This window comes from Antedon bifida, chromosome 8 (assembly GCF_963402885.1).
Source record: "Antedon bifida chromosome 8, ecAntBifi1.1, whole genome shotgun sequence".
Taxonomy (NCBI): Eukaryota; Metazoa; Echinodermata; class Crinoidea; order Comatulida; family Antedonidae; genus Antedon; species Antedon bifida.
The window spans coordinates 20,750,848-21,214,037 of NC_136233.1; the positions used below are offsets into that span (position 1 = coordinate 20,750,848).

At 32.8% G+C, this 463,190-nt stretch overlaps 33 protein-coding genes, 1 long non-coding RNA gene and 1 pseudogene across 44 annotated transcripts; 18 read left to right on the plus strand and 17 right to left on the minus strand.

The window, feature by feature from the left end:
* Positions 1–18,808: 18,808 nt before the first annotated feature.
* Positions 18,809–68,674, minus strand: LOC144850699 (uncharacterized). Of its 6 annotated transcripts, XM_078708079.1 has the most exons (17): positions 68,419–68,674; positions 62,912–62,988; positions 43,665–43,784; positions 43,209–43,332; positions 40,749–40,928; positions 31,631–33,120; positions 31,007–31,138; positions 29,860–29,997; positions 28,351–28,635; positions 27,677–27,787; positions 25,908–26,003; positions 25,401–25,623; positions 24,171–24,203; positions 21,786–22,080; positions 20,609–20,702; positions 19,941–20,099; positions 18,809–19,518 (listed from the first exon to the last, which is right to left on the minus strand). In XM_078708079.1, the coding sequence occupies exons 3-17, from the start codon at positions 43,779–43,781 to the stop codon at positions 19,075–19,077; spliced, it is 3,921 nt and encodes a 1,306-aa protein (XP_078564205.1). In that variant the 5' UTR covers positions 43,782–43,784; positions 62,912–62,988; positions 68,419–68,674; the 3' UTR covers positions 18,809–19,074. The 6 variants fall into 6 exon arrangements, with proteins under 6 accessions (XP_078564205.1, XP_078564206.1, XP_078564203.1 ...); XM_078708080.1 differs by lacking the exons at positions 62,912–62,988; positions 68,419–68,674 and adding an exon at positions 55,428–55,726; XM_078708077.1 differs by lacking the exons at positions 62,912–62,988; positions 68,419–68,674 and adding an exon at positions 51,866–52,016.
* LOC144850711 (uncharacterized) lies at positions 42,043–271,685 on the plus strand. The gene is made up of 4 exons (XM_078708105.1): positions 42,043–42,097; positions 268,971–269,845; positions 270,081–270,231; positions 270,374–271,685. The coding sequence occupies exons 2-4, from the start codon at positions 269,269–269,271 to the stop codon at positions 271,581–271,583; spliced, it is 1,938 nt and encodes a 645-aa protein (XP_078564231.1). The 5' UTR covers positions 42,043–42,097; positions 268,971–269,268; the 3' UTR covers positions 271,584–271,685.
* Positions 70,672–73,628, minus strand: LOC144851052 (uncharacterized). Its single transcript, XM_078708573.1, has 7 exons — positions 73,541–73,628; positions 72,962–73,033; positions 72,477–72,719; positions 71,690–71,855; positions 71,268–71,395; positions 70,873–71,118; positions 70,672–70,676 (listed from the first exon to the last, which is right to left on the minus strand). Exons 1-7 carry the CDS (start codon positions 73,626–73,628, stop codon positions 70,672–70,674), a joined length of 948 nt encoding a protein of 315 aa, XP_078564699.1.
* Positions 76,959–87,117, minus strand: LOC144850198 (multidrug and toxin extrusion protein 1-like). The gene is made up of 17 exons (XM_078707430.1): positions 87,032–87,117; positions 85,712–86,484; positions 85,150–85,454; positions 84,758–84,865; positions 83,164–83,232; positions 82,386–82,534; positions 82,185–82,227; positions 81,549–81,691; positions 80,911–80,996; positions 80,683–80,796; positions 80,013–80,080; positions 79,607–79,715; positions 79,395–79,470; positions 78,810–78,879; positions 78,570–78,699; positions 78,062–78,156; positions 76,959–77,363 (listed from the first exon to the last, which is right to left on the minus strand). The coding sequence occupies exons 3-17, from the start codon at positions 85,240–85,242 to the stop codon at positions 77,103–77,105; spliced, it is 1,614 nt and encodes a 537-aa protein (XP_078563556.1). The 5' UTR covers positions 85,243–85,454; positions 85,712–86,484; positions 87,032–87,117; the 3' UTR covers positions 76,959–77,102.
* On the minus strand, positions 88,031–89,806 carry LOC144850127 (uncharacterized). The gene is made up of 4 exons (XR_013614050.1): positions 89,678–89,806; positions 89,144–89,219; positions 88,747–88,816; positions 88,031–88,159 (listed from the first exon to the last, which is right to left on the minus strand). It is a non-coding gene; the product is annotated as an uncharacterized LOC144850127 (long non-coding RNA).
* Positions 90,042–94,891, minus strand: LOC144851054 (multidrug and toxin extrusion protein 1-like). Its single transcript, XM_078708574.1, has 10 exons — positions 94,799–94,891; positions 94,382–94,483; positions 94,057–94,125; positions 92,834–92,982; positions 92,606–92,648; positions 91,484–91,626; positions 91,113–91,198; positions 90,734–90,847; positions 90,284–90,351; positions 90,042–90,095 (listed from the first exon to the last, which is right to left on the minus strand). Exons 1-10 carry the CDS (start codon positions 94,889–94,891, stop codon positions 90,042–90,044), a joined length of 921 nt encoding a protein of 306 aa, XP_078564700.1.
* On the minus strand, positions 98,422–108,293 carry LOC144850143 (multidrug and toxin extrusion protein 2-like). Its single transcript, XM_078707357.1, has 15 exons — positions 108,090–108,293; positions 107,576–107,677; positions 107,126–107,194; positions 105,604–105,752; positions 105,253–105,295; positions 104,225–104,367; positions 103,985–104,070; positions 103,682–103,795; positions 102,641–102,708; positions 101,702–101,810; positions 101,319–101,394; positions 100,909–100,978; positions 100,113–100,242; positions 99,638–99,732; positions 98,422–99,046 (listed from the first exon to the last, which is right to left on the minus strand). Exons 1-15 carry the CDS (start codon positions 108,183–108,185, stop codon positions 98,819–98,821), a joined length of 1,578 nt encoding a protein of 525 aa, XP_078563483.1. The 5' UTR covers positions 108,186–108,293; the 3' UTR covers positions 98,422–98,818.
* On the minus strand, positions 108,873–115,951 carry LOC144851055 (multidrug and toxin extrusion protein 1-like). Its single transcript, XM_078708575.1, has 15 exons — positions 115,859–115,951; positions 115,382–115,483; positions 115,110–115,178; positions 114,160–114,308; positions 113,748–113,790; positions 113,306–113,448; positions 113,123–113,208; positions 112,807–112,920; positions 112,460–112,527; positions 112,041–112,149; positions 111,686–111,761; positions 111,474–111,543; positions 110,969–111,098; positions 110,200–110,297; positions 108,873–109,978 (listed from the first exon to the last, which is right to left on the minus strand). Exons 1-15 carry the CDS (start codon positions 115,949–115,951, stop codon positions 109,739–109,741), a joined length of 1,590 nt encoding a protein of 529 aa, XP_078564701.1. The 3' UTR covers positions 108,873–109,738.
* LOC144849611 (GLIPR1-like protein 1) lies at positions 116,703–128,352 on the minus strand. Its single transcript, XM_078706578.1, has 9 exons — positions 128,055–128,352; positions 125,340–125,582; positions 124,758–124,885; positions 120,543–120,631; positions 120,286–120,315; positions 119,686–119,775; positions 118,706–118,813; positions 118,140–118,166; positions 116,703–117,426 (listed from the first exon to the last, which is right to left on the minus strand). Exons 1-9 carry the CDS (start codon positions 128,286–128,288, stop codon positions 117,413–117,415), a joined length of 963 nt encoding a protein of 320 aa, XP_078562704.1. The 5' UTR covers positions 128,289–128,352; the 3' UTR covers positions 116,703–117,412.
* LOC144851198 (5S ribosomal RNA) lies at positions 119,222–119,339 on the plus strand (annotated as a pseudogene).
* Positions 137,658–143,717, minus strand: LOC144851056 (epithelial sodium channel subunit alpha-like). The gene is made up of 10 exons (XM_078708576.1): positions 143,479–143,717; positions 142,843–143,009; positions 142,181–142,344; positions 141,351–141,452; positions 140,562–140,679; positions 139,268–139,340; positions 138,795–138,852; positions 138,466–138,539; positions 138,260–138,335; positions 137,658–137,822 (listed from the first exon to the last, which is right to left on the minus strand). Exons 1-10 carry the CDS (start codon positions 143,715–143,717, stop codon positions 137,658–137,660), a joined length of 1,236 nt encoding a protein of 411 aa, XP_078564702.1.
* On the minus strand, positions 150,440–158,888 carry LOC144850100 (uncharacterized). The gene is made up of 18 exons (XM_078707297.1): positions 158,679–158,888; positions 158,018–158,171; positions 157,362–157,478; positions 156,334–156,465; positions 155,705–155,866; positions 154,980–155,207; positions 154,572–154,679; positions 154,368–154,481; positions 153,805–154,135; positions 153,387–153,496; positions 153,083–153,246; positions 152,781–152,882; positions 152,432–152,540; positions 151,851–151,923; positions 151,622–151,679; positions 151,418–151,491; positions 151,059–151,134; positions 150,440–150,846 (listed from the first exon to the last, which is right to left on the minus strand). Exons 1-18 carry the CDS (start codon positions 158,886–158,888, stop codon positions 150,685–150,687), a joined length of 2,484 nt encoding a protein of 827 aa, XP_078563423.1. The 3' UTR covers positions 150,440–150,684.
* On the minus strand, positions 159,837–163,316 carry LOC144849688 (cilia- and flagella-associated protein 263-like). The gene is made up of 7 exons (XM_078706697.1): positions 163,128–163,316; positions 162,383–162,671; positions 162,048–162,284; positions 161,515–161,670; positions 161,003–161,110; positions 160,759–160,914; positions 159,837–160,172 (listed from the first exon to the last, which is right to left on the minus strand). Exons 1-7 carry the CDS (start codon positions 163,232–163,234, stop codon positions 160,071–160,073), a joined length of 1,155 nt encoding a protein of 384 aa, XP_078562823.1. The 5' UTR covers positions 163,235–163,316; the 3' UTR covers positions 159,837–160,070.
* On the plus strand, positions 168,458–177,370 carry LOC144850271 (cyclic nucleotide-binding domain-containing protein 1-like). Its single transcript, XM_078707513.1, has 12 exons — positions 168,458–168,647; positions 168,970–169,075; positions 169,472–169,608; positions 170,265–170,436; positions 171,290–171,438; positions 172,355–172,494; positions 172,888–172,949; positions 173,480–173,558; positions 173,915–174,047; positions 174,745–174,854; positions 176,434–176,584; positions 176,694–177,370. The coding sequence occupies exons 1-12, from the start codon at positions 168,461–168,463 to the stop codon at positions 176,900–176,902; spliced, it is 1,635 nt and encodes a 544-aa protein (XP_078563639.1). The 5' UTR covers positions 168,458–168,460; the 3' UTR covers positions 176,903–177,370.
* Positions 180,733–184,422, minus strand: LOC144849578 (U6 snRNA phosphodiesterase 1-like). The gene is made up of 6 exons (XM_078706532.1): positions 184,120–184,422; positions 183,714–183,868; positions 183,115–183,349; positions 182,535–182,640; positions 181,683–181,766; positions 180,733–181,309 (listed from the first exon to the last, which is right to left on the minus strand). Exons 1-6 carry the CDS (start codon positions 184,338–184,340, stop codon positions 181,208–181,210), a joined length of 903 nt encoding a protein of 300 aa, XP_078562658.1. The 5' UTR covers positions 184,341–184,422; the 3' UTR covers positions 180,733–181,207.
* LOC144851057 (trace amine-associated receptor 1-like) lies at positions 186,357–187,358 on the plus strand. Its single transcript, XM_078708578.1, has one exon. The coding sequence runs from the start codon at positions 186,357–186,359 to the stop codon at positions 187,356–187,358; it is 1,002 nt and encodes a 333-aa protein (XP_078564704.1).
* On the plus strand, positions 192,597–195,068 carry LOC144851058 (histamine H2 receptor-like). The gene is made up of 2 exons (XM_078708579.1): positions 192,597–193,388; positions 194,997–195,068. The coding sequence occupies exons 1-2, from the start codon at positions 192,597–192,599 to the stop codon at positions 195,066–195,068; spliced, it is 864 nt and encodes a 287-aa protein (XP_078564705.1).
* Positions 200,086–202,243, plus strand: LOC144849868 (trace amine-associated receptor 7b-like). The gene has a single exon (XM_078706956.1). The coding sequence runs from the start codon at positions 200,350–200,352 to the stop codon at positions 201,271–201,273; it is 924 nt and encodes a 307-aa protein (XP_078563082.1). The 5' UTR covers positions 200,086–200,349; the 3' UTR covers positions 201,274–202,243.
* Positions 207,523–212,302, plus strand: LOC144851059 (low-density lipoprotein receptor-related protein 1-like). Its single transcript, XM_078708580.1, has 6 exons — positions 207,523–207,631; positions 209,760–209,831; positions 210,020–210,268; positions 210,553–210,736; positions 210,991–211,118; positions 211,443–212,302. The coding sequence occupies exons 1-6, from the start codon at positions 207,523–207,525 to the stop codon at positions 211,685–211,687; spliced, it is 987 nt and encodes a 328-aa protein (XP_078564706.1). The 3' UTR covers positions 211,688–212,302.
* On the plus strand, positions 216,910–221,695 carry LOC144851060 (uncharacterized). Its single transcript, XM_078708581.1, has one exon. It carries the CDS (start codon positions 216,910–216,912, stop codon positions 221,224–221,226), a length of 4,317 nt encoding a protein of 1,438 aa, XP_078564707.1. The 3' UTR covers positions 221,227–221,695.
* LOC144849988 (purine nucleoside phosphorylase-like) lies at positions 231,347–244,633 on the plus strand. The gene is made up of 6 exons (XM_078707137.1): positions 231,347–231,508; positions 234,221–234,390; positions 238,829–238,932; positions 239,447–239,622; positions 241,687–241,877; positions 242,420–244,633. The coding sequence occupies exons 1-6, from the start codon at positions 231,465–231,467 to the stop codon at positions 242,623–242,625; spliced, it is 891 nt and encodes a 296-aa protein (XP_078563263.1). The 5' UTR covers positions 231,347–231,464; the 3' UTR covers positions 242,626–244,633.
* LOC144849656 (uncharacterized) lies at positions 245,337–264,169 on the minus strand. The gene is made up of 9 exons (XM_078706643.1): positions 264,000–264,169; positions 258,236–258,384; positions 253,300–253,596; positions 250,570–250,667; positions 249,943–250,031; positions 249,349–249,384; positions 248,762–248,863; positions 247,987–248,115; positions 245,337–247,056 (listed from the first exon to the last, which is right to left on the minus strand). The coding sequence occupies exons 1-9, from the start codon at positions 264,031–264,033 to the stop codon at positions 246,998–247,000; spliced, it is 993 nt and encodes a 330-aa protein (XP_078562769.1). The 5' UTR covers positions 264,034–264,169; the 3' UTR covers positions 245,337–246,997.
* A 13,240-nt stretch (positions 271,686–284,925) lies between the features above and the next one.
* Positions 284,926–289,731, plus strand: LOC144851061 (uncharacterized). The gene is made up of 2 exons (XM_078708582.1): positions 284,926–285,371; positions 287,986–289,731. Exons 1-2 carry the CDS (start codon positions 284,926–284,928, stop codon positions 288,485–288,487), a joined length of 948 nt encoding a protein of 315 aa, XP_078564708.1. The 3' UTR covers positions 288,488–289,731.
* Positions 289,732–291,126: 1,395 nt separating this feature from the next.
* LOC144850886 (phosphoenolpyruvate carboxykinase, cytosolic [GTP]-like) lies at positions 291,127–302,343 on the plus strand. Of its 2 annotated transcripts, none has more exons than XM_078708385.1 (9): positions 291,127–291,261; positions 293,036–293,293; positions 296,246–296,430; positions 296,624–296,827; positions 296,973–297,160; positions 297,648–297,986; positions 298,444–298,645; positions 299,072–299,167; positions 299,604–302,343. In XM_078708385.1, the coding sequence occupies exons 1-9, from the start codon at positions 291,230–291,232 to the stop codon at positions 300,056–300,058; spliced, it is 1,959 nt and encodes a 652-aa protein (XP_078564511.1). In that variant the 5' UTR covers positions 291,127–291,229; the 3' UTR covers positions 300,059–302,343. The 2 variants fall into 2 exon arrangements, with proteins under 2 accessions (XP_078564511.1, XP_078564512.1); XM_078708386.1 differs by lacking the exon at positions 291,127–291,261 and adding an exon at positions 292,389–292,538.
* A 17-nt stretch (positions 302,344–302,360) lies between these two features.
* LOC144850887 (proteasome assembly chaperone 2-like) lies at positions 302,361–305,600 on the minus strand. Its single transcript, XM_078708387.1, has 7 exons — positions 305,471–305,600; positions 304,958–305,129; positions 304,585–304,643; positions 304,139–304,257; positions 303,526–303,726; positions 303,097–303,217; positions 302,361–302,957 (listed from the first exon to the last, which is right to left on the minus strand). Exons 1-7 carry the CDS (start codon positions 305,525–305,527, stop codon positions 302,874–302,876), a joined length of 813 nt encoding a protein of 270 aa, XP_078564513.1. The 5' UTR covers positions 305,528–305,600; the 3' UTR covers positions 302,361–302,873.
* Positions 305,601–305,754: 154 nt separating this feature from the next.
* Positions 305,755–311,584, plus strand: LOC144849661 (AN1-type zinc finger protein 1-like). 2 transcript variants are annotated; one of them, XM_078706648.1, is made up of 9 exons: positions 305,755–305,812; positions 306,144–306,186; positions 306,474–306,513; positions 306,625–306,764; positions 306,853–306,944; positions 307,296–307,420; positions 307,814–307,975; positions 308,312–308,498; positions 309,860–311,584. In XM_078706648.1, exons 1-8 carry the CDS (start codon positions 305,758–305,760, stop codon positions 308,477–308,479), a joined length of 825 nt encoding a protein of 274 aa, XP_078562774.1. In that variant the 5' UTR covers positions 305,755–305,757; the 3' UTR covers positions 308,480–308,498; positions 309,860–311,584. The 2 variants fall into 2 exon arrangements, with proteins under 2 accessions (XP_078562774.1, XP_078562775.1); XM_078706649.1 differs by lacking the exon at positions 308,312–308,498.
* A 12,191-nt stretch (positions 311,585–323,775) lies between these two features.
* Positions 323,776–392,885, plus strand: LOC144849550 (adenylate cyclase type 2-like). The gene is made up of 24 exons (XM_078706491.1): positions 323,776–324,113; positions 355,263–355,627; positions 357,372–357,731; positions 358,220–358,369; positions 363,257–363,420; positions 368,448–368,559; positions 369,978–370,105; positions 371,498–371,656; positions 371,949–372,081; positions 377,143–377,301; positions 378,601–378,659; positions 379,149–379,229; positions 380,903–380,975; positions 381,822–382,004; positions 382,496–382,615; positions 383,980–384,171; positions 385,796–385,962; positions 386,300–386,384; positions 386,709–386,867; positions 387,230–387,376; positions 387,672–387,797; positions 388,923–389,046; positions 389,542–389,666; positions 390,504–392,885. Exons 2-24 carry the CDS (start codon positions 355,355–355,357, stop codon positions 390,660–390,662), a joined length of 3,438 nt encoding a protein of 1,145 aa, XP_078562617.1. The 5' UTR covers positions 323,776–324,113; positions 355,263–355,354; the 3' UTR covers positions 390,663–392,885.
* A 4,169-nt stretch (positions 392,886–397,054) lies between these two features.
* On the minus strand, positions 397,055–400,931 carry LOC144850732 (ribonuclease P protein subunit p29-like). Of its 2 annotated transcripts, none has more exons than XM_078708132.1 (7): positions 400,870–400,931; positions 400,284–400,406; positions 399,950–400,185; positions 399,465–399,542; positions 397,981–398,042; positions 397,698–397,799; positions 397,055–397,367 (listed from the first exon to the last, which is right to left on the minus strand). In XM_078708132.1, the coding sequence occupies exons 2-7, from the start codon at positions 400,362–400,364 to the stop codon at positions 397,231–397,233; spliced, it is 696 nt and encodes a 231-aa protein (XP_078564258.1). In that variant the 5' UTR covers positions 400,365–400,406; positions 400,870–400,931; the 3' UTR covers positions 397,055–397,230. The 2 variants fall into 2 exon arrangements, with proteins under 2 accessions (XP_078564258.1, XP_078564260.1); XM_078708134.1 differs by lacking the exon at positions 400,870–400,931 and adding an exon at positions 400,638–400,836.
* Positions 400,932–400,980: 49 nt separating this feature from the next.
* On the plus strand, positions 400,981–417,599 carry LOC144850698 (cleavage and polyadenylation specificity factor subunit 1-like). The gene is made up of 42 exons (XM_078708076.1): positions 400,981–401,051; positions 401,425–401,598; positions 401,915–401,960; positions 402,345–402,478; positions 402,874–402,954; positions 403,281–403,429; positions 403,886–404,029; positions 404,158–404,297; positions 404,615–404,725; positions 404,995–405,088; positions 405,527–405,614; positions 406,083–406,173; positions 406,453–406,478; positions 406,588–406,639; positions 406,792–406,889; positions 407,068–407,142; positions 407,432–407,512; positions 407,724–407,813; positions 408,130–408,222; positions 408,498–408,639; positions 408,786–408,961; positions 409,476–409,606; positions 409,991–410,083; positions 410,836–410,914; positions 411,100–411,194; positions 411,357–411,453; positions 411,697–411,786; positions 411,889–412,038; positions 412,268–412,420; positions 412,538–412,654; positions 412,745–412,835; positions 412,933–413,017; positions 413,318–413,459; positions 413,595–413,663; positions 414,462–414,545; positions 414,753–414,929; positions 415,308–415,374; positions 415,658–415,705; positions 416,105–416,263; positions 416,479–416,608; positions 416,997–417,135; positions 417,242–417,599. The coding sequence occupies exons 2-42, from the start codon at positions 401,455–401,457 to the stop codon at positions 417,287–417,289; spliced, it is 4,299 nt and encodes a 1,432-aa protein (XP_078564202.1). The 5' UTR covers positions 400,981–401,051; positions 401,425–401,454; the 3' UTR covers positions 417,290–417,599.
* LOC144850728 (mevalonate kinase-like) lies at positions 416,478–419,157 on the minus strand. The gene is made up of 2 exons (XM_078708129.1): positions 419,022–419,157; positions 416,478–418,908 (listed from the first exon to the last, which is right to left on the minus strand). The coding sequence occupies exon 2, from the start codon at positions 418,888–418,890 to the stop codon at positions 417,730–417,732; it is 1,161 nt and encodes a 386-aa protein (XP_078564255.1). The 5' UTR covers positions 418,891–418,908; positions 419,022–419,157; the 3' UTR covers positions 416,478–417,729.
* Positions 419,158–419,845: 688 nt separating this feature from the next.
* Positions 419,846–422,689, plus strand: LOC144850730 (vacuolar protein sorting-associated protein 26C-like). The gene is made up of 7 exons (XM_078708130.1): positions 419,846–420,001; positions 420,714–420,857; positions 421,033–421,182; positions 421,331–421,486; positions 421,837–422,014; positions 422,152–422,277; positions 422,466–422,689. Exons 1-7 carry the CDS (start codon positions 419,948–419,950, stop codon positions 422,546–422,548), a joined length of 891 nt encoding a protein of 296 aa, XP_078564256.1. The 5' UTR covers positions 419,846–419,947; the 3' UTR covers positions 422,549–422,689.
* A 1,499-nt stretch (positions 422,690–424,188) lies between these two features.
* On the plus strand, positions 424,189–434,348 carry LOC144850462 (cystathionine beta-synthase-like). The gene is made up of 13 exons (XM_078707746.1): positions 424,189–424,300; positions 426,079–426,210; positions 426,706–426,815; positions 428,309–428,443; positions 429,450–429,734; positions 429,905–429,996; positions 430,148–430,358; positions 430,806–430,911; positions 431,050–431,133; positions 431,381–431,515; positions 431,822–431,930; positions 432,303–432,387; positions 432,518–434,348. The coding sequence occupies exons 2-13, from the start codon at positions 426,110–426,112 to the stop codon at positions 432,649–432,651; spliced, it is 1,587 nt and encodes a 528-aa protein (XP_078563872.1). The 5' UTR covers positions 424,189–424,300; positions 426,079–426,109; the 3' UTR covers positions 432,652–434,348.
* Positions 434,349–434,461: 113 nt separating this feature from the next.
* LOC144850463 (uncharacterized) lies at positions 434,462–438,210 on the minus strand. Its single transcript, XM_078707747.1, has 5 exons — positions 438,067–438,210; positions 437,664–437,762; positions 437,298–437,378; positions 436,568–436,870; positions 434,462–436,382 (listed from the first exon to the last, which is right to left on the minus strand). The coding sequence occupies exons 2-5, from the start codon at positions 437,698–437,700 to the stop codon at positions 436,126–436,128; spliced, it is 678 nt and encodes a 225-aa protein (XP_078563873.1). The 5' UTR covers positions 437,701–437,762; positions 438,067–438,210; the 3' UTR covers positions 434,462–436,125.
* A 305-nt stretch (positions 438,211–438,515) lies between these two features.
* Positions 438,516–445,574, plus strand: LOC144850459 (uncharacterized). 3 transcript variants are annotated; one of them, XM_078707743.1, is made up of 5 exons: positions 438,516–438,550; positions 439,555–439,614; positions 439,943–440,193; positions 440,309–440,558; positions 440,673–445,574. In XM_078707743.1, exons 2-5 carry the CDS (start codon positions 439,584–439,586, stop codon positions 444,470–444,472), a joined length of 4,332 nt encoding a protein of 1,443 aa, XP_078563869.1. In that variant the 5' UTR covers positions 438,516–438,550; positions 439,555–439,583; the 3' UTR covers positions 444,473–445,574. The 3 variants fall into 3 exon arrangements, with proteins under 3 accessions (XP_078563869.1, XP_078563868.1, XP_078563870.1); XM_078707742.1 differs by having other exon boundaries at positions 438,524–438,554; XM_078707744.1 differs by lacking the exon at positions 438,516–438,550 and adding an exon at positions 438,965–439,068.
* A 1,793-nt stretch (positions 445,575–447,367) lies between these two features.
* On the plus strand, positions 447,368–456,525 carry LOC144850460 (PR domain zinc finger protein 10-like). The gene is made up of 8 exons (XM_078707745.1): positions 447,368–447,397; positions 448,792–448,896; positions 450,251–450,404; positions 450,700–451,038; positions 451,533–451,673; positions 451,801–451,907; positions 452,069–452,321; positions 452,588–456,525. The coding sequence occupies exons 2-8, from the start codon at positions 448,798–448,800 to the stop codon at positions 455,455–455,457; spliced, it is 3,963 nt and encodes a 1,320-aa protein (XP_078563871.1). The 5' UTR covers positions 447,368–447,397; positions 448,792–448,797; the 3' UTR covers positions 455,458–456,525.
* The last annotated feature ends 6,665 nt before the right edge of the window (positions 456,526–463,190 follow it).

A 463,190-nucleotide genomic window follows, 5' to 3' on the forward strand; every position in this document is an offset into this window, starting at 1 on the left:
ACAATCAATATTATGCTAATAAGGGAAAGAAACTTGTAAATTATTAGCATTTTAATAAAATACATAGAAAAACAATCAATATTATGTTATTATGGGAAAGAAACCTGTAAATTATTAGCATTTTAATTATAAAATACATAGAAAAACAATCAATATTATGCCAGTAAGGGAAAGAAACGTGTAAATTATTAGCATTTTAATAATAAAATACATATAAAAACAATAAATATTATGCTAATAAGGGAAAGAAACTTGTAAATTATTAGCATTTTAATAAAATACATAGAAAAACAATCAATATTATGCTAATATGGGAAAGAAACCTGTAAATTATTAGCATTTTAATAAAATACATAGATAAACAATCAATATTATGCTAATAAGGGAAAGAAACGTGTAAATTATTAGCATTTTAATAATAAAATACATAGAAAAACAATAAATATTATGCTAATAAGGGAAAGAAACTTGTAAATTATTAGCATTTTAATAAAATACATAGAAAAACAATCAATATTATGCTAATATGGGAAAGAAACCTGTAAATTATTAGCATTTTAATAATAAAATACATAGAAAAACAATCAATATTATTCTAATATGGGAAAAAAACCTGTAAATTATTAGCATTTTAATAAAATACATAGATAAACAATCAATATTATGCTAATAAAGGAAAGAAATCTGTAAATTATTAGCATTTTAATAATAAAATACATATAAAAACAATAAATATTATGCTAAGGGAAAGAAACTTGTAAATTATTAGCATTTTAATAAAATACATAGATAAACAATCAATATTGTGCTAATAAGGGAAAGAAATCTGTAAATTATTAGCATTTTAATAATAAAATACATAGAAAAACCATCAATATTATGCTAATATGGGAAAGAAACCTGTAAATTATTAGCATTTTAATAGAAAAATACATAGAAAAACAATCAATATTATGCTAATAAGGGAAAGAAATCTGTAAATTATTAGCATTTTAATAAAATACATAGAAAAACAATCAATATTATGCAAATATGGGAAAGAAACCTATAAATTATTAGCATTTTAATAATAAAATACATAGAAAAACAATCAATATTATGCTAATATGGGAAAGAAACCTGTAAATTTTCAGCATTTTAATTATAAAATACATAGAAAAACAATCAATATTATGCTAATAAGGGAAGAAATCTGTAAATTATTAGCATTTTAATAGAAAAATACATAGAAAAACAATCAATATTATGCTAATATGGGAAAAAAACCTGTAAATTATTAGCATTTTAATAAAATACATAGAAAAACAATCAATATTATGCTAATATGGGAAAGAAACCTGTAAATTATTAGCATTTTAATAATAAAATACATAGAAAAACAATCAATATTATGCTAATATGGGAAAGAAACTTATAAATTATTGGCATTTTAATAATAAAATACATAGAAAAACAATCAATATTATGCTGATATGGGAAAGAAACCTATAAATTATTAGCATTTTAATAATAAAATACATAGAAAAACAATCAATATTATGCTGATATGGGAAAGAAATCTGTAAATTATTAGCATTTTAATAATAAAATACATAGAAAAACAATCAATATTATGCTGATATGGGAAAGAAACCTGTAAATTATTAGCATTTTAATAATAAAATACATAGAAAAACAATCAATATTATGCTAATAAGGGAAAGAAATCTGTAAATTATTAGCATTTTAATAATAAAATACATAGAAAAACAATAAATATTATGCTAATATGGGAAAGAAATCTGTAAATTATTAGCATTTTAAAAATAAAATACATAGAAAAACAATCAATATTATGTTAATAAGGGAAAGAAATCTGTAAATTATTAGCATTTTAATAATAAAATACATAGAAAAACAATCAATATTATGCTAATATGGGAAAGAAATCTGTAAATTATTAGCATTTTAATAATAAAATACATAGAAAAACAATATGCTAATATGGGAAAGAAATCTGTAAATTATTAGCATTTTAATAATAAAATACATAGAAAAACAATAAATATTATGCTAATAAGGGAAAGAAACTTGTAAATTAGCATTTTAATAATAAAATACATAGAAAAACAATCAATATTATGCTAATATGGGAAAGAAATCTAAATTATTAGCATTTTAATAATAAAATACATAGAAAAACAATCAATATTATGCTAATAAGGGAAAGAAACCTGTAAAATATTAGCATTTTAATAATAAAATACATAGAAAACAATCAATATTATGCTAATATGGGAAAGAAACCTGTAAATTATTAGCATTTTAATTATAAAATACATGGAAAAACAATCAATATTATGCTAATATGGGAAAGAAACCTGTAAATTATTAGCATTTTAATAATAAAATACATAGAAAACAATCAATATTATGCTAATATGGGAAAGAAACCTGTAAATGATTAGCATTTTAATTATAAAATACATAGAAAAACAATAAATATTATTCTAATATGGGAAAGAAACCTGTAAATTATTAGCATTTTAATAATAAAATACATAGAAAAACAATCAATATTATGCTAATCAGGGAAAGAAACCTGTAAATAATTAGCATTTTAATTATAAAATACATAGAAAAACAATCAATATTATGCTAATATGGGAAAGAAATCTGTAAATGATTAGCATTTTAATAAAATACATAGAAAAACAATCAATATTATGCTAATAAGGGAAAGAAACCTGTAAATTATTAGCATTTTAATAATAAAATACATAGAAAAACAATCAATATTATGCTAATAAGGGAAAGAAACCTGTAAATTAGCATTTTAATAATAAAATACATAGAAAAACAATCAATATTATGCTAATAAGGGAAAGAAACCTGTGAATTATTAGCATTTTAATAATAAAATACATAGAAAAACAATCAATATTATGCTAATATGGGAAAGAAACCTGTAAATTATTAGCATTTTAATAATAAAATACATAGAAAAATAATCAATATTATGCTAATATGGGAAAGAAACCTGTAAATTATTAACATATTTTAGAAAAAAAAATGAATATGGTTATTTTTTTAAAAAGTAAATTAGCATATTAATTTTATACAAAAACAATACCTTAAAAAAATATTAATAATATACAAAAACTTACAGTATCAAATACTTACAGCTAGCTGTTACAATCCTGGAATCAAGTTTGGTAGATGATGTAGGATCCATGACATCTATGCTGAGTCACATGGCTTTATTCAACTATGGGACTCTTGCATTCAAGCAACCTATAGATCTAAAAAGAAAGCTGGAGAAGAAAAATAGTAGATAATTCTTACCTTTATCTGCTGTTAACACATACTTACCTCATTATCTGCATATCATCATATCATATGGACAGTCTATGAACAAGACATTTGTCATCTGTGGATCATTGGTCAGGTGCTCTCCCTGCTGGTCAAAAGATTTAATATCAATGTATCATAAAAACATGTACCGGTCATAGGGGTGGGGTTTAAAGAGCCAAGAATCTCATTTTACTATTAGAAAATTGTTGTTTTAAAGATATTCAGCTGGTAATAAATGTTTTGTGTTATATTTTGATGAAGAATATTTAAGGTAACTATTCAAACAAATAAAAATATACATTTCTTTCATGTATATAAAATAATCCTTTACCAATGATGGGACATCATACTTACCTAACATAATACTTACATGTAGAAGGAGTATAAAAACAAACCACATCCACCAACTGCCAAATGTTGTACATTAACCTACTGTCTTGTGGATGAGATGAATGTTGAATGCATCAATTGTCTTGTTATAGGGTGTACATCTTGACTGGATGAGATGAATGTTGAATGCATCAACTGTCTTGTTATAGGGTGTACATCTTGACTGGATGAGATGAATGTTGAATACATCAATTGTCTTGTTATAGGGTGTACATCTTGACTGGATGAGATGAATGTTGAATGCATCAACTGTCTTGTTATAGGGTGTACATCTTGACTGGATGAGATGAATGTTGAATACATCAATTGTCTTGGTATAGGGTGTACATCTTGACTGGATGAGTTGAATGTTGAATGCATCAATTGTCTTGTTATAGGGTGTACATCTTGACTGGATGAGATGAATGTTGAATACATCAATTGTCTTGGTATAGGGTGTACATCTTGACTGGATGAGATGAATGTTGAATGCATCAATTGTCTTGTTATAGGGTGTACATCTTGACTGGATGAGATGAATGTTGAATACATCAATTGTCTTGTTATAGGGTGCACATCTTGACTGGATGAGATGAATGTTGAATGCATCAATTGTCTTGGTATAGGGTGTACATCTTGACTGGATGAGATGAATGTTGAATGCATCAATTGTCTTGTTATAGGGTGTACATCTTGACTGGATGAGATGAATGTTGAATGCATCAATTGTCTTGTTGTAGGGTGTACATCTTGACTGGATGAGTTGAATGTTGAATACATCAATTGTCTTGTTGTAGGGTGTACATCTTGACTGGATGAGTTGAATGTTGAATGCATCAATTGTCTTGTTAAAGGGTGTACATCTTGACTGGGTGAGTTGAATGTTGAATGCATCAATTGTCTTGTTATAGGGTGTACATCTTGACTGGATGAGATGAATGTTGAATACATCAATTGTCTTGTTATAGGGTGTACATCTTGACTGGATGAGTTGAATGTTGAATGCATCAATTGTCTTGTTGTAGGGTGTACATCTTGACTGGGTGAGTTGAATGTTGAATGCATCAATTGTCTTGTTATAGGGTGTACATCTTGACTGGATGAGATGAATGTTGAATGCATCAATTGTCTTGTTAAAGGGTGTACATCTTGACTGGGTGAGTTGAATGTTGAATGCATCAATTGTCTTGTTATAGGGTGTACATCTTGACTGGATGAGATGAATGTTGAATGCATCAATTGTCTTGTTATAGGGTGTACATCTTGACTGGGTGAGTTGAATGTTGAATGCATCAATTGTCTTGTTATAGGGTGTACATCTTGACTGGATGAGTTGAATGTTGAATGCATCAATTGTCTTGTTATAGGGTGTACATCTTGACTGGATGAGATGAATGTTGAATACATCAATTGTCTTGTTATAGGGTGAACATCTTGACTGGATGAGTTGAATGTTGAATACATCAATTGTCTTGTTATAGAGTGTACATCTTGACTGGATGAGATGAATGTTGAATGCATCAATTGTCTTGTTATAGGGTGTACATCTTGACTGGATGAGTTGAATGCATCAATTTTCTTGGTATATGGTATACATCTTGACTGGATGAGATGAATGTTGGATGCATCAATTGTCTTGGTATAGGGTGTACATCTTGACTGGATGAGTTGAATATTGAATGCATCAATTGTCTTGTTATAGGGTGTACATCTTTCACTGGATGAGATGAATGTTGAATGCATCAATTGTCTTGTTATAGGGTGTACATCTTGACTGGATGAGATGAATGTTGAATGCATCAATTGTCTTGTTATAGGGTGTACATCTTGACTGGATGAGATGAATGTTGGATGCATCAATTGTCTTGTTATAGGGTGTACATCTTGACTGGATGAGTTGAATGTTGAATGCATCAATTGTCTTGTTATAGGGTGTACATCTTGACTGGATGAGATGAATGTTGAATGCACCAATTGTCTTGTTATAGGGTGTACATCTTGACTGGATGAGATGAATGTTGAATGCATCAATTGTCTTGTTATAGGGTGTACATCTTGACTGGATGAGATGAATATTGAATGCATCAATTGTCTTGTTGTAGGGTGTACATCTTGACTGGATGAGATGAATATTGAATACATCAATTGTCTTGTTATAGGGTGTACATCTTTCACTGGATGAGATGAATGTTGAATGCATCAATTGTCTTGTTATAGGGTGTACATCTTGACTGGATGAGATGAATGTTGAATGCATCAATTGTCTTGTTATAGAGTGTACATCTTGACTGGATGAGATGAATGTTGAATGCATCAATTGTCTTGTTATAGAGTGTACATCTTGACTGGATGAGATGAATGTTGAATGCATCAATTGTCTTGTTATAGGGTGTACATCTTGACTGGATGAGATGAATGTTGAATGCATCAATTGTCTTGTTATAAGGTGTACATCTTGACTGGATGAGATGAATGTTGGATGCATCAATTGTCTTGTTATAGGGTGTACATCTTGACTGGATGAGATGAATGTTGAATGCATAATTGTCTTGTTGTAGGGTGCACATCTTGACTGGATGAGTTGAATGCATCAATTGTCTTGTTATAGGGTGTACATCTTGACTGGATGAGTTGAATGTTGAATGCATCAATTGTCTTGTTATAGGGTGTACATCTTGACTGGATGAGTTGAATGTTGAATGCATCAATTGTCTTGTTATAGGGTGTACATCTTGACTGGATGAGATGAATGTTGAATGCATCAATTGTCTTGTTATAGGGTGTACATCTTGACTGGATAAGAGGAATGTTGAATGCATCAATTGTCTTGTTATAGGGTGTACATCTTGACTGGATGAGATGAATGTTGAATGCATCAATTGTCTTGTTATAGAGTGTACATCTTGACTGGATGAGATGAATGTTGAATGCATCAATTGTCTTGTTATAGGGTGTACATCTTGACTGGATGAGTTGAATGTTGAATGCATCAATTGTCTTGTTATAGGGTGAACATCTTGACTGGATGAGATGAATGTTGAATGCATCAATTGTCTTGTTATAGGGTGTACATCTTGACTGGATGAGATGAATGTTGAATGCATTAATTGTCTTGTTATAGGGTGTACATCTTGACTGGATGAGATGAATGTTGAATACATCAATTGTCTTGTTATAGGGTGTACATCTTGACTGGGTGAGTTGAATGTTGAATGCATCAATTGTCTTGTTATAGGGTGTACATCTTGACTGGATGAGATGAATGTTGAATGCATCAATTGTCTTGTTAAAGGGTGTACATCTTGACTGGGTGAGTTGAATGTTGAATGCATCAATTGTCTTGTTATAGGGTGTACATCTTGACTGGATGAGATGAATGTTGAATGCATCAATTGTCTTGTTATAGGGTGTACATCTTGACTGGGTGAGTTGAATGTTGAATGCATCAATTGTCTTGTTATAGGGTGTACATCTTGACTGGATGAGTTGAATGTTGAATGCATCAATTGTCTTGTTATAGGGTGTACATCTTGACTGGATGAGATGAATGTTGAATACATCAATTGTCTTGTTATAGGGTGAACATCTTGACTGGATGAGTTGAATGTTGAATACATCAATTGTCTTGTTATAGAGTGTACATCTTGACTGGATGAGATGAATGTTGAATGCATCAATTGTCTTGTTATAGGGTGTACATCTTGACTGGATGAGTTGAATGCATCAATTTTCTTGGTATAGGGTATACATCTTGACTGGATGAGTTGAATATTGAATGCATCAATTGTCTTGTTATAGGGTGTACATCTTTCACTGGATGAGATGAATGTTGAATGCATCAATTGTCTTGTTATAGGGTGTACATCTTGACTGGATGAGATGAATGTTGAATGCATCAATTGTCTTGGTATAGGGTGTACATCTTGACTGGATGAGTTGAATATTGAATGCATCAATTGTCTTGTTATAGGGTGTACATCTTTCACTGGATGAGATGAATGTTGAATGCACCAATTGTCTTGTTATAGGGTGTACATCTTGACTGGATGAGATGAATGTTGAATACATCAATTGTCTTGTTATAGGGTGTACATCTTGACTGGATGAGATGAATGTTGAATGCACCAATTGTCTTGTTATAGGGTGTACATCTTGACTGGATGAGATGAATGTTGAATGCACCAATTGTCTTGTTATAGGGTGTACATCTTGACTGGATGAGATGAATGTTGAATGCACCAATTGTCTTGTTATAGGGTGTACATCTTGACTGGATGAGATGAATGTTGAATGCACCAATTGTCTTGTTATAGGGTGTACATCTTGACTGGATGAGATGAATGTTGAATGCATCAATTGTCTTGTTATAGGGTGTACATCTTGACTGGATGAGATGAATGTTGAATGCATCAATTGTCTTGTTGTAGGGTGTACATCTTGACTGGATGAGTTGAATGTTGAATACATCAATTGTCTTGGTATAGGGTGTACATCTTGACTGGGTGAGTTGAATGTTGAATGCATCAATTGTCTTGTTGTAGGGTGTACATCTTGACTGGATGAGATGAATATTGAATGCATCAATTGTCTTGTTGTAGGGTGTACATCTTGACTGGATGAGTTGAATGTTGAATGCATCAATTGTCTTGTTGTAGGGTGTACATCTTGACTGGATGAGATGAATGTTGAATGCATCAATTGTCTTGTTATAGGGTGTACATCTTGACTGGATGAGATGAATATTGAATGCATCAATTGTCTTGTTGTAGGGTGTACATCTTGACTGGATGAGTTGAATGTTGAATACATCAATTGTCTTGTTGTAGGGTGTACATCTTGACTGGATGAGATGAATGTTGAATGCATCAATTGTCTTGTTATAGGGTGTACATCTTGACTGGATGAGATGAATGTTGAATGCATCAATTGTCTTGTTATAAGGTGTACATCTTGACTGGATGAGATGAATGTTGGATGCATCAATTGTCTTGTTATAGGGTGTACATCTTGACTGGATGAGATGAATGTTGAATGCATAATTGTCTTGTTGTAGGGTGCACATCTTGACTGGATGAGTTGAATGCATCAATTGTCTTGTTATAGGGTGTACATCTTGACTGGATGAGTTGAATGTTGAATGCATCAATTGTCTTGTTATAGGGTGTACATCTTGACTGGATGAGTTGAATGTTGAATGCATCAATTGTCTTGTTATAGGGTGTACATCTTGACTGGATGAGATGAATGTTGAATGCATCAATTGTCTTGTTATAGGGTGTACATCTTGACTGGATAAGAGGAATGTTGAATGCATCAATTGTCTTGTTATAGGGTGTACATCTTGACTGGATGAGATGAATGTTGAATGCATCAATTGTCTTGTTATAGAGTGTACATCTTGACTGGATGAGATGAATGTTGAATGCATCAATTGTCTTGTTATAGGGTGTACATCTTGACTGGATGAGTTGAATGTTGAATGCATCAATTGTCTTGTTATAGGGTGTACATCTTGACTGGATGAGATGAATGTTGAATACATCAATTGTCTTGTTATAGGGTGAACATCTTGACTGGATGAGATGAATGTTGAATGCATCAATTGTCTTGTTATAGGGTGAACATCTTCACTGGATGAGATGAATGTTGAATGCATCAATTATCATTATAGGGTGTACATATTGACTGGATGAGATGAATGTTGAATGCATCAATTGTCTTGTTATAGGCTAGGGAGTTCATCTTGACTGGGTGAGTTGAATACATCACAGACAACCTGAAATAAAAAAGATCTTGCCCAGAGGGTGTTAGTTACATAGCTACAACTTGTAATTTAATTTAAATCATTCAGGGGTCTAACAAATAAAGTAAATTTAACTGGGTGCACATTTTAGTTTTTATTGTTGAGTGATCGGTTAAATGAATGACACAGACAACCATTTAAAAACAATTTATTTCAAAATAAATTTGTGATCCTGTGAAAGAAATAGGTATGTATTTAATAAAATAAAAGACACATGACAACCATTTAAAAAAAATTTATTTCAAAATAAATTCGCTATCGCGATCCTGGGAAAGAAGTTAGGGAAAATTTTAGTAAAATAAAAGACAGACAACCATTTAAAAATATTTATTTCTAAAATAAATTTGTGATCTTGTGAAAGAAATAGGTAGAATTTAATGAAATGAAAGACACAAGACAACCATTTAAAAAAAATTTATTAAAAATTAATTCGCGATCCTGTGAAAGAAATTAGGTAGAGTTTTAGTAAAATAAAAGACACAGACAACCATTTAAAAATATTTATTTCCAAAATAAATTCGCGATCTTATGAAAGAAATAGGTAGAATTTAATGAAATAAAAGACACCAAGACAACCATTTAAATAAAATTTATTAAAAATAAATTTGCGATCCTGTGAAAGAAATTAGGTAGAATTTTAGTAAAATAAAAGACACAGACACAAATTTAAAAATATTTATTTCAAAATAAACCCGCGATCTTGTGAAAGAAATAGGTAGAATTTAATGAAATAAAAGACACAAGACAACCATTTTAAAAAAATTTATTAAAAATTAATTCGCGATCCTGTTGAAAGAAATTAGGTAGAGTTTTAGTAAAATAAAAGACAGACAACCATTTAAAAATATTTATTTCCAAAATAAATTCGCGATCTTGTGAAAGAAATAGGTAGAATTTAATGAAATAAAAGACACAAGACAACCATTTAAAAAAAATTTTATTAAAAATTAATTCGCGATCCTGTGAAAGAAATAGGTAGAATTTAATGAAATAAAAGACACAAGACAACCATTTAAAAAAAATTTATTAAAAATAAATTCGCGATCTTGTGAAAGAAATAGGTAGAATTTAATGAAATAAAAGACACAAGACAACCATTTAAAAAAAATTTATTAAAAATAAATTCGCGATCCTGTGAAAGAAATTAGGTAGAGTTTTAGTAAAATAAAAGACACAGACAACCATTTAAAAATATTTATTTCCCAAATAAATTCGCGATCTTATGAAAGAAATAGGTAGAATTTAATGAAATAAAAGACACAAGACAACTATTTAAAACAAAATTTATTAAAAATTAATTCGCGATCCTGTGAAAGAAATTAGGTAGAGTTAAGTAAAATAAAAGACACGGACAACCATTTAAAAATATTTATTTCCAAAATAAATTTGCGATCATGTGAAAGAAATAGGTAGAATTTAATTAAATAAAAGACACAGACACCAATTTAAACAAATTTATTTCAAAATAAATTAGCGATCCTGTGAAAAAAATTAGGTAGAGTTTGATCAAATAAAAGACACAGACAACCATTTAAAAACATTTATTTCAAAATAAATTAGCGATCCTGTGAAAGAAATTATGTAGTGTTTGATCAAATAAAAGACACGGACAACCATTTGAAAAAAATTTATTTTAACCATTAGTAGCTGGGGCTACATTTGTAACCGCGAAAACCATGAGTTATTTTTATCTACAGACAGTCCCTAACAGCTAGTTACAAAATCTTACTTGTTTTGATGCTTGGATGCTCGAAGCGATGTCTTGCTGCGTTAGTACCTACCTTTGTGCTTCCATTTCCATAAGGTAATAACCAGTGTGCGAGGAAATAGGAGGTGGAGAGAGGGGATGCACAACTGGGGTTGTATCATGCATTATCTAAGTGTTATAATCATCTTACAATTGTATACATCATTTAATAATTAGTATGTCTTAACTACTTACAATTGTAAAAGCAATGTGTATAATGATGGTGTTCCAATAAACTTACTCTTACAATTGTTCTATACTATGTTGAACATGATGAATGTTAGTAACTTATTGTTTACTGACTTACAATTGTGTATAATGAGTGAAGCAGATGTTAATTAAACATTTGATATAATATTGCAATTATAATAAGTTTAATCATAAAATTATGCATGAAAATATAAATCAAAACTGTAGCTCCAAAGACTGTCATACAGGTGGCATCCTCATTCTGTTGATGTGTTAGTTACTGAAAAAAATGCACTATAATACATGCATATATAATTGTATAATATAAAACATGGTAAGTATTGTATGAATAATATAAAAAATGTTATATATTATAACATAATGTGTATATTATTATACAATACTATGTAAACATATTTAGTTATATATGAATATACTTCAAGATGATACTAAAATATATACTACATTGTACATTATAAAATGAAACTTTAGTACAAATTAAATTAAATATCTAATAATCTAATTGAAATACAAGCATATAACACATCATACTACAACATTTGTAACAAAATAAATAACATTTCTAACCTACCAATGCATGATACAACAATAGGCTACACATACAAATATATATTTTATATTATAATAGATTGTATATAATATATTGTATAATATTTGTATGTGGATGGGAGGAGGGGTAAATCAGGATAGCATCAACCTGTGAATAAACTTACTCTAATATAGTGTTAGTCATCTGTAAAGGAATAACCACAAAATAACACATAGATATTTTAAATGTTGGCAATATCTATATGTTAGTTTTGTGGTTGAATTGGTTAGGTCTTACTTTGGTGTCTTCATACAAACATCTAGGCCGGAACACAAAAAAAACAACATCTAGGCCGGAACACAAAAATAAAACATCTAGGCCGGAACACACATAATCAACATCTAGGCCGGAACACCCAAAATCAACATCTAGGCCGGAACGTGCAAAACATCTAGGCTGAAAAACTTTTTATGAATAGCATAAAAAGATGTCGTGTAGTGCTGTAACGTCTTCAAATGGTCGGAGAGCAAAGAGACTACAGTAGGCCAACATGAATGGACAAAAGTGTTAATTTTTATAACGTATTACCGTTGTTTAAATTTGAAGTCAGACCTGCAAAAGAATTTTAGAGTGTAAACATTCTTAAAATTTACACAATAAAAATAACCATAAAAATAATAAAGGCAATATATAAATTAATTTAAGATATGTATTTAAAACATTCAATAACTGAGAATTTTAAAATTAAAGTAGAATTTGTATTTTTTTTGATAGATAAAATATCTAAAAACATCCTGCAGACATGAGGGTACCAAGGAGGACCCCAAGAAAAACCATATCATAGGCCTACTGTTATGGTAAACTTTGGCCTAGAAAATGATAAATAAAAAATGTAAAGAATATATAAAATTGTCTACAAAATTCAATACTTAGGCCTAACTCAGTGATTAGAATAAATTACAAAAAGGAGAAAAAATTGGTTGAATTAAGTTTGGATTTGATAGCTCAGCTGTTAATGTAAATAAAGAATGTAGGCCTATGCAACAAATTTAAACCAGATTTGGAATCTTCCTTTTTTACAAAGAGGCTATTAAAAAAATCATTAAAATTCATCTACCTAGGCATATCAAATTATTAACTATAATTATCAGTATCAGGTATTCAAATAAAAACATAAATATAGCACCAAAAACTCATTAAACCCAACAATAAATGAACCCATTAATTTCAGAAGCAAGTGGGAAAAATTTTCGAAATGCACGATAAAACTAACCACAAAACACGCAAAACAATCCGCTAATTATTTACACAATTATACATTATTATGTATTTTATACATCCTAGATTATGATTGTCAATAAATAAATAAAATAATTAATGTTTCGTTAAAATTGAATTAGAACTAGGTATGGTTCAAGTAAAGACCAAAATGTCGTCGTTCAATCAACGTTGTGTGGTCATTTTTGGAAGAGAATATTTACGGCGAAAACATTTTGTAACTGGTTGTAAAAGTTTCAAAATAACATTGAAAGGAACTCTGGTAACACATCATAAATGTGTATAATTATGTTTCAATAACAGTTTCATACGAAGTGAGAAGAGATGGAATGGACAAGTAGCGGAGCAGCAGAGTAACATTGTTGAGTAAATACTTTAGCTTAGTTTAAAACTGTATAAATTGGTCGAATTCGATTTATTTAACCACTAATTTATGTTACAACATTTCTGTATAATACTATGTTATAATTGAAGTTGTTAAAGGCAGGAATTATGGTCAAATAGTGCATATTTTCGAACAAAATTTAACGCCTACCTATTGCCATCTCTTTTTCGTCGGGCACCATTCTCGCCGCAGTCTTCTCTTCGCCGTCTTCTTCCAAAATGGCCCAAAGCTGGGGCAACTTAGTATGTTAATTAGCAAATACTTTGTGCTGATTGGCTAATCTAGTCGTCTGCAACATCCGGCGCGTATTCCAAACCGGATCTAACCGGTGGCATACCAAGAATATTCGTTGCATTTATACGTACCTTGAAAAGTTGTCTGTTGGATCAAATAATCCCCCACCCCCCATCTATGTTATAGGACATAAATTCAAAGATAAATGTAACAGCAACGACGCCATGTAATACACATCGAATGCCTTTTTTTTTATTTTGTTCGGACGGTGGGCATTCTTATGCTTGGTTCCCACTAGTGACGCAACGCAACGCAACCTACGCAACGTAAGAACATGCCCTTCCAATAATTGTGTTTTCCCCCAGCTGCGTGAAATCAAACCTGTGATGTTTGCAGCACTGTTGCGTCGTCGGTTCCCACTTGTGATTACGCAATACAGCACTTTGCGTCAATACGTCGCTGCGTTGCGTTCTAGTGTAAACCACGCTAGAGTTTGTTACTGTTAGATTTCCGTAAATTTACTGCGCAATCATACTTAATAATGGTTAAAGACACATAGGGGCTGGCCTACTGAGGCCTGGGTGATGTTTAATAATAGTCTGTGTATATACAATTTGGTTGTTGCAAAAAGCATGCAATGCAAATAAAAGTTGATAATTGTAAGGTGAAAATGTGATAATGCCGAAATATGTATGTGGTCATACGAAGACAGCAGATTAATAGTAAAATACTGGTGATGATTAAAAGATATGATAATACAGCAGTAAATTGTATATTTCAGCTATTATGCACATAGGCAGTAGCCCCATGTAATTTTCTTTTAAATAATTTTGGTGATTACAAATAATGAAGAAAAACGTTTTTGATACGTCAGTGATAGTTTTATTTTGCCATAAAAAAATAAGATTCACTCTTCCCTGGTATTGCCAAACATTTCCGTACAATAAACCTACACAAACATCTTTCATACGAAATTCATCATTGTAAATTGTTACTCTCGGATAATTTATAAGTTTACCAAAACTTGATAACATAGAGGGCGCTAGACTTGTTTTAATGTTTATCAGAGACAGCTCGATTGCAAAGCTGTATGTAAGTCGTACATTTAAATAATATAAAATTTAAAGGCTTATTTTTTAATTTATATACATTAATATTATAACAAATACACAAACAATTAAAGTAACATTTTGTTCTGCATTCTTTTAATAAATTGTAATATTCACAAGAACATAAAAACATCAATAATACAATCAAGATAAAAACAAAATAATTAATAAAAATAATGATAATTTTCACAAACCACAATAAAAATTAAAACAATTTCAAGAAAATCCAATGCTAATACTGAACCACATCTTTCTATAATCTATATGTTTATTTCATTTTAACATAATAACATAAAATAATAATACTTCACATGGTAATTTATGCCTAAAAATAGCTTATCAGAAAATAAGAATTATAAATTACACTGGCTCAATTGGTGGGCTATGTATGTGCATAAATGAAAATTTTAATTTCAAAAATCTACTTGGAATATATCATCGTACTTTATGTCTTTGTCAACTTTGGACTTGTACTTTTAATGCTGGTATTTGATTGGTTAAAAGTTATCAGGAATTCTGATATTTGATTGGTCAGAGAGTATCAGCAAGCATTACTTAAACCAAATAAAGTCTAAAATAATTTATGTTGCCATAGCCCACACCCAACACAAAATATTATCAACAGGTTCTAAATTTGTGTAATTATTTGAGGATTCAAATTAAAGTATAAATTACATGCATGGGTGAATTGTCTATAGCGCCCTCTATTTTTTATTCAAGATTTTGGCCTACTATAATATAATTTAATGTCATTAATTTCATTAAATTAGCTAAACAAAATCTATTAAACAATATCTCATCAATTATTCTTTTCTTTTGGTTTTATATTTAATATTGTATGTGTTTGGGCAACATAAAATCAAGAGTATTTAATCTAGTAGGGGGTTGTGCTTATGACATTATGAATGTCATAATGAATGAAATTATGATCTACATTGCGACATCAATTTTTGACAGCGCTCCTCCGTTTAAAAAATCTAATAACTTCTCAGAAATGCTTGGATCGTGTGCCCATATTAGAACAGATAGTGCAAGAATAACATGTTTACTTTTTTCAGACAACTTTGGATTTGAATAAGACAGCTTAATGACACTAATCACTTTTAATTGAATAGGATCATAATGGTACAATCATTTACAACAAAAATATCAGCAATATAATGAGGCAATTGAACATTAAAACCATGCAAACAAATTAAAAATAAATGCAAATACTGAAACACTGTCTAGCAGTAAAAGAATAGTTTAAAATTAGCATAATGCAACATACTGGTTAAAACTGATAATATAATAATATACAGAAATTAATATTATCACATATAAAATACTGTACAGATATCATAATCAATATTAAAATATTATATACATGGATTTTGTCAAAGAAAACTGCCGTGACTAATTTTAACAATTATTGTTTTAAACATTTTTGTTAAAAAATGTCATGTAGTCATTGTGTTTACTCTGTAAGCTCTGTCTACACTATGAAACTAGTTTGACACAAAAAAAGTGATGTGCTCAAATATGGTAGTGATATACCAAAATATGGCAGTGATATGCCTAAATATGGTAGTGATATGACATCATCATGTTCATATATGGGAACATCACATTGTTTTGTCACATGAAGTTTGATAGTGTGGACAGAGCTTTAGATTTGAGCCGGGTCTTATTTCATTCTCTATAGCCTTCATCATACTCTTCTTGAGTTTCAGAACAAAGCAACACATTGCTTTTATTTGAAATAATTGTATAAATAAAATCAATTATTATTATATAAAACAATATATTATATAATTATAATAATAAATGACCTGATTTGAATAATACAATGACTATTATTAACTAAATGTGAATACAAATTTACATTAAACAAACTGTATTAAGTTGTATTCTATTCTACAAATAAGTACATGTGATATAAAATATTAATATTTAACATTTTCAAAAATCATACATGAGATAAGCACCATTTACATGAAAACAAAATAATACAATAATTCTGAGCAAAACAATGACAATTGCAGCGTGCACTTTGCTTGAACTATAGATAAAAATTAAAAATACTAATAATAATTATAAAACAAATGAACATATTAGAAAAGTATTTCAAATAGAACCCCTCCTTTGGGATACCCCTATTCAGGGGACACCCCTGTTAATGGGATGCTTTCCCATATGGCCATGAAACAATCAAAGGGAAATACAATATGTTTCAATACTGGTCTAACCTCTATGAAGGGGACACCCATGTTAAGACGGGACACTATGTTGGGTACCAAATGTGTCCCCCTAATAGGGGTTCTACTATGTATGGATTGTACCCTAAATCATGAATATAATAACATTTAAACAGAGATGCTCTCAACTAAATTAAATGATGACTTTCTAATGGTACTGAAATGGCATACCATCTACCTCTGACTATATCTTACAGACGTCAGCTGAAAAAGACACCAGCATGTCTTTGTCAAAGTTGTCTTCAGAGTCGACCAGACATGATAAAAATCATAACTAATTTCCTGGTAAAAATGTTATGGGTTCTAAATTTGATGGTTTCTAAATTTGATTGATAGAATTAAAATGATTAAAAAGAAAATTCATAAACAGTTCTACATAAAATTGAATTTTAGAAAATAAGCATACATACAAACTGGCAGATTAGTATGGATTCACTTTTCCATTATAATTCGTTAATATGATTCAAACAAAAAACATACGTCTTTAGGTCACAGATAAGAAAAAGATAATTATTTTAAAAATTCTATCAAAGAGTAATGCATTTCAGATATAACAGTGATTAATATTATCAATTAATTAACAATAGAATACTTGCATTACAGTACACACAGTGCGTTTACCTGATATAAAATTATCTAACACAATTAAAAAAAAATTATTATTTTGAAACTGTTTAGAAATCATAAAAGAGAACAGAGAAACTAAGAACATTTAAAATTGCAGAAGCATTTCTAAAACTAAAACAAAAAATTAAAATTGTATCAGCTAAAACGATTATAAGTACATTTATTGAATTGTATTTGATAAAATCATTTTTCACTTAACTGACTTGGTCAAGGTAGCTTGTATCACTTAAATAAATTAGTCTGAAATTAAGTATCAATCTATAAGTCACCCTGTGTATGCATTTTATATAGAGAAGAAATCCTGTAGAATTCAGGCATATTAGTTTTGGGCAATTGTAGTAATTGAGCAGTCTAGTTTACCAGTCTGGTCAAGTTTATCTGACCTGACCCCTGGAAGAACAGCTTACATGACCTGACTGCCCAAGGAGAGAGCTTACAGTGTATGGCTTGGTCTTTGAGGGAAGAGCTTAAATGACCTGACCTTTAAGAAAAGAGCTTATATGACCTGACCCATGAGAGAATTAGAGCTTATATGACCTGACCCATGAGAGAATTAGAGCTTACATGACCTGACCTTTGAGAGAACAGCTTACATGACCTGACCCTTGAGAGAAGAGCTTATGACCTGACCCTTGAGAGAAATCTTATATGACCTGACCCCTTGAGAAAAGAGCTTATAAGTGAAGTATTTAGTATCTAGTAATTTTAACTTATACAGTAACTATATTTGTTTTTACAATCTAAAACTGATTTACTACTATATCGTAAGTACATTTTGCCAAAATGTAAATTTATTTCAGTTTCAGTTCACTCAAAATCTTTTTTTTCACAATAAGAAATCTAAGACATGGTTCTAAAAAAAATAACAGTTTTTTGTTTTTGTTGGACAAAATAATATAAATCTCCAAGAATAATTAGGAAGACATCTTATATCATCATTATTATTTATGTAATAATATATAAACAGTATAAAATTTCTAATCATCTAAATGTTTTTGCTTACATATATTTGCATAACATTTGAATACTCGGATGCATACATATTCACAGGTATAAAATATTTATACATTAAAGGCACTAATTATTACAATATAAAACATTCCTCATTAAGAGAGGATAATTCAGAAATCTAAACTATTATGTACTGGAATTTTAAATTACAGTTGTTTCATATTTCTGGAATTGTTTTTTCTTTAAACGAGTTTTCATGAGTTTATATGAATTCTTTATACCCTTCTGCTCCGGTTACTATCACGTCCATCCATATACGCATTGCTTCCGGTGATGGTGCCACCAGGAAATATGTCCTTTCGCGTGTTTTTACGCAAAATGTAAGATTTGGATTCGGGCTTTTATGAGGGCGTAAATGATCGAAATAGACTTCTTGAATTGCTTGGAAGTACATCCCGCCCTTGGGTCTGCTTTCGTCTTTTTCACTTGCATAATAAAGAAACGATCGTTTTGTACGACTGAAAACAAACCAACGCTTTCGCCACGTTTTGATGCGTCCGCCCATTTTGATCATCATACCACGGCATGTCGTTTTGGTGAGGTTAACGTGGTGGCAGTTGTCCACGTTATGGCCATTCACTTCAACGTGGTGACGCAAATCAAACTCCGTTGAACGATTCGGTAGAAATCTTGTTAATGGACGGGCCTGAAAAAATGAAGAAGTTAAAGTAAAGTATAAACTATTTTAAAGCAAAAATACCTAAAAACAGGGGTAAAATAACTAACTTTTTTAATTCATTATGTCACCCTTGGTTCACCAAATACAATTATGTCTCCCTAGGTTGACCAAATAAAATTGTCACCCTAGGTTGAAACAATTAAATTATGTCTCCCTAGGTTGAAACAATTAAATTATGTCCCCTTGGTTGACCAAATAAAATTATGTCTCCCTAGGTTGACAAAATAAAAGTATGTCCCCCTAGGTTGAAACAATTAAATTATGTCCCCCTAGGTTTAAACAATTAAATTATGTCTCCCTAGGTTGAAACAATTAAATTATGTCCCCCTAGGTTGAAACAATTAAATTATGTCCAGGTTGACCAAATTGGACTACCCAGCACAACTTACCTGTGTGCTGCCCATTCTAAAAGACTTTTCTCTTATCTTTACTTGGTTCAACACCAACTCTTCTCGCCTTAGACTTTCGTCGTGGAGTTTTCTTTCAAGCTCTTCCCTCTTCCGGTGTTCCTCTTCAAATTGAAGATGTTCAACCATCCGAAGCCTCTCCTGAAATCAAATGGATTTTAACATTTTAAGATTTTTAAACATTTGATTTGCCATTATTTAATGACAAATATGAACAGCTTGATGAAATGTAGAAAACCATCTTCCACAAGTTTTAGGAGACAGCAAAGATTTTAATAAATTAAAGCTTCTTCTGTAATGACTATCTGTATATAATTCTTTACGTTAAAAGCCGAAGAACTTCGCCAAATTCAAAGGTTACCAATAGGGGGCGCTGCTCTACAACTAGCAAAGCTACTCCTAGTAACCACTAAAACCTAGTCATTGCCAGATAAAGATTTGGTGACAACAAGTCAAAACAAACTTCACACACATACCTATTCATTATCGGCTTAACTTAAAGAATTATATACAGATAGTCATACAGATGATCATTCATCTGTAATAACGTTTTATAATAATTAAAAATAATGAAGTTTTAAAATGGTGCAATTTAAAACACTTTTCACAATCTGCAAAATAAGCAAAATAATTAAAATATATTTACACACCTGCTGCTCTAATAGAGCCTGTTTTTCTGCTTGAGCTTCTCGTAACAAACGCTCCATATCCGCCAGTCTCTCCCGCTCCTCTACAGTAAAATTACTGATGTAAAAAATAGACATTATTGTTAATTTGGCTGTCTCTCTAAACCGTTTACACTAGGTAGGTCTCAGTGAAAAATATAACTTCACACAGACTGCATTCATTCTTGGAAAGACGCACTGATTAAGAAAAAAAATCCCTTGAGGAACTATAAATTAAAACGATTTAAACTCTCAGTGGATTTCGACGACGTAGTTGAACAGAGCGACAGTTGTCAATGCTCAACGTGCACGCTATGAATCGTGGTTCCAGTCCAGTTAATTCTGTTACGCACTTTACAGGAAGTCATTAAGTACAATCGGCATGATCTCCTATTTGCGATTTCCTATACAGCCAAAATAATGTTGACACTGGTCGTGTCAAATTTTAAGGGTACTACTGTTACGTGCGTAAGAATGTCAATGAAGTGCTATTAATGAAAACATATCGCAAAGACAAATACAAAATAATTCAATGCTATGAGTGTAAGACTCAATAGAGAAACTGAAATTAAAGTTGTACCAAAATATTGTTTTCAGCTAATTCAATTAGGACTATTTAATCAGACATTGCAAAAGTAATTTTGACATTACCCGTAAATTTATAGAGTATGAGTATTTTTGTTGATGTTTTAACTGATAACAGTTAGAAAGAAAACCATGACATACTGCTATACCATATTAGATTGAAATAAAAATTCAGTAGAACTCTATTAAGGGGACACCTTTGGGACCAAATTAAGAGTCCGATTAACACGGGTGTGCCTAAAGAGGCATGCTACTGTAATAAAACCGGAAAGTAAAAAAATATAAGCCAATTACTACATGTTCGGATTACCAGAATTTCTAGAAAATCAGACACATTAGGCCAGCCCATGGGTGTCTGTCCTGTATTGTGAGAGTTGATATATTGTAGTGCTGGAATTTAAGCTCTATCTACACTATCAAACTAGTTTGACAAAAGTGTAATATGCCCAAATATGGTAATGATATGATGTCATCATGTCCATATATGGGCACATCACATATTTTTGTCACATAACATTTGATAGTGTAGACAGAACTTTACACTCCTATAGACTAAAATATAATTATTAAAACTAACCCAGATTTTGCCCATGATTTTGAAGGTGTTGAATTTACTGATGAAAAATCCATATGGCCTTCAATACTTTCAAAACTTGATACGCTAGCGGCATCACTACAGTACCCCATCATCGTGTGAATCGTGTTGTGACGTGGAGAATCGAACCGAGGAGAGTCTTTATAATGGCTTCCATTTAATGTGTTTGAAAACGACTCGCTTCGCTTCTTCTCCTCCCACTGTGCGCGGACCTCTTCCCCGGCCCGTTTTCGTAATTCTAGCAACCGCTGCTTTTCTCTCTCAATAAGCATATCGCCTGAAAAATAAAATTAACCAAATTAAATTAAAAGAAAAAGAATTACACATTTTTTTTTAAATATGTAATTTAAATATGTAATATAGAAAATTAAAACATAACAGAATTCAATTCTTCCTTGATAAACTTTTTAATTAATATTAATTTTTTTTTACAGTACATGAACAAAAAGGGAAACAACAGACAAAAACCATCAAAAAAACCCGTCACTTAAAAAAAGTCAACATTGAAAAAAATATAAATATTTTATACCTAAATTGCTTAACTGTTTATAAAATCAATAAAATTATGTATTTATTGTTCACGGTCATTACTTAAATCAACAAATCATAAACAATTAGTTATCAATCAACAAATCAACTGTCAATCAATCAACAGTTGCCATAACGATGTCAAAAGTAAAATTGAATTGTGTAAACTTGTCTGCTTCCTATCGGAAATGAAAGCAAAAGATTGAGTAGTGAGGTGGCGCTAGTATGATGTCACAGAAGGTGTGAATGACGTCAGTGACAAATCAGTGACAATGTTAGTAAGGGGACAATTATAGAGACATTATAGTGAGGTATCTCTATGTTACAATGTATGTTAATGTATGTATCTTACGTCATTTGTGACAGACATTACTAATTAAAATTATGAGTAATTCATAATGAAACATAAACAGCTAATTATGTACAATAATATATTTAATTCAATAAGTTTGTTAAAAATGACCTTGTCTAACAACATTATTACTATACTGTTTTATAGTACTGTAGATTACAGTATAATAGAAATCAATGCATTGTATAATTATGTAAAGAATTTGCAAGAAAAAAAATTAATTTGTCCAAGAATCAAACTCAATCAATGAAATAAATACCAATAAAAATGTATATAAAATATACATTGTTTTATCCATTCATTCATTCAGTTATTATGTATTTTTTTTTATTCAGTTATAACATTAATAACTGGGGCCCGCACTAAAATCGAAGGCTTGTCTCATGAGGGCCCAGACAATACACAATGTATATTACATTTGACTGACACTGTAAAGTCACTCCATTTATTTTAGCATGTAAAATTTGAACTACCCGAATACATTACAAGCAAGGGAATAAGTAAATAAAAAGGAAAGAGAAACAAGGTTTATTTTTAAAACCGAGTTAATACTTATCATTTTAAATCAAAGTACATGTTCATAAAACCACAAACTTTTATTATCCTTGTTTGTTAAATGTAATTACTTTTTTATCATGTTTGCTAACTCTTGCGTATTTGACGGTGGCGTAAAAATGTCACGTAACCCTATACTAATTTATTAATAAGTCTAAGAAAAGAGGAATTAGTTTTTCAATGATTGTCAACATATTTTTAATACTAAAATAACACCAATATATGTTGATATAAAGTTTTGCGCCATACCACGTATATTAGTTCTGAAAAGAACTGTTGAACTGAGGAGAAACTCAACAGTTCTTTTCAGAACTAATATATGTGCACAATTGAAGGATCAAAGATCAGTGCTTTGACAAAATTTATAATCTTTCTGTCTGCACATCTGGCCAATATGTCATATCTATCTATATATCTATGTTATATCTACAATAATGTCATTCAAGAATACAACATTTCCAGTATGTACAGTATGTGCATCGCGGTAATATGTTTAGAGTGAGTGTATGCACTATTTGACGATCATTAAATAGTACTTTTTTTTTCATATGTATAACATTATATTATCTATCAAGAATAATACAATATTATCAGTGTTATGTATGTGCATCGTGGTAAGTGCACCTTGATATGCTAATTAAGCTAACAATGTATGTTGCAGTTCTTGTAGTTCTACAAGTGTAACCTGTGTAAACTAAAGGCCAACTCAAACAGCCCTGTACAACGAGTCATTGGCCTTTAAGCCTAAAGCACATGCATGAAACTCCCGCGACAACATGGATGAACGGATGGTGAACGTCCCATTTAGACCAATCAGATTAATCAATATTATCATTAATATATATTTTTGACAAAATGACAAAAATAAGAAAATATGTTTGCGATGAGCAGCTCCAAACATTTGATTTTGATTTTTTAAAAACATGACTTACCTTCAATTTCTTCCTCTGCTCCAGAGTCTGAGTCTGCAGTTAGTCACAAAAAGGTCAAAGGTGAAAGTTAGTAAATAGCCCATGCAAAATCAAATGATAAATCGTGTAAAACAAAATTAAAAAAAGGAGGGAGGGGAATGAAATGGATTAGGAGGAGGATTATTGTTATTAGAACAAGCAAATGATAATGGAACTAGGTTTAATAGGTTTTCCATTTAATAAACATGTTTTAATAGAACCCCTTCTTGGGGCACTCCTATTAAGAGGACACTTTCCTGTTAAAACGGGGCAATTTATGTTTTAACACTACAGCCAACCTGTATTAAGGGGACACTGCCCTGTTAAAATGAACAAGTGGAATATATCTTTTAATACTGCAGCCAATTCCTATTCAATGGACACTTAGTAGAGACTTTTTTGGGTCAAGACTGTGTCCCCTAAATAGGGGTTCTAATGTTAACAATCTGGTACATTATTTATTTGTCCCCTTAACAGAGATTTTACTGTACAATTTACTACTTTAAATTTGCTTCGATAGCTGTACAGCTCAATTACAAGAGTATACAATGAACATAAACTCTGTTAGACCTGAAATTGTCTGAGTGCTCCATCATAAAAGCTTTCACAACTAAAGTATTATCATCATATTTTTTTACAGTTTTGTACAGTTTGTGTTTTATGCCATTAGGTCTTAATGATGTGTATTACCACCAAGGTCAATGAAAAAATTCACAAAAAAAAAACCTCCCTACAATCATAATTCAATATTTTGGACAAATGAATAAAAGCCTGAAACATCACTTTTTAATTTAAAATGAATTAGCAACACGAAAAAAAAAGGCAAATAAAATCTAAAACACTGCACAAAATAAATTATAAAAGCAATTTCATTTTGTTATAACCATTAGCTTAAACATAACCAAAAATCTGACTTTCTTTCAGCTATTTACTTAAACCGTTCACAATGAAACAAGCAAGCAAGCATGAGGTTTATAAATTAAAAATGAAGCAAAAATAAATTAATAAGGAGGATAATTAATAATTATATTAGTTAAAAGTACTTTTGGACTTTTGATTGCATTATCTAGCACCTTACACAACAAAACACAACATAACTCATCTGTTGGTGGTTTGGAGAAGCTATCACAACAAAGATTGGTTTGTGAGTATGTGCAGATGTTTTGTACATACTTTAATATTTTGTTTGTAGTCAAAAAAAGATAGTATTACCTGTCTCTTCTAAATGCTGTTTTCGGTTTCGTTCGATATCAAGGATTGAGCCGCCCTTCTTCAATGAGGAATACGGAGATGAGTGTGGCGAGTTCTCGTTGGACTTCTTGCCGACCGTAAGCGGAGAACCTGAATTTTTGCGTCTTCTTGCCAGGAACTCATCGCTTAAAGACATCTCTGGATGTAGTTTCAAACGTCTTTCTGTCATATCTCGGATTTTTTTCTATTTAAAATAATTTGAGAAAACATTTTAAAAACAAAAAGAGAATAGACCCTAAAAAAATGAATGTGAAAATATGAGACAGATCGTCTTCAACTTAATTTGCTATGTTCAGTTTGATCTTTTCACTCTCTACATAGAATGGTTGAACACAACTTTGTAGCATTTTGTAGGTACTGTAAGCACAACACAAAATGGTAACAATACTAAAATCCAATCCAATACAGTGTTCATTACATTTCATTTAAGTTTGTATACCTGAATAAAAATAAAAAAAATGTACTTACTAGTTGATTTGGATCTTGAATAAATACCGCTCTTTTTGAAAGTTTTGCTAGAACTTTGTTGTATTTCTTTTCTATATCAGCTAATTGTTTTTGCTCCTAAAAGATTACAAAAAGATTTTCCATTCATTAACACAAATATATATCCACACCTATAACATTAGTAGAGTTACAATACATTCGCACTTGTTCAGTTTCACAGTACGCAAGACGCTGTCCAAACCTTTATATGATTTTCACTAATTTTAACAAACTTCTGTTCTGTTTAGCATTAAGTAGTAATGTAGACATTGGAAAGGTAAATAGAATTATAGAGAAGTTAGTATAATTAGATGAAAAAACAAAATGTGATTGGCAGTAACATATAAAAACAGTGTCAAGAATGCTTTTAAGAGTGGGTGGGTGCTGTGTTGATGTGAATGTAAGCATTCAGTAATACAAAAAACTGTAGACTAAAATAATCAAACCCACCCAATCCACTTAGTACAACTATACCTGTGGGTTGAAATTTATATTTTATAGAAATGAACTGAAATAATAAATAAATTATGATTTAGATTATCCACAATATACAATATAAGATAGTATATTAAAGTCATTAATATACATACTTCTAGTATTAATTTTTAAACTTACCTTTTAAAATAAAAATATCACATTTTAAAAAGTGCAAAAGCTTTTCCAGACATGAATGACAACGACTACAACAGTTATATCGTTTTTACGATGCACAAACGATATGTGGTGCTAAGTAAATAGTCAGGTATTATCGATAGCGGATGACAACGACATAATGTCAATAATATTAAACTTTGATAAGAGAATCCAAAGTTATGCATGATGTGTAAAGGTCAAAGGGCAACAGGATGGTGTGTTTGTCATAATCTGACAGGCAGGTGTGGGCCTATTTAAAGTGAAGGGACCTTCTCCAGAACATAAAACAGACATTGTCACTCATTTTTCTTAAGCTCTGTCTACACTATCAAACTTTATGTGACAATAAATTGTGATGTGCCTATATATGGACATGATGATGTCATATCACTACAATATTTGGGCATATCACTACCATATTTCGGCACATCACACTTCTTTTGTCAAACTAGTTTGATAGTGTAGACAGAGCTTTACATAATTTATTGTCATTTTAAGACATATTATTAGGTCATATTTAGTGAATTCGTTAGTAAATATATTATAGGACATACTCGGTGATAAGTTCATCATAATTTAATAACCAGGTGTGAGCCTTAATGAAGGAACACACACATTCATTTCAATGGCAAATTGGCAATGGTATCTGACCATGCTGAAATTGAGATGCTCCCTAATTTAAATATGATTTGTTCACACCTTTTAAAACCTTAATACCATGTGATCCATTATTGGAATTTCAGTCAAATTACAAACCTTTTACGGAGGCATGAACGACTAGATGATTCAAGCAAGTATTACTTTTACACATTTATACTATTATCAGATGTCTCATCGAAATTGACTGGCTTTTATGAAGATTAAACTTACCATCATTATTTTCGGTCAAAGGTTAAACACCATTAGGACTCAACAAAGTGTCCGCTTAATATGGGCATATGTAATGGGTTAGCTGTAGTGTTAAAACATATCCTTCTTGTTTAATTACCAGAAAATATACCTGGTGTGTCCCTTGAAAGGGTGTCACAAAGGCGGAGTTCAACTGTATTAATAAATACTTGGCATTAGATAATAAAGATATAAACATTTTTGAATAATTTTTTTAATGCAATTCTTACATTTTCTAGTTCAGTGGTTGCTATTGTTCTCTTTTGTTGTATGTCTTCAGTTTCTGTCTGTGAGTCCCGCAATACAGCTGTCATCTGCCGATCTATATGATTTACATTATCCTACAAAAATATGCACAAAATATATACCTCAAAAAATTGTATTAAGTTCTGGAAGGGAAGAATAAAGTTTAATAAATTGCTTCTTTTTTATTGACTCGGGTATCTTGTCCTATTAAACGTAACATGCACTCCATGCCACACAACGCTAATCAAAATAGTACCATACACGCCTACAATAGATGCTTATGCACATTTGTGTTCTAGAAGGGTATATTTAGGAGTGATGTGTATTTAGGAGTTATGTTGATAGAAGTACTTGCATACATTAAGCTCTGTCTACACTATCAAACTATTTTGACAAAAAAAGTTTTATGTGTCCAAATATGGTAGTGATATGCCAAAATATGGTATTAATATGACAGCATTATGTCCATATATGGGCACATCACTTTTTTTTTTCACATACAATTTGATAGTGTAGACAGAGCTTTAGGCGAGTGTGGTACTACTGTATTATGTATATCAAGGCATTCTGTGTTTAGTAGGACATTTTTTATGGTACTAATAATAATAATTTTGATTTTGTTCAATCTGCCACGAGATAAAAGAAAGAGTTGAAGTACCTTCCTGTCTTTGAGGATGACCTCTGTCTGCCTTTCTTCCTTCATCAACTCCTGTTCCATGATCTCTTTTTCTTCTTCTATTCTAGCCTCAATTTCAAACTGCTGGAACTCAAGATCTTCAAACTTCTTGCGTTCGATATCTACCAGTTCTTTCTCTCTCTGCAACCTCTGTACCAAATCTTCTTTACTATTCTCAGGACAATCTTCCAGAAGTTTCTGCGTGGCTTCGAAGGCATTCTGAAGTGACTCTAAACTATGCTTTGTCTGCTCCAATAAGGACTTCTCCTGTTTAAGAAAATTAAAGTATGTATGAAAACTGTTTAGGAAATTACCATAGAAACCTTTAACATTTTAACTTACCAATTTTGTGGAACATATGCATATTGTTGAGATATATTAAACAACTATTTTCTTATGTCAATACTAAGAAGTTTAAAATTTAGATTGAGTTAGAACACGTTATCAAGAGTCAAAATGGAAAATATTTGACTTCGAAACTTATTATCAGTCACATGATGACATGACTAATGAATACTTATTAATTAGAAAGTACAAGATTGAAAAGAGGCCATAGTATCTGAATATCGACCTCAAAAAATAGAAACTTGGGGAGAGGTTAATGAAATCAAAATCATTAACCAGCAGTATTGCAGAGTTGTAATATTGGAAGTTTAAAATTTATTATACTTGGGTAATACCGGGTTCAATTCATTTTTTTTTTTTCAAGATTTGTTTTTCTCTACAAGAGAGAATAGAAAATATATGACTGTAAACGTTCATCTGGTTGGTAGTAAAAAATAATATAGAAATTTCTTTTAACCAACCAATATTGAAATAAAACTTAGATGGTAAAAAGCTACCTTTACCATTTAAGTTTTCTTTCACAAATTTTTTATTAAAAAGAAATTTAAAAATACAGAATAATATATATAATAAAACAAACAACAATTTTACAAATTAGCATTCAACATTGTATGATTTTACACACTGTTAACAATTTGACGTAAAACAAAAATGAACTCTAAAATGGATAATTATAGATCTCATCTCATCGTATTGTATATGTAGGAAACTTGTAAATGGAGGCAACTACTTTTTAAAAAGCATTTCATTAAATGGCATCTTTTAAAGTTTTCTTTAATCTTTTAAACTGGTTTTCAGAGTTTTGAATAAAATTGTATGATAAAACAAAACACAAACAGAATACACAGAGCACCATTGTCACAAACTATAGAGGGTAGCAGACAAGTTTTATACTTGTGAGTTGAAAATGAACAAATCAACTGATCATTTGAAAATGATCACAGACCTATTGACTTGTTAACAGTTTTTGTGAATATCGGAAAAAAAAAAAGTATAAATGTTTATGACAATCATTAACATTTACCCATAATGATAAGAAAAAGTTAGATTAGTAGCAAAACTGAAAGAGTATTAAAAATGCAAGTTAGTTTATCAAACAACACGGACACAACAATTAAAAGAACGAAATCTGCGACAACCACAGACCTTAGCCTTCTCCTTTTTGACCGTGTCACCGAGTCTGACTTTTAGTACCTTCAACGTGGCTATCTGTTCCTGTTCTTGTTTGAGCCGCTCCATCTCGCTCACATGCTCTCCTTGGAGCAAAGCGGCCTCTATCTCAAGCTATAAGACGTCACATCACACAACATTGACAAGGGCAGCAAAGAGTGCAGCATGGTTTTAAATTGCAATTTTTACAAACCACGAGTAAATATGTTTACATTACAATTTGCACACAATGTGTCAATCAAAAAACCATTCCAATTTTAACAAAATAACATGTTAATAATTAATTTTAATCGATTAGTAGTGTTGTATTTATTAAATGTTTTGTTGAATAAAAACAAAATTAACAAAATTAATTAGTAATGTTGAAATAAAGTGTTAGTCAATATGTAAATTAGCATTAAAATAAAGAAAAAACAAGCAAAGGTTTTAAGAAAAGTTATATATAAAAATATTAGGATGAGGGAGAAATATTCATCAAGTGGGTAGATATGAAATGATAGAACAATGGAAATGAATAAACGAAGAATTGACAAAGGTACATACAGGATAAATAGAGAGAAGAATGAAATGAGAATAGAAGAAGAAAAAGTATATATATATATTTTTTTTTTTTGGGTGGTTCACATTTAGAAAACACAAGAGACAAACATATACAGGATAAAATCAAAGAGAAAAAGAACAAGGAATTAGAATCTGTATGTATTAACAATTAAACTCTCTAAAGAGTCTATCATCATTCAGCCAAAATGCAGTTAAATTGCAAACTACCATATTAATACCATTTCCCCTTTAATTCCCAATTTCATTATTAACTTACAACTGTTAAACATATTAACTCATCTACCCCAATCTACTTAAATTTAAATTCACTTCTAATCATAAGTCTATAGCTAACGCAAACAGAAGACCAATATGGTGCACATCTTGGTTCCAACAAATACTGTACAATACATTCCTAAGCATATACAATGGAACGACAAAAGGGAAAAAGAATGATATCAGATACTTCAAAGCATGTGCAGTGGAGGATACAGAACAAAATTTTCCCAAGATAAAACCTACACATACTAAACCCAAAATATATAAAATAAAATATAAATTCATTTTAAGGAATGTAACCCACCTCTCTCATTGTTTCCGATTCCTGGTTATTCAACATTTCTAGGACTTTTTCTAGTTCTTCTACCTTCTGGATAGAATCTGTTCTTTCTTTGTCCAGTCTCTCCAGCTCGGTTTGAAGTTGTGTCAGTGTAGTCTATCAATTGGAATAGTAATAACATTTAAAACATTTTAAGTAACTTTTAACTTTAATGTTATTAACAGGATGCACGTACTGATAGGGGAAAAGCTCAAAATGTTGAGTGATAGCCATGTAAACTATCCATAGGGGTTTAGTAGTAGTTATATTAATAATAGTTTATTACTTTTCTTTGTTAATGTACTATTTTCTTATTATCTGAAATAAAGTAATAAGTAAATCTAATTTATCAAACATAACAAAAGTAGTGGAACTATAGCTGGTAATTGCCTCCCAATCCCAAGGTCCAGGGTTCAATCCTGACCTATTGACATTGTTTTCACTCTTTCAACTCTACTCCCAAGCCTCAATGAGACTTATTTTATAAGCACGACAAATGATAAAATAGTTCATCCATCCTGAAATTGGTGAGTTGCTTGCTGTTGGATGCATAAGAAAGAGAGAAAGGGAAAGAGAGAATAATATTAATAAAAAAAAAGATTGTCTTACTTTTTCGTCATCAGAACCACTATCGGATTCCATAGACTGCTGCTGCTGTAAGAACTTCATTCTGAGTTTGGCAGATGGAGAGTCATCACTGCCATTGATCACTGCACCATTATCTCCTTTCAATCGTTCATACGATACTCTTCTTTCAGTTCTTGGACCTTTGAATGCTGGACAATCGACTTTAATCGCCGGAGGGCTTGACTCAGCTGGTTGTTGGGTGGTTTCTTTGATTGGTTCTTTCTCAAGTTTTGGAATGAAATCGGGTTGTGGTTCTGTTCTTTTAGAAGGTGGATCGTGATTTTGATTCTGATACTCTGTGCAGATGCTGAGAATCTCATCCAGTCTTTGCTGCTCAAGATCTGCCAAACGTTGCTCTTGCTTCCTTTGAGCAACCATCTGCATATGTTTGACGCATAACTCCTTCTGTTCCTCTTCTTCAAATTGGTCAGGATCAGCAATGAATGTTTTCCGATGTTCTGTGATGTCTTCTCTTGATTTTCTATCAGGTCGAATAACTTCTTCTGGTGGAAGTTTGAAGCTGACAGACCGTCTGACATTTTGATCTGCTGAAGTTTTTCTGATTGGTGTGATTGATTTTAATTCTGGTCCACTAGATATTGAGCTTGAACTTAAGTTTGATTGGTCGGAACTAGACGAAGAACGATCTTGTGTAGCGGACACTTTCGTAATGGAAATAGAACTTTCTGGTGACTGCTCAGCGACATCTGGTTTCTGATGATTTCTACGCTGCATCAGACTACTTTGACCCATCCGAATACGATTTGGCGACATAGGAGGTTTATCTGACAAACGAGGACTACCTAGTGGTGATGTCCGCTTGTGCCCTAAAACCGGGCTTCTTTTCTTGCCATTTTCAAATTTTGTCCGTACAGAATTTACTGTTGGACGGAACTTATTTGTTGCACAAGTTTCATTAGCAGTGTCTTCATCCTCCTCATCGTCGCATATTGCGGTTTCTCGTATTTCAGTTGGCGAGCCAAAATAAAATGCTTCTTTTGGACTGGAAAGATCTTCTTGGTACGATGATCCATAAATTGTTGAAGCTTCTGAGCTGGTTGAAGCAGGACTAAGAATGTTTGAGCTATTGGTTCGTTTGACATCATCAAGTGGTGAATCAAATATGGCATACTTGTTTTCAATCATAAAGCCGTCGTCGTCTTCGAACGATACTTGCCTCATAATTTCCTCGAGGTCCGCTTTAATACTGACCTCTAATGCGTCCTCTGAATTTCGATTGCTATTACTATTAAAGTTTTTGTGCGCATGAGGGTAAGAATTCATACCGTTCATTTGATGCGTGGGTCTGTTTGTATCATTTACATGTACGTCACCATTTTGTTTGATGTTTGAGTATGCAGTTGATCCATTGATGGGAGTGTACTCTAATGTTCCAAGTGACTTAAGTCGCTTTGCTTCTAAAGGATGGTTAAACTTGAAAACAGCCGTGTTTCCAAAGCAAAGCATTGCTCCTGAAAAAAAAAATGTAAAAAAAGAAGTATAAAAGATTTATGTTTTATTTGATGATTGTATTTAGGTATTCATTTTAGAAATTGTCTTTTTAAACAATTTTATTGCCACTGTTTAAATCTCTGTCTACAATATCTAGTTTGACCAAAAAAAGACTGTAATGTGCCCAAATATGGTAGTGGTATGCTTAAATATGGTAGTGATATATCATTTTCATGGGCACATCACATTTTTTGTCCAAAAGTTTTTCGAACATTTCCTCAAAAAGTAATGATAATCTACTTAACTAAAATTATAATATGAAAATTTAAATTTAAAATATTAAAAGATCTGAAAAAAAACCCTCAAATAGACACATCGATGACAAATGCCTGAAAAATGTTATGCCACCTTTACAAAAAAAATCATCAAGGGACCAACACAACAGAAACAAAGAAGTATGAGTCATGGATAAGAAGTATAAATAATATAAGCTGACATAACTATTAATGTATAAAGCTCTGTCTACACTATCAAACTTTACCAACAAAAATGTGCCAATAATGGACATGATGACATCATATCACTACCATATTTGGGTATATCACTACCATATTTGGCAACATCAAAGTTTGAAAGTGTAGACAGAGCTTTAGATTGATATTGCAACCAACCATTAAAAAAACATGACTAGAAAATAGAGCATATTTGGAAATATTATAAACAATTAATAGAAAAACAATTTAAAATCAATTAAACTGCCTGACATGAAATACACTTGTAGAATATCTTAAGTTTAACTTTACTAGATTGCATTCCGGTACTATAAAATAAACTGTATCAATAAGTCAAGGATTCAGTTTACAAATTGTCACTAACAGAAAGGAAATTTGATTATATATTGATGTCATTGTTATGCTATATCTAGGTACCTAAATATACAGTTAAATAAATATTGCAATACCATTTTGAATCTTTTAAAATATGTATTAAGATTCCAGGTTTGAATAAAGATAGATTTAATCAAGGTAATTAGGTAATACAGTACATTGTGAAAAATAAATATTGAAGTACCATTTTGAATCTTTTAAAATATGTATTTAAGATTCCAGGTTTGAATAAAGAAAGATTTAAATAAGGTAATTAGGTAATACAGTGTTGTGTAATATAACATGCAATGGTTCCGTGTACATCATGAGTCACAACCATGAATCTTCTGTGGTCTTAAATAGTTATTAATAGATGCTTTATCAGCGAGAGGTCTTAGGTTCGAATCTGTTCTATCTATTTTATCACAATAATTTATTCGTAGTGAGCTATGCTACACGTAACCATGTTACATAGTGTGCCATAGTTAGTTATGTGTTCCAATTACACACTGTATTATATATACACTATTATACTGTTAACCTCCAAGGTAATACCATTCTAACCATAGCATTGCCTACCTTTCTTATGAATGAAAGTAAATTGTGGCAAAGTTGCCGGTAAAGACGCAAAATACATATTGTTGCCAAGCTCAACGACATCCTTCAACGCAATGCCAAATGACCTTATTCCAAACGTGGCCATACGTTTCTCTGCCTGGCTACGCGGTATCACTTGGTGTTTCATCATCTTTATACCAATTCCTATACCAACAGTACAAACTACTACGGAGTGTCTGTAGTAAGACGCGGAATTTTTGAAAATCGATTTAAATTGTTTAAACTGATGAGTCTTTTTGATCAAAGATGATAAGATTAATTAACAAAACACAATGTCTACAAACATTTGCATCCAGTTCCGGTAAAAGTTGCACTTTGCTGTTAAAAACAGATATTGAATGTCAGAATCCTTAGAATATTGAATCCTTTTGAAATTTAAATATAATTAACACTGTAGTCCAAAGCCCTTGATGGAAAAACAAACGATACATAATGAAATGTACGAAGTCCAACAACAGCTAAATATAAATCACAGCAAAGCTTTCTTCAAACATTAACAGACTTAATGACAACTGAACAAGAAATAACTTCTGATAAATGTACGGTGGATAATAATGATTCAACCGCAGTTCCTGAAGAAGAAAAAAAAACAACTATGACCCAAAAACTTCTAACTCATCAACAAAAAAACACAATGTCCTCGGTGAAATCACTTGTGTCTGCTAGTGATGGCTTTACTATGATGACACAAACCCAAGTTCCTCCTTCTTCCAGTTCGCTCGGAAGTGCTGCAGTGTTCTGCCCCGAAGTTATCAAACAACTGAACAATCGGCTCACAAATGTAGTATTTAATATCATTGAGTACTGTAGATAATATGATTAATCAGGGCAGGATACAGAACCAGGGACATCTAATTAATAACACGTCTAAACGATAACATTAATCATCGGATCATACTATTGACTTTTGTCTTTTTCTTACTTATGCAAAAGGGGAGTGGCTTAATTGATTGTTAATATTAACTTTGATTGACATCATTTTCACAAAGATTTACAAATGAAGTTTTAATCCTATTCTTACTTATTTATAATGTTTCGATACTATTTTTTGGATGGGGAGGGGGTGGGAGAAGAAATGACTGGCTGGGGAGGATCTATCTAACATCCTGGTTTATATTCAGTGTAAGCCCATCCCCGGTTTATACATAATATGCAGTAAAAGTAGTATAGCTTGGTTCGCACTATTTGACCAATCACAAAGCAATTGTCAAAATGTGCACGTTCCTGTATTCCATCCTAGTGAAAATAAATCTGAATAATAAATTTGAAACCTACTAAATATAGTTTACAGTTTAAATATAACTTACGTATATTAGAAGGATACAAAATATGTGGGTAATAGGCAAATAAACTCCATTTGTATCTTGGGGTTATTGGCCCACCTCCCAAATCTGACATAATTTATGTCAATGTTCAAAGGCGGTTAGCTTGTGTAACCACTTGGGTATGGTACGGAAAATAGTAGCTACCTATGACCTGTGTAACATAAACTAATAAATTATTAAGAAATTAAATTAAAGAGAACAATAACATATTGTGAACCCAAAAACATATCCTGGAGAAGGAACTGTTTAATAGCATTTCCTGTCTTGACCAATCAATGTGGCAAGATTATTAAGAAGGAAATTAGAGTTATAATTAATCATATTACCAATTTTAGCATGCTATAAGTTCAAGTGAAAAACAGGTTGGACCAATTTCAGAGATAAAATACACAATGTAAACATCTACATTTTTTTACTATCTGTTCTGTTTTTGATTTGTTGGAAATAAGTGCCTAAACGTTATTCGTTTATTTTCCTTTTTTCTAATAATATTAATAGCATAAATGGCCAAAATTTCGGGATAAAATTATGAAGTGGGATTATAAAAAGATTTGATTATTAAAGGCATTAGCTCTTGTGTTTAAATTTAGGCTAAACAATTATGGCACAGATTATTCTCGATCATATACAGTATTACAGTTCTACATGGAATGATAATAAATAAGATGTAATTTTCTTTTTTCTTTAGAGAATACGAAACATATTTATTTTAATTCTTTTAATTAAATTATTTGAGGTTTGATTTAATAGTGTAATGCAAGATTGATAAATTGAAAATTTACTTGTCAAGAAAATTAAAAAAAACATGTTGACATTAGGAAAGGACTTGACAAACTGATTTACGACAGAAACAGATCATTTGATTAGTCAGGGGTAAAATGGATCAATCAGGCAGACCAATGCAAGAGGCGTGAGGGGTGTAATCTAATTAGCATAAAGTACATCACCCTCCTTTATTCCCCGGCATTGAAACATCCCAAAGCTTCCCAAGTACAGACAAACTTTCAATTATATCCGTTGGTATAAATGCACTGCTACGTTAGTAGTTTTGAAATAAAACTTAAAACACACATACCCCCCAAGGTATTAGTACGCCCTATGGTATGCATATCCCTCTTAAGCTCTGTATACACTATCAAACTAGTTTGAAAACAAAATTTGATGTTCCCATGGACATAATAATGTCATATCACTACCATATTTAAGCATATCACTACCATATTTGAGCATATCACTACAATATTTGGGCACGTACATCACACTTTTTTTAGTGTCAAACTAGTTTGATAGTGTAGACAGAGATTAAGGGTATGTTCTTCATCCTCCTGGGGTATGCATGTCCCTGGAATATAAGCACAAACACATAAGAGGGTTTCATACAGTATTTCTGGTTTTTTTTTAGAGAAAAAATTTATTTATCAGGTTTTGTCTTTATTTTGTATTTTTAAATATTATTAATAGAATGTTAATTGTTTTGTTTATAATCAAATATTTTACAATGAAAGGATAACACATTTTAAAACTTTCAAATCAATTGTAATAATCAAAAGATTTATTTTATTTTAATATTTATTTGAAATTCTATACAAAAAATATAACTAAATCAAACTGAAAAAATAATATTTTAATAGTTTTTCCATGTGTTTTTCATTTTCCAAGTAACCAACTAACACAATTAATTATCATATTAGCAGTAACTAATTGTGTTAGCATACCCGTTGCCACGAGGTAAATAGCAAAATACTTCTTGACACATTTAGCCGAGCCCTCAGTCCCAAGGGAAACAACGTAAGTTCTTTGGACTCGGGATGCGCAAAACCACGGACATTCAACTATCAAAGGTCACGGTAGAATGTAGAATGAATGTAGGACGGGGTAAACGTCTGCTAACTTGTATCAAAGTATCAAATAGTTCATTCCAATCAAAACACATTAAACTTAATTTTTTACATGTTGTCGATAGGTTTGTGACATCACCGAACATTATTTTCATTTTGGTAGCTTTTGTAGCGACACGATAACAATGTTTTTGTAATTCTAATTGTAAAATTGAAACATAGGATGTATGGTAATTCACATCAGACGGCAGAAAGTTAATTTTATCTAAAAAAGGTGGAAAATGGAAAATCGAACTATAACAATGATGAAGTGATTAATTATGCGTAATTCCAAACTTGGAAAAACAATGGACATTAAAAAGACAATGGACATTAAAAAGACAATGGTTTGGAAATGAAGGAATTGGCACAGGCAGTAAGGTTGTGCCTACAATAGAAAGGGTGGAGTTCAAATCTTGTACTATAACTGTATTTTACATACATTATTAACAGAAGAAAAGTTTATACTGTTGCAGTGCTACTATTTATACCAAGCCCAGTGGGGAATTCAAAACCTCCTCCTTTCACTGGGAAGTTTCAGTGCCATACAAACTCTCTAATATTTTTTTTTGTGGCTAACAATTTCTAATAACCCTTTTTTCGTAGTTTATGTACAGCGCTTAGAGGTTTCACAACATTGGCGCTATATAAAACCAGGATATTATTATTATTAATAATGGCCATCCAACACATGCCCATTTCAACTCTACAACAACATTACCAAGCTTCTTTAAAAACCTATAGGTACATCATTACTAAAATTAGTTGTCCTCTTTTGTCAACATGTTGTCTGCAATCCAACAATTCAAGTTATTAAAATAAAAACAAAACAAAGAAAGAAAATATATCAAATTCAATAACAACTCTAGTAAAAGATTTAAAGACAAAAACAAAAAAGAAATTGATTTCCACTCTAATAACAAAATTTAAGCAAATAGGACAATAGCAATTTGTTAAGTAATTATCTTAGGAAATTGTCAATGTACGTCTATTGGCCGAAGTGAAAGAATAAACTAAGCATAAAAATAATAGGTACACCAAACATCTTTGGTAATTATTCAATCACAGCATCTACTGTCTAACAATAATTTGATTAGATATCGCATGCAAAGAAAGTTTTGCATAACATTTGTTGGCAACTGTGTGAGGTTAAAGGTTAAACCTGAAAGGAATCAGTAAAAGGAGAGGATTGGAGATAAATATTTTGATAATAATGTTTAATAATAGTGATGAACTTGTAATGGTAGTGTTGTGATATTATGGTAATGGTCACGGTGGTGCTGGTAATGATGATAATAGTGATGGTACTTTGTAATGGTAGTGATGGTGATGGTCACGGTGGTGCTGGTAATGATGGTAATAAATATTGTTTCCCATCGGCTTTGTACATGGTTGGTTTTTACAAGGGTTATTTTCTATGAAAAATATGCTCAAATTTTAAGCCAATCCCAGGGTATGCTTGATACAGAATGTACGTTAGTCAAAATCTTTACGCAACACCTGACATTGTTTAAATTACGAATAGGCCATTCACCTTCTAAATCTCACAACACATCAATTTTAATTTAAAGAACATGATTAAGATATCACAGGTAATGTTACATGTTAAACCAAATCCTATCAATTTCCTAACAAATTAGCCTAATCATTAACATGCTGTCTGTTATGTCACCATTTTAACACATCTAACAGCGAGGTAAAGGTGGCCATCGCCAAATGAAAACAATCTGTTTAAAGATTTGCTTGGGAGAATAAAGGTAAAAGTTAGATTTTGTGGTACGCCATGTGTTTGGGAAAACATTTTTTTATGATACTGGTACAGTCTGAATTGGACCTAAGACCATGGACCTATAAATTAGGTAGGCCCATGCTAAGACCTTCAGATTTGAAGACACTCAGATTAAACTACCATGCAAATTCAAATTCCTATTGCAAGAAATTAACATCATGAAAAAAAAAAACTTAAATTAAATTTAATACATACTCCCATAATGCAGCTAGTAATCAGCGCAAAGTTGTGTCATGATTTAACCGGGTACCCATTTATACACCTGGTTGGATAGAGGCAAAAGTAAATACCTTGCCTAAGGATACAAGCAATGTGGTGAGAGTTGGATTCGAACCCACAATCAGTAATCCAACGTCCAACACACTGCCCATTACGCCCTCATAAGTACAAGAAAAAATGAACTGCAGATAACCAAATACAGTTGAATTTATTTCCTCAATAAAAAGAATAAGACATTCAAGCGATTTAAATCATTCATCGGTGTAATGGAAAAAATGTGAATAGTAAATTAAAGAGGAAGAAGATGACACTTGTGGCATAGCTCACATATGATCAACTTGTAATCTGTCATCCTTGGTGCGTTAAGCCGCTACAACAAGTTACAGTTACAGAATCTTGTTAACATTTTAACAGGAAGATTGTCTAATGATGTGATTGACACGACTGAGAGTTTAAAATCGTGCAAGGTTAGACAACATTAATAGGTACCTGGAAGTCAGGGAACATATTCACCAGCAAAATTCTACACAAAACAAACATAAAGCTTTGTCTACTCTATAAAATTTTATGTGACAAAAAATGTGATGTGCCCATATATGGACATTATGTCATATCACTACCATATTTGGGAATATCACTACCATATTTGGGCATATCACTTTTTTGTCAAACTAGTTTGATAGTGTAGACAGAGCTTAAGGCTACATAAAATGGTAAAGCTGGCTGGAACACGAAATGACCACAAAACGACTTGATAGGAAGTTTAACAAAACAATAGAACAGAAATACTTGACAAATTCCAAAAAAAAAATACTGTTAAAAAAAACCTTTAAAGCTCTGTCTACACTACATGAGCACATCACATTTTTTTTGTCACATAAAGTTTGATAGTGTAGACAGAGCTTAATAACAGAGTACTTTTATAATTCTATAGTTTAATCGTCTGTCACCTACCTTGTGATATTTTTGTAGAGGTGTAGATTGGTTCGTTATCAACAGTACACGCCCCTTTGGGATGGATAGTGACTACATCATTTGCATATTCAATGATGCAATGTTCAGGCTCCACCCCTTTCCCTGAGATTACAATGTCCTGTGTTGTATGAGCATCAGTACGGCCCACTAAGTTGTTCCCTGTAAAACATTATGTATTATAAGTATATTATTAGGTAATATAAGTCTGTCTCTTTGTGGCTAAAACTTTCCATTTCTAGGTATTCTGATTAATGACAGGATTTGTTTTATAACCACAACAATGTGTTTACCAAACAACGTAATGAAATTCAAAACATTATTTTTGGTCAAAGTGATTAAGCTTTTGTGACATTAGATATATTGTTCACCTGAAAAAAAGTAATTTTAATGTCTTATAATATAATAGTTAAATTGATTTAAAAAAAAATGATTTGCCTGAAAAATTTAAAGAAAACTAGAATTTAATTCGTCACTTTGACGAATTATAGGTGATCATTTTTATCATTTTACTGAAATTAATTTTTTTTTAAACATGCACGTACATTAACATACGATCGGAAAATGTTGATGTATGCCATCCTATTATATGCTTATAGTGCTGAGTTGTGCCTATATGCCATATACAATATGTACAGTATATACTGTATATCTATATACAGTGTAGCATAGGTGAAATTGCGGGACACATGTTCTAATTTTTTGGCATGATGACGTTATCAAACTAAACTTTAAGATGACAATTTCGAAAGATAATTAATTGAGCAAAAAAATATAAGATTTGGAAAAAAATTTGGCACGTAGAAGCGCTGTGCGCGCTCTTTGAATTGTGTATAACTTTGACGAAAAATATGAAAAAACTACTTTTTCACTTCAACTGGCCATATGTTAACGTCACAACATCCGATAGGCTTAATTTTTATATGAATTAATATCTACATTTCATCAGCTTTCATAATAAATTATAATCATCAAGGTAACCTTCAATTCTGAAGAGCTGTAAGATATTCAAATTTACTGCGAAGGTGAAATTACACGGCCTACGTTATTCAAGTTTTTACGCGTGATGACGTCATTAAAATGAAGATAGTGTCAACTCATGATAAAGATAATTAATTAAGCAAGCACATACTGAAAGTTGTGCGAAATTCGAGCACACATAACCAAGATGCGCTCTGTTGAATGTGATAATCTACACAAAAAGATAACAAATCCTAATTTTTAAATTCAAGTGGCCATTTGATGACGTCAAAACATTTTGTACGTAAAATGTGTACATGAATTCATATCTACAACTCAATGGCTTCCAGAATAAGTTAAAAAAATCGGGGGTCATCTTGCATTCTGAAGAATTATTTTCATTTTAAAAAAGACCTATTTTTCACCATTTTCAGAACTTTTGTAAAATAAATGTGCGCATTTTGTCATTTTTAACGTGCTCGTATAGCGTTATTTTAAGTCGGAACTGACTCAAATTTGGTGAATGTACTAAGGATGGTGAGTAGAATGAGATTTGTAAAAAAAATTCATATTTTTTACGCTCTTTAAGTATCGCGCGCGCAAAAACGCATTTTTGCGCAGTAATTTTTTGAAACACGCAAATGGCCTAATTCATGCTCTAAATTGATCAAAACTTAATTTTGAGCGTTTTAAATTTTTAACGCGCGATATCACGCGCATGAACCTACGTGCGCGTGCGTTTTTATTTGCTAATATTTTTACCCTTGATCTGAAGTTTACGTGTAGTGAATTTCATTAATATGTGATAATGAATTATGGAGATATGATTGATAATGTGATTTCGCAAAATGGCGTATAAATGTCGTCACGGATGAGTGATCACGCTGGAAAGCTTATTAGGATTAAGTTGTATTATTTGAAAGATATTCTGAAATTTTTGTAATCATTGACATTAAACTTTTTGAGATAATTGTTACACAAAATAGTGTACAGAAACAATAAAAAGAAAAAAAATAATAAAAAAAAAAATAATAATAAAGATTTTATACAATAACAATAGGTGATCATTTTATTCTAAATGATCACCTAAAAATAGTCAAATTGGGTTTTTGGTTGTTCTTTATAACTGAACATTTTGTTTTAAATGTTTTTGGGGGACAATACATCTATAAATTGGCATATTCAAAAAAAAAATTGTAAAAACTATTTTTTCAGTGGTATAACATTAAGGTTAGACCACTATTAACCAGAATTCATCATTAATTATCATAAATATTAAAACTGACAACAAAACAGATAACAAAATTGAGATATTATAGAAAAAAATTATCATTAAACAAGGTTGTGCTAATATTCATACTTCCTTTGATAATTTGTTTGATTTCCTTTATCAATAATAGTAAATATATTGGAGTATATTATTTTAGATACATCACTTTTATTTTGTGAGGAATACCACACTCTGACTCATGAATAACAAACCTTCTTTGAGGGGTAACAGGGTGACTGCTGTGCTGATGCGACTACCTCCAAGACTGACTAAATGCGGTCGCTCCGAGTGAACTTTCAACGCTTTACTAGTATCTGTTAGTTCTAATGACGTATCCTATAAAAAAAGTTTTCATCATTTTTGTAAAAATTAAATAAATCCTCGTTTTAACACAACCAATTGTAATACTGTAAACAAACAAAGATTTTAATAATTTTTGAAATTCTTATGTAATTGGTAAGTGGCTTTACTAAATTCTGACGTATTAAACATGAGTTAAACATAGTCTAATAGTCCAGCCACCATTTATACACACAAAACACTTGATGATTGAGAAAAAAATTTAATAGATGTTCTCAATTTTGTTCAGCAAAAACAATATTGATTTGATCTTAGGGTATATAAACAAACTTAATTTTTATTTTATTTGTTGTAATATGTAACAATACCTGACTATTTTTCTGTGTTCTCTTAAGACTGTCTTCCCATGTGTCCTCGATATTAAATTGTGACAACTCCTCCATCGTGAGAACATGATCTGTGAGAATTATCTCACTTGACTCCATCTTCTGTAAAGATAAAAATAACATTTAATTATAATTAACATTTAATTCTAATAAATAAAAGACAAAACATTTTGTAGAGATTATCTTTTACTTTTGAAGTATCAGTATCTAACATTTGTTTAATATATTTCTATTTTTGTATTCTAATATGAGCTATAAAAATACAATAATTATTAAAAAATATTAAACAAACTTAGGTATCAGCACAAATAGACTTTTAGTACCTTTCAACAATAACAACAAACAAAGTTATCTACATTTATCTAAGTACAAATTCCAATGACCTATAACAATAAAAGATACAGTCAGTAAGTTGTATAGCCCCCTCTATAGTATTAGTTTAACGATTTCTTTCACTCACTGTTCAGTAGTGAAGCGTACTAAATCACATCTAAGCCTACATAATACTTTTTGGCAATGAATGGGATTTAAAAAGAAAAGAAGAACTATAATATAAGGTTAAAAGTTCATAATTATTACCTATCAAATGATATGTCAACATTAAAATGAAAGAATGAAAAACTTTTGTATGAAAAAAAAGGGCTTAACATCTTTTTTTTTAGAAAAAAAATATGAGAAAAGACTTTCATTTGCAATGATTATCTATTTAAAAAATCACTCTAATGCAGTTACTGCAGTATTGTAACTACATTAAAACATCACCAGTTTATGCAATTATTATTAATCAAGAACAATTTATTAAATGTCTGTCAGATCATAAACTTCTACATTGAAACAAACAAACAACCAAATGTATACTTTTACAGTGAACAAATGCAGTTACTGCAGTAACTTCAGTAGAATGTAGACATGATTGTAATTGGTATGTACATGATGTCACTTCAGCAGTACAACAATCCTCCAGGTACACAAGAAACCAAACACTTCCTCTTGCTATTTTCAGGCCTTACGTCAGAAATAAACAATATGGTCACTGTACTCAGGGACAAAATAAAGGAAAGGAACTACCTACAGGATATCTTGTGTTGAAAACAACACAACAATGATACAGTTCATACACATGTCCATGTTGACAATCAAATGAGAGTAGATATAGTATAATGTGGTTCATTTACAATTTAGTAAAAGTTGTTTTAACGCCAAAGAAATTACAACTTATATCTTTCATTTCATCGATAGGAACTTTTCTATATAAAAAAATCATTTCTTTTTAGCAGCAGGAAAAAAAATGAAACACAAATAGAAATTCTGAGACTAGAAAAGTGGATTTTTGTATTTTGAGGGAAAAAAATACTATCAAAAAATGTCACATTTAACCAAACTTAACACAAAATATGTAGACCATTTAATATCTTTCTAACCAGTCTACCTTTATTTCAAATTTAAATATTCCAATAGTTGTGAATTGTATTATAAATAATTCAAATGCTTTTAATACAATTCACACTTTCCAAATATTTCTATAAATTATTACTAAATAAAATGAACAAATCCATTGAATATGTAGGCCAACAATCATATGAACTAATATTACTTGGTTCTAAATACATAATAGTTTTATGCAGAAATTAATATTTACTATTATTCGAGGAGGGGAGGGCGTTTATTCAAAATGATTTTTTTTTTTTTTTTTTCAACTTTATTTATAGAGGGTAACCCTTCCAGCTGAACCCGCAGGCCAGCTGATATTCAGGGGCCCTCTTAAAAATGACAAAATATATAAAACTATACTTAACTAATACGAATCTACTATATACATTTTCTAAGGGGAGAGCGTTTATTCAAGGAAAAGTTTATTCAAAGGTACATTTAATTTGCACCACATGTATCTGTCTCCTCCCTCAACATAATCCTGACTTTTCTTTAACAATTAGCTTAAGGTATTATCACAATGAATACAATGACTACGAACGAATGATATAAGTAATTTATCACTCTGCACTTTACAATTTCTGATAATTGATGATTGACGACTTTAAGGAATATTATAAAATCAAGATCAATATTAGGATTTAGATGCTCTAACGCATTAAATATAGGTACTGTATGCAATATGCTATAATAGTGTACAGTAAAGGATTTAGAATTTAGGTAATGCATGCATATGCTATATTATAGTGTACAGTAAAGGATTTAGAATTTAGGTACTGTATGAACAATGCTATAATATAATAGTGTACAGTAAAGGATTTAGAATGTAGGTACTGCATGCATATGCTATAATAATGTACAGTAATAGATTTAGAATGTAGGTACTGCATGCATGGCATATGCTATAATAGTGTACAGCAAAGGATTTATAATTTAGGTACTGTATGAACAATGCTATAATATAATAGCGTACAGTACAGATTTAGAATGTAGACTGTGAACAATACTAGCAGTAAACTATGTTATTCTTCTGACATATATTTATTAGCGTCATAATCCATATTTTATTATTCATATGTTGAACTAAATCTGTATTGATTTCCCACACAAGAGTAATAAATATCTGCAACTTCCTTTTGAGTGGAATTCCTCATCCCACCAGTATTTCATTTAATGAGGCACAAGTGTCTACTGATGTTTAACACTATTTTATTTTTTTTCCCAGCACATTTGAATAGCTCTTCAGGGATCATGTCAAAATTATTCTGCTGCAGTTACTGCAGTAGAATTGCCCCACGTCTGTAGTTATTGTCTTTTTTATGTTAGTCCACCAGTCGACATTTCGATTTTTGTCTGAAAACACATGTACAGTACATACATGCGAGTATTATACGTATGAAACGCCACATGTGCCAAAATATGTATCTTTACTAATTACGGGCTAGAACCTAGTATATTACTACAGTACTGTACTACATTTTGTTTACTGCAATAACATATGATTTTTTTTTTGTTTCAATCTATAAGTTTAGGGTTTTAATTGTACATTACATCATGGGCTTTACTACTTTTTTCAATTTGGACTTTTCAAAATGCATGTCCATTTCATTTCCTATCTGGAAAGACAGCATCATTTTGATGATTTATGCGGCAAGTGGACTAATCATCCACTGCTAATGTTAAATTCGGGAACATGTTCTATGGAAATATGCCCGTGGACAAGAATCAATTGACTGCTACAAATAGTGCACATACACTCAAATCGCAAAAGTCCCTATACATAAGAATTAAACATTTCCATTTGGTAGTAGATATATTAATTATCTGCCTATATATATTATTGGTGTTACTGTACTTTCATACTGTCAAAAATACATACATTTAATACCAGTCATCTTTACAGAATATTAACAAAATCCTTGTATTTATTAATGACTAAAATAAAGGGTAACATTCTTATTGTAGCTCTCACAAAACCCATCTGACCCTAAATTCAGAACTAGCAATTTTGTGTGGGTTTTATTACTATAGAACTGCATATTTACATGGGCCTATAGGTGTAAACAGATTTACTATGGGTTGTTTATTTAATGACACAGTATGATGCATCTAGTACTTGACTTGAATTAAATAAACTAGGGATATTGAATACAGTACAGTACATTATAAACACATTCTTTGATCATACCTCAGTTATCAGTGTGTTCCTAAAATGGTAAACAAATATAAAATTATGTTGTTAACCTACATACAGTTAGTATAAAGACTTGAAATGAAGTAGTGAATGGCATTTATGGTTAAGGCACTGTAAATAATTACCTCTATTAATGGGACACCTTTTGGACCCAACAAAGTGACCTATAATAGGTCACATGCTGGTCATGTCTTAAAATACTGTACAGTATATTAATGTGTACTTTAAACAGCATGTCTCCTGAAGGCATTGGACATAGTGTTGAATGAGCCTCGACTGTACTGTAAGGTTTATATAGGGGAAAATTCCCCTTAGTCACAGGGAGGGTTCCCCTGAATATGCCTGTTACAAGGGAGGCTTTCCTCTGAATGGGGATGTCCCAAATTAAGTGTTATTCCTTATCTTTATTTGATAACCCAAGTCAGTTCTGATGCTATATAATAGTGCAAACCGCTACTAGATAACTAAAGCTAACATTAGCAGATCTATACTTAATATACCATCAACCATTTTGTCCATCTCTCTATAATAATGAACATACGTCTCTATTTACAACAATATACAAAGTATAACTTGTACTAACTGTAACTCAATATAATTAATAAGTAAATTGTTAACAGAAATTCTCAAACAATAACATAGCGTTAAAATTCCTTTAGCTACAATTATTTAAAAAAAAAAAAATACTGCAATAAATAAATAGCGGAATACTTACTGTATACTGTTTACTGCAACTTGCTTAATGTAGGTATGCAAGTACAGTACTTTGATTAATAACTATAATACTCCGACTACCTAGCATAGACATTGCACCTATCATACACACATGTCTTGTTTTAATATAGGCTGTGAATGAGACAATATCCTGTGGGTTGTTTACTTTGGGTAGTCCAGCAGGCAGGTTGCCTTCATTCATATCACCGGAAAGAACAACAAACCAGTCATATGATTGTTAACCAGTAAAAATAACAATTAAAATATTTCAATTTTATACTGGTTTGTTATAAATTAAATATTTTGTTTGGGGATATTTATTTTAAGCTTGAAATTGAAATAACAACAGCAATACAAAACCATTCTAATTACTTTCAATTGCTTTTACAGTACATACAAAATACTAATTTCATGTAAATGGATTTTTTTGTTGTAATACTACAGTAATAGCACTCGACTGTGTAATCAGCAAAAAATAATGTTTATAGAATTACCATTTTTTGTTTTTCAGTTTTTCAATACTCTAAGTAGGCCTACAGTATGAAAGGAGTATTATTTGATCCATGTTTTACTGACTAATGGTAATGTACTTAAAGATCTGTCCACACTATCAAATTGTATGTCACAAAAAAAAAATGTGATGTGCCCATATGGACATAATAATGTCATATCAGTATCATATTTAAGCATATCACTACCATATTTGGGCACATTACATTTTTTTGTCAAACTAGATCCATAGTGTAGACAAAGCTTTAGCAATGTGATTTGATGATTATATAGGATTAGTATACTGTTCTGTTTAGCCAAAAATATATATCAAAAACAAAACTGTAGATGTTTAGAGATAGTGAGTGACATCACAACTAGCATAACGTCAATTAAAGTCTGATATTGCGATGATTATGGCATTTCCTATTAATTATGCAATGATGTCTACACTTAGTAAAGTACAGTAAGTATCTGGCCCTGAACTTGAAAAAGAAATTACTACTACATTATTTATAGAATTATCTGTAGGCCTACTAAATACTTTTCATTCGTAGGAGACAGCTATATTATACAAAAGGAGTTTACCTTGGAAAACCGAAACTTAGAAAATATTATGCCAATTGGGTCTTCCTTTTATTATACAGTATATTTAAAGCCAATTGATGTTGTTAATGCTGTATTAATTGACCATTATACTTTCTAATCCAATCAAATCAATATTTATTTTCTTCAAAAATACACAATGGCAAACAGTACAAGAAAGTAATATACAGTAAGTACAAAAAAACTTTAGAAAATTGCATTAGACCCAATGAAAAAATGTGGTTTTTTTTACATAGCATGATTAGCCTATTATGATGGTTTAAAAGTTAAGTCGCCATTTGCACACTACTTTGGAATGTTCGAAATAATAATGTATTTCTTTTTTTTTTCTGCATACTTGTACCATTTAAAAAAAACTTAATAGTAATAGTAAACATTAACTTCACATAGGTCCTAATGTCTAGAATGAAAAGATGTAGTATGTTCGCACAAAAAGATTCTTAGCCTACAAATAGAGATAGGAAAAGAAACAAACAGATGTGATGGTCTTGAGGAGGTCTATACTGGAAAGTTGAACAACCCTAGATTGGTTAATAATCAACCATACTGACTCCATAATAAAACCTTGAACACATTAAAATAATAGAGTCTTTAAGCTCTGTCTACACATCAAACTAGTTTGACAAAAAAAGTGTGATGTGCCCAAATATGGTAGTGATATACCCAAATATGGTAGTGATATGACATCATATATGGGCACATCACATTTTTTTGTCACACAAAGTTTGATACTGTAGATAGAGCTTAAGAAAAATAACTTTATTCCAAACAAACTTTGTATTTATCAAACTCCACGTGTTTGTTGTTAGCCTAATTATTCAAAGTTAAAACAATATTTGTTTTTGGCGAGTATTTATCAGGAATTCAAATCTGACAATTATTATAATATCATTGATACTTATGCATGGTTTCATTCATAAATTCTCTAAAGAGGTATCATGAACAGAAAGCAGAAATTAGTATTATATTGTTATCATTATTATTAATATATAAATGACAAATTTAATCTAGTGAGTGTACGAGACAGGCACAATTATAGCCACAGAAATGAAACTAATCAAGTATGAAGTATTTTTATTTACAATCATCAAAAGTCAGTTCAAGTAGTTAATAGACTGGATAAGAACCCATATTCAGGGAACATTTGCATGACCATACAAAGTGTCATCTTAAAGATATATTGTCCCCTGAAATATTTTTTTTCAAAATGTTTTGCCATTTTGATGTTCCATAATAGTTATTCCCTTTAACCAAAAAAAATGGATAAATAAAAAATATTTACCTGGAAAAAACTATATTTAAAGTCAAATTGGCTGCCAGCCAATAGGTTTTTGGTTGAATTTAACAATTTGTTTTGTCTTATAGAAAACATCAATTTATTCGGGTTTTTTTCCTGCGGAAGTGATTAACTTTGTTAAAACTACAAAATGACCTATTTAAAATATGATTGTATTAATCATCATATTTTGGGGACACTACATCTTTAATAGGGTTGTTTCCCAAATAGTGTAGGAGTTGGCTTTAGTGTATATTTTCTATCGTTCGTTTCAAATGAAAGTGTCCCCCCTTAAAATAGAGTCCCCTATTGGGTTGTACCAAAGAAGAGTTACTGTGTAGTATAAACAAATTTTTATAACCAGAAAAGGAGTTTTTCCAACCAAATGGAACTGCCACATTATGCATTAGACCAACAAAATTATTTAAAAAACATAATTTTAAACCCCTCGCCTTTTCATCCATATTGGAAATTATACTATATAATATGTTACTATCCATAAAATACTTAACTATTTTGTTTTCCAAATATGGGCAAAAAGTCATGTGATCTTTAAGATCACATAACATGTAATTTGTAAGCCAAGGTCATACAGTATGGATTCTGTATGAAATAATATATGCCTCTAAAGTTGAAACTAAATTCCTTAGTGTTGAATGCAAACATAGCAGTATCAATGAATAATATATGATTTAATAACAGCTTGGATTAAATTAACATACAATACTGTCAAATCTATAATTGATTTTGTCTCAACAAATAAAATTGAGTTGATAACCATCAATCAAATATCCCTCCCACTGTTGGTTGGGAAATGAATAAATAAAAAAAAAATAAAACATAAAATTATATATTTCAAATTCTGATATCATTTAAAAACTAAGAGTTTAAATAATTTATTTAAAAATTATTAATAATAAAAAAAGATTCTAAGATTTATATTTATTTTTCTAGGTATAGTTTAGACAGGAACTATAGGTACATCTTCCACATCCTGCATTCCCTCTGAATTTACATTATCTTATCATAATAATATAACTTGAACATTTTGATTTTTTTTTAAATTTTAGAGTAATCCAATTCTGAATGACATTAAATTTTCGTATTATTATTAGTATATCGAATGTTTTATTCATATTTGATTCTATATTTTCCTTATTATGACACTTTGGAACCTTTGTTCCATTTATATTTAGCTAAATTGTTTAATTACTGTATGCATAAAGAGAGGCGCTCAATTAAAATAATTGTATCAAATGTTTTATAATAAATGGTTTTATTCTATATTTTCCCTATGCAACCATGGACCTTTGTTCCATCCATAGTTTCGTTTTTAGCTTACTGTATAAGCACAAAGGGAGGTGCTCAATTAAAATCAAAGGATTTTGACACTTTCAGTGAACACTATTCCCACTTCCTATAAGCATAAAATACATGCAGTTTAACGTTTTAAAGTTAATCAAATAGACCTACCTTTTGTTTACCGTAATGAGATAGCTCATACATACACCAACCATTCGGAATATTATTGGACGATAAAGTCTCCATTTTTATCGATTTTAATAATCCACAAATTCCAGATAAATTGTAAAAGTATTATAAATCCACTGCATTTAAATAGTTACTTAAAGTTAGCTCGCATTTTACAAGTTCAACATTCAAATCAGACAAATTATGTTAGATCATCTCAACAATTAGTAACCAATTAATAGCCACAAGTTTCTGGTTTCTGCAAAAAATTTCGACAAACTAATAATCGGCCGACAGATATCAGCGTCTACAATCATTTAGCATGTGAATAATCAAAGTTTCCGGCCAATAAGAACTTCTATAGAGAAATCTAGTGAACTGAAAAGTGGCGTCAATACAAGACTTCTTATCAACAAAGGGGCGATTGTTGGAGCCTTTGGTCCTTTAAGACAATGCCTGATAAAATCACAATAATAGAAAATATTACTTGCTTCATGAAAAGATGCTGAGTTCCTTTTCAACTGAAATGTTTTGAAATTTCTCAAATTCGAATGCGTGAAAATCTAGCTTTAGGCGTTTTTCTTTAGTTTACTGGTTATATATTAATAAATCCAGTGAACATATACACCCCTTGATGTGACAAATGAATTTCCCAGATTGTGTTTAAATTTATTATTTATCGACTATTAATAATAATTTACAGTATGATTTAATTTATAGTCCCTCTGTGTTTACAGTAGATCCGAAGTAGAATATTTGTACAACTAAAATGTTGTTAAATGTTGTACTTGGTCCCTCAGTGTATCCAATCTGTATCCAGTAAATTCAAAGAGGTCTGTACAACTCAATCAACAACAAGCATCAAATGTTTGAACTTGGTCCCTCAGTGTATCCAATCTGTATCCAGTACATTCAAAGTGGACTATCTCAATCAACAAGGGACATCTTTTTACTGTCAGTGTCAGTATGGAAAGTAATTCATACAAATAATATATCCATCATAATGAATAAATTAATTGTAGAATAATCAAAAATTTATATTGTAACAAAACGAAATGATTTAAATCCGATTGGCAATATTGTTGGTCCAAGAGGTTTTTTTTCCTGGAATATTTTCCAAACTATATGAAACGCTAGTTTTCTATGATACTCTTGCCAAAGCTTTCTGTAACTTCACAGACATTTTAAACATTTATCACCATGGTATAATAAGGTATGGCATATTAAGCCAAAAGGATGGAAAAAAGAAATTCAAGATTGCAATATAATGATGCCTTGAAGGGCAAGCAGTTGATAATCTCAACGGTCAATCAACTGAATTGAAAAGTTGTAATCCGATTGTCCTGACAAAGGATTAAAACTGCCACTTGAAAGTCAAGTAGCCACTGATGCCAAATAATTACTGCAACCTCTTTGGATTTATCCTCAAAGAACACTTGTACAAAGTCGAGATGTCTTCAATGAAATGTTATCTTTGACGGTAAGCTCACAAAACCTTCCTTTTATTTGATTAAATATGAACTTCATAACAGAAAAATCCTTGTATAAATAATGAAACAGTAATTGTTCCATTAACTCACTGATTATGATCAAAATAAAATATCTAGACAGCAAAAAAACAAGATAGGAATCTTGATACTGATCCTAAAGTAGTTTGTTCCTTTAGTCATCTACCATATGGTTTGACAAATCTTCAAAAAAGAAACTTGGTTGTTTTGAATAAACTCTAAGATTTATCTGGAATCGTTCTGACTGGTTTGCGCTTCGATACTAAATGAACCAAAACAGAACTTGTCATAACTCTCTATTAACCGAGATATTGATTTTCAATATCGTGTTTATTTATAGCATATTACATAATTAATGACTAATTCCCCAATTGATTCTACGCACCTATCTAATTCAATGATCAATAGCTCAATTCATAATATCATCTGCAAACATAAATATGAGTAAACTCTGGTTTCGTTATTAATCATAGCTTTTAGCACGACGCTTTATCTACGACGTAGGATGTCAAATTCATATCCTTGATGAAAACACCTCAAAATCGCTGAGTAATGCGATACACAAACAAACCAAACTGTGATCTCCAGCTGGGATGTATCTTCAAGCGATGAAATTTTTCGGAAAATATTCCAAATTGAATCTAAATTTCACGAAAAGCTATTAAAATTGACAAAGATGTTTGTGTATAATATAATTAGCCCCAAGAAAGCTATTAATAGTTGTTCTCATAAAGTAAGAACATCTATCTTCAATATCATCACTTCTTTCTGCAAAGTCTATACAACTATAAAGTAGATCTTCAAAACTGTAGTACTATATACAGTACACTATTATGCAATTGTAAAATAAAAATTCTTGTTTTATGATATGTACTTATATATTTTCGCTGAGATAAGATAAAACAATAAAAGTTAAGAGAGAAACTTCTCTATCGATTGTTTTACTTTCACAATGGTGAAATATTTCCACGACTCAATTTATGGAACTCGTCGTCCTATCCTCTCACGTAAAGTTAACATATTCTACTGATGAATGTTCTTTGTCATTTAGCGTGTAACTGTAGTGTAATGCACATCTTTCTGCATATATTTTGTAAATTGTATTATGTAAATGTCGCCAGGTCTGAACTCTCCTTGAAAACTTGCTACAAATAAGTTAAAATATTTTCCAATATATTTCTATACGTCTGTATTGCGTCATAAATACCTCAGCCGACGCAACAACTGATGTCACGGGTACCCACTCAATGTAAAAATGGATAGCACTGAGATTTTACACTCCTACATAACAACAACGATCAAAACATCATAATAGGTCGATACCACTTCTGAGACAGTTCAACGAGCTGTAGCGCCGTAGACTCGTTGCCTTAATTGCATTTGAACGCTTAATACTTTGGATCATAGATTTCAACACAGATCTGGCTTTACTTCACTGATCAAGCCTGTACGCAAATCGCATCCATACGCTTGGGTGTTTTGTACGTGTGAAAAATCTAAAGTTCACGCGGGTCTTCAGAACTCAATTCAATAATTTATACGCGATAATGTTGAATTGCTTTACTAACAACAAACAACTTTTATGTAATATGCCAGAAAACGCAATGTCAAGTATCTTCTTCAATGCACTATCGCGCTGTAAACATGATATTTTTATTCCATAGAACAGAACACTTGGTGGATATGTTTTTACAATTTTTTAGTTTTAAAATCCACTTTTTCCTTTCCAAATTCCACTATTGTTTGAAGGTTTTCATGGCGAAATCAATGTTTTCAGAAGTACTGTACGTGGTGTAAACTCAAACACTTTTTTCTACCACTAAGATTAATATACAGTATTAATTAAGTAAAAATTGCAAACAAATTACTTTTTTATTAAATTTCTCTTCTGCTATTAACACTGTAGTCAGCATTGGTTCTCTATTCAGTGTTCAAAGAAAAAGTATGCCATTTGTTTTTCACAAACTTTGTTGTCACAAACAACCAGTCAATCAACTACGAATAATTATTCATTTTATGCACAGTATAGAAAAAGCAAATATAATCTTCCTACTTACTCTCCATTACTACGATTTGATAAAATAGATGGAAGTCCGCCGCTGATTTTATCCCCGATTTAGTCTAATAATTAGCGCTACCATACATACATTACAACAAACTCTACAACCAGTCTTCTCTCCTCTGGTTGTTGTTGATCTCTTTGAAATTGTTGTTGTGTCGTAGTTCGCTTTCTCAGATACCTTAGCATCAGCCCACCTAAGAATCTATAATAGGTAGATCTATATTTGGATCCTCTCGGTTTCATTTTCACCAGATCATTTCACCTGTGCTATTCATCCTGCGCTATTCATCCTACATTATTTATTCTATGTTATGCACATACAGTCTGTTCATAAGCATTACAGTACAAGTTGTTTAATTCAGAGCTAAACCTATGATTTCTTCTTATATTTTCTATGAGTTACGCGGTTTATGGTTTTTTTTTAAATTTTATTTTATGTATTTAGGCACATGTGGCCAAGGATTAATACCAATAGTAAATAAATCACTGTCCTATCAGATAGGTGGTAATCTCCCTGATACAAGGGCTATTTTGTGAACCAGTTCACCGGGGTAACCCCCTACTCTTCTCGAATAATGAACTGGGTTCTTTAAAGTGCACACAGGTTATAACTGTGTACACTGGACCTACGGTTTATAGTCCTTATCCGAGAAGACATGTTCCACCACCAGAACTGAGCGAGTCGGCCTCAAACTCTTGCCGATATTGTTGGCTCTTTAGGTACGGTAAACGGTGCCCCTGCCTCAACCGCTCGGCCATTTGACTCACTCACTCACTTTATCAAAGCAGTACAGTAGGTAGGCCTATTGTTAAACTCAGAGCTACACTTACTGTAGTATTGCCCTCCCATAACTATGAGTTTTTTCTTTCTTTTTAAAAGACAATGTTGTCATAGATCATTCTGATTGTACATCAATGTTTAATTAAATTAAAACTGACCTATCTAATCTATGAAATGCAGGAAAAAAAACCTGAGGATAATAATTAATATGTCAAAACAGAAATTACATTCTGATACATGTATTTCCAGAACAAAGGGAAAATAATGTTTTGTTTTAGTTTGTTAATAAAACAGCAGAATGCATTTCTGTTTTTTTTTTTGCCATTTTGTTTTATTGGTATGGTACACGGTAAGTAGTCATGGTCGAAAACAAACAAATCCTGCTATTGGCGAATTTCTTTTTGCTGTTGGTTCGGTTTGGAAATAAAATAAAATAAATATCCTGACTTTATAAAGCGCCTAATGTTGTGCTCCTGTGCATACAGAAAAAATCCAAAACCAAAGCATCATCAAGGAGATTGGAAAATATCCTTTACCGCCAAGCGCCATCATCAAAGAAGAAGATGTTTTCATTTATCAGGTGCTAATCTATGGTAAATGGCATTCCAAAACCCAATCGTTTTGGTGTTCTCACTATTTATGTTAAGAATGTTTTGCTAAACTTAAATGTCAATCATTTCTAAGCTGAATTAACTTGGCCAGATGAGATGCTATTAGTGATGCTTATACAGGCCATCAACACTCATTAGGACAGGATCAATTGCAATGTTAACACCCAGCAAACTATACTAGGGCAAAGGTCAACTACAGTAATTAACAGAATCAGGGTCATTACCTCTAATATGGTTCCCACTACAGATGCAACACAAGTGATTCAACCAATCACAAGCAATGGATTATTTGAACTGTTGCTTGTGATTGGTCACATCACAATTTTTTTGTCAAACTAGTTTGATAGTGTAGGCAGAGCTTTAGAGGAAACTTGTTTGGAACCAAGGATCAGAGCCAAGCCATTAGCCAGTATGTTGAGAGCCCTGAGTGTTTTTTTTCTTGAAAAAGAGTGCAAGTTTGAGCATCAGGCAAGCACAATTAGTATTATATTATATGGATGGATTAGGGGACAATTTTTAGGCTACAGTAGCCTAGTAAATGTTTACTAATTTTTAAATACTACTAAAGGATAATGGAATGTTTATTCAGGAAAACTGAATGAACTATTATTAACCTTTTATGCCTTGATTATTTTTAAATATCATTCAACCTCTTAACAATTGAATTTAAAGCCAGACTAATAATTATTGAAAAGAAGGTTAAACCCTTATAAATGGAATAAATAAACCACAAGAACTACTGAGAGATTAACGTCATAATGGTACTTGTTGAATGAGTGGTTTTTCTACCAACATTGACAAACTATGAATTCACTTTTTGTATTTTATAACATGTAGCAGAACACAGATTTGGTATAGACACCATTTTTAACTTGCTACGTACACTACGTCACTTAAAAGTCAAGTTATAATCCAAAATAAGTCTGAAATGGCGGCCATTTTATTTTTCACATTTTACTGTAAGGGTGAAGATCTAAAAATTGAGCCGGGTAAACAGCAGATTTGAATTCAGCACCCCAAAATTACCTTAAAACACACGTTTTTTTCGCTTTTAACACGAAATGCCTACAGCATTTCATTTTTTTTTAAATCTGGACTAGTATATTTATCAATCACTACAATGTTTAACACTATCCTCTACTGTACATCATACAGGAATTTTTAATGATACTAATTTCACTGTAGTGCCCGATTACAGTGTAGGAAACTCTGGATGATTGACCTCCAATAAATACAAAATCTTGGCTACACAAATAGATTTAGGAAACCATAAAATGGGTGTATTATGTTCCTGTATGAAATAATAGCTGGTTTAGACAACCTTCATACAATACTCGTTGTAATGTTGATTGCATACTAAATAAAACATGTTAAAGTGTATAGCTAGCAGATATTGTACATTTTTATTCATTTCATTTCATTATTTATTTGGTCTATTTGAGTATATACATAACAAAAAAAAACTGAAATTGGGGAGACCAGGGTCAACCTAAGTGAACTAAGAAATCACTGTAGCTGAGCCAGTTGACCCAACCCCAAAGACAGTTTACACATAAAAGACATAAAGACAAAATACAGTATAAAACTGAGGTATGCTAAGTGACCATAAATACAATCAAACATTACTGTAGCCTACCTTTCAAACTTATATGATTTGTATAAATCAGCTATTAAGGGCATGTGGCACAGTGTGTTGGAGGGATCGTGGGTTCGAATCCAACTCTTTGTTTCTCCTTAGGCAAGACACTTTACGTTTGTTTGCCTCTCTCCACCCAGGTGCACAAATGGGTACCTGGTATAGGTCCAAAACCAAATTGCGCTGATTACGGCCACTGCAACATTATGGGAGTATGTTTCCAGACGTGTGTGATCAAAAACATTACCAGGGTATAATAATGTACAGTGCTTAGTTATAGGCTTTGTGTATTAAGCACTCTTATTATAAGATTAAGATCGACATATTATTATTATTAAAACATGAATCAATTTCCATATTAAATCAACAGTACATAGTCATTGCACTATACTCATATTAATCAATAATTGAATTCCAATGTTTAAGTGTACATTGCACTTGGCTATTCATCACCATCATTAATTGATCCGATGATTCAACGCCAAATTCAACACTTTGTTTGATTAAATATAATATTAAGAATCAAAACATTACAAATTTATCACAGTGGGAAAGCCACTTCGCGTTTTGACCGTTAAATCGTGTAAAATCGACTTACTTCCGCATTGACGATTTTGAAGCGCCACCTATTGTTGAAAACTGAAACCACGATTTTTCGTCGCCTAGCAAATAAGTGCTGTTTTATTTTAAGCTCTCATGAATATTTAAGAACCGCCCAACATTACCTATTATGGTGAAAGCATTTCCTAATAAGTATAATTGGATAACCAATCGGTTTCCTTTAAAGAAACCGAAGCTAATACAATACATTCGGCGACTGAAGTCGGGACTCGTGAAAGTTATAAATGTGGTACGATTTGACTACTGTTTTGTTGTCCATTTTCTGAATAGTCGGAGGTGCGTCCCAACAAATTAAAAAAATTATAATCAATTGTTTTATCAAGAATAATATTAGTTTAATCGAGTATGATATATTTCTATCCTGTTCAAAATTTGTTGGTGTATTCTCAGGCCTCGAAAGGTAGGTACATTTTCTAGCTGTGAGCGTGGTTTCGGCAACGCGAGACACGTGTGTCAGTATAGGCGATAGCGAGACGTGTGTTGTACTGTGTTGATGCTGATTCGCTAGTCGTTAAGTTGTACTGATTACGAGTATCATTGGTCCTGGCCGGCCTAGCCTGGTGATCTGATCCCCCCAAAAAATACCTTTTTTCAATCAGTATTAATATTATTATTTTATTTTTCATTTAGTATTTGATTTATGAGGATCAATAGATGCCTAGCTAGGCTACTAGTAGGCCTAGAATATATAAATAATAATAGTAAATACTGTAATTTAAATAATAAAATACAGCCCCCATTTTACTTTTTAGGCCATCATATAATAATTATATATACAACCAGACAGTAACATTTTTATTTAATAATATTTATTATTTTTTCTTACACTTTCAGGAATCGTTGATGATGCAGAGTTCTTCGTCTTTGTGACTTCAAATTGAGAGTGATGGGGATAAAAAGGTGACACCGGTACCTACCGACATTGTCATACCCAAACTATAATTTAATAATTTAAAACAAAATGTTGAGTTACAAATATATGTTGCAGAGGATTTAGATGAATTACAATACAAATGTTTTATGTTGAATGCAAACCTACTACACTATACTCTGTAAATTATGTTATTGTCATGTGTTATACCTTAAAAATTGAATATTTATTGTATGTTAGGCCTATATTATTTTTTATTAATACTGTATTACTATTAATTTGTATTATACAGTAGTAGTAGTAGTAGTACTAGCCTAGTTTGTACATGTTTTTACCAAAAAAAATGAATAAATAACTTGTTATTTAATCTAATTGCTTGTTTGTTCATCAATAACAAAACAATTGTAAGCAAGTATATAACAGTTCTTGTTAGCCGCTTATTTCAGGTCATATTATTAATATTAGCTAGGCCCGACGCGCCCGATCACAACGTCACTAAGTGACTTTCCGCCCCTGGAACAATCGCTCGCTAAATAGGGCTAGGCCTCGGACTCGTATAAAAGCTATTATAATAGTTATGATAAACATTCCTCAACTAAAATATATATTGTGATAAATAAACAAGTAATAATATACGTTGTATTGGAATGTATTTATTTATATGAATTCTTATACGCGGACAATTATAAACATCGCGTATATCGTTCGCTATAAATAAATTCATAAACACGATGACGATGTGTTTACAAAATGGCGGTTTCGCTAGTTTTCGATGGAACAAATAGAGGTACCTTTAGTTTGAATAGTCGGAGCTGCATCCCAACCACCGAATTTTGTGTCTTAATATCGTATTCTGTAGATTATTAATTTTTCTAACAGGGATTTTAAATTCAGGACTGTTCAATTTTTCTAAATATTTTATTTTAACGATTTTCTAGGGTACAATTTCGGAAAAAAGACATTGGTTGATTTTGCCGTTAAATTACAGATTATCGTTTTGTTCAAATACATTAAATTTTACATGACAATGTATTAAAACCATTTATGAATTTATTTCACTAGCAATATTTTTCCGATAATCAGCTAAATTTACAAATATTGTGTTTTTCCAACACCCTAAAATTTAGCAATTTTGAACTAAATTAGAAAAGTAGGGCGCCCTCTCCGAGTCGAAATTTGACACGATTTGTCGACTGGCTTTCCCACTGATCATAGCTTGCAGTCAATGAACCATGACTGAACTGCATTAATTGCACACTTAAAACTGTAGACTGTACCATTTATGGAGAGGGGAGTTCAATCATTTTATACTATTTCAAGTTATACTAAATTTCCCTCTTCAAGCAGAATAGGCTATTGTCGGTTTATCCGTAAAGCCAGGTAAGAAATACTGTAGACTAAACCATGTGTAAAAAAGTGGATGTACAGTAAAAAGATAAAACATACATTTTTGTACTTTACACACAAAGACGCATGTGTTGCAGAGCCTGTATTGTGACTAAGTATTCCAAATGTTTACTACTGTACTATATGTATGTAGTTGTATGTATGTATACTGTATTTACTATAAGTACCTGTATGGTTGAAGTCTTCTTTCATTGTACTGTGCACTGAGATAACAATCTAAGCAAGTGATTGACTTACCTATCAACTCAGGCTCACTGAACCTCATGTACTGTACTTATACTATTTCTAATTATTCATAAAAGAATGCATACAATTTTAATATTAACCACAACACTGAGTATTAGTGTGGACACAGTTCAAAAGCAACATGTACTATAAAGGGTCATTGTAAATACTACTAGTACTATTGTGTACAGTACTGCACCAGGCATTGGCATGGATTTAAACATTACACTAAACAATGTCAGGCCATCCTGAAGCCAGTTTCTGCCAGCAAAAGAAACAGATACTGTACCTCCTCCTAACCACCCCTAATCCCCTACACCCCCTCTCAACCCTGTACTATACTATTCCATACATCTGTAGTATGACTTACAGTAAAGTCTAAAGCTCTGTCCACACTCTCAAACTTTATGTGACAACAAAATGTGATGTGCCAATATATAGACATGATGATGTCATATCACTACCACTACTATTACTACTAATCTATTTAGAATAAAGGTTGACCTACTAGTTTACCTGAATCACAACATCAAATAGGGCTTGTTAAATTAAATCCCATTAAATCACTTTATTAACAGTCAATGAAGGAAGTGCTAAAATTATCCAATTCAAGTACAGTATTTACACCTTAAAGGTTACTTAAGGTCATGGAAAGTGATTACATTTGAATCATTCAACACCTGACATATTGCAATTATTAAATTAGGGACCATTATACTGTGTAGGACATGCTAAGAAAATTCCACAAACTGATTCACTGATCTGCCTGCACTGTTGCAGGGCTGATGCATTCCGGACCAAACAAGTTTCCCAAGTAAATCTGTCTACACTATCAAACTTTATGTGACAAAAAAAATGTGATGTGCCCATATATGGACATGATGATGTTATATTTAAGCATATCACTACCATATTTAAGCATATCCCTACCATATTTGGGTACATCACATTTGTTTTCGTCAAACTAGTTTGATAGTGCAGACAGAGCTTTATGGAGACCGTGTCCCCAGATTAAGGGTTGTTTTTTAGCCGCATTCATTTCCATGAAAAGTGTCCATAAGACTTTGGTAGCACGACAACCGAAAAGACATTCACAACATCATTTTATTGAAATCACATAGACATGTACAATACTGTACAAATCTAACTTTAGTTGAATATATAATTTTGCCATGCAAACCTTAAAACAATGTTACAGTATATCACTATTAAGAAATATTTACAGACTACGATAATTGCACAGCACAGTTTATAAAGAGTACAAACAAAATGTATTTTCCAATTTTCCCAATTACAATTTTAATCAAAGTAATCTATATAATCTTACCTGTTTCAATTTCAAGTTGTACTGTAAACGTGTTCTCCAGTTTCAGTAACTTTAAACCAACTCCATAAATACGAAACCTACAAGTAAACAAAATTTAAAATTCATTCATTTTTTATTTCCATTGATTGGTTCCTACACAATTATTTATAGGGAAAGAAGTTAATAATTTATATAATAATTACAATTTTAACTAAAAATGAGATTTACATCTGTTGTAAAATTATTAAATTTTGAATGATTTGTTATACAAAATATTTTATATTTTTTTAAAGCAAAATTCATCGAAAGGCATGAAAATAGTAAAATTAGAGGTATTGTTTCCCCATGAATAAATAAATAAAAACATTTTTAATTTCCCAAAATATTTATTTAAATTTGGATGGAAAATACAAAATATTTACCTGACAAAAATGTAATTTACAGTAAAAATAGTCAAATTGTCTGTCACTGTCAGTGATTTTGGTCTGAATTTAACAGTTTATTTTGTCTTTTTTATATTAAAGCGAAAACATTATTTTTGGGGTTTTTTTTTCTATAGACTTTTAAAACAACTGTAAATTGTATAAATTCTAGTTTACTTTCATTATTTGGAATTATATATCTCATCTTATGTCGTCGTGTTCATAATAAAGTTTCATCTGATGAAACTGCAAAACTATCAATCTTACAATTTAAAAAATAAGTTTTTCAGAGGGAATAGTCTAAATAAAGATTTCTTGTTCTTTTATCACGAAAATCATTGTTTCAAATTATAATTCTTATTCTTTGAGAAAGACAAAGGATATTACCTCAGTCAGACAGACAATGATGTTTAAAATGATCAAGATCTTGTTGACTGGAATAGAATATGTCCTTAACCAATCTAATGGCAAATTTATGGAAATCTACAGCAAAATGCAGGTAATTTGAGGAGATTTATTAATAGAAGATTATCGCATAATGTGGTATTTGTATTACCTGGCTTAATTATAAAGCCATAGTTAGTTCATGCTTGTTTGTAATATAAATACGGTAAACTATGAATCAGGACACTTTGAGTTAAGGGATGATGTCAACATTATTGTACTGAAGTTACTGCAGTAAACTACAATATCAATCTGTATAGCAGGCTTTTGTTGTGTGTGGGGGGTGAGTGGGGGAATAATCACAACCAGACTGTCTCAATGACTCGTAAACTTACTAACATTAACAATTGAAAAATCTAAAATTATGCATATTGCAATAAAAAAGTACTGTAGTTACTGCAGTAATAATACATAGCTCAGGCTTTTTTGGGGGTAGCGGATAAGCACAAACACGCTGTCTCAATGAATGGCTCTTAAAAATATATACTATAATTGAAAACACTTAAATTATTCATCGATATATATTTATTATTATTAAAAAAGTTGTTACTTCAGAAATATTACTGCAGTAGAATATAAATGTTGATCCCTAATTAAACATTTTAGAAATTACCAAAAAGCAACATTATTGAGTAAACTGTTACCAACCATACTGAAAGTACTTGTTCCAAGGTAACTGTTGATATTCAAAGCCCCTTTCACATGGACAGAAGAGGCCAAAGGTGACAGTATCATCATCAAGCAAAAACAATGTAAACAGTATTGAATTTATTGTGAATATTATATGCCAGACAATTATATGAAAATATTTCTCTGTTTTGAAAAATATTCAGAATGTGAACATTGATTGCAGACTAAACACATGTTAAGAAAGCTTTTAGTGGATCTCCTGAGGGAGCCATCAACTGCAGTCAAGGTTGTAATATTCAAATCTAGAGCAGTGCTAAGCAAAAGACCTGTAGTCATTTAGAAATATTGTACTGCAGTATAAATATTAATAATCGCTTTAGTTTAGATTGTGAAAATGTCATGTTTAAAGAATGATTTTGAAGACTATAGGCAAAAGTTTAATAAACTTTATTTCGAACAATTAATCCATTTTAAAAAGATTGTACAGTACTGCAATTTAAAAATGCGGTGCTCAGATTTTAGACGCAGAGTAGAACAAATTTGTATTTATAATTTCTTTATACTGTGAAGCCTTTTTAGTCAAAGACTGGTCTCCCAGAGGGCCTAGCTATGATGAGTGGCTGTGATGTACTAGTACACAGGGGCAATCCCCTACTTGTTTCGAAAGATGAGCTAGATGTGTACACTGGACCTACGGTTTATAGTCCTTACCCGAGAAGACTCGTTCTACCACCAGAACCATAGAGTGAGTAAGCCTCGAACCCTTGGCGATGTTATGGCTACTTAATTATGGTTCCTTTGTCTTAACTGCTTGGCCACTTTGCAATGGAACAAAATAGACTCAGTGTAATTATACTGTAGTTAAAACTGTACCAATTATCAAATAGGCCTAAGTATTATATACCAAGTGATCAATATCAGTGTACCAATATTAAGTTTATCTTTGCACAATGCATTAACTCGCTGACCAGTATGTAGAAATTGTAATTCTTTGTTTCCAGTGATGCATACTTCAGTTTAAACACAGAAATTAATCCAGTAGATAGTATCATATTCAATCAGACACAATCAGACTGGACCATGATGCAGTGCCTTTGGGCACAAAATGTGCTAGTACTAACTTTTAATATGAATGCAGCAACAAGCAAAGTATGGAATTAGCTTCAGGGTATTTGTATAATTACATTAGTGGGCATTGATGTTTGCTAGTACCTGTACTACTCATTATAAACATAAAAATCCATCTTTCGTTCTGATACTTATGAAACATATAAATTCTAATACACAACAACTGATATTATTTAAATAAATGGTGATGCACTGTAAAAAAATATCAGTTTCCAATTTATTATCATTTTGTTAATTTTTGTAAAGTAATGGCAAGTTTATTATAAATTGATAATTCCTTTACTATTAGTATAAAATATGAAAAATAAAAAGCATGATTGATTTATATATCTTTGCAGTTAAAAATCCTGATTTTGTTTCTTTTTGTGAATTTATATAATAAAATTCAGAGTTATTTATATAATATTATGTTTAAACAACTACTTTAAGTTTAATTGGCCTAAAACGGGAGTGATAATAATATAGGCATTATGCGTAATGGCCATAGCTACTGCCATACTGTAGTGTACCATACGTTTTAGCAGCTGGGAGGCAGATGTACTATTAGGTAACAATTACAATTAGTAAATTGACACTATGTACTATGAAATATAAATCATAACTTTAAAAATAATATTTTTATTTAACTACAATTTTTCTTATCACTTTGAACAATTATGTACATATGTAATATGATCTTTGATTTATGAATTTTACCAGCATTTACTATAACTTTTAAAACAGGCAAACACAACATGGACATACGTGCCCAGAAATTTGATGTAAGCGATGCCATGAGCTGAAACATACAGCATAGGGCTGAATTGGGCCTGCAGTATGGTTGATACAGGAATGTACAGTTTTGAATTATACTGATAAATAGCAATTAGCATACAGTAGGTGAAATTACAGGACCAACAATTACATTCTAATTTTTTGGTATGATGATGTCATCAAATCAAACATAAAGATGGCCATTTCGGAATATATTTTGAATTGATAGAACACATTATGTACGGTATTGTGTACTTAGTTTAACATGGGTTGTTAAAATCGGAATTATGAATGGATGGAATTACTTACGCTAAAAAGGTATTACAATTGTAAAATGGACAGATGGATGTTATAAATAGACACTTGATGTACAGTATCAGTGTTAAGGATTTTATTTCTATTTTTAAAACAATCTCAGGGACATGCAATCACTTGGAAGGTGACAATCACGTTTATGAGTGTTAAATATGGTCAAAGTGTTTAACCCTATTGTCACTAGGTGAAGTAGTGAAACAGAATGACATTATGAATCAAATAATATTTGATATGCTAGAGTTATAGCCTTGCAAACTATGATATTTAAACTCACTTCAATTCACACTACCATCAGCTGCATAACAAATTAGCTACTAATGTGAACATCAACGAAGGGGAGAAGAGAGAAGAGAACGTACTGTATTAACATGTATTTTGGAAACTGTCCAGCTTTTCGTAGGAATAGACTGTAGGCCTATATACAGTACTACTCTTTCATGTCTCGAAAAGAAATGATGATGGTGAATTGTAGGGATGTTCCCACTTGAGGTTTGTGGACTGTACCATTTAGAGAGAGGGGTGTTCAATGAATTTTCTACTTTTCGAAAGTATATCTCGCTCTTCGAGGAGAAATATGGCATTTATCGGTTTATCCGGGTAAGCTAGGCACGTAATAGACAAAAATTGTGATTCAGATTGCATTTGTAAACAATACCTAAACAAATTTATTTCTGTCTTTATTGTGAAGACACCACAGTGTCGTATTACTGATAACTGTCACCAAGCATAAAAAAAACATGTTTTTGAACAACTTTTATTGATTGTTTTTCATTTTAGTTTATAGTACTGTATGTACTGTAACTTATTAATTTACTTAAACTAAATTAAATTATAATTATATTTTCTGCTTTAGTTGGTACTCTGTAAACTAAAAACAAGTGCAAACTAGCAGATGTGTGCCTGCCACATAATTTCATCGATTATACTGTCAAATTATTAAAAACATAAACAAAATTGACTGAAATCGCTATGGAACATGTATAACTCTTCATCCTCTCAACAGGACCCACGAATATAAGTCAATGGATCTCCATGGTGATAACCATGGTTACATCTAGCAGCTGCCATCCTAATGGAATGTTATATATCAAGGTCAAATTCCATCAAAGGTCAAATATGATATGTTGAAAATATGAAATGTAGCTGGTAACAGATTGCTCAGTAAAAATGAATGCATAATGAAATCATAAACCAAATTACATAATTTTTAATCAATCAAGACCATTTCATTTGTGAATATTTTTCTCCACAATGTTTAATCAAATAATTTCTTTCTACCAAAAGAGGAAAGGGGGTAGGCCTAAGCCTACTGTAAGTTTTGACCTAAACTTATGTGATTTTATTTATTAATGTAAGCATGCAGAACACACTAGCCTACATTGTGTAGGCTTAGAATTAAGATAAGAACTATCTACATTCTAACTCTATTTTAGTCTAAAACTAATAAATAAAGAAGGCACAAACACATACACTTAAAATATAAATTGCACATTTTGTTAGCCCATTTACAATACTTTACTAGCATAGGCTAGGCCTAGGGTTAGGCCTAGAGAACACTTCTCATTTTGTACACAGAAAATAACTGCATTTGGATGAGGTAAGTCACTGCCAGCCCAATCTGCACTTACTATTAAGTTTAGCATTGCAAGGCCTACTAAGTAGCCGAATGGCCAGGTCCGTCCTGTGCAAAAACTTTTCGCGGGGTTTTGCGATTCAGAGTCCTCTAGACCTCTAGGCCTACTAGGCTAGCTAGAGTAGCTAGCCAGACCAGGCCTGAACTTATAGTACACAAAATACTTTGCAATTAACCTTAATTTACAAAATAAAACAACTCACCTTGCTGTTTAATAATTTCAAAAATCCGCATAAAGATCAATAATAGCAATATCAGGTAAAATGAAAGTTGTAATTAAATGACGAAGTTCACAAACATTGCCAAAGCATTCTTTAATCTGAGTTGTCTGTCCATGTGTTAGAGGCCAACCATGACATAATGGTTTTTCTACCACTTCCGCTCTCTCTGCTGCTGCTCTGGGGTATCAAAACAACAAACTTCAAAATCAAACAATTTCCAAATTGTAGGTAAACTATAGAGGGGGACATTCCTAAATCTACTTGTGTCACAAACATGAAAGAGTTGAAATTATCTTTTTACCACACGTATCAAACTATTTCTAACATTGGAGGGCATACTGTTAATTTAATAATAAATAATGTAATAATAAGACATTAAATGAAGTGTTAAATAAATACAAATAGAATGTGTTTCCGTATTTATTGGCACTCACTTTAGAACAATGGCACATACCTTTCGGTGGTACGTCCATACAAATATCAAATAATTGTATATGGAGTTGGCCTTAAAAACAACAACTATATATATATTATAATATTATTTTGCCCATGGTATATATACAATTGTGTAATATATAATACCAAACAGTATAAGTAAAAAATAATATTCATCCAGCAATTATATTTTATTTTTTATTTTATTTAAAAACCCAAACATTTGTTCCTTATAACCAATGAGTGCTTGTGTACTATGTTATTAGCTGTACCGTCCATACTATTGTCAGTCAATCTAGTTTAGACCTAGTTCAATTCAAACTATTCAAATTTTAAAAAATCATTTAATTAGTCAAAAGTAACTATGTTACGTATTCATAAATCTTAGATGACGAAGGCCATTTTATGAGAGATAACAAGAACGGAATTTTTTTTTCAATTTTTAAATACTTATTTTAATAAACATAAAAACAACAAATACTTGCTAAACAAAGCGCGTAACAATTTCGAACGGCATTGTGGGATAGAATAGAGCTAATGGGTGGCGCCATTGTGAGCCATGGAGTAGGGCGCCCGCATCAAATTAGAAAGTAAAAATCATAGAGGGGATATGCTAATACTCTAGGGGGGGATAGAGTAATTGACTGAGGAGTAGGGCGCCCGCATCAAATTAGAAAGTCAAACTCATAGAGGGGATCTGCTAATACTCTAGGGGGGATAGAGTAATTGACTTCCTAGTTTGAAGGGGGCGCTGCTCCATGCTGTGAAATGGCGTCGCCCAGTTTGACCTTTTAACCCTGTACTTCCGATACTGTGTTTTGAATGCAAATTGAAGAACAGGAGATTCTTGTGTTATAAGTTCTTTGTTACCTATTTACACCGAAAAATTCAGAATTATAACTTGAAAATTATAGGCGCTATCGTGCTAACAAACAAACAAAATGAAGTACTAAACTTGGCAAAATTGTATTTTGCCAAGAAATATTAAGAATAGTAATAATGATAATAATAATGATACTGACAATGACAAAAATATAAAATAATAATAATAATTTGTTTACTCTTAAGTAGACATTTTAATTAATTTATGCGACAGGAAGATGAGAAAGAAATGTTAATAATTCATTGATATTATGAGAAACTCAGGTTGTTTTCCTTCCACAAAAACATGCTGTTTACACATTATTATGACGTATATCCCTGCAATATTCATATATAGAACAAAGTTCTCTCTTCTTTAAACTTTATACAGAAAATGCAATATTTTAATTTCTACGTTTACATTTCACTAATAAACTAATCATTAATTAATTAATTTCTTGAATTCGTAAACAAACGACGTGACCTAAATGTGCATAGGTTTTTGCCATGCTTGATACTATGTGACGTCATTATAATTATTAAAGATGTAAACCCAAACCCAAATACATGAAAAAATGAAGATTAATAAAATCAGACTTGAACAGGCCATTTGCAGTTTTAAAGTTAATCACTTCCGTAGGAAAAATAAACGAACAAAAGATTATAAACGATAAAATAAACTGTTAAATTTAACAAAAATCCATTGTTTTGATTTAAATTACAGTTTTTCAAGTCAATAATTTTGGTCAAAGTTAATAATAACTATACTATACGTGACATTAAAATGGTATATTTAAGAAAAATGAATTCAATGAACTATAATATATTTAATTGTGATAAGTCAATGTATTCGCAAGACACTTGTATCGATCGTGCTAGTACTTGGTGGCAGCATTCTACTAATTATTTACTAAGATAAAAGTTCATTAATATATCATGTCACTCTATAAACGTATAACATTTCAAAATACAACAGATACAATTATGGATGTTGCTGACCACAAACATAGGCCTACTACTCTAGGCCTCTAAATAATGTGTCATTTGCACCCACATCCATTTGTTTAAAGAAAAACTATAATTATATATAGTTTTAATTAACAGCAATATAATTTAAATACTTTAAATTAGAATATTTACTTTTGAAAATATATAAGTCTCCTGAAAGTCGACTATCGCTACTTTGCTTTGATGATATTCCAGTTGTTCTATCAACTCGATATATGCCACCATTCTCATCAGTCCAGTACAGGTAGTTTCTATAAATGTCAATTCTAAACGGACCTGCATTTCTAGAAAGCGTTATAATCGTTCTTCTGTTAGATCCATCAAGGTTAGCTTCCTCAATCACCTGCCTGTTGTGATCACACCAATACATCTTTCCATCTAAAATATATAAAAGCTGTAGTAAATAGCGGATGGATTCAATTTAATTTTATTAATGGATGTGCTTCGGTTTATTTCTATCTGTGGAACAGCTGTGCATTATATAGTATCATTATAATAACTTGCATACATTTATGACTCTAACTTACCGGGAACTGCTAAAACAAGTCCGGATGGAGCACTAAGTCCAGTTGTCACTAAAGCGGTTCTTGTACTCAAGTCATTTAACTTCACTCGCTCTATCTTGTCCAGTCCTCCATCAGTCCAGTACAGGTATCTAATTAAATATAGTATGTTACTTACAGTTGCTGTGTACAGTCACACACATAACAGAGAAACACATAATAATTACTAAAGCTGAGTTATTATGAAATTAAATTCTTATATTGAATGTATGAATAAACATCAATAATTATTACTTTTCTATAATTCATTATTAAAATAGGTAAATGATTTGTATGCATTGCATTAATAACACACGTTTACGTATTAATCGATATCATGGACATGTGAAGTTAGTTGATCTCATTGGAGAGTTAGTGCATAACGGTACCAATAGAGAGTGACATACCCGTTCGTTGTGTCTATCTCAATTGCACTTGGCCATTTTAATCCTGTATCAATCAGTATTCTTCTGTTTGTTCCATCCAGATCTATTACTTCAATTCGGCCACCACCACCATCAGTTGTCCAATAAAGCTTCTTTCCAGATCCATCAACGGCTAAACCATTCACCACTTTATAAATGATGAACAATTAATCAATGTTGTAATAATATACATAATATTATATATAATCTAACTACAGCTAAATGCTATAGGATTTTTTAAATAAAAGACAACCCCTCTTTAAAGACTTTTTAAATGTCAAACCAAATAAGAGTTATATATTGTATGTATACATAGGCCTACACCTGTAGAAGAAGATCTAATAAAAATTAATTTAATTTTCTGAGGACGTGGACTTGAAAGATACCTGACAGAGTATGGAATAACAACATAGACATTATTTGACAGAGAGACAGATTCAGGACGCTTTTTCGCTTTGGCTGAGAAATTATGATTATTATTTTTTGATAGACTATATAATAATTACCATTTATGTGCAGATATTTAAGTTGTCTAAGCTTTGTACAGTAGGCATACGCGTTGATGTTGTGACATAACTGATGCTTTTGTTTTCGTTGATTATTTAACAATAAAACAATGTAGGATGTGGTTCAACCATTAAAATATTCTGAAGAGTGCATATTTGTACTATAATAAGCATACACAATTTAAACAATAGCTACCAAAATACAATGAGGCCTATTCTTTATAATTAAAAAATAAAAACATAAACTGAATTGTTTTTCTTACTGTTAGCATTAGACACAAACACTTCATGTTGCTTAGTGTCAAATGAATATCGTTCAATGGTATACTTGATGGCGTCAGACCAGTATAGTGTAGATGTGGTGCCATCATAGTCAAGAGCGAAGGGTAAGGTTAATTGAACATTTTCCATTGCAACCGGTGTAAACCTTAAATTTGAGCCGTCACTTTTTGACATGTAAATTTCAGCACGAGGATTAATGCTGGTCACAAACATATTAACAACACCTGTAAAACAACAAACGTTTAATAATTGAATACAATAATACAAAAATAATCACCATGTTAACAAACTTACTAATCTAGGCCTATATACTGTTTTAGTAAACTTTAATAGATATTTACACAATCGAAAATTTATCAAAATTTGTCAAGTTATCATTTAATAAACGGCAAATCAGCGTACCAATTTCAGTTAATAAATAAATAAGTATTATTAAAAGGAATAATACATTAATAACACGTCTTACTTTGTTCTTTCCAGTGTTTGTAAGTCATAACACATTCTTCGGGATCATAACTATAATCTCTACTTCCAACCGCTAAAAATACAATAAGAAAACTACTTATATTAAAGTAGATGATCTATTGTATCATAATATGTTGCATTATTAACATGTTACTAAATAGTACTAATTATATTGTTACAACTATTAATCTAATCAATTTAAAGGTTTTTCTTTCCTTAGGACTTTAAAATATATCGTTGTGAAGTATAGAAGCAACAGCTGTTTACAGCTACTACACATCTATCACCATGTGTGGTAGAGGTAAGTCTCAGTGAGGGAATACGTGTTAAAGCAGAGTCTATTTAGAAAGATTAATTTTTAGTCGCGTGGACGCGACTCTATAGTTCACTATGTCGGTCGGTCGGTCGGTCTGGTATCACTATGCGTTTTAGCACGCGACTTATGGCTGTTGGCCTTGTTACTTAAAGATGTTAAATCAAACCGGGAATCAAACTGTGCATTGGATCCGATTACTAAGCGTAGGTATTTATATCGTTCGTCATCCTACACTACAAACGTTAATAATTTATAATTATTTACCATTATCCGTGGTTGGCAGGACCGTAGTAGGCCTATCCCCCAAAACACGGGAGTTGATCACCAGGTAAAACCAAGCAAAAACAATCATTCTTGTCTTCAGTTGACAGCACATACAAAGTAATACGCTAGAAATGGTTGATGTACACACGTCACATACAAAGTATACGCTGGAAATGGTTGATGTACACACAGCACATACAAAGTATACGTTGAAAATGGTTGATGTACACACAGTACGGTACATACAAAGTACACGCTGGAAATTGTTGAAGTACACACGTCACATACAAAGTATACGTTGGAAATGGTTGATTTTACCAAAACAAACAATGAAGTAGGCCTACGAACTATATAATTCAGACTAATGCAATAATGCCACGTGGTGTTTAATGCATTTCTAATTACTATACCATCTTTATCATAATTGTCTGATTTAAAATATTAAGTGGATTGTTTTTATTATTGATGAGAGAATCCGTTTTATAGATTATACTGCTATTAAAACATTACATAATTAAACCATTACTACTAGGCGAGTACTAAAAGCCACTATACTAAGGGCCTGTATGTGTAAAGTTTAATTTGTGTGCCTCGTTGTCAGACTTGCTTGTGGAGTATTTAAGAGGACAACCACCAAGTACCAAGGAAATAAGTATGCAAATTCACAATTTAAAATAGGCCCCAAAAGAAACAGGCCAGAAAAGAAAGACAGTCACATTAGAATACAATACTGTACTGTATAACCTCCTTATAACACACTCTTAATACAAACGTTAACAATTAATAATTTACCATTATCCGTGGTTCGCAGGAAAGTAGTATTAAAAAAACATAGGAGTTGATCACCAGGTAAAAACAAGCAAAAACAATCATTCTTGTCTTCAGTTCAGTTGATGTAAACAACAGCACATATACAAAGTAATATAGGCCTACGTTTACATATAGACCAAAAAACAAAGACATACATATTTAAATGAAACACATGGACCTATACTTAAATCGTTAACAATCTAAACTTCATAGCAATCCTGTATTGATTAGGTATCCTTACTTGGCGGATAACCATTGTCACGGATCATCTTTTACTTACTTCTCAATTAACCAAGTTCATATTTCTCCTTGCCTATTTTTGACTATATACAAATATGATTACTATAAAGAAGATGTCATGATGATGACTCGTTGTTTTATTCTTTGTCTTCTACATACGTCAAAAACACAAAATGGATGATTTAAATTCTATCTATGATATTATTATGATAAAGGAGGATGTAGGTGATTCACCGATATCCGTACGGTATTGTGTCTATAGACAGTAAACTGTGGTCATCTCTTCACGTCTTCAATAAAAAATGTTCACCGCTGCCACCATGTAGTGATTTTATAGTGTTGATTCCGAGCGTATGCTTTCTCTGGCGTATTAATCCACGAGACCGTACACAGACTGTGTGCTCAATGATTCCACATACAAAAAGTATAATCAACTATAACTTTTATTTCTTTTAACTCAGTATTAATACAATACAACTTTCTACCAGTCTAGACCTTTCTTCTCTATACTCTATACGTCTTTCTACTATGATAATATATTCTCTTCCTTTCTATATCTATAACATTTTACTCTTTATACTCAATATGCAAATTAGGGGGCTTCAGAGGAGGATCACATATTCCCTCCAGAAGTTTCCTACAGAAATTATGCTATTAAGATTGGCTCATAAATTTAGCAGACCTAGTCTAAAACATCCTTTATCTAACTACAGGAAATCAGAAACATAATATTATGACAAATATTAATAGTAACTAGACATGAAACTCGTCACTTTGACGAGTTAGTTATCCGCACCACGACAAACGCCACGTGCACGTCATACGTTGGAATATTGCACACAGATAAAGATTATGGCATTATGACAAGAACTGAAGAATATGACATGCTGTTAGTGCTGAATTTTGTGTCATATAGTATATACATGCAAACAGTATAAGCTGTATACATATTACATACAGTGTAGAATAGGTGAAATTACGGGACCCGCCATTTATTCCAATTTTTAACATGGCGACGGTATCAAAATGAAAGACTTAGATAGCAATTTCAGAAGGAAATTATCTCAGGAACAACATATTAACGTGTAGAAGAAATTTGAATACGTAAAATATAGATGCGCACCCTTTTAAATGTGATGAACTATTACGCAAAATATGAAAATACGACTTTTTTTATTCAACTGGCCATATGATGACGTCACAACATCCGATTGGCAAAATGTTTACATGAATTCGTATCTACAATCCAATAGCTTCCAGAAAACGTTTTAATCGTGATTATCACATTTTATTCTTACGAGCTATTACAGATTAAAATTTACTGTAAAGATGAAATTAATGACCCACGTAATTAAAATTTTTAGGCATGATGACGTCATAAAAATTAAAATATTTTTATCTCATGCTAAAGAAAGTTGATTGACCTACACAATATATAAATGTAGGAGAAAAAGGAATACAGATAAGCGCGATGCGCTCCATTGAATGTGATGAGCAATAACGAAAGAGACAAAAATCCTATATTTTACATTCGTGTGGCCATACGATGACGTCACAATGTTTTTTTAGCCTTATTGATGCATGATCCGATATCTACAACTCATCAACTTCTAGATTTTGTAATAAAAATAAACGGTTAACGGTTTACTTTAGAAACTATGACTGTTTAAAAAAAGACATAATTTTGACGATTTTTAAAGCTTTTTCATAAAAAACGCGCACGAATTGTCTAATTCAACGTGTTCGTATGGCGTTATTTAAACTGGAAAAGGTCTAAATTGTTTTCAAAATCACTGGGAAAGGCTTGAAAAATATAATTCAAGAGAAAAAAATATGTTTTTAACGCTATGTGCGCACCGCGCGCATAAAAAATTGCGCGCCCGTGGGAATTTTTGACATGCTCAAAATGACAAGAAACGCGTAAAAAGTTGATTAGAAATTAATTTTGCGCATTTTGAAATTTTAAATGCGCGTGCGCGCGTAACTTCTTGTCAAACATGCCGTTTTTAATCCGTAGAAAGTTTGCCCCTGATATGACTTAAATTTTGTCAAAGTGTCAATACTAAATGACTTTTGGTTTTTAATCTATGATCAATCATTGAAATTCATAAAATTGCGCATAAGTCACGTTGCGCAACTATGACGTCATTCAAAAATAGGAGGTGCACAACTTCACGTAAATGCCCATATGTTGTCAAAGTTATGAAATGTTATGTTTACACATTTTAGAGGAACACGACTCACAAAAAGGAAGGAAGGAAAGAAGAATAATACAGAAAAAAAATATTGATCTCATACAATTACAAGGAGTTATCCGCTTGGTATACCAAGCGGATAACTAATAATAGGCCTACTGTGCTTCTGTATTTCAGTATTTTATTGACACTAAAATTATCAAACCTAGAAAGTCAATGATTTTGTACAATTAGGCCTAAATATTTTACGTATTCCTAAATCTTAGATGACGATGGCCATTTTATGAGAGATAACAATAACTGATTTTTAATACATACTAATTTTGATAAAGATAAATCAAAGAACTTGCTAAACAAATTATTAATGGAATTGTGACATTTATTATTCTAATAATAATTATTTGCTTGCTCAGTTTGTACTCGGTATTTTCAATAAGTGACCTTGTCTCTTTTATGTCTTCATTGTCTACCTTTTCGTCATTTGATTCAATTTTCAGTAGTGTTTCCTTTGATACGTCATCATCCTCAATTTCTGTGTATAACTGTTGATCTTCGGATACACGACATCTCTCGAGAGCCTAAAATAAGAACACATTATTATGAATGGAAACAAACGTATAAACCAAAAAGCAGACTAAATTTAATCTAAATCTAAAATACACCTGGCCTACTGTCCCCAAGCTCGATCTCACAGTAGGCCTAGTAGTTAGCCGGCCGCGATATTTCTTTTCGTACATAAGTTGGGGACCCCTCGTGAAACGTCACAAAATAAACATGAATATTCATTAGTCATATCCATAAGGTGTGACGTAAGAATTGAGCTAACTACAATTCGCTAATGCAAACGATTTCTGTCGAGCCGTCTGTGTAGTCGAGTGGACTTTACATGTCGATGTATGGGGTTCGACTCCCATGAGCTACTTCTTTTACTTTATAGTGAGAGAGATTATTTAGAGGGTTAGGTTTAGTTATATTTAGGAAGTAGTTCGGCTATCTTTCACATGGGGTCCCCAACTTATGTACGAAAAAAATCGCTAGCCGGCCATATGCATGTCATGGTGGACCCCGCCCCTCCACAATTACCTATTTAATATAAATCCTGAGTGATGGTTCTGGAGTTCAGAATCTTCTGACGAATTTTAAAAATCCAGTCCACTCAGTAATGCAGACAATAAAAAAAGGAAGATTCTGCAGCTGTAACTATATAGAGCCTAACTGACTGTCGAAAGTCATCTGGGAATGAGTCTAGCTCATTAACTTTAACGTTAATACTCACGAGTTCTGCTTCTCTTGCAAAATCTATATTGTTTAATACTATAATAAGAATACACGCTTCTATGCCATCGGCCATTACGATACCCGCCCAAAGACCTGTGAAATAAGTTTCATATTCCAATGCTTTAACAACCAGTGACCGCAAGAAAGGTACCGAACCGAAAGATCGGTGGTGAGTACAAAACCCGATTCTGCAGCTTTCATTGGATAGAGTCTAACTGACTATCGCAATTCGTTATACCTTAGATAGATCTGAACCTACTTACGTAGCAAAAATAAACGGACAAATGAGTAATAAAAAAGATCACGCCTTTTAATAAGTATTTAATACAGTCAGACTCGTTTCTAGTTGACTTGCGATAGTCAGTTAGACTCGATCTAGTAATAGCTGCAGAATAAGGTGAATACAATCAAATCGAGTAGTTCATGGTAATGATATTGATGTTGACGATGAAAATTATGATGACAAGTTGTAAAAATCACTCAAACCGATCAATCCTTAAAATTACCTGTTGTTTTCCAATGTAATTTGAATGCAAATACAGCAGCTAATACAAGTCCAATTGAGTAGGAAATCAGGCTGGTAAGAGCGCCAATGTTCTGTCTACCAATTGCTTGTAATATTGCTTTGATAATCGCCTGATCACAATCAGAAAAACAGTTAAACAACCAAAACAAAAATAAATTACAAAAATAAAAAAAAATTTAATTACAAATTTAATGTAACATATACTTTCAATACAACCTACCTCATTCGTTACCGAGACAACGTATATCCCAGCCAAAAATATTATCTTTGAAAATGCCATTATTATTTCTCTACAGAATGAAGAATAAATGTAAAAATGATTGTATTTAGTATTGTGAACAAATTGGAGAATTCAAGTGCTGCGAGACATGAGGCTTATAGAAGAAATTGTGGATTGAAAAATTTCCAGCATTTTAACCAAAGATATAGAAACGTTTCAGAGAAACCAGACAGGACTGGAGGAAAGCAATCCGAGATATATATGCAAGCAGCCGAGGCGGGGGAAAGTCATCAGACTATCTGGACCGGCAATAAAGTAAGTAGTTTTAGCTTAACGAAACTCCGAATTGCTGAATTGAAGACATTTCATGCGGGCAGTCATCTGTTGTCCGTGTCAGATATTTCTGGTATTCGTCCGATACAGAACTATTAGGGAAAAGTGAGGCACTACATTCTTAATCTATATCCATGGTAACAATTCATACTTCTGACGACCCTTCATTTCTTTGATAATTCCTTGGATTACTCCATAATTTAATTCGAAATAAAAGCATAAAGGGTGTATCTTCTTAATTTGCATACATACCTATCATTGGTGTAAACATATCCAGCATAGTCTCGTAACAAGAAGAGTGTAACACCAATAACGACAGCAACGCTTACTAAAACACAAATCTCAGTCAATTATTATTCTAGTCATTGTAATAATTTTGTAGATAACAGTATTCAATTATATAAACAATAATTCAACACGATACAACGACCTACTTGAATAATTGACTTGAATAATTGACTTACATATAAAAATAAACGCTATCTCCACAATAATTTTGGCCTTTTTCGAATCATTTTGTCCCAAGTAATGGCCAACCATAATCGTCAATGAAACACAGAATCCTATCAACATCTGAGATATTAAAACGACACGTTATTATAAAACATTTCTTGATTTTTTCTAATTGTGTTTGAAATTATTATTTGAAGGTACTTAATACAACTCGTATTTAAATGACTTGCGATAGTTAGTTAGAATCTATCTAGTGACAGCTGCAGAATCGGATGAAATTTGACAAGGACTGCCGTTTTATTGAAGGGATTTATTTGTTGGATGTGCAGCTCGGTCTTGTTTTCATAAGTAAGAGGAAAGGATCATCAAAAAACAATTTAGGACAATATTTATTTAATTTGACCAACAACAACTTACTATAAGAACGTACGCTGCAAGTATGTTAAATGCACCAAACACTGCAACATCAATGGCCCCAAATCGTTCTATAAAAATAATATTAGTTAACATAACTAATTCATTATAAACACAAAATAACTTCCATAGAGTTACTGTACTTTTAATCTTATGTTTATTTATTTGTATTTATTTCCGCAATATTTAATGATGGTGCTCCATCCAGCTGAAGCTGATCATTAGGGACTCGCGTCCTTGGCAATGCATTTTAAAGCGTGGTTCCCACTAGTGACGTAACGCAAACGACGCAACGTAAGAAAATGTCCTTCCAATAATTGTGTATGCCCCGCCTGCGTGAAATCAAACCTGCGATGTTTGCAGCACTGTTGCGCCGTCGGTTCAAACTTGTGATTACGCAATACAGCACTTTGCGTCAATACGTCGTTGCGTTGCGTCCTAGTGGGAACCAAACTTTAGGGCCCTTTCGTCACTACTATTCTATTTAGAAAAAAAAAATGTGGAATAAAGTAATTGTATGTAAATCACCACTGGCGCGCACCAAAGAGACGTCAACTTTTACGCGTAAAACGACCATATGATAAATGAAACGACTTTTGTACGCGACAGTCGAATTTAGGGTTTTTGTGTCATTGAGAACTTATATCACTATTACTTGAATTGTTAACCATACCAGATAGTATATAACAGATCATGATAGACACCTGCATTATTTCGTACGTAAGCCATCCGTGTACAGCAATTGAGAAAAATTCGCCCCAATTCTCCAGAGATTTGAGAGAAAAAACTGCAAAAAAAAAAAAAAAAATTAATTAACACATTATAAATTAAATACATTAGTTTTAAAAAGTTGCCGCTCTTTTTCGCTTGAACTGAAGCTGGAAATGGTGATACAACTTACACTCAAGATCTTCGTACTTGTATACATATACTGTTAATAAAATACAATTGATGTATTGTGCAACAACCACAGCTATAGCCGATCCTCTATAAATAAATGGTGTAAAAGACAATAATGTTATTGTATTGATCACATTATAACATATCACTGGTGACGTCAAACTGTCATGCAAACTAGCCGTATATATTGTCAATCGGAGTTTATACCAGTCCTACAGTCAAGCTTAAGCTCTGTCTATACTCTCAAATATGGCATTGATATGCTCAAATATGGTAGTGATATGACATCATCATGTCCATATATGGGCACATCACATACAGTGTGATAGTTTAAACAGAGCGTTACCATTTCTCGTGTGGTTCAAACGTGTATGGTTTAACGAAAACTATCGGAGTAGTTTCGAATTTAACGACACGGAATGATTACGTACGTCGATACGTAACTCGGAAATGATTCGGATCAGCTTTATCCCGTCCTATAAAAGCCTAACCTAGTGCGTGTAAACGCAACTTAATCAAGTTGAACTAAAGGCTGACCTAACATGTTCGTCAGTGGTGCTGTCATTGAGCGATCAGAATCAATATCCAAATTTGCAAACATTTATTAGTTAAAATATTTTAAAAAATCATTTATTTTACCTGAATCCCATGTCCAACACATAAACTAGAATGTAATTAAGTAGTATATTAAAACATACACTGACGATAGCTGCTATTGCTGTTACGGCAATCTTGTCTCTGCATTGCAATATTCGACTAAGACCAATGGTGATAAACACAGCCTAACAAGGTATACCAAGATAACAGTATTACCCTTCGATATACGATACTCTCATTTTTTTTATTAAAACAAACTTGCATCCACTTAGTCTAGGTTGGAGACGGAGTTTTGATATTAGTAAAAAGTTAAATAGTTTGGCACATATGGCGTTTCATACGTATACTACTTTAGCTTGTATTTTCATCCACTCTGCAATAACATAACTATACATATACACTATATAACTATAAATGTACAAATATAGCCCCCGATTTTTGGTACTGTATCAATATTTCTTCAGTATCAGGAAAAAATCTTAATACAGCATCACATGTTTTACATGTATCATAGTACTGTATCATAGACCATAACCTAATCCTTAACCTGACCCTACATGATACAGGCTGTACTACATGTGATAATATGAATACTGTATTACGGAATGTTCCTTGATACTGGGAAAATATTGTCGTATGTGGAGGAGATACATAACTGATATAAGCTAAAGTACTTACAAAAGTAGCTGGAATAAATGTCCGTATAAAAATTCCCACTAACCTAAGAGCAAATAAATACAAAAATGCGTCAAAAAATAATTATTACTTTTATTGATTGTTACTATACTTCAATTTTCTTTGGAGGAAAAGGAATAACACAAACAACATTATAAATTACATTCTTCAAGTAGGTCCTTACTTATTCCATAACATACTTACACAATTATATCTGGTTCGTCAATTATTAAGATCAAAATCTCTTCAGTATTTATAAGTACAGCACTACAGAGCAGTGACGCAATTATTGATAGATACACCATCTTTTGAAGAAAGATTCCTTGTGATCGTCCGAGGTTTGCTCCATGACCCTGTAAAAAATGTTATTTAGTATCAAGATATTATTGTCCCCCTGAAAAAACAATTTTCAAAACAGTGGGCTTTTTTAAAAATATGCCATTTTAATATTTAATAAATATTTACATATGAAAAAACTAATTTAAAGCAAAAATAGTAAGATTGACTAAAAATCAATGTTTTTTTCAAAGCGTGGTTCCCACTAGAACGCAACGCAGCGACGTATTGACGCAAAGTGTTGTATTGCGTAATCACAAGTGAGAACCGACGACGCAATAGTACTGGAAACATCGCAGGTGTGATTTCACGCAGGCGGGGGAAAACACAATTATTAGAAGTGCATTTGCTTACGTTGCGTAGATTGGGGTACGTTGCGTCGCTAGTGGGAACCAAGCTTAAGGGGAACAATTTGAACGGTCTCGACGCGTGGTACCCCCTAAAGCTTGGTTCCCACTAGTGACGCAACGCAAGGACGTAACGCAACGTAAGTCAATTGACCAATCACAATCGATGGATTATTCGAACAATGGCTTGTCATTGGTCAACTCGCTTGCGTTGCGCGTACGTCCCTGCGTTACGTCTCTAGTGGGAACCACGCTTTAAGTCGTTCTACTGTTAGTAAAAAGGATTCATTAATACTTACAACTGAAAAGTATGTATTACAAACTGTCATTGAACCAGCTGCCGGAACAAGGCAAAATGTGGCTAAAAACTATAGGTAGAGAATAAAGTTTCAATATTTTTTTCATAAATGAAATGGTTAATGATTTAAAATAAAATTTACTTAGATAAACGAGGCATATTAATACAACACTTTAGTGGTGCATTTCTCAGTCTCAATTGCCTATGTGGAACTTAATGATTGATTCCCACTAGGACGTAAGCGCAACGTCAGACATTTGACCAATCACAAGCGATGGATTGTCCGCCGAACTGTAGCTTGTCATCTTCGGTTAAATCGTTCAGACCTCACTATATAGTAAATTCAAATATAAATATTACACGGAAAATTATCATTATATTAATTTAATATTAATTTAATATTTAATTTATGAAAATCATATCGTCAACGTCAACAATGTTCATTAAAGTTAAAAATAATAAATCTTCCCTTTGGTGCTAGATTTATTAACGCCATAGGACAGCTGTCTAACGCTAATCCGCGACGCATTATTTTTTTTCCTATCCAATTTAAGCCAGAAATCATGAATAATTCAATAAAATAATTATGACATAATAATAATAATGGAACATTATAGAGGGCGCTATATAAGCATGCAGAGAGATTAAATAATTTTTTTATTTTTTTTTTTAATAGTTTAAGCTTGGTTCCAACTAGACGCAACGCAAGGACGTATGCCGCAACGCAAGGACGTATGCCGCAACGCAAGGACGTATGCCGCAACGCAAGGACGTATGCCGCAACGCAAGGACGTATGCCGCAACGCAAGGACGTATGCCGCAACGCAAGGACGTATGCCGCAACGCAAGGACGTATGCCGCAACGCAAGGACGTATGCCGCAACGCAAGGACGTATGCCGCAACGCAAGGACGTATGCCGCAACGCAAGGACGTATGCCGCAACGCAAGGACGTATGCCGCAACGCAATGACGTATGCCGCAACGCAAGGACGTATGCCGCAACGCAAGGACGTATGCCGCAACGCAAGGACGTATGCCGCAACGCAAGGACGTATGCCGCAACGCAAGCGAGTCGACCAATCGCATGCGACAGTTGGAAGAAACCATCGTTTGTGATTGGTCATTCGCGTGCGTTGCGTTGCATCCTAGTGGGAACCAAGCTAGTTGATAGTATTGCAATAAAAATGATGAAATTGTTTGCGGAAATATTTGGATTGTTGTGTATGTAGCGCTTTTATTCAGATGTATCGTGCTATAATGTCTTCCTCCCAGCAAAACCTTGGTGCCGCCGAGAGTAAAGCGTGGTTCCCACTACTAGAACGCAACGCGGTGACGTATTGACGCAAAGTGATGTATTGCGTAATCACAAGTGGGAACCGACGACGCAACAGTGTTGCAAAAATCGCAGGTTTGATTTCACGCAGGCGGGGGCAAACACAATTATTGGAAGGGCATTGTGTTACGTTGCGTAAATTGCGTTACGTTGCGTCGCTAGTAGGAACTACGCTTTGATGTCGTGAGTCTTAACATACCAGGATTTAGTTGTAATTAACAACTGCCTGCTCGTATCATTCCATGTATTGAACATGCTTACCATGCTTGTGCTAAAGTTATGGTCTGTTTTCATTTCAGTCTGTCCTAAACGACTGCAGAACAATACACATACCGTAAACATAAGGTACTCGAGACAAAGTGACAATGCCTGCAATAATAAAAAAAACAACAAATATAAAACATGTTTGTACTGCTACAATGTACTGTTAAATCAGTTACAATAAACAATTGACCTATAATAATTGGTTGGTTAAAACATTTTAGTTCCCGCATCTCACTTGAGATAGGCCTTCACGTGAATGATGGTAAGCAGGCTTAACCCTCACATTTCACTAAACCGTTGACCACTGCATGGTAAATGGATTATGTAGTAGGCCTACTACAGTAATGTAAAACATAACAAAAACTATAAATTCAATGTCAATAACTTACCAATATACTCCCCATTCTGACAATATCTTTAACTCCATCTCGAAACATTGAAAATGTAAACGGCTCCAAACAAGTCAACAATTTTTCGGCCATGATTACGCTGTTAATACCATCTGTGCAATACTAGATACAATAGTACTGTACGGTTCACGTCACTTCAATTATTGGAAGGGCATTTTCTTACGTTTCGTTGCGTTCCGTCGCTAGTGAGAACCAACATTACCGCTCGTCAGCTCCGCCTTTTGTGTTCAGTAAACGGTTATAAGAAATAACATAGGTTTCGGTTTGCCATTACTGCAGCTCCTCTGTGTAAATTGTCGTTAAACTTGATGAAAAAATTTGAAATTTAGATAGGGGAAGCGTCCTACCATGTAATAATAATACAAAAACAATTAATATAGTGTAGTTAAGTACATATATACAAATTTATATATAGATACAAATAGTGATAAAATATTATTTAATACTATTTTGCCCGTGCAGTAATTAAGAAAATGTATATACAATGTTATATAATACAAACAGCAATAAAATGTTTTTAAAAAATGAGAAAGAGGATTACATAGACTACATAAACAATCAAAGAACCTTTCATCTCAATAAACAGCCTAGAAATCTAAAATAGGTTTGCGGCACACCATGTTTTTTCCAACAGGAAGTATAATGGTTGAGAATGTCTCGAAGTTTTGATACAACCGTCTTCTGGAGGTTGCCAAGCAAGTGAAGATGGAGTCGAATATAAAGTAGCACAATATAAGGTCATCATGAGGTCATCATGGCAGGGTGTGAACCAATTTACCACAAGCCATTTGGGTTTATTATTTCACGTTGGACAAACGACAGTAATAGTAATAAAGCAATGTATTAGTCCTGCACTTATGTATCAGTGGCACGTCACATTTACACGTTAGGCTACATATCTAGATGACTATCGATGGTCAGTCACGCTCTACCTAGTGACAGCTGTAGAATCTGGTACATTTGCATATGCCTACAGTCATTCTAATCTGATAGTATACATTTTTTAGCCTAAACACTTGTAGTTTACCTCAAACTTAAATAATATAATAATTGTGCATTATTTTAATAAATGTAAATAAATATACTTCCTAAGCAAATCAAACATGGAACTGTAAAATTTAATATTCTAATAATGATTGTTGTTTTGCTCAATCTGTACTGGGTGTTTTCAATAAGTGAACTTGTTTCTTGTTGATGCCTTTTATTGTGTAACTTTCCGTTTGATTGAACATTCTTCTGCGTTTCATTTGATACGTCACCATCCTCAATTTCTGTGTATGTTTGTAGTTTAGACAAACTACATCTCTCGAGAGCCTTCAATAGAAACATAAATTGTGAAATAAAACAAACATCGAACACAATCAAGTGTTAATCTGAACTAACGATTGGTTCTGACGTGTTCTCCAATGTTTGTCATTTTTTACTGAAGGATGGCTTATTGATTGGATCTTAACTAAAGCGTCTTTCACACGTTGTTTTCCGGTCCGGCTCCGACGTACAAATACAATATCAATGTTTCGTTTCTACGACGCTCTGCGCGTAGCGTCTATGAGCCAATCAGTTTACTCGATTAGCGTGCCGCGCGACGAGTCGTGAATACGAAAAGTCGCTATTACTTGTGTACGTTCAATCTGACGCGAACCGCAACAGGAGCCGGAACTGTAGCAGGTGTGAAAGACCCTTAAGTCCTGGTGGTTTGGTAAGGTCCCATGCTCGAGTAGTTAGCCAAATCCATGGCAAGCACTCCTGATCCCTATATTTCGGATTTTATTATTGACAATGGTTTCAATTGTTCTTCTGACTTCGAAGAATAAAAATTAGTTTTGAGAAAATGAAAAAAAATTGATATTTAAATACTTACGAGTTCTGCTTCCTTTGAAAAATCTATGGTAAGTAGGACTATGAGAAGAATGCTAGCTTCTATACCATCAGCGATAACGATACCCGCCCAAAGGCCTGCAAAAACAATTAAGTTAATTCTTACGTAAGTGGTAATTTATGTTTAAGCATTGTAATTTTCGTACAGTGTCGTGGTGATAAATGTCGATGGTTTAATATTATTTAAAAGAAATCAGATGTTATGATGTTGATTATGATAATGATGATGATGTTGATGATGATAATGAAGTTGATGATGTTGATTATGATGATGGTGATGTTGATGTTGATGATGATGATGATGTTGATGATGTTGATTATGATGATGGTGATGTTGATGTTGATTATGATGATGATGATGATGATGATGATGATGTTGATGATGATGTTGATGCTGATGTTGATGTTGATGTTGATGTTGATGTTGATGTTGATGTTGATGTTGATGTTGATGATGATGATGATGTTGATGATGATGATGATGTTGATGATGATGATGTTGATGATGATGTTGATGATGACCATAATGTTGTTGTTGATGATGATGACGATGATGTTGTTGATGATGATGATGTTGATGATGACGATGATGTTGATAATGACGATGATGTTAGTGATGATGATGATGATGATTCTGTTAATGTTGATGATGACGATGATGTTGTTGATGATGATGGTAATGATGATGATAATGATCACGATGATGTTGTTGATGATGTTGATGATGACAATGATGTTGATGATAATTTTCTATTTTCAAGTAATTTGTAAAGGCAATCCCGTCACAAGATTCACATCTTTCTGGGATCTGCCTTTGTCTCTTGCCATTGTTGTTTTTTGTTACTTTTTTTCTTTTGGACGTTAATAAATGTTCTTTGAATTGAATTGAATGATGATGCTGTTGATGATGATTATGACAACGATGACGATGATGATGATGACAAGGGTGAGAATACAAAAAAAAATCGATCCATAAAATACCTGTTGATCTCCAGTCTAATTTAAATACAAATACACCAGAACATGTTAGTCCAATTGAGTATGCAATCAGGCTAGTATTAGTTCCTATGTTCTGTCTACCAACTGCTTGTAATATTGCCTTGACAATCGACTGATCACAATAATAAAAAAAAACAATCGTAAGTTCAAATTTCAACATTTCTGTTTTCAAATCGATTTAAAGTTATTTTAATTGCAGTTTCTTGGTACTGTAATATTCTTGATATGATACAGTGTCATATATGCATCACATGTGATGCCTGATTGTAGGCCATAATCATAACCTAGCCTAACCTCGACATAATGATAGTGGACAAAAAATGCCATATGAACTGTGTTACACCAGTCATCTAAACTGTACAATAATCTTCCCAATTTCATTCAAGATTCACCCTTTTTTGTATTCACTTTGTTTTAAATTTTTTTAAACCATCTTTTCAGTTATCTTTCCTTAGTGAAATAAGGAGTATTTAGAGTATGTTTTTACTCATGGAGTTCTTTATAATTCTCTCTCTTTCATCTCAATGTTTATTGTAAGCGCTTTGGGACAATCTATCGATTGTCAAAAGCGCTATAACAGATCAACAACATTATTGATTTAAAAGACTGTTACATCGATTATTATCAGTGTCATTGGTCTACTTAACCATAACAAATAAACAGTAGGTCTATTTGTAAAAAAAAAAACTTATAACCTACCACAATCGTTACCGAGATAACGTATATCACAGCCAAAAATATCAACTTTGAAAAGGCCTTTTTTATTTCTCTACAGAATAAAAAAGAAAGAAACTTGTTATATTTATACAGTTCATAAGATGTGATATGAATCTTATGAATATGCATGAGATGTGACGTAAGAATTGATCATACAATTCATTTTTTTTTTAATCGACGTCTAAGGCAGAAATCATGAATAATTCATGATAAATTAGGACATAAAGAGTGCTAACTCCCCGGTTTATTGTAATTTATTTCAATCCTCTCAATCAAAGTTTTGTCGGCAATGCCAAGAATTTTCCTGACGCAGTTAAACACTCATTCTGCATAAAAGCAGGTGTAAATAGAGGTGTATCTACCTAATTTGCATACATACCTATCAGAGGTGTAAACATATCCAACATAATCTCTTAACAAGAAGAGTGTAACACCAAGAACAAATGCAACACCCACTAAAACACAGAACACATATAATCAGGTTATTATGTATACCTATATTAGGTATTATATAACACCTAAATAAATTCCTGTCATATGATTGGACGCTTGTGGGGCACATGGCGTGCAATAGTACGCACTATTAAACGATCGTTTAATAGTACTTTTTTTCGTGAAAAAAAAATATTTGTTTTATACTATTGCTTTTAAAATACAACAGCGCCACCTATTTTGTAGTAGATTTGAAAGATAACAGGTTAAATATCAACTCGGCTTTGCTTCGTTGATATATAATTCACCTCATGCCATTACACTCATAAACATTCATATTTGTATATTATAATATTATTATACCAAAATATTTCATCAATCCAGTACATATATTATGATATACAGTATTATATTTCAAGATACTTCGAGAATTTTGTATTATTATTAAAATGTTTTTTAAACGATAGAAGCGCTTACTTACATATTAAAATAAAGGCTATCTCCACAATAACTTTTGCCTTTTTCTGATCATTTTGTCCCAAATAGTGACCAACCAAAATCGTTACGGAAACGCAGAATCCTATCAAAACCTGAAAGAATAATTACTCTACGTTAGTACAAATTATAACACAACTGAGTAGATTCTTGTAACTTGATTGGAGAATTGTGGGTCACATGATATTCAATAACTAACTCTGCGATAATTGATTTTTACAATTTTACCATAATTGTAAATTGATCTTTGCAAATTCTTAATGTTTCTATATTCTCAGAATGTTGGTTACTATTTTTTGCAAAACACTATTATTAAACTTTTTTCAATACATTTGCATTCGTCTGCGTATTCACGTCATCAAGAGTGCAATTGCCTTATTTGCGAGTGCAATTTGGTTATATTCCTGTTTAATGTATACATTATTACAAACTATCCAGAATAATGCACAAAGTGTAAACACAATTTTTACTGAACTAAAGATTCTTTGGTGCTAAGTATAGTAAAGGTTTCCCCTCTGATAGGTGTATGGAAATCGAACAGCAATAATAGCAATTTACCGCCGTTAATTTGACCACTAATAAAACAACTTACCAATACAATATATTCAGCAAGTATGTCAAATGCACCGAATACTGCAACCTCAAAAGCCCCAAATTCTCCTATAAAAATAATAAAAGTTTTATTATTATGCTAATTAACTATAAATTATGTTTTCGTTACTATTATTTATTAAAAGAACAAGGCCATATAGATGGCTGCAGTTGCGTGCTCAAGTTAGTATTTACCGACCGACGAACTGACCGACCGATCAACCGACTGACCGACCAACCAACTGACCGACATAGTGAGCTGTAGAGTCGCGTTGCACGCGACTAAAAACATCTAATCGCCACTGCTGACGCATCATAAAAGAGGCGCTACGGTTAATTAATTAATTATCGTATGAGGATACAAGCACGTTTTACAACCGTTGATTTGTTTTATTGACGAATAAATATATCTATATATCAATTGTTTTGAAATTGTTTAAAATTACAATACCTGATAGTATATAACATATCATAATGGAAACCTGCATTATTTCGAGCGTAAGACATCCGTGTACAGCGATTGAGAAAAATTCGCCCCAGTTCTCCAAAGATTTGAGAGAAAAAACTATTAAGAGAATACAAAACGAAATTAATTTACAAAATAAAAAAGATCCCCAAATCAGGAATCTAAAAAATATTAAGGGGTCACCTTTGGGACTCAACTAAGTGTTCCCTTAATATGGTTGTCCTCTAGATATCGATTGGACTTTCGATTCAATAGGTTTAACAAAAGAGTGGTTACCGTGTATTAGATTGGTTCTAAGTGAATGGTGTTTCATCAATATATATGTATGATATATCTATGAATTAAAGCTGGAAATAAAACTTACATTCAAGATCTTCGTACTTGTATACATATATTATTAATATGAAACAATTAAGGTATTGTGAAATCAACATAGCAATGGCCGAACCTCTATAAAGATAAATCAAATGTAGAAAAGAACATAACAGTAATAATGACTACTGTCACTAGATAGAGTCTAACTGACATTCGAATGTCATCTAGAAACGAGTCTAGCCGTATTAAATACTTTTGATACGTTATTTCTTTGTCAATAGGTCCATACAGACAAGTTATAATGTTAATACAGCTAGACTCATTTCTTGATGACTTTCAATAGTCAGTTTAAAAAACAAAATTAAAATAATCAAAAACATTATAAATTATAATATATTTAATTTATACATATTTGTTTACCTGAATCCCATGTCCAACACATAAACTAGAATGTAATTAAGTAGTATATTAAAACATATACTGACGATAGCTGCTATTGCCGTGACGCCAATCTTGTCTTTGCATTGTAGTATACGACCAAGACCAAATGTGATAAACACAGCCTACAATTGAAATCACCAAAAAAAAAATTAAGCTTGAATTGCTATACAATTTAATTAATATTCAAATGGCCGAGAAGTTAAAGCGTGGTTCCCACTAGAATGCAACGCAGCGACGTATCGACGCGAAGTGCTGTATTGCGTAATCACAACTGGGAGCCGACAACGCAATAGTGCTGCAAACATCGTAGGTTTGATTTTACGCAGGCGGGGGCAAACACAATGATTGGAAGGGCATTTCCTTACGTTACGTTACATTACGTCGCTAGTGAGAACCAAGCTTTAGGCAGGGGCGCCATTTGCCGTAACTAAAGAGCCAACAATATCTGCATGAGTTTGAGGCCGGCTCGCGGGATCGCTCCTAGTTATGGTGGTGGAACAAATCTTCTCGGATAAGGACTATAAACCGTAGTTCTAGTGTAGGCCTACACAGTTCGTGTGAATTTCAAAGAACCCATGGAGTTTATTATTCGAGACGAGTAGGGATTTGTGAACTCGTACAATCAATAGCCTATATTCAGGTAACCACCACCTATATGACAGCACAGTGATTAATTTACTAAGGTAATTCTTGGTCATATGTGCATAAAGATACAAAAGAAATAGATACAAATAATCGCACATCCATGTTGTACTTAAAGTAGCAACATCTTGCTTGTTCCATGACATCTAGAGCCATTAAAGAACAAACACCACTCTGAAAAATCGTTTCGGATTCGGTGTGAAAAAAAAAGAAAAGGGCATCATGCAAATTCACCCTTGTGACGTAATGAACATGATGATGTCATATCACAACCATATTTAAGCATATCACTACCATATTTAAGCATTTCACTACCATATTTGGGCATATGAAAAAAGCTAACGGGGTTAGCGTAATGAGCATATGATGCATAAAGTTTCCCGTGAAAGTTCATTTGCTAATTAAACAATTTGAGCCATAAACTGTTTTGTGATGAGTTTTTTAATATAAGTTACTTACAAGAGTTGCTGGAGTAAATGTCCGTACAAAAATACCCACCAACCTAAGAGAAAATATAAATATACATGCGTCAAACTAGGCCCTAAACAATGTTAATTGATAAAAAGTCAAAAGTTCAAAGATAATTTTGAATGTATTATTAAATTAAAACATAAACAACGTTTAGAAAAACATAAACAGTTGTTATAAATACTTCGTAAAGACGACCCTATCTATTTATCTACTTACCCAATTATATTTGGGTCGTCAACTGCTAATATCAAAATCTCTTCAATATTTATAAGTACAGCACTACAGAGCAGTGACGCAATTATTGATAGATACACCATCTTTTGAAGGAAGATTCCTTGTGATCGTCCGAGGTTTGCTCCGTGAGCCTGTAAAAATTTGTTTAGGGAACTTTCGATTTTGAGACGACACAACAATTATGCGTAGGGCTCGAGCCCCGGCCCCCAGGTAGTCAAATGAATATATACCACACCAAGGTATAGAGTGTGGTAAGCACGTCACAACTTTCCCACATGCGCAAATCTAACTTGACCTAACGTCAGGTCAGGGGTCATCGCAAATTGAAAGCTTATTCTATCCTCAACAATATTTATTTATTTATCAAACATTTGGCAAATGGGTTATACATAATTTATAATTTGAAAAGTATATAAAAAAAATAAATAAACCGGATTATACAGTTAACAAGACAAATTTCGTCATATCATATAAAGAATTAAAATGAATAACATATTTTGTAAGTTTTACTTTTCATTGCACAAACTACTCAGACTGTTTTTCCAGAGTTTTGCTGCTTAGAGTTTTGGAAAAGAGTTGTTAACAGGTACTCTATAATTGTGTATTATCTCTATTATTAGGGGAATTATCAATAGGGAATTCAATCAATCATTCAATCAATCATCGACATTTATTCCAAATAAAAAATAAAAATAAATACAAAATTACAATGAAAAGGATCATGGAATTGTATACGAAATACGCACAAGTGTTTTAAACATGTAACCCTAACAAAATTGAACAAACATTAATACCCAAAAAAACCCAAAATAAAAATGCGATTTCTTAACTTAAATATTTCTATTGATATAAAGTTGCTTTAATCTCTGTTTAACGTTTGGGAATGTTTTACATATTCTGCTAGATTATTCCAAATACGTGTTCCTTGATAAGATTATTCCTGGTGCGTTTTAGTTGTGGACACAGAAGTCTGAGAAGGCGTATCAAGCAAGACTCCTGATACTAAACTACCCTACAAAATTACAAATTATATTATGCAGGGCTTACAATGTATATAAGCGATTTTTACATAAACCTTTTTACTCATAAATGAATGCTGTACAAAAACACTTATAAGAAACAAACCAAACATCAAAGTCTTCGTCATAAAGATATGCCGTGTAACATTTTATAGTAAATTTGTTTATGAATACATTTATACTTACAACAGAAAAGTATGTGTTACACACTGTCATTGAACCGGTTGCGGGAACAATGCAAAATGAACATAAAAACTAAAAATGAATAAACAGAATAATTATCATTATTTAAATATACAATTATTATAATAACAATTATTTTGAAATAGGGTGGTTAAATAGGAATAATTAACCGTTTATAATAATACAATTAATTAATACACGTTTCATGCTTATTACAATACAGGTATTGATTCCATATGAGCTGAAAAAAAAATTGTTTAAAAATGAATTTAAAACGTTTTTTTTTACTATTGAAACTGTATTAATTGTGTGTGTTATAATTTCTTACCGCCTGTGCTAACGTTATTGCGGCCATTTCATTCTGCCCTAAACGAGTGCAGAACAGCACACATACCGTCAACATTAGGTACTCGAGACAAACTGACAATGTCTGCAAGCAAAAATGAATAATATAGGTCTAACTATAAGATAAAAAAAACTAGCCCTATTTGAAAATGCGCTTATATTTTTCTACTATTACTGTTTATATGAGAACTAACATCGGGAAATGGGATGACAATAATAATAATAAAACATTAAAATGAGTAATTACGTGTATTCAATAACGTTAGTAACTGAAAAAACACGCGAGTATTATGCGTAGCCCTCAATCGCTCTATAGACCTTTAGGCCTACACAAAAAAAAAACAAAATAAACAGATGATACAGGGATAATAAGTATATACATACAATATCGACAACTTACCAAAATACTTCCCATTTTTACAAGTTCTTTAACTCCGTCTTTAAACATTGATAATGTAAGCGGCTCCCAGCGAGTCTCCATTTTCTCCGCCATGACACAGAACACTTTCTCTCTGACCAATACTGTACGAATAAATCTATTGACAGGCCTACGGCCGATACGGTACTGGAATAATACAGTCGTATGACTAAGGCGCTTTCACTTTTTAAACAGCATAATGTTACGTCGAATTACTTTCAATAAGACAGGTCACTATTTGTTAAAACTTAACGACGAGTTCTTTTATGGAATTTTGCGAAGTAAAGGTGAATAGAACAAGCGCTGTGGAATAATTATTTGTACACTGTTACGTATGTTTTGATTTGAATAGTCTCAATTAAGAGTAGGCATCGAATTACCAACATCAGTGTATATTTTATATTATCTATAATGAAGCAAGAACATGATGAGATGATGAAATGGGGTCTCAGGAAGCCAGGAGGTTTTTGTGATAGATACCCCATATTACAAAATAATTGAAAATGGATTTACAAAAGAAATAGTTCAAGTTTAACAGTAAAAAAAGATAAAGAGAGGAGAAGACCACAAAATGGACAAGCAAATTATTTACAGACAAGAATAAAGAAAAGAGAAATATGTACAGTGTAGTTTTTTTTAATAGTAATTATAATATCATTTACGAAACAAATAAGAATTTGTGTTTTACATGAATGTACAGCAATAGTAGTTTAAAAAATAATATATATACATTATTATTCTTAAATCCTTTAAGGTTCCTCTCATATTTGCCTGAGAATTTCCTTAAAATTGTATTTATTAAAAATTGTCGGTGTAAAATCAAAGAAGCTTAATTCTTTGTCAAGCTAGAAAAATTAAATAGCCTCGTCAACTCCAAGGTCATGAGTTGTATGTAACTCATTACTTTTTCTATTTGACTTTAAGCCTCATCCTGTAATTCGTGAGTTCTTTGCTTTAGTTGGATGCGTATGATTTTTTTTTTAATTATCCATGCTAATTATATACATTTAAGTTTTTTTATTTAATATTTTAATGAAGTAAATAAATAAAAAAACTTGCTAAAAACAGTAAAATTGGAATAATAATTGTTGTCTTGCTCAATTTGTAATTGGTATTTGCAATAAGTGAACTTGACTCTTCTTTCCCCTCATTTTGTAACTCTTCGTTTGCTTCAACGCTATTAAGTGTTCTTAAGTCTTCTTCACGACATCTCTCGATAGACTTAAATAAGGACACATATGGTAAAAGAACAGAAACACGGTAACAAGAAAGTATAAAAAGTCTTAGTAAGAATTTAAAAAAGTATGCCTAAATGGTGGTATACTTTGCACAAGTTTGGCCACTATACCTACCGAACTATTCATCAATGTCCTGGTTTGGAAAAGTAAATAGTAGACCTACAGCTGATATTCTGACTCAATAAATATCGTATCTTGCATCGTCAGATTGAAGCAATAAGTGTTTTTATTTCAAACTAAATCTACCTTATATGCTGAGGGTTTTCAGCATTGAGGAGTACTCTTCAAACGCACCAGGTCCGCTTCCTTTTTGAAATCTATGTATATAAAGACCTGCAAAAAAAGTTCTTTCTTACGTGAATGTAATAATAAGAATAAGTGGTATTAGGAAGAAAGGGTGAGAATGATGATGACGATGGTGCTGATGATTATGAAGATAATGATGTTGATGTTGAGTTACGCACGCGCAAACATAAGTTTCCTAATGATGTCTTTGGTTATATATTCTGCAAATATTTGGGCCTAATTATTCAAAATTTCTGATACTAGATGGTACGCGAGCGAAGTGAGCGTACTATACCATCTAGGTCGTGCCCACAGATGGTTCTCTAATACATAATAATTTCAGTGTTAAGAAACTGGCGATTTCAAATGTACGTACCGCAGGACAATAATACATGTTGTTTACAGGAACGAATAAATAGACACTGTGATTTATGTACTCAACTAAAATTAGCACCCTGGGAATCACTTCCGAAAGAGAAACTTGTCACAAAATAAGACCAATTGTTTAAGTCAGATTTAAACAAACTTAATTTGTGTTTTATATGTAACATTAGGGTTGAGGGATGGGGAAGAGGATGGGTGCAAAGAGGAACAATTTGTAAATATATTCTTTATCCATTTATCTGATATATGCCTATTTGAAATTTCTGTACACTTACCTGAATCCCATATCCAGCACATACGATGGTAGCTGCTACTGACGTGACGGCCATTTTATTCCTGCACTGCATAATATTCGACCAAGACCAACTGTGATAAAGACAGCCTAAAATATACCGTATAAACAAAATATTATTCCGTATATGAAGTTTCTATACAATCTTACAACGATCAAAATAACATAATAAGTTGGGCTTCCACGGTATATTCAATCATGATAGTGTGTAGGCCTACCAATGTACGAAGGGTTATTTGTATGACTCATTTTAGGCTTCAATACGATTTAAGGCGTGTATGTAGGCCTACACGTTTACACTTTTGTCAAACTAGTTTGATAGTGTAGACAAAGCTTACGATCTCTAGTGTAAATATTAAGTATGCATGTTAATAATTCTCCTAAACGAAGTTTTCAAATACATGACATATCGATATAAATCACCACCCTCACTTTTCTCTTTGACATAGTAAAGGCTTGAAAAGTTAATAATTAAATATTATATATCCAATGTTTGACTTTCATTTATTTTTTATTTTAGGCTATATATAAAAATTATAGGAAGCAAAAGTTTCACTCGAGTACGGTAGCCCTCAAATGTCACTATGTCTTAAACAGATGTAAGCCTATAGGTAGGTAGCTATATAAATAACGGTATCAGGACAAGACACGGTAACTTACCAAAATACTCCCGATTTTGAAAATGTCTTTAACTGCATTTCTAAACACTGAAAATATGAATAGCTCCAAGGTATCCGTGTCTGTTTTTTCAGCCATGATTACAGAACTGCTTCGAGCCCTAATGCTATTACAGAAGTAGAGAGTCTTGCAATTATAATACACCCACTAATGCTACTGTACACTACTCAGCCATTCTTTAGAAAAATAATTAATAGGCTTGTTATTTTCAATACAGGTATGTTGTGCTCAGGGTTGTTTAGTTTCAAGGCATGTTACCTTCAATGGACGACTTATTCCATTGAAGATTTCAATCATGGATCTAGCGTAATATTTACTAGTTAAGGAAATACAATTGGTATTATCATGTACCTCTAAAATTCAGTGACACAAAACTTCAACTTAGTCTTGAAATATTGAACATGTAAATAGTTCTCAACGAGTCTCCATTTTGAAGTAGTAGTAACATTAAAGACTTTTCACTAATTTCACTACTAACAGTTGTTTATAAGGATGTTTTACGAAGTAATTGAATAGAATATTATTTACCTTTATACTGATATTATAAAAGCAATCAATAATAATATTCTCATCTAATTATTAAAATCTATTATAATTAACACTAACCCAAAGCCGCATAGCCATAATCATTACTGTTTGTCCCACAATGCATTTTCGAATATAACGACACAAATCACAACAACAAATAGTATTTTAATCATTAATAGGCCTGAGTGAATGCCAATTAATATTAATCTCACTGTATACTATACACATTTTCATTTTATATATCTGTATTTTATTACTTTTACACATTTTATTGTAATTTATTTTTTATCTTTTATCTGCATTTTTAGAAATTAAATTCAATTATTGTATGCAGCGTAATATAATATAACTTTTGACTATAGGGGGGCCTATACATTTTAAATGTTACCATGTTAACATGTCAGTTGGCAATGTGGTCATATGTTACAAGCGTAAACAATATAGATTATCTGATAAAACTTCTAGAAAACAGGAATAAGCCTTTTGCCATTTTCCCTGACTTATGTGTATATATATGTTAATTTTTGTTATAGTTTTGCATTGAGAAGAAACCACATTTCAAATTGTGTAATAATAATCTTGAGTTCTTCAGATATTTTACAAAAGGTATATAAAAATACTTGCTAGAAAAATCAAAATCGGAATGGTGAAATTCAAAGTTCTAATAATAATTGTTGTCTTGCTCAGTCTGTACTTGGTATTTGCAATAAGTAAACTTGTCTCTTCTTTCCCCTCACTTTGTAACTTTCCATTTGAACCGTTTGGTACTTCATCATCCAAAATGTCCGAGTATTCTTCTTCAGATACACGACATCTTTCAAAAGCCTAAATATAGACAAAATATGGTAAAAGGAAACGAACAATATTCCATTTTAATGTAACATAATAGTAATCCACTTTGACCAAAAATTGGTTCGAAAAAAAATGTATTTACTAGATGGTGGTTTTTTGAAAATTAGTATAGCTACTCTAACACTAACAATAAAAAGGTTTTATCTTATCAAGTTATTTGTTGAGTGATGAACGAATAATAAAAGTGGTAGTTACACCACAATGAGAAAAAAGTGTTTGACGCAGTTATTTGTTTTATCAGTTCTCCTTTAGATTTCAACGACCTACGATCTATGACGTCATAGGAATTTAATATTCGCATACGTTAGTTGGTTTGAAAATGTTTGTCAAGCCGTCGGACCGAATTTGGTCGATTATAAGTCCAGCTACGACCTTTGACATGCGCATTTGAACCTGTTGGTATGGATTGAAAACAAATGAAATTGATTTGGGACAAATTATGCACTTTTATTGATGATACAAAACGATGTAAATTGACGTAGGTCAAAGGGTGGGTCATCGCAAGTCTCCATACTACCGATGGTGCGTGCCGTCGACAAATTGAAAAGACCGTATCAAACTCACAAGCTCCGCTTCCTGTGTAAAATCTATGTTCATTAACACAGCAAGAAGAATGCATGCCTCTATAACAGTACCAAATATCATACCGGCACAAAGACCTGCAAAAAAATAAGTTATTTTTTACGTGTATGTAATAATAAGAATAAAGCTTGGTTCCCACTACGACGTACGCATAGACGTAAACGCGTCGCAAGCGTGTTGACCAATGACAAGCGAGAGTTCGAATAATCCATCGCCTGTGGTTGGTCAACTCACTTACGTTGCGTCGCGTCTCTAGTGGGAACCAAGCTTAAGAAGAAAGGGTGAGGAGGAGGATGATGAGAAGGATGATGATGATGATGATGATGACGACGACGACGATAATGGTGCTGTCGCGAAGGCGACAACGATAAAATGATAATGTCGATAATTATGAAGATAATGATGATGATGATGTTGAGCTGTGACGACATGATTAAAACAATGATGATGACGATACCTATTGCTTTCCAATCTAATTTAAATGCAAACAAAACAGACAGTGCGAGTCCACATGAATGGGAAATCAGGCTGGTGACAGTTCCAATATTCTGTCTACCAATAGCTTGTAATATTGCCTTGTTAATTCCCTGATAGAAAGAGAAAAGAAGAACATTGCCATGAATGCATGTTAAAATGGTGTATTGCTAATAAAGATTGGGGCACACACGAACAATAGCGCTAAATGCACAATGCTTTAAAGCGCTTCACATTATCAAACACGTAGGCCTATGGAAACATACTCCCATGATGTTCCAGCTAGTAATAGGGCGTGTGGCGCAGTGTATTGGACGTTCGACTACTAACGAGGTTCGAATCCAACTCTCGCCGTATCCTTGTACCCTTAGGCAAGATACTTTACTTACGTTTGTCTCTCTCCACCCAGGTGCATAAATGGGAACCCGGTTCGATAAGACACAACTTTGCGCTGATTACTAGCTGCATTATGGGAGTATGTTTCCATACGTGTTTGATCCAAAAAAAATGACTAGGGTAATAATGTTTAGAGTTTTCGCAACATTAGGCGCTATATAAATCCAGGATATTAGTATTACTCAGCGCAATTGTGTTTGATCCTAACATGTAACCATTCACATGGGTGGAGATGGGAAAATGTAAGTAAAGTCTTGCCTACGGACATAAGCGTGGACATAACAATCGACGGGTATAGTATTTGTTCCAAACACGCGATACCAGGCACAATGCGCCATACGCATCTTACAGAAATATATTGTTAACAACAAAAGAACACTTACTTCGATTGTTGCCGAGAAAACCATTACCACAGATAAAGGTATTATCTTTGAAAATGTCGCTATTATTTCACTATAAATAAGGAATAGAATTGAATTATATTTAAAATGTCCTACTTTGTATAACAATTCAATTTGAATGTTAAATATTTACAAAGTTAGGTAGATTTTATTTCCAGTCACCAAGGACGTGAGCGCCAACCCAAGCAAATAACCAATTACAAGTGATGGTTTAGTTCAACTGTCGCTTGTGAATCGTAAATTGTGAAAAATTCACAATTTTGGGGACGATTTTCTTTGTCCTGAAATGTATGATAGTTTTCCCTTTTTGAGCAATTTGTCAAACCAACTGTTATTCGTTGGTCGAATGTTTTCGTTTTAAACAGGTGTATCTTATTAATTTGCATACATACCTATCATCGGTGTAAATATATCCAGCATAATCTCGTAATAAGAGGAGTGGAAGACCAATAACGACAGCAACGCCAACTAAAACACAGAAATATAATATTCTTGTTTACAAAAATACAGAATATCATTCCCCTTCAGGACCAAACTATCATTCGTGTCAATGGGTGTCCCACAGTCTAGGTTTATAAACACTTAATAAATTATGAAAATACTACAAAATGTTTCTTTTACTTACAATCATACCAGGTAATTTTACCTTTACTTTTACTGACCCATCATAGAACAAACTGTAGGCGTACATTATCAGTAACTTATATAATGTATGGTGAGGTATTACGCCAATAATAAGGTCCCATCAAGAATTTCCTTTCTCTGTTTGACTTACATAGAAAAATGAACGCTGCCTTCACAATGATTTTCGCATTTTTGACATCGTTTTTTCCCAAGTATTGACCAACTAAAATTGTTACGGAACTGCTTAGTCCTATCAACATCTGAAAGATAGAAATTGTAATAAAAAGGACGAGTGTACCTACGTGTATAATTGCCATTTTATTGGTTAATTACGCATCACGTGCCGTTTATTATCTTGCGCAAATAAACGATCACTTTTGTAAAATGTGCCACGCGAGGTTGTCGCCCATGTAAAGCTAGCGCACCGTCTACGACGTTCTACTCCGTGTTAACTCTGCCTTTGTGAGTGGCATTGCTTGCCGGCCTAGTCGTGGACGATGACTTAGAACTGCCTTTGTGAGTGGCATTGCTTGCCGGCCTAGTCGTGGACGATGACTTAGAACTCAGCCTTTGTGAGTGGCATTGCTTGCCGGCCTAGTCGTGGACGATGACTTAGAACTGCCTTTGTGAGTGGCATTGCTTGCCGGCCTAGTCGTGGACGATGACTTAGAACTGCCTTTGTGAGTGGCATTGCTTGCCAGCCTAGTCGTGGACGATGACTTAGAACTCAGTTTAGAACAGTAGGTGTGTAAACACAAATAATGAATGATGTATGAATAAGAATTTTCCATGAGTAACCGAAGCGAAGCCGATCGTACACATATATATTATTTAGACTCTTTTGTTTTCTAGTGTAGGCCTACCATTTTTCTATATGTATTCGTCTTTTACCAATATTCTATCAGTACCTGATGATGACCTATGGTCGAAAGTACTCGTACAATAAATATTTTATTTTGAGGCAGAAACAAGAACTTTGTCTGTTTTATTTATATATTATTTACTACTATACTAGAATGTACATGTTGAACTATGGCTGCTGTTTGACTTTATTTTATAATTATTCTTTGTTAACATGAACCATACTTACGATATAAACATATATTGCAAGTATGTCAAAAGCACCCACAACTGCAATTCCAAGAGCGCCAAATTGTCCTATAAAAATGTAAAGAGTTCATTCATGCTTAGGAACTCGGGAAAGTTGCCTGCTCCTTCCACAAAAGTTTACGATAACTATGCCCTGAAGCTAGCTTGTTACAATTAGCATAACGCATTACCGGACTTCGTTGTACAATGCTTACCCATATATGCCTATTTATGCATTACGTCATTCATTATTACTCATGCATAACGGAGTGTAACTAGCGCTATCACAATCGTATTTAAAATGATTAATAAAGTTTGTTAAATTAGACCTATATTGATTTAAAAAGCTATAACTTACATATTTACATCTGGTTCTTAGTTCAAAATAAGCACACAATAGTCAATTTGTATAAGTATCGCATTACAAGAGCAGTGACGCAATTATTGATAGATACACCATCTTTTGAACGGACGGACACAACCAACAAAAATGTTAACAAAATTAAAGATGTTTTACTAATTCCAAAAAAATAAAAAAAAAGATATCGAAAAAAAAGTGGGTCATTTTAAAGTATCAAAATAGTTATTAACTTTCACCAAAAATTAGTCGGAAAAAAAAATCATTTAACTGAAATACAGACGTTTTTTTGTTCAAAAAATAACTTTGACTTTCGATCAAAACATATCTTATAATGCAACGCGCTTGTTTGGCTACTCTGTATGCATAATCATAAAACTTCCTCGCGATCTTTGTGAAAACACCTTTTCAACCATGACGAGTTGTAAACAATCCTAATTAGCATCATGCATAATGCACACTCGTGGTTTGAAATCTCATGACGATTTTCCAGACGAAATGTAATCAAATTAATTTACCTGTTGATTACGTAAACTTGTTGTTTTTGGCTCGAATTTTCAACTTAAAGTAAATAACTTTAATATTACTTTGATATGGCCAATTTAAATTTAGAATATTTTTACCTTCATTTTTTGTGTTTCAAGGGACAATACATCTTTAAAAATATTGTTAAAATTACAATACCTGCTAGTATATAAGAAATCACAATGGCCAACTGCATTATTTCGAGTGTAAGACATCCGTGTACGGCGATTGAGAAAAATTCACCCCAGTTCTCCAAAGATTTGAGAGAAAAAACTGTTGATACAATTTGCTTTAATAGTTGAAATTACGAACAAGAGATGATAAATCTTAGTCATTCGTAAAGAGAAAATAATGTTGGCAAACATGGCGTGCCATACTTAATACTTCAAATACCTTTAAACATATCAAAATAGTTAGATAAACTACACGCCCCATTTAGCTATGTGAAAATAATAGACTTACACTCAAGATCTTCGTATTTATATACATATACTGCTAATATGCTACAATGAATGTATTGTGCCACAACCACAGCTATAGCCGATCCTCTATATAAAGAGAATGCTTATGTTTAATGTTTATCTGCACTATAATAAAAGTGTACGCATGCGTCAACTTAATTTCGTGGTACATTTCGTCTATATATTCTGCAAACATTAATAGGCCTAAAATGTAAATTTTGAAATTTTGCTGTACACTTACCTGAATCCCATGTCCAGCACATACACTAGAATATAATTAAGTAACACATCAGAACCTACACCGATGGTAGCTGCTACTGCCGTGACGGCCATTTTATTCCTGCACTGTAATGTTCGACTAAGACCAAATGTCAAAAACGCAGCCTACAATCAACATACAACAACACAAAAGTATTACGCTTAAATTCTTATAAAATAAACGAGATTATATCTTGTATTAAGCAATGAAATTGAATAGAAATATGTGGCTCTTCCCACCAGACATTATTAACAGGTAGAAGTAAATTTAAACCACTCTATTTTCTATCATAGTGTGTGCCTATCTGCTATCAATTTTGAAAAGCAGGAGGCTGGAGTGGTACGGACACGTGTCAAGATCTAGTGGGCTGGCCAAGACCGTCCTACAGGGTACCGTACCAGGAGGGAGAAGGAGAGGCAGACAAAGAAAGATGTGGGAAGACAACATCTAGGAATGGACAGGTTTGACCTTTGTTGACTCACAACGAGCTACAGAGGACAGAGATCGATGGAGGAGGATTGTCCAAAAGTCAGCAGTGGTGCCTCAACAACAACCCTCAGGGGTTAGGAGACTAAACTGAACTGTATGCCTACATATGTACCGACGTAATCAGGGTTATCTCATAAAGGCTTCGAGACTCACTCGCTCCATGGTAATGACCACGTTGTTCTAGTTTAGGCACAGCCTGGCGTGACTCTCAAGTGTAGTTCCCACTAGAACGCAACGCAGCGACGTATTGACGCAAAGTGCTGTATTGCGTAATCACAAGTGGGAACCGACGACGCAATAGTGCTGCAAACATCGCAGGTTTGATTTCACGCAGGCAATGGCAAACACAATTATTAAAAGGGAATTTTCTTACGTGGCGTAGATTGCGTTACGTTGCGTCGCTAGTGGGAACCGATCTTTAAGGGAGAAGTATGTAGTCGAAAGGTCCACGTGTGAACTCATTCATTATGCAAATAATATATTGTATTATTATTATTACTATTATAACAAGCGTCACTTACAAGTGTACCTGGGATAAATGTCCGTACGAAAATTTCCACCAATCTAATAGCAAAGACAAATATACAATTTTAATTAATTGAAAATTATCACTAAAATGTTTATAACTGTAAGGAAATTCTGTTTAGCTGAATCCGAATTGTCATTCGTACTTTATTTACAACATCTAGTCTAGCTTGTTACAATAAGCTAACGCGTTACCGGACTTCGTTGTACAATGCTTACCCATATATGCCCATTTATGCAATTACTCATGCATAACGGAGTGTAACTAGCGCCATCACAATCGTATTTAAAATGAATAATAAAGTTGTTAAAGTAGACCTATATTGATTTAAAAAGCTATGGCTTACATAATTACATCTGGTTCTTTGTTCAAAATAAGCACAAAATAGTCAATTTGTATAAGTATCGCATTACAGAGCAGTGACGCAATTATTGATAGATACACCATCTTTTGAAGGTAGATTCCTTGTGATCGTCCGAGGTTTGCTCCGTGACCCTGTAAAATATTATCTACCGGCGTTAGAAATATTCTGAAAAATTGTTTAATTATAATAATAATAATATTTATTCGGCAAAAGTTCTTAAGAGTACGTTTTACATTTCATCTTGCCAGGAGCAAGTAATACGTATGAGCCCAAACAGAAAACTGCTCTTACTCCATCATTATTATAAAATACAAAAATAACAAAACTAAGTAGTACAAATTAATTAAAAACAAAACAAAGTTATAATGGGATACACCAATTAAGAATAAGCTGCATTGAATAAACAGAATAAACAATTACAACTTAATATTTTGAGATCAAATGTTTGGTGAGTTGGGCTTTAAAGTCTGAAATTGTAGCAAATTGTTTAATTTCATTGGGAAGTTGCTCCCATAATCTAGGAAAAATAACAAACGATGAATTTAAAAATGTATTGGTCTTAGCCTTCCAATGTATTAAACGCCCTTCACACCTCTCACTTGATCTCACAAACTAATTAAAGGTCGAGGGACAGAGGCCATGCATTATTTTAAAACCTAATGTGAGTCTATACACTTTAAATATATCTTCAATACTTAAAATATTTAGGGTCTTTAACCTATATAAATATGAAGTGTCCCAATTTCCTTCTTTTCTATACATAATTATTCTAGTGGCCTTTCTCTGTACCCTTTCAAGTCTATACATATTAGATATTTCATTAGGTGCCCACATACAACAACAGTAAGTCATAACAGGTAGTATTAGTGCTTTGTAAAGTGTTAGCATTTGCCATCCAAGACATTGCTTTACTACATCTTGAAACAAAACCAAGAAGTTTGCTTGCCTTAATACAAACATAATCTAGATGAGAGTGTCATGTTAATTTACTGTTGATATATACAACAAGTAGTTTGAATTCATGGACTCTTTCCGTTGAATCAGAATTGATATCGTAAGCAAATATTATGATGGGATCTTTACACCGGGATAAACTCATTGCTGTACATTTTGATGCATTTAATGGTATAGTTTATTTAAAACTGACTATTCAAAAATCTTATTTAAATCACTCTGTAACTTTATACAGTCTTTTAATTCATGGATAGGTCTTGAAATGGTATTGTCATCTGCAAATTGAAAAATTGAAGATTCTATACCATATTCAAGATCACTCACATACAACAGAAACAAAAGAGGGCCAAGAACTGACCCCTGGGGTACCCCTGATATTACCTTCTTCCAATGCGATACTTCACCTCTATAGATAACTCTAAAGACGCAACGCAAAGTTATTTGATAACATACGAAGCGATGGAACATCTGAAATGTTGCCTGTGATTGGGAATCAAGATTTTAAAAATAAGCTCACAGTAACCGTAAAAAACAAAGCTTTAATACTTACAACAGAGAAGTATGTATTACACACTGTCATTAAACCGACTGCAGGAACAAAGCAAACTAAGCTTAAAAACTATAATTGAAAATAATAATACATAATATAAGGTATAAACATTTTGAATTTAGAAAAATTAATAATTAAATGGTTTAACAAATTGTAATACAACTACTTGTGGTGTAGCTGCTATTCATATTCTGGACAGCAATATGTAAAGAACGTGTGACACGGTGTGTTGGACATTACAGCTCATGGTCGTGAGATGGTGGGTTCGAATCCAACGCTCGCATTGCTTGTAATCCTAAGCAATACACACTTTACTTACGTTTACCTCTCTCCACCCAGGTTGTACATAATATTCCTCCTGTTCATTTCACAGAATATCTCTTAATAGAGGTGTCCCCTGAATTGGAGAGTTTAAAAATGGGGGGGGGGGGGGGGGAAATAATTTCTTACCGATTGCGCTAAGGTTACGGCGGCCATTTCATTTTGCCCGAAACGACTGCAGAACAACACGCATACTGTCAACATTAGGTACTCGAGGCAAATTGAAAATGTCTGGAATTAATGAATAAACAACACACATGATTGATTTATTATAATAATAATAATAGTACGAATTTGTAACGCGCCAATTCCAGCAGTAAGTGATTTAACAGCTTCTTCAGTTATACAAAGTATTTTAATAGAGGTATGTAATTATATATAATTGATTTTTATAATAAAATAAACCTAAAGACCATGATGAACGTATGTACATACACGTAGTACTTTAATCACGAGACTACGCGAAAAGTCGTAAAAGACGCACTGGGCGTTTCATAGAAATCACCGGCGGCTCACCTTGTCGGCGACCCAACCGGTCATATGCCACTCACAGATTTAAAATGTAAATAATTGACGTCACTAATTTAACTCAACGCCATATTCAGGGCGCCAAGAGTAAAACTAAAAATACACGGTAACTTACCAAAACACTCCCCACGTTGATAATATCTTTAACTGCGTTTCTAAACACTGAAAATGTAAATGTTTCCAAGCGATCCGTGTCCTCTTTTTCGGCCATGATTACAGAACTGATTAGTAGTGATTCTTACAAAATACATCCACTGCTATGCTACGGTTCACTGCCTGGTGTCTGATCATTTCGGCCGCCGGTTATGAAACGTCAAAATTCATGAAACGCCAAAAAGGATAAAATATGTACTGTTCATTTCGGTCAATTTTTTACCTACATGTATTTTCTAAAGCACCACAGCGCTGGTGATCCGTTGTAGCTTTCAATGCATGGTTTCGCCGTGTAGCTTCTTCATTGTTATGGTAAGAACAATTTATTTGAAAAATGTTTTTCTTTTTCTTTATTCAACAGAGCGAGAAACCCATCATAATAGAATAGTGTATAGGCTTACAGTAACATACTAAAAAACAACTTCATTTGAATATCACAAATCCTATTGTAAAACTTTAAAACTGTCAAATAGGGGTCAACACAATCAATATTAAATAGTAAACTTTTATTAGAGAAATTGTGTTAAAAGATGTCATTATCATACAATTACTTCGGGTCCCAACCAAAGTTACGTTGTTGTACCTTGTAGCATCTCTGCCCCAAGTCTGTATGTATTGTCTTTTTTAAATTAGTCCACCAGTCGGCGTTTCGATTTTTGTCTGAAATTTACAAGCTCAAGTAGTACACGTATGAAACGCCATATGTGCCAAAATATTAATCTTTTTACTAATATTCAGTTAAAACTCCGTTTAGAACCTAGACTAATTGCTTTGCTGTGTAGTCTATCAAATGAGTACCGTGATAACTGAACGTTTTTGTACAAAAAAAACATGAATAAATATAAGATTATGTGATACTCTTACATTTAATTAGCTTTGTTATTTTACATGGTGAACCATTGTTCCGACATTGACCTTCCTTGACAATGACAACTTCTTTTATTGTATTTGTACGATGAACATTTCAATATTTCAACATGACAATAACAAAAAACAACACTGATTTAAACAAAAAAGCAGAAAAATGTTGTTAGTTATCTTTATACCAAATTGTGTTAAGGCGGATTTTGGTATTTCTATTTACACTGACAAATGTGCATCGATACGGTTTAATAGTGTTCAATACCATTCGAAGGATTTATGACAGTTATGGCGCCGGGTCCAAAAGTGAATGAGGAAAATTACATCCCGTCGACCACCAAACACCCAACGCTCACTCCCCTCCCCTCGCCTCAAACCCAACCCGCTTGATCCTCAACATCCTACAACAGTAAATACGCCGACCCATATCAGGATTTGCGCCTGAGCTAACTTTCTTTAGGCCTCCTGTTTATTCTACATTTCATTTCCAATTCTGAATTTAGATTTTTGGATAACATAACATTATTGAATTACATCAAAGCATGTCACAAGGTTTAATCAGAGGAATGTCTACATTAATTTACTACTTCTTTATAATATGGAAGTTGTTACTAATGATTACGTCACAGTTAAAAATAGAAAAAACAACAACAAAATTGTTTACTGCTTTAAATATTTTCTTCTGATCAGAAAGTGATTATTCCTGAAAATTGAGTGACACATGATACATGTTGTCTCGTGTGTCATATTTTAATCCAAATAAATGAACACACTTGCAAAACAAATCAAAATTGGAATTGTAAAATTCAATATCCTAATAATGATTGTTTTCTTGCTCAGTGTGAAGTTGGTATTTGAAATAAGTGAAGTCGATTCGTCCTCGTTTTGTAACTTTTCGTCTGATTTAACTTTAAGCTGTATTCCGTTTGATCCACTTCCATCCTCAATATCTGTGCTCACTTCTAGATCTTCCTGACACCTCTCGATAGCCTTCAAAAAAGTTGAATTTTATACAGTTTTATTTAATATTAATATGCCTAAATATGCCTTTTGTAGAGTTATCAACAATGAAAAGCACTTTAAAAAGTAATTATGAAATAGGTAGGTATTTTAAATTATTTATACAAGCATGTTTTGAAGCAATCATTTTTATTTCCTAGATTTCACCGAAAACAAAAATTGAAAGATGTACTGTCAATTGAAGTACTTACGAGTTCTGCTTCCTTCGTAAAATCCATGGTCATTAAGAAGTAGGTAATAAGCATACAGGCTTCTAAACCATCACCAATCACAATACCCGCCCAAAGACCTGTAAACAAAGTTTACTTTTTTTAAGCCTGTTTTCTTCTAATCGAATTTGTTAGCGCGAATACAACGTTTTCGTCGAGAAAACAAATCGCTCTAGCCTTTTCACTACACGATCTATAGCTGCGATTTTCATTTTCATCGCCTATCTGCTGAGTTTTTTGATTCGCATGAATGCTCATGAACGCGTAACAACTTATTTTCGGAGCTCTGATTGGTTGTCAATTTTTCACTTCGCAAAAAGTATTTCGCTGAAACGAAAACTCGAGAGACTAGAATTCGATGCAGAAAGGGATGTGGAAGATGGGAACATGAATACGCATGCGTATAAGCTGACGCTACCAATTTGCAGAAAAAATTCACCTATAGTGGAAAACAGGCTTTATGTAAATGGTAACAGAGGGCGCTGAGAGTGCCATAACAATTTATGAAATGGATGAAATAGAGGCATATCAAAAGAAAGTGCGTTGCGAGCCGGTGGGAACCAAATTTCAATTCAATTATATGTATGGTTGGGAATAATTTATCTCTTGCTGCAAGAAGGCTGGCAATGATATCGGTATTAAATGCAAATAGTGCCTATGGTACACAGCGCTACACAGTTCTGATGTTAATGTGGTTAATGATGATTTCGATTATGGTATTAATTAAATGATAAAGGTGACAATACATTACCCATTGCTTTCAAGTTCAATTTAAATGCAAACACAACAGACAAGATTAATGCAATTGAGTAGGAAATCAGGCTGGTAACAGTTCCAACGTTCTGTCTACCAATAGCTTGTAATATCGCCTTGACAATCCCCTGATGCAATCGCAATAAGAAATAAACAACAAATATAAATAAATAATATATTTCAGATGCACCAACTCAAATGACACAAGAATCAGTGATTTCATAAGTTAAGGGTCTTTCACACCTGTTCTGGCACGGTTCCGGTCCGGCGCCGGCAAATCAAACCTTCAATGTTTCGTTTTCACGACGTTCCACGTGGCTGTGGGCCAATCACTGTGCGCGTGAAAACGAAACATTGATGTTCGGTTTGATTTGCCGGCGCCGGACCGCAACCGTGCCGGAACAGGTGTGAAGACCCTTTAATAGGGAGTTTTCGCCACGTTCATTTGCATAGGTTACGGTAGTTTGGAGGTAACAATGAATTTTTTACGATCAACAGCCTACCTGGATTGTTACTGAGATAACATATGTCATCGCCAAAAATATTATCTTTGAAAATGCTGTTATTATTTCTCTATAAAAAAAATAAATTCAATGAAATTACACACTGGGTTTTATTTTGGAATACATATGTCTATAATTGAAAAAATATGCCTATTAAATTGAAAAAATAGGCCTAGTGCGTTTTTAAATTTTATACTAATTTGCATACATACCTATCATTAGTGTAAACATATCCAGCATAATCTCGTAACAAGAAGAGTACAAATCCAATAACAACCGCAAGCCCCACTAAAACAAAGAAAAAAAAATACTTTTTGTGTTTTGTGACATAACCTACAAGAAATTTATTTGTTTAACTTAAATATTGGAAATAATTGTAGCTCTATCTCAGAAAAATAATTATTAATTAAAAAAAAAAATTAATACTATTAGTGCAAAAACTGCTATTTTGAAACGATAGTAAAAACCATAATAATTATTCAGTTATTCTTAGCATTTCAATACCACATTAAAATGATATCTTTGTTAAATGAAAAACCTTAGGCCCACCTGATAATTCTGACTTACATAAAAATATAAACGCTATCTCCACAATAATTTTGGCATTTTTGACATCATTTTGTCCCAAGTATTGACCGACCAAGATTGTTAAGGAACAACTTATTCCTACCAAAATCTGAAAATATATAATAGGCCTACATTATTACAAAACTACCGTTGAAAATTAATAAACACAATTTTACACAATATCGTGAAACAACCGTTTCCATAAAATACATCTAAAAGTATTAGAAAAGTCCAAAGTAACGACATCAAGCTACATACGGTACACCAGCGGTAACATTCTTATAAATCAGTCATGCGAAACGAAGAGTAACTAGTGCCATCACAGTGATTCATCTCGAGATCTCTCTTCTCTCGTATCGTGATGGTAATCACAATAAGAACAATCGTCAAAATATTAATTTATTTGACCATCAACTTACCAGGTAAAGATATACTGCAAGTAAGTCAAAAGCACCGAAAACTGCAATTTCGAGGGCTCCAAATTGTCCTATAAACATAAATAGACTCTATTTAATACAAAACTTACTAATAATAAAGTTAGGTTTACTTTTTCCAAAAGAATTTTCTATTGGAAACACTAATCTGACGTTATTGTTTATTCGACATGGCACGTTGTAATAATCGTCGCGCATATTTATACGGTCTACTACAAAGTGTTACGTAACACATGCGGTCTACGCATAAATTACCAGTGGTACCAAAGAGACGCTAACGTTTTTACGTTGTGATTTTATCCAGTTTACTTAAAATGTAAAAGTTACAATACCTGATAGTATATAACACACCATAATGCAAATGTGCATTATTTCAAGTGTAAGACATCCGTGTACAGCGATTGAGAAAAATTCACCCCAGTTCTCCAAAGATTTGAGAGAGAAAACTATAAATGGAAAGAAAACGAATAATGAATGTAAAAACATAATGAATGTAAACTTGTACTGCTAAAATGTGCATTCTAGTAGAGGAGGTAGGCCTACAATGCAAATTGGCCAGACTGGAATAGTCATGGTAGTCACTAGTCACTAGAGCTCCCTGTAGCCCTATCATGTTCATTTTAAATTATAGGAAAACGATAAACTTACGCTCAAGATCTTCGTACATGTATACATATATTATTAATATGATACAATTGATGTATTGTGCAACAACCACAGCAATAGCCGATCCTCTAAAAAAGAAAACGAATTTAGTAATATACATATTTAAATTAGATAGTTAGTGTATATAGCGAACTTGCGAAAATGCGCGCTACCCAAATAATTTACCTGAATCCCATGTCCAACACATACACTAGTATGTAGTTAAGTAATACATCAATGGCTATAGTTACGGCAGCGGCTATTGCTGTAATGTAGATCCTGTCTCTGCACTGCAGTATTCGACTAAGACCAAATGCGATTAATTGAGCCTAAAATGAAAATTACAAGCAAAACAATAAGAAGCTTTCGATGATTTGCGACGATCGACGACCTAAGAAAAAGTTCATGTAAATTTATTGTCGACATGTGGAAAAGTTTGGACGTTATTTTGGTGATGTCTAGGTCCAAGCGACGAAAGTCGTTGCAAATCGAAAGGTCCCTACTATAAAATGTTGAATTAAAATATCATTACGTAAGGTATAACTATGGTAAAGTTATCTTCAATATAATCGTTACATGTTTGTGCTTATGGCGAAACAACAAGAAATGTGGCCTTAAGCCTACTTACAAAAGTAGCTGGAATGAACGTCCGTATAAAGACTCCCACATGCCTGATCAAATAACCAAAATACATTTTAAATCTGTTTGTAACTAAATAGTTTAAATTCACATTGTAAAATAAGGATTAAACAATGCTAATATTAGTTATATAACGAAATCACAAGCTGTATGTGTTCTTTCATAAAGATTTGAATCCGATACCAACTAATTAATTTAAATATGTCAACTATTTAAGCTTGATTTGCACTTGGACGCAGGCGCATTGACGTAGATGCAAGGCAATTGAGTTCACCAATCACAAGCGACAGTTTGAATAATTCATCGCGTCGTGATGAGTCAAATGTCGTTGCGTTTAAGTAAGAACCAAGCGTACACTGAAGCAGACTGTACTTATAAAGTTGTTAAAACATTTCACTTGCCCCATTATTTCTGGTTCGTCAATTAATACGAGCAAAATCTCTTCAATATTTATAAGAATTGCACTAAACAGGAGTGACGCAATTATTGATAGATACACCATCTTTTGAAGGTAGATTCCTTGTGACCGTCCAAGGTTTGCTCCGTGGCCCTGTAAGAATGTATAACATGTTATTATGTCAACAATATTCTTTAAATTAAAGCCGACCCATTCCTTATAATGTTGAAGTTTTAATAATGCATACATATATTACTTTTAACACATTAAACCAGGTCATTCCTCGTCTTAAATGTACGTTTTATGGTAAATTATAATAAAAAGAGAGAAACAATGGACTAGCTCGCGTCGAATATCATCTCGTGGACGGTATTTTGTGTTTTTTGGTTATGCTGATTAGAAGCAGTTAGGACGTGCTTGAAACTGTTAAGCCGATATGAGACTTCAAAGTATAGTAAATAATTGGAATTTTGATTTGAATTTAATTTTGATCATAAAATACAGATAAAAAGAACAAGAATTTAAGTTGCAATTGATTCTATTCTCACCATACAAATACTATTCAACCGAATACAAAGCAATATAAAGCACTAGTTCCCTTATATCTGCATAATAAAGATATCTGACCTATCCATAATCAAATAATAAAGGTCAAACAAAGTCGCCTTTGCTACAGTATCGGCTTTTAACGATTCTCGGTGCTGCTCTATGATAATAGGCGATGCATGCGTTGCTTTATTACCGAATATTCATATGATACTGGAAACAGGTGATACCGCACCGAAAAAAAAGTTTGTTTTTTTTTTCAATTATCCATTGATACTGCAAACTTGCGATTATTCACATGTTTTCTCAAATTTGAATCATGTACGTTTTGTTGAAATACGAAAGAAAGTGCGGTCTGAAAAATAGTCAAAGAGATGAGATTCCTTTGATCCCCTTTTGTATACTTACAACAGAAAAGTACGTATTGCACACGGTCATTAGGCCGACTGCAGGAACAACACAAATACCGCATATAAACTATGAAAAAACAAGAATAAATAATAAATATAGTCATAATAGGTACAGTTATTCAACAATATACAATTTCTTTCTTCGATGACTTTTTAACTGGAAAAAGGTACATACATTCTATGGGTAATTTAATAATAGTTTGAAACCCCATAGGGTCTATATTGTGTTATACCCCATAGGGTCTATATTGTGTTATAATAATATCTTACCGCTTGAGCTAACGTAATGGCAGCCATTTCATTTTTTCCTAAACGACTACAGAAAAACACACATACGCTGAGCATTAGGTACTCAAGGATGAAGGATAATGCCTGTGAATAACGAAACAAATATATTATAAACACAGAGAAAGCTTGTGAAGAAATGGATGCTATACAAAATATACTTTTATTATATATAATATAATATAAGACTTATCGTATCATCGGCCCTGTTACTTCTAGCATAGCCAAGGACATGACAATTATTAATTTAATATGGAACAGGAAAAGAACTGTAAAACAACTTGGACCAAAGTATCTCACTTGAAACATCATGAACCCATCGAAGTTGTATTAGTCCCGAAAACGAAGTAGACTGATGGTGTAGAAAATGTCTGTATCGTCGGTAGTGCAGGAGGTAGTCGGAAGTTCTGGAAGAGGCCGACAACCGGATAGAAACGGAAGAGAATGAATAAAATAACTTACCAAAACACTCCCTTTCCTGAGGATATCTTTAACTCCATCTTTAAATAATGAAAATGTGAGGGGCTCAAAGCGAGGACCATACTTCTGTTCCATGATTGCGTCTCAATTGATAGACAATTACCTTTCGGTACACGATAATCTCCGATACGCTACATTGCATTAATACACTCAATACTCCAATAATGGAAAAGTGTTTTTTTAAACAATTTCTATACCGGCTCAATTTTATTGGTCAAATTTCAAAAGAAAAAAATTGACCTACAAAAATATGTTAATGACAGGATCACTCTATTCTGTGTAAGAAATTATAGGGCAATGTCAGTCGGATCGGTTGAATGGTTCTTTGTTATTTTTCTAATACTTGATATTATGCTTCAACAATTGCTAAGCTCTGTCTATACCATCAAACCAGTTTGACAAAAGAAGTGTGATGTGCCCAAATATGGTAGCGATATACCCAAATATGGTAGTGATATGAGATCATCATGTCTATATTTGGGCACATCACATTTTGATAAAGTTTAATTTAATAGTGTAGATAGAGCTTTATACGCAGATTGAATTAAATCCAATGTGTACTATGCTGCCTCGGTCTGGCGGTTCTCCGGTCAAAATAAACACAAAGTTACTTAAAACAATTCGATTTTAAGGGTTTCTTAACATCACACATTTTGACCAGGAACAGTTTTAACACAGGTTAGGCTATATGAACATAAAACCCAATCCAGTGTTATATATCAACAAATGATAATATTCGTCCAGTTTCATAAATTCAGTAATACAGCATGTGTACCACATGATGTAATCCATGTGACAACGAATTACTTCCGTATATACAAATATATCGATTGATTTAATTGGTTTTTATTTACTACTAATTCTTTTAACGATGTTTACAATTATATGATTCGTATAGTTATGCACCTACTTGATCGAGTTATCCTGTGTATCATATTATTATAGTGTTCAAAGTTTAGTAGGTAAAACACAATTGTCAAAAACGTAATGACATGCATAATAATTGTTTATTGTAATGATGTATTGTTTAAATAAAGTTAACTGAATTAAAACTAGTTAAAAGGTCTAAAACATGACATTTAATGGCATGTATATGATGTTTACTGTAATGTATATTCGTTTAAAATTAGTTAACTGAATTAAAAACTAGTTAAAAGGTCTAAAACGTGACATTTAATGGCATGTATATAATGTTTTTACTGTAATGTATATTCGTTTAAAATAAGTTAACTGAATTAAAACGATTTAAAAGCTCTAAAACATGACATTTAATGGCATGCATATGATGTTTACTGTAATGTATACTCGTTTAAAATAAGTTAACTGAATTGAAACTAGTTAAAATGTCTAAAACGTGACATTTAATGGCATGCATATGATGTTTACTGTAATGTATACTCGTTTAAAATAAGTTAACTGAATTAAAACTTTTAAACACATTTCTAAAATAATATATATATATATATATCGCAATCTTAACATAATTCAGTAATTAATTCCATAGTTGAACAGGATTGATATTATTTGAACTCGATATTAGGACGTCTCATCTAAAATAAAAAACCAAAAAAAATGAAGATAAGGATCATTTAGATTGGAAATCGATAGGCACAGATAGAGGATCCTCACAGAAGAGTGAGATTATATAAAAATACGTCAATCTAATAAAAATGTCTTTTTCTACAGTAATCGGTCATGTTATGTGAGGCCATTTCGCCGTGAAGGTATTTTACTATTTTTATAAGAAAATGATATAGGCCTAGTACTCCACTACAACTAAAGCGTGGTTCCCACTAGAACGCATCGAAACGCAACACAGCGACGTATCGACGCAAAGTGCTGTATTGCGTAATCACAAGTGGGAACCGACGACGCAACAGTGCTGCAAACAACGCTACGGGAAATTAAATCAGTTTGATTTCACGCAACAACGCAAGGCAAAAGAACACTGGAAAACCAGATCAAAGTCTACGTCATGCTAACGTTTAACGCGCAATAAGCAAGTTTGATTTCACGCAGACGGGGGCAAACACAATTATTGGAAGGGCATTTCCTTACGTTGCGTCGATTGCGTTACGTTGCTAGTGGGAACCACGCTTAAACGAAAACAAGTGTATTGTTCAGAGACATTTATTTCGACTTAATAATAATGTAAATAAAAATTGTCCAATAATGAACTCTGGTGGTATGTGTAAACTCGGAATTTTGCTAGGCGGTGTAAAGGGTTAGTTGCTTGCCACTGACAATATGTAGCATAACTTACCACAAACAAAATCCGGATCACGCCCAACTGTAAACAAAAAAAACAACAAATAAAGAAGTGAATTTTTCAATTATTTTTTAAATTTCATTAAAAGAACATATGCCCGACATTTCGTTCTCCTCCTCTTCTAGAAGCTCTTTCGTTGGCGGTAAACGTCGACATATCTGCATACCAGACAATATTCTAGATTCTAGACTGTGTTTCAACTTAATATTAGTAAAAAGATAACTATTTTAGTACACAAGATGTACATGTATATGTATACTTTTATTTACATACATGTATTAAGGCCTTTCATACGTATAATACTTGAGGTCCAGACAGAAATCGAAACGTAAAAAAACATAAGAAAAGACAAATCAAATAATACAGACTTAGTCTAACCAGATAATTTTGTAATTGCAAGTCTTCAATAAAAGACTACTGCAGTATTGTGAATCCATCGGACTTGTGCTTGTTAGCCATACACGTACTGGCCCAAATGACACCAATGAAACCCAGTAATAAGATAAGTAAGCCTGAATTTCCTTAGAAAATAAGAATACTTTTATATTTGTTTGACCTACCGCACGATCCACACATTTTGGGACACCTGTCAATAGCAGGTTGATAAAAACTGCACTGGGCGGGGTACCATCCTGCCCCGCAGTACTTGTGTCGGTCTTCACACACATCTAAAACAAACAAGAACTAGTATAATTTTCCAACATTACAAGATAATTTAGGGTAGACCACAATCTGATTATAATTATTTAGGCCTATTATTACTTATATTATCAATTGTCATCCAATTTCCCCGTAAGTATCCCCAATTTTTTTATTGAAGTATCCTAGACAAATTGTGGGTTACACCATTACATATTTTCTCAACACAAGTTAAATTTTGGAAGATCTTTTAATTGACCACTTATAGTGTTTGTTTCACATCCATTTGTATTATCTATACAATATCTAATTTAAAAAATGTTATTTCGAATTTATTTGACTATGGGAATTGACTATCATGAAGTTCTGTTTAAGCCTATGGTAAATATATATAACCACATAATGTGGTTTTGGTTGAAGTTAACCGTTTTGTCTTTTTATACGGCTTTACCACGTTGAAACACCGGTTATCGTCAGATCACCGAAGTTAAGCAACGTTGGGCCTGGTTATAGCTTGGATGGGAGACCATCTGGGAATAGCGGGTGCTGTATACGGAGCTGGGGTCCCGTTTGCATTTGAAATCAGCACTGCTGACTCTTATGGCAGCCCCTGCATCTAGTATCTGCCTCAGACTGGTCAAGGTGGACACTGGACGAGAGAAGCCCTTGGTCAATGTTTGGACCAACCAAGGTGCTTTAAACAGTCCTGGCTTTGTTTGTATCAAACCTGTTAGTGGTGGTAATTATCGCTGTTGGTTTCGATTGAATAAAATAAACATTATTTTTGTCAAATATTTTTTTCTATGGAAGGGATTAACATTAACTGCGAAATGGCCTATTCAGAGTATTTTTAAATTAATCTAAATGGGGGACAATACATCTTTAAATATCTGAAACTTACTTGAGCAATCAACACCTTCAAATCCATTTTGACATGTACAAGTACAATCTTCATTCAATGTCCCACAATTCTTGCACAACTGTTTACACTCTTGAACGTAAAAATAAAACGGAAGATTATCAATGTGGAGCTGTTCCTAGTTATGATGTAAGCTGTAGAAGTTCCAGGGACTTGGGTTTTGGGATAAGCATTAGGATTTGATAAGCTTAATTATAGGAGTGAAGTACCGGAATATTGTCATAACCAATTTATAACGAGTTTGTTTCACCCTATAGTGTACTGCAAAGTTTATTTACCCATAATAAAACATGTTTATGTGTTAAGCTCTGTCTACACTATCAAACTTTATGTGACAGAAATTGTGATGTGCCCATATATGGACATGATGTTGTCATATCACTACCATATTAGTGTATATCACTACCATATTTGATCACATCACATTTTTTTTGTCAATATCTAAAAACAGTACAATATGAATACAGCTTTGATCTCAAATTGGCAAAAAATACTTCTTTTAAACGAAAATAATAATAATAATTCATAGCTATGCCAGTTGCTAATAATGGTTCTAACACATTATACTGAAGTCTTACTTACCACACTCTTCGTTGTGCTCAGAACACGGTCCTACGTTTAAAGAAAATTAAAGTCCGTATTGAAGATGGTCTACTCAACATTATAATGGAATAGTTTCCACCACTATTTTAAAGGTGAATAGTAGGCCTAGTAATAAATTATCTTATTTTATTTTTCACTTTGGAAAAATTTACAATACAATTATATAAAGATAATAAACCAATTATTGTATAATATAGTATGATAACGAAGAAAACAAAACAAAATAGAGGTCTTACGACATTGGCCATTGTAACACTCTCCACTGCCGGAGGCACATTTAGTACAGCTTGGACCTGCTTCGTAAGGGTGTCGATTATAATTTCCACTTAAAAATAAAAGAATGTATAAATAGAATGAAAATATAATACTTAATAGGCCTAAGTAGCAGCGTTGAGTATGGTTGCACGTGATGGCGCTGGTTACCGTTCGTTATGCTTGACGTAAGGTATTGTAGTGAAATACCCCTCCGTAAAATGGTCCAGTCCACCGGGTGACCCGAGGTCACGTGTGTCGTCCTGAGGAGACCAGCGGTCTCTTGAGATTTGGACGATATAGGATACACACGGAATATAGACACCGCACAACGGAAGTATACGGAGTGTTTTACCGTGTTCGATATCAAGGCATACTGTAGTGTTTACTGTTGGGCAATGAACTCCCGAGAGACCAGCCCACAACGACAGGTAAGCCACACTACTTTCTGCTAGTTTGATTCTATTCTCGGCCGTTTTACAACATTGGCGCTGCGAGCAAAAACGTAAGCGATTAACGCCAAGTTAATTAATTTTGGCATAGAGTTCGTTCCCACACCTGTGGGGCGACAACGGTTCAAATTTCCCGCTGCATTTTCACAATTCCGCACGGTGTAGACTCACCGCGATTAGTGAATTTAATAAAGTGCACGGATTTTTGTTCGACTGTGTAGGCGCTACTAGCACTACGTTATTGCTTTTGTAACTTAACTTCGTCAAGTGAAACCCATTAAAAAGTTAAACTTACATAAGAATTATAAAGTGATTATTGTTTTTGTTGTAGTTTTTAGTGATATAGTAAAAAGATAAACTATAGTGAGAAGAATTATTTCAGTTGTCTTTAGTTCAAACGTTGTGGAAATTGATTCAACGAGCGACTCCTCCATTGTGTGATCTTTTGAATTCCTGAGACACCTGTGGGCGGAGTCCGTACATTCCATTGATCTCATTTGCATATCGTTTTGTGTTTAGCAACTGTGATACATTTTAATTACTATTGTTTTTCAGAAGTAGACTTTATTTTAAAGCTTGTTTTATTACGATACATTTTACGTATACTCTTTGTACATTGGGATACATTTCTGTGTGTGTGTAGAATAAGTATAATCACTGTAGTCAATTGATATAACACTCTGATTTACTTTAAATTATTTATAGTATATTTAATTAAAGAAATAATATGCCTCGAAAATCTAGACTTATTTCTATAAATTTCTGCGACGTTACAGACCTACTCCTGGTGCCTGGTATAGGTGCTGCACGTGCCCAGAAATTGATAGATTGGAGAGGCCGTTATGGGAATATCACCCCGATCAATATTGGGGATATAAAGGGTTTGGGGAAAACAAAATTTTCCAGATGGTTCGATTTCACCCCAAATCCTAAGCGGGGAGGTATTATAACCACAATGAACGCCGTGACATACCTAGTGGATGCACGGAACGAAACTAAGGCGGCCAGTTTAAATCCCGCTAACGGGGACTCCACGATTTCCCGTGAGCCTCGGGGAGATGAACGGGACCGATCTTACTTTCCTGCCAGCCCGGGACCGGGAAACGAATTGAGACCACCTACACTTCCGGAGGTTCCACTACGTTCCGGGGTTGGGGAAGGACGCCCTCTTTATGATGGAAATGGTTCAACATCTAACCCGTTTTTAGGTAGCCCGGAGGGAGTTGTCCCATCCAATACGCCCGGTCAATACTCCTATGTAGATTCTTGGGGGAACCGGAATATCGGGACACCCCTCCTACACTTTCATCTCACGGTACACGGGTAACATCTACTGTTAGTCCTGGAATGACGCCAGTGTATTCCAGGGCCCAGGCTACTCCTCAGGCTGAACAGTCTAATATGAGGGGTGACACTCCCGTGGTTACTGCTAGCACCACATCAGCGTGTACCCGGCCGCACTTTCCCGTCTCTAATAGGCCCCAATACTATGAAAACAGAGGGGGTCACCCACCAGCAAGGCGGTCATCTAGAGAGGTACCTCAGAGACGCCATGCTGATTGGGCTTATGAAAACAATGACCGTACGTATTACGACGGCAGCGAGAGTGAGGGGAATATACCCAACCATCATTTCACACCGAACATGATGAATTCTTAGCGTCCTTTAGAGAGTTCTTACGTACCACCGAGCGCAGGGCCCCTAGACGACAACAACCACATTTTAGGTCAAAGGACATTCCTAAAAATCTGTCGTTTAGCGGGAGGGACAATTGGGTTTTATTTAAGCAGCGTTTCCTCAACTATGCTGACGAATATGGCCTCAGTGATAGGGGAATGCACGATGCTTTTCAATGGTGCGTTACAGGTATTGCGGCAGATTACTTCATTAATCTAACTCATATGAACCGAGATTTATCTTTCAGGCATATTATAGGAGCTTTCGACGAGCGCTTCAAGGCTGAGGAATTACCTGAGGTCTTGCAAGTGAAGTTGGAGGCGGCCAGTCAACAGGAAGGTGAATCCATTGAGGATTGGAGCGACCGAGTACTCACCCTAACGAGAAAAGCTTTCCGGGAACTTCCTAAAGATTGGATTCATCGGAGAGCAGTCGTGAAATTCTGCGTGGGTTGTCTCGATGCCGAGGCCGGTCAGTATATCCTACACCAGAACCATAATACTTTGGTGAAAGCACTGGCAGCCTACGAAAAATACATTGGCTATAGGGAACTTTGCATTCGGGGAAGGAAGGGGCGACCAAAAGATCAGGTGAGGCCGCACGTACGATTCGCAGCCGTGCCTGACCAACGACATCACAGGTCGCCGCCCTCATATGCAATAGAATCTTCTGAAAGTGGGGAGGAGGTAGAGGTCCGACAGGTTGGTAAGTTTGGAAAGGGTTGGACTCGCCCCGCGAGCCCCGAGAAACCTGTCCTGGGCCTGTGGATAGGAAGGATCAACACGATCGCAAGATTCCTCCACGGCCGACTCCACCCCACACCGAGACCAGGATGGAAGCGGTCGAACGACAAGTGGGGCAACTGAACACGAACGTCGACCAGTTGACGACCAACGTCGGCCATTTGATGACCAGGTTCGACAGTCTATTAACGGCCTTGCATCCAACACCTACATCACCACCATCGCCGGGTAGACGGTACTCAACCTCGCCCCCGAGAGTGTGTTTTGAGTGTCGAGAGCCAGGTCATTTCAGGAAGGACTGTCCTAAGTTAGCCCGACAAGTTCGACAAATTGAGTCGGAAGGTGACCAGTCGTCAAACTAGACCAGGTTGGAAGCGCAGCCCAGCTTCCCAACCTGTCACCTCGTCCGGGCTCAGGTCTTGTGAAAGGTAACAAAAGTAAATATAATGGTAATAATAATCATGGTAAAAATAATAATAGTAATGACAATAACCGTGATACTAGTGATAACAATAATAGAAATATTAGTCACAGTAACACGGATCAGGATAATACTAATCATTCTTTCATTATTATGAGTAATTTTTCAGAGACGACACTGCAACCAGACCTGCTTCCAGGTAGCGAAGATCCCACCCGTGGACACTACTTCGACGACCAACGAACCATTCCGCCGGCCTACCAGAAGTTTTAAGTTATTCTATTATGTTATTTCTCTAAGGTGCTAGGAGATGCACTGGTTTCAGTTATTTTAGAGTTAACCAGAAGTTATTATTTTATTTTACAGCATGACCACCCGAGCACCGGCCCTGGCCTTATAAAATCGGGGGAAGTGTAGTGAAATACCCCTCCGTAAAATGGTCCAGTCCACCGGGTGACCCGAGGTCATGTGTGTCGTCCTGAGGAGAACAGCGGTCTCTTGAGATTTGGACGATATAGGATACACACGGAATATAGACACCGCACAACGGTGAGTGTTTTACCGTGTTCGATATCAAGGCATACTGTAGTGTTTACTGTTGGGCAATGAACTCCCGAGAGACCAGCCCACAACGACAGGTAAGCCACACTACTTTCTGCTAGTTTGATTCTATTCTCGGCCGTTTTACAACAGTATAACGGTACAAATACTTAGCTAGCGGGGTTGTAAATAAAACACATGAATGTAACTTGATTCCGTTACTTTGTTTTTAACTTGTATTTGGATTACAACTGGACGTCATAAAATCTCATAATTCCTGGATCGGATTTTATTGGTATAATTTTTGTTTAGGATGAACACGGTAATAAATGTTACTGGTACTAACAAGTGTATTGGTATACTTACGCTAACCCATAGTTGCAGACAATGAGCCAGACGTCCTTTTTTGGCGAACTATCAGGAACTGACGGTTCCACAGCCGTTTCACAGAATTGGCGCCCGCAACCAATGGCGTATGAATCGGCCCAAACCACCTGTGCATGTGATACATAAAAACAATCAACTCCAATCACGGAGGTTTATACCTTCATGGTTTAATGGTGGTCAAACTAATTTTTCGTCGTCAATTTCAAAGAAAAAGACACACAGTTTATTGTGTACAGACTTATTGAGTACGCCAAATATAAACATTACGTTGAGGAAAAAAGAAAATGAAACCAATCTAGTTGAGTGACGTTATCATTTAGTAAATAAACACACTCTTCTTCTTGTAACGTATTGTTGTACCTGTGTGTGTGTGTGAGTAACGTATTGTTTTACCTGTGTGTAGTGTGTAAGTAACGTATTGTTTTACGTGTGTAGTGTGTAAGTAACGTATTGTTTTACCTGTGTGTAGTGTGTAAGTAACGTATTGTTGTACCTGTGTGTAGTGTGTAAGTAACGTATTGTTTTACCTGTGTGTAGTGTGTAAGTAACGTATTGTTTTACCTGTGTGTAGTGCCCACATGCTTTAGAACATTCTCGAGTGGTGTAATTGTAAAACTTATATTCGTTGTACCAGGCGTACGTAGCGCTTACTCCACTAGCAAAATTATCTGGTGTGCCACCACCAAGCCACAAATTCTGACCAATCGGTGAAAATGATGATGTATTATTTTCAACCTGACCATGGTCCCAGATGCACAATTCTGCATACTGTTGAGCCATGTTAGCTAGTGGTTCATCCCAGTTCTGAAATGTGAACAAACATGTATTTAAATAATACATTAAAACTCCTATTATTCTGGAAAGTTTTCCAGGGGGTATCCTGAATATTAGGGATCGATGGTCGTAGTTTCTTTTTTTTTTGTTTATATATTTAGGCAAATTGCAAAAGATAACCATAAGCGAATTATTTCACTATTCTTCTTAAAAAGGTGGCAAAGACAGACATAAACAAGATGATCTACATAAGCAAAGTCGTATTACAAGTCTTTGGGAGTGGAGTTGTAAATTGTCATAAAAAATCCTGACATGACAAGACTTGAACCCAAGACCTTTGAATTGGTAGCCAAACATCATCAAACATCAAGTATGCCCATACTTCTCTGCATTCATTTCACGGGGAAATTCCACTGTAAATCACATATAATAACATATATAAAAAAATAATATGTATCTCATTACTGATTGTACATACGGGTATTTTATAAAAGGCTTTGCGCAAAAGGAACCCACCCGGATGTTGGCTGACATGCCCTGAACTCAGCTTTGCTGTTTCCGATCAGTATACAGATAAGTATCAATCAACCTCTTTATGGTTAAAGGCATAATACAATTATACTGTATTATTTGAATAATTATTTTGTATGTAACAACCAATATGCGATATAATATTGTAGTATGTTCACATTGTGAATAAAAATTAAAATTCCCTAATTCTAATTTTATTTTTTTATTTCACACAATTTGAAATTTGAAAATGAGAAAAAGTAAATGTGATTTGTAATTGCATTTTACAACATATTATCATTTGTTCTACAATATCAACTCTAAATGTCAAGTATAGCAAATTAACTATTTTTTCCCAAATTAAGTTTAAGTTCAGCGTCGGCTGATTGTCGTAGTCATTTAGTCCAGACGGGTGATTGTATATCGAATGATTGCTTTTTCATTAAGTCAAAAAGAAAACAGTGTACTGAAACAATTCCTTGTTATTTTGCAGCTCACTATGTCGGTCGGTTGGTCGGTCGGTAAACACTAAATTTGAGCACGCGACAGCAGCCATGTATATGGCCTTGTTTTGTTTAATTTAAAGATGTATTGTCCCTTGAAACACAAAAAAATGAAGGTCAAAATATTCTAAATTTAAATTGGCCATATCAAAGTAATATTAAAGTTATTCACTTTAAGTCGAAAATTTGAGCCAAAAACAACAAGTATACGTAATTAACAGGTAAATTAGTTTGATTACAATTCGACTGGAAAATCGTCGCGAGCGAAAGTAAACAAAGATTTCAAACCACGAGTACACATTATGCATATGCTAATTAGGATTGTTTACAACTCGTCACGGTTGAGAAGGTATTTTTACACAGATCGTGAGGAAGTTTTATGATTATGCATACAGAGTAGCCAAACAAGCACGTTTCATTATGGGATATGTTTTGATCGAAAACGTTGACTGGAAGTCAAAGTTATTTTTTTAACAAAAAAACGTCTGTATTTCAGTTAAATGATTTTTTTTTTCGACTAATTTTCGGTGAAAGTTAATAACTATTATGATACTTCAAAATAACCCACCTTTTTTCGAAATCTTTTATTTTTTATTTTTTTGGAATTAGTCAAAGGGACAATACATCTTTAACATTTTAGATAAATGAACAGAACTTTTTTAAGTGAGCGAGATAGAAATGCTAGATTTTATAAGTTAAAATCAGGGAAGCTGATATAACAAAATACAAAACAAAAATATGCTGATGTTCCTTAATATTATTAGTTCTTGCAAACTGAGCTACTATACCTTCAATAATTTATTTATTATTTTTTTTAAATTTAATATGGTGGCCATGACTTAAAGTTTGTTTCCAAACTGATTTTGGCCTCCTTCTGCACACTTTTTTGTGTAGTGTAACTTTGTTTTTTAGGCTAAATGTTAATGTTATGCATGTGCAGAGAAACAATAAAACAAACAATGGCACAGCAAACTGTAAAGAAATAGACGGATTCAGTATCCGGTTTTATCTAGGACCCTTTAAATCGTAGACTACATGCATTCATTTGTACTTAGCTTGCCTCGTTTTTCGATCGTACGATTTTGGTGAAATTCGGAAAACAATGAAAACACATTTTTTGTCCGTAAAGTGCTGTATCGCTAATTTGGATCAGTTAAAAAACTATTGCATTGTACACGAATGTATTACAAATATTACGAATATACATAGAATAGATTAGAAAATTACAGCAGAATCCCTTCCTTCAAACACAGCCCCCGCCCCATTATTTAAGGGACACCCATACAGGTGCTTAAATAATGGAGAGGATTAAGTAATTCTTTTTAAAATAGCTTCCGTATCTAATCGCTCTAAGAAAATAAGTTATAAATATTCTTTTCTAGGTTTACTTTCGGTTCTTAGTTTATGTTAAATTCTAAGAATATCCATCTAACTTGCGGACTACGAATTACGTAGTGGTAGGATAAATATGCAAGGTTTGTAAACATACCATATAGCGCATATCAGCTGCTTCTGGCTCCACTTGTCCTCTGTATTCATTGTGTTGGTCAACAATTTCCTGTGCCTCCTGCTCTGTAAACGCGTCAGAATTTGTCGATCGTACAGATCTCTCAGTTTTGCACGTTCGCAAATTCTTACTAACAGACACGGCTTGTATTGACGCCAGGCTTACCAAAACGATAAACCCTACTTGGAACATCACTGCCTTCGATAGTAAACACATATATAGGTTATACGACTGATAAATTGTAACAGTGGTTCTGGTGAAACTAACGTGTACGATGTGAAATCGGTTTGTCGACCAGCAGACTATATACTAAACTTGATGTTTTCTTTCTTTTGATTGGTTGGGAAGCGAAACGATATCATGTAAAGTTAAATTAGATTTTAGTTAATGACATTGTGTGCCTACTATTTAATAACTGTCACTCAACCACCTGTACACGTCACTTTAATAAAGTGATATTTACAAGAACTTTAATAAATCATTAATTTGATTATAGTCGATATAGTTATTATTATACATTCAAATCAAATAAAATATGTTATTTGTTGTAATGGACCAACTTAGGAGGAGATCCATTCAATTGAACAAACTTTTCTTTTTTAATTTCGGCATTATTGTCAGCATACACGTGTACACGTCACTTTGATAAAGTGATATTTACACGAACTTTAATAAAGCTTTAATTTGATTTTATATCAATATAGTTATCAATATACATTCAAATCAATGTTGTAATGAACCAACATAAGTTGTTACCCTTTTACCTCTTTCTTCTTCATATGTCAGCATTATACCATTATATTTTGTTTACTCTTTAACCTGTTTGTAAAATTATTTAACAAGCATTTTTGATGATCATTCACATTTATTTCAAATTCTGACTCAACTTCTCTACATTGAAACAAATTAAAATCATACGTTATTGCAGTAAACATGTAATGCAGTAACTGCAGAAAAATACTTTTGCCGTGGTGTCTTAATGAAATAATTAAATAAGACCTTATTTATAATCAAATAATATGGTTACAGAAAATAGATACGTATTTAAGCACTTATTCTCTTGGCACAATTTAAGTATTTATGTAATTGTTGTCATCTTTTTATGTACCTTTAATTAAAACGAAATATTATTACTGTACAATAGATAAAATTGTACTATAGATATTTATGAAAATAAGTTTTTAACGTGATACATCTTATGCTTATCTTATCCTCAAAATGATTTCCATTGTTTAGTTCACATTCTTAATCTGAATCTGAATCTGAATCTATGGTCTTTTTTAAAATTTATTTATTCAATTTCTGCCATATACAATACATAGAAAAAACAAATATAAAAGGCAAGGAAAGACCGAACAGGTGCTAAACACCTATGCTCGTTGGTCAATCCATATATTATCTAAAACAAATGTGACGAAAAAAAAGCCATTTAATATATCTCAGTAATAATGGTAGATATTATGAGTTCTTTGAACTGAACTACACCACTTCGGCAAAAGCAGATCTGGCAATTAGACTATCACGTTCATTTGGGAGTTATCAACACACATAACAAGATAACCTAAAGCAAATCCCGTGTATAGATTATTAACAAATATTATTGTATAAATAACCGTCGTATTATTACTACAGTTACTAACACCTCTCACGGCTGTTATTTACATTTTACATTCATGTTCCCACCATATTAATACAGGCGCTCAAAGATTTAAATTGGCCTAATTTAGAAGAAAAACAATATTACAACGAAGCAGTCACAATGTATAAAATAATGAATAACTTGACACCATCCTACTTAAGAAACAGATTCTATGAACGCAAACAAACATATAATACTAGATCAAAAGATATTCTAAGTTTACATAAGGCAAACACTGAGTATAAAAAGAAAAGTTTCTCGTATTCTGGCGCAAAGCTATGGAACAGTTTAAATGCTATAAACTCAAATACAATTACAGCTCCTAATATACATATATTTAAAAAAATGATAAATGACCAAAGATAAAATATACTTGAAACTCTATATTTTTTCATGAAATCTTTTTTTGTTGTTGTTGTTGTTGTTTTTGTACTGTAAATGATAACTTGTGTAATAGTATAAATAGTTTTGTAGTAAGTAACGGCCTTGTGAAAAACACCAATATGGTGATTCAAGTATTGCATCCGTTTTTAAATAAAGTTGTTATTATTATTATTATGAATTCATCATCCAAAGGTCTTTAAAATGTATGTAAAGAGCTGAGTACTAGTAATGAATAAACGAAGCAGTTATTGCTTGTTATGCACTTGGTGTTGTTGACAAAAAGAAACGTTTAATAGGCCTACTATGTGTTCAACGTTACGCTTAAGTGGGGGCAGACTAGCAAAGTGTGAGGTGTGATTGTAGTCGTGATAAACAAATATTTAAGGTAGAGATACGGATTATTTTTATATTAATTAAAAAATATCGATAGGATTATAAACTGTTTTGAAGATGGTGTTTACAAAGCACTTGAATGTCGTCTTCGTATGCATAATTAAATTTAACATAAGAAATTTTAAATTAGCAGCTGATAAGTCAATGCGGAATCACGTGACAATGTGTCAGTTTTCCATCTAGTAATCCATAGTAAATAGAATAGTAATCTAATCCACTAGGGCGCAACACAGGACGTACGCGCAACACAGGACGTACGCGCAACACAGGACGTACGCGCAACACAGGACGTACGCGCAACACAGGACGTACACGCAACGCAAGTGATTTGACCAATGGCATGCGACAGTTCGGATAAGCCATTGCTTGTGATTGGTACGTCAAACTACTACGTTGTGCTTACGTCCTTAACTTGCCTCTCTTGGTTTATATTATTTTATTGCTACAGTATAGGCCTACTAGTCCATGGGCCAGGTCCAGTTTTTTGCGAAAGCAGTATCAAATTGGTGGCAAATGCTACCATACATTTTTGGAAAGCTTAATATGTCTACTTTTTAGAAATCCATGATAGCAATGCCAATTGTACAGCTTAATAGTCATTTTTTAGGATTATATAACACCGCCTACGGAAAATATGCAACACCAAATTTTGGGGTAGTGGGTAACACTTTTGCTAATAACTCGGGATTTAATGAACAGATTTGCATTTTCTTGGTATCAATATGTAGTGTATAGACTGCTTAAGTGTAATATATTTTTCTAAGTAAATCCAACAATTATTGACGCCATTAGAGGTCAGAAGGTCATTGAACTTTAATAAAAAATGATTTTTTGTCTAATATTAACTTATAACTTTCAGTTTTTAACAAAAAAAATACAATAGATGTTATGCAAACTGATGTTTTCATGAACATATAGACCCAATAAACAAGAAAATTGAAGTTAAAGATTAACAAAATATGAATATGCTGTGTATTATGAAGAAATTTGTTGTTTTTAGTAATTTGTAATCAGTTACAATTATGGGGTAGGGGGTAACATTTTTGCGAATAACTTACAATTTAGTTAACAGATTTGCATTTTCTTGCTATCAGTATGTAGTGTATAGATTGCCTAATTGTAATATACTTTTTAAAATTGAATCCCGTATTTATTGACATCTTTAGAGGTCAAAAGGTCACTGACCTTTAATCAAAAATGCAATTTCTTCTAAATTAGCTTATAAATTTCAATTTTAAACACAAAAATACAAGATATCTTATGCAAACTAATGTTTTCTTAAACCTATAGACACAATAAATAAGAAAATTGAAGTTAACTTTTTTCAAAATTGAATATGCTGTGCATTATAAAGAAATTTTTTCGTCATTAGTAATCTTTGACAATAATGGGGTAGGGGTAACGTTTTTGCAAATAACTTAAGATTTAGTGAACAGATTTACATTTTCTTGTTATCAGTATGTAGTGTATGGATTTCTTATTGTAATATGCTTTTAAAAAATGAATCGAACATCTATTGATGTCTTTTAGAGGTCAAAGGTCAATGACCTTTAATCAAAAATGCAATTTCTTCTAAATTAGCTTATAAATTTCAATTTTAAACACAAAAATACAGGAAATCTTATGCAAACTAATGTTTTCTTAAACCTATAGACACAATAAATAAGAAAATTGAATTTAACAAACAAATATTCTGTGAATTTATGAGGACATTCTGTCTGTTAATAGTAATGTATTATTAACAATTATAGGGTAAGGGGTTACATTTTTCCTAATAACTTTGTATTTAGTGATCACATTTGCATATTTTTGGTATTAATATGTACTGCGTAGGTTGCCTAATTGTTATATTCATTGTGAAAAAATAAAACGTAACATATATGGACATCTTTGTAGGTCAAATGGTCATTGAACATTTAAAGAAATGCAATTTCGTCCAAATGTAACATTAATAAAGTTTCAATATTTAACGCAAAAATACACCAAATCTAACTTTTTTTTTAAACCTATAAAGACAATGGACAAGAAATTGAAGTTAAAGATTAAAAACAAATAAACATGTGTAATAATATTAGGAATTGTGACCGTAATAGTAATTTGTAATTATTAAAAATTATGGGGTAAGGGGTAACATTTTTGCTAATAATTTTGAATTTAGTCAACATATTTTGCATTTCTAGGAACCAATAAGTAGTATATAAACTGTTTAATTGCTATATATTAAAAAATTATCAAAATGTTTTTACCAATAGATTTATGTGGTTTTTAACTTATTAAACCTATAGAAAAAATTCACCGTTTAGTATTGTTATGGGGTACGAAATAACAAAATGCATGACTTTTTGGAAGGTATACATTATTTGATTTATTATTAATTAAAATAAATGAATTTTAAATACCATATGAGGATAATAAATATATCTTTGATGTTTTATTGTTATTACATATTGATAATAATAAACATATCCAGCTTCTGTGTTGTAAATTGTTTTTTATAATTTACATATTCTAAACATCCAATTGTCTATAGTAATCATAGAAATTGTTTAGATTACCAATTATATCTTTTATTTGTAACTGATAAGATATTCTAAGGTTATAAGTGTAACTTTATTCAAACTCATTAATATGTCAATTTTTTAGATTTTCATATTAGCTGCAGTTCCACATCTTCCAAATACGTTTGAAAGAACTGGGTATCTCTATGTTTTCATATCGCAGTTTGAAGTATGTGCCATGTATCTTGGCATGGTCGAAGGTGGTTGTAAGTTTTCCCCATTTTGATCAAGGTTACCATTAATATCTATTAACCAATGTTTTAACCAAGAACACTGGTGCAACATGTTACGGTCTTCAGTCTCTTTGTATTTTCTGGACTCCTGGAAAGGACCCAAAATATTGTGTCGAGAGAGAGATTGACATGGAAATTAACAATTATATTGGAGGATAACTCTGACACAACCACCTAAAGTTAGGTGAGAAGGCCCAGTCAATACAATTTACACAGGAAGGAAAAATCATATCTGGTACATCTTCAGAAGAGACTGTCATGCATACTTTACATTTTCCTCTTTACTCACAGACGCCACTGAGCCAAATAGTGTTTCTATCCATTGTTGGATGCCCTTCACATCTCTAGAGAATACAGACTGAAGACTATAACGTGCTGTACTTGGTTCTAGTATTTTCGTCAGCTTTTTCATAACATTTTAAAAGATATTAACGGTAACGTTGATCAAAATCGGGAAACTTGCAAAGTATCACATTCCAAAATGTCAAGGAACATTGCACAAGATCATACTTCAGTTTGCGATAACAAAATCATGTCTTTTTAAGATTTCTATATATACCCAGTTGTTTTAAATGATGTAGGCTTTACTAGAATTTGACGATGTAATATAATAGAATTAATTTTTCTAGAAAGTGTGAATTGCTAAACTGCAGCTGATATGCAGATCTGAAACATTTACATATTGTTACCGAGTTCATTTTTGTAAACCAAGATACAGGAAAATGTCAGATGAACATTTATAGAAAAAGAATATCTTTTAAATACAAATTTAATTGGTAGGCCCTAGTGTCATTTTTAAAATTACTATATAAGTCGATTAATTGATTTAAAGTACAATCTGTAAAATAATAACAATTTATACAGTATAGTCTAAAAACAGTAGCCGGAGGATATGTATTTAAAAAATAACCAAATACCCTATCTAAAGTAGTGGAGCTGTAGCTTGGTGGTTAATGTGCTTGCCTTCCAATCCCAAGGTCCGGGGTTCAATCCTGACCTAGTGCCAGACTCTTTCAACTCAACTCCTTAAGCCTTAAGTGAGACTTAGTTTATAATCACGATAAATTATAAAATAGTTTATCCACCCTGTAATTTCATGATGAAATAAATGTTTTTATAAAGCTCCTATCCTCATATTAAAACAAAATCATTAATTTTTTTTTCAATAATGTATACCCTCCAACAAGTCATGCATAATGTTATTTTGTACCCCACAACAACACTAAATACTACAATTTTGTCTACAGGCTTTAAATAAAACTACACAACCACTATTGGTAATATTATTTGAGATCAAAATGTTGCATAATTTTTTGATATAACAATTTTTAATTAAACAGTTTATACAGTACCCTACTTATTGTTACCAAGAAATGCAAAATATGTTCAACAATAAATTCAAAGTTATTAGCAAAAATGTTACCCCTTACCCCATAATTTTTAAGGATTACAAATTACTAATACGGTCAAAATTCTTCATATTGTTAGGGCCTATACATGTTTATTTGTGTAATCTTTAACTTTAATTTGTATTTGTACATTGTCTTTATAGGTTTGAAAAAAAAAAACCAGTTTGTAATAGATTTGTTGTATTTTTGTGTTTAAAATTTAAACTTTATTAATGTTAAATTTGGACGAAATTGTATTTTTTGTTAATGTTCAATGATCCTTTGACCTACAATGATGTCAATATGTTACGTTTTATTTTTTCAACATGAATATAACAATTAGGCAACCTACACAGTACATATTAATACAAAAAAATGCAAATTTGATCACTAAATACAAAGTTATTAGAAAAACTGTTACCCCTTACCCTATAATTGTTAATAACAAATTATTATTAACGGACAAAATGTCTTCATAAATTCATAGAATATTTGTTTGTTTAATTTCAATTTTCTTATTCATTGTGTCTATATGTTTAGGAAAACATCAACATAAGATCTCTTGTAAGTTTGTGTTTAAAATTGAAATGTATAAGTTAATTTAGAAGAAATTGCATTTTTGATTGAAGGTCATTGACCTTTTGACCTCTAAAGACGTCAATAGATGCTGGATTCATTTTTAAAAAGTATATTACAATAATGAAATCCATACACTACATAATGATAACATGAAAATGTAAATCTGTTCACTAAATCTTAAGTTATTTGCAAAAACGTTACCCCCTACCCCATAATTGTCACAAATTACTAATGACGAACAAGTTTCTTTATAATGCACAGCATATTCAATTTTGAAAAAATGTTAAATTCAATTTTCTTATTTATTGTGTCTATAGGTTTAAGAAAACATTAGTTTGCATAAGATTTCCTGTATTTTTGTGTTTAAAATTGAAATTTATAAGCTAATTTAGAAGAAATTGCATTTTTGATTAAAGGTCAGTGACCTTTTGACCTCTAAAGATGTCAACAAATGCGGGATTCATTTTTAAAAAGTACATTACAATTAGGCAATCTATACACTACATACTGATTGCAAGAAAATGCAAATCTGTTAACTAAATTGTAAGTTATTCGCAAAAATGTTACCCCCTACCCCATAATTGTAACTGATTACAAATTACTAAAAACAACAAATTTCTTCATAATACACAGCATATTCATATTTTGTTAATCTTTAACTTCAATTTTCTTGTTTATTGGGTCTATATGTTCATGAAAACATCAGTTTGCATAACATCTATTGTATTTTTTTTGTTCAAAACTGAAAGTTATAAGTTAATATTAGACAAAAAATCATTTTTTATTAAAGTTCAATGACCTTCTGACCTCTAATGGCGTCAATAATTGTTGGATTTACTTAGAAAAATATATTACACTTAAGCAGTCTATACACTACATATTAATACCAAGAAAATGCAAATCTGTTCATTAAATCCCGAGTTATTAGCAAAAGTGTTACCCCCTACCCCAAAATTTTGTGTTGCATATTTTCCGTAGGCGGTGTTATATAATCCTCAAAAATGACTATTAAGCTGTACAATTGGCATTGCTATCATGGATTTCTGAAAAGTAGACATATTAAGCTTTCCAAAAATGTATGGTAGCATTTGCCACCAATTTGATACCGAAAAAATGTCTGGCCCATGGACTATACATAAAAAACCAAGAAAGATTACATTACAAGAAACATTTTTTTGTAAAAGTAAAACGTCAAGAAACGTACGTAAGTTTAGAGGTTCTTTAAGCTTGCTAGCTAGACACGCGATGCAAGGATGAAAACGCGACCCAAGCGTGTTGACCAATGACAAGCGAGAGTTCCAATAATCCATCGCTTGTGATTGGTCAACTCACTTACGTTGCGTTACGTCCTTGCGTCGCGTGTCTAGTGGGAACCAGGCATTATTTTGACATGCCTATTGCTTATTACACACTAAGCTAAAGATAGACTCAATATGTACCCGATTCCCTTTACTTTGTCTCCATTATATAATCATTTGTCAATATTATTGATACAGGATCAAAGATCTTATAGCCGAAGGCTATATCGTCAACTCCAATGTTATCGCAGTTAGAAAAATGATTCTTTATGGAGGTGTTTATAACAACTCTCTGCATTATCCAAAACAAAACGATAAAGCAGCATAAACATTTAAAGGTCATTTAGTTTAGAATTATTGAAAAAAAAACACGAAGTTAATTAAGTTAATCACATTGTGTCTGAACGATGAATAACAACATCTGGAAAAATAATAATATAAATTACATTGCAGTTTACATTCATAAAGAACATTAATGATATATTAAATGTAAGGAATCTAATGTCTACAAGGCATAATGTCTGGTAAACATGTATGGCCTACTTTATATATTCCAATTATGTAGGTCACAATTCTGACCAATGGAGAGACAAAGTCAATAATTTAAAGTCGTCACCATTACTTGTATGTGCGTGTCCTCTATGTAACTAGTTAGTTTCGTATCACGTGCATTGTATTATTTAATATGATTGGTCAGCGGATTGTAAAAACATGAATGGTGTGAGAAGATCTGAATGTTATGCAACAGAACCCACCTGTAGAGTGCGCCCTGTACTACCGCGGCACAGACCCACTCTGCCGCGACAAAAATTAGAACGTTAACGTGGCCTATCCCATTCGATAGAAAATGCGGCTGATTAATTTAAGAAAAAGGTTTGATCTAGAGTCCATGTGTTATTAAACAAATAATTAGTTGAGTTGGAAAACTATTTATATTATGTGAACAGAAAGTCAATATTTCAGCTCATGAAAATGTTATCTCTGTTAAAATTATAAACATTCATGAATTATGTGCTTAGGCCTATAATATTAATAATTAATAATTAACTTTTTGTTTAAAACAAATTTTAACATTTAAAAATCCTTCTCTAGTAAAAAGTTTACTTCGTTTTATCAGATACCACCTTGTAGCTCAGTAACTTTGTTTCTTTTGCAAAGTTTATTTACAATGTACATTGTAATGTCAAAAGCGAACTCAACGAACTCGATCACGGTAAGCATTGATAAGCCAATGTACAATCCAAGAGTTCCGCCAATATCTCCAAAAAGACTCTCCCACTACAAAAAAAAAAGAATATCATATCTTTTCTGTTTTAAAGGAGTTTTTGTTGTAATGTCATAATCTAAATTGTTTCTACTGCTTCCTCTATAAACCCCTCCAATACATTTTATTTCACTTCACTTCAATAAAAATAGATAAAGAGAAATATAATAAAAGAAACAGCAGCTTGTAATTAATAGGCTTCTCACAAAAACCCAAAAAATAAATAAAAATAAACACATTGCAACATATACATTATGTTAGACTTTTCTTAAATAACATTTTTCAATTCAATTGTCATGTTGTTCTTATACAAGTAGAGAGGCATAGAGTAATAATAGTGGCCTATTAAAATGTATAGATATCTAAAAGTGATTATAACATGATAAATTACAATGATGTATATGATTCAAAATACAAACAAAAATATACCTAAAAATATAGTTAAACTTACTGAATACGCGGGAGATTCAGATATGTGTATGTAAGATAAGTCCTCGTAGTAAACCTCTAAACGAGCAAGATTTTTCCTAAAATAAATCACAATAAGTCAAGTAATCTCTGATGATCTTCATTATTATTCTATCCAAACACAAATGTTACCGAATCCATATATAAATGGAGGAAAAAAAAGATATAAAATGTGCTGATGAAACTTACTGTGCTGTGTCCATGTTGTACAGATGACTCCTATGATTTTGGTTGATAGCATAAATACTTTCTAATAATGTTTCCTAAAGATAAACAAAAGTTGCTGACTGTGATGATATAATAAAATCATTTTTTAGAATTGTTAAATGTGAGTATAGTATGTAATGGAAGGTATCCATTAACGAGCTATCGATTCGAGACAGAAGATGATGGAGACGATAAGATTAATCTGTCTCCCATCATCGGTAGACAGAGCTTTAGTTACGAAGAACAAATCAGACTAGAATAAAGAAGCAACAGTACTGGAGATTCCGAATAGACAAATGTTAGTAACTTACAACGTAGCTTTCCGACGGCCACAGTGACTGTGAAATTCTTTTTTCAAAGCCAGTTTCACTTGAAAGATAGATACAAAGGATTTAGAAAAAATGCATTTAAAAGCAATTCATTTCAGCTTTATACTTAGCTATTAGTAACTTCTTTACATTGAGTAAATTATTATTGCTTATTTATATAAATTGTAAGAAATGTCCATTCAATATTGTGTCTACTACAATTATGGTTAGTTAACACTTATATTCTCAAATTAAATGTGTTTTGAAACTTGAAGTCCTTCAATCAATACGCTCCGGTCATCCGTTTCTTATTATGTTTAATTCATCAAATACATTAGGCATAATGTAACTACATTTATATTTAAATGTTATCTTCTGTAACCAGTGAAACGTTTACAATTAATTAGTACTTTTATGATGAATAGGTTTTTTCATTTTATCTATTATTCGGGTAGGCCTATATAAAAAATACTTACCTGCAAGGAATACGACAATCACAATCTGTTAACTGTAAATGGTGGAGATAGTTCATCGCCTGTCTACATCGCTCTAAAATATTTTATAAAAACATAAAATAAATATGGTTTATAGGACGAGAAAATTATTTAGAGTAACTTAATTTCACTTAGAAATTAAGATAGACTTACTTATAACAGGATTTTTATAGCGCACATACCACTCAAGAGTGCTCAAGGCGCATTCAAAAAAATAAAACATAAAAAAATATCATTCTTTAATCTTTTTATTTATTCTGTATAGAATTTTATAATTCTATAAACATAATATTTATTTGACAAAGACATACGAATTGCAAAAATAGCAATTGCTAGGCCTGAACAATCAATCTAACGAAACACCTACAAAACGAGTTATAACGATGTAAACATTCATATAGATTAAAATATAATTATAATAATAATTATAATGTCCGCTTTCACCTTTCAAATTACTTTTTAACCATTAATAATATCTAACATAAGTGACTTGTTGACACAAATATAAAGTACGTTCACACTAAGCTTTGATTGTCCGCTTTCACCTCCAATTACAATATTACTAACCGTTAATAATTATCTAATGGTTTACACTAACATAATAACTGACAAGGGTGCGTTCGCACTAAGCTTTAAAAGTGTCCGTTTGTAAACTAAAGATATGTAATGATCTCTAAGTTCACACTAAGCTGTAATAATGTCCGCTAGTAAACTAAAGACATGTATCTAATGATCTATAAAACGAATCAACGTTTTAGTTATTATTAACAATTAATATATCACAACTTGGAAAAAAGTGGCAAACGTGACAGACATTACAATAAACAAAAGTAGCGTGTTAGCAATAATTAAACTAATAAAGTTTACCTATCCATAATACAATTATTGAGAGTGTGTGATATTAAAGATGAACTATTATGCTATTATGCGGTAATTACAAATATATTGATTTGATAATAGTTTAAATTACCAAACGCAGATGAAAAAACGAAATAGTTGTAAACACTGGTGTTGTAAAGGTATTTGAAGAAAGAATTGTTATTTCAGTAACTCACTTAACTATTCAGGCATAGAGAAACTTTTTAAGTAAGTGAGTGAATTTATTGTCATTTATAAATAGAGAAACTCTATATAGGCCTACAGCCTAAATAATCTAATTGTTCGATCGATTGTATTAATCTGCAAACAAAATTGATTAATTTGAAAAATGTTTTTATCATTGTTATATATTATTATAAAGAACTTATAGAAATAAGTATTACATACAAATATATACCTTGTTCATTGTCCAAAATACGACATCGACTTTTCTCCTTTGCATTTTCTGCCAATATTGTATCCGCACATGCGCAGTACTTCTGTAGAATCCCCTGTAAGCATGCTTTTTGACAACCCTTGAAATATCACGGCAAAACTAATCATAATTAAATAATTTTAAAAATCAATGAGTAAGGATATAAAAGATTTAACCTTTAAGTAAAGTTAAATTAATTGACAATTACTATATTCTAAAGGACAACAGGCTTCAAGTTTTGAAAAAAAAAAACAATTTCATCATCAACATCAGTACATTAAACTTCCTTATTTTTTGTTATATTTGATAATAAATATAATAAGATATAGAAAGCATAGCTGGGGAGATCGGATTTTCACTACTTTTGGACCTAGCACTCTGTAGCAATCTGCTTTTGTGCGTAAGAGATTCGCCATCGTTGAACACAGTTTCAAGTCATTTCGAAAAACTCACTCATTTTTATTTTCTTTTTGACAGCGCTTACGAACAATGATCGTTTGAATGGATATTTAAAAATGGAACGATTGATTGATTGATTGTTTTAAGTTGTTTTAAAGTTAAAAATATCAGCAAGTAAAATAAAACAAAAAACAAAATAAAAATAACTAAATAAAATATAAAACCGGACCATTATTGGGTTAGAAGTACTATGTTGTATTTATCTGTCTTGACCCTGGAAAGTATATATATATATATATATATATAAATAAATGTATTTGTACTAAGCCTAATAGTAGCTAGTGGCTGTTTTTAAAAGATACAAACACATACAGTCACAGTGTACACTGTGTCATCTACGTAATATTTCTTCATATTCTCTGTGCGGTCATTAGTGCAATTTCCATAAAGACCTCCTAAACGACTGTACTTATTCTGAAAGATAATTGGTAATAATGTTTTACAAGGACAACGTGCTGAAACAAATTGTTTAATGTCATAATCACTAATAAACGTGCGTGAAACATCGTGGCATTAATGTCCAATTATAAATAATGTTTGTTGGAAGTACTGTGATGCTTAAGTGTGGTTCCCACTAGAATGCATCGCAAAGTAACGCAGCGCCGTATCGACGCAAAGTGCTGTATTGCGTAATCACAAGTGGGAACCCACGACGCAACAGTGCTGCAAAACATCGCTACGGGAAATCAAATCAGTTGATTTCACGCAACAACGCAAGGCAAAAGACACTAGAAAACATAGTACAGCGGGTACTCAAAAGTACGCCGGGTGAACCAGGTCAAAGTCTACGGCAACTAACGTTGACGCGCAACATGCAGGTTTGATTTCACGCAGGCGGGGGCAAACACAATTATTGGAAGGGCATTTCCTTACGTTGCGTCGGTTGCGCTGCGTCGCTAGTGGTAACCAAGATTTATAGTTTTGCATCCTACGATGAGAAGTTTGCCAATTACAGCATTGATAAAGTCTGATCATTTCAGGCTTAGGGTTTCGAGTGAAAGAAATGGTCAGTTGGTTAAACCCTGGCACTAGGACCTTGGGACAGTCATTCTGCGCATGTTCATAGGGTTTGGAGCGTGCGCACGCATAATGCTACAATAATTTTGACTGTAAGGTGAAAGGTCACTCATATATGTACTTACCATTCTAAGTCCAATTGATGTCAAACTACCAGGGGAAATTGTGATGGCGTCATCTTCTGGAAATGGGGTTTCGTATTGGCGGTGAATCGACACTTTAACACCACTATCTTGTCCGAAGATACTTATGTATTCATGTTGTTCAACATTTAGCGTCAGTTTTAGACCTGATAAATATAATATCAATGTAAATTACAGTAATGAAGATGTTTTGTTAGTAAACCACATGGAGTTCTATTAAAGATGTATTGTCCCCCAAAAACATGAAAAATTAAGATTATTTAAATCAGAATTTGAATAGGCTATTTTGTAGTTTTAATAAAGTTAATAATTTCCGTAAAATATAAAATGTTTTCCCTTATAAAATGACAAAATAAATGGTTAAATTCAACCAAAAATACATTGGCTGGCAGCCAATTTGAGGTAGGCCTAAGGTAAATATTTTTTTTTCCGATCTAATTTGTAAGTGAAATTAAAATGGCATATTCAACAACAAAAAAATTAAATAATTATTTTTTCGGGGGACAATACATTTTTAAATAGGCCTAAACTAATCTGGTTCGAATTGTATTAAAAAGTTAAAAATCGACACGTCAAGTTCTATGTATTTTTAGCATTTCTAACTTCTATTTAGTCTAACTTCTATTTAGTCTAACGAGTTTTACCATGTTCAGCCCCCGGTAACGACGATGTTTTTACTGATGTGGTTTCTTCCATAAATTCATCATAGATCGTTTCATTTGGAGCTCCGATATTCGGCACACTGAATGGTTTTACACTATTAAACGTGTAACAATTTCCGTATTTGTCATGTTGAAACTCATTGATAGGTCTACGTAATAGAGAAAAAAAATAATAATAAAATAAAGGAAAACAACATATAATAATAATAAATAAATATATTTTGAATACAAATGTGAATGAAAAGTAAAAGAAATTAATAATAAATAAGCTTAACAGTTACGTAACAATTTTTATTTATCTATTGTTTTTGTATAGTACATGTGTCTATCTTTTATCTTTACCTTTTATAATAACGATATTTCGTAAGCGGTATTACTGTTGGATGGAAATAAACATCCGGGTCATAAATTCTCTCTATTTGAAGTAATTTAAAGACTTGTCTACACTATCAAACTTTATATGACAAAAAAATGTGATGTGCCCATGTATGGACATGATTACGTCATATTACTACCCTTTTGGAATATGACTACCATATTTGGGCCCATCACATTTTGTGTGTGATAGTGTAGACAGAACTTAAGGGTGAATGATATTCATTATTGACCTATACTTACGTCATGTCACATTCTTTTTTATTGAATGTGCATTGAAGAATAAAATCCTCCAATTGGTGACCAAACTCGGATATTTCAGAAGAGGTGAGCTTCAATACGCCCTGCAGATCGCTGTAATCAAGTGTATTGCTGAATGCTAAGAAACGAAACCAATCTGGCGGAAACTCTCCCTCAACTCTTTCAAATCCCCAATCATAGTAATCACGTGTGAATTTATCTTCAAATGTCTCTTTCGCCATGCCGGGATCGTCAAGTATGCCGATGTAATCCTCATACCATTTGTCCGGCCATGTATTCGGAGAATTCGGGAAATATGTTTTTGAAGCCGCTAAAATGAATATACGTAAAGCGCTGTCTACACTATCAAACTGTATGTGACAAACAAATGTGATGTGCCCATATATGGACACGATGATGTCATATCACTACCACATTGAGCATATCACTACCATATTTGGGCATAGCACATGTTTTTTGTCAAACTAGTTTGATAGTGTAGAGAGAGTCAACATTATTCTACTTTACTAGTTAGATGTTTATGAGGCAGTTTGTATGATTACGTATGCTTACTAAATAATAGAGTTTCAAGAGTTAATGTATGAACTAAAGTATTTACTGGAGTTTACTGCAGTAGAATAATGTTGACATGATCTTTTAGAATTTTAATTACAATAATAATGTACACAAAAATACCAGACACAAATATTATATAAAGATATTGTTAAAATGAATGTAGATTGATAAGAGTGCTTATTATAATAATAAAACAATTAAGTATTTTCTTAAACTGCATTGTGGTATACATATCAACTATACATGTTGACTATATAGCCGTTTGCAATACTTGGCGAAGCTTTTCCTAATTTATTATTTAGTTGGTGTATTTGTATACAAATAAAATAAATTTAATTACTTGTTTCATTGCATAGGTGTTCATCTGATGCATCAGAACATTCTACAACGGTATTACACTTGGCGTATACATTTACACAGACACCGTTATCACAGACAAATCCAGTACAATCACCTATAAATTAGAAGAAATCATATCAGGAAGGTTTGGCATAATTACTTGAAGGCGTAATTTATTCGAAAGAGACTACTAGTCTCTGATAGTTTTGTTGTCAGGAGATGTGAATGGCATATATAAGAACACACAGCACTGACTATTACTGTATTTTATATTTTTATCGTGATTTGAAGAATTTCCTTGCGCGTTCAAATTGCTCATAACAACAATATTATCAGGCGCGCGCGCGTACGGAAACAAAAATACTTTACTTACATCCAATTTCATCACTTTCATCTAAGCAGTTACTGTCGTAATCACAGCGTTGGGAAATTGGAATACACTGGTGATTTGTGCACTGGAACTCTGATGCCACGCACTCTACATATTACAATATAATTCACATTGTTAAATCTTTTAGAATACTATTATAGAGAGCTTTCGAATTGCGACGAACGACGACCAAGCTAGTTCATGTCAATTGGTCGGTCGTCGCCTGGACTGAATTAAAATGACGTAGTTTGTAGTTGTTTCCGTACGAGTTCGTTTCGTATTCAATCGACTCTCTACGGTAAGGCTGTTCACCGATGCGTGACAACGAACGTCACACAGTCCGAATCGAACCCTCACGATTTTTTTTTGCCGTACGACGTTTCGTACGGGAAAAAAATCGCCGCCGGTCGTTGCAAGTCGAAAGCTCCCTGGTAATATTAACAACATTAAAATAAATAACAATTTAGAAAATATACTCGAAATGCAAATCTTATCAAAAAGATTAAAAGCAAAACACAGTTAGAATTGGTTTACCATGTACCGATACTTATTAATCCTGGTTATACAAAACGTTTAGTAGATATAGCAATGTTATTTTAATTTACAGTATTATTACCAATATCCAGTCATTACAATATTTTGTTTGTGAGATTTTATATTGTTATTGCGTATTGGGTAACGCAAATGAATGATAATGTTCGAACAGACATTACATTACTCTATCAAACAATAATGTGTTTACAACTAAACATTTTTTATGGTTTCGAGCATTTAAAAATGCGTTTGCTCCAGCTCAATTTTCGACTATATCGCTTATGCAATCATATACAATTGATTAACAACACTACTGGTGACCATGTCAAAATTGTTCTACTGCAGAAAATGTTACTACTTTACACGATATTCAGCAAGCCTAATTTAGTCATCATTATTATACTGTTTTAAATTGCAGTGACTGCCTCATAAACTTTAACATTAAAACAAATTAAAATCATTCGTTATCGCATGCAGTATAACATGAAAACGAAATGTTACTGCAGTAACTGCAGTAGAATAATTTTGACATGATCAATGTGTCAATAATAAATAAGAACCTGTGAAATAGCATTCCTGTTCATCACTGTTATCGCCACACTCATCAACGTGGTTACAAGTGTCGACTTCTCGTATCACTATACTGTTGTCACAGACAAACGGACACACTGTACTTGATTCGTCAACGCAGCTAGGACAGTCGCACACCTTATCACATGTCCAAGCCCCCGGAATACATTTGTTGTCACAGGAAAATTCAATGCATGTTACATCATCTGTTTATGTTTAAAAGGCCAGGAGTTACTGTATGTCCACACGCGTAAAGGCCAATCTACACAGACGAGCGGTAACGGTAATACAAAATATAGAATCTATGTTATTCCATTCTTCTAACCATTTTTACATAACGCGGAGTGGACGGGCGGTTTTTGCTCAGGATAGATACAGATTATACGCGGGACAAGCTACGCGGTTCTCCGCTTACCGTTAGCGCTCGTCTATGTATATTAGCCTTCACGAACATTTGAGTGGGAGGAGGTGATGCTACTCTAACATTTTTCATATATTATTGGATTTTTATATAGTATATTTGCATATAGGTGTATTTGCATATATTTGCATAATTTAGAATATACAATACACGATTGAACATACTTGTGCATGACTCCTCATCGGCGCCATCACCACAGTGCATAATGCCATCACATTCATATTGCTTCCCAATACAGAAAGTTGTGCCGTATTGTGTGTAAAAGTCTGAATGGAACTCAGACATTACACCTTCTTTGCATTGAAATTCATCAGCTGTGCAAATTACTGAAAGATATAAATACGGATCGTAATCTGATTTTTTAAACATAACTTACAAAGCTTTATAGAGGTAAAAACAACGTCTATGGATTTAAAATTATTCGCCCTGGTTAGCCACTTATGCCAATTTTACTTATGCTGTGTGGATACCGGACACAGAGTCACTCCTCAATGGTATCTGCATTCGTGTGTAGGCCTAAAGTTATATTGACTCTAGTATTAACAGTTTTAGAGATCACGTAATATATCAATATGATTACTAATTCAACATACAATTACACAAGGAAGGAATGTAAAACAATAGGCCTACTTACTATCTGTTGACAAGCACTGTATTTCATCTTCTTGGTCGTAACAGTCAATGGTTCTATCGCAATAAAAATACTTGTCAATGCACCATCCCATATCGCTTCCTGAAGCACATCTGAAAAATCCATCGTTGCACTCCGCTGAAAAAAAAATTCCAATTATACTTACATGAATACATACACTTATATTATAATATACTTTATAAAGCTCTATCTACACTATCAAACTTTATGTGACAAAAAATGCGATGTGCCCATATATGGACATAATGATGTCATATCACTACCATCGCTACCATATTTTGGCATATCAGTTTGATAGTGTAGACTTTATACTATCTTATTAGGCATTATGTAAAAAAAATACTTGATCTTAAATTAACCAAAATAAATTATAATTAACATTACCGTTGTAGACCAAAGTAAATGTTCCATTCTAAGTAACCTTACAGATTTGGAAGTTTTTTGTAGTTTTAATATATTTTAACACAACCACGATACTTACGGGCCTTGCATTTCTTTTCGTCAGACCTGTCCCCACATTCGTCTACTCCGTTACACTCTTTGAAAGGTTTTACACATTTATTATTTCGGCATTCAAAATCTCCATTTTTACAAGGAGCTGGAGAAAAAAATGATAACTATTGTAATGCTCAGTAACGAATAATAGAACCTCTAATTTGGAACAAACCTATTCAGGAGACACTTAATGTCCTCGTGAAACGAACTGGGAAAGAAGAACACTATTCTACCCTCTGTTCATAGCATTTGTGATTCGTTACTTTTATTTCGTTATCGGTGGCAAGCCAATTTATATACATCTGACCAAATAAATGAATGAATAACTGAAGGACACACTATTAAGGAGACACTCTTCATTGTTAACATTTCTTTAACCACAAGTTTCAGTCTTATGTTCTGTTGTATACCTTTTGGCCGTTTCGCCTTTTTAGTTGTTGTATTTTTAAAACATTGGTAACTTTTTTTATAGTTATCGTTTACAATGGAAAGAATAAATGTTTATTTGAATTTAATTGATCTGAACGGTGTTGCCCCCTTCACATGGTTTCCACTGTATTCGAAATTTGTTTTTTTTTAGATTGTAAATAATATAATTGTCCACCCCGTACATCAAAAATTTCGTACCATTCACTCAACTTTAAGATATTAAAAAATGTATCTAAAAAAACAGTTACCGTAATAGGGCAAGCCTTGTGAGTACGCTTCCAAATTCGCCAGAACAAAATGAGAAGTTGATTTGACCTTTGACTTCCGAACAGGATTGGTATTGCACAACGTCACTGCCGGAAAATCTAACTCTTGACCCCCAATGTTATTCATTTCGATCTGAAAAAGTTCAAAACATTTACTGTAGGGTAAGTGGCTAAGGTAAAGGTATGTTAACGAGAAACTGAGGAAGTTTGGATTAAGTCCTCTACGGAGAGAGAAAGAAACGATCTCTCTATTTTTTTCGAATAGTGTTCTTTAACTACATTGTATTGTTACTTATCTGAATACACAACAATACGAAAATAGAATCGACAATGAAAAATGTATTAATGCAAATTATTATAGACTTAGTAGTATGTAAGTACTTGTTTTAATTATGAATTTAATCATAAAATAATGTTTAATAAAGTTGATTATAAAGAACTTGATATTACAACCGGTAAAAAAAAATGTATATTATACCAAGTCTTTGTTTAGGCTTATATCATTTTAACATTGATGGGTGTGTCTATATATTATGAATAAAATAATACTATAGAACTTTGCTAACAATACGATTATAAGTGGATAAATTAGAATAAAATAAATGGGAACATAAACATAAAAACAATTGGTATTTCTAATAATTCCTATAACATTCTTACAGAATAGTAATAGGTATAAAGAAATAAATCGATAAGAATATAAATAAAAATAGTGAAATTGTGTGATTGGAAACATAAAACAAAAATGAAAAGTATACCAACCGATATTGCGACGTCGTACGCCAAATACGCATCAATGAGTCGATACGCTTGCCATACAAATATACCCATACATAATACGAATAGTAGGCTCCACATAAGCCGTCCGAACCAAGATTTAGCAGCCGCAATTCGCGGAATTCCGTGAGAGGTTGTCCCAGACACGAATTTAGAAGTTATCTCTCCAAACGTTTCCTCATCACTCATCTTGTGTTCTTAATGTTAATCTTCCATTTGTCGGGTAAAGAATTATTGAGATGTGTCGTCTTTCTAAGATATCGCATTCTTAAAAGCCATAAGATATAACGCGACAATCTTTTCAAATAGTTGATGCGTTTCCATGGATACTGCTGTGAGCGACCAATCACGAGAACTTCTTAGTAATCGTTGTATCAAGCAGCGCAGTAGCAACAAAATGAACAAATCGCGACGATCAATACACATTAAGCGTGTTTCTAAAATACAAAATGCTATTATACGATTGATTTTGAGGTTTGCTAATTTGATTAACGAATTCATAATTATGTATTGGATAGGCCTACGTAATCAACGCCACATATTTTAGATTAAGACAAATTGGCCAATGTACTGATGGTAGCAGATCAATACGATAGCGTGTCTTTGCTAGCCTAGTGCTTTAAAACTAAGCAATTTACTGTGCATTGACAATCATTGTGTCTACTAAACTGCAACACCCTTGACAAGATAATTAGAGAGCACTATTGTAATTGTGTTATACTACGCATGCGCATTAGATAGTTTGGAAAGTTTATTTTCTTCATTCATTATTCTAATGCATACATCGTTATGCTTTGGAATGTCTCTAAATATGCTAATTTATAGGTCTATGCAAATACATCTATTATTACGCAAGTAACTTGACAAATCATAAGCGAGAGATCACATGAGTTGTTGTTAGTACTTGCGTTGTGCGTATGTACGTCATTTGCGTAATAGTGGAAACCAGGCCAACTATTTCTTTACTAAAGAAATTGAATTGTCATGGGAAATGATTTATGAATAAAAAAAAATATGAATAATTTTATGAAGGTTTTCCTTTTCTATTCTTAATGAGTAAATTATGTAAATGCATATCGTGCTATATTTGTTATTGATTTTATTAATCATAGCTAATAAATAACCACACACTCTAACAGTAAGATGGTTAAAATGTGAATCCAACTTAAACATTATCTAGGCCTATTATACAGAATTGTGCATTATTTTAAAACCTTTCACATGCATTATCTATTTATTAGTTTATTTATTAGTGTTTTATATTTTGAATAGACATATAAATAGCTTTATCCAAGCCTAATATACAGAAGTATGCATAATTTCACAACATGCATTGTTTATTTATTATTTATTTATTTGTGTTTTATATTTTTAATAGACATAAATAGCTTTACAAGTCCAAGAAATTGTAAAATATTTATATATATAGCATCTCTTTAAATAATCATATCACTGTCAAGCTCAATAAATTATAATCATATCAAATATCAAACAAGTATAAAGTATTTATCTAACTTTGCTTTACTCGACACGCCGTTTTACAAAATGATGGCTGTTTCCATTTGATTAGTTTATACATACTACGCGGACTACCCTCTATTTATAATTACTACCACCGAATCATTTACCAGTATATATGCCATTACCTTGAAATCTACCTAGACGCAACAACAAAAACGTGCTTGTTGCGTATAAACTATAATTTACTCGTCATAATATATATTTAAGTCTTGGGCCATATATACACAAGAAAATGGGAAATTGTGTTGCATCTTATAAACTACATGCCCGATATGCTTTGTACTTTGTTCCTCTTCACCATTTTGTTACAACAATAAAGAAGAATATCAATGAAGAATTCGCAGAATTCGACAACAGTTAGCAATGAAAGACCAATATACAGCCCTAGAGTTCCTCCTACGTCACCGAAAAGGCTTTGCCACTGAAATTCAGAACAATAGGTTATATAGTACACACGTTAACATAGAAATTCACAAAAATATCGGATTATTTCATCACCGGGTCAATTTTCTCGCTCAATCTAATTGATGGAAGTTAAAGGTTCGGAATTTTTGATCGATTTTTGTGTCATATTATGGACGTCCAAAAGGTCCTCGAAGGGAATACTAACTAGACGTGTCTGTGTATACTTACTGTATAAGCTGGTAGTTCAGATATTGACACGTACGAAAGATCCTCATAATACACGTTCACACGAGCAAGATTTCTTCTGTTTACACACATTTCAAAAGTAATTATAGAAAAATAGTTATTATACAAATACAATTTATACATTGAATATCTATAATTTTAAAAGGCCTCTGGCAAATCTGATCATTACAGCTAATAAATTGTGTAAAGCCGGTTTTCCACTAGGCGAATTTGTTCGCGCGAATCGAAAGCGTCATGCGTATTCATGTTTCCATCTTAAAAATCGGTCTCTACGCATGCGTATAAGCTGACGCTTTCTATTGGCGCGAACACATTGCCTCTTTTTGAAACATGCTACTTACTGTGCCGTTTCGAGATCGTATAAATGTTCACTGTATCTTGGCTCAAGGACGTAAATACTATCAAGCAAAGTTTTCTGGAGGATAAAAATGTTATTGTAACTTATTTCGAAATCAGTTTAGTTATAGTCCATTCGTAATAATGTTATAATCTTATATTATTAAATCTTTGGCACGAGTTCTCAGTTCCTTCACCAGCAAACTTACCACATATCTATCAGAAGGCCAAAGTGATTGTGATACCGTCTTTTCATATGTGATTTCACTAAAAACAAAAAATAGGAATTATTCTTTTGCTACAAGAAGACACCTCACAACATACATACAATTGATTTGTTTAATTTGTTACAACTTAACACAATAATTCACCATAAATGTTTACTACCGGTCAAGAAACGAGTTCAGTTTAAGTTTTAGAAAGTATCTATTAACTTACCGACAAGCAACTGGACAATCACATTTTATTAAATATTGAGAATGTAGATAATTCACAAATTGGCGGCAACGTTCTAATTGGTAAAAAAAAGTATAGGCTTTAGAAATATAGTATTTCACTGCAATTACGGATAAATTGAATCCAATATGTTGTACGCATTATATTAATGTTGTGATGCGTACTAATTGAATATGTTGAGCTTTTAGAAATAATGTTGCTATAATATAGGTCTATACAAATGTTTAGCTTTTAGCTTTACTCACAAGATCTATTCACTCAATTTAGAAGTACTTCTAAACTGAGTGAATAGATCTTGTGAGTAAAGCTAGGCTGGTTTAGCCTATGTACATGTGTATTCGTATTTTCATTGTCCACATCTGCGAATTATAGTTCTTTGAGTTTTCGCATAATCAGTAAAATCTCTTTTTGTAGTATAGCCTACTGATGTTAAATATTTATTTTGGCTGAATAAAAATTACGAAAAGAATTGAAAGAAGAATAATAATATTTTTTTTTTAAATGTCGCGCTAGCAGTGGCTTCAATGTTTTCTAATGATATGTGTTCATTTGTTTAAACTAGCCTTGTTCAAGATCCAGTAGTTCGCAACGCCGGGAACCATTATAACGCAATGTGTCCACACAGTCGCAAACTTCTATCAACTTTAGTTGTAAACACGATTTTTGGCAAGCCTATAGAAAATAAAAAATGAAAATAATTATTGAATTTATATGAACAAGGTGAAGATACTATAATTAGGATAGTATTGATTATGACGTACTGTACCTACCATTACAGCAATTGTGATAATGATGATGATATTTTTAATATGGATCATGCTGATTGTCCAAACAGACAAGGCATGGAAACTTTTCAATCTTTAAATCAATTCATGGAATAAAATAAGCATGAATGATATCATTGTTATTTACAGTAGCTGTGTACACTGTGTCTCCCTTGTAAATCAAGTTCTTCACTGTTGCATTTTCACTTGTGCAGTTACCATACGGCTGGCCTTTCCGAATCAGTTCGTGCTGCAAATAAAACATTGTCTAAATTTCAGAATATACGTTTCGATTATAACGATCGTGATTTTCAAAAACCTAGGACATAAGGAACTAGTTACTTTGCAACCAGCGAAGCAAAGCAAATGTAGATCATGTCAAAGAGCTTCTTCATCATTGCACCGAAAACATCTCTCAATGATAAGAAAGATGATTGCATTGACGTTTACCTTTTTGATGCCTAATGAAGTAGCTCTGCCAGGTGAGACGGTGATGGCATTTTCTTCTGGAAACGGTGTTTCAAACTGATTATGCACCGACACTTTGATGCCACTCTCTTGTCCGAAGATACTAACATATTCATGTTGCTCTGTGTACAGCGTTAGCTTTAAACCTTGATCAACAAAATGTAAAATAGGTAAAAATAGATTCAAATTACGAAGCGAATATAATGCTATGTTTGTTTATATTTTGAAATACTTCGGCTCTTTCTGAAATTTTTTTTTGGATTCTTAGAATCGGTTACCAACTAACCTTTTTCGGCACCTGGTTGTGATACATCGTATTTTGTCGCATTTTCCATCTTATGACTGTTAAATGTGTAGCAGTTACCGTATTTGTCATGTTGAAATAGATGAAAATCCCTGAAATTAAATAAGCTTAAAGTATTGTAATGTAGTGTGACACGTAACTGAATGAAAAAAATGTTTATATGTAAGGACGGTCTATTTCCACCTCCATTTTTGTTTTTCTGTATGCATGTACAGTAGTTGATTTGCTATTTTGGTCATACTTTCCATTTAAATGATAGGCCTATGTTATATATTCTAAATTGAGAGATGGAAAATAAAACAGAAACAGAAAGAATTAAAGGATTTGTTTATATTTTGAAATATAAAAAAAACACTACTGTAGGTGCATACAAAAAACTGTCAAAACCATTTTCACGTACTTTTCAATATCACACTTCGTACCACCATAAGTACACTGTAAAATCATCTGGCTAGCCTGATGTCCTAGTTCCGATAATTCTTCTTGGGTAAGTTTTAGAACATTCTGTAGGTCGCTGTAGTCTGCCGTGCTACTGAAGACAAGGAATCTAATCCAGTCTGGTGGAAACTCTCCTAAAACTCTCTCAAATCCCCAATCTTTGAAGTTTTCCTTAAATAATTTTACTGCTGTCTCAAGCAGATATGTATCAGAACCTATGTCTAATTTGTCTGCGTATTGGAAATACCAGTCATCTGTCCAATTTGAAGGATCGTGTGTTTGATAATGACTTTCTATATAAAAAAACATTACATAAATAATAAATATAGGCATATTATTAACTTAAATCTATCTTATCTGCATCATTTTATCCAACACGTTGTCACAACTGCTGAATAGACTTAGTTGTTAGTCACTTTATTGGGAACGTGTTGATACTGATTAGTTTATGGGGTCTTAAATTACTCGGGGCGAGTTGGTTTAGGGCCGAGTTTGACCAAATTCGTTTAGAAATAAAACACTAACCTGTATCATTACAAAACATTTCATCAGAACCATCGCCGCATTCGTCTAATCCGTTACAATCAGCGTAAATGTTAACACATTTCTTGTTATTACAAAGAAATCTTGAGCAATTACCTAAAATCAAATGAAGCATAATGAAAGAATAGAAATGAAACAAATACATTTGTCATTACATGTTTAACAAACAGATTATAAATAACTGACATGAACGTTCATCGCTATAATCAAAACAGTCTTCTATATCGTTACAAATGTTAGCCTGGACAATACACTGCTTATTATCACACTGAAATTCAAACTCTTCAGTGCAACCTGTAAAGAGAAAGAAAATAACACTTCTTAAAAGTCGTTACTTTAATTTATAATTGGTAATTTATTTGAAAAGAAATAATTATTTAAGTAGGCTAACTTAAACCTACCAAAAGCAATTGGTGATTATCTATTATGGAAAATATTTGAAATTGTGTGTAGGCATATTCGTCAAAAATGCGTCGGTGACAATTATTGATATTGATCAAAGAATTAGTCGTAGGTCTAAATCAATTTATTATTGTGTGTTTTTTTTTTCAGAGTCTGTAAATAAATGTTTTGACAAAATTAAAATAACTGTACTTGGAAATTCTGTACATCCTTCTTCATCGCTGTTATCACCGCATTGGTTTTTATAATCGCACGTTTCCTCTTTTGGGATTTGTTTCCCATTTGTGCACGTAAATGCACACAATGTGTCCGAAGACTCGTCCCTGCAGTCTGCGCAGTCGCAAAACCCGTCGCACTTATAATCATTCGGGATGCAAATGCTATCTCCGCATGTAAAGTCAGTCCCATTACATTGCCCAGCTACAAAAACAACGAGTATCAATTTGTACTAGATTGGCAGTGACATTGTATCTAGGCCTACCTCCTGTCTCAAGAACCTTTTTTCCTATACAAGAAGGTTTGGGTTATGTCGAGGGTACATACATTAATAGGCCTACCAAAATATATAAAGTAGAGTGTTTGTATTTGTAAAGTTCGTAAACAGAGATTTATTTATCAGTGTATCTATATAGTTTCAAGTATCACAGTCAAATTCCATGATATAGCGTCTCATGCTATTATATGTGATATCTGTATATCATAGGAACAATCACATGTTGCAGAATGTGACGCTGTATAATCACAAGCTAAATAGATTCGGATTTACATTGCGCTTTATTATACCATTTGGGTGGAGGTGGGGGATTTTTGGATTACTGGTATGACTATGGCATTTATGCAAAAGTGTTATTAATAAATACAGATACTAATTGAACATACAAAAAATACAAAGACAACAAATGATTGCATATTATCACCTGGACAATTGTCTTCATCAGCATTATTCTGACAGTGTTTAATACCATCACATTTTAGCTTGGCACTAATGCAATACTTAGTCCCATATTTTTCCACATATTCAGTTTCAAATGACGCCTCTACTCCGCTTTTACATGAAAATTCATCGTCCTTGCACTTAACTGAAATAAATGCATAAAGTTTGTTTTTAACTAATCGAATATATTCGCGTAAATGTCATGCTCTCTTATCGTATATGGAAAAATATGATAATGCATTCTCATAATCCAGCGCATGGGAACTTTTCAATTTTGATAGTAAGTCTAGTCCAACTCATACTTTGGGCTCTGACTATGGGCGTGACTTTAAAAGGTAGGTGATTAGTACGCATGCGCGAATATTGTATGTCTGACAGGATTTAGTGCGCATGCACAAGTTGTTTGCCTCAAAATACCCCGTACGGTAAGAAATGTTTTTTTCTCTCTTTTGTGGCGTTAACCACTACTTTTATTCATTTCATTTTCAAATGATCAATACAATGATTTTATACATTTTCCTAATTTATATATTCCATTGTTATTCTGGTTTTAAGGAGGAATATGTTAATGAAGTTGGGTAATTTAATTTTCTTCAACTTAATGTTACTCACTGTCATTCGCTGTACAAACTTCGTCTTCTCCATCGTAACAATCTATATTTCTGTCACACCACCTGTCTTCGCTAATACAATAGCCTGATTCTCCTCCCATTTGACACCTCTTGTATCCAGATCGACACGGAACTGTATATAACAAAATGTATTTATGCAAAATAAATAATAATGAATAATGAAATATTATGTCGGTCAATACTCTTTTTGTACAAAACGATATACAAATAACGATACTCAGCTAAATGCATTCGTCGTACTTTATTTAGACAAACTGTCTTTTTAAATGCAAGACGCAACAAGGAAAGCAACAAGGATAATAATGTTTAGAAAGGAAGGTTCCTGGGACACATTTTATTTTCATAGGTTGAAAGTGCTTGAATTATTATCTATTGATGACTTGTTTAAATTACATAGACTTTCATTAGGATTTAAGGTGTTGAAAGGTTGCTGTCCACATTCTTTCAATGAGTATATTAAAACTAGTGAAAGATGTCCGGGTAAGCTTTTACGTTGGAATTCGAAAAGCAATACTTTTCATAATTCTGTATTTGTTTCCTTTCCTAGACTATGGGAGCAAATACCAAATGACATAAAAGATTCACAAACAGTTTCAATATTTAAGGCTGCTCTAACAAAACACTATATTTCATGTTATGTATAGTTTATTTGTATTTTTCTTGTATATGGTTTTATCTTAACTGTTTGTATTGTATGAAGTGAGTGCAGAATCTGTTTGGGCTTTAGCCTATTCTCATTCCTGGTTATTTTTACATTGATGACCGAATAAATATTATTATTATTATTATATTATTATTTACCGGAATTCGCAGTGGACCACGAATACAATCTAGGCTCCCTATGCCTGTTTAAATGCACTACGTCATTCATTAATTACTCACGCATAACGGAGTGTAACTAGCGCCATCACAGAAAGACAACGGCGGTGGTAATTATTACTAAATTATGAAATATAATACTCACGCGTTCCATTATTTTACGGGTGGGTAAAAGATTTCAATACTTACCAGATTGACAATTTTGTTCATCTGACTTATCACCACAATCATCAATACCGTTGCACTCCCTGTAGTCTTTAACACACTTGTTGTTCTCGCAATGAAAATCTCCAGCCTTACACGGAGCTGCAGAAACAAATGTGAATACATATTTAGGCCTACATACACACATCGATGCTTTTTTTTCAGATAGAGAAGCAAAGATAAAGGGTTAGGTTCGGGAAAAAAAGAAGTCTTACCATAGAGATGTATTCGCCCTGACTAAACAATTATTAAGTCCTTAATGGTAGCATGGAAAAGTGCCATGGAAGTGTGAAATAGTATTGATAGAATTGAGTATAGATACACTGATCTGACCTACAAAGGCACTTCTTTTCAAAGTTTTGAGAAGTCCATCTAAGAAACTATTATCACGTTGATATATGATATATTAAACGTTAAGCTCTGTCTACACAATCAAACTAGTTTGACAAAAAAAGTGTGCCCAAATATGGTAGTGATATGCCCAAATAATGGTTCTGATATGACATCATCGGGTCTATATATGGTGGACACATTTTTTTTGTCCCATAAAGTTTGATAGTGTAGAGCAGAGCTTTAGCTGGCAAAACAAAACATGGACTAAATATTATATTGACGCAAAATATTAAAAAAAAATGTTTTACCGTAGTATTGTAAACCATTTGTGTAGTCTTCAATGGACGATAGTATCTCATGCTCATGACGTAACGCCAAAACAGACCGGCGAACTTGATTCGTATTGCATAAGGTAACGGCGGGAAATTGCACGATTCTTGCGTCTGAGTTTTCAACAACGTACTGAACGAATAAAAAGCAAAACAAGAAATACTTCAAGAAATTCATTTGTTTTCTAATATAAATTTGCGTAATTAATAATTCTTTGATTTAATCTTTTATAAAGAATTGATATTTCAGTTCAACAAAAATGAAAATAAGTCAAAAGTTACAGTTTAGGCTCTACGAAATTTATGTAGAATTTGTAAAAGTTACAATAGGCCTACTATAAAGAAATATCGGGTCATTATTCTATTGACAACAAAAGAATTAGATTGACTGGCCGTATGAATGCAGTTCCTGTCTACACTATCAAACTAGTCTGCTAGTGTGCTAACAAAAAATGATGTGATGTCGGCATATGGTAGTGATGGACGTCCATCTATGGGCACATCACAATATTTTGTAACATAAAGTTTGATGGTGCAGAAATAGCTTTAAATGTGGGCTAAAAGTGTGAACCTCGATTTGAATTGTTTATGTATAGCCCCTTGAGTGAAGTTAAACTTGAAACTTTTCAATTCGACTTACTTTGATAGAAACTTCAAACTTGAAGTATGTATCGATGAGGACATAGGCCTGCCAAGTGAACGCTGCTAGAGAAGCAACATACAAACAACTCCAGAATATCTTTCCAAAATACGATTTTGCCGCTACTATCCGTGGTATACCATGTGAAGAAGTGTTTTCTCCGAACTTTCGACTTATTCCAAGTACAGAGTCCTCTTCTTCTTGAGCCATATTCTCTTAGGCAAATTTCAATTTCGTTTCTTAATTGGCCCTAAATGTGTATCAACCAATGCATCCACCAGGTCGTGGACGTACAATACGTTCAGTTACGAAAATATATAGATATCACAGACAATATTCGTTTTTCCCGCGTAGGTCGTGACACTTTATTCGTAAAACGGAAAGGCAAAATAAAAATTGAAACCTGTTATGTTTTATAATACATTACTAGTCTCTGATAGAACGATGCTTGTCATCTGCGAAAAACTTTAAAATGAGCATCTTCCAGTTTATTGTAACATTATTTACGAAGATATTTATTCGAAATCCGATCGATATTTCCAATCATTTGAGAATTTCCTAAGCCTAACATGTGTCAATTAATTAGAAGACATATTCATATTTCATCACACTTTCTTAAATTGATTAACAATATGTAAATGTAATTATACTCTATCTCTGGTTTTACTAAATACTTTACAGCAACAACGCAATTTAAAATACGAATACTATACGAGTACTTGTATTGTATATTGCGATTATGATTGTAGACACTTATGGTATGCAAGAAAGTACGCGCAACGCACAAGTGACCAATCACATAGGTAGATTCACCGTAATCATGCTTCCGCGCGCTGATCATGACCAAGCCAATCATATAACGTGTTCGGTTTGTTTTGTTGATATAACAGTTAATATTAATGTTTCTCGTATGTAGTTGTTACCTCCGCCCAAAATGGCGAGAGGTTATGTGGTCGATCGCGTGTGTGCGTGTGTTTGTTCGTTTCTTTCTATATTTATTAGGAAGATTAGTCAAAAAGTTATTGCCCAATTTTCATAAGATTTTAAAGGATGGTTTCATAGCTGTATGGAAACAATACATTTTCATATGCCTAGGCGGAGGTTTGCACTCTCAGAGTGCCCTTCTAGTTTATATTAAAACTGAAATTGAAAGAACAAAATGTGAACAGTAAAAGTAATTTTATACATAGAAAGTCTATATTATATTAAATACACAAAAAACGGCATTTCAATTACAACATGTTTGTTTGTTTACATTTTAATCTAAATACACAATAAATGTTTGTCTGACATATATAATTCATAATTTAGTAAAAGAAAAATCAATAAAATTGGAAGAGGGAGTAAACACCAATTGATGTAACTGTATCTTCAGCAGACGACATGACTTGCTTAGGACATTTTGATTGGTTCCATGTTCCATAGTTGCTGTTGCTGTTGGTGACTAGCTGCCTTCAATTGTTGCCATGTCTTTCGGTTAGCTCTCAAGGCCATCTATAATGAAAGAGAATTTCAAAAATAAATTTGATTAAAATGATCGATTTTTTTTTTCTATTCCTAAGGTCAAACAATAAAATAGTACTACAGTCGTCCTCATTTTACACATTTGTCAATTAATAATAAACATTTTTTGTGACAATGCATATTTTTACATTAATTACTATGATCCTAGATTACATATCGACTTTTTTTTATATCATAATTACTATTTTTTGAGGATGCAAAGAGATGCTACTAAAATTAACATGTGTATATATTGTACTTGATTAAATTGGAATGCAACCTGCATTATTCTATTTATAACAACATTCTGAAAGGTTTTTTTTACAGATCATGTAAACAGATTTTAATTGAATGTACTTCTAATCCTAGCTAGCTATAAAATCAAACAAACAACGATAAAACAAGGTACTATAATAAGGTCTACAGAATGTCCATGTTGGTAAAACCAAGGAGAGAATAAATAAATTGAGGCCAAGGAAGTTCCGTTTAGGGAGAGTAGCAAAGTAGTACCAATTACCAAAAATGTTTGTATGTTACTTTTTTATTATCTATGTTTCTAGTTCCAAAAATGAAATACCTCTGCAATCTCCACTTTTCTCTCCCAACTTTTAACCGTTTTGTTCATTTCATACAAGTCCGCTTTTTCTTGGACATACTCGACGACTTCTGGAACTCTAAAATCATCAAGTTGTTGGCGTAGTTTACGATTTACTTCTTCCGCTTTTGCTCTCTCCTTTTTAAAAATACAACAACGTAATTAAAAGTTAGGTTCTATGCTGAAATAAAACAACCAGAAGTAAAACACAACTTATTGAACTCACAGCTTCAACCGTTTCCGTCTCTGTATCAATTTTTCCCAGCAGATCATTCCTTGAAGTGATTTCAGAATGAAGACGATCCGACTCTAGGGTCAACGTTTGTAGCTTTTTCTTTAAATTAAATTTATAAAAATGTTAAAATGCATTATATATTTCTCTATCTTCTTGTGGAATTGGATGGGAGGGAGAAGGGGAAGTTGTGGGGGATGCAAGTGACAGGGGATTGAGTGATGGGGGATGGAATTATGCACATATTGGATAATTTGTTTTATAGGAAAATGGGTTGGTTCCAAACTTCATAAAATGTTTTTATCAATATATGATTACAATCAAATTCTCACCTTCTTTCAATATCTCCTGACAACATTTATGCATTGATTTTTTATCTCTCAGATAACAACATTACTATATGGACATGTAATATAACATGGTATAAGCTATGTTTTTCTAATGCATTAGAAGAAGTGTATGCATTAAATATTAGAAAAACACACAAAATAGGAAAACTAAGTTACCTTGTATGAATTGAGAACTTGTTGCGTGTTGCCACTCATTAGCTTAAGTCTTAGCAAATCTTGGTTACGCTCATCAATCTTTTCCAAATACTGACTGTTCTCAATCTTCAGCTGCTGGAAATCAACCTCGTGTAACACTTCACCCATTTCCTCTTTCTGAAAAATAAAACAATTATCTTACTTAATTTTGTGAAAAAGTTGGATAAGAAATAAGAAAAATAAGAGTCTTCTGCAGAAGTTGGAAGAAAGTATGGGGTTTTCAACAGCATAATAGTTTGGGGGGAAATAAGAAAGGAATTTTCTGTCGTTATTTCAAACAAAAAAAGAAAGTCAGTTTCGACACACACTAAAGTTTTCGTCACACCATGGAGAAAATATATTATTTTTTCCGCCATGGTCACACACAGATCGATTTGTATACAAATTGGGCGGAGCTTGCATGTTGTATGTTGGGAAATAACGTTAAAGTTAAGCTCCCTAATATGAATAAAAAGACTTGAACTAACCTAAAATACTAAAGACTAAATACTAACCTGCTTAAGTTGCAGATGTAGTTTTTTCTTCTGGACTTTCAGAGTAGAGTTCTTAAGTCGTAACTTCTCAATCAGTGTGTCGCGCGCCCTTTGTTTATCTTCAAAATAGCGCGTAACCTTTTCGGCTATCACTCGGTTAATTCTGGTATTCACTGAACCCTTTACTATGTCTCTTTCAAATTCGTATGAGGACTTCTTCAACTCCGACAACCTAAGATCTGCTTCTTCTATAATAGCCTGCCGTGATAAATTTAAAGAAAATTGGACGGTGAAACGTACTATTTTCACACTGCAAATTTTATTACTTAATCTTTTTTTTCATATGTTGTTTATACCTTAAAACTATCCATTTTCTTCTCAGAATCCTCTTTCAGTTTTGCAATATCTTCTCGGAGTTCTTCAATTTCTCTTTGTGCGATGTCACATTTCTGTTCTGCTGTCAGCTTTAAATGTTTATCGACACCACTTCCTTTTGAACGTGAACGCTTTCGCATTACTCGTGTGTCGTGTGATGACTGACTGGGTACCGGTACTGCAGATGGTGCTCCTGTTACATTTGGGTCAACTCGTTTCAAATATTTTACAAACATGAGTGTCTCATTTTCAATAACTTCATTTCCAGTACTATGAATGATTCATGAATGACATTGACATTAAAAAGAATATTAAAGCAAATTTGAATTATTAGAGTCTTTAATAATAGGTCTAACTAGGCCTAGATATTATCAGCAACATGAATTTATTCTCATTTCATTTATTGGAATATTTATTAGGCCTATTAATACTAGGCCTAGGCTAGGTAGGCCTAGACTAGAGCCTAGCTAGGCTAGGCCTACAGACAGACGCTAAAGCTTAGCTACGCTCCAAGAAGTTAATAGGGGCCTACTACTACTGTATAATAGAACCACTTAACTAGCATAGGGTCTCACTAGGCCTGGCCTTCACCCTCACTAGACAGTAGGCCTACTACTACTAGGCCTAGCTAGTGTGCCTAGGCACCCGTCGTGGCGTGGCATGACACATGATGGGTTGGGTTGGGTTGGGTGGGGTGGTTGGATTTGAATAAAATGAATAACTTACAGCAATTCCTTTACCATTCGATCTATTTCTTCCGACGAATACTCATTCAATGGGTCATCTTGATTATCCATCTGAGAAGATGCTGCAATACTTTCAGAATCTGCCATTTTAAAAGAAAGAAAGAAACAGAGCAGACAAATGTGATGGGCTAGCCTAGCCTTACGTTTTGTTTGTACATTCTCATGACGGATGCGATATAACTTAGTTAGTCTGTTGCTAAGGCTGAAACAATTATCAGTATCGCAAATTCAATCTTTATTCAAGTTAAATGCCATTTTCGCATTATTTTAAATGTATATGTGCATTAAATTTATACTAATTCTGATATTATTAGTTGATTAATTAGTGTTTTCTTTTACGACGACCATGGCAACCAAGCAAACATTGGATTAGAAAAGATCCACCGGCGGCAACGGGCATTTTGACAATTAAGAGCATAAAAAAAAGAACCGTTTTGGCACCTTTTGTTGTACTAATAATAAAATATGAAACGGAAATTGGGCACGACAACTCACGGTGATTCATTGTGTTGCCGTTTTTAGATTAGTGTTTGTATGGCATGGCAAACACATTTTCGTTGTGAGACTAGAAAGGAACATGCAGGTAATATTGCTCAACATTTTTTAATACAATTTTGTATTTGTACATTTTAGAGTTTTCCTACTTTATTGGAAAACAAATTTAAAATAGGAAAACACAAGGTAATTTTATTTGTTTTTTTACGGACTATGTAGGCTTATCAGAAAACCACGTAGTAGGTACGTAAGTGCAGAAACGCTTCATCGGTTGTTTTCCCACCAGAGTGACTTCAGTACCGTTTTCGATAAAAACTGCAATTGTAACACATCGCTTGAAAATAACTTTTTATCGGATACAAATTTGATGTTTCCAATTAAATAAGAATTATGGAAGACATTAAAAATGCAAGTTCACATACTTTACAACAGTTACATAATTTTCTCACAACCGAGCCGGTCCTCCTATATGCAACACCGATACTGTACATACTGTGGACATCTTCTATTCTAACTAATGCGTTTGTAATCATTTTGATACTCACCAACAAGAAGTTACGAAAGAAGCAAAATGTCTTTGTCTGCTTACTAGCTTTTTCTGATGCTACAAGTTCACTTTCAGTTGCAACGTGTAGCGTAACAATTATGTGGCAACTGAACGTAAACATATACATTTGCTCGTTCTATGTATTAGATATATCTTATTTAGTATCCGCTTGCTCAATTTCTTGCATCGCCGTTGATCGGTGCATTGCACTTGTTTGGGCACCGATGAAATACCATCTTATTGTCACGAAAACAAAATGCACAATTGCCGTAATCACTGTTATATTATTCAAAACTGTTCTCGTATTTGTATCAGAGTCGAATGTGATTGTATACAGTGCTATACTAGTCTATATATTTGTCAATACGGGTATTTATACTTTCATATACAGAAGAATTTGTAACAACCGGGACACACCTCAATCGACACAAAAAGAAGAAAGGTACATGAAAATGATTATAACTTTTTGTGTTATAGTCGGTGTGTTTAATATAACAAATGGAGTTGTTGTTATAAACTCCGTTATAATGTTTTTTCTTGATAATACAGATGTTTCAAATTTATTTCATTGCATAAATATCGTTTTTATGACTATCAATTCGCTTTCCAATCCAATAATTTACTGGTTTCGACTTACTGAATTCAGAAATGCACTTAAACAAACTACATGCTTCAGGTTATTAACATGATCTTGTGAATGAATTAATTAGCTGTTTGCATAAATTAATTTTTAATGTAATTATTAAGCCGAGCTGTAAGTTATATATTTCTAACATATTTTTATATTATTTACCATCTTTAAAGAAGATAACCAGTGCAGATTCTTCATTTAAAAGAACTGATATCAAGGATTCCTCTATCCTCATCAACAACATTGCTCCTAGTTAATTGAACTCATTTCTAGAGTCCCTGCTCGAGCTATCAGAATACGAACTAAGACCAAAGGTGATTTAATTTGTCCCAAAGTCAAGTCGGAATGTTTTAAAAGTACTTTTAGTTATATATAATAATGTCCTAATTTTTATAATAATAAACCAACTGAGCTCCGGGAATGCAAAATTGAAAATACATTTAAACTTCAATTGAAAAGATATAGGCCTATTTTGAATTCTTAATTTTTTTTTATATATATTTTTTATTACATTATTTGATTTTACTGTATACATTATATAATATTTATTCTGATATTCCTAATTTAATGTTTATTATAATTGCTTGTTTTTGTTAATTGTTGCAATGTATTTTAACTATTAAAGAGGGCCCCTGAATATCGGTTAACCCACTGGGCTAAAATGGAAAGTTTACACTCTTTAAAGATAGTTGAAATTTTGAAACAAAAAAAGAGGGAAAAAATGATATACCAACAGAAAAGTCCCAACGTTGTAAATTCAAAGTGAACGTAAAAAGGTTTCAGTTAGGAAGAAAATGGCAAAATAAGTACTTTGGTCATTATAAATTATCTGATAAACACATAGAAAGTAGGAAGCCTTTTTCCATTTTTCCCCAGACTGGTTTCTTTTTTTGTCTTCGTAATCTAATAACATCATCGCTTCTTGGTGCACAATCAATAGATGCCTAAAAAGTGATTGATGGTCCTATTTAGCATATCATTTAAATTGGTTACTCTATAAATCGATATTAGTTTAATAAACACGAAAGAAAAACAATCGTTTAATTAAAAGTGAGTGACTCCATCTCATTATGTTGTATTTGATTGTTGTTTTTATTTAATGGACGAGTCCAATGTTTTTCACTAATTATTGCATGTAGGCCTAATACTTAGAAAGGAATTAAAGTGAGACGACGAAAATTGTAGTAATCTTAATTGATGTTATTAATAGCAGTGTTTGTATACGTTTGCAACTATATAAAAACACACTGAGAGACAGAAAACATCCAACCGGTAAAAATAAGATATTTTATCTTGAAACATTGAAATACGTCGAATGTGTTTAAACTAGGCTCTATTCAACTTTTAGCTGGTTTAGAACATCACAGAATCGTGTTTTTTTTTATTGGAATTACAAAAATAGAGTATCAATGGAAGAGAATGGAAATTCAAGTTTTTCTTGGCTACAACAAATACAATACGCATTCATGACTGAGCCGTTCTTCACATATTCAATGCCAATATTGTATTTACTGTGTGCATCTTCATTTCTCACTAATGTGTTCGTCATCATTCTAATACTAGCTAACAAGAGGCTGAGAACAAAACAAAATGTTTTCGTTTGCTTACTAGCTTTTTCTGATGCTACAACTCCGCTTTCTATTGCTGCATGCATTTTTACAGTTCAATGGCAACTGGATGAAAATATATATACTTACGCATACTGTGTATTAGATATATCTTATTTGGTATCCGCTTGCTCAATTTCTTGCATTGCTGTTGACCGGTACATTGCACTTGTTTGGGCACCGATGAAATACCATCTTATTGTCACGAAAACCAAATACACGATTGCCGCAATCGCGGTTATATTATTCAAAATTGGTCTCGTGTATATATCATGGTCAAGTATGGTTATATACATCGTTATGCTGGTCTATATAATTTTTAACACAACTATTTATACTTTGATCTACAGAAGTGTCTGTAACACAAAAACATCAAAACCTCAATCTACACAAAAATGTGAAAAGTACACGAAAATGTTTATAACTTTTTGTTTTATAGTTGCTGTATTTGACATAACAAATGGAGTGGTGGTTATAGAATCTATTGTAATGTTGTTCATAACAGATCCAATATATATTGCAATGTCATATTGCACATGTCTTAGTTTTATGATAATTAATTCCCTTTCCAATCCAGTAATTTACTGGTTTCGACTTAGTGAATTCAGAAAAGCAGCTAAGCAAAGTTGCTTTATGCATAAGCGTGGTTTACCACACTAGAGACGCAATGCAAGGACGTAGATGCAACGCATGCCAGATGTACGCGCGTGAATTTCCTTTTTTCACGTAAAATGAAACTAAAGGCTTGATTCTCAAACGGCACATAGGATGCAACGCAGACGATTAAGCACAACGCAAATAATTTTACCAATTTGTCAATGAACGTTTGTAATTTCATACATAGTGTTATATTAGGTTGAAATTACATTATAATAAAAAATAAGCACAGAAAGGTATTCATTTGAGCATGGATTAATGAATATTCATTAATCCATGAGGCCTACTTAACGACGACACGCGCCGCGCACGATACTGTGTGAAATACGTCCACACGTCTGAGCTGGATAATACCTCACAGGAACTGGTGGTAACAATGCGCTTGATTGTTATTATATTTTTTATTTAATTAAAGTGAAATTTTGTTCTCACATATTAAATAGTTAGATAATGTTGTAGACCATTGCAGTGATGTACTATAATACTATAAAATCAGATTTTGAAAAAAGATTATGTTTTTCTATACGTCGAAAGTTGTACAATATCGCTAGAATCGATATGTCAATTCGTATACAATGATTGACATTGCGTAATTATAAGGTAACTCAATACCAACACTTATCTGATATTGTTCAAATTAAGTAACCTAGCTTTTAATACTGTAAAAACATATACGCTAAAGCTCTGTATACACTATCAAACTAGTTTGACTAAAAAGTGTGATGTGCCCAAATATGGTAGTGGTGTTCCCAAATACGGTTTTGATATGACATCATCATTTCCATGGGCACATCGATTTTTTTGTCACAAACTTTGATAGTGTAGACAGAGCTCAGTAAATGTAAACCTTTGATAATCTATCCTAGACTTGCAGTTACAGTTAGGGCTACTAATTGTTACTTGTTAAAATGAAAAGGAAGCCTCAAATTAGTTATGGATAAATTAAAATATACAATTCAGCCACTGACAATGCGTATAGCTTTATTTTAAATTGTCATTGTATCGTACAAGTTTCAGTCATTTTATTCAAAACATTAATTGAGAACTCAATTCTCGTAATGATGGGTAGATATTTACGCTACGTTGCAGCAATGACGACATTTCAACGTTTATTCAAATGTGCTGACCACCGGTCGTGTTACGATGTTACTTATTCTTGGAAATTATAGAAAATAAATTATAGTATTATTATTAAAATATAATTATTTAACTATGCATTCATTTCTACGTTCAATTCATAAAAAAAAAATATACAGTATTGACAAAAAAATGTTTTATGCTCTGAGAGCGCGCCATAGCAATGAAGATTTAGCATAATCTAGGGGCTGAAATCGGTACCCAAGTTGTGTTGTGTGTGTAGGTAGTATAGAGCATTGATGCGGCGCAGACGATACGACGTCGTTTTTAAATTATACGGACGCATAAGCCTAGCTAGGCTTTTTTTTTTAGTTCGTCCAGGCCAGGATATCAAATTAGTAATGTCAATTCTGAAATCTACAGATAAATATAAAGCAAATGATCAAACTTGGAGCAGTAGAAAGCCTCGGCAAACACGTCACAAAAGTGAGTATTTTTTTTAGGCCCTCTTTTTTTGAATGCCAAACCTGGCAAAGTGGCTCGATGATAAGCAGTCATTCCAGTCGAGTCGTTTCGTACCTAGCCTATTATAGCGATATTTTTGCTTTTTGACAATCCGCCAGGATAGTGTCCTGCGTTTTCTAGTAGGCCTATAAGGCCCCTACTATATGCTTTTCTCACTGATGCCATGAAAGTAATAACAAAACAAAGTCAACATGATAGAAAGGCTAGATAGAGGCCTAATAAAATGGCTAGGCCTGGCTGGGCCCTTTAAATTTTAATATTATATTTTTTTTTTATTTTTTAGTCATCTCGTCTAATCATGGAGGTGAAGAATTAAATAATCAAGTTATTGATTATGATAAGCTGAGGTGGTTATGCTGTCAAGATGAGCCATCGGGTGATATGGATAGGTTGGTAACAATACTAATATTGTATAATATAAATAAAGAAGGGTATAACATAAAAAGTCCTAGAAACTATTTAATAAGCGCTACTTCTATATTTGATAGTCTTATTGTTAGTTTTTTTATTAATTATATTATTTGTTTCATTGTATGTCTTTTTTGCTGTTCTTTCAAAGGACCTCATTGGAAACAAGTCCGTAGAAGACTTTTATGAGTTATCCTTGGCATCCTTCTTGTTTTATTCATGGTTTTTTATATGCTATTTTTAATGTCTGTGATTTTTGTATGTACTGATGCCGAAATAAATCAAATCAAATCTAGGCCTAGCCTAATAAGTAAGTCCTACTGTAGGCCTAGCCATTGTTTTATTGTTTGTTTTGACTTTAAATTTATGATTTTCAGCACCCAGTCTGAATCTGATCATTCCTTGTTCATGCAATATTACCACCAAATGTTTGTGAATGCAAAAGCTTCACCAAAGATGGTAGTAGGACGAGGTGATACACACTCACAATTGACCACAACGAACATATCTACAGGTAAATATAATGTGAAAAAATCAAACACTCTTTTTAGTTTTAAACTTTTGTAATTTTTACTGATTTATACTGTACATTGGCAAAAGATCGTCTACTGCAAAAGGATACAGGCAACACTGTTGAAGAAATATGCAGGATTGGATAGGAAGGAATGGAGGTCCATTATTGAAGTACGTCAATTTGCAATGACACACCACCTATCAGGCCAAAAAAGACATTTCCAAGATTTGATTCTTGTTATGCAGGGCTTTACTATAATTACTAATAATTAGATAGCTATTGTAACATACAGAACGTAGGAATGTAGTTTTATACCTTTTTCATCTGCATTCATCTGCATAAATTGTTACACTGTTGTAACCAGGTTTTATTTATACATGTTTTCATAACACGCGTATGCAAACTGTATTGCTGTGTTTTTCTCCCAAAAAATTTAAAATCTTGGGAGATTTTCCACAAAATTGTATTCACACTATGCAAACCTGGTTACAACTTGATACATTTTGTAGGTGTGAAAAGGTTATTCTAGTTCAGTGGCCATTTATTTGATAAATAAAACCATTTTTTAAAAAAGATAATAGTTGCAGGTCCACAATCTTATGGACATGAAACTAATGTATTTTACTCAGCTTTGTAATTATTTTGTAATTTTCAAGGCTGTTTAAGTACACTTTCAAACCATGCGAAGAAAGAGACACAACCAGCAGAAGTCATCAGTCATGAAATCAAAGATCATATGGCGCTGCTTCATAAGGAACGCAAAATAGCTGACCCAGAGGTCATTAAGACAAACAGAATCAAAGACCTCCGCAGATTGCTGAGGAAACTGTAAGTGTATCTATGTACTATAAATAAACAAAACAAATTCTAAACCATCCAGTGATATACTATATGTATCAGATAGAAAGTACATATTTTTGCCATTGTACTGTACCCTTCCCCACACATGCTCGGTGTATACAAATTATCAAAATTGCACTACATTTGAAAAACATTGATTTATTTGACCTAGGTAGGTTGTGAGTCGTGGGTGGGCGCAAATCGAAAACTCTTAGCAATACGGAAACAATAGGGACGTTTCACAACCTTATGAAAACGGATACGTCACACATTGGTGAAACTTTTGAGCTGATCCCCATTTCATATTCATAAAGCGTATTCGTGTTGACATATATCACCAGTCATATTTGTAACTACAAAACGAGTATAGTTTTTGATCTATTTTGCACATTTTGCATTTGAATCAGGAATGATTCATGATTATAATATAATTATAGATTTATTGAAAGTAATTTACTAAAATGGCAGGTAAATTTTGATAAATAGCAGTTTCTAAAGTCCTCACTCGCTTTGATGTTACGCTAGGCCTAGGCAGCCAAGAAATATGTACATGCGCTACGTTCAAATTTACCACAGTCATATTTTGGACAGCGCCCTCAATCTTTCGTTGCCAACAGATTTTTACTGGCTTACGAAAACGAATACATGTGCCTGACATATCCGTTTTCGTTACGTATTCGTAGCATTGCGAAACCTCCCTAATAATTTTATTTGAAGATCCAGTAAATGCGTTTATAATCTTTAAAAAAACCTGCCACCCCAACCATACCTCTTTCCCATTCATGAATGAACCCAACATTTGCATCTTCAAAGCCATCATGGTGTGTTATTATATTTTCAGACCTTTTGAGAGGTCATCGGAAGACAATAAAGTAATTTTCAAGCACCTGAAAGCTTTTCCCCTGTTATCAAGTCAGACTACAACTAAGGAACTAAAGGAAATCTGTGCTGTGGTCACATTAGATGTATGGAAAGATGACGACTACACAGGTAGGTGTGCAGACCACCCAAGTTTCCCTCATCACAGTATTTTTAGTAATCTATCATCTCCCACTAAAAATGCATTTTCCGTGTTGCCAACGCATTTTCCGTGTTGCCAACGCATTTTCCGTGTTGCCAACGCGTTTTCCGTGTTGCCAACGCGTTTTCCGTGTTGCCACCACATTTTCCGTGTTGCTAACATATTTTCCGTGTTGCCAACGTATTTTCCGTGTTGCCAACATATTTTCCGTGTTGCCAACATATTTTCCGTGTTGCCAACATATTTTCCGTGTTGCCAATGCATTTTCTGTGTTGCAAATGCATTTTCTGGGTTGCCAATGCATTTTTCGTGTTTTCCAACGCATTTTCTGTGTCGCCAAAACATTTTTCGTGTTTTTTCCAACGCATTTTCCGTGTCGCTAACGCATTTTCCGTTTTACCAACGTATTTTCCGTGTTGCCAACAGAGTGTCCGTGTTGCCAATGCATTTTCCGTGTTGCCAATGCATTATCTGTGTTGCCAATGCATTGTCCGTGTTGCTTACGCATTTTCCGTGTTGCCAATGCTTTTTCCGTGTTGCCAGCGCATTTTCCATTTTGCCAACGCATTTTCCATTTTACCTACGCATATTCCGTTTTGCCAACGTATTTTCCTTTTTGCCAACTTATTTTTCGTGTTGCCAATGTATTTTCTGTGTTGCCAATATATCTTTCGTGTATCCAGCGCATTTTCCGTGTTGCCAACGTATTTTCCGTGTTGCCAACGCATTTTCCATGTTGCCAACGTATTTTCCGTGTTGCCAACATATTTTCCGTATTGTCAACGCATTCCATTGTCTTATAAACAAAATACATAAAAACATTAACATATATTAGATAAGATTTATTTTCTATTATTACCTCATTATGTACGCTTGCTTGTGTAGTTTTTGGAAATACTGGATTTTACATCATACTAAAGGGAAGTGTAGTGGCCCAGACTGACCCATGGATACGTTTGAAGGCTAAGAATGAGGGTAAACCAACCAGGAATACAACATTTCGCTTAGAAAGAGACTTGCCAGAGGTAAAAACTTAAGGGGAAAATAGTGGTGTTAATAATAATACAGTAATTATATTAATTAACATTAGTGTATTAATTAGTATTTGTAGTATTGTATTCATATTATTACTGCATCTCTATATGCTCAAGTACAAGCAAAGTACATAGAAAAAATAATTATTCTGTAACTGAGATCGAGATTGTTTTACCTTGGTAATAATTTATAATTAAACACTGAACAGTGTGGTTTACATATAATTCCTCTTTTACACAAATTTCCAGAGTTTACACACAGGGGTGTCAAAAAAGGCATTTTGTATGGTGTACACGCGAGTTTAGCTAGCTGATGTGACATCTGTATTAGTGTCAAGCATTTTGTATACAACTTATTATTGTAATTCTAATGTTTCGTTTTAGCTCGGTGTTGGTGATTGTTTTGGCTGCTTAGAGGGGATTGAAGGGGAGGAAGTTAATTCACAGTAAGTACTTTATTTTGAAAGGATGTTGTCAATCATCCAGATACTATAATGCAGTCACTTGTACAGTACTTACCTTTTGAAACAGTGGTACATTCTGCATATGTTGTAAAATGTTGTTAGTCCAGTTGATCAGAATAATACCCCTTTCATATAAATTTGTACAACTTGTAACCAGGTTGATCTCCTGACTTATTACATACGTGAACCCTGAGAAATATCAGAAGGAATGCGTAGTTGCGCGCTATTTGATTACTGTATTATGATTGGTCATTTGAATACAATGGCAATAAATGCGCGCATAGTATGAACTTCGGAACATCTCGGAACAAAAACAGGTCTCTCATCAGTGTGTTTTTCTCCCGAGATTTCACAGAGGTCCCCTGTGAAATCTCGGGAGATTTTCCACAAAATAGTATTCACCACTACTGTATGCAAACCAGGTTACAACTTGTTACAAGTTGCTACATTTTGCAGATGTGAAAAGGGTATTAGTTGAATACTACACAAATGTTATCAATAATTATTTTCAGAATATTGACAGTAAAAACTAAAACACTGCCATGTGAGTTTCTGAAAGTGTCTAGTAACGACTACAAACGAATATCACAAGTGAGTTATTAAAATTAAATTATAGTAGAACTGTAACTTGGTGCTTTGCTTCCAAAAATAGAATTTGAGTCAAGTTTGCCGAGCGGTTAAGGCAGGGGCTCTGCCGCAAACCATAGCTATACAATCGGCACAGGTTCAAGTCACTCCTTGACCATTGTTCTAGTGGTAGAACAAATCTTCTTGGATAAGGACTTAAAAACTGGAGGTCCAGTGTACACATTTGGCTCGTGTGCACTTTAAAAAACCCAGTACATCTTGCCAAAATATTACATCGATCAGTCTCTGTCACTCTTTGCATTTTTATATTAATATTGCTTCAATGTGTGAAAAAAAAACCCCATTTATTTTATATGTAGCAACTGAAAGAGAAAGATTTAATGGAGAAGTGTAATTTAGTACAGCCTTGTGAGTCCTACAAACTGTGGCCAAGACAATCACTATTGAAATTAGCTGAACTAATTGAGTGGGCTTTTTTCCCTGAAAACACTGGTTAGTTCATTTCATTTATTAAAGATATATTGTCCTCCTAAACTAATTTTTTTTCCGCATTTTTTGTTGAATAATAATGCCATTTTAATGTCCCCAAATATTTATTCACTTTGACCAAAAACTGGATTGAAAATTATTTTATTTAACTGAAAAAATGTAATCTAAAGCAAAAAATACTTTTTGTTTGACAATGGTTTTTGGTTAAAATTTACTTCTTTTGTCTTTTTATAAAGGAAATCATTTTTTTTTTTACTGAAGTGAATAACTTTATTAAAACTGCAAAATGGTTTATTTAAATCTGATTTTATTAATCTTCACTTTTCATGTTTTTGGGGGACAATACATCTTTAAACATTTATTTAACATTTCAAAATATTATATTGGAAATTCTTGCCTGGAGCTAGGCTGTCAAAAGTCATCAAATTACAGCCATTTACTTGTATTAAAATTATATAAGATACTTTGTAATGAATATCGTGATGGAAAAAATTTGTACTTAACCATATGCGATACTTGCATTGTTTCTGCATCTAAAATGCAATATGTTACAATTTGCTAAAATCAATATGACACTTGAAGAACATTGTGTGTCACTTTTAACCATGTATCATATTCAAGGTGTAATTTATTGCTACTTAGTAGTGTACTCACGTTACAGTCGTGATTAAGTAACAACATCGCTTTGATTTTGTTTTAGTCCTCGTGACAGAGGGTGTACTTTGTCCGTTTATTGGTTTCATTAAATCTGGTGAATGTCACGTTTTGAGACAAGTAGAAGTGAATCACAAACTCAGAAATGGAAAAGAGGTAAATCATTGCAAATACACTCAATATATTCCAAAACATTTGAATTATTTTTGATGCGCTTATTTCCAAGATGTTCCTATTCCTAAAGCTCTGTCTACACTATCCAACTAGTTTGAAAAAAAAGTGTGATGTGCCCAAATGGTATAGTCATGCCTAAATATGGTAAAGAAATTTAAAGTTGTATTAGCTATTAAGCCTGTTTTCCTGTCGATCGTTAAATTGAAAATAAAATAACGATGATCGAGCCGGACTGCTAATATTTACACATTTTTACGCGATCGTTCATAGTTTCTTGGTTGTCTCGAGCGTTGCGGGACACACGGACGTGAAGTATTATAAAACCAAGGCCAGCCACGTGCAGCTGGGCCCGCATGAAAATTGAAAAAGTTACGGGTTTTGATGCTTCAACCTAGGACTAGCTTTCGTTGATATCTTAATCTAGGCTTACACTAAAGACAAACATTAAATTTAATTGGTTTATTATTATAATTTAATTTGACTTACACTTAAAAGTGTACAAAAAAGGTGAAAAACATCGTTGCATTTTAAAAATTCAAGAATTGTCAGCGCGTACACATTTTTTCACAAACTGCATTGACGTAATTTGTGGACCATTTGATTGGTCAGTTTTAACGATCATAACGATCGTAATCGTTGAAGTTGAACCGACTACTATCTTCATCTCCTTAATTCGGAACATCATTTGAATAATAGAACAAATCACACATCTACACATAATCAAACATTGTATACTCTATCTCTAACAATATTTCAATCTTCTATCGACTAAAGCCGAAGTATAGTCGTTATCTCGGGACCGTTCTATGGTCACCAGCAGGTAGGCTTACTTCATCAAGGCTTCTATGAATGGATGACGAGTTGGGAGCAGGAAAGCTAGTAGACCAAACCCAGTACCGTTTTGCTTACGATCATGTGGGAAATTACCTCACGACGATTTTAACGATTTTAAAACTTAATAACCCCCTTTTCCTGTCACATCGTTGAATCTGTCAACTCAACGCAACTTAACGCAACTCAACGCAACTTAACGATCGACAGGAAAACAGGCTTTAAGAGCCATGTTTCACAATCTATAATCACAACATTGTGTCAGATGATGAATTAATATTTTCTCATTTTTAATGTAATGTGGCTTATAATATGTTTCTTGACTATTTATAAAATCTTTTGTAAGATTTCTCCCTCCAAAACAGAACTGCTCAATGCATGAATGCTCTGTTTTGTGTTGCCTGATGGAATGATTATTCAAAACATATGAGTTGAATCAAGACAATCTAGCAACCAGGACACTGCGCTCGCCTTGCCAAGATAGGAACTTGAAACAGTCCTTTGATCTTATGTCTGGCTGCGACAAACACCAACAGTACTTTACTATACATATTCTCCACGACGTACAGTATCGGTTTAAGGGGCGTGGAACTGATCGTGTTGCATCCACAGATAAACCCTTTGATCTCCGGAGCTTGGTTAGATTGCCTTGGTTGAATCCACAACCACCCTTATCAAAACCTAAATGATTTTAAACTTTGTCGATATTAACAAAATATTGTTTTTGCAGGAAAAGCGTTTGAAACAAGTGGTGATGGGTAAATTGACAACATCGCAATCATTTGGTGAGATCAGTGTTTTAGAAGAAGACACGATCACATGTTCAATAGTAACTGCTACAGATGTCACTTTAGGAATAATAACACCAGAAAAAATAAGTGGTAATGTTCATATTTTAGTATTATCAAAGAGGCTTAGTATAATAAATGATAAAAAATACTTTTAAATATTCTATGTTAAAGTTTAAAATTTAATTTCTTAATATTTCAGAATTGGATGAAACAACACGGTCATTGCTACTACAGACGAATGAAAAGACATTCGGAAACTTGTCTAAAGATGAGATTTACACAGAATACATTGAGCAAGAGTTACAGAGAGAGTGGTACCAGTTTAAACAGGGTGTGGTCGTGGATGTGATTAATTCAAGTGGTATCCATCCTGGGTGTGGCAAATGGTCCAAATCTGGTTCACAATAATTATTGACAAGGATTGGTTGTAAATGTCAATAATTATAAAAGGTCTTAGAAAGTGCCAAGTGATCAAAATCTGACTCAATAATTTCTTCCAACAGAGTTTTTGAAAGAAGAGGTGGTTGTAGATGTCATTTATGTCATACCAAATCTGCTCAAAAACTGACTTGCAATAATAATATTTTGTAAAAATAATTGTAAAAAATATTCTGTATTTATGTATACTTTTTAACATAATTATGTAAAAAATGAAAGTAATCCAATGATATGCATATTTAAGATTGTGGTGACTTAATTAATTTTTATCATTTTTGACTGACATACTGTATTTTATGTTTTATTTATATGTTAATGTATTGTACTAGTATTACCAAAGACATAATACGATCATAAAAATTAATGCCTCCATGGTCGAATAGTACCAGTACAAAGTGTTTTCAAACTTGCAATAAATAAACAATGCTTGAAAATGAACACATGCCGAAAGTGATGTACAAAAAGTAAAAAGCAGAAAAATAAAGTAAAACGTTTTGAGGAGAAAAGAAAATCAAAAGAGACACCTTTCGTGACCCAACAAATTGTCTCCTTGTAGAGGTGTCCCAAGCAGGAAAGTTAAGCAAAGTCAAAATGTTTTGAGGCTGAGAAAATGAAGGTACAGAACCAGCATTAAACGAAGGGACACCTTCATGACCCATGTTTACACAGTAGAGGTGTCTTAAAGAAGTTCTACTGTATTGGTATCATTTGCTGAGTGAACATTTCAGAGGAGTGCCACTGAGGTACAAGTGACAGACGTGCATCAAGTTTTGTTGACAAAAACAGAGATATTATCAGTTCCTCATGGCAGAGTCAACACAGTAACAATGAAGATGGTCAGAAGATAAAAATGGCTTCCATTTCTGCTCATATTTTGGTTTTAAACAAATACTGTATATAATTTTTTTTCTTTTTTTATATAAAACGTTTGTGATGAACACAAAAAAACATTTTTTCAATACAGTCGATTTATTTTTTATGGTCGAAAGCATGCATGGAAACTCTTCAATATTTTGTGATAAACACACAATAACTTGTCAATTTTTTTAATGTCTTTTTCCAGTAGGCCTACAAGAGATTCTCTGTTATAAGATTGGAATACCAAATGAATATTTTCTTGGTAAAAATTAATGTTAAAAGTTTCTTCTTCTTCTTCCAATTTAGTGCAAACTTCAGACTTGAAGACTATAGCACTTTGTGAAGCGAGTGAGTTAGTTTTTCGTAAAGACCAATTTGCACAGTGGCTGTGTGTGACAGTGGCTGTGTTTGTGTGGACTAGTACACCGGGGTAACCCCCTACTCGTCTCGAAAGATGTACTAGGTTCTTTAAAGTGCACATGAGCTATGTGTACACTGGACCTACGGTTTATAGTCCTTATCCGAGAAGACTCGTTCTACCACCAGAACCATGGAGCGAGTGAGCCTCGAACCCTTGCCGATATTATAATTATGGTTCCACTGTCTTAACCGCTCGGCCACTCACTCGCCGTTTGCATACAGTACTTATATATCATTTTAAAATGTAGTATGCAGTGGAAGACACAGACTTGCTGGTACACAAAAGCATGCTGTGACAAACATATAAAAACATTTTTATTTGTCAATACTACAAGTGATTCTATGTTATGAAAATAGCAAAATAAATATTTTAACCCTTTAAAAGATTCATTCGGTTAGTAATATAAAAAAATATATAACAGGTAATTATTTGTTACTACTTTGCGAAAGCCAACTGATAGCGAAACATTTGGTAAATAAAATATTTTTATTTACTTTTACACCCTACGGTTGAGATATAATTAACTGTTACATTTTATTTTTTTTATGAATATTTTAATTTTCAAAATGTTTACATTTTGCTTATTGATTTTAACGCCGTGGGGAGTTTTTTCCAAATGATCGCACGATCAAAACGGTACTGGATTGATCAACTAGCGTTCATGTTCCCAACTAATCATCCATTCATAGAAGTACTGATGAAGAAGTCAATCTTTGGCGACTATAGAATGGACCCGAGACCCGACTTTCTTTGACTTTTAAATAATAGAAATGTTTAGCTGATTTAGCAGTGAAAGACAATATTTTGTGATGCGTAAATGTGAAATTTTTTTTTAAAGAGAATAGTGGCAAATGAATATTTGGTAAAAATGCTAACATTTTTTTACGTGAATCATAGTAGAAGATACAGGCTTAATGGTACAAAATAGAACACATTTGAACAATATTTTTAAAACATGAAAAATCAAGAATGGCAATTGAAAAGATTATTTCATTTTAAATGAAGTATGCAGTGGAATACACAGACTTAGACAAAAGAAAACAATACTATTTTTTAGAAAAAAATAAAGCGAGTTTGCTCTTATGGCAATGTAAATGAGAGGTCTATTTTTTTTTATAAAATGCTTACATTTTGTATACATGAATTCAGAATGTAACGATGCAGTAGAAACAAGACTATTAACTTTGATTAACGTACTGGTAGGCCTACAAACGCACATATTCACAAACAAACATTACATAATGAAAAAAATAAATATTTGGTTACTAACAACATCATAAAATATCAAAGTAAGTTTACAATTTTTACTGCAAATGTTCCTTTTGTCCGTTTTTTTTTCAAATGTATTTTATGTCGCAATCAATAATGAAAGGAAATTAGTAAAATTGCTAGTAAAAAAACAAACCAAATCACCATGGATACGATAACATGTTGTACTATTAATATATCTATAATGTAGTAAATCATTAAAGGCCCTTGTATATTATCACTTTATAATATTCTGAAAATTTAATATGCAGATCCATAAAAGGTAACAAAATTAATATAGTATAAAAGGTTTATTTTATAATATTCATGTTTTCCTTGCCAGTTGAATACACTAAATTAAAACAGAATTTGGTACACAATAGACCCACTGCAGTCGTACAATACATTGTCTTGATTAATTGTACAGTTAATGTAGAATGATGTGTCTTGGTTTTTTTTTCTTTTTGTATTGTGCTGTTACTCTCAGAACAATTGTATTTTATGCAAATGATGATACAGTATAATAAATGGATTTGAATCTTGGTGCTGGATTCCTGATTGGATGAACACATGATTTCAGTATTGCTTTTTTCTTTTATTGATTACCACAAATATTCACACATTCCTATTGTCATTACAGATGTAAAAAGTTCTATTTTATTAATTTATGCAGATACAAATCGTCTGGTGTAAAAAAAACATTTTTGAATCAAACTGAGTTATTATTTTTTCCTATATTGTTTTTATTTTTAACCAGAAAAAGAATTCAGATTTACAGTCACAAACCATATTTTCATTGTTAGCTGTAAAATCAGGACCGCGAATCTGGAATGATCTTGATGACAAACTAAAGCATTTTAAATCTCTTTATACTTTTCGTAGAAATTTTAAAAAATATCTTATTTCTTTATACTAATTTTAATATTATTATGATTGTAGTCACTGAAAGTATCTATTTTTATTTCATCGTTTTTGTTTTTATTTATTATTTTTAAGTAGTAAATTTTATTAGTTTATATGTATGTGTATTGTTTGTGGGGTCTTTCTCGAGACAAGAAACTTGATTTCTTCTATAGAGAAGACCCCAAATGATGGCTTATTACCATGTTTTCATTTAAATAATATACAAAATATTATTCTGTTAAACTTGAACTTGAAATTGAAGTTAATTTAACTCTTCCCTGGTAAAATGACAAACATTTTTTTTATATTGCTGTAAAGTCAATTTTAAAATTACCTAAAGTTCTGTCAACAATCTGTCGTATTACTGCAGTAAAACTACTTTTTTTATTTACCTGTTTATGTTACTGCAGTAACTACTTTTTATTTACTCTTTAACCTGTTAATTGTTTATAGCAAGGTTTGTAGTTTATTGCAGGGACTGGCTCATAAACCAATGATGAAAAAATACAATATATTACAGTAAGAAATATGCAGTAACTCTACAATAATTTAAACATGATCCCTTTATATTGTATTATGTTGCTGTTCCAGCTTGAATATAATTCTCCCTATTTGAATTCCTTATCTGAAGCATAGTTGTATACTCTGCAGAGCTGCGCTTTTTATTCATTAGACCAAGTCATTATTTCTTGAAATACAATTTACTTTTTTTTTAAAGCAGGTGTAGAATTCAGACAGAAATGTAAAAGAATCATTTCACTGCTAAAAATATTTATTCTGTTAGAAACAGGTAATCTGCAAATAATGACACGGTTTATTGCATAGTACAAGAATTGCCACAAATGTCAGCTGAGAGGAAATGCAAAGTATTTGTTGCCAATTTTACTGCATAGCTTGGTCACGCTCCAAGATGGTTTTATCGATGAAATGTGTTCTAGGAAGCATCTCTGTAGAAAACAAAATTCATTTGTAATTTATTGTACAGTAGAACCCTGTTAAAGGCAGTGGCGTAACCCAGATGCCCGAGGCCCCTGATTTAGGAACCCTGCAGGCCTCGAGCGTTTTTAGCCTTTTTCAACATATTTTAATGCCTGTATTTTCCTCTGGATACTGCTCAAAGGCAGCACCGGGGCCCCTGGGATTAGCCAGTGAGCACTCATAGCCGTTATGCTTCAGGTCCAAGCATATAGTGTCTACTTAATAGGGGTATTTTAGGGGTTGAAACATATTGACCCTGGTTTGTTCAACAGGAATGTGTCCATTAATATCTAATGGCGTTTCAAAGGATAAGATCTAATGTAGTAACTTTTGCTAATTTACCTCTAAATTTGATAACACTTCTGTTGATATGTCTTTGGTTATGTCGCCTAGGCACCATCCTATGCTTACATGAAATGATGCTGGCTGTAAATGAAATAATTATATTAATTTTCAATATTTGTTTTTGTAAAATGTTATGGCCATCTTTGTATTGTATTTTCCGAGGTTTATTAGTTAAGAAGGTAAAGGTGAGTCCCATGTGTTAGGGAACTTCCGATGATTTAACTAGATCAGGTCTATCATTGTGTCAGTCGTAGCATAGAAACCATCAAAACTGGAGAGCGAGGAAATGAGTTCAATTATCCCTGTATGCACACAATGATAGTTTCTACTTTTTGCTTCTGTTTGTTCTATGTGTCCAATATATGATTGTTGAACTTCAATTTTTAATTTTAAATTGCAATATTAATGATTCGTATTCCTTTGGTCGTCGTAAATCAAAACCTCCCGTTCATTCTGAATATGTGGTCAGTTCCTGTATCATACGTTATATTTTTCAACCAGGCATTGGGATGCAGTGTAGCAATAAAGCTAGCCAAAGGGTGCACTCAAACAGTACAGTGTGTGTATATATATATATATATATATAATAATCTGCAGACAGTACTGTTTCGATCTTATCTCGTCAGTGCAGCTCAGGTTTTGAAATGATATGTACCGCAGACTGGCACAATATAGCTTGAGCCAGTTATGTGGGACACACTTATTTTGAACACAAAGAGTGCACAAACTCAACGAGCGTGCTATAGATATACAGTACAGTATATATCTATGATTTAATGCAATCATTGACCCTTATGTGACCTATGTCACTATTTGCCAGAATGTTTGATTATAATATGCTTGCAGTACCTTGTAAAATGGTGGCAAGTTAAATTCATTGAGAGCTAAGTCGACTTCCTTAACAATGTCTTCCAGTTCCTTTACTCCTTGACTAATTGTAAGACTCACAAATGACCTGTTGAATAAATAATTATACACATTAATTTTCCCCTCTGTAAATAACTATCGCATTTATAGATTATATTATTTCATCATCATCAAATTTGATTGCACTTGTGGACATGCGCAAACCCCAAAACTCCTGCCCTATAATCAGCTGTTGCTGTATGTTTGCAATCATAACAATGTAGTAGGCATCTTGTGAAGTAAAGGTTTTGTGTTTATAAGTTTCAAACATATTTTCACAAATAGATGTAGTCTGTGATACTCGTTTTTGGGCTGGTTTTTGCTAAATCTAGTGCCTGACACTGGTTTGGGCTGGTTTTTGCTAGATGTAGTGCCTGATACTGGTTTGGGCTGCTTTTTGCTAGATGTAGTGCCTGATACTAGTTTGGGCTGGTTTTTCCTAGATCTAGTGCCTGATACTGGTTTGGGCTAGTTTAGTGATGATGGTACTGTATGGTATTTTTTGTGAAACATTTTTATATACCTAGTGGCTTCATCATTAACATATACACGTGGCTTTCCAAAAGCACAGATAAATTGCGGTAATTCTGCCAGTCTTTGTGATAGCAACTCTGTAAACGGCCTGATCCAATGATATTTCAGTGTAACCGTCTTTGATACGCTTAGGTGAAGAATGTCCATTGGTTGTATGTTGTATTCAGTAGGGATACACTCGTGTAAGGCACTTACAATATCCTCAAGTCCACTTGTTACCTCAACTGAAATAGTAATATATAGTTTGTTTTATTTGTCAAGTCGCTTCTAAAGTCTTACCTCAGTCTTTTTGGAACTCTGTGTGATATATCCATAAACATCACTTTATAAATGTTTTTTGTTTATTATACTTATCAATCAGTATTTCTATTGCCAATATTCAGTATTTTGGTAGTACATGACATGGTCGGCACAGTTAACTACGTCTAATGACTTGATTTGACTATTTAGGTTTTATTTATTTATTTTTAGTTCAAGAAAGAACATTCATTTTCTTTATGAATTAATGAATAAACAGTAAAAAAGTCAGCCTCTGGGAAAGGTTTTAATGGTAGTTCCTGGAAAAATGTTTAGAGAACATCTTCTTACTTGGTACATATACATAAGTTGCCCAATTTCCAGCTTCGTGAGCAAACGATCTAACACGTCCTTGATGACTGGATGATGATGCATCACTTGCCTTGTCACCTGAGAACATCGACATCACTTCATCCGGTAGTGGTAGAAATTCTGAAGTACTTTTACTGTCAGAGAAGGAGGAGGAACAGTTTTTGGTTGTTTTTTTTTTAAACAGTCTGGCCAGGCATAGACGAGTAGACATAATAATAACTAACTAGGACCTAGTACTGTACTGTACTAACTTGGCCCTAGGGTAGGGCTAGTTTCATTCATCTTTTTATTTCGGAATATCATGGTGACATAATAATCCATAGCAAAAGAGCAACAACAATATATATATAAGAAATACTCCATTAACTACTTTTTAAATCTGTACCTTCCATTTGATTCTGTTAATGTTAGCCTAGGCCTTTTAGCATCAGTTTCGATGTGTGGCGTAGGGCACTGGAAGACATCTACGCCGCGCTTCCCCACCACCAGATCAGTAGTGGGTTCAGGCCTAGGAAGTATACCACTTTTTTTCTGGTGATTCTCGTCATCAGACGAGTTTGTATCGCTTGAGTCGTAGGCGGTCTGAATAGAACATAATCCAGACATGCGATTATATTTTCTGATTACTTTTTAAATGGCTTCATCAACATGTTTAAAATACATTTCAATTTATGCTTAACTCCATGTTTCGCACATGTTTCGTTTGTTGTTTATATAAACAATAGTTTTTGTGTAAACTATTGAGGGCGGATTAGTCGAGCGGAATATCATTAATATTTTGCTGAATATTCAAATTAGTTATTAAGATGCGATAATAACATGGTAAAAAGACATTGTTATATAACCAGTTCACCCATTTTGATCGAACGATCCTTTTTCAATGAAATAGGAATATTTTTTTTTGTCTTTCGTGGGATCAACCCACCTTTATTATTTCCACTTTTTTTCATTCTTTCTTACAAATAATTTGACACACATTAAAAAGAATGTGTTAAAATAGTAACATGTCTAAATACTTAATTGATATAAGCTGTAATTTTTAAGTATTGCAATTAATAGTACACACAAATACATATATAACCATGATTTCAAATACTATATTAAAATTATGTTTTCAAATTGGCATATCAACAATACACATTGAAACTATAAAGAATATATACATATATGTATACATACCTACACACATATACATACACATGCCATACACATACACAATACATATACATACCATATACACACCCGTACATATCCATAAATACATATACATAAATACAAATACGCAGACATAAATTTATATTATTTGAAATACAATAAATCAAAACAAAGTAAAGAAAAGATCAATAAATAATGTTTAATTTAATAAATTAAGAACATTTTCCTTTATGCGTGACCATTTGATCTCGGGTTTAGTTAAGTTACATGAATATTCATTATTAATTTGGTATTTAACTTCGAGAGAGAATAGGAATATTTGATGAATTATCAGACGTGTATCTTATTTAGTATAGGCCTATAGGCCAATCATTACCCGACCCTTTCATCTTAATGATTTTGTATCACAGGTGCGCCCGGTTATTGTAATGTTATAAATCTATTAAACCTTCATACAGAGTTCGTATGATACTATGCAAATTGTATGTGGAGAGAATTGGATATTAATTTTGTTAGTTTGATTTAACTCGTTTGCTTATTAAAAAAAAACAAAAAAAAAACAGTGATTTAACGGCAAATACATTTATCATTTCGATTATATAATTTTCACTACCATTGTATTAAATCCATTAATATTTGAAGCTATCTGTTACCTTAGTTACGAATATTTATTGTTGGTCCATCTTTTAATGGGACAATATCACTAAGGTATAATTTGCAATAGATTCATACTCATTTACTTACATTGAAAATCGATTTATTTACTGTGCCCTGTTTATTTTTCAACAATATGGATATTATAGCAATTACTGAATTGTAGAGTAATAAACTGTTCTTTTGTAATTTGCTAAAAGCAAATTTATGGTTTATTAATATTTTTGAGTAGGCCTAAAAGTACTGACCGTTTCGTATTACCACAAAATCAACCGTACTTTAATTCAACTTTAATTTAAACAAAAGTGTTAACATTTTAAAAATGTTTTAACTTTCAATCAATTGATTGGGTAGACCGACCTATTTAAATAAAGGAAATTGTGTAACTTAAACAGTACGAGTTATGCTAGTATGTAAGTTATTAGGAAGACAGTTGAATATCGAAATTGGACCAAATTTCAGGTAAGACCCAGATGTTTGATAATATTCAAAGTCACTCTAGCTATGCGACCGTACAAATAAGAAAAACTGTACAAAATGTAAGCTGACACATTGGTTATTGGTTAATATTATTGATTTAATTAAAAATCAAACACGACAATTTCACGTAATATTACAGATTAATAATTAGTTTTGAGCAAGTATAATACATGGTTTTATTTTGGTTTGTGTTTCAAGTTTTCTGATTTAAGATTTTGATTAAATTTTTTTTTTATTTATCTTGGTAACGGTACTGATTCAAATGGATTTACAATCATAAATTATTATTACAGTTGTAGGCACAGCAGAAGTATATCAACCGAAAGTTCCAAAATGGCTACAAATACGCTCAACGACACGTCACTCATGTCATATGTTTACGAGTATTCGAAATATGAAGATATCGTTTTTTCGGTGTTCTATCAAATATCTGGAGTGTTTGCTGTTCTTGGTAACATCTTCGTAATGTGGGTTATCTTTACAACGAGATCTTTACATACACCTACCAACATTCTGCTATTTAATCTAGCATTCATTGATCACGTGACAGGAATCATGCTGATTGTAGCTTCTTCGTTTTATTCAGCAAATCAGCTTCTTGAATTCTACGATGTGTCAAAAGGCGTTGGAACGTGTCTTATTTTGTCGCTTTTTAATCTTTTCTTCGTCGGCTTTGATCATCGGTTCTTAACACTCACATTTCCTTTGAAATATATGAACATTCCCGATAGATCAAAAGTCATCATACTAGTTGCTACTATCTGGCTTTGTGGCGCAGTGTCATGCTATGGCGTGTATGGTGGATCAAACGCAGTTGCAATTGATTGTCCCTTGTATGTACCCGATAAACTAGTTGGTAGCATGGCAGTGGAGCTCATTGTGTGCGGAGTTATCATTTTGACCGTCCTAATCCACACCAGAGTTTATTTCATTGCAGCGAAACAAGCAAGGCGTATTGCGGAAGCTCAAATAGAGGGTAGAAAGCAAGCTAACACCGTCAATATCAAAGCAATCAAAACCACATTGATCGTGCTTGGCGCTTTTCTCTTTTGCTATTTTCCATCCATGATGTATGTGTATTCCACTTACGATTGTTCGCCATTTGGCGGAGAAAATACGCTAATGGTATCATGTTCTTTGTACGCTATCTCTTTCAGTGGATGCACTGTAAACCCTATCATCTATGCTATGAGAAGGCCAGAGTTTAAAAAGCATATTATACGCCTTTTTCACAAATGTGGGTTATGTAAAAAAAGTAGGCCTACCGAATGTTTGACAGTAGCAGAGATGTCAATGTCAAAAACTGCAGCTACTGCAGTACTAGTTGAAGAGTAATACAAACTAGAATAGGCCTATAATAAATATTCTTTAGTTGTTGTCAGTCATTTTGTCACTGTTTTGTATTAGGTTTAAATGTACGTGCTTGCAGCTAAATATAGCGTTAGAAATCGGTGGTTTATGGCGTGCTCGCCCTATGGTTCAACTTATAAAGTTAATGATGTCCTCCAAAAACGTGAAAAATGAAGTTTAATAAAATCGGACTTTAATTAGGCCATTTTGTATTTAAAGTAATGTTCTCACAGCCAATTTGACTATTTATTGCTTTAAATTACAGTTTTTTTTCAGGTAAATACATTTTTTTTTCAATCCAATTTTGGTCAAAGTGAATAACTATACTTGTGCCATTAAAATGGCATATTCAACCAACATTTTTGTAAGAATTATTTTTTCAGAGGGGGATAATGTATCTTTAAAAGTATAGCTCATAATTCTTTCAACCCCAGTTCCTTAGCCTCAAATGATGAGCTTAATTATAAGCACGATACATTAAACTTCAGTTTATCCATCCTATAATATTACTACTACTACTACTACCAACTTTATTCACATCATCATACATAAATAGTACAATACAATACAATATGTATGTGTGTGTGAAAAGGAGCCAAAAAATAGCTTTCGCTAATCAAGGTTTGACTCCTGTCACAAAAAATAAATTAGTCAAAATGCATACATTTTCATCTATCAACAATAATTCAATAAGAAAGAAACAGCAACTATATGAAAGAAATAACGTAAACAAGGGCTAACATTAATATTTTTGTAAAAGTAAACATTTAACTTCATTTATGAATTTAAATCTAGAAGAGGTACATTTTATAACTAAGGGTAAATTATTCCAAAGTTGAGCTCCATTAAAAGAAATTCTAAATTTACCAGCATCTGTGCGAGCTTTCGGAATTGCAAAATTATATCTATTACTAAATCAGGTACTAGCATTATGTGTAATTAAATAAAAGTATTCCATTGTTTGATGTGGTGTTTTGCCGTTAATTTGGTCATGAACAAACTTAACTATACTTAATTCAAACAACTTAAAAACGTCTAAAATACCCAGATCTTTAAATAATGGAGAAGATGGAGCCATAAAATCAGAGAAAGTTATACATCTAAGACACATTTTTTGGACAAGTAAAATAGGATATAGATGCGACTTATACGTTACGTTAGAATAGAAAACATGTAATTTACAAGATAAATTTTGCAATAAATCTAGCCGATTAATTTATATGTTGGAAGAATTTCATCTGGTTGTGGAATAGGTATTAAATAAAATTTCTTTTTTAACTGTAAGTTCGCTTATATTATTTTTTGGTTGTTCAAAAAAAAAGAAATTTTATTTAATGATTAATGTATAGTTTGTAATTTGAAAATAGAAATAGTTGATAGAAAACAAACACATTTGTTTATGCCTATTGTGCCTCCTTGATAAAGATAAGATTTATCTGATGGGGAATTAATCTATCAGAGAATGTGACGTCATTGTATCGTTGTTCAGTGTTCAGTGTGAATACAAATAAATCAATGATTTACTACGGAAATCTAAGAATAGTTTCACTAGTATTATACTTTGTGTTCATACTTGTGTACCATGTCCCGCATACCTGGCTCAGCTTATATATTGTGCCAGTTCTGCGGTACATTTTATTTCGAAACCTGAGCTGCACTGACGAGATCTAACAAGATCGAAACAGTACAGTCTGCAGATAGGATAATGTTATTTATATATATTTGGATATTAAACATGAAACGATAGGAAATGAATTATTTCTAACCTAACCTTACATGATCTTGTATTTTACTACAACCATAAACAACTCTATGAGGTTCTCGTTTGCTTGTTATAGGTCTTTATAATGGGACGTATAATCTAGACCTGTGTCAGTAGGCATGTGTCTCTTCGAAAACAATTATTTTCATTTTTGAACAATGATGTGTGTGGACAATGCCTTAATTCTATTCTTGTCTATTTTTATTTCTGAACATGCGTCCTATTCAATTGTTCGTTTTTACCATATTTCTTTTTATATGACCATTTGCTATATGTATTATTTTTGGAATGAATTCCAAGTCGAATTGAACGAAATGCATTAATTTATATGAGCTGCTTGCAGCGCTTTTCTTGATTATTGTAATTGTACGAAGCAATCGCATTACAGTAGTACAGTAAATTATCATCTTGTACGGATGGTGATTATTACTACAGTGATTGTTCACATGATGACCCTGCGGTCAAAGAATATTGTATAGCCGACATGTAGAATTGATGGTAAAGGACACTGAAGTCTTTTTTCCACTACATTAGGCGAATACGATGTTTTCACAGTGCATCAATTACAGAATAGACCTACTATGCGATTTCCATTTCCATCACGTGTACTGCTGTCTGAGATTTTCGTCGCATGAACGTGTCATGAACGCGTCATGTAGGCCTACCATGTGTACTTTACCATGGACTTTTTGAACTACTAATATAAAGTGAAGTGGGTTAACAGTTGAGGGACAGAATTAAACCACCACAAACGTCACATGCTTCTCGCAGGAAGGACGGTCATTAGGTGGATTACATTGGTTGACTTTTGCAGAGACAATTCTCGTCCTCATCTATCCGCAGTGAACCCCACTCATATAACCATAGAGCAATGAAATTATGTAAATGCTTACCGTACTCTGTTTTACATCATTCATTCTCCTTGTATAGGCCTTCTGCAATAACAATAATTTGAACGCTTTGATATAGATTATTATATCGTTAGGCCTATTTTATTTTCTCTCTCTCTCTCTCTTTTTGCTCTTTCTTACTCTTTCCCACAAATGTTTCCACCCACAAAACACTGAACAGAAAAATAGCTATTTGATGGAGTTTTTTTCAATGTAATTGTTGGTATTATTTAACCGATTTTTATGGCTCTGTTTTTATGCCTAATTAATTACCTACAATGTCATAGTTTAAGAAACATTGCCGGTATTGATTTATAAAGTAAGATGATCTCAAAATCGTCCTATGTTGAAATATAGGCATGTTCGTAACATTTTCTGATCCTGATACAAAAACGTCTATACATTTTGACATATTTCTCTCCTATTTTGTTGACTGTTTCACCATGCTAAATTGACCACCAGTCAAGCTATGAGCTAAACTAAAGAAATAATTAGATTGGTTGATATTGGTCGTCGGCACACCCGTTTTCTTTGAAGCTGTCTCTTGGATTTTTAGTGAACTGCTAGTGTTAAAAGATAGGAGATATTTTCAAAAGCTGGCGATCTTAACGTAATAAGTAAACTGAAATTACATTTTCTCGAGAAATATTTGTCCAAAAAACTTCATTTCAAGTTCAGCCGCATGTTTGTGGCGTTTTTGACAGGCGCGTCCATTATACCACCAATTTGATTTGTTCTTACAATTTTCACAGTTGATAACTGTTCTATTGTTAGTCGACTGAAACTATTGTTACAATTAATAATGTTATTCTGTTTTTATTACCAGCATACGTGTCATTTGTTTTATGATTCTGTGAAACTGACATCTCAGTAACCCTGCATGGTTAATTAGGCACCACTATCTTACAGAGATGATCAAGATCAGCTGATAATTTAATATTAAATAGACCAAAAAATAAGAATTCCTACAAATATTTTCAAGCTTTTTTGCAATTTATGTTCAAAAACATCATTTTTTAATTTGAACGCTTCGATATAGAAGATAAAAGATAGTTATAATTTTCTCTTTTTGCTCTTGCCGTGTTCTTTCCCACAACATCTTTTAGAAAGTGTTTTTTAAATTATGTTATACCCGCGTAGGGTATCATGACATTAAATCATTAATTTATTTGGTCAAGAAATTAGGATAAAACTGCACTAAAACAATAAAAATCAAAAGAGCATTAAATAGTATCAATAAAGAAATGAATCCCATGATAGAATACATAGCGACACCCGACTAAACTAAAGATGATACCGTACGAGAAATAAGTGTTTAGTAGGTGTTATCTTATTATAAAACAAATAATTGCATCTTTAAATGGACCCGCTAATTTTAGCTTGTATCCTTTTGACAAAGGATACAAATTTTTGGTAAAGTGTACATTTAATTGGAACATAATTGTGTCTATAATTCCTGAGTGGTTCATCACACTTTTAAGCTCTGTCTACACTATCAAGGTAGTTTGACAAGAAAAGTGATATACCCAAATATGGTAGTGGTATGACATCATCGTATCCATATATGGGCACATCACATATTTTGTCAAATAAAGTTTGATAGACGGCTTTAGACGTCATACACTTAATTTCTTTAGAATTGTCATAAAAGTAAGTTGTTCCATTTCACCACTGTCTACATTATGTATATTGGTGTCTATTACACGTTCGAGTGTACATGCACTCAATTTAACATTTTACTAATAAACGTTAGTGATTTTCTATTTAGTTAATTATTTTTTGAACAATACTCCAGAGGTTTATTTTGTAATATGACGCATAATTGCTAATTTCAACCAATTACCGTTTCTTTGCTCTTGGTTAAAACCATTGTTGTACCAATTTAAAATAAATTACGTCAAAACAAACAGTGTTATATAATATTCGTTTCGAAATTGACATGTTTAAAATCAAAGATGACTATACAATTTAAATGTATCAGAGCGCATGAGTGTTAAGGCCTACTTTAAAAGGAAGTTCGCATGGTCAACATAGTGCTAGATCAGTGTATATTACTGACCAAACATCAAGTATTTTCATAACTACTGCTGATTTTGTTATTTACTGTATCATACCAAAAACGACTTGACAAAAATATAAAGGTAACTATTTTATATTTATTCTTCTCAGGTATGCAACTATATCATTAGTTTTGAACTAATATTAGCGTTCGTCAGTGACAATGTGAACAATATGAATTATATTATATGTATATTTGTAAATGGTTTACTTTTTAAATGTTCATAAGTTGTACTGTGATTTAGTATCCTAGGTCTGTGTTAATATTTTGAGATTATAATTTATTTTTTATTTTATAAAAGCCTAAAAATAATTCAATTAATTTGTGCGTTGATCAAAGAAGGAATTAGATACACATACTGAGATACAAGATACAGATGCCTGTAAGAAGGGTGGCTCGTTTACCATTCAACTGAAGTTTCAATACTTTGATTTATTGTGCGTTTTTCTTTTTATTTCATTTCAGCCAATTTTAACCAATTTCTCAACAAGGTTACCGGACCAATAGTCATAATGAATTATTCTAACAACACCGAACCGTTTAATTTTGCAATACCGATGGCATCTCAATTGGAAGGCATAATATACTCGGTTCTATATCCAATATCTGGTGTAGTCGCCGTACTTGGAAACGTGTTTGTTTGCTGGGTTTTTATTCGTAATAAATCGCTACACACTCCGACTAACATGATGTTGCTTAATCTTGCTGTTATTGATGAAGTGACCGGACACCTATTGATCCTTTTGTCAGTATTTTACAATACAAGTGACTTCGTCAAATTGGGAGAGGGGTTTCAAGTCGCTGTCAGTTTCGTCTTCATGTCGTTACTGAATCTATTTGTCATTGGAGTCGATCGACTACTAACCCTGACGTATCCCTTGAAATACATGAAAATAAGTGACAAAACGAAAATTATTGTTTTAATTGCGTCTGTGTGGATTTCTGGAATGTTTGCGTCATATATCGTCTTCTATTCCGGCTCCTCAGTCGTTATAATTGACTGTGGAGTGTACGTGACGACCGTTAGTAGCATGTCCGTTGATATAGTAATTGGAGTGTCTATCGTAGTTACGATTGGGATTCATGCAAAGGTGTACTTTATTGCGTCTAACCAGGCAAGACGTATTTCAGAATCTCAAGTGCAAGGCAGACAGAAGCATAACATCAACGTCAAAGCCATCAAAACCACGTTGTTTGTACTTGGTGCTTTCGTTGTGTGTTACATACCGAGCTTAGTGTATCGATACTCAACTTTTACTTGTAGTCCTCTGGGTGGAAAACACACAAAAGATGTGTCCACTGTGGTTTTTTACTTCTCGATCAGTGGGTGTACCGTCAACCCTGTCATCTACTCTCTGCGAAAAAAGGAATTCAAGAAACAGATTTTGAACATTTTCAACAGATGTGGTTTGTGTAGAAAGCATCAAGCGTCTGCAGAAATGTCGATGTCTATGTCTGTCACAAGAACTGCCATTCATGAGGACTGATCCTTAACAATTTACGAACCGTTCACGTTTCTGCAGAAATGTTGATTTCTGTCACAAGAACTGCCATTCAGGAGACATTCTTATGTGGTAATGATTGGCCCTTTTGGCAAAATGCAAAAGTAATGTATACATTGCACTTATAATGCAGTTAATGATTGTGCATGTTATTTAATGTCTCATTAGTACTTACTAATGAGACATATTCATTATCTTGTGCAAATCGTTCCTATTATCTGTGTTGAACAAATCGCTATTTTTACATTTTATAGTTATCTTCTTACCTGATTTCCTGACGACAAATCAGTTAATATTTCGCAGTGATATTTGATTAATGATATCTGGAATAATATAACAACATAGACAAGCTTATGTTTCAGGCGGTTTAAGAACTACAAAAAGCCCGAATTTAACCAAGTCAATTTAACAAAATGACACTGAGCTCGTAACAGCTGCGACAAATAACAACAGTATAATGTACATTCTCCATGGCGTGCGGGGCGTGGAACTGATCGTGTCGCAGCCACAGATAAACCCTTTGATCTCAAGAGCTCAGAATCCTATTAGATTGCCTTTATTTGATCATCTTCACACAGTTTAAAAGCGGTTCAGAGATCCTGGGTGCTGATTTTCTCAAACATTTAGTCTCCCGTAGCTATATATCTTTTAGGGCTTTGAATTTGGTAGAGACTCGTCTTATAGTTTTGACGTGTACTATGGCCTACTATAAGTATGATAATAAGTGATCCAGAATTATGATACAGGTCCGGATTGCCTCCAAAATTCTTTCTGTGGTAAAATCCGTCAAATATAGACAAATATCGCAATAATAACCTTATGACGTCGGTAATAAAAGCATTATTATTAAATGACTAAACATAAAAAGGCCATAGCATTAGTCTCGCATTCTGATGCAAACAAATTCAGTACAGGAAATTAAAAATTTGAAATGACATTTTATACCCGAGCAAAATGTCAAAATACGAAAATGTTATTTCTCCGTGTGTGAGTTTGATTAATTAATTTAGATAATGCTTAAGACATAGGTAGGCAGATTGTAGCCTCCGTATAACTGTCTGATCCGAATTAAGCTACATTCCCACTCCGTTTCACGGAACGGAAGACAGGGGCCGTTCAATTCCTTACAGAATTTTACAAACGACGCCGTGTCTAAGCCTACACTCTCAAACTTCATGTGACAAAAACATGTGACATATTCCCATGTATGGACATGATGATGTCATATCACTACCATATTTGGGCACTTTGTTGTCAAACTAGTTTAATAGTGTAGACAGAGCTTCACAACCAACGTCGTGCGTGGGATTAGTAAACTCTGTGTGGTTAACGTTGTACTCCCATCCATATTTTTCTATGACAAGTGAATTTAGCTTGTCTATTTGTAGACCACCTAGGAACATTATTTAGTTGTTGACGTCATTATTGCGTAAATTGTTGTCTACCATGGCAACAACTTATATTAATTCAATAAGATTGTAATACAAAACTACCCTCATAAAATACCGGTTAGTACGTTGTTATTTGTTAAATTTAAAATAATTGAAATGTTATTACAACAGCGATGGCCACCTTTCAAGGTATATTGTATTTACGCATGTAAAGTGGCCGTGATTGTCTCATCAGTTTTGCATTTATTATCATGTGTGTATTGTAAAGATGTTCGATTGTGTGTTTTGTTATGTTCATTTCATTCCATATTAAATTGTTATATGAGATTGTTCATTTAATGAAACGTCTCTATTTAATACATTAACCTAATTTTACCTTCTGGTTTTCATAATCTTATACAAAATTTAATATATGTACGTATATAAGTTTATTACTCGTAGGCATATACATGAGTTGGGAGTTCACTTGTGGACCGGAGGGTGAAAGGACATTTTGGCATTTGAATTTGAAGTATTTAGTCCTCAACATTGAGATGTGTCACAATTTTTTCTGATATTGATAGAAAATTAAAAAATGAACTTTATATAATCAAGAGAGTTTCGCTAACATTAAACCTAGAAGAATTTCAAGACATGTAAAAAAGCAAGGTAAAGGATCCTGATCTAATCAAGACGTTTCACCAACATTAGAACTATTGTATCGATAGAAAGGTAGAAACAAGACAACCTGATTCAATCGAAAGGGTTTTACTAACACTAGACCTATTGTAGTTTGGCAAAAAGACAAAGGCAGCCTAATTTATTCGAGAGAATTTTGTGTAATAAATCATAATTATGAATTTGTCAGATTCACCTTTGAACCCTTTCTCCTTCTCAGTATCTACGGCGGAAGATGTCGTTTATGGAGTTCTTTTTAAAATATCTGGAATATTTGCTTTACTTGGCAACTTATTTGTGATGTGGGTTATTATTGGAAACAGATCCTTGCATACCCCAAGCAATATTCTGTTGTTAAACCTTGCTTTAGTCGACCATCTCACCGGTCTCCTACTGACAATAGCTTCGACATTTTACTCTGTAGACCACTTGAAAGGGTTTGAAGGAACCATTCAAGCCGTTGCATCCGGTCTTATTATCTCTGTATTTAATCTTCTGTTTATTGGACTTGATCGTTTATTAACTCTTTTATTTCCATTAAAATATATGACTATCAGCGATAAGTCAAAGATCGCAATGTTACTGACAACAATCTGGATCATTGGACTAACGATGGCATTCTTGAGCTTTTATGGACCAGGCACTGTCGCATTTAATTGCGTTGGATTCGTGCCTGATATCTTAATTAGAGGCGTTGCCGTCCAAAATGTCCTGTCAGCTACTGCAATTCTATCTATTCTGATACACACCAAAGTGTACTTCATTGCTGCGAAACAGGCTAGACGGATTGCAGAATCACAAGTCCAGAATAAGCAACAATCTGGAATAAACGTTAAAGCAGTGAAGACAACGTTGATAGTGCTGGGAGCATTTCTTATTTGTTATTTCCCTTCTCTTATTTACCATTATTCTGCGTACGACTGCACTCCACTTGGTGGAGACAATTCGGGGGTTCTATCTAGTTTCATATACTTTATTTCTTTCAGTGGGTGCACTGTAAACCCAGTAATATACACCTTGAGAAGAAATGAATTTAAGAAGAAAATTATTTGGCTTTTCAACAAGATTTTTAGATGCAAATGTAAAACTGACAATTTTTCCAGAGAAGCGACAACTTCAACAAATGCGTAATTTTACTGACATTTACACAATTAAGAAGACATTATTTTAAGAAGAGTAGTTTGCCTTTTCACCAAATTTAATGCAGATGTTAAAAATCTTCGTTTATCCCATTTTAGTCGCGTGCAACGCGACTCTACAGCTCACTATGTCGGTCGGTCGGTCGGTCGGTCGGTAAACACTAACTTAAGCACGCGACTGCAGCCATGTATATGGCATTGTTTTCTATTTCAAGACACTTCTTGTTCATTTCTTGTGGAGCTTTAGTTTGGAGAATCTGCCGGTCCAGACCTGTAACTCACAGCTGCTTCTACTGCACCTCTTAAGCCTCAAATGATAGACAAACTTTAGTATGGGAAGAACAATTCTTAAAATGGTCAACATACAAATAAACCAATATTGACCAATCATTGTGAGTTATAATCAGGCGCGCACTGTAATTATCGGTGTATACACACATGCAACAGGTATCAACTTGATACGCCTTACTCAGAAACAATACTTTAGGTGTGTATCTAGAAAACAAGAAAAACGCTATAGCCTACTCATCAGTATATTCTGTGATCTAGTGGTCAAGACGCCAGCCTCTTTTTAAAGAGTTGAGATGACGTTTTATCACGGAAGAGATTCAAATTCATGTTTCTAGGCTAATTTAATCAAAAGCGCCGTGAAGGTGAATTTTGCAACAGAAGATGCTTTTTTTTGACACAGTTCCATCTTCTTTTAGTTGATCGCCAATATCCACAAACAATGCAGCAAAAACAAGTATGATCGACTTGATGGCTTTAAAGTGTATCGACCTTTCAGGTTTATTGTTTCACACAATACAATATAATACAGAACATAAATTAATAAATATAATTGTGTGAGGAGGATGCATTAAGTTTGGTGTTAGGGTTCTTGTTGATTGTACAATTTATTAATATTACAGGTATTATTAATTGATGAGTGATATTGAATATAATAACATACACCTTGTAATTGTAATCATTTGCTGTTTTATAGATTGTGTACGTTTGGTAATGTCTTGTGCACGCGATATCACGTGATATCAATACGTTAGATTGGTGTCCCATTTTTACTGTATACTGTTCAGGTTGGTTCTTTTGTGATTATGTACGTATATAAACATATGCAATGACATTATTGTTAGTTTTAAAACTACTGTATAGTATACCCACGTAACGTGTAGATTGTATCGATTCGAATAAAAAACCGAGACATATCTGGTGAAAAAAACAGCTGAATATTTTTTACGAAGAAAGCATAACTACGTACTCTCACCTATCTCTAAATGGACACATAATGTTAATGATCGTTAAGTATTTTGTAGTGTGACGTTACTAATATAAACTAGACAATTCTAGCCGTATGACGTGTGACGCTTTAAAAAAGTAGTAGTAGTTTCTAGATCTTTCTAATTTCTCAGATCAATAAAGTATTAGCTATCAAACTACTTGTATTGTGTAAATAATTTATTAACGAGAACGGATATGAGATCTAGATCTAGCATAAGCAATATGCAGTTATTGTTATATTAAGATGTTTTTTAACTAAATTGTTTTACCGAATATTCAAATTAGTAGTAAATTCAGTGTTGACTACTTGGTAAATTACTCGTTCGTCATATCTAACATTTTATTGAAATGATAAGCAAACACGAAGCAGTTTCTGACCGGATTTGAACCTTGCATAGAATACCGTACTATTTGACCAATTAATTCTAGTTCGGATCCATTGCATGTGCTTGTTCAAATTACTTGCGGTGCGCTTACGTCTTTGCGTTGCGCCCAAGTGGGTCGTGCCCAAAGCTTATCATCTGTCGTTTGTGATTGGTCAAAAAGTGTGATGTGCCCAAATATGGTAGTGATATACCCAAATATGGTAGTGATATGACATCATCATGTCCATATATGGGAACATCAGACTTTTGTTGTCAAATACAGTTTGATATAGTATAGACAGAGCTTTAAACGACGTGATGATTTTCTTCATGCAAACAACAATGACATCATTGCTGTGCCAAGGTTCCCAGATAAAATAATCAATATTGTGGAGACACTGAGACGTGTCTTGAATACAGTACTGTAAACTATGTTTTATGCATTTGTTGTACTTCGTTTTAATTGCAATATTAATCACACTTTCTATGTGCATGTTAAATCACATAATAATGTATTAGCGAGCGACAAGTAATTAAGTTAGAATCTCTTAAGAGTAAATATGGGGAGTTACGGAAACCGTTAAGGACGTTTGTTGCCCTTAGGTTTGAATGCGTCAACGTCAAAACGTAGCATTTGTCAATAGCGAATTGAGATTCAAGTAAATGATTCGAAGAGTTGTGTCATGTTGCCTACCTGTATTACGATGTTGAAATCTGATCAGCTGATCTAAAGTTCCGGTTTTCCTATGTGCATAGATTATTATATATTTCGTAATAAATTAAGTTGATCATGATTTTTCTTTTTTGAACTACATGTACACAAAGCGTGAATTAAACGGTACTGCCTATCACTTGCTGTTGTAGTTACGAAGGAGGACTTCTATAATTCGGCTTAACTTTCAGTAAGATTTTTTTTTTCGAGCCTGGAAATGTCCACCCATCACTACAACCGGCTCTATCACCCTTTTTCCTTTTGGAGCACGGTAGAGTTAGTCAAGACAGGGAAGAGTTAAATTACAATTAATTAAATTAATTTAACTCTTCCCTGGTCAAGAGAAGCCGTCTTGAAATCTCATTTATCGAGCATTTAAGAGTCGCTCCAATCGAATTTGAACCATAAGACAAAAGTATCAGTGGTCTAGGTAGACAAACTTTCGTTTGTGATTAGTCAAAAAGTGTGATGTGCCCAAATATGGTAGTGATATACCCACATATGGTAGTGATATGACATCATCATGTCCATATATGGGAACATCAGACTTGTGTTGTCAAATACAGTTAGGTAGACGTCAGCATATCAAGCAGAATGATTCAGGTTTGAATCTCATCTGAGGGTTTTACTCATTCTTACATATTTCCTCCTCTTTACTGTTTAAGAAGGCAATAAGCAATTACATGTATATCACTGGGTATACTTCTATGCCTGTCAAATATTATATATTTTTACATTTCATATTTTATTAGTGCATCATGCGGGTATGTATTTTATCACACAATCATTGTATCTCTCAAAGTACCTGCCTATAAATAGAATATTAATTGACAGTAGTCCAATTGTCACCTTTGAGTCTATTGAATCCAAAATTCACACCTTGTGTATGATTAAAATAATCATCCACACCCAATTGTATATGCAAATCCACGAATAATTGTGTTATTGTCCCTGTTTTACAGTTACACTGATCATAAATGGGAGTGCTCTATTTTGATCCAATCGGTTTAGAGCATAAAAATGCGAACTAAATGATTCGTTGAAAAGCATTAGAAATACTTCATAATGAATAAAACGCCAGCTAGTTAATCATCAATGTGGTAAATGTAGAAACAATTTTGATGTTGCTTCATAGTGTAACATACATTGGCAGTTCATCATATTCTGGAATTTGATCGTCAGGATTGGATATTGCCGTGCTGGTAGTGACGTTAAAACAGCATGAATTCCTCGGCTTTGGAAGATGACTTTTGGCAGGTCAACTATCTTATTTTTCTCAAAGTTACCAATATGAATTACTTAATTTTGTATTTTATTTGGCCAGTGACTGGTTTATTAGCAGCGCTTGGAAATGGATTTGTTATGTTTGTCATATATCAATACAATAGACTACACCATCCACGTTTCTACTTCTTATTTAATTTAGCGTGCGCAGACTTTATATCCGGGATCACGCTTGTTTTACTAAGCGTAACACGTGCGCTAAATAGAGAGACATACACCGTGGTATTGTACAGCGTTGGTGTTTTCACAATATTGGTATCTGTTGCTAACATTTTACTAATAAGCCTAGACCGATTGTTTGCAATTTTAAAACCGTTTCGTTACGTTAAAAAAATGACTACGTCGACTTCCTTCAAGTTGATTGCGTGTACATGGATAGTTGGACTTCTGCTGGTAGTGTTCGAATACACTATACCGGATACGCTGTTGTATACATGTCCAAAATCAAACATAAAAGATATTCGATTGAATTTTCTATTTCCTGTGATAACGGTATATGGAATGATCGTAATTGTTACCGTCGTACATATGAAGATATTTATGATCGCAAGGAGGATATCACTGTCGATGACTAGTAAGGCTGTTAGCAGTGCCCGCCGAACAGAACTAAGAGCCGCTAAAACTACAAGTTTCATCGTCTGCGGGTTTGCTGTCTGTTTCACTCCTCTTGTCGCCTATCACAACCTTATATGCTTCTGTGTTCCTCTCTCCCTTGACAGCATCGCAGCTTTCAGTACCATACTCTCACTCACAGCGTCGTGTAATTGTGCTCTCAATCCAATTATATATTCATTTCGTAAAGATGACATTAGAAAGTGTATATTGCGCGCATTGAAGAAATTCAAGGTATGTACATTGTGACAATTTACTGTGATGAAAAAACTCTTAAACTGTTCGCAAATCTACAGCACAGCACTAATAACGCAATGAAAACACTTTTGCTGGTTCTTCTTCACTTTGTAATAATCCAAAGATCCCGTCCTCCTGAAGACAAGTCTCCCGATCATGTGTACGTGCCTTTGTCTAATTCTTCCATGTATTATTTCAAAGAGGAAAGCGGACAGTTTTCAGCAGACACACATTGTAATAATATGCAAGAAAGAGTTTATAAATAGTTCAATTATGTTATATAAACGCTTGCCATTTATTTTATGAATGAATGTTAAAATAAAAAAGCACTTATTTCCTAAAAGTGCTTGCGCTAATATTAAGCGATTATTATCGATTGGTTTTCTATGCAGGGAACCCGGTGTGGAGACAGGTAGCATAACTGTTGATCAACGATATTATTTTTGTATTTATTACGACGAGTCTTCTTAACTAAGCCGTTTCTAGACCTGCAAGTATGTCTATTTTAATTAATACGCTTGCGTATTTGTGCGATACGATTGTACATTTTGTTTTAGCTAACATTATAATTATAAAAACTGAATTTATTAGCATAACATTGAACATCAATATAATCAATATAACTACTGAGGTATTATGTAATTAAATTATAATAATCCTTGAACACATGGATATACTAGGTTGTGTTGACAATTTTGTAATTCAGGTTTTTCATCATGATAAGAGAAAGAGATATTACGGTTCATTAGCCATTAATCATAATTACACTTCGTGTGATTCGCAACTCCCTAACGACTCGATATTAGACTAGTATTATTATTAATTTAATTTGTTTTCTCAATTATTAATGATTGTTCAAATATTGATATGTTAAATATTGTTTGAATGTTTATAATATAAGTATATATTTTTCTACAACTATATTGTGCTTGTATTGTCATCCATAGAGAGTGACAACGATTCGAACAGAATACTAAATTAAAATTATGCTATATATTTCTCTGTTTTAATTTTTTATTTTGCTTTAGCTTTTTGCTTATTTTATTTCGTATCTCCATTTAGATCCAGCCACTGATACCCACAGAGTTGTCATTTGTTTCTTAGTAATTTGCCTTCGGATTTAATTAAAATTGTGTTATGTTACTTCAATATATTATTAATTTTATTGCACCGATAATGATATAAAAATAATGTTTGAATGTTAATATTATAAAAACATTTTTCTCTACTATGTGCTAGTGTAAGTACATGGCAGTATAGTATAATAAATAAACACATCAGGCATAGAACAATAGTTCTAAACCGCCCGGTGATATACTGAAATGTAATTAATTAATTTGAAACGATAGAGATGAGGAAATCTGTGAGAATGACCAACCGAGACTCGAACCCGGAACCTTCTGCTTGATATGCAGATGTCCTAATCATAGACCATTTCATGGTATTGTTCAAACTCGATTGGATAGCGACTCTTTAACATTCTCGGCGTGGGGTACGGCGGAACAGCACTAGTTCCTCAATTTTACGCACGCGCACCAGAGATCATATATATATATATATATATATTATATAATAATTTATGTTAATATGATTGTTTATTATTTAATATTATTATTTTATTAATATAATTTAAATATTATATTTTCTTTAGAAATTCCTGTTTTTAACAATAGCATGAATTTTACATTTCTCGATTTCGTCTTCGCTTCATACTGTACTAATTGAATATTCTGATGAAATAAAAATGATTATTTATCTTTATATCAGCTGTTTGCTGCAGACTCACGTTTTAAAGTGTAGCTCCAGGTTTAACATTTTTTGTTTATAATGATAAACAGAACGAGGGTTGTGAAATAAGCATATTTTTATTGTGGTGCTCAGACTTTCGTGATAGGAATTTTAATGATTTTTCTGTTTTCTTTCTATTTATACACCTTTTCCTTAAAGCTCTGCCTACACTATCAAACTAGTTTGGCAAAAAAAGTGTGATCTGCCCAAATATGGTAGTGATATGCCCAACGGCATCATCATATCCATAAATGGGCACATGACATTTTCTGTCACATAAATAGTTTGATAGTGTAGACAGAGCTATAGAAACACTCTTCAAATTAAAAAAATTAAGTTAAGTTTGGTGAATTTTTCTATTATTTTACAACAGTATGAAAACAAGTGCTGTAACACCACTTTTGTAAAATAGGGGGCTCACTTCACGACGTTCGTTCTGTTTCAACGCGTTCTAAAAACAAGTGAGGTTTTTATCAATGTTGCTGCAATGTTGGCTTATATTTTATAATACACAATAGAAATGTTAAACGCTACCCTAAAATACCTCACGTTGTTGTCTTTCCCACTCATTTTTTCACAACGTCTTCCCTGAACTCCAAACCTTAAAGATTTATTTTATTTTTTTCTACGAAAGTTATTAGGCCTAACTTTATTAAAATTACAAAATAACCTATATCCAAGATCTGATTAAATTAATCTTCTTTTTTCATGTTTTTGGGGTACAATACATCTTTATTTAATATATGCGAAATAGGCCTGTCTATGCCTTTTAAAATGATTAGATTAGAAGATTTTGAGTTTAAATATCGGTTGAACTTGTTTTTCAATATCATAGATTGTTATAATAGTTATCGTGTTTTGTTATAACTTGTAAATTGCCAGACAATTGACAATGATGAAAGATAATGTAAAGCAAGCACCCCAGTAAAGATTCGAACTCGGAATCTTCTTAGTTTCTAATTAGTCTACCTTTATAAAATATTAATTTGGATGTGGCGATGATTATCGTAGAAATGTTGTTTCTAAAGGTATTACGGATTATGACTTGTTGGGCCTGTGGCATGTTGCAAATGCGTCGGTAACTGGTCGAGCAAATTGATTAAAGCCTCAAGACTCGAACTCGGAATGCTATTGCTTTCTAATTAGGTAAAAAAAGGTGATGTTAAAATAGAAATATTCAAAATAATTGTTTAAAGGTGTGTGGTAATGACGAATTTTAATAATGTGCTGCCAAGGTATCGTTAATTAGTCTTATCCCAATTATAGTTAAGATAATTATAGAGATGATCTTTACACCAATTAGCCGTACTGCAAAACAACAATTGCTTAGCTATTGCGAAGAACTTGGCAAATCGCACTATGTTTGCCAATTGGGGGCGCTGCTCTACAACTCAAATAGCAAAGCTACTCCTAGCAACCACTAACATCCAGTCATTGCGAGATGAAGACTTGTTGCCGTGACAATAAGTTGAAACGTCGCTCACGTACGTATTTAATTACTGGTTTAACGTAAAGAATTGTATACAGATTGCGAAAAGTAGCTAATAATTGGTCTGGTGTTTTTTCTATTCTCACTTGGGCTCAAATCTAACCCTAGCCCTACAATGTCGCCCTCAGAGTAATTTAGAGCAAACATCTGCTGACCAAAAAGTATAAACTCTATAAAATTAAATCATCACTCTTAGTTTAACTTAACTATTTCTGAATATTTTATTTATAATCTGACACGAATAATGAATAATTTATAGAAAGAGGTGTCTTGTACAGTGTGCATATATTGTTGTAGTGATATGCCCATATCGTAGTTATAATATGACATCATCATGTCCATATATGGGCACTTCACATTTTTTGTCACATAAAGTTTGATATTCTAGACAGAAATTTATAACTTAATAATACAACGCTTGTTGGCGCTATAATTTTTTTTTATATAGTCATTTTCTGTAGCTTTCCGCAGTTCGGTGAGGAAAATTAACTAGTGTGTGCTCTAATGCTTTCCAAAGATAACCTGTAATTAACATGATTCCCGTTCCGTGTTTCAACCCCCATCGAGGGTATCAGATTGCAAAAGGAATACACACGGCAAAGTTCATAACTGATGAAACTGATATTATACAAGTAGATATTCGATTTTAATTATGCCCATTATTGTCATAACAAATAAAAAATAGTAACAAAATTGTAAGTTACCGCATCAAGTTTTGTAAACATACCAGACAAACGCTTAAAAATTAAAAAAAAATAATACTGGTCGAGATTAAAATAAAAAACATTATAACATAGCACCAATCAAGTTAATTTAATTATCATTAAATTATCATTTACTTATCAGCATAGTGGAGAATAACTATAGAAACCACAATTACTGAGAGGAATACATTTCTAATCGATAATGAAAATCTACGGGAGCCAAAAAGTCTCTCAAACACCCGTAAAATATAAATATAAGTTGAATTATTTGTTAATAGTTGTTTGTTGTTTTTGGTTTGTTTGTTGTCTGTTGCGGTTTTTGGTGGTCATGACAGAGGTTAATATGATAGAAAGGGGAGAATGCTTATTCTTTAACTAAGTATAGCTATGGAACAGTAAACTGCTAATTTTTTCCTGGTATAACAATGTTACTATTCTAGGCCTATGTAAATGTGTAAATGTTAATGGGGGAAAATAAATTAACCTACGACTTGCAGCCTACTGGGCTGAATTGCGCACAGGTGTAGACGACACATGTAGCCTATGTATACAACAACTTTCTTAGATTTCTGCCACTAAACGGCGCCCGTTTGTCTGTCAACTTAAACTATGTTATTTTCTGAAGATTTTCAGTAAATGATTCCCGAGTACATTTGCATTCTGCAAACATAATATCAAAATATTAATTTGGAATTCTGGTAGGCCTAGATTACATCTTCCCTACGAAAATCTATCTTTAGGGCCTTTATCACTTCATCTAAACCATCAGATATGTAATAATGTCAACATAACTACAATCGATAAGAAATCGATTTTACGCATTTTAAATTAGAATTTCATAAAATCGCGCGTAAGTTACGTTGTGCAATTCTGACGTCATAAAAAAGTCAGATGCACAACTGTAAAGGTAAATGTTTTGTCTACAAGTTTTAGTGAAATGTCACCAACAACAATTAGCATAAACAAGTACGGTAAGAACTTGGTTGGTTGAAGAAAAAGTGCAGATTACCAATAAATATTGAATTGTTATGAAGTTTAGATTTTCGTCGAATTTGTATGTTAAAATAATCTGTAATATGTTTTCAATAGCAGTATAATCTATAAAACGGATTTTCTCATCAATAATACAAACATTGACTTTATTTTAATTAAAACAAAAAAATAAGAAGGTATATTTTTAAAAACGCATTAAAAATTTATGATTTAAACACGATCATTGTTAGTCTGCATCTGGCATTAAGAGAAGCCTATCTTGAAAAGAAGCCCAGTGGGCTTGATTTCGGGATGAGCTTCTTTTCGAAATTACTTTTGCAAACCAAAGAGGGGGCTTATTTTTATATTTTTTTTCGGTTTTACGGTACTCTGCCTATTGAATTTAGAGTGAGACCTACCTGTAATTATGATATAGAGGATGGTACATTACATATTTGATATATTTTGTTAGAGTGTATGTCTTGTTCTAGCAACATTCCGTATCATTTAAAAATGACCTATACGTCGTGATCAAATCTTAAAATAATATAAATTGTGACAAATTATCTATATTGTCTGCACAATCAATTTTGTTTACAATTTGGATTTGATTTATAATTTTAGAGTAGTAATAGTACGCCCTCAAATTTAATCGAAAGTTGTTTCATAAGATATGGGGGAAAGTCGTCGCTGTCAATATAACGCACTGACTGCATTGATGTGTTGTCTGAGGCGTTGTAACGGAAATTGACTAAACAGTTAAGTTGCAAACTGTTCATGAACTTAAACACATTTAAACATTTTCACCATTCTAATGAAGATAAAAACTGTCGAACTATAAACTATTCAGCAACACAGTCTGCTTGATGGGCTGCAATGAAGTAAACTCGTGTGTATTAGAATGGATATAACAATCATTGCGGTCATGAGATAATCTCTTAACACTGTACAAATGTATCTATCGATTAGAAATCCTTGGCAATCGATCGCAATAAGTCCAACACACCCTAATATTACTCCACTGATCCAGACTCCACTAACTAATAAACCAGTTTGTACGTTGTCGTCTAGACGAAACAAAAAATTAAAAATCGATCAATTCCTGTGAGGAATACATTTATAACAGAGAAAACACAAACGCTCCAAGAATATTTGCACTTATTATAATTCCTGAAAAAATCTTCTGTATAGATTATTGCAGATGCTATCACGATGATTCCTGATAATATGTGCGTGTAGATTATTGCAGATGCTATCACGATGATTCCTGATAATATGTGCGTGTAGATTATTGCAGATGCTATCACGATGATTCCTGATATGTGGTCAATGAAGGCAAGGATGAACAACCAAATGTTGGTTGTTGTATGTAAAGATTTATTGGCTCTAATCAGCCGCATCACGAATAAGTTCCCAAGTAAGGCGAACCATACGTAGATTAGAAACTCAGGAATGAAATTTGGAAAGTAAATTATATTCAACATCAGAACATCCGGGTCGTTGGTATTCGACATGTTAATAGCTCTGAAATGTTTTGGATCATAAATTTGGAATTCAGGTAGATTACATCTGCCCCACGAAAATCTATCTTTAGGGCCTAAACCATCAGATATATACAAATTTCAACATACCTACTATCGATTAGAAATCGATTTAGCGGATTTTAAATTAGAATTTCATAAATTCGCGCGTAAGTTACGTTGTGCATCTCTGACGTCATAAACAAATCAGATGCACAACTCTTCAAAAAACGATTATTATTATGTTGACCAAGTTGCAAAATGTTCTGTCTACAAGTTTTAGCAAAATGTCACCAACAACAAATATCAGAAAGAAGTACGGTAAGAACTTGGTTGGTTAAAAAAAGTGCAGATTATCAATAAATATTGAATTGTTTTTATGTTAAAATAATCAGTAAGATGTTTTCAATAGCAGTGTAGTCTATAAAACGGATTTTCCCATCAATAATATAAACAATTTACTTTATTGTAATTTGTTTTCAATATAAGAAGGTATATTATTTGAAACGCATTAAATATCGCGTGATAAGTCGTCTGAATTATGCATGATGTTTATAACATTTTATTTTTAGAAACCAACCACCAACTATATAGTGTATGTGCCGTGTGTACATCAACCATTTCCAACGTATACTTTGTATGTGACGTGTGTACATCAACCTTTTCATCGAAATTCCATTTTATGTGCTGTCAACTAAACTGAAGACAAAAATGATTGTTTTTGCTTGGTTTTACCTGGTGATTAACTCCAATGTTTTGGGGGATAGGCCTACTACGTTCCTGCAAACCACGGATACTGGTAAATAATTATAAATTGTTAAACTTTGTTTTTAAGTGTTGGTTATTATCATACTGCACAGTAAAGGACCTAGTAATCGGATCCAATGCACAGTGCTTGGACCCAAGTTTTGATTTATCATCTTTTAGTAAAAATAAATCTTTAATAGACTCTTTTTCAACAAGTTATCCCTCACTTACTCTAAACCAGTGACGGTGCTGATATGCATGTATGCTGTAGGCCAAAACAGTTGATACTACTTTTACCGATATTCTAAAAAAATAACAGTTTAGTGGTAATAGTAATAATAATTAATACTTATAATATCAGTAACATGTCAATAGCTGAAATGTTGATGAGCATGTTAATAACAGCATATATTATTATTGTTATTGTTGTCGTTGTCGTTGTCGCCGTTGCCGTTATTATTATTATTATATAAAGCATTTATTCAACCTCATGTAATGAGGTCTTGAAGTTTGGGGTGACATACCATTCTTATTTAAACTGTATTTATTTATCACAAAAGATGGCAGTTAGAGCTATAACCTTTAGTAATTATACAGCACACTCATTACCTCTGTTTGTTAAATTAAATATTTTAAATATTTTTAAATTGTATAAGCTTCTAATTGGTATTTTTATGTATGATTTGATTAATAATAATTTATCACATTCATTTGATTAATACTGTATGCTATTACAATAATATGGTACTTAGACAAAGGCAACGAGGTAATCTAGTTTTACCTAAAGTTAAAACAAATATTGGAAAAACAGCATTCTCTAATGCAGGTCCTGTTATATGGAATGAGTTGCCTCTTACAATTAGAACCCATTTATCCAGAACTTTATTTAAGGCTCCATTCACTGATTATTTATTACATGCTTAAATATATATATATATATATGTGTTCGTTTCCTCTTAGTCTATGTTGATATATTGCCACACATAATTTGTTTTAATTTAAAGTGTTGTGGGGTTGGACTTGGCTAGTTTTTGCTATTTTCAGCTCCAATTATCCATTGTATTTATATTTATTTACAATATTGTTATTGTTTTGTTTGTTTTGTATGGATAATAAAAGAAAGAAAGAAAGAAAGAAAGAAAAGAAAGAATAATGTAACATATTCTCGAAAAAAAATTGGTTTTAAATGATTTATGTTAAGCTAGGGTTAGAAACGTAACAAAATAGTAAGTCTGATGATCTCTTTTAATATAATTAGTTTTCTTATTGTATTTTCAGAGGTTGGAAGTGGAGATTATAGTTATGATCCCGAAGGATGTATTATGACTTACAAACACTGGAAAGAACAAAGTAAGTTTAATAATTTATTAACTGCAATATATTAATTAAAATTTGAATTTTTGATTGTGTAAATATCAATTAAATACTAATAAAGCAATAATAAACTATAGAGATGAGTATTAGTTTTGTTAACAGGGTGATTATTTTTATTATTATTATTATTATTACATTTAAATATAACCTTATTGTTTTTACAGGTGATATTATAATTGTGGTCAACCACTATGATCCTCCAGGAATTTATATATCGAATATAAGTTCCAGTGACAGAACACCTTTAAGGTTTACGGTAGCAATGGAGGATGTAGAGTTAACCGTACCCCTCGAACTTGGTTATGATGTAACCACGTCGACACTATACTGGTCTGACTACACCAAGAATACCATTGAACGATATTCATTTGATACTAACCAACATGAAGTGTTTTTGTCTAAGAAAATAAATCGTTAGTCTTAGTCTTTAGTAATTAAAAAGAATAATCATCTTTATATTTGCTAGCAATTGTTTATATTGTGTATGCTTATTATATAGTACAAATAGGCACTCTTCAGAATATTTTAATGGTTGAACCACATCCTACATTGTTTTATAAATAATCATGAGGGGTTGGACATTTAAAATGTGTTTAAAAACGGGGTTGTCTTTATAAAATCCTATAGCACAGCTGTAGTTAGATTGTTTATGATAAGTTTGTGATTACGGCATTCAATTTTTCATCATTTTATAAAGAGGTGAATGGTTTAGCCGTTGATGGACCTGGAAAGAAGCTTTATTGGACAAATGCTGCCTCGATTTTTCAAAACCGAAACCAAAACCGAATTGAAGTAATAAATCTGGATGGAACGGACAGAAAAATACTGATTGATACAGGATTAAGCGTGCCAAGTGCAATTGAGATAGACACAACGAACGGGTATGTCACTCTCTATTGGTACCGTTATACAATATTTCTCCAATTAAATCAACTAGAGTGAACTTCACATATCCATAATATCGATTATTAATGCATTACAAAATAATTTACCTATTTTAATAATGAATTAGGAAAGTAATAATTATTGATGTTTTTTTATAACATTCAATATAAGAATTTAATTTCATTTAACAACTCAGCTTTAGTTATTTCCTGTACACAGTAACTGTAAATAACATACTGTACTTAATTAGATACCTGTACTGGACTGATGTAGTATTAGACAAGATAGAGCGAGTGAAGTTAAATGACTTGAGTACGAGAACCGCTTTAGTGACAACTGGACTTAATTTTCCATCCGGACTTGTTTTAGCAGTTCCCCGTAAGTTATGAGTCATAAATGTATGCATATTTTATATTGATATTATATAATGTTGTAGGCTATTATTAAACGTCTGTAGACTCGTAGATTACACCCTTTACATGTATTGTGCTGTTAAAATGTTACAATTATCTGTTATACAGTAATGAAACACCATTTTATTCTGAACCAACCAATTCCTTAAGTATTTTACACCATTTATAGACCTGTCAACACAATACTTTCATCAGTTTAAAACAATTTTACTATGAGGGAAAGAAGCACATCCATTATTAATATTAAATTGAATCCATCCGCTATTCACTACAGCTTCTATTATTTTAGATGGAAAGATGTATTGGTGTGATTGGAATAATAAGGTGATTGAGGAAGCTAACCTTGATGGATCTAACAGAAGAACGATTCTTACTGGACATGTTACGTATGACATTGACATTTATAGAAACTACCTGTACTGGACGGGTGTCAAGGGTGTATATCGAGTTGATAGAAAAACTGGAAAGTCATCAAAGCAAAGTAGCGATAGTCGACTTAATGATCCAAAAGGCTTATATATTTTCAAAAAGTAAATATAATTCTAATTTAATTAATTTTTAATCTTCATTTTTCATGTTTTGGTGGACAACACACCTTTAATAATTGCGAATTATTCATCATTAGCATAGTGTTCTTGTGTGATACATACAAAGTCACATGGAAACATGGGAAACCTCTGAACATTACATTTCAGGTTCTCTTGGTTAACGCCGTTGTGGTCGTCACTCATTTTCTCCTCAGGCCTAAGGTTTAGTTAAGAGTTATACTAAGAAAATTACAGTATCGAAAACTAACTTACTGTGATGGCGCTAGTTATGCTCAGTTATGCGTGATTAGAATGACGTAATGCATAACGGCATTAACATAGCAAGATTGGTTATCCGGATGCATTGTGGGTACGAGAAACTTGTGTACGTTATGCTATTGTAGCAAGCCAGATATGCTGTAAATAAATTACATTTGAATTTAGCTGATTGTCGCCGTTGACTTGTCGTCAGAAACTTATTGACCGACATCATGGCGGATAACCCGGTTTTTAACACACTACGTCTTAGTGTTGAATTCCGGTATTCGTGTAATACTGTTGTCTCTATCAACAATTCTTATTTTTTAAGCATCTTGTCGGCCTGTGTCCATTAAAGTTAATAGTACGCATACAAAATATAGCATTTTAACCAAACTATCATAGTCTTGATTATTATAATCATTAATATTTGTATGTATGTTTTTATTGCAAATTATGCATGGTCATTTAAAATAAAATGTTACTTTATATATCAGCCGGAATAAGGGTATTTTATTATGATTGTGGAATAACATTAACATTATGTACAACTACAGAAGAAGTGAAGACGTATATCAATTCAATTCCACATTAGGCATAATCATATAATGTGAAATATAATAAACTATATTTATACAAAACATTAAAAATGGAATAAATTACGGTGTAAAATGTTGACGAAATTCGATTATTGTCGGTAAAATAAACTTAGTTTACATTGCATCATAGATCTGGATTGACACTAATTGAAATAAAGTACATTTGTGTTTTTAACGTACGTTGGAATTGAAGAAGTACGATAATAAATTAATGCCATACCTTAAAACCTCGCAAATAAGCACATGTGCTTCTTTTTAAAAAAAGAATCTTGGGTGGGCTTCATTTCGAGATAGGCTTCATTTCGAGATGGGCTTCATTTCGAGATGGCCTTCTTGTCGAGATTTTTGTAGGCTTCTAAACTAAAGAGGGGGATTCTTTTCAAAATGAATGCTAATAATTTTGTGAAGTGTTGAGAAATTCCCTGCCAATTTTACGTTTGCTAACGAAGCAGACAAGAAGACACAATGCGATCAAAACACCATTTAGAAAACAATAAACTGTAAAAAAAAAAAGAAGTATGATATAAACACGATCATTATTACTGCATCTGGCATTAAGAGAAGCCCATCTATCTTGAAAAGAAGCCCAGTGGGCTTGATTTCGAGATGGGCTTCTTTTCGAGATTACTTTTGAAAACCAAAGAGGGGGATTATTTTTTTGATTTGTTATTTTTTTCGGTTTTACGGTACTCTGCCTATTTAATTTAGAGTGAGACCTACCTGTAATTATGATATAGAGGATGGTACATTACATATTTGATATAATTTTGTTAGAGTGTATGTCTTGTTTTAGCAACATTCCGTATTATTTGAAAATGACCTATACGTCGTGATTAAATCTTAAAATAATATAAATTGTGACAAATTATCTATATTGTCTGCACAATCAATGTTGTTTACAATTTGGATTTGATTTATAATTTTAGAGTAGTAGTTAGTACGCCCTCAAGTTTAATCGAAAGTGGAATAAGGGGAATGGTCGTCGCTGTCAATATAACGCACTGACTGCATTGATGTGTTGTCTGAGGCGTTGTAACGGAAATTGACTAAACAGTTAAGTTGCAAACTGTTCATGAACTTAAACACATTTTTAAAACATTTTTACCATTCTAATGAAGATAAAAACTGTCGAACTATAAACTATTCAGCAACACAGTCTGCTTGATGGGCTGCTATGAAATAAACTCGTGTGTATTAGAATGGATATAACAATCATTGCAGCAGGAGATAATAACACTTTACAAATGTATCTATCGATTAGAAATCCTTGGCAATCGATCGCAATAAGTCCAACACACCCTAATATCACTCCACTTATCCAGACTCCACTAACTAAAGCCTGTTTTCCTGTCGACGTTAGTCGACGCTATTGTTAACAATAATCGGCGATCATCTACGATTAACAGGAAAAGGTACTATTAAGGTATTATTATTATTATTATTATTATCCTTATTATTATTATTATTATTACATTTAATTATAACGTTGTTGTTTTTACTGGTGATATTATGATTGTGGTCAACCACGTTAATCCTCCATGAATTTATATGTCGAATATAAGTTCCAGTGACAGAACACCTTTAAGGTTTACGGTAGCAATAGAGAATATTGAGTTGACCCACGCTCTTGGTTATGATGTAACCACATCTACACTATACTGGTCCGATTGGCTCAAGTATACAATTGAACGGTATTCATTTGACACTGACCAACCAAGTGTTTTTGTCTAATGGAAATTGTAAGAAAAACCACAATTTTAGTCTGTTTAGTTTTTGTTTGTTTAATTAGGAAGAATATTTCTCTTTATATTTTTAGAGCAATTGTTTAATATGTGTATGCTTTTATAGTACATATAGGCACTCTTCGGAATTCACACCCTACATTGTTTTATTGTTGAATCATGGAGGGTAATAAAGCAAAATCAGTCGTTAGTAAAGTTACGTCACACATACTGTATAGGCCTAGTGCTTACTAGTAGACCACCTAAACATCTGCACATAAATGGTAATAGTCTATCAACAAAAAATTAAATAGGCCCTAGTTCATCATTTCTCTGCCAAAGCGAAAAGCGTCCTGAATCCGCCTCTTTGTCAAATAATGTTTTTGTTGTTATTCCATAAGGGATTATATTAAAGGAGAAATTGTTATTACATCTTCTACAAGTTTAATACCTACCGTATGTATACACACATTAAACACATAACACATTTGAAATGTGTTTAAAGACGAGTTTTTCATAAAATCCAATAGTTTGTGATAACAACATGGTTTAAATTTAATAAAGGGGTGTATGGTTTAGCTGTTGATGGACCTGGAAAGAAGCTTTATTGGACAAGTGATTACCAAGACCGAATTGATTTAATAAATCTGGATGGAACAAACAGAAGTATACTGATTAACACAGGATTAGGCTCGCCATATGCAATTTATATAGACACAACTAACGGGTATGTCACTCTCTATTGGTACCATTATTATGGTTATTATTATTATACATTATCTCACCAATGAGAAATCTATAGTTAACTTCACATTATTATCCATTATATCGATTATTACGTAAACGTGTATTATTAATGCATTAACAACAATTAATTTACCTTATTTAATAATAAATTAAGAAAGTAATAATTCGGGTTATTGATAATGTTTCATACATTTTATACATTAATATAAGAATTTAATTTCATTCAATAACACAGCTTTAGTAATTTTAGTGTTTCTGGCATGTGACTGTACACAGTAACTGTAAAATACATACTATATACTTAATTAGATACCTGTACTGGACTGATACGGGATTTAAAAATATAGAGCGAGCGAAATTAAATGACTTGAGTACAAGGACCGCTATAGTGACAACTGGACTTAGTAATCCAACCGGACTTGTTTTAGCAATTTCTGGTAAGTTATGAGTTATAAATGTATGTAAGTTATATAATGATACTATATAATGTTGTATAGGCTATTATTTTTATTCTGTTAATTGCTGACGACCACTCGTAGTTTAAACCCCTTACTAGTAAACAACACGATAATGTCTCAGTAAGATCATGGTGTAAAATATCTCTGTGGTAAGACTAATTTCTTCATGCACATGTTACAATTATCTGTTATAATGTAATACCATTTTATATTACATAGCCTATGTAAATACGTGAACGAGATTGGTTGAAACTGCATCACATGACTACTTCTGCGAGGATCGTAAATCGTATATTTTCTCGAGTACGATGATATACTGAGTAATTTTCGCGTCATTATCGAGTCATTAAACATATAAGACCCAGTCAATTCTCGAGTACGATGATATTAACTGTGTAATTTTCGTGTGGTAACACTCGCGTTTGGCGACAAACAAAAGTCATCTACTGAGATTTGAACTCGCGAAGATTAGTCATCACGATACAAAGTTTTACCCGCTGCGCCACGCAACTTGCTCAAAGAAATTAATCAACTAAATCATTTTAGATATGCATACATAGCGCCCTCATTGTTATTGACTCTCTATAGACGCGACGAAAGGCTGTTTGTGATTGGTTAATACTCACGGTAGTAACCTGGTACGCACGGCGCGCTGAACATCTGGTGATTCGGCTCGAAGAAGACGAATTATTATTTATTTGGCCAACCTGATAATTATTATTATTAATGTAGGCTTATTGATGGAAATTCTTATGTTAATTTAAACGACCTAAGTGAATATTTTATTCCCAAGGAATCATTAATTAGTAATTATCTGTATATTGTTCATGTTAATTTAAACGCAAAGTAAGGTGTCTAGGCAGGCTTATTTACATACAATACCAAAAAGGAGGCCTAGCCCTGGTAGACACCCGACCCAGCAGTAGAAATTCTACTTATTGTTGGCTATGTAATGTAACATATATATATCGCCTTTTATATCGGTAAAATATAAGATTTGACAACCCCTTGTCAAATCTTATATTTAACCTTAAAGCAGTCAATATCTGTATAATACTGTACCAACCAATTTACACCATTTATAGACCTGTCAACACTTGCACTTTTATATAGTTTTAAAACGGCTGTTAAAGTGTGCGCCCTCTATTGTTGTGGTATTTGTACACTTATATGCAAATTATGCTTGTACACTACAGTATAATGCCAATCACGTAAAACGGCATTGAAAGGGACGTTGTGGTTGAAGGCGGTGTTATGTGCGAGGCCTTACAATTTATTATCAGTGTTTCCAGGATATGTATGTAGTATCATATGTTATTTAAAGAATAAACCCTGCATAAAATTAAGCCTTCGTGTACGAGTTATTAATAAAGTGTCGCTTTATTACAATAATAAATTGTAAGGCCTCGCACATAACACCGCCTTCAACCACAACGTCCCCTTTCAATGCCGTTTGCCACCAAAGTGAACGTGCTCTGTACGTATTGCACTAAGGACCATCATATAGATGACTGCGAAGGTTTTAATAAGCTGACAAGACGTGACCGAAAGCAGTATCTGTGTGAACACAAGTTATGTTACGGATGTGGTATGACTAATGAACATCTAGCATACCAGTGCTCTAATGCTATAACATGTAAACATTGTAAAAACAAACATTTATCAAGCTTGCATATTTTTAAGCAAAACGATAAACGCACTGTTAATACGTCTTTGTGCACCTCCGTTACAAGTAAATCATCAAATACTTCTATGATAGTGCCTGTTTGGCTTCGAAGTTCTCGATGTCCACAGAATGAAATTCTAATCTATTGTATTTTGGACCCCCAGTCTAATACTTGTTTTATTTCAGATAGCATTGCTGAGAAACTAAAGTTGGAGGGGAATAAAACCAATCTACTTCTGTCAACTATGCATAGCAAATCATCCGTGTCATGTCGCAAGTTTAGCCACATGGAAGTTGTTAGCTTTGACCGAAAGACTGCGATACCAATTCCTACAGTTTTTTCTAGAGATCAAATTCCAGCCACCAGGTCTCAAATTCCTACTCCAGCTGTTGCAAGTAAGTGGACTCACTTGAACCGCATTTCATCTGTTATTGTTCCTTATATGCAGAATGTGCCGATAGCAATGTTAATAGGAAACAATGTTCCAAATGCCATTAGACCTAGAGACATAATAGCTGGTGGAGAAGATGAACCATACGGACAACTATCAGCTCTTGGATGGGGTGTCGTGGGCACCATGTGCCAAAGGGTTCCGGAAGTGTCGGTGTCTAATCACATGGTTGCTTCGGAAAAAGACTCGATTGTATCACCGAAGAATCGTTTGTTTAGTCAAACTAATGCCAAAGAGATGATTTTGATAATGTATGAACTAGATTTTAATGACGATAAGCCTGGTCAATCTGCAATGTCAGCCGATGATCGTAAATTCATGGATATCATGGAATCAAATGTAGTTCAGCGTACAGATGATCACTACGAAATGCCTCTGCCCTTTAAGATAAGAGAAGGTATGCCGAATAATCGTAACATGGCTTTAAAGCGTCTAAAACAGCTTAAACACAAACTAAATCATAATTCAACCTTTAAGAATGACTACATGAACTTTATGGTAGATGTTCTTGAGAACTGTTCAGAGAAGGTTCCTGTAAACGAACTGGACATGCGTAATGGTGAAATTAATTACGTTCCCCATCATGGTGTATATCACCCGAAAAAGAAAAAACTTCGTGTGGTATTCGATTGTTCAGCCGAGTATGCTGGAACATCATTAAATAAACGTTTATTACAGGGACCCGATATGATTAACAATTTATTTGGAGTCTTAACTCGTTTCAGAAAGGAACCAATTGCTATTCAAGCCGATGTGAAAGGAATGTTTCACCAGTTTTTCGTTTCAGAGCCTGATCGTAACTTTCTTCGATTTCTATGGTGGAAGGACGGTTCTGAAGAAATAGTCGAACATAGGATGACTGTACATCTGTTTGGCGCAGTGAGTTCGCCTGCAGTCGCTAACTTCGGCCTACGAAAGGCTGCTGATGATGGTGAATCTCAATACGGTAAACCAGTTGCTGACTTCATACGTAACGACTTTTACGTCGACGACGGTTTGAAATCTCTTCCATCGGAAGCTGATGCAATTCAATTGATCGACTCTTCTACTAAGATGTGTGCTAAGGCAGGTTTAACATTGCATAAATGGGTAACTAACAATAGACAAGTGTTAAATTCAATTCCCACAGATTTGAGAGCAACCGACTGGAAGGAGATTTCTTTACACGACCAGTTACCTATTGAACGTGCTCTTGGTGTTGTTTGGTGCGTGGAAACGGATACGTTCGAGTTTCGAATGGAATTTAAAGATAATCCAGTCACTCGCCGTGGAATTCTCTCTACTTTAAGTGCAGTATACGATCCGTTTGGTTTCCTGGCACCTGTATTGATTGTTGGAAAACTGATTCTACGAGAGTTGTGTATGTCTCAGCTTGATTGGGACGATCCACTTCCAGACGAGATGTATCATAAGTGGGCCAAATGGCGAAATGATATAATATCAGGAATCGAGAACATTAAGGTCAAACGATGTTTTAAACCGGTTGATTTTGGTTCCGTGAGCAAGGCAGAAATGCATTTTTTCTCAGACGCAAGTGAATTTGCTTATGCTCAATCATCTTACATCAGACTAATTAACACTCTAGGACAAGTGTCCGTATCTTTTCTTTTAGGTAAATCCAGGATTGTACCAAAAACCAAAACCACTACCATTCCAAGGTTGGAACTTGTTGCCGCAGCCTTATCAGCACGTATGAGTGGATTGATAACGAGAGAACTGGCTTACGATGCTACACATTATTATTGGTGTGACAGCAAAGTTGTTCTGGGGTATATCCGAAATGAAGCAAGAAAGTTCAAGGTATTCGTATCTAACCGCATACAACAAATTCATGACCACTCCAGTACCAGTGATTGGCATTACGTTCCATCCGCATCTAATCCAAGTGACTCTGGTACAAGGGGAGTGAGTATTGTTCAGTTGACGAACTCTACATGGTTAAATGGACCGCCCTTCTTGCATAAAAACGAGCCATTACCGACTGCTGAATCTTGTGTGGAAACTGCTGATGTTGACATTTCAGACGAGATGCGGAAGACTACTTGTGTATTTTCTACTTGTATATCTTTAGATTTGTTTCAGAAATGGTTTATTAATTTATGCAATAATTTCTCATCATGGACCAGGTTGCGCAGGGTAATCGCTAGATGTCTGATGTGGAAGAAACGACTGATGGATGCTGCTAAAGTTAATATAAAAGAGGGTAGCATATTTAAATCGATTTCTTCTGACTGTACCATACCTTGCGTAGATGACATTCAAGTAAGTGAGAAGTTAATATTGAAACATGTTCAAGATCAACACTTCTATGATGAGAAAGTATTACTAAGTAAGCTGTTAAACACGAATAGTTTAGAGGATCGTAAATCAGATGTTCAGCTGAAAAGATCAAGTTTTCTATATGGACTAGATCCGTTTTTAGATGAAAACCAACTTATAAGAGTTGGGGGAAGAGTAAAACGTTCCAAGTTTGCATTTGATGTTAAGCATCCCTTGATCTTACCGAAAAGGTGTCATTTAACTAATCTTATTATCTCGCATTTTCATGAGCAGATGAACCATGCCGGGAAAGTTTCAACCTTAAATGAAGTCAGACAACGAGGCTATTGGATAATCCACGGTCTATCTACAGTTGGCGAATTGGTTCATCGTTGTGTGATCTGCCGCAAGTTAAGGGGTAAATTATCGAACCAGAAGATGGCAGACCTACCAATTGAGAGGATTTCAGATGCTGCACCGTTTACCTACAGTGGAGTAGATTTATTTGGACCTTTTAACATAAAAGAAAGAAGAAGCCTCGTAAAAAGGTACGGAGTACTTTTCATTTGTTTATCATCGAAGGCTATACATTTAGAGTCGGCAAATACGTTGGAAACAAATTCGTTCATTAACGCATTAAGACGGTTCGTTAGTGTTCGTGGACCAGTCAGACAACTACATTCGGATAGGGGAACCAATCTTGTCGGTACCAGAAATGAATGGCAAAACGTAAATGAAGACGAGGTCAAGAAATATCTTGTGGGCCAAGGTTGTGATATCCACTTCAAATTTAACTTCCCGTCCGCTAGCCATATGGGAGGAATTTGGGAACGCCAAATTCGTACTGTGAGAAATGCTTTGGCTCCTCTACTCAACATACATGGTAACCAGTTGGATGATGAATGTTTTCGTACGTTGCTTTCCGAAGTCATGAACATTGTAAATTCCAGGCCCCTTACTGTTAACAACTTAAATGACCCAAATTCAATGGAACCGCTAACACCTAATCACATTCTAACCTTAAAACATAAAGTTGTAGTTCCTCCACCAGGTATCTTTCAGAATGCTGATATGTACTGTAGACGGCGATGGAGACGAGTGCAACACTTATCCAACGAGTTTTGGTGTAGATGGCGAAAAGAATACTTATCGTCAATGCAGTCACGGTCAAAGTGGACGTCACCAAAGAGAAACTTCAAAGTTGGCGACGTAGTGCTTTTGAAGGGAGACAACGTTCCACGTAACATCTGGGAATTAGCCAAGGTTATTGCACTGCATCCAAGCGACGACGGGCTCGTAAGAAAGGTTTCAGTCTTCGTTGGACGACGACAATCCGTGCTGGAAAGACCTGTGCACAAACTAGTGCAGTTGGTGCCAGTTGATTGAACTTATGAACTCGATAATACTAGAATCATGGTTAGCCATGCTCTTATATAAAATGTATTGCGAATAATATGGATTTTGGCGATTCGCCATACTGATGATAATCTTTGATTGAATAGACCTTAAGTCTTAATCATAAGTAATTTCATTATTGTTTCAAATCCCCGTCAGTGGAGCCTTTATAACTTGATCGTGCTGTTTAATGTTTGTAATGTGTTATTATATTTTATGTTTTGCAAAGATCTCTAGTATCGTTTGCAAGGGAGCCATGTTAAAGTGTGCGCCCTCTATTGTTGTGGTATTTGTACACTTATATGCAAATTATGCTTGTACACTACAGTATAATGCCAATCACGTAAAACGGCATTGAAAGGGACGTTGTGGTTGAAGGCGGTGTTATGTGCGAGGCCTTACAATTTATTATCAGTGTTTCCAGGATATGTATGTAGTATCATATGTTATTTAAAGAATAAACCCTGCATAAAATTAAGCCTTCGTGTACGAGTTATTAATAAAGTGTCGCTTTATTACAACGGCTCAAGTACAATTTTACTTTGGGGGAAAGGAGCACATCCGTTAATAATATTGTATCCATCCGCTAATCACTAGTAACAGCTTTTATATATTTTAGATGGAAAGATGTATTGATGTGATTGAAATAAGAAGGTTATTGAGGAAGCTAACCTTGACGGATCTAACAGAAGAACGATTATATTTCTTCCTGGAACGGGACCGACTAGAATTTACATGTATAGAAACTACCTGTACTGGACAAATTGGTATGGTGGCATATATAGAGTTGATAGAACAGCTAGAATATCATCAAAGAAAAGTAGCGATAGTCGACTTAATAAGCCAACCGGCTTATATATTTAAAAAAAGTAGATGTTCTAATTAAAAGTATTTAAATGAAAAGTTTCTTAACTAAAACCATTTTGAGTTATGTATTTCTTAAAGTGGATGTGGGTGTGTAAGTGACATACTGAATAACATTCGATAATCATTGCCGTTACATTTATAACTTAAAAGTAGGCCTATGATAATTGTGGAAGTAGGATCCGGGCTCAACACTCGTCGGTCTATCATAAACGAATGGGCGATAAGGATAGTGATAATGAATTATCATAATTTATTTTTCTGAGCCTAAATTCAGGTAGTAAATAACATGGAAACTGAATGCTGCCACCACGATAGATACAAGTGACATTGGTGCAGTGACATGATTCATAATCATAGCGAATAACATAATTATGTAGATTTAGAAATGATTTATTAAATTATTACATTGAATGACAGAATAATGATACAAAATGTAGTTATAATATTGTACTTAGATTTACATTTATACCATTACGTTCTTTGTTATTGGTGTGTTACGTCATAGTGTACGTCATTCAATTTCTGTGGATGGTTACAGTCGTTCTGTGTTGGTTGTCACTCGTGTCTTTCTATTTATCAAACTAGAGGTTCTTGCGGACACTTACGGTTTATCGCTTGTTGCTGTCGCAACCCTTTGACCACTTGTGCACTATAGAAAGTAGGCCGGCCTACTCGCCATGTCAATTTGACGAACTAAACGAAATAAATGTTTGAATCCTACTCTCTTTTTATACTGTAGCTGAACCCCAAATTTAGAATAATTTACGTACCAAGTGGACGATCACAAAGGCATTTCATTGAAAGTGATGTTATGATAGTAATAATTTTATTTATTTATTTTTTATTTATTCAACAACATATTTATACAGGATTATACACAATCAAGTAGAAATATACCTGTTTTGCATTGTGGTCCTGTCGAAAAAACGGATACAAATTTAGATATACTACAAATACAGTTAATAAAAATAGCAATAAAAAAAGATAATATCAGGAAGTTAAATGTTATGAGAAGAAATGATTGAATTGATGTAAAGCGCCGCTGATTATCATACAAACGTCAATATTTTTGGATTCACTCTAAAAAAATGTAAACAAAGCAGTAAACAATAGCAGACTTGTTATTATAACCATTACTGTTTACAGTGATGACAATTATTATGTAACATTTAAACCGTGACACTACGTTAATACTTTGGTTTAATCAAAATTTGCGCATGTTAATTTAAAATACTGTACTAAATAACACTGTGTTAGATAAAAACGACATCATAATCGGTTTCTAGTTGCAATATGGATAGAGTTGTTTAAATTACGTTTCCACCTTCATGTACTTAATACAAGTATTTTTGTAGCAGATACCAGGATTAATTGCCTTATTTGGAAACTTATTCGTCACGTGGGTGATAACTTACAATAAAACTCCAAGTAACTATTTGCCGTTTCATCTCGCACTTACAAACGGTATTTAACAGGATTATCATTCATCATTTTCATTTGTGTTCTACAATTGAACGAATTCCTCGTCGAATTCGTTATAAAAGTAGTTACCGTTCTTTCAGCTTTAAGTTTGATATTCATCGGAATATATAATATATATAATTCAACTACTTCTAGGACTATGTTTTCCTTTTAAATATACGAGGATCTGTCATACTTAAAAAACGTTAGATTTACTGATTGGAGTATGGATTTTATGCAATGGTGGTGCTATTTTCCGCACTATTATAGAGCATACCAAAATCTACAGTGTTAAGCGTGGTTCCCACTAGAACGCAACGCAGCGACGTATCGACGCAAAGTGTGTATTGCGTAATCACAAGTGGGAACCGACGACGCAATAGTAGTGCTGCAAACATCGAATGTTTGATTTCACGCAGGCGGGGCAAACACAATCATTAGAAGGGCATTTGCTTACGTTGCGTAGATTGCGTTACGCTGCGTCGCTAGTGGGAACCAAGCTTTACAAAGGCAACATTCAATACTCTAGTTATTACACAATGTAATGTTTGCTTAGTTATTAGTGCAGTCTTAATCTACGTAAAAGTTTATCTAACTAATAGTAGCAAATCAATCATTTAATAGCTTAATCGCAGAACCATATTTTCACTACCGTAGTTCAATCCTTAAAGGCCGTTCACACGACATGTATTTGTACTTAGTGCGCTTGTCATTTCCTTTCTTCTAGGAACTGTGAATTATATACTTTATTTATTTCAAACGTACGCAGTTTGTTGTTTGCTTTTTCGATGCCAATGGAAACATGACGATTAATTTAATTTCATTTATTTATTCGACATCAACCACCATGTCCTGGGACCCCAAAAGCAACAGAGTCACCATAACAAGATATGTCTGGGGCCCCAGAATAACTACATAGAATTATTTATCAATATACAATATACATTTAAACATGTAAAAACATATAGGCCTAAAACAGGTAAAATAAAATGATTGCACACAGAATTCGTATTAAGAATCAGTAAAAATGTTTTACTTATAGTTTTCAGAATTCAAGAAGTAATTCATCGACTCATTAACTTATTAATGAAATGTAAACGTAGAAATGAAAATATTATAATTTATGTATAGGCCCTACATAGAACTTTGTTCTATATATGAATATTGCAGGAATATACGTCATAATAATGTGTAAACAGCATGTTTGTGGGAGGAAAACAACCTGAGTTTCTCATAATATCATTGAATTATTAAAATGTCTTTCTCATCTTCCTGTCGCATAAATTATTCGCATATCGTTGTGCGTAATAATGGTATCATGTAAATTTCACAGCATCGCTCAAAAGCAAGCGTACATTTGCTTTATTTTGCTGATTCCTCGTTGTCATCTGAATTCAAATGACAATCAACAACCTCTCTGAGAAAGCTGACTTAAATTAGCTGCAAGTACAGTACTATATTATTTGTATACTTCTTTTCTGTTTATCAGATCATCAAAAAAGGGAACATTAATTGTAAAAATCGTCAGTATCTTTGGCGTTCCATTTTGTCACATAATGATGATAGTGTTTATCTATTCAGGTTAAAAGCAAATCAAATTGTAGAAATCTTTACAAAAGCATGGGTACTCGTGACGTAGGCAACTATTTCTAGTTCTAGATAACTTAATTATTCTCATCGTTAATATTGCAACATAGCTTTAGTGCATCTTTCTCGATAAGTAGTGGTTATCAATTGGCCATATGAGGATGTCAACAAAAATGTTGATGTTTATTCATACCTACAACCGATTAGAAATCGATTTTGCGCATGTGCAACTCTGACGTCATAAAAAAAAGGCAGAAAACTCTTCAGGTAAAGGTATATGTTGACCAAGTTGCAGAATGTTCTGTCTACAAGTTTTAGAGAAATGTCACCTACAACAATTAGCATAAAGAAGTACGGTAAGAACTTGGTTGGTTGAAACAAAAGTGCAGATTACCAATAAATATTGAATTGTTATGAAATTTAGATTTTTGTCGAATTTTTATGTTAAAATAATCTGTAATATGTTTTAAATAGCAGTATAATCTATAAAACGGATTTTCCCATCCATAATAGAAACAATTGACTTTATTGTAATTTTTTTTCAATATAAGAAGGTATATTATTTGAAAAACGCATTAAATATCGCGTGATATTTTTCAAGTCGAATTATGCATGATGTTTATAACATTTTATTTTTAGAAACCAATCACCAACTATATAGTGTATGTGCCGTGTGTACATCAACCATTTCCAACGTATACTTTGTATGTGACGTGTGTACATCAACCATTTCCAGCGTATACTTTGTATGTGACGTGTGTACATCAACCTTTTCATCGAAATTCCATTTTATGTGCTGTCAACTAAACTGAAGACAAAAATGATTGTTTTTGCTTGGTTTTACCTGGTGATTAACTCCAATGTTTTGGGGGATAGGCCTACTACGTTCCTGCAAACCACGGATACTGGTAAATAATTATAAATTGTTAAACTTTGTTTTTAAGTGTTGGTTATTATCATACTGCACAGTAAAGGACCTAGTAATCGGATCCAATGCACAGTGCTTGGACCCAAGTTTTGATTTATCATCTTTTAGTAAAAATAAATCTTTAATAGACTCTTCTTCAACAGGTTATCCCTCACTTACTCTAAACCAGTGACGGTGCTGATATGCATGTATGCTGTAGGCCAAAACAGTTGATACTACTTTTACCGATATTCTAAAAAAATAACAGTTTAGTGGTAATAGTAATAATAATTAATACTTATAATATCAGTAACATGTCAATAGCTGAAATTTTGATGAGCATGTTAATAACAGCATATATTATTATTGTTATTGTTGTCGTTGTCGTTGTCGTTGTCGCCGTTGCCGTTATTATTATTATATAAAGCATTTATTCAACCTCATGTAATGAGGTCTTGAAGTTTGGGGTGACATACCATTCTTATTTAAACTGTATTTATTTATCACAAAAGATGGCAGTTAGAGCTATAACCTTTAGTAATTATACAGCACACTCATTACCTCTGTTTGTTAAATTAAATATCTTAAATATTTTTAAATTGTATAAGCTTCTAATTGGTATTTTTATGTATGATTTGATTAATAATAATTTATCACATTCATTTGATTAATACTGTATGCTATTACAATAATATGGTACTTAGACAAAGGCAACGAGGTAATCTAGTTTACCTAAAGTTAAAACAAATATTGGAAAAACAGCATTCTCTAATGCAGGTCCTGTTATATGGAATGAGTTGCCTCTTACAATTAGAACCCATTTATTCAGAACTTTATTTAAGGCTTCATTCACTGATTATTTATTACATGCTTAAATATATATATATTTTTTCGTTTCCTCATAGCCTATGTTGATATATTGCCACACATAATTTGTTTTAATTTAAAGTGTTGTGGGGTTGGACTTGGCTAGCGTTTTGCTATTTTCCAGCTCCAATTATCCATTGTATTTACATTTATTTACAATATTGTTATTGTTTTGTTTGTTTCGTATGGATAATAAAAGAAAGAAAGAAAGAAAGAAAGAAAAGAAAGAATAATGTAAAAAAAATTGGTTTTAAATGATTTATGTTAAGCTAGTAGCCGAAACGTAGCAAAATAGTAAGTACGATGATCTCTTTTAATATAATTAGTTTTCTTATTGTATTTTTAGAGGTTGGAAGTGGAAATTATAGTTATGATCCCGAAGGATGTATTATTACTTACAAACACTGAAAAGAACAAAGTAAGACATGTTGTTATTGTATGATTATTACTGTTAAAAATTTAATAACTGCAATATATTAAATAAAATTTGAATTTTTGATTGTGTAAATATCAATTAAATACTAATAAAGCAATAATAAACTATAGCGATGAGTATTAGTTTTGTTAACAGGGTGATTATTATTATTATTATTATTATTATTATTATTATTATTATTATTATTATTATTATTATTATTATTATTATTATTATATTTAATTATAACGTTATTGTTTTTACAGGTGATATTATAATTGTGGTAAACCACTCTGATCCTCCAGGAATTTATATATCGAATATAAGTTCCAGTGACAGAAAACCTTTAAGGTTTACGGTAGCAATGGAGGATGTTGAGTTAACCGTACCCAACGCTCTTGGTTATGATGTAACCACGTCGACACTATATACTGGTCTGACTTCAACAAGGAACAAGGAAGGATTGAACGATATTCATTTGATACTAACCAACATGAAGTGTTTTTGTCTAAGGAAATATATAGTTAGTCTTAGTCTTTAGTAATTAAAAAGAATAATCATCTTTATATTTGCTAGCAATTGTTTAAATTGTGTATGCTTATTATATAGTACAAATAGGCACTCTTCAGAATATTTTAATGGTTGAACCACATCCTACATTGTTTTATAAATAATCATGAGGGGTTGGACATTTAAAATGTGTTTAAAAACGGGGTTGTCTTTACAAAAGCCTATAGCATAGCTGTAGTTAGATTGTTTATGATACGTTTGTGATTACGGCATTCAATTTTTCATCATTTATAAAGTTGTGCATGGTTTAGCCGTTGATGGACCTGGAAAGAAGCTTTATTGGACAAATTTTGCCTCGATTGTTCAAATTCAAATTGAAGTAATAAATCTGGATGGAACGGACAGAAAAATACTGATTGACACAGGATTATACATGCCACATACAATTGAGATAGACACAACTAACGGGTATGTCACTCTCTATTGCTACCGTTATACAATATCTCTCCAATTAAATCAACTAGAGTGAACTTCACATATCCATAATATCGATTATTACGTAAACGTGTATTATTAATGCATTACAAAATAATTTACCTATTTTAATAATGAATTAGGCAAGAAATAATTATTGATGTTTTATTTTATAACATTCAATATAAGAATTTAATTTCATTTAACAACTCAGCTTTAGTTATTTGCTGTACACAGTAACTGTAAATAACATACTGTACTTAATTAGATACTTGTACTGGACTGATGGAGGATTGGAAAAGATAGAGCGAGTGAAGTTAAATGACTTGAGTACAAGAACCGCCTTAGTGACAACTGGACTTGGTTGGCCAACCGGACTTGTTCTTGCAGTTCCCGGTAAGTTATGAGTCATAAATGTATGCAAGTTATATATTGATACTATATTATGTTGTAGGCTATTATTTAACGTCTGTAGACTCGTAGATTACACCCTTTACATGTATTGTGCTGTTAAAATGTTACAATTCTCTGTTATACAGTAATGAAACACCATTTTATACTGAACCAACCAATTCCTTAAGTATTTTACACCATTTATAGACCTGTCAACACAATACTTTCATCAGTTTAAAACAATTTTACTATGAGGGAAAGAAGCACATACATTATTAATATTAAATTGAATCCATCCGCTATTCACTACAGCTTCTATTATTTTAGATGGAAAGATGTATTGGTGTGATTACGACAAGAGTGTGATTGAGGAAGCTAAACTTGATGGATCTAACAGAAGAACGATTCTTACTGGACATGCTCCGTATGACATTGACATTTATAGAAACTACCTGTACTGGACAGATTGGGTTGGTGGTATATATCGAGTTGATAGAAAAACTGGAAAGTCATCAAAGCAAAGTAGCGATAGTCGACTTACTGATCCAAAAGGCTTATATATTTTCAAAAAGTAAATATAATTCTAATTTAATTAATTTTTAATCTTCATTTTTCATGTTTTGGTGGACAACACACCTTTAATAATTGCGAATTATTCATCATTAGCATAGTGTTCTTGTGTGATACATACAAAGTCACATGGAAACATGGGAAACCTCTGAACATTACATTTCAGGTTCTCTTGGTTAACGCCGTTGTGGTCGTCACTCATTTTCTCCTTATAGGCTTAAGGTTTAATTAAGAGTTACTAAGAAGATGACAGTATAGCGAACACTAACTTACTGTGATGGCGCTAGTTATGCTCAGTTATGCGTGATTAGAATGACGTAATGCATAACGGCATTAACGTAGCAAGATTGGTACTCCGGATGCATTGTGGGTACGAGAAACTTGTGTACGTTATGCTATTGTAGCAAGCCAGATATGTTGTAAATAAATTACGATTGAATTTAGCTGATTGTCGCCGTTGACTTGTCGTCAGAAACTTATTGACCGACATCATGGCGGATAACCCGGTTTTTAACACACTACGTCTTGGTGTTGAATTCCGGTATTCGTGTAGGCCTAATATTGTTTTGCATAGGAAAATTATTCTATTTGTTTAAGCATCTTGTCGGCCTGTGTCCATTTAAGTACGCATACAAAATATAGCATTTTAATCAAACTATCATAGTCTTGATTATTATAATCATTAATGTTTGTATGTATGTTTTTATTGCAAATTATGCATGGTCATTTTAAATAAAATGTTACTTTATATATCAGCCGGAATAAGGGTATTTTATTATGATTGTGGAATAACATTAACATTATGTACAACTACAGAAGAAGTGAAGACGTATATCAATTCAATTCCACATTAGGCATAATCATATCATGTGAAATATAATAAACTATATTTATACAAAACATTACAAATGGAATAAATTACGTTGTGAAAGGTTGACGAAATTCGATTATTGTCGGTAAAATAAACAAAGTTTACATTGCATCATAGGTCTGGATTCGACACTAATTGAAATAAAGTACATTTGTGTTTTTAACGTACGTTGGAATTGAAGAAGTACGATAATAAATTAATGCCATACCTTAAAACCTCGCAAATAAGCAAATGTGCTTCTTTTTTTAAAAAGAATCTTGGGTGGGCTTCATTTCGAGATGGGCTTCATTTCGAGATGGCCTTCTTGTCGAGATTTTTGTAGGCTTATAAACTAAAGAGGGGGATTCTTTTCAAAATGAATGCTGTTAATTTTGTGAAGTGTTGAGAAATTCCCTGCCAATTTTACGTTTTGCTAACGAAGCATACAAGAAGACACAAGATGTGATCAAAACACCATTTAGAAAACAATAAACTGTAAAAAAAAAAAAGAAGTATGATATAAACACGATCATTATTAGTCTGCATCTGGCATTAAGAGAAGCCCATCTATCTTGAAAAGAAGCCCAGTGGGCTTGATTTCGAGATGGGCTTCTTTTCGAGATTACTTTTGAAAACCAAAGAGGGGGATTATTTTTTTGATTTGTTATTTTTTCCGGTTTTACGGTACTCTGCCTATTGAATTTAGAGTGAGACCTACCTGTAATTATGATATAGAGGATGGTACATTACATATTTGATATATTTTGTAGAGTGTATGTCTTGTTCTAGCAACATTCCGTATTATTTGAAAATGACCTATACGTCGTGATCAACTCTTAAAATAATATAAATTGTGACAAATTATCTATATTGTCTGCACAATCAATTTTGTTTACAATTTGGATTTGATTTATTATTTTAGAGTTAGTACGATAGTACGGGAATCCATTAGTACGCCCTCAAGTTTTTATTTCAATATATGGCTCTGTGTAAAAATAAAGCACTAACTGTAGTTGTGCTGAGGAGGTTTACAAAAAGTAAAGTTGCAAACAACAGATACCTATAAAAACGTTAACTATGTCTATAAAGTATAAAACTTTTTTCAAACAACGTCACTACACACACACGGCACGTGGGGAAGAAAGAGGCACGTTGTGGGCGTGTCAATTATTGACGTCACACATCCGGTTCACCACGATATCGGGATGAAAACGCGCCAACTAGAGAGACGTAGTTTTCATTCATTAATATTGTTATCACAACTGTGGCACGCTTGCGAGGGCTACGCAGTATTTTGTGTATTTATTTGCTATTTTGTTAAATTAACCATGGAAAGTGGTTCAGTGTGCTCTGCTGGTAGAGTGGGTAAAACGTAAGTATATCTATTATTAAAACTAATTATCAATACTAATAGTAATACTGTCTACCCTAGGCTAATAAAGGCCTCATTCATTGTTACTGAGTGAGTGAGTGTCGGCGCGCCTCTACTCTAGGCCTAGAGGTAGGCCTACTACTACTAGTGTAGTAAAGAGTTTATTTATCTCAGTCAGTCTCTGTCTGTAGAGAGTAGGGGTCTACTGGAGTGGAGTTGTGGCTTGGTGGTTATGATGCTTGGCTACCACTCCAAAGGTCCTGGGTTCAAGTCCCGTCACATGTCAGGATTTTTTCTAAGGACCAAATTAAATGTAGAGCATCTTGTGTATATGTTTGTCTTGTGAACCTCTGAGGGTCCCTAATGATCAGCAATAGCTGGATGGATCACCCTCATTAAATAAGGTTAAAAAAAAAAAAAAAAAATTTATACTATAGTCATTTTATTCCAATTAAATGTACAATTTGTCCAGCTGTCCTCTGTAATTAGGCTGGATATCCAAACAAAAATGCCAATAGGTTCCAGGATGTGATTAGTAACCACAAGGTCATATATCAAGGTCAAACTCAAGTTCAGTTACTTGACACCATTTACTTGGTAAAATTATTCAACTTTATCTACTAAAGTAATAGGAGCTTTCACAGGAGGAAATGAAAATAAGTTTGCTGTCTGGTACTTTATTGTGTTTTTATCCTATGATTTTATGTCGGAATAAAGAAATAATAAATAATAATAAATAAATGCTAACTTTAACTTCAACATTCTCCTCATTTGCATATTATTAGCATAGTCCAGCGTACAGTTGCGAGAATGTACTTGTTCGTTTTTATTTCGCGCTGCGTGTACAGTACATTCTCATATTAAAACAAATCATGGAATATCCTTGGCCTAGAAACTAGGCCTAGCTATATAGGCAAGTTTAATATTGGATGATAAGTAGCATATTGCGATAAACAATTCTTATTGTTTGGCTTACAGTAATTAAAATCATTACCTTAAATTGACCAAATTTGTTTTCTTAATTTTTTGCAGAAATGTAATGATTTTTCCTTTCGTTTTTCATTGACGCTATTTTTTGTAATGCTTGCGCACACACAGATCTTGAATGGTCATGGTCCATATATTCTCGTCTGATTGTTAGTTCACAGGGATACTGTAGCTATAGTTCATATAAGGTTTTTGCTGTGGTTCCTTGAGGTAAATGTCGGACCACTCCAAATAAAGAGAATAAAATGATGTGCACTGTAAAATGAGCCCAGTTTCGGTACATGGTTCTAGCGTGTGGCTGATTGTGGGTATGGTATAGAAACTGCCTTGCTGTATGTTGTTTACTGTATTTTAACTGTATTCTTGATATCAAAATAATTGAGCATTTGTTTTCTTTTAATTTGCTTTGCTGGAACGATGTTCACAGTAACGTCCAGTAAGTAAACATATTGTAAATTGTTTGCCTTTTTTTTATTCTTTAATGGTGAAAGTAGAGTACGTTATTATTTTATTTATAAAAAGGCATTCTCTTTTGTGAATTTGGAATTTCTGCTTGGTTTAATAATAGTAATGCATTTATAGACAACCATATACAGTATTTCAATACATCTCTACGGGTATACAAACTCACCCTTTCAGTATTGTACTGTCCTTTCACTTTCTCCTGCTCCACCTTCTCCTGTCTTCCTCTCTTTCACTTCCTCTTCCATCGCTCCCTCTTCCTTCTACAATATATCCTCCCTCTTCCTTCTAATATCTCCTCCCCCTTCCTTCTATCACCCTTTATCCCTCTCACTTCCTCTTACAATATTTCCTCTCATTTTTCCTCTCATAGTCTTCTTTCTCCCATTATCCTCACCTTGCTTCTCCCCTCTCCCTTTTATGTACCCTTTCTCCCTCTTACCCTTTATCCCTCGGCCTTCCATCCCCTCTTTCTCCCTCTCACTTTCTCTTAACATTTCGTCCTTCTCCATCTCCTTTTCTTCCTTCTTCCTACCTCCTTTTCTTCCTCTCCCTCCCTCTCATTTCCCCCTTCTCTCATAGTCTAAGTCCTTCTCCCCTTTTCCTCACTTCCTTACTTCTTTCCTCTCCATTTTTCTCTTTCTCCTTCTCCTTTCCACCCCACTCTTTTCCCCTCTCACTTCCTCCTAATTATTTCCACTTCTTTCTTCTCCCTACTCCTTTTCTTCCTCTCCCCTCTCATTTCCACCCTGAATAGCAGTATGAATAATTATTTGGTATTTTGTACTTGATTTATATTTTTATCACCATGCTTCATTCATTTTAATGCATGGGATGCTTTGCATGTGACTAAAATAAAAACATAGGTTTTAAAATACACTTACAATTAAATAGATTAAAGCACGGATTTGGGAATAGCTCACTGTATACTTTCTTGTAACTGTATATTTAATAGATACTGTATAGTGTTGTGATTTCTGTATTTTTTCATAATATTTTTTACATTACACATGATATGCAGTGTTTATTTTCTTTAAATGAAATGAACTTGAAATTTGGTGTTGGTACAGTATATTAAAACAAAAGCTAAAATGCCTCTTGTGACCCACATTCAGTTACAGTATACTTTGAAGCCCATAATGGTATTAAAGTTCTTATTTGACCACTCAGGCCGGTCACACCGAAAGAGAACCTACCAGCCCCTGCCTCACACACTTCCTTCACCCCTTGCACACTATTTGAACATTTTGATTATTTTTTCAGCTATAGCTATGATGAGATTGAATCAATGGCCAACCTCATCCGTGGCAAGGTGTCGATCAAGCCCGAGATTGGAATCATTTGCGGAACTGGTTTATCAGGCCTAGCTGCTAAAGTTGAAAACCCAGAGGTGTTTTCTTACAAAGATATTCCAAACTTTCCTATCAGCACAGGTAACTGTATAAAGCATGAACATTTTTGTTTTATATTGTTTCTTTAGATAGATTCCTAGTTTTTTATTTAAAATATTAATTTTGGATCATTGTTTGGATAAACTCATACAGTACATGTAGACCCCCTGAATAGAGGTTGGTTTTATTGCCTTGTTCATTAAATATGGGGAAGAGTCCCCTTAACAGAGGTTTTTCCTGAACAGCAGGGGTATCCCAAAGGAAACCAGTACAGTCATATCAGTTACTACAGTATAGCACTTTACATTAATTACAAAATGCTATAAGATAGTGTTATTCCCATGCTTGCCTGATCTGACCGTCACAGTCACAGGTCAGTACTGGATAAAGACTTCCAACCAAGATACATCCAGGACTTTAATTCTGGAAAAGGGACAGGCATGTCTTGACTACTCCACATATTAGTGTCTGCGTATTTTAAATAGAAAAATTCAGTAGTTTTTTATGCATCATGTCAAACATTCGCCATGTACTGTAGTACAGTACATTCAAGTATAGAGGTATATGGGTCATTCCATCTCAGATCACCCAATCAGTTAAACCCGTACCTTCTTCAATTTTGGTGAAATTTGGTGCATGGGTAATTTATAGTTGATTAAAGTCAAAACTTCAAAATTTTAACTTTATTGTTCTAGCTGTTTTCGAGATATCGCAATTTTAATTTTTCATTTTAAGAGGTTTTTTTGGGGTCAACTGAGATGGAATTAGTATAATATAAAGGTCTATTCAAATTGTACTTAAAAGTAAGCTAATATTTTGGCATAACAATGGTGATACTAGTACAATAGTAGTGATAAAGTTCACCCATTGTACATGTCCAGCAAATAACCAAACTGTGGAAAGACCATCGGACATAAATGAAGTGGTAAACAAAATCAACTTGACCATCAGATTACAAGGACAAAATGCAAATGTCGCCTTCCAATGTGTTTTGGAAATCATAACTAAACCGAAAAATCAATATGATTTGATGACAGATGTGCCGTGTGTTGACAATGTGTTTTCAACTTGCTATACAGTAAATTAATTTCCGTCTTGATAAAAAATTGTTGTTTTTATGCATTAATCAGTCGTTCATTCAGCACATGCCCACATGTTTCTAAATTGACAGTACAGTAGTTGCTTAGTGCGTCATGAAATTAAAAGTCCACCATGCTGTGTTTTAACGCCCGTATGATCAGAGAAAACCCTGGAAAGCGCCCCCTTTCATTTGTGTGGGTGACGTTAATTTGCCCATAATTATTACATTTTGCCAGGAGTTTCCAATAATGTACGGCCAATTAAATTTTTGCATAGTTAGTATTTTTTTCCCATTGTATTATCTTCAGTAATTGTGTATATCTGTACAGTTTAATAACAATACAAAATAGATTATTAATACTGTAAGTGTAATAATAATAATATTGTTTTGCATTTTTTTAATAATACAGTAATAATCGATGATCATGAATTAATCATGTTTAATTTTTAAATTATTGAAAAAAATACTTTTTATCCTCATCTTTCATTCTCCCTTTTTCCCTCCCCCTTCTTCCTTTTCCCTTCTTCCTTCTCCCTTCTTTTCTCTCGCTTCTTTTCTCTCCCTTCTTTCCTCTCCCTTCTTTCCTCTCCCTTCTTTCCTCTCCCTTCTTTCCTCTCCCTTCTTCCTTCTCCCTTCTTTCCTCTCCCTTCTTTTCTCTCCCTTCTTTCCTCTCCCTTCTTTCCTCTCCCTTCTTTCTTCTCCCTTCTTTTCTCTCGCTTCTTTTCTCTCGCTTCTTTTCTCTCGCTTCTTTTCTCTCCCTTCTTCCCTCTTCCTTCTTCCCTCTCCCTTCGTCCTTTTTATAGTGAACTATGTAACCATTCATTCAGTACGTCATGTACATACTAATTAGTATAGTATACACTAGTTCCAAGCATCCTGGTGGTACAGTACTGTACCATACAGTAGTACAATATCCCATGTTGCGGTTTTCAAATTTTATGTCTCAATAAACTGGTTATGATTATTCAATAAATATTAACTTATGATTAGCTTTATCATGACAAGAGTTTTATCAAACTGTTTACTGTACAGTACTTAATGCCTATCTGTAATCGTGATAATAACGAGCATTGCTTCCGAGTTAGCGTGATTACATCATGTGACCATATGACGCCACAAAAACAAAACAATATAGAACAACAAATTTTGGTTCAAAATAAAAACATTTTTCAAATCAACATTTGCTGTCTGAATTCTGTTTTTTTTTTTAGGAATGTTATTTCTGTCTCTAATACTATAGTACATTATAGTACAGATGTTATATCCAGTTATTTGCTAGATAGTGCGACTCACTTCCTGTAAACATTGAAATGCTATTAAGTGCTCGTTATTTTTTTATGATATTAGTAATATAGAGGATGTAAATTATTATTTATTCTTTATACTGGATAGCCTCTTCAGTCAAAGACTGTTCTCCCAGAGGGCCCAGTGTATATATATATATATATATTTGGTGCGAAAAAAATGACAATGCTGTGGGTATCAGTGGCTGGATCTCAATGGAGATACAAAAATAAAAGTGAAAAGCTAAATCAAAACGATAAAGTAAAACAGCCAGAAAAGTTAGCAGAGCTTTCGGGCAACACTAGCCCTTCATCAGTGCAAGTGAAGGAATTTGGATAACGTCATATATATATATATATATATGATGAGTTTGTGACAGTGGCTGTGTGTGAATTACAGTAGTACACCGGGGTAACCACCTACTCATCTCAAAAGATGTACTAAGTTCTTTAAACTGCACATTAGACAGATGTGTATACTGGACCTACAATTTATAGTCTTACAGCTTATCCGAGAAGACTCGTTCTACCACCAGAACCATCGAACAAGTGAGCCTCAAACCCTTGTCGATGTTATGGCTACGTATCACGGTTCCACGGTCTCATTCATCAAACTTTTCCATTCAAATTACTAGTACAGTATTGCTCTCATTCAATTCAACATTTATTCCTTTCAAAGCAAATCAAATTTAACGCCTTAATTTGTCTTGTTGGTTCTTATCAAAAAGCTTATCTATTTATTGCATTATTTTTACCAAACAACTTCCCGTTTGACAACAGCAGTATCAGAAGTCTCACGTAGGCCATGTAATGTCTGCTTCCCCATTATAACTTCAAGTGTAATCCAATGCTGTATGTATGTAAAATTGTTATATTATATATATTGACCTTATGTCTGTCTGGAGTTGTAGGTAACTCCATATGGTATAATTCATGTGAGGTAAGGTTTATCAGGTGACGAACGGTTGGTACCAGGTTATTGATTGTACAGCAGTCATATAAAACAGTACATTAACATAAACATCTGGTAGACTACAGCACAAAGGTTAACATTGATGTCCTTAGCATCCTATGTTTCTGAGAAACGCACCTTATTGGGCCATATGTTTACTTTATGGTAGTGATTATTACCTCCACCCAGGTACTAAGGTTCTGACCTTAGCAATGACAAATGGTAGAAAAACACAGCATTTAAGCAATTTCTTATTATCAACATTCATCAAACATTTATAGTGGTTAAGGCGACATTTACCATACTTAAAAGAGCCTACAATATCGGCAAGGGTTTGAGGCCGACTCGCTTCTAGTTCTCAGATAAGGACTATAAACTGTAGGTCCAGTGTACAGTTATAACCAGTTTGCACTTTAAAGAAGCCAGTTCATCATTTAAGACGGGTAGGGTTTACCCCGGTGAACTGGTTCACAAAATAGCCCCTGTATCAGGGGAATTGCCACCTATCTGATAGGACAGTGATTAATTTACTATTGTAATGTTGTGTTTGGGTGGGGTCATTGTGGGTGGAGTCGTTGTAGTACGTTACTTAAGTGGTGTATTATAAACCTACCATGTACACTGTGATTATCTATGATTTAACATAATTAGGTTGCCAGGTTATTATAATACAACGTGGTATTTGTTTTGTTTATGCTTGTCGTCATTCAGTGGTATGTCATTTATCTCAACACTCCTTTTAAATGTCATAGGTAATCTTAGAGATTTACTAATTAAAAATGTACTGTGTCTAGGGTTTCATTAAAAACTGCATACATTATAAATAATAGTAAATAATTTATTTATTGTACTAGCTGCTATAGAGTACTCTGCCTGTGTAGAAACTACTGTAGTAGAAGGCACACAAATGATTTTATTTTACTCTGTATCAATATATTATCATAATTTTTAAAGACATTCTTGAGAATTGTAGACACAAAGGTTGAACAAAATTTAGATACCTGAAGTCAATTATATTATTTTAGACTACTTTTATTTACTTTTTATTAGAAAACCAATCCTAAAGATCCTTGGTAAATTGATATTACAAATACAAATTTTTGAAATACAAGTATTTTATAACTATTTGTACAATTATTACATGTTATGTTATTTTTGTTTAAGTTGAAGGACATAAAAGTGAATTTGTGTTTGGTCACATTGAGGGAAAACCAGTGATGTGCATGTTGGGAAGATTCCATTTTTATGAGGGGTATTCATTACCTGAGGTACGTTATGTTTTACTGTATCAACATGGTTGAAAAGTTATAGTTTTGAATACAGTACAACCTTTTTTTTCTTTTGGAATGTCCCTATTCAGGTGTCATACCTATTCTGGAGACACCCCTATTACAGTATGTACAATAGAAAATTTGTGAAATAGCATTAGCTCCTACTGTATTTAGGGGCACTCCCATTATGTAGACACTTTGAGGAAGGATTTTGACCGTTCTACTGTATTATAATACTGTTCTGGCTCACTCGCTCCGTGGTTCTGGTGGCAGAACGAGTCTTCTCGGATAAGGACTATAAACCGTAGGTCCAGTGTACACATCTAGCTTATGTGCACTGGAAAGAGCCTACTGTAGTACACCTTTCTAGGCGAGTAGGGGTTACCCCGGTGTACTACAGTTGTACACGCACACAGCCTACCTAGTATAAAGAAAAAATAATAATAATAAAAAAATATAAACCAATATTTTCGAGTTTGATTTATATTGTATTTGTTCCTACTTGATTTAGCTTACTATACCGGTGAGAGTGATGCGCCTACTTGGTATTAAGACCTTGTTTGTCACAAACGCTGCCGGAGGTGTGAACAGAGATTATAATGTTGGTGACGTAATGATCATCAAAGACCATATCAACATGCCCGGGCTATCGGGCAACAATCCATTGTGTGGACCCAACGATGAAAGGTAGGTCCTGTACACTAGTGATTTTCAGTTTCTGGGGGAAACATTTTGTTTTTTAACAAAAATAGATGAAAGTTTACAAAATAAATTAGATTTTAATTTCTGTTCTGGAGCAGCTATCAAATAAACATTTTCATTATAAAACCAGACATTTTGGGACAAGTTCAGAATGTCCATTATTTGAGGACGTTATCTAACACACAGTATACTGCACGAGGCAGAACATGTACATCTCTCATCTTTGCATTATTAATACTTAACCATTGAACACAATTGAACTCTGGACCATAGGATTTAAACAAGCTTCACTTGAGCTAACTAATACATTTATACAAAATAAGACTCATTTAAGAACTGTACCACAGTAATATAAAAAATATATAATATAATAAAAAAGTTCTATCTTATTTTTATTAATTATTCTAAACAAAAAATATCTATAAATAATGTGGATTGTTTTGATACTGATAGTGAAATGAACGGAAAAAAGGACAAAGAAAAGTTACAAAACATTACAATTTATGATGTTGCAATATGGTGAAACATACTGGTATAAAATTATAATATGTGGTAGACGTTTATTCATTTCACTTTCATTTAAAAATATATAAACCAAAACATGTATAAATTATTATCATATACTTATAAAATGGCTTAAGAGGTTAAAGAAAAAGGTTTCTCAAATTTAATCACCTTTACAAAAATGATATCAATGATTTTATTATATTCATGGTATCTCTCTGTGTGGCTTGCCATTATTTCTAGAATGCTAATATTATTGAAATGCATCTCATACATGCTTGTGATTTTATTGATCTTGAAACACAGTGTGAAAGACTAGCATGACCTTTTACCTTTGTCCATTCTATTTCGTAATCTATTTGCTTTTAAATCTTTTACAAATTGCCCTAAATTCCATGTCTGGTTCCTGCTGTTGTGTAGTCATATGTCTAGGTGATTTGCAAAACTGTGCATCGCTCCTGCGGAGTGGTCACAACGCGACACAAATACATGCTGTTTTTTTCCGTTTTTTGTTAATTTAAAACACTCATTTTCTGTAGATTCGATTGTTACTCTCATACAACAAATGTATACAGTTTCATGTTAAATGATAATAATTTTCTCAGACCAATTAAACTTGGTCTCCAATAATTGGATAAACTCTCTATTCAATAATATCGAATGATACATTTTTTATGAAATGGAATTTATCCAATCGCTTCCTCCTTTCAATAATAATAATCTTATCGTTATTCAAACAATTTAAAAATGTTTGTGAAAATTAAATATATAGCTACTGTAATTACTCATGTCGCTCCAAAATGTGATGAGGAGGTGGTGTGTAACTTAACAGGTTTTTTTATAAGTAACTTCTGTACAGGAACCACCAGCATAACATTGAAATAGATTTTTGTGGTTACAATTACAAAGTTTAGGGTGAATAAACGCCATAATGTAACAATAACATTACCCAATCACATTATCTCTCAATTTATCTATAACAATAGCATCACCCAATTTATGTCGTCTACTTAAAAGATTAAATTTCCATTGTATTATTTTTTTTAACCGAAACATATTAAACATTTTATGAGACAAAGGTTACTTAGTTTTGGTATACAGTACATAGACCCTATAGTCCTTAAGTAACCGTAGAAGGGCCCTCAATTCAAGTATTAGATTTGCACTACATTCAACTCTATTGAGATTTACAGAAAGATTTACATTTTCAAAATTCCCACACCATTTTGATCAGTAGAATGGGTTGTGGCACTGTGGCTTAGTGGTTTAATTGCTTGCTTACCAATCCCAGTGTTATTGGTTCAAATCCTGTGGTATTTCCAATATTTTTACCAACTACAGTACCTAATCCTTGAGCTCTGTGTACACTATCAAACTAACAAAAAAAGTGTGATGTACGCAAATATGGCAGTGATATGTTCATATATGTTTATCATTATGTCTATATACAATATGGGAACATCACATTCACACGCTCAACTCAAATTTCTTTCAAAATACAGAGATTTTATAAATCACAATATTTAAATTCTTGTCTTTTTAAAGATTTGGACCAAGATTTCCTGCAATTTCGAAAGCATACGATCCCAAGCTGAGGAAGTTAGCACGAGATCTTGCAGACAGTCTAGGCTATTCGTCGTTCTTGAGGGAAGGCGTCTACTGCATGGTGTCTGGACCCTCATATGAATCTCCAGCTGAAATCGCCCTAATCAATAAAGTTGGAGGTGATGCAGTGGGTAAGAAAATTATAAAATTTGGTTGTATATTCAGGGGCGGATCCAGTGGGTTGCGCTTGGGGCATGAGTTGCGGGCTTGGGGCATGCACTGCTCCCTTGACAGCTAAAATAAGTTACACTTTCTACAGACTATACATTTTTTTCTTATCATCCAGATGAATGTTTAAAGATGTATTGTCCTGAAAAATAATTCTCAACAAAATTTTTGTTGAATATGCCATTTTAATGTAACATAATAGTTATCCACTTTGATCAAAAATTGGATGTAGAAAAAATGAAAAAACTCTAATTTAAAGCAAAAAATAGTCAAATTGGCTGCCAGCCAATGGGTTTTTGGTTGAATTTAACCATTTATTTTGTCATTTTATAAGTGAAAACATTTTTTTTTCAAAAGTGGTTACCTTTATTAAAACTACAAAATAACATTTTTCAAAGTCTGATTTAATTAATCTTCATTTTTCATGTTTTTGTGGGACAATACATCTTTAAGGGAGAGAAAACTAATGATTACTGTATTGCTGACATTTACTGGTTATTTGCAGGTATGAGTACATGTCCAGAAGTGATTGTTGCCAGGCACTGTGGTTTGAGGGTTTTCGGTCTTTCTCTTATAACAAACAAATGTATAATGCTCGGGGATGAGGAGACGGATGAAGAAGCCAACCACAAGGAGGTCCTTGAAGTCGGTGCTAAGCGCAATTCTGCCATCGAGTTACTCTTCCAGAAACTTATAGCCAAAATGGAGTAACAGACAGACAGAAGATTTCTAATTTTATTTTATATCCCAACTTTCTACCTATACCTTAAATTAATATTATTTATTTTCTCTTCAGCCACTGTAAATATTCTAAGTGTTATTGATAATAAGCTTTGTCGTTTATTTATGATTTATTTCTTTAACTAAAAAATTGGGTATTTAAACTAATCTTGGTTTGTTTTTAAGTACTGGTTTTTACCAGAGTATAGTCGCTTCATCTTCATATTATGTTCCAAAATCAACATATTGATTTTCACAGAAATAGAAGGCCTCCTTAAAACAGTGGCTGTGTGAACTAGTACACCGGGGTAACCCCCTACTTGTTTCAAAATATGTACTACATTTTTTAAAGAGCACAAGAGCGCATTTTGTGTGCACTAGACATACGGTTTATAATACGAGGAGTCTCGTTCTACCAACAGAACCATGGAGCGAGTGAGCCTAGAACCATCGCAGATGTTATGGCTATGTATCACGGTTTCACTGTCTTAACCGCTTGGTCACTCACTCGCAATGTTTACATGCACTGGATTTTCTGTTAAGCCAGACGTACTGTATTAGTACTTGTGTGATCAGTTAACTCTGATTATACTCAGGTGCACACAGATATAACTCTAGTTTTGGTACATTCACAGAGCAATGCTAAACCGCAGTGCAACTCCGGTAGCGCTTTTTTGACTATGGTATAGAAAAAAACATGTAAACGTATTCATTTCCTGGACTACCTGCATTCTCACACCTAAGGATGAACGAACCATATTGATCCAAATGTCGAGAAACAGTTCTTTTCAGAACTAATATACGTGTTGTACCGCAAACTTTATAGCCCTTAGCAAGACTGAGTACAATACAATCATACCCATGCTGTATCTCTAACATACAATTTAATTTTGTTTTATATTACAGTATTACGTTTCTGGAAGCATATACATGCTAGCGTTAATATCCTAATTGATCGCGTTTACTACGTATACTTAACATTCAGAAGAAAGAAGAAGAAATCAAATACGACGTATTACGATTATTTTCCACGTAACTTTCATCGTTTCCGCTAGTTTTTGTATTTGGTTCATGTGTATTTTCATCTTTAATCAACGTACAAATGCATTTTCTTGCTTATTTTTTGAACCAATATTTTATTACATTACCCTATTAAATTTGTATTACCAGTATTTATTTTTTTTACTAAATATGCACAAATATATTACTCTTTTAGAGTGAAGATGTTTACCTAAATAACCATTAAAAAGAAAAATACTTAAAAGAGTAAACTTCGGCTCAGCCTATATATTGTGCCAGTTCTGCGGTACATTTCATTTCGAAACCTGTGCTGCACTGACGAGATCTAACAAGATCGAAACAGTACTGTTTGCAGATTGGATATATATATATTTCCTCCGTGCTTCAATGAACATATAAGAGATCATACACTAATACGTAAAATGTATGTTGAATATGCATTCCTTAAAAGTATGCTGTAAAACTGCATTCTGTTTAAGTCAAACTGATTCTTCTTTCTGGTTTTCAGTAAAAGCTATTTAGAATTTTGTGACAATGCATTGTAATGTCCCCAGTTCATTTTGATATCCAAATGCATTTTTATTTTGATGTACCAAAAATGCACCGTTTAAATGCGTTTCTTTAGGAGACGAAACAAAATGTATTTAAAATGGTGCTCTTTTAAATTCTGGTATTTTTATGGGCATTTGTATTACTTATATATTTAACGATAAATTATTTCGGCCGTTTGAAGAAAAGTATTGCAATTGCAAGGATTTTATTGAATGGTTGTATGTAGTAAACTTTTCTGGTTATTTCTTCAGGGTAGAAATACAAAACCGGAATTTTAAAATGATTGTAAGAATAGTTAGAGCAGCTGGTATAATTATTATTATATTATTATAATTGAGAAGTCACGTTATTAAAATTAAATATCAAATTTTGTTGTGATTGTTTAAAATTAGACAATATTAGTAAACTCCTTTATTCAAAGTTAAAATGTTTCTATTTTCTCTGTTTACTGCGCTCTATTGTCTGTTTATTGCCCTCTATTGCCGGTTTATGTTTCTGCCCTCTATTGTCTCTTTACTACCCTCTATTGTCTGTTTACTGCCTCAATTGTCTGTTTACTGCCTCTTGGCGAATTCCACTTCTCACAAGGCATTTTTTTGCTGCTGTACCATTCCTTTGGAATGCACTATACCTCATAGTATACGTAATCCATTTTATCTTGTTCTTAACATCCACCTTTTTGATTGCTTTCTTTTTTTGGTAAAGAGCGCCTCAAAATATTTAGATTTAATTGTACGTTTACCGCCCTCTATTGATTTTTATGCTTCACAGTCCAAACATCACACCAGTGATTATTTATAAAAGAAATATCAAATTTTGCTTTTAATCGGGTAATTATGAATTACACGAAATAGAATTTATTATTGGCTCCTGACTTAACTGCCAGTGTTTTGTGTGTGTGTTTTTTGTTTTGTTTTGCACTCTCCGCGAGACCATGGAGGTATACAAATATTGCCACACAAAAATTCGTAAAGTAAATTGACCACCATAATCGCCATATTTCGCTTGTATTTGTTCATCTATTAATTTCAAAGCATTTTAAAACGCACCAAAAATCGAACATTAAAGACGTTTAAAAGATTGCTGAATAAGAAACGCAAAATACACAAGCAAATTAATTGTAATGTTGCAATTTATTTAGTTTCATCAAGGTTCATAATACAACGGGACTTCACAAGCTTGACAGCATATTAATATATATTTATATATACACCTGAGATATTAGTAAGATTCCAGCACTTTTACTACGGCAAGGTAAATAAGTTGCAAATTGTCAATTATCAAACATTGTCAGTTTTCGCTGCGTTTAAGGAAACCACGCATCAACCTTATCCCGAGGTGTAGTATCAACAATTATCTGTAGCTATCCTTAGACATATCATTGTAGATAGATAGAACAACACGTGTTGTTAATGTCTTAGTGTGTGTTCATGGCGAGCTTTTTAAAACTGGTGACATCAGGAAGTTTCCCTCGTGTGGTCCCGAGAGGAGAAGTACTGCTGCCCCAAGGAAATTTACACGTGTCAACATACTATGAATATCCCCTTTCTGTTATACACGGGTTTCCTGTTGTTTGAGACTTTCATTAGATAATGTAAAACACACTGATGCGTGGTCTCTTAGTGGTGAAATTGATCGATGTGTTACTAAAAATTGTTTAATTGTATACTGTGGACCTATTACTATTGGTCTCGTGGTCAAAGGAGACACGTAGGCCTACTACTACATGCATAATGACCTGGCTAGAATTTTCACCCAGTAATAAGCGGGCTATATAGCCTACTTGAGGCTAAATAAACATTGTACTATCCGTCAATATATAAATAAATTATTAAATTAAATTCGAATATTCATTTACATGAAATGTTTGAATTAAGTTTATTGTAACCACTGAGTTGTTTGTGATCAGCTGCATTTACCTTATATACTGTACATCCATTATATATATTATATTTACACTTATTACAACATTTACCAACAAGAAGTTATATCTATACGAATAATTCCAATGTATACGTTACAGCATAATCTTATATACAAGTGTGTTTTATTATTCATTTCAGTAACCCAATAAGGAACCCAGAAGTGTGCCATTAGAATAACCATTTGAATAAGGCCGCTTAAGGTGGTAGAAAATATACCATAGCCCTTGTTCGTTTCACAGGAAAGTGTCCCCTGAATAGTGTCATGGGTCCTACTGTAGTATTTTTTTAGATTCAAGTTTTAAATTGTTAAAAACATGCCATTATGACAATGATCTGTTCAATAATATAGAAAGCCTATATAAACATTAAACCCATGTACCTATTGTCAATTCCATTTTGTTTTGTAAGTGGACTCTTTACTCTGTAATGTCTGAGGTGCGGTAAGCATTACGACATATTGGCATTTGTCTTATTTGTTTATTTACTCAATGGAATTATGTTTTTATAATAATTTAGAATTATTGGTCTGTCTAATTTCTTAAATTATGATTTATGTTTTGTTGTTTTTGTCTTTCAATTTAATCTGTTCATGTTATATTAAAATAAGTGCTAAACTGTAATGTTTAGAGGCAACATTTGGTGACGTCACGCTGTAAGCGTTTTAATTCCGTAGTAGAGAAACAAACTAGTCTGATATATTATTGTTAATAATGTTATTTTCATCGATTTCATCTTGTAAAGATTATTCGAAGTCGATGACTTTATGCAGCGCATGTTTTCGTCTTCTGAAGTCAAAATGTCAATGACATTATGACGTCGTCGCGATGTGTTTTGGAATGCAGAATTCATCTTAAACGTTTTCTCTACTACTCCTCCTTCGGTAAGTGTTGTTGTTTTATCAACTTCAGAACATCGGGTGACTTTTCTGTGGTAAAATAATAAATTTTGATTATTATTAATAATTTCCATTACGTGCTTTAGATGTCCAGTGTAGCTGTCAGTTGTTTTCCTAATCTGACGTAATTGTACCAAATGTGTTTTTGTTTAGTTGATATTACAGACTTTGTGATTGTGTTCCCAATGGTATTTTTATTTGTTCAGAAAGTCTATCTTGTGATGAGTCGTTTTGGGTTTAAGATACTATACCTTTGACACCAAATTTGTCAATGGTAGGATTAAAACTGAATACACGATTAAACTTAAACACTAATATAAACTATCTAGGTGATATGACTATAGGCTATCAATACCAAACACTTCCTGATTTATTATTATTATTTTTTTTTTGCGCAATAATTAAAACCCTATAAAAAAGAATGGGTTGTAAATACAAACAACTTACTGCAACTACTTTTAACATTGTAACATATAAAAGAGAAAAAATATACTTTAAATATACAAATGTATACATATATATGAATCCAAAGGCAAATTACTGAAAATAATGACAATGCTGTGGGTATCAGTGGCTACGAAATAAAACAACCAAAAAGCTAAATCAAAACGATAAAGTAAAAGAGCCAGAACAATTATCAGAGCTTAGGCAACACTAGCCCTTCATCAGTGCAAGTGAGTGTACTTAGACAAAGTAGATAGTATAAGCAGACAAGCACTGCCTGAGTGAACTGGAATAAAAGAAATAAAAACAAAGGAGGCACAGGCTGGTAAATAGAGGGTGGAGAGAGTAAGAGTAGAAAACAGAGAAGATAGCTTGGTATATATAAAACATATATATATATATAAATATTTATTAGGGGCCTATATATAAATATTTTATTATATATAAATATGTATAAAACAGTATGATAATTAAAGTGGGACAAACCCACACAAAACAACAAAGAAAACTACTTACTGCACCCATAGTCGCAGTTCTCTTTGCAGAACAGCAGCTGGAGAAACCTGTCGTTCTTGCAATGTTCTTCCGTATTTATTTCAGCACAGTAGTCGAAGTTTTCGTATATCTGGACATTTTCACAAACATCTAAATAAATAAATAATAGTTTAAAACTGATACACTGTTCATTTGAATATGTGGGTTTGACGGGATTGGGCCATACGTTAGATGGAAACAAAAGCAGGGAATAGTGAGATTATCTCGCTCTCTCCCATAAAGGAATATCTCACCATATAGAAAAACATTGTCTCTGATCTCTATGATTGTTATGTTGTCCGCTTATTATATACCTCGTTCTTTATTATGTTAATTATTGCATCATTATATACACCTGTGTAGTAGGTGGAAAGTACTTCAGGCGTTGATTACAGGTTCTGATGATGAGAATAGTATTCTCGAAACATGTCACGTAATTTTAAGACAGTTTGCCTGTTCATCAAATGCCTATATACGGTTTTGATTTTAACTCGAAATTTTGTCTCTATTTTAATATACACAAAGACACATTTTCAATTTTAAGTTAGAAGATTCATTATAGTTATCAAATTAGATTCTTAATGAATGAGATGTATAGACGTAGGCCTATAGTAGAAGACAGAAAGATAATGCCGATTTGTTGGAATTCCTTAAATAAGAAATCAAAAGGAAGCAGAAAAGAGGAAAATTTAGATGACTAATGTTGATCCTATGATGGAATACTGCTGATTTCCATTACAAAGTTAGTTAATTTTACCTTGGCAATCTGTTCCTGTTCCATAGCTGCATTCACATGTGCATCTTGTTTTGTCGAGAATGCCTAAGCCAACTCCCGTGTGAACGCACGTCTTTGGGCAATCTGTCAGAAAACGACATACCAGGATAGTAGTAAAATAACGATACAACGTTTCAAGTTTATTTTTGGTGCTGTTCTGTGTTCACAAAGTGAAACAATTTCATCGTATTATGCACTTTATGTTATTTAAGTCCCACAAGCTTAACTTAAAATCTATATCGGAGGTAAGAATGTTAACAATTTGACAATAGGTTAACTAATTAGATGAGTCATTGTCGTTATTGATTAATTATTTGGCATGAGTTACAGTGATTCACATTTTATGTGAAACATTAAGATGTTTCCAATCAACAGGATTCGATAGATCAATTTGGTTACAACTTTCAAACATTTTGGTTCGGTAAAAACATAAACACGCGAAAGGCAAGTGTGCCTCTATGGTGGATGTATGGATTATCATTAGCGGATATTAGAATCGAATACAGGCCAATTTTTGTATGAACTTGGAAAGGAAAAGTATTGTATGGTAAAGTTACTTTAATACTTACAGCACGTGTCTGCCCTGTTCAAACCACAGGAGGAAACTGCAGAGAAAATGGTGAAAGAACTGGTATCAGCATTGAAAATCATACAATATTCAAAGTAAAGCCCGGTAGTTCCCACTAGAGACGCAACGTAAGGACGTAAGGGACACGCAAGCGAGTTGACCAATGACAAGCGACAGGTCGAATAATCCATAACTTATGATTGGTCAACTTGTGCGTACGTTGCGCTTGCGTTACACCCTAGTCCGAATAAAGCTTCACATTATGCCAAGTAACGTGCGCTCGTCTGATTTTATCCATGATAAAAAAACCAAGTTGAAATCTAATTTAATAAAACAGCATCAATCATCAAAATACATATCGGCAAAGAGCATTATATTCTTTGATGTCGGATATTTAAAAATAAAGATATTCAACAATTTACATTTAGTCGCACAGTCACTATTATTATTTTAAAAGAAATCATAATTGTTTTAATGACTACTATTTGTTTGAATATATTTGTTCAGTAGTGTCGTCACAATTTAGATATGGTACGCTGAAGGTTTTCTATCTTCTTGGTGCATTTTAGGTATAGGTTATGTTCTGTCTACCTACCACATAAACCCGCATCGCAGAAAGATGCAGAATCCGAGCATCTAGAACACGCAGGACCCACCGCAAAAGGCTCGTCCAATGACTTTGCTCTAAAAAAAGAAAAGAACAAGAATTTATTGTATTTTCAAAACTGACTTGTTGACAGAGAAGACGACATTGCAAAACTCTCGATAAAGATTATGTAGTCAAAATTCTTGTTAAGATGAAGTTATGGGACTTTATTCAGTTTCAAAGGTGGTTACAACTGCCAAAGAATGATTACTACCAGGATTCATAAAGAATTAATTAACACTGTACTGTGTCTCAGAGTTCCTTTACATTATTTTGAGATTACATTGATTTAGAGATAGTTTCATCATTCTTGTCACTGACAGCTTGCCAGTGGCGTAACGGAGAGGCCTGAAGTCCCTTGCTTAGGAACCCCAAGTGGACCTCCAACGCTGGAGGCCTCGGTGTTTTTAGCCCTTTTCGACATATTTTACTGCTCAGGGGCCCCATAAGATCATGGGCCCTTGGTTTATCCAGTGAGCGCTCATAGCCGGCCATTACGCCACTGCAGCTTGCCTTGCCCTATTTTATAAGTTAAGTAAAGTTAAATAAATATGCCATTTTCTGTAATTTACTTACTCAATATTGAAAACACAGTTGAGGTAATGAACGTTTTCATCCAAATGGCATTTAGAGTTGATGCTGCAACCGACTTTATCTGCATCGGCCCACGCAAGCTGAAAAGAGAGAATGTCGAAATTGTTACCAGCGTTTTCTCTCCAATTTCTTCTGGATATTTTACTTTATCGTTTTGATTTAGCTTTTTGCTTTTTTTTGTTACTCTGCTGTTCTACTTCTTTTTTTGTGGTTATATCTTAGGATATTTTATGGATCATTTTTTTTTTAGTATAAATAAAAATCAACTACACTCAATGTAAATAGAAATCATCTGAATATACAATTGGACATTGAATTCAATTTAAAGTAGCGTTGTTTATGTCGGTACCGTTTATGTCGAGCTGACACAATTCGGAAACAATTTATCAGTCGCTAAATAATTCCCAGCGCTGCAACCGTGACGTCATAGACAGCCTAAGACAGTGTATTACGTCATGGTCATATATTTTGGCAATGTTTTCTTCACGACTTTCAATTTTGAAATTCATCTGATAAAAGTTGATATCACATTATAGATATGAGATATAACGCAGGTACTGTACCTCCAGTCATATTAGGCGTTCGATTTAAAACAGGGAATTGGGCCAAAGGGTAGTCGCAATATCCACCGTACATAAAATCTAACCTAACATCCGTCTCACATAGGCCTAATAGTGAATATAGGCCTATTAAATGGTCATTTAGTCTAATTTAATTAATTGATTAACTAAAAAACAAGTCGACGAAAATAAAGTCTGTTGTCAGTTTCTACTCTGTTTTGTATCGACAACATAAAGGTTAATGTACCGTCGTACAGCACAGAAAAATACATTTTCTAAAACTATTAATTAAAGATAAACGAAAAACCAGTGCCATTTTGTCTTACTATTTGACAATTTCATATAAACTATATTATAGAATTAAAGATGATATTGTCCCCCTGAAAAAAATAATGTTTTGTTAAATATTAAATTAAAACTGTAGGACTAATTTAAAGCAAAAAATAGTCAAATTGACTGGAAGTCAATGGGTTTTTAGTTAAATTCAACAGTTTATTTTGTATTTTTGTAAGTGAAAACATTATTTTTTAATTATTTTTTTTCTACGGAAGTGAATAACTTTCTTAAAACTGCAAAATGGCCTGTTTTAAAGTCTGATTTTATAAATCTTTAAAAGCTTTTGAATATGTCATTTTAATGTTACGTAATCGTACATTTGTACATAAATTCCCCATCCCCTCAATATTTGTACTATGCATAACGCATTGGGCGTTAAATCTGTTGAGTATGTAGATTTGGTGTATTAATTAAATTTCCATCGGTGTATATACCGTTTAGTTTTTAACTTTCCCAATGATTGCAGCAAGTTAACTGGCGTTTAGGCCTACCTGGTATATTAAAATCAATATATTTTTATGATGTAAAATATTTGTTGTTGTGACTTGTTATTTTTGTTGCCATAAACAGTTTCGTTTTACCGATTATCCAAACTTAAATTCTGTTATAATCGAACGATTCATGGCAAGTCACACTTCCTACAGGTGATGAGATATAACAAACGGGAGCCATGATACGGCCATTGCCCCCTTCTCCTTCCAGTCAGTCTGTCCCCCTAACAAGGCCTAAGGCTAGAACATTTTGACCTCATCTAGCGTGTGGTCTACTTAAAAGATATAATGATATAATAAATGATATACAATGTGATAGAAAAATAACAGTAGGCTCCGACGATCGACCGGCCCCAGGATGCTGTTTACCACGGTAGCGGAAATCATAGGAGATGGGTGGGGAGAAAGGAGGTGACGAATCCCCGGACGAATCACAGACATGATACAAAAAAAATATGAAAGCTTTTAACTGGGTCAATGGAACATTATCTAAGAGAAACTTCGTAGAAACAAGAACTATTCGTAGACGTGTTTGTTCGGTGGCGAATGATTACGTCAGTGCTATTTTAAGATCGGTTGTCAACAGTTTTGTAGTAAAGTTTATGAAATAACTAAGCTGAGTGGTATAGGCTAAATGGCAGATGTTAGGTATAATGTTAAGCGTAACATAATATCAACAATTTATCGTTATACCATCCTGCCTCAGTGAAACGGTCTGAGTCTGTTTTTCGTATTGCTTTTTTATGATTTTATTTTGTAAGAAATATTAATTATTTGGCTACTAAACTTTGAGATTTTCTTTAAATATTTTCTGCATTTGAATAAATATTTACATTTTAAATTGCATACGGAAATTGTTTACGGATGTAGAATTTCTTCTTTTTATGAATTGTTAAGAAAATCGATATATGGCCTGATGTGTAGACTCAATTCAACGATTCGGTAATACGTGACAGTAAAATACGGTGTGAACGAGCCATTGTTCATTGATACAACAGAGGATCAGTGTATGATTACTTGTTCAGTTGATGTAAATAATGTACAGATGAATCTAAAGCTCTGTCTACGCTATCAAACTTTATACGACAAAAATGTACCGATATATTGACATAATGATGTCATATCACTATACCATATTTAAGCATATCACTACCATATTTGGGCACGTCACCCTTTTTTGTCAAACTTGATGATGAAGACAAAGCTTTACTTGATGTTGTTACTTTGTTTTACGTGAAATTACTGGACCTTTTTTACGCCACTGATTCATTATTTTAACGAAGGAATCCGTCGTGTTGGTCTCAGACCTTTTTTACGAACCTCACCTGAAGGAAACGGCTGCAATTTGAACCCTTCTGGCACCGTCGAGTGAAAAAATTGAAGTTGTCACCTTCTGCAAAAACTTCACTAAACATCTCGTCTAAAGTTAAGGCGGCCGTGTTCCGAATAGACAATACACCTTGGGTGGCCGCGGCGTCGATCCATTCCCATTCTTCTCTGAATGACGTCGAGCTACCGCTACTGCTGAAGTCAAAGAAAGACATTTCACTTTCTTCCTCGTTCAGTAAGTGTTCGCAAGATGTTAGCAGCGTGGCTTCTTCCTCAAGAGCTTCATCCCAATGCTTGAAAGAAAATATATAAAATTATTATTCTTAGCTACATTATTACTTAAAGATGTATTGTCCACCAAAAACATGAAAAATGAAGATTAATAAAATCAGACTTTGAATAGGCCATTTTGTAGTATTAACAAACTTAATCACTTACGTAGAAAAAAACCCCCAACAAATATGTTCACTTATAAAATGACACGGTTAAATTAAAAAAACACATTGGCTGCCAGCCAATTCGACTATTTTTTGCTTTAAATTACATTTTTTCAGGTAAAATGTTTTTTTTTTCGATCTAATTTTTGTAAAAGTGAATAACTATTATGGTGATATTAAAATGGCATATTCAACAAAAAATTGTTGAAAAATATTTTTCAGGGGGACAATACTTTAAGTCAAATCAATTTTCAATCATAAAAAATATAACTAACCATAAAAGGTATCGATTGAGGACGTAATTGTTATTTGTATAGTTTGTGTATCAATCTATGTATTGAAATGTTATTAGATACTATAAGATATATAGAAAAACACGGCCTACAATAGAACACCCATTTAAGACCAAAACAAGTGCCCCCGTAATAATTATGAGTGCCTCATCCAACCCCCCAACCCCTAACCCCGAATAGGCTTTGGTCCGTTTTGTGTAACCTATTGCCTTTTATTTGTTTCACAAAAAGTGTCCTATATGAGGTCCGAAATGAGAGGTTCTTATCTACCTAAATTGTATTATTATCTCTTTGTGACAAGAATTTGTTACTACTGTATGTTTTGACAAAGATGTTGATTTCCTCCGAGTCATCTTCATGTCTTTCTATGAGTCAGCAAAAACCGTAATAGATTTAGTCCCCCATAATACAACATTTCCGAACTCTAAAGAATAACTTAACTTAAAGTGTATACATGTAAATATGTTACCAATGAAAAGCATTATTTTGTGAAATTGAATTTCACTTTCGTTTAATGTTTTATACTTCTATTTACGATTACACCATTTTGTGCTACTCTGATGCGTAATTCGGAAGGTTCGCTTTGATTCTATTTTTAGCATGTTTTTTAAAAACGTTCAAGTTGACAAAGGTATTGCACCTGCTATTTTTCTCTGGAGTAAATTTGCTCCGGAAATTGAGATGAACATTGTGAATGTTAGGGCACAACATGAATTACGGGAACATCCGTAGGGATTTGATACATTGTCATGTGCAATATCCATAGGGTTAGACACAAGATCTTGTATACACGCAATTTAGTTGCTTTTACCAATAATCACTACCGAGAGTTGAGTTAATCCTTGGCTAATGATTGGTCAAATTACTTTCGTTGCGCGTACGGTTTTTTTTTTTCGTGGCGACCTGTATGAAGCGTGTTTCCCACTAGAGACGCAACGCAAGGACGTACGCGTAATGCAAGCGAGCTGACCAATGGCAAGTCACTGTTCGAATAATCCATCGGTGTGATTGGTCAAATCGCTTAAGTTGCGTTGCGTCGCTAGTGGGAACCAAGCTTAAGAACCAATGTTGAAATTGCATTTCAATCCTACCATTTAAAGTATACAACTTATCTATCACCTCTTAAACACTGTTAGTTTCTTAGTAATTGGTGGTCGATATACAAGCTACTTTTTTAAAACAAAATGCTTATTGAGCATACGCAATCTCAGATGTATGAATAATACATGAGGCAAATACAACATCAAATTGAATATTTTCCCTGGTGTAATTAGTGGTCTTTGGTAAGAGTTATATGTTTTCTATTTTCAGAAAATTCAGCTGATTTTAACAATTTATCTGGAATTTAAAGAATTTTACTGACAGTCATTATACTATGTATATATTATGTAATGTAAAGCACATGTGATTTATTTGAGTTATTACCTAGATTATCACTAAGTATTTTTATCCAAAATAATTGTAAATTTAATTCATGTTTAAAAATGAGAAATAAATCACTCGTCCGACCTTCATCGTGGTACTAAAGCTTGACGATTACCTTTCAAAGCTAGGTGTTTGGTTCAATCCCGACAGCAGCCCGACACCAGCCCGCCACCAGTTTAGTAAACGATTTTTCAATCGTTTATCACCCTCCAAATGAAGGAAAATGTATGTTTTAAAACACGGTCAATCGTTATTTTGTGTGATACTTCTTAATTTTCTCTGTCTACACTATCAAACTTTATATTTTAAACATGGACACGATGACGTCATATCACTACCATATTTGGGCACTTTTTTGTCGAACTATAGTTTGATAGTGTAGACAGAGCTTAAGATTCAGCATTGTAAACGATAAAATATCTTAGAGTTCACTTGTGTTATGAGTTATAGTCCAACTTTTGATAATTGCAATAGTGGTAACTAATACTTCCGCACGGCCACCATCTCTAGAGAATTCTAGCGTATCCGGCGACCGTCTAAACAGACTCAATCCGCACTTAAACACAACGCTGTATAGATTGCTTATGACTGGCAATGTCTAACTTATGTAGTTCGTAAGAGAGCAATATCCTTATATATTACGTGTTATGTATTAGTAGAAGAAGATGTGGAACTTAACTAGGAGTCTCTTGGGAATTATCTTTTATGAAATCAATCGAAAGTAGTCGCACTTTTTTTATTTCAACATCCACAGGTGGAAAATCCAATTACAGCTAATAACATAATTATTATTATGATTGATGAATAACATGTAAATGTAATCAATAATGATTAAATATAATGTAATATCCCGCTATGAAAACATAATTTTATTTTGTGTGAAATCTAAGCAAATCTTTTATATACTCGGGGTTTTTTTTTCAGAATTAATTATATGAAATATAATTATTTAGTATTCCTTTTAAAAAATTATTTTAAAATTCAGTAATAATACGAAATATAGGCTAATATGTAATGAATATATCGGCACTAATAATAAGGTTTATAAAGAAAAATTGACAAGAAAGTAAAATTCCAAGTGTCTTCAGCTTCAGGTTGTGGTTAAAGTACCTCATTTTTCGGCGCTGTATCTATAATTATACATAAATTATAGCCAAACTATGTGATACAGTGTCACTTATTATCACATGTGACGCTTGTATCATATATGCCATGATAACCTAACCTAACTGTCTCACTCTTCCATTCCTAAACATACAGGCTCATAATGATGTAAACACTTAGATAATAATTACAAGAAACTGGTCAGGTAACACCATGTATGGAGATAAAGTCGGGTACTAAGTAGGCCTACTAATGTTGACAACCATGTCACTGGTTCTTATAGTAGTAGGCCTACCCATATTAAAGGGACACCGTCAGAACCCAACAAAATACCCACCTAATACTCTGGAGTGTCCCCTGAATAGAGATTGGCAGTAGTGTTAAAACTATTTTCCCTCATTTGTTTCAGGATAATGCCCCCAAGGGCCTATATACTGTAAAATGTAACTGGATACTAGTTTAGAAATGTCTTTAAAAGTTTGGCAGTAATTTTAATTGATGCGATTGTGCTAAAATGGCTGGAACAGTTTTAATGAGGCCGTTAATTAAAATCGTTATAAATAATAGACAGTACAACGTGGCCGGTAGTTACGGTAACAAAGGAATTAGGTACAATGACGCTTATTTTGAAATGCCGATAAATCCCTAGTAAACGACTTAATCCCGCGGTATAAGACGAAGGTTTGACCGTTGCTAAAAATAGCCACCTTTAAGAAATATTATACTCGTTAATCGGAACGCAATTACTGAATGATGACGCAATTATAGTTAAGTAGAGATCAGAAACAGGACGCATTCCTGTGGTATAGTCTTTCAATAGATTGTCCAGGTAGACCAGAATGAATAGATTACATAATTATATGAAATCATAAATGACACTCAAGCAGGAACGAGTGTGCCCTAGCCTACATTTTGGTCATTTATAATTGACCGTTTGGTCATTTTTCTTTTTTTAATTGACCGTTTGACTTTCTTAAAGATACATTGTCCCCCCAAAAAATGAAAATGAATGATTAATATAAATATATGAATAGGCCATTTCGTAGTTTAAATCAATTAAATCACTTAATTAGTAGAAAAAACAAGTTTTCACTTTCCCAAAATGACAAAATAAACGGTTGAATTCAGCCAAAAAGTACTATTTAAAAAAAAAAAATTTTGGGTCAAAATATTATGTGACAGTAAAATGGCATAATACAATTGATATAGACATCTTCATTGTTTATCAGATTTTGTGTACGAAAGATTAACTAACTACGTGTTTGAAAATTATTACTGTAGCTAAAATCCAATACATAAGTACAAATTTATGGTACATAGTGCCAATATGTTATTAAAACTATGCTGTTAAAATATCGAAATAAAAGATTGGTCACTTATCGTACTTTTTTAACCTTGTGAGGGTTTAAAATATTTTCAGATAGTTTTTATTCGTAGAAAGTGTAAGACGCTTTAAAATGATCAACACACCCTTTATACCGTTAACAACGAATATAGGATTAGTAACTAATCTATGATTAAGTCGTAATATTGGGTAATTTATCGTTTTCGCTTCGGAAATATCCTACGCGATTCGATGCATTCAGCGTGAAATTAACAGGTATTATTGAGTTATTTATCACTTGCAAATAGAAATTGTGAAAAGTAATGGGTTTGTGGATAATCAGTCTTACCAGCATTTTCATATTTGACGCTGTCACGCCTTCCGCTACTTTAGAAGCCGCCTTACGTCGTAACGAGTTGAGTGTGTTTAGAATCTGTTGGTTTTGTCGAGGTTCGAACCACTGCTCCGACCGCCGCTCGGCCCACGTAGCTTTTATTACTGAAAATAAAGAACATACATTCGTTGTTATTATTATTAAATACCGTACAGTTTAACCCTAATTTGAAAATTTGTGTCGGGAGATGGGGGATTGATACACTAGAGTAACACATTTACAAAAGGTACAGAGTATGCCTACAAGGCCATAGTTTTTCCATTTGTAATACCAGAAAAACGATGAATTTCTAGGAACAAATCTGACACAATTACGTTGGTTATCATACGTAAAGCTCTGGCTACACTATCGAACTAGTTTGACAAAAAAAGTGTGATGTGCCCAAATATGGTAGTGATATGACATCAACTGAAAATAAAGAACATACATTCGTTGTTATTATCAAATACAGTAGAGCCCTACTTTGGGACACAACCTATTCCAGGAACACGGAACTCTAATAAGTGGAAACTTTCATGTGAATCGGACAAGAGGAAATCATATCAATCATCATATATTTTGTTCATCTCTTTTAAACGACTGATTTATGTAAGTTGTTGAAACTGAAAGAGGAAAAGTCCTAAAAGTTAGAAAAGGTTGAAAATTATCAACCGAAACATGTATCGGGTAAGCCGAATATGTTTTATACTACAATACAACTAACGCCTATATTTATGAGAACACCACCCATATAATGAAGACAATTTTTGTAGTCCAAGATTTTCCAATAGATTCTAATCTCTGTATTGTTAATTACGTTAATTGTTATTATCTTATCAATATCGAATTCATTTATTTTGTCAGAAGATAATTAGACATACATACATAAAAAGAGTAACAAAACAAATAACATAAGAGGACAGTTTAAAAGCTTACATGACGGCTTGTTAAAAGTAAATAGTATCTCACTAAACTAGAAAATGATAAGAAATAATAATATGTAAACATTTTAAAAACAATAACAATCTTTGGAATATAATGTATATCGGTGTGGAAAAATGAGGAAGACGTTTTTAAATATATTCGTAATCTGGGGATGATGTATCTTGCCCCGTTTTTCAGGAATGCAACATTCGTGTCAGAATCGAGACAAGAATGGGTGAAGATGTTATGGATCACTGTAATATTATCTTCCAATCCAAAAATAGTTTATTGGTAGCGCCCTCTATTAAACAATATTCTCAAAACTTTTTTGAGGAAGTTTGTTTGTTAACATAATCGCAGAACCACGTTTGTTTTGCTTGCCTATATTTAGAATTCGGGAGCGTAACCTTGTCAAATACCAATAGAATATAAAAATAAGGAGGTCAAAAGGTTATTGTATTAAAGTACTAGTGTGTTCCCTTCGTATAGGATAAACGTGATTTAAGAGTGTAGAAGTTATTTTGAGAAAAAAAGACTGTTTCCATTACTTTTGGAATGGCATGTTTATCCAGTAATAGTGCCTATAATGTATGACATTGTTGATCTTGACCTCAATAATCTAGTTATATATAATATAATACCATATATCAACAAGTGTTTAATATATTGCATTATGATTACGTAGGTTGTCTAGACGAATATTATGTATATTATGTCATTTATTTTGTATTATTGAGAACAAACACAAAAATTAAAAACTGGACTTCAGCTAATGAATTGTACTTTGGTAAACGGTCAGAGGCTCTTCATACAGCGGTTTAATGTTGATTGGGCAGTGTTAGTTCAGTGGTAGTAGTTGAACTTAAAGCGGAACAAAACCCCTATCACATTAAAGATGCATTGTCTATCAAAAACATGAAGGTACTATGTTAAAAAAGACTTTGAATAGGCCATTTCGTAGTTTTAAATTAATAAAGCTAATCACTTCCGAAGGAAAAAAAACTTATACAAAATTTTAATTCAACCAAAAACCTATTGCCTTCCAGTCAATTTGACATTTTGTTAGTTTAAATTACAGTTTTTCAGGTAAACCCATATTTGTTTTAACCAATTTTTGGACAATGTGAATAACTATTATGTGAAATTAAAATGACATATTCAACAAAGACATTTAATGATTTATGAGGCTAGTGGTGTATTTTACCATATAGTTCATTGATTGATACACTGGAGTAACACAGTTACAAAAAGTACAGTAGTAGGCCTACAAGACCATACATAATTTTGCCATTCGGAGTACCAGAAAAACGACGCATTTCTGGCAAAAAATCTGACACAATTACGTTTGTTATCATACATAAAGCTTTGTTTACACTATCAAACTAGTTTGACAAAAACAAGTGTGATGTGCCCAAATATGGTTGTGATATGACATCATCTTGTCCATAGGTACATCACATTTATTTGTCACATAAAGTTTGTTAGTGTAAACAGAGCTTATTAAGTCAATGAAGAAAGCCATAATAAAACTATTACCTAATAATCAGACATGTGTGATAGTCAATGTAGTTATCGGTCATATCCGAATTAGTGAAAATTACGAACAATTAGTAATCTTTATTTTAAGTTGGTAATTAGAGAAACTTGATTAACAAACTGTTTCGTTTTACTCCTTACTGTATCTGTATGGAAAAAACACTCATCATACAGAAACATTTAGAAATAAAAACCGTATTGGATAATCAATCAAAATCAGTCAATCAAAATAACATTTATTTCCTTTATTTATAAACAAACATAAATATAATTTCTCACAATAATACAACATGAAGGAGGCACCGACTTCGAAAAACAAAGCTTGTGCTGAAAGTGGCAATAGAAAATATAATTTAAAAACGATAATAACAATTCAGTACATATATATGTTATATATAAAAGATGTCTTTTTATGTTTAGGAATGTGAAGTTTATTACAGATTCTGGTAACATAATCATGAACATCGTTATTATATGAAAATAAGCATAGATGTGATGGAAGAAGAAAATTCAAACTTGTATATATAAAAGCAACGTCTTAGTTAAGTCGAAGATGTTCTCCAGGTGGAATGCCATCCTTAAATGAGTAGTAGTAATTAGTCTTGTTTATTTTATTTCATTTATATGTAATTTTTACTTTCTATGGATTGGAGATTCCGAAATAAAAGATTAAATGATTGAATGAATGAATGAAATAAACATTGCATAATAATGTGGGATTGTACAGAAAACTAGCAGTTGTGCTTGTTAGACTATGGTTACAAGGACATAAACAAAAATATAATTTAGAAAAATGCAATTAATTAATTAATTAATTAATTAGAAATTTAATGCTAAGGACATTCAAAATACAGGGAAGTGATATTCAATGAATATAATTTAATGCAAAGAAAACAATTTTAAAAGTTGCTGAAAAAATTGAAAATTGCCTGTCTGTACTCGATTTATCGTATACTGTATATACGTATACCTCTGAATCGGAATAAATTGAATCGGAGTCGTATCGGAGTTAACGACATACTAGGTAAGATATTAACTGTTCACATGTGCGCTTACGCCGGAGTTAACGGTATTGAGATAAGATAATTAACCAATGCGCGCTTACGTCGGATGTTCAGTAATTCTGATTCCGATCAGCTTAACTCCATTCTATGCACGATTAACTCTCGTACGTGTGAACACAGGTATTTTAAATGTTGGCCTATTCTTAACCAAAGTAATTTCTATGGATATGACTCATTCCGAAATAAAGAGAAATGAAATAAGTGATATATTAGGGAATAACATTTTTTCCCAAACATCTCTCGTTGTAAGATGGGTGGGCCGCGAAGACTAACCGAAATGTGTTCATAACAAATAACCACAGTTAGGCCTAGCGAGCGCCTCGTTTGTAATTGAGAAAACCCCTCTCCTGTCCCCAGCGTGTTCCTTGTTGTAAGGGAATGAGTGGGCCTTGACAACTTGGCAAGAACATCCAAGATTGTTCACCATAAACCACAACAACTAACCTAATTTATATACCAAATCACTTATATTAAATTAAGTAATTATCCGTATTTCCCATTTTTATCTATAAATAAAAGAACTCATAAACTTTTTGAATTACATCATTATTTTTACGGATGGGGTTGACGCGAAGGCGTTCAACCCTCCTCCAGGGTCATGCGCGGTCGTTTTATTTGTTTAAAGACATGAGCTGCGGCAAACGGCTTTCCTGTTTTTCAGTAACACTCATAAACGCGTCACAAGAGAATCTACATCAAGATCACATCAAGAAACACATTATGAAATTACAAAGTCATTCAGATATTCTTCTCACCACGTGTTCGGCTCAGTGTGAATATTAATTCTACCTGAAGTATTTTGCAATTTAGTGTCTTTTAAATCATCTTAAGCTCTGTCTACACTATCAAACTTTATGTGACAAAAAAATGTGATGTGCCCATATATAGACATGATGATGTCATATCACTAACCATATTTGAGCATATCACTACCATATTTGGGCACATCACACTTTTTGTCAAACTAGTTTGATAGTTTAACGGATACCTTTCGTTATAAACCAAAATACTTCCTTCTTCAAACTCAGATTGTTACCTACAGCCTCGTTTTATCTCCGCAGAAATAGGATAGGATATTTACGTAAAGTGGTTGGGTCTACCTTTACCACTCTGTACGTTCTACTATCAATAGCTATGCCTATAATCTGTTTTGCTTGTATACGGTGATTTTGAACTTCTTCCTCAATGAAAATTGATTTTTCCGGAGAGAAGCTGAGAAAAGTGTTAAGCCGTTGTCACAATAGCTAATGTGATGGCAATAATCGCACATATGGATTTTCGTTAGTGTGAGTGATGTACAGGGAACGTACCACCACTACCACGTCATATCATGCATTAAAACATTATTAACACTAAAACGTGTTTTATATTTTATGCTATCTAGAATGTGGTTCAGCTACAGCATTGCAAAATAAATGGAGAAACATTCACCTAAGCTAAATAATAAAAAAATACCCCCCCCCCCACTCAGAATATCCCCTCCCTCTCCTTTGTCGATTAACATCTGCCAAATGCATTCAAAATTATTGCATGCATACTGCGTATAATTTTCTTTTATCATTCAACATGAACAATCATTTTAAAAAATACATTTGCAAGTTATTTATTTATTCAGATTAAATTTTTATATGATGATTTTATTATTTATGTATAAATTATTATTAAATTACATGAAGCTTAAGTTGTAGACTACTACATCTTGATATGTATTAACAAAATTGAATACAGTCAGACTCGTATCTAAGTGACTTGCAACAGTCAGTTAGAATCTATCTAGTGACAGATACAGAATCGAGTGTCTATTGTATACAATCATATTGTGTAATGCTATAAAATGAATTGCTAAGCGCACATATCCATAATTTAGTAGGCCTCTAACATAAAGCTCTAGGCCTAACCATATATTTTTTTGCAGTCTAGAATACAGTCTCGTTACCTGCATAAGGCAAGGTATCAATTTATATACTCTGGTGTGAAAACATTAACAAAAAATTCCAATATACAAAACCAAAGAATTTTTTCATTTATTTATTTTTCCTTTTTTTTAATTATTTTTATTTTCTCTAGATTACGTAATAATAGATTTAGTAGTGAACCCTAAAAAGAAATGTCATTTTTAATATATATGTTGTTGCGTAATTCAAGGTGCCGATTTATACTAATGTGTACTAATAGGTTCTAGATCATAACATTAAAAATAATAAATTTGTACTCACCCACAATTAAAAAGATCAACACGGAAAATTCCATTTTATACGTGTTTGTCCAAAACTATACAGATAATCAATTTATTCCAATATTCGTACTCATATAACAGTGAAATAATACCATACTGACAAGCAAAATACGTTTTTCTTGTTTATAGGTAAACCGAGTACAGAATGTGTGCGCGCTTAATCAACGAACAACCAATCAGGATGCGCCATTTACCCGTCGTTCTCAATGAGTCTTGGTATACAATCTTTATTGGCTCATAATCCTGTAACTTCCAAGATGAGGAATATCAGTAACTTGTCGTGTTATTGGTTCGCTCTGTTTGACGAGAGATATGAACAGTTATCGCTGTTATGTTGTGTTGAAAGCGTGTGACGAACTAACAGTTAGTAAGCACTTTGATTTTTAACCGTTCCGTTAAGAAGCTAATTGGTACTGTGTATTATCCACCTCGTATTCGACAGTATTGAGAACATGTGTATATTCTTGCCCGGGTAATTCGGTGACCTACCCAACAACGTAAGCGACTGAGCCCAATAAACCAATTTCCCCGGGTAAATAACTCATGAAGACCAATTTACACATAGAAATATAGAATCCATTTTAGTCCTGGTTCCCACTGGCGACGCAACGTAATGCAACCGACGCAACGTAAGAAAATGCCCTTCCAATAATTGTGCTGCGTGAAATCAAACCTGCGATGTTTGCAGTACTGTTGCGTCGTCGGTTCCCACTTGTGATTACGCAATACAGAACCTTGCGTCGATACGTTGCTGAGTTACGTTCTAGTGGGAACAACGCGGAGTGGACGTGCGGTTTCCGCGCTCAGGATACGTGGGACAATCTACGCGGTTTTCCGATGGCCTTAAACGGGCCCATAGTGGGTGTGGTGGGTGAGGTGAGTGATTTAACTTCCCATAATATTTTATTTGTATTACATTTTTATATGGTTGTAAGATATATCTAGGCTTACATAAAATGAAACCATAATTATATTTGACTTACTGTACCCGCAAATTAATGGCATTGTCAAACTGTGAGGGTTTATAATTTAACATGACAATTTAATGTAAGTGCCTTTGTTAGGGTCCTATTCATTTTTATTACTGCTATAACTCGAGCGGTATTAAATCTTTGTACCTTGGTATAAGACTTTCTTTTAAATGCGCGTAACCCCATAAAATACTTATGTACATCATGTCTGTGCATAGTGAACTCGTTTTGGCTATAGTAGTATTCCTCCTTTGCGGGTACCCCTATTCAGGAGACACCCCTACCCAGCGGATACCTCTATTCAAAGGACACTTACAAGTGGAATTTTTTTCAAAATTTCTAACGGATTGTGAAGGTGTCTCCTTAGTGCGGACCCACTGTAATTAATATTTTCTTAATTATTCAATTTTATAAGTTTGTTTTTATAAGATAAAATAAACATAATGCTCTATTCGTCTATAAAGGAAGACGAGATTTCCACAACGGTGCAGTTAGCAAAGCCAATGCAAACTCGTTATGACGTCAGTATGACGTAAACCCGATTTCCATGGCCAAGGTCAAGACGCTATGCGTTGCATTGCACTCGTTAGGTATAAACTGTGTTCACAGTTTGAAATGGTACGTGAAACGGGGTTTTCAAAGCCGAAAATGAGTGTTTTTAACAACCCTGTCACCTGGAAGGCAAATGTACGTGGAGTACCGCATAGGCCTACAATATATTGATATCTGATATCATATCATATATATGATGTTACTTCATCCTCCGTTGACACCCACAATGATGATGGTTGGTTTGAATGAAATCGCTGTCATTTAAACGTATCTCTGAGTCGTAGGCCTAAATTATTTTATTGAATCATCTTCGTTAAGACTTTTGTATTGAATTAATTGGTATTTCTAACATACTAACACTATAGGTAAAATTGTAACAGGGATTATTTTGACAACAACATGAAAACCTCTATTTGATGAAGGATAAGAGTAGGCCTAAACAGCATGGAAATCAACATGTTTTAACAAATCCTAACCTGTTTTAAATGTTATATATTTATATCATTACGTTCCCCCATAGCTCTGACGTCATCTAGGCCCTTTGTTTTCATTAGACCTCGATTTGTTCATACTTATTTTTAGATCAGTGTATTTTAAAATAATATTATTATGCGTAGGCCTATTGGTTTATGAAATATTGTCGGGATTAGGCCTACATTTTAACAAAGATTGCTATACCCTCCGAGCAGTGAAGTAAGCAGAGGCTTGAGGAACCTGGTTTAGGAACTCTAAGTGGCCCTCCAACGCTGGCGGCCTCTTTGAACTGCTAAGGGACCCCCATAAACTCCGGGGCTCCTGTGTTTAGCCAGTGAGCGCTCATAGCCGTTACGCCACTGCCTCCAAAGTTTCCCGTTGCAAACCTTATATTCTCTTATATTTTTGTTGTTGTGAAATAGCATAAAAATGCTGCCAACATTTCAAGCTTGTATCTCGCCACAATACAGCGTTATGCAGTTCTAATTAATCCATTGATTAAATTAAATTTGTACTTTTCGAATAAATAAAAAATACAGATTTGTAAACATTCTTTCGCGGCAAGTTGACAATGCTTGTCTATATAATCTTAATACCATTCAATTTGCATCTTAGTTCTTAAATTCCCATTGACTCACAACTGACAAGAGTATAACTAGAACCTTAGAAGCAAAACCACGGACACCAATTTAACAAAAAGTGAAACCCGCCGAGAGACTAATTTCCCCACACGCGTTGTGTAGTCAATTTCCTGAGTAAGTTGCCTGGCACTCACTCCTGCATGATCGTTGACAAAATGATTGCTTAGATTTGGAATGTTTTATCTAAACTTCGATGGTCTTATAAAGGCCAACTCAGACAGCATCGTACGACGAGGCCCGACGAAACGTCTTGACTCGTTGGTGCTGTCTGAGTTGAATCACGACGAGACGAGTCGTCTTGAGAAAGCGTCGGGCGTTGTTTTTAGGTCGTTGGGAGAACTTTAAACATGTTTCCCTTCGTCCCACATGGACTACTGCCGTCCTTGTTAAGGACGGGATTAGTCACTCGTGCCGGGTAAAAGGAAAGGTGCTTATATGTACCTGTTTAAGCGTCTAAATGCCAAACTGTCCTCAGATCGTGGTGGTAAGACCAAACTGATGCTTTAAGTAAGACGGAGTGGTTAGAGGGGGTGGGGGTGTTTAGCCTACTATGTGTCAGACCTGTCATTCGTTATTGGCCTATGTGTCAGACCTGTCATTCGTTATTGGCCTATTAGATGATGATGATCAAAATGAATATCCAGTGGGTAAGGGTATGATGGTTATCGGACTGAACGCCGCGGAAGCAATTAATTTAAGTGACGTAGTAGACCTGCTTGTCTGGTCATTATGCCATGGGGATGTGATAAATTGACCCCATATCACCTGTGATTAATTATAAATTAGTCCGCAATTAAGATAACATTTGTTTGTTGTCATAAGGGAAACTCGTCATTGCTAAACAGAACATTGGAAACTTCCTAAATCTATGTCTATACACTATCAAACATTATGTGACAACAAAGTGTGATGTGCCCAATGGTAGTGATATGCCCAAATATGGTAGTGATATGACATCATCATGTCCATATATGGGCACATCACCTTGTTTTGTCACTTAAAGTTTGATAGTGTAAACAGAGCTTTACATGTCAATTATTAGACTTGCCCCAAGTCTAGTTTTTTTGGGAGGCTCAATTAGTCCACGTATGAAACGCCATATGTGCCAAAATATTTATCTTTTTACTAAAGTTAAGTCAAAACTCCGTCTGGAACCCAGACTAATTTAATTGTATTTTACCTTTACGGATTTTAGTTATATTATTATATCAATACAAAAATATAGGTCGTATAAATGCTTTTTCTTTTATAAAACCAGTATTATACTCGTAAACTTTCTCCACCTGCACATTCGGAAGCTGTGAGGATGTCTGGAGATTGACCTCTTATTATAAAAATACCTTTTTGTCGTATCTTAAGCGGAGGTAAAATAATTAATGGCTAATAACGTCTAACGACAATTTACACAGACGAGCGGCAACGGTAAGCGGTAAATCCTTAGCGGAAAACAATAGAATCTATGTTATTTCTTGTATGACCATTTACACAAAACGCGGAAACCCTCTTAATAAAGAAATGCCAATTTACTTGATCTGGGACATAACGAAATGACGTATGTACAGATGAGATGCTCCTCATCTCCTGTGATTGGTCGAAGCACGTGATTTGCGTGTACGTTGATCGTCTGTGTGGTTATCATTACAAGTGGGAGAACAAATCTAATGCAATCATTTTTACAGTAACGCATGCGCAATACGTAGCACCCTTCGTGCAAAATTCTTATTACTTTTCTAATATCGCACATTGAATAGAATTTCACATTGAGTTCATCTGTGATAGCAGGGAATCTATCCTGCTGATTTATAGATACATTGCCGTGTTTTATATTTTCACTGATTTTCTCCTACTTCTTACAACCTAATCTAATTTATCATTATTTTATATGATGACTACATCGTTTTTACGTCACCGTAATTCTTTCAAAGCAATGAAAATACCGTTATAATTAATTGAACATTTATACTTGTTTTTTAAGATTTATGTTTCTATTTTATGAGCTTCGTGTGGGATGAATAAATATAATTTTATGTTTTTACTGCAAACATTGTTAATAACATGAATGTCAAAAGGTTTTTCCGACTGCGGTAGTCATTTATTTAATCTAATGTAAAATAATATATTGAGTTTTCCATTTGCGACGATCTAGTACCTACGCGCGCGCGTATTGTGTTGGCCGTTACGTGGACCTATAACATCCGTCTTGATTGGCCGAGGGGAGGAGAAATTAAGTGTGAGGAACCAATCACATCCCAGTGTCCTCTCATGCGCACAACAAATTAATATGTAACTAAAGTTTCTAGGGCCTACAGTTAGGCCATCAGCTGTAGCCTGTATTGTTTCATCCCGTTCCAGTGGAAGTGGCACTACATAATTTCACTTGAAACATATTGTAAATAAAATAGTTAAATAAAATATAAAAGTTCTTTTTACGATATTCTGTAGTTTTTGCGTAATTTTAATATAAAATTCGGACTATTTTTTTCAAAACACATTAACAAATTTTCATACGCCGACGTGGTTTTTAGGTCACGTGATTGCATTCAACCAATAACAATTAAGATTGTCCGTCACGCTTCATCTACTTTAACCATAACACACACTAGCTGTCAACATGGACGAAGCATGCGAGCAGACAAAGAAAAAAAAACGCAAACATTCGACAGAATTTAAGTGTATTATACATTTAGAATCCGTTGTATCAGAAAAGGTAAGCCCGTTTACAAATGTACGGTGGAAAAGGGTAATAGAATGTGCCAGTAAATGGCAAAAATTGGATGGTTATGACCGTATCCTAGCCGAAGCCTCACGTCATCTATTTGAAGGTAGTTTTGAAGGCCTACATAATGAAGGGTTTCACCCAACATGCTACCGACGGTTTATTGACAAGACACGAATTGTTAAAGCTGTTAAAAGATGTGAAAATAAGATTTCTAGTTCTAGTAGTGAAAGTAGTAAAGGTAGTAGTGATGAAGGCTTGTATCCAACAACAACGAAAAAACTACGATCATCTTCGGTACTGGCCTCGTCCATCACCAGCAGGGTGCCTTATCCAAGGTCGTCATCATCTAGGCCTAGTCGCTCAGTCTTACCAGCTGTTTGCATAATTTGCAACAAGGTTGATTGCTACATAACAGTCTATCATAAACGCAAGAAGGACAAACTGTGTCAAGCAGAAACTAAAGATGGAGGTATGTGACACCATTGATTGATTGTTTTTAGGTGACCTCGATACATAATAGCATTACAGTATTTTGCATTACAGTAATAAAAATCCTACAAATATTTCTACTGTTGTGAATTCCCAGTTTGGGATAATACAGTTTTTAGAATAAAATTTGAATAAATAATGATAAAATGATGACAGAATTGTTATGCATTAAGTAATTCTTATTTTACTTTATTTGTCTTTATTTGTATCTTAAGGACTTTTACGCCAAGCTTCAGAAGCTAAAACTGATGAAAATGTGTTGATACACATACGGGACAAGGACTGTGTAGCATTAGAAGTTCGCTACCATCGTTCTTGCTACAGGCATTATACTAGATTTCTGTCAAGGAGGACAGGTAGTCATAAGTAAGTACTGTACATTATTACCATAGTTGTGCTATACATAGTATTAAATAAACACCCCAAGTGGACAGCAACCTTATGATCAAGAGACTGTCTCACTACACGACTATTGCATTTTCAAAGTGTATTATCTATCTTTTTTTAGAACGGATGCTTCACTAAAACCAGAGTATGATGCATCATATCAAGTTTTCAAGCAAACAGTCATTCAGGAGCGTCTCATAAAAAATCAAGACATTTTAAGGATGCGGAAATTGGTACAATTGTTTACAAAGATTGTTAAACAGCATGAAGGGCTTGAAATGATTAACGAATGGACAGTGCAGCGGCAAGATCGACACCCATTTGCTTCCATTGCATGTGACCAAACAATTGAACAAACCTGTAACCGCGATTCAAAAACGAGAGGTGGAATAAGCACTTACACACTCAATCGTGGTGCTGTTCACAGGTGGATCCTGTCACAGTGTGAAGATATGGTAGGACTGCATGCTGTTGACAGAACTCCAAAAGAGTTAGATGAATCAAAGACAAAGAGAGATAACAAAACTGTGATGGCAATCATGAGTACCCTTGACAGCATGGTCAATCCATTTGATTGTTGCTCAAATGAAGAGTTAGTCTGCATAAGTTCAGGAGTTGTGGCCACTGATACAGTGAGGAATGATCTTAGCAGTGCCCTAGATCAAGGCGAAAAGGCAGCTGATACCTATTTTAGTCAACGACTGATTGACAATGAAGTTGATATACACTCACCCATTAAAAGTTTAAAACTGAAGACGTTTACAGAGAATGCAAACGTTAAAACAAATAAAAGTGGAAAAGAAAGCTCTCAAAATGCCAGAAAATTATTTGCTCGCCTATTAATTGCTGGACAAACGCGGAACATCGACCTTCCTGAGATTTTGAAATACTCCTTGGGTAACGTATCATTTCCTTTGGCTAATCTTAATGGAACACTAGCTAAAACAAACAAAGCTGCACTTATGCATGCAATTGAAACAAAATCCGATAAATGTCTAGTTGAACAACCTCCAGAAAATAGTGCAATGATGATAGATGGGATGGCGTTAATTCAATCTCTATCCATGGTTCCCAGTACATTTGGAGAACTAGCTGATAGTATTTTATCGCAAGTTATTCTTCTTGGTGTTAAACACAAGTGTACGCGTGTTGACTTTGTGACAGATAGATATCCTTCTGTAAGCATCAAGAATGTCGAGCGCTTACGTAGAGCCGAGAGTGGATCGCAAGTGGTTCAGATTCACCACAAGGACCAAAAAACTCCAAAGCAATGGAAAAAGTTTTTGTCAGATGGAAGCAACAAAGAATCTCTTTTTTATTTTTATTTTTGATGTGGAAAGAGATGTTTTGCAAGACCAATACTGACATTACATTATACATTACCCATGGAGACAAATGTCATTTATTTTATTTTGAAGACGGTTCCTGTACAATAACGCAATGTGAGGAGCTAACATGCGACCATGAAGAGGCAGATACCCGTTTATTTCTTCATGCTAAACATGCTGCTAAAAGCCACATCAACATAGTTATAAGAAACTTTCTCTAATGGATAGTTTACCTGCTCACCTTTATTTTATGACAGGTACCGGAAAGAACTCTCGGATTATAGATTTAGAGGAAATTGGATCTATATTCAATCCAAGCATTTGCGAAGCGTTAATTGGCCTGCATGTGTTTACTGGCTCTGACACTACAAGTGCCTTTTATGGCAAAGGGAAAAAAAAAGCACTGGCACTTGCTTTAGAAAATGAAGAATATATAGAAGCCTTTAGAGACATTGGCAGAGAATTTACTCTCAAGCAGGAGATTATCGACACACTTGAGTCGTTTGTGTGTATGCTCTATGGACAAGCTTCTACGAGTGTTAATGACACAAGATACAAAGTTTTCTGTCTGTCATCCTCAGCTACAGAACAAAGTCTACCACCAACAAGGGACGCTCTCATCCAGCATTGTAAACGCTGTAATTATCAGGCTGCAATCCATAGGCGATCATTCCAACAATGTATCCATGCCCCGTCTCCAGTTGGACATGGATGGCAAATGAAGGACAAACAGCTTGCAATCACATGGATAACAAATCCACCAGCTCCTAAGGTCCTATTACAGTCAATTCACTGCAGCTGTAAAGTGGGAAATTGTGAAAAAGGAAGATGTTCCTGTTTGAAATCTGGATTACCATGTACAGACTTATGTAAATGTAAAAACTGCCAAAACATAAAAACACCCCCTACCGATTCAATGAATGATAATGAAGATTATAATATTAGTGATGACGAGTCGGATGATGATCTAGAATATTATGATCTATGAAGAAAAACAGTTACATTATAAATATTATAAGTTTTACATCCGGGTATGAAGCGTCTCACATACACACAGAGCCAAGATATAAGGAGCTTGGACTTGCACAGTGTATGGACTCTAACCTTACGGTTTTCATTAAATAGATCATTCCATGCTATCCATTCTAAATATCTTATTTTTCAAACTCTTGCATTCTTCTTACTCATCTCATTCATTTTTGTCTTGGTGAAAAGGGAGGGTATTTTATATTCCTCCCCTGAGTTTATAGCCTCTCTACCCGAACATGAACACAAAAAACGAGCTTTATAGAATAATGAAAACTGTCAAAACTACTTTCAACGTCTGTTACTCTGTATAACATTACTGTATAATGAGAACTTAAAAGTTTTGTAGGAAAATGTCAATAGAGGGCGTCATCAAATGTATGGAAGGCCACTGCAACCGACCAAAAAAAAATCACAATTTTCTTTGTTTCTTATTATTTTTCATTTTTTAAAACCAAACCAACTGTTTATATTTAGTACATAACAATATGTTTATAATGTATATACAATTAACCGATTCGTTCGTTTTTTTTATTGCTGTATTCTAGTAATAAGCCAACGGCGGCAGCACCGTATCATACAATTTGCATCGCGACGCCATTTACTCGATGTAAACATTCACGGCAGAAGGTCTAACAACTCGCACTTTTTCAGTTACTGTTATTTTAAGGATTTTTACATTTGAAATTTAACATTTTGGATTTGTGATATAAACTGTGTTTGGAATACGTGTTAAAAATTTCAAATGCTAAAGGTATTTATAAATAAAGTTACAGCTACCCAAACATGGGCTCAGACCTCAAAATAGGCCTTTTTTATGGTACCATCACGAGTTTAAATCACTCCTGACAAAAAACAGCAGCATGTTTTTTAAAGAAACTTTAACATAACATGTATAAAGGGTTAAATTATCAGTATTTGCTTTCAAAAAGTAGTGCCGCCGTTACTGGAACGAAAGTCATTTTCTAGCCACTTTTTGAGTTACAGCTGATGGCCTAAGTAGCATGTTTTGTATCAACAATAAAACAAGAAATATTTTTTACAAAAAACGCCGCTCGCTTGTTGACGTAACAGTTTTAAAGATATATTGTCCCCCTGAAAAATATTATATAATATATGTTTGTGTCATTTTATTGTCACATAATAGTTATTCACTTTAACCAAACAATTATGTACCTGAACAAAATGTAATTTAAAGCAAACAATACTTATTATTATAATTAAATACTATACGAAACAATTAGCTAGGCCTATGTGGTTATATATTTTATTCCATGCAAAAAAGTTAAACAGGTAGTCGTTTCCCTCCATTATCGTCATCAGGCCTCTGGTTTCTTAAGCTTGGTTCCCACTAGCGACGCAGCGTAACGCAACCTACGCAACGTAAGAAAATGCCCTTCCAATAATTGTGTTTGCCCCCGCCTGCGTGAAATAAAACCTGCGATGTTTCCAGCACTGTTGCGTCGTCGGTTCCCACTTGTGATTACGCAATACAGCACTTTGCGTCGATACGTAGCTGCGTTACGTTGCGTTCTAGTGGGAAGCACAGATTCTATACTTTCAGGGTGAAAAAAATCTAAATGCTAAATCGACCTGCAGAAATATTCAAACATCAACGTCATCAGAGCTTGTTTTCAGTCAACAATTCTATCGACAAGGAAATTTATGAATAGTTTTGAATGAGGTGTTGACAAATGTGTCGAATAATATTCCAAACATTGTTTATCCTGCAATCAAATACCGACACTTGTTAAAGATTGACTGCCGGCCAACGTACTTTGAGTGACACGCGAGGGCTCTGCTTGCCAGACTGTAAATCTAGATATTATGCACCCGATTTTTGAGCTACTGTTTCTAGATTTCTTCTCCAGTATCATAGGAATAATTTGTAATACAACATCACATGTGTTTCACACGTATATCGTGGTATCATATCCATAATCTAACCATTAACCTAAACTAAAACTCTGTCTCACTATCAAACTTTATGTGACAAACAAATGTGATTTGCCCATAATATAGACACGATGATGTCATATCACTACCATACTTAGGCATATCACCACCATATTTGGGCACATTTTTTTTGTCAAATAATTGATAGTGTAGACAGAGCTTTACATGACACGTGATACAAATGAGATGCTGTAATACCAAATATTCCCATGATACTTGGTGATGCTATTTTGCGATGTGATACAGTACAGCCCTGAGCAGGTACTTGGCTGTCAATATCCAGTTAAGATCTACCCAGAGACAGCTGCAGAATAGGGTGTAATACATTACCGTAATTATTACATTTAATTACGTATACACATATTCTTAATTACTAATACAACTTTGTTATTTAAAGACAATAAACATAATAATACATGACGTAGATACTTCTTAAGTACGGCACTGATTCTGGGTACTCTATAATATATCCAGTATCCTAGGCAATCACAGTGTCACATATGTTTCACATGTGATGGCTGTATCATAGGCCATAAAACTAGTTTAACATTAACATCATTATATACAGACACCGCATGCGATGCAGTGCATATACAGAATCAACATTGAACAATGTATATAGTAATATTTCGAAGAAAAATATTGTCTGCTCGCATGGTTCAAATTTTTTGTAGAACTTTCGTCGTGTGGGGACACTCTAGGGACACGTTTAATAAGTGTTAGGGGAGCCATTTTAAGGGCATATTCAATAATCGCCCCTAAATCAGTTGAAATTATCGCAGTGTGGGGCCATCCTAAAATGCGTATTACTATACAGATTGTGATTTTGTTTACCTAATATAATTTATCCTGTTTTCAACGCAGACATCTGAATTGTTAATCAAAGTAGTAGCATTTCCCATTTTTTCTTTCTATCTATCTGAAGAAAAAACCCCACAGTTAGTAATAATAATAATAAAAATAATATAGATTTCTATAGAACACATACCACTCAAGAGAGCTCAAGGCGCGTTAAAACAAATTAAAATTATTATTTAAAAAAAATCAATAAATAAATAAATTCAATATACTTAATAAAACGCAATGTCTTTGATAATACCATATTAGCCGATTTGTTTTCAGTGATTATGCACACATGGTATTTTGTGGTTTTTCTTTTGCTAATCTGAAACTATCATGCCGATTACTAATACGTTTGAAATGTTTGTAGACTAATAAGGCCGTTATCGAATCTTCTTTAAACTTTCACTACAACACAGGCGTTAAATAGCTTAAGGTTATGCAACTAATTAATATGAAATAAGTACTAAAGGATTGAAAATGAAGAATTGTATTTATCCGACTTGCTTCATCTTACTCTTCCTTCAAATTTCTGCCCAAGAACTATCTTCTTGTTTTAGTTGCTTCCTTTTTCCTATATTTTCTTCTGAGATGGCCAATTTAATTCATTCAATTTTTTATTCAAATTTTGTTGTGCTTTATTTTATTTTGTTTATCTTTATTAATTCTATTTATTTTAATTTAATTTTCATTGTTACATGTTTACGTCTCGTCGTTGTATTTTTGTGAGGGTCCCTAATGATCAGCTTCGGCTGGATGGACCACCCTCGTAAAATATTGTTGAAATAAATAAACGATGTTGAAAACCGATAATTGGTTCATATCCACAGTTCATAGGTCAAATTCAAGTTCCGGTGTCTGTTCATTAGAAAGTGGTCGTTGCATAGAGGTATTGACATTTTTATTTATTTACCAACATATTTATCCAGCTTAACACAACCAGGTAAAAGAAATCACGTTTTACATTATGGTACTGTCTTTGTTATTAATTAAATACATTACGTCACGCGTTTTTAAAAAAACTTTTGACCAATGACAAAGACGATGATGCGCGTACATCCGCGCCTAATTATGCTAATACTATTTCACGTTACCGTCCCACGCAACATGTCATAACACGATAAACATCATACTAAAGTTTATACGTTAGATTTAGACAAATTAAAAAAACAGAATACGCAGTATTTTAAGTCCATATTTCATAATAAATTATACAATAAATTAGCTATTAAACTTTTCTGAACTATCGTGATTTCTTTTCGGTCGATTCAGTCGTTGTTTTGCCCACGCTTAACGTGTGTGATTGGTCAATTCGAGCCGTTAACGTTCCCACGCTTCAGGCCGTTGATTGGTCAATACGATTCCTATATCAAACGTAACTTTTAATGGGACATTATTGTTTTCGGGTCTCGAGATGTTGTGAATTCAAAATGTCAGCAATGTCAGATAACGAATTTATTATCATTAATTCAAATTGTCCTCATTAATTAAATTCAGATGACATTGACCGTGAGTAGCTTTATAATATCTCGGATCATACTGGCTTTTTTATTTATGTGTTAAACAAGATAACACTATTTTTATATTTTTTTAAAGATCACCGTCCAAGTATTAAAGTGGTGGGTTTGAACCAGGGTTTTCCAGAGTTGGTTGTGATATTATAAATAATATAACTATACATATAGTAGTGATATGACATCATCATGTCCATTTAATAGTATAGACAGAGCTTAAGAAGTAACCTAATGTATTTACGTCATTTAACATGAATCCAGTTAGTTTTGAATAACAAAGCTGTAAACCTCTGTGTCTACACTATCAAATTCTATGTGACAACAAAATGCGATGTGCCCATATATGGACATGATGATGTCATCACTACCATATTTAAGAATATCATTATTATTATTATTTTTTTCACCTTAGTAGGCTATTTGGTGCCGAATAGGTTATCGACTCCAGTTCTACGACGTAGAAGAGGAGGATCCCATATGTATGTATGTATGTATGTATTACCATATTTGGGCACATCACACTTTTTTTGTCAAACTAGTTTGATAGTGTAGACAGGGCTGAAATAATCAGTTTATACAGAATTTAACTGACTGACTGACTTAGAAGTACTTACGTCATTTAATATTAATTTAATTAATTTTGAATAACAAAACTATAAGTAATCGACAATTACATAATTAAATGTAATAATTAATGCATTACACCCAATTCTGCAGCTGTCACTAAATATATATTAACTGACCATTGACAGTCATCTAGATACGAGTCTATGTGTATTAAGTAATTTTAATACATATTATTCCAATCACTACTAAATTAATATCTCAACATATTCAGACGATTCCGCCTACAGATGACATTCATTTTCATTTTTTTCATCAAAAATCAAGGTGACTGTGTCGTGCATAACTCCTAAATGTCAAGTTACATACTATACACGTTAGGATAATAATCAAATTATTTTTAATAGCACTAAATGCCCATTGATTTATTTGTAATAGGTTGAAAACCGGAATCGGTCATTACTGATAACATCTTCATTATCTGTCCATTCGGAGGTTAGGTGATGTCCTCAACAATCAGAATATTACCTTGGCATTTAATACATATTTTTTATAGCTCTATAAATACTTACCAATTGCTAATGTATGTATGCTTTGGGAATAGCGAGCAATTACATATGACTGCGAGGTTCGTATAAATATTATTAATACATGAATTTTGTCCTCGATATCCTGAACTTGTGAAATGATCACAGTAAAACAATAGCTATTATTTACCTTTTTAGATGTCTTTGTATTTTATCCTAATACAAGAAGGGAACCTAAAAGTAATGTGGTTAAATAGATATTTATATTCAAAGTAGGCTAAGGACTTCTTCATCATACTTGGATAGAGATATTATATGTTTTTATGAAGGTCTATTTAAACGGCGACACCGTTACATGTTACTTTGACAAAAGTCGTGTATAAAAGGATGTTCATTTGTGAGATGCTCTAAAAAGATTAGTCCTACACATCCTATATTGCAGTCTTGGGTTTTGTTGAAAATATAATTGATCAAGAAATTAATTAAACAAATTAATAATAACTGCTATTTCAACGTTACCGTTTCTCTGGGAAAGTAGTGTATGAGATGCTCATACAATAGTGTAATTATTAACGAGCACAGACTCGCCAATTACAGGATGGATAAACTATTTTATAATCTTGGTGAATTATTTATAATTCTTCTATGCTCACACAAACACATATTGGTGTTTTACTTACTAATTCCACCAAGAAATAATTTGATTGGAATGTTTTAGTGAAAGTAATTAATACGTAGGTATATAATTGATTTTTAAATAACACCGTTTCTCAGTAAGTATAAATGAACAAAATGTGTAGCATACGTTCAAATTAGTGTTTTAAGCTTAATAATTATCTCCTTTAATAAAGTTAATCTTCGTCTTTAACTCTTTATCTTTAACTTCAATTGTAAAATGTTTCATGATTAAGATTGACTGATGTCTATTGAGAATACCAGGTGGGGGTTAATCATTGAGTCATGACAAACAATTGGGTCAAAAAGGGATTAAAATTCAACCCTCATCGTATACATATTTGTCAAAGATAGATGAAAGAAGAGCAAATCCGGTATGTGGTTTATTAATAAACGTGTTGACACTTCCTGTCAACAGAGGTGTTCAGCTTGCTAAAATATCTAGTGTGTTCGTTACTGTAGCTGTCGTGAGAGTGCTGGGGTCTAAACGCCTCTTTGGCATCTGTCGCTCTTTGGTGATGGAACTCGACGTCTGACAAATTGTTGTTGTCTCAAATAACAACACAAAAAAGTGCATTTGAACCGACAAAGTCTCCATGTGTCTACATCCGGGTTTTGCTTACATTATGTTGTAGAATGTTCAGATGTATAAAAACCAAATTGCGTAAGCGTTTAAAGCATATATTTTCCCAGGAGTTAAAATATTTGTTATTTACCTATTTCAAACATGAAACGTCAAAAAACGTGTATAGGCCTACAGTAGAAGACCAAAAACGTTCTCATTAATAATAAGGTGTGGTCTTAGTGTAAAATCATTTGTTTATCCTTGTTTGGTTCACTGGAAAGTGTTCCCCGAATAGAGATGTCTCCTAAACAGGGGTGTCTCTACGAACAGGGGTGTCCCAAAGAAGCGAGTGAGTGAATGTATAGTGAATGGACTAGACCAGACATATCAAACAAGTACATTTTCATTTGGATATATATGAGTCTGAAATCTTTTTAAAATGTTAGACTTTCTTCTTCTTTTTTTTACGATTTCAGTTATGAGTTTTTTCGTATCGCAAAGAAGGTGTACGAACTTTTCAGAATCAGTAAACTCACATTGGTCGAAGTTCTACAAAATGTTTTACATTCCTTAACTGTGGAAACAGTTGGAATTATAACACATCATATTGTTAATTTGGTCATGATCGCTTCTTGTCGGAGAGAACATTTTAATGCTTTTCTTGTATTCCTAACTATGGCGCGCCAAGCTGCCATTTATTCGGCGGAAATAAAGATATCTTAGTTTTAAATAGAGATATCTTAGTTTTTAATAAAGATATCTTAGTTTTAAATAGAGATCTATTAAAAAGATATCTCTATTGCTTGAATAATGACAGCTTGGCGCGCCATACCTATCCCACCTCATATACCAAACCAAGATGTTGTTTGTTTTTAATACAGTAAACGGTAAATTTGTCTCGACGACGTTACACTGCAAACAACCATCTTTAGCGCCCACGTGAATATGGAATGACATTTTTATTTACTTTGCTTGACTTTTTATATCCATAGATTTTAAAATTAAATGAATAACAATAAATTATTTTAATGACCTTCTGATTGATCAGTGAGGTGGGCGTTTAAGTAATAGTCCTACTAAAAGCACAGCCTAATACCACTATTAATTGTTTTGTTTTATCACCAATTAATAGCCATCCCTATCCACGCTTAAAGGTCACGTGAATAGTATAGTTTCAGTGGGACTGTCGTCCTAAGCTCTTTAGATATCTGTATGTTTTTCTTATGAATAACTATATTGAAGAAGAAACTTCGATTTGTTTTCCTTTCGTTTTGGTTTCTTAAAGAATTGGAATGTCTGCTTCATAGAATGCTTTAAGCCTGCTTCGTACTTGGTGAGGAATTTAATCACACGAATAGATCATTCATCTGACATGTGATTTGCGGATATTTTTTTTTTTTTGCATTCAAAAAAATTGAAACGAACGATTTCGATTCGGTGATGGGAGAATACATTCGCCTACTGAAAACATACCTTAAGTGTTTCTTCTTTTTTTTTCAAATTTGTGTTTATAGAAATATACTTATAATATATTTATATTGTTTATGTCACAAAGATTCTCTATCTCTCATCCTATTTCTAATATCGTGAAAATATCTTTATACCAACAGATAAATTGCTGTCTTTCAAAGCAATTCCAGATAAAGTCACTTAATTGTACCGCCTTTCTCAATTTCTGTCATTCAAGTACAAATCATATAACTGCGAGGTAGTATCGTAACACCATTTTGGTGTTGAACACGTGTCATATGTTTCAAGTCAATATTGGTTTCCCTTTTCTTGTACAAGCACGCGAGGGAAATCCCTCGATAATCAGCAGGATTGTATTCCCCCACCTAGCCTCACTTAATCACATGACCTCCTGACCTAGTTACTCGTGCCCCTGTGCATTATAATGATAAAGTTTACTTGCATTAATTTCGAATTAAACTTAATTACGAGTGTTTTTATAATTTCATTTCAAAACGTCGTTCGTCAACTTTGGTATTGATTATGGTTAACTACCAGACCAGACTGAACATTTTCTGTCATCGGTCCGATTGACAGCGTTAGATAAAGCTAATGCGAATAATATCAATTGGTCTTATTAAGTATACACTTTCATTATTCTAAATATTTATTTATTTAAGATCCCGAGTGTTACTTTGGAAGATGTTAGCACAACATAGATTGTAAAATTGAAAGCAAAAACAAGCTAAAAACACACAAATTAATTAATTTAAATATTTATATGCAACATCAGGCCTTGTCTTTTAAGGCGAGCGAGTGTGATCACTCGCCTCACACACTCCTAAACTGCCCTTGAGCAGAGCGATTTCAACACGCCTAAATTTGGTAAATTTCTACACACCAAAGTATAAACAGCACACCTACACCCCTAAATGTATTGAGGAGTGCAATTTGTAGCACACCTATAATTTTAAAAAGACAAGGCCTGCAACATAAAAGAAAAGACATTTTTAATGTCATTTCACAATGAGAAAAACAAACCTTAATATTTTTCTGATTTTTATCATGACAGTAATTTTATTTACAAGCGTGTATAATTATATTACTATTATTTAATAACACCATGGAGAAATTCTAAATTTTTATAACTATTTTCTGCGTTTTAAAACAATTGCAGGCAACATAGAAATATGTTTAGGTCATGCTGCAATGGTATTGCCTCAGTTAGGATTTTGTTCAACTATATAGGCCTACACTAACAAGCTTTACTATTCTCAGAATTTGCTACATTTTGCAAATCTTACTGATATTACTGAACGTGTTTTCTGCAGTTTCACAAAGTTTGTCAACTAGTCTATTAGCAAACTTTGGAAATCTTTACCGTTTATTTGTAGTATACATCAGTGATATTTTTAAAATCTTTTCAAACAAGTGGGTGGTTCATGCTATAGTGCACCTGTTAAATAAATGAGAAGAGAAGACAGAAAAAGATAGTCAAAAATAATAGTAATTACATGTGAGATTGTTACCAATTAAAACCAGACTTAACGAAAAATGGTAAACAATCCACTGTTAGTATTATTTTTGTAAATCGCAGTGTCCCGTAACTTCAAATGCACCTGGATTTCAGGTTTTCTACTGATTTTAAAACAATAAAATTGACCGTACCCGGACGACCGGACGTGCGCGGGCGGGAAGAATTTGCAGAGGATCAGTTTTTTTAATATCAATATTTAATTAAAGAGCCTAAACAATATACCTCACTGTGAAAATGTCACCTGTTAAAAGAAGAACGGTAAAACTACAAACGAAAGAGGCTCTACCTCACAGACAGTTACATATAGACCTAATCTGAAAGATTCTCTTAAATAGCACCAGGCTATCTTATAATAATATACACATTGTACAAATGTTTTTGTTTTGGCCCAATTATCTGACCTGAATAAATTCGAAATTGGTACAATAAAGCTACCACGAAATGAAGTACAGACGTCATGATCATTTTAACTTTGCGTTGTAAAAAGTCTAGTTACTTGATTCAACGAATTTAGGATTACAGCAGTTCCCAAATGTTAGTAAAGAAGTGGATAAATTGATAACATTTATACGCTAGCAATAAATTTCAACCAACGAACAGTGACTCCATATGGGATTGAATTATTGACTTATAATCGTCACTTAACCTTTACATTTTCAGATTACATTTTCTATACAACTATTATAACTCGCTTACAACGTATAGTTGTACAACTGTAACAAATACCAAGTAGACTCTAAACTCAGCTACGGACATGCATTTCAAATATTAATTATGTGTTACTGTACATGAATTAAAGTTGTGTAACAGAAATCACGACGAAAAAAAAATGACCGACTTTTGTTTTCAGTCTATAGTAGTTGAAATGCTGATTACCATTACTGACTCAAATTGATTGAGTAAATACGGTGGGTGATGTTTGATATAGCTTGAAAATAAAAAAAATCTGAAGTTGAATAAAAAAAGAATGTAAAATTCAAGTTATTATTCAAGTTTACATTTTGTTGACAAACCAACACACCTGGGCAATTCCAACTGAAAAATTATAAAACATAGTGGAAACTATATAGATCGATAATTAATGGAAAGTATAAATTCGTTTGTCTGCAACTGGCCTTAAAGTAGAGGTGACGTGAGGAAAGGACGTATGCGCCCATGAGAAGCTATTGTTTTCATTCTCTCTATTGTATTTAAAGTTACATCCTGGTACCTGAAATTTTTGGAGTTATATCGGAGGTAGGACTACATCGGAGTTATATCGAATGTAAGGACTACATCGAAGATATCGGAGGTAGGACTACATCGGAGTTATATCGGAGGTAGGACTACATCGGAGTTATATCGGAGGTAGGACTACATCGGAGTTATATCGAAGGTATAGGACTACATCGGAGTTATATCGGAGGTATAGGACTACATCGGAGGTAGGACTACATCGGAGTTATATCGGAGGTATAGGACTACATCAGAGTTATATCGGAGGTATAGGACTATATCGAAGTTATATCGGACTACATCGGAGTTATATCGGATTTTGTGAGAGTTAACGAACGTTGGATGTTTAACTCGGATAGATTCGGAGTTAACTCCAGTACGTGTGAACACTAGCTGGAAACATTTACATTACACAACTAGCACAGTGCTTTACATCCCAGGTTCCGTAACCAGACACATAGAGGGCACTGTATACTAAAAATTGAGTGTGATCAAACGATTTTCAGTAAGTGCTATGCAGTAGCCTATAATTGTCGTAGGCCTATTCATACAAAGTACGTACCTTACGTTATTAAATCCATCGCGGCATGATGCGTCACTATTTTACCTGGACATTTTAAACCCAGTGAAGTGTAATTTTGTATGTGTTTTGTATTTACCTGTCACAGATAATTTAACAATCAGCTTTATAAGAAGGTAAAATAGCCCATAGAGGGAGACATTATGATGATCAGAGTAGTCCCTGTTTCCACACCTATCATTTTACGATACGATATTATTTATTGTCATTTAAACAACAAGGTACAATTGAAATTTGGTTGGTTGATTTACATTTTGTTTACATACAATAATAAAATGAATACAAAAAAACGAGTTTAAAGAGATCTTACGAAGTTGCTATTAAAAACGTGAATAAAATTATAAACAAATTATATTGTCGGCAACTATTGTGACGTCAGTTAAAATATATGATAAATTATTCTTAAATTGTATATATATATTGTAAATCGTGTCATTTATTTTGTCGACGTAGCACGTTGGTGGTAATTTCTGCATTCCAGAGGATTCATTGTTTTACATACGATAAAGTGTTCTTAAAAATGGCACTTCGGCTTTTGCGGTAAGTACAAGTGCTATGGCAGTCAAGCACGATTAGATTTGTTTACTTCCATTACTTTTTGTTCTGAAGCCCTACTTGTGCAGTAGTGTCTACACTATCAAATTAGTTTAACAAAATAAAGTGTGATCTGCCCAAATATGGTAATGATATGCCAAAATAGTGATGACATCATCATGTCTAATATTATGGGCACATCACATTTTTTTTGTCAAATAAAGTTTGATAGTGTAGACACAGCTTAAGACTTGTTACTTTTCTTTCAATCGTCCTCTTAATTGAGGTCATTGACTGGTTTCAATTGTCAATAATTAACGTTAGTACCTAATTTTACCGGAATCGCATTTATTATTTGTTGTCATGCTCCAATCTTTAATTACGTATACTGAATTAATATTTTTAGAAGTACCTCTGTGTCAACACATTCAACAATGTTCAACAGTTGAGAGGTTTTATAAACACAACACATCCCGCAATGGCCATGATGACGGGAAAGAGAGGCTTTACAAACACAACACACCCCGCAATGGCTGCTATGACGGGAAAGAGAGGTTTTACAAACACGACACACCCCGCAATGGCTATGATGACGGGAAAGAGAGGCTTTACAAACACGACACACCCCGCAATGGCTATGATGACGGGAAAGAGAGGCTTTACAAACACGACACATCCAGCAATGGCTGCTATGACGGGAAAGAGAGGATTTACAAACACAACACATCCAGCAATGGCTGTGATGACGGGAAAGAGAGGTTTTACAAACACAACACATCCAGCAATGGCTGTGATGACGGGAAAGAGAGGTTTTACAAACACAACACATCCTGCAATGGCTGCGATGAAAGAGAATAACTTTACACCTGGCGCCAAAGACGTCATGGAGATGGCTGAGCTCTGCAGACCATACAGCATTGATAGATGTGACGGTTCTGAAGAAAACGAATGATCACTTCTTGACCTCATCAAGGAGTTCGACCGCTGTAAATGCGATGCCATTTTCAAAAGAGGTTCCACACTTTCAGAATCAAGGTTCTTAGCAATTTTAAATAACCCTTTTTGAGCGTTAAGATTTTGTATTTGTCTTTAGCTTTTTTTTATTTATACCGGTACTAAATAAAGGAAGAGATTCTTCTGTAATTTTCTTTTAAAATGTTTCTTTCGTTTTTTGTATTTATATAGTGTTTTATTAATTATCACTATTTTTTCCAAATGTTATTAGGCCTACTTTCTGGGTTTTGCCTCTGAATTATTTATATTTTAATTGTTATTTTGTTTACTTTGAAAGATAAGAAATAAATGTTATTATGAATGAATGAATGTTTTATGTAGGATTTATTCATAAAAACACATAAAACGTACAAACAGAAGGCAGCCAACGGCTGAATAATTCTGCAAACAACGTACAAAGTAAAAATTCAACAGAATCTAACAACAATATTATAAATATAAACGTACCCAGTAAATCAAATCATTAAAAATAGTTATAAAAGTCGTTAAAAATCATTAAAATGCCAAAAGACTCAGATTCAGTCATGACCCAAGGCAATTCGTTCATTATTATTAATGTTGTAAACCTACAAAGTTTTAGTTTTAGAAGCTTCATTCATTCTATCAATAATGTTATGGGATGGTACAGCGTTTCCAACGATTAGTTTTACATATATCATCACGAACTTGTGTAAAAACAGCAGTTGTGATGTATACACCAGTCTCGTGAATAAATGTTTATATAATATATAACACCTATAATTTAATTATAAATTAATTAATTAAATTTCAAATTATATTTTGGCATGAGGCCAAATAATAACTTTGAAATAATTAAAAGAGCATCAATAAATTCGGAGTAATTAAAATACAAATAAGTAATTAAAATACAAATTTGATAAATGTCACTGAATAACAATACATTATACTGCTACTGTACAATTTCCTTTCAACAAACAGTTAAACAAAAGATAGGAAAGCACGGTGGGAATAATGATGAGCTTCCAGAACAAAGAACAAATTCGAAATAAAAGAAAGAAAGCTATATTTTATGACAGTTTGGAGACGTTCGTATCGCGACATGACGTTATATTGGCCTCTTAAATAATCAAGAAATAAATTAAAATCAATTTTTAATTAATTTTTAAATGTAAGCCAACTATCGCAGATAAACGACAGGTAAATTGTTTTATTATTCTCATATACCTCCCATATTTGCAAAATCAGTTTTAGTTCAAAGGCCGTGTTTCCGCAGCCAAAATTTAACCGATAAATTTCCTGTCGAAACGGGGTTTAACCGATTCCGCTCGAGAAAAATTAACCGATAATTATCCCATTCAAATCAGGTAATTATCGAATAACATTTTTTAACATTCCGAAGGACAATTTGTTACGTTGTGATTGGGCATCGATTGTGTTGATCGATAATGATTGATCATGCGCACTATATTTTTTTTTAATTTATCTGATTGATTATACAGAATTAACCGATCATTTGTGTTATATTATATATCAATTTGTCAATATGTCAGCTGCACTGTTATCAGGAATAATTTGTGCACATAAATAGTAATGTGCACTATTTTAATTCATATGCTAATGATAGATACTGAACATTTTCGTTGGTATCAATACGCGAAATGTCATAGGCCTAATGTGTAGGGCCTATTTACACTATTTAATGTATGAATATGTTAGACAAATATAACGAGATTTAACTTTATATTTAAGACATATCGTTCTTTAATGTCAGGCAATATCGGAATGTAATATTAGTGTAGGCCTATAGTGAACAAATCAAAACATTGGTCTTCTTTCTCTTGCACCCATCCTCATTTTTTAAAGGACGGATCTGTGACGTCAGTCATAAATGTGATTATTTTTGCTTACGGCACATATTTTCGTCAATTTGGTTGTCGACGTGGCACTTTGGTGGTATTTGCGGTCTCTGCAGTATATGTCCAGTATTAGATTATTACTTATCTGTTATTTTTACCTAAAATAGCATATATAAAAGTGTTCAAATTGTCAATTTCACAATTTCAGCTGTTACGGTAAGTGCAAGAGTTTTGACAGGCAACGTAAATTTTAAAGCTTCGGAAAGAGAAAAAGCGTCCCACAATGGAACCGTTCGTATGTCACAAACCTGTTGTATTTGTGTATAGATGAGAAAAGGTTGCAATGCCAGTTTGAAAAAGGACCTATTCGTTTCTTTGTTCATAATCACTTTTTCATATCACAGTGCTGCGAATCACCCAACTCGTCATGGTGACGAGTTCATATCTATTTTGTTCTTCGTTTAGTAATTTCTTGCTTTTACAAAATTTCTATTTATTAGAAGAAGTATCAAATCCTTCAACAATGTTCAGACGTTGAGAGGTTTTACAGTGACAACACATCCAGCAATGACTACGATGACTGGAAAGAGAGGTTTTACAGTGACAACACATCCAGCAATGACTACGATGACTGGAAAGAGAGGTTTTACAGTGACAACACATCCAGCAATGACTACGATGACTGGAAAGAGAGGTTTTACAGTGACAACACATCCAGCAATGACTACGATGACTGGAAAGAGAGGTTTTACCGTGATAACACATCCCGCAATGGCTACCATGACCGGAAAGAGAGGTTTTACCGTGACAACACATCCCGCAATGGCTGCCATTACTGGAAAGAGAGGTTTTACAGTGACAACACATCCAGCAATGACTACGATGACTGGAAAGAGAGGTTTTACAGTGACAACACATCCCGCAATGGCTGTGATGACGGGAAAGAGAGGTTTTACAGTGACAACACATCCAGCAATGGCTATGATGACGGGAAAGAGAGGTTTTACAGTGACAACACATCCCGCAATGGCTACCATGACTGGAAAGAGAGGGTTTACAGTGACAACACATCCCGCAATGGCTACCATGACTAGAAAGAGAGGTTTTACAGTGACAACACATCCAGCAATGGCTGCTATGAAAGTAGATGACTTCAGACCTCATGTCAAAGAATACATGATGGAGACTGACCGAGCTCTGCAAGCCAGAAAACATCAACATGTGTAACGGTTCAGAAGAGAAAGAACGACCACTTCTCCACATCATGAAAGAAGAAGAAGGCATTTAATTCTGTTTCAGATAAATGTGTTAATTAATGAAGAGGTTCCACACTTTCAGAATCATAATATTAGGTATTCATTTCAGTTTTACTGTAGATTACATAAGACCACAGAGAATATACTGCACATTAGGTTAATGGAAATTTTCGTTCGTATCACTACACGAATTACTGTATTGAAAGATATATATTATAACTTTTTATTTAACTCTCTTTTATTGTAGAAAAAATGATTGGAAAATAGTGATTATATTATTTTATTCAATGACAAAAATGCTTTCGCACGCTCGTCTTCTAGATTTGGCCCCATAAGAAAATATAATATGATGCATTGTGTCCCCCAAACACATTAAAAAAAAGAAAAGTTTAATAAGATCAGACTTTGCTGTTGAAGGTGGCCGTTGTAATAAAGTCTGAAGTTATTCACTTCCGTAGAAAAAGAAGCGAAAAAACCCCCCAATGTTTTCACTTCACTGCAAAAGATCAAATAAACGGTTAATTCAATCAAAAACCCATTGGACTATTTTTAAATTACAACTTTTTCATGTAAATAATTTTTGATCCAATTGTTGGTCAAAGTGTATAACTATTATGTGACAATATAAATATGATTTTTCTTCAGGGGAACCATATTAATTACCAACTGAACAATAAAACAGAACAGAAGAATAAAGAATAAACTAAATTACAGCTAAATTGGCGGAAAAATTGATTAAAATTATAAATGAGTTCAATTAATCAAGAAATCATTTATTTTATTTTTATCGTTTATCATTATTATTGCACTAGAATTTTAATTTAAAGATAATTATGAATTAATTTGTTGTCTTATTATTTATTGCACTAAAATTAATATTGATATTTATTTCAACTTGCACATTAATTATCATTATTATGTATTGCACTAAATGCATTAATAAAAGTTTTAATTGTTTTAAGTATCTGTTGTCAACATGTCGACTGCTGTCATGTATCTAGAATTTTCCAGTGTCATAGGAAATTCCGTAATACAACATATTACATAATTTCAGTGTTATCAAGATTAATAAACCACGTAAATAAAAGGTACTGTAAAATAAAAGTTTGTTGTATCCTGTTGAGTTTTTTACGTAAAATAATTACATTTTTTTTTTTGGCTAGCTACATCGAAATTTGCATAATTAGTTATAAACTATAGAGGGAGCTATGACGTTTCGATAATCGATGCATTTTGTGCCCACCAAATGAATGTTAGTTTCTTATTTCTTTTAATAATTGAGAGAGATTAGAGGGTTATTTCCAGCTATATTTATTAAACAATAACGCGTGTCGTTTCCGTATTTGTACCTTGGGGAAAAAAAACGACCCCCGTCACATTTTCTATAACTAACCAGAAGCCTAAAGATTTCCAAATAATTTGATTACTTTTGACTTTTTTTGTTCCCACGATATAATGTTTTATTTATGTTAACAACATGCTTATAATGTATTAATTAAGCACACATTCAATTAAATTATTCGTGGCCATACGACGTCACTACTGCATTTAATTACCTGTACATTATACGATAGAGTATGTGTGTGTTACATAAATACCTCTCACAGTCATAAAGTCAGGATCGCAGGAGACTTGAACCATTCTGTAAAGGACTACAGTATTATGACGTCAGTCATGTATTGTCCTTGCGCACACGTCACAACACAGTACAGTATACGGTGTCTCAGGTACGGTACGTTTCACTTTGGAGTCGAGGCCGTGTCATTGTAAATGTCGTCAAAGTCATTGGTGGTTGCCGACGTGGCATATTTATACGTTGTACCTAACTAGTTCAATTCAATTGTTATTAAAATCAATGCATTGTAAGAATCCTCATCGAGTTTAAAAAGTGTGATCATCCGTAAAGCGATTTTTACACTCAGCTGATGTTTAAAGGACGTCTTTTAAATACTTATAAATAGGCTAATCTCAACCCCATCTTTAGGAGGCCCACGTGATACCATAAGATTTGACGCGCACGCGTTCAAATGGCATATAGAAATAGGCCAGGCCAACTAATTTTCTGTGGAGGTTAACATGTCCTTCAAGATTTTACTGAAGATCAAGACGACATAATTATGAAACAAATCGTCATAAACTTAAAAGTCACAGTAGACGCATGATAGGCCTCCCTTCGTTTTTATGCTTAATAATAGTGAATCTTTTTTTTTTTTAGTAAAGAAAACAAATTTTTCTAAAAATGATACAGTAAATAGTGCAGAATCATTTTAAAACAAGGACAATAATTTGTCATTTTCCAAGCACAAAAAACGACTGTTGCATCCTATGCCAGTCGTCACGGACGATTGACTCACAATAGTTATTCCACAAATGTCACCGAACACACCCCCGCGAATTAGCCAATGAAATGACAGAAATATGCCGTCGCCCACTATTTTTCATGCCAAAGCCATTGATGATTTGACGTCACAATATTAAAACCATCTCACAAGGCAATTTAATCTTAAAGTATTAGATTTATTTGTTCCTACGATTATAACTGTCGCTGTCATCCGTGTCGTCACTTGATTAAGTTGATCAATGTCCGTAGTTCTCGTCATATCCTCACTAAGGTAAGTACACGTTTTTAATTCCGGTTTTCTTGTAGATCATTATCAATAATAGCAATGATAACAAAATTGTTAGATAACAAAATATAATTTAAATAGCTGACGAAAGTCGACGGGGATAACTATTAGTGTTGTGATTCATTTTAAAGTTGAATTTTCTAGTATTACAAACACAGATAAACTATCATGCTAGCTAAATTGATAACGAATATAAATCAATTTGTGTTTTTCCTTGTTAAATCCATTAATATACATTTATATATTATAAATCGCGAAGATATAGTAGATAATATGTAGTAACTAAGCCTTTTAAAGGGATATACGTTATCTTAATAGGCCTATTAGTTTGATATTATGATAAATATATTGATATGTTGATATAAAGTTTGTGGTCACCACGTATATTAGTTCTGAAAAGAACTGTTGAGTTTCTCCATAAATATTCTATTTAGTATACATAAATCAGTGTCCGAATACTACTGAGTAGGCTTTGCTTATAAGTTATTTATAAACACCCACCTACCTGAAACAGAAAGAAAACGCGATGCTACTTTTTTTATTAACAGCGGGCTAGGACTAAAATACATCATTTATCATTATATCGTATATCATATATTTTTTATATACGGTAATGTAGTAGATTTAATATAAATCTTTCATAGGAGGATTTTTTTTTTTAATTGCGTAAATCATAAAATAATTCGTGGCTACGTTTTACCAAGTACATCGATCAGCTGTTGTCAAAAACAATGATGCAATGGCCACACCGGCGACACACACCACTTATATAACCAATCAAAAGCTGTAATTCTGACACACCTCCACACATACTTAATATTAGTACGCGGTGATAATAGGACCGTACTTAGTGGCGACCTACTTTAACTAACCGGAATTAATATTCATAAAATTATTAAATTTGAATTTAATAATTAATTAAAACATAAAAATAAATCAATAATAATAATAATATACCGATCAGAAATAAGTTGTTAATAGCAAGTTTTGCCTTTTTGGTATATTTTTTTGCTTTTAGCACAAAAGAGTGGAATTTTCCTATGTGTGAATTGACATTTGAGTCTGCGCAGATTGATCTCCCGGCATCGCATTAGGTCATCTTAAATCCAGCTGATCGCGCCGTTTGAGTGGATATTGCTGTGGTCACTTAATGAATTGACAGTTTTTGTATATTTTTAGCAATAGAATCCTTATTTATTTTACCTAAAATAGTATATAAAAGTGTGCTTCAAAATGACACTATTAACATTTCAGTTGTTACGGTAAGTGCAAGTGTTTAAAATAATCTTGAAGCTGGGCCTCTTCAAAAGAAGGGACCGTCCAACCAACCGGTTGCTTGACACTGTGACTAAACAATGCCTGTTGTGTTTGTGTAGGAGGAGGGGCTAGGCCTACGTGTCAGTTTGAAAAGGGCATTCATAAGTAATTTATAGCAGTTTGGTTGGTTTAAATATAGGCCTACAAACTACTATAGGCCTAGGCCTAATATTTGTTCTTAGTTTTCCAACAACAATGTTGAATGTCATTTTCACAATTGAAAATTTATTTTTTCTTTTATATTAATTTAACTCTAACAGGGATTGAATTAAAGAATGTTAACATAGCGTAAATAAAGGCCAGCCTATCTGAGTCTAATCTGTTTTTTTTTTTAAACAAAAAATGTATGTATTAGTATAAGAATTGTCTGTTAAGACTTACTTTTTGTTTTTATTATATTAAATAAGCAATCAATTATATTAATTTTATTTCTTTTTTTTAGGAGAAGTACCTCTGTGGTCAAATCATTTAACAGTTTTCAAAAGTTGAGACGTTTCACAGTAACAACACATCCTGCCATGTCGTCGATGACGGTGAATGACTTACGACCTCACGTCAAAGAGTATGTGTTGGAAAAAGCAGAGCTCTGCAAACCAGACAGTATTTATATTTGTGACGGATCAGAAGAGGAGGAACAACAACTTCTGAAGCTCATGGAAGAAGAAGGCATGATAAAAAGACTAACAAAATATGAGAATTGGTAAAGTGATGTTATTAAATAAATAACAATGTTATATATTCATACTATCTTTATTACAGTAAAGCTCTGTCTACACTATCAAACAAGTTTGACAAAAAAAAATGTGATGTGCCCAAATATTGTAGTGATATGACATGATCATGTCCATATATGGGTACATCACAGTTTTTTGTCACACAAAGTTTAATAGTGTAGACAGAGATAACATAATTGTGACAATGGGTTCATCCTTTGTCTTTCACTTTTAAATACTTTAGTTTTGTTGAATCACTTCATTGTTTCAAATAATGACCAATGATTCATAAGTAGGTAGTTCTGACACTCCCAATACCGAACACAATCAGGCTGGCCTAGTATGTCTCATTTTCAGAAATTCTGGTATTTTCCAAAAGTGTTTACTGTAGTTCAAGGAAAGTTTCTGGTGTCCAGTGAGTCCTGTATTGTGAGAGTCGACTGTACAATAACATTAAATATAACTTAACAGAAAATACCTAAGTGCTCGTTGTAGAGAGTGTGTAGCCAGCCCACACACCTACTGTATTTCATACAGCATAACTACTGAAATGTGTTGTTTGTTTAGTCCAGGTAAAATTTACTTAGTAAGAATTCTGCGACAGGGTTATCAGAAAATGTGTGAAGTAATCTTGATAAAACAACCAGTCCAAGGTCCGTAAAATATTTCAATTGTATGGATTAAAACCGAGACATTGTTTTTACAGTGTAACTACATACATTAAATAAATTCTAATAATTGAATAGTGGCCAAGTACTGTAGCATACACTACAGTAGTTTGACAAAAAATGCGTGCTGTGCCCAAATATGGTAGTGATATGCCCAAATATGGTAGTTATATGACATAATGATGTCCATATATGCACATCACATTTTATCATCACATAAAGTTTGATAGTGTAGACAGAGCTTTACAGGGGTGACAGTTTTCAAAGTCAAGTGTCTCTGTTTAAAGTACAAAGCATTTATGTACTGTTGGTCTAGTTCCATTTCTAAATTGTTTAATTTACAATAAAAAAAGATAGGTGACGTTTAGCATTTAGTACCTAGTGTAGTGTACCCATCCTCTTCCTCAGCCCGCAAGGCTGCAAATTTTTTCTCAAGTGAACCCAGTCTTTGGACACAATCTTTGATTCATTCTAGTATTCCCATCCCAATGATATTCTCTCCTTTTCCACTCTCCGGCTCTACGTTGTTTTAAGGCTTCCTATTTTTCCCCTGCCTTCTGGACACTGTGTCACATCTACTGTGAGCTTTGTTTAACTTCACGTTCTTCCTGTATTCTACTAATGACCCAATCAACTTCAGAATTCACAAACTTGTTTTAACTTACTTTCGCATTCATTGATATTCCTTCTGCATCAAACTCTCTTCAAAAGACAGTCAATTTTTATAGAAAATGCGCTGACGAGACATGCTATTGCTGCAGGCATTTCAATTTAATATAGTCACTGCTAACCTTAAAAAAATACTTGTCTCTATTGTTTTTAAGTACTACACATAAAAGAAGTAGGAATTCATTAAATATTCAAAAAGATGATGATGTATGAACCATTTTCACCAGCACATTTGCTCAAGTTAAAAAGGCATCTGACATATTATTCTTTAAAAAAAACGGAGTCAATGTTAACCAAAAAGATTAAAATAATTTGTAAAACATTTTTGTTTTAGTACCAATTGGTTATTTTCCAACAAAAAAAACATATGTATTACTATACCTAGACAGTACAAACACATTTTTATTTATAAAATCACACTTATACTACCAGCAACTTGATAACTAATAATATTTAAATGCCGATTTTATACAATACAGCATGGTTAAGTTTTTTTTTTGTCTTTGATTTGACTCCGTATAAATTTAAATGGTTAAATTTAACTTGAATACAAAGAGTACAGTACTATTATTAATCAGTATTATTAATAACATAACAAAAAAAATTAATCACCTTTTTAAAATATTAAAATCCTTAATTATTCGTGTTTAATAATTTATTACATTGAAATTTTCAGGAAAACTTTTCACATGGTCCCTAAAGAGAAATAATAGAAAAAGATTTATAGTATAGGTTAATATTGAAAGGTTAAATAATGAAGGAAGGACAATCTATTATTACTAAAGAATGGTCATCACTTAAATTGCATTGTGTTGTGGTTTTGCCATTTGAGTATTTTTGTATTGTGTAGAATTCTATCTAGACATAAAACAATGGGTATTGTACTGTAGTCATCGGATTGTCTTTGTTATGCAAATCATTTTTATGATTTCCAGTTACATCTGCAAGTCATGAACATTAATTTATTTTTATCGTGAAATAGCAATCTGTACCATCCTATCATATTGATTTGTTTCTGAACAATTTACAGTCATGTGTAAATAGTGATTTAGATTAATATTTTGTAAAAGAAAAACATTTGGCACACATCGACTTTAGAAGAAAAGAGTTATGTACTGTATATGTTAAGGAAGGAAGCTACTCGAAAGCTTTCCAATTTCTTACTGCCTGTAATTACCGTTTTAATTTCGCTTTTTTGCTTATATTTGTTTCAAATTTTTATTTGAACTCCATTGAGATCCAGCCACTGAATGTACCCACAGCATTTAAATTTTTTCAGTATTTTTCCTTTAAATATATTAATTACAGTACAACACATTTCTGCAATGTTTTAAGATGTTGTACAGCATTATGGTACATCATTGTTATATGAACCACATACTGTAGTAAACTGTGTACTAGTTTGCTCTTAGCCACTGTGTCGTGGACAGAAGAGAGAGCGCCGTAAGTGGCTGCAGGACATGACGAGACCCGAGAAGCATGTTATTGAAAGTGTAACATCAAGTCCACAGCACCTTGAGCACTTTAGTGGATATGTGCGCTTTACAAATGTTTAAACATTATATTATTATTATTGTGCAAATGTTATTAACTTTTTTTTAGCTGGCTTGCAAAGACTGACCCAAAAGATGTAGCCAGAGTGGAAAGCAAGACCGTAATATGCACACCAAACAAACGAGACACCATTCCAATTGTGAAGGAGGATGTGAAAGGGACTCTTGGTCAATGGAGGTCACAAAATGAGCTCCAGCAAGACTTCAGGGAACGCTTTCCAGCATGTATGAAAGGTACAACTGTGGTTAATAAATTGATGTCAATTTTAAGTTGAAAATCAAAGATGGCAGTACAGTAGGCCTATTAAGCAACCTGCCTGAATTTACAGTACTCTCATTTTGGGATGTTGTACTGTTTTTACTATGGATATCCACTGTATTATAAGAAACACTCAATGATTTAAACATTTTTTAACATAAATTACAGGAAGAAAGATGTACGTTATTCCATTCAGTATGGGACCAGTCGGTTCGCCACTGTCTAAGATCGGCATCCAGGTTACCGACTCCCCCTATGTTGTAGCTAGCATGAGGGTTATGACGCGAATGGGCGGTAAAGTCCTGGATACTCTAGGAGACGGAGAATTCGTCAAATGTTTACATTCGGTGGGACAACCTCTTCCAATGGAGAGTAAGTATTCTGAAACATTTTTCTTCTGATCTTAAAATTTTTATACAGTAATATTCATTATCTAAAATGTATACAGTTATGTTGACACAGGTGTTTAGTATCTGTATGGACAATACAAATAAAATATTTAACTTGTTTATTTTAGAGCCACCTGTAAACAACTGGCCGTGTAATCCCGCAAAGACCCTAATCGCTCACATTCCTGACCAAAGGGAAATCTGCTCATTCGGTAGCGGATATGGTGGAAATTCTTTACTCGGCAAGAAGTGCTTTGCGTTGAGGATTGCGTCACGCATCGCAAAAGACGAGGGATGGTTAGCCGAACATATGTTGGTAAGGATGGTTGTTAAATTTAATAAAATAATTGAAACCATTAGAAAACATAATATCATCTTATCCATTCATCATATTAATAATTGAATACAGACAAACACTCATAATCAAATTGTTTTTTGTTAATGAAATAATTAAAACCATATTACAAACCAGTAATTTAATAAATACAATACAGATTTTAATATAACAACCTCAAGGACAAATTGGATACACAAAAGTAACCAAATAAAACATTATTAAGACATTTCTTAGAGGAAACAAACAAAAACCATGACACTATTATTGTTTTGATTGAAGTTAAGTATTTAGCCAATTTATAAATTAATACAATATATTCTTGAGGACAAAAAAGAAACAAAAACTTAACATTATTTTACTTTTTGATTAAATATAAATCTTAGGCAAGTTATAAATTGATACAATATGTTCTTGAGAACAAAAAAAACAAAAACTTGACAAGATTTTACTTTTTGATTAAATATAGATTTTAGGCATCACAAACCCTGAAGGGCAGAAGAAGTACATTGCAGCGGCTTTTCCAAGTGCTTGCGGAAAGACCAACTTAGCCATGATGAACCCAACCCTTCCTGGCTGGAAGGTGGAATGTGTTGGTGACGACATCGCTTGGATGAAGTTCGACAGCGAAGGAAAGCTCCGTGCTATCAATCCAGAAGCAGGATTCTTCGGAGTTGCTCCAGGAACGTCGATGAAGACAAATCCAAATGCAATGCTTACAATTCAGAAAAACACAATCTTCACAAACGTAGCGGAGACCTCCGAGGGAGGGTTCTGGTGGGAGGGGTTAGAAGATGAAACACCAAGTGTAAGATATTTTCCTACTTTGCCAAAGTTACTATAAATAATTATTACTTTTTGTTCGAGACAAACGTCTGAAGCAACCATTCCATGCCATATAAAATTGAAACATACTAAAATTATGCTTATGTGTTAGTAACTGCAGTAGAATAATGTTGACATGATCCCTTAAGCTCTGTCTACACTATCAAAGTTTAAGTGACAACAAAATGTGATGTGACCATATATGGACTTGATGTTGTCATACTGGTACTGGTCCTTGTAACCATGATACTAATCACATATGCTGGCTAATGACTGTATACAATTAGCGCTTACGGACACTGCATGTTGATGCTCAAAACAATATCACTCCTGCATCTCACACTACCATATTTGGGTATATCACTACCATATTTGGGCATGTAAAAGAAGAATCACAACCATTCTTTTAGGTCATTACGTTTATAATTATTATTTGTTAGGGCCTTACATACACATCTTGGCTAGACCACAAGAACTGGCATAAGGACATGTTGACAGACACAGGCAAGAAGATACTTGCTGCTCATCCCAACTCTAGATTCTGCACCCCAGCCAGCCAATGTCCTACCATGGACCCAGCCTGGGAGAGCTCTGAAGGAGTGCCAATTGACGCTATTGTATTTGGTGGGCGTAGACCAGAAGGTAAGGTTGGATAGAGTGTGTAACAACAGGACACTGAGCTCACCTTGCCAAGATAGGAACAAGAACAGTCCTTTGATCTTATGTCTGGCTGTGACAAATACCAACAGTATTCTTCGTGGTGTACGGTGTCTGTTAAGAGGCTTGGAACTGATCGTGTCGCAGCCACAGATAAACCCTTTGATCTTCGGATCTCAACATCCTGTTGTTAGATTGCCTTGATTTGTGTAAATGTTATCAATAGATGACGTATTCCTTTCAAGTAATTGTGAGGGTTCGAAATTAGGAAGGTCATTTCGTCCTATTGGAAAGACCATAACAATTAGTACATATAAAAAAATACAGAACACACCACTATGTATTAGTATTTTTATAGAGCACTTTAAGCTACTATAAAGTGACTATAATATGTAAATTTTTGTTTGTCAGGTGTCCCCCTCGTATACGAATCTTTTGATTGGAAACATGGAGTATTCGTAGGAGCTGCAATGAGATCAGAATCAACTGCTGCAGCTGAACATGTTGGTAAGTATGGTACTATTGCACGCCATGTGACTCACAATTGTCCAACCAAATGACAGGAATTTATTTAGATGTTATATAATATGGTCTACTTCTTTTCTTAAAAGATATATTTTTAAAGTAAAAATGGCAATAAAAAATGTTTTGATTTTTACATTATTGTTTATGTTTTTAGAAATATTGTTATCTGTTTTCTGATGTTCCTATCTATTCTTGTTCCTATATATGTAGCTATCGAGTACAAAAGTCATTATACAAACGTTCAGAAACATATGAGCATGCACCGAATGACGGTTAGACTCAATAGCTGCATATTTTAGTGGAGTAACCAAAGATTGCTATTTTTTACCTTGTTTAATTTTGTAAAAAAAGAAAATATTTAATATAGGTATATTTAATAATAAGTAAATAAAAAAACATTTGTTTTTTATTTTTCTAGGTAAAGCAATAATGCATGATCCATTTGCAATGAGACCATTCTTTGGCTATAATTTTGGAGATTATTTGGCCCACTGGCTGAGTATGGAAAACCATCAGGGCGCAAAGTTACCGAAAATCTTCCACGTCAACTGGTTCCGTAAGAGTTCAGAAGGAAAATTCCTCTGGCCTGGATTCGGTGAAAACTCGCGAGTGCTCGATTGGATCTGCCGCAGAGTTGACGGAGAAGACGTTTCCAAGAAAACCCCGATCGGTCTTGTGCCAACGAAGGGCAGTATAAATACGGACAATCTCGAGCCAGTAGATATGGAAGCAATCTTCGACTTGCCAAAGGAATTCTGGGAAAAGGAAGTACAATCAATCCGTACATATTTTGATGAACAAGTAAATAGAGACTTACCAGAAGAGATTGCCAACCAGTTGAATGCTTTAGAGGAGCGAGTTAGGAAAATGTAAATGTACTCTCTTAACAATATTATAATCTGTAAAATTAATCTTATTAATAATATTCACTTATTTTTCAAGGTTATTTTAATACATTTTGTTTGATATAAACAACTTGTATTATTACTATGTATTAATAAGTTGTATATTAATTAATATTATTTGTTAATTAATTATGATTGTAAAAACTGTGCTTTTATTACCTCATGTAAATTATAATTATGAAGAGGTTTAATTAAAAAGTATCAGTTTTTTTCTATATAAATTATGTTTCATCATATTGATTGAAACATATTGAGGTAATATATTATTGTCACAAATTAGCTAAAATTGATTGGAATATTAATAATAATAATTATTTACATATTATTTAATATTCATTTATTAATTATTAAATTCAACCATATGTTGTGTATTGTTTAGTGTTTTTTTCAGTTGTAATTATTGAAGAAGAATTGTTTTAATTCAAGTATTTATAAATATTAAACTGTATAATTGTACTGCACTGTGCTTAAATACACACAAAACAAGTTACTTATTTCCTTATGCATCCAAGTGTGTCTATATCTCGGAGAGTTGCCCGATTTTTTAAACAGTAATCTACTAGAATTGTTAATTTCAACATTCGGTTTTTTCCCTTGACAGAGAATCAACTAACTTATACTCTACAAACAATATATTAGACCACAAATTAATGAAATAGTTGTATAGAGATTTTGATGTTTTTAAGCTTGTGAATTACAGAGAATAATGCATATAATTGTGAATTATTGACATTGTAAGGCCAACAAAAATAAAAGTGAGATTTTTAACATTTATTCATTCCAGTTTTTTGTGCAGTAAAGTAACTTTGAATGAGAATAAGAAATTATTCAATTTAATTATGATAAATTTTCTAGGTAATAGTCTTGTAGTGGGTAGGCTAAATATACTGCATTGCGTTAGGGGAAAAGGTTTGATTACAGTAAAATTATTTTTTTTAAACTTTACCCTTTTTTATTGCTTGCAGTTAAAGTTCAAAGGTCACAAGAAACCTGACCCCAAACAGGTCTTAAATTGAAAAAAACTTATACTAAGCTATCCTTTTTAGCCTTTGAAATGTATTGTACGATTTATATTATATACCACAAACATTTAGCATGTGTACACATTTATTTTGTTAATAATATCTGAAGATATGTTCTTAAAAATGTATCTTATAATTCTACACATGGCTTTATTATATTATACAATAAAACCGTCCATTAAAATAATACAGTGGAACCTCTATTAAGGGGACATCTTTACTTTAAGTGTCCCTTTAAAAGGGTCCTATTAATAGGGATTTCTCCTTTAGGGCTGCCCTTTTAATATGGATGGATGTGACTCCGAATAGAGGTTAGCCGTAGACCTGTATTTCTTCTCAATCGTTTCATGAATTTGGACATAACTACTTTGATAAGTACAATAATACTCGACAAATTCTACTGTCTTAGATCTAAGAAAATATTGTACTCTAACTACCATACATTTCTTTATGTAATTATTAATATGCTACTAGTAGTGGAAGTATTGTTGTGAATTTAATTTGTAAATCGCAGATAAGAAACAGATTATTTATTTTTTTAAGATTGGTTAATTTTAACCCATAGAGTACAGCAATAAATACACATTCAGGACCGTAGCCAGCATGAGGCAGACAAGGCCCTCGCCTCGTCTGAAAATGTAATAATTGTATTTAAAGCATCTTTGCCTCGTCTGTTTTTAACCTCTCGCTACGGCCTTGATAGTGACATAAATAGAGCATGAATCAATGCCTGGTATCGTATCTATCATTGTTAAAACAACCCCACCCCTTTTCTAATAGTATCGCACTGTAAATTGTAAATGTATTTTTACCAGTCATTGCCATTTTTGTTATTACCTTGTCAATTATGCAGTAAATTTTAGAATCAAGGATTTGTATTGGAGGTTTTTTTTTCTCACAAATGGGGAAAAAATCGTCCATAAGCTAGGCCTACTTAACATCACGTCCACTGATGGTTTGTTAAGGGCATGTGGCAGCAAAAATGATGGTTTGTCCAACCCCTTGCTATAGGCTTGACAACATAGTGTGGCAGTATAGTGGGGTTCATCGACTATATACTCCATCACATTGATGGCTATAGATTTATACCATATATAACAATATTTGTAAAATATTAGTTAATTGCTAGTTGTTGTAGTGTTAAATGAACGTTTATGGTAGGGGTCGAAATAATCTGTGCTATGCACATGTTTGATTTTATTATTAAATAAAGAATTATCTTGTTACTTACTGTTGGTAAATTGTATAATTGTTGCCTAGCTAATTAGCTTGTATATTTGGTAAGGTTTTAAGAGCATGTGTGGAAGCCTTGAAAAGATACCAGTAACTAGTTACTGCTACCATCTTGGCTTACCTTTAGTATCTCATTACTTGATGTTAACTAACCAAGTACTTAATAATAATCTTCTGTATTTAAACCCATATTTCAACTGGTATTATCATATTCAATAGATAGCTAGTTATTAAAAAAAATAATATAATGGTAGTACATTAAATATAACAACTAATTTATGTACACCTTTGTATTAATTATAATTGCTGACCAATTATTGTACACCATACTGTAGGTATGGAAGGCACAAAGTAACAAAACATGTTAGGGAATATTCATTGTGTTTTGTTTGAGTCCACTGCCCAACTTTTTGTTTTTATACCAACATTATTTGGATTTTTACTGTAGGGCAAGAAATTTGTCTTCCGAAATTTCAGACTTGCAGAGTTTAATAACTATTGTTTGTTGTTTATGTTAGAGGGGGTAGTTCAATATAGTTCCGGATTGACAGCATTTCCAAATAACAATGTCCATGAGCTTGGTATCTTGAAAGAACACCCAGATGGCTGTTTCTGAAAAGATAAATCAAAAATTGAACTCGGATGGTAATCTCTGTCTACACTATCATACTAGTTTGTGGAGAAAAAAAAGGGTGATGTGCTCAAATATGGCAGTGATATGCCCAAATATGGCAGTGATAAACATACATACCGATTTCTCTGCGACTTTGAGCCACTCATTCAGGTAGTTTGCTAGCTGGATGGCGTGTGGAATATTATCGCCCTCGGAGCAGAAATTCAGTAGAATAGCGAGTGAAATATCTTCCCGGCAACTAATTCAAATAGGAAACGTTATTAAAAATTATTTTAACTTATTAGCATTGATTCTTGATTGGTCAGATGCTTTTCCCTACGTATCTGACGTAAATTGTACTTTATACTCAGTACATTTTGAGAACTACTTTACAAGTAATTTTTGGGTGGGACTGTAAATCCACGACTTCCAGATCAGTAGCCTAGCGTTCATATACCTCCAGACTATGAAGCTCACGCCAATGGCAACATTTCATTCATATATAAAGCAAATTATCATCAATCTCTTTTTCGTTTTTATAAATAAATAAAATATCTTCAACCGTACCAGTCTTCAAAGAACCTTTTAGCAATACCTCCACCTGGTATGTAAACACCTTTGGCAGCATCAGGTATTGATGTCCCTTCTGGTTCTGGTGACCACACAAAATCCCTCCTCTCAAGTTGTGTCCAATGCCCTAAGCCGCATTTTGTTGGTGAATTTGGATGTTTTTCTAGCAATGGTGTTGTAAGATATCGCAGAGGCGATCTGTGAGTAGAATATAGGTAGGGATATTATTGTGTGTAGATAGTGGGGTTTCATTTTTTTGATGATTGATGTATCTTCTTCTGTTGAAATTTCTTTATTTTAGTAATACCATTTTAGTAATACCATATATCCCACCCACCCTTTATATCTGATTTCACAGGCATATCCAGTATAGTCCCATTATTGACTTTTGATGATCTGGATGTAGGCCTCTCTCTAACCAGTTCAGATAAGGTTTTACAAGAAATGCTTACCAATCATTTTTTTCCCTAAACCAGGATTTCCCCAGGTATAGTCCCACCTCTCAATGTCGGCCCAATTTCGTGTTTTAGGGGGTGGGATTAGGGGGTGGGAGTATATGCATTTACTCAATACATGTATCATGACAAATTTCATAAAAGCTCAGATATACCCTGTGATTTGTGAATCTATTCTTTCATATGCGAAACTGCTTGTTAGAAGAATCACTCGACTAAAGTTACTCTGTTTGATCCAGTCAAGTAACTTCTTTCTGAACTGGCTATGTTTACCCTAATAAAGACAAAAACATACAGCTTATTCAAATCGGAAAGCAGTAGTACATTTTTTTTTTTAATTTGTTGAGTGGAAACTGGTATCTCCCTTCTCCCCCAACCCCCCTGGATCTACCTATGTGATAAAACCAGAATATGCAAAAATAATATTCTGAGGTGATAATATTTGTTCAACTGCAATGTTTACATATGAATGGGTTTTTGAGGAAATTGTCATTAATATTTAATAATTAAAATAATAAAGCTCTGTCTACACTATCAAACTTTATGTGATGTGCCCATATATGGACATGATGATGTCATATTACTACCATATTTAACACACCTTCACCAGTAAGGCTCGCAATTGTACCACCAGTAATCTCTTCTCATCACTTTTGTATACTGAAGGGAAAATAAAAAAGGAAAAGATTTTGATAGGAGTTTTTAAAAAATGTGTGTGTGTGTAGTTAAATATCTTAAACCGAATAGTTTATTTAAACGATGGAATCATGTTACTTAAATTCTTAAGCTCTGTTCTTAAGCTCTGTCCACACTATCAAACTTGATACAAAAGAATGTTATGTGTCCATATGGACATGATGATGTCATACCACTACCATATTTGGGCACATCACACTAGTTTGATAGTGTAGACAGAGCTTAATTCGATTTGAACCCATTGTAAGGTGTACCTCAACCACCAAACCATATCTTACCCTCTGCTGTTGTGCACAGTTTTCCTTCTACAAGGCCTGACGTATTGAATGGGTCATTGCCGCACATTGGTAGCATACTGGAATCGGAAAGATAACCAACATGCTCCATCTTTAAAGTGGAGATGATAAGATCTGTTGCTAGTTGCCCAACATTACCTACAGAAATGCAGGGCTAGACAAAAAATATAATTTGTTTTTTTAATAACAAAACTAAATCCAAAATATTATTGTGAATATTTTGTACTACCTAAACTTCGAAGTTAATCTCACTAAAAGAATTATTATTATTATTATTATGAACTTTTCCATACTTTAATGTATACAGAAAATGCTTTATAATTTGTATTAGCCTAACATGGACCCGATCGTCTTTGCTTTTGGGATCTATGTATCCAGATGCACTCAGGCAGGCTATCCACTTATATTTTTTACAGCCTTTACTTAACCTAGATTTAAACCGCAATAAAATTACATGCAAAGCACAGATGTGACTGTAAATTTAGGAATACGTACACAGACTAATGTAAAATCTGACCACTTTGTATCGCTAGAATTTAATGGAATAAACATTATGAAATAATGAATCAAACAGTAAAAGTAGTAATTCTCAAACACAGTGTGGCACGCGGTTGTTTATCGAAACTACTCAAGCATGCAATTTGCGATATCATGGTGGATGAGAAATTGTATCCACTGAAGTGCTATTTTGTGAAAATAATCAACAATCCGACGATCCGATTGGCCAGAACGAAAACTTTAGCTTGATGAAGGTTCCGTTTCACACTGCTGAACAAACCGCGATGGCTGAACTTGAAATCGGCGAACACTGTTCTTTTCCAAATTGCAATCAACTTGGTTAGTTATTACGTGTATAAATTAGATCTTCTTTCTCAATACATGAACTGGAATGAACGTATATTAATAATGATCGTAAAACATATAATGAAACGTATTCGCGGCGTAAGATCGATCGATCTAGGCCTAGGCCGCATCCTTCTTGTTTGATCCGCACCACCCGGGCTTCTTCGCCGATTGATTGACTGGCTAATCCATGAGAGTCCCAAACAAGACACAGGCCTAGGCCTAGCCCTTTTGTTTTTGCTTGTGTTGGTCATTTATCATTTACTTAATCCTAGACTCATTAGCCATCAATTTACATTCCAAAAACACATTCTTTTCTATTCAGATTTTCTTTCATTCAATTGTGATGACTGTTGTCAAGTCTTTTGGTATGTTAAAAAAATAAAAACTACGATCAATTTCAAATTATAAAGTTAATAATAGGAAACAAACACAATGTTAATGTATAATTTTATAAGTATAGGCTAACATAACATAGGTTGTTGACTATTAATTATACATTTGTCATATTTGTGTGTGACTGACTGTGAAAGTATCAATTATTATTCCTACAATTATATAGATTTGTTTGTACTATTTTTATAATTCTATATTTATTCATCAGCAATCATATATATAGTTATAACTTACATAAAATCAATATTTTTAATTATAGTAAAGATCATCGAAGCAAGTCCTTGCACCAATGCATACAGGTAAGTTGAATCAGAAAATGCATGAAATAAAAATATTAATATATCCTGAAAAACAATTTCATTTTTTACTCTAACATTTAAAGAATTATACAGAATTGTTTTTGCATATAGGATGTGCAAGATACTGGAGGAATATCATCAGAACCGCCAACATCAACTTTCTCATCATATCCATGTGAACTAACTGAGTGCAAGAATAAAGTACCCACCCAAGTTATATGTGAACATTGCAGAAAGAACTTCTGCCTTCGGTAAGTTGTAAACTTGGTTAGCTTACTTTGGACACGACCATTTTTAAATCATTTTGAAATTAATTTTTCGATTCAATTTTGTTTTCAGACATCGACATCAACAAGATCATTCCTGTGCAATGCTGATAGAAAAGCCAGAACCAATGCAAAAAACAGCTGAGCTTGTGAAAAAAATAACAGGTACAGAATTCTATGTTTATCATCAAAGTACCCCAGCTTAAATTTTGAAGATTTACTCTCAATACAAAACTGGACAGAATTTGTACAAAACTGGACATAATTTGTACAAAACTGGAAATAATTTGTACAAAACTAGACATAATTTGTACAAAACTAGAAACAATTTGTACAAAACTAGACATAATTTGTACAAAACTAGAAATAATTTGTACAAAACTAGACATAATTTGTACAAAACTAGATATAATTTGTACAAAACTGGACAGAATTTGTACAAAACTGAACAAAATTTGCAGTACAGTAAAAATTTGTTTGCAATTTATATTATATATTTATATCATTCTTCTGCAGACTCCATAAAATCTAAGCCACCAAAACCAAAGAAACAACTGAGCACCAAAGCACAGAAGACTGCTGCTAAGGTGGCCCTCATGAAGATGAAGATGCATGCAGTGGGTGATGCTTCTATTCCTCAGGTAGTGGAGCTATAGCTTGGTGGATAACATGCTTGCTTTCCAATCTGAAGGTCCAGGGTTCAATCCTGATATAGTGCTAGGGTTGTAACTCATAACTCTTTCAACTCTACTCCCTAATGAAGGACAATAAATATTTTATCCATCTTGTAATTAGTGACTTACTCGCTGTTAGATAGATGTGTATGAAATAATAAAAAAAAATAAAAATTCATTCATTTAGGAGATATTAAATTCAGTCCTTGAGATAATTTCATTTGGTTCACAATTAAAATTATATTTAAGTTTTTTTCAAACATTAAATTATCTCTTTATTTGCTCTGTAAAATATAAGCGAATTCCTTCTATTAATTAATTAATCTTATTAATACTCTTTATTGCATTTGTTTTACTTAGACTGAACGTTTATATTTCCAAGTATATTTACCCATTGAACATCGATGTAAAGAGAAGAGCAAAGCAATGTATTTTTCAAAAGAATGGAGTGTAGGTCGCCTTGTGGACAAAACAGCAACTATGGCAAGCTTAAGGAACGAAAACAATCTAGCAGGTAGTAAGGTAAATGAAAATGCCTAATATCTCAAATTGCATTCTTGTTGGGATACCGCTATTTAGAATATACTTTGATGGGTCCTGAAGGTGTCCCATTAATAAAGTTCTACAGGTTTTTTTTTTATGTATATGCTTGTATAAAACTATTTAAAAAAAAAAAGTGTGATGTGCCCAAATATGGTAGTGATATGCTTAAAAATAGTAGTGATATGCTTAAATATGGTAGTGATATGCTTAAATATGGTAGTGATATGACATCATTATGTCCATATATGGGGAAATCACATTTTTTGTCACATAGTGCAGACAGAGCTTTAAAAAAACTTTATTTCCTTCTTTAAGAAACTCCGACTTTTCCATCCGGTTGTTGGTTCAACATTCCCGATGGATGAGAAGTTGACCAAACTGCTCGATGGAGAAGAACCTCTGTTCAATGGTGGGGATGTAATAATAGAATATGTAGATAATGACTGCAAACGGATTGATGACGTTGACCTCTATAAACTTTGACATCAGTGATCACGAAAATGTAAGCTGAAAACCGAGATCCATTTTGTTTTATTTCAGTCTGAGTATTGTTTCAATCTGCGGAGTGAATGTTTCATGGAACTGTATATTATATTCATGTATCTTTTGTCTGCTAAAATGTTTACATTTCATCGTATCCACCAAACTACCGGGTCTTCCCCAATTTGGATTCTTCCAAAAAACGAAAGATTAATTAATGCAGCAACTAGACAGGCCTATAGCTAGCGTACGATGTTCGTTTGTTACCGGTGTTTTACCAGCTAAGCCTACAAAACTAAGCCAGGCTGGGTCTGAGACCGTCCACAAGAGGACATTCAACCCGAGTTACTATTGTACAATATTCATTCAGATAGACATTTTTTGTCCCTTACCAAGTCTTTAATGGGTTGAGACAACAGCCTGAATAAAAATAAATTTGAAATTGATCTCATAAAGCAGAGGCTCTAAATAGACGAATCAATATTAATGTAGTGAGCCCTCTATATTGCTTGATTGCATCAATGCTGGAAGGATTGTACCAAATTGTCATCACAGAATTTTAATATTCTATTTCGTAGATGTGGTATAGCCGAGTGTTTAGGAAAACTGTCTATCACACAGAAAACCTGGGTTCAATTCCTCTATTAAATGCATTGACACCATCTTAATCTGTGTTATATAAACAAATCTATTATTTATTTATTAATAGTGCAAATGTACTATTTGTCTAGAGAATCTATTGTATTTAGAAACAAATTAAACTAACTACAATTAATTTGATAATTCTGCAATAACACATTGTTCTGTACTTTGAATCCTTTTAAATCTAGCAATTTTATTAACATTTCATTAGGACATAAATGAATGAATACAACACATAGTATAAAAGTGACCGACTTCTCTATTTAACGGCTCAGTTCGCCAGCTCATGTTACTGTGAACTCGGATGTAAAGCTCTGTCTACACTATCAAACTAGCTTGACAAAATAGTGTGATGTGCCCAAATATGGTAGTGATATGCTTAAATATGGTAATAATGACATTATCATGTCCATAAATGGCAATTTTTTCGGGGGAGGCGTTTATTTTTTTGTGCAATATTGTAACATGTTATCAAATAAATACCCTCTAGGTATGACAAAAGTATAACACAATTAATATCACTTAATATCAAGAAGTGATATTTTAAAATACAGTAAATTGTAAAGATACAAGGATACAAGGAAACTTTATTCATCCCAACTTGGGAAATTGTGTTGCTGTCTTATAACAATGCCGTAAAGAAAAGAGAAATGATAGGCCTAATACATAAGAGTGATAATAATAATAACAATAATAGTGTATCGTAATAAATTCCCCTATCTTTAATATCTTTCATTATAGTCTCGTATGCCCTTTGGGAGGAAGGAGAGACGATGGCGTTCAGTGGATCCCCGTGGCGGCCTCAGTCTACCACTACGTTCCATAAGGCAGTCGGCAATGTCCGATATATAAATGTATATGTCAATATATTACAGTATTGTGTGTATAAGCATGTGGCTGGTCATTCAAAAAAAAAAATAATTGCCCTGAGGGGGTGTTCCAAAAGATGGTCTATGGGGGAGTTTATTCAAAGCGGAGCGTTTATTTAAACAAATACGGTTAGTAAAGTTATATTTTATGATTCCTGAAGAATTTCGTACATGAAAGGTAAGAAGATCAAAGGTCACTATTTGTATGATATTCCAATAAATACGACTTTATTTTGTTGTTATAATTCTTGTGTTAGATCCTTTGATAGGATTAAGTACTTGTCAATTGATTAGCGTTTGCAACATTTAATGGCATTTGAGAACATTTAATTCATTTCCAATTAATATATGACATCTTGCGCCATTTTCAGGTCTTCAAAGAGATCAAAGAGCACTCAACAGTTTTGCACAATGGACAATAATATTATTATTCTATCAGAACACTGAAAAACCTTTTGTTCGCTAATTAATGTTTTTGCGTGTATGTTATTCAATTACCTACAGTGTAGATTGCGACTATAAGAGTACTATGGAATACCTTTGTTTGATATCAATGAGTTAATATGTTTTTGCGTATACAGTATGTTATTCAATTATCTAGATTGCGGCTGTAAAAGTACTATGGAAAACCTTGGTTTGCTAATCGAGAGTTAATACGTTTTTGCATAACATATGAAGTTCATTGAGATTTTTTCATAATTTTAAATACAGCTTGTCTTGTGATTCAGTTTATTTAAAGATTGGAAAATACATTTTCAGCAAAGTTTTTTTAATTTGTAGCTTTTGAGAATGGATCCAGGATTTCTTAAATAGTGGTCCACCTGAGGGGTGGGGGTGTGTTTGCGGTGTCTAAACTTCATTTTGTCAGTCTAAGGGGGGCATGCAATCCTAGCAGTCTCAGGTTTGCCATTGCTCTGTTTTTTTCCAATCATATTGTGAAGAAAAAAGTTAGATTATTCAAATATCTAACTAGTAACACACATTTGTACTGTGAAGCAGTTACCTCTTAAAATTTACAACTACAGAAAAAAAATCAAATAAATTTGTCTCAAATCTTTACAATATTATCTGGTAGAATTTTATTGATTTTTCCAAATTAAATATGTTTCACCGCCTTTGATATAAAAACTAAAAATAAAACGATAATAATATTGCAAATTATGTATCCAATTTTTTCTATTTTTTATTCATATTATAATACTAATAACGGTTATTGTGTAAACAAAATCTTACAATTTTACTATATTAAAAAGTAATAAACAGTAACAGAAATACTCCTTATTGCCAGGAGAATTATTTGAAACAAAATCACGTTTTGTACAGATTTGATGATCAATTTATGAAACTAAATAGAGATATCAAACCATGACAGGTTTTACATTTGATATATTTGAGTGTGATGCTCAATTAGATTTAGTAAAACAATATCCAACATGAAGAAATCACTAACTTGTGCATGTTGCGTTTATTGCTTGTATAAAAATGACTACTTGTGTTTTTATTGTTATTTAACATTATGTATTTGTTGTGTTCCATATAAATGTAAATAAAATATAAAGTCTAGTCTAAAAATAGTGAAAGATTTAAAAATAAACAATTTGCTTGGACCTTATTATTATGGTTTTCTAAAGCTCTTTCTACACTATCAAACTAGTTTGACAAAACAAATTGCGATGTGCCCAAATATGGTAGTGATATTCCTAAATTTGGTAGTGATATGACATCAGCATATCCATATATGGGCACATCACATTTTTTTGTCACATAAAGTTTGATAGTGTAGACAGAGCTGTATACACATCCTGTGCACACAGAACTTAAAGGTATGCTAATAAACTTAGATAGAATAGAACACTATGAAGTGCTATAAAAGGGGTTTTTCTGGTTTCAAGTCATACTTGTTAGTATCGATTTTATCGTCACATAAACATTAATAGTGTAGACAGAGCCTTATATAGCGCATATAAGCAAGCTCTCAATGCACTGTACATAAATAGACGAGAAGTGGCAATAATTTAAATTAATTTAAAACTTTGTCTTGTACAATACAATAAACTTGTCTTATACATTTCTACCTGTTGCATCTGCTGTGTTGTCTAGATTAGGCTTTCTTGCATATTTGAGGTACCAAATATAATAATAACCAATAAATAGATACAACTCCCACTGACGGCGCAGGGGCCTACATTTATCCCTAAGCTATAACATTATCCTACTTTGTCAAACGGACAACATGACGGTACAATACATTGCATGGGTTCAACAGAAGACACACATTTGTCTGTCAATTATAATATCTGAAATCAATAGTAGTCGGCATGACATGAGGTATGGTTAAATTCTCTTCATGTTTGGATTCTTTTCTTCCATTGATGGATATAACGAAATTGAAAGTGTGTCGAGTCGCCGGCAGCCTGCTTACAGAGCAAGTTTGTGGTATGAACTATTAAAGGTCTGTCTAAACTATCAAACTTTATGTGAGACAAAAATGTGATGTGCCCAAATATGGACATGAAGATGTCATATCTACCATATTTAAGCATATCACTACCATGTTTAGGTACATCACACTTTTTTTGTTTGATAGTGTAGACACCTTTTGAATTGATCCTTGAAATAGCTAAAGCTAAAAATATTATTTTTCGCTTCTGCAGACCTCCCAAGTCTCCTGATTATCGAAGAAGTTTCCCCTAGATTTCAAGTGATATCCTGTCTCCTCCTAAAAGTGCAATTTCTTTCACTTTTTTTTTTGGCATATACAAAAATAGATTATGATAGTTAAGATAAGATAAGATAAATCTTTATTGTCATGAACACAACAAGGCGAACATGAAATTGGTTTTCCTTGATGCTTAAAAACACATACAATATATAAAACATTAAAAATATCAATACAATAAATTAAAACTATATACAGCAGTAAACAAGTAAACAAACTATCTTTGGAATGTTGTGTCGGAAACATGAATAGAGTTGTGGACAAATGATTTACCATTTAAGCTCTACTACTAGGCCCTCTTTGGTAACCCATTTTCCACGATGCAAACCAGCAAATACGAATGCATGATTAGAAAACGCCTGTCTGACATACCCATTGTTTACTACAGTATAGAAGCTGATTTATATATAGTAGTAGTATATTATGTTAGATTATTTTTATTTTCTTGTACTAAATAATATTTGAACTATGACATGCCGACTGGTCTGTCTTTACTGTTAGAATCTTTCAGGGCCGTAGCCACCAGTCAATCAATCAATCAATCAATCAGATTTATATAGCGCCAGTATCCATAATAATGTTCAAAGGTGCTTGACAAAGTTAAGCAGGAAATGCCTCTGTGTAAAAATGGGTTTTTAGTCGTGTTTTAAAAGTGTTGATGTTTTCAGATGTCTTTATGTCGATTGGCAGTTTATTCCACAAAATGGGTGCTGCACAGGAAAATGCATGATGGCCATATGTCTGAAGTTTCCATTTAGTACGGTTGGTAATGTTGTTTCAACCTGACCACTTTTTCACAGAGGCCTTTCACAACCCAGTAGCTTGAACAGAGATTGTTCCCTTTTCTTGTGAAAACCGCACCACTTTATTTCTTGTGTCTACACCACTGCATTCCACATCTATCCTTGACGATTTATGTAGGCCTAGTACATCTGGTTTCCACAGAAACGTAAATTATTCTTCGTAATTATTAAATTATTAATAGTATTACAAAAATAATGACATTTAGTCTCCGTCCGTCTGATTATGTTATAAAAACATTTTTACCAGCTCTGCGCTACTCTAATCAATATAAGGACTATATAGCTTTGTTATTTTTATTATAATTTCTATTATTGTGGCGTTTCTCTAGAAACCGTTTGATTGAACGTTGTTTTAATGGACATTCTCCATTTGTGATGTATTTTAGTATTTATAATTAATCAACCGCTGTAATCTTATTTAATGTGCTTTGTATAGCTATGGTAGGGAGTGGTGGTGGGAAGATATCTGTACTTTTAGGTAACTCAGTGTTTATTGGGTCATTTTTTACGCTGTGTAGAAAGGAAGTCCGTAGTAGATGAGATACAGTGCTCCAAGTCCTTCCATATTGGCCGAGTCTAGAAGCTGGTAGAATGGCATGTTTGTCCATGTCTTGATATATTCCCTTTAAGTCATTCTGTGACAGCCTCGTTTTCATTTTTCTACCAAAGATCTTAGGAGGATGGTTTGTGCAAGGCTTGATATTACAATCAGTGCAATTAATATAGATTTATTAACCCTATACAGTAATTATCCTTCAATATCACACTGTTTAAAGCACAATTATCTATTATTAGTTCATATTAAAACCAACATTTAGTATTTCTTCAATTATTTGTTTGAATTTTGTAGGATGAGAGATAAATCCTTGCTGCAATAAAGAAAATCAAACATCTAATTTTAGCTCAACATAGGATTCTGAACATCAAGATTAACCCAAAAAAATCTTGTTTTCTTTATTTATGTTGTAAACATCGTAGAAAGAAGGTAAAAAAATTACCAATAGTTATCTTAGAACAACACTGTAGGCTGCCCTGATGTGTACACAGATGTACAATGTTTGGAGGTGATACGCAATTGTACGATTAGCATATCAGGAGCGTCAATGTATAGTTATAAATTGTTTGCATTGTTCTGAGGGACCATGATCAACTTTGTTCGATCCTGCTATTTAGAAAATATAGTTTAAATATATATATTTTTTTTAGAATTTGCGAATTTTCTTTCTTGTTTGTACGTTTGTTGATATGGATGAAATTATTTAGCAAATTAAAAAAAATTGAAATTGAATATACCTTAAAATGGAAACTATACAATCTTATGTGAACTGTTTTTACCTTAACAGTGTGCATGATTGTATTTTACCATCATACTTAATTCATTTATTAAAATATAACTTACAGTAGTACGTGATGGTGAGATCTACTGTAGGCAAGATCATAACTAGAGCCACCTAAACATGCAAATTAGATTAGTTAGATAAACCTAACTAGGCTACTTCATTGATGCACTGATGAAGAAAGTCTATCTGATTCTTGATAACTTCCAATATTATCTTTTTGAAGGAAGATACATTCCTTATTTAATCACAGCGTGCGTTGACACAGATTTTACTGAATATGAAAATTGAATTATAAATACACCTAGCCCCAGGGTCTCCAAGCACTGTACATCTGCTTATAAGATCAGGGTTGTAGGTAGTCTATACCTGTTTGTTTGAAGAAGTGTTTTGTTCTGAGATCTTTGCACAGATGGAAACCACACTGGAGTATTCCCAGTGTGGGTGGTGTTTGTCTAATATTTGTTGCATGTCTGTCTGGAACTTTACATGTATACATTTTTGCATTTTTACTATTTTCTTTTCAGAATTACTAAAATGGTTCCCAAATAAATGTTTTGTTTTGGTTACCATTTACAATTGTTTTTATCGTTATAGTTGAATAAATAAGCTTGGCAATTTCTTTCTGACTGTTTTACTTTATCGTTTTGTTTTAGCTTTTGCTTCTTTAATGTTTTCAGTAATTTTCCCTTTGAATAAATAACCTTATATATAGGCCTATAAAATCCAAAGGTAAATTACTGAAAAAATGACAGTGGCTGGATCTCAATGGAAATACAAAATATAATAAGTAAAATGCTAAACCCAAAAGTTGCAATGAAGAGCTTTTGGGCAACACAGCCCATTTTTCAGTGTATTTACCTTATATATCCTCATCATATAAACTTATATTATATATATATATATATATCTTTTTTTTTTAGTTCAAAAACATAACCAGCAATAAACCTATTAAATTCAGTGTGTTAGGTTTAGTTACAAATATAATCATGAAAGTCAAACTACATACATTTGTAAGGTCACAGAAAACCTTTAGGCACCTGGAATAATATTCTCATACCTGGAGCTACAGTAGTTATACCTTAACGTCAATGCAATCACGTAGTGTTCTATCCATTCACTCCAAATTACTGTAATTATATCTAATAGAGCATTTGATGTTATATAAATTATATATATAAATTATGTAACATTGTGACAGTATGACGTTAGAAATTACCTATATACAACTATGACGCCCGTGGGTCCCTGGAGATTTATGTGTAATCCCTAGGCTACGAGATGAATGTGGTCTCTTGAGACGTATTTTTTATGTTTGCTATTTAGTTTTTCCATAGAGGTAATATAATATTTCTATGTTTTTATATTATCCTTATTTTCAACCATGTACTAATATCAACCAGGCTGCTTATTTTTGAACACTTGCAACTATTTTGATTTGGTTAAAAAATAGATGAGACTTGTCAGAAATAAATTGAAATGAGTCACATTCACATTTGCGTATAAAATTTATTGCACTGGTTGCTATAGGCCTACATACGTTGATACAACCGGTTTTTATGCAAAGTAATACAAAAAGGTTTTAAAAAAATATTCCATCCAAAAATGTGTTTTTTCCTCAAAGTTAATTTTTCTTATTGTTTAAACTTGCCAAAATGTTTAACAACCTAAATAAATATTCCATCCAAAAATGTGTTCTTTTCCCAAATTTAATGTTCCAGGCCTATATCTTTAAACTTGCCAAAAGAACCTAAAATGATTCCATCCCAATAATGTATACTTTTATTGATGTTATTATTTTTCATAAAGTATTGTATTCACTTTTGTTATGAGACGTGTTTACAATTTAGTTTCAAAATTACATGAACTATGTAAAGTTGGTGACATTGGCATTTTAGATTTATTTCCTTCATTTTCATTCATGCTTGGATTGCATATCATATTTTTAGATTTTCCAATAAACATGTTTCATAGTTTTTGAAATGTGAATGTTGAGGTCAAAGGTTGGATGATTGATGGCCGATTTTAACTAACACTGTTGATCATCCAGGTGCTATTTTGCTGCTTTTTTCATCGTAGTATTTCTGTAAAAAGATGTGATGTATAAGTATAACTGTGATGTTAGTAAGTATGCAAGTATAAGGCCTCTCCAAAAGTTATGTTTTGTCAAGACTACTGAAATGTTTCATATTGACTGCTCAAATGTTTCATATAGACTGCTCAAATTTTTCATCAAGACTACTGAAATGTTTCATCAAGTCTGCTGAAATATGTTTCATCAAGACTGCTGAAATATGTTTCATCAAGACTGCTGAAACAATTCATCAGACTGCTGAAATGTTTCATTAGACTGCTGAAATACTTCATCAAGACTGCTGAAACACTTCATCAAGACTGCTGAAATGTTTCATTAGACTGCTGAAATATGTTTCATCAAGACTGCTGAAATAACTGCTGAACAATTTCATAAAAACCTTAGGTCTAAATTTATTATTTATTATAAGTTGAGAAACTGTGCACTACTAAGTATTATCTACCTGAATTTACAATATATTTATTTCTCTCAAACAAAACCAGAATACTTTCATTAACTTGACCTTGTTGTATTCTTTGTTTTGGCACTGTTTTAAGACATGAGCACGCCACGCCCTGAGGCATCACATGCCGTAACTCACTTCCCTGTATTCCTAATAATACAATAATTTTAAAATACAACTGACTTGCTATAATTATGTATTTTCATTTTAAATAATAATTTTATTTGTCCCTTAAAAAAAATAGAATAAGCCATTTAAATATCACATTTTCACTTTGACAAAAAACACTATTTATCCAATAAAAAAGTAAGGAAGAAAAAACCAAACAGTCAACCAGGATGTGATACAACGTTAAACGATCTATTTCAAGTTATTTTATGCAAACTTATTTTTTTTCTTCAATTTATCCAGTAAATTTAGAGGGAAACTTTTACTAACATAAGCTCTGTCTACACTATCAAACTATTTAGACAAAAAATGTGCCCAAACATGTTAGTGATACACCCAACTATAGTAGTTATATGACATCATCATGTCCATATATGGGCACATCACATTTTTTTGTCACATCAAATTTGATAATGTAGACAGGAGTTTTACAATAAATGAACGTTTGACCTTGTTATGGTATGGCTCATCAGCTCGCCATATCCCCAGGTTCCCAATTCTGAATCAAATGAACAAGATATGCAGTGTGTGAGTTCATTAAAGTTTATTCAATAAAAAATACATATACAAATAAATAAATTATTTAATAAATCTTTGCAAAATAGAGTTTGTACGTATGTTTTGAAAATTCTTCATCTAAAAATACATCTTTGGCCTATGCTGTGACAGTTCTATGCTGTGACAGTTCTATGCTGAAGACCTAATAATATAATTGCAAGCATTGTGAGTAGTTGGTATATGAATATATAAGGATTAGCATCATTATTATTTTAATTACTTTATGGTTGCCTTAAAAGACAAATTGTTTTGCGACCTACAACTCTCCATAGACAGAGTGCGTAGATCACTTTAATCAATTAGCTTGTCTGTCTGTGTTTTTCACTGGAGACAAATATTTATCTTGGTACAGTTGTAATGACAATGTAGTCATAAATCTAAAGTCAAGACAATCAATTTGTTGTCTAATAATGTGAATTAACATTAAATTTAAAGATGGGTTGCATAATACTGTAGCTCTTCTTACAGAATTGTGGAATATAAGGAGAATATACAGTACTCATATGGTCTTCTGATAGAACAGGTTAGCAGACATCATGCCAGCATTAGCTAGACCTGCTCAAGACCTAAATCACTGTTGCCTGTACAGCATTTTTCCGGCATTGCTCTGTCTACACTATCAAACTATTTTGAAAAAAAAGTATGATGTGCCCAAACATGGTAGTGATATGCCCAAATATGGTAGTAATATCTTTTTCTTCAGTCCCCACTACAGGGCATGAGGCCTCTCCCAATTGATACCAGTTGTTCCTGTCTTTCGCAAATCTTGGCCATGCTGTGGTACCGGTCTTTCTAACAAGCTCATCCTTCCATCTCGAAAGAAGGTCTACCACTCTTTCTTTTCCCATATAATGGTTGCAACTCCATTGTCAATTGTGTCCATCCATCGTGTATCCTTCCTAGATGCTCTGCCCACCTCCATTTTGTATATTTTGCTGGTATGACATCATTATGTCCATATATGGGGCACATACAGTTTGATAGTGTAGACAGAGCTTAAAAGCGCTTATAACTTTGTTCTGAATCATAGTCCTTGTGTGATCTTTTAAACAGTTCTTCATGAAAAACAAGGACCAATGTTACATACAGCCAACCCTTATTCAGGGAACACTATTAAGGAGGCACTTTTTTGGTCACTAAAGTGTCTCCTTAATAGGTGTTCTACTATGTTACAATTATTTAACTGACATTTCAAGAAACTTTTTTATACAATCTGTATAATACACTCGTTTGCCATGTCATGCGTCTCCGATTCACAGTAGTTGCAATAGATTAAATATTCTTTTTATTATTGACATGTGTTCCATGCTCTTAAGTGTACAACATACCATTAATTAACAGCATACTTGTCTTGTATAGCAACTATTACACTGCAGTAGCAGGGGTGTAATGCATAAACGAGTGTTTCATGTTTTACAATAGCATGTGGTCCATCTCAAATGCAGAACTGTTTCTGTAGCTACAGATGGTGTATTTGATTGGACTTATGTAATATGTGTGTGGACGTGAAAAGATTAAGTACAGTTCAAATTGATGGTTAAGTTGTTTTAAAGTATTTTTCTTTAAAGCACACTGCGTAGAAGAAAAGGAACAACAGTGGGGTGTCCATCAGTGGAAAAAAGGCTGGAAGTATTTAAACATATTTTAAGAGGCCTGGACCAAAAAAGTTCAAAATTTAATTTATATTTGGTGAAACCCATTCCTTCCTCCTCTGCCTATTTAAAAAAAAAAAATTGTATCCATATTAAAAATGTATTTACCCTCAAAACAAAACAATATATATATACAGGTATTATTATTCAGACTCCACCCTGTCTCCTTTTGTTGTATTCCTGTACTGTCCAACCAGGCAGCACTTGCCAGTTCTTAAACTATGACGTTATCCAAATTCCTTCACTTGCACTGATGAAGGGCTAGTGTTGCCCGAAAGCTCTGCTAACTTTTCTGGCTGTTTTACTTTATTGTTTTGATTTAGCTTTTCGCTTTTTTTTTTCGTATCTCCATTGAGATCCAGCCACTGATACCCACAGCATTGTCATTTTTTCAGTAATTTGCCTTTGGATTTCTATACAGGTATTAATAAATCAAATTTTGAATAGGCCATTTTTTCCCCTGAAAACAAAAAAAGATCATTTGCTTGCAGTTGACTGTTTTCACTTCCTTTACAAACATAATTATTTATGAACTAATTGATTGTATGTATTTATAATTATACTAGTATTTTATCTCAAGGTTGGTTAATTGTCATCAGTCCTGTCTCACCTGTACAGGTGTATGGTTGTCATGACACTGGCATGCAAATATCTTGTTAATGTCATGTGATTTCAATATCGCCAGCTGTTTCATTGCAATCTTGTCAGACTTAGGAAATAGCATTTTATATTCGATCTGCGTAAGCATTTATAATTTATACAACGATTGTAAAAATATTGGTAAAAAGTACTTTATAGTAAATTCATACAGTAGCCATATTTAAGTTACATAATTATCTCTGTTATCTGTGGTAGGTTTTAATTACGGTAGAGAATTTAACAGACAAGCTCTCCTGGTTTCTGCAAGCGGAAATTGTAAATCTGCCACAATTTTCTGCTTCTCGCTTTCGTGACTCCTTGATGTGAAACTATCTAAGAAAATTTTGAAAAATAGAACTGCTATGTCCTTTGAAATGGTACTTATATATGAAACGAAATTATAACTCTACAGGATCAGCTCACCATGTTTGGGGTGGAGCTAAGAACATTTTGAAAACTAGGTCTTCATAATTGCACTTGTACTTTGAAAATGTCAGGCCTAGAAGCCTATAAAAGTGAACCTTTTTTGGAGGAAAGGTGGGGGTTGCCCTATGCCTCTGCCATACAGGTTGAGATGGATGGTGTTTGGGATGGGATGTATAACTTGGTTTTCCATAAAAGGGGGTCTTGGAAGTTTCTAGACATCCCTATTTATTCAAGTACATGATAATTCTATTTTGAACCATAATTAAAGTCTAATGTTGAAAGCATTAATGTGAGTGCCTCACTTCGATAGCTTTTCCCCAGTTCCTCAATATTAAAACCTTTTCCAGTACTTAATGAAATAGAACTACTATATTGCTTCAACTGAGCCTCTAGGCAGTAGAAGCATTTATCAAAGACTGATGAATCTATAAAGTGTTTTGACCCTAGGATCAATAATTAGCCGTTCAATTATTATAGAATGTTGTCTATCTGCAAAACACTATATACTTGTGAATGCCTTATTTCACTAAGTGCCTATTTAAAGAGCAGATATTTGCCGGCACCTCTTTGATGCTGATTCTGTATAATGTAATAAGTGAAAATAATAAAATATATTTTAGCCCTATTTTTTTTAATTTAGTTTTTATAGAAGCATATAAATTTATGTGGAGTTTGGAAGAGATACCCACTTAGAAAAGACAGACATATATAAAGTTTATTGTCACATATTGCTGTATTAAATATAAAATGTTGAGATTCAGCTCCTTGTTACTCAATCAATTAGAACATCCATAAAAACATTATACAGAAAAAAAAACACATAAAAGACATATAAAAAAGTTACAATATCAAAAGATAAAACATACAGTACTAAACTTAAGTCTTCCACACATCTTCTTTAACCCAGCATAATTTCAACATGCTCCTATAAAAAAAAAACAACCTCTTGGTACTTTTTCTTCCCATTAATTTCTGACAATTGCATACATGGACGATAACAATAATCATATTACACTTTTAAGTTTGTTATAAATCAATTTTTTTTTAAAGATAAAATTAATTTAAAACATAAATTGGCATGAAATAATGTTAATCAGATTCAAACTAAACAGTTTATTCTTGTTTGAGTGTCTATAAGAACACACCCTTCTTCAAACGTTTTAGCATCCCTATTGTCATTAAAAAAAAAATACTATTGTAACTATTAATATTAAAATGTTTTAATTAACAACTAGAATTCACAGGTGAATGTTATTGATTTTAATTTGCAATATTCTAACATAAAAAAAGTGTTCTTTGTATATCTATATCCTTTTTTATAAAACCACAAAATAATCTTGTACTTTTCCTGTTTCTGTATTTTTCAAAGAAACAAGGAAGCAATACCATTTAACTATCTAGATTAAATAATGGGGCCACTTTTTTTTAATGAACATTGCATGAAACCAGCACTGTAATTTACATTATAAAGGTTAATGTGATTACTTTGACAAAGTATGCATTTTAAATTGTATTTTTGGAATAAGAACTTTAGAATAAAAAAAATAAAAAATGAAATGAAGTCTTATAAATGGATCGTCACCCTGTATTTCAGAGCAGTGAAGTATGTGATTCCTTATTGACACTCCAGTCCTAGCAATGTGCCCATGCGTAAAATCAAGTAATAAATCTTGGCGATTTTTAGAGAGAGGAGTTGAACTTACATTTGTGTCGGTCAGTATCTTTTCTAATACTAATTACCCGATAACAATGTTCAAGGACTCTATATACATATTTGTCCATTATTCCAATTACCAATCAAAATAAACGTTGTGTAATAGACCTTTGGTTTAATGATTAAAATTACCATATTATGCCAATTATCAGTCGAGGACATGTTATATAAAGCTCATTGATGGAGATTGCTTGATGAGTTCACGGTCTTTGTAATATTAGGAATATAATTATTATAATAATAGTAATACATTTCATTGTTTGATTACAATACCATATTTACATTAGTTTTATTGGATATCTTCATTAATAAATAGGCAAGTTGTTCTTCATCTATCATATTTTTTATAAAAATGTTGAGTTCTTGAGCTTGTTTGGTCATTATTTATTTGGTTGTAAGATTGTTAAAACTTGTTATTTTGTTTGATGTTTTTATCTGTAATTTAATTGCTATATTATTTATTTGTTCACTCATAAGCCAGAATTGATTGGTCTTGTAAACGAGAGTGTGATTAAATAAATAAATAAAACAAAAATAGAACAACAAAATACAGTAAAACCCATATTAAGGGGGCAGTTCTTTCAGGACCAACACAGCGTTCCTATAACAGATGTCCCCTGAATAGGAGGTATTCATAGTTGTAAAACATATATATCCTTGTTTTTTTCACAGAACGCCTGTGCAGTACAGTAATATACAGATGTCCCCTGAATAAGGGTGTCCCGGCCCCTAATTAGGAATTTCTCAAAGGGGTAATACATTATTATTGTTTGATTTAGTGAAAATCATTTTCACATGAATTTGTTTTTAAACTGTTCTTTATGGATACAATATTATGGAACATTATCAATTATACTTTATCAACATTGTTATTAGCTTACTGATATCAACTTGATATTGTTATGATCTTACAATTGTGCCTTAGAGAATTATATAATTACTCATGCAATGTTTCTCTCAAACTATTAAGTTTAATTGAAAATGTATAATTTATAGCGTTGATGATAGTGTAAATAGTGCATTAACACCTTATGTACACTTAGAAATAATTGTTCATTTTTCAACACATTACAAAAATATAGTTTATAAATCAAGTAAAGATACCATTTGTTTATAATAGTAGTTTAGATTAAGATTATAAGATTATACCTGTAATGCGTATTAAAACTGCTTTTTTTCTCAGAATAAACTTGTATCGTGAATGTACACCCCTGCATAATAAATGGAACAGACCATATAGTGTGTCAAAAGGAATTTTGCTTTTCCCACTTCAGATGTGTGGCCCTGTGAGAGAGCCAACAACTGTACTTCTCTACTGAAGAAATAATTGACATCAACGATGGGTAGACCAGGGAAAAGATGCTAAATAGATGGCATTTTCTTTCTTGAGAACAATAAGTCGTAATTAATATTATTTTGGGAATCGTAAACCGTGAAAAAGAAGAGAAAAAAACGTTTTGGAGGAGGAGGAGTAGCAAAAATATTGATTTAAAGTGGCACAGTGGATGTACTTTTCAACTTCCTGCTCAACATTGGTAAAAAGAAGCTGGCAATTGGAATATTTCAGTTTTATGTAAGTTTTTTTTATTTATTTGTATTATGTACTGGACTGGACTAAAATAACCTTGATTCTACAGTTGAAGTGTTGTTATCCGGTAAAATGCTTCAAACATGTGCACAGATATTTAAATGGGATATTTAGCTGTTGTCAATCCAGTTGTTTTTTTCATAAAGTATCATTTGTCAAAATTGTATTGTTTTGAGGGTCCCTATAATGACCAGCTTCGACATAAAACCCTTGTAATATTATTGAACACAATTTTGATGCAGGATTTGGTTCAACCACTCCAAGTGAGTAAACCAAGATAATATTTTTTTAAATTCTTCCAACAGTTGTAAGAAAATGAGTAAATGTTAATGGCAGTGGGGTAGGGGTTATTTTTTGGTTTGGTGAGGAGTACTATATTATTACTAAATTAACCAAAAGCTTTTTACACCCACCACATGATTCAATCAATTAAAACTCTTCACTAAAACATTTCTACAAATAAATTATTAAATGCTTGAATATGATTATTACACTGAATTAAGAAGATGCCAGCCTTTCTTGAAGGTATTTCACCTTGACCTTGTGAGTCTATAATCCTAATTTAATTGTCTGTTGTTTATTAAATGTTTATTAATATTCAAACTGCATGGTTCAGGTAGAATTCCGAAAGTCAAGAACGTTTATGTGTCTATATACATTCATTCTCATCAATTAACAATACATTTCTCTATAGATCTATACATTTATTCTCCCTGTTTCTACATATTGATTGAACACAAATAACACAATTATTTAATCACAAAATGATAATATTGTGATTCCATCCATCACTTTATTATAGTAAATTAATTTTATGTTAAAATAATACAATTTTACTTAAAGTAAACATGTTTAGTTACCTTCAAATTTCAATCAAGTAGGAGAGTAGTAGGCCTACATTGTAAAGGATTCACCAACTGATATTCGTAAATAATCGCTACAATTTATAATAACATAGACTGATAATTTTATTTTGTACCAACTTTTTCTGCCCATTTTTAACCACAAATGTGTTCCCAACAAACTCAAAATGATTTTTGTGCAATACACTGAATAGTTAAAAGTTTTGGCCTACAGTAGGCCGATATCTAGATTAGATAAACGTAAATTTGTCAGCTGGCCATGTATAGGATGATTGTGATGAGTTAGGCCTATATTACTAGAACTTTTGCTGAAAAGGCTTTACAGTTAATCATGTATACTGTTCCACACACATTTGAACGCAGAAGAATTAAGCGTAGTTTCCACATCCGACACATCGCAACAAACGTACAGTAGGAACAACGCAACCGTTTGGATGGTCCATCGCTTCGTGATTGCTTATTTTGCTTACGTTGTTAAGTTGCATCAGAGGGAGAACCAAGCTTTAAACCAATTGTGTTTAACTCCGATAGAGAAAATAGCGCGTAAGCATAGGTAAAATGTGTACAAAGTGTCTCTTAGCTTCTTCTTTGATTATCCAATCATAAGTAATTGATTTATCGGTTTGTTAATAGCTGCTCTTTTTGACAGTCTGGTTATTGACCCCTATGAGTGGCAGGTAGATTATTATTGTTATTAAGTAGTAGGTACATCCTGTTTTAGCTATCAGTAACTGTTACTGTAGAATGCCAACAGTTCAAAAAATTTAAACTTTCTTTTTTTTTGATTGACATATTAATTATATAATATAATAAATATTAATATATCTCATCTTCACCCTTGTTATAAATTAATTAACTTTAATCTCTCTTAAAAGTAAAATTAATTGTTAGTTCAAACTTTTGGAGCCGCATAAACAAATTTACTATTTTACTATTTTTCAAACAGCATAATTAAAAATAATTAATGCAATTAGGATTGATTATTCTGGGCATAGGACATGGAAATGTGATTTCAAACCATTTAGTACTTGATGATTTAATTTAAATACACATTTTAAAATATGTATGCCTATAAAATAGTGCATTTTTATAATAATGAATAGTAAAACTAATAGCAATTAGTAAATCCCTCGGTCTGCGATTTGATATTGTATTTTGGTGAGCCTCACAATATTAAACCCCAGACTTAAAACTAACAGTCAATTAATATACTGAGTTGAGTGCCTGTAAACATTCAGTTTTTCCAGTTTAAAATACTAATGGAGAAAGTTAAATTAATTCTCCATGCATTATAAACCAAACCCTTTCCTCTTGTGTCATTAGTTTTGTTTCTGAACAATCATATTTATTTTTTTGTTTTTACAAAATTGCAGGTAGTAGTAATTTAAATATTTACTTATTCTTACAAAATTCCTTTTTAGACATCATATCATGTGATACGTGTATCCCTGACTGTTTCGTCCATTATTACCATGGTTTCTCTTTTGACTTCTGATTTGACATGATGCCCTCATGCTGGGATTCAGTAATCCATAACATATTTATGAGAACTTAAAGAATGAATTTGACATTAAATACCATATTGTACTTTTTACCAGCATTTTGTTTGTATTGCTTGTGAGGTTTTTATTTTATGGATTTGTTTATTCTTATAAATACATACTGTACTATTGATATTGAATAATATGCTAAAATTGTGGACTTGACACCATAAAACAACAAACATGATGCAGATACTGTACACATACATATGAGTGCCAAAAAGGTATGAGGGTAGAGGTCTATAATCTACAAGGGGTATGGTGTTTTGGTGAAATACTTTAATAATATAAACTGTATAGAATTGTGTCAAGACAGTGAATACAGTACAGTAGGTGACAGATTTAATAATTATTTATTGATGAAATTAGTGGAATAGAAGGTCCAATGGAGTAGCATTTCATTGCGTCTGTGGCAGTCCAACACTATAGTTTGTGTGCTATGTTTCAGATGGCCGTAAGGCTGAGTTATATCATCTATGGCGTCTTCAAAATCACTTTTGTACGGTTTGAGAAGAGATAATGATCATGTGCAGTGTGGGATAATCCACTCATTATCTCTTCTAATGATGTGTAACATTTTGTTGAGCTATTAATGTATTTTTTATTACATTAATTAAAGTAATGATAGTAAGAAGTAATAATATTGATTTATTTTATATTTTCTTAGGAATACTTCATTTTTGATAAATTTTGTCTTAGTTCATTTGATACAAATCTATTGATGATGATGCGATTTGCCAAATAAGGGCGTTGCACCGTGTTGAAATCATGGCTGTTGACTGGTTTATGTTTCTCGGCCTCTGGAGATGTTTTGCGAGTGTTTAATTAGAGGTTTTCTATTGAATATTGTCATGCATAATGTAATCTTCAACTAACCTTAACTATTTATTATTTTCTTGCAATGAAAATGTTAACATTATAGATTTGTTTTTCCAATATGCATGCTTTCTTAGAAATAATGCCAGAATTCCAGGTGTGAAACTAGCTAACAATCGGAAACAATTTGATCATTTCCAGAAAATTCAGTTGAAATGACTTTTCAACTTTTGCTGATTTTCATGTCTTTACCATTTTTATACTGCATATACTGTATATTTCAGTATTTTTCTCTTGCATTTTATTTAGGATAAAATAATTCTGTACCACAATATATATATATTTTATTACATCACTTACGGTATTCTAACTCAAAATGACTTTTCAACTTTTGTTGATTTTCATGTCTTTACCATTTTATATACTACATATATATTTCAGAGTTTTTTCTCTTGCATTTTAGGATAAAATAATTCTGTACCACAATATATATATTTTATTACAGCACTTATCTAGGTATTCTAACTCAAAACACAATTTTTAGGTGATCATTTAGAATAAAATGATCACCTATTGTTATTGTATAAAATCTTTATTATTATTTTTTTTTTTATTATTTTTTTTTGGTTTTCCGCAACGAAGTTGCAGGAAAACCTCTTGTGATTGTACGAAATCATCATCATCATCTTTTTTTAGTTATCCGCTTAGTAGCGGATAACTCCTTGTAACTGTCCTGTTTCATCATCTTTTTTTTTTTTTTTCTGTATTCTTCTTTCTTTCTGTCATTTTTGTGTCACGCGTAACTCAAAAACGTGTAAACATAACATTTTATAACTTTGTCAACATGTGGGCGTTCACGTGAAGTTGTGCACCCGCTATTGTGAATGACGTCATAGTTGCGCAACGTGACTTACGCGCGTTTTTATGAATTTCGCGTATTTAACATAGATCGAAAACCATATAACATTTTAATTTGAAACTTAGAAAAAGTTTAAGTTATATCTTGCGCTAACTGACTGTGAGAAAAAAATGGCATGTTTTACACGAAGTTACGCGCGCACGCGCGTTTAAAATTTCAAAATGCGAAAAATCAATTTCTAATCAACTTTCTACGCGTTTTATGTCATTTTGAGCATGTCAAAAATTCCCACACGCGCGCGTGATTTATGTTTTTCCAGCCTTTTCAAGTAATTTTACCAACTTTTAAACAATTTCGACTTAAAATTAACGTCATACCAGCACGTCGAATTGGATAATTTACGTACGTTTTTGATGAAAAAGTTCAAAAATTCCTTAAAATTTGTCAAAATTATACCTTTTTTAAAACAGTCGTAGTTTCTAAACTAAACGGTAAAAGTTATTTTTATTACGTATTCTGGAAGATGATGAGTTGTAGATATCGTATCATGCATCAATATTGCTAACAGGACATTGTGACGTCATCGTATGGCCATGCGAATATAAAATATAGGATTTTTGTATCTTTTGTCATAGAGCATCACATTTAATAGAGCGCATCTTCGCTTATCCGTTTTTCATTTTAACCCAGATTTTGATATTTTTTAGGTCAATCAACTACCTTTCGCATGGGTTAAAAATATTTTAATTTTTTTGACGTCATCATGTCTAAAAATGTAAATAACGTGGGTCACTTATTTTCATCTTTACAGTAACTTTCAATCTGTTATAGCTCGTCAGAATAAAAAGCGGTAATCATGATTAAAACGTTTTCTGGAAGCTATTGTATTGTAAATACGAATTCATATCAAAATTTTTCCAATCCGACGTTGTGACGTCATCATATGGCCAGTTGAACAAAAAAAATTGTATTTTCATCTTTTGCGTCATAGTTCATCACATTTAAAAGAGCGCGCATCTATATTTTACGTATTCAAATTTCTTCTACATGTTAATATGTTGTTGCTGAGATAATATCCTTCCGAAATTGGTATTTTAGTGTTTCATTTTGATACCGTCGCCATGTTAAAAAATGGAATAAATGGCGGGTCCCGTAATTTCACCTATTCTACACTGTATGTAATATGTATACAGATTATACTGTTTATACTGTATATACTATATGACACAAAATTGACAGAATTCAGCACTAACAACATATCATATTCTTCTGATCAGGTCATAATGCCATAATCTTTTTCTGGGTGCAAAATTCTAACGTATGACGTGCACGTGGCGTTTGTCGTGCGGATAACTAACTCGTCAAAGTGACGAGTTTCATGTCTAGTTAGTTATCCGCATTTAGCGGATAACTCCTTGTAACTGTCCTGTTTCATCATCTTTTTTTTTTTTTTTCTGTATTCTTCTTTCTTTCTGTCATTTTTGTGCAGAGCGTATCTCTAAAACGTGTTAACATAACATTTCATAACTTTGTCAACATATGAGCGTTCACGTGAAGTTGTGCACCTGCTATTGTAAATGACGTCAGAGTTGCGTAACATGACTTACGCGCGTTTTTACGAATTTCGCGTATTTAACGTAGATCAAAAACCATATAACAATTTAAATTGAAACTTAACAAAAGTTTAAGTTATATCTTGCGCTAACTGACTGTGAAAAAAAAATGGCATGTTTCACACGAAGTTACGCGCGCACGCGGGTTTAAAATTTTATAATGCGAAAAATTAATTTCTAATCAACTTTCTACGCGTTTCATGTCATTTTGAGCATGTAAAAAATTCCCACGTGCGCGCATTTTTTTACGCGCGTGGTGCGCACGTAGCGTTGAAAACAATTTTTTTCACGTGATTTATGTTTTTCCATCCTTTTCTAGTAATTTTACCAACTTTTGAACAATTTCGACTTAAAATTACGTCATACGGGCACTTCGAATTGGATAATTTACGTGCATTTTTGATGAAAAAGTTAAAAAAATCGTCAAAATTTGTCAAAATTATGCCCTTTTTTAAACATTCGTAGTTCCTAAACTAAACGGTGAAAGTTATTTTTATTGCACATTCTGGAAGTTGATGAGTTGTAGATTTTGGATCATGCATTAATATGGCTAACCGGACATTGTGACGTCATCGTATGGCCACGCGAATATAAACTATAGGATTTTTGTATCTTTCATCATAGCGCATGACATTTAATAGAGCGCATCTCCAATTATCTGTTTTCCATTTTTACCCCGATTTTTATATTATCTAGGTCAATCAACTATCTTCCGCATGAGTTAAAAATATTTTAATTTTTATGACGTCATCATGTCTAAAAATGTAAATAACGTGGGTCACTTATTTTCATCTTTACAGGAAATTTCAATCTGTTATAGCTCGTCAGAATAAAACGTGATAATCATGATCAAAACGTTTTCTGGAAGCTATTGGATTGTAGATACGAATTCATGTAAACATTTTGCCAATCGGACGTTGTGACGTCATCATATGGCCAGTTGAATAAAAAAAGACGTATTTTCATATTTTGCGTAATAGTTCATCACATTTAAAAGGGCGCGCATCTATATTTTACGTATTCAAATTTCTTCTACACGTTAACATGTGGTTGCTGAGATAATGTCCTTCCGAAATTGCTATCTTAGTGTTTCATTTTGATACCGTCGCCATGTTAAAAATAGGAATAAACGGGGGTCCCGTAATTTCACCTATTCTACACTGTATGTAACATGTATACAGATTATACCGTTTGCACTGTACATACTATATGACACAAAATTAACAGAATTCAGCACTAACAGCATATGATGTTCTTCAGTTCAGGTCATAATGCCATAATCTTTTTCCGTGTGCAAAATTCCAACGTATGACGTGCGCGTGGCGTTTGTCGTGCGGATAACTAACTCGTCAAAGTGACGAGTTTCATGTCTAGTTTCATCTTCTTTCTTTCTGTATGATTTTTGTGTAACGCTTTTCTCTAAAACTTGCAAACATAACATTTTTTTAACTATGTTGACATTTTGACATTTATGTAACGTCGTCAAGCGAAGCTTTTCATGATGCTTACAATTGCGCAACGTGACGTACGCGCGATTTAACGATTTTCTCGTATTTAACATAGCTCGACAACCAAACAACATTTCAACTTGAAACTTTGCAAAAGTTTAATTTATATCATGCGCTAACTTTCTGTGGAAAAAAAATTGCGTGTTTTACACAAAGTTACGCGCGCACGCGCATTTAAAATTTCAAAATGCGCAAAATTCATTTATAATCAATTTTCTACGCGTTTCATGTCGTTTTAAGCATGTCAAAAATTCCCACGCGTGCGCACAATTTTACGTGTGCGGTGCGCACGTAGCATTGAAAACGTATTTTTTTCGCGTGATTTATGTTTTTCCAGCCTTTTCTAGTAATTTTACCAAATTTTAAACAATTTCGACTTAAAGATACGTCATACGAGCACGTCGAATTGGACAATTTGCGCGCGTTTTTTATGAAAAGGTTAAAAAATTCGTTTAAAATATGCATTTTTTTAAACAATCGTAATTTCTAAACTAGACGGTCAACTTTTTGTGGATGACATTTTCTGGAAGTTAATGAGTTGTAGATATCGGATCATGTATTAATATGGCTAACCGGACATTGTGACGTCATCGTATGGCCACGCTAATATAAAATTTAGGATTTTTGTATCTTTCGTCATAGCTCATCACATTTAACAGAGCGCATCTCCACTTATCCGTTTTCCATTTTCACCCAAATTTTGATATTGTCTATGTCAATCAACTGTCTTTCGCATGAATTAGAAATATTTTAATTTTTTTGACGTCATCATTCCTAAAAATTTAAATTACGTGTGGCATTAATTTCATCTTTACAGTAAATTTTAATCTGTTATAGCTCGTAAGAATAAAATTTGATAATCACGATTAAAACGTTTTATGGAAGCTATTGGATTGTAGATACGAAATCATGTGAAAATTTTGCCAATCGGATGTTGTGACGTCATCATATGGCCAGTTAAATGAAAAAAGTCGTATTTTCATCTTTTGCGTCATAATTCATTACATTTAAAAGAGCGCGCATCAATATTTCACGTATTCAAATTTCTTCTAGACGTTAATATGTTGTTGCTGAGATAATTTCCTTCCGAAATTGCTACCTTTGCATTTCATTTTAAAACCGTCAACATGTTAAAATTTGCAATAAATAGCGGGTCCCGTAATTTCACCTATTCTACACTGTGTGATATGGATACAGATTATACTGTGTATACTATATGAATCGAAATAATAGAATTTAGCAATAACAACATATCATATTCTTCAGTTCAGGTCATAATGCCAACGTGAACACTTCCTTTTGTCCTCAACCTATCCCTTAATGTTAAAAGGTACGTCGTTACACGTTCATGTTGCACCACTTGCGCGGCGGAAAACCAAACTCGTCAAAGTGACGAGTTACATGTCTAGTCTTTTTATTGTTTCTGTACACTATTTTGTGTAACAATTATCTCAAAAAGTTTAATGTCAATGATTACAAAAATTTCAGAATATCTTTCAAATAATACAACTTAATCCTAATAAGCTTTCCAGCGTGATCACTCATCCGTGACGACATTTATACGCCATTTTGCGAAATCACATTATCAATCATATCTCCATAATTCATTATCACATATTAATGACATTCACTACACGTAAACTTCAGATCAAGGGTAAAAATATTAGCAAAAAAAAAGCACGCGCACGTAGGTTCATGCGCGTGATATCGCGCGTTAAAAATTTAAAACGCTCAAAATTAAGTTTTGATCAATTTAGAGCATGAATTAGGCCATTTGCGTGTTTCAAAAAATTACTGCGCAAAAATGCGTTTTTGCGCGCGCGATACTTAAAAAGCGTAAAAAATATGAATTTTTTTTACAAATCTCATTCTACTCACCATCCTTAGTACATTCACCAAATTTGAGTCAGTTCCGACTTAAAATAACGCTATACGAGCACGTTAAAAATGACAAAATGCGCACATTTATTTTACAAAAGTTCTGAAAATGGTGAAAAATAGGTCTTTTTTAAAATGAAAATAATTCTTCAGAATGCAAGATGACCCCCGATTTTTTTAACTTATTCTGGAAGCCATTGAGTTGTAGATATGAATTCATGTACACATTTTACGTACAAAATGTTTTGACGTCATCAAATGGCCACTTGAATTTAAAAATTAGGATTTGTTATCTTTTTGTGTAGATTATCACATTCAACAGAGCGCATCTTGGTTATGTGTGCTCGAATTTCGCACAACTTTCAGTATGTGCTTGCTTAATTAATTATCTTTATCATGAGTTGACACTATCTTCATTTTAATGACGTCATCACGCGTAAAAACTTGAATAACGTAGGCCGTGTAATTTCACCTTCGCAGTAAATTTGAATATCTTACAGCTCTTCAGAATTGAAGGTTACCTTGATGATTATAATTTATTATGAAAGCTGATGAAATGTAGATATTAATTCATATAAAAATTAAGCCTATCGGATGTTGTGACGTTAACATATGGCCAGTTGAAGTGAAAAAGTAGTTTTTTCATATTTTTCGTCAAAGTTATACACAATTCAAAGAGCGCGCACAGCGCTTCTACGTGCCAAATTTTTTTCCAAATCTTATATTTTTTTGCTCAATTAATTATCTTTCGAAATTGTCATCTTAAAGTTTAGTTTGATAACGTCATCATGCCAAAAAAATAGAACATGTGTCCCGTAATTTCACCTATGCTACACTGTATATAGATATACAGTATATACTGTACATATTGTATATGGCATATAGGCACAACTCAGCACTATAAGCATATAATAGGATGGCATACATCAACATTTTCCGATCGTATGTTAACGTACGTGCATGTTTAAAAAAAAATTAATTTCAGTAAAATGATAAAAATGATCACCTATAATTCGTCAAAGTGACGAATTAAATTCTAGTTAGGTGATCATTTAGAATAAAATGATCACCTATTGTTATTGTATAAAATCTTTATTATTATTTTTTTTTTTATTATTTTTTTTCTTTTTATTGTTTCTGTACACTATTTTGTGTAACAATTATCTCAAAAAGTTTAATGTCAATGATTACAAAAATTTCAGAATATCTTTCAAATAATACAACTTAATCCTAATAAGCTTTCCAGCGTGATCACTCATCCGTGACGACATTTATACGCCATTTTGCGAAATCACATTATCAATCATATCTCCATAATTCATTATCACATATTAATGAAATTCACTACACGTAAACTTCAGATCAAGGGTAAAAATATTAGCAAATAAAAACGCACGCACACGTAGGTTCATGCGCGTGATATCGCGCGTTAAAAATTTAAAACGCTCAAAATTAAGTTTTGATCAATTTAGAGCATGAATTAGGCCATTTGCGTGTTTCAAAAAATTACTGCGCAAAAATGCGTTTTTGCGCGCGCGATACTTAAAAAGCGTAAAAAATATGAATTTTTTTTACAAATCTCATTCTACTCACCATCCTTAGTACATTCACCAAATTTGAGTCAGTTCCGACTTAAAATAACGCTATACGAGCACGTTAAAAATGACAAAATGCGCACATTTATTTTACAAAAATTCTGAAAATGGTGAAAAATAGGTCTTTTTTAAAATGAAAATAATTCTTCAGAATGCAAGATGACCCCTGATTTTTTTAACTTATTCTGGAAGTCATTGAGTTGTAGATATGAATTCATGTACACATTTTACGTACAAAATGTTTTGACGTCATCAAATGGCCACTTGAATTTAAAAATTAGGATTTGTTATCTTTTTGTGTAGATTATCACATTCAACAGAGCGCATCTTGGTTATGTGTGCTCGAATTTCGCACAACTTTCAGTATGTGCTTGCTTAATTAATTATCTTTATCATGAGTTGACACTATCTTCATTTTAATGACGTCATCACGCGTAAAAACTTGAATAACGTAGGCCGTGTAATTTCACCTTCGCAGTAAATTTGAATATCTTACAGCTCTTCAGAATTGAAGGTTACCTTGATGATTATAATTTATTGTGAAAGCTGATGAAATGTAGATATTAATTCATATAAAAATTAAGCCTATCGGATGTTGTGACGTTAACATATGGCCAGTTGAAGTGAAAAAGTAGTTTTTTCATATTTTTCGTCAAAGTTATACACAATTCAAAGAGCGCGCACAGCGCTTCTACGTGCCAAATTTTTTTTCCAAATCTTATATTTTTTTGCTCAATTAATTATCTTTCGAAATTGTCATCTTAAAGTTTAGTTTGATAACGTCATCATGCCAAAAAATTAGAACATGTGTCCCGTAATTTCACCTATGCTACACTGTATATAGATATACAGTATATACTGTACATATTGTATATGGCATATAGGCACAACTCAGCACTATAAGCATATAATAGGATGGCATACATCAACATTTTCCGATCGTATGTTAACGTACGTGCATGTTTAAAAAAAAATTAATTTCAGTAAAATGATAAAAATGATCACCTATAATTCGTCAAAGTGACGAATTAAATTCTAGTTATTATTATTAGGTGATCATTTAGAATAAAATGATCACCTATTGTTATTGTATAAAATCTTTATTATTATTTTTTTTTTTCTTTTTATTGTTTCTGTACACTATTTTGTGTAACAATTATCTCAAAAAGTTTAATGTCAATGATTACAAAAATTTCAGAATATCTTTCAAATAATATAACTTAATCCTAATAAGCTTTCCAGCGTGATCACTCATCCGTGACGACATTTATACGCCATTTTGCGAAATCACATTATCAATCATATCTCCATAATTCATTATCACATATTAATGAAATTCACAACACGTAAACTTCAGATCAAGGGTAAAAATATTAGCAAATAAAAACGCACGCGCACGTAGGTTCATGCGCGTGATATCGCGCGTTAAAAATTTAAAACGCTCAAAATTAAGTTTTGATCAATTTAGAGCATGAATTAGGCCATTTGCGTGTTTCAAAAAATTACTGCGCAAAAATGCGTTTTTGCGCGCGCGATACTTAAAAAGCGTAAAAAACATGATTTTTTTTTACAAATCTCATTCTACTCACCATCCTTAGTACATTCACTAAATTTGAGTCAGTTCCGACTTAAAATAACGCAATACGAGCACGTTAAAAATGACAAAATGCGCACATTAATTTTACAAAAGTTCTGAAAAAGGTGAAAAATAGGTCTTTTTTAAAATGAAAATAATTCTTCAGAATGCAAGATGACCCCCGATTTTTTTAACTTATTCTGGAAGCCATTGAGTTGTAGATATGAATTCATGTACACATTTTACGTACAAAATGTTTTGACGTCATCAAATGGCCACTTGAATTTAAAAATTAGGATTTGTTATCTTTTTGTGTAGATTATCACATTCAACAGAGCGCATCTCGGTTATGTGTGCTCGAATTTTGCACAACTTTCAGTATGTGCTTGCTTAATTAATTATCTTTATCATGAGTTGACACTATCTTCATTTTAATGACGTCATCACGCGTAAAAACTTGAATAACGTAGGCCGTGTAATTTCACCTTCGCAGTAAATTTGAATATCTTACAGCTCTTCAGAATTGAAGGTTACCTTGATGATTATAATTTATTATGAAAGCTGATGAAATGTAGATATTAATTCATATAAAAATTAAGCCTATCGGATGTTGTGACGTTAACATATGGCCAGTTGAAGTGAAAAAGTAGTTTTTTCATATTTTTCGTCAAAGTTATACACAATTCAAAGAGCGCGCACAGCGCTTCTACGTGCCAGTTTTTTTTCCAAATCTTATATTTTTTTGCTCAATTAATTATCTTTCGAAATTGTCATCTTAAAGTTTAGTTTGATAACGTCATCATGCCAAAAAATTAGAACATGTGTGTCCCGTAATTTCACCTATGCTACACTGTATATAGATATACAGTATATACTGTACATATTGTATATGGCATATAGGCACAACTCAGCACTATAAGCATATAATAGGATGGCATACATCAACATTTTCCGATCATATGTTAACGTACGTGCATGTTTAAAAAAAATTAATTTCAGTAAAATGATAAAAATGATCACCTATAATTCGTCAAAGTGACGAATTAAATTCTAGTTAGGTGATCATTTAGAATAAAATGATCACCTATTGTTATTGTATAAAATCTTTATTATTATTTTTTTTTTTATTATTTTTTTTCTTTTTATTGTTTCTGTACACTATTTTGTGTAACAATTATCTCAAAAAGTTTAATGTCAATGATTACAAAAATTTCAGAATATCTTTCAAATAATACAACTTAATCCTAATAAGCTTTCCAGCGTGATCACTCATCCGTGACGACATTTATACGCCATTTTGCGAAATCACATTATCAATCATATCTCCATAATTCATTATCACATATTAATGAAATTCACTACACGTAAACTTCAGATCAAGGGTAAAAATATTAGCAAATAAAAACGCACGCGCACGTAGGTTCATGCGCGTGATATCGCGCGTTAAAAATTTAAAACGCTCAAAATTAAGTTTTGATCAATTTAGAGCATGAATTAGGCCATTTGCGTGTTTCAAAAAATTACTGCGCAAAAATGCGTTTTTGCGCGCGCGATACTTAAAAAGCGTAAAAAATATGAATTTTTTTTACAAATCTCATTCTACTCACCATCCTTAGTACATTCACCAAATTTGAGTCAGTTCCGACTTAAAATAACGCTATACGAGCACGTTAAAAATGACAAAATGCGCACATTTATTTTACAAAAGTTCTGAAAATGGTGAAAAATAGGTCTTTTTTAAAATGAAAATAATTCTTCAGAATGCAAGATGACCCCCGATTTTTTTAACTTATTCTGGAAGCCATTGAGTTGTAGATATGAATTCATGTACACATTTTACGTACAAAATGTTTTGACGTCATCAAATGGCCACTTGAATTTAAAAATTAGGATTTGTTATCTTTTTGTGTAGATTATCACATTCAACAGAGCGCATCTTGGTTATGTGTGCTCGAATTTCGCACAACTTTCAGTATGTGCTTGCTTAATTAATTATCTTTATCATGAGTTGACACTATCTTCATTTTAATGACGTCATCACGCGTAAAAACTTGAATAACGTAGGCCGTGTAATTTCACCTTCGCAGTAAATTTGAATATCTTACAGCTCTTCAAAATTGAAGGTTACCTTGATGATTATAATTTATTATGAAAGCTGATGAAATGTAGATATTAATTCATATAAAAATTAAGCCTATCGGATGTTGTGACGTTAACTTATGGCCAGTTGAAGTGAAAAAGTAGTTTTTTCATATTTTTCGTCAAAGTTATACACAATTCAAAGAGCGCGCACAGCGCTTCTACGTGCCAAATTTTTTTCCAAATCTTATATTTTTTTGCTCAATTAATTATCTTTCGAAATTGTCATCTTAAAGTTTAGTTTGATAACGTCATCATGCCAAAAAATTAGAACATGTGTCCCGCAATTTCACCTATGCTACACTGTATATAGATATACAGTATATACTGTACATATTGTATATGGCATATAGGCACAACTCAGCACTATAAGCATATAATAGGATGGCATACATCAACATTTTCCGATCGTATGTTAACGTACGTGCATGTTTAAAAAAAAATTAATTTCAGTAAAATGATAAAAATGATCACCTATAATTCGTCAAAGTGACGAATTAAATTCTAGTTAGGTGATCATTTAGAATAAAATGATCACCTATTGTTATTGTACAAAATCTTTATTATTGTTATTATTAGGTGATCATTTAGAATAAAATGATCACCTATTGTTATTGTATAAAATCTTTATTATTATTTTTTTTTTTCTTTTTATTGTTTCTGTACACTATTTTGTGTAACAATTATCTCAAAAAGTTTAATGTCAATGATTACAAAAATTTCAGAATATCTTTCAAATAATATAACTTAATCCTAATAAGCTTTCCAGCGTGATCACTCATCCGTGACGACATTTATACGCCATTTTGCGAAATCACATTATCAATCATATCTCCATAATTCATTATCACATATTAATGAAATTCACTACACGTAAACTTCAGATCAAGGGTAAAAATATTAGCAAATAAAAACGCATGTGCACGTAGGTTCATGCGCGTGATATCGCGCGTTAAAAATTTAAAACGCTCAAAATTAAGTTTTGATCAATTTAGAGCATGAATTAGGCCATTTGCGTGTTTCAAAAAATTACTGCGCAAAAATGCGTTTTTGCGCGCGCGATACTTAAAAAGCGTAAAAAACATGATTTTTTTTACAAATCTCATTCTACTCACCATCCTTAGTACATTCACCAAATTTGAGTCAGTTCCGACTTAAAATAACGCTATACGAGCACGTTAAAAATGACAAAATGCGCACATTAATTTTACAAAAGTTCTGAAAAAGGTGAAAAATAGGTCTTTTTTAAAATGAAAATAATTCTTCAGAATGCAAGATGACCCCCGATTTTTTTAACTTATTCTGGAAGCCAATGAGTTGTAGATATGAATTCATGTACACATTTTACGTACAAAATGTTTTGACGTCATCAAATGGCCACTTGAATTTAAAAATTAGGATTTGTTATCTTTTTGTGTAGATTATCACATTCAACAGAGCGCATCTTGGTTATGTGTGCTCGAATTTCGCACAACTTTCAGTATGTGCTTGCTTAATTAATTATCTTTATCATGAGTTGACACTATCTTCATTTTAATGACATCATCACGCGTAAAAACTTGAATAACGTAGGCCGTGTAATTTCACCTTTGCAGTAAATTTGAATATCTTACAGCTCTTCAGAATTGAAGGTTACCTTGATGATTATAATTTATTATGGAAGCTGATGAAATGTAGATATTAATTCATATAAAAATTAAGCCTATCGGATGTTGTGACGTTAACATATGGCCAGTTGAAGTGAAAAAGTAGTTTTTTCATATTTTTCGTCAAAGTTATACACAATTCAAAGAGCGCGCACAGCGCTTCTACGTGCCAAATTTTTTTCCAAATCTTATATTTTTTTGCTCAATTAATTATCTTTCGAAATTGTGATCTTAAAGTTTAGTTTGATAACGTCATCATGCCAAAAAATTAGAACATGTGTGTAATTTCACCTATGCTACACTGTATATAGATATACAGTATATACTGTACATATTGTATATGGCGTATAGGCACAACTCAGTATAAGCATATAATAGGATGGCATACATCAATATTTTCCGATCGTATGTTAACGTACGTGCATGTTTAAAAAAAATTAATTTCAGTAAAATGATAAAAATGATCACCTATAATTCGTCAAAGTGACGAATTAAATTCTAGTTATTATTCTTTCTGTACACTTTTGTTTAGCAATTATCTCAAAAAGTTGAATAACAATGATCACAAAAATTTCACAATGTCTTTCAAATACTTTAACTTAGCCATAATAAGCTTTTCAGCGTGATCACTCAACCGTGACGTCATTAATACGCGATTTTGTGAAATCACACTATCAATCATATCTCCATAACTCTTTATCACATATCAATAAAATTCACTATACGTAAACTTCAGGTGAAGGATAAAAATATTAACAAATAAAAACTTACATTTTTCAAGGTCATGCACGTGAAATTGCGCGTTAAAAATTTAAAAAGCTCCAAATTAAGTTTTGATCAATTTAGAGCATGAGTTAGGCCATTTGCGTGTTTCAAAAAATTACTGCGCAAAAATGCGTTTTTGCGTGCGCAATTCTTAAAGTGCGTAAAAAATATGAATTTTTTTTACAAATCGTATTCTACTCACCATCCTTAGTACATTCACCAAATTTGAGTCTGTTCCGACTTAAAATAACGCTATACGAGCAGGTTAAAAATGACAAAATGCGCACATTAATTGTAGAAAAGTGCTAAAAATAGTAAAAAATAAGGCCTTTTTAAAATTAATATAACTCTTCAGAATGCACGATGACCCCCAATTTTTTTAACTTATTCTGGAAGCCAATGAGTTGTAGATATAAATGTATATACACATTAGACGTACAAAATGGTATGACGTCATCATTTGGCCACATGAATTTTTAAAATAGGGTTTTTTCCCCTTTTGTAATGGACCACCATATTCAACAGAGCGCAACTCGCTTATCTGTGATCGATTTTCTTTAAATTTTTAATATATTCTACCTCAACCAATTATGTTACTCATGAGTTGCCAATATTTTCATTTTGATGACGTCATCATGTCTTAAAATTTGATTAACTGTGGTTACATAATTTCACCTACAACGTATATTTGGATACCTTACAGCTCTTCTGAATTAAAGTTGACCTTGATGTTTATAACTTATTATGAGAGCTGGTTAAATGTAGATATGAATTAATATAAAAATTAGGCCTATCGGATCTTGTGACGTTATCATATGGCCAGTTTAAATTAAAAAGCAATTTTTTCATCTCTTTCGTCAAAGTTATACAAATTTTAAAGAGCGCGCACCGCGCTTCTACGTGCCAAATTTTCTTCCAATTGTTATATTTCATTGCTCAATTCTTTATCTTTCGATATTGTTATCCACAAGTTTATTTTGATAATGTCATCAGTGCCAAAAAATTAGAACATGATGTGTGTTCGTAGTTTCACTAATGCTACACTGTATATAGATATACAGTATATACTGTACATAATGTATATATATGGCATATAATAGGCACAACTCAGTACTATAGCGTATAATAGGATGGCATACATCAACATTTTCCGATTGTATGTTAACATACGTGCATGTTTAAAAAATATTAATGTCAATAAAATGATAAAAATGATCACCTATAATTCGTCAAAGTGACGAATTAAATTCTAGTGTGAAATTGTTTTTATATATAAAAAAAATTTTTCTTCACAATTTCTTTCTGTACAGAATTTGTTTAACAAATATCTCAAAAAGTTAAATAGCAATGATAAAAAAAATTTCACAATGTCTTTGAAATACTCTAACTTAGTCCTAATAAGCTTTTGAGCGTGATCACTCATCCGTGACGTCATTTATACGCCATTTTGTGAAATCGCATTATCAATCATATCTCCATAATTCATTATCACATATTAATGAAATTCACTACACGTAAACTTTAGGCCAAGGGTAAAAATATTAGCAAATAAAAACGCACGCGCTCGTAGGATCATGCGCATGAAATCGCGCGTTAAAAATTAAAAAAGCTCAAAATTACGTTTTGATCAATTTAGAGCATGAATTAGGCCATTTGCGTGTTTTAAAAAATTACTGCGCAAAAACACGTTTTTGCGCGTGCGTACATAGAAAGCGTAACAAATACAATTTTTTTGTACAAACTGCATTCTACTCATCTTCCTTGGTACATCCACCAAATTTGAGTCCATTTCGACTTAAAATAGTGCTATACGAGCACGTTAAAAATGACAAAATGCGCACATTAATTGTACAAAAGTGCTAAAAATGGTAAAAAATAAGGCATTTTTAAAATGAAAATAATTCTTCAGAATGCACGGTGACCCCCAATTTTGTTAACTTATTATGGAAGCCAATGAGTTGTAGATATAAATGTATATACACATTAGACGTACAAAATGGTATGACGTCATCATTTGGCCACATGAATTTTTAAAATAGGAGATTTTCCCCTTTTGTCATAGACCACCATATTCAACAGAGCGCAACTCGCTTATCTGTGATCGATTTTCTTTTAATTTTTAATATATTCTACCTCAACCAATTATGTTACTCATGAGTTGCCAATATTTTCATTTTGATGACGTCATCACGTCTTAAAATTTGATTAACTGTGGTTACATAATTTCACCTACAACGTATATTTGGATACCTTACAGCTCTTCTGAATTAAAGTTGACCTTGATGTTTATAACTTATTATGAGAGCTGGTTAAATGTAGATATGAATTAATATAAAAATTAGGCCTATCGGATCTTGTGACGTTATCATATGGCCAGTTGAAATTAAAAAGCAATTTTTTCATCTCTTTCGTCAAAGTTTTTTTAATTTTAAAGAGCGCGCACCGCGCTTCTACGTGCCAAATTTTCTTCCAATTGTTATATTTCATTGCTCAATTCATTATCTTTCGATATTGTTATCCACAAGTTTATTTTGATAATGTCATCAGTGCCAAAAAATTAGAACATGATGTGTGTCCGTAGTTTCACTAATGCTACACTGTATATAGATATACAGTATATACTGTACATAATGTATATGGCATATAATAGGCACAGCACTATAGTATAACCGTATAATAGGATGGCATACATCAACATTTTCCGATTGTATGTTAACATACGTGCATGTTTAAAAAATATTAATGTCAATAAAATTATAAAAATGATCACCTATAATTCGTCAAAGTGACGAATTAAATTCTAGTGAGAAATTGTTTTTGTACAAAAAAAAATGTTTCTTCGCAATTTCTTTCTGTACAGATTTTGTGTAACAAATATCTCAAAAAGTTTAATGTCAATGATTACCAAAATTTCAGAATTTCTTTCAAATACTTTAACTAAGTCCTAATAAGCTTTTCAGCGTCATCACTCATCCGTGACGTCATTTATACGCCATTTTGTGAAATCACATTATCAATCATATCTCCATAATTAATTATCAGATATTAATGAAATTCACTACACGTAAACTTCAGGTCAAGGGTAAAAATATTAGCAAATAAAAACGCACGCGCACGTAGGGTCATGCGCGTGAAATCGCGCGTTAAAAATTTAAAAAGGTCAAAATTACGTTTTGATCAATTTAGAGCATGAATTAGGCCATTTGCGTGTTTTAAAAAATTACTGCGCAAAAACACGTTTTTGCACGTGCGTACTTAGAAAGCGTAAAAAATAATTTTTTTTTTGTACAAATTGCATTCTACTCATCTTCCTTGGTAGATTCACCAAATGTGAGTCCATTTCGATTTAAAATAGTGCTATACGAGCACGTTAAAAATGACAAAATGCGCACATTAATTGTACAAAAGTGCTAAAAATGGTAAAAATTAAGGCCTTTTTAAAAATAATATAACTCTTCAGAATGGCAGGTGACCCCCAATTTTTTTAACTTATTATGGAAGCCAATAAGTTGTAGATACAAATGTATATACACATTAGACGTACAAAATGGTATGACGTCATCAAATGGCCACTTGAATTTAAAAATTAGGAATTTTTATCTTTTTGTGTAGGTTATCGTATTCAATAGTGCGTATCTCCGTTATTTTAGCCCGATTTTCACTAAAATTTTAGTATGTACTTGCTAAATTAATTATCTTTATCATGAGTTGCCAACTTTTCATTATGATGACGTTATCATGCGTAAAAATTTGAATAACATGGTGCGATTAATTTCAACTTCAGCGTATATTTGAATATCTCGCAACTCTTCAGAATTGAAGGTTACCTTGATGATTATAAATTATTATGAAAGCTGTTGAAATGTAGATATGAATTCATATAAAAACCAAGTCTATCGGATGTTGTGACGTTATCATATGGCCAGTTGAAGTTAAAAAGTAGTTTTTTCATCTTTTGCGTCAAAATTATACAAATTTCAAAAAGCACGCATTGCGCTTCTACGTGTCAAATTTTCTTCCAATCCTTATATTTATTTGCTCGATTCATTATCTTTCGAAATTGTCATCTTAGAGTTTATTTTGATAATTCCATCATACCAAAAAATTAGAACATGATTTGGGTCCCGTAATTTCACCTATGCTACAATGTATAAAGATATACAGTATATACTGTACATATTGTATATGACACATAATAGGTACAACTCAGCACTATAAGCGTATATGTATCATGTCATAGGATGGCGTACATCAACTTTTTACGATCGTATGTTAACGTACGTGCATGTTTAAAAAAATGTTAATTTCATTAAAATGATAAAACGTACGTGCATGTTTAAAAAAATGTTAATTTCATTAAAATGATAAAAATGATCACCTATAATTCGTCAAAGTGACGAATTAAATTCTAGTTTTAATTAGGTTTGTAAAAGTTTTTAATAAACCATATCCCAACAGTACTGTACTTTCGGAATTACGTTTCATCCAAGCTTTTGACATATTTTTTTCGCTTAATATATTTTTATGGATTATTATATCATAATATTAATTCGTATTACGTAGGCAGATAGACAAACATAGTTTATAGTTTTGTTTATTGATGACAAATGGAGCATAGGCAACTGTGTTACTGATCCGTAGAGTTATTTTAAATCATTGGGGATGGATTTTAGTTTAACGTGCCGAAACACGAAAGCATACGGTCTACTATACTGTCATTTGATATTGGAACATGCTTGATTTTACTTTTAAAAATTGTATAGAAGGCACTGATGGAAATACAGTTTAATAATAAAAGTCTAATGAGATTAGATATATTTGTTTTATTGCTGATGATGGTGCCTGTGGTATGGAGTTATAATGATGCAGTCAAGCATGACCAGATTGCAAATTAAAATCATCAATGTATGTTAAATACAAAGAAAATGATGATGTTTGAAATTATAATCATTTTACTGTGTAGCTAGGATTGTTGGAGAAAGGTTAAAAAAGGGGGAGGTCAAAGTGCTTAGTAGAATTGGCCAATAAATCTTCAATGACTGCTAGTTGCTACTGTAGTTTGAAAAAGGAATCCCTGGCTGTTTGTTTATGTGACAAAAAAATGTGATGTGCCCATACATGATGATGTCATATCAGTACCATATTTGGGCATATTACTACCATATTTGGGCACATGACATTTTTCTTTGGTAAAACTAGTTTGATAGTGTAGACAGAGTTTTAAAGCTATCCTTTTCAGATTTATGGTATTAGCCATTATATTTTGCTAAAACGGCAGACTATCGAAAATTGTTTAATTTGGTGAAATGTGTCCAGATACACAGTTTCCCTCATCACTGAAATGTATAGTTTTTGTAAATGCATTTGACCAGTTTATCAACCATATAGTATTGTATTTCTTGAACTTTATTTTTTAGATTTCTAAAGTATAAATTTCTTTTTCACCTGTCATGTTAATTAAAAATATAATAATGTCAAAGTTCATTTATCTGCTTTATTAATTTTTCTATGGCAGTGAAACTTGAAAGGGAAGCCTGCGTAGCTTCTAGCATCTTTTGATAGATTCACATTGAATCGATAACTTTCTTGTTTTTTATGACGCTTTTATATCGCTTGACACAACTTGATTAAGTGATATATTTAATTCTTGACAAGTGTCTTTATTCAAAACTGTTGTGATAACTTATTTATTTATATCTATTTTTTTACACACACATATCAAATCGCAATGATGCAGCTTATTTTGTTCAAAAGTATTCTACAGCAGTAACTGATTTTTTTTACTGCAGTAAAGTTTTTGAAGCAGTCAATAAAATGGTCTGATTACTCAAATAATTTCTAAAAAGAGTTTAAAACAAAATGTAGATACTGCAGTAACTACATTAGAATGATTTAGACATTGCCGCTTACTTATTTGATTATAAAAAAAATTAATTGGGGTGTAAAAAAGCAAGACAAATAGGGCCTACTGTAAAACTAAAACCTAAATTCCGAAGATATGATTCAGGAACAATGCTTGTCTCTCAGCATGAACCTAGCTCCTCTATATTACACCATCACACCATGAGCAGTCGTTTTCAACCGCAAACCGTTGTGCACTCAGCATGACATGTTGCGTTTCCTTTCTGGTGCGAAATAGATGATCGTATAAAATTACACGAAAAATGCAGTAAAGGTGAGGTTAGATAAATGATGAATATCATAGTCATCTTGTCTCTCATTAAAGAAGAACGAGCTTGACAAGAATCGGTCTGATGTTTTTAATTTAAACATTTAAGATTCAAGGACAGGAATAATATCTGGAAAATCTTTGGTTGAAGCATTGAGGTAGAAATAATTGTGGTTGAAGTGACCATTCGGATGTACCCACCAAGTTCCCAGTTCCTCAATTTGAATGTCCACATTAATTCATACGTAATAAAACAACGCAATTTTAGTTTAAATATTGGTTATGATTTATTTATTTCAGTCACTTGTTGTATTTGATTAATGATTGGGACTTAATTACCATTGAGTATACTTTTTCCTTTGAGTACAATGTATTTTGAGTGTTGATAAAGGAGCTTGATTTGTTGTTTAACGTTTTCAAATGATTTTCGACAACACAACAATTAACTCACTCGATAGTTATGTTATAAAAGTACAGGTCAGATTTCAACCAACTGTATTTTTTGATAAAAAAATTAAATTGATCTTTTATTCTTTGTTTACCCAGTTTTTAAAAAAAATTTTCAAGACTAGAGACAAGTTTGTCAGTAGCTGGATTGCCTGCCAAAGAAAACAGTATTGTAATTGACGGAAACATTTCACAAACAACAATTAAGTCCTTAACTTAAATATCTAATCTCTTTTTGTCATAAAACTGCCGATAAATGACAAATCTAAAATCTTGCTCAATTAGATACTTGATAAGGTCAAAGGTTACCTTGTTTGTGTACAAATATGCATATTCTATGAACAATAATACTGTATCCATTTTGTTTTTAAAACGATGAATTTGGAAATATATTTAAAAATGAATATAACAATTTTTCATGCGGACAAAACTCATAAACAATTTTCGTATGGACAGAAGTCATACTTACATTTGCCTCTCTCAACCCAGATAAATGGATGAAAGTGACGAGAACAAACGAAGCAATGTTAGATGATTGATGAATAGATATTGATGATTGGTGGTATGAAATATGTCTATAAATAAATGATCCATATTTTATAATCTAATTAATTTTAACCGAGACCGGCATTAAGATTTTCTTTAAATATAAATAATAATATTCGTTCTTATAGCGCTTATTGCACAATGCTTCTAAGCGCTTCACATCATTACCCCAGTCATTTTTTTGGATCAAACACGTATGGAAACATATTCCCATAATGCAGCTAAAACTTTGTGCTGATTATTATTAACGAAATATTATAATATATTTTTTAATATATGTTAATCCTTATCTCGGATAAAATGAATTATATTATAAAATATGGATCAACACAGTCTTCTGTTGTATGTCATTAACATCCATCAATATCTATTCATCAATCATCTTACTTCATTTGTTCTCATCTCTTTGATCTCATCTAATTTACCTTTTGAACCAATGATGAAAAAAAAAAACTCAACTGACCCAATTCCATATTATCTATACATGAATGTTCTTAACACATTTGCTTTTCTTTATGAGTAAATAAGATGCAAGACATTCTTGTAAATGCTGTTTTCATCTCGCTGAATTATCTTGGATCTTCATTTTTCCATCAACTGTTTTCCAGAATAATATTTTAATACTTTTACAAATATCATTTCGTCACTCGAATCATCAATATTTGATTACCGTTGTAGCCATAAAACAGAATTGCAATTAATTCCTTTGAAAGACATAAAATAAACTTTATATTTCCTTTTTTCAAGATTTTAATGTTCAATTGACACCATTTTTATGAAAAAAATTAGGTTTTTGACAAGGTTATTAATGCAGCAAGAAGAGAATTAACATATTATGTATTAGCAGGTGTTTTTCCTTCCTGTTTTTAAATTTTTTTTAATATAGAAGTTGGTGAAAGATGTGCAACATAATTCCACAAATGTTGTGTGATGAAACCAAAGTTGGTTTCATTTTCGTGTAAAGTTTGATCAAATGTTCTGTTTTTGCAAAGGTTGCAATATCTTTACAGGCGTGTTTTTAACCTCCCTTGTAAGCTTTTGGAAAATTGTCTTGTTAAGGTAGAATCATAACCTTCCATTAATTTTTCAAATGTTTCTGAAAAATGATCACACATGGAGGACATGTTGTCAGCTTCATTGCTAATTCATTGCTATTTTTAAATTGCGAAGGAAAGATTTATTTAAGTATAAACACTTTTATTTCCATGGTGATACACAAAAAACAGAAATCATATTTGACACAAACATAGAAAATGCATAGTTGTTTTTATTTTTTTTTATACTTTTTTTTAGCAAAGTTTTTAGGACATAAACTAGTTTGACAAAAAAGTTAGGTGTAGTGATATTCCCAAATATGGTAGTGATATGACATTATCATGTCCAAATATAGGCACATCATCATTTTTGTCACATAAAGTTTGATAGTGTAGACAGAGCTTTAGAAAGTAATGTGATACTGTAGTTAAATTGAGAATCATGTATAGGGATTGTTGAAGTTGTCTATGGGTATTACAGTAGTAGTGGTTTGAAAGTGGTATAAAAAGTGTGAGCAGTATTACAAGATTTTCTACTATTAAACACCTCCAAACCAGACTTTCTAAATACCGTAAACTCTACCATTTTGCCGCAATTTTTTTACTATTGACAAATTATTTCTGAAAGAAGACGATTTTGCCAGCTAAAGGATGTAAATTTTTTGCAGAGTGTTCATTGTTTTAAAATTAGTTTCTAATTGTGTTCAGTTTTTAGAAGATACTATGTTCTTGTGAAGGATTTTAAGCAAAATTAGAATTGACAATCTGACATTGGTGATTTGTTGTGTAATATTAGAACATTTATTGTTCTGTAATATTAGAACGCCAAGGAAATTGTCCTAACATAAAAAAGAAATGTCAAGTTTGTTTGTCATAAAATGTTTTTCGAATGTGAAAGAAGTGAGCAAGACAGGATTTGACAAATCGTAAACATAGGTGTTATTAACCTCAGTGTGTTCCTTGTTGTGCCATTATAACTCAACTGATTTGACAGTGATAAAATATCAAATGTATATTTGTTGAACATATGTTGTAATGGTTTATAAGGTTAATGGCGCTTTATTAGAAAACCTTCAATAAGGACAGTGACCTTTTCAATTTTAAAAACATTCATTTGCTAAAATTATCTAATAATTTTATATCTAATAATTCGTCACATCACAATCTGTACAAGATTTCATCTACATATTTCATTTATTTTCGACAAAAATGTCTAAAGGTATGTCTACACTACCAAACTAGTTTGACAAAAGAAGTGTGATGTGCCCAAATATGGTAGTGATATGCCCAAATAAATATAGTAGTGATATGACATCATCATGTCCATATATGGGCAAATCACATTTTTTTGCAACATAAAGTTTGATAGTGTTGACAGAGCTTAAGGCTTCTAAAGAGTCAAGTCCCTGAAGGTATCATGATACATTTTGATTTTATGATCATTTGGGAAATTATCTTGTGACGTAAACACAAACTATAGTTGAAAATTGTTCTCATGAATAGATTTTATGTTAAATTAACTATCTATATTCAAATATTATTTCACCTATAAAGTTTCTATTATTTATTCATAAAGTAGTTTAAAGTGTGATATTGTAGGTTAAATGGTTTAGTCTAAATTGTATAGTGGCTTCTATTTCGTTTAAATGGTTTGTCACATTTCAAATATAAACAATTACTTACTGGTTCAGTGAACGACATAAAACTCTTAATGTTTCAAAGGCCATTACATTTTGTAACTGTTACTAAATAGATAAAAAATGAACGAGAAATAAAAACTTTATTCTCTCGCAAATGATTTATTTTAGCTTAGAAATGTTTTATGTGAAGTTATAAAATATTACAGAAGATGATTCCATCGACATACTGTTATTATACTTTTGCATATCCCATAACAACCATTATTACATAATGTATTTGGAAGAAATGTACAATAACTTTGGTTCCAAGGACACATGTATAATAATTTGTCTTCTTTTACATATCTCATAACTCCAAAGATTTTACTATCCACTCTTTTTAAATTTAATTTAAAAATTGTAAAGACATACTGTACCATATAACGAATTGTGTTAATAGATTTTTTAAAATTGTGATGGATTCCCTTATCTGTTTATCCAATGCACTACTTTCTTTACATGCAACTGTACTGTTTTCCAGTGACTACTGAAAATAGTTGAGTTGATAGTATATTTCGTTGATGCATTACTCCATTTATAAAGTAGAGAAAATAAAAACATTTCAAATTGTCTGTAGGCCTATATTGTACAAAATATTTAAGATGATTAAATTCAGTATATTGAATTTGTTTGCTGTTTACTGAAACAGTGAAAGTACCTGTCAATGTCTGTTTGATGATGATGGTGTTGCTATGTATGGGCTGTCAACATAATGCTTAGAGTATCTACAATACTATATTTACACAAAACACTAAGTGCAGACAATACAGGTAGGTTGTGTCCTTGATTAAACTGCACATGTAATCCTCAATTACAATAGTATTCATGTTTAGAAAAAAAGAAGGTACATTTTGAAGTACATTTACAATTGTCATTGTTAATCAATGAAACTTGACTTGAATAGATTTTGCTATTTTAGTGCTAGTTTATACTGTATTGAAATCAAGGTTGGTTACCAAAAATATACAGAAACCGGTTTAATGCTAATCTGCCTTGTTCAGACAGTAACCTGTGTCACTTCTGACGGATCACAGATGAATGACTAAAAGTAGTGCAGGTTTTCTTCATCTTGAATATTGAAATCTAAGTTGGTACCGAAAGTGAAAAAGTTTATGCTAATCTATACTGCCTTGTTCAGACAGTAACTTTTGTTAATCCGGATCACAGACAAATGACTAGAGTAGTGCAGGTTTTCTTCATCTTGAATATTGAAATCTAAGTTGTTACTGAAAGTGAAGCAGTTTATGCTAATCTACTGCCTTGTTCAGACAGTAACTTTTGTTAATCCGGATCACAGACAAATGGCTAGAGTAGTGCAGGTTTTCTTCATCTTGAATATTGAAATCTAAGTTGGTACTGAAAGTGAAGCAGTTTATGCTAATCTACTGCCTTGTTCAGGAAGTAACTTTTGTTAATCCGGATCACAGATAAATGACTAAAGTAGTGCATGTTTTCTTCATAGTGCAGGTTTCCTTTGGTTGGTACTGAAAGTGAAACAGTTTATGCAAATCTACTGCCTTGTTCAGACAGTAATCTTGTCAGTCGTAATCACACTGACGATATCTGAAGTACATATAGTGCAGGTTTTTCTTCATTCTGATTAGTGAAAACTAGGTTGGTTTAGTGTGTACAAGAAGGGAAACTATTATGTGGACACTTTGTTAGAACCCAAAAGTGTCCCCTTTATAGGAGTTCTAATTTTACATATTTAAATTTATTTACAAATTGTTTGAGGAATATCACTTCACCAGGTGTATCTTTATAACATACTAACTATAATTGTCTCTGAATTTCTTGTACAAATATAACTGTCAGCCCAGTAGCAAATATCCTATTAGATCATTATTGCCATAATTGCTTTAGAGAAATCCAATTTGTGTATTTACACAAAAAACTATCAATTAGTGTCAATGTAGAATAAGCTCTAAGGAATGAGAAAATTGTTCTCCCTGCTCAAAGGAACTCCATTAATCTTTAGTTGGTTATATTAATGCGATACAATTACAATTCCCCTGTCAAAACCTTTCAAAGAACGTGTTATATTAAAGGTGTATATATTGCAAACATTTATATTATCAAGTTGTGCAGAAAGAAAGAGTTGTTCTCCAAGATTTCAGACAAAACTTCATGTTTACCAACTTTTTTCTCCAAATTTGATACATTGAATGACCGATATTACAAAGTACAATACATACAATACAAGTACAATAAGTAGAATGGGTGTATATGATGATAAAGCTTGTTAATGAAAAGGATTTTGTTGTGGAAAAAAAGTCTAATCAGTTTGTATCAAATAAAGAAAAAAAATTACTGTACAGAAAATCAGTGATTGCAGAGTGAGAGTGAGAGTGAGACAAGGCCTCTATTACAATGAATGCTAAGACAAGTTAAAAACTTATTTCCACTTTATACAATTCCTAGAAACAAAGAAATGATGATGATACTTGTTGGTTGCAATGTATTCACTTTCCTTCACATCTTGGTTAAACTGTTTATCAAAAAAGGAAATAGTTTAGAAAGATGAGAAAACGGTTTTAAAGAACACACACATAGTGTTTTGGTTAGACATGCTCCAAGTCTGTATTTATTGACTTTTTTATGTCATTCCACACATCGTTTTTATTTTTGTCTGAAAATCCAAACTCAAGTAATACATGTATGAAACGCCATATGTGCAAAAATATTTATATTTTTACTAATATTAAGACAAAACTCCGTCTGGAGTCCAGACTATGTTTTGGTATAAACTACCAAAGCAACTTATTACTTCTGAGAATACTGGATGTTCTTTTCTAGTTCACCAAAATAATTTTAGATGAATTTGAATTTTCTTAATCTTTATCAAGACTGACAGTGAGCTGTCTTACAAAAAGCCAAAGAAAGAAGAAAATTAGAATATTAAAATAAACAAGTGGAGTCAGAAATAGAGTAAAGTTTAAATTCAATTACAAACTAAAATATTAGCAAGATACTTTTCATATAACATTTCAGTGTACTTCACATCTGTATTTCGTCTGATGCTGAGTTGTCTTGCTGCTTTGTATGGTGTACTGCCAAAGACCTGTCAGAAAGCATAACAATGTGGTAGATGTCTGTTAGCGTTCTTGTACAAGAGGCAGTGAGCACAGCGTGGGCAACAAACTTACAATGTTCCAACTGTCATCTGTTGTTTCATAATATTTTAGTTGACTTGCTCTTTATAATTTCTTAGAATGTTTCTAATTTAGTTTTTATTTCTTAATTTGAGAGTAAAAGAAAAAAGAGAAAGTAGCGTCAGTTAATAAAATATTATTTATTATTTAAACTCCAAATTCAGATTTTTAGCAATACTGCTAATCAAAATTAGTTAATACAAATTTTCCATTCAAATCAAATTTTCTAATAATCTGTGGAATATAATATTACAGTAGAAACATTTTTTTAATGATATTTGGTCATTTAGTTTTAATCTCCAGATTTGTTGTTTGATATCCTTGTCTCACTCTGCCATATCGAATAAATACAGTGATTTTATTTAGCTTTAGTCTCTAGAGCATTTAGTTTGTCATCTGAAGTGTAATAAATATAGCAAGATTACATCTCTCATTGTTCGAACAAGAAAGAGGGGAAATTTATTTAATTATTTCTATGCACATTTTTTATACAGCAATATTAATTGTCTAAAGTACTATAAATATAATGAAAGGGACTGACACAGCTGTGTACATAACTGTATGTCAGATTATATAAATGGGCTTATAAATAGTTTTATACATAATGGAAAGTGATTGTAGGCATTTTGTTTGATTGAAATGAATACTGTGTTTTTCTTTTTATTTTCAATGTCTGAGCAGTATTTATGTAAAGATGAAAAGTTCATCTTCCTATTTTGAGAAAAATGATTTGGAAGATTTAGGTATTTTACAAAATAAATTATTATTGAAACTGAAGTTGATATGTCTTGCTAAGAATAAAGAAAAGAAAATTCAAAATAAACATATTTTGAGAGAAATTGTTTAGAAGATTTAGGTATTTTAGAAAATAAATTATTATTGAAACTGAAGTTGAGATGTCTTGCTAAGAATAAAGAAAAGAAAATTCAAAATAAACATATTTTGAGAGAAATGGTTTGGAAGATTTAGGTATTTTAGAAAATAAATTATTGAAACTGAAGTTGAGCTGTCTTGCTAAGAATAAAGAAAAGAAATCCAAAATAAACGTATTTTGAGAGAAATGGTTTTATGTATTTTGGAACATACAGTAAATTTGAACAAATTTAGTAAACAATTGTGCTTTTTCCTTCTTTCTCTATAAATTGTATTTTATTAATTTGTATTTACAGTATTGTATGCTACTGTGCGGACCAAATTGATGATAATATATGGATTGAATGATTTTAATAAGTTCATTGTACATTAAAATTGTTCATTATTTTCAATTTTCATATCTTTTGATGATTTTATTTATTCCTTTTTTTTCAGTGAAAATGAAAATTGTCGTAACCATGGAAATAATACATAACATGCAAAATAACAGAAAAATGTAAAGAAATCGTCTTGCTGAAAACGGAAAAATGTCTGCAAAAGAATATTACCAAATGAGACACCCTCATGGAGACTTTATGAACTTTGGTTCACTCGAGGACTTTTTAGAAGAACGAGGAAACACGATTGACCATGCGGGTTGGTCTTTGCGCCATCTTCAACGTAAATTCCGAGGAATGGACATTGAGGATTTGTACCAGAAATATTGCGTGTGGTTGAAAAGAGCATTGCTGTCACTGTTCTGTTTGATGGGATTGTTAAACGCTGCATGTATGCTAGTTATAAATGTTATTTGTCATAAGGTACGTTTTAGAATTCTAATTCATTCTTTAAATTAGAAATATTTTACTTTTATTACTTGGAAAAATTGAGACCAACGGCAGTGAAAAGCATTTGAAATGTCAACTTGCTAGAGGAGGCCAACTTTGGAAAATCTCGTCAACATTTTTTATTTCTTTAATGGAATATAAGTCTGTGTTCTTCTATGAGCTGCATAGAGAAATGTTTAGATTCGGGAACAAAATGAGTCATACTCTTAAGGTGAAATGGGTATATAATACAGATACCTTTCTTTCATATATTCAATAAGTTGTAATAATAAATTTAGTTAATGTTCCTATATTTAATTTATTCGTCTAGTTCATATTTGTTAAACTAAAATAACATTCCTAAAATATGACAGTGGCTTCTAACCTAGTATAATCTGTGATGGAGTCTGTTATTAAATCTTCCAGACTTCAACTCTCCGTGCCATATTATCAGTTTGGAATCACAGCCCCAGATGTATTTATTTGTTCAATTAATGTGAACAAATTGTGTTAGACACTTGAGTAAATACCCACAGAAAATCAAAGGATTATTAAGAGGAATTAATTAATATATGTTGATAGCTGGTAAATTGACATAGCTAGCCAGACTTTACTTTAGAGATTTTGTAAAGGTATAGTTTTTTTTCAAGTGTATGTTTCATTGATACAAAATTAAAAGTCAAACAATTCCAAGTTTTTGGTGTTTTTTTGCAACTTTAAAATGGGTACTATTGCGTGGTAGGTGGATCTATTGCATGGTTAACAGTTAATATACTCCAAGTCATTGGTTCAACTCCTTGTTTCATACTTAGAGAATAAATCTTACTATGTATCTTCAAGATATCACTTATGGCAAAAACATTGGTTAGATTTTGCAATAATTAAGTTAGTTTTCAAAATAACTTAAGCAAATGGATAATAAAGTTTTTTTCAATTGATATGATGATATTTAGGAATTGAATAATAACCAATATATTTCATTCTTTTGCAATGCATAGTTTTTTTAGAAAATTTAGAAAACAGATTATGAAAATGCTATTCCTAAAGGTTCAAGTTTATATCTGTCACATGATATTATCGCCTGTGGGTTTATTACTTGATATGTTTGTTTAAATGGTGAATTTGTTTACTCCGCCCATTTATGCTCGTGGGTTTGTTTTTTAATTGGTTTATTAATTACAATCGTTTATTTTTCTTCTACTCTAGTTATATTTATTATAGACCTCCCAGGTATTTAGGTTTTTCTGAATTCTCTATCTTAAAAATTTACATTTTACATCAAATTTATTCAATAAGATTTTAAGTACCGGTAGCTCATAATTACTTACTTGTAATTTGGCAAAATACCATATTTACAATTTTTTTTTATTGGAATATGGTATTTTGTTGAATTACAAGTAATTATTATTATTACAATCTTATTTAATCAATTTTATGTAAAAAGTTAATTTGTTTTATTGTATTTAGCAAACTGTTAAGTTTTCTTTCCATACATTTAAAGGTAATACTAGGCATACCTTAGTTTTAGTTAAAAGCCCAGTATACCTTGGTCCTTGAATACACTTTACCAGATTTAATGTCTCTTGTGGGCCTATCCCTGAATCAGTCCTGCGCAAATTTACTCCAAAAAAAAACGAATCCAATTTCAAGGACTGTAATTTATGTAAACTAAAATGTTGTCATTTTAAAATGGATATTTAAAAGAATAATGTTTTGTATATCTTATTTTTGTCAACAGGATCATCTTCGTTGGGAGCAGCTTAGTCTACTACTTATATCTTCTCTTATATTCTTAGTTTTCTTTATCGTCACAAATCTCGACACAATTGTACGTGGACTTATGCTAACTATTTCAATCATAGTCTGGTTAAACATTGTAATAACGACATATATAGTCATTGCGCTGCAAAAGGTGCATTATCCATTTGATGAAGTCGGAACGATTATACTAATTACTGTGTTGGTGTACACGATGTTACCGTTGTCACGGATTCAAGCGGTGGTTATTGGAGTTATAACTTGTTTTCCACATATTGTGTTATTAGCAGTGCTTTCAAAAGAGAACAGTAATGTAACGGACAATGACATTCTTCTTCAAGTGAGTACCTTTTTATATCGGGGCCTTTAATCTTTTACGCAACGCAATGGTGTACACACAGCGCAAATGAGTTGACCAATCACAAGCAACAGTTTGGATGTCCATCGCGTCATGATTGGTCTAATTACTTGTGTTGTGCTTACGTCTTTGCATTGCGTCCTAGTCGGTGAGATTCCATGTCAAAAATAATTGTACTACAGTTTACTGCAGTAAACTACATTTTGTTTATGCTTTAACATTGTTTATGCAAGAATTTAGCAACTTTTATTGGGGGATGAGTGACTGCCTAAACATAAAAAAATATATATTTACTGCAGTAATAGAATAATTTTGGCATAAAGAACATTTTTTAATTGAATATTTATTCATTAATGTATATTTTTGTTTTACATTCATCCATACAACTATTTATTCCAATACAATGAATACAACAGACATTTTTTTTCCACAAATTTTGTTCTAACATTTTTTTTGGTTGTCTATTTCAGATTTTTGCAAATTTAGTAATTTTCGTTTGTGTAAACTTCACTGGGTTGTATCATAAACATTTGCTGGATATAGCGCAACGACGTACTTTTCTAGATACAAGAAGCTGTATAGAGTCCAGGATCAAGCTAGAACATTCTCAAGCCCAACAGGTGAGTCATAATAATAATATCCTGGATTTATATAGCGCCTAATGTTGTGAAATCTCTAAACGCTGTAACTAATACGATAAAAGGGATTCCAACCATGTCAAAAAAAACCTCAAACCAAAGTAAGGGGATACGCTTTCGTCGCTAACCAGGGATTCCGATTGGTCTAATTAAACCCCAGTCAGCACCAGTTGTGTCTTGGTCATCCCGCACTCAGGGGCCTCCTACCCTACTTAAACTAGATCTGAAACCATCTAGGTGGCATGGTAAAGGAGAAAAAAGTGGATTAATATGCTTCATTAAACAAGTATGTCTTAAGAAGCCTCTTAAAAAGAGCCACAGACTGTGCATCTTTAATACAGTTTGGAAGAGAATTCCAAAGCATAGGAGCTTCATAAGATAATACACGATGGCCATATTTGAGCGTTAATGTTTAGTTCTATTGCATGCCTCCATTCAGTTCTACTGCATCATAAATTTCTGTTTTGTTTTATTAAATCGTTCTATTGCACATTCAGTTTGTTGTAATCTTTTTTGAGAATTTTGTGCAACGCAAGACTAGTGAAACTTGAGCATTCGAAAATCAACCTGTACTGTTCTACTAGGCGGTTGTTTTAATGGTCTAGTCTCGCGTCTATAACTGTACAGATAGACTCCTACATCTTTCTATTAATGGGTGGCTAGTTGGTGACAGGAACTCTAGTTGATCATACCCAGTACCGTTTTGATTTTACGATCATTCGGCAAAACACCTCACAACGAAAATCAACCTAGTGCTCTACTCTGCGGCCTAAAATCTTGCTTAATGGTCCAGTCTAGCTACTTATGTAGCTTCAACAATAATTAAAGATGAAAGCAGTGGATTAATTGAATATTATAGTAATAATAATATTATAAAATGATATCATTAGAACAGTTACAATAAAATGAATATGTTCATCCTTTAAAAGCCTTTTTCAACTCATGCAAATATTCACTCGATTCATAAACATTCATTATTTGTATAATTTTAGTCAGTGATTACAGAATTGCTTATGCTCAATATATTTTGCAGTTTTGTTTAAAGGTTTCCATGGCAAATAAACACTAGTAAAGTACTTCTGTTTTATACATCACACCGTGCATACAATAATAGCTAAAACGGAAATAAAGAAAATGTATTGCATAATATAATTGACTGCAGAAGATTAATATGGGATAATACAACAACAACATAAACATTGTGACATTCTCAACTCTGTTTCCTTTTTAGGAATTATTTTGATGTACTTTAACCTTTCTTCTTTAATAATAGCATTTTTCAGTTATTTTTATCAAATGTAAATATTAAGTAGTTTATTGATGGTATTAATGTCTAAGACTTAGATCAAGATAGCTTCATTTAAATTACAACACGCCTATTTAAAGCGCATATAAAGCTCTCTCCTACAATGAAACGATGATTTGTTCGTCTACGGATTACATTGATAACAATTGCTTTGAAGAAATGCCCGTAAACCGACTCAAAAAGTCATTCCACATCTAGTTTTACCATCAAAGTTAATTGAATCATGCAGTTATATCTTAGAGAATTTATTTATCCTAACATTTCTTCTATTAAAGTATTGTTTCTTTAAGACAAAATCGAAAAAACTATAGCTAATTTATATCTGTTTGAATTTATTTCTTTGAATTTAAATTGATGTGTTTTATGTGTTTTTAATCTTCTATTATACAAATACAGTAGAACCCCTATTAAAGAGTTGCTTTTGGGGTCCAACAAAATGTCCCCTAATGGAGTCCCTTGAATAGGTTTGGCCTTAGTGTTAAAATGTACATTGACCCTTGTTTGTTTCATAGTAAAGTGTCCCTAAAAAGAGGGGTTCTAGTAGTGCCGTAACAGCTATGAGTTCTCCCTGGCTAAACCCAGGGACCTCAAGGCTTTAAGGGACCCAGAACATAGCCACAAAGCAACTACCCAGCGTTGGAGGGCCCCTTAGGAGTGCTAAACCAGGGGCCTTTGCCCCCTGCATTATGCCACTGGGTTCTAGAAGATCATTCACTTTTTTAAAGTGAATTCTTATTCAGTAATTGCAACATTAACAACGATTTAACTCAAATCGCATCAGTAAATATCTCATCTACAAACTTGAAAGTGCTTGTGAGTGATACATTTAAATTTTGATTGGTGTGGTAAAATTTAAATTATTTTTAAGAGATGAGATTTGTTGATCCTTTTAAAAAGTATTACTCTAGTTGAACTATACTTGAACTCCATGTTTTATTTCTCACTTATTGATATTTCAGTTGACAAATTCATTGAAAAGTATGTCTAGTATGCTGTGTTATTTACGATGGGTTAGGAATTAAAAAAAAGTGATGCATTTTCTGGAAGTCTCTGGATTTAACTCTGTAATTAATCATTCCTAATGGGCAGACCTATGGAGTTATGCTTTCATATTGTACGCGGCGTACAACTCCATAGGTCTGAACCAGGAAAAGATTAGTGGAAGCCACCTCGTATGACACTACTCTTTCGTTTGTTACGACAGCTCAAGGTACAAGATTAGTGAACGCCGCTTACGATACGAAAGCCATGCATCAACGATTTTGACCTCTAACCAATCAAATTTACTCCTGCATACCAAATCGGTGACAATTCAGTTTGAAACGAAAGCGTTAGTTAGGCAAATCTGTACACTTTTCTGTTACGACGCTAATTATAATATGACATTGCTTGCGATACGAAAGCATAACTCCATAGATCTGAACATACCCTTAGCTTGACTACAGAGGCCAAAGCCCCCCCTTTCCCTCTCCGGCAAATTTTCAGGGACCACACATGTCGTTTGGAACTGTGTAGTATAGTCTCGTTTCAGATATAAACAAAGGACTTTTATGAGAATTCTATATGCAAATCGTGCTACTTTTGTGCAATAATTGTTATTCGATTTAGATGTTACGGCTGACATGATTCGAGGATGTTCCGTTTTTTGGTAGCTCACCAATTTTGTAAACACAACCTTAGAATGAAAGGATGGGTTACGCCTCCAATCGACTAATCATGTATAAGAATAGTTTGGTGTGGGTGAGGTCAGTGTTCTGAAAGTTAAAATCAAAGATTTATGAAGTCTGTGATATTTAGGAAGATTTTCACAAAACCATAAATTATTGATCCCTGCTTCTTTTTTTAATCCCTGCTTCTTCTTTTTTTTCCATCCAGATTATAATTGTTTTCAACAATAATTAATAATACAGTAGAACCCTAGATGTCACCTTTGAGACCAAATGTCTACTAATCATTATCAATATTTATGCAATTACAATTTATTTATACAGAACTTGTTTATTATACGTCATGCTCTAATCCATTTGTTAGTTTATTTCCATAGTTGTTCCGGTATTATGAGATTATAGATTTAATTATTATTTTTTTGGAAACAAGTTTTGATTAAAAATTGATGGTGTATAATCTGATTAGGCTTACATTTCTAAAATCAATTCAAGTAAAGTTGAGAATGTTTAGTTTGTGCTACTAGGAATAGTACACATCAGAAGGGGACCTAGACCAACAGTACATAAATGCTTTGTACTTTATACAGACACACTTGACTTTGAAGACTGTCACCCCTGTAAAGCTCTATTTACACTATCAAACTTTATGTGACAACAAAATGTGATGTGCCCATATATGGACATGATGATGTCATATCACTACCATATTTGGGCATATCACCACCATATTTTGGCACATCACACTGTTTTTGTCAAATTAGTTTGATAGTGTAGACATAGCAAAGGCAAAGTTGAAGCGAATGTTGTTACATTACAGCAGCCAAAATGTTGAGACATTTTCAACTTTCTTTTTTAAAAGAATTCCTTAAGTTGTCACAAATTTCACAGTGAAATCCATTCCTGATGCTAAAGCTCTGTCTACACTATCAAACTAGACAAAAAAAGTGTGATGTACCCAAATCTGGTAGTGATATGACATCATACAATAAAAAGCAGTATGTGCTAGCATAATTAACTAGTGTCTTCTCGACAAACAACATAGTCACACCTGAATGGGTGTCATGTAATTACCCAAAGTTATGGTTTAATTATCTAAATTGATTACATTGATGACGGCAATAGCGTTATTTACGACTTATTTTATTTATCATGGAAATGCTCTTAATGTCAAAATCTGTATTATTCAACTTGTTCGATGATGAAACGTCTTTTAGTCAGCTTGTCCTGACCTTATATATCCACATCCGAGTCCTCTTCCTACTTTTCATTTGAGTGATTTATTACAACAAATTTTATGTGTTTACTAACTGTAAATGTTTATACAATTGTATTTTAATGTGGTTTGCAATTAGGGATCTTGCAAAGTCATTCTACTGCAGTTACTGCAGTAACTACATACCGTGTACATAACTTACAGCAATAACGTATGATTGTTAGTTTCTTTCAATGTACTGAATGTGCAATGTTGAGATCTGCACACAACAACTTCAAAATTGTTTACAAAAAGGTATTTATACTATGGTATCTTCCAAGCCCCTAGCCAGGATTTGTACAGGGTATTCTTTTTTCCAAAAAAGATGGAAAACAACACAACCTACGCTAGTTAAAGTCTATTTATCATCACATCTGATTCAGGTCTTTATTTTGAAAAGAGGGCTTTGTTTGAACTCTCAACCCCTGCTGGCCACAGGTTTGCTTCCAATTGTTAAAATTGGAGTAAATATTGCAAGGTATGTGAAGTAACCATTCAAATGGTAAGGACACATGTTATACTGTAGGTTTTTATACAGGGATATAAACATTTTTTATAGTAATGTAGTTTTATTTATGTTATCTATTTAAATCTTGTTAGGAAAAACTTGTTGAAATTAGTTTTATGTTTTGTGATATTTTCAGGAACGTTTGTTACTCTCCGTGTTGCCTGCGCATCTGGCTTATGAAATGAAAACAGAGATGATGGAGCGAGTGAGGGCGCCGACTATGCAACGATCGCCACATAGAAATGTAATGAATACCACACATTTTCATAATCTCTATGTGAAACGCCATAAAAATGTCAGGTGAGTTTTACGCTTACACATAACTTTGAACATCAATTAGGTAAGGTAACTTGCTTTTGACGAGAATTTTTTCTTAGTGAGTGGCCAATCGGTTTAGGCTGAGGCACCGAAAACCATAGCTATCAAATTGGCACAGGTTCAAGTCCTGGTGGTAAAACAAGTCTTCTATGATAAGGACTAGAGGACCCAGTACATCTCTTTAGATGAGTAAAGTCGCATTACACCGATGTTGGTCCATCAGCCCGTGTTGTGGACAGATGAAGGCATGCTGTTTGTTGCCAGTTATATGACATGAAGAGTCCACTAGAGACTACACTCAAAGTGAGGTTCTTCAAAGTACAGTAAAGGAAGGATATAAAGTGGCGGATACAGGATTTTTAAATAGGGAGCACAGGCCTACAAATGATGAAATGAAGTTGCCCAGTTTAATTTGATGTCCTATTTTTTATATTACAATTAGCTGGCACTTACTACCTGATGATAAAATCAGTTATTACTTTGATTAAATAGGTTATATAACGTTTATTCACTTTCTGCTAAAACCTTGTTTTTATTCTAAGCTGGACTAAATAGTAGAAATACTATGATAATAATAAAAAAAGTGGGTGATTAACAATGATGTTATTGTTTTGACAAGTGCATGTAAAATACTATTTGAAAGATGTTTCTGTTTTGAACAGTTTGTCTGTTATTCTACTTTATTGAAATCAAATGTAGCAAAGGTTGTATGATATGACGCAAGTAAAATTAAATTTTATTGAATGTTCCATCAGGTAGACAGGTATTTTCACCTGTGTCTGTGATAGTAAATAAAATGGTATGATTGTTGGAAATTATTTATTGATTTACATATCAAGAGTGTACCGTAATTGATGAGCAAGTTGCGGGCATTATAAAGGGTTGATAAATTGCATAAAATTGCATTTTTTCAAAATGATTCTACTGCAGTTACTGCAGTAACAGCATTTTAAAGTGAAATGATATACAGTATATGTTCAAACTACATATACTTTTTTATAATTTTCCTTTTATTTAAATGTACTGAACAGTGTTGAATTTACTGTTAATTTGAGAATATAAAATAACAGTTTTTTGAGTTTCTGCTGCCAAGGAATTGTGGGTATTTTATTCACAGGTTTAATAATCGTTTCTAACAGAAATAGGGCCTAGGATGATAATGATACATTAGAGTGACCCATTTTTGGGTCTCTGAGAAAAAAGTTTGCCCTAAAAATGTTTTAGTATAACTTGTTCACACCGGCTGATGTTGAAGGAGACACACTATATTTTGACCCTTGGATAAACCCACATATCTAAACTGTTTTAAAATTTCCAGTAATTTTCAGAATGCGTGAAAACCGCTTCTGCACTGCAGTCAAGAATTTATTCTTGCATAAAGATTGTGTTTCTCTTCCTAACACAAACTATATCAATCGCCGTTCACCAGCTGTGTGCTGTTTGCGTTGTAAAGTTAGATTGGTCACAAGAACCTTCGATCAGTATGTTTTGATTATTATTGGAATGTAATCCAAAAATGGCTTGAATTTCTTTGTAGATTTAGTGCTCTTAGTTCAAGCAAATTAAATTTTAAGTTTGCTTGTTCTGGAAGTGAACCTCACACCTTAAATACCAACATCAAATTGATCTTCCATCATCTAATGCTTCATCATCTTTGATGTATTGTGGGATAGTCATCTTTCATAAATTAGATTTGCAATACTAGGATGCAGAATAATCTTAAATTTCATTTCGATTTTAACCAGTTATTAAAATATCTATAAATTATGCCTGTTTGTTCAGTTATTTGATACTCTGTCCTCGAATTCAGTTTTAAGCCAACTTCACAGTTGTACAATGCAATCTCACAGACTGACTTTCTTTAAAGATATATTTTTTGTTGAATATGCCATTTTAATGTCAGATGAGTTATTATGGCGCTTGCGACAGTGTGCGACGCGCAACTGATCGTGCAATTTACAGTTCGCATGCGGATCATACAAGAAAACTTCTGCAGGCCGTTGAACATGCAACGCGGGGCTGTTTCTAACTTGCGCAACGCACACTGCTGCATCGGCTGTTTAGAAAGCTTCCTATTCACTTTGATGAATGATGCAAACTAGACAACCGGTATAAAGTCATCCGAGAAAGTTCTCGCCCATGATCCACTAACCGATCCGGCTGCAAACCCATGCCAATAAAGCAGCCCGTCTTATCTGCCTGGTCATTGACTCTTCGTGTTGCTTTATCCTCTTAATTGTTAGTTATTCATTAACAAGTGATCCATGTGTAGTAATGTATACACAATATTTATTTGATTATGGCATTTAATTTGATAATACACAATCTTCAAATTGGAAACGTGATTGGTTTGGACAATTCTTTGTTAATTAATTTTCTACAAACACTGTTAGTAAAGAAAATCCTCTTAGGAATATCAATAATTCAATTATTTATATTGGTCAATCAATTTTATTACATAGTAAAAATTAATTGTTTCTACCACTGCAGTACATTAAATATTTAATTTTAATCTCCAGTTGGCCTGAATTTTATTCTTATTTTTGAAATAAATTTATTACTTCTTTTTATATATGTTTTTAAAACTAAAGAACATAAATTGTAAAACATGTTTGCAACCTGTAGTGTAGGGAAAAGTGGCTAAGACCAGATCTAAGTAATACTATGTCTACAGCTACTGCAGTAGTAACTACATTTTTTAATAGTGTGTAATGTTTTTCAGGTAGTCACAGCAATCACAGTGTATTACCTGACAATTGACTTACTAAAAAACAGATTAAATAGTTTGTAGTTACTGCAGTAACTGCAGTAGAATTATTGTCCATCTACAACTATAAATTTAAAGTACAGTAATCAGTATATCAAACAATTTGTTGCAAAATGTCTTATTATTTATTTAAAACATCACTATTATTATTTTTTTAAATGTCATTGATTTTACAAAAGGAATTTCTTATCTAAATAGTTTGAACATGTTAATTTCTTTCTTGATCACATTTCGTTTATGTAATCTGTGAGCTTTATAACAATAAATGCAGTCATTAATTATAATGATAGCTTATATCATGTATCAGTAGCTATATATACATTCTCAGCAACATGAGCTCGCTGTAGGGTGCCATTCTCAATTGGTGGTATCAGAGATAATGATCTTGTTTAAAATGGTGGAAGATAAATTTATCACATAATCAGCTACGTTACTCAATCTTTAGAACATAAAGAAACGCAAGACAATTTTCTCACACTTTTATTAGAATTAATTTACATTTTGTTATGTTAACACATGCATTTGTTTTGGTTTTTTTTTTTTATGATGAAAATATTTTGTATTCATTAAAAGGAGATAATATTTATATTCATTGAATGGTGAGAATATTTTGTGTATATTGAATGTTTTATATTCGTAAAATGGTGAGAATATTTTTGAAAGCCAGTCAATCTTTAACTCAACTTAAATCAACTCTTTCATATTCACCCCAGAAAATGGTGAGAATATTTTGTATATTTGTTGAAAGCCAGACTGAACAGTCAATTTGTAACTCTTTTTTTTTTTTTGAATGGTGAAAATATTTTGTGTTCATCATTAAAATGTGAGAATATTTTGTATTCATTGAATGGTGAGAATATTTTGTATTCGTTGAAAGCCAGACTGTACAGTCAATCTATATTTATTTATTTTTTTTAATGGTGAAAATAATTTGTGTTCCTTAAAAGTGAGAATATTATGTATTCATTGAATGTTTTTGTATTCATAAAATGTTGAGAATATTATATTATTATTATACAGTCAATCTTTATTATAATTTTTTTTTTTTTTTTATGGTAAAAATAATTTGTGTTCCTTAAAAGGTGAGAATAGTTTGCATTTATTAAATGTTTTGTATTCGTAAAATGGTGAGAATATTTTGTATATTCATTGAAAGCCAGACTGAACAGTCAATCTTTAACTCATGAAAATATTCACCCTATTCAACTCTTAAACATGCACGCGATAACTTTGGATAAATAGTGTATTCAATCACTATAGTGAATTGTAATTACATTGTCCAATTGCATTCAATGAGTAATAAAGAAGTTGTGGCTTTTCAATGATTCATGAAGTATCGCTGTGCAATCACTCTATTATCTTATTTAAAATTCAGAATTTTAGATACGAAAACAGCATAAATTGTCTTAATCATAATACATAGGTAGTTTTCCTTAATTGTTATGTGAATTAATGCTGTTTACTTTATAAGAAACCATCCCTGGTGTAAAAGAGCATTATACTTGGTGATGGCACTTAAATGTAAATGTGATGTGCCCAAATATGGTAGTGATATACCCAAATATGGTAGTGGTATGACATCATCACGTCCATGGGCACATTTTTTTGTCACATAAAGTCTGATAGTGTAGACAGAGTTTACAAAGCTATAAAGAAGATGTTTTACGTGACAAAATAATGCAGTTATTATTTTATTTGACCTTTAACATGTTTATGTAATGATTTTGCAAACTTTTTTTGGAATCGCCTTGTTAATTTTAATGGCCTCATAAACTTCTACTTTGAAACAAACTAAATTCATACGTTAGTACAGTACATACAAAAAGTAGTTACTGCAGTAACTGCAGTAGAATAATTTTGACATTATCCCTTAGTTTGATAATGGCAGTAAAGGCCAATTTACACAGATGAGCGGTAGCGGTAAGCGGAAAAGCGCGTAGCTTGTCTGACATGAATATGTTTCTATGTTGAGCGGATTTGTATAAGAAATAAGAAAGAAATATTTCTTTATTTTTTTTTCCTTTTCAGAGACTTTATTCAATAATATTTTCTATTAATACATATTTTTAATTTAATGCTTATACAACATAAGAAATATTAACCTGGTTTTATATTTTGTTTTCCATTTACTGTTACCGCTTGTTTGTGTAAATTGGCCTAAATACAAGATAAATCAATTTTAAAACATTTAGTACATTAATTAATCCATTTGCCTGTTTCTTTATCAATTTCTTAACAACAGTATCTTATATGCTGATATCGTTGGTTTCACCGGCCTTGCAAGTGAGTGCTCTCCACCAGAACTTGTGAAGACTCTCAACGAACTCTTTGGTCGATTTGATAGGTTGGCCGAGGTAAGTTGTAGAAAACAAAAGCTTTACATTAAATATGCAATTAGATTAGTGCTTCAGCGGATTAAAATCAATTTATAATAAAGAATATTAGGAATCCTTACTATATATTCTGCTCATGTACTAATTGATCTATAAATGCACAAATCGTTAATAATGCCTTGCGTCCCATACAAATTGCTCTGTACTTTGAAGCAAGTATTATACCACTTAATAACTGCAGTATTTACTTAACAACTTACATAGATAATGCTCAGTGAATGTATTGCACTTAATTTTAAGAACAAAGCCGTATCCAATCACAAGTGTAATACATTTACAAGGCAAATACGATTGCACTTAATGCTTCAACATGTATTGAATTAGTGTATGTCAATATTGAACCTGGAGTAGATACAATGTTTTAATCTGAACAATATTTATAATTTTTAAACAAAATTGTAATTGTATAACAAAAGGTAGATTTGGTTTTTGAGTTTTACTGTTTTTGCTAAATAACTTTGAAAAAGCGAAATAACGTTTGTATACAACCACATTTCTTCCATTAAGTCTGTGCTCTTTATTTAGGTCGTTTATGGAACATTTTAACACTAAACAAAATGCAATGTGATCATACTTCTGAAATGTTCAGAATTATAGTTGATTCAATCAATTAAATAACTGTTATTTTGTGTTGCAACTAAAAGTTGCACAGGGATAACCAGTTAAACATACAATCGATTGGGTGTTTTTAACATTTTTAGAAGACCATTTATTGAAAATTTACTATATTTAAGTATAAATTTAATATTCACACAGTTAGTAACCACAGGCCTTGTCTTTTAAGGCGAGTGAGTGCGATCACTCACCTAACACACTCCTAAACTGCCCTTGAAGAGTGCAATTTACAACACGCTTAAATTTGGTAAACTTCTACACACCAAAATACAAACAGCACCTCTGAATGTATTGAGGAGTGCAATTTGTAGCACACCTATGATTTTCAAAAGACCAGTTATTTTTTTCTTAATTCATCTATATATCAAAGAATACCGTTAACTTTAAACCATGCCTTGAATTTAATCCGTAATTATTTTTGTCCATTATTTAATTAAATGGATAATTAGTATTCATCTTATTACCTTGACGCTTTATTGAAGTGCTTAATTAAATATTAGTATCTCGTTATTATCAATGACCCTGTATTAGTTATAGCCTGAACATATTCGTAATTAACATTAATTAAAAAATCATGTTTACGTGTGATGGAATTTGAAGACAAGAGATGTTGAATCGTCTAAAATAATGGTAATTGGCCGTATGTAGAAATCATTGAGATTACACAAACCCCAGTCTTTTTTTGTTTACTGTACTAAGTTTCAGTAAACTATAGTAGTTTTCATGAATTTGTATATTTTTATTTATTTTTCATATTACTGTAGGAGAATAATTGTATGCGTATTAAGATCCTTGGTGACTGCTACTATTGTGTTTCTGGTTTACCAATCTCAAGACCGAATCATGCTATCAACTGTGTTGAGATGGGATTGGCAATGTGTGATGCAATATTGTAAGTACTAAAAGAAAGTGAATAAGTATGCTAAATTCCCAGGGACCGGACCTGAATGCAATGCCCAGGGACATTAATATAAATGCCCAGGGACCTGAATACAAATGCACAGGGAGCTGAATTTTAATGCCCAGGAACCTGGGTGCAAATGCCCAGGGACCTGAAATCAAAAGCCCAGGGACCTAAATGCCAATGCCCAGAGACCTATATACCAATTCCCAGGGACTTAAATTCAAATGCCCAGGGACTTGAATCCATATGCCAAGGGACCTAAAATAAGGAACACTCCTATTAAGGGACACTGTATTGGGTCAAAAACGTTCCCTCTATTGTCAATCAAAGAAAAAAATATAAACAGGGAATATATACCAGGCATATAAAAACTTCTATTTCATAATTTGGAATGAAAATACAGAATAGAAAATAAAATAGAAATTTATTATTTAACAAAATCTATAATATTTTGAAATAACAACATAGGAATGTACACAAGTGACATGAATTATCCTGCTGGAATACTAGATGACATCATGTAATGAAAATATGCGTGGAGGCGATGGTATTTCTATTGCTCTCATCATGGTGCTTAACACATTCTACAACTTTCTCGATAATTTTCTTGACATCGTAACATTAATGTCATGTCTACCCGTGTTGATACGTCCTGTGGGAGTCCATCTCACAGTTTGATGTGAATAGATCGTGCCAATAGATTAGCTATCAATGTTCTAGCGCTAACAAGTTCAAATGCCTATATGTTGAAAGCTGTGGTGAGGGTTCATTTTGATCTTTTATGAGAAAAGAATGCATAGTAGATATTGAGAAGTTGTTTCTACATACTAGGAAAGATTTAACAGGTGAGGGAGGATATTCCATTCATACACTCCCTGTAATTTGGAATTATATTTAGCCTGCCATAATATAAACAAATTTCAATGAAATTTACACACAATGTATTCACTTTTCATTTATTGGTAAAATATGAAAATCATCGATTATCACAGATGTGTAGCCATTGGCCATGTTTCCGCTGCCAAAACAAAATTATCGGTTAATTTTTTATACCAATAAGTGTGCATGATCAGTCTTAACAAACAACCAGATCACAATGCAACAATTTGTCCTTTAGAAGTTAAAAATTATCGCATTTATCCGATAATTATCCGATTTGAATGAGATAATTATTGGTTTATTTTTCTCGAGTGGGATCAGTTAAACCCTGTTCCACAGGCAGTATATCGGTTAATTTTTATCGGTTAATTTTTGGCTGTGGAGACGCAGTTATTGAAACCTGGCGTCATTAGAGAGTAATGTCTGTCTATCAATGATTGTGTTAAGAAAATTATTCATACTTAATAACATAGATCACATTCACTTTTAATCTTTTTGCAGGAATGTGCGAAAGGCTACCGGTGTTGACGTAAACATGAGAGTTGGTGTGCACACGGGCAATGTACTATGCGGCGTTCTTGGACTACGGAAATGGCAGTACGATGTTTGGTCACATGATGTAAGTTTAGCCAATCACATGGAGAGTGGCGGTTTACCAGGGTAGGTTTTTTTTTAAAGTGTTAATCATTTTCATTTTAGTTTTTGACGTATGGAACACCAAGATAACCAAGAGAGATCAGAAATAATTATTTTTTTAAACAAAAACAAATATGATTATTATAAATATAAGTATGTAAAATGTAAGCTCATTGTTCCTTGATTTTTTTTTTATCATCAGAAAACAGCAAATCGAATAGAAGTGATTCATATATTTCAGATGTATGTCTAGTTCAATTGTCTACAGTAAACTGTGTCTATAACACCTCTCTCTCTTATTTGTACTCTTTCTTAGAAAAGTACATATTACTATGGCGACCCTGGAACACCTGAACGGGAAGTTCGAAGTGGAAGAGGGCAACGGCCAGGAAAGGAGTCAATATCTGAAAGAAAACGACATACACACGTTCTTTATTATTGCGCCTAAAGTAAGTTCGTTGACCTGTCTTTTTTCAATGGCTTGAAGATATTTTGTTGCTATTTTGAAGATGGAATGTGTATTTAGATAGGAAAGCTGCAGATATGCATACATGCATGTTTTAGATAGGGACATGTGTGAAAACTGTATAAAGTAAAAGTACAATTTTTTAATTTATTTTTTTTTATTTCATACACATCCAACGGTGAGCACAAACTCGCCAATTACAGTATAAATCAACTATTTTATAGTTTATCGTGCTTATAAACAAGTCTCATTTGAAGCTTAGGGAATGGAGTTGAAAGAGTCGCTGTATTACAACTCTGGCAGTAAGTCAGGATTGAACCCTGGACCTTTGGATTGGAAGGCAAGCATGTTAACCACCAAGCTACAGCTTTATACCATTATCATGATATATTTCATTGAAATTGTTTATTTTTTGTTTCACATTTATTATTATTTCATTTTGTTTACACCTATGGGTAAGAGGCATGCTCACCTGAGAGTACCCATCATTATTTTTTATTATTAAATGTCACTGATACATCTCACCGAAATTTTAACATTTCATCATCAAAAAAATGATATTTTACACCTATTTAGACTCAAAGATAATATAATTTTCTTTCATTGTCTTTGTTCTACTTCAAATGAACTTCCAAGAAAAGGGAAAATCCCCACATTTGTTCAGATTAATGGGATTATTAAGTTTGATAACCCCTAAATGAATCAATAGTGGAAAGAAATCCTGTCAGCATTACTGCTATTAAATAAACAATTATGAGAAAAGGATGAGAAAACATCACAATAAAATATCACTACAAACTCTGATTTAGAAGTCTTTTAAGCTTCTGATTGTAAAGCTCTGTCTACACTATCAAACTAGTTTGACAAAAAAAGTGTGATGTGCCAAAGTATGGTAGTGATATGACCAAATATGGTAGTGATATGACCAAATGTGGTAGTGATATGACATCATCATGACCATATATAGGCACATCACATAAAGTTTGATAGTGTAGACAGAGCTTTAGATAGTGTTCAGTTGATAATTTAGTAAAATCGGGTTTTTTTTCTTTCCTGTTAGTTACATCAGACAATAAGTATATGTCTTTCTCAATTCAACACATTTCCAAATGTATACATTTCTCTATGCCTGAATTTATATAGCTTACAGAATAAATGAATATCAAATTCCTTTTAGGTAATAAACCACAATTTGTATGCAGTATACAATTTTATTTTTGTCTGTTAATCTGTTGGGTGATGTAGTCTACCTTAAACTTTTGTTTGTTCTTTTTAATACCTTGTTGATGTGTTTTAGAAATTTCTGTAATTTATATGCTGGGAACGTAGGCAAATAAATAAATGAAAAGAAAATAAATTAAACAAGAATTTAAGGCAAGAACTTTTTAGAAAAATTTCTTTTAACAAAAACAAAAACTCCAAAAAATAATTTAATATATGTTTTCAAATGTTGCTGCCTTCCAATCCCAAGATCCGGTGTTCAATCCTGATTGGTGTAAATGTTGTAACGCATGACTCGTTGTACTCAACTCACTAGCCTCAAATGATTTTCATTACTACTTAACTACTGAAAACGGTCTGACCGGATTTTAAAGTAAATTTTTGACAAATTCTGTATCAAGATTTCTGTTGCACATTTTTAATTTAACCGAATATCAAATCTGTGATTGGTGAGCTTTATAAAAATTGTGTCTGAGATTCCATCTTGGCTGCTTCTCTTCTTTCTTTAACCCTTTGAACTTTTTGTCTTCGGTTACAATTAAAGCCGTTTAAATTCGGTGTGTCTTTATAATTGGAGTAGTTAACCAATTATTGGCAAACATATCATAACAATCTCATTTTTAGCTTATTATATAATGAGGCTATCACATACACGCCCACACACATCTTTAGTATTTACGACTGTCAAAATTCATTCAATACCTTATAAACAATATTTCTTTATTCTTTATAATATAATAACTGCATTTTAAAACTTAAGTTTTGTGCCATAATGTGTGTGTTCATTCTACATATTAATTTTTGTTATCTGTTTTTTTATTGTACTAATATTTGTCAATCTTTAAGAAGAATTTCTATTGTTATTTTATTATGATAATGGACAAATAAAGCATTTCAGTATTCAGTAATAATTGCAATTTTAACAACAAAGTTAATTTAAACTTAAATAATAGCAATAATTATTATTATTCATTTTTATCATCACTATAGTGGCGCTGTAGCTTGGCAGTTAAAATACTTGCCTGTTAACCCAAGGTATTAGATTCACATCTCATTTAGTTTCCCCTTCGGTTCATTCAATCTTACATATTTAAAAAAAAGGTACAATAAAACAATATACTGAATGAACTGGATAACCCAAGAAAAATGGTAATAAAAAAAATTAACTCATACCAGAAAAAAAACACTTTCTCCCATGCCAGAGTTTTCTTTAAATACTGTATCTTTAAAATGACTACTTAAACTTCATGAAAAGTAGGCTATCTATGAACATATTTTTATAATTGAAGGACATAGTAAGTGAATCTGAACAACTTTGTTAGTAATGATTGTGCAGGACTAATTGTCATAACGTTGTTGACAATTATACCGCTTTGATAGTTTAGCTTTAAATTTTAGCTGCTGGAACCTATAGCTAATTTATAACTAGACAATTGGACACAAGGGAAGCAACCCATTTTTACTTGGCATATAATAGCATGTTTGTGCATTACTAAACCGATCAATGTATTGATGAGTATCATAACATTTCATAAACCTATATGTGTTTATTTTTGTAAATAAATACAATAGGACACCTCTTTGGTACATCCCTTTTCAGGAGGTAACATGCCTGCCTTCCAATCCCATGACCTAGTGCCAGGGTTCAATCCTGACCTAGAGCCAGGGTTGTAACTCACAACTCTTTCAACTCCACTCCCTAAGCCTCAATTGATACAATAAATTATGAAATAGTTTATCGACCCTGTAAAAAACGATGGGCTATATTTATCTTAACATTACTGCCAACCCCTATCCAGGAACACACCTATCCATGGACACCTCTATCCAGGGGCACCTCTATCCAGGGGCACCTCTATCCATGGACACCTCTATCCAGGGACACCTCTATCCAGGGACACCTCTATCCAGGGACACCTCTATCCAGGGGCACCTTTATCCAGGGACACCTTTATCCAGGAACACCTCTATCCAGGGACACCCCTCCCCTGGTGATACTCAGTCTTTTGTATTCTGTATTGGTCTCCCTAAGTAAGGGTTTTTCTACTGTATTTTGAAATTATAAGAAGCCATTTTGATTGTTCATATAATTGGCACTTTAACACTAATATTTAGACGTGTGCAGAAATACGAAGAAGGCATAAATGACAATTATTTTTCATTACAGACAGAATCTTAAATTTCGCGATAATAATTGAGATTTAGGTCTCTTTCACACAGCTGCTATTGTAGACATCATCAATCTTGTCAAGTGAATTTAATAGTTGGCAGTCAAGATGAGACTTCCTATCTCATTGTAATACACATAATGTCAACTAAAGTAAAGTCGGTGAATCTTGCTTTGGGCATAATAGGTTCTGTTATACTCTTTGTGCTGCACACGGCGGCAAGTAAAAGCAATAGAATTTGAACTGAAAACTTGTCTTTGTAGAGCAAGCGTATTTTGATTTATATTCTTTGTTGTGTAGAGTAATTTTTTTTCTCACCCAGAGTTTATTTTAAGTCTTCGAAGCCAACCAATCAATTTAATATAAATCTTAAAATTATAGAATGATTTGAGCATACCAACTCATGTTCAATCTTAAGAAGAACAAGCTTATCATTTTAAGCACTATAGTCAGAAAATTGTGAAATTTACAAATACTTTTTGATATTTTTTAGAAAGATTTTAACAAAAAATATTTAGGTTTCACTAATCGTTATCCCTTTTTTTAAACAGAATGTATGATATATTATTAAACGTCGGTTGTAGACTGAAATTAGTAAAAAGATAAATATTTTTGGCACTTATGGCGTTTCATATGTATATACTTGAGCTCACAACATAAAAAAGACAATAACTACAGATTTCGTGCAAGTCTATATTATACTGTATATTTAAATTAAAATAATTTTCAAACTATTAATGATTATGATTAATGAGTAAAGCCTTGTCTACACTATCAAATTTTATGTAATAAAAAAATGTGCCCATATATGGACATGATGATGTCATATTTCGGCATATCACTACCATATTTGGGTACATCACACTTTTCAAAACTAGTTTTATAGTGTAGACAGAGCTTACAGTGTACTTCTTTCCACAGTTTCATTTCCATTTTTGTTCGTTTAGAGCAGGATAGTTTGTTAATGTGTCTATATCCTTGTAAATCTTTCTATATTTATTTAAATTGTGCACAGAAGTTAAATTAATTTTGTGTTTTGTATTAGTTAATGTTTGGATATTACAATTTTGTATTGCCGCAACATCCTAGCGTTTAGTTGTAAACAATTCAAGAGTGTCTCATTCATCAACATGATCTTTCCTCAAGAGGCCTACTTGTAAAGTACAGTGTGTTTTTATACAATAGATTCGTAAATCTCATTTTAACAATCTCTATCACTGTGCGATGAGTGTCTTGTTGATGAATACAGATGTTGAAAAAAAATATGATTTCCAAAACTCATCACTAACAACGTCATAAAAGTTATCAAGTTGATAAATTATGCTTTTTCTTTCTTTAGTATCATAAGTATGTTGTTTTCATAATCAAGTTGATTATCATAAAAGTTATCAAGTTGATAAATTATCCTTTTTTCTCTTTAGTATCATTAAGTTATCATAATCAAGTTGATTGTCATAAAAGTTGATACACAATGTGTTTTTCAAGTTGACACATGCTTTTTTATTATCAAAAAGTTATCAAATTGATATACTATTTCTATTATCTTAAAACTTACCTTGACATACTATGTGTTTTTCTTTATTATCAAAAAGTTATCAATTACTGTATATGTTTTATTATAAAAGTCATCAAGTTGATATGTGTTTTTATTTTAGTCATCAAAGAATGAAATGCTACACCCTGAGGATAACGAGAAGGAAACAAATCGTATCAGAGCTTCCAAAAAGATGGCGCGATATCTTGAAACGTGGGGAGCTGATAAGCCATTCGCAAATTTAGCCTTTCTTCCTGTTACCCGGACTGTCGGTTTGTCTGTAAGTACACATCTTGAAGTAGAGAAATAATAATATATGTGATACAATACATGACTATTCTTAAGCTCTGTCCACACTATCAAACTTTATGTTACAAAAATATACATGATGATGTCATATCACTACCATATTTTGCCATTTCACTACCATATTTGGGCACATTACATTTTTTGTCTAACTAGTTTGACAGAGCTTAATAGACCACATGACCTACATCTGTGATAAGAGTCACATACAGATAGATTCTAGGAATTTAATAGTTACAATTAGTGCAATTGTTTGAGTAATTAGCGTTCTGGAGACACATTTCTTACAATCAGAATTTACTCAAATAGTTTGACGTCTTGATTTGAAAGAATAATTATCATGTATGTGACATTATTAAGGAACAGTTGTTGTCAAAACCATTATCATTCTGTTTTTGTCACATATTATTTTTAAATGACAATGTTTACAAAGTTTATTGACTTTGGGAAGACGATTACTATTATTACTGAAGGAATACTCTAAAATAGTATCGGTCCAACTTAAGCTTGGTTCCCATTAGAAGACAATGCATGGACTTAAGCACAACCCATTGAGTTGACCAATCACAAGCGATAGTTAGAATAATTCATCGCATGTTATTGTTCAAATTGCCTATGTTCCGCCTTACGTCCTTGCATTGCATCCTAGTGACTTAAAATCCCAAGATTGGTTCCCATTAGGACACAATGCATGGACATAAGCAAAACCCATCAAGTTGACCAATCACAAGCGATAGTTCACATAATCCATTGCATGTGATTGGTCAAATTGCTTATGTTGCGCTTAAGTCCTTGATTTAAAATCCCAAGATTTAATGGTTTTCCTTTAACAGTAGAACCCTTATTAAAGAGAACATTTTTGGAAAAAAAAAATTGCCCCCTTTTGTTCATTTCATAGGAAAGAATCCCTTTACAGTATTTAACTGGTTTATAATACTGCTATATTTAAAGTTAAAGGATTATTCTGTTTGTGATTTAAAAAGCATGAAGCATAGAATATATGTTTTATGTATGTTTTTATTAAGATATTGTTATATCCAACGGATGGAAAAGGGATGAAGAGAGACAGATTATGAATATAAGACAGCATTTATTGATCCATATATTTGTATTCATCTTAGATTTGTGTAATATAATCTGGTGCCGTTCGAGTTACACTTCCATCTGTCATTTGCAATCATATTTATGAGAATCAAATGCTGAAAATTATATATATTAAGTATTATATAATAACTTAACATGCACAGCCATACTTTTTTGTTTTATTCCTCAGGGCATATTTGCTATCAACACCTGCCTATTCCCATTATCAATAATGGAACACAATGCCAAGTAAGTATCGGTACTTAGATATTCCGGAATTTTTGTATATATATATATATTTTAAAAAGATGTGTAATACTTATTTTGTGCTCATTGATATTATTTTTAATATATGTTTTAAAATGTACAATTTATTTGTCATAGAAGGAGAGAAGATCAACTTCAACTTTTATTGTCAATAACATAAACAATTATTATACATATTGACAAACAAAAAGATAAAATATTCTATTTTTAAATCAAGAATTGTAGAGTTGTTGACATTATTGAAAGTAGCAGTAAACACAAAAAAAAACAAAAACAAAAAAAGAAAAAAAATTTAAATATTTATAAAAACTAGATATTGTTTATTGTGATAAATCATTTTCTTTCTTTTTTCTCAGAATTCATTGCCATTCTATGATATAAAGTTGGCCTATATTAGAATATAATGCATCGGTTTTTTTCACCGCTACTCTGTCACGCAGTAGAGTAACAGATGAGTTTTTTTTCTTTCAGAATTCATCGCCATTCTATCATGTTTGACAGACGTGTAAATGAGAGGATGTATGAAGCTATCGACGGCATTAATTCTGAAAAGTAAAGGATTTATATTTTATTTTATAACGCGATATTTTGTAAATATCAGAGTGCTTGGTCGATTTAGACATTTTCTATAACATTCTCATCTCCTATGAGTCATGTCATATTCTTTGCAGCCATTTTCTATCCATGATGATAATGCTAACCTTCCTTAAGCCTTGTCTACACTACCAAACATTATGTGACAAAGGAATGTGATGTGCCCATATTTATAAGCATATATCACTACCATATATGGGCACATCATACTTTTTTTGTCAAACTAGTTTGATAGTGTAGACAGAGCTATAGTCTTGAATCTAACCCTAGCCTTCAGCACAAAACCTTGATGGTATGAACACCACACTAGTGATCTGGAGGGCATGGGTTTGATTCACCTGACCAATTAATGTGAAATAAGTATGGCAAGGCAAAGTAACCTACTTTTTTCAAAGGATGTATGACATGTAGGTTTTATAAATAAACACACATGGGCAAATAATGCACATTGGACATACAGACTTTATCTACCACCAGAACCATGGGGAGAGTCGGCTGCGAAAACATGTCAATGAAGCAGCCATGGACTCAACGTAGCTCCTATCTTCGGCCTTGACTCGCTGACTTTATATATCTGTAATATAATCATTATTCTCACCATCATGCTACTAAAATACTTCGGCAACAATTTTTGTTGTACACATGCATTACTGCATTCATTGCTATGTACGTTTTGAAATTTTAAATGCGATAAAAAATGATTATATTAATTGCTGCATTTTCACATTTGTGTCTTGTAATTTGTCTGCTGTTTGTTTATATATAACATTAAGATTATAGCTATTTATAACTTTAACATTAAGTGTCCTATTTCTCTTGACGTGATGTCGATGTTATGTGTGAAACAAGGACATTCAGATGACATTTAACCAATATGTTTTCAAAGACAATAAAAAATAACTGTTAAAGTGTAAATTGGAAACTATGTCACTAATATGAAGTGCACTGTTAAATGTCACCTTTCAGCTTGTGTGAAGTTGATACTGTAATACATATAATATGTTTTAAACCCTGATTTACTATGATTTATCAGGACAAAATTGTTTTAGGGTCACAAAATTCTGTGCCAATTACAAAAAGGTCTGATAAATATGACATATCAATATACTTTCACATATTTATATGAATGAATATTATTTTTATTGCTAAAAACATATTTTGAACAGACTAGCAATGCTCCTTCAATAAATAATATCGACCTTTCATTCTCACGACATGCTGTGCATGAAGCTGTAGATTGGTGGTTAACATGCTTGCCTGTCAATCCCAAGGTCCAGGGTTCAATCCTGACCTAATAGTTCCAGGGTTGTAACTCAGTACTCTTTCAACTCCAATTCCTAAGCCTCAAATGAGACTTTATAAAATAGTTTATCCATCCTGTAATTGGCAAGTTACTCACTGTTGAATGTGTATGAAATTTTTTAAAAATACGTACCTACTGTAGAGTCAAAAGTTCATTCTATTCATACTCTTAAGTGGTGCGTTGTAAAAATGACTAACAGTGAAGATGATACAATTCAAAAGGCTTGAACTAGAACCTTCTGTGTGTTGTACAGGCACCTTAACATATAGACCATAATTGAATATTCTAAATATTACTATGAACCTGGTAGTTATTTTAATTATTTCAGTCGGTTATGCATGAACTCAGATGATTTAGAATTCGGTACCATGATATTCAAAGTGGACAACTGGGAAAAAAGGGTGAGAAAAACAAATTAAATTTATATATATTCTAGAGTTAAGCTCTGTCTACACTATCAAATTTTATGTGACAAAAAATGTGATGTCATATCACTACTATATTTGGGTATTTCACTACCATATTTGGGCACATCACACTTTTTTTGTCAAACTAGTTTGATAGTGTAGACAGAGATTTATGTATGCCACTTCTAACCAGATTCTCCATGCTTGAACTGAAAATATTACAAGAAATGCAGAGTCATAAATTTGAAATATCTCAATTATTATTTTTAAAAACCGGTTAAATTTCACAATGTTGTCTTAATTACCTATTTATCAAATTTTAATTGGTTGACACGTTTAAGAATGCCATCTCAAATGCAATTAAAAAAGTATTTAACACTGATCTAAAAAATGCTATAAATTATTTCTGTGTTATTAGATCTTTTATGTAACAAATGTGCAATTAAGTTTAACATTCTTTGTCTAATACTGCAAAACTATTATTATACTGTAGTAAAACTACATTTTGTTTAATCTTTAACCTTTCCAGTAATTATTTAGAAATTTTGTTTATACATGCAGTTTATTGCTGGCAACTGCCTCTAAATTGTTTTACTCATTCAAACATCTACCAAATACAAAAAAATAGATACGTTTAAAAGGCAAGGAAAGACTCAAAACAGGGAAAAAAAAACAGAATAGTTACTACAATTACAGCATCTACAGAAAATTAACCAACTGGAAAAAAAAGTATCATTATAATTAAATTTCCTCTTAAAAGTAAACAATACGTTATTGCAATAAAATAAATGTACTTACTGCAGTAACTGCAGTAGAATAATTGTTTTGTTTTCATTACAGTATAGCGAGCTGGCAGACCCATCTTTCAAGTACTACATAGGAACATCATTCTTTATTTTTATATGTATCGCAGCTGGCCAGTTTCTGACGATGCGCAAGACGCCTCTGCTCTACATCTCTTTCACGGTTGGCTGCCTCCTTCTTCTCTGTGTTCTTATTGTTGGTATGGCTGATCAACTTCTAGTAAGCTATCATTTGTGGGTTTTAATTATCTAAATAAATCATTTGATTCCCCTCTATAATATTTCTGTCCACTCTTGCAGTTATTACCTGTACTATACACGTTATTAATTAAATATTATGAATAAAGTAAAGTTCACAAGAAACCTTAGATATAAGCCTTTGCACAAATTATACATTCAAAAACAGGGGCAGATCCAAGGGAGTGGAACTAGGGGATGTACTACCCCTTTTAACAAAAGTGAGATTATTTTGTATATTATATGTAAAAAAATCACCCCTGATTAACAATCTTTATTGTTCCTGCCTGTTTAAGCTATGGACTTGACTAATTTATTTGTTTTTATCGTATACACTAGTAGATTATACACTATAGTCTAAGAATAAAAAGATCTGGATCTGGATCTTTATACTCCAATAAAGCAGGAAAACTGCATCACACTAGAGTTTTACTAAGATACTAATAATTATAATAATATTATTTATTTCGATAGTGTCACAAAAAATTGACAGCAAATTGGATAGCTCAGATGGTATCGTCTAACAGATCTCTACGCTGTGGTATTGCACTGATTACGGTCTCCATTACGCTATTAGTTGCGTTTGTGAATGTGGTAAGTAATACGCTGTGTTCTACACGGGTAACCTGATACACTCGGTTTATAACTAACTAATAATTTTCATCGGGCATGAGACGATGTCATATTTGCTCATCTGAAAGGGATGGGTTTGATTTGTTTTGTTGTGACCAAATGACTACCAGATTTTCAATTAAGTTATTGTTACTTGAGGAATAAAGTTAAATCCTGTGTTGTTTCAATAATATTCAAAGGTATTTTTAATTTGCATACTGAATGTAACCATTACATTTTAACCGAATGCTAACACACTTTCAGTTTCTGAGATCAATAAATTGTAATGATTACTGATTTACCTAAAGCACCACTGAAAGACTCGCAACCTGTCCTATACCATAAATTAAAGTGTGTTGCTACTGGGTATTAGAGGAAAACATAAGCTTTTTGGATTGTTCATGTTTTTGGGGGAAAACATCTTTAAGTGTACAATATAATTTGATGTTTTTATCTAGGTGAATGTACACATTTCAGCCTTTGGCTCCCTTCCATTGTATAATTTTAATTGTTGAATGAATGAATGGATAAATAAGTCCTTAAATCATCATCATTATGCATCAAAATGTATGTCACAGTTACATATACAACACAACGAAGACTGATCATAAATTACTCTGTTACAGAATATACAGTTCCTCATCAGCATAGTTTTTATAGTCTTTCCATATTGATCTATGGGTACTTTGGCTTTTACAATAAGGCCTAGCTTTATCTTCAGCCCATAACTCTAAGTGACAGTCTGGATATCCGTTATTGAGTAGGATCAATTCCTCTGTGAACATCATGATTTCCACAAATATATGTTTACTGCCCTCTGTCTGTTGATACATAATGCCTTGCTGTGGCTAGAGAATCAACTGAATGACAGTGAACAGTGCAGAGACTCCTTAGAATGGCTACCTTATCTGTTCAAAATATGTGATTACTGGTCTCTGTTGATAGGATTTTGAACTGTACACAAGTGCCTCCGTTGATTTTAATAGTTGAATTTATAGAGGTATTATATAACTAGAGGGAGCTCAGTAGGTGGCAGTGAAATGATGACTTCTCAAACTTGTTTTCCCTGTATCTATTTATAAAATTAATAATTTAAAATATTATGAAAGCCAAAATAATTTTTTTAAATTACTATACAGTATATAAATGTAATTGTTAATTAACTAATTGTGAAATTAGTCATTTGTTGGTAAATGTTGTGTTGATATCACAATGTCTATTGGATATCTGATAGGAGGTGCAGCCATATTAGTGAATGTTGACTCTCTAGTTCTCTATTTGTATAATACCTCTATGGTAGGAGTATTCTCTATTCTTTTAATAACCTCTATGTGTTTCACCAACAGATAGACTGTCCACCACCTGCACCCAGTAAATATCCCATCCCAGCCAATCAGCAACAAAACGCAACAGAATTGTTTGTTTACAAACATGAGATTGTGAATGATGTCATTGGAGTAAACAATTTAACCAACATACAAGCAACAGTGACAACTGGTGTCAACAAATTATCAACTACAGAATGCGAATTCCCAGCCGTGAGTGGTTTTTCTGATCAAGAAAACATAACATATCTTATTTTGTTTTCCTTCACACTATCATTTCCGAATGTATGCTTCCGCTTACGTATAAGATTTGAACACAAGAAAAGATTCCATTTTTAATTAAATTTAATTCCACCCATATATTTTTGTCAACTTTTAAACCAAACCCACTGGATCAGCATATTTACTGTAGTAGACTCAAATAAAATAAATAAAGATTTAGTACAAATCTAAATAAAATCCTTGAATAAAAAACTCATTTTAAGCCGAAAATTTGCATACATGTTTCGGTAGGCCTACCATGGTCAGTGAATTTTTATACAAAATGTACACCTAAAAAAGGCATTGGAAGCATCTTATATAAGAACACATGTTCAATTATGTAAGATGTCAATAAATTAAAAGGATTTTTCTTTATTAGATGCTTATTTAGGATTAAGAATGCCATTGTGTGCATATTATATAATTTGAACATGCCTGGATAAGAACATGCATAAAGGTGTACTTCAAATAAAACTATTAAAAATTAAATAGTGCATCATTAGAATAAATAAGATATGAATACATTTATTTATTAAACAAAAATAATAATACAATATATTAGTTGTACAATATATACAGTATAATAAGTTCTTTAATTTGATATTCATTTCAACATAAATTAACATAGCGTGAAATTATTCAATATCATCACTTTTTTTTCCTTTTTTTTTACTAATGTAACATTGTTTTGTATGTTTTTATGTACTTTTTTATAACATTTTTAAATAACAATAATAATAATGATATAGTACAATTATTTTTCAATCGAATTTGTTACATTTTACTGATGTAATTTTTTTGTTCCTTTCTAAAAATATTTGTTTATATATTCTTGTTTACCTACATTTCAATATTCATCATAAAATACAACAAACTAAAATTAATATAATTGTATGACTACAGTCCAAGTGATTCTCATTTGTTTGCTTTTTAGTGAATAACCAATTTTTTTGTATTTAAAGATGTATTGTCCCTTTAACTAATTCCAAAAAAATTTAAGAAAAAAGATTTCGAAAAAAAGTGGGTCATTTTGAAGTATCATAATAGTTATTAACTTTCACCTAAAAATAATTCAAAAAAAAAATCATTTAACTGAAATACAGATGTTTTTTTCTTAAAAAAATAACTTTGACTTCCAGTCAAAGTTTTCGATCAAAACATATCTCATAATGCAAATTGCCTTGTTTGGCTACTCTGTATGCATAATCATAAAACTTCCTCGCGATCTGTGTGAAAACACCTTCTCAACCGTGATGAGTTGTAAACAATTCTAATTAGCATCATGCATAATGCATACTCGTGGTTTGAAATCTTTGTTTACTTTCGCTCGCGACGATTTTCCAGACGAAATGTAATCAAATTAATTTTACCTGTTAATTACGTAAACTTGTTGTTTTTGGCTCAAATTTTCGACTTAAAGTGAATAACTTTAATATTACTTTGATATGGCCAATTTAAATTTAGAATATTTTGACCTTCATTTTTTGTGTTTCAAGGGACAATACATCTTTAATATGTGATTATAAACAGTTTATTAATAATAAATCAATTTCTTTCAATATTCTTTTCCTTTCAGTATCTTCCATTTTCCGCCATGCTAGCAATGTTAACAGTAATGATGTTTATGAAGATGGGATTCCTCTTGAAATCAGTTGTCATGGCAATCAGTTTTGTTTTGTACTGTTTAATCCTCCACCTCACCCATAGATCGGTTTTTACAATTTATGATCAAACGACAGATGGGTAAATAATTTAATTTTTAAAATTTGAGTGGTTTTTCAGGAGTGAAATTCAGTAATTATTGACCAAAATTAACAGGGTTATAAAACGTTTTGCATTGGAAATAACTAGGAATTATAAAAATAAAGAGAACATTATTGTACCTGTATTAAATCCCAGCTCATCTGTGGTCTCTCTCTCCCCTCTCTCTCTCAGAAACAGGCCCGTCAAAATTAAAATTTTATGAATTATTGTTTACAAATTTTTTAAATGTTTCCTAGAAAATACTGGTTAAGGATTTCTGGGTTAGAATATAGAATTGTAACCATACTTAAATTTTTGTTTTATTTTGGTATTTCAGTGAAGATAAACGTATACCTATGGCAGTGTCTATGACAGTCCAACTGGCTTTGATATGCATTACACTGCTTCTGTTAGACAGACAGGTAGGTGATAGGGTTCAAATTGGGAGAAAACATGTTATGAGAGGGTACATCTTGTTTTGTGAATTGGTTTGAAAAAATGGAGAATAATTAGTTTGAGGCAATGTTTGGAGTAAAAATGTTTTAGGAAGGGATGTTATACTGCTGGTCTAAAGCTCTGTCTACACTATCAAAGTAGTTGACAAAAAAAAGTGTACTGTGGTAGAGATATTCCCAAATATGGTAGTGATATGACATCATCATCACTTTTTTTTGTCACATAAAGTTTGATAGTGTAGACAAGGCTTTATTCATTTCTTAATAGTGCTCTGTGTTTTTATATTTCAGCTTTGTTACATGTCAAGGTTAGGCTTCTTATGGCAAATGAAGTTCAGAGTTGAGAGAGAAGAAGTTGAGACGATGGAATCTCTTAACAAAGTACTCCTTGAGAACATGCTTCCAGAGAACGTAGCAGGCCACTTTCTAAGAAGGAAGATAAAGGCTGATGTAGGAAAATGTTAAATGTATTTGCATGCTGAAATTTATCAATGTTTTTGCTTAAGTCAAGATAGTTATAAGTGCTTAAGTAAAAAACTTAGGCTTTATTAATATTTATCAAACTTGCATGGAATGAATATCATTCGTAAGAGGGCAAAAATATTTACTTAAGCTTATCTTAAACAAAGTAAAATTTTTTTTTTTTTTTGCTAAGCAAATTTGGTAAATTTTATGAGTATTATTCAAATTATAATTTCTTATATTTTCCTGTGAAATGAACTAGAGCCAATGTTAAGTGTTGTTGGTGTCCTCTTAATAGAGGTTCTGCTGTGTATATTTGTCTCTATTTACCTGTTTTAATGTCTTTCTAGGAACTGTACCATCAGTCATACAGTCTGATAGCTGTAATGTTTGCCTCTATTCCTAATTTTAAAGAATTTTATATGGAAACGGACATTAATAAAGAAGGTTTAGAATGCTTAAGATTACTTAATGAAATCATCGCTGATTTTGATGAGGTAAGCTCTTCTGTATTTCCGAACAAATTTAAACTGGAGATCTAGTGTGCACATTTTGTGTGCATTTTTAAAGAGAGTAGGGGGTTACCCTGGTGTTCTGTTCCTTTTCAGCCCCTATCATTAATTACTGCATTTTCCCCCACCTCAAAAAGAAGCTCTAATTATAAGCTTATTCTTTTTTAGGAATTTTGGGTGGGCTTCTTTTTAAGATGGGCTTCTTTTCGAGAATACTTTTGCAAACCAAAGAAGGGGCTATCTTTTTTTCGAAGTTTTACGTTATACGTTTTTGTTACAGTTGTTATCAAAACCAAAATACAGCTGTGTTGAGAAGATCAAAACTATAGGGAGTACTTACATGGCAGCAGCAGGCCTACACCAGGACAACGAGAATAATGACTCCTCATTTAATGATGCCTACAAGGTAGGGATAAAGATACAAGAAGCAGGGGGAAAAAATATACCGTTAATATTAGGAGCACCAGTAGGTGATCATGCTCCTTAAATTATTAGTAAGGAGGACATTGGGACCATAGGGTTATTTTTATAAAGTAATTATGTGTAGCCTAGATAGAGGCTAGACCTGTACAGTAGGTTATCCAGGCTACCTAAAATCGACCATCCTAAATTATGTTTAAACCATGAGTGATGTAACAGCCCCAGAGATTTAAGGACCCCAGAGCATAAGCAGCCCAATGCAACTACTCAGCATTGACCCAGAGCATAAGCAGCCCAATGCAACTACTCAGCATTGACCCAGAGCATAAGCAGCCCAATGCAACTACTCAGCGTTGACCCAGAGCATAAGCAGCCCAATGCAACTACTCAGCATTGACCCAGAGCATAAGCAGCCCAATGCAACTACTCAGCGTTGACCCAGAGCATAAGCAGCCCAATGCAACTACTCAGCGTTGACCCAGAGCATAAGCAGCCCAATGCAACTACTCAGCGTTGAGGCCCCTTAAGGAGTGCTAAACCAGGGGCCTTTGCCTTTTGTGTTATGCCACTTTTTTAGCCAATTAGCTGACAGGAAATAAATGGCTTCATAATATACCTGAAATAACATCAATTAGAAATATTTAAAAAACATCCAGGGACATAATTTGCTTCATTGTTTAAGACATCATACAGAAAGAAAAGGTAATGGCTTCAATAAACTCCTGGAAAAAATTAATTATTGTTTTCGAACTTATAAGTATAACCTTTCTATTTTAGTCTGCATTTTTAGATATGGTTTTAAAATAATATATAGTATATCATTTATCTTAATTAATATTAAATATAAATCAAATAATTAAACTTTGTCTTAAAGTTCTAGTATAACTGTTTACAAATGCGCAAACCTCACTCTAAATTTATCATATTTTTTTTAAACCAATTTTTTTTATATCGTCAGTTAAAGGCCTATTACTATCATATAAAATTGTGTTTGTTAAATGCAGTATTTTTATTCCGGTTCTCACTATTAGCTATCATTTACAGAGTAACATAAACAGGGAATGTTTTTTTTAAAATCAAAATTGGTTTTTTTTTCTTTGTGTGTTACCAGGATCAAGCTTGCCAACGACAAGCCTTGTATTACGTTGGTGTCCTGACTGAATTTGCGATGTCAATGCAAACCAAACTAGAGCAACTAAACAAACATTCATTTAATGAATTTGAGCTTAGAATAGGTAAGGTAACATTTGTAATGAATACTGTAGTAATATATAATATATATATAATATTAAATATAACACCCTGAGTGTATCCCTTACATTTGATTGGTTAAATTCATTCTAGTTCTATTCTAATAATAAAAAGTGATATTCAATGGTATTATTGCATGTTCAGCTTTTTAAAAACATTTTGTGCAAAGCAAGATTAACTCTTGCCAATTTATAGTGTACTGTTATATTTAAAAGTCCAAAATTAGAGCTTTTGTACATTACTATTGTTTGTATTTCTATGTTTTTTCTTAAAACAAATGATAATAAATGATACTTGACTTGACTTGACTTAATTTTGCACATGAGATGAGTTCAGATGATCTTGTGATTGGTAAATTAATTTTATTTCATCCTAATTGGAATCAAGTTTATTGAAGATTGGCTGTATTTAATTAATCATCCTATTCAAAAGTATTTTTTTATGAAAATAAATGAAGGAAATTTAAATGTTTTGTTTAGGTATAAACCATGGTCCCGTTGTTGCTGGGGTAATTGGGGCACGTAAACCACAATATGACATATGGGGAAACACGGTGAATGTTGCCAGCCGAATGGACTCATGTGGCGTTATCGGAAACATTCAGGTTTGTCACATGTTTGTATTGGCATGCTTGTACGGTATGTATTGGTTAAATAATTGGTATTGGTGGGATGTATTGGTAGCAATTGGTATTGGTATGTATTGTTAATTTGTATGGTATTGGTATAAATGATATGTATACATTGGAAATAGTTGGTATGTATGTACAGTATGTAACACTTTATATTAGTAATAGTTGGTATTATATTGGTAATAGTTGGTATTATATTGGTAATAGTTGGTATTATATTGGTAATAGTTGGTATTATATTGGTAATAGTTGGTATTATATTGGTAATAGTTGGTATTATATTGGTAATAGTTGGTATTATATTGGTAATAGTTGGTATTATATTGGTAATAGTTGGTATTATATTGGTAATAGTTGGTATTATATTGGTAATAGTTGGTATTATATTGGTAATAGTTGGTATTATATTGGTAATAGTTGGTATTATATTGGTAATAGTTGGTATTATATTGGTAATAGTTGGTATTTTATTGGTAATAGTTGGTATTATATTGGTAATAGTTGGTATTATATTGGTAATAGTTGGTATTATATTGGTAATAGTTGGTATTATATTGGTAATAGTTGGTATTATATTGGTAATAGTTGGTATTATATTGGTAATAGTTGGTATTATATTGGTAATAGTTGGTATTATATTGGTAATAGTTGGTATTATATTGGTAATAGTTGGTATTTTATTGGTAATAGTTGGTATTTTATTGGTAATAGTTGGTGTTTGTATGGGTTGCTAATAATTGCTCATACCATTTTATATCTATTGAATAGTTTATTGTTCATATTTAATAATAATTGTTTCTTTTACACCAGGTTACGGAAGAGACTGCCAGCGTATTGAATGAGCTGGGCTTTACCTGCGAAAGCCGTGGATTTGTGTCCATTAAAGGAAAAGGCAATCTGAAGACGTACTTAGTAAAAAAGATGAACAGATCTATATCACAATCGGCTAACCTTAGTTCGGTCTACTGAATTTAACTTGTGAATTCTTTTTAGTTATTTATTCAAACTTCTCACTAAGATGTACATTAGTGAAGGATGGGACCAACAGGTGGTAAACACCTCTAAAACAGCCAGTCCCAATTGCACAGTGGCTGTGTGTGTGGACTAGTACACCGGGGTAACTCCCTACTCATCTCGAAAGATGTACTAGGTTCTTTAAAGTGCACATGAGCTAGACACTGGACCTACGGTTTATAGACTAGTTTTACCACAAGAATCAAGGAGCAAGTGATCCTTGAACCCTTGCATCGGCTACGTAATTACGGTTCCACTGACTTAACTGATTGGGCACTCACTCATTATATGCATCTCATACTTTAAAACAGAATATCTTGGGTCTGCTCCAAGATTTGTGACCTACTAGAAATGTCAGTAACCTGAGCTGAGTTGAAATTCACTTAACTTGAAACATATTTTGTGACCTTTAGTTTGGACTTTAACAAACTCAAGTGTTCTAGTTGCGAACAAACAAACCATTTTTTAGGCTGCTAAATAGTCCCATGGCCCATTATGTTCGAGTGTATTACAGGTATTTTTAAGTGGCGATTTGTGTTTCTGGCTTTACCAAAAAAAGGTTAAAATTGCCTTCCATCTGCGAAAAGTCTAAACAAATTTTGAAACAGAGCATTTACAGTATTTCTTGCGCATTTTCTGCATTAACAATCTGCTAATTAAGGTATATTGTTGTACTGTGCTATAACGCTTGTTCAAACTTCTTCTAGTAGTTTATAAATCAAGAATTGTTTTAACAAATTTACATTATGTATGTATTTTATAAGAATGAAGTTTGAAGGTATCATTATTAAACATGGTTTCACAGTGTGTGTAGGGAGTTATAATTAATTACAACTCCCTGGTGTGTGTGTGTTTATACTACAGTATTACAGTTCAGCAAATCTTAAATGTACTGTTTAAAGCGTTTTGTGCTAAAAAGCACCATAATTATTTCAAGGTGAACTGGCTATATATGCAGTATATTTCATTTTTATAATATTTGTGAATTATTATAAAATAATTTTTTTTATAATATACAACCATAGCTTACAGCAATGCAAACTATCTACTAAACTAATAAAAGCTCTCTAGCCTATTTATTTTTTTTTTGCTCTACAGAACAGACCGCTTCCATATTTTCCCACCTGGACCTTGATATAAAATTCTATATGTTTGTAATTAATTAATCTTAATTTATTGTAAAATAATAAACATTCCAGGGTTTTTTTTAAACTATAGACAGGACTGTAAATATATTTACCTGTTAAAACCCTTTTACAAATGTCCTCACATATTGTTGGGTACACACCCATCTGTATCCATATTAATACATTAGGTTTGAAGAAATTCTTGAACGCGTATTGTGTATGTGTAAGTGTACTGTATATACAGTACAATAAGACATTATAATATGTAACGCTTGATGATCTGAGCGTGTTATTATTCGTTAATTTGGTTCGCTTTCCAGCTGAACTATGCCATGCGCATTGATGTATTGTTGGTCTTCGTCTGAACTTTAAAAATACCAAAACTGTCCGGGTATAGAGTGATAAAGCATGTCCCAACTTCCCAGCATTCGCACAATGAGTTTTTACATGACCTTGTTCCTACGTCGTTGGTTGTTGCTCCCTAAAGCTACCGAATTACTACTAAACATCCCAGAATGTGTCTACGACTTCACATACATACCTGTACCTAAAGTAAACTACTCCCTTTTGCATAACGACGACATAATTGTGAATGCTTCTTCCATTTTGTATGGACTAAAAACAGTTTCTAGTCTAGACAAAGGAAATGCTCCCAACCCAAAGCATGAAGCCAGTAACAATGAACGAAAGATAAAATCTGATAAAACTTTTCCACAAGTCTATCTGATAGAATCAATGTTCAACCATGGACCTAATAAGTTCTATACTATTTTTGCCAAATAAATGTCATGTGATATGGTACTGTATGTCTATAATGACACATCTTTACAACATGTACATTTTTACAAATTTATTGTATAGCATAATATACTGTGTAATATATACATAATTTTAACTTATTGTCACTTTGCTCTGTTAATATTATTATATCCAATTGTTTTTTATCTGCTGAACTAATTGTTGATAACATTAATAAATTATTTAAAATGTTTTAATTACATTGTATAATATATTCAGTGTATTATTTTCAAACTGATTCTCTGTACTTTATTTTAATCCAAATATGGATATTTGTCAGATTATCTGGCAGATTCTGCAATACAGTATCACACATGGTGCCAGCTATATCATGGTTAGATTAGGGTTATGGTATATCATACAGGCTTCACATATGAAGTTCAAAACTAACAATTTCCAATACCATGATGCAAAAACAAACAAGGTCAATGACCTTCAAACCCAGTTGGTCTTCTGTTTACCACTAATTAATTTCAATCTTCAAAAGAATATTGAAAAAATGACAATTTGTTTATTTTGTTGACATTGAAAATATAGGTTAATATTAAAATATATTTCCATCATAAAAACATTGCGTTCAATACTGATGAAGGGCATTGCATCATCCAATCAAAAACATTGTCTTTTACAATTATTTTACATTTTTCTTATGGTCTTTAAAACCATTTTCTGCTTTGTAAAACTCTTTAGAAGTTATCCAGTTCTGCGTTAACAATTGTACCTCCCACCAACATTATTTAAGACCACCTTCAATGCCCCCACGTCGGAAACGAATTGCGTTTGCGATCATCCTCCTGATAATCTCAAGGCATTAATAGATCAATTACAAATATCAATAAATTCAGAAATAAATGTCCTCATTTCACAGTGCATACTGGATATGAACGTGTTCTGAGCACAATACCATTTTACGTTTCATCGACTACAGACCACCACAGCATATTAAACGGTCTGACGCGTCAGAGGCCAGTAACTCAATGTTCTGACAACTTGCGTAATGTATCAAATGGTACAAAGCGTGAAATCGAGTCGTAAAGGAATTAGTGCTGTTAAATGATATTGTCAATTGTTTAAAATAATTCATGGCAAAATAATCTCCATCAATATATATAATCTCTGATTCCGTTGTTGAATTTTTTAATAGTATTGATTAAGAATATCGATTGATAGTGATACAGCATATTAATGCACTAACGGACAAAAAAGTTTCGGTTGTAATTTTCCAGCTGATGTATTTATGTAAGGACAATGATACGCCTAATTGAGAACCAATGAGATATCTTTTGCCTCATTAGTGCAGACATCTTAATCAAAGTTACCCCCTGCCGACTGAGATGAACGTATAAATTGTACAAGATGATGCGGCCTCTCTTCATTTGCTATGAAACCATTGCAGTGTACGCATCACAACAGAGCTCTTACAACACTTTGATGTATTTTAAGTGGAGGTGAGTTGTAATATTTAAAATTGTATTCATACTTCATTAAGTATTAATAAATTAATTAATAATTTAGTAGAACCCCTTTTTTTTGGACATCCCTGAGCCAATGTAACACCTCTGACAAGGGGTTGGGTCTTGGGGCACTTGTTGGGTCCTGAAGATGTCGCCTTTTATTTTGTTCTATTAAATAAAAATATTATGTTTATGTAAGAATGTTCATTTTTTTTATTTATACATATAGAAATTAAAAAGCATATGACTTATAAATAATAAAATAAAATTTACAATACTGCAGAAGTGATGTCTATTTAAAGGTGCAAAATTATAATTACATATATCGGACATATCTACATAGAAATTGGAAATATGTAAATTTACTAAATTTTGTTTAAAAAAATATTTTTCTTTTTTCTTGACAGGTTTTATATAATTCTATTTGGTGCAAGTGTATTGTTCTGAATTTGCATATATTTTCAATATTTGCATATTATTTTGAATATTCACATTGAATCTGTATACATAATATCAGCCTTCACATTGAAATTGAAAATATCTAAATTTGCTTAAAGTTCAAAAGCAAAATATACTTTACTTGATATTTTGTGTTTTATGTGATATATGCAGGTGCAAGCTTTTGTCTGAACATTTGCATATATTGAATATTTGCATATATTTGAATATTTGCATATATTTTGAATATTCACATTAAATGTTCATAGATCAGATTTGTAAAATGTAATTATTTATTTTAAACTAATTAGAATGATTAGCAATGTTTTCTGAATAAATTACTTATAATAATATAATATAATTATTTTAAATTAATTTTAACCGTAGAAAAGTAAACTAAACATAATTGGCCAGACTTTTAAACTTTTAATTTATTAAACAAATTTAATAAATATACATTTTACGATGCAGGATTATATCAGTAGAATAGCCAATTAAATGTCTTTAAAAAAAAACATTAACTATGGAGTTTAAGATTAGGCTTTTTTAAATTGCAACTTATGTTTGTTTAAATAAAGAATAAATAAATATATACATATTTAAATTAATTTGAAAAGCTACCAATTATTAAAAAGTATACACATTTTGAAAATTAAAAAAAAATCTAAATTCAATTTCTTGCAAAATAATTTTATAATAAAAAAAAATAGTACAATTAATTAATTGATATTAATTTCCAAATTTAAAAAAAATGTAATAAAATAGTTTCTTGTTTAAAAAAAAATGCCAGAGGTACTCATAGAATCAGGGTGTTTGTTGCTTGGTGACACCTTATTTTACAAAAAAAAATATAGTTATAATTAGTACAAAATAATTTTTAAATGAACAATGTAATAGAATAATTGCTCGTTAAGTTACCAGAAATACTCATAGAATTGAATCAAGGTGTTTGTTGCTAGGTTGCACCTTGGTTTGTAAACAAATGAAAAGATCAGGCTTGGTAACGCTCTACAGATGCGCGTGTGAGAAAACTCACTGATAGGTATTTGAAGTATTTCCATGACAAGGAATTCTTTTGTCTCAAGTTCTCAGCAAGGGACGAGCAGGTTGCGATTTGAAGGTCTTATGCCCCACGTACTTTTTAACCAATCACGCGGCAGATATGTCGCTAATTTGCTGAAGATCATTGATTTTAATGAAACGTACGATATCTACACTAGTTTAGACAATAGCCTTCGCTTACGATTATTGAATATCATTTCATAATCAATATAGAAAAATTGTTTCAGTATCCGAATCAAATATGCGTACATTGTTTAATTTCGGTGATGCCTTTAATAATTATTGATGAGTATTAATTCATCGATGCCTTCAGAGATACATTGGTTAAGAAAATAAAAAATTCCAAGGTTTTAGTCCACAGGGGATGATTTACTGTCCTTCATATAAAAATGCCATTGTCATGAAAGGTGTTAAATGTATTAATCATTTTTGTTAAATACCTAACCAACTTAAGCGCATTAAATGTGTAATTAATGTGTACCATGCGAATAGAGTAGAACCTTTCTTAAGGGGATATACCTTCGGGAATCACCATAGTGTCTCCTTAGGGGTGTCCCTTGAATAGGGGTTGGCTGTAAATCATATCATTTCTCCTGTCCCCTGAACAGATGTGTCTACAGAATAGGGATTCCCAAAGAAGGCTTCTAACATACACATACAATCATTACAAAAGTTAAATTAGTCTTTCATTTTTTATAAATATACATTTTTTATTCCCTAAAGTAGTTGTAATGACATGTAAATACATATTTCATAAATTAACATTTTTTATATTAAATTTTTATTTGTGTTATATTTTTCAGACTTTTAAAGAAAATTCCCAAGATGCATTATACAACTTTGTTTATTCTGATCACCATGGTTACTTGTCTGCTAGCAGAGGAAGTTAACGACAACAACATCAGACATCTACATCATAAATTATGCAAGCAGTTTTGGAAAAAAATGCTGAAGAATGTTGATGGAAATTCTGAAGATGTTTTCCTCGAATGGTACATTTCTTCAAAAAAACAAACAAGCACATTCCCGACAATATCTTTCAACAACGATAAAAACTTTGAATACCCGAAAATGGTACGAGACACAGACGGAGCACCGGTTATTGATCGTGCCAACGAGAAAGGTCGCCAGACTGTATCATTACCGAAACCAAACCACTCTTCTTTAATTCAATCACTTCTCAACAATGCTGGTTATGAGACAACATCAGAAACATATTTGGAAAATGTTGAAGTAACGTCAGCAAAACATTTAGAAGATTATGAAGCGAGAAAAGAAAATGTACACAATAAAGATGTGTTAAATCGACGCCACCATGGAAAGACGCATCACAAAAAAGAGCATATTCGACACAAGGGTCACAGTAACACACAAACATCTTCTTCGGAACATCTACAATAAACCTTTGAACAATAACTTTCTCTAGAAAACTTTTTCAAAATCAATTGAGATTTAAATAACTTTTTCAACATGAATGAACAATAACTAAAAGTTTACCACATTATTTTATACTGTATATATAAAGTTTATTTACTGATAGTACTTTATGAATAAATTTTATATTTGAAAAATAAAATTGATGCATTGTGTATTTTTATTTTAATAAAAATGGCAGGTTGTTTTTCAAAATACGAATCCGGTACATCACAAATCTATTGTTGGTTTGGTCTTAAAGCGTCTTGCTGACCTTTGACTTGACCTGTGTTTGAACTGATTTCCATAAATGTCCACCACATGACCACAGAATTCATATGTGAATATGGAGTTTGCTTTTGGAATCGCTGTAAAAAAACAACAATTATTTTTTATTATGGTGGGTTGTAGAAATGGGGATTTTAGCAATGGTAAATGGTTATGGTTATGGTTTTGGTAATGTGGAAAATGTTTGTGGATGATGGTGATGAAATGGTAATAATTTAGGTTTGTGGCAATGTCTGTGGTGATAATTATAATTGTGTCAATGGTAATAATTGTGGTTGATGGTAATGTCTGCAGTTAGTTATAGTACTAATGACAATTGTGGTTTTTGGTGTTGATAGTGTAAATGTGGTACTGTGGTGGTTTGGTAAGAATAATTGTTGTCTGTGGTAATTCTGGTTACATGTTCTTACTTTTGAGTTTGTCTTCTTTGGTGATTATCTTAAAGACGTTTCTTGTTTCTTGTAGCAAGATACCAGACTGTCCGATGTATGTTGGACATTTAGACTTGGTTACTGCAAGACAACAATAATAGTATAAAATATTTAAGACAACTTATTTGCAGTGAAGAAAACAAACATTTATACAGTGGAACTCGCCTTTGGGACACCCCTATTAAGGGTGACACTTTACCATGAAACAATCAGGGGAACTTTGTTGGGTCCCAAAGGTGTCCCCTTAATAGGTTCTACTTGCCTGTCATGATGCAGCCATGAAGATCTGCTTTTAGAAGTTTTGCTTGAAATTGCTTCATGTCTCTGGATAAAAATAAAAACATACAATAACAAATTTAAGTACCATTTAATAATACTGATAAAGATTAAAAAGGAAACTTATATTTAAGTTTGGATCTTAATTTACCTAGGTGAATAAATGGTTACTGGTTTTACTGGTTCGTAGTGAAAAAATGTAGTTTACTGCAGTAACTGCAGTAGAATAAGTTTTCCAAGATCTCTAAACTAAATTTTCATTCATCATTTGACGATAAACAAAGTTGTTTTGGTACGTTGAAAACAAATCTAATTATTTAGTTTCATAACCGTTTATCAATAACCTGCACGGCAATCATCACTCGAAGCGTACGTATGACGCAAAACCCACCATCGTTGTCGTCATTGCTTGGTACGAACAAGATAAACAACTTTGATTAATTAAACATATTTTTTGGATCAGTACTCAAAGAAAAAGAATGTTTTCGAAAACGTCTGGAGCAGTTATTGATGTTTCCTTGAATATAATCAATATCATCGTAGATCAGGAGAGAAGACGGAACTTTTGTAAACAACATTTAGAAATTGTACCATCTGTAAATGACTCGCAAAAATGACTGAAAGAAAACTTTCTAAATATAGCTGTATATTGATTATGTTTATCAATAAAGTAATTAATTAATTATTCTGTCTTATTTTTCAATTATTAATATCATAGATCATTAATAGATAGGAAATGAGTAAACATCTATCGAAATTACCATCGACAGTACCATCTGCGAATAATTCACACAAGGGGGACGTATAGTTTATAGTAATAGTTTATAAATACAAATTAGGTTATTAATAGGATACATATCGTTGATATAAAGTTTGCGGTACACCACATATATTAGTTCTGAAAAGAACTGTTGAGTTTCTCTACGTTTTGATCAATATGCTTTGATCGTCCTCAGGAGTGAGAATGTTATTTTTAGATGTTTATTTGCCTTAGAATCTATGGTTTCTTTTAATAACATAATTTATGTTCAGTACTCAAGCTAGTTATGGATTATGTCTTAATTTTGATGATGACACAATTTACATTAATTTTTAAATATTCTTCATTAAAAATTAAAATACAATTATTAATAAAATACTACAAAAAGATACTTCATGACTTGAAAGAAAAGTAAGAGAATCTATTTGGATAAGAAAAACAGATACAATAAACAGGGACGACGGTGGAAACATTATTCAGACCCAGGGAAACAAGCAAGGCGACTAATGTCGCAGCAAAACACAGCGCCCTAAAAAACACAGATGTGACGTATTGATCAGACTGTAACCAAGATCAACACAGAGAAACACAGTGCAAACTTTATAACGTCGTCGTACTATATTTAGTACTTTTCGATCGATTGGATAAAAAAAAGAAAAAATCTCTCCTATTAATAGAATAAGCAGCTGTTTTGGATGTCATTCACTCACTGTTTAGGTAGGTGTGTTAGCATGTATTCCTTAATGTATTCAAGCCATAGCTGATGTAGTGGTATATACATTTCATATCTAAAAAAATAAAAAGAAAGTTTTTCACCTCTAGAGGGCTCCATAGTATTAATACTGTGAATTGCAACAATACTTGTAAGTGGTATCATGCAATTGTATTGATTTTATTTCATCTATGCTTCTGTTAACAAATACTACCCATTTTTTTGGAACACCAATATTCAGAGGATACCCCAATATAATGGTACACTTTGTTATGTCCCAAAGATGTCCTCCCTTGATGGTTCTAATTATAATTAATGTCAAGACACAGGAATAAGCTCAACAATAAACTAATCACAGCCTTGCAACACATCATGAACATAGTGATAGTATCATCTGCTACATTGGCACTCTGGTATAATGTTGAAGATAAGTGGGCTTATATTCTCTGAAAAATATAAAAATACAGAATATCTATTCTTTACTTTTGATGTTCTTTTGAAATATCAAACAGTTTCAATGCTTTTTTTTCTTTTGATGTTAATCTTTTCTGCTTTCCTTTGGCGACCGGCTTCCGGTTCGTACGGTTCAGCTTCACTTTTTCCAAGCTTAAAAAACATTTTCCTTTGCCTTCCGTCAATCCTTCTATGGTTGATTGACGACTTGCTGGCACATTCCGTGTAATGAAACTGTTTATAAACTTTTGAGAATGTCCGGCTTCCTGCAATTAAAACAAAGGAGATGGTTTACTTTACGACATGATAATCTGAATGTCTAAATGAGAATGTTCTTCTAGTCATTAGGCCAGTACACTTCTACCTTGATATCTGTATCCTCATCCACGACGATGTTCTGTGATAACCCTCTGTACAGACCAGATACCAATTGTTTTTCATCCATCTTCTACTACTATTTATTGGTGTGTGAGGATTAGATACTTCTCTGCAATAAGTAAAGATTAAATAAATTTTTTTTATTATTGAATTTAATTAAGTGTTTTATTTGTAAAACTTAAAACTAATAATAATAATAATAATAGGCTTAATATTGATCATTATTTAATAATACCTTTTATTCTAACTATGTTAAGCCTATGCATATATATATACCATGATTTACCTCATAGGGCCTATCTAAGCTAGCCTAGGCCTAGTACCCTTTCAGATAGCCTACCTAAGGCTGCGACGTATACAGACAGTGAGTAGAGGGCCACTATCGCCGTCCTCTCTGTGTATGTGTGACTCTCTGTCTCTGACTGCCTGGCCTGGTCTGAATCAGTGAGGAAAATACCCTATTTTATGCCATATAAATAATCATTAATTAGCTAGGCCTAGTATTTTGCCAATCTAGATTATGAATCAAGTAAATTAAAACAAGTATTGTGATCATTAGATCAATAAGTTACATTAATTTGAGACAACAAATGATGTAAACACAAGAAACATGTGTTTGTGTTGATATTTCAGGTCAGGTCAGAGTTCACAGTTCAGACAGTACACAACACACGCTTCTTTTTTTCTGTTATTGATGGCTGCTGTATTCGTTTAGTTTCTCAAGTTTACTACCTCTGTAAATTGTTAATTGTAGGTATTTTAAAGATTAATTGTTGCATTTGATAATGCAGTATAGTACGTTTTAGATATAGGTATTTCTTTTTGAATATCAGATCACATTTGTAATGTGTAGCTCCCAGACCCAGCTAGCATAAATAGAATCCACACGTACAATGTTTAGTGTCGTGTCCTTCTGAATTTCAGTGGTCATTTGGTACCGATCATTCTAATCAACGCCCGGGACATATTAGTCTACGCCCGGTAGGGACCAGTGTTGTTTTATGATATAAAATGTTATCAAGTACATGCTAACATTATTATTTAATGTTTTTGTGATGTTTAATTGTACATTTTATAGATTTTAATGTAATATGATAAAAAATGAAATGTGTTTAGTTTGTTTACAGTTTGATATGAGTGACTGCTAAAAACTAATCATGTATGCTATGTACAAGCAAACACACCCGCCAACTGGCATAGAGCATTGCGTTTATTGCAATTTCTACAACAATGACGAAGAGAGCCTACTCATAGCCGACACAAACCAACTTCATGTTTATAGGCTTTCTAAAGACAATCAGGTAACACTGTCTATTTCGGGGTTATTACTGCAGTAACTATATTTTTTACTGCAATAATGTATGATTTTTAGTTTTAGTGTTAATGTAGAGGTTTATGAGGGCAGTAACTTCAATAAATAATACGTAAACAAATTTCTAAATAATTATAAATAATTGCACATTGTTAAATAGTGAAGAATATGTAGTAACTGCAGGTAGACATGGTCCCTTAATATATCTTTTAAATACAAATACTTTTATTATTTAGACTTGTTTTGAGCTTATAACTAGCATTGCAGTATAAATAGTGGATGTTTTATATTGATATCTTTTGCAGGAAAATCAGGAAAATGAAGCCTCTAAGAACACAGAAACATCTGCAGGTAAAAAAATAATCATTATCAATTTAATGTGGCCCCTTAATAGGGATTGTCTGTAGTGTTAAAACATTACCCCATGTTACCCCTCATTCGTTTTACAGTAAAGTGTCCCGTTAATACTAATAGCATTGTCCCCTGAATAGGGGTGTTCCAGTGCAAGGGTTTTACTGTACTGTGCCATTTAGTCAAGTTAAAATTAAACATTTTGTATAACTTCTAATGTATATAGTTTTAGAGCTTTTACTTTTATTTTTCTTGTATTTTTTTCAAATCTGGACCTCTTGGGAGACCAGTACTTGTGTATTGAAGAGCTATTCCAGAATAAAGAAAGATTTGTATTGTATTGTATACATTTTGATTTGTGTATTTATTATGCCTCATTTGCAGACTCAAAACCTAAGAAAGACAGGTTGGAGCACTTGCAGACATTCTCTATGTTTGGCAGCATCATGTCAGTGAAGCCAGTCCAGCTATCGGGTTCCTCAAGAGACTCGCTGCTTATCAGCTTTAGTGAGGCTAAGGTAACGTTGCTTTGTCTTCTCACAAATGAGTATAAAGTTCTGTCTACACTATCAAACTTTGTGCCCATATATGGACATGTCATATCACTACCATATTTGGACACATCTCACTTTTTTGTCACATAAAGTTTGATAGTGTAGACAGAGCTTTAACAGAGTTCATTCCGACTCTGGTCTAAATTTTGATACTGTTCTTAGCTGTGGTTGAGTTTTGACACCGGTCTATAGTTGAATTTTTCCACCTGCTCTAGTATGGATTTGAAACCATGCAATGGATTCAAATGATACTTTCATACAGATTCTATTGAGGAGTGACAATAGGCTCTTTCTCTTAAAATTTGCATTAACAAATCTTCTATGTCAATTAATATGTTTTATGTTTCTGATACCATTAGCTATCTTTGGTGGAGTATGATCCTGGTACACATGATCTGAAGACCCTGTCTATGCACCATTTTGAAGACAACGATTTAAAGGTTAGTTATCTAGATTTTTATCGTAGTGTAGTCGTTATACTACACTATAAAATCCATATTACAGGAACACCTTAAGCCCTTAAGCTCTGTCTACACTATCAAACTTTATGTGACAAAAATTTGATGTGCCCATATATGGACAAGAAAATGTCATATCACTACCATATTTGGGCACTTTTTGTTGTCAAACTAATTTGATAGTGTAGGGATTTCCCATAAATAGGGGTTGACCGTAGTGTTAAAAACCAATATTGCCCTCGTTTTCCCTAAGATGTCTCCCTGATTGCTATTTTGTTTAAAAATAGATTAATCCTATTAATTTACAGAATGGATATTTTGATCGTTTCACGATCCCTGAAGTGCGTGTGGATCCTGAGAATCGATGTGCCGCTATGGTGGTGTACTCGACCAAGTTAGTCGTAGTTCCTTTTAAGAAAGAAAGCGTTTTAGATGATGCTGAAATTATAACTGAAAGGTAGGGTGCACTGAAAGCATTATATTTTCTGGTTCTGGTTTTTAAAATGTATTGTAAATGGTTTAAAGGTCTTGTTAAAAGTATTGTAAATGGTGTAAAGGTCCTTCGTTAAAATCAAGAATGCCAACTCTATTGACATCTTTAAACAGTTGCTGAAAACCCATCTCTTTCGCATAGCATATGGAAAATTTACATAATTTCTACCTAGTTCAAGCTTTGCTTTAGAGAAAATTTGTTTTAGTTAGACGCTATACAAAAGACAATTATTATTATTATGTACCGTGCATTATTTTCTCCCATTCTCAACAATTGGAGGTACTATTGCACGCTCAACTTCAGACTTTCGTGCACTCAATCTTTATTTATGTACAGGTTGAGTCACCACCAGACTGAAATTACAGTAAACACATGATTGAGATGGTCAAATGGATTAATACTGTTTTATTTTTTTATTAGTCGATCAGCAGTGCAGCCCACGTACATGATAGATTTAAACACATTGGATGAGAACATTTTCCATGTGATTGACATTCAGTTTCTGCATGGTTACTACGAACCGACGTTGCTTGTTCTTCATGAGCCATTGCGTACTTGTCCGGGGTAAGTGTACCGCATTCCTTGCACATTTTTTTTTTTTTCAACTTTATTTTTTATCTATAAAGTAAAATCTGTGCTTAGAGATTTTTACTTTTTTACATTTTGTTTATGTTGTGATGGTTTCTCCTCAGACGCATTGCTGTTCGTAACGATACCTGTTCGATTGTAGCATTGTCGCTAAATATTGCCGAGAAAGTTCATCCTGTAATCTGGGCGCAGAGTAACTTGCCCTTTGATTGTACACAAATACAAGCTGTTCCAAAACCTATCGGTAAGACTATTCAGATAGAAAGGATCAAATACAGTAGAAGCCCATCTTTGGGACACCCTTAAGGGCGTTTCACACCTGTTCTGATACTGTCCCGGTCCGACACTGGCAAATCAAATCAAACGTCAATGTTTCATTTTCACTAAGAGCCAATCAATATGCGTGTAGCTGTTTTGAAACATAATGATGTACCTGACCGGAACAGGTGTGAAAGACCATTTATTCCTGTAATTGGACATTTTCCGTGATACGAATGAGGGGCCATAATTTATTTGTTCTTGTTTATCACAAATTATAATAGCATGTTTCTTATTTTTAAGGTGGAGTCTTAATATTTGCTGTCAACTCACTGTTGTATCTTAACCAGAGTGTGCCCCCATTTGGTGTTTCTCTAAATTCTATAACGGACAAATCAACGGCATTTCCACTGAGTAAGTAGCAGTCAATAATATACATAATACCATTTTCCTGCAAATTTATGTCAATGTTTTGTATCACAGTTAAACTGCTTCTTTGGACACCTCTATTCAGGGGACATGAATGAGATACAATATATATTTTAACACTATGGCCAACACCTATTCAGGGGACACTTTGTATAGTTGTGCTGTATTAATAAATAGTTTTTATTGTATGATCATAAATATTATTAATGCTTGCTGTTTGTTTTATTAAATTTCAAATATTTTACAATTTTTAGAAAAACAAAATGGAGTCACGATATCATTGGACTGCTGCCAAATTACGTTCATTAGCTTTGATAAGTTAGTGCTGTCATTAAAAGGAGGAGAAATGTAAGATAATAGTTTTTAACAAACATAGCGTTAATATTTTAAAAAATCCAAACTTTTTTAGAGTTCCTATAAGCTTGTTAGTTCCATGTTTGAAATTTCTATTGTAAAAAATAAGCCTTTCCTTTTTACCATTAAAAATGCATTCCTAATACCAACCCAAAAGTGTCCAGTATTGCAAGAGTTGCCTGTATATCTGTAATTAAATTCTAATTCATCATTCTTTTTTTTAAAAACAAATATTAATAAGAGAGGAATGTTCCAGCAACAACTTCTTAAAATTTGAGTGAAAATTGATCGAGGATATGCGAGATATAACGCTGTAATGACTGACAAGCTATGTGAAATGCTGTATAGGGCTCCACATTCCACATTTTTAAACGTATAGCTACTCTTTAATATGAACAATTTTTTTTAAGAGTTGAATTTTGATATTTTCAGCTATGTTTTAACTTTGATGATTGACGGCATGAGGAGTGTTAGAGGGTTTCATTTTGACAAGGCAGCGGCTAGTGTACTGACGACTTGTGTGAGTAACTTGTATATACATTTAGTTGAAATTAGTCATATTTAAAATCCATTCAATAGTGACCACCACCAGGTAGACTTTCTTTATTAGTACTTCTATTATGGATGACTGGTTGAAAGCATCAATTTTATCTGGCCAAATCCAGTATATTTATTTATGTTGTATATTCCAAACAATTTAAGACAGGTATCCATTGGATCCTTGCATTGTAACATTGTTTAACTCAGCTAATTATACCTAATTTTTATTAAATTAATATTTCACCATGGCTCTGGGGTTTTTTTGCCCTTTGTTCAGCTACGGAAGATGACCATGCACCCTCCCACTTAGTGGGCAAAGGGACTACCAACCCAGCTTCGTCAATAGCAATTTTGAAAATGACCTTTACAATTCAATAATCCACACCATATTGGGTGCTCAATTTTCTATCTCAAATTACCTAAAATAAATTACCGCATTCTTTTTTAGATATGTAAAATGGAAGAGGGATATTTATTTCTTGGATCCAGACTGGGAAATTCTCTACTTCTTAAATATACAGAAAAAGCTCAAGCAGAAGGTAGGCCTTAATTAGATGATTATGTTTTAGTTTGTTTTTTGTTTTAGTCAGTTGTTTATTATATGTTGTGATAATATATATATATATATATAATGTTGTGTCCAAAATGCCTCTGACCAAAATGATTTTAAATTATAGCATAGTAGTAGTCAATATTAATTACAAGCAAATATCCAAAGATGACTAATAGAACATTCTAAAAACTGTTTATTTCTAGTGGAATTTAATTGTTATGATTATATATGATTATTTATATTACATGGTTTTGTTGATTTTTAGATGCAGTCAGGAAAGAAAGAAAAGAAGTTAGTATCAAATATTGTTTTAAAATAATTACTGTATATACTTGTTAATATTCTTATATTCTTTTTTTCTGAAATACCATCTGACTTACATGTGTGTTTTATTTTTCAGGGAGAACCACCAACTAAGAAAGTTAGAGGAGATGATGCAAGCGATTGGATTGGTAAGTACTGTCTCTTATTTGGTAAGTACTGTCCCTTATTTGGTAAGTACTGTCCCTTATTTGGTAAGTACTGTTCCTTATTTGGTAAGTACTGTTCCTTATTTGGTAAGTACTGTTCCTTATTTGGTAGGTACATTTTTTTTTTACTTCAGCATCTGACGTGAACCTACTTGAAGATCCTGATGAGCTTGAAGTGTATGGCAAGCAAGCACAGAAAACTGGCACGCAAGTTAAAAGCTATACATTTGAGGTATGCTACCATTTTTTACTCTTTAGAACTCCATACGTTACTGTAAAACCAAATCATTACTTGCATTGAAATCAAGCTTTTAAAATAATTATGAATATTCATTAGATTCGACACAAACATGCTTTTATCATTATGAGTTATGACAGTCTGATTAGGTTTTTATAATTATTATAATTAGGTTTCAGACAGTCTGCTTAATATAGGGCCATGTGGAAGTATGGTAATGGGTGAACCAGCATTTCTTTCTGAGGAGGTAAGTATTGTTTAAGAATGTATTGTATTACAGTAGAACCCTTACTTTAGGACACCTCTATGGAGAGGACACTTTCCTATGAATTTAATGAGAGACAATTTTGTTTTAAAACTATACTGTCAATCCCTAACCTCTGTTTGGTTTGTGAAGGTGCAGGAATTGTACATCACATGTTTCCAAGTTAAAAAATAATTTAATATTTAGGTTTTTACTCTTCCCAATAATAAATACTATATATTGGTTCTATTTCCGATTAAGTATATTATAACTAAACAATATTTGTTCTTAGTTTCAAAATAACCCAGACCCAGATATCGAATTGGTGATTTGTTCAGGCTATGGTAAAAATGGAGCTCTATCTGTTTTAAGGGTGAGTTATCGTTTCACGTTCAGTTGTTTCACTTTTTTAAGAGCCCTAACCTTCAATGCAGGAATGTTGCTACACAAAACAATATCCCTGTGGATGAGAAAAAGTTAATGAAGCTGGGTGCCTTTATATCAGCCCTACACGGCCGTACCATTTGTGTTTTAAATGCACTTTCTCATATGTCACACTGTGTAAATGTACCTTTTAATTTCAGCGTACTATAAGACCACAAGTTGTCACGACCTTTGAACTTCCTGGGTGCTTGGATATGTGGACAGTGATTGGTCAGAAAGAAGCGATTAAGGTACATATTTTATTCTGTTTAACTGTTCAAAATATAACATTAGACAAGCACTTTCTATTTGGGCATACAGGATGTTTAACCAGTAACTGGTAACATTGATAGACCACAAGTAAACTCCATTGAAATATTTGTGTAAAGATATGTATGTACACTATCAAATTTTATGTGAAAAAACAATGTGATGTGCCCATATATGGACATGATGTCATATCACTATCATATTTTGGCACATCACACTTTTTTGTCCAACTAGTTTGATAGTGTAGACAGAGCTTAATGGTTATTTATTTGACTTTGCTTTTTCTTTTGCTCTAAGGAAACTGAGGGTGTAGAGGGTGAAGCTAAGACCAGTACAAGTACAGAAATAAGTCATTCATTCTTGATTCTCAGCAGGCTGGATTCTACTATGGTAGGTAACAACTAGTTTTATACCAATAGCTAATGTATTGAGAGTGATATTGTATTGTTTCTTCTTAGTATAAAAGTTGGAATGTTAAAGATGTATTGTATAATAATAAATAATTCTTAAAACATTTTTGTTTGAATATGCCATTTTGAATTGATGTCATTTTGTTATCTACTTTGACCAAAAATTGGATCAGAATTAATACTTTTACTTTTATGTTGACTACAATCAAGTGATCAAATTCTCAATAATATTTTGATGACATCATTTTGTTTTAGATTCTTCAAACAGGACAAGAAATTACAGAGCTGGATCAAAGTGGTTTTAGTACCCAGGGGCCAACTGTTTACGCTGGTAACCTAGGCAACAATAAATACATCTTACAAGTCTCACAGATGGGTGTCAGGCTGTTAGAAGGAGGTATTTTAGGCAATTTTTTTTATATCATAATCTAGATAACAATATATCAATCAATCTTTTGTTTATTTTTTTTAAGAAAAAAAAAACAGAATAGTATGTTTGTTAAGTATTTCTATATTTACATTATATTATTATTATTCTTGCAGCCAATCAACTGCAGCATATTCCACTAGACATTGGCTCTCCTATCATGCTGTGCTCAGTGGCTGATCCCTTTGTAGTCATCATGAGTGAGAGTGGGCATATAGTGCTACTCAGTCTGAAAGAGGACTCTCATGGTACCGGGCACCGATTGAGTATACTCAAACCAGAGATATCTCAGGTTAGTTATTTTTTAAAACTATTTAACAAAAGTTAAGAACAATTTACACAGACGAGCGGTAACGGTAATAAAAATATAGAATCTATGTTATTCCTTATGACCATTTACACACAACGAGAAGCGGATAGACGGTTTCTGCTCAGGATAGATACAGATTCTACGTGGGACAAGCTATTTTGTTTTCCATTTATCATTACCGCTCATCTGTGTAAATTGGCCTCTAGTTTTAAAAACTATTTAACAAAACAGTTTTTCTATAGTATTACGATGTTCAAATAACTCTTTTTTACACCCTTGCCTCCCCTTTTAAACATTTTCCATACAACCTTATATATATGTACTAAGGATAAATAGATAGATGATGGATGAATGGACAGACAGCCAGACAGATGGACAGATACTTAAAAACCCACTAAAGCACACTAACCAATTCAATAATGTATTATATCTCGTACTCGAACAAACATGATTTTAAACAACTAATATACTTTTTTTTCCTCCATACATATTGCAGACATCAAAGATTCTTGCTCTGAGTGCTTATGTCAATGAAGGCGGTATGTTTACGACCAAATGTAAAGTTGCGAAGACTCCTGTGAAAAAAGATAGGAAGAAATCCGAATCTATATCTGTTTCTGAAACAAGGTAGCATTTTAGTATATGTTACAAAAATGATATTAAGATTTCTTAAATGTTTTCATATCAAGATATTTGGCCTTGGGATTTTTGTCCACCCACACTATAATTCATTGTTCCCGAAAATTAACAAATGACATGGCTGCAGTGTATCTATTGAATTGTCTAGGTAAACACTTACACACCTCAGATGTTGTATTCACCAATAATGCCGAGGGAAATACCATGAAATAAAAAAATTATCCTATCCACTTAAGGAGAATCCTTAAATATTTATTAACTTAAGTGAAATACTTAAGGGGAATATCTCATTTAAGTGTGATTTGTGAATATGACCACAGATCTCTATTATTTTTTATCATTTAATCAAAGACATTTTCTTATATATTGTAGAAATGTAGATGATGAAGATGAGTTATTATATGGTGATTCTGAACCCACTATGTTCAAACCTACGACTGAAGAGACGAATACAACCGAAAGCAGGTAATCTTGTGTTCTTATGGCGAATGTCATTTGTACTGCTGCTAAAGCAGGTAACATTGTGTTCTTATGGCGAATGTCATTTGTACTGCTGCTAAAGCAGGTAACATTGTGTTCTTATGGCGAATGTCATTTGTACTGCTGCTAAAGCAGGTAACATTGTGTTCTTATGGCGAATGTCATTTGTACTGCTGCTAAAGCAGGTAACATTGTGTTCTTATGGCGAATGTCATTTGTACTGCTGCTAAAGCAGGTAATCTTGTGTTCTTATGGCGAATGTCATTTGTACTGCTGCTCTATATTTTGTTGTTGTTATTGTGAGATAGCAGAATGGTAATTAAGTAATGGATATACAGTGCTGGCATTTGTCAATATAGTTAAGAAGTACTTAAGTGAAAAACTGAGAACTTATTTATCAAACCTGTTATTTTTATATATGGAATAGAATTTTGTCATCTAAGGTCGTGTTAAAAATAACCGATAATTAACCGATAATCTACCTGATGGTGTTTAACCGATTCCACTTGAGAAAAATTAACCGATAATTATCTCATTCAAATCAGACAAATTTTTGCGTTGTGATTGGGCATCTGGTTGTTTGGTAATGACTGCTCATGCACACTTTATTGGTTAAAAAACTAAGCGATAATTTTGTTTTGGCTGCAGAAGCACAGCCTTTGATTTAAGTAAACAATTTTTCTTAGATTTTTTTTTTTTTAAAGCAAAAGTCATTAATTAATCTTTATTACTTTTAGTAAACCAGAAGAGGTCAAGGAGGAGGTCATTGACCTAAGCTATTGGTGTGCTGTTTGCAGGGAGAATGGTTTACTTGAGGTAGGAAGGTTAAAATATGGAAATCACTACAATACTATATGATTTCTTTCTGCTATCTAATTTGCTATTAAGACTAATAATTTAGCTTTATGAATATTCATGTGCCATGATGTAATGAACTAAAAATAGTTTTTACTCAATTAAATGTCAGTCATATTTTATAAAGTTCTTTTCTCTTATTCTAGATATACTCTCTACCCTCATTTCAATGTGTTTTTGTAGTGCGGAATTTCCCGATGGCCGGAAAGGTACTCGTGGACAGTCCATTGGCAATCACAAGGTATGCTCTCTCAAAAACATATACTCTGTGAAACCCTCTCCCCTCCAAAAAAAAAAGATAAAACTAATGTAGTAAACCCATTTTAAAAGCCACACTGAGGTGGAATATTCCTTTGCTTGTATTCAGCATTGATTGATGTGTTTTGCTTTGCTTACTTTGTAGTGAACAGACACAACAACAGCAGCATCAGATGTTACCGGTGGTGAAAGAGATTATGATAACTGGCCTAGGCAAGGGTAACAGTCGACCATACTTGTTTGTAAGTATCTTAAGCTCTGTCTACACTATCATACTAGTTTGATAAGTGTGCCCAGATATGGTAGTGATATGCCCAAATATGGTAGTGATATGGCATCATCATGTCCATATATGGGCACATCACATTTTTTTTCACATAAAGTTTGATAGTGTAGACAGAGCTTTATGTTCCGTGCTAACCTTTTATTTTTTATCCACACACAAAAGTTTGTTGAATTGAATACAAATTCTGCTCGTTTTGTAGGCAATTGTTGATGATGATCTGATAATATACGAAGCTTTCATTTACGCTGTACATTCAGACCAAGACAGGTTAAAGGTCAGGTTTAAAAAGGTAAGAGTTCATGTATGTAATTTTTGTATGAAATAATAATAATAATGTGTGTGTAATTTAAATGTCAACAGTTTTTTACTGTAATACTTTTTTAATTGGAAGATTCCTCACTCAATGATGATGAAAGAGAAAAAGGCAAGAAAGAGTAGACAGAAAGAGAAGGCACAAGAGGAGGAGGAACCAGCAGTAAAACAGAGAAGGGCCAACAGATTGAGGACATTTGCTGGGGTTTCTTCATCATCTTATTCGGGAGTAAGTTTTTATTGATTGGCATTATATTATAAAGTATTATATGACTTTATAAACTAATAATTAAGATAAAATTGTTTATATTATTTGGTATAAACTATTTATATTCCATTGAGGTTCAGTCACTGATCCTAAGCTACAATATTTAACAGTTTTCAAAAATATAAATTAAAATTCATAATTAAGTATAGTATTGAATATTTTGTTTATTTTACATACTTATTTGTTACAGGTGTTCATCTGTGGACCTTATCCGTACTGGTTGTTTGTCACGGCTCGTGGATCACTACGAATGCACCCCATGCCTGTTGATGGCGCTGTTACTTGCTTCGCAGATTTCAATAACATTAATTGCCCCAAGGGATTTTTGTATTTTAACAAACAGGTATAAAAAAGATTTTACGTTTTGAAAATTTGAATCTTAATAATTATAGGATGTTTAGAGTATGTATATCAAAATGTTTGTTTTTAAGTAAAATGTATAATTGACTGATTTTTCTAGGGTGATCTGAGAATATGTGTATTACCGTCTCACCTGTCGTACGATGCGCCATGGCCTGTGCGCAAGGTACCATTAAGGTGTACACCTAATTTCTTGGCCTACCACATAGAAAGCAAGGTATGTTTTTTGTTTTAATAGTGTAGACAGAGCTTTAGCTTGTAAGGTACAGTAGTAGTGTGATATTCATAAATTATTGTTTTGTTATAGACATATGCAGTTGTAACCAGTACACTTGAAACCACAGACAAGATGGTTGTCATTACAAATGATGAACGAGATGTTGTGGTTGCAGAGAGAGGTTAGTAACAATGCTGGAAAATATCTGATCAAAAAATATTGTTTGAAAATAAATTTGATAAATTTATTTATGCTTAATATGTGATGTTTTCTTATAGATGATCGTTTTGTCTATCCTACGAAAGATTATTTCACTATTCAGTTGTTTTCGCCTTTAAGCTGGGAACCAATACCAAACACCAAGTAAGTATTATTGTCTGTCTACACTATCAAACTTTATGTAACCAAAAAAATGTGATGTGCCCATATATTGACATGATGATGTCATATCACTACCATATGTAAACATATCACTACCATATTTGGGCACATCACATTTTTTTTGTCAAACTAGTTTGATAGTGTGGACAGAGCTTTACAATTTGCACCTCTGGAACCCCAACAATGTGTCCCCTGAATAGGTGTTACAGAGAAGCTTTATCAATATTTAATTTGTTATATATATATATAATTTTCTCTTCTGTTTTTTATTTTTTTTTTTAGAATCCAATTGGAAGAGTTTGAGCATGTGACCTGCCTGAAAGCAGTTAGCTTAAATTGCGAAGGAACTGTGTCTGGAAAGAAAGACTACATCGTCATGACATCAACATTTGTTTACAATGAGGATATTCAATGCAGAGGAAGGGTAAGAACCACCTACTTTTGTTTTTTGTTTGTTTATGTTTTAACCAAATAGTATTAAAAAAACGTATATAGTTGAATCTATTCAAAATTAAAAATTACATTACTGTTATAATCAAAATGGTTTTCGACTTTGCAGATATTTATTTACGATATTATTGAAGTTGTACCGGAACCAGGCCAACCACTCACCAAAAACAAAATAAAGGTAAGATAAGATTCAACTTGGTTATGTCAGTCATTTGGTTATTTTAGATTATTTATACGTGTACACATTCCTCAATGCATGTATTTCTTTATACAGTATTTTGACACAAAATGGCAAAGAATAGTAAATTTAATTACTTAATATTAGGCATAAAAAACTTTGTTACCCAAACACAGCATCAATTGAACAGGGGCAGTCAGTTGGTCAGAAGTTTAAAGATGTATTGTCCCTTTGACTAATTCCAAAAAAATAAAAAATAACAGATTTCGAAAAAAGGTGGGTCATTTTGAAGTATCATAATAGTTATTAACTATCACCAAAAATTTGTCGAAAAAAAAATCATTTAACTGAAATACAGATGTTTTTTTGTTTAAAAAATAACTCTGACTTCCAGTCAAAGTTTTCGATCAAAACATACCCCATAATGAAACGCGCTTGTTTGGCTACTCTGTATGCATAATCATAAAACTTCCTCACGATCTGTGCGAAAATACCTTCTCAACCGTGACGAGTTGTAAACAATCCTAATTAGCATATGCATAATGCGTACTTGTGGTTTGAAATCTTTGTTTACTTTCGCTCGCGACGATTTTCCAGACGAAATGTAATCAAACTAATTTACCTGTTAATTATGTAAACTTGTTGCTTTTGGCTCGAATTTTCGACTTAAAGTGAATAACTTTAATATTACTTTGATATGGCCAATTTAAATTTAGAATATTTTGACTTTCATTTTTTTGTGTTTCAAGGGACAATACATCTTTAAAAAAATTAACACTAATATAATCTAATTTATAGACACTATATGAGAAAGAGCAAAAAGGTCCTGTGAGTTGTATTTGTGATGTCTGTGGATTCCTCTTATCATGCATTGGACAGAAGGTATGTCATAATAGAATTCTAACGTTTATCTAGTAAATCTTTAGAGACGACTAGGGGGGTTACCCCGGTGTACTAGTACATCACAGCCACTGATTATTATTGGGCCCTCTGAGAGACCAGTCTTCCAAACTGGTTGCCCAGTATAAATAGATAAAAATAATAACAATTGTCAATGTAAATGAATGAATTTTCCTTTTTTCCCTGTAGATTTACCTATGGACATTCAAAGATAACGACCTGATAGGCCTAGCCTTTATCGACACCCAGGTATACATACACAAGGCTCTTAGCATTAAGAACTTTGTCATCATTGCTGACATCACTAATAGTCTGTTCCTCCTTCAGTACCAGGAAGAAGACAGAACACTTGCACTTGTTAGCAGGGTAGGTTGTAGATATTTTTGTAGTGGAGCTGTAGCTTGATGGGTAACATGCTTGCCTTCTAATCCCAAGGTCCAGGGTTCAATTCTGACCTAGTGCCAGGGTTGTAACTCACAACTCTTTCAACTCCACTCCCTAAACCTCAAATGAGACTTAGGTTGATAAGCACGATAAATTAAAAAATAGTTTATCCATCCTGTAATTGCCGAGTTTGTGCTCGCTGTCGGATGCGTATGAAATATAAAAATAATAAATATTATAACATGCATATTTTTTGTTATAACCTGCAAGATTAAATAATATCTATTTCACAGTTACTAATTAAGATTAATTATCAATTTTATTATTTTTTTCAATTTTATTAATTTTAATGATTTTCAGGACACCAAACCTTTAAAAATATACAGTGCTGAGTTTATGATTGATGATAAACAATTAACATTCCTAGGTAAACTTACATTTATTTGACTTCTAAATATTAGCACTTAAGCTCTGTCTACACTATAAAACTAGTTGTACAAAGAAATGTGATGTGCCCAAATATTGTAGTGATATGACATCATCATGTCCATTATTATATGGGCACATCACATTTTTTGTCACATAAAGTTTGATAGTGTAGACAGAGCTTTACATATTTATTTGGATATCTACATGCTCATATTTTTGTATAAATACAGTAAAAGAAATTTAGTAACTGCAGTATAAGTAACATTATTTTCTCTTTGTAGTTTCTGATGCTGACAAGAATCTCATTATCTATCATTACCAACCAGAAGGTACGTATTGTCTTCTTAAGCTCTGTCTACACTATCAAAAAAGTGTGATGTGCCCAAATAGGGTAGTGATATGCTCAAATATGGTAGTGATATGACATCATCATGTCCATATATGGGCACATCACATTTTTTGTCACATAAAGTTTGATAGTGTAGACAGGGCTTTAGTCTTTGCAATACAGAAAGTGTTATTAATTAAAAACCACTTTTGGGAAAGCCATGGACCTAATACTAATAGCACAGCGGTATATTTACATATCATAGCACATACTGTATGCATTAACTAAGACTGAGAATAGACCAAAGCCCAAAGAGGATCTGAATTCGCTCCAAAACTTTTCCACTTACTAAAATATAATTGAAGATAAAGCTTTATAATTACATTTATTTGCACTGTAGCACCAGAGAGCTATGGTGGCACCCGTCTTCTCCGCAGATGCGACATCAACATTGGAGGTCGGGTCAACACTTTCGTTAGAGTGCGCTGTAAGAGACAGGACCCAGCTAGTGATAAACTTATGTCAGGCCCAGGAGAAAGAAGACATGTAACTTATTTTGGTGAGGAGGCGGCAATTAATACCACTTTACCATTTGTTTGTTTGTTTTTATTTTTTGCTCACGAAAGATCACAAATTACCTAGACAAGCTTTATAATTTTTAATGTGATGTGGCTGTGGGTGATATTGTAAAAAATTAAATGTGGTAAAATTACTAAAATTTCTTATTTCTTATTATTGAAATATTAATTTATAGAAATGTAATATTTTTCGCAGCTACACTGGATGGAGCCATGGGTTTTCTCGTGCCTGTATCGGAGAAAACATACCGCCGTATGTTGATGTTGCAGAACGTATTGACGACGAGTTATCCCCACGTAGCTGGACTGAACCCAAAGGCGTATAGGTAAATCGAAAAATCCAAAAAGAAAAAATCATTCTAAATAAATCAATCATTAAGTGTCAAATGATGTCAGTCATATCAGGGCACTGAGCTCGCCTTTCCAAGATAGGAACTTGTAACAATCCTTTGATCTTATGTCTGGCTGCAACAAATACCACAGTACTGTACTAATGTACATATTCCCCATGACGTGCGGTGTCTGTTTAGGGGCGTGGAACTGATCGTGTCGCAGCCACAGATAAACCCTTTGATCTGCATAGCAGCAAACAGTAGTAAAGTTTGATAGAATAAGCACTGCACCAAATCTTTAAATAATAAAATATATAGGCTATATATATAATACTATTGAAAAATAGAGTTTACAATGACATGACATGTTATATTTTTACAGACATATAAAGTACAATGAAAAAATGCTGATAAACCCAAGTAAGAATATCGTGGATGGGGATTTACTGTGGCATTTCAACTACCTCAGCGTTGTTGAACGAAACGAGCTGGCAAGACGTATTGGTACAACCGTAGACCAGGTAACCTTGACCTTGTTCAGAACGTATAAAAAACATACGGTATATTGCTACAGGATATTTAAAATTTGTTTTGTTTATACTTTTATACTTTTTTTTCTGATTTCAGATTCTTGATGATATAATGGATGTTGAACGCCAAACAACACATTTTTGAAAAAAGAAAACAAACAAAAAGTTTTGACAACAAATTCACCCAGCAAAGTTACATTTTGTTGTTTTACAAATAACCGACCTCAAATAGGAAAAAAATCCTAGAAAATTAAGACAGGTCTACCACTAATACCATATCATATATTTAATTTAGCTATCACTTTTCACACCAAACAATAGCTTATAACAATTGAAATTATGTCAAAATCAAATTAAATCCCAAAAAAATTATTTCCACATCCCTGTGTGAAAATATTGTATGTAAATAATGTTTTTTTTTTATACCGATGGTAATAAAATTACTTTAGACTATATCTATACTTTTTTGTTAATCTACATTCACATACAAGATTTTACGAATATGTAAATGGTGCTCTTTTAGGCATAGCAATGACAAGTGGACAATTTGTTCAGAAAATTTGGTAATTGATTTATTCAGGTTTGTTACTCTGCAAAATGTTCTGGTATTTTATTTCTAGTTTTTCTAAATTCATCGATGTTCTGATGAAGCAAAACACCTGGTCCTCCAACCTTTGTTTTCCAGCAACTAAATCCCCTACCCTCTAACTTGCTCATAAAGTCTTCTGACTTTGAACAGCTAGGGGGTACAAAGCAAAAAGCACATCCTCCACCCCCGGCACCTGTGAGTTTAGCACTAAAACCACATTCAGCAGCTAGTCGACAAATTTCATCTAGTTTAGGATGTGATACACCGAGTGTACATAACAGTCCCTGGTTGATATGGACAAGTTCGTTTAATTTATCGATATTAACATGAGAAACATCCTGAAAGATATTCTCCACTGATTCGATAATAGCGCCAATACCTTCCAATACAGGTTGAATAACGGTAGGCCATTCTACGTTTCGTTTTCGCACTTTCTCAACTAATTTTTTCGTTTCTCGTTGAACTTTAGTGTCGATAAGAATAATTTCTAAAGTAATTGGACATTTTACGTGAGCTATTACCCCGGATTGGTATTTAATCAACCCGCCAAACACACTGACTGAATTATCAACGCCGGATGGGTTCCCGTGTAGAATCCGTTCGGCTGAAAACGCCCATCGATTCACCAGATCAAGATCGGTGTTTTTAAATTCTTTGATAGCTTTTACGGCGGTTAGCATGGTTGCCGACAGACACGTTGTATACGATGCAGATGATCCAAGGCCTGCACCAATAGGAAGGCACGATGCAACTTCGACGTCCAATGGGGGAGGTTCATTCGAACACACTATCGATGAGTATAGATAAAGAAATACTAATACGGCTGTATTATCATAATCAGATGGAAACAAGGATTTAACCTTTGACCCTAAACGCTCAATGTCTTCCACTGACAAATCCGGTACATTTTTCACATCACCACCTCCTGTGGGTAAATGGAACGTCTCTGTTATTTGTTTGATAGGCCATTTGAATGTTCTGTTAAAATCTACAAGTTTAAGGTGGACATCGTTGTCTTTGCTAATTTTAGCGCGTACAAATGTACACATATCTAAACTTGCTGCTAATGCTGGCTTGCCATACACCACGGCATGTTCACCGAACAAGATAACTTTACCAGGGGAGCTTACGCAAATCTCTTCTGTTTTTCCCTCCATCACTAAATCATCATTTCCCTAAAAAAATAATAAAGATGTTTATTGTACTGTTAATTAGATAATAATCATGTTGTTTAGAAATGTATATATGGATGGAAAAACAATCTTGATATACAGTAGTACACACGTACCTAAAACAAAGTTCTGATCGAATTTTATGTTTCTTTTGAATTATTTGAATTTTCTTTTTCCTTGATAACTTTTCCATCACTTGGAATTAAGTTTGGGATTCCATTGGTAATTTTATACGAGACACCAAGTTTATCATTAATCAGCTCATTATTGACAGGATCATATCTGGAAATAAAAATTGATGATATTATTAAATCAATGCTTTTATTTTATATAAATTGTTTTATATCGTGCTTAAAGGCGTATTTGGCGTTTCATACCTTCCAATATCCTAGGCCTCTTACTGAATTTATCCAACCACCACCCAAGCAATAGCTTTCACAACCCCTGACACATTTTTCATCCGACCTACCTTAGCTTTTCTTTACTTAATGGACAGGCGATTGTATCTAGAATCTTTGGATCAAAACTAGAAATACCACATCTGAAAGCAATTGTACTTGACACCTTATTATATAAAACTCTGACAATCGCTACCTTTCCGAAGCTAAGGTTTTGCATCATTTGCAGGTTGAATTTTGTCGGTTTTTTGACGAGCGTGAAAAACTCGAGCGTGAAATTAACAATATGTATGGGATGCCATTGGTGTCTTACTAGACTATTTGCTAAATATAAATAGTTACGACGTAATAATTGGCTCTCGCAATCATAACAAACATTTAAAAAATGAAGAAATATATAGACCTAGGCTAGACCGACCTGAGAAGTAAAATAATGTTCGTTGAGCTTGTTTTTATCAGATTCTGTACATTCAATTTCAGTTTTATTTATCTCTCCATCCATTTCCTCCACCAATATGTAGAGGGCCTTTTTCCGCTCGAGTTTGTGTTTAGAAAAGGATTCAAGCGGTAGATACTGTGAGGAATTGAGAGGCCTAGCTAAAACTAGACGGCAATTTGTTGGGTTTTTAAAGCTTAACGATAACATGGCTGCTCTCGATGTAAGACTTAAGAAGGTTAATAAAGTTTACCATGAAGGGGTAAGTCCAGTTTTTAAACATGAAACAAGCTAGGCCAGTGCCTGTAGTTTTTAACATTTTTTAAATTTGTAAACATTTTTAATACTTTTAAATTTTTATCCTGCAGGCCTATGTCTTTAACAATTTGAATTTTATATTTATTGTTTTTATAATAAGTGATTTTTAATTGTAATTTTGTTTTAATGTTTTGATTGTATGTTCTACATTTCTGAATGTCTTTTATATTTGTATATTGCATTTTATTTTTCTGAGTGAAACGCTTTTGTTAAACTTCAATCTTTCGTTTGATTGCAATAAAGTTCTATTCGTATTCATTCGTATTCGTATTAGTTTAGGCCTAGCTAGCCTAGTTAGTAGGCCTACTAGTATTTTGTGAAGTTGCTACTACGCCCTCTAACTTATCTAGCTGGAGAGAGGAGAAGCCTGTGGCCGGCCGGCCGCCCTATAGGCCTAGGCTACACTACTTTCTGGTCAGGACAATTTGACTCCCTAAAAATAGTCTGTTTATCCAATATAGAATAGCCTATACTTTAATAAACCATATTTTTTTCAAATTGAAGAATTATAGATCTAATAAGATAGTCTTCAATTTATCAGCATAAAAATAAAGTTTTTTTTATTAATTAAAAAATTGTCTGGGTTTGCCTATTTTTTTGCTACAGTGCATTTGCTTTTTTGGGGGTTTTTTCCATTTTTTTTCTTCTTGTTGCAGGAGGTATTGGCTGGTGTTGTAGTGGTCGATAGTAAAGGAGAGTTACAGCACCAGGGTATAAATCTATTAATAGAAGGCTTAGTTACATTGCAGCTGAGCTCAAAAAGTGTTGGGCTATTTGAGGCATTTTACAGTTCACTAAAGGTATTTATAAAAGATGTGTATAATTTTACCCTTAGAAAAATGAAAAAACTTTTTTTATTCTGGAAATGTTTTATCAAGACTGAAAATAATTATAGCAAGTTGAGAAATCTGGAGTGGTAGAAAGACTAATATACTACTGAAACTATTAATGTTTGTCTTTTATTTTACTTCAAAGCCCATCACGTTACTTAATTATAGTTTAGTGGTTGCTAAACCAGGGAAGCTTCCATCAGGAAGGACTGAAATTCCATTTGAAGTTCCGTTAAAACCGAAAGGAAATAAAGCTCTTCATGAGACATACCATGGAGTGTTTGTCAATATACAGGTACTGGTATGACCTTTGACATTTAATTTCATACTTTAACTTTTTAAGTTAGTAAAAACATTTGATGGAAAGATTTTACTTAATAAATTATATATCATAAATACGAAAATGATGCAGATTATTTTTAATGATTTTCATTTATTTGCAGTATTTAATCAAGACGGATATAAAGCGCCCTTTACTAGCTAAAGATCTAACGAAGACAGTTGAGTTTATCATCGAGTACAAACCACAAAAGGAAAAAATAATTCCAAACCCAGTTTCATTTTCAATCAAACCAGAAACGCTACAGAATGTTAAAGATGTAAGTTGAAGATGTAGAGGGATTGCGATCAGCCAGTTATTATATTTACCTAAGAGATTATATAATTAACTAGAGGGTTAACTCCAATGTAATTACAGCGCAAGAAGTGATTCAACATGCAGAAAGACCATAGAATGGCTTTATCACATTGGCCAATCAGATATGGCTATTTTGAAGTCCTGTCCACTACGACCCAGCCATGTACCATTACATCTTCTTATACAATCCCTGTATGCAGAAATTTACCAAAAACTTATTTATTCTATTGCCAAAAACTGATTTATTTTTATAAAATCTTTTCATGACATTTTACGACATTATTTTTTATACTAAATTTATTTCGTTCCTAGAAATCAAATCTTCCCAAGTTTCTTGTAAAGGGACGACTAGATTCAGCTCACTGCAACATCACAAAACCACTGACTGGTCAGTTGGTAGTTGACCACTGCGATGCACCTATCAAATCCATTGAAATTCAACTGGTCAGAGTAGAAACTTGTGGATGTGCTGAGGGTTATGCTAGAGATGGTAAGTTCTAGGGTCATAGGTCAAATATAGAGTCATAGGTCAAATATAGGGTCATAGTTCAAATCGATTAATCATCAAAGTTATTACTAAAAAAAATAACAATTATTTATTAAAAAATCATCCTTTTTTTTTTCTAGCTACCGAAATTCAGAATATTCAGATTGGTGAGGGCGATGTCTGTCGTGGTTTAACGATTCCAATCTACATGGTATTTCCGCGATTATTCACGTGTCCAACCCTTGCTACTAGTAATTTCAAAATAGGTAAATATTGTGGCGATTGCATTGATGGATCACTTAAGGTTAGGGACAGTGTTGCCTGAAAGCTCTGCTAATTTTTCTTGCTGTTTTACTTTATCGTTTTGATTTTGCTTATTTTATTTTGTATCTCCATTGAGATCCAGCCACTGATACCTTCAACATTGTCAATTTTCTTCTTTTTTTTTTGACAGAATTTGAAGTAAATGTTGTTGTGGTATTACAAGATGATCACCTGATAACAGAGAACTTTCCAATTAAGTTGAACCGTGCATAAAATGACATTAATACTGCAGTAAATCCACTACTGCAGTAGCAGTAAATCCACTACTGCAGTAGCAGTAAATCCACTACTGCAGTAGCAGTAAATCCACTACTGCAGTAGCAGTAAATCCACTACTGCAGTAGCAGTAAATCCACTATTGCAGTAGCAGTAAATCCACTACTGCAGTAGCAGTAAATCCACTACTGCAGTAGCAGTAAATCCACTACTGCAGTAGCAGTAAATCCACTACTGCAGTAGCAGTAAATCCACTACTGCAGTAGCAGTAAATCCACTACTGCAGTAGCAGTAAATCCACTACTGCAGTAGCAGTAAATCCACTACTGCAGTAGCAGTAAATCCACTACTGCAGTAGCAGTAAATCCACTACTGCAGTAGCAGTAAATCCACTACTGCAGTAGCAGTAAATCCACTACTGCAGTAGCAGTAAATCCACTACTGCAGTAGCAGTAAATCCACTACTGCAGTAGCAGTAAATCCACTACTGCAGTAGCAGTAAATCCACTACTGCAGTAGCAGTAAATCCACTACTGCAGTAGCAGTAAATCCACTACTGCAGTAGCAGTAAATCCACTACTGCAGTAACCACCAGCTTTACAGGATGATCACCTGATAACAGAGAACTTTCCAATTATCTTGAAACTATGCATAATATTATTAATTATGTTATTACAATATATTATTACTTCAGTAAATCCAGTACTGCAGTAACCACCAACTTTACTAGAGACAGGAATTGTTCAAAAAGGCTGCAAATGGGCATAGGAACAGAGTGATATTTGGGGCCGGTGGTTTTGAATTTGTAAGCAATATAGACAATTTATTTTTATGGCGTCACCGGAAAAAAATGAATAATTTCTAACAATTGTTTAAAATTCATTAAAAGCATTATATATTATCTAAGATACAATAGGTACTATTAAATATTATTTTATTAAATATTATGTAAATAAAATATATAAAGTTATTTTAATTGATAAACTTAACAGACAGAAAGCAGATAATTAGAATGATTGTACCATGGATTTAAGTTATAGGTCCATGATTGTACTAATAAAGTGGCTGATTTATTAAAAAAGCACTTCTGTATGACAATAATTAACCTATTTCATTTTTAAAAATACTATTTTTATGTATGATTATGTAGCAAAATATGTCTTTTGTTTGTACTGTACTAATATTGAAATTTATTATATATAAAGTTACCATACTGATGTGAATAATAATTGTACCTTAGCGATTGAGAAATTGATGGCCTTCTAAGAAAACACACTTGTCATCAGCAATATGCATATTATTAATTTGCTTGGGTATGGTACTCTAATGTATTTTAATTATATCATTTTAATTAATAAATCTACACAATATTATTTTATGAACCGAGTTACTTGTTATTTGCTTTTTCCTCCCCCTTCAGTTCCTACAAAAATTAACAAATAATATAATACTGTATATATATATATGAATAATAATTAATAATACTTGTCTAGTATGCCGCCAATATCAGTTCTATTTTCAATTTCTATTCAATGAAATAATATTGTGTAACAAAATAATACAGTACTGTAAATCGTGTGTACGCATGTCAAAACTGATTTGACCAATCCGATTACAGGGAATACCCTTTCGGTACCAAAACGAGGCTATACCTATTTTTCGACGATCAACGTGTTCCACTTTTTCTCTACACGTAACACCACCGTACACGACGTATCCAGACCTCCGTTGGACGAGGCTTTAGAAATTGTAAGTTTTTATTCTTAAATTCCACTTGAGTATCATAAATGTGCATAATAATGGTTGTTTGATTTAATGTAGTATTTTTTTACAGCTTGTCTTAAGATGGTAGTTTTCCTATCCCATCATGTTACAGTTTCGGTTGAAAAATCGTGTGTATTTTCCATGACGTAATAACTGATTGGTTGACTATTCAATGGGGAATACACACCCACTTCACACCTCCTACAGAGAGAATGTGCTACATGGCCTAGGCCTAGCCTATTTTCAATTTTTCTATAAACTAGGCTTAGAAACGAAACGAAAATTGTATCGTTGGTATAATTATATGAGACTGTAGTGTTGTCGATGTCGGAAAAGTCACGTACGTTTTGTTGAATTGTTGTGGTCACACTTCAAACAAGTTTATAATCCATGTCCGGGTGGTGGATATGACAAAAAGGTCATCTACTTCTCTAACTACTAACTAGGCCTACACTACTAGAACTACTATACCACCAGCAAAGTGTATGCCAACAACTGCAGTGCCTAAGCTCTAGCCAAGGGCCAAGCCTAGTTTAATTATATTTATACTATTTATTACTATCTAGGCACTATACAAACAAGTGAAGATACTAAAAAAAATCGAATCAAACTTAAATTGATCGTTATAAATAATTTTATTGAAAAGATTGGACACATTCATAATAAGATGGATGTCACTCTTTTACTGTCATTTTTAAACTTTTATTTTAATGTTTAATAACCTCTGTGTGTTGACATTTGTTACGAAATAATGTAATTTTACATATGTTTTTTGGCTGTTAATTACCACTAATAATAATACCACACTTTACTTTAATTGCTGTTTCTATTGCTGTAAATTTGTATTCAGGATGTCTTAAATGATGACGGTTGACCTCTCTTTGACCATATAATAGAAATTTTCCCCCATGCCTTGACACCTGTTTCTCTTCAGTTATTGGTCAAACAATTAGTTTATTCCATAATGCTATTTATGCAGTTTGGCATATGCCAATTTAGTTAGTAATTTAAGGATATTTATAGAACTACATCTGTATTAATGTTGATTGTGAGCGCTTCAATTATGATTAACAATATGTTATAGCAGAATTAAGAATTTCAGCCTTACAGTAAATTAATTGTAAATTTCAATTTGTTTTGTGTTGTAATAATTGTGCTACATTAACATAAATATTATTAATAATAAGTTCATTTTTGGTAGAAAAATACTTACAGTTCCAGATGTATACTACTAGGCCTAACTGATCATTTTGTTTTATTTTTGATTGGTATAAAAACACATTTGTTGATAAGTATTCATTCATTTAGTCATTAACACTTTAACGTATCTACCTGGGCCATCTGTTAATTTTTAATGGGTGAAAACACAGTACTTCTGGTTTCAAGGAAACACAAATTATAGAATAATTAATATACCGCTATAGAAGTTATAATGTTTGGTACGTGCTAAAATGTTTAGGGTAAATTTATAACAAAATGGTATAACTCTAGAATACCCAGAGCTTTTTAGGGTGATGATTTGTTAAAATTAAACTGCTAGGTGCCTTAAAATATGCTTTAGGGTCTGTTTCTGCTGCATAGCGCCGAATTAATCATGTATTTCAAAATATATTTAAAATATAATTTTTATATTTACTGCGTTTCTGCTCAATTTTGCTCATGAATAACCGTTTAAATCAGTGGGTGGTCGTCATAAAAATGTATCCTGTTCTTCACATAGAATTGCATTGGTTTGATTATCTCCATTTTTCATTAATTTCTAGTTATTGTAATTTAACTTGGAAAAAACACAACATGAGTAACTCTTCAGAGTGGATTCGCCCAGATGCCGTTTCCCGTTGCACTTGGCATCTTGGAGAAGATAAAGCCAAAAGTCCTCATATTCATGAGAGTTCGTAAGTTAATAATTGTATGGTCCTAATATTTTATATTTTTTGTCATTAAAAATTAATTTTTGTTTAAATAATATAAAATACACAATTCTTTTTGCTAACTGTCTTCATTTGTTTGGTTCAATTTAAAAATTAAAAATAATTTTGAAATGATGCAATGTAAATGTCACATCCAGGGGTCAACACCATGCTGATAGAATTAGAAATCATTAGGTTCCCTGGTTATCTAGGACTTACTGTAGGCTCACCGTTGCCAACATTTATACAAGCAACCTTTAAAAAATACATAATCTAGGGGCTTGTTTACCATATTAAATCAAATCTGTCTTGTGATCTAAACTTTCTGTTTCAATGACATTTTAAGCCTTGTTTACACTATCAAACTTTATGTGACAAAAAAATGTGATATGCCCATAATGGACATGATGATTTCATATCACTACCACCATAAACTAAACTGGAATTGTTTATTGTATTACAATTTTTTTTTCATTACAGAAAGGATAGTCGGCCAAAAATATTCCCCAACATTTTACATAATATTGGATTCACGCCGATGGTGAGAATCAACAATATAGCGCCCTCTGAAGGCGTCAAGTGCGAAATGTGTAAGTAACGAACAAAACTTTTTAGGGTTTTTAATTAGTAAGAACAAATAATTAGTTAAAATTAACACAAATTTGTTTTTTTAAATAGAAAAAATGTGACATATAAGATCTTGTGTACATTATGAAGAATTTAGTTTGTTTTAGACATTCTGTGCACATTTAATTGTTCATCAATAGCGAATGTGGTGAGCTACTGTATTAAAAAATAAAATGTTTTAAAGTATAGTAGTAATAGAGAGTATATATAAGGAAGTAGTTGATAACAATTAACATTATGTATGAATTGTTTTTTTCTATTCTATTCTAAATATAGAAAATGCAATATTATTGATTGAGTGATTATCTCCTTATGGAACTGCCAATGAGCCAGTTTTCTGAAAGAAAAACTTATCTGATAAGTTAACCTCTATAGTACTATTTACACAGTACATAGTTATGTTATGTAAACAGTTCATTTACAAGTCTATAGTAAAAGTGATACTTTTATGGTGTTGACACAATATTGTATTGTATAAAGGTTACTGTTTATTATCAGTAGTTGTGATACCCCCCTAAGCTATTGAAATAACAATAGCTTAGGGGGTTTTTCACGATGCTCAGTATATTTCGTTTTACAATTGTTGATGTTTCTCCATTCATGCTATTCATAGTATACTGGTTATTTTTATCATACTGTAGGGTAAAGAAATATTCATCCATTTAAAAACAAACTCTAGTTTTAAGCCCTATCTACACTATCAAACTAGTTTGACAAAATGTGTGATGTGACCAAATATAGTAGTGATATGACTGTAACAATGACATCATCATATAGGCACATCACATTTGTCACATAAACTTTGATAATGTAGACAGAGCTTTATGTACATTTGCGGGAGTCTATAAAAACAATTTTATTAATCATTGTTGTAGAGTATTGGGCTACAGACAAACAGCATCGACAAAGAGATTACAACTTTATTATGATGTGCAAACATGTTTATGTTGTAACAAATGTTTACTTATGAAACTTTTCCATGTTATATCAGACTATAAATCTAAACAAGTTTGCATTAATGTTACATCACATGTTACATCACATGTTACATCACATGTTATATCGATGTTACATCACATATCTTTCTAATGAGTTTTTTTACATCGTGACAAAAAACCTTGTGAAAGTGTTATAACTCGCTAGTATTATCCCATGGGATATCCATGTAAACAATCTGTTACAATTGTGTTGTGTGTGAATTGTGCATACATTTTTTACTTTTTCAAAAATAATATAATTATAACCAACAGCTTAACATCCCATTTGAAAAGCAAGGTGAAGCATCAAACATGGCTCTGACAGAGCTTCAATTTTCTTCTCTGTTTTTTTTTGGGTTCTATCTACAAAAGCTATGCCCTCTCTCAAATATAATAAAGTAAAATTATGGTAAAGATTTTATCTTTAAATTAAAGAAAGGTAATATTTAAAGAAAAGAAAAATGTGATGTTTTTTGCAGTGGCAAAATGCGAGTTTTTTAATGCCGGAGGCAGCGTAAAGGACCGTATCGGCCTTCGTATGATCGAGATGGCGGAGAAAGCCGGGGAATTAAAACCAGGCTGTACTCTCATTGAGCCCACATCTGGCAACACAGGTACGTACGTATTGATCTTTACATATTTTCTGTTAAGTCATTGTTGTTTGTAAATATCTATTGTTACTGTATTGCTCACATATTTGGTAATATTTATAATTTTACCATAGTAACTTTTGTAATGTTTGTAACGCAAGTTTGTGTTGCTTATTTGAGAGAAAATAATTTATAAATCTATATTAGACTTCTTAGAAAGCTACAATGAGTAAATTCCAAAATGTTACCCGACCATATATATTGATTAGTTGAATGATAAATATTGTTTAATTAGTAACTTTTGTAATGTTTGTAACGCAAGCTTGTGTTGCTTGCTTATTTGAGAGAAAATAATTTATAAATCTATATTAGACTTCTTAGAAAACTACAATGAGTAAATTCCAAAATGTTATGTTGACCATTATATTGATTAGATCCTCTTTATGATAAATATTGATAAGTTTAATTCACTTATAAAGCCAGAGGGAGTAACCATATTAATAGCTGGCTCCACTCGTGGTCTTTTATGTTAGCTTAAACTAAATTTTCTTGATTTTAGCTGATTTCAACTCTAACGCTAATATATTTCTTCATGATCGTTGATGTGTTTACTAGTCTCTGGTAATGATGCACTTAACCCATGAACCCCTTAAGGTCTGTAATTAACCTAGCCCTAGGGTGAGATAAAAGATAATGTCAACTCGCAATGTTTGATAAGGCACATTAGGCTTCAAATAAAAGAATTTTTTTATTTAATATTTCACTCAGAGGCCTCACAATGCCCCAAGTCTGTATTGTCTGTTTTTATGTTAGTCCACCAGTCAGAGTTTCAACTTTTGTCTGGAAAATACAATTAATTATGAACTCAAATGTTATACGTATGAAACGCCATATGTGCCAAAATATATATCTTTTTGCCAATAATAATTCAAAAGACAGTTTCTAGAACCTAAACTAGTCAGTAGACCTATACTAAATGAAAAGCTGGTTACTGTACTGTTTTTTAGTTTATAATTTGTTTTTGCCATAGGTATTGGAATAGCCCTAGCAGCCGCAGTTAAGGGATATCGTTGCATCATCGTCATGCCCGAGAAAATGAGCAACGAGAAAGTAGACGTGCTGCGTGCACTTGGAGCTGAAATCGTAAGGACGCCAACAGAAGCACGGTTTGACAGTCCAGAATCGCACATCAGCGTTGCTCAGAGATTGAATCGAGAAATTCCAAACTCTTTAATCTTGGACCAGTACCGAAATGCTGGCAACCCACTTGCACATTATGATAGAACGGCTGAAGAAATCTGGGACCAGTGTGATGGTCAGTACAGACTTGTCAAATTTTTTTTTTCATATTTGATTTATTTCTTTGTTATATGCTGGGTGACATGGAACAGCCTGCATTGTTTGATTTGAATCATCTTTATTTTTCATGTTTTGAAAGAAAATAAGTATATATAATAATAATTATAATATTTTTATCCATCTTAGGCAAATTGGACATGATTGTCGCAGGGGCAGGTACAGGAGGTACCATATGTGGTCTGGCAAGAAAACTAAAGGAAAAAAATCCAAAGATTAAGGTATACAAACACTTTGTATGTTTAACTTCTTTAATGTAGTTAGAAAATCATAACTATTATAATTTATGAAAATGTTCTGATAGGATTTTTGTACCAAAATTATCAAAAGCAGAAAAAAAAATGTAAAAAAAAATTTTTTTATATAATGTAGATAATTGGTGTAGACCCAATTGGATCAATTTTAGCGTTACCGGACAGCCTTAATGAAACGGATGTTACATCATATCAAGTGGAGGGCATCGGTTATGACTTTGTTCCAACTGTCCTTGACAGAGATGTTGTTGATGAATGGTACAAAAGTGACGACAAAGAGTCCTTTAGAATGGCCAGACGGTTGATACGAGAAGAAGGTATCTTGTGTGGTGAGTTGAAATTATTAACTAACATTGGCGCACAACTAAGCAGGTTTGAGTTGATATTATTAATTAAAACGTAACAAAGTGAATCGATGACGCAACAGTGTTGCAAACACAGCTGCGAGAAATCAAATCGGTTTGATTTCACTCAACGACGCAAGGCAAAAGAACACTGGAAAACATAGTACAGCGCGAACCAGATCAAAGTCTACGGCAACTAACGTTAACACACATATAAGCAGGTTTGATTTCACGCAGGCAGAGGCAAACACAATTATTGGAAGGGCATTTTCTTACGTTGCGTAAGTTGCATTGCTAGTGGGAAACACGCTTTATTGTGAATGCTTGAAAGTAGGTAATATGTTAGTTTTGTGTTCTCCAACCTTGACAACCTAATAATTAAATAACAACAACATTAACATATTGGTTTCAACATTATTATGTCTCTTGTAGGTGGAAGTTCCGGCACTGCATTGTCAATAGCAGTTAAAGCAGCTAAGTCCCTCAAAGAAGGAGAAAGATGTGTTGTTATCTTGCCAGATTCAGTGAGGAATTACATGTAAGTATACAGCAACGATTCTTGAAGAGTTGTGAGAAATTTGTCTGGTCTAATAATAGGTACTAAGGCTTTTTTCTCCTTTATAAATACCAAGTGCCCTTTTTAAGTCAATTACAGCATTTTTTAATCATTTTTTAGGACCAAATTTTTATCAGAGGATTGGATGATAGAAAATGGGTTTATGGATAAAGACTATGGACCAAACACACCACAAAGCCAATGGTAAGTTAAAACCAAAATACAGACAATTTAAACCAAAAACACATAGTGGGTGAAAACAACTGTTTTGCGTGAATCCAATATATTCACATGTTAATTCTCAGGTGAAGGCATGAATTTTAAATATAATATTTTGTTAATTGTACATAAATTAAATATGTGTAACAGAAAATCATGACAAAAACACATGAATTTCCTCTGAGTGACATATTGAATTGAATAAAAAACACCTCATTCTTGTCTTGTGCAGGTGGTGGAACTTAAAGATTTCAGTACTCGAAGTAAATGCGCCATTGACAATCTTGCCAACTGTGAAATGTCAAGACTGTGTTAACATAATGAAGGAGGAGGGATTTGATCAGCTACCTGTGGTGAATGAAGGAGGGTGAGTAAAGCTATTTCCGCACTGAGCCTCCTGTATTCCAGTTAATGGCCAGATAAGGAGTTCCAAATCATTCCAAAGTCTATACAAATGTACAGTACAGTGTGTTGGATCCAGCAATTCTATAGTTAGCTTTACATTATGAAGCTTAGTTCTCACTTGGATACCCTTGCATTACATACAGTAGGCACAACACGAGTAAGTTGACCAATCACAATCGATCATTCGAATGGTGCATCATGTCATGATTGGTCAAATGACTTGCTGTACTATTTTGCTTTATTTATCATTCTTTACAATTCCTTGTAGTGTTATGCTTGGTACAGTTACTCTTGGTAATCTGTTATCGCAGCTGTTAGCTGGACGAGTAAAAGCTAATGCACCTGTATCGGACATGTTATACAAGAAGTTTAAGACGGTATGTATCAGTTCTTCTTGTTGCCCAATTTTAACTTTTTGCTTTCTACTTTATTAGAGTAATAAAAAAGAGTAAAAAAAAAGAATGAAATCATACCAAACTAAAAAAAATCTATAAATTCAAAAAATGTGTCAACTCAAAAGTCATGGCTAGCTAAGTGACCCTGCTTATATTATATATATATATATATTTTATACTTAACTTTGTATGTCTTACGCAGAAGGAAGGTGTAAGAAAATTTGTTTTTAAATTTCTGTATCTTTATGTATGCTTTTTTTCCTGTATATGTTAAGTATGCTTTAACTATTGTTTACTTTTTGTATATGATAATTCAATGTATGTATTTAGTTTCATGTTTTCTTCTCCTTTTAGGTGAGATTGGACACAACATTGGGAAAACTTTCTCGTATTTTGGATATCGAACCATTTGCACTTATTGTTCATGATCAGAAACAATGTATGTTAATGAATAAAATTAGTTTTAAATTATATGTTTTACCCGATAAGTTGTAGATGAGTATTAAAGTTTGTATATTTCAATTATTTTTCAACCATAATTTTTAATTTTATCCCTTTTTTTTATATAGATGTTGGAGATGGTGATGTCACAAAAAAACAAATGATATATGGAGTGGTGACCCAGATTGACCTTGTCAATTATGTCACCAAAAATCAGCCAACATCTCCACTGCCTACAGAGGTCAATTCGCCTGGTTTCTAATTTCCTTACATTTCTTTTTTAGATCTATTTCTAGCTCACTATAAATATGATACTGGTCTTCAAAAAACACCATGTTCATAATAAATGTTCTGCTTGAGTAAGCGTTCTGCTTGAGTGAGCGTTCTGCTTGAGTGAGCGTTCTGCTTGACTGAGCATTCTACTTGAATAAACATTCTTCTTTTTCAAAAATGTATTTGTACAGGATGTTCAACCGATGAACATCTACTGTATCTTAATATTACTTTCCATAAGTGATGTTTTGTTCTAATCTACTGGAACTCAAGTGAATTTTTGATTTGTACGCTTCATGCCGTACACGAGTCTGCTTTTAAATGAGCCCAACAGTATCATTATTTATTGTAACTTGTAAAATTAATGTGTGTGCATTATTATTATACTGGTGATTTATTATAAAGTGCAAGTTATTTATAAATCAAAAGTGCTATAATTGTGAAAAATTATTGAAGTAATAATTTAAAAAGTACAGGTACTAAAAATTAGCAATCTCTGTTTTGTCAAATCATGCCCATTGACCTCTCCTAACTTGACCCAAGTTTGTGTCTAATGGCGCCTGTGAATAGTGTTGTATTAATACAGCAAGCATGTGTGCTTGGTTTGAGCACATTCTGGTTACAGTACTTACTTTTACGTCATGCAAGTAGCTTAGAATAAAGGCTGGATTTAGCTTTATCATAGCTTTATAGTGTTTTATGATGCCGTTTTGTTTTGGTGGACGGTCGTATGTAAAAACGTTCAAAACGCGATATACAGTACATTTTGTTTGTGATCTGTACGTGTGCCTTCAATTGTCGTCAAATGTTTCGAGATCTAGAGTTTTTAATTCTATTTTCTTATCTTCATTTTGGTAGACAGGCATTTTGGCTTGATTCTCAAGATTTCATAGCCTTGATATTTTATCTACCTTTTCCTTAGTACTTTTACATTTAACCCTTCATATTCACAAAAAAAAACCTCTTCTGATGAGGTATATTTTAATTCAGACCAATAAATAATAGTGCTTTATAACAGTGCTTTATTTATGTATTCTTGCCATTTGATTGGTTAATTTCATATCACATGATGTTTAATAGTACAGTACTATTAGTTCTACTAGAATGCAAAAGTTAGATTTACTGGTTGATATCACAATATCATTGTGCGCGTTCGTTCTACCCCACGGTGAAAATCAGAACAGTGTCTTTTTAATGACATAGCTTTCAACATTGTTTATGGGACTGGAAAGCAGCGGGTTAATTGAATAACATTTACTTTAGAAAATATACATATGTTATAAAGCAAATAATGACAAACCATAAACATTCATTATTTGTTGTAATAAAGTTAAATGATCAATATATTTTAAAAGCAGCTTTAGAACATGTTCGTATGTTATAAAGCAAATAATGACAAAACATAAACATTCATTATTCGTTGTAATAGTTAGATGATCAACATATTTGTTGAAACAAATTTAAAAAGCAGCTTTAGAACATATCTGTATGTTATCAGGCAAATAATGAAAAAACATAAACATTCATTATTCATTGTAATAGTTAGATGATCAACATATTTGTTGAAACAAATTTAAAAAGCAGCTTTTGCATATACATGCCGGATATTTCATCTATATATTTATAACATTATACAGTTGTATTTTTAGTATAATTTTATTCTTGTATTAAAGCTTTTTCCTTCTACATTGTGGTTTGTCTTTTTTATAAAATGTTTTTATTGTGGACATGCCAATTTCATTGTCGCATACCATACATGTATGTAAGAAGTGTTTTCAAAAAAATTAGGCTAAATAAACTTATTATAAAATAGTTTTTATTGTTTACAGATAGTGTACAAAGAAATTGGTTTATCTAACCTTTTATACATACAAATCTAACATCTTACTTTGATATATGACCGTATTCATTGTTTTACTACAAATTGTTAAGTTATAGTACAGTGTGTTCAGTTAGATAAAACAGTTCAATACTGTATGTCCACTGTAATATACAGTACAGTACGTTCACTCACTATATAAAATACAGTATTAGTTATAAAACAGTACAGTAAGTTCACTTATATAATGTTGAGCATACAGTACAGTGTTCATGCTTATATAATGCATAGCATACAGTACGTTCATGCTTATAGTAATGCATAGCATACAGTACGTTCATGCTTATAATAATGCATACAGTACAGTACGTTCATGCTTATAATAATGCGTACAGTACGTTCATGCTTATATAATGCATACAGTACAGTACGTTCATGCTTATATAATGCATACAGTACGTTCATGCTTATATAATGCATGAAATACAGTAGGTACATAGTACAGTATTATGTTAACAATATGTATGGCATTTAATATTAAAATAAGGTGCAAAAATCTATAACTGAAATTTTAAATTTAAAATTTTTTAAATTGAAATAATACAAAACATTTTGACCCCATGAAATATTCCAAATATTTAAAACGTTGATATTATTAAATAATAAATAGGTCACTTATTTGTAAATAAAATAAGTACATTAATTTTTTTTTAAACATTTAAATCAAGAAAAATGGGAAAAAAAAATTATTAAATACATTATATGAAAAACCAAATTAGATAAAATATACTTGCACATCAAACCCTGTTTTGAGTAAATAAATGTTTAAAAATAATGAATTTTAAAATATTAAATAATTGAGTAGGTAACTAACTACATGCACTGTGGAAGCAACTATTAATATTAGTCCATATAACTATATTGATTTAATTATCATGATCTATCATTTTAGTTACGATAAAAAGAAACATTTCACACAGAAATCGCACCATGATCTATTTACAGTATACTAATGAGGAATATGGTATGAGCCAATACGTTTGAGTAACCAATATTTATGTCGCTTCAGCATGACATTGCTGTTGGTTCAGTTAAAATGTTACCGTGCTGCGAGCGTCTGAAAGTTCTTTCGTGTATCATTAAATAACGTCGCGGAGCAACCGAAACCTGTAAAATTACATTGATGTAGCATTGATGTAAAACAACGGTATCTACGCATAATTATCTTCCCACTTATAAATTATCAAGGCTATATCGGTATACAGTAAATCCACTCCTTTGCGATACCTCTTCTAAGGGCACTTCTATTACAGGGACACTTTCAAGAAACTAATAAGCAACAATATAGCCATTATTTAGGGGACAATTTGTTGGGTCCTAAACTAGTCCCTTAAGTGTTCCGTTGTATATCCTTTATCCACAAACTTTTATTATGTCTACTGCACAGGTTATTGTGTATTATGGTGGCATAATTATGCCGTATTATGTAAAGAATTTCTGTATTTAGAATAGAACCATAGAAATGAATTGAGAAGCAAAATATGTACATCTATATATGTTTAGTGAAATCCTTTAGGGCGCATTTTTTTTAAAACTGTTCTTTACAGTATGATTCTTTATAGATTGTACGATATTAACAACACACTAAGCATCTGGCAATTCTTGGTAAGCTGGGGGCGGGTAGTCATCTTTTGGGGTACCAACAGACGAGGGCGAGTTATTAGTTGAAACCTCACTATATGGTGGCGGTGTCATTAAGAGGCCTTGCGTTCCTGTGGAGCACGGTACAGTGGGTACGCCATTGGTGTTGTCCAGGGTTTCCGGCTCCACGTACATAATAGTCGCCGGAGTAACGAGATGAGCACTATCGTTGTCAAATTCATTTGGAATACTTATTTGATCTGAAATAGGAAAGACAAAAATAAGTGTAAAATTGTATGCTATGTTCATATTCCAGCGACAATATACATCCTACAGTATCTGCAACATACCATAGCAATAATTTATAAATAATAATTAAGCAAATATTTTTAATTTATACCCATAATCGTCATTATAAAATATATTGTGCAGCTGTTCAACTTACTTGATGATACAACCGACATCCTTTGTTGTAAACGGCGCCCTCGTCTGACCATAAGCGCAATCAACGTCAGTTTAATGAGAACAATAAGCGCAATAGCTACTGCTATCATGGTACTAGTTATCAGGTTACTTCGGTTGCTGTTGGTGTCCCAGTCGTCCCAATAGTTGGGATGAGGGGTAACATACTCGTCATTGTTTGTGTCGTGCGGTTGGTCCGTGAACGGCAATGAAGCCGGGTAATATTGCTGATTATTGTAATCGTTTCTATTATTTTGAGAGTAAGAGAAATTCATCAGCTGCTCCACTGAAAAAGTAATAATAAATTTCGACTTATTGAATGAATTTATAAAGTATAAAGCCTAAAAAATAATATACAGTTATATACTGTTGCTTTGTGTTCAATCATGGCCTCAAAATGTTTTACAAGATTGTTTGTTATTGTATGTGTGTGTAGGTGAAGTTTATGTCAACATTATTCTACTTCAGTTACTGCAGTACCTGCTTTTTTTCATTGAAATAACTCGTTGGTACATTTCCCAACCAAGTTAGTCTTGCTTTCATTTCAGATTTATGAATAAAATAACAATTTTTTCTTTTATTTCTATCTTTAAAGAAGGTAATCCTACCAGTTTAGCCCAGTAGGTTAACTGATATTCAGAGCCCTCTTTAATAAAAAAAAAATGTAATTCATCATTTTTACCATTAGGCTACCTGACCAATGCTGTACTTACAAAAGGTTGTTAGATTTAGTGGAACAGAATATATCTGAGCCTGGGTAGTAGTTGTGGCTTGGTAACAACTAAAAATCAAAACTAAAACAAAGTGAAAAATACTTAGTAACTATATAATATTAAACCAGACTAAAATGTATAGCCTGTATAATTCTCTACAATATATTATTGCAAGTTACAGTAGTAACAATGATCTATATCTATATAATATATAACAAAATGCAAATTATTGTAGGGGACACATACAGTATAAATACAGCATTATAATGTATATAAATAAAGTCTTAATTTGAAGTTTGGATCCTTGGCTTATTGTGTTAAAAAGTTTTTCAAATATTGTAATGTAAGCCATAGTAAACTTCTTACTATAAATAATGTGTGCACTAGATGACGTTAAAGCCATCTTATTCTTGAGATTGCAAAGTTGATAGCGACACTAGCCTAGCCTAGATTTCAGCTGACTACCTGCAAGAAAGGAAAAACATTTTTATGACATCATTGATTGACAATAACAAAAAAGGTAAATATGATGGTATACAAATCTATAAGCCTAGGCCTAGCCTATCATTAGCCGTTTATGCATAGGGCCTAAAATGTTAGGGTTAGGTAGGGTATGTGTATGTTAAGCTCGCCTCCTACTCGAATCTTCTCTCAAGACTCTACTAGGAAGGAGGCCTAGAGGGCCAGGCCTAGCCTAGCCTAACTAACTTTTAGTCTGCCCTCCTACCTAGCTAGGCCTAGGCTAACTAACCTAGAGTAGGTTACTTACAATTATCAATAGTTTTTTTACGGATTCTCCTGGAATTATGTCCGTTTGTTTATGTTATTTTCATTGTCAAAAACCAAAACAAAAACACAGACAAATCACAAAATCATGGCGATCGTCATCGTCGAAAACAAAACAAGTACAGTATCTTCTTTTCCGGTTTTGATTTTGTCAACTTGCTTTTTAACGAAGTATGTCATTGGTTGTTGACATTGTTGGTAACTTTTACTAATTCTAAGCTTTCTTTTCCAAATATCTAACGTAAAATAATGTCATCATTTATATAATTATGTAATATACGACCATTATTAATACAACATTTTCAATTATAACAGTAATTATGATATCGAGTAATATGTTATTTCTTTAGGGTATCATTTAAATATCCAATGGGAACGGTTGTAATATCAGCTTTCGGTAGATTACAATTTTGCGACCTCTCCGCGTATTCGAGACGAACCAACGCGGATATGTTTTGCCAAAATTAGTAGGTTTGTTTTTTATAAAAAATCACTATTTCTTTTGCAATATACTTATAATAAAATATAATATAGAAATATAGTGTAATTAATGTAATGTAAAGTGATTGTGTAACATTCTTTGACTGTAATTTTATGTAGAAAAATGTATGAAAAAATACAGAGGCTGCACTTTCTCTAGCCCTTCCATGTTTTACATTGTGCTTTTGGCGCGGCGGCGGGTAAATATGGCAACTCGGAACGAAACGGTACGTCCATGCTTGGCATTGGTTTTTAGTTCCACAGATACTGTACAGCCTGTACATATGTGTTTGTACCACACCAGCAGCAGTGTATTTGGAGTACATTCAACCAATAAAAACTTACTTAATTTCTATCAGATAAATACTGTGATCGAGCAACAACAATATATATATGCCGAGATACGGATCCCCCTTACTCCTTAGGCTAGGCAACCAGGCAGCTAGCCCTACCCTGCTGTTGTAGCCTAATCCATGCCTCATGAATGACCCACCAGAGCAGGGAGGTAGCCAACCCATTAAAAAAAACTGGCCTGAGAGATATGGTGAAGTGTACCTCTCCACACTAGCTGCAGCTGCGGTCTAGCCTTGGTTGTGGGATGTGTTTTCGGAGGCAATTTACATCCTGAAAGACTTTGTTGAATATAAATGAAAATTATCTTCTGAAGAAATAGAAATAAAATGTTTAAAATACAGAGAGACACTACATCATATTTTCACTTCACCCAACCAATGTGATTACCAAACGTTAATAAAAAAATATATATATAAACACAAACAAGGCAAATGATTGTTGTGGGTAATTTATACACAGCGTTTTTCATTTCCAATAAAACAATAATTGCATTTCACAATAAATTAATTTAAAATTTTCTAATGGGCCTACATTGATACAGTTACTGTATATTTTATTGTTACAATTTTTTTTTTTTAGGTTTAAACATTTCAACCTAACTAAAATGTGTATAATGTAGAACTTTTTTTCTGTACAGGTTCAGAAAAGTGTTTAAAATCTTGAAAAATGCAGTCTGACGAAAATTCTACTCCATTGTGTAAGTTGCATGATACCTACTGTAGATTGAACATTAACATTTCTTTTTATATTTAAGGGATCGTATTAAAATCATTCTACTGCAGTAACTACATTTTCTGCCAGTAGAATAATTAGACATGACCCCTAAAGCTGTATTCTAAAAGTGTCTTGCTGTGCATTGAGTGAGTGCAGGATCTGTTTAAGCTTTAGCCTATTCTCACTCGTGGTAATTTTTCATTGGTGACCGAATAATTATTACTATCTGAAAAAAAAACTGTTATATTTAAGTCTTTTGATATTATCTGTATATGGTATTTAAATTGAAAGTATGATAAATATTTATTTAGGGTGTGAGGATTGTCAGGATACGCATGAGACAGAGTGCCCTCTTGCAGGCAGCATTCTCAATATCCTCGGAGAACCTATTCTGAATAAGGCAGAAGCTACTCTTCCAAGAAGTCTCAACTTGAAAGTCATTGATGGGGAGAAGCATGTTGTTGCAGGAATTGCAATTCCAAAAGGAACACGATTTGGTCCTTTTGAAGCACCTCTTCTGGATAGTATTTCTAATGACAAATTGGAAGGATTTTTTCTAAAGGTAAATCAAATGTTAAAACACTGCAAGTGAAAGAGAATTTGTTACAGATTAAAATGCTTAAGGATCCTAGCCACAGAAAAGAAGGCAAATTATGTTTACTTTTAACACATTTCAGATATTCAAAAAAGACGAGGAACCTGTGTACCTTGATCCAAGCAATGAAGACAAATGCAATTGGATGTGTCTTGTGAAAGTTGCTGGCAATGCAGTGGAACAGAATCTTAGTGCTTTTCAATACAAAGATGGCATAATGTACTCTGCTATTAAAGATATTGAGGTTGATGCCAAGCTTCTGGCTTGGTATGCTCCACATTACGGACGTCGATTAGAAAAAGAAGCGTTGGAAAATTATCAAAATTCAAAAGGTAAGAAAACAGTACATTTATTTCAAAGTGATGTTTTTACAGTTATCTGAAAAATCGAAACAGCACTACTGTACCTGCTAGTGTGCTACTTTTTTTTCTGAATTTTTTTTTTAGGTGAAGAGTTACAAGAAATAAGGAAGAGGAGTATTGGCAAAGAGTTTGAAGAAACAAGTTCGGTAGAATCATCACCAGCAAAAAGGACTAAAAAAGAAGATACCATTCAACCAAAGATTGTGTCGCCAAGTAAAAGTCGCAAGCAGCGCGTTATTCCTTTTGCAACTAGAAAATCACATCGGCAGTCGGAGAAAAAATTTAATGTTAAAGAATTATTTAGTATTAAAGAAAATCCTGTTGTAAAACGGAACACAAAGGCAGATGGAACAGAGCCATGTGTTGTAACGATTCCTCAACTAGAACAAGGTTCAGATGGTTTTTTCACAGTCAATGATGTTTACAGCAATTCTGTAGAAGTTGTCAACAGTGATGATCCTATTCAAAGTAAAGATAAGCCATCTGAAGAAGGCACAAGTAGTGTTGTCGTAGATGAAATAGGTGGGAAGGGAATTGATTGGCAATGCATAGAATGTAAAATGGTATTTAATGATCAGTTTGGGCTAATCACTCATGTTCAAAGTGAAATTCATACCAATGCAGATGTGATTGCTACTTTAGAGACTACTCTACCAGAGCCCATAGAGAACCAAATTCAGTCAACTTCACCAAGTACAAGAAAATCCACCAGAGTAATAACACCATCACCAAAAAAAGCTGCTGCAGATAAACTCCAAGAAGAAGACAATGTGGATGAGGTGTCCACATCTGTTAAAAAAAGAGGTAGAGGAAGACCTAGAAAGAATCAATCTGAAAAGCATTCATGTGAAATGTGTGAAAAGCAGTTTGATTCACGAACTCAACTTGTTCAACATTACTTGAAGTGCCACCAAGATGATCTTGATAAGCTAGAAACTGTTGATATCTACGGTTGTCTAGAATGTGGTGAAGGATTCTGGAAAAAGACAGACTACGAGTCACATATGTTGAAGTCTCATCACGGTATACCATGCAAGGCTTGCGATTTGACCTTAACATCAATGAAAGCATATAACAAGCATGTGCTAATGCATTCTGAAGACCTCATTCCTTGTGGAGTTTGTAACAAGAGGTTTCTGAAAACTGTTCTTCAAGCTCATCTTCTTGAGGAACATGGAAGAAAAAATCTGGGATGTACTATGTGCCCACAGAAGTTTCCTTCAACAACTCTTCTCACAAGCCACCTCATTCTTGACCATGATATTAGGTTGACAACACAAGACGAAAAGAAAGAATGTGAACAGAAGTCTGACAATTTTACTTGCGATCTATGTAAGGCTGTATGTGAAGAACCAGGTCTGTACATTTCACATATGCATGAAGTTCATCATTTGCTAATGTTTCGGTGTGATTACTGTGAAAAGGTTTTCGGAACACAAAACAGTCTAAAGAAGCATTTGGAAGCCACACATTCAATGAAAAGTCAATTTATTTGCGAGTATTGTGAAAAGATATTTGTCCATGAGCCATCATTAAAGAGACACGTAGAAGAGGTACATGAGCAGAAGACGTTACCATGTGATATTTGCCTCAAGATCTTCCCAAGTCAACGCCGTCTTCATGAACACATGCGTACTGTCCACAAAATCATTGTGTCAAAGCAGTCCTCCGTAATTGAAGACTTATTCAAATGTAAGATATGTGATCAGGAAATGGCCTCCAAAGGAAATCTGAGAAGACACATGGCAGTTCATAGTGGGCAGGGTACAGAATCGGAATTCAAACTTAGGAACGACCTAAAGTGTAGTTTATGCGGTGTGCAGTTTAACAGACGTTACCTTTATATGGAACATTTAGCACATCACAAGGCAAAAGGAGAGAAGGTAGATGATATTGATATAGATGCTGATGATGTCACATGCAGTCTATGTGGAAGAGTTTGTACAACTAAGCAAAACCTTCACCGTCATATGGCCATGCATGAAGAAAAACCTTATGCCTGTCAACTTTGTGACAAGAAGTTCCTTCATGAAATGTCTCTTACAGAGCATATTTTAACAGATCATCCAGAAGTGAACATTAATGTTGGTATTTCAAAAGTGTACCGATGTGAGCATTGCCCAAGTGCGTTCTTGCGACGTAATGTGTACAATAAACACATGCGTAAGCATAGCAATCTCATGTACAAGTGTGGTCAGTGTGAGAGTGTCTTCAAACGTAAAGACAGTGTCCAGCGTCATAACTGCCGTGTAGACCTTGAATCGCAAAAACTCTTGACTTGTGAGGAATGTGGTGCATCATTTAAGTTTAAAGAGAATATGGAAACCCATGAATGTACAGATGAAGATATTTTAAAATTCAAAGAGACCAAAGAAAAGATGTCAAATAAATTTAATTGCAACAATTGTACGGAGACATTTGATGATCAGTGGGCTCTAAAACGCCATAAGAAGAAGCATTTACCAAAGTTGCATGAATGTGAAATGTGTGGCCGAAAGTTTCAATGTAAAGCGTCACTCAAAACACACACAAAAGTTCATTATAAGGTTGTCCATGACACTGAGGGCAACACACAGGTTGTCAAAATACCGTATCTTAAGAATTCTATTCTTAACATCTGTCCTGAATGCCATTGTCAGTTCAGCACACAGAAATCATTCATCAATCATTTGAAAATGTTCCATTCCATTGAAGCGCTGCCATGTACTATTTGTCCTAAAGTTCTCACCTCAGAAGAAGAGATCAGTATCCATACTGAAGAACATCAGCAGATGGTTGTCACAGATGCAGAAATCAAGAAGCAAATGGTCAGTAGCTGCTGTGACCAATGCAATCGTGTGTTTCTAGAACCAGCAAGACTGGCCAAACACAAAAGAATGGTGCATGAGAAGCAACAGGAGTTTATGTGTGATACATGTGGAAAAATGTTTAATCGAAAAGATTCATTGAAGGCACACATCCGATCCCACACTCAGGAAACTGTGGCAGAATGCAAAGATTGCAATAAAAAATTCAGATCTCGCATTGCTTACGATATGCATGTAAAAATCCACCTGAATCAGCGTGACTTTAAGTGTACATTCTGTGAAAAAGCGTTCATTCAGAAAGGTAACTTGAACAAGCATTTACTTACTCACAACCAAACATTTAATTTTCAGTGTGAAATATGCAAGCGAAAGTTTAATAACCCTGCATTGTTAAAACGTCACGCTCTCATTCATGACGAAGGTTCCAAACTACAATGTCATATTTGTACACACAAGTTTACACGTCAGTACTTTTTGAATAAACACATTAAACAACATCATGAGTTTCAAAATTCATGTCATTGTGAGCAGTGTGGTTCTTTTTTAAAGACTGTAGCGTCATATCGCCGCCATATGCGTCGTAAGCATCCACAGGTTCTCGCTTCTGACTACTCGCCAGTCATGTACTCTGACGATCCGAGTAAGGTAAGGAAGCTCGGAGCCGTGGAGGATGAGGAGGAACGAAATGATGCAAACGAAGAAAACATATTGCAAATTGAACATGCAAAGTTCGATCCAGAAACTGGAAACATCATTCAGGAGCTTTCAGTTCCGGCCAGTAGTCTTGGTCCTGTTTTGGGGTCAGTCATCCATGGTGAAGAAGGATTTACTGTTCACATCATCCAGTCGCCAGAGGTGGTTGTAAGATCGGCCGAAGACGGCGAAGTAGTAACAGCAGTCAGTGATACAGGAACTGTGCTACAATTGGATGATGGAACTGCTGCCAATCTGACACCAGATGTTGTGGAAGGTGTTCGCGTGCTGCAACAATTTGTTGAATTGTCTGGACGGGTTTCAGAAGCAGAACTGACCCAGGCCACTGCTCAAGTTACTTATGAAACTGTTGAACAAATCTAAACTTATATTATATGAGTACAGTACTGTATGCAATGTACAGGATGTATCATGTACAGATATCACATCCTTCCATTTATGCCATACCCAGTTTAACCTTTTAGAATTGCAGTGTGTCTCTATAAATGTTTTTATCTCATTAATTTTTCATAAATCAAGAGATTGGGCATGTAAGTAAATAATTATTTTGTGAAAAAAGGAGGCGGGCAATTTGTATCTACTAGCTGTTTCGAGAAATTGGTTAGCCTAGAGAGTTTGGAGGTGTAAAGCTCTGTGTTAGATGCGATATACGTATGATTTTGTCAGGTGTTGGTGTTTTATGGAAAGCTGTGGAGTTTAATAAGTTTGGAAAATGGTACAAGACAATGCATTTGATGATTAATTTATAATACATTTTCTCCTGGTGCCATATGTATGTGTTATCCATAGACACACCTGAAACAGTACTTTACTTTAATTTTTTTATTTTTAAAGTGTGTTTCCCACTTAAATATAATATATTACATTTTCTGATTTGTTTTTTATCAAAGTTCTGTTCTATTTGATATGTAATTAAACATAACTGCAATAATATTTAATTTTATGGTAATTTTAATTGAAAAATATAAAGATATCAAACAGTATTAAATGGCAATTGCAGAAATAATCTTTGTGTTATAACAACTATGTTTACAGAACCCATTCAGGATGATCCATAATTCTCCACCTAGTAAATTGGGGTTTAGTATGACCATAAGGTGTAAAACATGTTCCTTTTGTTCCCTTAGGGGTTCCAATGGAGGAGTTAAATAAATAAATATATCTGGTAATTTCAACAAATATCAAACGGTATTAAATGTCAAAAAAAAAAAAATATCTCATTCTTATAAACTAAAGATTGATTAGTCATTACTAAATTACAAAGACAGCAACCAAATTAACCTAACATTTATTGTACAGTAATAATGATTAATTTGTTGTAAATTTTGTTATTAATTATTTTTATAAATAAACTAAAGTTAATTTGTAAAAGAGCACGCCGTGTACGAACCAAATAAAATGATATAGGCCTAGTAATTTAAATAAAATCAGTCGACATTAAAATATATAATTTGTTTGTACTGTATTTTTGTTCTTTTATCACTGTATTCTGGTAGATATTATTATTACTCCATGTCTGCTGTTTTTGACGACATCATGTCATTGTGTATGCTGCTCTGTGGCCGTATTCAGAGGTATTTCACCAAGTATTTATTGGGCAAGTCACCACTCACTGAGCCTAGAAGTACTGTAGGACATGCGCACTTGTCCTTGTCCACACTCAATGCGAATTTGTTCGCGCGAATACAAATCGTCGGCTTATTCATTTGTTATACTGTACCTATATTCATATTTCCATATTCCAAATCCCTCTCTGCGACGAATTATATTTCCTTGAGGAGAAAATAGTTTTGTTTCAAGAATTGTTTCAAATTCTGGAATCAATCAAAAGCTCATCAGAAACACGCGCGATGGTAATGCAAATCTTGTAAACATTGCGCGATTTTTTTTGTTTTTTGCCAAGTGGAAAACAGGCTTCAAGATGTCAACCTCCAATTAAACAGACCTGTATTCGAACTGGAACATGGGCTTACACTGACAAATACAAAAGTGATGTGATGTGTGAATTTAGTGTGACAAAAAATAATTTTATTTATAAACCAGAAGAAACAAATATTTATTTATGTTGACTTTATTTTTTTAATGTTCAAAGTTATTTTCAAGGTAAATATTTCTTAATAATAAACTTATTTCTAATGCTTGCTAATATGCATACATTACTCAGTCGCTTGTCCATATTTAACCACGAGGCAGTGTAATACAGACACCAGAGAAAAGTAATTCTTCCCTGCAGACACAAACGTACAGTATTAAATTATTTAACCCTAAACCCTAAATGCCATTGGTTGCTTTTTTTCACGCTGCTGCTCTAGCCCGCTACTTCACAAGAGATGACGTAATCCGATATAAAGCAAGCATCAGTATTTAGTACTGAGAGACTGACATTTTTGCGAAATTGGAAACTGCTAGACCCAAAAAGCGTCTGGAAAAAGAGTCTAACGGTTAAATGACAAATCCCAAAGCATTTCTGGTATTTATGAGTCCCATGATATTATATAATACTGTAAATCAAAACAGTCCATGAAAGTTTTTGTTTGTACCATGGAACTATAATAATTATAGTTCCATGTTTGTACTAAAGTGACAGAAATTGAGTCTGTATTTCATATCAAAGTTATTCACTTCTGTAACAAAAAAATAATATTTATTCACATATAAAAAGAGAAAAGAAACGTTTAATTATAACTCAAAAACCATTGTTGACAATTTAAGTATTTTTTGCTTTAAATTACATTTTTTGAGGTAAAATAACTATGATGTGACAATAAAATGACACATTAAAAAACAAATTTGAAATAAAAAATATTTTTCGTCAATTAAGCGAGCAGCGTTTTTTGTAAGAAATATTTCTTGTTTACAGTATAATATATCAGAACCGCAACCACGTTTTTAATGAGGCGGATAAAGTTTAATGAGAGAGACAAGAAGTACAGACAGGAAAAATAATTATCTCGGTAATGCATATTCATAAGCATTTCAGCTACGAATTATGATGTAATGGCTTGTCCTATTGGCTAATTTATGTACACCCAAAATGGACGGTTTTATACATTTTTTTAAGACAAATTTGAATATTTATTTATTTTTACTATACAATTGTCATAAGAATATTTTATGTAAACTTGTTTGCTCAAGAAAAATGATATTATATTTAATCATACACATTTTGTGCTGTTTTTATTCGGTATAATGACAGCTTCCATGCGGTACATTGTAACCAATCAAAATCCACCTTACGTAGGCTACATTGTATTTGGCATAACCGACGCTTTTCGGGAGGGAAGAAAGGTACGTGTACAAATTTGCATTTATTATTTTCTAAAATCTGCTTTAATTTACAGTTTATAATTAGCCCATATTAGTATTATACCTTAGTGAGTGTGTTATAGTTATTTAATGTATATTTAGTACTTATACATTCGCTAGTTTTTTTACAATTAAATGCACACGAACAACGTATCGACCAGACCAAACAGCCGGGGTAGGTTTCGTCGATTTTGTAGCAGATTTGTCATTATTTAATTGCTTATTTTTGACTGATGTTTCTGTTATTAATTCTTTTTAAAATGTTAATCCTAACTATAAAATATTTGTTAACTGTTTTGTTAAAAATCTTCTGAATTATTCGATGTAATTGTCGATTAATTAGTTTGAATTTTCGGAATGTTTTTATATTTGGTTGTCGTCTGCGAAAAGAAAGAAGACAACCATTTTGGATAGGGGAGGTCGTCGTTCGAAAATGGCGAAGAGTTCAGAGATTGTGATGTCATATCGTTGTTGTTTTCACACATCAAATCGCTTCCTTTCATTATTATTTTGTATCTGGATACATTTAAAGATATGAATAAAGAAAACTAAATCAAATATATGATATTTATTGCATATAGTAAGAATAAGTGAAGATAAAGACGTTAGATTTATATTCTAGTTGTTCAACGATTCGGTCAAACCATTCGGGTGGGTACACACGGCAAGGAAATGGAGTAGGCCCATCCCCAGGATAGTCCATTTTTTGTTTACGAGAGCGTTCCACTTTTTGGGATAATTCAATAATCTAAAGGGGGTGCTGTGTTTGTTTTATTGAATTAGCAGTTGTTCTGTACAGGATAAACTATATAATTAGTAGTACAATCTAAAATCAGGATTTATTTTTATAGGATAATTACCTAAATTGTATACCTAGCTAGGCCAGGCCTTCCTTAGGCTTAGGCTTGCTATAGTGTATATAGCATAGATCTACTGTATATTAGTTGGCATATTGTCAAATTGATATACAGTAGTCTAATTTTAATAAATATTTTTTTTATACTGTTTCATTTTAATTATGTATTCATTGGTGGCTAATATAAAAAAATAAAAACAATTCATATAACTGAAAATACAAATTACACCATCCATGTATGTAGTTAGTAGACATATGCTTTTTATATAATTTCTATGCAAATTTATTTAGCAATCCTGTCACATTGTTCCTTTCTTCTAAATTCAAGACATATGGCTAACTGATAATAAATAGGCCTAGTGACTGCACTCCCAGGAACAGTTTTTTTTTTATGGAAGTGAACAGATACAGGACTGATTATCTGGCGTGGAAAACACTTTAAACTTTAAAACTATTTTGTCTATTTTATATATGTCGTTAAATAAAGATAGCTAATGTTATTTAAATGTGTTTTTTAAAGTAAAATATGGAAGCTGAGGGACGAGAGCCTGTGTGGCCACCACATGCCTCACAGGGAGGTGAACAGGATGATGGTGTATCAAGCTCTCAGTGCACTAGCCAGCAGGTACAATATTCAATACATTAACTACTGTACTAGCCTAGAAGAAAATCAATCGTACACTGTACACTATTTACTACTGTATTAGTATGCACATAATATTTATAGATCTTTTAGTCTGGTCTTAATTGTAAAGTGTGTATGTATGTTACCTTAAATTGGTAATGCCATAAAAGTCTTTTTCTACCTTAACCAGAATTTTCCTAAAGCCGCTTCATCAATGATGCTTCTGCTTCTCATGTGTGTCTTGTTTTATCTCTTCCGGGTTTAAATATTTCGTAGGGTGCACTATTTAGTATTCCAGTACTGTACATCATAACTATAGATTTTAATAATCTTTTTGATGTTGATTTGAAAAAAGAAAATCAATAGGTATTTGTCTGTATATAATATTTTAGCTAAATATTAAATTATAAAAAAAAGAAAGAAAATCCGAGCAGGGTGTTAACTTGAAAATTGTGTGTCTTATCATGCAAACAAACTGAATTAACCCTTTCACTGCGTATACCCAGTACTAACGGGTATAAACAGACGTTGAAATACGTATACACGGTAATACCGGGTATGGGCAAAACAATTATTTAATCGTATTTGCCTAGTTGTATTATCGTCTTGAAAATAATGCGCCCTCTATAGTTAATTAATTAATTATATATAGTATAGTATATATAATAGTATTTCTATCTTGGAAAGTTGTTTTGAGTAGCGTAATGGCGGCCATTTTAAAAGTAATAAAAATTACCAGCCCCAATAGGGCAATATCGTGTTTATCACAACACGCAAAAACAATAGTTAGTTTTTGTACTATAGTGAATTTTTGGAAACTGTCATTATTTTCACGATTTTGCCCCAAACTTTGATTTGTGCATAATTTTTATATAACAATAAAAATAATTTAATTTTTTTAAATATTTTTATTTGTAATATACGTATCTTCATCAATATCCAGTTGGAAAAACGTATTACATAAGAATTTCTTATAGAAAATATAGTTTTTATCATTGATTCGATAAAAAACATGAAATGCAAAATACCTGTAATGACGTCACATGACGTCATCAATATGCAAATTACTTTTTTTTTTATACCTAACTGTAGACTAACCCTTTGCCCATCACACACCACAAAAATAATTTACAATTATCTCAATTAGTATTTTTTGCAATTTATTAAAATATCATATGTTTTTCTTAAATATATATTACGCACAGAGGTGGGAATAATGCTCCGCAGTGAAAGGGTTAATAAATACGTTTCTTGGAAGTTTGCCAATTCCAAAGAGACGTCATACTGCATTTCCATTGAGAGGAAACCATAAGCTTACTTTACAGAGTGCGTTATCTAATACTTTGTGATTTAGGGCAGCACCAGCAGTCGTTTTGCATTGTCTTCAGAGGCAGAGTCAAGTCATCATGAGCCCGAGTCAACGGTGGCGGAGTCGCTACCACCAGTTGATAACGAACAACCTAATGTTGTCTGTGTCCATGTCGAAGAGATTTCCACAGTTATGGAAGGTTAGTTCTGTCTAACTTTGTCCGACACAAAATAATTCAGAACAAGTATGTAATGCTAGCTTTCTACCACTGTATCAATGAAACATTTTTTTAGGTCAGAGGTCACATCATTTGCATATTAATACCTTTGAATAAGTTATGTGGGACAGAAGGTTAAAAATTAAGAAAATTTAGATCAGAAATTGTAATAACAATTTTATACTTTTTATTGAACTATTAATAATTTTATTGAATGTTTGGAGTACTGTATTAAAATGAATTGTGTTTTAATTCAGATAATATTTTTTGCTTGCAGATAGAAATACTGAAGGTACAACAATACCAGATTCCACAGGCGTTCTTGCTGAACCACCTTCTGATCTCTTCCTCCTTCATGAAGCGCTCAGCATACAAGAGCGTGAAGGTGAAATAATACCACATGTGCCAAGCATGATCCAAGAGAGCACCGTGGATGAAGAGATGACTGCATCCACGTCGGGGGTAACCCCTAAGAAACGTGGACGCAAAAAGGGTTCCAAGGTCATTGTTCAGCCTATTCAATACAAAATTGAAGGCGAAGAGGAACTTGATAGTCGCCCTCGCAGGCGATTAATGAAACCAGGAAATTCAAACGATATGGATGTCGATGATGAAGGTATGTGTGTAATGATTACAGTATTGTCTCCAAATTCCAAAACAATTTGGCTATTAATTATTTTTCACTAGGGTGGTTTCACCTTGTGAGGCCCCCTTGTAAAATATTGAATTTTTTGAACCAGCATTGTTTTCACTTTTGTGCCAGCTTTTATATTTAGGACCTTAGGAAATCAGGTGCCGTTCATGTTCATGACATGAAATGTCTTTATCTTACTGTAGTGGTTATATAAAAAAAAAAGACAAGAGTGAAACTTAAACATTTTAAATAAAGTGCTAAATTTCACCCACTGGTCTATATTTTTCATTGGGTTTCCCCCTGAATTCCTATAAACAGGGGGTTATATACTTTTGATTCTTATTATACTAATGTTTGGTGTTGAAATATAAACATCTGGCACAGAAATATGCCACATGTTAGTTGTAAAGAAATATACAGCCCTGCATTTTTGTTCTTTATTATTATAAATTATTGTTTAAATTTTGTTTTAACAGAAGAAGGTAATGAGTTTAATGAGGAAGACTTTCTAAAGCAAGGTATATTTCATACCATTGCGGATAAGCCTGTAACATCTCGAGCTAGGGCTAGTCTGCCTGCCATTTTACAGATATTTAAAGTAGAAGATGGAGAAATAGGTACAGTACCTTTGCTTTTTATCGAAGTTATTTTGATGCCATTTGCTTCTTTAATAGCACCAAATATTTACTGGAAAAAAAAGAAAGAAAAGAAAGAAAAAAAAGAATATATGAATTGTTTTTGTAGGAGTGTTTGCTCGTAAAACTGTTCCTAAAAGAACTCAGTTTGGGCCTCTTGAAGGAAAAGTAAGAACTGCAGAAGATGAAATAAGTAATGCAACCATAAAATGGAAGGTAAATATATCATTTGCATATAATTAACCGTCATATTCCTCAGTATCCCTTCACTATCATCCTCATTGCCATTACCATCTAAAAATTACCATCAAACTCTCTTAGTGTCATTATCTTCATCATCATTTGCCATCGCTTTTCAATTATTTTTTTTCATTTAGATCCAGAAACCAGATCAATCCGTGTCGTATGTGGATTGTTCTGATGAGGCAGAATGTAACTGGATGATGTTCATTAGACCAGCTAAGAGATACAGTGAACAGAACCTGGTAGCGTTCCAGGCCGATGGCAACATCTACTTTGCCACAATGAAGAATATCGACCCAAAGACTGAACTTAAGGTCTGGTATACAAGAGTGTACGCAGAATTTCTGGGGCTTAGCGTTCTGGAGGCCACGGCAGAAGAAGTACAAGGTATGCAGATTTTTAGTTAAAGATTCTACTGCAGTTACTGCTGTAACTGTATTTTCTTTACTTGTTAACCTCTTTGCAATTATTTAATTGTTCCTACAGTAGCAGCATAGGATTATAGAGCTTCAATTGAATGCAACTTGTCTTGCATGATTATCTTCAGGTGTTGTGTTATATAGGAATTATTTGAATAACGCTCCACAAACATGTGTCATTACAGTAGTAATAAAATCAAGAAATATTTTAAAATTGAACATTGTTTTTTTCAGAAATGGAAGAAAATGATAAAACCTGGCCTTGTTTTGAGTGTAACCGCAAATTCCGAACATCAGATCTTTTACAGCGCCACCTTGCAACACATGATGCCCTTCATACTAAGCCACAACGAGGCAAAAAGAGCAAAAGAGGGCGGCCTAGAAAATACCCCGAAGGGTATCGTGGTCGCTTGGCAATGTCTAAGCTGAAAGGAGCCAAAGGCTTGAAGTTAAGAATGCAAGATGGATATGCTTGTACAGAATGTGGAAAACAATTTGCTAGGCTGTACAGTTTAACACGTCACATGCTGATGCATTCCGGTGAGAAAAACTTCACTTGTCCCGTATGCAAGAAAACATTTTCCCATACATATAACAAGCTACGGCACATGAGAAAACATGAGGAGGAATCTAATGAGGGACAGAGACGAAGCCGAAGGGGATTTGACGAAGAAGATGAGGATGATGTCTGGCCTTGTTTACAGTGTGATTTGTGTTTTGAAAGCAACGATTTGCTTGATCTTCACAGTAACATTCACGACCTCCGAGACGATGAACCGGAAGCAAAAGAAAGCAAACCAGAAGGAGAATTACAACCAGTTTCATTTATCACTGAAGTAATTGAGACTGCTGCTAAAGAAGCTGGTATCACAGAAGATGGCGCGGCTAAGAACAAGGATGAAGAAGCAATGGAAGTTGATAAGACTGAAGATGATGACAAAGAGAACAATGATGATGATGATCCAGGCCCAGAGTTGATGTGTCCAGATTGTGATGAAGAATTTGAAGATAAGAAAACGTTGTGGCTGCATGCGAGTGCACATGGTCAACATAAACCTGGTATTGTAGAGCAGTATCGCAATGCCATCAGGTGTGAAATCTGTAAGAGATTTTTACAAGATGAAACGAAACTTGAAAAACATATGGAGTTGCATATTGAAAATGAGAACTCAATTCAATGTGAGGTTTGTGGGAAGTCAGTGCAAAGTCAATCTGCTCTTGCCTGTCACATGAAAGTGCATTCTGAAGACAGGTGCTTACAGTGTCCCTTTTGTGAAGATTCCTTTGACAAGAGCGATCTTCTCCGACAGCATGTTGTGCTTCATCGTAAAAATGGACTTTATCACTGCCCACACTGCGAAAAAATATTCAAGGAATACGCTCAGATACGGAAACATATTCGTAGCTTTCATTCTCAAAAAGAATTCCCTTGTGACCACTGTGAAAAAGTGTTTCCAAGACCTGATAAGCTTCGTCTTCATCTTCTACGGCATTCGGACAAAAAGGACTTCCTATGCGCCAACTGTGGGAAACAATTCAAACGTAAGGACAAGTTGAAAGAGCATATGCAACGGATGCACAATCCTCAAAGAGAGGCAGAGATCGCGTTGCAGGCTAACAAGCCTAGGAAGGTACCTTTCAAGCCACAGATCCCACCAAGTGATATAGACCGTTTCACCTTTAAATGTAGAATTTGCCGAGTTGGTTTCAAGCGACGAGGCATGCTGGTAAACCACCTTGCTAAAACACATCCTGATGTGGTAATTGACTCTATTCCTGAATTAAATCTTCCGATTGTAAAGCCAAATCGTAATTATTTCTGCGCTTATTGTGAGAAAGTGTATAAAAGCAGTAGTAAGAGAAAAATACACATTCTAAAAAATCATCCAGGAGCGCAGTTACCTCCAAGTCTGAGAGTCACCAAAGGAGATCCAAACAGCCCAATGGGTGATCCTCATACAGCTCCTGCTGGCACAACAACTACACATTACTTTGCATGTGCTCATTGTCCACGTCAGTATAGTACAAAAGCTAAGATGATGGATCATGTACGGAAGAAGCATATGGAATCAAATCCGCAGGCTTCTACTCCGGTTAAGCGAGGTGCTACGGTTAATCAAATTTCTTTGATGCAGGAACAAATGAATTCTGACATGAATCATGTTATTGTGCATGACAGCATTCAACATGGTGTTCAACAAGTTGTGATCGGCGGTGAACAAGTGGTGTTCCCATCTGGAGATGCTGCAGCTGCTGTTGCTCTGGCTGCTGCTGCTACAGGACATCCTGCAACAATCACAGTTGAGGCTCAACCAGAACATGGTGGAGAGGTTGAAATACAACATGTGGTTGGTCAGGATCATTTGCAAGCGCCTCAGACTATTCAAATTCGGTATATTGAGACGCCTAGTGGTCATCAACAGGCGCAGGTTATTCAAACAGAGCCTGTGCAAGCTACAGACTTGCTTACACAGGCTATGACGGAGCTGTCGCAGTCCATCAACGAGATGCGCCAGCAGCAAGGTGGATCTGAATATCAACCTGTTCAGCAGATTCAAAGGATTATACACCAACAAGGTCAACCACCAATCCTTCAGACGCTGCACGCTCAAATACCAGTTTCACAGATTCAAATGCCAGTCTCGCAGGCAGCTGGAACAGTGCCTAATATAGCCAGTGTCAGTGGAATGCAGATTCCTATCTCGCAGAACTTGTCTTCCGGTACTATCACGGTCACACCGATACCTGTGACACAGATCCAGACCAGTTCGATGGCAGTGGCAGCTGCAGCAGCCACTCAACTGGTCAGTGCTCAGCCAGGCACGTCAACCACTACAGTCGACTTATCGCAAGTTCGGCAGAATGTGACGCAATTCCAGCAGGCATCGGGTGATCAGACCGGGACCCCTCAGTTAACACAGCTTCACACCGTGACACAGTCAATGAGTCCTGTACCTCAGCAGCTAATACAAGTGCAGACGCAGCCAGCTCAACAGCAACAGGTTGCTCAGGGACAACCACAACAAAACGGTCAACAGACGCAGCAAGGTCAACCACAAGTGTTTATTCAAGGAAACTGGGCTCAGTACCCACAATTTCGTTAATTAATTAATTTGTCATTGAAAAATTCTAAAAAAGACTTTAATTTCAAATGATTTTCTACACCGAAAGCAACAATAGAAAACCATTACTATATAACTTATAAACGACTTTATCACAGTATGCTGTAGTGTATTTTAAATATTTAAATGTTTTATGATTAATTAGCATTTTATGTAGATAAAAATTCAGTATTCATATCGGGAACTTCTGGCCATATTTGGATATTTTGCAAATACATTTATATTTGTTAAATTGTCGAAATATTGTGTATATTATTTTATGTATTAAATGTTAACTTTTATATTTTACTTATATGTATTTGTAAATTATGAACATTAGAGCAGAATTTACATTTATAGTTCCCCTGAACCCCGCCCTCTATACAGGGTGTTTTTTAATGTAAGATTATGTTTCGTGATCGTAAGCACACTTCTCTTGAAACTTGGTTGAAGCACAATGCAATGACGTAGGCGCAACACAAGCGAGTTGACCAATGACGAGCGACAGTTAAGAAATCCATCGGTTGTGATTGGTCAGTAGGAATGTCTCCATATGTGTTGGCCATGTTAATAGTTTTGTCCTTGATTTGTTTGGAATTCAATTGTAGTAAGTAATATTCCAATTCCCTATAATGTATCTACAATAGCATTATTTGTCCAGTATCATTCATAGGCAAGTGCCTTAATACCCTAACATGCGTCACATATACAGTGTATCCAGGAACAGATTTATATTGTAGACATAATAATACAGTATTATATTCATACAGGTATTTATTAACTAAATTAGATAAACATGTATGAATTTTAAATGAAAACTTTATGTAATTTGTATTTTTCCGAAATATTTTTTAAGGAAAACATTTTAACAACTGGAATTACGAATATCTCCATTAAAACTGTAATTAAATTTTGAGTAATAGGACCTAATTTAATTTTTTAATAAATAAATTATTAATAATGTAATCTATATTCTTCAGTTATAGTAGTCCGGAATTGAAAAACTGAAAAGTTTAAATACTGTAGGTTATGTTGGATCTCAATAAACACGATCTGGGTGTAATATTGTAATTTTGCTTTTGTTGTTAATAATAAAGACGCAACTCAAGTGAGTTGACCAATCACAAGCGACAGTTTGGATGATGCATCGTTGTGATTGGTCAAATTACTTATAGTAACGCAGTGTTGATTTGTCCAAATTGGTCACGCGTCATCCACAGATAAACAAATGGTAGCGGGACTATTCGGCTCAGGACTATTCGGCGCTGATACGATTCGGCACACTTACATTTATCGGCTTTGATATGCATTTTATAAGCATAAAATAAGCTTTTTTTCCCCAAACTTTATTTTCAGAGAGACTATGGGTTAGTACTACTAGGATAAAGATGCAATTAAGCAAACATTTTGAAAACATTGTCGAAAATTATCATTTTAGTCACGCGAAGGATTTAAACAAGTTACGCATTCTGTTGGCCGCTTGGCGAATGCACGAAATAAACATGGTTTTCGAAGTAATAAAATGAAAATAAAATTATTTTTTTTTAGTAATTTATTATATATATTATATCAACATTGTCAATATCAATAAAATACGGATTGTTAAACACCTTTAAAAACTTGATAAATACCAAAAAAATGAATATGAATTTGGTCTGAAGTGAGAGACGTTTCGGCCCCGTTCGGCCCACAAAGTGGGATGTTTCGGCCCACAAGTGGGCCGAATCGTCCCACCAAAAGTGGGCCGAATAGTCCCGAGCCGAATCGTCTCAGGGCCGAATCGTCCTGGAACCTAAACAAACAACGTCTTTTTCTGTGAATAATGCTGCATATTCGCATCATTCTTTTCGGCCATGCTGAGAATTGTTTTGTTATTGTAGAATTGGACGAAGCGTGACGTAAAATCTCTATCGTGATTGGTTAAATTTAATTATACGTCATAAAAATCAAGTCGGCACATGAATATTCATATATATATATATACTTCAAAACTGCAGGAAATCGGATAGAGAACTTTTAGATTTATCGTAACTATTATATTTACAATATGTTTCAAGTAAAATTACGTTTTTTTAGTAAAATTACGTTACAATTACAATACAGGCTACAACTTTCGTATTTGTATTTGTTATATATATGACCCTCCCCTCACATGATTACTTCATTGTATTTATTATCCTATATGTTGTTATATTGTGGAAATAGATTAAATTGAAATTATTATCGTGGAAAATTAATAAAACTGAATCTAGAATTGTTTTCAGAACAATGACATAGAAATAAAGGTATAGACCACATAGTTCTCCTCTGTATTAAAAAAAACAAGACCATAAACAATATATATCAGGAAATGGGAAATGGGAAATATTGGTGGACTGCTTTGAACTTCCACCTTTTAATGGAAAGAAACCTGATACAGTATTGTATATTATATAATTATTCGTCCCCGGTTTTACATCCTAACAGATATTTCATACACTCAACATTTCCTATTATGCCAAAATAGGATTATTGTACACATGTTTTGATAGTTTCGAGGAATTCATGCAGAGTGGAATTTCCATTTTTTTGGTACTGTTACAATTTTTTTTTTATCATGGATGGATTTAGAAGTGACATATGAACAACCTTGTATCTATAATAACTTTAATGCTTGGTTCCCACTTGAGACGCAACACAATGACGTAACGCAACGTAGTTGACCAATCACAAGCGATGAATTATTCGAACGGTCGCTTGTCATTGGTCAACACGTTTGCGTTGTGTTTACGTCCTAGTGGAAACCAAGCTTAATTGTTAATAACTTAGCTAAAGTTTCGAACCTTTTATTGTTTGACATAACTAGCTACAAGATGATGATAACGCACAATGAATGTGCATATTTAGCAATTATATCATTACAAAATAAATTAGTTTTGAAAAGACTATATTTTGGCCATATTTTCGAAATATAGCCACATTTTGAAAATTTTATGATCATGATAACACAATATATTCGCATATATGGCAATATTATCGCATAAATATTTATTTTTAAAAAGTGGATATTTTTGCCATTTTTCAAAAAAAAATGTACAGGAAAATTTTCGACCTTTTTATTTTATGGAGATAGATGGTTACTATACGTCCATAAGATGATTATAACGCAATATATGCACATTTTTGGCAATAATATTGCATAATAACAGTATTTTAAAAATTGCCTTTTTTGTCCATTTCTGAAAAAATCCCTGTACTATAGTACAGGAATTTTTTCGAAAATAGCCAAATTTCGATCTTTTTATTGTTGGACATAAATGGTTACTATACGTCTATAAGATGATTAGAATGCAATATATGCACATTTATAACAATAATATTGCATAATAACAGTATTTTAAAAAGTGCGTTTTTTGGCTATTTTTCGAAAAAATTCCTGTACTATAGTACAGGGATTTTTTCGAAAAATGGCAAAATTTCGACCTTTTTATTTTTGGAGATAAATGGTTACTATACGTCTATAAGATGATTATGACGCAATATATGCACATATATAGCAATAATATAGCATAATAACGTTATTTTAAAAAGTGCGTTTTTTGGCCATTTTTTGAAAAAATCCCTGTACTATAGAACAGGGATTTTTTTCGAAAAATGGCCAAATTTCGACCTTTTTATTTTTGGAAATAGATGGTTACTATACGTCTATAAGATGATTATAATGCAATATATGCACATTTATAGCAATAATATTGCATAATAACAGTATTTTAAAAAGTGCCTTTTTTGACCATTTTTTGAAAAAATACCTGTACAGTACAGGGATTTTTTCGAAAAATAGTCAAATTTCGATCTTTTTATTTTTGGATATAAATGGTTACTATACGTCTATAAGATGACTATAATGCAATATATGCACATTTATAGCAATAATATTGCATAATAACAGTATTTTAAAAAGTGCCTTTTTTGGCCATTTTTTGAAAAAATCCCTGTACTATAGTACAGGGATTTTTTCGAAAAATGGCCAAATTTCGACCTTTTTATTTTTGGAAATAGATGGTTACTATACGTCTATAAGATGATTATAATGCAATATATGCACATTTATAGCAATAATATTGCATAATAACAGTATTTTAAAAAGTGCCTTTTTTGACCATTTTTTGAAAAAAGTACCTGTACTATAGTACAGGGATTTTTTCGAAAAATAGTCAAATTTCGATCTTTTTATTTTTGGACATAAATGGTTACTATACGTCTATAAGATGATTATAATGCAATATATGCACATTTATAGCAATAATATTGCATAATAACAGTATTTTAAAAAGTGCCTTTTTTGACCATTTTTTGAAAAAATACCTGTACTATAGTACAGGGATTTTTTCGAAAAATAGTCAAATTTCGATCTTTTTATTTTTGGACATAAATGGTTACTATACGTCTATAAGATGACTATAATGCAATATATGCACATTTATAGCAATAATAATGCATAATAACAGTATTTTAAAAAGTGCCTTTTTTGGCTATTTTTTGAAAAAATCCCTGTACTATTTGGCATTTTTTCAAAAAAATGCCAAATTTCGATCCTTTTATTTTTGGAGTTAATATATATATATATATATAGTAACCATTTATGTCCAACAATAAAAAGATCGAAATTTGGCTATTTTTCGAAAAAATGGCAAAATTTCGACCTTTTTATTTTTGGACATAAATGGTTACTATACGTCTATAAGATGATTATGACGCAATATATGCACATATATAGCAATAATATAGCATAATAACGTTATTTTAAAAAGTGCGTTTTTTGGCCATTTTTTGAAAAAATCCCTGTACTATAGTACAGGGATTTTTTCGAAAAATGGCCAAATTTCGACATTTTTATTTTTGGAAATAGATGGTTACTATACGTCTATAAGATGATTATAATGCAATATATGCACATTTATAGCAATAATATTGCATAATAACAGTATTTTAAAAAGTGCCTTTTTTGGCCATTTTTTTGAAAAAATCCCTGTACTATAGTACAGGGATTTTTTCGAAAAATAGTTAAATTTCGATCTTTTTATTTTTGGACATAAATGGTTACTATACGTCTATAAGATGACTATAATGCAATATATGCACATTTATAGCAATAATATTGCATAATAACAGTATTTTAAAAAGTGCCTTTTTTGGTCATTTTTTGAAAAAATACCTGTACTATAGTACAGGGATTTTTTCTAAAAAGATGATTATAATGCAATATATGCACATTTATAGCAATAATATTGCATAATAACAGTATTTTAAAAAGTGCCTTTTTTGGCTATTTTTTGAAAAAATCCCTGTACTATAGTACAGGGATTTTTTCGAAAAATGGCAAAATCTCGACCTTTTTATTTTTGGAGATAAATGGTTACTATACGTCTATAAGATGATTATGACGCAATATATGCACATATATAGCAATAATATAGCATAATAACGTTATTTTAAAAAGTGCGTTTTTTGGCCATTTTTTGAAAAAATCCCTGTACTATAGTACAGGGATTTTTTCTAAAAAGATGACAAATTTCGACCTTTTTAATTTTTGACATAAATGGTTACTATACATCTATAAGATGATTATAACGCAATATATGCACATATATAGCAATAATATTGCATAATAACAGTATTTTAAAAAGTGCGTTTTTTGGCCATATTTTGAAAAAATCCCTGTACTATAGTACAGGGATTTTTTCGAAAAATGGCAAAATCTCGACCTTTTTATTTTTGGAGATAAATGGTTACTATACGTCTATAAGATGATTATGACGCAATATATGCACATATATAGCAATAATATAGCATAATAACGTTATTTTAAAAAGTGCGTTTTTTGGCCATTTTTTGAAAAAATCCCTGTACTATAGTACAGGGATTTTTTCTAAAAAAATGCAAAAAATTCGATCTTTTTATTTTTTGGAGATAAATTGTTACTATACGTCTATAAGATGATTATAACGCAATATATGCACATATATAGCAATAATATTGCATAATAACAGTATTTTAAAAAGTGCGTTTTTTGGCCATATTTTGAAAAAATCCCTGTACTATAGTACAGGGATTTTTTCAAAAAAATGCCAAATTTCGATCCTTTTATTTTTGGAGATAATTTGTTACTATACGTCTATAAGATGATTATAACGCAATATATGCACATATATAGCAATAATATTGCATAATAACAGTATTTTAAAAAGTGCGTATTTTGGTTATTTTTTGAAAAAATCCCTGTACTATAGTACAGGGATTTTTTCAAAAAAATGCAAAAAATTCGATCTTTTTATTTTTTGGAGATAAATTGTTACTATACGTCTATAAGATGATTATAACGCAATATATGCACATATATAGCAATACTATTGCATAATAACAGTATTTTAAAAAGTGCGTATTTTGGCGATTTTTTGAAAAAATCCCTGTAGGCCTATTATAGTACAGGGATTTTTTCAAAAAAATGCCAAATTTATATCTTTTTATTTTTTGGAGATAAATTGTTACTATACGTCTATAAGATAATTACAACGCAATATATGCACATATATAGCAATAATATTGCATAATAACAGTATTTTAAAAAGTGCTTTTTTTGGCTATTTTTTGAAAAAATCCCTGTACTATAGTACAGGGATTTTTCGAAAAATAGCCAAATTTCGACCTTTTTATTTTTGGAGATAGATGGTTACTATACGTCTATAAGATGATTATAATGTAATATATGCACATTTATAGCAATAATATTGCATAATAACAGTATTTTAAAAAGTGCCTTTTTTGGCCATTTTTTGAAAAAATCCCTGTACTATAGTAGGCCTACAGGGATTTTTTCGAAAAATTGCAAAAAATTCGATCTTTTTATTTTTTGGAGATAAATTGTTACTATACGTCTATAAGATGATTATAACGCAATATATGCACATATATAGCAATACTATTGCATAATAACAGTATTTTAAAAAGTGCGTATTTTGGCGATTTTTTGAAAAAAATCCTGTACTGTTACAGTACAGGGATTTTTTCGAAAAATAGCCAAATTTCGACCGTTTTATTTTTGGAGATAAATGGTTAATATACGTCTATAAGATGATTACAACGCAATATATGCACATATATATCAATAATATTGTATAATAAAAGTATTTTAAAAAGTGCGTATTTTGGCCATTTTCTGAAACAATCCCTGTACTCGCAATATATGCACATAATTATATAGCAATAATATTGCATAATAAAAGTATTTTAAAAAGTGCGTATTTTGGCCATTTTTTAAAAAAATTGCCAAATTTCGACCTTTTTATTTTTGGACATAAATGGTTACTATACGTCTATAAGATGATTATAACGCAATATATGCACATATATAGCAATAATATTGCATAATAACGTTATTTTAAAAAGTGCCTTTTTTGTCCATTTCTGAAAAAAATCCCTGTAATACAGGGATTTTTTCGAAAAATGGCCAAATTTCGACCTTTTTAATTTTTGACATAAATGGTTACTATACGTCTATAAGATGATTATAACGCAATATATGCACATATATAGCAATAATATTGCATTAACAGTATTTTAAAAGTGCCTTTTTGGCCATTTTCTGAAAAAATCCCTGAACTTAATGTACAGGGATTTTTTCGAAAAATGCCAAATTTCGACCTTTTTATTTTTTTGTTTTTGGTGTAATATGGTAAGAATGTATGTATATCAAATAA

Bases quoted from the DNA above. Each gene is read 5' to 3' on its own strand.
- LOC144851059 (XM_078708580.1), top strand. From the start codon at position 207,523: ATGATTCCTGATATGTGGTCAATGAAGGCAAGGATGAACAACCAAATG. The intron at 207,632-209,759 runs GTAAGGCGAACC...TTGTATTTTCAG, and splicing joins CATCACGAATAAGTTCCCAA to AGGTTGGAAGTGGAGATTAT. The intron at 210,737-210,990 runs GTATGTCACTCT...GTACTTAATTAG, and splicing joins GAGATAGACACAACGAACGG to ATACCTGTACTGGACTGATG.
- LOC144851058 (XM_078708579.1), top strand. From the start codon at position 192,597: ATGAATTATTCTAACAACACCGAACCGTTTAATTTTGCAATACCGATG. The intron at 193,389-194,996 runs GTTTTTTACTTC...AACATTATTTAG, and splicing joins CAAAAGATGTGTCCACTGTG to TTGTTGACGTCATTATTGCG.
- LOC144850732 (XM_078708132.1), bottom strand. From the start codon at position 400,364: ATGGATGAAAAACAATTGGTATCTGGTCTGTACAGAGGGTTATCACAG. The intron at 399,543-399,949 runs GTAAAGAATAGA...TTATTTTTTTAG, and splicing joins ATTTCAAAAGAACATCAAAA to ATATGAAATGTATATACCAC. The intron at 398,043-399,464 runs GTGAGTGAATGA...ATTTTTATCCAG, and splicing joins CTAACACACCTACCTAAACA to AGACATGAAGCAATTTCAAG.
- LOC144849550 (XM_078706491.1), top strand. From the start codon at position 355,355: ATGTCTGCAAAAGAATATTACCAAATGAGACACCCTCATGGAGACTTT. The intron at 370,106-371,497 runs GTAAGTACTAAA...ATCTTTTTGCAG, and splicing joins GCAATGTGTGATGCAATATT to GAATGTGCGAAAGGCTACCG. The intron at 382,616-383,979 runs GTAAGTAATACG...TTTCACCAACAG, and splicing joins TAGTTGCGTTTGTGAATGTG to ATAGACTGTCCACCACCTGC.
- LOC144851054 (XM_078708574.1), bottom strand. From the start codon at position 94,891: ATGGCGGAGAAAATGGAGACTCGCTGGGAGCCGCTTACATTATCAATG. The intron at 94,484-94,798 runs GTAAGTTGTCGA...TTTTGCTTGCAG, and splicing joins TAAAAATGGGAAGTATTTTG to ACATTGTCAGTTTGTCTCGA. The intron at 91,627-92,605 runs GTAAGTAACTTA...TTTCAATTGTAG, and splicing joins CATTTACTCCAGCAACTCTT to GCTGTGTTTATCACATTTGG.
- LOC144850699 (XM_078708077.1), bottom strand. From the start codon at position 51,940: ATGGAGACTTTATCGTCCAATAATATTCCGAATGGTTGGTGTATGTAT. The intron at 43,333-43,664 runs GTATTGTTACAT...CTTTTTTTATAG, and splicing joins GAACACAGAAAAATAGTCAG to GATACGTCATTAGAACTAAC. The intron at 24,204-25,400 runs GTAATACTATCT...GACTAACTGCAG, and splicing joins ACAGCATTTAGAAGAGACAG to ACTCAGACTCTGGAGCAGAG.
- LOC144849578 (XM_078706532.1), bottom strand. From the start codon at position 184,340: ATGTCTGGATTATGTTCTATTCAGACCGCCTACGACTCAAGCGATACA. The intron at 181,767-182,534 runs GTACTGCAAGCA...TTTCATTTACAG, and splicing joins ACTTGCCACCATTTTACAAG to CCAGCATCATTTCATGTAAG. The intron at 181,310-181,682 runs GTAAATTAGCAA...TGTTTTCTACAG, and splicing joins AAGTGTTATCAAATTTAGAG to AGATGCTTCCTAGAACACAT.
- LOC144850463 (XM_078707747.1), bottom strand. From the start codon at position 437,700: ATGGCTTTAACGTCATCTAGTGCACACATTATTTATA. The intron at 437,379-437,663 runs GTAAGAAGTTTA...ACTTTGTTTTAG, and splicing joins TAGTGCACACATTATTTATA to TTTTGATTTTTAGTTGTTAC. The intron at 436,383-436,567 runs GTAAGTTGAACA...TTCCTATTTCAG, and splicing joins GATGTCGGTTGTATCATCAA to ATCAAATAAGTATTCCAAAT.
- LOC144850698 (XM_078708076.1), top strand. From the start codon at position 401,455: ATGTATGCTATGTACAAGCAAACACACCCGCCAACTGGCATAGAGCAT. The intron at 402,955-403,280 runs GTTAGTTATCTA...ATTAATTTACAG, and splicing joins TTGAAGACAACGATTTAAAG to AATGGATATTTTGATCGTTT. The intron at 413,664-414,461 runs GTAAGATAAGAT...TCTAATTTATAG, and splicing joins TCACCAAAAACAAAATAAAG to ACACTATATGAGAAAGAGCA.
- LOC144850271 (XM_078707513.1), top strand. From the start codon at position 168,461: ATGCGGCGCAGACGATACGACGTCGTTTTTAAATTATACGGACGCATA. The intron at 170,437-171,289 runs GTAAGTGTATCT...TTATATTTTCAG, and splicing joins CGCAGATTGCTGAGGAAACT to ACCTTTTGAGAGGTCATCGG. The intron at 176,585-176,693 runs GTAATGTTCATA...TTAATATTTCAG, and splicing joins AACACCAGAAAAAATAAGTG to AATTGGATGAAACAACACGG.
- LOC144850730 (XM_078708130.1), top strand. From the start codon at position 419,948: ATGGCTGCTCTCGATGTAAGACTTAAGAAGGTTAATAAAGTTTACCAT. The intron at 420,002-420,713 runs GTAAGTCCAGTT...TTCTTGTTGCAG, and splicing joins ATAAAGTTTACCATGAAGGG to GAGGTATTGGCTGGTGTTGT. The intron at 421,487-421,836 runs GTAAGTTGAAGA...TTTCGTTCCTAG, and splicing joins CGCTACAGAATGTTAAAGAT to AAATCAAATCTTCCCAAGTT.
- LOC144850728 (XM_078708129.1), bottom strand. From the start codon at position 418,890: ATGGAGGGAAAAACAGAAGAGATTTGCGTAAGCTCCCCTGGTAAAGTT.
- LOC144851056 (XM_078708576.1), bottom strand. From the start codon at position 143,717: ATGGCGAAAGAGACATTTGAAGATAAATTCACACGTGATTACTATGAT. The intron at 143,010-143,478 runs GTAAGTATAGGT...TCTATTACGTAG, and splicing joins AAAAAAGAATGTGACATGAC to ACCTATCAATGAGTTTCAAC. The intron at 142,345-142,842 runs GTAAAACTCGTT...TATATTTATCAG, and splicing joins GTTACCGGGGGCTGAACATG to GTCTAAAACTGACGCTAAAT.
- LOC144851061 (XM_078708582.1), top strand. From the start codon at position 284,926: ATGCTCCAATCTTTAATTACGTATACTGAATTAATATTTTTAGAAGTA. The intron at 285,372-287,985 runs GTTTTACAAACA...CTGGAAAGAGAG, and splicing joins TGTGATGACGGGAAAGAGAG to GTTTTACAGTGACAACACAT.
- LOC144851052 (XM_078708573.1), bottom strand. From the start codon at position 73,628: ATGATTGTTTTTGCTTGGTTTTACCTGGTGATCAACTCCCGTGTTTTG. The intron at 73,034-73,540 runs GTAAATAATTAT...TTGTATTTTTAG, and splicing joins CCTGCCAACCACGGATAATG to CGGTTGGAAGTAGAGATTAT. The intron at 71,396-71,689 runs GTATGTCACTCT...ATATTTAATTAG, and splicing joins GAGATAGACACAACGAACGG to ATACCTGTACTGGACTGATG.
- LOC144850711 (XM_078708105.1), top strand. From the start codon at position 269,269: ATGGACGAAGCATGCGAGCAGACAAAGAAAAAAAAACGCAAACATTCG. The intron at 269,846-270,080 runs GTATGTGACACC...TTGTATCTTAAG, and splicing joins AGCAGAAACTAAAGATGGAG to GACTTTTACGCCAAGCTTCA. The intron at 270,232-270,373 runs GTAAGTACTGTA...ATCTTTTTTTAG, and splicing joins AGGAGGACAGGTAGTCATAA to AACGGATGCTTCACTAAAAC.
- LOC144849656 (XM_078706643.1), bottom strand. From the start codon at position 264,033: ATGGAATTTTCCGTGTTGATCTTTTTAATTGTGG. The intron at 249,385-249,942 runs GTAGGTAGACAG...TTTTCTCTGCAG, and splicing joins CTGCGATGCGGGTTTATGTG to TTTCCTCCTGTGGTTTGAAC. The intron at 247,057-247,986 runs GTAAGTAGTTTT...ATTTTACCACAG, and splicing joins GAACTGCGACTATGGGTGCA to AAAAGTCACCCGATGTTCTG.
- LOC144851057 (XM_078708578.1), top strand. From the start codon at position 186,357: ATGGCTACAAATACGCTCAACGACACGTCACTCATGTCATATGTTTAC.
- LOC144851055 (XM_078708575.1), bottom strand. From the start codon at position 115,951: ATGGAACAGAAGTATGGTCCTCGCTTTGAGCCCCTCACATTTTCATTA. The intron at 111,762-112,040 runs GTAAGTCAGAAT...TCTTTGTTTTAG, and splicing joins GATAGCGTTTATATTTTTAT to TGGGGCTTGCGGTTGTTATT. The intron at 109,979-110,199 runs GTAAGTACTTCA...ACTTTTTTGAAG, and splicing joins TTACGAAGGAAGCAGAACTC to GCTATCGAGAGGTGTCAGGA.
- LOC144850198 (XM_078707430.1), bottom strand. From the start codon at position 85,242: ATGGCCGAAAAATTGTTGACTTGTTTGGAGCCGTTTACATTTTCAATG. The intron at 80,997-81,548 runs GTAAAATAAATG...ATTTATTTATAG, and splicing joins GTGTTGGACATGGGATTCAG to AGGATCGGCTATAGCTGTGG. The intron at 78,700-78,809 runs GTAGGTTGTATT...GATTGTGATCAG, and splicing joins TTGTCTCGGTAACGAATGAG to GCGATTATCAAAGCAATATT.
- LOC144850143 (XM_078707357.1), bottom strand. From the start codon at position 108,185: ATGGCCGAAAAAGAGGACACGGATCGCTTGGAAACATTTACATTTTCA. The intron at 104,368-105,252 runs GTAAGTGACGCT...TGTTGATTGTAG, and splicing joins CATTTATCCCAGGTACACTT to GCTGCGTTTTTGACATTTGG. The intron at 99,733-100,112 runs GTATCGTCATCA...ATTTTTTTGCAG, and splicing joins ATTAGATTGGAAAGCAATAG to GTCTTTGTGCCGGTATGATA.
- LOC144849688 (XM_078706697.1), bottom strand. From the start codon at position 163,234: ATGGCAGATTCTGAAAGTATTGCAGCATCTTCTCAGATGGATAATCAA. The intron at 162,672-163,127 runs GTAAGTTATTCA...AATCATTCATAG, and splicing joins CGAATGGTAAAGGAATTGCT to TACTGGAAATGAAGTTATTG. The intron at 160,173-160,758 runs GTATTTCATTTT...CTTTCATTATAG, and splicing joins GAAAAGTGGAGATTGCAGAG to ATGGCCTTGAGAGCTAACCG.
- LOC144850459 (XM_078707743.1), top strand. From the start codon at position 439,584: ATGCAGTCTGACGAAAATTCTACTCCATTGT. The intron at 439,615-439,942 runs GTAAGTTGCATG...ATATTTATTTAG, and splicing joins CGAAAATTCTACTCCATTGT to GGTGTGAGGATTGTCAGGAT. The intron at 440,559-440,672 runs GTAAGAAAACAG...TTTTTTTTTTAG, and splicing joins AAATTATCAAAATTCAAAAG to GTGAAGAGTTACAAGAAATA.
- LOC144849988 (XM_078707137.1), top strand. From the start codon at position 231,465: ATGGAAAGTGGTTCAGTGTGCTCTGCTGGTAGAGTGGGTAAAAC. The intron at 231,509-234,220 runs GTAAGTATATCT...TTATTTTTTCAG, and splicing joins GCTGGTAGAGTGGGTAAAAC to CTATAGCTATGATGAGATTG. The intron at 241,878-242,419 runs GTAAGAAAATTA...GGTTATTTGCAG, and splicing joins AGTTGGAGGTGATGCAGTGG to GTATGAGTACATGTCCAGAA.
- LOC144851060 (XM_078708581.1), top strand. From the start codon at position 216,910: ATGCCGTTTGCCACCAAAGTGAACGTGCTCTGTACGTATTGCACTAAG.
- LOC144849611 (XM_078706578.1), bottom strand. From the start codon at position 128,288: ATGTGTTTACTATCGAAGGCAGTGATGTTCCAAGTAGGGTTTATCGTT. The intron at 120,632-124,757 runs GTAAGTATACCA...TTTATTTTTAAG, and splicing joins GTCTGCAACTATGGGTTAGC to TGGAAATTATAATCGACACC. The intron at 120,316-120,542 runs GTAAGACCTCTA...CTTTAAACGTAG, and splicing joins GTGTTACAATGGCCAATGTC to GACCGTGTTCTGAGCACAAC.
- LOC144850460 (XM_078707745.1), top strand. From the start codon at position 448,798: ATGGAAGCTGAGGGACGAGAGCCTGTGTGGCCACCACATGCCTCACAG. The intron at 451,039-451,532 runs GTATGTGTGTAA...TTGTTTTAACAG, and splicing joins TATGGATGTCGATGATGAAG to AAGAAGGTAATGAGTTTAAT. The intron at 451,674-451,800 runs GTACAGTACCTT...TTGTTTTTGTAG, and splicing joins AGTAGAAGATGGAGAAATAG to GAGTGTTTGCTCGTAAAACT.
- LOC144850100 (XM_078707297.1), bottom strand. From the start codon at position 158,888: ATGGCTCAAGAAGAAGAGGACTCTGTACTTGGAATAAGTCGAAAGTTC. The intron at 155,867-156,333 runs GTGAGTAACATT...CATTTATTTCAG, and splicing joins AGTTTGTACAGCGAATGACA to TTAAGTGCAAGGACGATGAA. The intron at 152,541-152,780 runs GTAAATAACAAT...TATTTTCTATAG, and splicing joins ACACAGTGTACACAGCTACT to GCTTGCCAAAAATCGTGTTT.
- LOC144849661 (XM_078706648.1), top strand. From the start codon at position 305,758: ATGGCTGAACTTGAAATCGGCGAACACTGTTCTTTTCCAAATTGCAAT. The intron at 306,514-306,624 runs GTAAGTTGAATC...TTTTGCATATAG, and splicing joins CCTTGCACCAATGCATACAG to GATGTGCAAGATACTGGAGG. The intron at 307,976-308,311 runs GTAAATGAAAAT...TCCTTCTTTAAG, and splicing joins ACAATCTAGCAGGTAGTAAG to AAACTCCGACTTTTCCATCC.
- LOC144850887 (XM_078708387.1), bottom strand. From the start codon at position 305,527: ATGTTTATTCCATTAAATTCTAGCGATACAAAGTGGTCAGATTTTACA. The intron at 305,130-305,470 runs GTACGTATTCCT...TTTTTTGTCTAG, and splicing joins CAGATTTTACATTAGTCTGT to CCCTGCATTTCTGTAGGTAA. The intron at 302,958-303,096 runs GTATGTATGTTT...TTATCTTTTCAG, and splicing joins TCAAAGTCGCAGAGAAATCG to AAACAGCCATCTGGGTGTTC.
- LOC144850886 (XM_078708385.1), top strand. From the start codon at position 291,230: ATGTCCGTAGTTCTCGTCATATCCTCACTAAG. The intron at 293,294-296,245 runs GTAAAGTGATGT...ACTTTTTTTTAG, and splicing joins CTAACAAAATATGAGAATTG to CTGGCTTGCAAAGACTGACC. The intron at 296,828-296,972 runs GTAAGTATTCTG...TGTTTATTTTAG, and splicing joins ACAACCTCTTCCAATGGAGA to AGCCACCTGTAAACAACTGG.
- LOC144850462 (XM_078707746.1), top strand. From the start codon at position 426,110: ATGAGTAACTCTTCAGAGTGGATTCGCCCAGATGCCGTTTCCCGTTGC. The intron at 429,735-429,904 runs GTCAGTACAGAC...TATCCATCTTAG, and splicing joins AATCTGGGACCAGTGTGATG to GCAAATTGGACATGATTGTC. The intron at 429,997-430,147 runs GTATACAAACAC...TATATAATGTAG, and splicing joins AAAAAAATCCAAAGATTAAG to ATAATTGGTGTAGACCCAAT.
- LOC144849868 (XM_078706956.1), top strand. From the start codon at position 200,350: ATGAATTCCTCGGCTTTGGAAGATGACTTTTGGCAGGTCAACTATCTT.